Here is a 576,716-nt window from a genome sequence, read left to right as displayed (position 1 = left end):
TCAACGACTCTTAGCTTTCATTTTTATTATTTTCAGTATGCTGGTCTATTGGAAGGGTGTCTATATTTTATTTATTTATTTAAGATTTTTACTTCCTTCATTCATATACTCACTCTTGTCTCCTCCAGGACCTATCAGGCCTGTTTTGGGGTGCCTAAAATGGCAGAGAGCTAACCAAGGTGGCCCGCATGGGCCACACTCCGCAGTCAGCTCTGCCTCCCAGCCCGAGTCCAAGGGCACTGAGGCTGCTCTGGTGGCCCATTTGTGCCCAAATCACTTCCTTGAGATACCGCTTTTGGAAGGGGGTCACCACCCTCAGGTTAGGAGGAGAGACCCCTCAAGGGAAATCCTACTCCCTTGTGGCCCCCCTTTAGTCCACAGGACTTGGCGGTAAATGCTCGCCCTCATTAAGACAAGGGTGTCTCAGGAGATGAGCAATATATATGTGAAGTGTGACATTTTCACGAGGTCTCCCACCTGTCCCTTGCCTCAGTGCCACTTTAAACATTAGTTAGTCCAGGGTTCCCCAAATTTTATTCTCAGAGCCAAAGTTTTGCAGGATATCAAAAAATAAAAGCAAAAGCGTTCTTTGGTCAAATATTTTGGGAAAATCTGAGTTAAGCAGATAATCTTGACTGTAGCATTTCTTAGAATGTCAGTGTGCTATCGAGTATTATAAAGCTCCAAGCTAGAGGTGCACTGGCAAATTTAGGAGGTCGTGACTCCCAGACTCATTTGACCATGAAATGCACTTTCCCAGGAGCCAGAGCAGAACCTTCACTGGGGAAGACTTCATTTCTATCCTTTCCCAGCTTTTCCGGGTTTCTCTCCCTTCTCTTGAGCTTGTCTCCCTGGCTCTAGGCCTGGCCCTAGTCTCTCTTCCTCTGTACTGTTTCATACCTAGGCACAGACTGAATTCTTGGTCTTAACTCTTCTGAGTTTGGGAAAGGAGGGTTCTTCTGATCCAAGCCTCAAGGTCACAGCCAGACTTTGGGGCCAGGGTTCTCTCCTTCCAGCTCACTGCACCTCCCACCCCATGCCGGGCTGGCTCTGCTCACAAGTGCTCCCAGGACCAACTCTCTTCTATCCTAGGTGCATGGAGCCCTCTTCAACTCTGAACTTAGCCCCCAGCCTTAATCCTCCATGCATCGTTCTTCTCTGAAAGCCACCAATTTCATTCAAATTATGAAAGTTCTGCCTCTCGCCTACCTTCGCCATTCAGAGGTATACGGTTCTCACCTGGGATTCATGGGTTATACCACTTTGCATCTTCTCAGATGGTTCTTAATGTAGGAGCCATTGTTCATTCTCAGATCTTTATTACTCTGTCTTCAAAAATTAGAGGAATGCTGATAACACAATACTCCTAAATTCACAGTGATTTAGAGGAGGCAATTCGTTTATGTATCGTTTTGCTTCAGAACAGCAAAGACCAAACTAAAACATTTGGTGCCCTTTTGTGCTTCTCTAGTATAGCGGTCTTAAAGCATACTTTGATGCTAAATGGCGCTAAGAATGATCTGATGGGGCAAGGGAAGAAGTGATTAGAACATCTATTTTTCTATTTAAAAGAAGAAATTAGGCTTCACTCATATTTACTATACAGTGGATACTGGGTACTGTTTTCCTGCCTTGGTCTATACATCAGCCATTTATGTGTCAGGAAGGCATGGAGGTGCATGGGAGGGACCACATCTCTGGGCGGTAGACACTGGTGGTCTTACTGGCTGATTCAGTTTCAGTATATGACAACAAATTTGCAATTTATGTGCAACTGATATTATCAATATTGTAGAAAACAATCCTTTAAATAGAATCTTTACAATATTTTGCAATGAGATGGGAGTGAGCATGAAAACGTTTTTTTTTTTTTTTGTACAACACAGAGATGTTCTGGTTATGGAAATATAAAGATTTCTCTTTTAAAAGAACCCAAATGTTCCACATTTGCTGACCTTTTCAGTTCTGACAAGCAGCTGTCAGAACTATGCCACTTTGCCGATAACTTTGAAAAATTAAACACTTCATCTGCCCCCTCAGTATAAAGGTAATGTGTTAACAGTGAGTTAGAAAGTAACTACTTTCAGAAAGAATTGGTGGCATGGAGACACCATTTGGGAAGCAAAAAAGGATGTTTGGAAATATTTTCACCTTTATACGATTTGATAATGAGGAAATGTGACACTTTAAAAACTCGTTATCTCAAAGCTTTAAAAACCCGGAAACAGAATCTTCTACTTGCCTAAAAGTCTTGCAAATAAAGAGTTTCTGAGAGTTTTGACCCATTTGTTAAAAAATTTAAAAGTTCAGCACCTTCCGATTAGTTAAAAGAACAGCTGATTGACATCAGAGAAGACAGAAATCTACTAGCTGAATTTCAACAATAATCTTCGCATAATTGGTGTAGGAAACTGAAAAAAAAAATCTTTTTTTAGTCAGCATAGCCAACAATGTGCTTTTTGCATCTCTGTGGCTACGGGAGGTGTCTTTTCCTGTTATGACAGCCATTAAAGCTAAGTATTGAAATAAATTGAACCCTGGACCGCAAAACCCCATATCACTAAGTGCTAAACAAGGGTTTTCAAAAGCAATGAAGCCAATCCTTAACACATGAGTCTCACCATTATTCATAATAATTTTCGTGATGATAGTAAAATATCGTTTGTACCGTTCATGAATAATAGAAAATAAAAATTAAGATGGTATTTTACCTTTATGTCACCTCATAATTTCCTAATCTTGTGTATATTTAATAACTCAATGTTGTTAATAAATAGAACATGGGTATTCTTTGTAAACAAATATACGAGCCTTGTATGTTCATGCTCAAAAATTGTTTTTTACTATGGGGTGTGCAGTCAAAACTCTTTAGAGACCTGCTGGCCATTGGAGTGTGTAACACTGCAGCTGCTTCATAAATGACTCTCATCTCAATCTCTGATTTTCACTTTCCTGTTACCTTTTAAAACCACCACCTCCTTTGCACTCAAGAATTTGTCGTTTAGACCCAGCGCAGAAGCCTGTAGAGCCCAGCGTGAGTTAGTGCGTTGGTGTGGGTGGAGTCATTGTGGGCAGTTTCTTTATTCCTGGGTAATTTACCCAGTGCCTTCTAGATCTTTCTAGGGCCCAGATCCCTGAACAGCAGATCGAAAACTCCCTGTGGGAGCAACAGTAAGGAATGCGAGATGGTGCTGACAGATAAGAAAATCTTCAGACAAGCAGATAGCATTACCACGGCTATGCCGTGAAAGCTAGTGAGGAAGATTCTTGTATCAAAATGACCAGAATGACTGTGGAACTTGAGAATCATGACACAGACGTAAATCAATCAGTCCAGAGTTAGCCTTTTCTCATCAAGTCTCTGATCCCCACTCATTTCTCCTTTGTCTCACTCTGTCCCCATTCTTTCCTTTATCCTATTTTTGGCACTCTTCCCACCATCCTCCTTATTTATCCCAATCTCTTATCTCACTCTCCTCCATGTTCACCTTCCATGTTCCCCTCTCCAGGGAGGGAGGTGGAGCTGGAATTGGGGTCGGGCCACTGTTTTTCAAACTGCCGGTCGTGACACATTAGTGGGTCGAGAAATCAATTTAGTGGGTCATGAAATCAATTTAAAGGGTCATGACCAGATTTTTTTTTTAAATGGAACAGAAGAAAATCGAATAGAACAGTGTCCATCAAATATAGTAAGGGTAAGTACTATTTGTGAAACTCCATATGTACCTGTATACGTGTGCCCTGGGTAGCAATGTAAAACATATGTCTTGCCGGGAGTCCTGGTCGGAATGAGCGCCGCTGGCCTAGGGAGAACGTCTTGTATACACTGGCAGTAAGTTGACTTCAGCTTTGAGCATCCGGCTCACATTTCAATCCATGCTAATGACATCATCTGACCCTCCACTAGTTTTTAGTCAAGTGATTTCTCAGTTACAACAATTTGGTTTCAACAGCTCTTTGTTGACAGTTTGGTGTGACAGCTGTGGGGTGGTGGGTAGGCGTTGGACACAGAGTAAGGCTAACTGGAATCAAGCCTTGGCTTCTTGTGAATCTAGACTTTCTGAGTCTTCGTTTTCTCATTTGTGCACCAGTTCAATGCTTTCCAACCTGTTATTTTGTTATGGTACACATGGAAAATGTATTTGTACAGCTCTCTAGGGTGATGGAGATCCCCTCATGACCAGGGGAACCAGGCTCTGGGGACACGTCTCCTCCAGGCATTTCCCAGCTGCCCCAAGGGCTAAAAGGACCAAAATGGTAGCACACCTGTGTCCCATCCTCAGCATCACTGCATGCCACCAGCCCCCAGCTGGGAAACACTGTCAGATGACCACAGTATACAAACAGGTCTGGAAATCTTTGGCCAAGCAACTCTGTGTGTAGATCCCCATGCTGGGAACATACAAAGCTGCATAAGACATCGATGCTGTCTAGAAGCTTACTATTTTAGTGGTCGTCTTCATCACCTGCAGTTTGCAAGAGACACTGTGTGGTCCAGCACCAGCTGAGTCCTGATCAGCTTTCATTTGCAGTGGCCTCTTTTTGCCCCGGGCCCTGATGCTTGAAAGTTTTCTTTCTGTGGGAACTGAACACAACTCCTGAACTGCCTTGCAATCTTGATATTTCTTAGTTATAGACATAAACTTGAAGCAAGTCAAGATGAGAGGAACAGACTCCAGTGGCTCTCCAAATGCCAGATTCTGCCGCATTCACCATGTGCACCGAAGGGAATAAAACTAATTACTACCTTCTTAAAGAGTTGAGCATGGGTGGATACGCCCTTGAAAGTGGCCAGCAGAAATGCTTCTTGCAAACTGTTCTCCCCATGCAGCTGCCTGCAAGTCTTTCTGCTAGAGCCTTTGTTGCCCAAGGACTCCTGCCTCGGGCCATTAGCGAGGAAGCTGGTTATTATTAACTAGTTGGCATTGACTGATGACACCAAGGTTTTTTTTGGCCGCGCATGGGCTGGTGGCAGGCGCTTAGTTGACCTCTGGAATTTGGAGTTTATTCTGCCATGAAAACAAAGAAATAAATTAGAGCCATGAACAGAGCCCCCATGGTTAGACGCAGTGGTTAGAGGCAGCTCACCAGCCTCTGCTGGTTCCCTCCCCAAGGCCGCATCCATTGAAAGAATCCTGCCTCCCATCCCCTTGGTTCTCACTCCCAGATTCCTGGCACTCTTTCTCTCTAGACCATCAGAATGAAGAGAAGAGGTTTCTGTCCCACTTTTTTTGCCCTCCTGAGCCCAGTGCGATCGAAAGAGATGGTGTCTGTGCAACATCTTGCTTACTGGAGAAGATTCAGAAATTCCAGATTTACATAAGGGACCCTTCTTTAAAATATGCTTACATAACAGATTATATGTTAAGAGTACCATGGAAATCTTTCCACATAAATAACTCTTTTAACACGTTCAGCGGTCATTTACTTTGTCGGGTCGTATTTGATGTTTTTTAAAAGTGAGATACACATGTTATTAAATCATTTCCTTCCAACTCAATTCCACAAGCACTTATTATTGACCTGCTAGAGGGACTGGCAAACTACAATTCAAACCTGATGGGCCACCGCTTTTGTAAATAAAGTTTTATTGGAACCCAGTCATGCCCATTCATTGGCATCTCATCTATGGCTGCTTCTACCACCACGGCAAAGTTGAGTAGTTGAGACAGGCCATATGGCTTCTTCAAAGTCTGAAATATAAACTGTCTGGCCTTTTATAGACAACAGTGTGGTTTCTCCTGACCTACTACGTGCTAAATCTCAAGGTCAAGGAAAAAAAGGAGTGGCTCCTTTCCTCAGGGAGCTTACAGGTTCATGCGGGAGAAGGATCTTCTCCATGCTCAGCCACATGGTGTCTGTCCTCACCCCTGGACCTCTGCTTCCGTCCTACCATCTGTTCGGGATGTCTGTGACTTCTCACCAGGGAAATCACGCACATGCTTCAGAGCCTGCGTTCCCCTTTGAGTCATTCTCACCCACAACCTCTGGACTGCACGCTCCCGCTTGTTTAATCTTCGCAGCCCCGGGGGACCCGAGTGGCGATTTGTACCATGCAGAAGTTCAATGAACATTTGGAACATTTAGACGAAACCCCACACTGATTTGAGGAAGATGGGGGAAACCTATCGATTCGTGAAATGACCTTCTCTTGACCAATTTAAAAAATATCCCACAGTGAGCCCGGGCCAAACTCATGCGGTGGAACTCCCTACATATCATCTCAGGCTAAGACCTCGGCACTGGCTTTAAGCCAAGTGCCAAGAGTTCCCTAAATAATTCAACCATTTTGGTAATTGTCTTCTATGCAAGTCCCTGTTTCTAGAGAATATCTTTTGTACGTTTTTTGTTGTATAGAAAAAAAGGGGCCAAATGACTTATTCCTCTCCTGCCTTCTCACTCACATCTTCTAAATCCCACCACCTCACAAAAGGAATTTTTTTAAAACATCAAAATGAGAACAATAATTTTATGTGACAGGATTATTTATATGGCTGTTCTCCCCATGATGAATCCATCCAGGGGCTCAGCACCTCCCCCAGATGCCAATTCATAAATCAGGAAATGCTATTACCACTGGCTGTAAAACAGAGCCCACACCAACACAGAGGACTCATTTCAGAAGCAGCTGCCCCATTTCCAGGACAGAAATGAGTTCAGAAAAATCCACCTGGCTGTCCAGACGGAGGAGAAATGTCTTTTATTTGATAAATAATCAGTCTTTCCCTCCTCTCAATCCCTTCTCCCCTAGAAATACATAGAATTAATGGCACAGATATATGCCATTCCACAGAAATAATAATCACAGAACTAACTAGATTGAAGTGGGGCAAAGAACAAGAGTGAAGGTGGTGAGGAACCTGCAGACTTCCCGGGAAACCTTTCGGATTACCTTAAATGCAGTTCGTGAATAAACAGCTTGGAGACAATTTAGTGAAAGTCCTCCTTTCAGTGTATGCCTCCTGCAAGCTCTCATCAAGGGCAGGCAGAGAACAAGGAACAGGGTTGGGAAGGAGGGAGTCATCACAGAAGAGAATGCAGAGAGCGGTTATTGGATTTGTTGGTGATTCCTCCAGTGTATTCGCGTACATTTTTATCTCAATGGATATGTGTTGGAATGGGGAGGGGCCATAAAGAGGGTTAAAGGAAAAAGTAGAAAGGAGAGAGGTTGAGAAGGAAGGTGGCAGGAAAACTCTTCTGGGGGTATGACCATAGTCACTTGGCAGATAGGCAAGGTACAGAAGTAGGCAAAACAGATGATGCCTGTGTGCATTTCTGTAGCTTACATTCTGGAGGGGATGGCGATAGACAGTGAACAAGTCGGTAAATAAGCAACCAAGATCATTTCTTCTAGTGATAAGTGCTATAATGGAAATAAAGCAAAGTCACATGATAGAGAGGAGCAGGAACTAGCAATGGGGGGCAGGTATAGGCTCGGTGGTCCAGGAAGCTCTTTCTGAATAGATGACATGTGAGCTGGCCACCGAATATATGAGGAGAACAGTCTAGACAGAGGGAACAGCACGTGCGAAGAACTGAAGTAGGATACACTTGGCATATTCAAGTAAGAGAAAGATAGTCGCCGTGGAGAGAGAAGACAGGGGCAAATGGATCCCCACGCTGATGTGTAGGAGACATCTTTGGAACTCTCCAACAGCGCCGGGGTAGCACTAGCCTAGCTCCAGGTGTCCGTGACTAATTTTGATCTAATTCGTCTGGTAGAGCAATAATCGGGGAGTTGTGCAAAAAAAAAGAAGAGGCCTCTTCTGTCCTTTATTGATTGCCTGGACTGGCCTTGGCTTGAGCATGATCTAGAACAGGAGACAGGTGCTCTCTGATAAAAGAGCAACAGTGATGATAGCTAATAGTTACTTACTGCTTAATGTTATCCTGGCAGTGGTTTTTTTTGGGGGGGGGGCTTTGTGTTTTGTCTGCTTTATTGAAGAATAATTAACATAAAATCACCTTTTTAGATGTACAGTTAAATGGTGGTGATGGAATAGTTTGTATCCCGATTGCAGTGGTGGTCACATGAATCTATATGTGTGATAAAATGACAGAACTATATATCTACAAACTTTACAGCAATGTCATTTTCTTGGTTTTGATATAACAGCTTTGTAAGATGTAATCATTGGGGGACATGGGGTGACGGATACATGGGAGCTTTCTGTACTATTTTTGCAACATCTCATGAACCTAAAATTATTTCAAACAAATTTTGAATTAAAAAGCAAAGTCAAAAATTATAAATGTAGAAAGAAAGAGAAAAGCAATTTTAATTACACTGCAATAATCATTGTATTTGCAGAGAAGATCCACCATTGGATACAAAAATTAGTGGGCAAAAGTTGAAAGAGAAACAGGATATTTGCAAAGTCTCAAGGTATTTCTTCCAGATATTTTTTAACTACAAAGGGAAGAATAGTAACTTGACAGTGGAGAAACCACCTTAGCCAAGTGATCAAGGTTAACATCATCAGTAACAAGACGTGTCAAAATCATGAACCCCTTGAGAAGATGCACTGAGAAGGACATAATATCACTTCTGTAATAAGTGATATTATTCTTGCCAAAATAAGTGATATTCTTCTTGCCAAAAATGCATAGCTCATTCTAAATATGCAAAAACCTCAGACAAACCCCAAATGAAAGACATTCTACAAAATAACTGACTAGTATTCATGAAAAGTGTCCAAGTCATGAAGACAAGGAAAGATTGTTAAAAATTAGATGTGACTAAGGAATTAAAATAACTAAGTGGAATGTGAGATCCCGGAATGGAATAAGAAATTAAGTAGAAGAACTGGTGAAGTTAGAATCAGGCCTAGAGTTTAATTAGTTGTATTTTACCAATGTTAATTTCCTGGTTTTCATAGGCGTAACGTGGTTATGTATGCTTTTAACACTAGGGAAACCTAGGTGAACGGGTTATGGGAAATCTTTGTACTATTTGTGTGACTTTTCTGTAGATCTAAAGTTAGTTCAAAATAAATAGTTCTTAAAATTGAAAAAAATATAAACAATAATATAATCACAACTACAGTCCTGATATAGACATTTCCATTCTTTCATGCTCCTTTGCAGTCAATCCCCTCCCCCATCACCAGCTCCTGAAATCATCGATCTTCATTCTGTCACGATAGTTTTGCCTTTTCTGATAGTTCATATAAATGGAATCATGTAATAAGTAGTCTTTTGTATCTGGCATTTTTTTACTCAACACAATAATTTAATATTCATTCGTGTTGTTGCTCCTTTTTATTGCTAAGTAGTATTCTATGATTCAGCTGTACCTCACTTTATCCACTCACCTATCAAATGATATCTGGGTTGTTTCCAGTTTGGGGAAAAGCTCCTATAAACATCCTCATACAGGTTTTTATATGAGCGTAAGTTTTCATTTCTCTTGGGTAAATATCCAAGAGTGGAATTTCTGGGTCACATTATAAAAAACTACTAAACTGTTTTCCAGGCTGGCTGCATTTTGCATTTGCACCAGCATAGTATGAGAGTCACAGCTGCTTTTTCCCATCCTCACTAACACTTAGTATTGTCTGTTTTGGGGCAGTTCATTGATTTGTTTTTTGGGGGAGGTGTTTTTGTTTATTTGCCCTTCACATAGATATGTAGGGTATCTCATCATAGTTTTAATTTGCATTTTCTTAATGACTGATGATGTTAAGCATATTTTCATTTGCTTATTTGCCATGCATATATCTTCATTGGTGAAGTGTCTGTTCAAATCTTTTGCCTTTTCTAAAAAATTCAGAATGTTTCTTTCCTTATCGTTGAGTTTTGAGAGTTTTTCTATATTATGAAAACAAGCTCTTTGTCATTTATGTGATTTGTAAATATTTTCTCCCAGTCTGTGGCAAGGTTTGGACCCATCTTACAGAATAGCAAACCAAGGCACAGAGAGGTTAAGCAACCTCCCCAAGATTACACAGTTCATGAGGGATGAAGATAGGATTGAGCTTCAACAGTCTATACTCTTAGCCCCTCTCTTGCATTGCCTCTGTAGACCCTCGCTGTTCTAGGTAGACACAAAGCTGGATAATCAGCATGACCAGGTCCACTCCCTGGTGGCCCTTCCCCCCTGAGGAAGCTTCAGAGTGACCCTGCAGTAGCCAATGGGAATCTTTTCAGTGGGATCTGCCAGAGGCCCTGATGCCTTTACATGTAGAACTCTGCTACAGAACATTTATCCATCAATGGAGGATGTGCCTTGACAGCCTTCTGGACTCCATAAGAATGATCACTCATTAATTAAAATATTTTAACCATGTATGACAGCCACATCTTCAGAAAATAAAAGGGAAACTCTGTTTTCTAAGGATAGCCATTTCCTGGGTTTATTTTAGTCTCCTTTACCTGCTTTTATAGAGCCTGGTTTGGCAGGCCTAATTAGATATATCCTCAAGTGTTCAGGAAGTCAGCTCCTGTCACATACTCCTGCAGGGGATGTGGAAGAAGACAGGCTTTTCTGCAGCTTGAGGTTCTGCAGGTGGGACTCCTGGAATCCAGTTCCTGCTAAAGCCCCCTTCCCTCGTCTAACTGGAACCTGCCTCTGATCATTTGGGATCTCTTTGGTTCGGTGCAATCTAGAATTACAGAGCTCTCCACATACTTAAAAACAAAAACAAAAACCCTTGGATTTTACCCCATAAACAATAGTGATTCCTTGACATGATTTAAGCCGAGGGGATACAGTGACAGACTTGAAAGTCAAACACATCATTCTGATGGCAACATAGTGAACAAATTAAAAAAAAGAAGGGAAATCCAAAACTAGTGAAACCAAGTAAGAAGTTTTGCTGATACTGTGTCAGGTACCTATTTAATTTAACCTTCACAGCGGTGCTTCAAAGTAGTTATTTTTATTTTTATTTTACAGATGAGAAATTGAGAGGTTTGTAATTTACCTGAGGTCACCCAGCTGGTAAGGGGTAAAGCTGTGATTATGATAGTTGCATCAGAATTAAGGGCCTGATTTAAGGCTATACAAAGGTATAGGTTTTAAAGGATGCTTAGGTGGTTAAACAGCCTTGGTGATAACAGCATGTATGGGAGACTAAAGGAGATAAAGGAGTTTAAGATAATTCCTAGGGTTCTCAGCCAACTAGTTCTCAGAAACTAGTTGTATGATGATGCCATGGACTCAGGTAAGAAATAAGAAATACAGGAGGAAAGCCCTTTCAAACCCTCATGTTTTCCCTCTCTTTGGGAAAGAGAGTGAAAGCACGAGTGTCTTCCACCTGTGCTCTGAATCTTACCCTCTTCAAACATACAAGGGATTTTCTGTCTACATTTTTTAATCTTCTATTTCTTCCTGTCCTCTTGTTCTTGCACCTCCATCTTCAGTAAAACTCAAGTTTTGCTTTTCTCTTTTTAACTACAGCCCCATTTCCTTCCTTTGCCACCAAATACTCTGAGTTTGTGGTTTAGACTCTTTCCTCAACCCTTTGCAATCTGGCTTTTCCAGTGAGACTACTCTCTTAAAAAGGTAGCCTGTGACCGCCTCTTGACCAAATCCCATGGTCTCTGTTCAGTTCTCGTCCGCTTTGACCTCTGCTTGATGGTCACATCCATCACTCCATGGCAGTGGTGTCCCATTAACTTGGCTTCTTCATACATCGTAGAACTCTGATCATCACAAATCCAACATAGATTCTTTCACCATTTTAAAAGGAAGTTCAAAAATATACTTCTATGGCAAACAGAAACTTCAACCTTTTGGAAACATTTTTTTTCCATAGCTTTCCCAAACAAACCAACATACAAGTCATCACTGTGGGGACATTGTCAAATATATTTCATTTTTTTCCCAAGTGAACAAACTTCCTTTCTTCCCTGTATATTTATTTGATGTCTGTGGTAGCAGCATAAAGTTTATTGTGGTGGTCTTGGTTGTAAGACACCAAAATGATTAACCAAGTGTATGAATTAAGATGAGAAAGGTAGCATAGGATAAGCTTCAAAATTTCAGACTTAATACCTGACATTTTATGTCTCATTTATTCAGAGTTTACTAGGGGCCCAGCAGCTGTCCAGAGAAGATTCTTTCCAAATGGGGGCTTAGGGATAGAGGCTGATTCCATCTTGCCTCTGCTGTATCGGGCACAGTTATATCATTGTTGCTGCAGAGGAAAGAGGGAGCTGGATGGTTACACACCTTAAGCATTTCGGCACAACAGTTACACATATCACTTCTACTCATACCCCACCGGCCAGAATTAGTCACATGGGGCCACATAATTGCAAGGAGGCTGGAAAGCTCAGTTTTGGGGGTGCCTAGGAAGGAAAAAGGAACCGGATATGAGTGAGCACTGCCTATTTCTAACGCATTGAGAAGGTCCAAAGAATATTTTCCCATAACATTCCCTAAAGCTTCATCCTCTTGCTATGGGATAAGTACTCTTCGAGCTTTACATTGGTCATGGTTGGTTGAGCAGCAGCTCTACTCAGAGCCAGGCAAAAAAGCATTCCTTCATATTGTGGAGACACTTCAAAGGATAAAATTGGTGATTCTATATTTCAGCACCGGAACCTGAGGACAGCTCCCTCACATTGTAAACGATTCTGCCTGAGTATCAGGTTTCTCAGCAGTACCGATTTCCTGAATTTTTATACAGGAATAGACACACATACAGTCAAACACCTGCAGTTACTTACTCCCATTCCTCTATGCCACAAATTTGAGCAGCTTCTTTGAGGAGCAGGAAGGAGCAGACCATCAAAATGCCATCCTCTCTAAGTGTTGGTTGACAAGTCCATCTATATTTTAAGTGACAACCTCTACTCTCTGCACTTGTGAGGCTGCACTGCCTTTCACCCTAATGAAACTGCCAGGTAATTTTGGAACCATGGGGAGAAGTCTGGCTCTAGCCCCCAGGGGATATATTGAATAACTTGTTTCTTGCTGACCTCAGTCGGTCTATAATTTCTAGACGTTTTTGCTATCATCTGTGAATCTGTCCCTCTCTCCAGGCTCTTATTTGGAAACCATCTCTGTGGTACATATAACTTAAGGAGTCACAGGCACAGCAATTACTGATGAAAGAAATTCACATGCGGCAGCTCCCTCCATATGTGGAATGGAAATTAATAAGCATTTATTTTATGGCAAGGTAATAACAAAACTGTAGGTAGAAATATGTCCTCATTTCTCTGTATATACATATCTCTTTACACGTGGTATTTTGTCTCCAAATAAGCATTTAGGAAGATGAGTTCAGCTTTTAGGAAACCTAAGGGTGAACAGAATGGATTTCTGAGCATGCCGGTGTTCTAGATTATTCCTGTCACCCCCTCAAGCACGTTTCTTTATGATTCCCATTAAAGGTGGGGGGCTCAGCCCTGACTTCCCATTATGTGCTAAGGGCAGCTCCTGCTACCCTCTGCAGGCCACCCTATTTGCCTCATTCCTTTCTCTCCTCTCTAGTGATAGAAATATCAGATGTCCCAGCAGTGTGTCCCCTGTTCATCCAAACCTGGCAGCATCTCAGGGAAAAGAAAAGGACAACAAGATGAAACCACTCTCTCAGAAAATAAATAAAAATAAAATAAAGCCACTAAAGGGACATGTGTTTGAAAGGGCAACAGTTGCCCCCAAAAAAATCCTTTTTTTTTTTTGGCAGAAAATAAAAGTGTCAGAGCCACATCACCAGGTCAGCTTTTTGTTACTTCTACAATAGGGCTGCATCTGCACCTTCAGATCTTACTGGCTCTTTCAGGCACACCTAACCCCTCATCAGAACACTACACAGTTCTGAGGCCGAGGCGATGTGGTATTCCATTCTGCTCTGGGCATCAGCCACAGAGTTCTTCACCTCCTTCCCATCTGTAATGTTTGCTCACCAGTCAGCATATCTAGACACATTCCCAAAATTAAGAACATCAGTTAATAGGATAATAACACCTTGTATTTATATAGCACCTTCCTTGCATGTACTCCAAGTACTTACCAACTGCATCTCACCGAGACCCCCACCAGCTCTCAGTGAAGGGTTTCTCCCTTCTCTCTAAGCAGGGACAGCTGAGACCTCAATGAAGTGACTGAGGGAAGGTGACATGACACTTCTCTACCACGCACGCACCAGCCAGGCTGGCAGTTGACACACATGCCTCAGTTGGCTGAGGAAGCAGCAGGTGACATCCAAGAGAAGAGGGCTGAAACCTGTGCTCCACTGAGTCTGGCAGCCTGCCCCCTCCTGGAGGAACCCACCATCTGAGATGTCCAGTGAGAGGGGATTACTCCACGGGCACCTGCATGGTGCATATGAGGCAAAAGCCCAAGCCATTTAGCTTCTTCTCTTAGCAACCTGTGGATTGGTCCCCTCAGCCCCCGAGTAAATAAGTCCTGTGCCTTTCCCACTAGCCATACTTGCTTTGCTTCAAGTAATTTTTCATAGGTATTTCATCATCAGATCAGTGATCCAACCATATTTTCAAACTCACAATGAACCTGATGAGGATAAAACAAAGGATTACGGAGAGAGGGCTGGGAGCCAGTATTGCATTTGGGATTGAGGGAAGTGAGGCAAAGGGGGAAATAGTCATGACGGTCCCATGGTGCTGTAGGCATCCCTCTCTGATACTTTACAAAGGCGCTCATGGCAAGCACAGAGGAGTGCTACCTGCAAGGAGAGACCATCCCATATATTTCCTTGTGTAATAATCTTCTTTACCAAGAGACCAAGGCAATCATGACAGGTTAGGAAGTTCCACGCCAGCCACGTCATATCTCAAGGCCCCACAAACCATTGAGTGGCACCAGAGGTTGGCAAGTTCATAAATTATCCTCCCAGTCGATTGCATTTTTAATCAGGGTGTGCACCACGATCACTAATGGTACTTGCTTACGGGACAGAGCCCCAGTATTTATCTTGTTTTAATTATATTAGAAAGCAGTGATATTCAATTAACCAACTAATCACGCAAGCCAATCAATACTGGTCCTGGCGGGATTCTCCCTTGCCCAGCTCCCCGTTCTGGGTGGTAGTCCATGCTTTAGAGTCAGATGGAGTTAACTCCTGATGACCAGGGTCATGCTACTGAGAAGTAAGCAGGAGTAAGGAGACCGGGATTCAGCTTTCAGACATGGGCAGAAACCCCAAGGGTTCTTTCCTTTGCCCAGTTATGGTGAAGATTTACAGCAGCCTCCTTTTGGATTAAGGTGTTATTTGTTCTACAACGTATATTTGTTTCCCAAGTACATATAAGGAGCCATTTTCCTCATCCTGTGGATTAGACATCTCAGATCCCTATGTCCTATAACAAGCCAATGGCAGAGCTCTAAATGTTAAGCAGACCTGCTCATGGAACAGCAGCACGAAATGTCTTGCTATGTTCCCAGGGGCTGCCAGGTGATTCCAGACTACACCGAATGGTCCTAACAGCAGGTAGACCAACCTGCAAAGCCTCCACCAGGGCTGTTTTGGGTTGTGTGTCTGGACTCATGAGCAGCTGGGACACACAGTAAGTCACGAGCACAGCAGCTCTCAGGGCAAAGCCTCGGTGAGCCAGACCTACCTCTTTGCCCCATGCACACCCGACCAGGGATAACTGGCTTTGAGACTACGTGGTGGTCCAAGACTAGCTAGAGAGTAGTTGGTGGCCAGAGAGGAAAGTGTTTCCCTTGGGCTGTGCCCCTCCTGCCGTCACCTTCCTCAGGCTCCTCCTAAAGGCATACCTGAAACTCATTTAGCAACCCCATTTCCCAAGGTAAACCGATGACTGAAATTCGAGCAGCGTTGCCCAGTCACCCGATTATGTTTTCTGACTTGTAGGGCAAGAGTCAGTATGGAGTTTGCCCCTGGATGCTCCCTAACTGGCTGGTTATGCTGTTCACCAGACCCCAAGCCCTGTGATGGTTTCAGGTCTGTGCACCCTTTACAAAGCTGAGGATCTCAATAGGAACCTCTGTAAATGTCTGCTTCTGTATGAGAATGACATCGGAAAAGAAAAAAAGTCCAGAAAAGATGGGACACTGGGTTCCAGGATCCCCATCCCATCAGCTCACAATTAGCTAACAGGCAGCATGGCCCAAATACAAGTTTAACCCCTTTGCCGACCAGTCAGGTTGTCCTAAAAAGGGAATTAAGTCTGTTTGATGACAACAGACTGCATCCTAGCAATGCCTTTTCAAATGCATCGAAGTTCCAGGGCCTCCTCGGAAGGAAAGTAGGAATCACTTGGTGCAGCCAGAAAGTCAACGCTTAGGCAGAAGGACAGCACATTGCCTGTTGGAAGAACCACCCAAGCACTCAGGTTCTTGTGCCTCCCTGGGCGGCTGACTCCCTGCTGCTTCAGGTGGATAAGAATCTCTATATGCTGCTCTTTGAACCCAAGTGAGTGTATGGGAAAGTGAAACGTTTCACACAGAGATACATTAGAAGGAAAAGAATCTTAAGATTGCTTTTGTTTCCAAACATTTGATGAGTTTCAATTCATTAAGAGTTTTGTAGGCTTGCTAATTTAATAAGAGCAAATGGGGCCCTAATGTCAGACAACGATCAGTCATTTAAAGGGGGCGAAAAAGAATAAAAAATTAAAGTCATTACTTAACACAATGTTTTAATCAAAAGATGCCAGAAACTTTCAACTTCACGGTAATGTTTTCAAAGGTTGGAGACATCAAATGCACACAGAGTTTTTGACTGTCTGGCAGGCTGGAAAAATGGACATAGTTGTGATAATTGGCTGTGATGGAATTTAAAAGTCTAACCACCCTGTTCACACACACACACACACACACACACACACACACACACACACACACACACACACACACACACACACACACACTTCACTCTTTCCCTTGAGCTGGATTTAGTTTGGGTTCCAGTCCAGTGAACTTCGGGAAGCAGGGCTTCATCATGGCATTTGAGGTCTGCTGAGCCTCAAACTTGACTCAACTTGATACTGAGTCAAGTTGTTCTGGACTTTGAACCATTGAAAACCTCCTCTCTTTCTAATGAATTTTTTTCTCATTCTCACTTCATCCCTTTTCGTGCTATAGTTAGGACCTCTTTGCATCTCCATGTACCCTGCTGTTCGCTATCAAGGGTGTGAGCATGTGATCTATGGATCTCCCAAGCCCTTTGGGCCCCCGTCCTGCTCTGGCTCCCTGCCTTTCGATGGTTGCTCAGGACATTCACGCCCGCGTGAGTTGCCTGGCAAGGTCACGGTGCACAGCGCCTGCAGCTGTGTCCTGTTCTTCGAGGACCGTCCAGCTCACGTGTCTGTCTGCCAGGGCCTGTGTGCATTTGCTGCAACTATGCAGGATGTTTACGTGGGAGTCAGAGATCCATACCTACCCAGAGAGGACCACATGGACCACATGGATAGGATCTGCCCTATCCTGGCTCACTTCTTCGCCTCAAACTGAAAATGACCCCAGTCCTGGCTTATTGCTCTTTTCCTGCTATGTGGTCCTACCTACATAGCACCCTGTATATTGCCACCCAATTCTTAATTGTTCAATTCATGATGATGGCTGACCATCTAAGAATGAATAATGGTTCCAAAGGCTTCTCTTTGACTTTTAAGATGTCTCCTTGGGCTTCCCTGGTGGCACAGTGGTTGAGAGTCCGCCTGCCGATGCAGGGGACACGGGTTCATGCACCAGTCCCGGAAGATTCCCACATGCCGCGGAGAGGCTAGGCCCGTGAGCCATGGCCGCTGAGCCTGCGCATCTGGAGCCTGTGCTCCGCAACAGGAGAGGTCACAGCAGTGAGAGGCCCGCATACGGCAAAAAAAAAAAAAAAAAAAAGTCTTCTTGCCTGACCTGACCAATTGTAGCACAGAATTTAGCCTGGGATAGAGACCCAGCAAATAATTATCTAGCTTGATAATTGAAAAGCAGGATATTATTTTAAGTATATAAAATTCAGAATCAACACCCAAGTTATGAACCTAGGAAATGGTGTGGTTGGGAACCAAACCCAAGTCTCTCCAGGGCTCTTTCCACTGTACCAAAGTGTCTCTTGCTGCCCTCAGTCATTGCTTGTTATATATTTGTTGTTATTTTAAGCACGGTTTAAAAGTTGCTGTTGTATTACTTCTGGGATCTAGCTACTCTAGTGGCATCAAAAGGGGAGACAGCCCAGGTATTTCTTATAGCCAGCTGGTACCCAAAAGACAAGTGGCAGTGGCTCAGGGACATCAGGAACCCAGTAGGGCCAGAGCTTTGGGTGGTGTTAGAAACCCAACCCACTTGCAGACAGCAGAGCAGTGGAAGGGCTCCAAAAGCAAGCATTGCCTACTTTATGCATCCCTGATAACCAGCCCTAAGAGAGGGCATATGTTGCCCTTTTGCAGAAGGAATGAGTGATGTCCAAGTCAGGGAAATTCAAGGACAAGGTCAGGTTTGGACCAAGTTGTTCGCTGCTGCTACCCGAGCCCCACACTAGACAGTCACCCCACAATGATCTCTGGGCTCTGTGGCTGCATCTGCCCAAAGATAGAAGCAATTTTAGTGCCCAGTAGAAAGACAGAGGGAGTAAACTCCAGGGGAGAGGGTTCTGATGGGATATAGATTCCTTAGTAACAATTACCACAAGCACCAGGGTTTTCAATTTACTTAAACCAGTTCTTCAGCTTGGGGATCTATGTCTGAGCTTAGTTGCTTTTTATTCTTCTTTCTTTTTGGTTCTTACTTTTTTATAATGTTCTCAGTCTTGCATCTCAGTGTAGCAGAATATCTGAAATGATGATGAGTAGACGAAAAAAAGAAAAATTATTTCCCTTCTGGTGCCTTAATGGAAGGTAGTGAAAGAATTGAATCAAGAATTGAACAGTTACTATCATTTATGCTCCCTAGAAAGCTTGGTACAGGCGAACTCTAAATTATCTTTGCTAATGGGACAGCGGGAGCAAATGAAATGATATCATGGATCTGTTTAGTATTTGCCATCTCCCAAGTGCCTTTCCACACAATACCTCATTGAACCTGCCCTGCAATACTTTGAAGTTGCCATCATTATCTTATGTAACAGACAAGAGAGGTTGAATGACTTCTCAAAAGTCACACAGCTGACATGTGCCACAGTTAGTCTCAAATCCAATTTTAAATATTAAATTCGATGCCTCTGCAGTGGTTCTGTAAACAATTCTAAATTCTCATTTGGGGTGTCCCTTTTAATTTTCCCTCCCGCAAAAATCAATGCAGGCAAATGGCCAGTTTGATAGGTCTTGAGTGTTATCTCCTTTCCATCTACAGGAAGAGACGCTGATGATAAGTAAAATAGTCCAAACCAGACCTACTGTGCGAAATACTCTCATAACAACCAAGGCAAGGACTAGAATCCCCATTTTATAGTGAAGAAACTAAGGCTCAAAGATACTAAGTAACTTGCCCAAGAACACAGATCTGGTAAGTCGTAGGTAGAGCTGCCCCAGCCTGCTCACTGTGATCTGCTGGGTGGCTGCCAGCCTGGCCAGTTGAAAATGCTGTAGGTGTCCACTTCCTGGTAAACCTGTGCCAGGATAGCAGTGAATTTAGGTGACCAGGACCCATGTGCCTCGGTCAGTCCTGCAGTCCCGTCATAAAAGCCACTCGTGGCTCTACCCTGCGGCTGATGGGTCAGCCACACGACTTCCCTTCCATGCAGGCTACCTGTCTCACATCTCTACTGTCTAGATGTATAGCAGGGAGGACACAAAAGCCCAGATACCCCAGGGAGAGGGTCGGCCTTCCCTCCCATCTGGACAGGCCATTTTCACCAGTGCCCTTGAGCAGCCTGTGTGAACGGAGGTCTCGGGGACCCAGACTTGACTGGGAGCTGGCCATGAGCCCCTCTCCATGAAGGAAGCGAGGCTCGGGTCCCACTGCTGAAAGGACCTGGTTGCAAGAGCCAACCTTGGTTTGTTGGCTGTCCTCCCCATCTCCATCCAAGCCTCGGGTTGCAGTGTCACACAGAGGTGGGTGGGCTTGAACCCTTGACCTTAGCCTGGGGCGGGGGTCACAGGTGACAAGCAACCTCTAGGGCTCAGCACCCCCCTGATGTTTTGACTGCCCCTTTATACCCAGTAACTTTTACCTTCCTCTTCATGTGTGTCATAGAGCTCACGTCAGGACGGGGTCTCCCCCTTGCCCCCAAATGGCCATCTGAAGCAGATGGTCCTTCTCTGCTTAAAGCACATAAGGGATAACCCTCACTGCAATAATAATTGATCAGTTAATTAATTTAAAAGGCTCATAGCACCAGGAAGCTGCTATATAGACAGCGCTGTACTGTCTCTCCCTGTTTATCTATACCACTGCCTCTTTCAGACCCCCGGATATGGAGCTAAGTCAAAAGACAGTCCCACCTCCCATTATGCATCTTCCCCCCACCACCACTGGGAAGGGGGAGAAAGCCCATCAGGGTCTCCTATCAAGGGGTCGGCTGGAAATCAAGTTACAACCGATACCATGTGTTTCAGAGCATCTTGGCTCCCATCCCTCGGCCCAGGGCCTCATTAATAACCCACAGCCTAATGACGGTGATGAATATGGGAGCAGGAGCAGGGGGCCAGCCTGGTGCAGTGAGGCGGAGGGAGAGAGTGACTTATTAGCCCTGCTCCAGGTGTAACCTTCTCCCCACAACCGAGCCAGGGCCAGGATGATTTATTGTTACAGTAAACGGATTTTTATAATTAAAATTGATTTTCGGTTTTAGCCTGGTCTGGAAGGACCCAGTCAAGTTCAAGAGGGGAAAGAGGGGCAATCTAGGTCAAGGAAGGGAAATGTGCTCTCGATTTCCCATATGTCTTAGATCGTCAGAACAGGAAGGAACCTCTCCTTTCACAGGTGAGGAAACAGCAGCCTGGAAGGTTGAAATATTTGGCCCGTCTCAGATGTGAGATAAGGCAGAGCTGGGATTCCACCTGGGTCGCCTGGATCCCTGAGATACATTCATTTCCCTGGGGCTGTTTGTGCACGCTCCCACAGAGCCACGGTGTACTGTGGCGTAGGTTGTTCACTGCACAAGGACACATAACTGAGGGTATTTGTCATGGAATCATGGAAACCTGGCCATGTCACACGTGCTCGGGCAGGGACTGCTGTTACCCAGAGGATGTATTCAGAGGTACCAATTGGGACCGTTTCCTCTCAGGGTCAGCTTTTGCCAGCCAGCAGCTGCCTGGGTCCTTGGGCCTGTGCGCATTCGATCCTCATCTAACAGTCCGATGCCCAGAGGCTACGTTGGGGCTGTTTATTGAAAGAGCTGAGGGCTCTGCAGTGGATGGTGGACACACGCTAGGCTGCCGTGTGTCCAGCCCAGTGTAATTCACCAGCAGGGAATTTGTGACGCTGGGAGTGGCAGAAGCTAACATATAGGTGGAGTGAGCGTGCCTGCGTATTCAGGAACACACAAACCGGCGCCTCTGAAAGACTTGGCTCGTGCTGCCGGCACTACTGCCTGTGCACACTGCTCTTGACCACCCCGTCCAGCGAAGCCCACTGAGAGAGAGAAGGCGGGTCCAGGTCCATTGTCAGAGTCCACTTAGGAAGCGTTTTCTGTTTCAGCCCATCACGGAGCATCAGTCACAGGACTCTGAGTCCTTCCCCTTCCCGGGCTCTTCGTATTCGTACCAGGTCCCTCAGCCAGTGCAGCTTCCCGATGGCTCTGGTGGCAGCACAACTCCTGCTGCCCCCCTGCCCCCGTGTCCCCTTGGGCATTTCATATTTGGCTGTATAAGAGAGCAAGGGAGGATACATGAATAATGAGCATACTCTTTTAAAAATGATAGAATAGTATATTGCCTCTTTTCCTAGTTTGGTATGTTTTTTAAAATAGACTTTATTTTTCAGAGCCATTTTAGATTCACAATAACATTAAGCAGAAGTACAGAGAGTTCCCGTATAGCCCCTGCTCTCCCCTCCCTGCAAAGAGCCTCCCCCACTATCAGTATCTCCCACCAGAGTGGTGCGTTTGTTACAATCAGTGAACCTCATTAACACATCATTATCACCCAGAGTCTAGAGTTTACATTAGGGTTCACTTGTTGTACATTCTATGGGTTTTGACAAATGTATAATGACATGTAATCACCATTATAGCATCCTACAGAATATTTTCACTGCCCTAAAAATCCCCTGTGTTCCACCTATTCATCCCTCCCTCCCCACTGAATCCTGGCAACTGTTGATCTTTTTAGTGTCTCGGTAGTTTTGCCTTTTCCAGAAGCTATACAGTTGGAATCATACAGTATGTAGACTTTTCAGATTGGCTTCTTTCACTTAGTAAATTACATTTGAGCTTCTTCCGTGTCTTTTCATGGTGTGATAGCACATTTCTTTTTAGCGCTGAATAATATTCCGCTGTCTGGATTTTACCCCACCTTATTTATCTGTTCACCTACTGAAGGACATCTTGGTTGCCTCCAAGTGTTGACATTTATAAACAAAGCTACTACAAACATCCGTGTGCAGGTCTAGGTTTTCATCTGCCCTTCTGGACTACCACCCACTGTAGGGTGAAGACCCAAGACCCAGGTGCAAAGAATCCAGTGAGTCCAGATTGGCAGAAGGACCTTGGGAGAACTCACTTCATCCCACAGGTGTCCAGCCCACACCCTGCACTTAGGAGGGACTCAGTATCTGTCTGCTAGTGACAGAGGAGGGGCTTCTTTATTTATTTATTTTTTCCACTCCCATGCTATGTTTATTGTGAATACAAGTTTTTCCTTTTAGTCCCTTTTGGATTTCAAACTGAATGTGAACCAATCATTTCCCATCTTTTTTTTTTTTTTTAGCATCTTTATTGGAGAATAATTGCTTTACAATGGTGTGTTAGTTTCTGCTTTATAGCAGAGTGAATCAGCTATACATATACATACATCCCCATATCTCCTCCCTCTTGAGTCTCCCTCCCACCCTCCCTATCCCATGGCTCTAGGTGGACACAAAGCACCGAGCTAATCTCCCTGTGCTATGGGGCTGCTTCCCACTAGCTATCTGTTTTACATTGGGTAGTGTAAATATGTCCATGCCACTCTCTCACTTTGTCCCAGCTTACACTTCCCCCTCCCTGTGTCCTCAAGTCCATTCTCTGTGTCTGCATCTTTATTCCTGTCTGGCCCTAGGTTCTTCAGAACCTTTTTTTTTTTTTTTTTTTTTAGATTCCATATATATGTGTTAGCATATGGTATTTGTTTTTCTCTTTCTGACTGATTTCACTCTGTATGACAGTCTCTAGGTCCATCCACCTCACTACAAATAACTCAATTTCGTTTCTTTTTATGGCTGAGGAATATTCCATTGTATATATGTGCCCATATTCTTTATCCATTCATCTGTCAATGGACAATTAGGTTGCTTCCATGTCCTGGCTATTGTAAATAGAGCTGCAATGAAATTGTAGTACCTGACTCTTTTTGAATTATGGTTTTCTCAGGGTATATGCCCAGCAGTGGGATTGCTGGGTTGTATGGTAGTTCTATTTTTAGTCTCTTAAGGAACCTCCATACTGTTCTCCATAGTTGCTGTATCAATTTACATTCCCACCAACAGTGCAAGAGGGTTCCCTTTTCTCCACACCCTCTCCAGCATTTATTCTTTGTACATTTTTTGATGATGGCCATTCTGACCGGTGTGAGGTGATACCTCATTGTAGTTTTGATTTGCATTTCTCTAATGATTAGTGATGTTGAGCATCCTTTCATGTGTTTGTTGGCAATCTGTATATCTTCTTTGGAGAAATGTCTATTTAGGTCTTCTGCCCATTTTTGGATTGGGTTGTTTGTTTTTTTGATATTGAGCTGCATGAGCTGCTTGTATATTTTGGAGATTAATCCTTTGTCAGTTGCTTCATTTGCAAATATTTTCTCCCATTCTGAGGGTTGTCTTTTCGTCTTGTTTATGGTTTCCTTTGCTGTGCAAAAGCTTTTAAGTTTCATTAGGTCCCATTTGTTTATTTTTGTTTTTATTTACATTCCTCTAGCAGGTGGGTCAAAAAGGATCTTGCTGTGATTTGTGTCATGGAGTGTTCTGCCTATGTTTTCCTCTAAGAGTTTTTATAGTGTCCGATCTTACATTTAGGTCTTTAATACATTTTGAGTTTATTTTTGTGTATGGTGTTAGGGAGTGTTCTAATTTCATTCTTTTACATATAGCTGTCCAGTTGTCCCAGCACCATTTATTGAAGAGACTGTCTTTTCTCCATTGTATATCCTTGCCTCCTTTATCAAAGATAAGGTGACCATATGTGCATGGGTTTATCTCTGGGCTTTCTATCCTGTTCCATTAATCTATATTTCTGTTTTTGTGCCAGTACCATACTGTCTTGATTACTGTAGCTTTGTAGTATAGTCTGAATTCAGGGAGGTTGATTCTTCCAGCTCTGTTTTTCTTCTCAAGATTGCTTTGGCTCTTCAGGGTCTTTTGTGTTTCCATACAAATTGTGAAATTTTTTGTTCCACTTCTGTGAAAAATGCCATTGAGAGTTTGATAGGGATTGCACTGAATCTGTAGATTGCTTTGGGTAGTAGAGTCATTTTCACAATGTTGATTCTTCCAATCCAAGAACATGGTATATTTTTCCATCTGTTTGTATCATCTTTAATTTCTTTCATCAGTGTCTTATAGTTTTCTGCATACATATCTTTTGTCTCCTTAGGCAGGTTTATTCCTAGGTATTTTATTCTTTTTATTGCAGTGGTAAATGGGAGTATTTCCTTAATTTCCCTTTCAGATTTTTCATCCTTAGTGTATAGGAATGCAAGAGATTTCTGTGCATTAATTTTGTATCCTGCTACTTTACCAAATTCACTGATTAGCTCTAGTAGTTTTCTGGTAGCATCTTTAGGATTCTCTGTGTATCCTATCATGTCATCTTCAGTGACAGTTTTACTTCTTCTTTTCTGATTTGGATTCCTTTTATTTCTTTTTCTTCTCTGATTGCTGTGGCTAAAACTTCCAAAACAATGTTGAATAATAGTGGTGAGAGTGGACAACCTTGTCTTGTTCCTTAGTGGAAATGGTTTCAGTTTTCACCATTGAGAACAATGTTGGCTGTGGGTTTGTCATATATGGCCTTTATTATGTTGAGGTAAGTTCCCTCTATGCCTACTCTCTGGAGGGTTTTTATTATAAATGAGTGTTGAATTTTGTCAGATGCTTTTTCTGCATCTATTGGGATGATCATATGGGTTTTCTCCTTCAATTTGTTAATATGGTTTATCACATTGATTGATTTGAGCATATTGAAAAATACTTGCGTTCCTGGGATAAAACCCAGTGGATCATGGTATATGATCCTTTTAATGTGCTGTTGGATTCTGTTTGCTAGTATTTTGTTGAGGATTTTTGCATCTATGTTCATCAGTGATATTGGCCTGTAGTTTTCTTTTTTTGTGGCATCTTTGTCTGGTGTTGGTATCAGGGTGATGGTGCCCTTGTAGAATGAGTTTGGGAGTGTTCTTCCCTCTGCTATGTTTTGGAAGAGTTTGAGAAGGGTAGGTGTTAGCTCTTCTCTAAATGTTTGATAGAATTCATGTGTGAAGCCATCCAGTCCTGGGCTTTTGTTTGTTGGAAGATTTTTAATCACAGTTTCAATTTCAGTGCTTGTGATTGGTCTATTTTTATTTTCTATTTCTTCCTGGATCAGTCTCAAAAGGTTGTGTTATTCTAAGAATTTCTCCATTTATTCTAGGTTGTCCATATTATTGGCATATAGTTGCTTGTAGTTATCTCTCATGATCTTTTGTATATCTGCAGTGTCAGTTGTTACTTCTCCTTTTTCATTTCTAATTTTATTGAGACGAGTCTTCTTCCTTTTTTTCTTGATGAATCTGGCTAATGGTTTATCAATTTTGTTTATCTTCTCAAAGATCCAACTTTTAGTTTTATTGATCTTTGCTATCATTTCCTTCATGTATTTTTCATTTATTTCTTATCTGATCTTTATTTCTTTCCCTCTGCTAACTTTGGGGGTTTTTTGTTCTTCTTTCTCTATTTGCTTTAGGTGTAAGGTTGGGTTGTTTATTTGAGATGTTTCTTGTTTCTTGAGGTAGGATTGTATTGCTATAAACTTCCCTTTTAGAACTGCTTTTGCTGCATCCCACAGGTTTTGGGCCATCTTGTTTTCATTGTTATTTGTTTCTAGGTATTTTTTTATTTCCTCTTTGATTTCTATAGTGATCTCTTTGTTATTTAGTAGTGTATTGTTTAGCCTCCACGTGTTTGTATTTTTACAGATTTTTTTCCTGTAATTGATATCTAGTGTCAAAGCGTTGTGGTCAGAAAAGATATCTAATATGATTTCAATTTTCTTAAATTTACCAAGGCTTGATTTGTGACCCAAGATATGATCTATCCTGGAGAATGTTCCATGAGTACTTGAGAAGAAAGCGTAATCTGCTGTTTTTGGATGGAATGTCCTATAAATATCAATTAAGTTCATCTTGTTTAATGTATCATTTAAAGCTTGTGTTTCCTTATTTATTTACATTCTGGATGATCTCTCCATTGGTGAAAGTAGGGTGTTAAAATCCCCTACTATTATTGTGTTACTGTCAATTTCCCCTTTTATGGCTGTTAGCATTTGCCTTGTGTATTGAGGTGCTCCTATGTTGGGTGCATATATATTTACAATTGTTATATCTTCTTGGATTGATCCCTTGATCATTATGTAGTGTCCCTCTTTGTCTCTTGTAATAGTCTTTATTTTAAAGTCTATTATGTCTAATGTAAGAATTGCTGCTCCAGCTTTCTTTTGATTTCTATTGGCATGGAATATCTTTTTCAGTCCCCTCACTTTCAGTCTGTATGTGTCCCTAGGTCTGAAGTGGGTCTCTTGTAGACAGCATACGTATGGGTCTTGTTTTTTCTATCCATTAAGCCAGTCTATGTCTTTTGGTTGGAGAATTTAATCCATTTACATTTAAGTTAGTTATCGATATGTATGTTCCTATTACCATTTTCTTAATTGTTTTGGGTTTGTTATTGTAAGTCTTTTCCTTCTCTTGTGTGTCCTGCCTAGAGAAGTTCCTTTAGCACTTGTTGTAGAGCTTGTTTGGTGGTATTGAATTCTCTTAGGTTTTGCTTGTCTGTAAACATTTTAATTTCTCCATTGAATCTGAATGAGATCCTTGCTGGGTAGAGTAATCTTGGTTGTAGCTTTTTCCCTTTCATCACTTTAAATAGGTCCTGCCACTCCCTTCTGGCTTGCAGAGTTTCTGCTGAAAGATCAGCTGTTAACCGTATGGGGATTCCCTTGTATGTTATTTGTTGCTTTTTCCTAGCTGCTTTTAATATTTTTCCTTTGTGTTTAATTTTTGATAGTTGCATTAATATGTGTCTTGGAATGTTTCTCCTTGGATTTATCCTGTATGGGGGTCTCTGAACTTCCTGGACTTGACTGACTCTTTCCTCCCCCATATTAGGGTAGTTTTCAACTATAATCTCTTCAAATACTTCCTCAGTTCCCTTTTTTCTCTCTTCTTTTTCTGAGACCCATATAATTCGAATGTTGGTGCATTTAATGTTGTCCCAGAGGTCTCTGAGATTGTCCTCAATTCTTTTCATTCTTTTTTCTTTATTCTGCTCTGCGGTAGTTATCTCCACTATTTTATCTTCCTGGTCACTTATCCATTCTTCTGCCTCAGTTATTCTGCTATTGGTTCCTTCTAGAGAATTTTTAATTTCATTTATCGTGTGGTTCATCATTGTTTGCTGTTTAGTTCTTCTAGGTCCTTGTTAAACGTTTCTTTTATTTTCTCCATTCTATTTCCAAGATTTTGGATCGTCTTTACTATCATTATTCTGAATTCTTTTTCAGGTAGACTGCCTATTGCCTCTTCATTTGTTTGGTCTGGTGGGTTTTTACCTTGCTCCTTCATTTGTTGTGTGTTTCTCTGTCTCCTCATTTTGCTGAACTTACTGTGTTTGGAATCTCCTTTTCGCAGGCTGCAGGTTTGTAGTTCCCATTGTTTTTGTGTCTGCCCCCAGTGGGTAAGGTTGGTTCAGTGGGTTGTGTAGGCTTCCTGGTGGAGGGGACTAGTGCCTGTGTTCTGGTGGATGAGGCTGGATCTTGTCTTTCTGGGGGGCAGGACCACATCTGGTGGTGTGTTTTGGGCTGCCTGTGACCTTAGTATGATTTTAAGCAGCCTCACTGCTAATGGGTGGGTTTGTGTTCCTGTCTTGCTAGTTGTTTGGCATAGAGTGTCCAGCACTGTAGCTTGCTGGTCGTTGAGTGGATCTGAGTCTTAGCATTGAGATGGAGATCTCTGGGAGAGCTTTTGCCGTTTGATATTACGTGGGGCCGGGAAGTCTCTGGTGGACCAATGTCCTGAACTCACTCTCCCACCTCAGAGGCTCAGGCCTGACACCCAGCCGTAGCAACAAGACCCTGTCAGCCACCCAGCTCAGAAGCAAAGGGAGAAAAATCAATAAATAAATAGAGTTATTAAAATAGAAACAAATTCTTAAAAATAAAAAAATAATTAAAAAAAAAAGAAAGAGAGAAAGACAGAAGTGAGCAACCAAACCAGAAAACAAACCCACTACTGATAACAGGCGCTAAAAAGTATACTAAAAAAAAAAAACACAAAATCAAAAAATGGACAGTCAGAACCCTAGGACAAATGGCAAAAGCAAAGCTATACAGGCAAAATCACACAAAGAAGTATAAACATACACACTCACAAAAAGAGAAAAAGGAAAAATATATATATATCTATAAAAAAAGGAAGAGAACAACCAAATCAATAAACAAATCTACCAATGATAATAAGCTCTAAATACTAAACTAAGATAAAAATAAAACCAGAAACAATTAGATGCAGAAAGCAAACCCCAAGTCTACAGTTGCTCCCAAAGTTCACCGCCTCAATTTTAGGATGATTCGTTGTCTCTTCAGGTATTCCATAGATGCAGGATACATCAAGTTGATTGTGGAGATTTAATCCGCTGCTCCTGAGGTTGCTGGGAGAGATTTCCCTTTCTCTTCTTTGTTCCGACAGCTCCTGGGGTTCAGCTTTGGATTTGGCCCCGCCTCTGCATGTAGGTCGCCTGAGGGCGTCTTTTTGGGAAGTCTGAAGTTCTCTGCCAGCCTTCAGTAGGTGTTCCGTAGGAGTTGTTCCACACGTAGATTTAGTTTTGATGTATTTGTGGGGAGGAAGGTGATCTCCACGTCTTATTCCTCCACCATCTTGAAGGCACCCCCAGGGCTTCTTTAAAAGGCTGAGTAACCAAGAAACGTAAGGAATGCTTCCAGTCCTTTGTTTTTGTAATTATGAGTAAATTATCATGGTCCACGAGTAACAAATTAGGGCCCCAGTACAGATAAGCACAGTTTAATGCTGAGTCAAACTCTTTCCTAAGTCACGTCTGATTACGTTTAATGATGTGTACTACTCTTATCATTTGTCCCTCGAATGGGGTGTAACCGGCAAATACAGTGAATAACTGGCTATGTGCTTGCATCCAATAGAAGGCAGGATTTGGTGGCCTGAAGGTCTCACCCAATGCTGGGATTCTTGAGTCCTTGTATTAGGTTTGAGCAGCCAAGCCATGCTTTTATAGCTACCTTTCTCTTTGCCCCATGGATTTCCTTGGGGCCGTGCTCTGGGTGGGTCTGGGTACTTGTGCCAAGTATCCCAAGAAGTCAGAGCTTCAGCTCATACAGTCATGCACATGAGAGTCACCAGGACACTGGTCACAGGGCACAGGGAGGAGGAGGTGGGAGAAAAAGGAGAAAACGTAGGTTCCAAAGGCGGAGGCTGTGGTCCAGCAGGGTCCCCCAGTCCTGGGGGCATTGGGAACACAGGGCTCTCACTCCTGTCCCCACTCTGCTCCCAGGACCCAGGCTTCAGCAGCCACCACCAGGGAGAGCTCATTCATGCAGAAGGATGAGTGAGTGATCCTGCCAGGCAATTTATGAGAAAGTGAAAGGGAGAGAAAGAGAGAATCACATGGCATCGGGGTGATGTTGAAGTGGGAGGAGCCGGCAAGGAGGAGCTGACCATTCCCCCCTGTGGTGTTACTGGTCCTAAACTTCATTCTGCCCCCAGCCTTCCTCTTTTGGACATGGTGCTCTTGGGTTTGTACTGTTTTCATATTCCCTTCACTCCTTGAAGGAGCCATGGACAGAGAAGCGTGAGGGTGGGAGACCCTGCAGGCTTTGCTGAATCTAAGTGAACAGGACTCAAGGGCCGGGGCTCTTGCGGAGACTACGCGGGACCCCCCAGGGGGAGCTTTCTCATCAACTTTTCTGCCTTAAATGCCCTCCTCTCCAGCTGCACCCTCCACCCCAAAGAGGTGGATTGATGAAGCCCGTGCTGACAAGGATGCCTGTGGGTATCCATGGTTTTGCTGGATCTGCCCTCTGTTGAGGAAGCTGAGTTGACAGGACCAGCTGAACAGCACAGAAGACCAGGATGGACCCTCCCAGACCCCGCCTTCTACAGAGAGCCTGCAGGGTCAGACATTCCTCGGCACAGCTGGGAAGATCACTCAGAGCATAGCCTAGGGAAACCAGCCCACAGTGTTCCCTCAGGTCCCCAGGGCTACAACTGAGCAACTGAGAGCGACTCTGGGTCAGAACAGGCTGCCCACCCGGTCCTAGCATGCTGCCAGCAGCGTGAAGTTCAGCTTCTCTGGACGTATTGGCCGATCCATGGGCTCAGGCTGCTCCACACTCCCAGACTACACCCCTGGGCCCCAGGACAGGACGTGGATTCACGGCTGAGCCCTGAAGAGCAGCTGCCCTAGGACATGAGCCAGTTCTGAAGTCTGCAGCCAGTGAAACAATCCCATAATTGGTAAAGTCTCGTGAAGTCAGGCACACCATACCCTCCAGCTCCTGCCAGGGTGACATCGTGCCACACAGAGAGATGGTCTCTCATCTTACCCAGCCTGAGATGATAGAAGCCTTATTTGGAGATATGAGTCATGTACGTTGACACAAATCTTGCTATGGAAACAAGCCGGCCAAAGAACGAGTCTAAGAGATGTTCAGACGAGGCCCTTCCAACCCAATTCAGCCTTCGTCAACTTCCATGATGTTTGGAGCTGGCTCAGGCAGCTGCTGCTGCCCCTCACGGGGGAGTTATGGCCACTTGGCCCCTGCAAGAGAGGGGATTCCAGTGCAGGAGGGAGGCTGGACCAGCCCTGAAGCAGTCGGAGGTCATGGACTCATAAGAGCCCAGCTCTGCCTCTCACTGGCTATGTGACCTTGAGCAAGTCGCTTAACCTCTTCCAACCTGCGTCCCCAGCTGTAAAATGGAGACTGTCATCCCTGACCTGGCTACCTTGCCAGGTTATGGTGGGGGTCACACACAGTCATACCTGTGGGATTGCTTTATAAATTGCAAAGCCAAGTGCAGGGGTCTAGTATTATGTGATGCCCGTTCCACCTGTCTCTGTGCTCTGGGAGCCTTCGATCTTCTGCGTCTCTCAGACTCCAGGGCAGAAATACATCATCCTTAGATCCCAGATCCTCTTCTCCCGTGGCCAAAGCCAGTTGTCCCAAACCCAGCCCATCATCGGGGTCATTGGTGGGGGATGAGGGGGGAGAAGTATAGTGCTTTGAGAAAGTACAGATGCTCAGCTCCTGGAAATTCTAATTTTGCTAGTCTGAGCTTGGCCTGGGCATCCGCATTTTCTAAAAGCTCTACAGTTGATTCTGTTTTTGAAGTCTGTGAGTCTGTTTCTGTTTTGTAAAAAAGTTCATTTGGATCATCTTTTTAGATTCCACATACAAGTGAAATCATATGATATTTGTCTTTCTCTGTTTGACTTACTTCACTTAGTATGATGATCTCTAGGTCCATCCGTGTTGCTTCAAATGGTATTATTTCATTCTTTTTTTATGGCTGAGTAACATTCCACTGTATATATGGACCACATCTTCTGTATCCATTCATCTGTCAATGGACACTTAGGTTGTTTCCATGTCCTGGCTCTTGTGAATAGTGCTGCAGTGAACATAGGGGTGCATGTAGCTTTGAATTATGGTTTTCTCCGGATATATGCCCAGGAGTGGGATTGCTCTACAGTTGATTCTGATGTGCAGCTAGGTTTGAGCCACTTGGTCTAGATCCTACTTCCCTGCCTGCCCCTCCTCCCGAGCACTTACTACATGCCCTGATTCTCCCCTTGAGTTGTAAGGTTTCCGGAGGGCAGTCCACACTCAGCAAATGGTGACGTGGGGCGCTTGCAAGGGAGTCGTACAACCAAAAGCAGCCCCTGGCGCCCCTCAGACTCTCGTCCAGGTCAGGCTACATTCACAGCAACATCCCAAGCAGGCTTAATGGAGGAGAAAAGCTTTTGTAAGTGAATTCCGCTCATGGCATGCTACCTGCCCTAAACTGTCACATTCGGTTTCCTTGCTGCTGTGTCAGTCCTGTGTCCTGCAGGTTTGTTTGCAAACTCAGCAAACGCCCTGTGTTGAATCGTGTCTGGAGGCCGCATCCTCGTGTCCCTGTCACAGCAGGGTCTGCTGGAGTCTGTGCCAGCACCACCACGCTGGGCCTCGCAGCCCAACCCAGGCCTGCCAGACGCGCCGTGCCATCCAGCGTACCCACATGCCAGCACACAGCACGGCCGCTTGTGTTTGGCCAGGAGCCAGCCCGATGTCCTGTCCCAGACCCACAGCCAAGTTTTGATTATGCCTGTGCACAGAGGTCAGGGGAGAAGCTGAATGCACGGAGTTCCCCGAGAACCCTGACCTCATGTCATGTCAGAGTTAGAAGGGCTTCCTAGCTTCACCTCACTTTCCTGGGTGCTGTGGGCAGTAAAATTCATTCACTGGGGTTTTCCCTCCTCTCCCTGCCCTCTGCTATTCAAAGGCAGAGGAAAGCCTGTCAGAAAAGCCGGAGAGGGGAGGCTAGGAGGCAAGGAACTGATTGGAAGGTTCTGGGCTGGCTATAGAACCGAACCCCTATTAATAGGGAGGGGGCTGTAGTTCTGGGGACCACAGGGGGTCCTCATAAGAAAGATCATGAGGTCCCAGCACAGTGTCTCTCAAGTTCAAACTCCTTTTCTAACACTGCTTATAAAGTAACCACCGGCAGAAATGTCCAGCTATCACGGGGGCACATCTGGAAACGTTTCAAGTTCACCGGCAGAAATGTTCAGCTATCACAGGGGCACACCTGGAAACCTTTCAAGTTGAACTTTAAATTTAAAGCTGAATTTTTCCTTTAGGAGAACGTTATCTGGTCCAGAAAGAGAAGTAAACCCAAAAGGTGAACCGGCCGTGGTTGTCGTCACTGTAATGATAGCTGCCATTTATTTGGTGTGGATGCTCTAGGAGCTATGCGGAGTGTTTTACGTGTATTATGTTATTTAATCTGCATAATCTTTGGGAGGCTGGAAAATGTTACGTGCCTGACCAAGCTATTAAGTGGTAGAGCTAGAGTCCGAGTGGCAACCCCTCAGACTGCAAAGCCCAGGTCCTAAGAGCTGTACTGCCAGCTCCCCAGGGACCCCCCCGCCCCCGGTGGCCTCTCCACTCCTAGATTCCTCCCCCAGGTTCTCCATCTGCTGAGTTTGTCTGTCGTTGGCAATGCCGTTTTGACGTTAGGGGCTGTTGGTTGCTGTAACGGAGACCTGAGTGAACAGAGACAGAGGGTAGCTGAGGCTCCTGGCCTTCCTCTGGCCAAACCACTCACATCCTCTCAGAACGGGCACACATCGGCCAGGATCAGACACCTCCTCCTCTCCACCCCAATCCCGGACCAGCAATTATATCTGACCTCGCTGAGTCACCATCTAAATATAGCCCTGACCAGCCGCTTCTCATTTCAGAAGGGGAGATCTACTCTGAGTCTTAGTCTGTTGTAGATCAGATTCCCCAGCTGCAGGCAACGTGAAATGAATGAGTTACCCCCGCACACCACCACTCACCCCTTGACAGTGAACGTCCTAATGGAGACAAGCTGACCCACGGCTAGAGTCCAGCGGGGTCAGCTCCTGGCCGATGCAAGTGGGAGACTCTGCCTTACCTCCTCTGCTCTGCCGCCTGGAATACGTGAAGCTTGGCGAGCATGCGAAACCCTTACTCTGTGCTGGGATCTAATTATCACCTAACAGCAGAATACCTTGTTTATTTCCATTATGCATGAGGAAACCGAGGCTCAGAGACGTAAAGTAACTGTCCCCAAGTCACACATTTGACAGTTGGCCGAGCCAGAATTTGAACCTAAGGCAGGGTTAGAAAGCCTGTGCTTTTTCGTACTGTCAGGCTGGGCTCAGTGCAGCCACCTTGCCTGAGCACTGTAGCCCCTTACTCACCCCACAGTTGTTTATATTAATAATAGATAGAACTGATAATAATAAGCACTGGTAGCTTTGTCGTTGGTGATCCCAAGTTGTGGTAATTTTCTTTCTGGTAGTAATGCAAAGTATATTTCAGGTTGATGTCATCTAACTTTTTCAAGATCACAAGAACTAAGGAAGGGGCAGCCCTGAACCTCCCTGTTATACAAAGTTATCAAGATGGAATAAAATAGGGGAAGATCCTGGAATGAAATTCCTGGAGGCTTTTCTAGCCTTTAACTATGATGAACTCTTCCAGCTAGAAAGGACCATAGAGATCAAGTTATATCTGAAAACGGAGAGCCTGAGAAGCAAGAACTCTTGCCCACAGCAAGTTAGGGGCAGGTCTAGGACTAGGGCCCAGGTCCCCATGCGGGGACCACAGGCAAAAATGCCCCCTACACTGAATATGAGCTAGTTAATTTTCCAAGGAGAAAACTCTTCTATGTCTCAGGGTCCATACACTTCCAGAGTGCTGGTCATCACGAGGCAGCCAAAAGGGACAGACCAATCAGTTGTGGATCCTTTTCATGGCTCCCAAATGTTAGAAATCAATGGGTATAAGGAAAACTCAAAACTTTGACCCTAAAATATATTTGGAGCTGACTAATTAATTTGGTTTAAAAGACTAAAGCTTAAAGCATCTTTTGAAAATCACTTTAATTTCCCAAGTCAAAAAAATTTTTAATTATACCCTGTCTGTAAAAAATTCAGACTCCCCAGAGTTGACCACTGTTAGCAGTTTTACTATCACTCTAGATGTTATTCTGTGCCCCAGAATATATCTGTATATTATAAATACATAACTACAGAGTTGTCTTTTAAAAATAAAAATTGAGGGACTTCCCTGGTGGCGCAGTGGTTGAGAGTCCGCCTGCCGATGCAGGGGACACGGGTTCGTGCCCCGGTCCGGGAGACTCCCACATGCCGCGGAGCGGCTGGGCCCGTGAGCCATGGCCGATGAGCCTGTGCGTCCGGAGCACAACGGGAGAGGCCACAACAGTGAGAGGCCCGCGTACAGCAAAAAAAAAAAAAAAAAATTGAGTCTTAATATACTTTTTCTGTAACTTGCTTTTATAAATTGAAGTATAGTTGATTTATAATATTGTGTTACTTTCAGGTGTACAGCAAAGCAAAGCGATTCGGTTATACATATATATATCCATATATGTGTGTGTGTGTGTGTGTGTGTATATATATATTCCTTTTTTGATTCTTTTCCATTATAGTTTATTATAAGATGTCGAATATAATTTCCTGTGCTATACAGTAAATCCTTGTTGTTTATGTAACTTGCTTTTTTAAACTCAAAGATGGGTCATGAATATCTTTCCATGTCAATGATGCAGACATACTTTATCTCAGAGTATGGATGTAGCACGATTTATTTAACCATTCCCCTTAAGATGAACGTTTTAGGTTATTTCCAAAGAGTCATGATCACATACAAAGCCACAGTGATAATAACACAGCCGTGCACCTGTACCCAGGTGCTAGTATTTCTACAAGAAAGATTCTAAGGAGGACTTCCTGGGTCATTTTAGATTTTAGTAATAACTACAAAATTACACCTCAAAAATGTGGTACCAGTCTAAACCCCCACCGACAGTGCAGAAAGCATGAAAACCTTTTAAAACGCTGTCATTTTAACTGTTGTCCTTTCATATTTGAAGAACTCTGGAAAACACCCTCAGGGCAGCATCTCTTAATGAAAAGGTCATATTTGCCCGTGTGGGCAAAGATGATCTACATCCAAGGATGACTCAGACATCAGAGGACCCCCTCCACTTTGCCCACCAGCAGGCTGACCCCTGACCCCACGAGGGGAGCTCGCATAGGTCTGTGAGAGTTAGTTGGCTGCTTTGAGGCAGGGGTTGAGAGTGGAGGAAGAGGATTTAGGCTCCTTCGGGGCAAGTGTGGTCTCTGTCTCCTTCCTAAGCCGGCAGCACCTGGCTGCGTGAGAAGGGACCTAGAAGGCTCCCTGCTGAGGGATGTCAGTTTCCATTCATTTGGACACCATGATTTTTCCCAGGGTGGAATTCCTTTTTGAAGGAAGATGTTTGTTTGCTACACAAAGGAGCCACCTACCCAGAAAGGGATTCTGCAAGAAAAGCCGTGTTGATTTCCAAACCTGCTCCTATGGTCCAGAGCACCTCTGCCCATAGATGTGTGCACACACCACCCCTATTACCAGGCACACATGCCTGGGCACACACCCTGTGCACTCATTCACATCAGTGTGCCATTTGCCCACAACCCTTCTTTGGTTTGAACAGTCAGACCATTGCTGGGGATGCTGCCAGCATTGCCCTTGACAGAAGGCAGTCGGAGCGAAGGTTGGGTGCTGGGTGGAGGAGGCCTGCCCTGCCACTTCCCACAAAGAGCCGTGCCAGCGAGCCAGAGGGTCTCGGCATATGCCTCGGAACTTACTTGGCTCAGCTGCCGGGCCTGGATAGAGGTGTCGCCATGCCAGCCCCTCCTCCACCCGCTTCTTGGCTGCTGGAACAAAGGCCCCCCTTGAGCAGGCTGAGTTTGGGAAACTCATACCAGCAGGTCCCCAGTCCCAGCTTGGATGGGGCCATGGTCGGTCAGCGGAGCTTGATGAAAGATGGCTGGACCTGGAGCAGGGCTTTGATCCCCGGGACAAAGGCTCCTTCCCACCTGCTGGGCTTGGGGGTGGGGAGGGAGGTTCACATTCCCCCCGGGGTGGGGGGGGGGTGGCGTGAGTCCCAGGGCTCCGCCTTCTCCTTCATCCCTGTCCCTAGGGCTAGGTCACAAGCGGATGTCTTGGGCAGGAGCCTGTATCTAGGGATTGGGTATCAAAAGAGTAGTGTCAGTAGCCATGTGGCCTTGGACAAACCCTGCCGCAGCTGAGCTTCACCTGGAAAATGAGGGGACTGGCAGCTAGATTGTTTCCCTTTCTGCTATTAACCCTGTGAAACACTCATCCCATCCTGGGCACCTTCTCACCTGCATGTTGGGTGCGGGGTCCTTCTGGGCAGGATGTGGGTGTGGCTGCCAATCTCCTCTATTAAATGCACTGGACTGGCCCACCTTGCAAGGTTTCTTGAGCCCATTGTGTGAATGTGAGCGTGCGAGCCCAATTTGACCTTTACACTAAGAGGTGGACTTGTGGCAATAATCCAGAAATGATAGATATGGGGGGAGAGCCAAGACTGTCAAATCAGTGCTCTCCATGGGGTCCTTGGACTATGCAGGAGCTTGACAGGAACCAAATGTATTCATTCATGCACGCGTGCAAACGTTCACTCTCTTGCTCATTAGTTCTCATTTGCTGTGCCTGAGATGAGTACCAAGTGTGGTGGGATGAAGATGGCTTCGCACCACCCCTCATGGGGGCATTTCATCTGAGAAAGATGCTGGAACGACAGGGTTGTTCTTGGCATTGCACTAACACGTTCATATGTGTCATCTCAATGCATCCCCAAAACAACCCTTCAGGGTGCCTACTGTCATCCTTAGATGAAGGAAAGGAGGCTCAGAGAGGTGAAGTAAGTTGTCCAAGTCACAGAGGAAGTGGCAGATCCAGGATTCAAATTCAGGTCTGTCTTGCCCCCAAACCTCTGCTTCTACTTGGCTCTGAGATAAGCTATTCCAAACTCCATTTTCCTCCCCAACCATGCTTAAAGGAGCCAGGGGGTCTCCCTGGAAGAGGAGGCCTTACTGAGACCTGCTGTCAACCTCTCTTTAGGGCTCCTACTCAGTGATGGACCTCTTTGCCCCCTGAAGGGGCCCCTCAGCTCCTGAACTCAGCCAAACCTTCCTGGTTTACAGTAAGCAGCCTCCAGTGCTGTGGAATTTTCAACCCGGGAACTTGGGTTCAGTGGAGGGACCAGAGGGTTCTCAATCCCCTGGCCTATGTACAAAGGGTCGAGTGTGCATTGGCCCGATGCAGGCTGCAGCCCCGGCTTCATTTCAGTTTCCACCTTTGCCACCGCCCTGTGCTGTGTGACCTTGGGCAAGCTACTCAGCCTCTCTGGGTTGTGTCTTTTCCATCTGTGCAGCAGGGAAGGGGATTGCTCCTCGCTTGGCAAGGGGTCTGGCTAAATGGAACACGGGCCATTGTGGCACGGCCCACACCAGGAGGCGTGAGGATGGGGTGATTTCTAGAGGCTGCAGAAATCGCACTGAGAGCTCCTGGCCCAGCTACTGCCATTTGCTAATGAGGAGCAGCATATGTTGATGATTCCAGCATCAGGCTCACTCCTTGGCTGTCTGAGTTTCCAGAGCAAACTGGCTTCCTATTAGGCATTTATACTTATTAATAGCAGCAAATTGCAGCCCTCTGCAACATCTGCTACTTTTTATTTGCAAAGAGCTTCCCAGACCATTTGTATTAGTAGTATTTTGTGACCAATTCTCCAAGGCAGAGGAGGCCGGGGCCTCCTATCTGAAAATGAGTCAGTGAGGGCAAAACAAGAGGGGAGGATTTGTTCAAGGTCACCCAGACACCCAGAATGGATTAGAGCTCAGGACCTCAGCTCCCCAAACCTCGTGCTCTGGGGCTGTCGTCCTTGCTGTTCTGAGTAGCCACGAGCTTGACCCCAGAATCCCTGCCTAGAGGCAGGTGGGGACAACGGTGCCAGCCGTTGCTACTCCCCTTGCCCCTGAACATCAGTCTGCTCTCAAGTGAGGCCCCTACTGAATTAGCCCCCTGGCCAGAGCACAAGCAGGAGAAATTGCAAAGTTCAAAGCAAATCATTCTTGAGGAGTTTTATTGCTGCCAAGTAGATAAAATCACTTCCTGGCACAGGGACAGCCAGGAGGTCAGGACAGAGGGTCCTGCGAGCATCTCTGCTTCCAGTCAGCAGAGATATAATATATCTTAATTAATATTAAGGTAATATTAACATCTGAAGAGCCGCATTCTCTGTCCGGAGTCTTTTCTGGTACTTTGCTCAGGGGCTGGGCCTCCCTGAGAGCTACAAGTCTACAGTCATAGCGAGTGTGGGCAGCGTGGGGGATGCTGGGAAGATTCATTTGTCATGTTAGATGCAGTTATTAATAATCTCCCCATCATGGCGCCAGGTACATGTAACCTGAGTGTTTATGTAGACCTGTCTGGTGTTCAGGATGGAAACTAGCACGCTTACCCCTCCTCGTTCAGCTTCTCCCCTCTCCCCTTCACAGGACCTTTGCACCCGGGTGTCACTTTCTGCCCAGGAACTGTGTATTGGTTAGCTATTGCCCCCAAAATGCTGTGTAACAAACCACCCCAAAACTCAGTAGCATACAATAATAAGCATTGATTCTCATTCTCATGGCCCTTCAGATCCATCGCATGTCAGCTGATCTAGGCTAAGCTGGGCGGTTCTGCTTCAAGCTGCTGCCCCAGCTGAGCTCATCTCGTCTCTGTGGGTTGGGCTCAGGTCTGCTCCACGTGGATTCATTTGGCTGAAGAGGAAGCAGCTACCTGGGGAAGCTGTCATCGTGGCAGTGGCAGAAGCACAGAGGGCAAGGGCAAGCACAAAGGCACATCTCAAACCTTTTCCCTGTGCTTGCTGCCATCCCATGGACCAGATCCAGTCCTGAGGCCAAGCCCAAGGTCAAGGGGTGGGAAATACACTCCACCTCTCCATTCACCATAAAGCCGGGCAGGGACGGGCATGGGGATGTTAGAGGCTACTTTAGGAAAACGACACAGTCTGCCATAGCCCATGACTAGCCTTCCGACCTCTGCCTCTCTTGCCAGTCTGCCAAGTTCAGAAATACCTGCCACCTCTGAGCAAAAAGCATATGAGTGAATGTGTTCCAGGCATCTGGAGTGACATGACATAAACACAGCTTCCCAAGCCAGTGCCCAGCCACCACAAGTTCAAGCCCTGGCAGTGAGAGGCTTAGAGGTCATCGTGGGGAGACAGGGCTCTACAAACCCCTGCCTGGCCCCAAGTCAGCAGAAACAAAGCCTGGAGAGGGAACCAGAGGCCACCAAAGGAAAGAAAGGCCCCTGGAGGGGCTCTGAGAGGCTCCCTGAGACCATGATGCTAAGATCCATACGTATTGCTGAGTTAATAATTTTCTAGACAAGGACTGACTTTCCCCAACTCTACTTCCTGTGCCTGGGGACCGGAGACGGATAGGACAGCACAGGGGATGGTGGGTACCAGGCACAGCATCTGCAAGCCTTGACAGCTCCGCGGCAGCCTCTTGGAGTTTCTTAATGCGTCATCGTGCCTCTTTTTCTTTTCTTTTCTGACAATTTTGAAGGAAATTGGGTACTTTAGAAGTCTTTTGGACATTTAGATTAACTCCCGCCATCAGGCTTAGTGTATCCACTGTAGCATTAGCTACAGTTATAAAAGGAGAGATGGAGTAATAACTCACATTTCAACCAGAACGTCAAATGCTTAAACAAATTAGAGATACACACAGACACTTGGACGTTATATCTATGGAACATTTCTGAATGTAATCAGCGGAGCAGCAGGTACCCTTTGGAATGCTAATGGCAACAGGCAGAGTGGGACCCTATGGCTAGGGGGAAGCATCTTTCGGAATATCAGGGAAACCAGACGGGCTGGACGGTAAGGGCAGAACTCAAGGCAACTGCAAAACTTCTTAACACATCCAGGCCCCAGGCCCAGCAGAGAATGGGTTCTGTTGATCAGAGTGAACGCTTATAAAGGCCAAGGCCATGAGCTGCACTTCTCTATGGGCTCCTTTGCTCTGCTGTCAGTCACTCCCTGTCTTCCCGTCCCAGGTCATTGTTTTGTAACTTCATGGTCTCGGTCATGGGGCTGGATAGGTGAGGGAGTAGAGGTGATGATTCTATTGAACATCGTTCCAAACCAGACAGAACTACACTATATTATTTAGGGAAGTTTACCTTGCTGGCCAAAGGATAAAGCAAACCCCTGTGATTCCCAGAAAGGTAATGGAAGGGGAAAGAGACGTGGGATGGAGATGGGCACACAGATGCTCCTGGTCATAATTAGGGATGAGAAATGCTGATGCAGAAGCTGAGCGATCACAGGAGAATTTGATAAAACCAAGGGCATTTGACCTCACGGGAAGTATGTGCATTCCAAGACCCTCCCCTGTGCCTCTTGGAAGGGGTGGGAGGTGAGGAACATTTCTGGGTAGAACAAGGCTGTGACTTTTTTTTTCCAAATCAGGAAACGGAGGTCCAGAGCCTGAGAGTGAGAGATGCACTTACATGACAACACACGATAAGAGACATTCATCCCGAACACCTTTGTCCATTTGAGATTAAATTGAAAAGAGTAAACGATGCCTATCTTTTCACTCAGGGATCTCAGACTATTTCATACACATGAATTTGTTATCGGTCTACCAACAGAAAGCTTCTGCCCCTTGACCCAGGCTGCTGGGAAGGTAATAGGTGTTCTTACGTCTACCCAATAGTTGTTTTTTTATTATTGTTTCTTTTACTGTGGTAAGATACACATCGCATAGAATTCGCCATCTTGACATTTAAGTGTTCAGTAGCATTAAGTGCATTCTCATTGCACGGCAACCGTCTCCACCATCCTTCTCCAGAATGCTTTTCTTCTTCCCAAACTGAAACTCCAGACCCATTAAACACCAACTCTCCATTCCCTTTCCCTCAGCCCCTGGCAACCCCTTTCTACTTTCCGTCTCTATGAATTTGACCATTCGAGATCTCGTATAAGTGGAATCACGCAACATTTGTCTTTTTCTGACCGGCTTATTTCACGTAGCGTAATGTTTTCAAGGTTCATCCATGTGGTACTTTGGGTCAGAATTTCCCTCCTTTTTAAGGCTGAATGATATTCAATTGTATGTATATCCCACATTTTATTTATCCATTCGTCTGTCCATGGACACTTGGGTTGCTTCTACCTTTGGGCTATTGTGAATAATATTGCTGTGAACATTGGTGTACAAGTTCAAGTCCCTGCTTTTCATTCTTTGGGGGTAGCTACCCAGAAGTAGAATGACCAGATCATACGGTAAATTCTAAGTTTAACTTCTTGAGGATCTGCCAAACTGCCCAATAGGTTTTTGCATAACGCCGACAGAACGTGCCGGGAAGACTACCCTACCCGAAGCCCCCCACCCATTCTCCCCCAGCACAGTGTAAGTACCCACAGGGGTCCTGAGAGGTGGTGGAGCTCCTGTCCCTAGAAGCAGTGAGGGAGCTATTGCAGCTGCATCGATCAGCACCTCTCCTGGAGTCCAGTGGCCACAAGGGGACAGACCTCACTTGTTTGTGGTCCCCGAGACCATCCATCACTAGGATACAGTCATCTCTAGATAGGTCACATTGCCGTCTGATTTGTTCTCCAGGCAGAAGACCCCGCCCCATGACTTTCTTTTTTCACCTCTTCCTGTGGTCGGAATTCCCTCACTCAGCTAATTAGCACTGTAGCGTAAGACTTTAATCAGCGTTGGGTGGTTTCCGTTAATTGTGTGGCTCTGCATCTGGAGTGGTTTGTGTTCCAGGGTCAGGAGAGGAGCCGGCTTTGCTTGGTGTAAGGCGTGGGTGGAGGATCTAGGTATCTGGGGAGAGAGAATCACAGCGCCAAGGTGGCTCCGAATCCATCTGGCCACCTGTGCAGCTTACCAGCAAGGTGTGGACGGTAAGCAGAGCCATTCGGGTAAAGAATTGCACCCAAATAAATGATGGGCTGAATCTAATTTTCAAAAGTGATTTAAAGTGTCAGGCAAATTTCTGATGCTTTCCAGAATTACACGCGGAATGGGGAGTGAGGCAAAGCAATGATGTAGATTGGGATATTTGGGGTCAGTCTGGGCGAGCGTGGCCGTGCTGGAGAATACTGTCTGATGGTGGGACTTTGGAAATTTCCCTGGGCCTGGTTTTCTTTGGGAAAGTCCTGGAAAGGTGAAGGGGTGGGTGGCACTCAGCTTTCAAATGATGGTAACCCTTCTACATGGACTGTCAGAATCCTGGCGGTTTCCCGGTTTTAGCATCCATGCTTTGAAAAGAATGGAGAAAACCTAGATAAATTTCAGAAGAGTAATAAAAAATGACTGAACGTACAGATAGAAAGAGCCTATAAGAAAAGATGAAAGGAAGTTGGGTAGCATAATAACTTCCCAGGACTTACGTCCCTGTCCAACAGGGATCCACCCTGATGAAAAGCAAAGAAAAGTAGGTTTTACCAACTGTAGGTGGTAAAAGCCCTGAATAAGTCTAGGAAGCTGGGCCAAGAGGAAGCAGTGAATGGTTTAGGGGCAGACATCCCAGTTCAAGGAGGAAATGATGTGATCAAGGTAATAAGGGAGAAAAGCTCTTCCAGGCGTTAAACTCCTGACCAAGCTCACGAGGCCTCGGAAGAGCAGTTTGGGGTGACGAGGGGGAGAGGTAAAGCGGCAACGCGAGGAAGAATGGGTATTAATGACAAAGATGACAATAAGAGTTAACTGTCACTTGCAATGTGCTTGACCATTTACAAGGCTGTTTCAAACCTCTTGGGTCATCTGTGCTTTGGGAAACTCTGTGAATTAAGGGGGATTTTTATCTCCACGTTGAAAGATGAGAAAAAATGGGAGTCAGAGACAATAGGATCTCATTGCCAGTAAACGGTGAAGTCAGAATTTGCACCCAGCTCTGCAGGCTCCTACTCTGTTTCCAACCAAATGAAAATGACTCTTGTTTAAAATCGAGAGACGAAGGACTTTACAATTCCAGGTATTGGCATTATTAAATGCCAGTTGCAAGATATTTTTAGACATCTGAATGCAAAGGCTTTGGAGAAGATCCGGTTCAGCAAGCAGCTGGCTCTTTTTGTGTTGTACACCGCAGAACCCCATGGCACGGCCGTCGGAGACAGATTATAGAACATGTCAGTGGGAGAAACCAGGGAGGATATTAAGTTCAGACCAAGAAAATGCTTTTGCTTGAACAAGCCATGATTTCCTCTTTAAGCCTGTGCAAAATCTGGAGTGCTAGACAAGCAGCCGGAACATATGAAAACATTATTATGTACTTGTGTTACCAACTCTCAGCATCTTTGGCCCCTTTTATTACTTTTTTCAGCTCTAGGCATCAAGTTTTGAAAGATTTTTGCCTACTAAACAAACTGTATTTATTAAGTAATAATATATGTCCTATTTTTAGTATGGGAAATACATCACAGAGTATGCAAACCAACAGAAGACAGCAACAATCCAATTTTCATTAGGCTTTTGGAAATATTGAAAGTAACTGTGGACCTCGTTACCACTCATGAATTCCTAGGAGTCCAGCTCCTTTGGGCACCATTATTTATATGCTCACATGACCAGTGTGTCTATGCCCATTTAAGGGGTAGGGAAGGCAATTAAAGAGGCAACAGGAGGAGGGTCAGTTCCTGACTGTGTGTAGAGTCGGTGGTGGGGGGGGGGGGTAATCTGCAAGAGTCTGATTGTCAGGACCAGTTACAAAAACGGGAAGGTGGTATGTCGGCAGAGCCAAGGCATGGCCCAGGCTGATTGCATGAGCAGTAATAAAAGGAAAGATAAAATTCCAAATGTGCAAAAAGACATCTGAGAATGTGGAGAAAGGGCCACCAAGGCCAAGGGCAAAGTTATAGGAACAGGAGCAGGAAGCTAAAAGGTACCTTGGAAAAAGTAAAAATACACGGTGGTCATTAAGATCACTCGATGGGCACTTGAGAAAACAGAAAAGATATATAAAGGGAAGAAGAAAATTAAGGTGGAAAGGATAAAGGAATCATGTGGGATTTGAAAATAATAATTAATTCTTAATTAATTCCAAAAGAGAGCTTCGAGACTAATTGAGCAGACTCTGGTGCCAGTTCGCCCGTGCACGAGTTACACGTAGCCTCCGCCAAGTGGTACATAATTTGATGGAGGCAGACCAGGAAGCAGCAGGGAAAACGCAGCCTCTGCATTTGCTCGTGAAGCACAGAGGCTCGACCAGGTCAGCGTGATGTATGCTTCTTCGTGTCTACTGTCTGATGGCAAGAAATTAAAAAGGACGACCAGCTCAAACTCTCTTAGCTCAAGCTGAAAGGTTAGCTAAGAAGTCCTCCATCGAGATAAAAAGGTATTCCGAATGGAAAAGAATGATTACAAAGAAAACCCAAAACCTTTTGTGAAGAAGAAACTGGCAAAAGTGGAGAAGAAAGACCAAGGCTATAGGAAGAAAATTAAAATTCCATTTGATCCTGTGTAGCGTTATTAAGTACCTCCTACGTCTCAGGCCCTGAGAAATCATGTCAAAAGACATCAGGGCAAAGCTACGTTGGAGGGGGCTTCCTGGGTGGCGCAGTGGTTGGGAGTCCGCCTGCCGATGCAGGGGACACGGGTTCGTGCCCCGGTCTGGGAAGATCCCACATGCCGCGGAGTGGCTGGGCCCTCAGCCGTGGCTGAGCCTGTGCGTCCGGAGCCTGTGCTCCGCAACGGGAGAGGCCGCAACAGTGAGAGGCCCGCGTACCGCAAAGGGAAGAAAGAGAAAGGAAAAAAAAAAAAAAGCTACATTGGAGAACAAAGAAATTCAAAAGGTCTTTAGGAGTATGCAGGAAATAGAAGCATTTGGGCTAAACAGAAATGTCATGTGGAACATTTTACATTAACAAGCTGCTGGTGAAAGCTAAGATAAAGTTTTGGGGTTGGAGAGGAAGCCTCCAGTCATGAAAAGAGTGTGGGTAGGAAGAGAAATAGCAACAGCTGCTCTTTGAAAGCACCAGAGTGAACAACTTTATGAGCCAGTTGGCCAACATTATGAGAGAGAGAGAGCGAGCAAGTGTCCCCTGCAGAGCGAGTGGGTTACACCTTGTTAACAAGAGAGACAAGGGTCTTGGACTCGGGTTCAGCGCTCTCTGGAACCACAAAAAGATTGAAACCTGAAGGAGAAGTTCTGGGAAGGGGCAAAACACTTTAAGGCAAAAGAGAAACAAGAACAGAGAAAGAAGCAGCATTTGAGTTTATTACATTGATAAGAGATAAATATGTGATGAATGGCACGTTTGTAGAGATAGTTGGGGGTTGGGGTGGTGGGAAAATTTCAATGTACATGTTATAAATATCTCTGATAACAATGTGACGTGAATTCTGTGGAGTCTATTCCCAGGGACTTCTAAGAAAATAACAGTTGGTTGTCTCCCCACGATGCTTATGGGCCACCTGCTCAAATATGATCCCTTTCGGTTCTGGGGCTCTAGGCCCCTTCCTGCTTCTACACGGTTTTAGGTGATACACCTGATAGGATGGCATGGCTTCTTGGTGAACTACTGGGTGTTCTGCAAAATCTTGACCACTGTCTCCCGTGTGGTCTTGTCCTAGCTCACCAGAGTCCCTGTGGAGTCCTGTGGTCAGTATCGGAGCTGCGGCGAGTGCCTTGGCTCGGGCGATCCCCACTGTGGCTGGTGTGTGCTCCACAACACGTGAGTACTGCTGGGCAGCTTCCTCCTGCCTCCCCTCCCCCGGTAATCCTCTCCGTCCTCGTCTTCTTCTCTATCACCACTCGCCTACTGTTTGACCTCTCCCTTCTCTCCCTCTCTTTTCTTACTCTTCCTTCTATGTATCCTTTGTAAATGTATCCTTTGTAAATCTTATCTCCCTTCTTTTGTTTATCTTATCTTTACCTTCTTTTGTTTATCTTTTGTAAATCTTATCTCCCTTCTTTTGTTCTGACTTCCCTTTAAATTGTCAACTTCCCATAAAAATATATGGAAATGTCAGCGTGGGAATGATGAAGGGTCAGGATATGGGAATCACCCTGGATCATTACACACTGGAGGTCTGGAGGGAGATCTCTGGACATTTCTGGTTGCAATTTGACTGTAGACTGTAGACTGACATTCCAGGGCTAGACAGCAGGAAAAAGGCATTGGACTCCTTTCTTTTTTTTAAATAGTTTTTAATATGTATTTATTTATCTGGACAGTAGGGTCTTAGTTGTGGCACATGGGATCCTGACCAGGGATCAAGCCCGGGGCCCCTGCATTGGGAGCACAGAGTCTTAGTCACTGGACCACCAGGGAAATCCCTGGACTCTTTTCTCCAGGCTCACATGGGCCACGAAATCACGTGTGTGATGTCTACTGTCCAGTTAGTGATTTAACAGCCACTTAACAGACTTCAGTATCCCCCCAGAATCTTCTGGTATTTGAGGGGTAAGTTCAAGTGTGTAGCACCTGAGAACCCTCCTCCACAGCCCTAACGCTCGTCTGGCTGTCAGAGCACCCTGCGCCCGGGGTCACTAGACCAATGTTTGAAACCCTGGGCCAAGTGTTGGCCGATCCCCCTGTGTGGCTCTTCCTTGCGGGCTCCATTTTACTCTCTAGAAGTGGGAAGAAGGCAATGGTAGACAGTGGAGACATGGTAGTCTGATAAATGAACTGAGGGGTAGAAGTAGGGTACAGACAACCCCCCAGATGTGAGGGGAGAACAGAAAGCCTTTCTTAGGGGAGCCGAAGACCCTTGGCATTGCTGACTGGAGAAGCCAACAGTAGTTGGGCCCCACCCACTCTGTGGAATTTGGTCCCAGCCAAGCTATGGCTGCGGGAACCCAAGCTTCTAGTTAACACTTGAAACTTGACACGCTGTGAGTTGGACACAACTATTATAAACTAAAAAGAAGGACTTAAGTTTTCTTACTAAGAGCCTGAGCTGTATGTGACCAATGGCATTTACCAGTCATTTCCTGCCTCACTCCACCCCAGGAGTGCCTCTGAAAGTTAGACATGCCCTCTTCAATTCTAACACAACCTCTCCAAGGCCCCAGGATGGGCACCCTCCCCTCTCTAGGTGACAGTCTCAGGCATAATGAGACCTAGAGTTCACTAAGGAAAGATTTGAAATCCCTCGGTTATGCTGTGATGGGAAAAAACGGAGACCCATCGACCTACCCTGAAAAGCAAGTAACTTAGAGATGACCAGAAACTGGGTACAGCAGTGTACCCAAAGCTGTGTATCGTAACAGAGAGCAGTGGCGCCTAAGACTGGCCGCCATACAAGAGGATGGAAGAGATTGTATTCAGAATCCAGGTCAGCTCTGATCAACCCAGAGGAGCTGCCCAGATGATACTTTGCAAGGCAGAGGGGAAGTCGTTTTCTTTGTCCCACACAGTGAGCCCTTCAGAAAGGGACTGTGCTCCAGATCCATTGCTTCCTTGGGGGCCTTAGGCCAGCTGGCTTTCAGCTTGGCTAAGGATGGCTCAGCTGCTCCTGGCGTGAGGCTCTCACACCTGGCATCATTTAAGGGCAATCAGAAAAGCTGGCCCCCCTCTGACACTCTATGCCTGTGGGACCCAAAGGCCGGTCTCTGTGTCAGCTTTGATCCTGCCTGGTGATGTCGGCCAGCCCCACATAGCACTGAGCCCTGTGAAAAGCAGGGGCCCTGAGGCTCTGAGACGGCGGCAGGGGCGCTGTGGGTACGCCCACCTCCCCTCCCCAGAGCTGAGCTAAACAAGAATGACAGGAGGAGGTACGAGAGATTACTTCCTGCGTGGCCTCAGTTTCCCCTCAGCAACATGACACCTGCCTCCTGTCAGGCAGCAGAAAACAGGGGTGGACTGGGGTCAAGGTGAAGTGTGGACGGTTCACAAAGGAAGCCGTCAGCCTGCACTGGGAAGCCAGCCTCTCTACTCTCGTGGCCTAAAGAAAACAGTCATGGACGTGAACTCTGGGCATCTGCCACCAAGTCCAAATTCCACATTCCCCAGCTGTGCAGCCACCTGAGCCAGCACCGCAGCTCCGCGGTGCTCTGCCAGCTCAAGGTGTGGTTCTCTGCGACCTTGAGCCTCCTGGTTGTGGGATGGGCCTGGTGCTGGGGGCTGTGCTGACATGAAGCCCAACTCCCCCAGGAGGATTCAGCTCACGAGCGCCCTAGGCCCAGGCTGCCTGCCCACCGTGACACTCTGCACATCCATCCTGCCTCCCTCCCTCCCTCCCTCCCTCCCTCCCGGAGTTAATGGCCAGGAGAACCCCCTGGCCCACGTGGCCAGGTGAAGAAGAGTAGATGCCTGCATCTGCTAAGATGCTTGTAGTCAGGATATAATGTTTAATTTACATGGAGGGAGATAAACTGATGCTCAATGTACAGTTTGGAAAGTTTTGATAAAAACCCAGGTAATCCACACCCCCATCAAGATGTACAATATTTCTTCATCCAGAAAGTACTCTCATGCCCCTTCCTAATTCTTCCCAATGGGCCTTTCTTTTCCTTTTCTGCTTAAGTTCAAGGCAAAGCCAGACATTGCTTCTCCTGTATGTCCGGTTTGCACCCCTTTTCATTTGAAACAGATGCCAACAGGACTTTCATGGCTGAGACTGATGCCTGAGGATGCGGGCCCAGCAGGAAGGAGGGCAGGCAGAGGCTGTGGGAAGGATGAGGGTGGCCAGAGAGCCTGCAGATGCTCCCCCTGGGGCGCCTGAGTTTACTAGGAAGGGAGGGAGGTGAAAAGTGCAGGGGATTTCATCACTTTGGAGGAGCACCATGCCCACACCCCCTGTGCCAGGCACTATGCTAGGCTCAGGGCATACAAGGGGCCTGCATTAGACCTTCTGCCCAGAAGCAAGTTCTTGGGAACCAGGCCTCTGGTCCAGGGATGGGGTGAGGGTTGCAGCCTGTGCTAGAATCAGCATGTTTGTCAGGTCCACGCCGCGGACAAGACCCTGTGCTACGTGCTACAGGGCCCAGCCAGCCTGCCCCAGGAAAACTGTGCAAAAGAGCATCAGAAACAGGGTTCCTTGTGGTGTCAAGATACATCCATTTTCTGTCACTTCTGCCAACTTTTCCCATGGTTGTAAGAAGTGAGAGGGTGGGGAATTTTGTGGGAAGAGAATGACAGCAGAAGCTGTGTGTGTGTGTGTGTGTGTGTGTGTGTGTGTGTGTGTGTGTGTGGACAGAGAGAGGACAGAAACAGACAGAGCAACAGGAGGAGAGAGCGAGCGTGCAGGCAGCTCAAGATGGGGCCCCAACCAACAGGTGGCTCAGGTGGCTGAAAGGGCTGTTTGTACCCGCAAGGGCACAGGTGGGCTGCAGACTGAAGGGGCTTAAGAAATGCTCATGTAATTGAAACCCTCCCTCCTGTTACTCACCCTCAGTTGTCCTGAGCACAGGCTTGCCAACCCAGTAGCACGGAGGGTCACCCCTGTTGCCCTCTCTTTCAGCCCCGGGCCCCAGCCCACAGGCTTGCTGGCTTCTAATGGTAATGACAGCTTCAACAAACTGTTTATTTGTCCATCACCTTGAGCCTTTGTTTGCAGGGCCATTGGGCCTGAGCCTATTCTGACTTGGGTGAAAGAAAGGAAAGGCTGCAGTGCCCCCACAGCCCTGAAGCCCAGCTTTCACCTGTCCTGGGCCTGGAAAGAGCCCTCCAACCCCCAGGTCCCAGCCCCCTCTCCCTCTTCCCCTCCCGTGCCCAGGCCAAGAAGCCCATCAGTCGCAGCAGGTAACGGGATCCCCCACAGACCTAGTCCCATCGATCGGCCCAGACGTTACCTTTCTTCAGCAGGGTCATCAGCGTCACTCCTGGGAGGCTCATGTAACTCAGGACACTGACAGGCGGAAGATAAGATCAGCTTTTATAAAGTCCTTCCCTCCCCCCTGGGACCCCTCCTCTTTGCAGATTTCTTCTCTTGGAAGGATGCCCTCCCTGGATGGCTTGGCATGGGTCACTGTTCAGGACTCACTTTATATAGTTTCTGCCAAGATGGAGAGAAGGAAAGGAGAGGAGAGGAAAGGAGAGGAGTGGAGAGGAGAGGAGAGGAAAAATGCTGCTACCTACACAGAAGGGATGGGTTAAAACTAAGAACCTGTCTGTGGACAGACCCAGTCTGGGCTCAGTTTCCTGCCATAAAATGGCAGTGAAGAGCCATCTTACAGCAACGCCTTGAAAATTAAGGGAGGGATGTGCAGGCAGCCCCCCGGGGGACTAGCTCTCGCTTCAGTGGCTGTGTAAGCAGAGGCTATGGGTCAGACCCAGGACCTCCTCCGTGGTCCCTGTCCTGCCGCTGTCCTGCCCGGGACTGGAGGGCTGTGATGGGGTGGCTGGGAGAAACCCGCCGCTGGGAAGTCTTCCTTCCCAGACAGTCTTCAGCAGCCATGGTGTGGCTGTCCAGCGGCCACCTGGGAAAGGGCAGAGAGAGAAGTTTGTTCCACAGTCACACTAAATGTCCCCTTAATCAAGTCCAAACTGATTCCAAAATGCCAGTCCTTTTGTGCTGCTTCTTAGCGTATCCCATAGCCTGGTTTTATGTTTATTTTAATTTTTTAACCTGTATCCAAGGGCTGCTGAATACTCACCCGTTAAGGCAATGATCTCTCCTTGGGCTCTTTGCAGGATGTCTACACGGTCGTGAGGAATTGTTCAGATCCACTTCTGCCCAGCAAACTCTTTGCAGTCTATGCTGTGGCCTTCCCTGACTCTTTGCGAAAAATTTATCAGCCTCTGGTCCAGAGGAAAGAGTCCCAGACGAGATCCTAGTGTATTTGAATTTTTCTCGCCCCAGCTCAATAGATACAGAACCAATCCACAGGGGATTGGTTCCAGGACCCACAGCGGGTACCAAAATCCATGAACGTCAGATCCCCTAGTTGGCCCTCTGTATCTGTGGTTCCACATCCTAGAGTCACGGTACTGAAAGGCCTCACCTGGTCCGTGCCCTTCATATAAGAAACCCCTTACACACCATGTGCCTAGAAGGCCTCCCTTTATTATCCAGTCTGCCTTCCTCCAGGCTACACATGCCACCTGCCCATTTCTGGGGGCATTCCTGAAGAGGGCAAGGGTAACGATGTTAGGAAGCCCAGTCTCTTCCCTCGTCAGGGTTCCCAGATGTGGAGACAGTGATCGGAGAGCCCCCGTGATCTCCAACTTGAATAAGGTTCCTCTTACCTTTTCTGTGAAGGGCATTTAGGGAGCCCTACCCCATTTGTTTCCAACCTCCTCATGTTCTAAACACAGATTCCCCAAATACTGCACTTCAAGCACAGGCCATGACCAACGTGGAGTGTTAAGGATGGGGGATCACCTACAGGGAGAAGCAAGGAGCCAGTTCTGATATCCGAGGCTGGTAGACCCGCACTACCTGGAGGGCCTGGAGAGACGGACCAGCGGTGGTTTCCCCCATCTCCACTGAGGTTTGGAGGCTCGCCCAGGCCGGACTCACAGAGAGCCCCACTTCCAAATGGAAATTTGCTTGCCCAGCCAGCAGCGCTGGGAGTTAATATTTCCATCACTGTATTTAGGAATTAATTTCTAGAGAACTTAATCACCACCCCTTTCCCTCTCCCTCACCCCCTTCCTTTCTCCATTCCTCTCCCTTCTAATTTTCCACTTGGCTGGGAATTCTCCAGCAGTGAAAGTTCAGGCTTAGGGGAGGCGGTGGTAGCTGCTTCTTTAGAGAAGATAATCTCATTGGAACCACTGACTTGAATAATAACCCCTCCAGGGGCCAGGACCTTTGTCCCCAAGGGCTTTTAGCACCTCTGAACTGGAGCTGGAGGACCAACTGCAGAGAAAGTGGAGGGAGAAGGGGAGGGATGAAGAGCCTAGGGGGGCCAGACTCCAGTTCTGGGACCCGGGCTGTGTTCCTGGAGCCTGCTTCCTGCTGGCCACCTGTAGGTCTGCGATTCCTGGGGGTGGCAATGGTGCTGGCAGGGATGACTGTCTGGAAACTCAAAGCCATATAGCATGCACTATTTGAGTCCTGCCTGGAAAATGGATGAAGCAGGGTCTTCCGCCATGTCCAAGGTGTCCCCCCAGTGGATTGCAAGGACGTGCTTTTGGAAGTACCTGGAGCCCCTTTGAAGGAAACATCTAAGCCCCCCGACCCAGGGGTCATGAATTAACCCTTTGCACATTCCCTAGCTCTTGCCTGACCTAATGGAAAATCATAGTCCCAGAAGGGCAGGAGGCCATTCCCCTGACAGACCCTTTAAGAACTCAGAAGGAATCCATTCTTCCCCTACATTTTCCTATCACTTCGAAGGTCAATTGTCTGTGCTTTTGAACATTTGTAGCTTCCGCCCTCATGGGCCCTGAGGGATAGTAGAAATGTCAAAACACCCCTGACACTGACCTTAAACTTGACTTTCCATGAAGAGAGCTGAGTTCTCAATACCCTTTGACAGCTAGGAAGAAAGCAGAGCTACAGCTCAGACTACTCTTTTTTTCCTCTTTGCTCCCTCCTGCCATCTGGGGCTCCCCCTCCGTCATTAAGAGGAAAAGCGCTGCAGCCATTGCTGTCTTTTCCTCTTTGATTTGCCCTGTGGTCCAGTCTGGGAGGAGATCTGTGCTTCTACATCAGCTGCAGTTTCGGGGGGTTGGATGGGAAAGCAGAGGAGGGATGGGGTAATACTAGGTTTCATGGAGGACTTATTATGTATGAGCTATGCTCTGTTCTAAATGCTTTACTTGCATCATCTTTTAACCCTCATGATAACCCTATTAGGTAGGTACTATTTTGTCCCCATTTTATAGATGAGAAAACTGAGGCAGCAAAGAGGTTAAGTAATTTGCCCAAGATTACACAGTTAGATGGGATGTTTAAAATTGTAAGCCACGGGTGGCTTCCCTGGTAAGACCTAAATCTGCGGGAGATGATACCTGTTTAGTTGTGGGCTCTCGGGAGCCATGGAAAGATGCAGCCTCATGAACTCTGGGAGCAGGAAACCATGCAGATAGACCTTGTCTTGAGATCCCTCAACCAAGTTCCTTTGTACCTCCTGCAAGAGAGAAGGAGTTGCCTCTTTTCTCTCTGGACTCTATTTGGTAACTTCAGGTGATGTTTGGGCTGAAAGCAGCTTCATTTTTCCTCTCTGCATAATTTAATCAAAGACATTTTTCAGATCTACTGATTGCTCTTGGAAATAGGAACTTCAAAGTTGGGGAGTCAGTGAATAATTGAAGTCTGTACCGGCTCTCTGGGTCTGCTGTTAATGGGAGTAATAACACTATTAATAGTGATGTCAGTGCAGACACCCTGGAAAAGTCCATAACATTAGCTTAATGGCCGGAGGTAATGAAGTCCTCGCAGAGGAGCTAGCCTGGTAAATTAACTTCCCAGACTTTTAGGCAGATGCCCTTGTTGTCATGGGTCTGCTAGAACAGCCTGGGGGTGCCTTGGAGACAAACACACTCACATCTGACCTTTCACCCTTGGGATGAGATTCCTGGACGGGTCCTGGAGAATTCACAAGTCTCAGTAGTATTCAAAGTGTTTCCAGTGGCAGGCAAAAACAGCGATTAGCATAGAGAATAAGATTGAGAGGACATTTTTAAATTGCCCTAAGCACAGAAGGGGACATCAGGATGGCAAGGAAAATGGGTTTAGTCTAGAAGCTTCAGGGAGGTGGAGCGCAGTGGGTGAGTGGAGGCTCCAGAGTCCATCTGCGTTCATACAGGCTCCCTCTGACTAGCTGATGACCTTGACCAAGTGACTCACTGCTCTCTGTAGTTTCCTGATCTGTAAGGTGGGGTTTAAAATGGTTACCTACCTCCCATCATCTCTGGGAGAGCTCAGTGACATAAACTGTAAGCCCCTTATCACAGTGCCCAATAAGAGCTCAATGACTAGTAGCCATGATTATTTTATTCAGAATTGTGTTTTATTTCTGCATTACACATCCACTTTACTCCAAGGTCATCCTTTCTGTCCATATCTCCCCTTTAGTCAACGCCTTCAGTGATTTCTCAGCTAAATTCTCCTCTCAGACCCTCCACTATTAGGCCGTCCCTCCCACCGAGGCCAGGATGCAGTCTCATGAACTCCGGGAGCAGCGAACCACGCAGATAGACCTTGTCTTGAGATCCCTCAACGAAGTTCCTTTGTACCCACAGCAGGAGAGAAGGAGTTGCCTCTTTTCTACCTGGACTCTGTTTGGTAACTCCAGGTGATGTGGACGGCATACTTCCTTCCCCGTGGCTGGGAGGAGAGGCCCCCGCAGGTTTCCTCTGTGCCTTGAGAGTCACCCCGAGAGCAGCTCAGGGTATCCAGGTGCCCCTCTCCCCTCACCTTTTACCCTACCCCTCACCCTCTGCTTCTTGAGACAGAGGTTCCCTTCCGTATCCCTGGCTGTTCCCTTCCCTACTCAGCTCCTTGCCCGGTGCTTCCTCCGCTCCTGCAACAGCCCCTGACATCCTCCCTTCTCGGCAGAGTCTCTCCTCTTTAACCAAAAGAGATCAGCACTCAGGAGGGATTTCCCTGCAGTCCCATCTTACCTCAACACGTCCCTCTGAGGACCCTGCTTTCCCTCACTGCCACCCCACAGCAGAATCAGTAGCCCAGAGGTTCCAAATCATGGCCACTCAGAGCAGCTCCATGTTCACCAGGCCTGTCCAGCTTGGATTAAATACTGTTTCCTGAAAGTCAAATACCTCCGAGCAGTCAACTCCCACTGGAAGGCAGGGCAAGCCCTGGCCCCGGCTGAGAGCTTAAGTGCCTTCCCCTATGTGTGATGTGTGCATTTGGGTGACCACCCTGACTTTTACGGGCATCTTTCACAAGCCTCCATCAGTTACGACCGTAAGATCCCAAGTCACCTGGATGTGATCCACTGATGACAAGGCACACTTTGAACAATAATAGGACACGGACACTAGGCAATAGCGAACCTTCTACAGCAGTGATGCTGGGCCACGGGGCTGGGATTCGGACCCAGCGCAGCCTGGCTCCAGAGCGTGCTCTGAACTTCTACCCTCGGCAACTCTGATCCCTCCTCCCCTCCCTCCTGCCCACCTATGTTTACCTTCTGTCTGCTGGGCAGGAGATATGCAGGGGATTCCAGAGTAAGTCAGGCATAGTTTCTTCTTTTGAGAAGTTCACACTTGGTAGGAGAGGGCTGCGCTTAGCCTAATAATTGTCATATAGTCTAAGAAGTTCTAGACGGTGGGAAACACCAAAGTGCTCTTAACGTTGCCCGGGGTGGGAGTGGGTTGGTGGGAAGAGGGACCCACGGCAGATGCATTATAGTTGAACCATGTCTAGAGGGACAGGTAGAAGTTGGAATGGGGAAAAATGTGGCGAGAGGGCAGTGCAGACAGAGGAGCTGGCGTGCACAAAGCCGAGGAAATCGGAAAGAGGAGATACGTGGAGAGAACGGTCTCGGTTTGCGAAGGGGGGCGCTGAGGCTGAGTGGGGAGGGGGAATAGACAGGACTTCCAGCTCTTTCTGTGAATGAGGAGGCCCTGAGGGCACTCCGGGGTGACTCTCAGGGTTTCGCATGTGACAACCAGTGATTGGAATTACCTTCTTCTTCCAGTTTGGGCTTGATGGGGGAGGACCAGGCTGGAGGAAGGAACCTAGAAGGTTAGTCCTGGGCATGCTCAGTTCGGACATGTCCTAGGAGCCGCTGGCAATGCCTGACCTCCGCGCCGGCCCCTCGCTGGACCAGCGGTCTCCTCCTGAGTCCCTGATCCGTCGCTCTGTCATTCCCAGGTGCACGCGGAAGGAGCGCTGTGAGCGGTCCAGAGAGCCCCGCAGGTTCGCCTCTGAGATGAAGCAGTGCGTCCGGCTGACCGTCCATCCCAGCAACATCTCCGTCTCTCAGTACAATGTCCTGGTAAGGCTGTGGGACCGGGATCCACAGACGTCGGAAGAGCCTTCCCCCCCGCCGCCCAAAAGGGCCTCAGCCCAACACCCCTCAGGAGGGCTGGGCCTAGCTGGCCAGCAAGGCCGCTCCAGAGCAGGGCAGGGGTGTTAAGGAATGTGTCCCCGGGGATGGAAGATGGGGACGTTTGCAGGACTATCGGGGAAGAGGCTTTACGCGCAAGGGGTAGAAAGACAGGGAAAACTGACACCAGAAATGACTGGAAGTGTGACCAAGAGGGGGAAAGTGTTGGGAGCCCTATCCTTGTCTTTGAGATGGGAAAGATGTATGTGCAGAGGGAGAAAAGGGGGCGGTGGCGCCCACGTTCTTGCTGGGCACCTGCTGGTTGGTGTTGCCATTTTCCAAAGTTGGGGATAACGGAGGGGAGCCTGACCGGCAGTTCCTCAGGGCCTCAGTCCTGCCCAGGGCCTCGCTCCACCTACAGATCCCCTAAACGTTCTGTTTCCTGGGGCCAAATCCATTCAGATGCTTATTTCTTTTGTCTCTGTCTCTTACCATCCCACCACCTTCTCTGTCCTCTCCTGTCGTAAACTGGGTCTCTTCTGTCTGTCAATATTGCCTCACGCTTTTCTTTCTTCTCTTTCTCTCTGATCTCTCTTGCTCTCCCTCTTTCTTCCTTTATTCCATACCTTCTTTTTCCCATGTATCTCTCCCCCTGCCTGGCTGTTCACAGCTGGTCCTGGAGACGTACAATGTCCCAGAGCTGTCAGCTGGTGTCAGCTGCACCTTCGAGGACCTGTCAGAGATGGACGGGCTGGTGGTAGGCAGTCAGATCCAGTGCCACTCCCCAGCAGCCAAGGAGGTGCCCCAGATCATCACGGAGAACGGTGAGTGGTCCCCAGGGGCAAAGCGGGGTGGCAAGTCCTTCCTCCCGCCGCCTGGATGATGAGAACTCAGGACAGACACGCGGGATCGAGGGAGCGCACAGGAGGGGAGGGTCAGAGGAAGCGGCGTGCATTGGTAGGGGTGTCACAGGAAGAGGGGGATGGAGTGTCCCTCCGCTGCCTTTGGAATTGAAACCAGGTGAGCGTCCAGGAGTCAGCCTCACCCTGGGTGGGGAGCGGTGCCAAGAGGGCGGGAGAGGGAAAGGCCAGCGCAGTGGCAGAGTGTGCCGGTCAAGTTCAGAGGTCATGCTGGAGCATGAGAGGGCCGTCATGGAGGGGCACGGGAGGAGGGATGGGGTGCAGGGGTCATCTGCTTCCTTACCCCCTGCCTGCACTGCTGGGTCTCTGACCCTGAACCGTTGCCCCTCCCACCCCCGCCCCGCCTCCCCGGAGCTTCCTGTTGCTGGCCGGCTGCCACGAGAAGGACGAGGTGGACAGAGGCCCAGCGCTGAGAGGGACAGGCCTGCCTGGGCAGCCTGATTCCATGTTGGCCCTCCCATTTGGGCTTGTCACATTTGTTCCGAGCTGATTGATTAATGAGCCTCTCAGGGAAGGCACAGAACAAGGGGCCTGGGGTCAGGGCTGTGAATTAAACATGGGCCCCAGCTCCTCCGTGGTGCCAGCTGAGGATTCCAGGGATGTCTGCCCGAATGGAGCCCACCAGACGACGGGGTGTCCGCACAGGGTCTTTCCTTGCAGAGATGGGGAACGAGCTCGTGAGCGCTCACACACCCACGTGTAAAACCTCTGGCATAATTTGTGGCAGCGTTGCCAAGAGTCTGCGTGTTTCTCCTGGTAGCTAATCAATGTGTGTATTTGTAATTCTGTGAGGGCTGCATGGACATCACGTATGTGAATGCACATTTGAATACCTGTCAGAGTGTGTGTGTGTGTGTGTGTGTGTGTGTGTGCGTGCGTGTGCGCATGTAGACAGGAAAGGACCTGGTGAGCGAATGAGAGGTGGGTGCCGGGAATACAGTGTGGAAGGAGAAATAGACCAGAATCACCCCCTGCAGCTGTTCTCGGGGTTGTCCTGGGACCGGGCCCGACTGAATCCGAATCCGGTTAGAGCTGAGCACACCCCCTGGAGAGGGGGCTCCCCTTTGCCAGGGTGCATTACTCTCAGTGGGACCTGACACGGGGCAGTGGCCGTCCCCCACCCCACCTCCACCTCATGGCTGGCTCCGCCCACAGGGGACCACCATGTCGTCCAACTGCAGCTCAAGTCGAAGGAGACAGGCATGACCTTTGCCAGCACCAGCTTTGTCTTCTACAACTGCAGCGTCCACAATTCGTAAGTACCCCTCCAGCCTCACTCAGCTCCCTGTTTCTGGGGTCAAAGTTCATCCAAAGATAGAAGATCCCACCACTTTCCCAAGGACTTACCATCTAGAGGCCCTGTAAGGCGACCTCCCTCACCCCCAGAAGAAGAGAGACTCCCTTCTCTGGCACCCACAGGGTTAATGGGAAGAGGCTAGAACGGGCAGCGTGATAACCCGTGGGCTGGGGAACTCCAAGTCCCTAGCCCTTACATCTTCTCTGGCGTAAGTCTGCTAACGTGATTCACTTTCCACCATCTGTTGAGGAGGGGGCTGCTTATTACCTGGAGAACAGAGCGGCCAGCACCCCAGGTGAGAAGAGGGGGCTGGGGAGGAAGAGAAGGCCCCACGTGTGTCCAGGCAGTGGTCCAACAAGTCACCTGAATGAACGCTCAGCTCTGCACAGTCCCCTGCAGGCTGGGTCGGGACTCAGGCTGGCCACGGTCAGAGGCGGGCTTCAGCCTGGGGTGGGCTTCTAGCTCTGGCTCCGGCTCCAGCTCTGGCTCTGTTTGACTGAAGCCTCCGCTTCCCACGGGAAGCCACGGGCGACGGAGGCTTGGGCTCTAGAGTCAGACCAGCTAGGAAAAGTAACCCTTCTGTGCCCCGGTATCCTCTGTAAATGAGGAAATAATAGTCCTCCTGCTGGGGCGTCACCCAGATATTTAACAGCTGATGTGGCGAGGGCACGGTCCCCTCGGCTGGGACATCGCTGCTTGCCGCCTGCTCATCAGCCCTGCTCAGCCCGCAGGCTGGCTGCGAGGGCTAGAAGAGCTATTACAAAGAGAGCGCTTAGAGCCATGTCTGGCCGACTGTTTAGGCAACTGTACATTTTACTGTTACTATATTATGATTTCCTCTCCAAAGTGATGGGCCTGCATAATATTGAGAAGGTACAAACCTGTCTTTCACCATAGAAACCTTTCTTCAACCAAAATTAGGTGTGAAAGCCCAATATACAAAATAGACGGAAGCAGGAGATGGTTGAGGGTCGAGGAGACCTGGAACCCCTCTGTCTAGGAACCCCATGCATCTCACAGTCTCCAGAGAAGCTCCACGGAACCCCCAGGGTTCCATAGAGCACAGTTTGAAAGCCATAGAACCTGATCTCAAAAAGCTTTGCTTGCTTTAATATAATGTTCTGTTTTCTTCTCCTTATAGGACAAGCTAGTTAACATAACCATAGATATTTGGGGCTCTAGGCTGGTGGGCTCTGTCTGGTTATGACAGCTGTGAGTCCAGAGCTGTGGCTCTCTTGGGCACCCCAAGTAAGAGGCAGCCAGTCCTCCCAGCCAAACTGCTTCGACATTGGAATTCTCTTCCTGCTTCTTCCCACAGAGCTTGCCGTGTCTTTACCACATGGTGACCTAATCCCTCACTCCCCTTTTGCCCCTCTAAGAAAGTAGAATAGGTAGATGAAACCATATTTGAAGTTTCCATTCAGTCCGTAAAATGATTTTAAGCATCCTGTATGCAAGACAGTGTGTTACTCATTAAACAAGGAGGATCAAACATAAATAAGATGCAAAGACACGATCTCTGCCCACCAAGGATCGTGGCCTGGTGGACCAGTGGATGAACAGGACAATGAATAAGTAAAATATAATACAACAAGACCAGTACTGTTCCAGAGCCAGAAACAAGAGGGTGAATAGGATGAGGGCCCCAATGAGACCAACTCTCCGTTGGTCAAAGAAGGAAGAGGAGGTGATGAGGTAGAGGAAATGCTACTCCAGGTAGAAGGACAGCACGGGGAGAGCATGGGCTGTTCTTGGCTGAAGCACCAGACACACGTGGGGACAGTGGATCTAGACACCACAGAGGCCTTGGCCTGCATGGCAAGGCATCTGGGTTCGACCCTTTGGAAGAAGGGAACCATGTTGGGTTTTAAACAGGAAGTAGCTTTTATAAAGTTGCCTGTGTTTCCTGGGAATGGTGAGTAGACGTAGGGTTGCCAACTCTGCCCATCACACTGAGGGGGTAGCCTCAAGACCTTCCTCTGCAAAGGTGTGTCCATGTGGGTCCTTGTCAGCAGAGACGCTGGAGTCAATTTGAATTGAAAGTCAATTTCACCGTTAGTCCTAACTCTCATGGGTTCTCTGGATGAGCCCCTCTACTCCAGACTTCATTGTTTCCCGATTCAGCAAAGGAGGGCGTCATCCTATAAAAAGGGAGGTGGCTGATGAGGCTCTTGGGGGGTCGGGGTTGTCAGCTACCTGAGTGAAGGCGGAGGCCAGAGACTCTTGGCTTCCTGAGGACTTGGAGAGAAAAGGGATGGATTTTTCCAAGATCTCCTCTTCCTGAGTGTTTGAAGGTGGTTTCTACTAGTATGAAAACGTGTTTTGCTCGGCCCTAGAGTCCTGGGCTTTCTGCTTTTGGTTCATGCAGGTTCTCTGATGTGTGCCTCTTCCTCCTCTGTGCCCAGGTGCCTGTCCTGCGTGGAGAGCCCGTACCGCTGCCACTGGTGTAAATACCGGCATGTCTGCACCCATGACCCCAAGACTTGCTCCTTCCAGGAAGGCCGGGTGAGGCTGCCTGAGGTAGGTCCCGCAGCCAGAGCCGTGAGTGCTGCTTTCTGTGAGCGTGGGACACGCAGGCAGTTCTTCCCTTAAGAAGAGAAAACAAAGGCAAATCCCGCAGGACCACCCCCTTGCTCCCCAGCCCCGACTCTTAAGGGATCGCTTCACGAAAGCAGTAAACAAGCAAAGCTCTGAGCTCTGGGTCAGTCCTGGGGGTTCAGTTACCAGACAGAGGTGCATTCCAGGTCACTCCGTCCAGCAGGACCCTCTACACACCAGGTGAGTTCCAGAACAATCCCAGAGAGGGGTGTGTGTGTGTGTGTGTGTGTCCTAGAAATAATTATAAGTACACAGCAGGACTGTGTACAGACTGCTCAGCGGTCCCTCAGAGCACTGTCGACAGAGCAGAACTGAGATCAAAGAAGTCAAGTTGAGTAAAAGGGAGAGAAAGATAAGAATGAGAGGGTGGTCACTAACCTGAGGGTGGTTTTCAAAGTGTGGTCCCCAGATCAGCAGCAGCAGCATCTTCATCACCTGGGACCTTGTCAGAGATGCAAAATGTCCCTCTCCACCAGCTGGGTGACCCCTCGGGGCTGCGGTCAGCACTGTGTGATTCTGCTGCACAGACCAGTCTGCAAATCACTGACACAGAGTCAGCCTCCGTGGCTAAGACACTGTTTCTGTTCCGTCCTGATCTTTAGTCTTATCCTTGAAAACTCTTCATCACCATAATAGAAATACTCTATGCCTATGTTGTTTCCTCTCTGAGATTGTAAGTTTGTGGGCAAAGGCCTCAAGGATAATGGGTGTAAACACATTTTGGAAAAGTCTGCTGTTGTTCAAACATTATGGTGCTTGTGTGACTCCAACCGCTGGGCCAGTAGTTCCGAACAGAGTGGTTTAGAATGCTGTTGCTGAGAATAGGAAGATAGAGAGGTGATATATCTATATCTATATCTATCTATATCTATATCTGTATCTATATCTATATCTGTATCGTGTTGGTTAGACCCCACTGAATGCAAGGACAGGGCACTCTCTCAGCCAACTCTGGACTCAGACTCCAACATCTCTCCTACCCCCAAGTCTTGGGTGTACCTTCCAGCCCCCTTCACACAGCCCCACAGGTGCCATGCCCATGTGGCAAAGCCATAACTGAGAGCAGGGAACTGTCCAGGTGCAGAAAGCATAAGGGCTGTTTGGGGGACTGGATGGGGCATGGTGAGAACAGAGAGGCCCACCCCCAGACTCCCACCCCACTAGGAACCCTAACTTAGGCCAAACCCTTAATGGCAGGAGGGAAGCTGTCTTGTCTCTGAAAGGGAGGAGCGAAGGACACCTCACCACCAGCATCTGCTGCGTTGAGCTCTCCTCACCCAGGAAAAGACTGAAGTGTGTCTGGCGATGAGAAATTTCCAGCCCCGGATCCCACTTTCCCAAGCGCCGGTGGCTGAGCAGGAGTTCTCAGGGTAGAATGGGCAGAGCAATCCTTTGCGGAGGGAAAGACAAGGAATGGTGAGGTTGTCAAGGGGAGAGAACGCTCCCAATTGGGTGGGGGGGACAAGAGGGGCAAAAAAGACAGAAAAAGCAGAAATTTGAGAACCTCATTCAAGGTAATTAAATGATTAGGAGCCTTTGAGATCCACCAGATCCCTCAGGTGTCTCTGCTTTCCTTTTATTCCTGGGCCTCTCCACACAGGAAATCCCTGCTAGATACACCAGCCTGGAAAGCTGGAGAGAGCCTGAGAACCTCTTTCTTTCTGCTCCCATCAAGTCACTTGTAGGTTTCAGACCAGAACAAGAAGAGGCTATGGAAGTCTCTAGACACAGGCCCTCTGCCTCTGCGATGGGGTCTGTCTATGGCTGGGAACAGCTGCTCTGAATTCGTAATCCGAAAAAGAGACCCAGACCTAGATTATCCCTTCATAGGGAAAGGGAGGAAAGGGGTTATGTCTTGGCTTTAAGTAGGAATGTGAATCTAATTTTTAATGTGTCAATTCTCTGCTTTTTTTTTAACTAAGACAAAGTGGAGCTAAAGCTAACAGGACAGACAGGGGTCTGACAGCCAAGGGGCACACCTTGGCATGAAGACCCTGACGAAAGGCTGTACATTCTCGGGACTTCCCTGGTGGTCCAGCAGTTGAGACTTCACGCCCCCAGTGCAGGGGGCCTGGGTTCAGTCCCTGGTTGGGGAGCTAGATCCTGCATGCATGCTGCAACTAAGAGCCCACGTGCGCAACTGAAAGATCCCGCGTGTCCCAACTAAGACCTGGCGCAGCCAGACAAATAAATAAATAAAATATTTAAAAAAAAAGAAATTTAAAAGAAGGCTATCCATTCTCCTCAATCCTGGGCCTTTGTCTTGGGGTGCAGGGTCAGAAGCAGAAGAAGGGCTGGTTGACCCACCCAACCAGGGGCTAAGAGCCCAGGAAGCACCTCTTCTTATGTTGTTCAGAAACCTACAAGTAACTTGATGGCAGTGGAGACAAAGAGGTTCTCAGGCTCTCTCCAGCTTTCCAGGCTGGTGTATGTGGCAGGGATTGCCTGTGTGGAGAGGCCCGAGAATAAAATGAAAACAGAGACAATTGAGCTCTCTGGTGGATCTCAAAGGGCCCTAATCATTTAATGACCTTGAAGGAGGTTTTCAAATTTCTGCCTTTTCTGTCTTGTTTGCCCCTCTTGTCCCAACTTTCTTTCTTTTAAATATGTAAAAGCAGCTGGCATCTGCTGCTCAGAAAGAGGAAAAAAACCTAGAAAAGAATAAAACAATAGCCCACCACGTTTCCCAGTGCAATTCAGGGATCTCCATAAAAGAATATTGTCTTCAGGTGCCCAGACTGCAAGCCAGGTACAGCACCCATGTGCACCTGGTGGTGGCAGAGGTCACTGGGGATTCACAGAACCTCAGAGGGTGTGGTGCCAGGGTCCCCAGAAGAGGAGGAAGCCTGGAGGAACGTGACGGATGGAGGGATGTGAAGAAGGACACACCCACCGCTGTGGCCCCACCGCCAACTCTTTCCATTTTACATGAGCCCTTTTACCGGGAGCCTGGCGAGCATCACAGTGACAGGTATCTTGGAATCGCCGTGCCTCCCTTATCACTTCACTGAATGGAATTAACTTCGGCTTCTCTTTTTCTTGGATGCTTATTTATTCTAAGAGAAGGAAGTCTTTTTTTTTTTTTTTTTTTTTTTTTTGCGGTACGCCGGCCTCTCACTGTTATGGCCTCTCCCGCTGCGGAGCACAGGCTCCGGACGCGCAGGCTTAGCGGCCGTGGCTCACGGGCCCAGCCGCTCCACAGCACGTGGGATCCTCCCGGAGCGGGGCACGAACCCGCGTCCCCTGCATCGGCAGGCGGACTCTCAACCACTGCGCCACCAGGGAAGCCCGAGAAGGAAGTCTTAAGGCTGTACTTCTGGTCCACAGTTGGAGGCTGCATTCTACCCAGCTCAATAATGGACCATTTTGAATATAACACAGAGGAGAGGCCAGAGTCGACCACCTCACGATGGTTGTTGTAGCAGCGTCTTCCTGGAGATAAGGGGAAAAGAAGTAAATAAATATTTGTGGACTGTTGTCTGAGTCCAGCCATTGCAGGTCAGCGGAAGAAGGTCATATTGTCCTCAGAGCTTAAAAAAAAAGCCCCGGCTGCTAACAGAAATATAATGATCTTTTTTTAATGTCGTTGCTTTGTTGTCTATATTTTTGTTTCTGGGAAGAGCTGGTAACAGGAATAAGGGGTAACGAAGAAAATTACACCTCTGAACGGTGACTTTGTAGAAGCCCCAGGCACAAGTGTCCCCTCTCCATGCCAGGGGAAGAGCTTATTCATGGCATGATCCTCTGTAGCACTGTTACAGGTCACCTCTCATCCTACGTTACCCACGTCTTGCACATTTCCCATATGCGGGGCATTGTGGGAGGTTGAAAGGTGTGTAAGAGATCTGTAGATCTGTATTTAGAGACGTGTAAAATGGGACCATTGGTCCACATGATTGCTGAAGTTCTGTCATTATCAGTGGAAATAATCTGGAGAGCACCAAAGTGAAATCCACGCCCAAGAAGCAGTCTTACTGGGTGAGTGTCCAAGTGTGGCCTAGGTCTCCCAGTTCTGCCCAATAGGGGGGCTCACACAGCCTCAGGCCTGGAGCTCCCCTGGACTTCCAGACCCAGACTCACCCTGGGAATGAAGGGGAGACCCAGGCCTAGCGGTTCTCTGGAAGTCCCTAGGTTTTCATTTGCTTTCAACCTTTGAGTGTGGGGATGCAGACAGAGGCCTTTTGTTAGCCAAGAGGGAGGCTGCCAGGTGGCCCTCCAACTCCCCGGCAGCATCCTGTATCCCTGGGAAGGCTTTCATCCGGGCGTCTTCCAGTTTCAACACTGGCTTTGTTGACTATCACCAGGCATGTTGAATTACCTCTTTTTTTTCCCCCGAACAAAGAGTGCATTCAGGTGAAGTTATTGGTCTGGAACAGAGAACTGGTCAATCACTGTTGTTATTATATTAATGGCAAGTATTCTCGAGTAATTACAATTATTAGAAATAGAACGCCCAATAACATATGTTGTTTATAGGCACTAGATTCCAGTTACAAAGAATGATTTTGTTTCAACTAATGATGACATTGTGATAACAGCCCTGGGTCTTTAGATCTGCTGCCAGATCCTGGGTACCAAAGAGAAGAGGGAGAGAAAGGCGAGGGAAGGCTGAAGTGGGACCGCAGAGTCCTTTCAGTCCTGTTCTCCCAGTATCGGCTGAGACCCCTGGCTTCCCACTGGAATGGACTTTCACCGGGGCAGCCATGAACAGGGCCACGCTCTCACCTCCACCAGGCGGGAGGGACCACTGGTCTCCCCGTGGCTTTGGAATCCCCAGGCTCCTCTGCTGGGTGGCCTGAGCCCCCCATCAGGCCCACACACTTAATAACAGTGATCCTTGGCGAACAAAGGCGAACTTCCACGGAAAAGCCAATCCACTGAGAAGAATTTATCCTCGCTGGGCTATTTTGCTGTTATTTCTCATCTAACCTGAAAAGCAAAGTGAGCTGCGGCTGAAGCTGCACTCTCTGGACTCCAGGCGGGATGGGCTTCGCGAGGAAGCCGAGGCACATCTGGCGCGTTAAATACAGGCTCAAAGAGGAAGTTCCTGCAGCCCCTCTCTTCTTGAAGTTCAACCAGAGTGTTTACTCCAGAGAACAATTGTAAGATCAGAAGAGGCAAAATGAATTCTATTTGATTTCCAAAGCTGTGCTTGAACGTTTCTCCCCAAATCCCCTACCACCCCGATACCGCTGAGTTGAATCTGTTGCCAGGACGGGTATCAGGAAATCTGCTGATCCCAAGGTCAGTCCTCCCTGGGACTCAAGCGCTGGCAAAGCAGGGGAAGTCCGGGCCCCGGGACAGCTGCTGAAATGAGCCCCATGCCTAGAGACAGGGCAGGCCAAGGGCATTTATCCCCAACTGGACTTGAAGGAGATCAGGCCAGCCCACCTCGTCAGCGATTCAGCTCCCCTTCTTACCGTCCTCTGGGATCCAACCGGAGGGAACAAAAGCACCCTTGCCTTGCCCTTCACCCTCCTTTGAGAAAACGAAGCCAAACCCCTGTGCGCAGGTATTCCATTACTGGGTTGCCATCTCTGCACTCAACTGCACTTTCCATCAATCTCAGCTGCCCTTCCCCCACTTAAGATTATGGGTATTTCCTTTTTGTATTATTACTTTGCTCTCTCCATAAACCAGCCCATCGTAGATCACGTTAATGGCATAAACTTGGGGAACAGCAAAGAAAATATATGGTGCGTTGCATTTTTGTACTGGGCACCATGGGTCTGAGAAGGTGAGTGTAAATTTGGGGGGTTGGTTGCGGCTAGTGCTAACTTGTCTTTGGAATTGATGGGGGCTGAGGTGACGTGGGGGGAGGGGTGAACTGCAATTTACTTATCCCTTAGCTGCCCCTCCGTGCTGCCCCTACCCAGCTCCCCCCAGCCTTGCGGTAACAACTGAGAGAATTAGAGCCCTCATCTTGTAAACACACTAGGGACTGTAAATCCACAGCCCACCACCCCCTCCCGAGGAAGCACCAGCCCTGAAGGCAGCTTTTCCTCTCCCAGCTGGGCAGCATTCTTTATGTCGTGTTCAATTATTTAAATATGCAATGAAACCTCTGTATAAAGCAGCCACCGACATGCTGGACGTGGTAGATGGAAAGGCATCTTTTTTGCTCTCATATGTTGATACTCCCCCTGCAATTAGTGGTGCTGTCTTTACTTCTGTGTGCATTTCAGTGGAAACCAAAATATGCACAGGGCTAGACGATGGGCCTGGAGCCCGCTGGAACCACTTTCTGAAAGCCAAGACGTTTAAAGATCTTCTTGTACCTCAAGCCACCCTTCTCCCCAACCTCAGCCCATTCTCAGGACTGCAGAACATAGCCATGGGCAAAACAGACTCCAAGCGAATCTGGTTCTTATTGTATGCATTTGTCTCCAAATAATCTTGCTAAATGCAGGTGTTTTCTACCCTCCAAGAGCTGGCCCTTTCAAATGATTGTTCAGAGAAATATCTTCCTCGAAAAGAGAAGGGCAGTATGTTTTTAAGGAATTCCGTAAGGGGGCTAGATCATCATCTGGGGACAAAAGTCAGGAGGATGATGGTGAGGGTGTTTTGCTCACGGTCACTGTGGGAACTGAGATAATTGGTGTGCTTAATTTCTTTCTCATGGACATGGTGGTGATTATATGTGTTGTGCTATGAAACAAGATAGCACGTGGCAAAATATGTGTAAGGTGATGGAGGTGGTGGGACATGTGCTGCGTTGAAACCTTGTACCCCTTGCACCGTGTTCATTGTGTTAGCTAGGATAACGGTATCATGCACTACCTATGAGAGCCATACCCACCTGTATGACTATGCCAGGTCACAATATACCAGTTATTAAAATACTTCCTTCCTGGTAGGTAAATGGCACTTCCAGGAGACCAACGTACCCTGCAAAGACCCCCACCTCCTCCAGCATGCAGGGGTCGATATTTTGAATACGACGCTTTGAGCTAGTTTAGCAGGCATTGTTTACCCCCATTTTAAAGATGGGAAAACTGAGCCTCAGAAAGGTTATATGAGGATGTGCCCCAGGTCACCTACTGGGTTCATATTAGAATTGGGACCATAAAATTCATGGATTCCAAACCAGCCTCTTCATTTTATGGATGGGGAGACTCAGAGGGTTTGGGGATGTGCCCAAGGCCACGTGGCTGGCTGGTGAAGGTCCTGTCTCAGAGCACGCGGAACCTTCCAGAAGAGGGGACTGCCATTAGAGGAGCAGTGAACAGAACTGGGAACTCCCTAGCCATTCCTGTTGTGTTGGGGCACTCAGAGCTGTTGAAATTGTTGGGCACTGAAGCTTCGAAGGGGTGGATAGGCTGGACCATGAGAATTGATGGGTGTTTATGGAAAAGCACACAGAGGCGGGGGCAGGGGAGACGGATCCTTGGGAAACGAGGTAGGAAAAGGGAGTAGCTGAGGGACCAGGTGCAGCCTGAGTCAAGGGGGAAGGACGAGGAAAGAACAAACGTTTTTTTGAGCACTTGCTCCCTCTGTGCCAGACGCGTCATACATGGTAGTTCATGGACTTCCCCCAAATGACCCTGTAGAGGATGAGTTTTTAATCCCCGTTCGTAGTGAAGCCGAGCAATGTTTAGAGTCCTTTCAAGACTCAAACTAGCAGGAGGAAGATGGACTTGCACTTATACGTATGGGATTCCCAAACCACACTCTTTCTAGTTAAGAAAGCGCAAAGGTGAGGACCACGGCCGAAGTGCTGGGTAACAGGGCCTCAGAGTCATGGAGAAACGTGGAAGTCACTCTGAAATTTCCTGCGAGCATCAGACTCATAGGTGCTTTTGTACCTGGGATCTCAGCATGAGGCTGGGCAGGGTCTGGGGAGATGGGGTGAGAGGAGGGGGCAGCACAGTGGCAATGGTCCCTTTATGCCTTGTTGTCTAGGGGAAAATGGCCATTTTACATTTCAATTAGGAGAGACACCGGGGTCAGTCAGCAGCGCCACCAGAGGAAAATGGGCCCAGCCCAGCCCTGGGCCTCTCCAATTATTATTAATGAACTTAGTCTCCGAGTGGCCAGCCTTTTAATATGCAAACTAGGCCATTAAGGGGCCACTGGCAATCAGGACTCACTACAGAACTCATAACAAGCCCCAGTGAGAATCTTACAGGGGGAAGGAGAGAGGCTTAGCTTCCATCCTGGACCAGAATCGGTCCAGCCCCTAGGCGAGGTTCCAGCTCACCACAGGAGGGTTTCGAAGCCCCCTGGCCCCCAGCTCCTCTCTGGGAAATCCTGGCCCACCATCCCATCCTAAGGGGGTCCTACTGCCAGTAGGAACTTGCCTCTTTCATTAAGAGGAGGAAATATGGCGGGTTGGCGTGGGAGTTCTTCAGCTGCCAGCACATCTGTTGACACTGAACCAGTGTTTTTCCTCTCCCTGGCTTGGTTTCTCCTTTGCAAAGTAGAAGGGACCCTTGGGTTGGTTCAGAGGACTCTCAGATTCAGACACCCTCAGCGTACCTTTCTTGAGCTGCCGTATTTTCCTGTGGGACTTGGGGATGAGAGATCCCAGCTCTTCTGCTCTTACTCGCAATGCAACCCTAGACGCAGCTTGTAGCAGGAGGCAAGGTCAGGCTGTGTATGCTTTAGGAGAGGGACAGCTGCCAGGTCTTCGGCGGGAGGGAAGAGCGGGGTCAGGACTGGCCCGGCCCCTCTGGCTCACAGCTCGCCACTTGTCATCCGTCTTCTCTCCTGAGTCCCCAACATCACACATCGGCCTCTCCAGCCCGAGCTTCATCCTTTTCACAAAATCGCTCTTTTCTTCTACGTGTCCCGAGTTCTCATCTTGCCGGAGCAGGGGGATGAGATGCCAGCAGAGGCAAGGACACGGGATGGAACCATAAGATTCTCGCTCCACGTGGGACCTCGTGGTCCCTGGAGACCCACACGATCTAGAGCCTCAAGGCCACAGGCAGGGTTCAGGCCGTGTCCTCTGTCCCCTCCCCCTCCTGCTGGCCTGCCTCCCTGCTGCTCTTCTTTGTTTTATTTATTTTAAACTGCGCCAGAATACACATATCATAAAATTTACTATCTTAACCAGTTGTATGTGTACAGTTTAGTGGCAATAAGTGCATACATTCACGTGTGGTACAGCCATAGCCACCATCCATCTCCAAAACTCTATTCATCTTTCCCAACTGAAACTCTGCACCCGTTAAACCCTAACTCCCCCTTCTCTCGTGCTCCAGAAACCACTCTTCTACCTTCTGTCTCTATGAATGTGACTACCCTGGGTACCTCCTATGAGAGGAATCCATGGGTGAATTTTCAAGATTCACCCATGACTTAGCGTGTGTTTAAATTCCTTTTTGAGGCTGAATCGTATTCCATTGCATGTATGTATCACATTTCGCTTATCCATTCATCTGCGAGGGCACCTCCGTTGCTTCCACCTTTTGGCTGTGTGAGTACTGCTGCCCTGAGCATATGGGCATCAAGTATCTCTTCGAGACCCTGCTTTCAGCTCTTTTGGATGCAAACTCAGAAGTGGAATTGCTGGGTCTGCTGCTCCCCCGTTTAGCCATTCAGGATAAAGGCGTGGATAGCCTGGAGGAGAGGAGGGCATTCATTTAATGGGCCTGGGGTGCTTCCCTAAAGCAAGGCTACAGGGTAATCGGGAAGAACAGAGGTGAGACCACCCAAATCATGGACTCAGGACTGGTTAGAGCTGAATGGGGCCTTGGATGCCACCCAATTGACAGATGAGGTAGCTGAGTCTCAAAGTGGGGATTGATGCGTGGTGAGCTCAGGGTTCCACAGCTCGTCAGAAGCTCAGCGGCCCTAGAGCTCTTCTCCCTCCAGCTTTCAGTGACCGGGGGGCTCATGTTTGTTTTCAGACCCCGGGGGGGACAGCCGCCGGGTGCCTGATTGCCTGGGGCCCCTCCCATCTGCCCTTCCCCTGGCCTCCTTTCTGCCTTACTTTGCTGGGGAAGAGGGCTGAGGTCAGGGGGGCCCCTGAGAGTTAGCAGTGAGCCCACGGGGCAGCGTCCTCATGAAGGATGTGTGAGCCATGCTTTTGTCCGTCTACCTGCCCAGAAGCCGTCTGTCTGGTGGGCATGCCCCAAACAGTGCCACAGGGGGAGGAATCTGGGGCTGGTGGGACCTGCCTGGCCCGGGGCCTCACTCCTGTCCATGCAGCTCCTGTGAATCCAGCCACACGCCAGCTCCCACCTCCCAGCAGGGCAGAGCACCGTGCTCCTTATTTGACCCCATTCTCCCCCCAGCCCTCCCTGAACAGAGCTGATTGCCCCAGCGAAAAGGGGCCCAGTGATCCATTTCCTCCATGCCCGAATGTGTTCAGAGGCCCCCCTTGGCTCGGGGACGAGCAGCTGGAGGGGACGCAGAGTGTACCTGCTCTGAGGGGCATGTTCTTGGGGGCCGGCCATCCCCGGAGCTCAGTCAGAAGCTTCTGGATTTCAAAGGTCTCTGGGGCTCATTGCAGAACATTCCCAAATGCCTTATGGAAGGTCCTCCCACCCCTTCCAGACTCACATTCCAGAGCCTCGGCCCAGGGCTTGTGTCACTGTGTAGCTGCTCGCTTGGGCACCTCTGTCCCAGCTCTTGGCAGCCCGGAACTGAGGCAAAGCGGTCTTCAGCCCAAAGTGGGACAGGACGCCCAGCCAGCAGGGTCAGTCTGCTAGGGGAGGAGGGTGCTGAGAGGGGAGGGACCGCTGGGAGTCTGGACCAGAGGGTCTGGGGCGCATTGAAAAAGAAGCTGACGAGGGCAGGGGACGAGCTCTGTGAGGAGGGGCCTCAAGGTGGGGATGCCGGGACCCGGCTGGCTCAGTCTCACTGCCTCCTCCACGGTGGTCGGGGGTGGGCAGCAGCGCCGAGGGCCGTGCGTGGGGAGTCCTGGGGAGGGTGGAGTCTGAGAACATCTGGGTGATACCAGAGGCTTCCCGCAGCCCTACCTGAGCCTCACTGTCTGTCCCCAGGACTGCCCGCAGCTGCTGCGAGTGGACAAGATCCTGGTGCCCGTGGAGGTGATCAAGCCTATCACCCTCAAGGCCAAGAACCTCCCCCAGCCGCAGTCGGGGCAGCGCGGGTACGAGTGCGTCCTCAGCATCCAGGGCAGCGAGCAGAGGGTGCCCGCCCTGCGATTCAACAGCTCCAGCGTGCAGTGCCAGAACACCTCTGTGAGTGCCCGCCCCGTGTGCCCACCCGCCGGGCGCTCTCCTAGGGTCAGGACTGCCCCGAACCCCCACAGAACCGCTCAGCTCCCCCCGACAACTGCTTCCTCCAACCCTGCTAGCCCGGCCCAGTCCCCCAAGTGTCTGCCTGTAGGTGTGGCCCTGTCGTGGTGACCCAGCAGGGGCTGCGGTGCAAGGGGCTTTGGGGCCCGCCTTGGGGCCGCTGAGCGCTCTTTGTGGGCAGATGTATTTACAGGGCGTGCCCATCCTCCTTCCTGAGAGCCGCTCTGGAAACCCTGGGTCCTGACTTCCTACCAGGGCTGACCTGGGGGCCTCATGTGAGCCCACAAAGGCGCACCTCGGCCTGTACAGCCACACAGAGGCTGTTTCCCAGCACACGAGGCTTCTGAGACAGACCAGCCCCTGCAAAAGGAGCCTTGGAACAGGAAGGAGCCCCCCGGGGCTGTGCTGTGTAGATCGGCACAAACCCTGCCCAGTATTTAGAAATCCAGGTTGGGTCCATGCTGGACCAGCAACGGGTCGGCAGCCCCCTGCGGCCAGCAGCCTTCGCCTGGTCCCTGGTCACCACACAGTGTGCCCTAACAGTGCGCCCCTGCCTGCCAGCTCCCCCGCCGGCCCCGTGGCCTTCCCAGCCCCGGCTCTGCTCTCCCTCATTCTCTCTTTCTGGGCTATTGCTGTGCACCCAGATGCTCAGAGACTAACAGACTTAAAGACTCGTAACATTTTCAAGCGATGTGAAACCCACCTTCTTCTTCACTGTGCAGAGGAGAAACCGGAGGCCCAGAGTAGGGGCAGGATTGGATTTGTGGGGCTGAGAGTTACATACTTTGGGGGACCTTCTTTAAGAATGAAATACGTCAATACAAATGAGATACGCAGGCAGGCCTTAGGAAGGGCCATGTGGGTGAGTGCAGGGCCCTGAAGCTGGCCCTGAGTCTCCATTGACTTCCAGGGTAACCCACCCTTGCCCCGAGGGTCAGTGACACGCCCAAGGTCACACAGTTCGTGAGTGGCAGGGTCTCACGACCTGTGAGAAATCAAGCTCGCCCCACCACCCTTGATTTTTGGTGGCAGAGGGGGGTCTCAGAGGAGAGCAGAGAAGGAAAAGAGAGACACAGGAGCATTCTGCATGGGGTGACACGGGGCTGGGTGGACAGGCAGGTCACTTCCAGCCCACTATTTGGGGACAGGCCCCGGGCCAATCACTGTAGCCCTCGGGGGCCTGTTGGCAGAGAACAGGGCAGCTCACAGGCAGCAGTTGGAGGAGGGTTAGAAGCAACTGTGGGTATCCGTGGCCTCCTTTAGACAGAGGCTCCAGGAGATGTCAAGTGCTGCTAATAATAGTGCCCAGTCCCGCCCCTCAGTCACTGGCAATCACGGGAGTCAGTGGGCCGCAGGGGACAGCTGGCCGGCTACAGTGCCAGCCATGAGGCCCTAGGGCTCTAGGCCCATCTTCCACCGACCCGCAGTGGCCCCATGGTTTCTCGTCGTGCCCCAATTTACTGCGTGCAAAACAAGGACAGGGAGACCGATAGGGGGTAAATTTTCCCCCTTCCCGCTTTACTGGAACACAGCTGGGAATGGGTCTGCTGAGCCTCTGGGGTCCTGGAGATGGACACAGCATACACTGGTGTCTTACGTTGGTGATAGAATGATAGAACTTTGCAGCAAAAAATCTCAGACAAGGGAATGGTTGGAGGGAAGAGCGTCCAAATTGTACAGAGGTCTTCTCTTTGCTCTAGAAAGTAGGGAGACTGGGGTTCACTCTTTTCCCAGGTGATGAGCAACGTCGTCCAAGAGCTGGGCCACGATGAGCCAGACCTTGACTGAGACACTTAACCTCCTGGCCCATAGGAGCCTGAAACACTCTTCCCCCAGCTCCGGGCTTTGTGCGGATCAACTGCCCACTGATCATAGAGGGCTATATAAATGCTAAGTGGAGCAGAGGTGGGGAGTGGTGGGGGATGCGAGCCAGTGGTCCAGGGTCCCCAGCAGTCCGCCCCTCCCCCTGCAGGATGCAGGTCAAGGGGGAGAGAGGGCATCTCCAGGAAGGAGCGTGACCTCCCTAGAGGGGGGAGGTCAAGGGGTTGGTGGGCAACACCGGGGTTAATGATTTCTGTAATATTTTAGAATTGAGATCTCAGGAATGAGGAGAAGGAGGAAGCAATGCCCAGCATATTTGATCCTTAAAGCCTTTTTTATTTTTCCTTCAGAAAGAAAATGCGTGCACACACACACACATCTGAGCACATAAGTGTTCTCGTGTGCGTCCATCTCCATGTGTACCAAGTGTCTGGCGCAGAAACACTCAATAAGTGCTGCTGTTATTATTCCACATAAACAGAAACACGGGGAACACAGGTGTATTTTTGCACAGCATCCCCAAGTGCACACACATAGATTCAAATACACGATAATATTTGGGTGCTCATTCTCCGCAGCAGGCACTGTGCCCAGAGCATCGGATGGTTATCTTGAACCCTCCCAACAATCCCGTGAGGTACGCACCACGTGTAATTCCCACTTTACACGTGGGGAGTCTGAGATTCGGATCCTCTGCCCACATTCACACAGCCGGTCACTGCAGAGCCCCTACACGGCAGTACACGTGTGTGCCCGTGTGTGCTCACATGCACACGCACATCTGAATGCATAGATCCTACGGATGTGCACAGACCTCTTCTCACTTCAGCACGCGTGGGAAGACGTTCATGTATGCATGCAAAGACGTTCATGCACGCAGACGCTCCCATGCATACGTGGGCAGTATGTCTTGCCTTGATCTTGGGGGATCTCAGGTCCTTCCTGAGAGGGGCCTGAAGGTTCTCTTGATCTTCGACCAACACACCCCTGGTTGCTGCCTGCTGCTTCCACTTTGGGTCCTGGACAGACCCAGGCCTGAGAGGCAGGAGCCTGGCTTCGATGCCGATTTAGGCACCACCAGCATCCCTCCTAGAGGTCGGAGCAGCCTGACGCTGGCCCCTGCCACCTTTCCCCCACTGGGGCCTTGGAGGAAGGGGACGGGAAGGATGGGGGCAGTGGAGCTTGGCTAGAGGCGGAAATGAGAAGGGGCGTCTGGAACGGGTTCTCCCCCCATCCCCCCTTACACACTTCCCCCTTGGCTGTCCTCTGCCTCCCTGCTGCTAGCAGATGGCAAGGAGCAGCGATTCTCTAACTTTCACAGCACCAGACTCAGAGTACCTAACTGGAAATGCTCCTGTCTCCAGAGGTTCTAGTTCGGCAGGTCTGGGTGGGGCCTTGGAATCTGCATTTAGTAGGCCTCATCCCCAGCCCCACCCCCATGACTCTGATGAAGGTGGTCCATAGACCACCATGAGAGGGGAAGAGGGTTTTTTTTGAGAAAACTCACGACGACTTGGAACGACCCACCCAGATGCGAAAAACTTAAATCTCTGGGGAGTTGGCTAGTGGGCTTCGTGGCAGAAAGCTTCTGAGTCCCCAGCTGAGTTATGGGATGATCAAAACAAATTCTCCAGTGTTGCTTCTGCAGGGCTAGGGAGCTTCGCTTATTCTATGGCTCAGCCCAAACCCTGGCCTTGGCCCAGGTGTCATCAGTCTCGAGGGAGATTATACGAGAGTGTGGATGGTACAAGGCAAACCACCGCCATTGTGGGACAGGCACCACATGTGGCTCCCTGGCCTGGGCGTCATCACCAGGGAGTTAGTGAAAACTTCTGGCGTGCTAGGTTAGAGCCCGAAGAAGGCTGGACACACACCCTACTTACGTTTCTGTAGGAGGGCAGCGTCACAGCATGCTCATCATGGAGCACGTTCTGTCACTCAGGAATATAGGGCAGGTTCCCAGGTTAAGATGATAACATCTCCTTTAGAAGCCCTACGGATAAGCTACAGAGGCAGAGGCCCTGAGACCCTCCACAGCTGGTGCATTCCCGAGTTTCTGTGCTGCCCTCCCCTCAGTGAAGGAGGGGGCGTCAGTGGCCTGACACAACAGCCACGAGCATCCCCACGGCCCAGCCCCACCAAACTTAAACTCTGCGTTAAAAGAGCCCACTGGCTCTGCAAACACAACTTCAGACCAAGTCTCCTGGACTGAACTCTTCCAAAAAATCGCCCATCCTCAGCCCCTCCTCTGCAGAAAACCTGTCTCAGCTCTGATCCTCCATCTCACCCCCTGTGGTGGGCAGAATCTAGTGGAATAATGAGAAAATCAGGTAGGGATTGGAAAAGCTGCCCAGGGCAGGTTCCAAGCTCCTGCTGCCTGCCCTCCTTCCCCGGGGATAGAGAATGCCTGCTGCAGAAGGCGGACGGGGGCGGGCATACTGGGGGCTGCCTGAGAGGTACCTCCCACTTCCCCCCCTCCCCGCCTTAGCACCGCAGCCCCGTGGGATGGACCCAGCTGGGTGGAACATTAGAGGAGAGCCCGGCAAGGAAGCGGGGCCCGGAGGCAGCTCCCTGCCGCCCCACCATGGGCAGCTGTGGAGCTGGGGCCCCTGCTCTGTCTTGGAGTCTTTGGAGACTTGACCCAGATTCCCAGGTTTGTGCCCTAGGGTGACCTCAGGATTTCCCACCTCACCTCTGAGCTCTCACGCAGTCCTCTTCTCTGTTAACCCTCAGCCACTCATCCCCTGAAGAGTGCAGCTCCTTCATTGCCTCCCCTCTGCAACCACTCTCCCTGCCTGCAGATCAGGCTTGGCCAGGCCTCTGGTAAAGCACCCACCTCCCCTGAACGTGTCCTAGAAATTAAAGCTCCCAAATCGCGTTGAGGACTGGCAGGTTCCCCTGGGCAGCCGGGGCGGGAGCAGGCCCCTCTCTCACTAACTTCCCGGGGAGAGCCCAGCTGGCAGGAACAGGCCGCCGCAGAAGATGGCCAAGCCACTTGCTCAAATCTGCTCTGTGAACCCACATTCCAAATGGGTGTCCCCCCAGGCCTGGCATCTCCCCGCCTTAGCTTCTTGACCCCCTGGTCTGGTCCCCTGAGATGCACGTCCCCACCCTGCCCACCCGTGCTTATGTGTGCTTACACACACACGCCCGCACAGTCTTGGCCTGCCTTTGACCCCGTGCACTCTTGCGGACACCAGGCCGAACATTGGGCCCCCCCTAGAAATCTCTGTGACCCAGCTTTCTCCTTTCCTTCCGGTCCTGGCTGCAGTATTCCTACGAAGGGATGGAGATCAACAACCTGCCGGTGAAGCTGACAGTCGTGTGGAACGGGCACTTCAACATTGATAACCCAGCTCAGAACAAAGGTGCAGAAGGAGGGCCCGGGCAGGCCGGGGAGGGGGGAGCAGCTCCCATCGGTGGGCAGTGCCATTCCATCCCCCACCCAAGCCAAGCCCACTCTCCGCGCCTCCCCAGCGCCCTCACTGCTCTGTGACTGCTCGGCGCAGGGCGACGGCTGCTGGGAGTACAGTGGAGGGAGCAGCACGGGCTGGAGGGGGCCCCAGAGACTGAGGGAGGCTCCACCGCCCAGCCACAACCCTCTGCTCAGGCTTTCCCTGCATCCGGAGGGCGGAGGGGACAAGGCTGCCTCATGTCCCATCATCCAGGCCAGCACTGCCCTCCTGGTCCGCACTCCCGGGCCCCTCCCAGCCCCCTGCCCCCACCTCCAAGCCCCCCTTGCCCTTTACCCACAGTTCACCTCTACAAGTGCGGCGCCATGCGTGAGAGCTGCGGGCTGTGCCTCAAGGCGGACCCGGACTTCGAATGTGGCTGGTGCCAGAGCCAGGGCCAGTGTACCCTCCGGCAGCACTGCCCCATCCACGAGAGCCACTGGCTGGAGCTGTCAGGCACCAACAGCAAGTGCACAAACCCCCGCATCACAGAGGTGAGCCGTGGTCCGCTGGGCCCGCCGTGGTCTGCTGGGCCCTGTACTGCCACGGGCCGGGCCCTGGGAGCCATGGCTGGCATGGTGTCAGTCACCCCCGTGTCCACCAGGCGCCCAGCTGGCTGCGGGCATCCTCATTTCCCTGCAAATCCGTAGCAGCTTTAGGCTTGGCTCAGAGGCCCTCCCCTCATCAAGGGAGGTCGAGAGCAGAGAGGGTTCGACTGTCCTATGGAGTCTCCGTGTGAGCCGCGTCCAAGAGGACTCGTGGTCCTCGACACCCCTTCCTTGTCTCCAGGAGTCCTGGTGGCAAGGCCATGAAGGTCCATCGGCTGCGGCCTCATTAAGCAGTCAGCCTGTGGGTGGAGGCTGCCTGGGGTCAAGGGCGTGGAGCCCAGCCCCGGAGAGGTGGAGCAGGGGAACAGAGGGACGCGGGCCGTGGAACGCGGAGCCGTGAGGGGCGGGGCAGACGGGGGATCACAGAGAACAGCGTTTGAATCCCAGCTCCATTTGCTAATCCCAAGTAATTGTTGGGTCCCCTGCGACTACTTCATCTCCACCTCCAGGCCTCAGCTTGCTCACCCGTGCCCTGGGTCGAAGCGTCCACCTCACAGGGGAGTGACAGGGATTCCATGAGCGAACCCATGCAAGATGCCTGGCTGCGTGCCCAGCCCGTGGGGGTCTCATCACCCTCCGCCTCCTCGTTGATCACTGACACTGTTAAAATCATTTTTAAATCCCGTGTCTAAGCCCATCGCTGCCCTGGTGTCTTCACCTCCACACTCCCGGCACGAAGACCCTCTAAGGTCCCCCGCACCCGGGCTGGAATCCCTTGTTCCACTCATAAAATAAGGGAAAGACGTGCATGTCTCAGCTACGGGACGGTGTCTGACACGTCTGCACCTGGGGCCCAGCACTTCGCTCATTGCAGGTGCTCGGTGCCTCCTTGCCTTGGTTGGTGCTGCTGGTGATAATGCCATGGGGGGACCCAGGGAAGATGAGGCGGAAGCTCAGTCCATCCATCTGTAGTGAGGGGACGCTGGGCAGCCAGCTCCGTGCACTTTCACAAACACCCGTGTCTGGTACCCTTACAACGGCGGGCACAGTCACAGGCCGAACGTTTGTGTGGTGCTTCAGAGTTTGTGAAATAGCCTCATATCCCTCACTTCATCCGGCCTCACAACAACCTGCTGTGTGGTTTCCTAGGGCTGCTGCAGTGAAGTGCGGTAAACAACAGAAATGTATGGTCCCTCGGTTCTGGAGGCTGGAAGTCGAGATCAAGGTGTCGCAGGGTCGGTTCCTTCTAATGGCTGTGAGGCAAGGGTCCGTTCCAGGCCTCTCTCCTTGGCTTGTAGGTGGCTGTCTTCTTCCTGTGCCTCTTCATATTGACTTCCTGCCATGTGTGTCTCTGCAAATTTCCTCTTTTTATGAGGACATCAGTCCTATTGGATTAGGACCCACCTGAATGACCCCATTTTGACTTGACTCCCTCTATAAAGACCCTTTCTCCAAAGAAGGTCACAATTCTGAGGTGCTGGGGTTTAGGACTTCAACATATGGATTTAGGGGGACACGGTTCAACCCATGATGCCTGCCAAGGCCAAGGTCATTATCACCCTTTCCCACATGAAAAGACCATTGCTCAGATTTACTCTGACCAAAGCGTAAACCAAGGGCCCCTGAAGGCCGAGTCCCTTGGTTACTGGATTGCCGTCCTCCGCCACCACAAAGGCAAACACTCCCATACATTCCCTCGACCCTCCCTCACAAGTGCTGCAGGCGCACCGGGGATGTGTAAAAGCAGGAAGGAGCTTGACTCTGAGTAAGCAGCTTCCTCCGGCGAAGCAGCCTCTCGGGCGTGGCCCTCTAGGTGTGCCCCCGCTTTGGCACCTTCACCCTCCACATGCCTGGTTTTCCGGGTGCCGAGAGCTTCGTTCAGCCCCGACTTCAGTCTCCTGCATGGGTGGGAATCTCAACAGTGATTCTCAAACTGGGGAAAGATACTTACGTATTTTACCTACAGAATTATCTGGAAAAGTAGAGCAGGTGGATGCCTCTGGCGCCACATCTGAACGAGGGCCCCCCCTCCTTTCCTGCCAGCCCCCACCCTCAGAGCCCCGTAGCAAGAAGCCATCCCCCAGGGGGCTGCCTCTCAGGACCGCTAATGGTGTGTCTGGTGAAAACAGTGGGACTGGCTTTCTTCTTGGCCTGAGACCAAAAACATCACAGGGAGGAGATGGCAAATTAAACAAACCTCCCTGCGACGGACGCTATTTACTGGCTCCGTACTGGCAGCAGCCCTCCAGGGATCCTGGAGAACCATGGACTGGGCCAGAGATAAAACTTCGTTTTCAGGACGACAAGCCAGGGCTGAAATATGCAGATGCTGCTGCCAGGTGCCAGTGGCGCTTTGGGGACTAGTTGGGCAGGCATCTGGGAAGGACAGGGGCTCCCGCTGCCCACCCCCCCTCTATCTGTCTATCTCCCTCACACAGAAACAAGCCTGTGTCTCCAAAGAACCTATTTTTTTTCCCACTGCAGTGGGAACGTGCATGTGCAAACCCACACACTCATGAACCCTCACACTCACAGATGTGCACACCTGCGTATGTGAGAAGCAGGAAGTATCTTGAGCTTTGTAGGTGAATAGCCTACAAGGCTCGGCAAAGCTGTCACTGCCTTCCCCACCTTCCGCCCTCCCCCCAGGATGGAACCGCCCACTTGTGACCCTGGGGGGATGGAGAGAGTCGGAAATATTAAGAGGTAGCCTACCTGGGCTTCTCCTATTGTGATCCCATTGACGTTGGCCGAGATCCAGGTGCTGATGTTCAGAGACACCAGGAACAGGAAATGGGCCCTTCTCTGGTCTGTGAAATGCCAGGAGAGGCTGGCATGGAATGTCTTCTGCCACTAAGGTCACTGCTGTGGGAGGTTATAATTAGATCACGTGAACTTTGAGCCGCCACCTCAAAGCAGGCCCTTGGTGGTTGAATCCTAACATTCCAGTCATGGGTTTTGAGCACCAACAGTGATGTCTTCGGAGGGAAAGCCAGTCGTTTTGGGCAAGTGTATGAGGGTAAAGTCTAAATTAAACCCAGACAAACCAAGCCAAACAATGAAGGCAGAGGGGCAGCGAGGAAGGCTTTTCTAACACCAGGAAGATGCTTGGATCGTTGGGGTTTTCAGTACAATTACAACTCAAGAAATAAAATATGGTGCCATCACTGGAAAGCTCACACAGGGAAAGGAGGCACCACCATCCCTGCTCTCAGGGAATCAGGATCTGAAGAGGTGGGGTGGGGGGGCGGCAGGGTGGGGAATCCGACACAAACGTTACTGTGAAAAGAGCATCAAGAAGGTGTCCTGAAGTCTCAGTGGAGAGAAACAGAGAGAACATCTGGTGATGGGGAAGTGACTTTCGACAAGGCTCTTGAAAGATGGGTGGATGCCATCGTGTGGAGGGCTGTGTGGGTCGATAGGAGGCTTGTTCGTTTTCACTGAGAGTGGAACCAACACGAGCATATGCTGGAAGGCTTTAATCCCGATTTTCTGTGAATTACCCAGTAACACTGCAGATCACGTTCTCTCTCTTCTGTGAAATGCGAAGAGGAACAAGGGGCTTTGAACCCTGCTCCTAAAACCATACACAGGCACAGACTATTCTACCAGAAGCTCCTGCCCCTTGACAGTCCCAGACCTGGGTGCCCTCGTGGACTTGGACTCAACTCAGTGAATGGGATGGAGATAGGAAAGAGCCAGCAGCCTCTCCCTTGCCCCATCAGCAGTGGGGGATCGCGCTGTCTTGGTGTCTGATTACTGTGCTTCCTCCTTCTAGATAATCCCAGTGACAGGCCCCCGGGAAGGGGGCACCAAGGTCACCATCCGAGGGGAGAACCTGGGCCTGGAATTCCGGGACATCGCCTCCCATGTCAAGGTGGCCGGCGTGGAGTGCAGCCCTTTGGTAGATGGTTACATCCCTGCGGAACAGTAAGTGGAGGCCGTCCGAGACATGGGAGGAGCAGGGAAGAGAAGTCCATATAAATAGACGGTTGATGTTGACTTACCTTCCCCGACCAACAATCGATGGTCTTAGAACTTACGGACAGAAAAGGAGAACGTCCCTCACGTGCTAGGGTGTGGGGGACTCCTACAACTCCCCAGCCCCCGAACTAGCTAGCTGCCGTATTGGGGGAAGTCTAGAAAGGGGAAGGGGAGATGGCTGGGAGAAAAGGGGAAAGTGATCATTACCTCCTTGAGGTGTGAGGTTGAGTGGGAACAAGACAAAGCAAAAGCAAAATCTGCAGACGTGTGAGTTCAGCTCCTTGCCCTAGCTCCCTCCGCTGTCCCTAACTCCCCACTCCTGTCCTCCCCCAATTACGGAAGAAGCTAATCCTGTGCTCCCCTCTGTGGAGGCTGAGAATGAACCTTCACACCCACTCTCAGGCCTGTGGGGACTTGGATTGTTTTTCTCCAGCAAAGTCTGCTGGTCCACGGAGAGGGCCATTCAACGAGTGACCTTGACCTCTAACCTACATGGCAGGGAAGGTCTGTGAGTCAAGTATTGCCTTGTAAATAAGTAAATACAATTTTCCAGCCCAGCAAACACAAGCATGAAATAAATATTCACCAGCGCAATAGAATCTATATTCTCCACCCTCTTTGCTGCCCCTCCCGGAGTGAAACCTTACCACTTGGCCCCGTGTGCATAAGTTATTGACTCTTTGCAAGGTCTCACTTAGGTAGGTGAGTGCGTTTATGCTTGTGCTGGTTGAGTCTTACCCAGATTTTGTGATTCTGGAACCATCAGTCCTGCCATCCTCAATTCCTCCTTGATTTCCGTCCGGTTCTTCCCAAAACACTCAGAGTAGATAAGATGATTGAAGGCTCCAGGCTTGGTAGGACCCATCCTGGTCCATCATCACTTACTTACCCAAAGACCTTTCTGTGGCTCCTTCAACTTTTTGTCCTTCCTAGAACAAAACCAAAGCGGGCTGCTACGGATATATTGTGATTTGGGGAACTTTAAAACGCCCTGCTCTGGACTTGTATAGCCAGATATAAATATAAAATGTAAAAAATATTATAAAGCCACATGATTAAATATCATGATACTTAATAAGATAGAACACCAGAAAAAGAATCTGTTAGTATGTGATAAAGATGACATTTCAAATCAGCAAGGAAAGCAAAGCTCATTCAATAAGTGGTACAGTTTCACCCCCTGGTAAAGGTACCATATCAGATTCTTATTTCCCATTACACACCAAGGTAAATTCCAGATGGATTCAAGAGTTAAGGGTAAAAAATGAAAACGTGAAAGGGTTAGAAGAAAATGCAGGTGAGAATTTATTTGATTTCAAGAAAGGGAAGATGTTCCAGGTATAACTGCAAAAGAAAAAATTATAAAGGAAAAGATTAGATTTGAGTACGTAAGACAAAACTTGTGCACCAGAAACCCTGTGTGTGAAGTAAAAATATGAATGATAAACTGAGAGTATTGTTATGGCCTGTTACAGTATGCTTTTTCTTAACATTTAAAGAGGTTAGATAAAAGATATAGGTAAAAGGCAGCTATCACAAAATTAGCAGAGAGCATGAATGTGCAATTCACAGGACAGACAAAGAACTAAAGTCATATTAAAAAAATGTTTAACATCAGTAGTAACCAATGAAATGGGGAACAATTTTTCAAAGTTAATGCCCACCCAGTGCAGATGAGAGGCATAAGAAATAGCACATTCATACATTCATGTCGGGAGGGTAAATTGGGACGACCTTCCTGGAAGGCAGTTTGGAAATGCAGGTCAAACATGTTTAGCCTGGGAATAAATCTTCTAGAACTTTCCCTAAATAAACAGAATGCACAAATATTTATTTGCAAGAATGCTTATTTTGGCCTTATTTGTAACAGTGAAAATGTGGAAGCAATTTGTATATCTAAAAATAGGGAATGAATTAATTTAATAAATTATTGTCTATACATAGGACAGTAAACTACACAACCATTAAATGTGATATGTAGAAGAATCATGACCAGGCATATACTCAAGGTATATAAAGTGAGAACACAGCTTACCAAGCAGAATACAGAGTTTATAAATTTTGTAAAAGGAAGGCAAGACTGGAAACACGTACACCAGTATGTTGACAATGGATACTTCTGGGTGATGCAGTTGGGGTGGGAGTGGAATGTAGGTATGACAAGTGCTTTTATGTACTTTTAAAAAAACTGAACATGTATTAATTATGTTATCTGAACAGAAAAGCATAGATTTTTGCTAGACTCTCACCCAGAACCCGGAAGCCATAAAGTAAAAGAATGAGCAATTGAACCACACAGATAGTTTTAAACTTTCAAGTGGCAAAAGACTTTATAAACCAAGTTGAAAAACAAGTGATCGACTGAGAGAAAATAATTTCAATATTTATTATGGAGAAAAGTTAATTCTCCTAATTCAGAAGCTCCTACAAAAAGATAATCCATCCGCGAAATAAAGAGAGGGCATCAGACAAGTCACAGGGAAGGCTGTCTAAGATTTAAGCACACACACACACACACACACACACACACAATACATGCAACCTCACCAGTAATCAGGGGAATAAAAATGAAATTGAGATCTCTTTTTTCCTATTATATTAGAAAAATTTTAAAGGACTGATAATATCTAGTGTTGGACAAAGAGTGAAGTAATCTCACTCACTTGCTATTGATGGAAGTAAAAATTGGGACAGACCTTCTGGACCATTATTTCCCACTACTATCAAACATTAAAAGCACAAGGGCTTCCCTGGTGGCGCAGTGGTTGAGAGTCCACCTGCCGATGCAGGGGACACGGGTTCGTGCCCCGGTCCGGGAAGATCCCACATGCCGCCGAGCGGCTGGGCCCGTGAGCCATGGCCGCTGAGGCTGCGCGTCCGGAGCCTGTGCTCCGCAAACGGGAGAGGCCACAACAGTGAGAGGCCCGCGTACCGCAAAAAAAAAAAAAAAAAAAAAAAAAAAAAGCACAAATAATCCTTCTCAGAAATCTATTTTAATAAATACGCAATGCTTAAGGAGGTGTGTAGGCTGGTTCATTTTGCGGGGTTATTTGGAGTAGGAGAAAAATCAGGGTAAGTTAAATGTGTAACAGTAGGAGGCTGGTTAAATAAATGATGACACAGACCTCTTATGAAATACCATGAGGCTGTGTGTACTGTGGCCTGAGGGAAAGTCCATGCTGTTTTGTTGAGTAAAAAGGCAGGGGTTAAAAATAATGGGTGGTTAAGTTCCACTTTTATTTTTAAGATCATGTATATGTTTCTTTACATATGCACGTTTGTATATAATTGTACGTGTATATATACACATTTATGTTTATCTGCGTGCGTAATATCAGACATAAATATATATACACACGTGTGGATATATGGGCAAAGCTACATATTTGGGCAAGTTGCCAAACTTTTCCATGCCTCAGTTCTTCATTTATAAAATGGAGATTATATATATTATATATTTGCATAGGTCTAGAGAAAGGTCTGCAAGGATTTATACACCAAGGTTTTGAGAGAGATTAGTGAAGAAAGGCACACTTTATTTTACTGTCGCATTTTGATACTGTCTTGCTTTCAAAGGGTATGAACCAATTTTGTTAGTGAAACAATAAAAATTTTTTTAAAGGGGAGAATTTATGACTCTCCCCCACCCTTTCCCCTCCCCCGGCATGAAAACCCCCTCCCCTGCCAGGCCCCCGGCTGGGGCTGGGAGCAGAAAGCACTGCCTGAGGCAGTCCATGCCTTGGGAGCAAAGAGCTCCTAGGCGAGGACCTGCAAACCTTAGGTCCCTGCTCCGAGGTCCCTGTCTGATGGCTGTGTGCCCTTGGGTAAGTCACATTTTACTGAGAGCCTCTAAGGAGACCCCTGTAGGTCACACGTCCTCATTTCCTGAGAACCCCCGAAGGGGGGGAGGAATGCCCCCGAAGGGAAGGAGCCCCCGAAGGGAGGAACCAGGTATCTCTCACCTCCTCCTTCCTTGCCCATCCCTGAGATCTTACTACAGAGAAGGAGGCCTGGGTAGGTGTAGGGCCCAGGGGTCACGGCAGGGAGGCCTGTGACCCTCCTGTGACCCATGGGAGTCTGTCCTCTCCACCCTGCAGGATCGTGTGTGAGATGGGGGAGGCCAAGCCCAGCCAGCACGCCGGCTTCGTGGAGATCTGTGTGGCCGTGTGTCGGCCCGAGTTCATGGCCAGGTCCTCGCAGCTCTATTACTTCATGGTGAGTCCCGGCCACCAATGGCCTGGCCAGGCACAGGCCACAGACCTCTTTACCATGATTGCTGAGCCCTTCTAGACCTCTGTGGGCAAACCCAGGCCAAAGTCGTGGGAGTCCCGTCCTGCAGCGCTTGAGAGCACAGCCTTGGAAGTCGGGACCAGCTGGATTTACATCCTGGCTGGGCTGGGCTGGGCTGGGCTGGGCTGTGCTGCAGCTCCAGGGAAGTTGCTTTGGCTCTTAGGCCCCAATGTCCCGTTCTGGCCGAGTGTCAGCGTGACACGGTGGGTGAGAGTGTGGGCTGTGCATGGGGACTCCTGGGATTTGAGCCCTGGCTCTGCCGCTTATTAACTGGGTAGACTTGGGCTACTTGTTTAATTTTCTGTGCCTCAGTGTCTCCATTTGTAAAATGGGGATGATAATACTAAGCATCTATCCCACGGTATTACTGTGAAAATTAGGTAAAATAGATTTATCACCTCTAGTGTCACTGCCTTTACGATTTCTGTGATTGCCACCATGACTACTGTGCCCTGCCCTTTCCCTGTGTGCTGGCACCCCACCACTTCCATCCCATTATCCCCAGTCATCCCACCTTCCTCACTCACCATCGTCCCATCCCTATCTTACTCCCTCTCGCCCCAACACCCTTCCCCACATTTCCCTCCCCACCCCAAGGCCTCTCTGCAGATCTCACCCCTGCCCTCACACTCCCTCCAGCCTGGACCCTCCCTGGCCCCTGAAAAGGGTACCGGACCAGCCCTGGTGAGGGTTTCTGTGAGCAGGGGGACTTGGGAACCTCCCTGCCTTGTGACGACAGGGATGCTGGAGACATGAGCACATCCCCTGCTACATACATCGCATCATTGCCAAAACTGTTTTACCATCCAGTTAACTTCTCGGGTTAATGCCAGATGTGATGAGATCATTTCCTCATGATTCTGAGCTGCTTTTGGAAGCTGGAAACCTGAAATGATGCATTTTATGACTGGGTATCAAATGCCCGGAAATATGTCATAGAAGCCCATTTTTCTCCTTCCTTCCTTCCTTCCTCCCTCTTCTTTCATCTGCCTTCCTTCTCTTTCTTCTTCCTCCCCTTAACTGACAACCACGTATCACCTTGCACAATACCTCTCCCTAGGTTATTTGATAAATACTTGCTCAATTGGTTGCATTTTATAATATAGTTTGATGGGCCTGGCTTGCAGGTGTGACAGTGATGAGTCAGACCCCATGCAGCCCCTGCCCCAGGAGGCCCACAGTCCAGAAGGACAGAGGAGATAAAGGACTTGCACACCATGTGACTGGGCGGGGGTGGGTGTGGCAGTGAACCGGGGAGGGATGTGCCTCAGATGCCCCTCTCTGCCTGGGTCCTGACCTCTGCAATGCTCCTTCCACTCTTTGAAAGCTAACCAACCTTATAAATATGGCTGTCACTAAACCCACACAGGAGCCCACTTAGAGGAACACACACATGTCATGGATTTAGTGGATGTGTATAGTTTTACCTATGCGTTTAGCATTTGTACTCCCACCTTCTTCGGAAAGGGTTTGAGGGAATTTCCAAGTTAAACCCAATATACCTTAAGACAACTAGTGATGAATGTATATATATTTACATAAATGTGTGTGTATATATATATATATATATATATATAGTATATCATATAGATATTTATATACACAGACATTGTTATTCCAGCAGAGTTGAGATAACGAGAGGGAGAGAGAGACTGAGGTGGGTAGAGACACAGACAGCGCTCCCCAAGCAGTTGAGAGGTGTGGCGTGGCGTATGAAAATTGGGCGTGAAATCTGGCTCTGAAATTACCTGGCAGCTGTGGTAAAAGGGAGGACACCGCTGCATGGCCAAAGCAAGCACTGGACTTCCTTGGCCAGTCAGTTACCTGGAACAGTTTTTATCCTGTGGTCTCTTGGCGGTGACAAAGCGAACGCTACCAGGAACGGCCGCTACTTCATTAAGCTGACGTTTCCTTTGGGCCTCAGCTGTCTCTGCTGTGTCTCCAGCCAGGCTTCTTACCTTTGTGACTAATTCAAAGGCCACCGCCCCCTGGATGTCCTGCCATCACCTCCCATGGCCCACCCGAGCAGCGCGTCCCCCTCCCTTGCCCGTTTCTGTCAGTGGCCTGTCACCGGGCCCACCATCTTGGTGGTCTGTGGCTCGGCTTCCCCTAATGCCTGATGTCAATCCCTCTATCACCATGTCCTGGAGTCTCACTTTTCCCATTCCCTTTGCTACTGCAGTGGCCCCCTTAAATCCCTGCCGTTGGTCTGAACCCATTCTAGTCCGGCCACACTGGGGGATACCATTTTCATCATGTCAGCCCCCAGCTCAAGAAGAGCCCAGGGTGCCCACTGCCTCTCGACTTGTCCAGGTTCCTTGGTCTGTTCTGCCCTGCCTATCCAATCCTTCCTCACGCCTTCGAGTGGCCTGACTCCCTTCCCTTCTCTGTCTCCTTCTTCAGCTGCTCCTTCTTCTGTGATACCTGCTCTTGGGCTTAATTCATGTAACACGTCTATGTGGTAGACAACCAAAAGCCCCTTCTGCTCTCAGGGGAGGTCTTGCCTGCCTGAGTGCTTCTACCCTGGGAGCAGGATGTGGTTGGATGGAAGGTATTAAGGGAAGGTTTCATGGGAGGAGCCAGAAGGAAAGGCAGGATCTGCCTAAGGCAGAATACAGTTCTCCATATGGATATCGCGTAGCGGGAGGCTGTTCCCGGCATAAGGTGTGACGCGGAGGGGCACCAGAAGATGGGAGCAGAAGGGAGTGGGGAGCGGGGGGTTGACGGGGACGAGGGGAAATCGGAGCAGAAGAGCAGGGAAGGTGCGAGTTGTTGCCACGAGGCGAAAATGCATTGGTCCAGTGGGTCCCTGGGACTCAGACTCGTGCTCACTTTTCTATTGGAGGCACTATCCTGGCAATACACACCCGCTTGGGAAGAGCTGCGGGGGGAGAAATGGTGCCACGGACCCCAGTCTCCTCCCAGACCCCAGTTTGCATTAAGGACCTGGTCACTGAGCAACCCCCCCTCGCTGCCGACAACAGAGCTCCGAGGGGTTCAGGGTGGGAATGAGGGGCAGAGGTCCCCCGTGAGTCATACCAGGGAGGCAGGAAGGACAGAATGCCCCTCTGTCACACGCCCACCCACAACACCTCTGAGCCTTCACTGCCTTCCCGCCCTGCTGGGCAGCTGGCAGGTGGCACTCTTGGGACCCCCGTGGAAGCCCCTGGCGAGCCCCTTTTCAGGGGTGCCTCTCAGGGCCTGGGGGTGCTGGGGAGCCCCTCCCAGTGCCGAGGTTTGGGTCTGCCTCAGTTTCCCTCCACAAATAGGGCCAGGCTCTGACGTGTGGGTTTATTCACCCAAAACCCTGACACCAAGGCCCATAGACCGCCGATCAGCACTCTCGGGCTGTTGCCAGTTCTATCCCTGGAGATCTCTGTAGAGGCAACACTTTTCGCCCCTTTGCCTCCATCCAGGGAGGGAGCCAAGGGAAGAGATGGCAAATAACGCCGCATCTGATTTCCCACGCAGACCCGCTGGAAAATAGTTATGAAGCGAACCTTGAATAATTAATAGGTTCTCCCAACGTTAAAACATGTTTCTATATCATCCTCTCCCCACCCCCAGAGTAGCTCAGCACCCAGCCAGCCCCGCACAGGGGACCGGGGCGCACACGTGCCAGGCCTTGGGGCTGCAGGCTTCGCTAGGGCTTCTCTTCTCCTCCCCTAGTGTTATCCATTGATCGAGGCCTCTCGGAGAGGAGGTTGCCTGCCCGCTCGGAGGAGCTGAGTGGGTTCAACTTTTGGTGCAGAATTCTTTAAGGGAGTAAGAGAAGAGAGAAATCTTCATTTAAATGCAGATACAGGCTTCTCACCTGGGACTTAGGAAAGTTTTTTCCATTAAAATGCTAATGAAAGAACAAACTGAGACTCCAAATCCTCACCTCACAGATCCTCCCCCATCCCCACCCCCATCCCCAATCTGACTCTTCACTCAATCCACTGACCCTTCTTTGCTTCTCCTCCTGGGTTTCCCTGGGGCTCACACATCTCATTGCTCTGGCCGCTGGGTGCTTTGGGCAGCTCTCTGGAGAGGCCTGTGGAAGGGGCAGCTTACCTTCCTGAAAGCGACCCTCGCTGGAGACTGGAGAGGTGGTGGAGAACTCCAGCTCTGGAGTCAGTTCTCAGGCCGCTTCTTTGCTCTGTGACCTTGGAAACTTTACTTAACATCTCTGAATCTTGTCTTTAAGATGGGTAATAATGCCTACCTTGTAGAATAGATTGGGCGATTTTAAAAAAATGTATATCTCACTATAGATACACATAAAATATAAAGCCTGTCACTTAAAAGGTCACTACGTAGAAGCTAATATTATTATGACTGTTATTAGTGTAGAGGTGCACATGCCCGCCAGTCCCCACAGGCCTGGGTAAACTGAGCCTGCTCTCTGGGAGGCCGCCATGACTAAGGATTCCAGAAGGCGAGTGGAATCCGGGAGTGGGGTGCTGCCTCAGGCCTACCCAGGAGCGTCCTCAGGCCAGATGCTTTCCTGCACAGACGCTGACTCTCTCAGACCTGAAGCCCAGCCGGGGGCCCATGTCCGGAGGCACACAGGTGACCATCACGGGCACCAACCTGAACGCGGGCAGCAACGTGGTGGTGATGTTTGGGAAGCAGCCCTGCCTCTTCCACAGGTAACTCACCTCAGGGCAGGCTCCAGGGTTCGCAGCTCAGAGGGTGGGCGGGGCTGACAGGCAGCAGACTTCCGGCTAACCTTCTGGAGGTGCCTGCTCCTCCCTGAGAAAGTGGCCGTTCGCTTTGGCCGTGCTTGGCCGTGGCTCAGCCCGGGGACCTGCCAGGCACCCCTTGCTTGGAACGGCCCATCGTGCCGTTGCCCACCGTTTAGCCTGGGTGCCCACGTACCACCCACTGTGCAGGACCCTCGGGTTCCACGGGACACAGTTTGGAATCTAGGGCCCCTTCCCCCGGGTTAGCTCCTGGCCAGCTGCTGTAGAGCCAGCCGGGACTGCCGAGAGCTGGCTGACGTTGAACCTCCAGGGGCAGCCGACTTTCCCTCCCCTGGTTCCACCATCCAGTCCCAGGAGAGCACACCGTCCATGAGCCAAGAACCTGGGGCGGGGGTGAGGGTTGGGAGGGAGGCAAGAGGTGCCCCTGATGCAGGACTAGAAGAGGTGTGGTTGGGGACATTCCCTGCACCGCTGGCATGAGGTTCTGCAGAGAGAGCTTTTCCTGGGAGAGAGCTATGCTGAGGGCTGCGACAGATCTGAAGTCAGGCCAGGCCAGGCCTTGCCTGAGCGTTCAAGAAAAAAATGGCTCTGACACTTGTTAAAATGGTAAAGAAGAGCTTGCTCAGGACTATTGCAATAGGTGTCAGGACTGTCGCAATGGAGAAAGAGATTGGGCTTGACTCCAGATACGGCAGACAGCTGGGGATTTATAGCCAAGGGGCAGAGCAAGGGAGGCAGTGGATGGAAAATTACTAAGAGGAAACAAGGTTAGGAGGATTCTTGCTAAACCGACTTAACAGGACTCTTGCTGAAGGCAGTCAGGGTGACCAGACATCAAGGGTTAAGGAGGCGGAATTTGATCAGATATCAAGGGTACTCAGATATGGGGGGGGGGTGGTTCTTGCCAAACTAAGTTAGCAGGATTCTTGCTAAAAATGGGGGTCGGCAAATCAAAGACAGGGCCTCAGGAAGAAGCCTAGTCAAAAAGGGGGCTCAGAGAGCCCGTCTACAGTCTGGACAAGGAGAGAGTCTTTGTCAGTAGTTCTCAGGGCTTTGTGTCGGGGCGCTGCTCCCCCACTGCCTCTGACGAGCCTGATGAACAGGGAGGGGCACGGGAGGGCCCCGAGCCAGGACCACAGTGTCCCGCCCAACACCACCCAGGAGCCCAGCTCCCCATCTCCCTCCCGCAGACGCTCTCCGTCCTACATCGTGTGCAACACCACGTCCTCAGATGAGGTGCTGGAAATGAAGGTGATGGTGCAGGTGGACAGGGCCAAGATCCACCAGGACCTGTTCTTCCAGTACATGGAGGATCCTACCATCGTGCGGATCGAGCCCGAGTGGAGCATCATCAGGTAGGGCCTGCCCTGACCTTGGGCTTCCCTCCTCGACCCTCCAAAGCCAAGGGGAGTTCTGGGGCCCAGTCCTGCTGTGGGGACTGATGAACCGGGGATGGTGGTTCAGAGCACCCCCCAGGTCAGACCTTCCTGCCGGGGCTGCCTCCTTCCACCGAAAGCACTCTGAGCAGGACCCGGCCCTGGGGGCCGATTTGAGGATTGCTGGGCACACTAGGAGGCCAGAAGGTGCTGCAGAGGGCATCCTGATGGCCAGGCCCCTGTTGAACATGGGGAAACTGCTGTATCAGGGGCCTCGGGGGCAGTGGACTTGGGCTCAGAAGGAGTGGGTGCAGCCCAGCTCCACTGCTTAGCGGCCAAGTGACCTTCAATTAGTTAACCTCCCCGGATCCAGGCTTTCTCACCAGTCAGCTCCCTCACGGGACACTGAGAGGATTACGTGAGGCACAGACACCCAGTGCGGTGCTGGCTCGTCTCCCCTCCCTCCTCACCCCCTCTACCCACATCCCCCGTCCTCAGCCCTCCCCACCGTCTGCTTCTGGAGGATATCTGGGGTCAGGAGAGGGGGCAGAGCATGAAGATGTGGTTACCACAAGCTGAGATGGGGGGTCAATGACGAGTCCAGTCCAGAGAACAATCTTGTAAACCAGGGTCAGCAAACTCCAGCTGGGGGGCCAAATCTGGCTGTCCGTCTGCTTTCATAAATAAAGTTTTATTGGAACACGGCCATGCTCATCCGAATATGTTTTGTCTCTACTGCTTTCTCACCACCGCAGCAGAGCTGAGTAACTGCGACAGACCACATGGCCCCAGTGAGCCTAAAATATTTACTGCCTGGCCCTTTACAGAAAGAGTTTGCCAACGGGCCTTACACCTAAACAAAGGGCAGCCTTTGGGAGATGCAGCTTGGCTGTCCTCAGCAGTTAGTCTCTAAGGCCCAAGCCTTGTAAGCTTTAGCCGTGACCTGAAAGCAGCTACGTATAAGACAGAGAGGGGCAGAGAGCCTGTAAAGGCTAGTCCAGGATTTGCCCCCAGGGCCTGGCGAGTCCAGGAAGTTGGCACAGCCCCCTGTGCTTAGGCAAACTCTGTGGCTCCCGAAGGCGTTCACAGCCTGGTTTAATTCAGTTCTTCCTCGCGTCACTGGCGCAGAAATAGAGGTGTTGTCCCTCCTGGCACTCGGCGGTCACCCCCAGTCACTCTCACATCAAGAGGGAGGCTAGAGGTGCGTTCTGAAGGGGCTGGGGCTCCAGCGGTTTCACTGCAGTTAACGGAGTCTGGGATGGGATGGGGCTCTGCAGAACACGTGGCTTTACACTGCTCGCAGCAGCCTGGGTTACTGATGAGTGGCGATGGGTGATGGGGGCGTTCGATACACGTGTGTCGAATTGATGACCGAGAAGATCGGGAGCTGGCTGGACACCAGAAGCTCATTCGCCAGCACTGCCGGGGCCGAGAGACTCTCTGGGTTTCGAGGATATCTTCCTGCATGTGCATACGTGGGGTGGGGACGTGCTTCAGTGGGGACCGGTGGAGGGCGAGAGGAAGGGAGGGCAGGAATGGCGTGTAAAGGGGGGCAGATGGATAGAGGGGTAGAGATGAATGGGGCTGTCAAGGACTCTTTACCCACAAGCTTATAACCACTTACCTGTTTTAAATAGATTCTTCTCAATGATACTCCCCTGATTGCAGATAACATAATTCATCACTTTCCTTTGAGTAGCCCCCAAGGAAGCTAGCCTCCATCCCATGCCAGCTTCTCAGTGGCCCTGAAGATAGGACAGTGGCGTCCAGGTTTCCATTGAAAAGCTACCCAAAGACGAGTCTCCTAATCGCCGGGCGTTAGCAGTGCTTTGGCTGACTCCCCAGGGTGCGAGAGCCCTGGAGCATTTCAGATTTGCATTCTTACAGGAGGTTCCTGAGTGGCTGGGCCTTGGCCTTTCCCATGTCCCAGCCGACTGAAGCCTTTAAGGTGGAAATGTGTGGTATGATTGTCCTGGGGGAGAAGGCTGTGCTCAGACTTCGGAGGGTCTGGTGGAGGGTCGTCTGGAGCGAAGCTTCCCTTAGGCCAAGGCCAGGGTGAAGAAAATTCCCTGAGACTGGGGAGGGCAGGGAAAGAGACGCTGGGAGACTGCAGAGAAGCAGCTGGCTCAGGTCAGGAGGCCTCGGGGGCCAAGAGGGCCGTGCTACAGGCCCAGCCTCCGTGCAGTGTCCGCGCTCCGAACGAGCTCAGTGCAGGACGGCCGCGGACATCTGGTCATCACTGACTTCCCCTCGGCTGCTGAGGGCTCGTCCTTATTATGATGCAGTCAGCGTGTCATCTTGTCCCCGTGAGTGTTACCCTGCCCGCCGGTTATCATCGTCTTCAGCGCTGGGGTGCAGCCTGATAGATCATCGTCATCATCATCGTCATCAGGCGCTGTTGCTATTCCTGTCCCTGTGTTTACACGCCTCCTTCTTTCTTCCCCACCAGTGGGAACACACCCATCGCCGTGAGGGGGACTCACCTGGACCTCATACAGAACCCCCAGATCCGCGCCAAGCACGGAGGGAAGGAGCACATCAATGTGAGTCCGGGACTGGTGGGGCTCACGGGGGCGCTGTGCACTCGGCGCGTGGCCGCCCTAAAGGGTGTGGGCTCTCCGAGGGCTCAGGCAGGCTCACCCTAGACACCGATGACCCATTGCGTGTGACGCCCCAGACACTGGGATGGCGGGATGGGAGAGCAGACATGAGGCCATTTCTACACTCTGAGGTACAGGCATGCAGGAGCAATCTCTTCTGGGTTTCTGGGGTTTCTTATTCTTAATAAGGGATGGAAGACCTTTATTCTTCCATCCTCTGACCCCCAGTGCCATTCCTTAGCTTAGAGATACCCTAGTGCCTGCCATGGGCAGGGCAGAGGTAGGTGTCAGCTGCAGAGCTTGTCCTTGAGTGCCCAGGTTGTGTGGTCCTGACTCCACGGGAGCTGTGGGGATCCACCCATGACTGTGCCATGTCAACACCACGCCGTACGACGGCACCGGGGGAGAGCCGGCGGGTGTCTGGGGCTGCAGGTGTGCGGAGACACGCCACATAGCCCTCCCTCTCCGGCTCCACCCCAGCTCTGCGAGGTTCTGAACGCTACTGAGATGACCTGCCAGGCCCCTGCCCTCGCTCTGGGGCCCGACCACCAGTCTGACCTGACGGAGAGGCCCGAGGAGTTTGGCTTCATCCTGGACAACGTCCAGTCCCTGCTAATCCTCAACAAGACCAACTTTACCTACTATCCCAATCCTGTGTTTGAGGCCTTCGGTCCCTCAGGAATTCTGGAGCTCAAGCCCGGCACACCCATCATCCTAAAGGTAGAGTGAGACGGGAGGAAGGAGGCCACTGTATGCAAGGGGAGGCTTTCCAAGTCACAGGAGGAGGCCGCAAGTCATGGGCTTCTACCAGATCTTGTGGCAGGTGTCATTAGCTAGCAGAGGTTGTGTTATAGCCCAGACTATGGTAAATGTGCTCTTTGAGTTTGTATTGAGAGGTGCACTCTCTTTAGGGGCCACAGAAACCTGGTCAGGGCAGCTGGATCCACCCTGGCCATCTGACTCCCAGCTTTGGCCCCTGAGTCCAGGACTTGGGAGGTCAAAGGCTCCTACTGCTTCCTCCCATGCAGCCCTTTGCAAACCACCTTATAGGGCTTCTTTGGAGCATGGATAGAAAATTAATTTTAACTCATGTGACAATTTGAAGCAACTGGTAGTGACTGATTACAGCTCTGTGTTGAGAAGGATTCTGAAGCTGCCTTTGGGACAAGCTGAAAAGAGTGCCTTGATTACTGATTTCCCACTGAGGAAGGGGGAATAGTAGTATAGGTGTTGTGAATTTTTTGGACTTATTAGGGAAGGTGGCCTCTCCACCAGCTCCCCAGAGGGATGGGACCTCCAGGTGGGAGGACATGTCAGCCAGCCAGTAGCTGTGCTCCTGACTCTGGGGTGGGAACTTGGGCTTTCCTGTCCATGCAGGGCAAGAACCTGATCCCGCCCGTGGCTGGGGGCAATGTAAAGCTGAACTACACCGTGCTGGTCGGGGAGAAGCCGTGCACCGTCACAGTGTCGGATGTGCAGCTGCTCTGCGAGTCCCCCAACCTCATAGGCCGGCACAAAGTGATGGTGAGGCTGGCGGGACTCCACCCTGGATGGGCAGGCACTCAGGATGCGGTGGGGTGAGCGGTCCAGCTCCATCCTGAGCCACCAGGGCTTTCTGGGAGGGGATTCTGGCCTTCTGGAACTTTCCTCCTGGCTCTCCCACACTCCCAGTTCCTTCTCCTCGTCCCACTTCAGACGTTTTTCTTCCGTATTGTCATTCTTTCCATACTGGCTGGTGCTACAGTAAGGGCAATGCGAAACAGCATTCAGTGATGTGCTGTGTCACCTGTTAGAGGCAAGAGACCCTTCCAGGAGAGGACCATCGTTGACCCGGGCAGGACATAATATCACGTCCTGTGCCTTTGTCATCTGTCCTCACAATGGGATGAGTCTTCGGGGATCCGGACTTTGATGGCACGTAGGCTTTTTTAGATCCCAGTTGAGTGCTGTTTCCTCATGAAGACAACCGAGTTCACTCCCTAATAATATAATGTGTGGCTTTCCCAGTTGTGGGGGTGGCCTGCGCTGAGCTGTTCACCCCCGCTCCCTCCACCCCAGGTGCCCTCCTGTCTGCTTTTACAGCCAGCAATGACTCTCCTCCCTGGAGCCATTTCCCTCACGCAACCCTGGTCACCAGCTCACGGGTGGCTTGGGACCCTTGCCTAGGATGTTCTGTGCCCACACCCAGCTCCGTCTCCCCCCGCGTGTCCCCCCAGGCCCGAGTCGGTGGCATGGAGTACTCCCCGGGGATGGTGTACATTGCCCCGGATAGCCCGCTCAGCCTGCCCGCCATCGTTAGCATCGCCGTGGCCGGCGGCCTCCTTATCATCTTCATCGTGGCCGTTCTCATCGCCTACAAACGCAAGTCCCGCGAGAGCGACCTCACGCTGAAGCGGTTGCAGATGCAGATGGACAACCTGGAGTCCCGCGTGGCCCTGGAGTGCAAGGAAGGTCCGGAGTGGCAGGGGGCCGGGCACGCGTGCGTGCGCGTGTGTGCGAGTGCGTGTGCGTGCGTGCGTGCGAGCGCGTGCATCTCACACAGCCGCAGAGGTGGGCGGCGGGCGCCGCTGGGTCTGCGCCTGGGTCTCCCGCCTCCAGACTCTCTACCTCAAGTCAGGCCGGGATCATTTCAGACCCCACTAGAGCCGTGTCCAGCCCAGGATCCCGGCCGGGTGAGTTTTGCCCTCTCCTCTGGGGGGGACCCGGAGGCGCCCTGCCGTGACGCCCTCAAGCAATCTTCTTTCAGAAGGAAGGTGAGGCTGGAGGGCTGATCTGAGACTTAGAGGCAAGAGCGTTTTACAGCTTGTATTTTAAAAAATTACCAACACCACCATGAAGTGAAATCAGCCGCACTAAATCCAAGGAGGAAGTGTAGAAGTCAGACCCTTGTCACCCCCAGGAGACCGTTCGTGAGTCACCCTGGGAGAGTCTGAGCTGATTCTTTTGTAGATTTATACGCGGAGTAATCAGCCTGTACCTGGGGCTCTGGCATTCCCACCAGGGAGGCCGTGGCTCTCTAATGGGGAAGCGGGTCCCTTCCATCCTCTCTCCACATCCTCAGCTGTCAACACAGCATCCGCCTTGTGGGACTGTTAATTACTGCCTTTTATTATATTTACGCTGCTTAATTTTTTTCTCTGCAATGTACTCTTCCCTCTAATTAGGTGTAGTGATTAGAATCTCTTTTATGTGCCAGGCGTGAGGCCTTGAATGTCGGAGACGCTCAGTGACTTGAAGGAAAGCTGCAGACCTGTAAAAAGCTAGCTCCCTCCTTTTCCTCCCCGCCAGCTGAGCACCCCAACTGGGAGGCGGCGGCGGGGGCAGTGTGAAGCCAGGTTCCTCTTGGAACGTTCCGGAGAAGGAGGAATTAGCAGTCCCAAAGGGAGTCGTGACTCGGGGACACCGGGGGAGGGCCTTGGCTTCTAGCTCGGGAGAGGCTGTGTCACGTGGGTGGGAAGAGAGATGACAGAGCAAAGGGCACGTAGGATTAGCCTTGAAAGTGTTTTCCAGAGGTGCCCCGAGCTGGCTCTTGAACGCTGAAAGGGCAGCCTGGGTCCAGGGAAGGCGACTTCCCAAAGCCTTGACGGTGAGTCAGGCCGTCAGCCACATACAGACCCCGAAGAGGCCCAGCCTGGCCCCCGCCCAAGGCCCGACCTTTGGATATATAAACACACACACATGCGTGCACACATGCCCACAGACACTCACTGACGCCCACTCAGGCGGTCGCTCATGCCCATGCACGCATTCCCACAAACACACACACGTGTGTTTCTCACTCAGCCCACACGAGTTCTCATCAGGGATTTTGGTGACGGTACATGCCAGAAAGGCTCACTGACTCCCCTTTCACACGTATTGGTGTAGGTTCCACTCAGATGTGTTAGGGTTACTCTACCTTCCTAGTCACTTTTCTTGACAAGGTCCCCCCGCGTCAGTGTGAGCAGAGATGCAGAAAGAGAGCAGCACAGGAGGGGTCTGCAGCAGCCTCTCCAGGGGTCCCGGCGCCATCCCCGTTGCAAACCAGAACCACTGGTATCCTCAAGGCCCGGAGACCCAGGGTCCCCAGGCAGGAGGTCAGCACCGCAGGGTGTGGTGGGGTCCTGCCGGCAGCAGCTGGGCGGCCGCGTTGTGGTCACGTCGTCAGCAGAGACCACTGGGTGCAGGGCTGGCTTTTCGAGGGCCCTGGAGCTACACTGAGCTTGTGAATTCCTTCTGAGCCCACAAAGTAGTTTTTCCTTATTCTTGTCTATGTAAATAGAAAGAAGTATTGTTTAGTCGGTATCCACTGGCTGTTCTTTGCAGGCATGTATTAATCCATCTTGTGTGTGTGTGTGTGTGTGTGTGTGTGTGCTTGCATGCATGTGTGTACATGTGCATTTGCGTGTGCTAAGGGAAAAAATGGGAGAAGGAAGGGCTGAGCACATGACCTCTGACAACCTCCCAGGGTGGAGGGCTGTACCCAGGACAGAGAGTGATCACACGGCTGTGTAACAGTGGGTCCGTGTGTGGAACTTTCTCGGGGGCCGGGGGGTGGTCTTGCAGCTTCGTGACCATGCCGGAGGCCTGGGCTGTCTCCACAGACAGCGGTACCTATATGCAGATCATAATTCACCATTGAGTAGCATGACCTTGAGAAAGGAAGGACATAGGGACACCCTGCATATTTATCCAGAAGGGATATATCAGTGGGGCAAGAGCCTTCATCTGGCCCCATTTGGTGGTTTGGTGGCTCCGGTAAGCTGCGTGGCCAAGAACTGAGACTTCAGAAGAAATAGTTCTTAACTCCTATAAGGAAACCCACTGTAAAACACAGAATCTGAAACAGACTCGCCATCACTGGAACTGCCCCCTTCACTCTGTCCTTCGATATCACCCCTAACCCCCAGCATATTTTGCAAGCCAAAGCCCTCATCTTCAGAGGGGGAGGCCCTCCTGGCCCCAGCAGCAGCTCACATCTGCGGACAGCCTGCCCCCCATTCATGTTTTGGAAGGGATTTGGCCCAAGGCAAGTTTCCTTGTGCTGCATCTTTCTCCCATACCTACATCGTTCACCTCAGCTAGTTCACCTCAGCTACGTAAAACATCCCCCTCCTCCTCACTCCTGCGCTACTCGGGTCCACTGTGCGGGTCTCTGGGGGCCTGGGAAAGGGTTCTGAGTGTTCCGAGGCGGCGTAGCTCTTGAGCCCCATCCAGCAGCCTCACGGGCTTGTCTTTGTGCCAGCCTTTGCCGAGCTGCAGACGGACATCCACGAGTTGACCAGTGACCTGGACGGAGCTGGGATTCCCTTCCTGGACTACAGAACCTACACTATGCGAGTGTTGTTCCCGGGAATTGAAGACCACCCTGTCCTCCGGGACCTCGAGGTGAGAAGCAGTTCTGTGGCCAAGTCCTTTCCCATTGTGGTGTTAGTGCAGAGAGAGACGATGGTGACCAAGTCTAGCCACCTCATTCAGAGGAGGGTCAGCTGAGGCCAGGGAGGGGACAAGACTTGCCCAAGGGGTGGGGTACCAGCTTGCCCCGCCGTTGCTGCCAGCCCGTCCCTCGGGAGGAAAGGGAACTCAGAGCAGAGGTGGGAGTAGGGCTTTGGGTCTTAGGGGGTCATAAATCCCTTGAGAATTGGATGGAAGCTGAAGACCCTCTCCTCAGAAAAACTGTCCATAGACACAGAAACGGGAAATCTGACAAACGATGTAGGAAGTTCACGGACCCTTGTTTAAGAAACCACGATATAAGGGATTTCACCGCTTAGTTGGTGCTCAGTAAATAAATGTGGGAAAGATAACGGCTGCACTCAGGACAAAGGTGGGAATGTGAGTGGTAAGAACATCACTGCCTTTGTACCAGCAGGGACCTCATCTTGTGAACATTTTATCCCACTTAGTGTCTAGCATAGTGTCTGGCTTAAGCATATATTCATATTATGCTTTGTTCTGAAATGGATTTGGAATGACTTATAAATACCAGAGAAATGCGAAAAATATAAATGAGGAAACCAGGGCACAATAATCATCATAAGGAATAATTACCCTGAGTTGACTGTTGACTAACATCCTGGGCCAGTTTTCAGTACTTTACACATGTGCATTGATTTAACCTCCCAAGAGCCTTCCGAAGCAGGTACACCCATTTCACAGGTGAAAAAACTAAGGCCACACAACTGGGAGGGAGTGGGGCAGGGATCCGAGTCCAGCAGGGAGACTCCAGAGTCTATATCCTAAGGACAAGCCTGTGCGCGTGGCTTCTGAGGGGCCGTGTCCGTGTCATGCCCTACGGCTCTGGAGACTTATTTGGATGGATCAAAAATCTTTGGCCAAAACACCACGGAAAATAAGACTGATTCCATATTTATATTGTTCGTAACATAGAAACAGACCTGTCACTCCGCAGTTGCACAGTGAAGCAGGTACTGACCCCCTGGGAATGTCTGCATGGGTTCTCCAAGGGGACGTAGAGCCTGTGTCCCTCTGCAGGAAATGCAGCAAGTCCCCAGGGCCCTTGGGGCCCCCCCACGCACATTTCTCCAACTTGATTGTGGAATGAAGAGTGTGTGTGTGCGTGCGTGTGTGTGTGACTTTTGTGTAGACTGTGCATACCTCATTTATCTTTGTAACTCTGGCTTCCAGCAGAGTGCTTGCACATAGTAGGCATGCAGGAAGTGTTGAATGATTTGAATAAATGAATGTCTGTGTGTCTGCCTGAATTAGGGCGGAAATGGCAGTCCTAGGAAGGCAAGTTGTGTTTGAACGTCCCCACACTCCTCAAAATAAGAATTCAACTAGGATGAGTATGTAAAGTTATTTTCTCTTTTTCATTAGCTCAAAATTCCAAGTAGATTTGCTTTAAGCATTTAACCTTTTTTTTTTAAACATCTTTATTGGAGTATAATTGCCTTACAATGTTGTGTTAGTTTCTGCTGTATAACGAAGTGAATCAGCTATACGTACACATATATCCCCATATCTCCTCCCTCTTGCATCTCCCTCCCACCCTCCCCATCCCACCCCTCTAGGTGGTCACAAAGCACCGAGCTGATCTCCCTGTGCTATGCAGCTGCTTCCCACTAGCTGTCTATTTTACATTTGGTAGTGTATATATGTCCATAAGCATTTAACTTTTAAATCAGATTTTCTGAGACCATTTCCAAGCTGGCATCCCTGTAGGGCAGCCCGAATACTTTGGAGCGGGCTGGGAGACAGCCTTCTCCCACACAAGGTGTTTTCTTGATGGACACACACACACTCCACACTGCTTTCCCAACCAGTCCTATGGCCCATGTTGTAAATCATGCCACGTCCTATCGTATGGTCTTGTTTCTCATTTGATCCCGTTTAGCTTATGGCTTTCCCACCTGCCCTTGCATCTCCGTAGATGTTTAGATTCTCAGGCCTGACTTGGCACTGATGTAGCACACACCCAAGGGCAGTGCACTCGCAAGGGCTGCCCAGGGCAGTGGAGGGGAGCTCCAGGGCTCATCCCCCACAGGATGCTGTGGGAGGGTGCAGGTTGAACACGGCACCGCTCCAGACGGCACCGACCATATGCGGCCCTTCCTGGACGCGTGCAGTGCACGACCTGCCTCACTGTCTCTAGCAGCCCTCTTTGCCCGAGACCAGCATCCTAATGACTCCCTCTCGTTACCTTTCCGCACTGTGCCAGGCCCCTTGCTGAGAGCTGGTGGCATCCCCACCCAGCGGCACTTCCCCGGGCCTTTCCTCCAGGGCTAGTTTTCTGAGAGAAACTGCTACCCAACTCCTAGGCTTAATCCTCAGCAAGGTGCCCAGCCCAGGAGCCCGCCCAGCAAGCTGGGCTCACAAGACAGAAGCCCTGGGCGCCCTCAGAGCGCTGCTGGGAGCCAGCTCCCTCCTCCACTGTGTGCTGCCCTGGCCCCGCCTGCCTTGTTCCCAGGCATCTGAGGCGCCCCTCACCGGAGGCTTCTGGGGCTGCAGAGTGAAATGCAGCAGACTCCTACCCCTGCCCAGAAAGCTTCAGAGCCCTTGTTCGGTACGGTCCAGAGACCCACAGTGTCTTCACTTCACTGGGACACCGCCCACCCTGCAGGCTGGACACACAGTCACCAGGGCACGTGCAGATCTGCACCACCAGGAGTCCCTGACTCCCCTGCCCCGCCCATCGGTCAGGGGCTGTGGGATGAGCTCAGCCCTTGGAGGGCTGCCCAAGAAGGCCTCTGAGAATCGGGGCTACTGGGTTCTGATGATTACCTGACCAGCCTGTATGGCTCCCCAGATGCTCCCTGGGTGGACACCTCACCTCTGCCCGAGACTGTTCCCATGGGCCCCGTTACAAGTCACAGCACGTCCTACCGTGGCCTGATTCCTCATCTGGCACGTTAGAATTTCCCCTCAAACCTGAGGCTTCTCTCTTGTCCTTGCCTTTATCACAAGGGGAGACTTTCTCGTCGCATCCTTCTGCTCAGGATGGAGTTAACAGTCAGCTTCACCGATTTCCCTGAGTTGGAGACCACGAGACGGTTAATCGTCAGGCATGGGCTCTGAATCAAGCAGGTCACACAGATTTTTTTAAGTTCTGGTAAAATATACATAACATAAAATTTACCATTTCAGCTGTTTTTAAGTGTACAGTTCAGTGGCCTTCAGTTCACTCACATTACTGTCCGTCACTACAGTCTATCTCCAGAACTTTTTCATCTTCCCCAGCTGAAACTCTGTACCCATTGAACAGTAGCTCCCCACAGTAACTCCCCACTCCCCCTCCCCTGCAGCCCCTGGCAACCACCATTCTACTTTCTGTGTCTATGAACTCGGCTAATCTGGGTACCTCATATAGGTGGAATCATACAGTATTTGGACCTTTGTGACTGGTTTATTTCACTTAGTAAAATGTTTTCAAGGTTCATCCTTGTTGTACCACGTGACAGAATTTCTTTCCTTTTAAGACTGAATAATAGCCCATTGTGTGTAGAGACCACATTTTATTTATCCGTTCATCTGTCTGTGGATACTTGGGCCGCTTCCACCTTTTGGCTAGTGTGATAATGCAGCTATGAACATGGGCGTACAAATATCTGTTTGAGCTCCTGCTTCCATCTTTTGGGGCATATACCTAGAATATAAGACTTTTTCATTTCCATTGAACTCATTAATTAATTTCTTACAGACAGAAATCAACTTTTACTGTTCCACATTAGCCTGGGGCTATGTGAGATCCAGCCTCCTTTGTAAGATCCAGAGATCTTGTGTGGAGGGTTCTTTTCTTATGTGTTTCCAGCCTCTCCCTGCCACTGGAGTAGTTTCTCTCTATTGGTTTTCCGGGTTTGGAAACATTCCTAGGGAAGCCATTGACTAATCTGAAGCAGGGTTTGCACCTTTTCAGGCACTGGGATGGGCATGGTAGGTGGGTGTGAAGAAGATGGGGTCCTCTGGCTCTAGGCTGTCCTGGAGGTTAGGCTACCAGGCCTCTCTTCTGTGACCGTCTGGTGCAGTCCGGGCATTTGGGTAAGGGGTTGCCCAGGCACTGATCACACACCGGTCCTTCAAAGACAGAGAGCACACAGTAACCACACACCTCATTTTCCACCTATATCATTGCCTCCTAAACTCTAACCTATTGGGTTACAATGAAAATTTACTATCCAGTTTTATACTCTCAGACTTCAACTAAATTATCGGACCGTCTGGTGAATAAAGAAAGTCTTGTTTCAGGGTGCCGTCTGCTTAGGCAGTAGGGGTGCAAGTTACACAGGGGAACTGTTCTAGATACTCTCTACCAAGGCACTTCCCTCCATCCCCTCTTCCTGAAAGGGGGAGAAAATGCCTACTCTCCACACCCAGCCACTGTGCCAATGCATTGGGCACCTTGGAAACTCTGGGGCAAGAGGGATCAGTGGAAACAGCCAATGGAGGAGAGGCAGCTAATAAAACTTCTGCTGTTGAAGCGCGCTCTGTGTGTGCCGAGCACTTTACATACATCATCTTACTTAATGTTCTTGAAACATTATGACATAGGCACTCATATTCTCATTTTATAGATGAGACAGTAGAGCCCGGAGGTGACAGGGCTTTCCTCCATGTATGAGTCTGTTAGTCTCTCTGATTCCAAACCCCATGCTGCTACAGGGATGCTCTTTCCCTGCAGATAGCTTCGCTAAACCTTCCTTCCCAGGGCCCTGAGCCTTGCTGCCCAGAAGGAGCGTGCAGCCAGGCCAGGGAGTCCAGAGCACATCCTCCTCCACTCCAGGCGCCACAAGCCAAGCCTGCACTTGGCTCCCCTGCCCTCGACGGACGGCCACCTGAGCTCCAGGAGGCCCTGCACGGGGCACTGCAGGGGGGACTCAGAGCTGGCCTTCAGTCACCTCCCAGGCCCAGGGGTAGGCCAGACAGGCCAAGGATGCGCAGGATGGACGGGCGCTCAGGAGCCAGGCAAGCTGGGGTTTGGCAGTCCTGCTGGCTGGCCTTGGGAAGCCATGGTAGCTTCCCTGAGAGGCTGTTAAAAGAGGGTCACGAGAAGGCTTCATCGGACCAACGTGTACAGTGTGCCAAGACTGTCCTTTGCCCATGGCGGGAGCCCAGGAAGTGGCATTGTCTCTTATTATCGGGACAAATTAGAGAAATGTCTTCTGAGAGGTCTGAAGGAGACGGGAGGTAAAACGGGTACGCCTACGTGGGAGGGGCTGTCTCGGAGTCAGGCGCTGGGCAGTAGGAGACAGACGTCTGGGCAGATTGAGGCCCCACGCAGTGGCACAGTGAGGTGACCATGTCTCCCTGCTCTTCCCTCAAGAGCCGCCGTGGAGTGGGGGACTAGGGGGGCCAGGCAGGAGGCAAGCCAAGGCTGGAGACCTTGGGGAACCAGAGGGTCGCCAGGAGGGGCTGTGCTGAGCCTGGCGGAGCCGCCGGTGGCCTGGCCGGTACCACCCTGGCTCTGGTGAGCTCTGCTCTCTCCTGAGAACTGCCTGGAGAGGTACCAGCCTTCCGTGTACCAGCACAGCTGTGTACCAGCACAGCGGCAAAGGAAATGCAAACGGACCTGTTTTGGAAACATGCATGTTCCTGACCTGTGGGAGCTGCTGGTTCAATGCGAGTGTCTCTCTGAAGAGTTCAGGGGTCCCCCCACTGAAGGGGCCTTGAGACTGTTGGCCTCCCCAGTTTAAAATCTTCAGAGTGAAGCCGGTTGAAATTGCTGCCCTTCCGTAACTGGACTGTGATGGTGCTGAGGCTTTTCACGCATCTCGTTCCATGCTCTCAGGGGTCCCAAGAGGGGGCAGGACACGGTGCCAGCTGCCCAGGTCGTGGCCCGGTCTGACGCTTCTCTGTCTCGGGATCTGGGGAAGTTCCTTATCCTCGTGGGACCCTGGGGTAATAATGGCACCTACCTCGTAGGCTGTTGGGTGGGTTACATGGGTCAGTATTTCTGAAGCGTGTGGAACTGTGCTCGGCATAGAGTAAGGTCTGTATACATATTAACTGCAGTACCTTCATGTTGTTGATAAAGGAACTGAGTCTCCTAAGGGTCCTGCAGCTCATAAATGACTGTGATGAAGTTAATGCAAGCTCAGCGGACTCTGAAACTGTGTTCTTTACTGCTCCATACGGGACACTCCTTCCCAAGGACCTGGTGCATGTACTCTCCCTGCCCCTGCCAGGGGGGACACATCCCTCAAGATGAGGCTTCGATGGTACCTCCTTTGGATGCCCCACCTCCCCCAGCATGCCACCTCCCACCAGATGCCCTGCTCCGTGTTCTCAGAGGGCCTTCCCTCCAGGGCAGAGGCCGTGCTTCATTTTTTAAGTGAACTTTTTGTTTTAATGGAAGTATACAGACAGAGCAATACACAAATTATCAGAACACAGCTCAGCGCATTTTCCCCGAGTGAACACAGCCATTAAGCCAGCTCACAGATCGAGAAGCAGAACATTACCAGCCTCCAAAAGTCCCCCTGTGCCCCTTTCCAGTCACAGCCGCCCCCAGAAAACCCTTTTTTTCCCATTGATGAATGTTAATTGTTTTTCTTAAATCTGGATTTAAATGGTATTGTCCAGTATGCTCTCTTTTGAGCGTGGCTTTTTTCTTTCAATATGTTTGCAAGATTCATCCCTGTTATTGTGAGTAGCAGTGGGTCCTTCATCCCTGTTGCTGTGCAGCATTTCATTGGGTGAATGCACCGCAGTTCCTGGAACCCTCCTATTGTTGCTGGACCTCTGGTTGTTTCCCATTTGGGGCATGACGCATGGTGCCGCTGTACCTATTCTCGTGCATCTCAGAGACGCATCCTCCGTGCACAGCTCAGTCGCTGGCTCATGTTGCTGAGTGGATGGTACACCCTTGTACCCTTGCACGGACCTCCCAGTGAACAGAAGATGCAGGCAGGAAGATAAAACCTTCTTCCCTCCCTTTCCCTGCATGGAGCAGGGTCTCAAAAGGAATCCCTAGGAAAACATCAGATGCTAGAGTTAGGGAGTGCCTGAGAGGCTCTTGGGCTTAAGCTTTCCCTTTTTTAGGTGAATGAACTTGGGCCCCCAGAGAAGTAAAGGGACTTGTCCAAGCTTATGTGGCGTGGGGATGTCAGAGTCCACGTGGAACCCAGAAGTCCTGACTCTGAGCCCACTGGTCTGTCAACAGGACCCCCAGGGCCAGAGACAGGTCAGCATTAGGTTAGCCAGAGGCCCAGGTTTGGTGATCCCCCAGCAAGGGTGTCACTCACAGCATCCCCAACCTCCTGGAGTCCCTCCTGGGACTGTGATGGTGGTCTCCAGTGGCGTGGGGTCCCCTTGTCAACGCCATGCTAATGATGACGTTTTCTCTGTCTCTAGAGACAGTGACCTGCCTCGTGGGCTGTGATGGAGGTTAGGTAGACACCACATGTGGCGCCTGGCTCTAGATAAGGACTTGGTGGCATCAGCCAGGTGGCCTGTCGTGGGTGAATGGGAGGATGGGAGGGTCAGCAGTGTGCACGGCCCACCCGGTGGGGTGTCCATGCGGCCTCGCCCCTCTCGGGCGGCAATTAAGACTCCCGCACCCCTGGGTCTCCCCTGCAGGTCCCGGGCTACCGGCAGGAGCGCGTGGAGAAAGGCCTGAAGCTCTTCGCTCAGCTCATCAACAACAAGGCGTTCCTGCTGTCCTTCATTCGCACGCTGGAGTCTCAGCGCAGCTTCTCCATGCGTGACCGTGGCAACGTGGCCTCGCTCATCATGACGGTGCTGCAGAGCAAGCTGGAGTATGCCACTGACGTGCTGAAGCAGCTGCTGGCTGACCTCATAGACAAGAACCTGGAGAGCAAGAACCATCCCAAGCTGCTGCTCAGGAGGTAGGGGTGCGGCCCCGGGGTGTCCGACCCAGCCCAGCGCACCGGCCTGGCCCTCCTGCCCTCAGGGAGACCAGGGCAGGGCTCCCCGGAGCAGCCAAGCCCCCCCAAGGTCAGGTACTGACCTGGCCAGAGGCCAGGGTGCACCCCACGCCCTCTTAGAAGAACCTGTCCATCATGTTGGTGCCTCTGACTCAACCACGGCCCATCTGCTCACCCCGTGGTTTTTCTTCTGCCCCTAAATCCACTTTCCATTCTCCTCCCTCTGCTCTAACCCTCCCCTGATTTGACCCTCTCTATCAGAGGTTTTCTCTTGGGCACTCTTCAGAGGTCATCTTTCCATCCCCTCACCTTATCTAAGTCAGAGCCTGAATCAGGACAGACACCTCAGGGCCTCTCTGGGAACCCACCTCACCATCTCAAGTTGGGAAACTTTAGCCCCTGCAGCTCTCACTGCTGTCTGGTAACAGGAGAAGCAGCATCACCCGGGAGGTTGTTGGAAAGGCAGAATCTCAGGTGCCACCCCACACCTACTAGATCAGAATCAGCATTTTAGCGAGAAACCTAGGGGATCTGAATGTGTAGTGAAGTTTGAAAAGCACTGGTCCAGTCTGTGTTTGAATTAAAGGTCTTTCGCGGCAACTTGCCTGATGCAACACAGCAAGTATTTCCTGGCACCTGCTCTGGGCTCTGCCCGGGTCCAGGGTCCACCTCTCAACACCGTGGGATGCCTCATCCTCGACACTGTTGAAATCTGCATGGTCACGTGTGCAGAAATAACCATATACCGTGGCTTTGCCTTCTACGAAATCGAGACCCTCTGCCTCTGTCTACGCTGCCATTCAAATTGTTCATGTACTTGAAGGCCATTGCAACCAAAAGTGTCCTTTGGTTTGTAATGCTGCTGTGGTGTTTGCACTTCCAAAGTAAAAGAATAAGTGGGTTTGCGTAGCAGCATGAAAGATGCAAATTAGACTCAAGAATGAACTCCCTGTCATTGCAAATAAAACACTAGAAAGGTTCCCAGGAGAAGTTCCAAAGTGCATGGAAGCCTTTTAAACAGGACAATTTGGGCGTCTCTTGGAATGAGCTGGGTATCCAGCTCCATGTTACCACCTACTCTGGGAGTCTTTAGCTTAGGCGATGGGCTCAGTCTAGTCTATCTGGCCTTTCTCCATGACCCTCTTCCCCTGCCACCTTCTTTTCTATCCCTTGCCAAATGAGTATCTCCCAGATTTTCTTTTCTTTTCTTTTCTTTTCTTTTCTTACCCCAAGGAACACACCTATCCTATAAAGTTCTCTAAGGCTATCACCAGTGTGGTAGCTATGAGCCACACGTGACTATTTAACTCTAAGTTAATTTAAAGTAAATAAACAGTTTAGCTCCTCAGATGCACTCGCCGCATTTCAGGTGCTCAGTAGGTATCTGTGGCTGGCGGCTACCATGCTGGACAACACAAAGTGCTACTGGGCTATTTCATCCACCCCGAAAGTGCTCTCGGACAATTGGACGGGGCTGCCCTAACGCGTTCTCACAGAAACTCACCCGGGAGCCTGCGCACAGAAGGTCATCTCCCCGCTTGGCAGGCAAAGCTTGTCTTATCATTATGGTGTGTCTAGGAGTCCAAGGAACTCAGGTATCCCTCAGGGTCTTAAGATTTGGCCTGAAAGCCTTAAGCAGCAAGAGCCGTGCAGATCCCCCTGCCCTCCCAGCCCCTGAGGTCTGACCAGCTGCCTCTGTCTTTGTCTTGCCCTGCTGGGTCCCTCTGTGACTGGTGCCAGGACTGAGTCGGTGGCTGAGAAGATGTTGACCAATTGGTTTACTTTCCTGCTCTACAAGTTCCTCAAGGTATGATTGGATTCTGGGGGATCTCTGGGCCTACCTCAGTTTCCCCACCAGCCTGGGAATGAACCAGCATCCCCCCTATTTCCTCCACGGCCCACAAGTCCACAGATGCTGGGGCCTAGCTCCTAGAACCCCGCCAAGAAATGTAGTTTCCCTTATCATGGAGGGGACAGGCTCCTGACCATCTCAGGAGACAGAGACCCACGGTCAGGCCTGGCTTGAGAGGCACGGTCCCCACAGGCCGCTCTCTCACAGGTCAGGGGAGATGAGCTTCTGAGAAGACCCTGCATTCCCTTTTTTCCCTCTTGCTCTCCTCCTGCCCCTCCGGCCCGAGACTTATTGAGGCTGACGAGGGTCCTGGGCAGGTCCAGGAGCACGTGTGGCGGTAGATAAGCCGAGGACGTGCCTGGGAGGTGGAAGAGCTGCTCGGCCTCCAATTACTAACTTGTTTTCTAAGGAGTTCACGCCACCGAGGACTGACCTCTGTCCCTCTCTCTTTTTTTTTTATATATATATCTTTATTGGAGTATAATTGCTTTACAATGGTGTGTTAGTTTCTGCTGTATAACAGAGTGAATCAGCTATATGTATACATGTATCCCCATATCCCCTCCCTCTTGCGTCTCCCTCCCTCCCTCCCTCCCTCCCTCTCCCACCCCTCCAGGACCTCTGTCTCTTGATGGGGCTGCCGAGAAAGCAGGGTGGAGTGAGGGCGGGGAGAGGGGCAGAGAGGGGGCCGGGGAGATGAAAAGAGAGCTCAAGAATGGCAGTGGGAGGGAGCAGGAGAAGAGAACTATAACTGAGGAGTGGAAAGCAGCCCTTTGGAGAGGCAGAGGCTGGGGGAGGCCGGGCTCCGCACAGCATGACTCTCCTCCGTGTCCAGGAGTGCGCCGGCGAGCCCCTCTTCTCCCTGTTCTGCGCCATCAAGCAGCAGATGGAGAAGGGGCCCATTGACGCCATCACGGGCGAGGCCCGCTACTCTCTGAGCGAGGACAAGCTCATCCGCCAGCAGATCGACTACAAGACCCTGGTAAGCCAGCCTCCCAGCTCCTCCCCGTGGCTCTGGTGGCTGGGTTCTGGCCCTGCGCAGCCCCGGCCCAGCCGAAGGGATGGTGGAAATGCTGACGACCATCCTCTCTAACGCCACTGCTCTCAGCCACCTCTCTGGGTGCCCACTGCACGGGGCCAGCCTGGTGTTCCACCTGTGCTAGTCACTCCATCTGAGCCGGTCACCCCGGCTTCCTTGTCCTAACATGCCAGGGCACCTGGATTTGAGGACCGGTGGCTCAGACACACCTGAGCAACAGCAGGAGACCAGTGTGCTTTCAGGCCGGCGCACTGGACTGTGGGGCAGTCACCCCTTGCCGGCAGCTGGCTGACTGATCCCAGGGAATGAACTCCTTCTCAGCGGTTCTCCCGGTGGAGAACCCACACTTCACAGACCAGTTCCAAGCAGGTAGCATGTAGAGCACGAAAGAGGGGAAGCCAGAAATGGTTGCTCGTGGTTCTGAAGGTCGCACCTACATGACCCGAGCTGTAGGATGGGAGGCCAGGCTGGCCTAGCGGTTTAAGGTGTTTGTCCAGGGAACAGGGGGATCCCCTCAGTCAAGGTTCCACTCCCTTTCCTGCCAGAAACAGGCGTCCTAGGAGGCAGCAAAGCTCAGCATTTAGGCGCGCGGGGTTTGGAGTGGGGCAGAGCTGGACTGGAGCTATGACTCCTCCTGACCAGCTGGGGGATTCGGGGCTTAATCTCTCCAAGTTTGGGTTTTGTTTTTTAATCTGGAAAAAAAAAAACAGGGATAATATTAAAAGAGGGATGACAGCATGTAGCCCCCGAAGGTGTCCAGAAGATGGAGTGGGATCTGGTGTACAAAGCTGTGAGCCCAAGGTCAGCCCACTGCTGCCTCACGGGGGCTCTGCTTCCTCTTTCCCGCCATGACTGTCCGCTGGTGCCCACTGTCTCTCCAGGCGGGAGAGCTCACTCTTGGGCTTTTCTTGGAGAGAGTTGTGACCTCCCACCAGATCTTTTCCAGGAAAGAGAAGAGGAGGTAGAAGAAAGGAGTGAGAAAACAAGATAAAAGATAAATGTGGAGGGTGGTACGTGGGTGGAGCCCAAGAATGGAGGTGGAAGAGACAGCAATGGTGTTAAAGAGGACAGAGAATAGACGGGATTTAAAATGCAGTCATTGGGAAGTGAGACACATGACAGGCCAAGGCATGGCAGAGCCCGGCAGGGGCCGCGAGCCGAGGATGAATCCCAGACCCCGAGGCCAGCTGGGGAGACATCCCTGCCACTCTGAATAAAGCCAGTCCTGCTGGCTGGGCGTGATGCGACCGTGATGCACCTGTCCCACTCCATCCTCGGAGGGCCCTGGGAATCCCACCAGGCATCTCAGCAGATTTGCCGGGATTGGCTCAGTTGACGAGGCTTTGAGGCAGCAGGGTGAGTGAGGACCCTGCTTCTTTGCAGTCGTGGTCTGCTCCAGAGGAGAGAGTTAGAGGCTCTGATTAAAATGGGAAAGGAAGGACTTCCCTGGTGGCGCAGTGGTTGAGAGTCTGCCTGCAGATGCAGGGGACACGGGTTCGTGCCCCAGTTCGGGAAGATCCCACGCGCCGTGAAGCGGCTGGGCCCGTGAGCCATGGCCGCTGAGCCTGCGCGTCCGCAGCCTGTGCTCCGCAATGGGAGAGGCCACAGCAGTGAGAGGCCCGCGTACTGCAAATAAATAAATAAATGGGACAGGAAAAAAAAAAACCTTCCAAAAATAGAGACCAGGATAGATTTCTTAATGAGCTAGAACTACTGTTGAAATGTCTGCTGCCTGGTCTCTCCCTCTCTTTCCCATTTCATCAGCGGCTCCCCAGTATTGAATCCAACACGGTTGTAATAACACTCTGTCCCCAAATTGCAGCATCCTTTATTCCAGAGGCCAAACTACTGTTAGCACACCTGGCCTGGTTGCAGATGACTTCAAGAGAATGTGAGGAAATTGGAGTGGGTCAGGGACGCGCATCCATTTGAGGTGGAAAGAGTTGGGGAAGAGGCACCGTGAGGAAAGGGGAAGGAAATTACAGTTGTCTTGCTTGGAGAAGAAATGGCTGTGGGGAGGTTTCATAGCCATCCTCAGGCCTGTGAAAGGAACCCCCCGACGTGGAAGGGGGAGCAGCCCGGTGGTGGTGAGGAGGGGCCAGGAAGAAAGTGTGTTAGCAGCAGACAGGGCTGACCCGAGACTCCAAGATGAAGGGGTCAGAAAAATTCAGCACTGGTTGGAGGAGCCCAGGGTACTTTGGGCCAACTGACGGTAACCTTGTGCTGGGCGGAAAGGGTAACCACAAAGAGTGAGACAGGTGCTGAGAGGCTCAGCCAGTATCACTTGACAGTCAGATGCACCACGTACGCATAGAGTGATTAATTAGATTGAATTTGGACTAGCATGGCCGTGGGGCCTGCTGCTGGGCGTGCCCAAGGGCATAAACTGGGAGCTGCTAGAGTGCTAGGTGTTCCCCTGTGATCCTGCCTGAATGCAGAGTCTCAGACCCCATCCTCGACCTCCTGAGTCAGAATGTGCGTTTTCACAAAACCCCTTTAGTGATTCTATTCACAGGAAAGTTGGAGAAGCACTGACCTAGCAGAACAAACCCCAGGCAGTTGCTCTGAAAAAGCCAAGAGACCTGGGCGTGGGGCTGGGGCTTGGCCAGCGGCCAGGGAACCCCGTCCCCCCGTGGGGCCACTGCTGCTTCTCCGGATGCCCTGAAGCAGCCACAGAGTTGTTCTCATGGGCCCACCACGAACCCCAGGGGCAAGCAGAAATGTCAGGGGGGCATGCTCAGGTGGCAGCCCCCGCTTCATGGTCTCACGGCCCAGAAAAAGCTGTGATGCTGCCTGAGGGAGGCCAGGCTCCACCACCACCACCACTGGCCCAGAGCTCAGGACCCCAGGGCAGCAGCAAGTACTAGGCTGTGCTTGGCCACGGAGGCGGGCTGGGAGGGGTCCCGGAAGGCTCTTAGGAGGCAGGGAATGGCCGGGAGAGGGCACACAGGAGGAGCACGTGGTCCAGAGTTCCTTCCAGCATTGTTTTCGGTTTAAAACATTTTGAGGGTGACAGTTCGGTTTTATAGATTTAGGAGGTTCTCTTCTTAATGGAATGAGCATGTTCCCATGGGAGCTCACAGCAGTCTGGTCGCTAATGAAAGGCAGGCGTCCAGGGGCCAGGGTTCTGACTGCCGCCACGTGGACCAGAAACGGGTGGGGATGGGCAGAAGGCTGTCATCTGGATCTGCAGACCAGATGTACGGCGGGGAAATGGTTGGCGGGGGAGGCGGTACAGTGAAGGTTCTGAGAAGGGAGCGCACAGAGGGCGCAGGCAGCAGGGTCAGACGGGCTGCAGAACCCGGCTCGGCGCGGCCATCTGGCAGCACCTGGGACCCACAGCGCCCACCCGGATCCACTCTGGTCCACCCAAAGACCCCACGATCTCACCACGGAGAGAGAGCCCACGCTGAGGACGGCAAGAGAAGCAAAACTGTTAGAAATGGCCCAGAACTTTTTTTTTTTAATAAATTTATTTACTTATTTATTTTTGGCTGTGTTGGGTCCTCGCCACTGCACGTGGGCTTTCTTTTCAGTCGTGGCGAGCGGGGGCTGCTCTTTGTTGCGGTGCGCAGGCTTCTCATTGTGGTGGCTTCTCTTGTTGCGGAGCACGGGCTTCAGTAGTTGTGGCACAGGGGCTCAGTAGCTGTGGCTCAAGGGCTCTAGAGCGCAGGCTCAGTAGTTGTGGTGCACGGGCTTAGCTGCTCTGCAGCATGTGGGATCTTCCCGGACCAGGGCTGGAACCCGTGTCCCCTGCATCGGCAGGCGGACTTTTAACCACTGCGCCACCAGGTAAACCCTGGTCCAGAACTTTTTAAAGGAAAAAATATAGTTTGGTGCATTAGGCAGAGTCTTAACTTATCTGACTAATTCCAAAAAGAGAAATGGAGGTCCTGAGCCAGGGTGGCCTCTTCCCCTAATACCAGGTTTCAGGTTTGGAGCCAGGAAGGGCTGTCAGGTGGCCTGAACTTGCAGTTTTTTAAAGGGCACCTTTTTTTTTTTTTTTTGTGGTACGCGGGCCTCTCACTGTTGTGGCCTCTCCCGTTGTGGAGCACAGGCTGCGGACACGTAGGCTCAGCGGCCATGGCTCACGGGCCCAGCCGCTCCGCGGCATGTGGGATCTTCCCGGACCGGGGCACGAACCCGTGTCCCCTGCATCAGCAGGCGGACTCTCAACCACTGCGCCACCAGGAAAGCCCTAAAGGGCACCTTTTTATTTTTAAAGAACACGCTAAGCTTCTTACAGATTCTCCAACCTCTGATCAGCCCAGAACCCTCACAAAAATCGAAGCACATGAAATCTTTGGAGAAAGGAGCCAGATTCCCATTAGTGTGGGTGTGTGTATGGGACAGAGTAATGAGAAAGACAGACAGACACACAGGGATGGGGGCTGGGGGTTTCAGAGGTGGGCGAGGGTCTGGGTGTGCTGCTGAGATGCTGCCTAGTGAGTGTGTGTGTGTGTGTGTGTGTGTGTGTGCGTGCGTGCGTGTGAGAGAGAGAGAGAGGGGTGGCAGGGGGACATGCAGTAGTGTCCATTCTCTGACACGTTGCCCCTCATTGCCCCCTCCTGCTTGGACATTTTTCCCTGTGATAAATCAGGATTTTAATGGAGTCTCTCGTGAAGAGTGAAATATGGAGCTCCTACTCCTGCAGTGATGCTGAAGCTGTACCGCTTTCCTGCTGCTTGTGGGGACGGGAAGGGTAGAGGGCTTGGCTGGGGTCGCCCCGCCCCTGTCCAGTCCAACCTGCCGAGGCGGAGCCAGTCAGGATAGGACTGCGGGATGCGGCTGGCGTTCCCAGGGCTCTCCATGCTGCCCTCCCCACTCACCGCCTCTCCCCACCGCCCGCAGGTCCTGAGTTGTGTCAACCCAGACAATGCCAACAGCCCTGAGGTCCCAGTGAAGATCCTCAACTGCGACACCATTACTCAGGTCAAGGAGAAGATTCTGGACGCCATCTTCAAGAATGTGCCCTGCTCCCACCGGCCCAAGGCTGCAGACATGGACCTGGGTGAGTAGGGCCGCCCACCCAGGAGGCTGTGCTGTGACTGCTTGGAAGCCCCTCTTACCGACCAGTGGAGCCAGGGTGCAGGGAGCAGGCGTGCACGGCCCCCAGGAGCCCAGGAGGTGCACCTTCATGGCCACTTAGTGAGCAGTAAGCAGAGGGGGGACCACAGTCTGCTAGTGATCTGACTGCCTCTGGGATCTTTTGAGTAGCCGAGGGGTGGGAGTGGAGGTGTCACATCGGCAGTGAAGAGGATTTAGTCTGAATCTGTGTGGCCCAAGGTCTTGCCACTACCTGCGTCGTGCCCCCAGGCCCTTCCCGTCGCCTCTGTTCTGTGCCTCTAATTTTTGCTGACTACCGAAGGCAAGAGGGATCTGGGTCAGTGATGGAGGATGGAGAGAAAGGATAGAGAAAAATGAGCTATGACAGCCTACTGGGGAGTAGGATGACATTTTATTTGAATGTTCCACGAATAGATCGCATAGCCTATATAAACAAGGGATGCCACTTAGGGCCAGCTGTCCTTGGATCCCGTTATGGCTTGCCCGAGTGTTTAATAAGATATCGTCCTGGGGAAATCCTAGTGGGGAGCCCCAAGCACCAGAGAGGCCGGGGCTGAGGAGAGGCAGTGTGGCATTGTGGATCAGCATCAAACATGCCTGGGTTTGAGTCCTGGTTCCACCAAGTCCTAGCTGTGTGGCCTTGGTCTAGTTACTTAGCCTTTCTGTGCCTTAGTTTCCTTGCCTATAAAATGGAGATTAATAATAGTGCCTGCCTCACTGTAAGAATGAAAGGAGATGATGCAGTAAAAGCCTCTGATGCACTGTCTGGCCCATAGTACGTACTCAGTATTGGCTGCTGCTGTTACTGATTATGAAGATAATAGTGGTAAGGAAACGGTATGTGTCTGTTTGTTGGTCCTGGGCCTGGAGGAAAAGGTGTTTTTGTGTGTATGTGGTTGGGTCTGGAGATTGGTGGAAACATAGAGGTGGGAGGACCTCCAGAGGCCCCTAATCCATCCATCTGGCCTCTCTAAGCTGGCTTCAGCTAAGCCATCCAAGACAGATGGGCGTCTGTGCTATTTTCTAAACTCCACAGGGAATTTGATCCCCTCCCAGTGCCTCGCCCCACCTGCCCCCAAATTCTGATGCCTAAAGACTCAGGATCAGGAATTTCTGCTCACTCACCTCAATTCTTACTGCTTCCCTTCCCCCATCTCCTCCTGGCTGGCTGTTGGCGGGATGTGTTTGGCCCTGTGCCTGGAGCTCCATGGCCCCAGGGAGAGAGACGGGCTGAGCATGTGCTCCCGTTCACTTTGGAGGTGTCTCTGTATATGTTGTTTCTAGGACCAAGAGGAAGCAGCTGTGAGAGTCTGCAGTATGGGGGGGGGGGTGGTGTTGGGCGAGGCTGTCCATGTGTGTCCCGGGCACTGGTCCCTAGAGTTGGAGTGGGCATTTGTGTCTGTATGCGGGTGATTCTGCTGCCGTGAACGTCCCACAGACTGATGGAGCCAAGGGCTCACTTACAGAACCAGTGCAAGAGAAAACAGTTCCTGGGAAGGAAGACCCCTGTGTTTCCAACCCCCAAACGATTAAGTGGGCTACTCCATAATGGGTCTCCCAGGGAGAGTTGAATTCACTAGGGTAACCAGGTAGCACTCACCATGCCTTTTGTTCATCTGTGGGAGCCATGGCAGGGTCCACCCTCGGCTTTTCAAAGTCATTATCTGCAAAATGGGTGGGTGGGAGGAGAGCCCTGGCCTAGCGGGGCCAAGAGGAGGAGCTGTTATAAGAACCTGTATCTTTATGCCGAAGGTGTTTGGAGAGCTCACGGTTGCGGGTGCATGTAGAATTGTGCGCTTCTGGTGCTTGGGAATGGGGTGACCTCCCATGGGGGAGAGAGACCACGTCATGGCTGGTGGATGCTGCTCAAGACCAGCCCTCCCCACCTGGAAGCCACACACCCAGAGCTTGGGAGAGGAAGGGGCTGCTTTTTAACTTCAGAACATTTGCTGGGTTCTAGCCCAGCAGAGCATCATTAATGAAAGGATGTGATGTATCTGGAGTGAAGGCAGCAGTGTCCAGAGCAGTCACGGCCACTTCCTGCTGTCCACTTCCTGCTGTCCACTTCCTACCGTCCACTTCCTGCTGTCCACTTCCTGCCACCCACCTCCTGCTGTCCACTTCCTGCCATCCACTTCCTGCCACCCACCTCCTGCCATCCACTTCCTGCTGTCCACTTCCTGCCGTCCACCTCCTGCCATCCACTTCCTGCTGTCCACTTCCTGCCATCCACTTCCTGCTGTCCACTTCCTGCCACCCATCTCCTGCTGTCCACTTCCTGCCATCCACTTCCTGCCGCCCACCTCCTGCTGTCCACCTCCTGCCATCCACTTCCTGCTGTCCACCATGAGTGAAGGAAGCCTGAGGGCTGAGCAGCAACCAGGACCCGCCTGAGAGCTGCTACTCTCTTAAGCTAGAGGCTGCTCAGGCCAGGGGCTGGGCCTCCAGTGACACAGTGCTCGCCAGGTCCCAAGAGGACAAAGGACCTACCTTTCCCATCATAGGAGCTGCTGGGGAGGATGGAGGGGCCACCCCGGAGGCACGAGGCCTCACAGCAGGGAGGGTAAAGGGGAGAAGCCAAAGAAAGGAGGCAGTTTGAGTCTCAGGGCCCCATCCTTCTGGGGGAAGGGGAGTCATACTGAACTTCTCACAAAGGCCTCCCATGATGGGTGCTCTTCTGAGGAATTTCCTTCTTTTCTATTAAGTCCAGGGTCTGGAGCTGCTCCCACAACTCTGGTCTTCTTTCTACCAAAGCCAGATAACAAAGAAAATGGGGCCTCCTCCGAGACCCAAATGCTTCTTCCGCAAGGTTTGATTTGACTCAGTTGCATGGCCCCCAAGGAGAGAGAGAGGCAAGGCGAGTTTTTCCCATCATGTAGGTGAAAGTGCTTTGAAAGCAGTTTACAAATATAAGGTGTGATTATAATCAAAAATTAATCTATGCCAAAGGGACACATAGCACATAGGCACGGAGAAGACTCTGAGCCACATGCGTTGACAGAGGCAAGACAGCCAAGCATCCCCCCTCCACCTCACTTCCCCCCCATGCCTCCTCCTCCTGTAGCTGAGGGCATTGGGCAAAGACTGCCTTCCCCCTCCTGATGCCCAGCCCCTGGAAAGGCGAGGACATCTGTCCCAGGCCAGCTCAGAAAGAAGCAAAGGCATTTTAAGCTGCCTCTGTAATTGCCCCAAGTAAATCCAGCCCCAACCCCTCCCCCTGCCTTTCATCATCAGTGGTGCCTGGCCTGGCCTAGCCCCTCATTCCTGACACTTCTATTCATTGCTCCTCTGACTGAAGCTTTCCCACGCCACCCCCTCTACCCCTTCACCTGCTTTTCCGGGCATTAAAGAGCCAAGATGGGGAGCTGTATTAGCCAGGGTTCTCCAGAGAAACAGAACCAATAGGATATGTTTACACAGAGAAAGATTTATTTGAAGGAATTGGCTCATGCAGTTATGGAGGACTTAATAATAGACTAGGAGGAGTCTGTTTGGGCTACCGTAGCAGAATACCATAGACTGGCTGGCTTAGAAACAACAGAAATTTATTTCTCACAGCTCTGGAGGCTGAGAAGTCCAAGATCAAGGTGTCGGCAGACTCAGTGTCTGGCGAGAGCCCACTTTCTGGTTCATAGATGGCCGTCTTCTTGCTGGGACCATACATGGCAGAAAGAGGGCAAGGGAGCTCTCTGGGGTCCTTTTTATAAGGGCACTAATCCCATTCATGAGGGCTCCACCCTCATGATCTGATCACCTTCCAAAGGTCCCCACCTCCAAATGCCATCACATTGGGGGTTAGGATTCAACATGTGAATTTTGGGGGTGACACAAACATTCAGTGTCTAGCGTGGAGGCTAGCATGTCCAAAATCTACAGGGTAGGCCAGCAGGCTGGAGACCCAGGGAAGAGCCACGTTGCAGTTCAAGTCCAAAGGCAGCTGCTGCAGAATTCCCTCTTGCTCAGGGGAGGTCAATCTTTTGTTCTACCCAGGCCTTCACCTAATTAGATGAGGTCCACCTACATTATGGAGGGCAGTTCGCTTTACTCAAAGCCCATCCATTTAAATATTAATGTCATCCAAAAATACCCTCATGGAAACATCCAGAATAATTTTTGACCACCTATCTGGGCACTGTGGCCCAGACAAGTTCACACATAAAACTAACCATTGTAAGAGCCAAAGTGAAGGACACAGAACTTGCCTTTCTTTCAGTCTGTTGGAATCTAGGGAAGGAAAGATACCCCAGGCAGGAGTTAGGGACTGCGCTGGGGCAGGTGGGCCTTGGGAGTTTTCAAAGCCCAGTGCGAGGGGCTCCCTGCTCTGCTATATGTGAGGCTGTCCTCACCAAGCTGATGCCCCTTTCCACGCACAGGTATCGGGTAAGCTGATGCCCCTTTCCACGCACAGGTATCGGGTATAGGTACCCCCTTACACCACCAAACGCTTCGACCAACATATCATAAGAGCCTGCCCTGGGGCAAGCTCTGTGCCAGGCACAGAGGGACCAACGTGACTAGGAGTTCCTCATTGCTTCGCACAGTAGCAGGAGGCTGGACACTTGTCTTTCTGAGCCAAGGGACTCTTTGTTTCCTCCCTTCACTCCCCAGAGGAAATAACTGATGTCATTCTGTTCTACTGCACAGAAGACTCTGCAGCTCAGAGAGGCACAGAGCCTGGGCCCTGGTCACACAGCAGGGAGGTGGAGAGAACATCCATTCCCTTTCCACGCAGGCTCCTCCACAGGCCGTGACCTCCAGAGATTCCTCTGGTTTAAAGCAAATGCCCCATCAATAGCCCCGGAACTACGCCACCCCTTCTGTCTGAAAGGGTATATTTTTTGAAATAAGTAATTCCTGTATGCAATAAAAAGATACACTATCTTCTGAGTGAAATATAAGGAGTTCACAGCAGCTGTCGCCCCAGTTTGCATTTTCCACTGCACCTGATGGGAAGGACAGATAAAGATAATGGGATTTTTTTTCTTTTTTATTTCACCTCCCTCTCTCCCTGGAAGGTGGAAGTGTAACAAATTGGATTGTGAGTGTGTCTGTCCTTTGTGCTTGGAGCCTGGAGCAGGGCACGGGGCTGCGGGCAGAGCTTCCGAGGGAGGTCAGAGCCAGCAGTTTTCCCTAGATGCCTTGCATATGAATACCTGGGTCACCTTTCCTACCTAGGTCACCTTTCTTCCTTCCCACCGCCCACCCCCTGCCTCTTGAACTCTTCTTTGACACAGCACACCACCCTGGAGCGCCACCAGAGCCGCCTCCACATGATTCCATATTCAAGAACATCCACTAAGCTCTAGCTTACCTCTCTTAAATCGAGTAGCAGAGCACAGTCTGCTTTTCCCTTTAGCTCTCCGGACTTCCCTGAATAGCGACAACTAGCCGGTGCACGGCTCTTCACAGTTTACAACGACCCAAGGCTTTGAAAGCAGACAGCACCGTTCAATTTAGGAATTTCTTCTTTTAAGCACCACGTTTCCTACTTCGATTATTTTGTATTTTAGAACTTGCTCTCACCACAAAATTATACCTTTTTTATTTTTATTTTTTTAAAGTTTATTAATTAATTTATTTTTTCTGTGTTGGGTCTTTGTTTCTGTGCAAGGGCTTTCTCTAGTTGTGGCAAGCGGTGGCCACTCTTCATCGCAGTGCGCAGGCCTCTCACTATCGCGGCCTCTCGTTACGGAGCACAGGCTCCAGACGCGCAGGCTCAGTAATTGTGGCTCACGGGCCTAGTTGCTCCGCGGCATGTGGGCTCCTCCCAGACCAGGGATCGAACCTGTGTCCCCTGCATTAGCAGGCAGATTCTCAACCACTGCGCCACCAGGGAAGCCCTATACCTTTTTAAAATAAACCATATTTAGGTGGTCCCCCCTCGCATTCCTGAGTCAGTTTCCCGACTGTTTGCAGTGACACTGATTCTGTCCCAGCTCTTTTCTGATGCCGCTCCCGCACTTGGGAGCGGCAGGTTGCCGAGGGTGTCTGGGATGTCTGTCTCCTTGGGGCTCACCTGCCGACAGGTGTGCGGCGGTAGAGTCGTGTCTCCTCCTCCAGCCTTCTGCTCGGGACCCTGGTTTGGGAGGTCAAGAGGACCCTGTGCAGGCTGGTGAGACTCTGCTCAGCGCCCCACAGGGAGGAATGGTGGCCTGGGGTGGGAGGGCAGACAGCTGGCTCTGAAATTGGTTCCTTGTGGATCAGTGGGGTTGACTCGGCCAGTTCTAACCAGCCTGGTGGGCGCCTCCTTCCCCCCTCATCCCTCCAGGTCAGTCCCTCCTAAAGCTTCCTTTGATGGGTTTGAGGAGAGATGGGCTAGACTGGGGGCAGGGCGGGCAGAGGTTTGTTGCTGCAGAGCCTTAAGTGTCCTCAGCCTGGGGTGAGATGCTATACTTGTGCGTGTGTGCGTGTGTGTGTACGCACATGTGTGTGCCCGTGCACCCACCTGCATATGCACACGCCACAAGGGTCAGAGCTGGTGAGGCGCCGTGCTCCCCAGGGAGCTCAGAGTACGCACTTGAGGGGAGGCAGCTACCCGCCAGCATCCCAGTGTGGCCACAGCCCAGGTCCCAGTCTGGCCATCACGGCCCTTCCTCCACGCTCCCGACACTGGGTGGCTCACGCTCGTCGTTGGCACCGCGCTACAGAGCTCCGAGTTGTGGTGACCTCCGGGTCTGTCTTCCCAACCTGTTTCTTTAATTTCCCAGTCGTAAAATCGGAAGAATGAGTGATAATCACTTCAGAGAGCTTTCACTTCGGGCAGTGGACGTGCCCAGTTGAGGTTCTGGAGTTCAGCTCTTCCTTTGTCCCAGGTTCTAACGGCGCGGCTCACACTTCACCTCTCACTGTAGCTCACTGTCTGCCCACCGTGGAGCAGCAACACGCAGGTAGAAAAGTCTTTCACTGCTTGGAAAATAAGCCGCCGTTACTCGCTCACTTACTCTTTCCCTTCTTTGTCTATTCACTCTTTCACTGATGTATTATTCAGGTAATAAATACTCATCAGGTACTTACTGTGTCCCAGGTGCTGGGCTAGCCCTGCGGGTAGGCATCTGGCAGCGTCATTTTTGTACTGCTAAGGACAAGCCATCATTCCTTGACTGCCCTGGGGGGAGCACGGCCACACTCTGTCCTGGTTTTTTCGGTTGGGGACAGAGATGGCAGACTGACCTTCATCTGCTTACATAATTACTGGACGTGATTCAGAGTCAGGGCTGCTGAGTAGGGCTGCACAGGCTGCGCACTGCACAACTTCAGGCCAGTTGTGGAACAAGGAAGTCCTGCCTCTCGCTCCCGAATTAGTCACCAGCTGTCACTGCTCAGTCCCCCAGGCTGTGTGGCTTGTTCGGATCCCCCTGAGAGGTGCTACAATGCCAGCAAGGGTGCCAGTGCAGCTGATAAACCAGAAAGCCCCCACGGCCTCTGCAGCGAAGGAGGCTCCTCTTCCCTTGCGTCCGGCCAGTAGACTTTGTGTCCAGAGCTCGGCCCCAGCTCCTCCTCTGGCCCCCAGGTGGGGAATGCAGAACACTGCCTGCCTGCTGTACCCTCACCCATGCAGCCTCTGACTTACTGGCCCTGGCACTATTCACCAGGGAAGCGGGGAGACCCACGAGGCTTTATTTTTCAGGACCCACTGTGCGACTGGGACAAAACATACCACTGCCACATCCTTGGCCCCGGCTGGTCTTCACCAGAGTCCCTCTGTACCACGTAATTCGCTCTCTCACCAGCTGGGAGACATTCTGCTTATTTTCCCCTAGCCACTCAGGAAACATGCACCCATACCTGCCTGCATAAAACTTAAAACAGAAACAAACAACATGACAACAACAAACAGAACGCTGCTGACCCCTTGCCCTCGTGAGGCATCTCCCCTTTCCTCTAGAACCTTACCTGCCCCGAGGCCCTCACCTCACCTCCGTGATCGTTCCAGCTGGGCCACCAACAGCAGTAAATGATGGGCAATCCCCAGAGACCGCTTAAGGCTCTTCCGCTCCAGTGGACACGCGTGGCATCCTCGTGTTTCCATTCCTGGGACAGCCCGACGCTACGAGAAGCTCTAAACAGGCAGCAGACAAGCCCGGGAGCCGGAGGCAGGGACCTGGATGTTAGGAGCATCTCTGCTCCCCCTAAGGGCAGGCAGCTCCCTTCCGGGGTCTGATTTTCATCTGTAGCACTGGTCATGCCAAGGGCACAAGGCAGGAAGGAATCAGTGCTGGACCCCCAGCTCAGCCTTGACAGGAGGGGAACAGAGGGAGGGAGGACAGTATGTGTGTCTGCGAGCTGTAGGAAAAATCCAAGGCAGGGGTTAGACAAGGACTGCGGGTAACTCACTCCAGCCCCCAACCACATGCTGCAAAACCCGGTGCTCTTGCCTGTTTCAGAATTTCAGCATCTGTGAGGCGCTGAATGGGGTAGCGGCTGCCTGGAAACCAGATTCCTGGCTTCCTGGCAGGAACACATGTTGTATTTGGATTGAAAAGGCCATTTTTCCTTTCTGCTGTGTGCGTGTGAACGTGTGTGCATGTGTAGATGTGTACGTGCCCGTGCACGAGAGCTGGCCTGTGTCTGGCATGCACCTGGGTCTCCATGTGCAAACAGTTCAGGGCTGGCATGTGCGTGCCTCCATCTCCGTGTGATTTGTACCGCGTGTGGCGATGAGGATTTGGTAGAGGAGAACCAGTCTCCTGTTTTCCCATGTGGGATCCGTCAGCAAGCCCGTGTGTTACAGGTGTCTGGGCCCATGAGGAGAACATGGGATGTAAGCGTATACCTATGGCATCAGATAATTAGGTGTTGGCTCCATCACCAAGAGGCTGTTATCCCCATCAGCTTTGTGGGGACGAGGCTGTTCTTGGGCATGAGAATAGGTTTTGCTGGTCCCTCTATACACTTTTACTCAGTCTCCCAGCCAAGGGTGGCCCACCTGCCAGCTTTCGGGTTCGGGATGCACCCCTAGAACAGGAACGGGGTGCACAGTGACCGAATTTGCAGCCTTGGTCTCACTAGCTCCAAGACCTTACAGTCAAGCAAAGAGTACGTGACTGATGACACCGCCTTGCATTTGCTTAGTACTTTCTTAAGTGCCTTCACCTGCCTTTTTCATTCAGCTAATAAGCAGACTTCTTGCAGATGTGGCCACTGTAAGGTCGAATCTTAACAAACGGCACCGCGAAACAGAGGAAAGCTTCAAGTGAGCTTTATTAGGGAGCGCTCCCGGGCGAGGTTCACTGGTGTGAGAGAAAGGGGCCAGAGAAGTCGCGCCTGGGCGAGGGTTGGGCAAGATTTTATAGGGGAAGAAGGGAAAGGGGTGTGGTGAATCTGGGAGGGCGCAGGGTATTCCTTATTTGGTGGTCTTTTCGGGTATCCTGGGGGACCGTTGGTCCCGCCCCTCGAAAGGCGGGAAGGCTGGGCCGGGTTCAAAGTCCCCAGGTCAGTTCCTGGAACTGGGTGGTCCGGAGAATTTCGTTCTGATGCAAGCTATGAATCTGATTGTGTTCCCCTGCCTCAGGCCAGTTGGCCTTACAGCCACTGCTGGGAACAGGTGGGCCACGGGGATGACGTTATTCCTACTTCTGTCACGTAGTTTGTTGGATGAGAACCAGAACTGGAATTCAGGGCCCCCCCACCCATGCTGAGAGCTTCCGCACCCCTCCTCTGGGAGTGTCTGCTAGCACCTGTCTGTCCGCGATGCACCCCTGAGAAGGTGCCGTGTACGTGCCTGCACAGGGGTCCTCAGGATCCCATGGGAGGCCCTGAGGCCCTCTCTGAGATGCGACTGCTCTCCCTACAGAGTGGCGACAAGGAAGCGGGGCGAGGATGATCCTGCAGGATGAAGACATCACCACCAAGATTGAGAACGACTGGAAGAGACTGAACACCCTGGCGCATTACCAGGTGAGGTGACCGTGGAGTGGAGAGGGGCTAGCGAACTGGGCAGCCAGGTCCCTGGGAGTCTCAGTCCTTGAATAGCAGGGCTGCCCTGAGGCTCCTACCAAGCCCTAAATCCACTTCTTCACCAGCACTGCACGTGCCCTTAGCGACCCAGGGAAAACATGGCCCCCAGCCAGGAAACCCTGACCTCCTTGGAGATAGTTGCCAGGTGCATGCTTCCCACAGGGCTTAGGCACAGACCCTGTGGTACCCAGAGTTTAAGGCTGGGTGCTCCCCCAGGGAAGCATCAAGACAGAGGGTGCTGGTGAGAAGCTCTTGCCAGAGTTGCTCCAAGAGTGAACCCCAACATAGACTACGATTCTGTATTCAGATCTGTCGTGCTGCGTCAAAGGAAAGCTGACAGCCTCCTTGGTCCCCTGGTTCTCGGTGAGGCGCTGATTGCCCCTGAGGACCACGTTCGTCCTGGCTTGTCCTGATTTCCTGGGGTGGCAGAGTTTCTGTGTCCAGGCCCTCACCTGCCTTTTCCCGGTAGGTGCCGGACGGTTCTGTGGTGGCTTTAGTGTCCAAGCAGGTGACAGCCTGCAATGCAGTGAACAACTCCACCGTCTCCAGGACCTCGGCAAGTAGATACGGTGAGTTCACTGAATCATTCCGGGGAGGAGAGGATGCCCTGAGCAGCCGTTGTCATTGCTGGCAGCACTGCTGGGAGGCAGCAGATGCCCGGGATGGGGCACGGGGGTGGGGAGTGGGTGGGGGGAGTCAGGCAGGCTGGCCACCAGAGAGGAACTCTGGCCTGGAAAGGAGGCTTCTGGTTCCGGGCAGGGGCTCTGATGCAGGCGCAGGACCTTCATCCTCAAAAACAAGAAGAAAGTCTAACCTTCCTGAGCATCGTACAGTCTCTAAGATGCTTTCACACTCGTGATAACTCTTTATCAAACGTCAGGTTCATAATAATCAGTGGATTAAATAATTATTATTTCCCCCTCTTATGCAGATTAGCAAATTATAACTCAGATGCACAGAGGCTAGATGACGTGTAAAGGTCACACGCTATGAAGCAGTGGAGGGAAGGTACAGACCCAGGTTTCTGCTCCTCGGGGTGGGGAAAAGGGCGCCGGATGTGGGCTGGAAGCCTGGAGTGCCTTCTTACCAGCAAAACGGGGATTGCAAAAACTACCAACTTCACGGGATGGTTCTGGAAAATATATAGAAGACAACATAGAACGGTGCCCGCACACAGTGGGGCTTGCCTCTTCTCTTCCCGCTCGACTCTCATCTCACCACACCTCACGTTTCAGCAATTAAGTGGGAGGAGTTGGTCCAGGCGAGAGGGGCGGATGAAGGTACACAGTGACAGGGCGATCACTAAGCTGGTCAGCCGTCGTTTGGGGAGACAGGATCCCTGCTCTTTCATTGGTACCCAGCTGGCTGCACAGAGCACCCCCTGAGACTTGAGAGCTCTCATAAGGAAAGCGTAAAAAAGGACAAGCTTCTATTTTTACAAATTGAGTAGCAAGGGCTGGAGATGCAAGTGCAGGAGGGAGGGGAATCCGAGTGGGTGGAGGAGCCGCAGAGAGTTTCCGGAGGTGGTGGGAGAGCGCCCCAGATTCGGGAATGGACGGAAGCGAGGCAAGGTGACAGCGCCTGCAAATGCAGGAAGGATCGGAGTTGGCCTTGGCTGGAGCCGAGGTGTGTCGTGAGTGATGGGCCGGAAGGCTGGGTGGCCTTACCCGCGTGGGGTCCTTGCATTGGCAGAAAACATGATCCGGTACACGGGCAGCCCTGACAGCCTCCGCTCACGCACACCCATGATCACCCCTGACCTGGAGAGTGGCGTCAAGATGTGGCACCTGGTGAAGAACCACGAGCACGGGGACCAGAAGGAGGGTGACCGGGGGAGCAAGATGGTGTCTGAAATCTATCTGACACGACTGCTGGCCACTAAGGTATGGGACTTCAGACAGGGTGCGGGGCACCTGTGGGTTATGGGATGGGACTGCCTCACCTCACAGAAATGCCAGAGTTGGCAAATCCCTAGCACCTCTGCTGGTGCCCCCTCTCTCATCCATTCATGCACACGCTGCTGGTCAGCGCCGGTCTCTTTCCCAGCACAGAGCCTCAGAATCCTTCTCAACCCAGTGCTGCAGCCAACCCCACCCATACATCCGTGCTGGCATGCCGTCAGAAGTTTTGATTCCGTCCCTTCTCTTGCCCTCGCTCAAACAGAGAGACACTAACCACGTGTATTCATGGTCTTCTGCCACGCCTAACGGAAGAATGACTATTTCTCTGGGGTGTCGTGATGGGAATTGGGGCTCCATCATTGACTTTCCAGGCACCATTTCTAATCCTGGTTCACGGATCCAGTATGGGTGGGGTTGGCTGCAGCAGTGGGTTGAGAAGGATTCTGAGGCTCTGTGCTGGGAAAGAGACCGGCACTGGCCAGCAGCGTGTGCGTGAGTGGATGAGAGGGGGCACCAGCAGAGATGCTAGGGATTTGCCAGCTGTGGCATTTCTCTGAGGTGAGGCAGTCCCATCCCAGTTAGTCCCTCACTCCGGAGACTGGCCTCGGCTCTGCTCTCTGCAGAGGCAAATGAGTGACTTTGCATTAGCCGGCGTGAATAATGCCTAAACAGAACCGGCAGATTGTGTTTGTCTGCTCTGAGTGAGTTGTTCATTAGCATTTGTGAAAAGTGCTAAAATAACACCATCAAAGGGTGTTAAACCAAACCGAGTTGTTGGCAGAGGAAGGCTTCCTTAGGTCCAGTTATCGGTGTTGTATCTATTTTCTACGTGCGGGGAAATGTAAAGCTGCTCGAGACAGATGCAGGCGGGCAGGGGGAGGGTGCAGACTTCACCCAAGCAGGGGTGGCTGTGCGCTGTCCTCCCTTCCGCCCGCCATCTGGGAGGCCAGTCGATCTCAAGACCCAGCCTCAGGGCTTCCCTGGTGGCACAGTGGTTGAGGGTCCACCTGCCGATGCAGGGGACACGGGTTTGTGCCCCGGTCCGGGAGGATCCCACGTGCCGCGGAGCGGCTGGGCCCGTGGGCCATGGCCGCTGAGCCTACGCGACCGGAGCCTGTGCTCCGCAACGGGAGCAGCCACAACAGTGAGAGGCCTGCGTACCGCAAAAAAAAAAAAAACCCAGCCTCAGAGTTCACGGGGCAGGCGAGCTGTGTCTGAACTTGCGCCCTCCTCCGCAGGGCACACTGCAGAAGTTTGTGGACGACCTCTTCGAGACCATCTTCAGCACGGCGCACCGCGGCTCCGCCCTGCCCCTGGCGATCAAGTACATGTTTGACTTTCTGGATGAACAGGCGGACAAACACGGCATCCACGACCCGCACGTCCGCCACACCTGGAAGAGCAACTGGTGAGTGAGGGGCGAGCAGAGGATGAATCAGGAGAGGCCAGCCTGGAGTCCATGAGCTCAGGCGGGCCTCAGGCCTTGCAGAGGGGGAGAGGGGCTGGGGTCCACCTTCCCAGCAGGGACTCTAAGCAGGCGCTCTCCTGGGGCCTTCATCTCCTCCCTGATTATTTGTGTGCTCACTTCCTCTCCCTTCCCTCTAGTCAAATCATCCTTCGTTCCTATCAGTCAGTAAACATTTAACCAACTAAATGAGCAAAAATGAACATGCCAGATGTGGCAGCCAGGTGGCTCTCACATCCAGGTCCCTCCCCTGTGCCTGACACTATGTTAGACCCTGAGGCTTCTGCCCTCCGTGGGCTGACAGTCACGGGTAAGAGACAGGAGGGCAGCTGTTCGGACAGAGAGGCACATGCGACAGTAGGGGATGCATATGTGCAGCTAGCTGGATTGTAGAGGGGCAGCATCTCACAGCGACTCTTAAGTGGAGTTTGAAGCACGTCTAGGAGTGACCTAGGTGAACGAGGAGAGTTTCCATTCTATTCAAGAAGTGGTCTTCCCTTTCCACAAACCCCCTTCCCAAACTCCCTTTGGGGAAGGGACCATCCCATAACTACTGTGTCTTTGAGACGAGGAGATCCTCTAAGTAAGTCCTAAATGACCCTCTAGGTGTCTCACCATGGTCCCCTCTCTCCTTTAACATATATATCATCCTTTCCCTTCATTTGTGTGTCAGCTGTGTTTTAGTCTGAGACTGCAAGGTCAGACATCAGTATTCAGCTCTTGTGATGGAACCTTGCAGAAAGCTGGGACTCGATAAATATTGATGAAGATGCAGGGCCAAGACGGTCTCTTCTTGAGAGTTCTACCTGGGATAAAGCTGCCTTATATTTGACCCCTTCAGTTCCAGAATCCCCTCCCAGTAGTTTTACACGGTCCCTGTCCTGGGGTGCTCTTCCCTAGAACATTCTTGCAAAGCAGCACGAGCCTGCTGCCCGGCACCCACCAGCTGCTAGGACTGACATGGTACCAGGGCTCAGCCAGTTGCCCTGACAACCAGCCCCAAGCCCCAAACCAAAACCGAGATTTAGGCAGGAGTCAGCCTGTGGCACTGAAACGTTATTTAACGTAGGGGGCTCTGGCTTCTCCTCTCTGTCACCTGAAGCATAGCGCATCGCTACTAAAATTGGGAAATCAGGCAGGTACAGAGCTTTGGGCCACAGAGCTGAAGAGTAGGGTTTGCTCCCACAGTAGTTCTGGGTGAGAGAGGCTCTTGCAACTCTCTCTGAAGTAAGACTCTCAGACTCTGGATTCCCCATCTAGCACAGTACACTGGGTGAAGGCTGTCCTCTCCTCTGAAAGGCCTGCAGGCCTTGTCCCTCCCAGTGCCTGCCTCTAGGTAAGACTGCATTGCGTTCTGCCCATCTTTTTAGCATGACTCTGCAGAGCTGTTCCAAGGGCATGCCCCTGATCTACCCAGTCTGCTTCTCTCTGCCACCAGGTCTTCCTACTTACCACCCCAGTTGAATGTCTGCAGCCTTCAGAATTCAAGGAGTGCCCTGCCCAGACCTTATCCAGGTGCTGGGAGAGCTGGTATTTCCAAAACATCCCCCCTTGATCTTGTAGCCCTTTACAAGTACATCCCCCTGAAATGGTATCTAAACCATTTGTTTTCAGCTCATACCTCCCGCTGGGGTAAGGTAAGGGCACCTCCAACGATGAGATGCCATAAAGTTCTTGGAGGGAGGGCAGAACCTTCTTTCCTGCCCGCTCTTCCAAGTGCCAGGTGTTACCGTAACAAGCTCCAGTGTCAGGGAAGGAAAGCCCAGGCAGTAGACAGCAGTACCAGCTCTCACCAGAGGACACACTCCCCTGACCCTGATCGTGGCCGCCTGGGCAAGACGAAGTTAGTCCAGGAATTATGAAGTCTGCATATTGACTTAAGAGTTAATTGTCCCTGATTGAAAAGAGATTGTTTCTTTATTCCTAGCCAAAGTTGTTAGCTCACCCTCTCCCCTACTACCTTCCTCCACATTCCCCTGCCTTTTCTCTTTTAAATAAACCTCCTACTCATTTAGCCTGAGTGGCTGCAATCAGCCAGAGATTAGTGCCACCGCTAACGTTAATAATATGCAAAAATTTCATTAGGCAGGAGCTGCTGTGGTTTCCCTGTTTGATTTGCCTGTCAGCACAACTGGCTGAAGGAAGGGGAATGTTGGGGAGAAACAACCATGCAGCAAATATGGGCTCCCAGAGTCCCTTTCCAGGTGGGACTTCCGGAAACGGGCAGCTGTAGACCAGAGATTTCATCAGCTGGGCAGCCGGGAGTCCTTCATCCGGGGCTCTGAGCCCAGCTCTCATGGTCTCTCCTGGGCAGTTGCAGTGACCCTGACTTTCCCTTGAGTGTCAGAACTTTCTGTACCGTCCCTTTATTTCCTCTTCTGCATTTCCCAGGATGAAACAAGTGCATCTTACCATTGTTTGTTAGACCTCGCTGCTGCCCGCACGGCACGCTTTGTGGGAACGTAATAAATACTTGTTGACTGACTGGCAGTCTTGAGTATGAGGCCCTGCTGTATTTTAGCCTTTGTTGTATGTACGTGCTGGCTGCTGGGAGATACAACAAATATAGAAACCTTGTTCTTGCTGGATTGAAATCATGTAATTCAAAAGAATTTAAGTTGTAAGAGGCAAGCCAAACACACGCAAACATTGTAACTATTATTACCAACCTTGAGGACGGCAGCCAAGCAACAGCAGAGCATCAGGGCACATAGCAGGAGGTGACGGTGTGGAGGCAGAGGGAGGGAGACGCGTGGTCCCTGGCTGGGTGCCACCCCATTTCCTGACCTGCGTCTCCGCAGGCTGGACGGAAGCCACAGAATCTGAGAGCCAGCAGAGTAGTCAAAAGGGGCAGGTGGGCAGGTTTTGCCCCATGCCTCGGGACCCTTTCTAGCGACAGACAGGTGGCTCCGGTAGCAGACGGCGCTGCAGGTTCCATCTCCTCTTTGTCTTTGGCTCACTCCCCTTCGGCAGTACCTTCCGCTCCTCTTCCTTCAGCTTTTCATCTGCATCTCTAATACTGAGACCATTAAGTGTCGTCCTCTCTGGGAAGGCTTTCCAGATAACGCCCCTCTGGGTAGACTTGCTCACACCTCCCTGGCTCCCACACCGGACCCCACCCATCCTTCAGGTCCAACACCCAAAGTTCGTGACTGCACGTCTGACATCACCACGAGCCCAGCGGTATGGAGACTTCTGCAGGACAGGGGATGGGTCTTATTCACACTGGACCCCCAGTTGCTAGCATAGCTCCTGGTATACAGCAGGTGCTAACTGGAAGAAAGTGAGGGGAAGGAGGGAACGGGGCAGGTGAGAGGCCGGGAGTGGGGTCTGTTCAGCCTGCCCGCTTAGGGATGGGAATCAGTTAGCTCCACTTGGAACTGTTCAGTGCCAGGGCTCTCACCATGTAAGAATAAGCCCATACGACCAGGCAGGAAGGGCGTGGCTTCTTCCAGTCATACAGTAGAGGGCAGAGAATAAGATACAAAGCCCAGGTACCAGGCTATTTAAGGTTTGCCAACCAGACATGCCTTGCATCTGTGGCATAGGGGGCAGACAGTGGAATAGAGAGTCAGAAATTCCATTTTCTAGTACCTGTCATGGCTGCCTCGGACCCCAAAGCCTTGTGTTCTCAGGGCAGATGGTGAGTCCTGTGGTCCAGGCTGGGCGTCGAGCCCTCCAGTGCCCATCAACGCCGTATCTCTGAACAGATTGTTCAACCTTGCTGATCTCCACGTCCCCGGAAAGTGAACTGATGACATAGAGAAGGCCCCTCAGAACCCTTGCTTCCCAGCCTTTTCTCTTTCTCCAGGGAACTCTCTAGGTCAATGTACAGTGCCCCCTGCCCCCCAGCTCCCTTGACCATCTGCCTCTTCCCCCCACACAGCCTGCCGCTGAGGTTTTGGGTCAACATGATCAAGAACCCCCAGTTTGTGTTTGACATCCACAAGAGCAGCATCACTGACGCCTGCCTGTCGGTGGTGGCCCAGACCTTCATGGACTCCTGTTCCACGTCAGAGCACCGGCTGGGCAAGGACTCCCCCTCCAACAAGCTGCTCTACGCCAAGGACATCCCCAGCTACAAGAACTGGGTGGAGAGGTGAGTAATGGGCCAGGGAGCCCAGGTCGGCCCCGGGCCGCAGCAGGCAACTTCCTTGGTGGAGGTGGGACCCCTTCGTTCCCCTCCGCAATGGGCAGGGCTTGCAGACTGGTCCCACACGAAGCCCCAGCCTGCAGTGGTGACACCCACAGCCCACGGACCCAGTACTGTCAGCTGAAACAAGAATGGGACATGGCTAGACGTTGCCACTGCGCTCTGCTCCCCTGCATGGAGGGCCCAGCTCTTTCTAGGCCCAGGAAGGAAATGGAGTTCCCTGCTCTGATGCCCACTAAAAAACGAAAAAAGAAAAAAAGAAAGACTCCAAGGGACCGAATAGCATCCTGCCACAGGCGGGCTGGAGGCCTGTCCCCATCTGCCCCTGTCCATCTGGCAGTTCTTCCAGGGGCCTGTGGGGACGTCCTTGTCACACTGAACAGCTTCGCACAGTCCCAGTCCCCTGACTCTCAGCACCATGAACTCTTGATGCCCGGGCCCTTACGGTGCCTTCCCAGCCACAGTGGCCCTACCCTAATCCAGTCTCAGCCGTGCACCTGTGACGGGAGGGCCACCTGTACGCTGTGCAGCTGGGTTCCTCTTGGTACGAAGCTCACTCACGGTAAAGAACATTCATGGCTTGTCTGGGCTGTATCAGCTCCACATGCCAAGCGCCTGAGCTACACACCCAGCTGAAAGTCTATTTATTCATCACAGTAGCTCCGGAATATAAGAGGACAGGCTTCAGAACCTCATTTTGTGCCCATGAAGGTGAAGAACTATACGTACAGAACGGTTGAGTAATCAGTCCAAGATGACTTAAGTGGCCAAGAGAAAGGCAGATCCCCAAATTCAGCTGACTCCCAAATCTCTTTTCTACAATTTATGATACTCTTAGACAGGGCTTTTGCCAACCCATATGGTGTCTGTGTGAATTAAGGCAGGTGCCCCTTCCTACCAGACGATGTGGCCCCATGCCAGGATGCCTGGTTTGTTGAGTGACAGGCTAGCCGTCAGTCCTAGCTCACCCTCTCAACCAAGCACCTTTGTGCAGTGCACGACCTGCACACCTCTACGTGGCGGTCTTGAGTTTAGAGTCCCTCTCTCTTCTAAGTAGCTTAAAGATAGGAAACCTGGCTGGAAACTCAGATTTGGTGCTTTTTTGAAGAGTCAGAGACCAGAAATTGTTCTTGACTGAGACAAAATGAACAATATTGTTTCACCCATGGAAGAGAGACAGTCTCCATCTTTGTAGTTGAAAATTGACTTCCCTTTTTACAGAGGGAATAACCGCGAGTGGGGTGGGATCCTGGCCACCCCAGTAACATGGTTCTGCTGGAAGAATTGCATTTTGTTTTCCCCCTCCCTCTGTTCTTTGATATCTCCCCCACCCCTTCCTGCTGGTACATGTGGTGGGCTTCCAGCCTCGGCTGTCAGAGAGACAGCTCACTCTTTTGTCCTCGTATCTGATTATGTCTGAGTTACCAAAGAGGCTCTTACCTCCCCCTGCGTCGACAGTGGCTCATTCTTCTGACAGCAGAGCCGCCAGGAGGAGCAAGCTCTCCTGTGTGGTCAGCTGGCTCTTCAGCAGAGAGAGAGAAGAAAGAGGCAGCAGCTGGGCTCTGGTTATCCCTGTCCCAGTGCAGTGTCACTGCAATGGGACCTCGGGCAGGGAGGGAGAAAGCCGGGATGTGAAGGGCTGGGAGCGTTTATGAAACAACTGTGTAGAGGATACTTCCCCAGAATGGCCCGGTTAGTCAGAGGAGAGAATAACGCACATGCCGGGCTAATGGTCTCCCTTTCACGTGGCGCTAAATGAGATTCGTGCCACACAGCTGCTATAGCTCACAAGTAACCCCAGTCCATCTGGTTATTTTTAGGAGTGCCTTGATGGTCTCCATTTCTTATCCCGCCCGTTTCTTAACAACCAAAGGCACTCTCAGGAAAGTCATCTCTCACTTGCTTGGGGTCCCAAATCATTTCTCCTCCCCTTCTGGGATGAGGGTACAAAGACAGAGAGGTTGGGAAATAGCACAGCTAGGTCTGGAGATCAAGCCTAGAGTGCTTCTTCCCTCGGTGGTGAGTGGATCAGTTCCAGTCTCCCTTCCCGGGGAGGCTGGCCTCTGAGCTTGTCTGCTGCTGGGAAATGAAGTCCGGCAGCACAGAGCTTGCTCAGGACCCACAGCCAGCCTGCTCGCCCACCTTGGCCTGCCGAGGGCACGGGCAGCCTCCAGTTCAGAAGAACGATGGTAGAAGGCCCTTTTCTTGTGGCCAGGGCTTGCCCACTTCTGATTTCGATGTTCAGTTGCTGTGAGCGTGCAGACAGCGCACACAGGGCCCAGGCTCACTGCCTCAGTGCTGTAGAGCATGCCCTGCGCACATCTGGGGGAGGGCCTGCTGTCCTCACCGCTGAGAAACAGGGTTTATTCTGGTGGCCCTCTCTATAGGGGGGTGGGAAGCATACGGCTTCAGGAGTCCTCACTAACTCTGTTGGTTGAGCAGCCCAAGTCACTCTATCATACCTAAGCAGGCTTTACCTCCTAGAAGTTCTTCATCCACCCATCCCCCCACCATCCCCTCCCATTCTCCCACTCATCCTCCCATCCCACATCCCTCCCATCCTTCTGCTTGTCCTCTCATCCATCCTCCATCCCATTCCCGCCTCCAAATACCTTGCAATGCTTGCGGTTGGTGGCCTCACTGCAGACTCCCAGTCTTTGCTGCCTCCATTCCAAGTATTAGGGGTTTTGCTTACGGCCACATCTAGTAAAAGGGAGAAGAATCTCTTGGTTCCGCGGTAGCAACCAACTGCTACCCTCATCTTAGACAGCAGAACTCAACAGTGTTGTCACCAGACTGGTGTGTCATGATCAGCAGAAATTTCTACTTCACTGTCAACAGCAGTAACGGTTTCATGTTAGAGTGGTTGCCTCTCATTTTAAATTGGAATCAACCCCGTGGCAACGGCAGCCTCCCTCACCTGCAGGCACAGGTCTTCCACATAGCAGTGAACGGAATGGAGCCAGTCGGGCCCCTGGGAATGGACCGGGGCATGCCACTCGCTGGGATGCCATCTCCCACCTGTGTCACACACGAAACAGGCTAGGAATCTTAAATATTTAAAAATGCCTCCTAAAGAAGCCATCCATTCCAAATATAAAACTTGTGACAGTTCACCCTGGGAGCAATACTGGAGGTGAAGTATGGACATCTCATTAACTTACTCATCCATGGGTCATTTATGGTGTCCATCGTGGGCGCACTGGACGCTCGGGATGGATTAGACTTGATCCTTCCCTTGTGGCCCTCATCATGGTCAAGGAGGACACACAGACCCTCAGCAAGCCCTGTCAGCTGTGGGGGCTCAGGGAGCAACGTCCTGATTCTCCTGGGCCTGGGGAGGTCAGTGAATGAACACAGAGGGAAAGACTTTTATGCAGGAGCTTGAAAAGTAAGTATCTGTACATCAGAGCCTTGGGCTCTAAATGTCCTTCACGTCTGCACCTTCATCCTTGAGGTGTTTGAAGGGATGAGGATACTTTGTTCTTCTCTAAGTCCAGGGCATTGGAGACCACCTTCTCAATCACTGGGGCCATCCTAAAGGCAGAGATGGGGTGCCCACCATCACACACTGGGTGCATCTCACAGAAGCACATGAATGTAAAACACTGCAGACTGGGCAACAGCAGAGAATCCGGCTCTCTGGGGCCCTGCAGCTCCTGAGGACCAGCATCAGGACCACAGTGGGGCTGGCATCCCACCTGGTTCCCTTCTGGAGAAGGGCTCGCCTGCAGGAGGACATCCCAAGGGAGCAAGTTCAAGCACAGGAGCCCAGGCTGACCTTTCCCTTCCTCACGGCACAGCTAGCTGATAAGAGCCCTCGTGTGAAGTTCATTAATGGGACATAATTGCATTCTTCACAATCAATAAGGCTGCTCAGCGGCAGAGCCCAGCGCAGAGCCCCAGCACAGCAGGCGCTCGAGAGGAAGCAGCTGTGCACACAGTGCAGCGATGCCAGAGCAGCAGGGCCACTGTCAGGCTCAAGGGGTGCTGGCCAGGGAGTGGGGCTGGGCAGAGCCCTGGAGAGGAGCAGGGAGAGGTCGAGGCAAGGGCAGCAGAGACCTGCAGGGGGGATGGGCCCACTTAGCTCCAGGCAGGGCTTGGGGTGAGGATGGGCCGAATGTCAGCAGACCTCAAGCCCCACACTCCTCTAGGACATCAGACTGCCCAGAGCCACTCAGCTCAGCCATTTAGAACTTGCTGAAGGTGAGGACGTGCGGTCGATCCACTCGTAGGCTTGTGTGTGGCACCGACGTGCACTGGTCCCATCCAGCGCCCTCTGCACACAGGCAGCAGAGGAGGGGCGGGTTGCCCCGAGCAGACCTGACCTCACTATGAGCGGGAATCACGCAGAGCACGTCCAGGCCGGCTGCCCCCATGACTGCAGGTGAGGAGTTAGACCCCTGCCCTCCCACACTCCCCTCTCAACCCCACCTCACACCCTCTCCCTCTCTTTCTCACACAGACTCATTTTCTGTATATCCTCTTTGGAGCAAAGGACTGGGCTTTTAGTGCGGTAAAGGCAGGCCATTGCGAAGGGACAGAGTGCCGGGCGACTGCTGTTTCCCGTGAAGACAGTGGTCCCTAACCTGGGCTCGGAGGCCCCTCACAACCATTAAGGTCGCAGTAGGAGGCCTCATGCTATTTGCAGAAAGCCTGACAGAGCCAGCCACCTACCTGTAAGGTTTCAGGAGCAGGTAACGGGAAGGGCAGGAGTCTTTGCTTCTGATGATGATCACGTCCCATCGGGATCCTGGGGTTTTCCTCGCGGTCAGTAGGTCTGGCTGTCGGTGGTGACAGAGTGAAACTGTCTGGAGGAAACTCTGGGCCCAGCCATGTTGCCAGAGCTACGTCTGGCCGCTGGCCGTGACACAGAAGTGAGAGGCTCGTTTGTTCCTATTTCCTCCTCCCATACGACCTGTGGACGTGACCCTTTGCCGGACAAATGTATTTGCTCACTAGGCATGGAGTCGCGAGGGGACGATGGCACAAATCTCCTTAGGAGTGGCGAGGTTGGGGCCACCACTGACGCCCTGGTTCTCTGCTATCGAAGGGAACATTGCATTTTTTGCCTTCCAGAAATAGAGGCAATGCATCGAGTCTCTCCCTGGAACTTTAGCACCTGGGATGTCATTACCTGGAACCCTGGGGACCCTAAAGATGTTTTGGGGTGGGATTCAGGCCTGGAAGAGAGTGGGCTCTTCTGGGATGGAACAGAGGAACCAAAATGAAACAGGACAAGGAGCTGAGGGGCCCAAGGGCTCTGGAGACGAGGGAGGGCGAGGGAAGAGAGGACCCCACACTGAAATAACATTGTGAAGAAAGGAAGTCCAAATGAGCCGGAGGCAGGCCGGCCTCCGTGCAGGGCTGCAGCTCCAGTAGGGCGGCCAGCCCACCCCTTGCCAATCCTTGCCGGCCTGGGGATGCCCTGGCGCAAACTGACCTGTCGTTCACGCAGGCCCTTGAGCATGACGCTGGAGTAGCGCACGAGTGCCACCTCTGATCGTCTGCCAGCCAGCTCCTGGGCACCTAGGGGCAGAGGTGAAGGTGGGCACAGGACTGAGAGGTTCATGGTCAGCATGGTAAGGGATGCAGAGGGAGAGATGCAGGGCTGAGGTCCAGGGTGAGAACGAACCAGAGCCTCTGAGAATACTCCCTCCACTCGCCTGATCAAGCCTTGAGTTCTGGGAACCCAAGGCCTGTCATTGTCACCTGCACCTTCCCAGGTGAGAGTGACTCTCCGAAAACTTTGTTCCCCAGCTGCCTCACTTGCCTCACGCTAGTCCCCGCCCTGGTGACTGTCCCCGCCACCCTCCTCTGTTCTAAGCTCCCAGGCTCGGGCATTCACCGTGGGCTGAGCTGGGACACCACAAGGACTCCCGGGTGTGCTGCCCCACGGCCCTGATGCTCCCCCGCCTTTGCAGGTGCCTGGTCTCTTTCCCGTAGCCCACAGCCGAAAGCACCTGTCTCGGGGGGCACCAGGGCCCTTCAGTTCCTCATTAGGAAATGACACAACTCCCCTCTGGTGGGAGAGTTGGGGGTTGCTGCATAAAATGTCAAACTTCAGAAATTAAAAATGTAAATGTTGGCATCTAATTAACCAGTTGACAGGAGTGCACAGCTGCAAGTGACAGTGACTGATTGCCTTCTGCCAGCCTCTCCCCGCAAGCGGCCCCAGCCCCACCCTTCTCCTGGCTGACCTCAGAGAGGGGGGGCATCAGGGCAGGGCAACTGCCTAGAAGAGCCTTCAGGCCCCATGGAGGGGACGTCTTGCGTCTGTGGGAGGGGGAGTTAGAAGGACACACAAGGCAGACTGGACCACTCTTCCGGGAGCCGGGAACAAAGCCGGTGCAGGCGATAGTCGCTCCTTCCTCCTGTCCCCACCCTGTCCACCCTCTGATAGTGTCTGGGTCACCCTCCGAACCCGCTGGCCCCAGACCCGGCACTGGGAGTTTCCATCTCTCCTCTGCCCCGCACGCACGGCTCCTCACTGTCATGCCTCGGCAGGTATTACTCGGACATCGGGAAGATGCCGGCCATCAGTGACCAGGACATGAACGCATACCTGGCTGAGCAGTCCCGGATGCACATGAACGAGTTCAACACCATGAGCGCGCTCTCCGAGATCTTCTCCTACGTGGGCAAGTACAGCGAGGAGGTGAGCCCTGCCCTGCTCGGGGCCCGCTGGGAAGGACTGGGGCAGAGACCCAGAAATCCCTGCCCGGAGCAGCCTCTGTCAGACACACCCCTCCCCCACGTCTGCTGGGGAAACTCTACCACCCAGGACTTGAGGGCTGTGCTCTAAAGACAGGGATGCTAGAAACATACCAGTCTATCAATTCTACATTAATCCCTGTTCTTTTCATATATATAGATCAAGTATCTCTTTTGTTTTTTTCTCTTTATATTTTATTCCCTGCTGTTCCCTCTCCTTGATTTTTTCCCTTTCTCTCTCTGATCTAATTATCTTTAAGCAAGTAGTTCCCCACTTCCATGGGCAGGTCATAAGGAAAAGAAAAGAAAAAAATAGAATAGAAAACAAGATGATAGGGTAGGAGAGAATCAGAACAGAACAGATACAGACCAGAGCAGAATGGAGTCTATTTTTAGTTGCTGCATTCCCTAGTTAGGAAACTTCATCTGGGGTCATTGCCCCTGCAGACACTGCCTTCTTTCTGGCCAGCACAGAGGTGCCTATGGTTTTCTTGGTCATACCGGTATAGACCAGGTAGGTTCAGAATCCAGGCTCCCCATGTCTGAGCAGCAGCATAGCTGCCTTGTGAGTGGAAGGTAGTAACAGGAGCCGAAGCCAGGGCCCCGGGTTCTCTGCTTCCTCCCAGCCTCACTCCTGAGGGAGGGTCTAGGAACTCTGGATTAAGGAAGGAGCCCCAGCAGGGCCCAGGGCCTGGTGTCCACAGGCCATGAGCAGTATAATGCTGTGAACCTCAAGTGCAGGGAAAGTCAGTGGTGGGTCCTCTAGGGGAGGGACCCCAAAGCCAGCCTACGGGCCAGTGCTAATCCAGGGCAGTTTCCACCTGTCTGTGGCCACGTGACAAGTGAGGACGATGTACAGTAGGCCAATATATGAGTGCCACTGTCTCATCTTGGAAAGGCCTGTCCCTTAGTCTGCAAGTTCACTCGTCTATGGTTAGTATTAAAACATCCCATCTTTATGAAATGTTGGGGCCAGTCACTGGTGGTCCTCGGCCAGCTAAGAAGTTGGCAACTTGCTTGGTCTCCCCAATTAAAAATTTATTAACTGGGCCAGGACGTCCAAAGCTCTGGGACCCTCCCTTCAAGCCTTCAGCCTCCTCTCCCCTCCCTGCTCCCTCAGACCCCAGGACCCGTAGAGAGCAGCCTTGCTGTCACGTGCCCCTGCTGGAGCCAGCATTGTGTGATGGGCGCTCCCGTGTCACGTGACTTCATCCCCTCTCCCGGAGCAGCCCGAGAGGGAGTCACACGTCCCATCTCATTGTACACATGAGGAAATGAGGGCTCAGAGGTTACATGTTTTGCCCCACATCACCCGGCCAGAAACTGGTAGAGCCCTTGTTGAATCCTACAGCTCCCGAGTCTGACCCAGCTTCGAATACATATTCCTTCATGTGTCCACAATTGCTCTGTCACCGTCCTCTGCCACCCATGTCATCTCAGCAAAGGCTGTGTAGACACTGTCCGTTGGGTGTCAATGACCAGTAAAGCTTAAGACATAACCCTCCGAGGGATACTGGTTTCTTAACAGGCAAAGGGGAGCCAAATAACTTGCTAAATGTGGAAGTTCAGGCCTTGGGCTGTGGACGAGGAAGACATTCCTTTTTCACGGTGCGGGGGTGGTGGTGGTGGAATGTCTTGATATCGTGAAATCATAGTCACCCCGAGACAGCACCATACTTCCCACTGGGCATGGCCCTGTTTGCTGTCTAACCTCTAGGTAACTGCAGCAGCCTGGCACAGTGTCTTCCGTGGGCAGTGAAATGTACACGTGTTCAGACATGCTGGTGCGTGCGCTGGCATCCTGCGCTCACTGACACCTGGGTGCCCACACGTTTGTCCCCTATGCCCGAGGGCTGCCCCGCACCTCCCCACCCCGTCACCCAGGCTGTGTGGCTCCCCGGCCACCTCGTGTGGGCCGCTTCACCTGCACACATCCTCCCAGACCCTCTGACCACGCCCCCTGTCTGCTGTACCCTAAGAACACAGACACACACACGCAAACTAGTGACCGCCCCGTTCTTGGCTTTTCAACAGATCCTTGGACCTCTGGACCACGATGACCAGTGTGGGAAGCAGAAACTGGCCTACAAACTAGAACAAGTCATAACCCTCATGAGCTTAGACAGCTGAGAACCGTCCTTCCAGGCACCCCCTGGAGGGAGGGACACACCAAGCCGTGCCTCAGTCTAGATTATCATCTTTACCAAGTGCAAGTTCCGACTGGCGCCAGCAGCATCCCCCGAGCAGCGCTATCTCCCTCTCTCTCTGCCTGTTTCTGTCTCCCTCTCCTTCCTGGATCCCCTCTTGCAGTTGCTCTACCAACATGATTGAGCCAAGCCACTGACCCTCAGTTAGTCCAGGATGCCCCCCGCCCCGTGAGGGACCTGGTGACCAGAAGACGTCAGAGGGGGCCCTCCTTCCCCGCTGACCCCATGCATCAGCGGCAGGGCCCGAATATGGATGAGGATGGAGGATGTTTCTGTACTGCTACTTCACCTTCCACGTTTTGATAGCCCCGCATTGAGCCGAACGTTGGCCTGCAGACGAGGCAGTGAGCTCTGTATTACCTTCACGGGGAAGACGTCTCCTGGCCCAGGTTTCCATCTCCAGGGGGTCTGTCAGTGGCATGGTCCCTCTGCAACTGTGAGAAGAAAGGCTGCGCCTCCTGCGTGTGGCTGGAGTGGGGAGCGTGACGTGTCGTGGGGTGCCTCGCAGGCTGTCTCCCACTTGTTGGGTTGGCATCCAGAGGCGTTTTTGTTCTCTTCCAATCTTCTTGGAGCCTTTCCAAGTGCCCATAGGGCCCTGCCTGCCCAGTCTCCTCCCGGCCTGTGGAAAACCAGACAGGAGAAAGAAGAGCAGTTACAGCCCACTGTGGAGATCCTCCCAACCTCCCAATCTGGCTCACAGCGGCAGAAACGTAACACGTAGAGGGAGAGAAGAGAGAGCTGCATCCACCCTGGAAGCAGAACTGGCTGTTTTCCATTTGCCTCCACGTGCTAACGAATCATCATGGGTCTGATCCCTTGCAGATCCCCGAGTGCCGTCTAGAGGACACACCTCCATCCTCCTTGGTCATCTCTCATCAGGGGTCAAGGTAAAATGCCGAGTGCACCTGGGAGATTCTACCTCCAGCTCTCTCGGTGGCTCCCATCCCCACTATCCTTCCTGAGAACTCTGTAGAAAGTTGGGGCAGACAGCCTCGCCCCTGGCTCCCTGCAGGACCTGGTGCCGTTGCAGATGCAGATGACTTGTCTCTGGACTGTTCAGACCTCCTTGGGAATTATTTCATCAACATCTCAGCTGTCTCTTTAGTCACTCTCCTCCCTCAGCACTTTGGCAGTCATCATGGAAAGAAACACACTCAAGCCCAGCCTCGCAGAGACAAGCCAAAATGCCAGCCCAGCTCAGTCCCGGGTTTGTCGTGTTTGGGAAGGAGTGAAGAATCAAGAGGAAGGACCTGGCTGGAAAAGGGAGGAGGGACGTACAACTGACCTTGGCTCTGGCGTCTGTTCCTCCATCTGTCCTTCCATCCACGGATACATCACTTTAGCCAGCCAGACGAATGTGTGCTCAGACATGTGTCCTAGGTGAGCAGGGGCTATAGTGAGAGACTGTCTGACGGAGGATCGTGGAAACCTATAACCTTGAAGGGACCTTAGACACCATCTCCATCTGTGGTCCAGTCTCCGCCATAGACTCGCCCGGCAGCCCTGGTGTGGAGTTGTACACCACTCTGGGAGGCAAGCAGCGGCAGCATCTCAGGTGGGGTTGGGGACAAGGTTCCACAGTCCCGTCTTCACTCCCCGAGCATCAGACATCCTCCCCTGCCATCCACTCCACAGGGGCCCCACGTGGAAAGAGGAAGGAACCACACCATTTCCAGCAACATCTGTGGAGCACCCTGTGCTTAAAGAATGCTAGCCCCTTTGGATATGAGTACGTGTGTGTGTGCGATCTCAAGTGCACATGCACGTGTGTGTGTGTGTGTGTGTGTGTGTGTGTGTGTCTGCCCCAGGAGTAGGCAGAGAGCTCAGAAAGCTTTCCTGTCCTGTCAGGGGGATTTGAAGCATTTCCCTTCTCTGCCCTTGCTCACCATTCATTCTGCAACTTCGGGACATTTCAACACTTGTCTTCTGTGCTGAGTGCAGAGGGGTGAGGTCACCTCTCCGTAGGAAATCAGGGTGGTCAGTGGCCAAGGGGATCCTGGACAGGACTGGAGGCCGGGCCATGGTGACGCAGAGCGGGGCATGATGTGGCGTCGAGCAGGACGAATGATGGGCAAAATACAAGTAACCTACCGGACGGGAAGAGGAGAATGAGAAAATATGCATGTCAGGGGGGAAAAGCATAACCAAAGGTTTTGGCAAATGAAGTGGCAGGTGAAGAAGCATGGAATTTCTACCCTTGATCATTTGATTTCCTCCCCAGAAGCCACAAGCCCTGGCAGGCCAGGAAGGAAGCAAGCCGGAGGAGGGCTGAGGAGGCACCTGGGCCGCTAAAATATTTTTGCACATGTGAAGGGGTTGGGGAGAAGGAAGACACAAACATATTTAACACAGATGTGCTGAATGGAAGCTGAGTGTAAGTATGTGTGTATGAGTGTGTTTTGAATTATTTTTTAAGTTTTGCACAGAGAAAAAAATGAACAAGTAGGAAAAAGACTGTTATCATGGTTCTGCTGAAGCTTTTCTTTTTTTACCGGATTATTATTATTGTTTCGTTGTCGGTACAAATTTTTTTCCCCACGTCTTTGTTGTAAGAGAAACTTCAGTCACCTCGGGAGAAACGTCAGGAAGAAAGAGGGGAGGCGGGTGGACAAGTTTCCACGCCCTCCGCGTCTCTCCTGGGGGAGGGGTTTGGGGCGGGCTCTGTTTTAATTGGTGGGGGGGGGGGGTTGTGGGGGGGGTTGTTTCTGGCGCTTTGTTTGCCCAAAGCCTCTGTGACCTGCTGGGGGGATGGAGAAATAGGATCGAATTTCGCAGCGTCACAACCCATCTTCCCCATAAGAGCTCTTTTTCCTTTTACTGTTTGTTTTCCATTTCTTTCATTTGGATTCTTGGCGCACGTGTGATACGTTTCAAAGTAAAGACAAGGCAGCGTTGTCAAAAAGCCTCTCTTCCCCCCAGATCTTCTTCCCACACCTCCCCTTGGAATGCCCAACCTCCTCCTGGCAGGCCAGAGACCCCATGCTGGCCAGTATGTGCCAGAGAAGGGCCTTGGGCAGACTGGGTCCTCTGGAAGAGAAGTCTCCTCAAGGCCCCGCCCCGTGTCACAGTTAATGTTCAGGGTCACAGTTCTGTTTAAGGTGGGACCTTTATCTGACTCCTTGAATTGTGGGCACAGAGCAGGGAAGAAAAGGCCATGTCTCCTCACCTCCCTTTCATCCCATCTCTTTCACTCTTTCAACCCCTTGAAACCTCCAGGGTCCAAAATGGTACCAGGAGATCACACAGTCGAAATACCTGACCTAGGTGAGGTAAGGAGTCTCAATGTTGAAGTGAGATGGGATGGCGCCGGGAGTGGCGAGGGGGAGGGAGAACTTTACGACGTCCTGAATATAAAAGAATGGGAGAGAGAGGCTGGGAAAGTTAACTGCAGGCTGGTCATCTCTCCCGGGAGCACAAGTCTCCCCCAGGTCTGGGCTTTGCCATTCTCTGTCCTTCCTTGGAAGGAGAAACCCTGGCATTTCTTGGTTAACTGCAAATGGTACCTTTAAGTGAAGTCGGCTGTTGTGTGGGTTACTTCCTCAGGAAAACATGTTTTTCTTGCCTCCTGCTTTCAGGGTGGTTTGGAAGTCAGGGACCCAGGATAACCTGAGCGTCCCATAGGCCAACCGTGATGTGCACACCCAGAGCCCTAGAGCCTCCCTCGTGAGCCCGTGGGCCAGTGAGTGAGGCCAGAGATGCTAGAAAGACAGAAATCAGTTTAAACAAATCCCGACATTTGAGGCAGACTGTCCTGGACCGTGCCCAAGCGGCGGCGGGCGCGAGGTCTCTGACCTTGGCCCTGCAGGCCCAGCTCTCACCTCCCAGGCCGGAAGCAGTGTCGATGTACTATCCCAGCACCACGCCCCCTCCCCTCACCCCAGGTCCTCGTGCTCTTGTCCCCTTTGCATGCCTAGCTCCCGAGTGCCCCCTCCCCCCTTGCCTACCTCCCGCACGCACGCGTAGCCTCTGCCCCAAGACTCCATAGCCACTAAGTTCAGGAGCTGCTCAGCCCCCGGAGGACAGCTCCGCCCTCAGTCCAGCCCCTGGGACCGCCCTAGCCCCATCCAGCCCTCCAAAGCTGCCTCGCCCCGCGAGCGCTCTCGGGGCTCCCTGGCCCAGCCAGGGCCGGTGGGCCCCCATCAGAGGAGCCACAGCAGTGATTTCCCAAATGGCCTCCATTCCACAAGGCAAGTCCTGCTGATGTTTCCAGAGCCCTAAACAACCCCTCGCTCTCACCTAAAAGGGAAAGCTCCTTATCCCATCCGTCTCAACTCTTAGGACAAAGGGGCACTTCCTTTGGCCTCACAGGATGCGAAGTCAAATACTTAACGAACGCAGTGAAGGCTACGGTTAATTACTGTTAATCAAAAACAGAGAGCCGTGGAGGGAGAGAAGCTTTGGCCCTGGACCACGGCCCTTCCAGGAACTGGCCCCACCAATGAGAACCGCAGCGCGGGCGTCTGAGAGGCGATCCCATGAATGAAAAGCGTCCAGGTACCAGAGTCCCCACTGTGCCCCCAGCAGACCCGCCCCGGGCAGATCCCACCTCCTTCCTGGCCCTTCCTCTTGCTTCTAGTTCACGTCCTCAAGAACCTTCTCTCCGCCCCTCACTTTCCCTGTCAGCTCTCAGGATAGACCACTAAGCCCCCCTCCCATCCCGCAGCCCTTCCCTTTGTCTTTAAGCCGTAGGTTGGCTGTTTATTTGGGGTCTGTAGTTGTTTATTTTTTGTTTGTGTATTTTAAGGGTTTGAGATTAAGGAGGGAGCCCAGGCGTGGATGCAAAGTCCAAATACCGGGGTGGGGTGGGGGGAACACAAAACTCTTTATCTGTGACTTCCAAGGGGATGAGGAGGAACTGGAGACCGGAGGACAGGGGGGCTCCCCCTGTTGTTAAAGAAATGGGTCAGGACATCCCCAGGCGTGGCCGTGCCAGGGGGAGCAGCCTCCGTGGCTGCCAACATTCCTGGCGCTTCCCTTGGCTGGCTGGAGCCGCGCCGCGCTACCCCTGCCCCTCCTGCCTCTGCCGCCGACCCCACAGGCATAGCAAACGAGTCATCTTACAGACTGGGAGGCTGAGGGACAGCCACAGGGGACGCCGGAGAGGCAGCTCCTGGGAGAGGCTGACGCTCCGCTCCTCCGGAGCCTCTGGAAAACTGAATGACCCCGCCTCCCACCCGGAAAGGAATCTCTGCAGTAAAAGTTCATTCAAGAGAGAGTTTTAAACTACAAATCTTTGATCCCCAATAAAATTATTTATTATTAGGGGGAGTATCCAGCTTTTATAAAATGTAAAGGATGCTTCGGTTGTAAAAGTAATACGTACTCATCAGAGTCCCAATTAAATTCCTTGAGTAGGCAGGTGACTACTCTAAATCGGAACAAAACGAAATCCCTGTGAATAAAAAGAGATTTCTGTTTGTACTAGCAGAGACTGAGCTGGGCCAGGGTGGGGAAGGCCCGGTGACCTTGATCAGGCGAGCCCCACCTTCCCTCCACTCTACCCTCTTTCACTTCTCTCTGGGCCGCCCCTGGTGTTGCTGAATCCTACAGCTTCCCCCAAACAGCAGGGAGACCCTGTTAGGGATTGGCTGTGGAGGGACCCCTCTCCCGAGAAGGCAGATGCCCACGGCAAATAGGTGTGTGCAGCTCATCTTCCACCAGTTTCCTTATCTGGAATTAGAACTTCTTTTGTTGGTATCTTTGCTCTTACAACTCAAGCACATTTTGGAAGGGCTCCCTTACAAGAGTAGAACTCCAAACAGAGGATACGGTTAAAGAGCAATGCAAAGGACACTTAAGAAACGGAGACACCACTTTACCAAACAGGACTATTGAACGCAATACAGGTGGACAACTTAGAAGGTGTATGTGTCCATGTGTGTTCTCCTTCCCCGATGTTCCTGTCAGCTTGTTTTGGCCTGTTAAACCTTCCGTTCTTTCAAAAGAAAAGCTAGTTTACCTCAAAGAATCTTGTTTCCATTTGGAAACCATGACTTTGTGTTTTAGGGTAGATGACTCCCACCCCCATCACTCCCTGCCTGGGCCTGGCATCCGTGAGGCCAGAGGTCCTGGCTTAGTCATGAGTTGGCTGCACTGACCAAGAACAAGAACCCCAGGCCCTGAGATGGGAGGGAAGAATTGGAGGTAGCCGCCCTCCTCCCCACTTTAGCTTGTAGAGACCAGCCTATCTCCTTCAGCAGGGTCCTGCCAAGTTACCATAGCAACCAACAACTCCAGGGTACCACAAGAGATAATGGCTCAGTGAGCCAAGGGGTGGGGGGAGAGGAGTCTGGCCTGGTCAGATGGTACCCAGAGTTAAGTCTCAAACACTAGAGAGAGGAAGAGGAACAGGAAAGGATGAATGGGTGGTTTAAGGAACAGGCAGGGGCCTTTGAGTCTCAGAGACAGGGCGCTGAAGGCAGTAGGGCGGTCATTCCTGCTTGGGTCACCCACTCCCAGCCCCGCCCCACTTCTGTTTCCAGAAAGCTCCCACCTTGAACACCGACCCTTTGTTAGAACAAAGCAAAACATATCTTTAGACAACAGTGTTACAATGAGCCTCAAAGATATGTGGATGAAATCTATTAGAGGAAGAGGGTCTTCTGGTTTTGATTTTAAAGAATATCCGAGTAAGATTTAAAAAAAAAAAGATTTAAAAAAAAGTTTTTTAAAAGGAAACCTATGCTATTTAAATCGGAGCCCAGCTGTAACTTGGTAAAGGCAAGCTTCTGTACCTTTGTTATAATTAATTGTATACCTGTGTATGTAAATATAAGGCATTCCTATTTTGCAGTTCAGAACAACAAAAAAAACCTATTTGTAATATAGAATAAAGTTTATTAAAAAATAATAAAAATGCAGTTTGGGATTTGGGGTCTTTCTTTGTGTGTCCGGCTAGGAGGGGGAGGGGGAGAGGCTGGGCCATAAGTGGGCGGTGGTGGCCTCTATGATGCAGAGAAACAGTACTTTCTCTCTCCAGCTACATGATATGTGTGCTCAGCCATATCAGACACATCCTTTTACTTAAGGCTCTGTCCTCAGCTACAAAGCAGGCATCGCAGGAGGCGATAACCCTGCAAAGCTGGGGAAAGCAAACTTACTCCCAGTCAATGCTGTTAGCGGACATCACTTTGGCACAGAGTCGGATCTGCCTCTGAATCTCTCTCAACACAATCCTCCAGTCACACACTCTGGAGATAACGCTAGGATTACCATCCCTGCTTCAAGTCTTCTTGGCAAGCTATACCTAAGTGTAAATGATTTTATGGGTCCTCTTCCCCCAATTTTGACAGAGGGTGGAGACCTGAACCCAGTGCTGTCTCTGGAGTAGAAATAGAATAGGGAGAAGAAAATGGAAAGGGTGGCAATAAAGGCAAGGGGAAGGGAAGAAGACAGCTCATCTGCTCGCGCTCACGTCCATCGTGGCCCATTCCACAGCTTAGAGGTGGTGTGGGAGGGGAAAGGGGAAGTGATGCAGACGGTGCAGGGTAAGTCCCTGGCTGGGCCCAGGAAAACTGTGTCCTCTGCTCTTCATTCCACTGGCTGCCCTTGAGCAGATACTTTCCTCTCTAAGCCCCAGGTCAGCAGATAGAGAAGGCTGGGCTGGATGTCGCCATGAAATTCCAACGTTCTTATTATTCAAAGTGAAAACCATGAGAAAAGAGAATCGGAAAGGAAGCAGGATCAGGAAGGAGAGACAGAAACACACAGAAAAAGGATAATTAAGAAAGGTAGGAAAGAGGAGTGTGGGGAGATGTAAGATAGACTGATCTCCTGCTGCCCACCCCCCAACCACCAAACCCAAGGCTCCTGGGAATTGGTGACCTCAAGGTCTAGCACAAACCAAAAGGACTGACATCAGCCAGAGGTTCTGTGGGTTGTTTTATGTTGGTTTGTTTGTTTGTTTTGGTGGTTAAGACTCACACAGAAAGTATACTTCATGAATAGGAAGGAGATGTGTTTCCTTCTCCTAAATAGTGAAGCAGGCTGCGGTGGGAAGTTCAGATTGGGATTCCACACATGACCCAGTTCCTGCCCTGTCCTCAGACCCCTTTACCTATGTGATCTCATATTTTATCACAATCAGTCACTGTGACCTTGAGCAGATCATTTCTCTGATTTTGTTTCCTTATCCATAAACTACAGACATGTCTAACTGCACTATGAAATCCAGGAGACTGTGGGGAGGACAGATTCCTGTAACTAAAGTGCAAAAAACCTGGGGTATTATGAAGTGTCACACATGCATGGAGTACCATTAATAGTCATAAAAATGATATTATACGAACAAAAGAGTGGATTGGGCCTGGGCCTCAGTAACAAACTTAGAGTGGATACTGTATTAGTCAGCTTGGGCTGCCGTAACAGATCAGATTGTGTGGCTTAAACAAGACATTTATTTTCTCACGGTTCTGAAGGCTTGAAGTCCAAATTCAAGCTGCCAGGGTTGGTTTCTGGTGAGACCACTTTTCCTGGCTTGCAAACAGCCATCTTCTGTGTCCTCACATGATCTTTCTTCTGTGTGTGTGTTTGGAAAAAGATCTCTGCTGTCTCTTCTTATAAGGACACAAGTCCTACCAGATTATAGAGTCCCACTCTTGTGACCTCATTTAACCTTAATTACCTCCTTAAAGGTCCCATCTCCCAACTTCAGTCACACTGAGGGTTAGAGCTTCAACATATGAATTTTGGAGGGACGTAATTCAGTCCATAACAATTCCTTATTTATCACTGCAAAAGACTAAATATCTAACACCTTATGAAATATGTATATTTTTGATCATTAGACTGTGAGATTATTGAAGGTAGAGCCCATATCTCAGCTGAACTAACATTACCCAAGTTTACCAAGTATCCAGCACAGAGTACATCACAGTAAATCAAGAACAGATGAAAGAGGGGACAAGGGCAGGAAGACTAGGGGAAAGCGACCGGCCACAAAGCTGGGCCCTTGATTAGCTTCACAGCTTTGACTGACATGCTCTCCATTATTTTTCATACTTGGCCACACACCCCCTGCCATGAATGTTTTATCTTTAAGAAGATAATTCCTTGAGTTGTAGCTGGTGGCTGTCTCTGGCAGGTGAAACGAGCAGGTGTTGTGATCAAAACCTCTCCCTGATTGGTAGAGCTGCTCCTGGCTGAGCAGGGTGAATGGAGATAGGAGCAGGTCACTTCCACACCATCACCTTCTCTAAACCTGCCCTGCTTTTGTTTTAACAAAACTCCCACCTGGAATGCTGACCCCAAGCCTGCGGTGCTGCTGGGAGTATCTGCTAAAGCTGAAGGCAGGTGTATGAGGTTGGACCCACACGTCGGGACATCTGGTAGACTGCATCACTGTTCAACAATTCCCACTGCCCCTCCCTGAATGAGCATTACAGTTTCCCACCTAATAAAGGTGAGCCGGCCAAGCCACTTGCTTTGGGCCAATGAAATCTGAACGCCTGTGATGTAGGTCCCCTGCGAGGCTCCCTCAGCCTGGACCACAGAGTAAGGACAACGACATCACAGAGCAGAGCCACCAGATGACCCTGATGGTTATGTGGTACGGGTAAAAAATAACCCTTTGCTGCTTAAGTCCCTGAGGGGTGAGGGCTGTTTGTTACTGCAGCGTAACCTAGACTATCCTGTGCATTACAAGGTACAAGAAATTCAACCTGACCGATAGTTAGCCCCTTAGTTGACAGATGGATGTGTGGAGTCTCCCCTTTCACCTACAGAGAATTATTCTTTTGACCTCTTTTATTTTTTTAAAGGTATTATTGGCCATTTATACTCAATGTGAATCATTCTGTGGAAGTTCCTAATTTTCCTGAGCTGGATTTTGGACAGATTAGGAAAGAAGGGCAAGACAGAAAAAGAAGGCACAAATCCATAAAGAAGAGGAAGGAAGGAACTTGGGTGGGGGGTGCGGGAAGGATTGGGAGAGAGGAATCAGAAGGAAGAGGCTTGGGGAGGACAGCACTTTTCGCCAGCTCTCTGCGGGAGGTTTTCTGCCTGGTCTCCTCGCAGCCTGCCTGCCCTGGTGGAGAGCGTTCAGCCCCAGGTGGAGGTCGCGGCACTCGCATCGGGAGAGGCTATAGGGATCATCCCGGGACGAATCCAACCAAGGTCGTTTTAAAACCCAGCCTATAGTCTTCTAGAAATTCCAGTAATGATCAACTTCTCAGGAAGGCAAAGAACTCATCCTTACTGGGGCACAGACCATGTTCTCTACCCAGGTCCTCACTCCAGACGGCAGCCACCTCGAGAGGACCGTAGATGACAGCTCCTCGTGATGCCTAGAAAGGCCTGTCCACACACACAGGCTGCTGCTCTCAGCAGCACCTATTGCTGCCTGATTCTAATAGGGGCCTGACGATCCCTCGAAAATACAGGCAGGGGAGAAACTCTTGCCCCCAACAGAAGGGGGGCCCTTCTTATCCCTGTTCCACTTTGGAGTACAGACCTGGGCTGCTGTTTTCCCACCTGCCAAGTTCCCCAACCACCCCTGGTTAAGCCTGTCCAACTCTAGTGATGCAAAGGCAGGGTCTGGGGGGTACAGGAAGCAGAGCGGTAAGGGAAGTGAGGCTGGCAGGTCACTAGGGATGCGTTCTCGGCCCCATCCACCAGGAGTGCGTCAACTACAAGGACTGGCTCATGGCGCCCCCTCCCCATGGGCCTGCCTGCACTGCCCCTGACCCCTCAGTACTCCTCTCATTCCTTCATCTGTGATTTGCCTCCAGCTGTATGAATTCCCATGGGCAACACAGAGGGCATATGCCCCCTACTCGGAACTGTGTGAGCACCCCACCTGTCCAGACAGCTGTGACCTCAATCCTCCTTTTGTAGCCTGAACACGTTCTCTGTGTGTAGTCATGGCGAAGACCCTGCCTATCACTGTCCAGCCCTGCCACCTGGAGCAAATTCCTGTCTCCAAATCTTGGTCTCCTCACCTGTAAAGATGGGAATAATAATGCCTTCCTCACAGAGTTGTTGAGAGGATCAAGTGAGGTAAGGCTTTCAAAGGACTTAGAGCGGGTCCTGACATCTTACAAGCTTTAGTGGATGGTGGCTTTAGTATGGAGTGACAGGCGCCTGAAGCAAAAACCCCACATGTTATCTCTCTGGACCTAGTAGCTCATGGGACAGTACCCAGCGTATAGTAGTCACTCTAAGAGTGTCAGTTACATGAATGAGTAAAGTCAGCACAAGAATCTCTGCCCAAATCCTGAAATCCAAGTGTAGAATACAGCTTCCCAATAAAGTACAGAAGTGGATAATGGAAAATGATAAATGCCTGAGTTTTCCCCCAAAGCAGAACCTGAGACAAGGGCTTACGAGCAGGGGGTTTATTAGGGGAGATGGTCCTGAGAAACAGGAGTGGGGTAAGGGAGTGAAGACAAGACAACTCAAGGGTGTATTAATCAAGCTGGTCTCCACTGTGGGCAGCAGGTAACCCACTAGAAAGGGCCCTCCAGAAACAGAGCACCTCAGAACACGTCCACTGGCTCCCATCCCCCAGAGCTTGAAGGCTGCCCAGTGGCTGCTTAATCCTTCAGACTTTTAGATTTGCGAGTGTGCAGCAATGGCTACGTGGCTCCCCCCAGGGACCCCAGCGGCAGGCACAGTGGTGTCCTGGGGCAGAGGCGAGGGGTATGCACGGTCTGTCCCGAAAACAGATGCTGTCAGGCTACATGCCTGCCACCTGGTTGCTATGGCAACAGCTGGGGTTGCAATGTGGGTCAAGAGGGTATGAGGTAGGGCGCGAGGGAGGTCTGCAGTGCAATAGGTAATCCTTTAAAACCCTTAATAATTATGTAGAAGTGAGATCAAAGTCATTTCACAAAGTCTTTTCTTGGAAAGAGCCCTCAGTCTTCTTCTACCTCTTCACCTTTCCATTACTGCCATCGCCATCCTCCTTTCCATTATTCACCATCAAACCAAGTTTTTATTCCACCTTGAAAGCTGTGGCTGACATGTGTGAGACAAGGACATCAAGCGACACCAAAAGCTGGACGTTGGTGAGGGTTGGATGCGCCCACCGGCTCTGTGACTCATCACATTCACAGGTGACTTCTCAGAGGGACTGGTTACTCCTCAACCTCCCCGGGCACCTGTGCCTTTCTTTCCTGCACCACACAACTAGCATCTTATCCTGGATGGCTATAGCCTCTAACTGCCTGTTCATACACCACTCAGCACTTTAACAGAATCAGTGCTGATATGAACATGATCATTTTATTCCTTAATAATTTCACCTCTTTTTTATGTCCTGTCTCCTCAACTCAGTAATAGACCGGGTCTTAACATTTCTTTTATTCTGAACTCAATGCTGGACACATAGTAATAAGATAAATGCCTGCTGTTTTCTCGAAAGCACTGGGCCGCAAGATCAGGTACCCAAAGAGGATATCAGGTAATGAAACCAAACTGATCCTGAAGACAAGGTTTTCTAAATGACCTTAGTCTTTTGCATCCCATCAATTTTAAAAAATTAGGTCCCTTAGGGTTGACAAGATACTGGGAGGAGATGAAGAAGAGAATACAAGTGTAGGGTTAGACTGTAACCCTGATTTAATGCCCTGTGACAGAGGGTCACCAGCTCCCAGGCCACAAAGAACTTTCTCAGAGAGATGATTTTATATAGTGAGTTGATGTATCACTTACATACATTACCTCATTCAATTCTCAGGATCCAGCCTTATGCAGTAGTTGTCACTACTACACCCATTTTATGCATGAGTACATTGAGGCCCAAAGCAATAACAACTCCAGTCCCACAAATGGCAGATGATAGAGGTGATGGAGCTGGAACGTGAACCTAGGTTTCTCTGACTCTAAAGCTTATGCTCTTGATTGTGCTATATTACCACAAACTCTAAACAAAGAGCTTCTCTCTCCCTCTCTCTCAATAGTGGGTTATCACCAGAGCACTGTAAATGCAAAAGACATTGCAGAGAAAATGAGAAAGGACAGGCACTGGACTGCAACTGTGAACTAAAGCAGGCAGAGAGGACTAGAAATTGAATGGGAATTCAGCCGAAAGATTTAGGGACTGACATTCACAGGGATGAGATGCTGGCAGGCTCCCTGGTGGGATGCCCAAGAGGGACAGAGGGATCTGGGTTCTAATCTTCAACACCGTACTTAGCTGTCTGTGTGTGGCTTAGACAAACTGATTTACATCTCTATGCCTCACTCCCCTCATCGGGGAAATGGAAATAATTTGTGAGAAAATTGTGAGAATCTGTGAGAAGATGTGATTATGTACACGATGTCTGACATGTAGTACCTCAAGAAAGGTAGCTATTTTTTTTAATTGAGGTAACACTGATTTAAAACCTTCTATAAGTTTCACGTGTACAGCATTATATTTCTACTTCTGTATACCCTACAATGTGCTCACCACCAAAAATTCAGTTTCCATCTGTTATCCTCCCTCCTGCCCCTTCCCCTCTGGTAGCCACTACTCTGTTTTCTGTAGCTACCTGTTTGTTACTGTTTGGTTTGGTTTGTTCATTTACTTTGTTTGTTTTTTTTTTACTGGGTGTTTTGAATTGTAGTTGATTTACATTACTACTTAGTTTCAGGTGTACAGCGTAGTGATTCAGTATTTTTACAGCTTACACTTCATTAAAAGTTATTACAAGATAATGGCTAAAATTCCCTGTGCTACACAATATATCCTTGTAGCTTATCTATTTTATACATAGTAGTTTATATCTCTTAATCCCATATCCTCAATTTGCCCCTCCCATTCCCTCTTCCCTTTGATAACCACTAGTTTGTTTTCTATACCTGTGAGTCTGTTTCTGTTTTGCATATACATTCATTGGTATTATTTTTTAGATTCCACATATAAGTGGTAACATACAGTATTTGTTTGGTTTCCACTGCCTGAGGAGACATATCTAGAAAGATATTGCTAAGAACAATGTCAAAGAGCATACTGCCTATGTTTTTTTCTAGGAGTTTTATGGTTCCATGTCTTACATTCTAGTCTTTGATCCATTTTATGTTAATTTTTCTGTACGATATGAGATAGTAGTCTAGTTTCATTTTTTTGTATGCAGCTGTCCAGTTTTCCCAGCACCATTTATTGAAGAGACTATTTTTCTCTGTTGTATATTCTTTGCTCCTTTGTCATAAATTGATTGTCCATATATGCATGGGTTTATTTATGGGCTCTCAATTCTGTTCCATTGATCTATGCATCTATTCTTCTGCCAATACCATGCTGTTTTGATTACTATGGCTTTATTAAATAGCCTGAATTCAGGCAATGTGATGCCTCCAGCTTTATTCTTTTTTCCTCAGGACTGCTTTTGCTATTTGAGGCCTTATATGGTTCTGTATACATTTTAGAATGTTTTATTCTATTTCTGTGATAAATGTCCTTGAGATTTTGATAGGGATCACACTGGATCTGTAGATTGCTTTAGGTAATATGGACATTTTGACAATGCTAATTCTTCCAATCCATGAGCGTGGAGTATCTTTCCATTTATTTGTGTCTTCTTCAATTTCTTTCAACAATGTCTTATAGTTTTCAGTGTACAGGTCTTTCGCCTCCTTGGTTATATTTATTCCTAGGTATTTAATTCTTTTTATTGTGATTGTAAATGGGACTGTCAGTTTCTCTTTTTGTTAGCTCATTGTTAGCATTCAGAAATGCAACAGATTTTTGTATATTGATTGGTGTCCTGCAACTTTGCTGTAGTCATTATTTCTTTTTTTAAAAATTTAGTTTATTTATTTTGGGGTCTTCATTGCTGTGTGAGGACTTTCTTTAGTCGCAGTGAGCAGGGGCTACTCTTCGTTGCGGTACGCGGGCTTCTCTTCTCATTGCCGTGGCTGCTCTTGTTGCAGGGCATGGGCTCTAGGCACGCAGGCCTCAGTAGTTGTGGCTCGTGGGCTCTAGAGCGCAGGCTCAGTAGTTGTGGCGCACGGGCTTAGTTGCTCCACGGCATGTGGGATCTTCCCACACCAGGGATCAAACCCATGTCCCCTGCATTGGCAGGCGGATTCTTAACCACTGTGCCACCAGGGAAGCCCTCATTCATTATTTCTAATAGTTTTTTGGTGGAGTCTTTAGGGTTTTTGAAAGCTATTTTTAACAGTGGGTCACTGACTTTCCATTGGAAACACACTTTCCATGGCCCTTTTTAATACCCTGGACATGACAGAGGCCACAGCCAGAGGCAGGGGATGGTAGGCATATTGTCAGCCACTCCCTCCTCCTCCCATGGGCATATCTCCCCAGCTGGAGGAAGGTCAGTGCCAGCTGCCTCAGCACACGGTCCGCTCTCACTCTGAGCTCTTCTGCGGCCCTGCTGTGTATTCGTTCCCTGATAAGAGGCTGGTGGTGGCCATTTTGTTAAAGGGCCAACTGGAGACATGGCCCAGACGAGGGAGAAGCGGCAGGGCATCTTCATGACACGCTACCTCATCCAAAGAGAGATGCGGCGTCCTTGCTGTGTGGGTCCATGGGACCTTGCAGAAGGTGGCCGCCTCCCCATGGAACCCCACAGAGCCCTTTCCAACGGGTCCTGCAGCTCATGCTGGCCTCTTCAGTCTCGGTCCTTTGGAACTCACGTGGATACAGCCCCACGGAGTCACTAAAACTGAGGCCAGCTGCCAGCACCCAACGCATAAACAGTCATGATGGCCACCTCCCCTCACACCCCCCAGAGAGCCTAGAGGGGCCTGCCTAAGGCCTCTACCAAGCAAGTCTCTCATCGTTGGCACCCTGATCAATCTTCCCCAGGGGGCCCCAGAGGAGGAGCTGAACCCAGGTGGAGGAAAGAGTGGGCCCCAGTGAGTTACGACGCTGTAATTCCATCAAGGGCTTCTGGAGAGATCATAAACTCACATCCCACATCTCCCCGTCCCCCTGGCCCTTTTTCTCCCCAGCATGATTTACAAGCCTATAATTCTGAGGCGGGACTGCTTCGTATTTCACATAATTCAAATATTTTCCTAAAACAACATCAGGCCTTCTCTTTGCCAAGGAGCAGCAGCAGCGCCCTCTGGTGACTGGTGGCCCAGGTGGGCTCTTGGGCAGAATTTCCAGAGCTTGTTGGAAACCTGAGTCCTGCCTGAAACCCAGTGGGTATGAAGGGCCTCTCTAGGGTTCACGATCATGCAGATGTGGGCCAAGAGGGACTTACAAAGCACTGATTTCTGAGGCTCCACAGATTCAGTTGACAAGCATTTAGTGACCCCGGCTCACGTGGCACTCCCTACAGACCCCATGAATCACATTGCCAAGCCGAGTCTTCTTTCGGCGCCTGTGTTTTGGCCCTTCACATCCTTTCAAATACTAAAGACTGTGTGTAAATTCCGCCATCGCCACAGCCCCTCCTGGCCCAATGTACCACCCCGAGGCCAGTGGAATGTACCAATACCTCACCTTGTGGTTCATGCTTTCATCATCCGTCTCTCCCATTAGAATATGAGCTCCGTGAAGGCAGGGACCTTCTCTGCTTGGGCTCTGCTGCATCTCCAGCATCTGGGACAGTGCCTGGCCCCGAGCAAGTGCTCTAGAAATGTCTGTTGAGTGAAGCATGAATGAAGGAATGAGCAAATGATTGAACACGTGAGGCAGCTGGATGGCCTACAGCACTGACCCCAATCGATGACAGTGGAAGAGAGGCTGGCCTCAAATCCTAGACCCAAGCTTGAGCACGAAGGCCGGTGGGGCTGATACAGGACCCTTCCTGCCGCCTTTCCCTACTGCTAACTTTGCTTTGGGGGGAGGTCCATAGACAGCGGGCTGCATGGTGGCAAAAGAGGGTGACTCTTCTGGACCTGCCACTGGGACAGGGCCAGAGAGTGGGACCCCTGAAGGGTAATCCACCCTGCTGCTGTGATGAAGGCCTCTTGTCGGCCTGCCTCATGTCCTTCCTGGGCAGCTGCAATGGCGGTGTGCCATCACTAGGTTCCCAGGGCATCTGCCTCTGGGATCAAAACAACTTGAAGGCCTCAGCTATGTAAAGTGGTGGCCACCCCCTCTGGCCCAGATTCCTCTGGGGCCCAGCATCCTCTCCACCTTCCTGACTTCCGCCTGTGCCTGGCTTTTCCCTTTAAAATCTGCTCATGTTCTCCTCGGTGGTAGCTGGTAACTATGGAAACTACAATTAGGCTGTTTTGCTCAGTGTCTCTAAAAATTGCCAAGTGCAGGCAGCAACAGCCCCTGACTTATCAGGGACCTTGCTCAGGCTCTTCCATATGTTGTTTTAGGACACACCCTCTGAGCATTTAAGAAAATGCTCCTCCAGCTACCTGAGATGAAAGGCCACTTTCTCTTTGTAAAAATTTTCATTTCACCGCAGTCCCATGTTTTTATAAAACACGATGAAAACAAATGAGAAAAATGAAAAGAAAAACAAAAGTACAACTGACAAGACCCAATTTTATAATCGTAAATTCAGTAGTCATAAGAGGACTCTTTCTAATAGCTATAAAAGTTCCTCAACACTTACTCTCAATTTCTATCCTGTATCATCGTGGGTGAGCATCAGTTTGTGGACAGGCTTCAGTCATAGACTATGCTTTGAATAGCTCTGGCCCAGAACGCCACTCAGGGTCTCGCCCCTTCCAGACACATCTCTGACCAACCCTGCTGGCCCTGCTGTCCAGCTTGGGCCTGTACCGAAGGGTGCCTCAGAGTGGAAGGTGGGGCTTCACTGGGAACACTGACAACCCACGGAAATGTCTGCACTTGAACCTGAGCAAATGTGTGTGAGGGAAGCAGCTGCAGAGGACTTGCCATGCCAGGAAATGCTCTCCCAAAGCCAGGAACGGAGGCTTACTCATCCAGCCATGAGAGGTTTTCCATCGCCCTGGATTCTAGCGTGGGATCTGATGGTGCAATCCTGGGGTCGCTCAGAGATCTGACTGTCCTGCGATTCACCAAATAACCCCACCACTGTCTCCATGCTTGCTCCTGGAATAACCCCACTGCATGGCCTGGATGGACATTCATCATTTTTTCTACCTGACCTCTGAGCTTCCTTCCCCTTTAAAAAATTGAGCTATGTTTTGTACAGTAAATTATGCATATATCAAGAGTACAGCTGTGAATGTTTACACGTGTACCAACCAGATCAAGATATAGAACACATGCATCTCCCCCAAAGGTTCCCTCATGTCCCTTGCTAGTAAATACTAACTTTCCTGCACCCCCCTGAGGTAACTACTATTCTACTTTTTATCACCACAGATGAGTTTTATGAGGTCAAACAGTGTATATTCTAGTTTTTTACTTCTTTCACTCAATATAACACCTGTGAGATTCAGCCACGCTGCAGCCTGGTATCACTGGGTTCTTTCTTTTTGCTGCATTGTGTTCCATAGTTGCTGTGAACAGTCTTGGACAGCTTTTCTGTGCACATATATTTCATTGCATTCAGATAAATATTTAATAGGGTAATTGTTGGGTCCTAAAGCAGGCATGTGTTTAGGTTTTTAAGTAGACAAAAAGTTTTCCAAAGCAACTGAACAAATTCATACTTCTGTCAGAAATGTCTAAGAATTCAGGTTGCTCCACCATCTCTGCAAGACTTGGTTTTGTCCTTTTCTTGTTACCCGGTGGGTGCATGACAGTGTCTCATTGTGGTTCGAATCTGCATCCGTCTGATGAATAATGACGTTGAGGACCTTTTCATATGATCACTGACCATCGGGATATCCTCTTTTGTAAAGTACATGTTAACTCTTTCACCCTCTTTTAAAAAATCAGATTTTTAATCAGATGTACAGGCATATGTCGGAGATATTGTGGGTTTGGTTCCAGACCACTGCAATAAAGTGAGTCTCACGAATGTTTGGTTTCCCAGGGCATATGAAAGTTATGTTTACATTATACTGTCGTTTATTAAGTGTGCAATAGATTAGGTCTAAATACCTTAATTTAAAATACTTTATTGTGGGCTTCCCTGGTGGCGCAGTGGTTGAGGGTCCGCCTGCCGGTGCAGGGGACACGGGTTCGTGCCCCGGTCCGGGAAGATCCCACATGCCACGGAGTGGCTGGGCCCGTGAGCCATGGCCACTGAGCCTGCATGTCCAGAGCCTGTGCTCCGCAATGGGAGAGGCCACGGCATTGGGAGGCCCGTGTACCACAAAAAATAAAATAAAATAAAATAAAATACTTTATTGCTAAAAAATGCTAACCATCACCTGAGCCTTCAGCAAGTTGTAATCTTTTTGCAATAGTAACACCAAACATTAATGATCACAGATCTTCATAACACATATAATAATAATGAAAAATTCTCAAATACGGCAAAAATTACCCAAATGCGACACAGAGACACAAAGTGAGCAAACGCTGTTAGAAAAAATGGTGCTGACAGACTTGCCTGAGGCAGGGCTGCCACAAACCTTCAATTTGTAAAAATCACAGTATCTGCAAAGTACAGTAAAGCAAGGCACAATAAAACGAGGTTCGCCTGTATTGTGAATATCTTCTCCTCATCCATGGGTTACCTGTTCACTCTCTAAATGATGACTTTGATGGAAAAAGTTCTTATTTTAATGTTGTCCAATGTATTACTCTCCTCTTCCATGATCAGTATTTCTCTGTACTAAGAAAATTTTGTACATCCCCAAAGTCATGAAGATATTATTTGTTTTCTAACAGAAACCTTCTCAGATAATTTGGGGTGGTTGTATTACTGCTGTTGGTTTTCATGTTTTCACAAATGGAATGTTGCTTGCTTGCACTCAGAGGCTCTCTCAGTAAAGGGAAAACAGAACCTCTGAATATACAACTAAGGCAGAAATGACTACCTCATATAAGTCTGGTAGGCCCACTGGAATGAGATGACTTTGGGCCAGGATGGAGCCAGGGATGACCCAAGAGGAGACCCCCATGCCCATCCTTCCTGCTAAGATGGGACGACATCTCCCTCTTAGCCCTGATCTATGCCACACTTCGGGGGTGATGTAACTGGTTATTAATTATCGTTGTTGTTAACAGGCAAGACTTGTACATTTGTACAAGACTTGTACAATTCAAGAGGCACAAAAGAGCCTCCATCCTTCCCATGTTCCCCGGCCATTAGTTCCCTCCCCCAGGGGTAGCCGCCATTTCTGTCCATGTCTTCCTCTCCAAGAGACAGCCCATGCGAACTCTGTGATGCAATTATTCAGTTGGATGTTTGCAGGGAACACAGACTTAAACTCAGTAAACAACAGCATGAGTATCTAAAGGGTCTCTAGCTACATGTCAAAGCTCCAGAAGCAGGGGTTTTGTGGGGTTTTTGGGGGGGGGCAGAGGGTAGGTATTTTTTCAAAGGAAAGAATGACAGGGCCATGGGAAAAAAGAGATAAATAAGGCAAGAGAGAGGGAATGCAAGGAGGAGAGAGCCGCTCTATAATAAAGCAATCCATCTGCCCAGCGCGCTCCAGCCGGGTTCCAGATTCTGAGCCCTCTGCTGGTACCCAGGGATCAGCCTGGACTTGGCTGGTGACGTGTGGAAGCCATCCGTCCACGGCTCAGGCCAGGACCTCCCCTGCTGCTTCAGTGGCTCTTCCTTACTCGTTCGCACTGTGCTCCTGGAAACCTTGGACTTGCCTGACGATTTCTTCTTCTTTATGTTTTAAACATAATTATTGTATAGACTGGAACCTCCTTCCTCACAGTTTCATTGAGAGGCTAGCCCTGCCTTCCGGGACCAAGATGAGAGCCTGCCCAGAGCAGGGCGGAGATGGAAGGGAGATACAGAACGAAGCCACCTTTCCAATCACGGATATGTGAAAGCAGGGGAACATGTGGGGAGAGGCAGCACCCCTGGGTTTTGTCCCTGGGAAGTGTGCGCATGCAGGACCAGATATAAGAGGAGCACGTATACGGGCTCATTCAGGCCGGTCCTGCATGTGCTGCCAGCCCTGGACATGCTCCTAACAAAGGCTGTGACCTCAGAGACAGCCACGAAAGGCCACCTTGCTCCCACTCTACTTCCGGCGGTCGTCGGTTCCGCTGGTGGGGAGGAAGTTTGCCCGCACCCACCTCCCCTCCTGGCTGGAATGAGAGTCCCTGTGAGGAGACCACGCCACAGGCAGAGTCAGCACTTGCTGTGCCGTCACACAAAATAGATGGTGTTCACGGCTCTGGTCATAGCGCAGAATCCAAGACCACAGAAGGCCTGGTCTTTGCCCTTCAGAGCTTACAGTATAACTAAATAGACCATAAAAGAGAGTAAAACAGATGACTTAACCACACTTTGATGACGGCAGAAAGAAATGCTACAAGACAGTTCATGACTAATTGGTAAATGAGCAGGAAAAGTATACTTGCCATAGCTCTGTGGATGGAGCAGATGGCAGAGGGGAGCTGAGATTGGAGTTGCACCTTGGAGGGTGGATGAGTGGCAAAGAGCACAGAGGAAGGTCTCTGAGGCACATCAGAGAAAATGAGCAGTCAGCCCAGAGCTCAGAGAACTGGTTCCCTGCCCACCCATATACAGTCAGGCCCTCACATCTGGGAGAAGCCGAGACCTTGCCCAAGGTCAAGAGTGGGAGCAGGCCAGGTAGCAGAGCTTCCGGTTCCCTGCGTTGGCCCCAACAATGCCCCCCCCCTGCCCTTTCTGCTCAATCACCTACCCCCTGCAGTAGCCTGAGAGGCAGTGGCAGGCGGGGGTTGCAGCAAAGCCCTAGTGTGAACATCTGAGGTCCTCCCGCCCGGTTCCTCTTGGCAATCTGATGGTACCCCACCTTCTCGCTTGCCCATAGCTAAGTGGTATAAACTGCTTTTGCTGTTCCTTTTTTCTTCTTGTTCCCCCACATTTTCAGGGCAAAAAAAAAAATCCCAAGACACAGAAGAAAATCGCTGCTAATGTCTCCTCCTCTCCCTCCATTAGAGCTGACGCTTATAAATATTGAAGAGCCGAGCTCCACCAGGCTCGGCGAGTACCGTCGTCTGGTGGCTGTTCCCTGCTCTCCTCCGTCTCCTAGGGCAACACATCCCTGGAGGTAGAGGGAAAGCTCCAGGAGAGTCACGGAGGCAGGCAGGCAGGGGCTGCCTGCATGAGCTGGGCCACAGCGGTGCAGGGGAGCCTAGTCCTATTGGGGTAGCTGGGAGCCCAGAGGGCGGGTGGCCGAAAGAGCTGCAGTCCCCACAGGGACACAGGACAGGGACAGGGACCCTGAAAGGGAACTGGGGTTCTCTGGAAGACATGTGGGGAAACAAGTCACTAAGAATAAAAGGGCCCTGATGTAAAGAACAAAATAAAACTTGTTCACACTCACCACGCCCACCGACTCGCAAGTGAGCTCCTGGGCTCAGGACTCGGGGTGCCGATGAACTCTGCTATTCTAAAGCTCTGAGGGAGGACACCTCAATACCTGGGAATGGGGTGCTGAGCTGCTTGACACCCAGGGGTCCTTGACTCATATACCCAAACAGAGAAGCCAGAGCAGGACGGGGCCGTCAGTAGCCATGCCCTCCCCATGCAGAAGGATGGGACGAGGATGGGCAGACCCATGGCAACCCCTCAACATGCATCTCAGCAGTTTAACATAACTTTCTAATTATTCCACTCGTGCAAATTTTTCTGCTCAAAAAACCCAATGCCCTCCCCAGGCCCTCTCCAGAAGTGTTCCCGAGCCCAGCTGTGGCCGTCTGGACGGCAGCACATCCTTTGAGGGCAGGTGTGGAGCTGTCAGGACACGCACTGTACACCAATAAAGCAGTGGTCCCAGCCCTAGCTTGTGCCCACGTTAGCTTGCAGTGGATTACCATATAAATTAGATTTTACTGCCGTTTACGGTTTCCCCTTCCTAATTTCCCTTTTCTACTTCCCTCTGCCCCCGTGAACCTCTCTCCCAAAATTCTTCTATTTCTAGAGGAAAAGAAATCCTTTCTGTCTGGACTCCAAGTCTGCCCCACCCACAGTTTTGCTTTTCTCACCCGTCCGATCCAAAACGGTGATGCCTCTGGTCTGTGCCACAGACTTGATGTGAGTTAGCCTGGCCTGTCGTTCTCGATGCCTCTGTATTTTGTAAAGTACACCTGCTGTCTGTTTTAGCATTCACTGCCGACCTACCGAAGTCTATCCCCTCAGTGTGGATGGTCTTCTCGACACAAACCGAAGCGGTTTGGACGCTTCGTTCTATACAGACTCAGGTTACCTAGATGTAGGAACGATCAGTGGGCGGAAGGATTTTTGCCCTCTACCACCTTGGCCTCTCCAGCACTGTGCCATCTCACTGCAGCAACTAGCAGTTGCTAGAACCTTCTCTGCTGTAAGGAAAGGAAAATGGCTCTGTGTTGCAGAATGGTGATTGGAGGCTGGCACCAAGAGGCAAATGAGCAAGAAATACAATATAATGAACACAGGGCTCTGATGATTCCCGTTCCATGTCTTATCTTTTCCAAGCTGCCAGGGGCTTTCATTTTCTCCCCCAAAGATTGAAAACTGTCACTCAGACTAAGGCCCACATTTCAACTCATAGAACAAACAAGGGGAGACTTTGCCTATCGCCTACCCTTTCCTATTTCATCAGCTAGAAGATGCTGAACGCTGAGTCTGGGAGTCAAGGTCCATGGAGGAGATTTCAGTCCTGATCGAAAGAGTGGCGAGCTCTCAAATGAGCAGCTTTTTTATCTTACTCACTACGTGACAGCCAAGTCAATGCTTCCCTTTTTGCAACAACTCTGACTCTGACTCTGATCAGTTCACAGCTGGTGGAGAGAGACATTTTTCTCCTAAAGCCATTTCCATGCTCTTGATTGGGGTTTCTCAGGAAAAGGAGGAGAAGACCCTGACTGCTTGGGGACTTTCTGGTCTGGCTTCAGGAGTTATGATGGATGGTAAGGTCCCAGGGAAGCCACAGAGCAAAAGGATCTCTAGAAACTGGAGGTTACTATACTCTAGGAGAGAGATTCACCTTCAAACAAGTGGAAGCAAAGAAAGGAGCTTGGAGAAGGAACAGTAACTGAGTGTTTACCACGTGCAAGGTACTGGAAGGCAATTTACACATAGAGCGGGGACAGAATGTATTAATATATTAATTTACCACCTCTCTCATTCCTCACAGCCTTCTGATCAACCAGACTTGCCTCTGATTACCCCCACCTCCACCTCCTGTGAACACACATACACTCGGAAGGAGAAATCTGCAACAAGATTCTCAGGTCTTTTGATGCAATCAGGAGACTGGGTGGTTAGAATCAAAGAGATTAGATACAGGGGGAAAGCAGGAGAGCTTAGCCCAGAAGATTAAGATCACATTATACACAAATAAAACACTAGAAAAGGAGGAGAAGGCCAGAGAGAGTGAGAAAAGCCTGCAGGAACATGGCTTGAGAGAGAGTTTGGGAGACTGGTGGGTAGGTTCCAAAGAGGCATGAGATAGACAAGAATAATGGGACAGAGGACGAAGAGCTCTCAAGGGTTGCAATGGGTTTGGGATTTGTACTTTCTTTAACGTTCTTCAAGAGATGCAGGTGAGGTCTGGAATTCCTTTTCAGTTGCCATTTGGCTGGCTTCTTTTTTCTTCCTTTTTGTTTAATTGAACTATAGTCGATTTACACTGGTGTGTTAGTTTCAGGTGTACAGCAAAGTGACATATACCTGAATATATACATCTTTTTCAGATTCTTTTCCATTATAGATTATTACAAGGTATTGAATATAGTTCCCTGTGCTACACAGTAGGTCCTTGCCGTTTCACTGGTTTCTACCTGTACCTCTTAAATGCAGTTCTATACAAAGACAGAGGTATGAGGGTCCACAAGATTTACTCAGCTTGTATATCAGGACTCATTTTGAATCAAAGATGAAAAATTCAACTACATCTCAAATAACTATCCTAGACTTGAAAAAAGAGCACAGAGCACAACTTCCCCCTGCCTACTCAGCTACCAGAGTCACCCTGAAACGGGGGAGGGGCAGGTGGGTCAGGTACCAACCCGATGGGCAGAGCAGTTGCCCGGAATGAATCTGAACTGATCAGGCATGGGCGTCCTCTTACTGCGCAAATATGATTCCAGTTTCTTAAGAAAGTCAATTCATTGAAGTTGGAATAAAGATGAATGTCTCAGCTTCATAGTGGGTTTTTTCTTTTTCTTCTTTTTTTTTTTTTAAGTATCTTAGTTCAGTGCTCTCACGTAATGCCACCTGGTACATCCTGTTCCATACCCTCTGTTCTCCTGTGAATTGCAACGCTGGCTTCACCGTCAACTCCTTGATTTTTCTGACTTCGAGGTTGTACTGAATAGCCACAGGGGGTCTTGGGATTTATTTTGGTTACGGATACCTTTATCCTTTAATGAGACGAAGACACAGTTTTGTCTTCAGTCTATTGTTCGTATTTGATGCTTTAAAATAAAATTGCGGCATCTGACCCTTTTGGATCCAGTGAAGCTGGGATAATTATGAATTAAAAACCGTTTCAGCCGTGATACACGAAAATGGAAAAAAAGAAAACTACAAAAGGACTTCTCTTTTACCTCCAGCTGCCCTGCCCCATTTTATCCCCTCTTCTAAATGAAAGAGTCATACCTAATGCAAAGGTGACAATTTTACAGTGAACATACATATACCCCACGAATTTCTTCCATGAACATTTTACCTGACTTGCATTATTATGTTTCTGTCCATCTATCCTCCCTGTATTCATCCATCAACACACTTTATTTTTTATTTTACTACTTTTCTATTTTTATTGAGATAAAAGTTGACATATAACCTTGTGTAAGTTTAAGGTGTACAATATATTATTTAGTATTTTATATATTGCAATACGATTACCACCACAGCATTAGCTAACATCTCCATCACATCACGTAATTATCATTTCTTTTTAGTGGCTGCAATATTTAAGATCTAGTCTCTTAGCAACGTCGAAGTGTGTAATACAATATCGTTGCCTATAATCACTATGCTATGCATTACATCTCCAGAACTTATTTACCTACTAGTTGCAAGTCTGTATCCTTAAACAACATCTCCCCAATTCCCCCAGCTCCCACCTCCATTCTACTCAATGTTTATATGAGATCAGGTTTTCTTAGATTCCACATATAAGTGATACATACAGTTATCTGTCTTTCTCTGCCTGACTTACCTCACTTTGCATTGTGCCCTCAAGTTCTATCCATGTTATTGCAAATGACAGGATTTCCTTTCCTCATGGCTAAATAACGTTCCATTGTGTGTGTGTGTGTGTGTGTGTGTGTGTGTGTATACACTATCAATATATCTTCATTATCCATTCATCCACTGACAGATACCTTGGTTGTTTCCGCATCGCGCATAGTGTAGATAATGCTGCAATGAGCACGGGAGTACAAATATCTAATTTGATACCCTGTTTTTATTTCTTTTGGGTATATACATAGAAGTAGAATCGCTGGATCATATGGTAGTTCTATGTTTAATTTTTTGAAGAAACTCCATACTGTTTTCCATAGTGGCTGAAACAAATTGCATTCCCACCAGCAGTGCATAAGAGAACGAAGAATGACTCAGTGGGTAAAGGATAGTCTCTTCAACAAATGGTGATGGAAAACCTGGATAACCATATGCAGAAAAATGAAACTGGGCCTCTAGCTTACACCACCCACAAAAATTCACTCAAAATGGATTAAAGACTTAAACACAAGGCCTGATAACATCTTATTTTGCATGTGCAACTATAGAATAACTTCTCTAATTTCTCTTATTTTTGAGGCATTTCAGAGTAAATTGCAGACGGCAATGCAATTCTCCCTAAATACTTCAGCATAGATGTCATTAACTAGATTTCAAGATCTGTTACAGATTTCTTTTACTTTGAGGTAAAATTTACATAAAGGAAATGCACAAATCTTAAGTGTACATTTGCTAAGTTTTGACAAATGAATACACCTATTGTAACCCTAATCCATATCAAGGTATAGAACTTTGCCTTCAGCCCAGAATGTTCTCTAATGCCCATTTCTCATCAGTTCCCTCACTTCTACCCCTCAAGGCAACAACCGTCCCAATTTTTTTCTGCCATAGATTAGCTTAGTCTGTTCCAGGGCTTCATATAAATGAAAACATACTGTATACTCCCTTCCACTTTAATTGCAAAATAAACTAACCTCTAGCTCCCTTCAGTGCAGGGGAAAACTGGGCATTTTTCCTTGCATGGATCTAGAAAATGGGGACTTTGCTCATTTCAGGGTTCTGTGGGTCATCAGTCCTCATGCCGGATGGTCACTGCGTGTAGAATGAAGTGGTTTAGTAGAACTGTTCAGAACAGGAGAGGCCCATGAAAACACAGACTCTCTACAGGTTGAACAAGCCTTGTGGTGGATTCCCGCAGCCCTTCACTAATCGGTGGGAAACGTTTCATGAGACTTCTTTAGTACCTGGATCTTCCGAAGTTTCACGGGACTGCTTGGGCTGCAGTGGAGCCCAAGGCTGGGAATCAGGGTATACAATCCACTTGGGCTCTTATAAACCCAGCCTGGGTCTGATTTGCTTCATCTCTTTGGCACAAGGGATTGCAGGCATCCGATCTTGGGTTCTCGGTCCTGGAATCAGAGCTAAGCTGTGAGGGCTCTGCAGAATTTGTGACACGGGAGAAATGTCTTGTTTTCTTCATGCTCTCTATGGGAGAGAGCAGCCAGAAGAAGGAGCTGTCTGCATTGCCTGTGGCGTAAGACCACCCGCCAGCACAAAATAGGAAGCAGAGGGAAGTAAACAGACCGAATTCTGAAATGCGCCCATCAGCACAACCTGTCCTCTGAGCATTTTTGTTTTGTTTCGTTTTGCAGCGAGAGATGGTAGGATGCCACCAAGCGGAAGGAACTCATCAGCCTGCCTCGATGACAGCATTGAAGAGTGGGCAAGGGGCACCCAGACGGCGGTGTCAAGCCCTCACGGGTTCTCAGGGCAGGATGCTCTGCCTCGGATGCAGAGGGCTATCAGCCTCGGTCACACGGCTTCCAGGCACATGGAGGTTTTCCATCGGTCACTACCGCCTGGAGCGCCAGCACAGCGCTGCCGCGTGTCCAGTACTGAACGCGAGGGCGGCACAAACGGGAAATAGATGATGATGACAGTGGTGGTGGTGGTGGTGATGATGATGATGTAAAATGAGGCTGCACAGTAAGGATTCTTTTGAACCTCCTCTGCCTGTATCTCAAAGGGGGGTGAGACTGGATATTCACCACAGAATTGTGCAGAGCTAACCTTGAGAAGACTAAACGTGCGGCCACATGGTCAGTGAGGCAGGAGGCGGAGAAGGAAGTAGAGGAGAGATCCCCTCTCCCTGGCGTGGCTAATTCCGAATTCGTCTAATGTTCACCCACATCCTGCCTTAATGGGGCTGCAGGCATGGAGACTGCTGAAGGAGAGAGTCCACGGGTTCAGAGTTTCTGGTTTGGACCAAATAAGACGTAATTAGAGACCGACTGATGATCAGGGATGGATTGAGGAGTGTCATGGTTTGGTCTACATTAAAGCTTGAGGACCATGCGTCCGGGAAGCACGCACCAGACTGTGAAATCCCCAGCTTCTCAGGAGGGGGTGGGGAGGCTCGGGGTCCTGCGCACCAAGCCAGGGAGTGAAACAACTCCACAGCAGGTGGCAGCTGAGGAAGCACCCACAACTTCACCTAGAAGCTAAGGGCCAGCGGGAAAGCAAGAAAGATATTTTTTTCTATGTCTTCCTGCCTGTAAATCCCAATTTTGAGCCGTGGTCCTCCTTGGAAGCCTCATTCAGCAAATACACAATGACCCTATACCCTGTGCCAGAAAGCCCTTTGTCCTTCATGCTCTTGATCTAACTCAGGGGCAGCAGTTTTACCCCATGTCTACTTCCTCGCCTGCTTCATTTCCTCCTCCCACCCTGACACAAGAGCGGGAAAGAGAAGGGACCTGAATATTTTAAAAGGAAGGCAAAGGAAGGAGAGAGCAGAAATGAGATTACCCTGCCTCCTGTGCTCTGGATGTAATAAAACACACATGGCTACCACCCTCAAGGGACTTACTATCGAGCGTCAGGCTAAGAAACAAACTGGATGAACCAAAGGTTTTTCAGATGGGGCATCTGAGTTGGGGACTAACGGACTACTCCAAGTTCCGACAGCAAATGCCAAAGCCAGGAACTGATCTTAGCATTCTGTGATATATATCAAAATTTAAAACCCTCCAGAAAAACTTTCTTGAGAATTGACCCACCTGTTTGCACCTTTCCTCACCCAAGTCCCAGTCTCACGCTGCCTCTATGCTGGCCCCATCTGTCCCCAATCACAGTCCTTCCTTTCCCCTGGGTGGTCCAGGACTCTCCTTCCTCCTGGGCCACCCCTTCACTGCACAAAGGGACAGCCTGGAAAAGTGCCCACGTGGTACCTCCCAGGCAGTTCTTTTTATCCCACATAAGAAGTCAGGGGTACCTCCTGACTTCCTACCATCCCAGCTCCAGCCTAGCTGTCCAGCTATCCAGGTGGAGTCCCATCCCAGCAAGAGCCCAGAGTCATCAATGCTTGGATCGCCAGGTGGTACAGCCACGTACCTCAAGGGACAGAGTCACGGGAAATGGCCTAAGCAGGGCTTGGTCCCTCCGGTGCCCCCAGAGGGTCTGCTGCATCGGCTCAGTGAGTGCTGGCCCCAGATGATGCAGCCAAGCTTCCCTTCACCGGGCCCTCGTGGCCTGACCATCAAACGGCCTGTCAAGTTCATGTTGGTCACCCTGCCCCATCTACCTGTTTGTCTCTCTGTCCCTATTTCATGCTCCCAGAACAGTCATGGAGGCAGAGGTGACTCTGAGTGGGGTCTCCCTGCCCTCCCAGCAGCTGCAGTTCAAACCACCTTGCCTTCCTTGACAATTTAAAGAGCAAGAACTGTCATATCCCAGGTTTCTGTGCTCAGTGAAGCATTGCCCATTAAGTCTCCAGGGAGATTGTGTCTTCGGAGAGCCACTCACAGGAGGGCAGAGCCTCCAGGGCTGAAAACAAGGGGCCCCCAGCTGGGGATGCTGAGGGGCCGGCTCCAAAGAAGGTTTGCTCGGGGAGCTGATGTTTTCTCTTGGGCCTTTCTAGAAGCCTGGAGACTAAGGTAAAACTTCCCCCTCTTCCAGGCATTTGAACCCCTAACCAACCAGCACCTTTCTAACCACACACACAGACGCACCAGTTTCTACTGTCCTAGCAGGTACTGTTATCCCCAGTCACACTTCACTACCTGAGACAGTTCACGACAAGACAATTGCCCAACAAAAAGCTACAAAAGAACTTATTTGTAATTCCTCAGTGTGCGACCACGTCTGAGTGAACTTGTCTATTTGCTTGTCCTTGTCAATGCCACCTGTCTATGGAGGATGCTCCTCAAGGGTCCTGACAGAGCTCTGCGCTGGGGTCCACCGGCAGTGATCCTAATGCAGCAAACAGGGATCCAGTCCTAAAAAGAACAACCCCCAAATCACACTGATTGGATTTCAAAGGGGGGACAGGATTTGGGAGAGAATGTTGTACTTAATATGAAAAGGGGTTTCAGTTCCCTGAGTGCACAGTGGCCCTTGGGATGCGGTTTGGGGGAAGGCGAGCGAGTGTACACGTGTGCTGCGAGGTGGGAAGGAAGCTGCCCTAGGACCAGGAGAAGCCTCCCGTGAAGGATTTCCCAGGAGGTCGCTGGGGGCTTCCCCCTGGCCTGTGAAGACAGGAGGTCCTGGCTGTGCAGTTCGGGGAACCACAGCAGCAGATCTAGGGGAGACCTCAGAAATGTGCTCTTCCAACCAATCCACACCCAGACGAGGATGCTGAACCCAAGGGGTTAGGACTTGATGGAGGTTACGCATACAAGGGCTGGGTCGGGACTGGCCTCTGCACGCCACACTTGGTGTTGCTTTCCCCACAGACCACAGACACGTCACAGTGCACGGTTTTGCTCCCAGTAAAACACTGGTGGCAGAGCCTCCCTCAGGGTGACAAGTGGCAAAGGCTGATGAGTCATGTCTCCAACCCTAGGACAGTGAATAGGCTTCTCTGTTCTCCTCTGGACGGGGGGTCCTGGTGGTCATATCTGCACATCCTCTGGGTCCCCAGAAAATCTGTTTCCAGAGCCTGCATAGTGTGACTCGTGAGAATGGTAGAAAAGAGTCCCTGACTACCCAGACTTGAAGTTATCTGTGCATCTGCCCCATTCTCTCCCACACACCGCCACTGCCACTATCCAAGCCCCACTGGACTGTCAGCTCCTCAAGGTGGGCACCACACACTGTGATAACTCCAGGGCCCAATCCAGAGAATTCCACACGCAGGAGCCTGACGTATATTGAATCAAGCTGCATCGGACTAGCTGGTAAACAGTGGCTGGCTTTGCTGAGACCTGGATACACCAATGATGGCAGCAGTTCCTGGAGGTGGAGAGACAGCCCTCTGCCAGGTGACAAGGACAGAGAAACAGATTAGAAGGTTGAATCAGTAGTGGGCAGAGTGGCCTCACTTGAGCAACAATGTCAGTTCAAAGGAAATACAATTTAAAGTGCTGATGGGAATGTACAGGATACCTATTTGCCCATGTGTAGTTTAGAAGTGCTGTCGATTGGATTCCCAAAACATGGCAACGGCCTTGGAGAGTCACGAGGCTTAAATCAAATAGATGCAGATGTGATGCAGATCTTGAAGAAGTTCAAAAATCCAGAAATGCTGGGGATGGAGGAACCTCAGGAATCATCTAATCGAACCCTGTCCTTCAGAGGAAGGGACTGTTGGCAGGAAAAGGGCGGCAGATATGGGGTGACTAATGCCCTAGTCCCAGGCTCCTGACCCTACATCAGCAGCTCCTCCCCACGCCATCCTGCTGTGTAAGGAAAGGTCCCTGGGATAAGACACCCACACGACTGAACTGAAGATAACAGGGCTCAGGGATGGAGTCTGTGGAGGTTTGCCTGGGTTAAAGCCAAGTGGCCAGCTAACAACTCCACAGAATCCGAGCCGGACTTCAGAAGAAAACACAGAGGACTGGAAAGGCCCAGATCTCTCTTTTCTCCCCAGTGCCTCCGCCTGGACTCCTCCAACTCGCTGTCCCACTCTCCACCCTTCCGCACAAACGGGGAATGAACAGAGAGGAAACCCCCCGAGCACAGAGGCAGACTGAGCAGGAAGAGCAGGCTGAAGCGAGGTCCTTTAGGAAAGGCTCTTTGCACCAGCAGGCGTTCGAACCCTGTGCCCAGGACTGGGGGGAAATTGAGAGCAAGAAGGGATCCTTGTGCTGGAACCCTCACCTGCAGGGCCCCTTAGTCCCTCCTCTTGTCCCCCAGGACAGAACCCTATGTTCTTCCCCAGGGTCCAGACCACAGGGGCCCGGTGGCGGGGGGAGGACGTGCAGCCGGGGGGACGGGGTCCTTAGCATGCCTCCTCCGGATGCAGCTACCGACCTCCATTCTGGTCAGCACAGCTCCGGCCCCTCACTGCAGGCAACATGAGCCCCACCTTATGGGCCCAGTCAAGGGAGCAGATGGGCCTCCCAGCCGAGGGCAAGGCCCCCAAGGGGCTCACGAAGCATGGAAGAGAGGAGTGGGCTCCTGCTGGCTGGTTATGAGCACGCCTCTCCCCTCTGTGATCTCAGGACCTAAGGGGGTCCTGAGATCACCCTCCCGTCCATTTCCCCTCCAGCCCTCAGAGGATGCAGTAAAATGAAGTAGACAGAGCACTGCACTTGAAACTCCAGGTTGTCATGGGTTCTAATCCCAGCTCTACTCCCTACCAGCTGCTGTGACCTTGGGAAAGGTAGCAAAACTCCTTAAGCCTTTTTAGCTTCATCTGTAAAAGGAAGATAATGCCTCCCCTCCCAGGCTCCCGGTGGGGATAAAGGGAAATACAGAAACAGATGTGCAGATGAGCCCTGGCCCATGGAAGGTGCTTCATTTCCTTTCTTCTTCCTTTAATGGCCACTGGAAGGCTTGGCACTGCTCTCAAGAGCCCCTTTACCAAGCTAAGACATAATGAGAGAGGAAAGAGGGAGCAAATAATAATAATATTTACGGAGAATTTACAACAAGCCAGACACCACACTCACAGGTCATAAGGGTCTCCCACAGCTCTCTGGACACAGCCTGTAAGCAGGGGAGCTACGGCTGTGCTTTCGACCATTAGCAAGAGGAAGGCAATGAAGAAATGGTGCCCAAGGAGGGAGGCAAGTACCGCATGTGGGCTGTTTGGTGCATCCAGCCTTGTGCCTGGACTCTGCAGAGGGTGGGGGGCAGGGAGGCTCGGCTCCAGTCACCTCTGTCCCTCCAGGAGCCGGGCTGAGATTAAGCATGTTTGACGATGGATATTTATTATGGAAATTACCTAATGAGCTACAAGATCGTTATCCAGCACCCAAACAGTATTATCATAACTATTACAAATTAAATTAGGCCACCTTTGCTAAATCAAACAAATCGTAAGAGGAATTGAAATGATAATAAACCAAAGGATTCCAGCCCGCCTGGTTCCTCAACATGTTCTTGTTGATTTACGTATTCACTTTGGACCATGTGGGCTGGAGACGAAAACTGATCCCGTCCTCTGTCAGTCCTGTTGTTTTCATGAAATTCTTCCCAGGAACGAAGTGAATCCGCGTGGGTGATGGGATGTGCAGGTCTGTAAATGAGAGAAGCGACTCTTTGGTTCCAGACTTCAAAGTGATGTCAGGCCTTGGTTCTTCAGCAAAATTACACCATTCTCTGCTTTTACTTGCAGACAGTTTTATCCATAGTTTAAGAGAACATTTTCTATTGGGATTGGCTGCATGACCGAGATGGTTTTCTTTTATCATCATTAAAACGTTGAAGTGCTACTTTAATTTATTGCAGAAGAAACTGGTCTTCTCTCTTTCAAATACTGAGCGATCACCCTCTCTCAGTCTTCTCATTCAACCATCAATTGAAATAATCGATATTTTATTTTCGAACAAAAGCACTTAGTTTCATTTTCACCAGCCCAGCATTGGATGGCACTGAAAAACTTTAGTTTTGAACGCACAAACTTTGGTTAAGATGATTCTGCAGAGACTTTGCTCTGTGCTCACTGCTGTTTCCTCTTTCTAAACACCAGGGAGGCTCTGTCTCCCAGGGCCCCTTGCAATAAGGCCAGGGCCACATGAATGAGCTCTGGCCAATGAGATGTGAGCAGAGGTGATGTAACCCACTTCTAGGCCTGAACCTCCACCACAGTGACCTCAGAGGCCAGGTGTGCCAGGTGTTGTATCTGCAAGATGAAGACCTAAGTGAAAATCTCTGTTGCACTAAACACTAATTACTGATTAACGCAATCGTGCTACGGCAGCTCAGATTCAGTTAGTATCTGTAGACCTTTTTTCATGTTCTGGGTGATCATATATCTGAGGGTGAAAAGCTCTTTGTGTCTATCCTCACCACTAACTCATCTAATCTCTCCAATTCTGATCCCACTTTTTGGTCAAAAAAGCCATCACCTTTTGTTTGTTTTTATAAAACCTCATTAAGAACGTGTCCCTCTGGCAGTTCACTTGGCAATAAAGAAATAAAGCTTTTATCTCACATATTAATGAGATGGCAACTGGTGGTTTAGTACATCTCTCACTGTAAGCCTCACGACAACCTAACAGATCAATATTATTATCCCCATTTTACAGATGAGGCTATGGAGGCTCAAAGAAGTTAAATAACTTGTCCGAGGTGACATAATTGGGTTAAAAGAGGAGCCAGGATGTAAACCCAAACCTTTCTTATCTCATGCTTGTTTTTCCTTAAGCAACAATGTCTCTTGACTCTGGAATATTTTTTTTGTTATTATTAACATAAGGTAGAAGAATTCACAACATGACGTGTTGAAGGGTCTCCTTTGTGTCTTCAAGCCAGACAAACGTTAGGCTGAAGATAAAGAAATGCACCTTGAAGGAGCTCACACACGTAAACAGGTCAGATTTGTTTTAAATTAATAGACCTTACTTTTAGAGCATTTTTTAGGATTACAGGAAAAGTGAGTGAAAAGTATAGTGAGTTTCCATACCCCCTCTTGCCCACCTTATTATTAACATCTAAAATTAGTGTGGTACATTTGTCACAATTGATGAGCCGATATTGATACATTATTATTAACTAAAGTCAATGGTTTACATCAGGGTTCACTCTTTGTGTTGTACAATTCTATGGACTTTGACACATGTATAATTACATGTACCCACCACGACAGTACGGTACAGAATAGTTTCAATGGAGCAAGAATCAGGGAAAGGTTCCACAGAAGGAATGGAATGTCGGACTTTTAAAAATAGATAAGATTTTCAGATGGACCAAGAACCCTGAGCAAAGCCAAAAAGGAATGCACAAGGCATTAGTCAAGAGGTCGTCATTAGATGTTGTGTATACATACAATGGAATATTGCTCAGCCATAAAAAATAATGAAATATTGCCATTTGCAGCAACATGGATGGACCTAGAGGTTATCATACTAAGTGAAGTAAGTCAGACAGAGAAAGACAAATATCATATGACATCACTTGTAAGTGGAATCTAAAAAAATGATACAAATGCACTTACTTACATAACAGAAACAGACACACAGACATAGAGAACAAACATGGTTACCAAAGGGGAAAGGGGAGAAGGGATAAATGAGTTTGAGATTAACAGATACACAATACTATATACAGAATAGATAAATAGTAAGTATCTACTGTATAGCACAGGAAACTATATTCAGTATTTTGTAATAATCTATAATGGAAAAGAATCTGAAAAAGAGCATATATAATATATATATGTGTATATATATAATAATAAATTATATATATATATATATATCTGAATCACTTTGCTGTTCACCTGAAAATAACACAACACTGTAAATCAACTATACTTCGATAATATTAAAATAAAAAATACTTGCTTCACAAAAAAAAGGGGTAGTGGTTTGATCAGTTTGTCTTAAGCAAAGAGCCCATATTTGGGAAAATAACAACAACAACAAGAATGAACATTTATTTGGCACCATTAGGTGTCAGGCAATCACTAAACATTTTACAGGGATTACATGGGTTAAATGACCCACAGAACAATTTATAATATAGGTGCATAACTACCATTTTTTTGATTGTATGTTTTGTTTAATACTTGCATTGTTTCTATAGCGCAATTATAGCAATCTTTAAATTTGCTTTTCATTACAAATATTTGTCAAGTTTTTGTTCAGAAACACTTTTCCTAGTCTCTTGAACATGTACCCAGACATATTACAAAAAACTCATTCATAACCATAACTACCATTTTTAATAAAAGGTGTGCAAATTAAAACTTGGAAGTGTTTTTAAAAACTTCCCTGAAGTGACATAATAGGTATTTGGAGCATCTGGTACACAAACTAGGCAGAATGCCTCTAAAAGAAAACCAAAAGAAGATAGCAGATAAATTAGAAAAGGTAATTTGGGGACCATTTGAGATTGACGTGGATGTCAGGCTAAAAAACTGTTCTCTTTCAGCAACAGAGTTTTCAAGATTAGCATACACTAATATTTCCTTTTGGTCACTGAAACCAGGAAAAAAGGACAGGTGTGGATCCACAGAATTTGGTCTGCTTCATAACAGCTTATATAAGAAAAACAAAACAAAACAAAACCTCTGTTTAGGAGAACGACAGGATAAGATCATATTTGGGGATGTTATCCTGAAGGTGATATGTGGAGTAGATTGGGGAGAAGACTTAGAGCTAAAGGAGAATTAGTTAGAAGTTGACTGACATCCTTCAGGTGCTGGGCCAGAAAAATTTGGACATGAAATGGCAGCTGTATGAATTGAAATCAAAGGATGATTATGGCAGAAAATGTGAAGGGGGAATTGACCAGTCTTGGGGATGAGGAAGGTGTCTGGAAAATTAAGAGTGACTGGGAGAATGACAGAACTATTTTGAGAAATCCTAAAGGTTAAAGGAGGGGATAGTTTCAGAGGAAGAATACAAGCGTGGATTTCAGCTGACCAGCAGACGTCGTGGTGGATGGTCCAGCAGAGGGTTGCAAATAACGTCTGAAGTTCAGTGAGAGGGTCAGGTCTAGAGTTACAGATTTGAGAGTTACCTTCATAACAGAGATGAGAGTGAAGGATGGAGAGGGAGAGACAGAAGGTGAAGAAGAAATGATTGGACCATGCGTGGAGGTAGGAAGACATCTCTGCAGAGACAGCAAGAGGCACTCAGGGAGGCAGCAGAAGAATCAGTAGGGCAGAAGAGTCAGGGTCAGGAGTAAGTGTCAGGGTCAGGAGTAAGAGGGCTTCAGTAGGAAGATGGGGACAAAATTGTCAGATGCTACACTGAGACCAGAGGTGAACAGGAAAGGGCCTTTGGGGTCCTTCAACACAAACTGGAGAAGGTGGAGGAGAGAAAGAATGGAGAAGCGGATGGCTGGGGAGTGGGGAGCAGGGCCTGGGGATGCTGGAAGCGCAAGAAATACGTGGCTTTTCTCTGGCATTGAAGACCCAACAGAGTAGATTTGCTTCAAGCTGTTGTTCAGATGCCAAGGAAACAAGCAACAATATCAGGGCTCAAGCGACTATGAGAAGAGCTGTTTGAAACCAAAACTGAGCAGCTGACTTACGGAGCAGCAAGAAGGGACCGTCCCCTGAATGGTCCGCAGAAAGCACTGCAGTGGCGACATGGAGAGAAATGGGGGAACACAGAGGAAGGGGGACTGAATGATCACTGTATTGTATCTTTCTGAATTCCATACAATCATTACCCATTTGAACAAATTCAGTATTAAAATAATAAAAGGTGGCAGGAAATACTGAATAGGACCAAGAACCAGGAGTAGAAGTAGTCCCTGGGCTCCAGGGCAAACAGGTAAGAGTCAACGTCACCATCATCCCCATGAACTAGGCTGCATCAAGCTGGAGTCCGAGACTCGAAAGTTATACGTAGAAAAGGAGCTTTCCCCTCTGAGCAGAAACTGTGCAACAGGCTTAGGTCCTGAGGTCTGAATCCGCTCTTCATTCCTCCGCCAGTCGTGGCCAGAAAAATCAAACCGAAGCAAGGCTGAGGCTCCTCCCGTACCACCTTTTTTGCCTTTTTGTCTTTCTTTCCCTCCTGTTTTCTTTTTAAAGGTCTTTTGCATCATATGCAGTGGATTCAACAATTTAATAGCTGATTTTATCGTTCATTGGAAAGAAATGTCAGTTTTAACATTAATCCAAGGAGAGAGCCTGATTAGGAAGGCAAATCAGCTCCCGAGAATGATCAAATGGTACATTTCAAGAACACATGGTAATCATTTAGGGATTATCCACTGGCTTCAGATTACTCGTGCGATTGCTCACCTCCATCGGCACCACTAACCATGGTGCCGATGGACTGTGGAATCCACAAAATCCTTTAAAGCAAACGTCCCAGCCATCACCCAAAGCACACACACACACACGCATGCTGCAAATGTGGAGAAACCCAGGCTAACCTCATTGTTGAGTGCTGATGTGAATGACGGGATTACTCTCTTGGAATCCAAGTCTATGTGTTATAGCAGCCCTGGGCCCTGGGCCCTGGGCCCACAGGAAGGGGAAACCACTTCACTTGGTAATGATTAGATGCTAACTCTTTGCTCCTGTAAACATTTGTATTTTAGGTGTCTGATGTCTTCTGAGCTCCAGAGTCAAGTCCTTAAAACAGAAGAAAAAGGCCAGTGATGGAAAAGGCAAGCTATGACCAGGTTCTGCCAGTAGCTCGGAGCTGGGAACCAGGAGCTGGAGTCGAGACAGTACCTAACTCACCGGCTCCGTTTTCTAACCCCATCACGGGAGCCTCCCAAGGCCAAGGCCGGTGAGCTGGCCCTAGTCCTGGGCCAACTGGGGCCAGAGGAGGAGAGGGCAGGAGGCTGAGGTCCAGCTGCCCTTCGGGGTTCCAAAAGACGCCAGGACCAGGCTCCAAGTCAAGTACATGGCTTGTGGTCAGGCAAAGATTTTGTGCACGCTAAGTGTGAAAGACAGTCTTGGAGATACAGTTTGTGAGCCACAGATTCCAGAAGTTGAGGGATATTCCGAAGGTTTGTAAAAACAGCTGAGTAGCCTGTTTGACGATGCTGGCCTGTCCCGGGCGCTTCAGGATGTTTGCTCGTCCTCTACACCGAATTCACTCCTCACTCACCCCATCTGTATCTGACCTCATGGTTCCTGGGGGAGTTCCTGGCAACAGAGACAGCATCTACCAGTTACCTTTAGAAGTGAGCTCAGAAGCCCAGAAGGAGACTTGAGAATTAGGCCTTCTTTGGGCAAAATTAGGCTCCTGTGTTTGGACTTATAGGGCTGGGTGTGGGGCAGTCTGCTTCTTTGGATGACTCCACCAACTGGCGAGGAACCAAGTGCCCTTCCTGGCCCTGGGCAGCGGGATTGGGACTTAGGATGCTTTGCAAATTCCAAGAGCCCGTGTGGCATAAGAACACTAGAGAGAGAGAATTACTAGTATTAATGTTTAAGATTCTGACATCCAGACAGGATCTTACACTCAGAGAGCTCTGGCCCACCATGAAGTAGACAGCAAGAGAGAAATGGGTCAGAGAGAGGGATTTGTCTCGCTCCCCAAGGAACCTGCAAACATCACTATGCTTATCTCTTGTAGGTGGACCTGGGGCACTAAGAGTTCCAAATTCCAAGATGGCCCCATGCATCTGGCCCAGGAGAAAGGAGCTGCACCAGAAGCACTGGGGTTTCAGCTTAACTGTCCTGCTAAACCTTGTCAGCTGTGTGCTCCCCAGAGGTCTGTTTCCTTCTCTGCAAAAGAACTAAAGACTCTCCTTCCAGAAAAAGGCTCACGGAGGTGCTTAGCACACACTTCTGCCCTGGCTGCTTGTACCACTGGGGCAAAAGCACCATCCTGCCAGAGGCTGCCTGGCAAGAGGTCAGCAACACATTGCCAGGATCCAGGTGCAGACCCCAGAAGGGCAGGAAAGGCAACCCAAGAGGGCGAGAAGCATCTGGAAGGTTCATGCCTCCCTTGAGGGTGTCAGGGGATGGGAGTTGTACCGTGTGGTGTCAGGCAGCCATGAACTACAAGGCCCTGGTACAGAACTGTCAGCCACTGCTGTACTGAGATGAGGAAGACAGAACCCAGGGACTGAGGGCAGAGGAACCAGCCTGGGAAGAAACCCAGAACCCCAGCCCAGGAGTGAGTACAAATTCAGGGCTTGAACAGACACGACTAGGGGCCAGCAACTGGGGCCAGGGAATAAAATCAGGTGACTTGATGTTGAGTTGGGTTGGGGAATTATTGGTGTAGACCAAGATTATAACTTAACAGGCAAACACAGCACCAGTGGTGAACATAGAGGTTCATTCTTCTAACATTCAACAACCTTTCCACACTCTGGGGATATAGATAAACGAGACCATTTCCTGATCTCCAAGGAGCTCATAGCAAGGTGGAGGAATATAGCCCTGTAAACTAGTAATTTTAAAAGAGTAGCTGGAGTGTGCAGCATACCCTCAGGGTACGGAGCATTGGAACTTCAGAGAGAAGAAGGGGTGGGTAAAAAGTTAGCCAGGACCAAGCCAAGGGATGTCTGTATACCAGGTCTCCCTCTGGACCCAACCCACAGATGATGAGAGGCTACTGAGAGGCTGCTGACATCACTACAGGATATTCGGTCATAAGCAACAGAAACCAGTTCTCACTTAACGCAAGTAAGAAGACACATGTAATGGAAGTATGAAGGCTGCTCACCTACCTGAAGCACAACCAGTAGTTTAGGAAAAGGACTGAAAAAACCAGGGCCGCTCTGGGACTCCAGAGCTTCAGGGAGCTACCAACAGGACAAATCAACTGTACCCCATTCCACTGGCAAGCCAGAGTCCAGCAAGAATCTGACACCAAGCTGGGGCCACATGCCTCATCCTTAATTGACAGTCCCACCAACACCAGGCAAGGTGGGTGGCTCTTCCTTAAAGGGGAATCAGGGTTCTAGAGCCAAAGAAAAGGATTGACTCCCGGGTGGCCAAAAATTAATGGATAGCAGGCCTAAAGTGTTTACACTGGGGAGTGACATAAACACATCTACAGTTTGGAGCCCTTTCTGTAAAGGGCCAGAGAGTAAACATTTTCAGACTGTGGGGCCATATGGTGTCTGTTGCATGGACTCAACTCTGATGTGCAGCATAAAAGCAGACAGACAATACATCCGCGAATGGGTGAGCCCGTGCTCCTGTAGAGCTGTATTTATAAAAAGAGGCAGTGGGCGCTCTTGACCGTACCGATCCCTGATTTACGCTAAATTAAAGTGAAAAAGAGCTACAGAAGGGGAAAGAAAAGGAAGCAAAGAAAATAAGAAACTGTCCCCTCTATGAAAATATGTCCTAGGCCGTTTTCTAGCTAGGAGCAGTCTATTGGGAAAATTTCTTCTTTGGGGGATAAAACGACCCCTAGGTAAAGAGTCCCTTTGCAAACTTTATTTTCATGAGCATTAAGCTGTGTTTCCTCTTGTATTTAACTTGTTTCTGACTATTGTTTGGTATCTTTTGTAGGCTTTTTATTCTAGCAAAGGTAGCAGCCATCCCCCTCAGCAGGATACCAGCAATGCATTGCCTTTTCTTCCCCCTTATTATTGTACTGGAACCATGGGTTTCCCAGTGTGGTACACCTGTATTTATTTGAGTCAATTTTTTAAAATACAGCAACACAACCACATCTGCACTTCCTGGGTTGCCGTCTAGCTCACTGCTGGCAACCTCAGAGCCTTCGTCTGTATCACTTCTCAGTCATTACAGCTCAGCCAGGGAGAAGGGGCAGGGGACTTGGACATGGCATGCACAGTCATGGCAAGGTGAAAACCTAGCCCCTCTTTTGTAATCACCTCTTCAGGATGAGGCAATATGCTATGAATTTGTGTGTTCCAGGCCTGGAGTGGTAACATATGGTGTATCTCTGCTCATTCGACATTAAATCCTGACATTTTGCAGCTGTCAAGATAAAGCTGTTTATATGAGTAACATTGTAGCTTGTTTATAGGGAAATAACGTGTGGCAAGTTATGATTAATCAAGGTGTCTAAAATCTGCTGGAGGCTTCCAGATAGATTTGTTTTCACTGTCGTGCTTTCTGTCTCCTAAATTAGGGGTTTAGTCACACCCCCCCACGCCCTGTGTACCTCACCCACTTCTTGGTCCCGTCTCCCAGGGCCACTGACAGGTTTGGTTGCAGAGGCAAGAAAAGACAGGATATCGCATGGGGCTAAGTGACAGGAGGGAGTCACCCAAACTCTTCCGAACCCTAGAAAGCCCTTCGAAGAGCCACTGTCCTCTTCATCCCCGTATTTCTGCCTTTGGAACCCCAATCTCCAACTGGATTGTTGTCATGAGAAGCTGTGAGGTCTTCCGGGGTCCGTGAAGTCATGAAGACGTAAGGCAATGTGGATTTCGGGGGGTGGGTATCTCAGCTTCTAGAGGTTATTTGATCTCCTTATGTCTATGGTTCCTGGTTCAGATTTCCTCTTTGGAGGAAAACTGGTTAGAACCCACGGCTCTTGAAAGGGAAGATCCCTCACACAGTCTCTCGCTGAACTTTCCTCCAAATGCAAGAATCCTTCAGCTGAGCTGACAGCTGGTCTCAGGCGCTGCCTTCTCCCTCTCGACAGCCGGAGTGAATGAAGCCACTTGTATGACTGTGGGGAGGGTCAAACTGGGGGAGGAAATCAGTCATCTGATCCTATTCTTCCTCCATCCTAGTTTCACCCTCTGGAGCAACCTGGAGCTGGCTGATTACTTTTCCACGTGAAAATCCTTCCAGATCTTTGTCAACCGCCACCATCTCCCCTCAGGCCAAAGCTCAGGGCTCCCGAGCAGTGCTTGTAGCACCCAGGCACCTTCCACCCTGGCCACGGTACCCCAGCACTTGCTGGTCTGTCTTTACTCACCCAGAAACACGGGCTCCAGAATGGACCCATCTCCGTGTCCAAGGCGGCAGGAAGCACCAGCGGAGCTTTCTTGCCCTTTCTCCTTCACTCGCAGGCTCACCGTGGGGGTGTGGTCTGACAACAGCGTGAGTAACAGAGTCCCAGGAGAGTGAACATTACTATCATCAGCCCTGACATTTCTATACAGCTTCTTAACATTGTGAAGGACTTTCCTTTTGTTTAGGTGCAATTATGTCTTCAAAACAGCATCTCCCTATCAGAGTACCTCTTAGGTACTACGTATAGTTATTCTATGCCTTTGAGCCACATGCACAGGTATTGCTCCAAAATGAATCTCTGCATGCAAGATGCATGCTTGGATATACGTGCACCTGCATCCTTCAGTGCCGGGCATGCCCCAGTGCTGGCCAGGTGGAGAGGTGAGAAGCCAGCTGCCACCAAAGAGGCATTCAGCAATCCAAGACACTACGGGGGCAGCTTCATGCAGTGACGAGAAGACGCATAAGCAGAGACACATTCTTGTGTCTCTATTCGCGGTGCAGCGTTGAGGACCAGCTTCCTCTTTGGTCATGGAGGCAAAGCCAGCAGTAGCAGCAAAAGGAGGAAGCAAGTTGCTGTAGCCTCACAGCCCTGCTGAGTCTGCTGCTTTCCTAGGCGTGCAGAAGGCAGCTGGTAGGAAGGCAGGCAGGAGGACAGGCAGGGCAGCTAGGAATTTGCTGCCTGAGGACAGGGCAATCCCACCGCCAAGGACAGGACACTGCGTCATCACCAAACTCTTTTTCAGCAAATAGCCCACCCTCCTCCAGATCATTTGCATGTACTTCCAGAAGTGTCCACTGTGAGTGTTTATAGACAAAAGTAGATGGCCCAGGCTGGAGTCTGAGGAGATGCCCCAGTTCAGAGTGGAGGGGAAGAAGTGAAGCCATTCAAGGAGTGGCTTGAGCAGGAATGGACCGAGGGGCGGAAGGAGACCAGGAGCACAGTTTTAAGGATTAGCTAGGCACAGTCAGTCCAGAGACATGGGTGAACTGACCTTGCCGGGGTCCAGGAACTGAGCTTGCGTCCGAAGGTACTGAGTCTAACATCACTGAGCCCTCTCTCCTGGGGTTTGGAGATTACTCCATCTAGTCAGTTTGGAGTTTACTTCATATCCTTAATCGGAGATCTGAGAGACCCGCTCCAGCCTTACCACATGGCAGAGAGAGAGGAGCATCGAGTCTCCTGTTTCACGTGTAAGAGAACACAGGAAGACCGAGTAAAGGGCAGAGCTCATCCAGCCAGGGAGGAAGGCTGAAGGAAGAAGGGATTACTGCAGAAGGTAGGGCCTTCAGAGCAGGCAAATAAATAAAGAACGGAAACCAATCAGAGCCTCGCAGTCTCCCTCCACCACCTCCCCACCTTCCTTTGCCCGCCAGACAACTGATTGAGCCTCTTGTTGGAAATTAACGTCGCAAGGGACAGTTAATCAAAGCCGAACTGCATATCCCGCCACCCCTATGAGCAAGCGGTGCCCAGAGCTGAGCTGACAGCCTGGCAGGTGAAGGAAGAAGTGTTGGCAACCCTCCCCCAGCAGAGTCTATCTATTGGGGGGGGGGGGGGGGGGGGGGGGGGAGTGCAGGAGAAGCACAAAGCCAATTTCTTCCCATAAGAAATGACATGAGGGGAAAAACCGTTTACTGCACATTAGGATCCACGGTTGGGCCATTTGTATGTTTTACTGGGACGGTTATGTCACTAAGTGAAGCCTGAAAAATCCATCATGGGCAGGGAGCCTGACAGTGGCCTGGTCAGGGAGGGGAGCTGGGGAGGGGTAGATGTTGGTATTGTATCACACTCATGGTTAGAGAAAAATGTGACTAAGAAGCTCCTAGAAAGTTGGGGAGCAGGTATCCAGGTATCGAATGGAGTGGAATGCGGCAGGAGGGAGTCTGGGAAGGTCATTTGAGCGGATGCTGTTAATCAGGTGCCCTGTTAATGAATGCCAGAGCTGGCACCTGAAATGCCAATTCTCACTTCCATAGCGCTCCCGTACCTCTCCCCTTTCCTCTGAGCACAGTGTCCGGCTCTAACAAACGGATCAGCCCCATGCAGTGTAATTCTAGGAATGGGGTGCCTTCCTGGCCTCCTTGCTATACCACTGACCCCCCGCCATGTATGACCCTTGGACTTCAGCGCCAGCAAAGCCAAGAGAACGTCTGACCTGAGCCCTTTGTTATCCAGGGGAGGAAACTGGGGCTGGTACCAGGACAGTTCTCCTAATTCCCAGCCCAGCCCTCCCTGCCCTGCTGCTGCTCTACAGCCGAGTTTTGCAAGCACAGGGAACCCAGAATCGCCAGCAGCCATCTTCTCGGACCACCCAAGGTATAACCCCCCACGTCTTAGAAGCAGCGAGGACATTTGCTTAGAGCGCACAGCGTTCTCACCCCAGCCTCCTGCCCCACCATCTCACTTTCCCTTTTCGTATCACATTGAGAAATAAGGACACAAACTGTGGGGACTGGTATACTACAAGCAATTCCCAGTGCCTGAAGGAGAAGGGCAGGAATGTCACAGATGCCAGGGGAATAGATGGGCTCCCCGATCCTGGAACCACAAACAGCCACGAGATGGATCCAGGACAAGATGAATGGAATAGGCAGTGAAGGTCCTTGACCATAACTGGAACCAGTGTGCAGCAGCCAAGTGGACTGGCATGATGGCGACTTTTGTTACAAGTTCATCTGAGGACAAATCAGATGCTTGCATTTACACAGCATTGACTCAGCTCTTCGATTCATCCTTCCAGGTAAAGGAAATGGATGCCAGAAGGAAAAAAATCCCACGTGTCGGGCAGCAAAGATGTGTGTTTACTCCTGACACATGCAATTTCCCATGGAGTGAGAACACGGCAAGGATCTCCCAAGGACCTGAGCCCCAGAGTAGATGTCCACAGCAGAGGAAAAGGAACCCCGTAGCTAGGAGGCAGCCTGGGACAGCAGGCAGACACGCAAACCCTGGCACCGGGCGGCCTGACTTTTAATGCTTGTTCTGCTAGGCTTACTAGATGTGTAACTTTGAGCAATTTCATGAACCTCTCTCTGCCTCAGTTTTTCCATCTGTAAAATGGGGAGAATAATAGTGTAAGACAGTCTTGCTAGGCTGTCTAAGAATTTAATAGATTATTACATGCAAGTGTTCAGAATAGTGCCTGGCATGTGGTGAGTGCTATAGAAGTGTTAAGTGAAATAAATGAGTCTAATGTGAACCAAGAAAACCAAGTTTTGAAACAAAAGGCAGAAATATTTCTCAACCAAGGATTTCTCTGTAGGCAAGGCTGGAAGTGAGTGATGGGGACACCCCAAACACACACCCAGTGCCTGACGGGTTGCCCGAGTTTCCCCCAATTCCTGTCCCTTGTGTGCAGGTGTGCTCTGCAGCCTAAGAATGTTGCCTATGAAACAGGTTCCCCTGACATGCATCTTATTTTCTTATTCAATTTCAAGATAAAATTAGGGCTGTGTCCCTTAGGAAGAAAATCTGCCCCCAAATACAAGAAACTCCCTAGAGAAAGCCTGTTAAAATCATGTATTAAAGGGACATCAATATTTTTCTGACGGAGTATTAGTAACAATAAATAAATCGCCCAATAGAATAGCAAACTAGGGAGACTGCTCAGTATTTGAGTGACAGTTGATGTCTCACGGGAAATAGCAGTGACAGCTTAACATATCACCAATGACATGGCCTCGACGGCAGAGAACATGAGGGGCTCCTGCCGGGAGTGGGGCAACCCGGGGTGATGACAGCCAGGGCAGGAGAGATCCAGGCTGCAAGGGTGGACTGTCCACTGCAGGGTCACCCTGCAGCCCAGTGCCCTGTGTCCAGGCAGGGGCAGAGGGCAAGGTCCAGGGCTTGGGGCCATGGGGACATATCAAGGCCTCCCCAGCCCGGGGTCAATGACTCAGAAATTGACCTGAGTGGGGAGGGAGGACTAATCCCAGAAACTGCAGCTAGCCCTGGGCAAGGAACCAACAAAGGGGGGTAGAATGTTGGGGTCAAGAGGGGTAGAGCCTGCCCCCTGACATGCAGAGAGGAGAGGAAGAAGTAGGAGTGGGGGGAGAGTCTAGGTGCAGGACACCCAAACAGAAGGCCAGACTGTGGGGCTTGGGTGGCGAAGCTGCCATTCTCAGGGAGGCCACATCCAGCACAAGGGATACCGGCAGGCGTGGGGGAGGCCAGCAGGATGGTTGCAAACCTTGCCAGGTGGTGGGGCAAGGGCAGAATGAAGAGGGGATAGAGGGGGGCTATGCAGTGATTGAACCCTTGAGTCTCGGAGCTTCTACCAGATTTTCATCATGGGCTGACATTATAATAGGGAAGAACAAATCTGACTCCGTTACAGATCTGTTTCTTTAACTTTAACCTTTGTTTTCTATTGCTTTGAGCTAAGAATGTTACCTATGGCCTGATTTTATATACAGGATAGCCCATTCTCAAGGCTCTAACCTTTACGGGTGTAACACTTTTCCATTCACATAGAGATAAAAAGTTGCCGAACAGAGAATAACATTTGACTCGTGACCTGACCTACATGGACAGCTGCAAGAACAAAGGATTCTGACACCAAGAAGCCTGCAACAATCAACCACACAACCTCTCCTTTTCAGTATACAAGACGCTCTAATTCTGACTGGGGTAAGATGGAGCCATTGTCATAGCCTAAAGCCTGTCTCCAGGGATGCCCTGGAAGCAGCTGCATTTTAGAAATGAGTAGGTCACCCTGGAGATGCAGAAATCCAGCCCAAGCCAAACATTCCTGACACTGAAGGAAGGAAACAGGTAGAGAGGCACCAACACTGGCACCTGATAGGAGGACACAAACTAAGCAGGGATGCTCTTCCCAACTCACACGGCCCAGGGCACCTGGAAAGGGCTTTCCTATACCACATCGACCAAGCAGGAGCATGTGACTAATCAGCTTATCCCTAGATCCCCAAACCTTGCTTATATAAATTGTTTCAAAATGTCCTGTGTCAACTTGTGTCCAAGTTAATTAACATTAACTTGTTAATGTTAACAAGTGTTAACGTAACACTTGTTAACAACACTTGTTGTTGGGAAAGAAGTGAGGGACTTGATCACAGAGTTCAAGGGACCTTCACCTGTTATATACTTCTTCCATACTTTAAGTTTTAAAATAATCCTACCTTACTTTTATAATACAAAGATATATTAGGGCTTCCCTGGTGGCACAGCGGTTGAGAGTCCACCTGCCGACGCAGGGGACACGGGTTTGTGCCCCGGTCCGGGAAGATCCCACATGCCGCGGAGCGGCTGGGCCCCTGAGCCATGGCCGCTGAGCCTGCGCGTCCGGAGCCTGTGCTCCGCAACGGGAGAGGCCACAACAGTGAGAGGCCCGCGTACCGCAAAAAAACAAAACAAAACAAAAAGCTATATTAAAGAATGTGATAGGGAAGACATGTAAGATTTTTTACAATAACTTCTGGAAAGCTTCTCTAAGAGTCAGTTTATATGCGTTTCTGGTATCTCCGCACAGTTGAAGCCATTGTGTCTGGAAACAAGGAAATTCTTACCAGTAGGTTATAAGGGGAACTGTACTCTCTCTCTCCCTGTCTTTCTGCCTCACCCCAGGAATTAGGAACTTGTACCCTTGCTGAGCTCTCAGGAAGACCCTTTTCACCCCATTCCATCCTGTCCCTTGAGTAAGCCCCGCCTGCTCTGAAAGAAGAGTGACGTACGACTGGACAGGCAGGCTTCAAACCTCCGGGAGCTGCTTCCCTCTGCCCAGCAGAGTTCACATGTTAAAGACGGCACACACCTCGGGCCTCTCTGAGCCCCCTGCAGGATCTTTGCCCTTGCCCATGCTACCCTCCCCCAGAGCAAATCCGGGTCTAGAGTTGGGGAGAAATATTTGGAAGAGCGGTTCTTAGGTCCAGTTTTCTTTCCCTAATCCAGCTTTACCAGCAGTAAAGCTGATTTGTTTCATCTTTATCTGACTTTTGGTCTATTTCTGGAAGATTCAGAGCTCACAGAGGGAAGGATGTGATTAAATGCCACTTTTCTAGTTGCTCAAAAGGAAAAAGAAACCATCACTAATGAAGGTTGGCAAGGAAAGTGTCTGATTGGAGGAAAAGGGTCAGGAAGATTTCTCACAAATAACAAATCAACACAAGTACAATTAACATTTATTTATCGAGCGCTTACCAGAGGCCAGGCACGGTGCTAAGCACTTTACACAGTTTCTGGTTTTGTTTTCATTTGATTCTCACCACCACTTTCCAGATGAGGAAACCGAGGCTGAGAGAGAGCAGGAAGAGGGCTGGTGACAGCAGAGCTGGCGTTCACACCTGGGCTGACCCCACAGGCCACGCTCTTAAGTACCACCCGCTATAGCTCTCTACCCTCCTGCCTTGGCGGGGGGCTGTGCATCTGCCTCCCTGGAATGGCTGGGTAGGCAGCTGGGATAGGTGGAGGTCACAATACGGCAGGCGATGCTCAGATGAGCAGAGAAGGTGCAAAGGGGCAAGGGCAGGATAAATAAGGAACAGTACATGTGTCCAGCTCCCCAAATAGCGGGGCATAAGGTTCAAGACAGTCTGAGGAGCAGGACAGGTCTGCCCGTTATTCCCAAGAGAATCACACAGAGGCAGCCCTTTGGGAGAGAAATCCCTCAGGGATCCCTCAAGCTTGAAGCTCAGGCTCACCCTGTTGGCTTTACCCATTCCCTATACCAACAAGGTTGTTAAAATACCCTCATTTCTTTTTTCCAGGCTTGGTCATAAAATCATGGACTTTGAACTACTATGAGTCTTAGAGAACTTTTCAACTCTCCAGTTTTAGAGATGAGTGAATGGGCCTGGAGATGTGAATGCACTGGCTGAGGTGACAAAGCCAAGTAGTGAGGGAACCCAGAGGTTCTGACTCCCCTTCCAGTGCTCTTCCCATAATACCATGGTGAGGCCTGGAACTCTGCCCCATATCTGGTCCTACCAACTTTTAGGGAACACCCACTTTGGGTTAGGCACTGTGACACCCGGATGTGTGCAAAGCCCAGCGTTGATTTCCAATCTCAGCTGCAGACTTCTAGCGCAGCTCATGAGACCGTGGCCGAGTTTTGGGATACCCCAAGTGTATGTTCAGCCCTTCGGACTGATAAACATAAACGTTGCAGGGTATAAACAGATGACAGAAAATGGGACAGAGGAACAGAGGATTGATTTTCTATGTCAAGAGCTACTCCTAATTTATACAGTCTATAATTGCCAATATTCCATATCTTGAGAGACATCTATTCCAGCAGCTCAAGATATGATCTTATCTCCCTCTTCCCCCTCCCCTTCCCTAAAACACAGCCGCTAGACCGCAAAACGGCCTTGGAGAATTCAATGGTCTTTCCAAGATCACAGAACAAGCCAAGGGCAGGACAGAGAGACAGCACCATGTCTCGACTTCCCAGGTCTCAATGCCGGGCCCCCTCACCTTGCATAGATTTCTGTCACAAAGGAGAAAAGATCACTCAGTCAGGAACTTTATAATTCACTGGAATAAGGAAAGACAAGGGTCTCATCCCTGGGAGGCCCAACGCAGGCAAACAGCGGTGCTAGGAAGTGTCCTCAGGCCAGGTAGCACCGATTTAACAAAGGTTTTATGGGCAATGACAAAAGAAGACCCCAAACTTCACCTCTCCCCTCAGCTAAGCCTCCCTGCTGTTCTTTTACTTGAAGCATTTTCCCTGCCTACCTCCCCTCCCTCCCAAAAACCTCACAAATATGGTGTGCGAAATATCAAAACTAATTAGAACAAATGGTGTTCATATCTGTCACTGGTTTTTCTGGGGGAGAGCAGCCTGTGTCACGGAGGGAAATTCTGTTAACTAATTAAGGACAGTTTTTAGGGGAAAGTGTCACGTTGCTGTGGGAAAGAGGGATGGGAGGATTGGAGAGGGTTCTTGGATGGACTGATTAAGGAAAACCAAGAATAGAGATTAAAACTGCAGTGAACGCAGGGTGACCCGGAAGATGACGTGGGAGAAAGGGAGGCACACGAGTGAGTCGGCCTCGTGGGAAGCCAGTTTCACAGTTCTTCTTATAGTCAAAAGAGGACACGGCTTGTACACAAGTATGAGTGCACTTGACCACACCAATAAACAAATCCGTAAGAAGAAGGAGGCAGTTTGTCCAAAGTTGGTACTTCACAGTTGTTAATGCTACTATTAAACAACCGCAAAGACCACATCTTATTTTCTTTATATTTTCCAACTCTCAGTGCAATACGTGGTGTTGCCCAGAATTTGGACTGGAATGTGGTAAAGGGAGAACAGGAAGCATTTATATGAGCATACTTTGTGCTAGAGACAAACTGAGATCTTTTGATATTTTTGAGATCAAACTAGGACTGATTAGTAGAAGTTATCAGCAGGGGGACTTTGATCCAGGGAAGAACTTTTTAATGATTAGAGCTGCTCAAGAAATGACATGGGCTGCCGTGTGATGGAGGCGGCACCCATGTTCCTGCGTGTTTGAGGCGAGGTTATATATGGCCTCAGGCAGAGATGTTTGGAAGGGATTCCTGCAGTGGGGCATTGGCTTTGGGGTCCCTTAAGCATTGAGCTTCCATGAGTCTGTAGACTTTGAGCTGCAATAGGCTGTATATTTCAGTTGCATACAATGAAGACTATTTTGCATAAGGAAGTAATAGGGCAAGGCCCTGGGAAAGCCTTTGAAACCCTCTTCCTACGAAAGTCTTTACAAATGGGAGGATAAACAGGAATCCTTCTGGAAATAGCCAGGTGTGGCATGGCTCAGGCACAAGGTGGGGTTGCAGGCGGGCAGGGACACGACTTCAAGAGTTCTTCCCTCCTCTCACTTCCTCTGCAATGCCCACAGTTCCCAGGCAAAGGCATACTTGGGGGAGAAGTGAGGAACTAAAAGGTGTATTTTGTTCAGTTGGTGCTCAGACCCCCAACTGCTTTAACAGTCATCTTGACCCACACCTGTGCTACACGGCTGCCTGGGCAGGTGGCCTCCAGCCCGAGAGCAACTACTGATGACTTTTCACTTAGCAGCCTGGAGGACCCACCCAGGTGAGGAGGGGGCAAGGGGCAGAGGTAGGGGGAAGCAGACAGATGGAGAGGGCAAAAAGGTGAACCCAACCCTAGGCTGGATTCAAATTCTGGCTCTGCCACTCACTGGTTATGTGGGCAAATTTCTCGGCCAGAGCCCCCTTCTGCTCTTTAAAGGGGATGACATCGTACTTAGTTCATAGGATTGTTGTAAGGATCGTGAATTCATACGGCAGGTGGATGCTGAGAACAGAACGTGGGATACAGGAAGCGCTACATGAGTGTCCTGGTCCAGGAGGGCACTTGGTACTCTGCCCTCCAAAACGGCACCACTGCCCTTTGAAGGGATGACAGAGGCCACAGTGATCTGGGGTTCGAGGAAAGCCTCCTCAAGTGGCTAAGACATCGTATGTAAAGGACTGTGCTGAGAGTGGAGATGGTGCAAACAAACTAAATTCTGAAGGAAAAAAAACCAGATCAGGGAGTGAAGAAAGGAAGACCAGAGCAAAACGTTCCCTGGGGACTGGGGCACTGTCTGCATACCATCTCTTTGACCCTAGAGGTCACACGGCCCTCTGCTGGGGGTTGCAAGGGAGGTTTCCCAGCAGACAGGCTCCTCCATGGACCCACGCAGGCATCCTCCCACCAGGCTCTCTGCCAGCAATGCTCTTCTCCTAACAACTTGTAAGCACCTCCAAGATAGACTTTGCGACTCACATAATGGATGGGGGCCCTGAGACAGGTAGCTGCAGCTTGCTCAGAGTCACAGTGTGAGTCTGCGCTGGGCCTCAGGCCAGAACCCCCTCCTGCTGCTGCTGCCGGGCCCCCTGGACATGGCTCCACTCCCTGCCTGCCTGTCTGCTCCACGCCCCCCACCAGCATCTGTTTAGCTGGTTTAATAACGCTGCCCTGCTCCTTGGATGTGCTTGCTTTAATATAGACAAAGATTACAGCTACATTCAAGAAGCCCAAAAATACCAAAGCAGAACTAAAGCAATTATTATAATGCAGCCTTAACAGCAGCTGTAATGAGATGGAATTAAACATACACCAGCATAAACACAATTCACTGTTCCCAATGACCTTCCAGAACTGCTTCCATTTGGAAAGTAACATCCAGTCCTGAGCTGTCAGATGAAAGGGGAAAATTCAATTGTGTCTCCCAGTGTGGCCTGGTCCCTGGCTACTGGGAGATCCGGCTCTTCTGTACCAAGACATCTGTCCCCTGGCTGACGCTACATGGTCTTATCCATTTGCTTAAGTGGGGGGCAGAGGGAAGGGACACAGGGGCTGGCTGGCCTTCGATGGCACACAAGGCTGGCTTATGCCTCTTCCGTTTGTCACCAGGCCTGCCCGTTCCACCCTGGAGCAAATCCAGGTCTCAGCAGCAGCGTGCCCAGCTCACTGCATGTGCCACAGGTTGCTGACAGAGACAACTCGCATTATTTCAGCTGATCCCCACAATCACCCTGAGAGGCAGCTTCTCTGATTTCCCCAACTTATGACCAAGGAAGCAGAGACTCAGGGAAGTGAAGTGACCATTCAAAGCCACGCCAGGTGGGTACCAGAGCCAGGACTCGAATCCTCACCTCCAGGCTCCAGAGCACGAATCCTCACCCTGACTTCACGGAACTGATGTTCCAACAGAAGCAAAGGAGAAATCTGTACAATACTTCATTTTTTAAAAAATATTTACTTATTATCATTTATTTTTGGCTGCATTGGGTATTTGTTGCTGCACGCGGGCTTTCTCTAGCCGCGGCGAGCGGGGGCTACTCTTCGTTGCAGTGCACGGGCTTCTCATTGCGGTGCCTTCTCTCGTGGAGCACGGGCTCTAGGCACGCGGGCTTCAGTAATTGTGGCTCGTGGGCTCAGTAGGTGTGGCTCACGGGCTCTAGAGCGCAGGCTCAGTAGTTGTGGCGCATGAGCTTATTTGCTCTGTGGCATGTGGGATCTTGCCGGACCAGGGCTCGAACCCATGTCCCCTGCATTGACAGGCGGATTCTTAACCACTGCGCCACCAGGGAAGCCCCTACAGTACTTCATTTTGACGCAAGGGACCAGGGAGGGGAGGGCGAATGTTGAGGGTGAAAAGATGGAAGGAGACAGAAAGCACACCCAGCAGGAAAGTCTTCCCCAGGGAAGCCACTTCTGATGGATGGGTCAGGAGCATCCACGTAACAGAAGCACGTACTCATCTCTCCTTCCCCGGTTCTGTACGGAGAACTGAAGAAGGCAAAGCGCCAGGAGATAAAGGAGCTGGCGGAGGAGATGGGGGAGGACGCAGAGAAGGTACAGGCTCCTCTCCACAAGCATGCTTAGGAGCAAACACTAAAACGCGATGACGTGGCCAAGCCTGCTCCTGACCCCACATTGAGCTTTCTGGAGCCTCACCAAAGGCAAGCTGACCACTTCCTTCCGAGTATGTTCAGTTTACCCCAGAGAAAGAAGCTACCTGGCGATTCACTTGTGTTTGGTTTTCACAGAACTGCCTTCACATCTACACATGTGGGATGGCTTGCATCTGTCACACTGAACCACCAGCAGGCCCAGCAGGATGAATGAGAATGAGGCACCCCTTCCTTATCTTCCTCCCAGCTGAGCCAGCTGTGGTTCCGGGGAGCAGTCAGCCCTCCTTCTCTCCCCCAGCCCCAGGAAGGTGGAGCCCTACAGCTCTGGTGCCAGGAAGATATCCTGAGGATTTCGTTCCAGAAGACCAATAGCCTTGAACGCCTTCTGACATGTCAAGCAGGTGTTGGGCGTACAGAGGGAAGCTCTCCCTCCAGCCTGGGCTTCCGGAGAGGGTGCTGAACCCCACGCTGCACCCTCTCCCTGGGGCCCACTCCCATCTGGATGAACCTTGTGAACTTTGCAATTTCCCCACCTTCGGTAAGAAATGGTAACAAAGCACTTTATGATTTGACGACTGCCGAAAGGTTCACTGCCATTTCCAGGAACCTAGCTCAAAAACGTCATTATCAAGATAAACTATTTGCCACACCAACATTGCTGGTCCCCAGCTCGCCCTGCTTCCTGGGTGGGCAGGACCCCAAAATCAAGCTGCAAATGCTGGCATCATGGCTTGTCTTTGCTGGGAAAAAAAGAGTCCTTGAGAGAAGCCACCTCCTGTTTTTCCTGTGGGCTGTCATCCCTCTCTCTGTGAAAGTCCCTCCTTCACCCCCAGCCCTATTTTCTGGAAAGAGAAATGACGCAAATAGAGTAGGATAAGGTGCCTTAGTTAATGCTGGGGTAGAACAAACTGGGAGGGAAAATCTGGGAGAAGGTGAGAGGGCAGAGTGTCTCCAAAACCGGTGGCCAGGTGGGGCTGCTGCTCCTTCGTGAGAGGACAGAGGGGACCGTGGCCATGTCACGTCTCACTCCCCACTTCCAGGCCAAGGTGAGCTTTCTTGGAAGGCTGGGAACTTGAGAGTACAAACATGAAGGGATGAGGAAATAAGTGGGGGAGAAAATGAGGTGAATTGCTGAGGATTTGGTGGTCTAATTGCCGGCGTGGACAATGGGGCTTGCCTTCTGGAGGTGAGTGGTGTCCTCACTGTGGCAGTGAGCGGGGGTGTCTGTGAAGAGCACCCCCGACCTCCAGTCAGCAGCGGCCAACTACGGCGAGTCCAAGCCCTGAGGTCAGCAGAAGACACGACGCTGCTCACCTTTTTTTTTTAATACTTCACAACAATTTATTTTTGTTTTGCTTTTTAATTTTTATCGGAGTATAGTTGATTTAAAATACTATCTTAGTTTCTGCTGTACAAGAAAGCATATTAAATCCCCAAGGTTCAGAGATGTGGAAGAGGTCTTCAAGCACTAGCTGGTTGGGGAATATCTGACTAAAAAAAAAGTGTCCTGTGCAAAAGGATTCAGGAATCTGATACTTTTTGCAAAAACTCACACACAAGGGAACAAATAAACAAGTCCAGCATCTGAAAGGCCTTTTGGAAGCTGAGCTCTGGGGCACCTCCCACTCCGTCCACCTCAGCTGGCCCGCACTGGCATCAGTCAGTCCGACACTTAGGCGGAGACAGTGGCTGCCAGCCACTGCCACAATCTATTTCTCCTCCCACCTCCAGGCCCTAATGAGATGCAGGGAGGGTCTGCAGCCCCGATGGAGGGGGTGGCAATTTTTGTTGCTGTTGTTCGTGAAGACATCTCTCTTGGGGCTCTGTTCAGAGCTTATTAGCACATGGCTTTGGAGAGTGAGACGACTTTAGGCTCGCAAGATGGGGTAATGCCCTGTCTCAGCTTCCGAGGGGGTATTCTCAGGACACTTGTCCACAATGTCCCAGATGCACCAGAGTCTCTCCAGCAGCCACTGTCACGTGGGCATCAGTCACCCAGGCCCTGTGTCCAGGGAGCCAGGTTTTAAAGCCCACCACGCCCCCGAACCCAAAGTTTCTTTCCCCATCTGCCTTGCAAAGGTGTGAATGGATTTGACAAAGGGTGAGGAAAGAGGAAAAAGGGAAAGAAATTAACTGCACCCTCCTAATATCTCATCACTATCACCAGACACACACACACACACACACACACACACTCATACACAGACAGCCAGACATCTGCCAAAGTACAAAGTAGACTACGGCCAACACACTAAGACCAAGAGGGGAAGCTGGACAAAGCATTCTCAGGTGTATAGTGTCTGTAAAGAGTAAGAAGGTCTGGATTCAGGTCCCAGCTCTGTCAAGAGCTAGCTGACCTTAGACCAGGCACCCGTCATTTCTCTGGACTGCAGTGTCCTTCTCCCCAACTGTTAGTGGTCCATGCTTTTCTGGAAAAGCACTATGATTGTTCCAGACCACCTGTAACAACACCCAGGGCCACAGAGGCTCATTTATTCATACAAGTCACTACAGAGTTGGAATTTGTTACAGATTTGGGGAGAAGAGGAAAACACAGGCTTTTATAGAGATGAGATTTTTGACCTTAGCCACCCAACACCAAGCTCTTAATCTGCCAATCACTGGGGTCCATGCTGTACTGATTTTCTCCCTTTGTTTATAAAGTCCAAGATACATATCTGAGTGTCTCAAACAGTATTTTACTTGTTTCATGCTTCACGGGCCACCCTCCTGTGGGATCTATCTAAAGCAGTGGGTCCTTTATCCAGAACCCATTTCTGGATCACTTCGCATCAGATCCATTGCCCTCTCGTCTGAATTCCCAACACTTGCTGTTTGAACTTCCCACCTGACACTCATCTCATGCTGCCTTATACTGGATGTGACATTTTATGTTTCCTCTCAGCTATACTGTTCTCTTTGTCAAAAGGCAATGAGGTGCTTCATTCTGAATTAATGTGGAGGGTTTTTTTTACCTTAAATGTATTTTACTTGCTATTTATTTTAATGCATCAGTTTTGTTTTGGTTCGTATTTTCACAGTATGCCTTTCTTGCTTGCTACTGCTCTCAAATGTTCTGTATCTTCCTTCCAGAGGTGTGAATGGATTTGACAAAAGATGAGGAAAGAGGGAAAAAGAAGAGAAATTAACCACAACCCCCCCCCTCACTAGTATATCAGCATCACCACCAACACACACACATTCACACACATACACAAATACACACTCATATTATACAGGCAGCCAGATATCTGCTAAGGTAGAGTATGGCCAAAGACCAAGGCAAAAAAAAGCAAGCTATGTTTTAGGTGTTTCTTATGAATTGCATATTTCATTAGACCCAAACTCAGAAATTCTGTCTTTAAAAAGGCAAATTTAGGCTTCCCTGGTGGCGCAGGGGTTGGGAGTCTGCCTGCCGATGCGGGGGACACGGGTTCGTGCCCCGGTCCGGGAGGATCCCACATGCCGCGCAGTGGCTGGGCCCGTGAGCCATGGCCGCTGGGCCTGCGCGTCCGGAGCCTGTGCTCCGTAACGGGAGAGGCCACAACAGTGAGAGGACCACGTACCGCAAAAAAAAAAAAATTAAAAAGGCAAATTTAATCAATTTCTGTTTATTGTGATTGCTGGTGTGTTTTAATTCATTTCTTTCATCTTGTTCTGAGTTTGGTAGCTGTAGAGAAAGCACTCTCTGTCTTGTTCCTGCTTCTCCATGTCTTGCTGGGTAAGCCAAGAAAGGCTCGGACTGCTCATTACCTGGGTCATTTCTCAGGGTATCTTGTAGCATGAGGTTAATGTCTCCCTTTAAGACACAGAGCAAGTTCACTGCCTGATAAGAGATGGATTCCCCAAGCACAGTGTTCCTCAGCTGCAACACAGACGCACCAACCTGCAACATCTATGAAGGTCCCTCTGTGTCACCTTGCATGGGACTTAGGGACCAAGAGGAACTGAAGCACACGTGATGCTCATGGTGGTAGCCGAATGAGAGGATTAAAGTCCTTTGTCTCTGACCCCCGAGTCTCATGTCTCCCAACAGCATCCATGAAACAGTAACAAGCTAAATTATCAGCTTGTAAGTAGGATTAATCAAATCCCAGACACTTCACAGACCTGATAATAATTACCACGGTTATTTTCTCCTACCATGCCTCCTATTGGAGTGATTCTGCTTTATTTCCTTTTTAGCCTCTACTGCTTTGAAAACTGTACATTGTATTTTGCTTTTAGTGGTTCCCCTAAATAACCACTTTTTTAAAATTCCTCAAGTTTAACAATGTTTAAAGGTAATCAACATCTCTATCGCCATCCAGGACAGTAAGTACACTTCCCCACTCCCCACCCCACCCCCATCTTCTGTGCTACTTACTGTTATCCAACATTTTATCCAATATCCAAAAACAATTAAAAACACTGTTTTTAATCTACTTCTTTGTTACTGGTGTTATTCTAGTCAGTGCTTATTCAGATTGACCAAAATGCTTATCTTTCTATTGTTGTTATTTTTCTCACCATTGCTTCTGGCTTTCTACTCCTTCCATCGGGTTCGGTTCCATCTCACTGAGTTGTACCCTTTAGTTGTTTTTTCAACCAGGATCTGTGAGTCATAAATTCTCTTGGGCTTTGTTTGTATTAAAAACTCCTTTCCCTTCATTTTTGAATGACGGTTTAGTTAGGATTTGAATTTTAGGGTGCTAGTTATTGCTCTACAGCGATTTGAAGATATACTTCCTAATGTTATCTATTTTTACTGGTGATAAGTCTGCTTTTAGTTGAATTGTAATTCCTTTGTGTAACCTTCCATCTCTGAAACGCTTTAAAGATCTTCTCCTTATTTTTTATTTTCTGTAATTATCTACGAAGTGTCTAGAGGTGCATTTGTTTTTCTTTATTATTCATGGGACCTGATATTCTTCAATTTAAAAATTTAAGTTTATTTAAATTCTGGAAAATTCTCAGCCAATGTCTTTTTAAATGTTACCTCCCTCACATATTCTCTGTTCTCTCTTTCTGGTACTTGACTAGATGTATTCTGACTACACACCTGTTAACTCTGTTTCATATTTTTTATTTCAAATTCATTTCAAAGTTTCAATGTATCTTCCAGGTCACTAATTCTCTCTTTGGCCGTGTCTAATATACGACTTCACACATCTAATAAAATTTTTATTGTAATGACGTAGTTTTTATTTCTAGAAGCACTCTTTGTCTACTTTTAAAATCTATTTCTGTATTGCTCTGTCCTGTTCTTATAATTTTTATTCCTCCTTTTATGTTTTTAAAAAGCTTAAATATACTTAAATTAGAGTCTATTTAAGATTGTTCTATTTCCCCTAGATCTTGGAATGCTAATTATCCTGTTTACTGCTCCTTCCAAGTGTCCCTCATGATCGCTTGTGGCTTTCTGCAGATTCTAATTTTTATTGTGAGTTCATTCACCAATGGCATTAGTTTCCTTACAGAATCTCATGTCCTCTGTATACCAATGGTGGTGGTATCTCGCTACATAATACTGTATGTTTGCCTCTGTTAGCATCCCACTGGCTTTACTAGTTTTGGACCAGCATTTATGTTAGTTTCTAAGCATTACTTATGTGGTATACATTTGTACCAGTATTAGGGGTTTGTGTTTCCAATTACTGGTACCTGACTCTCTTCTACCCAAGGCCTTGGTGGATGGCAAACTTTGTTGAAACTTCCCCCAAACAGATCTGCTGAGTTTTCCTACTCCCCTCAGAAGTTCTACATTTAAGCCAGAAGTTCTCAATCCCTGCCTCTCAACTCACCTAGATTTGAGGCCTTAACTCCTATCCTTGGATGGATGTTAAAATATACACACTACTATATATAAAATAGATAACCAACAAGGATCTACTGTATAGCACAGAGAACTAAACTCAATATCTTGTAATGACCTATAATGGAAGAGAATGTAAAAAAAGAATATTTATATATGTATGTATAACTGAATCACTTTGATGTACACATGAAACTAACACAACATTGCAAATCGACTATATTTCAATAAAAATTAAAAAAAAAATTCAAACCTTAAGGCTTATATCTGGGCCTTTACCCGCCTTGGACTAACATGGCTTCAGGTTTCACCCAACACTCTGGCTTTGAGCTCCTCCCTCATCACTGACACTGGAAAAGTTCTCTCTCTTTCTTTGGAGTCCTATGTGTAATTTAATTTATTCTGTTATATTGTATGCAGATTTATATATGCGTGGTTGGAAGGAGCACCCTTCCATATCTCCTCAGTCCATCATACTGGCTGGAAGTCCTCAGTTAAATTGTGACTAAGAGCAGAAACCCTGTCTCGCCCTTCTGTGTGTGCCTATCTTATATGAGTCAGGCTTAGAATCATACGCAAAGTCAGAGCTCAAAAGAGGTTTGTAAGAACCTCAGGGTCTAACAATAGGGACTTTGTTAACTGGACCATGGTACAACAATGTAATAGAGTGTGATAAAGATATTTTAAAAGATATGGAAAAAATTTTTTCCATTTTAAAAGATACGGAAAAAAATTTTAAGTGATATGGGAAAACATCATCATTTTTTTAATACTTTTTTTAAAATTAAGCGTACTTTAATTAATTAATTTATTTTTGGCTGTGTTGGGTCTTCGTTTCTGTGCGAGGGCTTCCTCTAGTTGTGGCAAGCAGGGGCCACTCTTCATCGCGGTGCACGGGCCTCTCACTATCGCGGCCCCTCTTGTTGCGGAGCACAGGCTCCAGACACGCAGGCTCAGTAGTTGTGGCTCACGGGCCTAGTTGCTCCACGGCATGTGGGATCTTCCCAGACCAGGGCTTGAACCCGTGTCCCCTGCATTAGCAGGCAGATTCTCAACCACTGCGCCATCAGGGAAGCCCATCAACATCATTTTTAAGTGCAAAATACAGGTTAGAAAATAGTATGCACTGTCCCATGGTATAGAAAACAGACTGGAAGAAAATATACCAAAATGTTAGCATTATTCGATCGCTGTACAATGAGAGTATGGGCCATTTTTATTTTCTTCTTTTGATTTGTATTTCCTAGTGTTAACATGTATTTCTTATAGAGTAAGTGTGACAAATAAGAATTTAAGTTAAAAGGTAGTAAAACGCCAAATAAGTAGAAAATCTGAGATGCTCTCTTGAGTTCCTTCATCCTCAGAACATTTGTGGGTTTACTCTGTCTCACAGGAACGTCCATTTGACATCCACACCAGGAAGTTGCTGCCTTCTGAGCCTATCAAAATGGCCCCAGTTCTCCCTGCCACTGGAGGATGCTCTTGAGCACGGGGCCTCCCCAGACTGGCAACTGTCCATTGGTCCTTTGTCACAATGCTTCCTTGGCTCATGTTCCTGTGGTAGTCCTCATGGAGGATGATCCAAGGGTGCCCCATGCCTGGAGTCCCTCTTCAGTTCCCACTTTCACCTTAGTTACACCCCCGCATACTCCCTGGGGGCACAAGTGCTGTGCCAGGTTGCCGAGTTTCAGCAGGGATTCTGACAGCAGCCACCAGCTACGCACAAACCCGCACACCTCTGCCATCCTGGGCTCTTCCTCATTAGCCCATGTTCTTTCTTCCTTCAAGTTGTTTTTTGTTTTTTTTTCTGGACCCTCATTGTTCCCCGCTTCTACCAGGCCTTGATGGGATGCTCTCTATTCTATCTTTAACAGGTTTCCCTGGCTTTGAATTTCAGGAAGCAGGGACTGGGGTGTCTGTCTTCCCTATGCAGAGGGCCCTCTGTGCTCCTTTGGGAAACTAAGTCAACTTCTGCAGTGACCAGCTTTTCCAGTTCCAGTAGAGGCATCCTTGCTCGGGTCACAGGAGGTGTTTTTATACCCTGACTGCAGAAAGATGGCTTCCTACCCTCCATACAATTGCCCAATTAGAAGATAACTCAGATAACTCTATGCTAGATACAGGACAGCATTTCTTATATATATAGTAAGTTATTAAAATAATAGAGAACTGTAAAGTGGCTAGCCAGCATAAGGATTTGTACGGTGTCCCACAGATAAGGGTGGGATTGCAGAATGCAAAACCTATAGCCCAGGAAGAAGCCAGGTGGTGCTGAGGTCCTACCCTGGGAGCTCACCCCTGGCCCAGTTATCAGCCTCACCCACCTGCTCAGTGGAGGCTAACGAGCTATGTAGGAATCGGTAGTTTAGATTCTCCCTGTGGCAGATTCCTTCTTTTCCTAGCTCCATTTTTGGCTGTTTTAGTTCCCTGAAGCACCCTGCAAGCAGGGATCAATTAAAAGCAGGGGTGATGACCACACAGGAAGGACCGGGGAAAAGCGGTCTATCGGAGGCCCTGGAGTCCCTTTGAGAAATCATTTTTTCCCTACCTATCTCCACTTTCCTCCCACACCCAGTTCTTGCCTCTGGAAGTCAGGGAGGGGCAGACACTGAGCCAGGTGGCCCTGGCGGGTGCCCGAGCTAATCACAGGTTGGACAGGAAGATGTTGTCAGGATATGGGCCGAGGCTACACATGGCCCCGAGTTCCCGGGGACAGGAGGGGAACAGGCAGGAGCAGATGAACTGCTAAGCAACAGGGTTGGTAATTTCAACCAGGGAACTTTCCAGCGATAAGAAATAAGGGAAGGCAGCCAGCGGGGGAGCATGGAAAGGGAGGCAGAGGGACACAGTCGCCTGTCTCTGCACAGTGGTATCTATTTTCTTTTAAAAGTAAAACGCTCTTCTTGTAGGAAGCTTTTGCTTTTCCCAAGTCGCAGAGCCCCAAACAACAGAAAACCATAAACACCCGTCTTCACCCTCCCTAGAGGATAAAGTCCCTCACGCTCACATTTAGATTATTTCTGAGCTTCAGGAGGCCCAGGGGCTGAACTTAAACCCAGATCAACATACAGGGAATGGAGTGCTTGGTGGCTTTAAAAGCATGGAAGGACGTATACCAGGGTGAGAACAGTGGTTGCCTGCGGGTGATGGGTGATTTTCTCCATACTCTTCCCTACTCTTCACGTTTTTATGATACGCATGTGGGTTTTTTTAAATAATTTTAGGAAGCTATTTTAAACCATAGACAAAGGCAACACCAATAATAAAGAGAGGCACATCTCTGGACTGATGTTTCTGGAACCTACCATATGGCAGAATCTAGGGTTGATCTTTTATGTCTGGTATTTGATTGGACCATCACAAGCATCCTACAGTACTGATTTTACCCTTTATACAGATGAGGAAACTGAGGCTTGGGGAAGTTAATCAGCTTGTCCAAAGTGACACAAATGGTCACTGGCAGAGTGAGATTTCCACCCATGCCTGTCTGATGTCAGGCTGGGTACGGGAGTGGCAGGTGGTGTCCACGTATGTCCTGTTGCTGGGTGGTTACTCTTACCAGACAACTTCATGATAAAAAAGGCCAGAGGAAAGACTCCAAGTGCCAAGGTCCTGGGTGAGAATGTGCCTGGGGTGTTTGAGGAAGAGCCAGCACACAAGGGCAGCTGGAGCAGAGGGAGCTGGGGTGACAGGCAGGAAATGAAACCAGAGGCGGTGGGGCTGGATGCCACAGAGCCTGACCTCCAGAAGAGTTCTGGGAAGGTGACAGGCAGGAAATGAAACCAGAGGCGGTGGGGCTGGATTCCACAGAGCCTGACCTCCAGGAGAGTTCTGGGAAAGCTCCAGGTTTACGCACCTGCTGATACACCCATGGCTCAGCATGCTTCCCTCAACCCCTAGGTTTTCATGATATTTCAAAACGAACACCCGCCAACTAGAAAGTTCTTCTGTTTCTCTTAGTACAAATCCCCCAGGGTGGCCACCTCATTGGCCGAGCCCAGGCTGGGCACTACATTAATTGAGGTCCTCATCCCCTCGGCCAGAGGGCTGAGTGGACTGGCTGCCCTGTCCCTGGCTGGGCCTCTGCCTGGTCAGGCTGTGAAGGTATCCCATGAGGGGAAACTATGAATGGGACCTGGAATTATTCATGGGACCCAGGCAGACAATCCAGAGACGGAATCAGGTCAATCAGGGAGAAAGTCTCTCCTTCTGTTCTCTGTTCTGCTCTCATCCCTTGACAGTGCCGGCGAGAAGGGGCACTGGAAAGGAGCAGAAAGTCCTCCGTACACTGTGGGCAGTTTGATTCTAGTGAAGGATGAGATTAGGCAGGAAGACAATATCTTCATTTATTGATCTGCTTGAAAGTATGACGGGATGAAAAGACACCTTGATGGGTAGGAAAGATTCAGAATTAGATTTGCTGAATCTCTCCAGAACAATTTTTTTCTACTTCTTACCACTTGGTCTCTCGAAAACCTAGTCCCTGAGTTTTCCTCATGTAGCACACAATTATTTTCTAAGTATCAAGGAAAAGCTTCTGTGAACCCTAGGACTGAGTTCTCACCCTAATTTTCTCAGCAGGGAGACGGCACAGCCTCCTGCCTCTCAGATAATGCCAACTGACCCTCAGAAACCTCTACCGGCTGAAAACAAGAGACAGACTCCCAGCATAGAGGAGGGGGCTGGTGAAGGTCGCGCACGAGGCTCAGTCATTCCTGCCATCCCCGGGTCCAGGCCCTGGACAGGGCATCCCTACTCTGAGCCCCCCACAGAGACCACAGAGAAGAGAGCACAGCAGGTCAGCAGAAGGGCAGTTGCCTCATCTGTCCTCCTCCCGACCGGGAGCCCCCCTTGTCAGGCTGTCCCTGGTCTCCCTCCAGCAGTGCGGAAATCCATCACTTGCCACTCTGGTTTTTACCAGATCTCAATTTCCTAGTGTCAGGAAGTCTCGTGTTCTCCATAGCACGTTCACGTCTCCTTTCGTAGAGGGAAAAGGACTCAAGTTCCTCTTTTTCATACAACAGCTGATGTCTCTGCATCTGCTTTCTCCTTCTCCTGAGCACAGAGCCCAGAGGAATCATCGTGGAAATGCAGTGCAGTATGCAATAACCCCGGCTAAGTCCCACTGTCTAGTTTAAGTACTACTTGTGCTGCCCAGCTCATGTTCTCCCACCCACCTGGGCCCCGAGCCACCCACAGCTCTCCCCTCATTGACTTCTTAGAGTCAAGCCCAGAAGTTGGACCCCCAGCTGCTGAATAAGGAGCACAGTTACAGAATAAGGAGCTGGAGTGGGCAGCTGTCCCCAGGACATGGCAGACCTTTGGGTGCAGTGCCCTGAGTCCGAAAGGCCCAACCCCGGCCAAATGGAAAGACACCTGCCTCCCAAGTCTCTAGCCTAACTCTCCTGCTCTTTTCCTGGCCTCCCCCTCAGAACAAGGAAGGTTTTGACACCCGCTGTGACATCCAGCCCTCACAGACTCAGCCTCATGTAGCACAGGACTCTCCTGGCTGTTTGCATTTCAGGACATTATTGTCAAGTAGTGGAAGACCTGCTTTGTCTCGCATTAAAGGAATTGCAAGAGAAGTGAGGTAGAGGAGCTACTTTGAAGGAAAATTCTTTCCCCACAGTTACGAATAATTCCTTAATGAATGCACACACACACACACACACACAAATACATAGTATATTCATATACACAGAAATACATATATAAGTATAATACTGATTATCTACATAAGATAATTACCGAGAAGTGGAATTGCTGAATCAAATCGCGTGCACATTTTTCTAAAGTTTTTGACTCATTTTGTCAATATTGTCAATAGTCCTTCAAAACGATGACACAAATTCACCTTCAAAGCAGCAGAATATGACAGTACACTTTCTCTCACAGCCTGCTAACACTGACTATAGTCAATGGAGTGTTTTTTCCTCTGTCTTTAAAAAAGTTTTATTGATGAATAATAATATTTTGCTTTAATGAGACTATCTTTCTTTACTTGTAGAGTTGAACATTTTTCATATATTTGCTGTATTAAATCTCTTTTTAAATCGCCTATTTATTTCCTTTGCTTTTTCTATTAAGATGATTCATCTTTTATTTAAAAATTAATTTTAGGGCTTCCCTGGTGGCACAGTGGTTGAGAGTCCACCTGCCGATGCAGGGGACACGGGTTCGTGCCCTGGTCCGGGAAGAGTGCACGTGCCGCGGAGCGGCTGGGCCCGTGAGCCGTGGCCGCTGGACCTGCGCGTCGGGAGCCTGTGCTCCGCGACGGGAGGGGCTACAGCAGTGAGAGGCCCGCGTACCGTAAAAAAAAAAAAAAAAAATTAATTTTAAGAGATCTTTTTATAGTAAGTATATTCATCCTTTATTTGATATGGATGTTACAAAAATGTTTTTCACTTTACCATCTGCCTCTTTATTTGTTGTTGATATTTCCACATATGCAATACATTTATGTCATCAAATTTATTAGTCATTTTCTTCAGGTTTCTGCCTTTAGAATTATACTTAGAAAGTCCTTCTACACCCTTAGATTATATAACCATATAATATTTTCTCTTGGGACGTTCACTTTACATTTAAAGCTTTAATCCATCTGGAATTTATTATGATAAATTATGCAGACAGAAATCTTATCACACACTAAAATCTGGTACCTATATTTGTGACTGTTTCTGGGTTTTCACTGAAATCCACTGATCTGTTGAACTACTGATATGTCAGTATTACAATCCTCTATTTTGATGCTCTGAATAATACATTTTGACATGAGGCGTTACATTTCAAGAATGACAATAATAAACCAGAAAGCACTTAAAAGTGGAGTTAGAAAACCACTGCATATAAAAAATATTTTAAAAACTAAGAAAGTTTAACTTTGAGAAAAGAGGATTCAATTCCTGTCAGAAGTAGGAATTCAGTAAGTAACTGAAGGGGGTTACATCAGAGCTATTTTTCAAATAGTTAAAGATCTGTTATATGGATTGGAATAAATCTGGATGGCTCTAGAGGAAAGAACTAGGGCTAAGGGGTGGAAATTACTGGAGGAAAATTTTGGTTCCACAAGGGACCTTCCGTTGTTCTTCAAGAGAACAGGCCATCTCAAAGGAGGGTGGGGCCACAGAAGTCAGATCCTCTTCACTGAAGAAGTTAAAACATAGGTAACTCATTTTTCCAGGATGCAATGAAAGGGACATTTGCAACAAATAAGTGGCTGGGCTATCTGAAGGACATTCAAACTCTAAAATCCTGGCATCTACAATCGTATTATCCTAAAAAAAAACCCAACAGCATAACTTTACTGACATCAAGACTCAGTCTCTGAGGAATGAGCATTAAGGGATCCTTAAGGCAGTCCAGCTAAGCCATTGTTTTCCAAAACCTTAGAAGCTGTGGTTCATTTTTTGTCTGTGAGGTGGTGTGTGCAGGGCTGGGATTGGGCTGCAGGATATAGAGCAAATAGAAATGTATTACGTCCCCACAGAGCCCTCTTTTGTTTGCACTTTTAGGCATGTCTCAGGATGCCCTGGGGTACAAAGGGCCATTTCCCCAAACAACAAAAAAATGGCTCCAGAACCCTGGGATCTCATTTTCATCCTGATTCTACAGACACCACAGCACCGAGCAGAAGTCTGTTCTGTCCCCTCCTCACCTCCATGCGGGGGTGGGGAAGAAAACTTCCTTTCCTGCCTCAGTAAAATATTCTGAGGTCCCAGGAGCTGTCCTATTCGAACGCAGCGATTTTATCTATTATTTATCCCATGGCTTTTGGAGAGGAGATGTCTCAGTCATGCAAAGAAGAGAAGCAGATCTTTGAAGCAGCCCGCTTTGGGCCGTTTCCTTTGGAAGTAAGCGGTAGCCCAGAACAGGAGAGCAGAGGTGTCTTCTCTCCGGGGCTAAGCATCCCCGTGTAGGAGATCTCACTGCTGAGGACATGAGCTCAGCAAGTGTCAGTTACCTAAGTACCCTGGCTGTCATCTTCTGAAGACCAACAGGTTTGTTTGGGGTTTTTTTTTAACATCTTTATTGGAGTATAACTGCTTTACAGTGGTGTGTTAGTTTCTGCTTTATAACAAAGTGAATCAGCTATACGTATACATATATCCCCATATCTCCTCCCTCTTGCGTCTCCCTCCCACCCTCCCTATCCCACCCCTCTAGGTGAAGACCCACAGTTTTGACTTCATTAAAGGCATAGGTAGACGGGGAAAGCACTACAGTCCGTCAAGGTCACCAAAGCCTAAAGTAAAAATACTTTATGGGCAAAAGAGGTGAGTCATACAAGATGCTACAAACTATTAAGATGGATATAATTAAGCATTAAAATATAAAGAGAGGAGTATATGGGCCTCATAAACATAATGTTGAGCAAAAAAAGCCAGACACAAAAGTTTTATATTAATCCATTTATATAAGCATGTCAAAACAAACTAATTTATGAAGTCAAGGTCAAATGGTTATCTTTGGGGCGGGGAGATGGTAGTGTCTGGAAGGAGGCACCCAGGGGCTTCTGGGATGCTGGTGATGTTCTGTTTCTTAAATGAAGTGCGGGTTACTTGGATGTCCTCAATTTGTGAAAATCCACCGAGTTATGCATTTATGATTTATGCTCGCATTTGGATGTGTTATACCTCAATAAAAAAATTCCGAACAAGAAGGGAGGCAAAAAATAGATAGTTTTTCCGTAGGGTACTGATTAAATTGGCAAATACAACAAAAATGAGGAATTTTTAAAAATAATCCAAAACAAGAGGAAGGCGGTAATTGCCACTTCTCAGCACTGTTCTGAGCGCTCCCGTGGTTTTGTGCCATTTAAATCTCCTAGCAGTGTGAAGGTAGGGATGCTTTCTTCATTTCTGCAGTGAAGGGTACAGAAGCACTGAGCGATTATGTGATAGAGTAGAATCACATGATCTGAGTCTTCTGGACTCAAATCCTAGGCTCAAGTTTTCACTAAATATTTACAATATAGAGAGCAAAGTTATATGCCCCCAAAACCCAAGGAGAGGAGAGCTCGATTTAGATCCTCTCCAGGCTTAGAAACTGAAATCCAAACACCAAGGAGACCTTGCAAGTCAGGGAAGAGTCCAAGTGCTCCCAGGGACTGACTGCTTAGGCTTGGTGCAACACTGGAAATTCACTTTTGGGGGTCCTCTGTCATCAGACCGTAACAATCCCTCCAGCTAGAGCAGCAGCTGAGTCATGGTGTTTTACAGACTTCTCCAAAGCCAGAGAAGGGGAAGGGAGTGGGGGAGAGAGGCAGAAAACGCAGGTGGCCTGTCCCAATTCAGACACTTAATCAGATCAGTTAAGCAGAAACAGGGGCCTCCAACAAAATTAAATTACGGTTTCTTCATGCCCTAATGGAAAGTTCATTGCCCCAGGCTTCAGGAAACTGTTCCAGTAACTGGCTCTGCCATTAAGTATCTGTTCTAACCTCTCTGGGCTTCGTTTTCTTCATCTTATAATGAGAAATTTAAGAGATTTTTCTCTGCATCCCTTCCAGCCCAGACTTATGACCTAAAATACTGGGGTTCGAATATCTGCTTGGGAAAGGATTCTAACCCCAGATCTGAGCACAGGATTTAGAGTTAGCAAACCTGAGATTACATTTTTACTCGAAGTATGGTACTTTGCAATTTCTTTGGCCTCAGTTTCCTATTCTGGAATAGGAAAGGACTGTTACCAAGATTGAATGAGCTAATGAACGGTTCTCAAACTTGACCTCGTACAGAATCAGATGGTGGGGCGGGGGGCAGTGAAGGGACGCTTATTAAAACACAGGTTGCTGGGTCCTACTCCCAGTACTTTTGACTCATTAGGCTTGGGATGGAACTAAGAATTGGCATTTCTATCCCATCCCCAGGTGACGCTGATGATGCTGGTCCTAGGATCACACTTTGAGGACCTCTGAGTTCATGTATTTAAAAGCTCATAATAGAGTGAATCTGAATTGTTTGGGCTTAATCTAAATGGGAAATGGTTGCTCGATGCTAAAAATGCAGCCATGTAGATGATTCATGTTCTTACCCGAGAAGCAGTTGGGGTATAAACCAAATGCCCCGAGGCTCTACCAGCCTACGGGTTCTGCTGGGATAGTATTAACACTGATAACCCATTTTACTGTGTGTGCCGACAAATTCCAGACCAGGTATTTGGGAGACTCTGTTGTCTACACATGGATCTCATGTTCTTCTATGAGGTTCTCTCTTTGTTAGTGTTGTTCCTCCCTACACCCCAAACCACTTGATAGTGGTCCCTTGTCACAGCTGGTTTACTCTGGAGGACCACGTTTTCCTGACCAGGGGCTATTCTGCCCACAGGGCTGCAGCTTCAAAACCATGAAAGTGTTACATCTCCTCCAGCCTTCACAGAGGCATCGTTCACAGAAAAGCAAGAATGGCCTTCTGTTCAACCCTGTTGCCCGTGTCACCTGAGCCCTGATGTAACACTGTTTGTATCCTTCATGGAAATACTTCATTACAGAGACCATATTCGGTTCTCGCCAAGTCCCTTTCTTTTCCTGTGACTGCATTCCAAGCTTCTCTTGCAAATCAAGTTGGGGCCACGTGACTAGTTCTGGTTTATAAGGGGCAATGATGTATGTGCAACTTCTGGGCCAAATCACTGAAAAGGGGCTGTGATTTCCCCATGCCCTTTGTTCCCTCTCCAGGGATGTGGGTGCTACATGTTCCAAAGGCATAGTAGACACAAGTGACTCGGATTCCCAAGTCACTTATAGAGAGGAGCAGCCTTGGGGACAGACAGCCGACCCTGACTTGGTGAGAAATAAACCTTTATAATAAGCCACTGAGATTTTCCCCTCAACGCAAGTTAGTCCAACCTAAGACAGAGTTCCTTTAGTTTTGCTTACTAGTCCACGCCTTCTAGGGTTCAGCCTAAAACTAGGAGCGAGGCCAGAGAACAGACACTGTAAACTCCTTCCCATCTCCACATCCTTCCCATTTTCCCACTTAATACAATTCCTTCCTACTCTATGTAAATATCACCTACAGATAGTCCCAGGGGAACAGAGTCATAAGCTCCGGTGACCAGTCAGATTTTAAGTCTGGTAGGAGCTTGGTGGTGGTGGTGATGTACGGGGGAAGAGAGTATTTCTTTGTTACTGGGGGGATGGAGTGATAATAGTACAGCACTGACTATAAACCACTCCCCAGAATATAATGCTGCCAGGTAGACCTGAGAATTGTCTGTGTAGAGAGCATCACCTTTCCCGGGGGGTGACTATATGGCTTTCTTTTGGGGATAATCCTACAGGGATAAAAACGTGTTGGTTCCCCCCAATTTGCAGTAATGAGACAAGAAGGGGCACTGAGATTTCTCATGCACCTCATTTCAACATCCTCCAATGGAAATGCCCTTAGAATGTTGCTGGGATCCTGGAACATGTGCATGGATCCTATTTTGGTTCTCCTCCTAGTTGCTGGGCAAAAAATATACCAGTGTGACAAATCTTTTGCCAGGTGGTCATACCAGTAGTAAAATGGTCTTCAGAGTACACACAGAAAGAATGCATGGCTCAACAGGCGAAATCGAAACTAAGGAAAATGCAGCTAGTTATGACCAAGTACCATGGGCCAGTAATGGTGGTAGGGCCAGGAGAGACGTGTTGGAAGGGAGTATAGATTTGCCAGAGCTTGGGCTCACTATGGGTGGGCAAGTTCAACATTTCTGCAAAAGGTTGACAGACAGACCCGTCATAGTTGGGTCATATTTCTGCTCTGTCCTTAGGTCAAGGAAGGTGGCAGCATCTATAAGACAGATAAACTTAAATTGCTGACAAGTTTGCCTTGGGAATAAAAACTTTTCATCATATACAATATTTCACCTTTTAAAATTGTTTTCTTCCTTCCCTTCAAACAATTTTTGCATGTCCTTGTTATATCTCATCCTTATAACTATGCTATCTGGTAGATGTAGTAAAAATGAGGGGCAAAACAGGAACTGTTTACCTGGTCTCCAATAATGCCAGGTACTGTGTGTAGGACAAATGGACTCATTTAATCCTTGCCATTTTCTTGTGAGAAATGTCAACTTTGTTGTTAATCAAGAAACTAGGACCCAGAGATGATAACTTTCCCACCGTCACACAGGTGGTAACAGCAGTACCCGATTCCAAGCCAAGTATATATGAACTCAAAGCTCATCCTCTTTCCGTGGACGTTGTTATATCTGTTAACCAATGTCATATAGCAAATCCACAGTGCAATGAGGCCCAGGAGCAGCTTCTGCTAATTCCCCCTGACGGCTAGTTCTGAGCTTTGTTTGGTAAACCCTAGTGCATAATAGGGCCTGATGGTGCAGCGCAAGCCCCCGCCCACCTCCCACTGCTTCCCCACCCCCAACTCCACACGCTCCCAGTACCTAAGCAAGCTCCAAGGTACAGAACAAAGATAATTTAAGAGCACTTACAAAAAACTGCATCCAGGACCCAACTTTCAAGATTTACCAGTGACGCCCTCCTATTATACTACTGTACTGCAGAAACAGTAAAATTAGGGAGTAAAGTCGCTCTACATTTTTAAGTTAAGTGTTTGTACCCTGAATATTTCCCAAGTTCATTTGAGACAGTTTATGAAATGAAGTACTATATGAAGTAAGATAATGAAAAAAAAAAAAAAGACATTCAAAAGTCACGTAAATAGGGGTTATCAAGCACTTGAGATGAGTTAATTATCACTGCTGAGCCTGAAATTTAGCTGTATTTCCTAGCAGGTAATGCATAACAAGGAAACATAGTTCTCATTATCTAATGATAATAATTTTTTAAATAATTAGTTTTAAAAAACTATGTGTGTGGGCTTCCCTGGTGGCGCAGTGGTTGAGAGTCCACCTGCCAATGCAGGGGACATGGGTTCGTGCCCCGGTCCGGGAAGATCCCACATGCCGCGGAGCGGCTGGGCCCGTGAGCCATGGCCGCTGAGCCTGCACATCCGAAGCCTGTGCTCCGCAACGGGAGAGGCCACAGCAGTGAGAGGCCCGCGTACCACACACACACAAAACAAAATTGATAACTTTTCCATAGGACATCTGGGGTTTTTTTGTAGAAACAATCAAATAGTGTGTAAACAACAATTACATCTTTAAACTTCCAATTCTTATCCTCTCATTTTTCTGTTTAATTTCATTTGTTAGAACCTTAAGCACAATGTTGCCACTAATGGTGATTGATAATGGACATTCTTGCCTTCTTCCTTTAATCTATGATCTTTTATAATTAATTATAATATTTGCTGTAAACAGTAGATGCCAGTATTAGGTTAGGAGGCTACTCCTAATTTGCTGAGATCTTTTTTTAATCATGAATGCGTGTTGAGTTTTATTAAATCCTTTTCTCTGCATATATTAAGATGATCAATTTTTTCCCCACTTCATCATTGAAGAAAACAATTGTTGTAGCCAGGATAAATCATAGAGTATTAGATTATTAGAACTGGAAGCATCTTGAGATATCATCCAGTATTCTCAATGGGACTCCCTTGGCATCTAAGCTGGGGAAATCTTTACTCTTCGAGATTGTCCTACATATTACAGGAGGGCTAACAAGCCTGGTGCCCTTATAGGAACCCAGATGCACTCTTTAAGTCATCTGGAAATCAAAAGCTGTCCCCACATATTTACAAACGTCCTCGAAGGTGCCCCTGCATCACTTTGACACCACAGGGACCCACAGATGCCCAGGGACTATAGGGACTGTCCTGAAACTGAGAGTTACCAAGTTCTCCCTTCAGACTTGCTTTAGAACTATTTTGACTACCCTGCTCTGAAATCTCCGCTTCCGCGCCTCACCCCCAATCCTTGCTAAAGAGTTGCTGAATGATTCTGACCGCTTCTAATTTCCTTTTGTTCCCGCCCTAAGCAATCCTTTCAGGATCCCTATTTTCTCTCACCATAAGCCGCTCTAAAGACCCATCTCTTTTCCCCACTCCTGCTGGCCCTTCTCTGGACAGTCACACCTGACCTGACACCAACCAGTCCCACCAGAGGTCTTTGGGAATACGGTGGACCTCAGCAGTAAGAGAGGAAAGAAGGGGACTTCTTGAGATTGAAGAAACCAATCATCTGCTGCATTCTGCCCCTCTTCACTTAGCCATGGCCTTTCCAGCAAGAGAGCAGCCTCCACCAGCTCCAAGCTCCCTCCCCACCTTGGGCACACAGCTGGGCTGCGAGGCACAGTGCCAGCAGATACCCAGGGAGGCTCTGCCCAGTCTTCTGAAAGCCTGACCTCTTGTGGGTGTTGGGGGAGCAGCCCGCAGCCTCCTGGGTCCTTGTCATATGTCCTTACTTTCTAAACCACTGCAGCAGGGGATGGGACGTGGAGGCTCTGGGCTGGAGTGTGTGTGTCTGTTTGGGGGATGGTGGTGGTGGCAGGGGTGGATGGACAAAGCTCCGTCCAGAGGACAGACTTCATTGCCTTCCACTTGGAAGGAAAAGTCAAAGCAGCTAGTTCCATTCGGGATCTGAGAGCTTACCAGGAGCCTTGTGAAATCATTCTGTCCTCCCCAACCAAACCATCACATATACGTCAGAAGCATATCTTGGTCTTAATGCATTTTACTCCCGTCACTCAGACATTCAAAACATTTACTGAGTATCTGCTGTGCTCAAAGATAAATAAAGCAGTCCCCAAGCTCAAGTGCTTCCCAGTCAGGTGGGGAGAAACCCAGGAACATTTCAGGAAAGGGTGCCCGGTGTCCCAGCAGAGGTATGAACTAGAGTCTACGGGAGGGGGGCTCAGAAGGCTTCCCTGAGGGGAGTGACGCTTGTCCCTCTGTCTGAGGCTTGTGTCGGGGATAGGCAGGCCAGTACAGTCATCCCAGCAGACATGTGGGTGGGCGGCACCCATTCTACAGCTCTCCCGTTCCCACCACTGCCTGCCCCTCAGGAAGCTTCTGCTCCAGCCACGTTGAGGCTCTAGACTCCACCCTTCAGTCAATAAGCAGGCGAGAAAGAGGAGGCGGGAGCAGCGTGACACAATCCCAGACACCTGCACCAGGGAAAGAAGAGGTGTGTGCAAATCTGGCTGGCCAGCTCAGCAATGGACAGCCAGCCAGAGATGGGTTCTGAGTCCAATATGGGCTTCTTTGGGCTCTCAAAATACGTACATTTGAATCACAGATGCAAGCAACTGAAAGACATTTTAGAAAGTATTATTCCAATACTTTCTCGATATAAAAGCTGCCATAACAATTTCCTACGTTTCAACTGTTTGATTTTTTGATAGTCACGAAATGAATACTGATTGTTAATGAGGAAGAGTAAAAAACAGAATTCCTAAACCCCTTACTAATTTATATTTTGATGGACAGCGAAACACAGAGGGCATTCTTCTCCTGCCATTTGTTAGCTGTGTGATCCGATACAAGTCACTTAACCTCTCTAAGCCCTTTCCTCATCTATAAAATGAGGATAAGGCTATATTCCATGCATGACTGTGGTGAGGACAAAAACAACGTGCATTTGGCAGGTGCTTGATAAATGACAGCTAGTATTATTACTCCTAGGAACTAGCATGGAGATAGCGCCTGTGACTATCACTTCTAAGAATGATTTCTAAGCCAGAGCTGTAGTACAGACCAAACCTAGCAAGGATTACATTCCAGAGTAAATAAAAATGGGGATTCAGTTAACGAAATCTTGCCAGGTCAATAAGGCAGAGGGGAAAGTCACTATCAGTTTCCTTGTTATAGACCTGTCAGGAATCAATAAAGAGGATGTGGTACATATATACAATGGAATATTACTCAGTCATAAAAAAGAACGAAATAATGCCATTTGCAACAACATGGATGGGCCTAGAGATTATTATACTAAGCGAAGTAAGTCAGAAAGAGAAAGACACATACTATATGGTATCACTTACATGTGGAATCTAAAATATGACACAAATGGACTTATCTACAAAACAGAAACAGACTCACAGACATAGAGAACAGACTTGTGGCTGCCAAGGGCAGGGCGGAGGTGAGGGAAGATTGAGAGTTTGGGGATTAGCAGATGCAAACTATTATATATAGGATAGATAAACAATAAGGTCCTATTGTATAGCACAGGGAACTATTTTCAATATCCTGTGATAAACCATAATGGAAAAGACTATGAAAAAGAATACTTATGTATAAATGAGTCACTTTACCGTACAGCAGAAATTAACGCAATATTGTAAATCAAGGGACTTCCTTGTGGCGCAGTGGTTAAGAATCCGTCTGCCAATGCAGGGGACAGGGGTTCGACCCCTGGCCCGGGAGGATCCCACATGCCGCGGAGTAACTAGGCCCGTGCGCCACAACTACTGAACCCGTGTGCTGCAACTACTGAAGCCTTAACGTCTAGATCCACGCTCCGCAACAACAGAAGCCACCGCAATGAAAAGCCTGCGCACCGCAATGAAAAGTAGCCCCCTCTCGCCGCAACTAGAGAGAGCCCACACGCAGCGATGAAGACCCAACGCAGCCAAAAAATAAATTTAAAATTTTTTAAAAAGCATTATAATCAACTATATGTCGATAAAATTTAAAAATTAAATAAAATTTTAAAAATAAAATAAAATCAGACCTGTCAGGAGACACACCAGACAGCCATCCACCCATCCACCCATTCCAGGCAGGGAATGGCAATAAGAACACACAACTGCTATGAGTTCCTGGAGGTCACAGCCATGTCCTATCACGGAGGACATAAACAGGACAGTCAACAAAAAAGAGAGATGACCTAATAACAAATTTAAAATATTTATTTGGACTTATTAGCAATTTAAAATCTGTAAATAAAAATAATACCATTTTTTCCACCTAACAATGTAGCAAGTGTATTTAAAATGAGAATTCTTGGTGTTTATACGGGATCTGGAAACTAACACAATATTGTAAAGCAATTATACTCCAATAAAGACGCAAAAAATAAAAGTGATGCTGGGAATCCAGATTGTTGTAACCTTTCCAGTGGGCGGGGGAAAGGGTGGGGGGGGCGGGGGGAGGTGTAGAGCAGGCGTCTCCTCCCCAACAATGCCTCTGTGGGCTGCCTGCTCCTGCCCCAAAGCAAATCTTCTCACCCCATAAAAAATGTGTATTCGCTTTGACCTCACTGCTTCGTTTCTAGAAACTTATCCTTGCAAATAACAATGGCATGTGCAAAACATACAGCTATAGAGATGCTCTTCAGAGCTCTGTTTGTAACGTTGAAAAGCCGGAAACAATCTAAGTGCCAGCAACGGATGCTTGGCTGAGGTAGCAACACATCACGGAAGCCAGTCCACGCGGGAGCTGGAGAGACTGCAGTGGGCTTCAAACCCCAGCTCTTCTACAAGCTCCCTGTGTGACCTTGGGCAAAATATTGCCTCCAAACCTGTCTTCTTCTCTATAAAAGGCAGACAGTAATAGTATTTACCTCACAGATTTGTGGCAAGGAATAAATTAGATGATGCATGCAAAGCTTAGCCCATAGGAAGCATTTTATAAATAGCTGCTATTATTAAATAAATTATGCTATAACCATATGATGAAATTGATTGCAAACATAAAAAAATGCCGTAGAAAACTTTCTAATATGCTGGGAAATGTTTATGGCATTGTTAAGTGCAAGGAGCAGGTCATATTACTGTATGATATCTGTTTTTGCTAAAAAATATATTTTTTCAACATAAATAGACTCACAGACATAGAAGACAAACTTATGGCTACTAAAGAAGGGGGTAGGGATAAATTAGGAGTTCGGGATTAACAGATACACACTACTGTATATAAAATAGATAAACAACAAGGACCCACTGTATAGCACAGGGGACTATATTCAGTATCTTGTAATAACTTTATAATAGAAAAGAATCTGAAAAAGAATATATATATATGGATAGCTAAATCACTTTGCTGTACACCTGAAACTAACACAACATTGTAAATCAACTATACTTCAATTTTTAAAAGTTCTATTTTTTCAGAGGGAAAAAGAGTAAAATAATTTACATCAAAATGCTAACCGTAGGGCTTCCCTGGTGGCGCAGTGGTTGAGAGTCCGCCTGCCGATGCAGGGGACACGGGTTCGTGCCCCAGTCCGGGAAGATCCCACATGCCGCAGAGCGGCTGGGCCCATGAGCCATGGCCGCTGAGCCTGCGCGTCCGGAGCCTGTGCTCCGCAACAGGAGAGGCCACAACAGTGAGAGGCCCGCGTACCACCAAAATGCTAACCGTAGTTATTTCTGAGTAATGGGATAGCAGGATATTTTGTTTCCTTATTTGGGCTTTTCTACATTTGCCAATTTTTCCTCAAAAAGGAGGCAGAAGGAGGGTGTTATTGGGAACGTGAATGTGCTTGCTATTCATTTTTTGATGATAAAGATAAACAAGAATTGTTTTTATCTGTAAAGACACTCTAGAAAATGGAGGTAGAGAATGGTGCCCTGCAAAATTCCCAATAAGGTGTCCCTGCCCCGTGCCCTTCCTGGGCAGAAATAGCCTAAGAAACTCCCTAACCCAGAGGGCAGCAGGTCCCCCAGCCTGTGAGCCCATCCTGAGGGGCCTCACCTGAGGCTGTGGGTGCCGCTGACCACCTACCCCCAGTCCACTTACAGCAGGAAGGCAGGTAAAGAAGAGAGCGCGGGGAGGGGTGGGGACTGGGAAACCAGGTGGAGAGGAGGGGAGGGACCGGGCCAGGGAGGAAGGGGCAATCTCCCCCCTCACTTTACACGCCCCCCCTTTCCCCTGGACCGGACCTTGCTATCCCCTTTGACCCAACTTGCACAGGGGCCCCCGTTTCCCCACTGTATAACGTTTTCAAGTTTTTCTTGACCACGGGATCTCCCAGGGCAGAGCCAACTTGGCCCCAGTACCATAAGGGAAGGTCCAGGGTAGGTATGGCCATTTCCTGGCTAGGCCCCTTCCAGGTCAGGCCAGAGCAGGGCTGGAGGGGATAAAAGGGGGAAAAAAGCAAGCCGAGGAACACAGGCATAACCTTTCTGTTGGACCAAGGAAAGAGAAGGTGGGTTTGGAGCGACTCAGAAATCAATTCAACTGGCCTCCACTCCTTTCTGCAAATCTAACCCCCAAGTAAACAACGTGTTCCGAGAGCACAGAGATGCGGAACACCCCACCTCCCCAATACGAATGGATACAGAAGTAGCCTTCAGGTTTCGGTTTTTAGGCTGGAAGCCACGGCAGATGGGGGGTCCCGCTCGGTCCCACGGGCTTTGTCATTATCATTCAGCATCTGTGCTGCGTGGCCACGTCCACAGAGCACCTTCCCATCACATGTCAAAGGTGTTTGTGGAACTGCAGTGGCTTCCCAGCTACCTGCGATGACTCTCCAGCTCTCCTGGGGCTTGGCACACTTTGGGATGGCTTTCTGAGGAGGTTTTCTGGAGGGTTAACCTTTGACTGGGGTGATTTGGGGTGATGCTCCTAGGGTAAGAAAAAGCTTCTCTCCCGTGTCTTAAAATAAAAATGATAGTGATATTTGCTGACTTGCCAAAACCACAGGACTACTGGTGATGAATGAATGGGACTGTCAGAGAAAGATTTGAAGGCCCCCAGGAAAAGAGGTATTTTAACACAGCAAGGCCCAATTCTGTCAGATGGCAAAGCCCTGCTCTTAACTGCTCCAGTCTACCATCTTGGGAATAACTGTAGCTTGCAGACTGAGCTGGCTGCCACGTCCCAGGAGACCCCAATTGGAATGACTGCATCATACTCATGGCCTGGACCTTTTCAGTTTTGAAAACTTGAAAGGCCAAAGTATTTCTTTCTGTACCATCCGTAGGCAAGAGCTTTGACTCCCACCTGCCTGATCCTTGGCATTTCTTGATTTCCGGGGAAAAATGGCAAGGAATGCTATTTGGGGATAAAGATGGAAAAAGGGAAGGCATTCTGAGCAGGGCTACGTGGGGCTGGTGGCAGCCATTCCCTTGGTGTGAAAAGCCCTGTCATTCTTCCCCTGCTGCCCACCCACCTTCCCAGCATTGGCTGGAACGCAAAGAGGGCATTACTGCATCCCACCCTTACCCTTGACTAACAAAAGATTTCTTCCGGGCTTCCCTGGTGGCACAGTGGTTGAGAGTCTGCCTTCCGACGCAGGGGACACGGGTTCGTGTCCCGGCTGGGCCCGTGAGCCAGGGCCGCTGAGCCTGCGCGTCCGGAGCCTCCGCAACGGGAGAGGCCACAACAGTGAGAGGCCCGCGTACCACAAAAAAAAGATTTCTTCCCCTGGGTGGGAGCTGTGTCTTTTGTTCCTGAGAGCTTAAGGCATTTTGGAATGCCCAACGGCAATGACAGAACTCTGAATAGCCCTACCTGGGACACTTTAGAAGTGAGTCGTAAGCTGTGTTTGCCTAATTGAGTTAGGACCTGTCAGTCATCAGTTATGTTATAAATACACTGAGAGCTAGAAACTCTTCTCAGATAGGAAAATAATGGGCTATGCAAAGTGGATCTGGGGCTTGGAGATGGAACAGGTAAAAAGAGGAGGTAGGCAAACCAGCAGATGCCTGCATGACCTCCAAGGAGGCAGACATACCTACCCATCACCACAAGCCCCTCCTCCCCCTCCCCCTCCCCTCCCCTCCCCCTCCCCCTCCCCCCCTCTCTCTCTCTCTCTCTCCCTCTCGTGCACCAAGGTGAGTGCAGGATTCACAGATGAACAGGGACCTGTTCTTGGGCATGTTTGAGTCAAAGTCTTGGCAGATATGAATGGCAGGAATTTCCCATCATCCTCCCTTCCTCTTGTCAACTGCTGGAACTGTCTGAGCTGGAAGGCAGGCTGACAAGGTTAAGGGGAGAGAAGATCTGATATGCTATCATGCTTCTCAGGTCCCTGAGAGGCAGGCTTGTGTGGAGCGGGTCCATGGCCTCCCTCTGCTCCCCTCCCCAAATAACCCTCCAATGTGCCAATCAGAGACAAAGATAAGAAGCTAACTCTCAGTCCTCCTCCCAGAGCCTAAACCTTCAGACAATTATTTATGGGAGCTCTGCAGTGTCTATCAACCAGCCTCAAGCCTGGGGCCTCCTTTCCACGTGGTGCTGCCTTGGAAGCTGCCGCAGTAGCGTGGACTGCATGCTGCAGGGGATGGGACGTAGCTCTTACACACACCTGTGCATCATCTTGGCCACCATCACTTGACAATGACAGCCATTGAAAGTTCAGGCCATGTCCACTGCTGAAACTGCCGGCTACGAGACAGACCTGTAATCTATCCACACTCCCGCTGCAGGTCACCTAGACCAGGGCTACCCAAAGTGCGTATCGGGACTAAGCTGCACATTTTTTGTCACTGGTCCATAGGGAGGTAAGTACAGAAATCGAGAGCATCTGAAACCTTTATAGCAATCTGGCAGAGTAATTTAATGTGTTTATTCTAATAATTTAAAAGGGACTTGTATTTTTATCTTTGTTTCAGTTTCCCAGAAATGTATTCTAAAGAATACATTTTTTTAGAAAGATATATATTGTATTAAAATATCATTCTGCAAGAAATTATCAAAGAAAAACCCTGTTCCTTCATCGCAGGTAGTTTGAGGAGCACGGATCTAGTTGCATCCGCTGCTGCATCGAAATACGATACGGCATCGAAAACGCCCGGCTGCTAATTATTTGATCTTTCACAGGAATTCTCAAAGTGAGCGAGAGTGAGAGCCTGAGAGAGGGAGACAGGAGACAGCGGAAGGAGAGGGGTAGGCTGGAGGACGGAGAGGAAGTGCGTCCTTGCAGGGCAGTTGGTGCCACCTGAAACATGAAAGTCTGCGCTCCAATAAACGGATGGGATAAATCCCATCCTTTCTGGCTCTCTTTCCTGAGACGATGGCTGTGGAGCGAGTCAGAAGGAAGGCAGTACACCATAGATGTGGCCTCTCTGGGGGGCTGACCCAGGAAGCCCAGGGCAAGGGGATGCAACACCATCAGGATGCAGGCGTCCTAAGCAGCAGCGCTCTCCTGGCCCGGCATGGCTGCCCCAAGGCCCTCTAGACTCTGTCTGCCTGTCTGGAGGTCCTCACCTCTACAGAGTACAGAGTGACCAGAACCCCAGCCCTCCCTGTCATTTGAGTTGAGCAAAACTTCCTGAAGGCATTTTTCAGCTCAGGCAGGATACCCAGGGATTAAGAACAAAAGCATACAAACATCCTTGAGCCCGAGTTCTGGCTCCTCTGCTCCCTGCCTATGTGACAGCACACAAGTCCTGAGGCCTCGGTGTTTGCATCTACAGCATGGACACAGCAATACCTAGTATCTGTGGACGGTTACACTATATGCTAGATATTGGCTATTGGCTTTATCTGGAATATCTCAAAATCACCCTATGAGATAGATATGTTTATTCCCATTTTCCAGGTGAGCCAGCTGAGGCTTAGAGAGGTTAAGAACTTGGTGATTTCACACAGTGAGTCAAAGTCAGGACTCAGTCATCTGCACTCTTCTTCTCAGAGTTACTGTGTTTAATCATTATGGGATACTCAAATCACAGGACTGCTATAAAGATAAACAGTGCGTTTATCACAGTGCCTTTCTAAATATGAGTTGCTACTGCTTTTGGCATTATTTTCCCAGGGATATCCCAGGGCCTTTGAATGTCCCCTGGCTTCAAGGCTACAACGTAGGGCAGCAAAAGCTTGGCAAGCTCCAGAAGGAGCCAAGCCAGGGTTTCCTTGGCAGGTGGCCCAGCCTGCACATCCTTTAATAGTCCAGGGTCTCCTAAAAATATGCCAACAGCAAATCAAAGGCTCTGAAGCAAATCACAATAGTCACTCAATTTCAGGCTCTAAAGCATGTTCAGTCTTGCACCTTTCACATCAGCTAAAAACTTCTTCCAAGCTCCCAGCTCCTGGATCCCTCTATCTCATCTTTCTAAATGCTGAGCCCCTCTCTGCAGAACACTCTAGATAGCAACGATTAAAAGAAGCGTGCAGGGCCACAGCACAGGGAAGACATTTGGTGAGGTTGCCTGACTCTGTAAATATTTATGCCACTTGATGAGTCCGTGTTGGTGCCAGGACCCCCCACCCCCACCCTGAGTTTCCCAAGGAGGAATTTTAGTGCAGGATGAGGGTAAAGCTGAATTCTATCTGATTCTATCCCAGACATGCCCTTGAAAACCTCAGACCCCTGCTAATGGGTACCTTCCGTTGAGGGTTGGCACTGTGCCAGGCAAGGTGTCCTTGGTTATCTCTCATCTGTGCACCACACAGCAGTGTAGGGATTAGTGTTCTCATTTTACAGATATGGAAACTGAGGCTAGAACAGGTAAGTAGCTGGCCTGAGTGATACAGCCAATAAGTGGAGAGCCCAGCTCTGCTTAGCACTAGTATCTGAGCTCTTCCCCTCCAGGAGACCCTGTGTGTTCTCCCTCTGGGACAGGACCCTGGGTCTCTACTAGGTCTTAGTCGGCTCTCCTCCTTCCCTCTTCCCTGAGCTCTAGGGAGGGCTGCTCCACTACCAGCACGCCGAATGGTCCCTCTACACTGCCCCCCCGGGGGTGGATGTGTACTCTCTTTACCTGGCCCTCTTTGCGTCTCACTTGTTGTATTTCCAAGCTGGTGATACGGAGAGGAAGAGATCATCTCCTTTATTGGGCTGATGCAGGGTGATTGGAGCCCTTGCTTATCAGTGCTTAACCGCCTCCTGGTTTATAGGAGGGACTCATGTCAGAGCCCCTATTGGAGGCCGGCCAGCATAGCTTTGTTCCAGGCTCACAGGTTTCTGGAAACACAGAGTAGAAAAATGTCATAGCCCTTGGCCCCCAAGGGGCAGTGATGGATACTGTCAGAGACACAGTCTAAGCCCCTGGGTGACTGTGTCCCATGGGGATGACGGCACAGTGCCCAAGTGCCACCACATGAGAATCCCACTAGGTGCTTTGCTTGTTAAAACACAGACTCTAACTCACAGCACAGTCTGTGACAGAGGCCAGGAATGTTCCTAGGCTCCCGGTGATTCTGATGTTTACAGGGACTGGACTGGAAACCAGAGATACAAGGTTGAATACTATGGTCCTTCCCTCAAGGTACTGAAAGTCTAGAGAAGGAGACTGAGGAACAAATCAATGCTCATGACTAATTCAGTCTCTTCTGGCTCTGAGTATTGAGAAAGGCCAAGTTTCACAGTATCTGAAATACTTCCTTCGGGGACTGGGAGATCAGCTCTAATCAGCAGGAAGGTAGTCAAGGTCTGGTGACCCACCTCAGAGCATTCAGAGCTTCAGACCCAACGTCTAGAGACAAATATACTATGCAGACCATTATCAGAGTAACGACGGCAAGCAGTTTTGAAACTCTTGTCTAAACGTAGCTGTGAAGCATTAAAACAGGAGTAAATCATTTCAAAATGGTTAATCACAATCCAAGAGAAAGGGAAATACAGAGACCTGCCAGCCCACCGTTAATAACCCCAATGGTGTGAGCAGGCGCGAACAAAACTAGAGATGAGGGAATCCAATCATGGCCACACTTTCTGCAAAGCTCACAGCTTGGTTCCTTGAGGGGAGGAACAGCATCTGTTTGTTTACCACTATGTAGCCGGCACCTATCAGAGTGGATACACATTAGGGATCTAATAAACATGTACTGGATTCATGAATGAATGAACAATGAAACTGTCCAGGTCTGAGAAAGCAAAGTGGTCAGTAGGCAGCCAACCGTAAGACCAGTAGATTCGTAGCAGATAGCTCTCTTTAGAGTCCAAGCTTCTCTGAGTTCTAGACCTGTGTATACAACCGTCTATTTGTCAGCTCCTCTGCAATGTCTCCAAGTCATCTCAATCTCCGAAGGGATGAACTTGTGACCCTCCCTTGCTCATGCTTTCCTGCAGCTCCATAGCTCAGTGAATGCCACCACTCTCTGTCTAGTTATACAAACCAGAAACTAAGGACACATCACTTCACAGCCCTCTCCTTATCACCAATCCATCCCTCAGTGCTATCTACTTCCTTCCTAAAATTCCCTCAAACATATCCCTGCCATTTCTCTAATCCAAGCTAGCATCTTTCTCCTGGGCTCGTACAGTTGCCTCCTGGCTCATCCGTCCATGTCTTTGCGCCCTAGCATCTCTCCACCTTGCTGCTCCCTCCACCCTCAACAGCCTTTCTTCCCACATGCTCATCATTAATACTTTCTCATCCAGTAGATCTCAGAGACACGTGCCCTCTCCTTCTGGACTATGCCATGAACTCTAACATACTTCTCTCCCGTGACATGCGTCACAGTTGCAATTTTACAGTCTACTGTCCAGAGGCCAGTGGGCGGCTCCTGACCCAGAGTGGCCGAGTATATATTTTATATTCATGCGCCTGGCAACAGGCAGGATGGTAGAAGGGAGACAGTTCCCAGAGTAGGCACTCAGTTTAGGCCAAAGTCTTTTTCGAAGAGAGGGAGAGAGAAAACAGTCATTTCGTACTGCCAACAGTCTTGAAGGTTAAGAAAGGAGTGGGCCCCTGGCCCCTGGTCTGCTTGGCTAAGGGAAGGTGGTCGGTCCCATCGATGAGAAAAGCGGGCTCAGGGGAGACAAGAGGAGGGTGGGGCTGGTGCACACAGAAAAGGACGGCCACCTGAAAGGCAGCTCCAGCTGATTTTTGCCCGGTGGGAACACCTGTACGCGGGTCTTATTTTATTTTTCCAAGAGAAGTCTGAAATCCAAATTTTATGTGAAGTCTCTTGATTTTTAAATGCTGGCAACTAATTTAGAAAAACAATTCCAGAGCCGAACAAAACACATCTGTGTTCTGGGTTTTGCAGGCAGACTCCAGCTTGCCACCTGTGTGTTAGAGGAGTTCTGTTCTCCCTGCCCCAGCCCGATACAGCCTCAGAATTAATTCCTCCGCCATCCTCCAATGACTTCCCGTGAACCAGACCAGCGCCGGCTGCTGGTGAGCACGGCATTAAGCTCCTTCATTTTGTCCTCCGTGGATTCTCCCCACTTGTCCCTCCCTTCCTCTCCCTGATCCTCCCCCACAAATGACGCTCAACTCAGTTCTCAAAGATCAGGCTGGCAGAAGTGAGCCCCCTTGCACCATGAAATTGATATCTGCAAATACCACCACCCAGCCATCCTCTAAACACAGTTGTAAGGGTGCTACTGCTTAGAACAGGGGAGGGTGGGAGCCCAGTGGTGCCCACTTCAGAAAGTGGGAGTTAACAGCAAAAGAAAAACGGGTGAGGCTCCAAACTGCCTGACATTTGTATGTCCCTCAGGCACCTATCGATTTGCCCCCTCTATGCATTCTAAGGCCCCTCCCTTGTCCTCCTCTCCTCCCCATCTCCCAGGATGGCACCCCCTGTTGCCAATCGGACTCTTTTTTTCCATTACAGTTTATTACAAGATACTGAATATAGTTCTGGGTGCTACACAATAAATCCTTGTTGTTTCTTTTATATATAATAGTGTGTACCTGTTAACCCCAAACTCCTAACTTATCCCTTCCCCTGCTTTTTCTTAGGTAACCTTAAATTTGTTTTCTATGTCTGTGAGTCTGTTTGTTTTGTAAATAAGTTCATTTGTACTATTTTTTAGATTCCACATATAAGTGATATCATATAATATTTGTCTTTCTCTGACTTACTTCCCTTAGTATGCTAATCTCTAGGTCTATCCATGTTGCTGAAAATGGCATTATTTCATTCTTTTTCATGGCTGAGTAATATTCCATGGTAGATATATATCAAATCTTCTTTATCCTTTCATCTGTTGATGGACACTTAGGTTGCTTCCATGTCTTGGCTATTGTAAATAATGTCCCTATGAACATTGGGGGTACATGTATCTTTTCAAATTAGAGCTTTCATCTTTTTTGGATATATGCCCAGGAGTGGGATTGCTGGATCATATCGTAGTTCTATTTTTAGTTTTTTAAGGAACCTCCGTACCGTTCTCCATAGTGGCTGTACCAGTTTACATTCCCACCAACAGTGCGAGAGGGTTCCCTTTTCTCCACACCCTCTCCAGCATTTATTTGTAGATTTTTTTGATAATGGCCATTTTGACTGGTATGAGGTGATACCTCATTGTAGTTCTGATTTGCATTTCGCTAATAATTAGTGATGCTGAGCATCTTTTCATGTGCCTGTTGGCCATCTGTATGTCTTCTTTGGAGAAATGTCTGTTTATGTCTTCTGCCCATTTTTTTGATTGGGTTGTTTGCTTTTTACTTTTGAGTTGTATGAGAAACCTGACTCTTTGGACAAGCCACACTGAAACAGTCACTCAGTCACCAAGTCCATGGATTCTATCCTCAGGATCTCCCAAATCCATCTCCTTTTCTCCATCCTCCCACCCAGAGCCATAGTTCAGGCCACGGTACATTCACCTAGACGACTGCTATCATCTTGCAGACGATCTCACTTCCTCCAGTCTTCCCCCCAAATAATCCCCCACGACGCTGTCTGAACAGTCTTCTAAAAACAGAAATCTGATCACAACACTCTGCTCAAAACCCTCCAGTCACTCCCCATCATCTTCCAAAATATAATCCAGACTGCATAGCATAGCCTGGCCCCATCCTGCCCCAGGGGTCTCACTTCAGGCACATCCCCAGGTGCCCCCCACACTGCAGCCTTACAGGACTGCTGGCATTTCCTCAGAGTACACCCAAGCTCTCTCTTGCCACCACATCATCACACCTGCTATTCCAGCTGCCTCCAAAGTCCTTTCCCTCCCCTCCTTGTCGGCGTGATAATGCCTATTTGTCATTCCATACTCAGTCAAGGTGTCTGAATCTGCAGGAAGTCTTTCCTAACTCCCGACCCCCATCCACCTTTCCCTGCTTCCTTCTTTACAGGGTGACTTTGGATACTGTCATCAGATTACTTATCCCGTGATCCTGCAACACTCTCTTTGTGCATCTCCTACTATAGGCTATGAGGGACTCTAAGGCAGGGAGCGTATCTCAGGCACACGCTGGAAGCTCAGTGCCTAGCACAGAGCAGGCATTTACTGTAGGTGTGCTGAATAATTGAAACATTCCAGCTTCTGCGTTGTGCCTGGGGCCGGCTGATCCCAGACAGCCCCTCTCCCAGCATGCACGGCTTATGTTTAGCGTTAGTAGTTTATCTCCGGGGGAAATGTGGTACCAGCTGTGGTCACCTGTCTGATTGCTCTCTGAGCTCTGCCTTTAACTGGAAATGAATTTGGATTACTTAAGCTTTCCTTGCCCAGTGGAGAAACTCCAGCTGGGTAAATCCAAAGCTGCTGGCAATTCTACTTTTTTCTGTTTAATCTCTTTCTCTCATGCGCCAACTCCAATTTTGTGCTTTCTGGCTTCCTCTCCCTCTCAATGCACGTTTTAAGTCTGCCATCTGTGACCTTTTGCAGATGGTGACTCACCTTGGGTCTTCACCTTCCGACTTGCTCATCCCAGGGAAACTGAGGCCAGTCTTGCCATGGGAGTCAGCCACATCACTTGGGAGCTCTGGAGCAGCTCTGAGAATGAAAACCAGAAGTGAGATTCCTGAACCCCAGTCCGCTCCCCTCTGAGCCTCAGACCATGCCTCGATGCCGAGGAAGGTCGGGGATCTTAAACACCAGCTCTTCAGCTAGAAGTTCTGACCATCAGCAAAGAGGGCACAGAGAATGGTAAGGAAGGCGGATGAGCACGGAACCTGGCTCTCACCAAGCCGCATTTTTGGTAAGATCGTGTCCTCCCCCACCTGCAGTGTCCTAATGGTTTATGCCTAACTGGGAATGCTTCCGCTTCCCAGCTGACCCAAGAACACTGATTATGCCCAGCTGTCTCATCCTTAAGGCTTTCTTTTCCCTGATCCCCCTCCCGTACCCCCATCAGCCTCCTGTCCTATTCTCTTGACAAGAGTCCGTTCATACCTCACACAGGCTCCAAAAGCAAGACTGGCATGTCTCTGTTGAGAAAGTTTGCAAAACCCTAAAGGAGGGCTAGGGTAGGGGGGCACCTACTGCTCCCACGTGGGACTGAGAACCTGCCACGCACTTGAGGGAAACCAAGGACAAAAATCCGTGGTGAGTTTTTCAGGGCACTGAAAAGTTAAGGAACTTGCCCCAAAGCACACAGGAACTAAGCAGAGGAGTCACCACCTCAAGGTTTTACTGTATGAAGAGCGAATGATTTTGTCCCCACAAAGTTCATGGCCTCTGCTACATCACCCTGCAGAAAGTTCCTGTAACATGAATGTTCTTATTTAGGGAGAAGGTTCTGCAATGTCAGATCATATCAGAACTCCCTGCTTTGAACAACCAGCAGCTGCAAGACTTCCAGAGGAAGTCACGTGTGGCTACACTTAGGGATTTGACAAAGGTCTCCCCAGCACCTGCCTGAGCAGGGCACATTCTCCATCACAAGGTGCGCCTGCTCTCAGGGAGCTCACAGTCTTGTGGCGAAGATGACAGAGGCATAAATAGAAGTGCGAAATTAATGCAGAAGATTGATCCGTTAAACCAAGTTCCTGGGTGTAAGATTATATATAATTCTTTGGAATTCATAGAAAGGAACCATCAAGCAAATCAGCCACCTTGTCATTTTAACTAAAGCGCCAAAACCAGTTTTAGTTTTGAAAACAGAGAAATTCAAGCTTCCTACTTGTCTGTAAGTATGCAAGGCAGTGTGCAATTTACCTTTGGTAGAATTAGCAGCAACAGTCAGAATTCGTAAATTCTCCTTTCATTTACATTTAAAAGAGAGAAATCCAATTTAGTCCAAATTCATTATTCACAAGTACATAAAACGTGCCCCTTGCTCCAATCTAGTTTTTTGTTGTTGTTGTTGTTGTTTTCTTTTTTGGCTGCGTTGGGTCTTCGTTGCTGCGCGCAGGCTTTCTGTAGTTGTGGCGAGTGGCGGCTACTCTTTGTTGCGGCACGCAGGCTTCTCATTGTGGTGGCTTCTCCTGTGGCAGAGCACGGGCTCTAGGTGCACGGACTTCAGTAGTTGTGACACGTGGGCTCAGGAGTTGTGGCACGTGGGCTCTAGAGTGCAGGCTCAGTAGCTGTGGCGCACAGGCATAGTTGCTCCGCAGCATGAGGAGATATGTCAACTGTACTGACCATGAGCTCATATGCAGCAGGAAAATGGAGAGAAAGGGGTCCCTTCTCGCTTGCTGATATATGTCACCATCACTGCATGCAAACCTAACTATTAGGCAGAGTTCTAATGAGTCCCCATCCCCACCCCCAAATCTCAGGAGAAACCAATAAACCCCTCCAGCAAACTGTGACAGAAGGAGTAAAAGCTAAGTGATAAAAATGCTAACTTGAATTTGCACATGTGCTGAAGTTCCTTAGAATGTCTTCTTAAAAGGTTGTTTTATCCTGGACCCTTGTGTTCCTGCTCGTCATCCCTTTTCATTTCCAGCATCTAACTCTTCTGGGTGAAAAGAGGCATTTCTACTGATGGGGTAGATCACTGAACCCAAAAGAGGGTGAAAATCAGTGGCCTCGATTCGGCAACACCTATTCAATGTTTAAAATGTTCACACCTTTTGACTCCAAAATAACACCTTTAGGAATTTACTCAAAGGAAATAGTTAACAATGAATATAAATATGCATCTGCAAATATTGTTTAAAATAATTTAAAAATGGAAAACAAATGTTCATAGATGTTGGCTTTACGTAAACTGTGATATGCGTATACGTTGAATTGAAAGTGATGCAGAAGCTATAACAGGAAAATAATAATAGACTATATAAAATAGGAACATTTTCTATGGCAAAAAAAGCATTTACAATGTCAAAAGACCAATGGGTGAATTACTTGCAAGATATATGACAAACTAAATTACTCGATATAAAAAGAATTCTTTAAAATCAGTAAGAAAAGAAAAACTCAATTTTAGAAAGGCCAACAACCATGTGAAAAGATATTCAATCTCAGTGAAAGAAATGTAAACTGTATTAGTAGCAAAAGTCAACTTTTCATCTATAATCTAGGCAAAGTCCAATAATAACCCCATTTAGAAAAAAAAAAAGTTCTCATTCTTCTTTGGTGGAAATGTAAATTTGAAGGACAATTTGGTAATCTACCAAAATTTTGAATTCTTAAATATTAAATTCTTTAAATTTTTCCTTATGCATATATAAGGGTATTTACAACAGTGTTGTTTGAAATATCAAATACCTGGAACAAATTAGATAAATTATGGTACATCTCTAATGGAATACTATGCTGTTGTTAGACAGAAGGATGTAACTCCATATACATGGATACGGAAAAAACACCCAAGATATACTGATATACTGAATGCTAAGTGAATCCAGAAAGTTGAAGAATATTAGATATAAATACTGTCATCTATTATATATACATATATTTTTTCACATAAGCATAGAAAATGTCCTGAAAGATATAAACAGCGGAAACTTCTAAAGGATAGAACTTGAAGAGAAGGGAGATTTTATATTTTATTTCATAGCATTCTGACAGTTCGATTTTTTTCTTTTGATGATTATGTATTATTCTTTTTTTTTTTTTTTTTTGCGGTACGCGGGCCTTCCACCGTTGTGGCCTCTCTCGCCGCGGAGCACAGGCTCCGGATGCGCAGGCTCAGCGGCCATGGCTCACGGGCCCAGCCGCTCCGCGGCATGTGGGATCCTCCCGGACCGGGGCACGAACCCGTGGCCCCTTCATCGGCAGGAGGACTCTCAACCACTGTGCCACCAGGGAAGCCCTATGTATTATTCTTATAATTAAAAAAAACTAGCTGGAACCATTAGTTGAACCTGATTAATCACCTCCTCTGCTACGGGAATTGTTTAGACACTGGGGCTACAGTGGGGAGTTGATATCTCAAGTCAAGAGATAGTCAAACTAGATTCTCTCTTCTCAAGTAGAAAATAATAACATGAAGTGAAAGAGAATGTTGCAATAAGTGAAGGGAGACCACGATAACAGAAAGAATGTTCTGACCTGAACATCTTTGAGATTCTAAGTCAAGCAGAAAAGGGCTTTACTTTTATAGGAGGAGTAAAGAACTGGTCGTGGCAGAGTAGGAGAGCAGGGGGCTGCATCAGACAGTGGTTGAGGGATGGCTTTTCTCTGGAGTCAGCCTTTTTTTTTTTTTTTTTTTTACGCAGGCCTCTCACTGCTGTGGCCTCTCCCGTTGCGGAGCACAGGCTCCGGACATGCAGGCCTAGCGGCCATGGCTCACGGGCCCAGCCACTCTGCAGCATGTGGGATCTTCCCGGACCGGGGCACGAACCCGTGTCCCCTGCATCGGCAGGCGGACTCTCAACCACTGTGCCACCAGGGAAGCCCTGGAGTCAGCCTATTTTCAGGAGGGCTGTGAAGGAGTTCCCAGTGCCTCCAGTGCTGGTTCAGGCTGCGCATGGGTCAAAGTTCAGGGGGTTGGGAGTGCTAAATAAATTGGCCAAGACAAGTTAGCAAGTCAGCAAGTACTTTGTCCAGGTACCTCAGTGGGAACAAACAGTTCAGCTAATCCTTTATGAGACAAAGAACTGGGATTTGGAGGGCCTGTGTCTGCCCTTGTCATAGGAAAACAAGGGGGTCATACCCGAATCTCATCTAAGTCATATTTGTGAGAGTGATTCTTTGCTGTACACCATTTCCATTGCTGTTTTCCAGGAGAACATGTCTCAGATAAAGTTAAACATTGTCTAAGCCAATCACAGTCCTCAAAGAGCTTTAACTTGGAGGGGATTTAAGAATTAAACAAGCAAATAAGTAAACAAATGAAAGTTATATAACTGTCTCCGGGTACTTTCTGACAGAAAGTGGCTCTTGGTCCCTGACGAGGACATATCAAGTCCACAGTTAACATCGTAGCTTTGCAGTTTCAAACATTCATCTCTATCTGCCCAGGACCAGACTGAGAGATCACTGTAATTGAACAGATGGCACTGAAATGGACCCAATTATGTACAAAGATGTAAGATTCATTACAGCTCCATGAGGGGATGAAAGGATTACCCAATAAATGTTGTTGGGACAATTATCCAGCAATTTGGAGAAACAGTAATTTTAGAACCTCACTTTACGTTATGTGCTAAAATAAATTCCAATTGAGTGGAAGCGTTAAATGTGTTTTTGTTTAACATCAAAATCGCAGAAAAATAGAACTGAATATTTTGCCAACCTCTAGAGGAAAGGTAACTTTATAGGCTTAGAAGCAATACAAGGAATATAAAAGAGTAAGATCTGTAAGTTGGACTACAAAAAAGTATAAAGCAGAAAAGCAAACATCAACCAAAACATATTGCAGCAAATGTAGCAAGGAGGCATTATATTTGGTGTTTAAGACCTCGTACTGGTCAGAAAAAAATTAAGACTCAGAGATAGAAGGGCAAAAGATACTTACAAAAGATGCCATGTAACTAGAAAACAATGATTTGAGATGTTCAGTTCCCAGAGAATATAAATTAAAACAACAAGTTACCATTTCCTTTGTTAAATTAGCATAAATTTTAAAAATAATACCTCTGGGGCTTCTGTTTCTGGTTAGGATGTAGAGAGTCACGAGTGACTGTGGAGCCTGCCCTAGCAATGAGAATGAGCTAAACCATGATTTCTTGTTTGTTTTTCTTTTGTATCATGATTTTAAAAACCATCAGAGAGCTCAGTATGTAAAGAAACCTAAATAAACTAAATTCCAGAAGCGACCAGCTCTTCCTAGGATCGAAGATATACATGGCTGCTTCGATCCATGAAAAAGTGGCAGCAAGGGGAGGAATCTGCCATAAACTTGGGTGAAGAGCTATCAGCCAAACTTGTAACAACATTTAATGTCTGTTTGTGAGCTAATGTGACAGATTAGAATCCCAAAAAGCCGTAGCCACAGAGCGAGTCTATACCCACCCACCTGCCAAAGCTTTCATATAGTTCTCCATGAAGTACGCAGAGTTATAGACCAAAGGCTAAGGACAAAGCAGGAGAGCTGAGAGAATACCCTTGAGGCACGCAGGATCTTCCCCAAGTGCAAGACCTACTGGAGACTGGGAACAGGACAGAGAGCTGAGAGCAATCCCTTCAAGGACACCGTGCCTCCACCACGTGGAGCAGGGCTGGTTTCCCAAGTTGCAGAAACCTGCGGACAGGACCTAAAACCCAAAGCTGGCAGCTAGCAACAAAGCAGAGAGAGACCTTCCATGGTTCAGAAAGCTGACAACAGGGCTTTCAGACCTCTTTAGTCTCACGGGTGCTCAGAGACCCAGCCCTGATGAAGGGAGAAATCCTGATACCTTCTCAAAATATTTGAAGCCGGTGGTGAACTGGATCAAACTGAAGCTGCAACAAAGCCCATAACTTGCTCAAATACAGCTTTAATTGTCTCAGACCCTCACATTAGAGGGACCATAAACTTTTCTGTGGGTAAATATTATCTACTTCAGTCTCTACTGATCTTTTACACACAATATCCAACATAAGGAAAGAACTGATAGCAAGAAAATGTGATAGGGTTAAGAGAGGAAGAGTAAATAGAAGAAGACCCAGAGATGGCCCAGATGTTAGAATATCTAGATAGTGACTGTAAAATAAACAGAATAAAAGGAGAATATTAGCAGAGAGGTGGAAACTATAAAAAAGATCCAAATGCGAAAGTTATTAACTCTTTAAAAGACTATTAATATTGTTTAAAACAAAAATTATAACAATTGAATTACAGAGTTTACAGCATACATATCAGTAAAATATATGATAACAGGAGTATAGAGGGATGGGGGTGAGATAAATGCCATGGTATTGTTGTAGAGTTCTTAACTTTGTTCATGAAATAGTATATTGTTATTTGAAAGTATATGTTCATAAATAAATGATTCATAGGGTAATCTCTAGATAAATCACTAAAAATTACAAATATAGGTATATTTAAAAAGTCAACAGAGGAGATATTAAAATGATACATTAAAATATTTAATTCACCTAAAAGAATACAGAAAAGGGGGAACAGAGGAAAAACAGACAGATGGGTCAAACAGAAAACAAATACCAAAATGCTAGACCTAAACTCAATCATATCAATAATTGTATTAAATGTAAGTCAACTAACTGCTCTAATTTAAAAGCAGAGATTGTCAGACTCTATAAGAAATCAAGACTTAACTATAGCCATTTATAAAAGACACTTTAAACAAAAAGACACAGACTGGTTAAAAATAAAAGGATGGAAAACATATACCATGTGGCTATATCAATAACAGAGAAAGTCTTTGAGACAAAGATTATTATTGAAGATAAAGACAGCCACTTGATAAATGATAATGATAAAAGGTAAATTCAACAAAATAACGTAACTATCATGAATGTCTATACACCTAATAATGAAGCATTAATATACATGAAGCAGAATGACAGAACTAAAGGGAGAAATAGAGAAATCCAAAGTCATAGTTTAGGATTTTAACATCTCAGTAATTTATAGAATGAGTACACAAAATATTAATAATAATGCACAAAATTTGAAAAACAATTTGATATTTATAGAACACTGGCACCTTCCTGAAAGCTTCTTTCCAAATGGACATGAAATAAACACATAAATAGACCACAAATAACTCTCAGAATAACTCTCAAGATACTTCTATGGATTGAAATCGTACAAAGTATATTATTTGACCACAATAATAGGTTTAAAATCAATAACACTACGATATTTAGGGGATCTCCAAATATTTTGTAGTTAAACAACACAAGTCTAAAAACACAAGTGTTTTAACTCATGCACAGAGAAGATATCAAAGGGAAATTAGATATATTTTGGACTGAATGGTAATAAAAACACAAAACATCAAAATTTGTGGGATGCAGTTAAAGCAATGCTTAGATAGAAATTTACAGCTTTCAATACCTATATTTGAAAAGAAGATATAAAGCCAATAATTTAAGCTTCCATATTGAGAAGCTTGATGAAGAGCAAAATAAATACAAAGTAGAAAAAAGTAAATAATGAAAATAAGAGTGAAAATCAAAGAATAAGAAAATGAATAAACAATAGAGAAAATTAACAGTCATAATTAGACACTTTGACAAGATTAATAAAATTGATGAATCTCTAGCAAATCTGATGAAAGGAAAAAGAGAAGATACAAATTATCAGGAATGAAAGAAGTGTTATCATTATGGATCTTTTCAAAAATTAAAAGGAAAATAGGAATATTATGAGCACTTTAATGTCAGTAATTTGACAACTGATATGAAAGGGATAATCCCTTGAAAAAATACTATTTTTCAAAACTGACACAAGAAAAAGTAGAAAATCTAAATAGTTCTAAATCTATTTTAAAAATTGAATTAGTGATTTAAAAAAAACACACCAAAGAAAACTCCACTGCCACATGGCTTCACTAGTAAATTCTGTCAAGCATTTAAGGAATCATAATGCCAACCTTACACACTTTTAGAAATGTTGAGGAGGACGAAACACTCCCTTTTTTATTTCATAAAGTAAGCAGAACCTGATACTGAATCCTGAAAAATATTTTACAAAAGAAAAAAAAAATCCTTAAGAAAATATTAGCAAATCAGATCCAACAGCAATGTATAAAAAGAATAAGATACCATGACCAAGTGAGATTTGTCCCAGGAATGCAAGGTTTGTTTACCAATCAAAAAATAATCAATATAATTCACCAAATTAACAGAGTATAAGAGAAAAACTATATGATTCTTTCAATAGATGCAGAAAAAGCATTTGCTAAAATTCAATACCCTGGCATAATTTTTAAAAACATATAATCTCTAGGATTTTTCTTAAAGCTGGGAATATAACAAGTCTTCCTCAATCTAATTTTAGAAAAGCATTTATAAAACCTACAATTAACATCCTACTTAAATAAGATTAGGAACAAAACAATGTCCAGTTTCACTACTATGGAATATTGTACTTGGGTCCTAACCAATGCAATAAGAAAAAGAAAGAAATTTCACACAAATTGTAAAGGAAAAAGTAAAACTATCTTTCACAGATGACATGACTTGTATGTAGAAAACCTTTAAAAATCTACAGAGATACTACAAGAAATAATTAGTAAATTTATTAAGGTTGCAGGATATAAGCTCAATATATAAAAATCAGTCTCTATATTCTCAGTGAACACTCTAGGTGAATAACTGAAAAATAAAATAATGGACATACAAAAAGCTGTGTATATTAATTCTTCCAATCTGTGGACATGGAATGTCTTTCCACTCATTTGTCTTTAAAATTTTTTTCATCAATGTTTTGTAGTTTTCACCATACAAGTATTTCAGTTCTCAGATTAAGTTTACTCCTAAGTATATTATTCTTTTTGATGCTAATATAAATGAGACTGTTTTGTTGATTTTCTTTTTGGATATTTCATTGTTAGTGTATAGAAACACAAGTGATTTTTGTATGCTGATTTTGTAACCTGCAACATTACTGAATTCATTTATTAGATCTAACAGTTTTTTGGGGAATTGTTAGGATTTTCTACATATAAGATCATGTCATCTGCGAACAGAAATTATTTTACTTCTTCCTTTTCAATTGGAATGCCTGTTATTTCTTTTCCTTGCCTAATTGCTCTGGCTAGGACTTCCAGGACTATGTTCGATAGAGGTGGCAAGAGTGGTCATCTTTACTTTATCCCAGATATTAAAGGAAAAGCTTTCAGTTTCTCACCATTGAATATAATGTTTGCTGTGGGATTTTCATACAATGATCTTTATGTGTTGAGTAAATTCCTTCTATATCTAATTTGTCAAGAGTTTTTATCACGAAAATGTGTTGAATTTTGTCAATTTTTTTTCCTGCATCTATAGAGATTACCATGTGGTTTTTTATCCTTCATTCTTTTTTATTTTCGGTAGGAGTTTATTAATTAATTAATTAATTAATTTTTGCTGTGTTGGGTCTTCGTTTCTGTGCGAGGGCTTTCTCTAGTTGTGGCAAGCAGGGGCCACTCTTCATCGCGGTGTGCGGGCCTCTCACTATCGCGGCCTCTCTTGTTGCGGAGCACAGGCTGCAGACGCGCAGGCTCAGTAGTTGTGGCTCACGGGCCTAGTTGCTCCACGGCATGTGGGATCCTCCCAGACCAGGGCTCGAACCCTTGTCCCCTGCATTAGCAGGCAGATTCTCAACCACTGCGCCACCAGGGAAGCCCTATCCTTCATTCTTTTAATGTGATGTGTAACATTGATTGATTTGCACATATTGAGCCATCCTTGCATCACAGGGATAAATCCCACTTGGTCATGGTGTATTAGCTTTTTAATGTGCTGTTGAATTCAGTTTGCTAATATTTTATTGAGGATTTTGCAGCTATGTTCATCAGGGATCTTGGCCTATAGTTTTCTTCTTTGTGATGTCTTTGTCTGGTTTTGGTATCAGGAGAATGGTGGCCTCATAAAATGAGTTTGGAAATATTCCCTCTTTATTTGGGGGGAGGAATTTAAGAAGGATTGGTATTGATTGTTCTTTAAATGTTTGGTAGAAGTCACGTGTGAAGCCACCTGGTCCTGCGAATGATAGCCCAAAATTTTAAACAACTCCAATGTTCATCAACGGAAGAATGGACAAACAAACTGCCACAGTCAGTCAACAGAAAACTACTTGGCAATAGGAAGGAATGAAGAACCACTGATATGTACAAAAACACGGATGGATCTCAAAAATGTTGTGTTGAACAACAACAAAAGCCAGACAAAAGAGCACTATTATTTACATCTATTTGAACAGGCAAAAAAAATTTCTTGGGTGACAACAATATTCTATTATCTTATTTTGGGTGGTGGTTTTAAAGGTGTATGTAATTGTTAAACCTCATCCAACCAAACTCTAAAATATGGCCATTTCATTTCATATACCTTATACCCACTGAAAATTTTTAATAATACCACCTTTGACTGATACTCCTATAAACTGGACAGTGATTTTAGAAACCACTGTGGCAATAATAGTCAAGAATTCTAAAAAGTCCAACCGTTTTAATTCAATGATTCATTTATGCAAATCTACTCTTAAGAAATAATTCAAAACAAAATGTAAAAAGCACAAAAATGTTGACCATAGTATTTGTGTAACTGTGTAATCTGAAGCACTTCAAATTTCAACATTGGGTAAAAATTAAACAAAGTGCAGTAAATATATTTTATAGAATATATTTAAGTCACTAACAATTATATTTATTATGACTACATAACAAGCTGAAGACATATTTATGCTACAATCCTTTACGTTCTTGTAAAAATATACATATGGGAAAACACTAGAAGGAAATAAACCATAAGGATAAATTGTTGTGTTGGGCTTGTGGGAGTTTTTTTTCTTTTCATCTTGGTTATCTGAATTTTTATATTTTTCTTTCCTTGAAAAATATTTTCAATTTACGTGGTTCTCCTCTTTTCTAGATATTTTTGCAATATTGTTCTTTTTATCCAAGAACAAGATATTTTCCTCCAGTTACTCATGTTATCATTTATGTCCTGCTATCATTTTCTTAGTTTAAATTGTTTTTTTATTGCACAAGAAATCCATGGTTACATCTTCATTATAAAAGGACCTCAGTTTTACCCGATAGTTTCTGATTTCTAGAAAATAAATTTTTTAACTGAACTTTAATTTGTGAATATAACAACTGGTACAGGTCTTTCCAATGACTCAAATACTCATGCCTAATCACACAGAATCATGATATACAGCTAACTATTATGTTATTAATATAAAACATTAAATATATTGATTTGAAAGTATTTGAAAATATTAGCAGTGGTTAGTCTCTGGGTAGTGAGATAAGGTTAAACGTCTTTTTCCTTATCTTCTTTTCCTACAGTGAATATGTATTATTTTGTGATAAAAAGACATGGTAAATTTAAATCCCAATTTCAAGCCCTGGGCCCAATCCTGATCCAAGTCAGTGTCAGGGAATTGCAGAATTCCCTAGGCCAAAGCTTCCCCATCACGCATTTCATCTTGCTATTCATGGCCCACTTCTGGTCACTTGACCTTGAACTTCCTCTTCCGGTGCTACCCTCTTGTCTTAATAACCTGATGCTCTGGGGCTTCCTATTCTGGCCATTAGCCTTCCTCCTACCAGTCCCACTGTCCTCACCCCACCCACGGGATCAGGAAACCTGCTGAGTAAATGCAGGAAGCAGAAACCCTCAGTCTGGTCTCTCTTGGTCCTCAGATTCCTTGCTGTCACACAGGCAGCTGCAGCAACAGCTACACCTACCTTCCCTCCCCAAAATCTCCAGCACCAGAGCCTGCTAAGCCATCCTAGCTCCCGTTCCTGCCAGACCTTTATTAAGCATGACAAGGGTTTGGAACACCTACGAAACATCATAATCTCCCCGTCTCCCTGTAGAAACAAATAGAGTTAAAGGAGGCTGTGAGGCTGGAACGGTGGCAGATGCATCCCTGGAGAGCCCAACTCCAGCCTCCCTCACCTGTCTTGTGTCCCCCGCTCTCGGCTCAGACCTTCTCTCAGGAGCCTGGCCAAGCCTGCTGAAGGGGAGCTAAAGAGGTGACTGAAAACTGAAATGAACATCCTGTTGAAAAGAATTCAGAGTGGTGATAAATAGCTTTATGGGCCCCTGGCGTATTGTGGACAGCAGAGGACTCTCTCTCCCCATCCGCCCCTGAGTATAAATTAGAGAGAGGTGTAAGTTCCTGATCGCTCTGTCCTTCGAACCCCTACAGTACTTAGAAAAAGATAGAGTGACCACGCCCAATGAGGAGGGGCAAGGAACAGCTCAAATTAGAGGGAACCTTATTAAAAGATGTCTCCTCATAGCTATTCAATCACTAATTGACTTTTCTTCCCCACTTTAATTTTGATGCTGGTGTCTTAATTAATAACTCTGTCACCAAAGCGCCAGGGTGCCAGAGCAAGGCTCACCAGGAGTTTATCTCTCTGCGTTCTAGTCAGTTTGACAGGTAGGCTCTCCCTGGCCAGCTCCCTGGGTAATGGCCTGCGCCATCTTGGTCCCTGGAGGAAACAGAGACGCATTGTAATTCTTTAAGCCACAGGGCCCAGCCGGCAGGAAGAGAAGCAGAAAACTCTCCCTCTCTGACAGCATCTTAAATTCCCTTCTCTCTTTCTGCATTCTCATATGTACACAAAGTTCATCACGGAGACTGCGGCCAGTGGGAGAGATGGATCACAAGTGTCGTTTCTAAGCCTCCCAGGAAATCATTTGTTCACTCATTCATTGATTCATACCGGTATTTTACTTGTTTTTGACTGGTCTGTGCTGGACTTGTGTGTGGGGGGGGGGGGGTGGTATGGGACAGGGGAGTTCCCAAAGAAGTAAAAATTGTGACATTTATAATTTTAGTTGAAGAGATGTGACATACTCATAAAAATAAAAGCCTGAAATTAACACAACATTGTAAATCAATTATACTCCAACAGGAATTTTTAAAAATTAAAATAAATTAAATAAAATAAAAGCCAAGATTTGTTGTTCAAAGAAAATATCCAGGTGGGCAAAGTCAATTGTCCTGGCTAGTATGTTGGTCCCTCCTCACTTCTGGGTCCCTCTGGCATATTTCAAACATGCAGTGAGGAACCACAATGGAACCACCACCAGGTGGACCTTTGGCAGGAGAAGTTAAAAAGTCAAGTTCTCTTCGTATGGCTTTCTCCATCCTCTCTCCTGGGATGGAGGGATGAGGGAGCAGTAGAAGGCACTTAAGAGAAAGGAAGCTCCCATTTCACCCCTCCTCACCACAGAGGAGGAAGATGCGTCTAAACTCATCACCACTTTGATAGTTTGGACTGGACTACCTGTGAGTAGAGCCACTCTGCCCTAAAGGTGGGCTGAAGGTCTGCAATCTGATCTACACTGCACTGGGAGCTCCCGGACATCTTGCTTCTTTCTCTTTTCTCTTCAGCTTGGTGGCAGAAGTGGGATACTGCACCAGGGACCCACCCTTCTCGAGCAAGCCCAACCATCTTACCCTCTTCTCTTTCTCCCTTCCATGCAGGAAAGAAAAAAGATTCATGACCAGGGATAGAATTTTTTTCTTATGAAAGCTTGTGTGGGAGGGGGAAAAAACACAAGCCACAGTTGTTTCTTTTTCCTCCAGCCTCACTTACAAAAGCCTTCTCCCTTCTCCAGGGGTTGGGGTCCACCCTCATTAGCAATGAGGTGCTATTTTAGTTTCCACTTACAGATTTCATCACATACATCTTTTTTAGGAGACTCATAGAGAGGAATGTTGTGGCTTGGGAAGAATCCCAGTATTCCAGGGTCCCTTGTCCAAAAACCATCAAAGAGTTTCTGATAGCTCTGTAAGTGGAGAGACTAGGAGGCCAGGCTGTGCCAAACCATTTCCCCACATGGCCCCTGTAGAGATTCCTGTCCTGATAGTATTTTCAGGACTCTACCCGAATGGAGCTTTACCATGTGCTCAGTATCTGGGACATACTTTTCTAGATTACCCTGCTTCTGATATCTCCTGTTTTCGTTCTTGATCTACTTTTTAACCTACCTTGGCAACCAATATTAATACCCTCTGTTTTAAAAAAAAAATCCGAGTGGCTTCCTATGAGGCAACCTACATATGTGGTAGGTTGTAATGTTGATCTCAACATCTGCTGCTCGTCTCTGTGGAAGGACTGAACATGCCCAGCCCCAGCAGCACCACATTTAGCCACGTAATGTGCTTTGGCCAATGGAAGTGGCACATCCACTTCCATGCAGATGTTTTAAGGCCATCATATGGTCCTCTACCTTCTCTCTTCCCTCTGCTAGGAGACCAGGAATGTCCCAGATAGGAGCTGTCCCATCTACCTGAGTCCTGGAGTGAAAAGGATGTGCAGCCAATCCACAATGGGTATGGAGCATGAGTGAAAAACTTCTTTATTGTATACTACTGAGATTTTGAGGACCATTTGTCACCATGCAGCTTATGCTAATCTGACTGATACATTCTACAGCGTGATCTGATAACCTCTGACCATTTCTCCGATCTCATGTCCTCCCTTCCACCTCCTCTCCCACTACACTCCAAATATTCTGGGCCTCTTTCTCTTCCTTGAACATGCCAAGCTTATTCTGACCTCAAAGACCTTGCATATACTGTTCCCTCCGTCTGGATTGCTTTTCCCTGAAGTTTTCACATAGCTGTCTCTTCTTCATTATTCATATCTCGGTTTGAATGTTACTTTCTCAATGAATGACTTCCCTGAACCCCTGCCTAACGTAGCCCCCAGTTTCTCTCTATCACATTATCCTGTCTTGCTTTGCATCTGATCACTAGTATATTATTTATTTTCCCTCCTTGGAATGAACACGCCATGAAAGCAGAGACCTTGTCCATCAAGTTACTGCTGCATCTCCAGACACCGGAATGTCACCTGACCCACAGCAGACACCGAGGAAGTATTTGTGTCATGAATAAATGAACGTCTCTCCTCAACTTTAAACGCTTTTTCAACCACCAACTGGACACCTCTTCCTGGAGATCCTCAAACTCAACAGAGTTCATAATTCTGTCCTCTCTTTCTTCCCCTCTTCAACCTCCTCATCACCCTCTATTCCCTGATGAACGACACCAGCATTCACCCTGTCACCCAAACCAGAAACCTCAGTGTATTTTCCACTCCCCCTCTCGCTCACGGGCCCCACTCCCAATCAGTTACCAGGCTGAGTCTCTCTAATCCACTTCGTCCTCATTCCCATGCATCTGCCCTCACTCAGGCCCTCATCATCGTTGCCTGGATTATCACAATCTTTGCAGAACAGGGTTCCCTGTTTCCAGTTTTCTCCCCTCCCATCTGTGCTGCACACTGCCACCAGAATTATCTTTCTAAAATCTGATAATGTCGCTCCCCTGTTTAGAAGGATTGCAAAGGAGCTGCAAGACAAAGCTTAACTCCTTGGAGGCCATGAGATACCCTGGGGTTCTGGCACCTGCCCAGTGCCCAGGGTCTCTCCTACTACTCCCTGTCAGACCCTCATCCCATCCAGCCATGAGGGACGCACCAGGGCAGCAGCTCCACCAGGGGTCTGCACTCCTGCTCTCTCTCTCGCCCCTGGAATGTCCCTCCCCCATCAAACCTTCCCCCACCCCCAAACACACACACACACACACACACACACATACAAACACACACACTCACACACACACGCACTGCTGTCAGCATCCACCTACTGAGAGCTTTCTCTGCTGCTCTCCCGGTTCCCTCAGTTATGACTCCCTCTGTGTAGCCTCTCCCAGCTCCTCCCTCCCCTCCTCCTGTAAAAATGAAAATAGCTCTAATTATGACCTCCATCCTCTTGCATCCTTTAACACTTGGTGCAAACCTCTATTATAAGACATCGCGTGGCATCCTACGCTTTCTGGGTACAGGTTTGTTTGTGTATTCCTTAAAGGCCCAACAAGCAACCTTTCTTGCTTGAGTCCCCAGCACTTCACACAGTGCCTGATGGACACATAGTATATGCTCAATTAATCTTGTTCCAGTGAACAGATGGTATTAATTACAAAGAGAGAGAATAATAGATGGACTAAGTATATTACAAGCTGGAACCCTTGTTTGCATGCTAGAACCAGGAAACACAATGCAAGTGAGAGTGGAATCAACTCTCAGTCTCAGCTCTGCCCTAATAAAGTTACCTGACATGATGGAGTCTCACCTGGTACAACAGGAAGAGGACCCCGGAATTTAAGGAGCCCTGTGCACTCATTTTTGCTCCAGACCTCACTGTTAGGTTGACTTTAGCTGTGGCTCTTAAATTCTCTGTCCCAGGCCTTCTCATTTACTTCTTACATAGTTTCCTCTCACGTGTATATTACAAGAAAGCACTTTACTAATGCTGCTCTCATTTTACAGATTCTAAAAGAAGAATTAAGTGATGTCCCCAAACCACACAACTAGTAAGCAGCAGAGTTAGAGCTTGAGCTCAGAGTCTCTGTAAACTCTGTGCCCTCCTCACCCAGCTGGGCTGTCTTGCCCTCAAATAAGAGGCTTAGTAAGTAGATGATCTCAAATTCCCACCACCTGGAAATGCTTTAATTCAAATACTCTCTTCCCCAGGCTGTCTGGCATCGCTCTTCGCACCTAACCTCTCACAGTCCCAAGAGCCGAGCCTCTGGGGAGTGGGCCACAACCACCGGCTCCTCACCCAAGACGGGGAGGCTCCCTTCCGATGGGGAACAGCGAGATTCCCAGCACAGCCAGTCAGAAGCCTGCTGTCATTTTAGAATATTCAGGTTCCAACTTAATACTATTTGAGGCTCAAAATAACCCTTCCGATCTTTCTGCTTATTTCTTAAATGCAGTTCTTAACAGTAATGATGGCACCTGTGGGGGAGGAATAAGAAGGGATTTAGGCTGAGAGCTGGTTTCATGTCCCCTAAAAGGATTATTTTACACCATCAGAAAGATAATTCCCCTCCTAGCGGGGGAAGATGGATTAGGTCTTTACTTCAGATGGTACTTTATGAAAAGATTATTTAAAGATTATAGGACAAAGCAGATACATTTGACAACATCTGCTAGGGTTGGGTTTTTCTGGCTGCCTGAGAAGCCATTGTTATTTATGCAATTAGTAGACTGCTTGCCTTAGCAAGCAGTAGACTGGTGCTAATCTAGAGGCTGTCTGTACACAAAAGTCCACACACTCCTGCTGTGGAGTTTCCTTCCCCTTCTCCTCCCATCTTTCACTGAGAAGAACACAAAATGCCACCACCTCCACGAAGTCTTCCCTGATTTCTCCACCCAGAAATGGTAAGTCTTGCCTCCTGACTCCCTCCCCTCTTCAAAGGTCTTATCACAGGCTGCTTTGTGCAGGACCTCTATCGGCCTGTGCCTTCTCCTCCTGGCCCTGAAACGTCTTACACACATTATTACTCAGGCCCCACAAGGCTGTGAGTACAACAGGCAGAGGGAAATGTAAATGCCCCTCTGTGCCCCGGTCTCAGCTGTCCACCCAGGCAGTGCAGGGAAGGAGGCTCTTGGAGGCCTCCAGGGCTCAGGAGGGCACTGGCGTTGCTTGGGGTGGGGTTCCGCAGATCTGAATCTCACCATGTTGTTATCTGCACGGGGTGTTAGGAATGACGAGCACGTGGTGGGGTCTGTCATACTCAGGGGCCTCTAGGAGGCACTGCTGTCCAGAGCAGCTTGGTCAGACCCCCCCAAGACTCCCTTATTTTATGATGGGGCAGTTTTGAGAAAAGTCCTGAGGAATGATCCTGCAGTACTTTTCTGAACAGCCCTTGGCACCGTATGACAGAAGCAAGTCTGGGTTCACTCTTGCAGAAGCCTGCCTCCTGAATCTGCAGAAGGCTGTAAACGGCACCTATATTCTTTCAGAGCATGCCATCCCCAACTGCTACTGACACTTCCAGCCTCTCTCCCAACACTGCCTCCCACCTGCACTCAACTAACGCCAGTCCTCATGCTTCATACTCGTTCCTGCGTCCAAGAAACACACAATTTCTTCTGCCTGGACTGCCCTCCCCTCAGCCCTCCTCCATCCCATGAATTCCTCCTCCACTCCTTTAGACCCAGCTCAGACGTCGCCTCCTCTATGAAGCTGCCCTGCTGCCTCTGGTCCATTCAGGGTATCCTTATTTTCCTAGTATTCATTATCTGAGGTATAGAGAAGCAAAAATCACCAATCTGAAAATATTCACTAATAGACACTTGTCATAAAAACTCAATCAACGGCTATGTATTGAGGGCCCATTGCACACCAGGCACTGACCTCTGCACTTGGAATACAGCCAATGAACATAGCAGACAAATAGCCCCGCCCTTGCAGGGACGTGGCAGGGAGGTGGAGGGGCGGGGGGCAGGGGGGGTTGGTCAGGACATCAGTACACAATGAACACAGTAGTAAGTAAATTATATAATAAGTTAGCGGTTGATAAGCAAGTACAAAAAGGAAAAATCAGAGAAGGGTAAAAATGATGGAGAATATTGAGGCAACAAGAGCGTGGGTGGGGCAGGGTTAAGTGGGGAGGTCTTCACAAGTCTCGTGCAGAAGGTGACATTCAACCGAAGACTAGAGAGAGAAAGGCATGGTCCAGAAGATTTCTGTAGGAAGAACATTCCCTGCCCACTGTGACCCCTAGTTCAAATCCAACCTGCCACTTGTTTTTAGATGGCCCACTAACTAAGAAGCTTTCTTACATTTTTAAATGGTTGGAAAAAATCAAAAGAAGAGTAATATCTCACGACACATGAAAACGACATGAAATTCAAATTTCGGTGCCCACAAATAAAGCTGCATTGGAACACGGCGACTCTCATTCATTCATGTATTGCCTGTGGCTGTCTGCAGGCTGCGATGCAGAGTTAAATAGCTGCGACAGAGACCCTCAAAGCCTCAAATATTTACTATACAGCCCCTGGCAGAAAAAGTGTACCAACTTCTGAGTTAGAGCAAAGAGCCCAGGGCAGGAGCAGGAATAGGAAGGAGACAGCAGTGCTGGAGTGGGGGGTGGAGGAGTGGGGGGGATTAATGAACAGGGAGAATGACACAGGGGGAACAGGCTGGGGGCGGAGTACAGATCGTGGAAGGTCTGTTAGGCCATTTGGTTTTAACTTGGGCAGTAGGGAGCCCCTGCAGGATTCTGATTAGAAGAGCCACACAGTCTGACTTGTCTTACGAGAATGGCTTTAGCGTCTCTATGGAGAATAGACATGTCTTAGCAGGCTACTGCCGTTGTTTATCCTTAACAAAGGACAGTGGCTCAGACTGCGGTAGTAGCACTGAGTGTAGCTGCCAAGAGCCAGCTCAGGGACTTCCCTGGTGGTCCAGTGGGTAAGATTCCATGCTCCCAATGCTGAGGGCCTGAGTGTGATCCCTGGTCGGGGAACTAGATCCCACATGCATGCCGTAACTAAGAAACCCACATGCAGCAACTAAAGAGCCTGTGTGCTGCAACTGAGACCTGGCACAGCCTAAATAAATAATAAATATTTTTAAAAAGGAGTGGCTTAATTCTTTTTCTTTTTTTTTTTGAAGTACAGCTGATTTACAGTATTGTGTTAGTTTCAGGTGTACAGCAAAGTGATTCAGTTACACATATATATTCTTTTTTCAGATTCTTTTCCATTATAGGTTATTACAAGATATTGAACGTAGTTTCCTGTCCTATACAGTTGGTCCGTGTTGTTTATCTTTTTAATATATAATAGTGTGTATCTGTTAATCCCAAATTCCAAATTTATCCCTCCTCTTCCACCCCCTTTCCCTTTTGGTAACCATAAGTTTTTTTTTTCTATGTCTGTGAGTCTATTTCTGTTTGTAAATAAGTTCATTTGTATCGTTTTTTAAGATTGCACATAAAAGTCATATCATATGATATTTGTCTTTCTCTGACTTACTTCATTTAGAATGCTAATCTCTAGGTCTATCCATGTTGCTGCAAATGGCATTATTTCATTCTTTTGAAGAGGTTTCTACAAAGGAGAGAAATGGGACATTGGCGAAAGAGGAAGGATATGTTGATGAGAATAATCTAAGTGAGACCAAAACACCGATGCTCTGGGAGAGAGGGGCCATTTTCGCTAGAGCAGGGGAGACTGGATCAGACCATTGAACTCTAGCGTCCATCCATATTCACCATGGTAGGGACTTTGCCACTCTGTTTAACTAATTAATTTATTTATTTTAACATCTTTATTGGAGTATAATTGCTTTACAATGATGTGTTAGTTTCTACTGTATAACAAAGTGAATCAGCTATACGTATACATATATCCCCATATCCTCTCCCTCTTGCATCTCCCTCCCACCCTCCCTAACCCACCCCTCTAGGTGGTCACAAAGCACCAAGCTGACCTCCCTGTGCCATGTGGCCGCTTCCCACTAGCTATCTATTTTACATTTGGTAGTGTGCATATGTCCACGCCATTCTCTCACTTTGTCCCATTACTTATTCATTTATTTATTCATTCAATCAACTTTCACTGAATGCCCTCTACATGCCTGGTTTGGATCTAGGTACGGGGGATACAAAGCAGGGAAGAAGTCCGCTGGGCTCTGCTCTCTTGCAGGTTATATGCTCATAGGGGATGTTTGTGGAGTAACTGAAAACCCGGAGTTCAACTAAATCAAAAGACCAGGACATTTAATACCTGCTATGGTGAAAGTCCAGATAAATGCTCACAGTTATGCCATTATCACATTCTTAGTCATCACAGACATGCCCTTATTATAGCTTTAATCAAAATGCATCACCACTGACTACTTTTCTATGCCCTACTCCGACAGTGATTTTCTTTAAAGAGACAGTATTTACAGACCCAGCACCTACTGCAGCTTCTGACGCAGGGAAGGAATTTTTAAATGTTTGCTGAGTGAATACATAAAACCTGACAGACGGGGGAAAAATCCTGTTTTAAGTTTTTTCCATAAATATTTACCCCTGTGGGTTACCAAGCTACACTTTTCAAAAGCGAATGTCCCTGTGAAGTCCAACCCCTTTGCAGTCATTCACACAGAAGTATGAATTAGTATCCTTGGATAATTGTAACAGCCAGATACGACCAACTCTCCCTTACCAATAGGATATTTCCATGGAAGGAGATGAAGTGGAGATCTTGGAGGGATAATTTGTAAACTGAGGCACTACCGGGAAACATGAGACTAGTTGTCCTGACACAGACGTTGTTCCTGATGACTGCATGAGGACACCAAATACATACCATTAGAGGGGACGTTAGGATGAAGAGATGGACAGAGGGGTACAGAGGGAGAAAAGAGGTGAAAGGGCTCATGCTACCTGAGGCCTTGCCATTGGGAAGCCCCTTGGCTGACTGTCCTGACCTGCATCCCAAGCCATGGGGGGTGGAGTGGGGTGTTACAGGTACAAGTCAGAGCCCCATCTCCAGATTTCAGGAAACAAACCTTCCAATTTTAAATTTGGTCTTTCCAATTGTTTTAATTAGTAAGTCGTCTATCTCTGATTAATTTTCCATCGTTCCAAATGTTCCATCAGTATTTATATTCAGCCATGAATGGCATCCTGTTTTCACTGGACAGTCTTAGCCTTGCCCACAATTTTGACTATTGATGGTGAAGGAAACTTGAATGTTATCTACCTCCCTTAATTGCTGTTCTGATGCTGCAGGATAGAGGTGGGTCTGACAAAGATTTTGGAACTTCTTCCAGGCACACTTGTGTGTGAATTTGACCTTATGGTTTTAGATGTCTTAAACTATCATTACAAATACAACACTCCGGCCATGTGAACTGAGAATTTTGTACTCTGGCTGTGAGGTCATAGTAACAGTAATGACTCAAATTTCAATGGCTAGAGCTTATTCAGAAGCTCAGAAACCTATCAAACGCCTCCAGGCAAATGTTTCTGGAAATCCAGACACACAAGCATCATCCACGTGGGACCCCATGTCCCAGAGCCACATGGGGATTTGACTGAAGTGAAAGTGGGGAGAATGTCCCTTTGCTCCATTCTGGATCCCCGGGGGACCCAAGTAGGACTGTGAGTCCCCCAACCCCACAGAGTCCTTCGGGAGAACTCCTGTCTACACCTCCATTTTCCACAGTGCACAGACCCCAGCCTGGGGGTCTGGAGAGATCAACTCAAGCTGCCTGCTGCATCCCCATCTCCTTCTTCTCTGGCCCCTACGCCTCTTCTGCTCTGTCTAATGTGGCTCCCGCCCACCTCCATCCACACTGACCAGTCAGGGATACTACAGTGCGAGGCAGAAGCCAAGGTCACAGGTTCTAGAGTCAAGACAACCTGGGGATCCATGACAACAGCACTAATCACAAACTGTGCACCCTTGGCCAGACGACTTACCTTCATATGCTTCCACTTCCCCAAACTCCAACTGGGGATAAGAATACCATCACTACAGACTCATTGGGAGAATTAAAGGAGGTCATGCAGGGAAAGGGTTTGGGATGGCAACTGGCATGTGGCAGGGCTCAATAAATGTTAACTAACCTCACTTCTATACTTTTTTTCTTGCAGTTGCTCCAAGCCTAGTTCCAACCAATTCTCATCACTTTCACCATTAATATCTCAGAATAAGTCCCCATCATCTCTTGCCAGGTTACTCTAAGAGCCTCCTTACGTTCATTCCTGCCTCCCTCTGTGAACTTGCAGACAGCAGAGAGAATGCACCTTTCCCAACATGGGTCAAATCATGTTTATCTTCCACATGAAACTCCCATCGCATTAGAATAAAGCCAGCCTGCTCTCCATGGCGCCTGCCCGTCCCATCTCCCATCCTCCTCTCCGCCCTCCCAACTTCCACCCAGCCTCCATGGCTATCGTGCTTTTCCCAGACACAGTATTACCCACCCTCCCTCATGGCCTTTTCCTTGATATTCCTGCTGCCTGCACAGATCTCCATATCACTTACATTTCTGCTCAAATGTCACCATTTTGTCCTTCTTGTCCACATTATTTCTAATAGACGTCCCCCCCCCCCAATGGCACTATCAACCCCCTTCCCCGCTTTAATTTCTTCATAGTACTCGTTACGATCTGAATGTTTGTGTGTCCCCCAAATTCATATGTTGAAATCCTCATGCCCAGTGTGATGGTATTAGGAGGTGGGGCCTTTGGGAGGTGCTTAGGTCATGAGGATGGAGCCCTCATGAATGGGATTAGTGCCCTTATAAAAGAGACCCCAGAGAGTTCCCTTGCCCTTCCCACCATGTGAGGGCAAAGCAAGAAGTCAGCAGTATACAGCCCAGAAGAGGGCCTTCACCAGAACCTGACCATGCTGGTGCCATGATTTTGGACTTCTAGCCTCCAGAACCAAGAGAAATAAGTCTCTGTTGTTTGTAAGCCACCCAACTGATGATATTTTGTTATAGTAGTCCAAACAGGCTAAGACAGTACTTTTCACCATATAAACTTAAACCACTTATGCATTTATTTAATGCATACTATTTATTTTGTACAATATTAATAAAATGCATATTTATTGTGTGCAATATTAATTTAATTCATAAAGTAATACCTCCTATCTCTTTATTGTACTTTATTCAACTGAAGAGCACTTATTACCACCTGACATGTTATGTATTTATGTTTTTTTTACCTACTTGTAGCCTGTCTATCTCCATGAGAATGCAGGCTCCCTAACAGCAGGCATCTTGGTGGTGCCTAAAACAGGGCTGAGTATGGAGCAGGCCTTCAATAAATACCTGTTGAGTCAATGAATAAGTTCATGCTCACTTACAGTCTTCTTTCTGAACCACAAGTCACCTCTCCACATCTCTATCCTCTGCACCCCAGTTCTCCCAGGATCCCCTCTGTGTTAGCGAGACCCTTCTCATCTCCGGGCACCAGCATCACAGGCTCATTTCAGGTCAATGTGGCCCATTACAGGGCAGCTGGCAAGGAAATTCCCTGCTTGTTCAGTGCTCTGAGTTCAGGGAGTGAAGTCACGGTCATCAGACACGGGCCAGCCATGCAGATATGCAGTGTCATATGAGGGACCCCTGAGGAGACAGCAGCCACAGGCCAGTGTCCTTTCCTTGGTGTCAGGATCGCTGACTGAGGCAAGAAGGGCATGACAAGGCAGCCTGTGACCTCTCTGGACCTGAGACCAAAATGCCTGGTGCCCCCATCTGCCCCGCTGCTTCTTGTGTACTTGACAGACTTGCTGTAGGGTTTCCTAGTCAGGTGTACCTGGGGCGGTGGCCTTAACCCCTGCCAGTTCCTCCTCTCCATTTGGAGCTATCAACACAATGCAGTCTCTCAGCCAGCAGGGTCACGCAGTTTGCTGCGAGAGAGAGAGTGAGAGAGAGAGAGAGTGAGAGTTAGAGAGAGAGAGAGCGAGTGAGAGAGAGAGGGAGTGAGAGAGAGAGAGAGAGAGAGGGAGAGAGGGAGAGAGAGTGTGTGTGTGTGTGTCTGTGTCTAAGTGGTAAAACATACATAAGCTTTACCATTTTAACAACTGGAAGTGTACAGGACAGTGGCATTAAGTACAAACTGCTGTACAACCATCTTCACTATCCATCTGCAGACTCATTCTCCCAAACTAAAACTCTGTACCCATTAAATACCTCCCATTTTCCCACCTCCCCCCAGCTCCTGGCAACTGCCGTACTACTTTCTGTCTCTGTCAGTTTGACTACTGTAGGTACTTCATATCTGTGGAATCATACAATACTTGTCCTTTTGTGTCAGGTTTATTTCACTTAGCATAATGTTTTCAAGGTTCATCCATGTTGTAGCATGTATCAGAATTTCTTACTTTTAATAATATTCCAGAATAATATTGGAATAATAATAATATTATTAATAATAATAATATTGGAATGAATAAAATTCCATTCTATGTATATAGCACATTTCCTTTATCTATTCATCCACTGATAGACATTTGGGTTGTTTCCACCTTTTGGCTATTGAGACTGATGGTCCTATAAACACTGATGTACAAATATCTGTTCAAGTCTCTGCTTTCAATACTTTGGGATATATAGCCAGAAACGGAACTGCTTGATCATATTTATGATGCTATGTTTAATTTTCTTTGAGCAACTGCCGTACTGTTTCCCATAGTGGCCACACCACTTTACATTCCCACCAGTGATGCACAAGGGCTCTGATTTCTCCACACCCTCGTCAACACTATTTTCTCAGTTTTTTATAGCAGACATCCTAATGGGTGTGAAATGGTGTCTCATTATGGTTTTGATTTGCATTTCCATAATGACTAGTGATGTCGAGCATCTTTTCATGTGCTTATTGGCCATATGAATTGCTGCTTTACTCTTGTAAGAAAAATCTGTGTATAACAAAACTGCTTAAAGTCTAACGAATTACAGAAATACTGAAGAGTCACAGTCTAACTTAGCCCCATTTAAGTCATCTGACTTGATTTTGTTCTCTCTACTTCACAAATCTCCCTCTTTTTAACCCAAAGGGGTTTTAAAATAGACCTTCCAGGAAGCCTCAAGTTTCATCACACCAGAGGCAGCCTCCCAACACTTGACTTCGTTGTCACTTCTTTCTTGGTTCCTATAACATAATCCAAAATCTCTTCAAATGTCTTCGTCTAGAGTATCTCATCAAGACCAGTCTATCCCCATTCGTTCCTCAGCTGCCACTGAGGTGCTCTGTCCTTCAGAGGAGGCTGAGTTGGAAAGCACTGGTCCCAGCAGCCACTGCCCAGCACTCACCACAGCAACAACATGGCCCTGGTCTCCCACTCTCCTGCATCCACTCGCCCCTCACCCCGCATGACGATGACATGACAGTGACAGAGTTAGGTAAGATCAATGCCCTCGTCAAAGCAGACGGTGTACAGGTCGGACCTTCCTGGTCTGGCTCACCTGCAAATGCCCTGACCAAGGTCAACATCAGGAGGCTCATCTGCAGTTGGGGTTGGTGGCCACTGGTGCTACACCAGCAGGAAAACCACCCTAATTAGCTGTATTTTCTATCTTCGCATTCTGTTCATTTCTTTCAGAGCATGGATTACAATCTGTGTCCAGTTGATCATTTAAAAATAGTTCTTTACACCTTCTTAATGTCAGACACTATGCTAGGCCCGGGGGATACAACTGTGAGCAAAATCTGACAGCGTCTACAGTCTCACAGAGCTTTTAGTGTAATTGAGAAAACACATTAATTTCTTTTAAAATCACAACCATGGGTGTATAATATAAAGTGACATGAGTACTATGAAGAAACTTCTATTTCGGAATATAACCAAGAAGCTAGCACTGGACTGGGGTGGGGGGTAGACTTCCCCAGAAAAGTGATGCTCCAGCCGGCATCTGAAGGATTAGTTAGGGGTTAACCAGACAAAGGGAAGAGGGTAGCTGTCCAGGCAGAAGGAAGAACATCTGCAAAGATTCTCAGCAAGATGAAGCAAAATGCTAGCAGACTCAGGGTGGCAGCTGCACAGAGAATGAAGTGGGGAGTGGAGCATGATGTGACTGGGAGCTATCAGGGGACCCCCATGCCAGGCCTTGTAGACCATGTGAGAGAACTTGGTTTAATCCCAGGAGGAAAAGGAAGCTGTTCAAGAGTTGTAAGTAGAAGGTGGGTTTGAGGTTGGGAATCACATGATCATATCCAGTTTTGCAGAAGATCATTCTAATGACAGTGTGTAAAATAGTTTGGCAAAGCCACAGAAGAGCTGGGAGACCAATCGGTAGGCTTTCATGGCAGTCTGGGGAGAAAGGATGGGAGTGGATTTGAGGGGTGGCCATAGAGGTAGGGAGAAGTGGACAGACTGCGAAGATATTTAAAAATCAAATCAATAGGGATTTGTGATGGATTAAATCTAGACATTGAAGGAGAAGGAAATTTCTAGGAAACCTTCTAGATTTCTGACTTAAGAAAGTGAATGGATTGTGGTACCACTCACTGAAATAGGAAAAACTAAAATACAAACTCAGAAAATTAGACCTGAATCAGGCAGGGGCTCCCAGAGGGAGGGGGATCGTGAGCTTGGTCTTAGACTTGAGTTTGAGGTGCCTTTGAGAAATGCAAGTGGAGATACAGTAGGATTCAGAAAAGCAGTGGCAGAGTACACCTGGGTCAGGAACCCAGTAGAGAGGTATGAGCCATAGATCTAACCAAGGGGATCACTGATGTATATGCAAAGAACTGGATGTTTGCATCCCCCCAAAATTCAAGTATTGAAATTCTAACTCCCAATATGATGGTATTAGGAACTGGGGCCTTGGAGAGGTAATTAGCTCATAGGGTGGAACCCTCATGAATGGAATTAGTGCCCTTATAATTAAGGGTAACTCCATGGTTTTCAGTCTGAGGAACTGAAAGTACAGAGTTCACCTTTAGCTGAGATGGGAGAGTCTGTGGAAGCAGGAAGATTCTGGGTGGAGATCACCAGCTCCGTTCTAGCCTGTTAAGCTGGAGGTACCTTTAGAGCTGTTAAGAGGCTGCTGAAGTAAAGAGTTTTGAAGAGTCAGGGCTGGAGATGGAAAATGTTGAGCCATCAGCCCAGAGATGGTGCTTAAAGCCCATGGGTTCGGACCAGGTCACCACAAGAATGTGTCAAGGTTAAAAAGAGAAGAAGTCTGAGCTCTACGCCCTGGGATATCCCAAGGTTTAGAGGACAGGAAGATGGGAGAAGCCAACACAGGAGCCTGAGAGGGAGAGACCAGTGAGGAAGGAGGAGAGCCAGAAGAAGGGGGTGTTCTCGAAGCCAAGAGAAGAAATGCTTCAAGGAGGAGAGCGTGAACCATTGAATTAAATACAGCTGGTAGGTCCAGTTAGAGGAGAACCAAGGAACGGCCACTAGAATGGCCAGGTGGACATCACTGCTGGTCTTGTAAAGATTAGTTTCCTGAGTCTGGCAAAGGCTCAGGAGAGAATGGCAGGAGAAAGATCAGAACCAGTAAGCACAGACAACTTTTCTAGGAGTTTTGTTGTAAAGCAAAAAAGATAAGTGGGGTGGGAGCTGGAAGGGAGAGTGAAGCCAAAAATGAATTTTAGTTTGTTTTTTTTTTTTTAATGGAAGAAATAGCAACGTACATGAATGCTCATGGGAATGGTCAGCACAGTACAGGAATAAAATGAATAGGAGAGAACAGTGGAAATTGCTGTAAAAATGCTCTTGAGTAGTAGAGAGAGGAGAGCAAGTCCTCAAGTGGAAGGGTTGGTCTAAGGCTGAAGCAGGGACCACTCACCACAGAGACAGGAAAATGTGCCCACATGACAATTCAGCAGCTCTAAACCCAACCAGCCTTCTGGGCTTGCACCCCGGGCCACCTGGTTCCACCTCTACACCCCCATCCAAGGGTGTGGGTGGATTCTGACATCCATTCCTTTCCCAGAATCACATTTTAGGTGCTTCTTACTGTTTACTGTGTGATCACTGGTTGGGGGCACTGTATTAGGTACCACCTGTATTACGACTTGTATTCTTTTACAGTGAAAACACTGCAAAAAGAGTATTTTCACCCCCGTTTTGCAGAACCTGATGCATGGGAAGGTTATAACCTGCCAACATCACACAGCGAGTAACTGACAGGACTGAGACTGGAACCCAGTCTAATCCAAAGTCCTTGCTTTAACTGCCATTACATCACCTCTCAACTTCTTGCTGAAGAGCAGAACAGGAACAACTCCCACTAAAAAAAACCTCATAGTAATTATCATCTCCTTCTCTCACTGAAATTCCCGCAGAGTCAGTTTTCTCTAAGGTGATGTCTCAATCCAGCCTTGACAGGAGAGAAGATCTGCATATGAATAGTAGGTCCAGGCTGGAGATAACCAATTGAAATGCTAATGCTGCCACTGGTGGGAGGGGGAGGTGGGAAGAAAGATGAGGGAGGAGGGAAGTGAGGGACCACCGCTGTGGTCCAGGTGACCACGGTCCAGATGCTGTGTTCAGGACCCAGGTGAGAGAGGTGGAAAACTGGCACTGGAACCTCTGAGAGGGAAGGATGCTCCACAGTCTCTTCCTCCAATGAGCTCCGCATTATTGTATTTCCCTAAATGTCTGGTATTTGCTACCCATGTAATAATTTACCTATTGCTTGCAGCCTCAACTGAGATCTTGGTCATGACTGTTCTGGCAAAGCGTTCCACTTCTAACTGGTCTTGTCATGGCATGACGGCCACCCAGATCATTCTTCTCAGAATAGACTACTATTCAAAATTATCAAAGAGCACGACACTGAAAAACTAGGACAAAGGAGAGGCACGCCTCAGCGGCAGGACTCTGGAGAATCCCAGAAGAGAGCCATGAAGGCAGTGCTTGGCTCTCCCAGGGGCCAAGGCAGGGAGAAAAAGGATTATTGAAATCAAATATTGCTTACTCTTCCCCAATATACATTTCCATGAAAAAAAAATCACACAACCTCTTGTGTAAACATATGCATTTGATTCCTTTTCCTGTTAAACTTAAGCCACACAACCTCAAATTCTATTGTATTTTCTGTAATTTTCTGTATTTCTGAAAATGTCTGCAATAACCATATATTGCATTTATAATGGGGGGGGGTGCGGTTAGATTTTCATTTGTTTTTCAAAGACAACCTGGAAATATAATGCCCAAGAAGGTAATGAAATGGTCGGTGTGCAGCAAGAAAGACATGGGCTCTAGCAGAAATGCCTCACCCAGGTTGGATGCCTTCTAGCTGGTGAGTGTGATACAAGAGCAGGTGCTGCAGTAGCAGTTTGGATCATTAGAGGAAATGTGCGGGGGACTGCACTATACTCAGAGCTTGCAGGAAAGGTATTGGGCTGGTCCTGGGGCTCCAGGAAGAGCAATGCCACTCATCTCAGGCTACTTAGCAAGGAGAGAATTAACCCACACAGGGAGGCAGCCTACAAAGGCGTGAATTAGTCCTTCCTGGCTCTCAAGGCTCTCTAAGAAGTTCCTTTTCTTTCAAAGGAAGTGGTAGATTTCCAGGCATCCCAAGGGAATCTTACTGTATTTAAAGAACATATATGTTCCGGATAAGTTGTTTTGGGTACGTTAAATTTTCATATACCAAATCCTACTTTCCCGTCCTTTTTATTATCATGTTAAGAAACCTTCTTGAGAGAATACAGTCAATCCACTCTTGGAAATATGACACAAGCAAAAGGCAGCGCACCTTTCTGTAACTCGCATTTTTTTAAAAATTGTAAGGCTTATGAAGAACCTAGGGGTAGGACAGGAATAAAGACACAGACGTAGAGAATGGACTTGAGGACACGGTGGGGGGAAGGGGAAGCTGGGACGACGTGAGAGAGTGGCATGGACTTATATATACTACCAAATGTAAAATAGATAGCTAGTAGGAAGCAGTCGCATAGCACAGGGAGATCAGCTCAGTGCTTTGTGACCACCTAGAGGGGTGGGAGGGAGACGCAAGAGGGAGGGGATATAGGGATATATGTATATGTATAGCTGATTCACTTTGTTATACAGCAGAAACTAATACACCATTGTAAAGCAATTATACTCCTATAAAGATGTTAAATAAAAATAAAAAACGGTAAGACTCTCAAAATACAGCACAAGTGGTACGTTTCTGAAAATAAGTTACAAAGTATGAGCACAAGTAGACAGAAACATTTGTCTCCTTGTCTAGCAGCTTCATGGTCCAGAGGAAACCCCAGAATGATAGCTGAACTGAATAAAAGACCAGAAGGTCTCTAGAAGGGTCTTCTAAAAAAAAGCCAGAGTGTTTCAATATTAAGCTTTGGTCTCTCAGCCTCAAACTTACCCTTCTCTTCTGTGCTTTGTGACAGGAGGGTTGGGGCTCTGAGAACAGCCTTTCACCTTTGCCAGCTAGATCCCATTAGGCTGGGTGACTGGGGGTGCTGGAGGGAGGCTGGGTGGCTGGAGGAGAACGAAGGGACTTGATCCTTCATGCTTGCCGCCTGTCCCTGTCAGGGCCACCCCAGCAATGCTACTCCAGTCAGGAAGTGGCAGCTGTTTCCAATTTCCAGCTCCTTCCATGCTCCCAGAACTAGCTGCATTGTGCCCCCTTACTTGCCATGGTGTGTGGAAGCAAGCTTGCTTAACAGAACTTCAGGAAATCTTGTGAACTAATGCTAAGCACGGTTACCCTTACAAATGAAGTTATACAAACCTACTGTATTAGTTTGTTAGGGCTGCGGTAACAGAGCACCACAAACTGAGTACCTTAAACAACAGAAACTTATCGTCTCAGTTCCAAGGTCCAAGATCAAGGTGTCTGCAGGAGTGGTTCCTTTCGAGGGCTGGTGAGGGATGCTATGTTCCGTGCCTGTCTCCTAGCTCCTGGTGGTTTGCTGGCAGTCTTTGGCATTTCTTGGCTTGTAGAAGAATCACACGGATCTCTGCCTTCATGTTCACATGGCATCCTCCCAGGGGTCACGTCTGCCTCCAAATCTCCCCTTTTTATAAGGACCCCAGTCTTATTGGCTTAGGGCCCACCCTAATGACCTCATTGCAACCTGATTACCTCTGTAGAGACCCTGTCTCCTAATAAGGTCACATTCTGAGATACTAGGGGTGAGGACCCAACATAGCATTTGGCGGGGCGAGGGGGGGACACAATTCAACCTATAATACTTACAAATAAGCAAACAATATTTAAACTTTAAAGAGGAGAACAGACAATGGTTGCCAGAGACTAGGGAAGGAGAAGGAAGGTGTGGCTATAAAGATGATAAAGAGGCAGCAGGGGGGAGTCTCTTTGTGGTGATGGGACACTTTTGTATCTAGATTGTGGCAGTAGTGGTTATAAAAATCTAAAATATGTGACTAAATGCCATAGAATTATACACGAAGACATAAAAAACAAGTAAACGTAAAAACTGGTAAGATCCAGGCCTGTAATTAAATTAATGGCAGCATATGCTAATCTACCACCCAGCCTGGATGATGCACAGGTGCCGCTGCTGGAGGATGCTGCGAGATGGGCACAGGGGCACTGCTTCTGCAGCTTCTTGTAAGTCTGTATATTTCAAAACAAAGAAGTTTTGACTGACCTAGAGATTATCAGACCAAGTGAAGTAAGTCAGAGAAAGACAAACATCACATGAGATCACTTATATGTGGAATCTAAAACATAGCACAAATGAACTTATTTACAAACAGAAACAGAGGCACAGACATAGAGAACAAACTTACGGTTACCAAAGGGGAAAGGGGGAGGAGGGATGAATCGGGAATTCGGGATTAGCAGATACACACTACTAGATATAAAATAAACAACAAGGATTTACTGTATAGCACAGGGAACTACATTCAATATCTTGTAATAAACTATAATGGAAAAGAATTGGGGAAAAAAGAATATATATAGGTAGCCAAATCACATTGCTGTACGCCTACAACTAACACAATATTGTAAATCAACTATATGTCAATTAAAAAACTTTTTAAACCAACAAAGGTAATTAATACCCCAAACTCATTACTCCCTAATTATTGGCATTTTACTATCATCTGTGTGCCTGAGGTCCCAGCTCTGCAGGTCCCTTCTTCCAAGCTTCCAACTCCTTCCCCTGTTCCCCCAGCCCTAGGGATGGCAGCTGTTTCCTGCAGTTATTATCTCTGTGCTACCTCAATGTTCCCATTTTGCCTTTGCAGTTCCCTAACACCTGTTTAAGTAAATCCTTATATTAAATTCTCTCTGTTAAATTATGTTTGTTTTCCTGACTGAGGTACCAGTCAACACAAATATTCTCCAAATGATGCAAATGGCTCACATGATAGTTAGAAGGTAAAGCATTTTCATTTCCTAAAACTACAAAAGGCCCAGACCTACATGCCTCTTCTGATTATCCCAGGATTTTATTTTGGAAAATTGGCCTTCCCAAAGGATGCCTGGGAAGCAGAGCCTGCTTTGGGCCGGAAGACAGCACAGGTGGTAGCTATCTAAGGAGCCTAGATACGTGATGCTAGAGCAATCTCAGAAAATCAAATTTCATTTTAAAATATTAATAATGACTTCCTTCCTGATTATAAAGGTAATCCATGCTTGTGTAGTACACTACAAAGAGTATAAATAGACACCATCCCAATATCCAGAGATCTATCACTGTTAATATGTTGATGTACTTTCTTCCATGATTCCATGATAAGCAATCCATATCTGTATATATATACATATATATATATATGCTTTTAAATATGGAAAGTGAATTGGGTTCATTTACAGATAATGAACCACAGTTTTGGTTCATTTGGCCCCAGTTTTTAAGGTAATTATCACTCCGATGAATAAACACAGGCTTTAGGTAAGGATTCCTCTGAGAGGAAGCTCAGAGAACATGGCTGGGGCTTGTGGCCAAACAAGCTTTCTAGTTCACAACCCATTCCCACCTCAGTCTTCAGAATGGGGTTCTCAAGGCAGACACCTCACCAGTCAGCTGCTAGTGGGATGATCTGCTGCTCTGAACTCTCTGATCCCCAGAAACACGAGTTCCAAGGAATAGGGAAACCCTCATCGACAGTGTTTGTATCTTGTTCTTTTCAGGTAATGCAGATTTGTGAGCATCTATCTGTCATCAAAATATCTTCAAGCACATGATTTTATACTTTTTGGTCTTATTTTGAAACAACAGGGGGACTTCCCTGGCGGTCCAGTGGTTAAGAATCCGCCTTCCAATGTAGGGGATGCGGGTTCGATCTCTGGTCGGGAAACTAAGATCCCACATGCTGCGGGGCAACTAAGCCCATGTGCCACAACTACTGAGCACGCAAGCCACAACTAGAGAGCCTGTGCCGCAACTACAGAGCCCACGTGCTCTGGAGCTCATGCGCGTGCGCCACAACTAGAGAGCCCACGCGCCACAACTAGAGAGAAGCCCACGCACCGTAACGAAAGATCCCCATGCTGCAACGACGACCCCGTGTGCTGCAACTAAGACCCGAAGCAGCCAAAAATTTGAAAAGTAAATAAGCAAATATTTTTAAAAATAAAAAATAAAAATATGTAGTCATTGTAGAAATCTGAGAAATAAGGCAGCTAAAGAAGAAAATGAGAAGCAGAGTAATCCTACCATCCAAAATAACTACTGCTAGCATTTCCCTGTAAATCCTTCTAATCTTTGTTCTATGCATACATATGCATTATTTTTTAACTGAATTATACAGTATATATTGTTTAGTAACATGGTTTTCATTTAATGTGTCTAAAACCCCTTTACATATTTTCCCACTTCTCTGTTGCTGTGTAACAAACTATATGAAAACCTGGTGGTTTAAAACAATAATTTTATTTTGCTCATGATTTTGTGGATCAGGGCCCAACCACATTCCAGGAAGTGGAGAAATGGTCTCCACCCCTCAAAGGGAAGCTTCAAGGTCACACTGCAGAAGAACCTGTAGGATGGCAGATATTTTTATAGCCATCTTTGGAAAATACAATGTGCTACATATGTTATTAAAGAATCTTCTTCATAACTGTAATGGCTGTATAATATCTATTTTAAAATGTGTCATTATTGATTTAACAAATTTCAATGTTTGCAAATTTTAGAAACAATATTATAAACACTTCCATGATGAATATTCTGACACATAAAACTTTATCTGCATCTCTGAAAATGTGTATTAGGATAAAATACTAAAGGCAGAATTACTGGGGTAAAGCTGCTTGATATAAATGGCCAAAATAATTTCCAGGAAAACACTAATTTAGACGCACTACATTTAAAAATGTTTTACTCTCTGAAAGAAAAATAGTCCCATCAATGCTCTTCTTTAAAAATACTATTGACTATTTTCATCTATTATTTTTCCAGGGTTTTTTTTCAGATGTAAAAGTAATTCCCACTGAAGTTTTCACTGGAGATTAATTAATCCTATAAATGAACCTGGGATGAATGGGCCTCGCTTCAATATGCTGTCTTTTGGTCTGGAAGTCTTACTCTGGTTTTCCTCTGTACTCAGGGGAAACTGACAACATTCATTGTTGAATTATTCCTAGCATATTATACTTCTGTAATTGTTTTAAGTAGGATCACTTTCCCAATCATGTATTTAAACTGATTATTGATATTAAATTGGGAAAGTGCTTATTTTGTATATTTATTCATACTCAGCCATCTTTCTAATCTTTTATTAGTTCTAGTAGTTTATCAATTGATTCTCTCAGGTTTTCTGGGTAGAATATCATATTAGCTTCAAGTAGTGGCACTTTTGACGTCCTTTCCAGTAGCCCACTTAATTTCTGTTTCCTATCTTTTTGCATTGGTTAGGATATCCAGGACAATATTAATTAATATAGTGAGACCAGACATTTTTATCTTATTCCTAATTTTAACCAGAATATAGCTGATGTTTTCCTTTAAATATGATATATGCTATTATTTAATCTAAATATTATTTATCATTAAAAAATCCTCTATTTTTAGTTTACTAAATTTTATTTATTCAGAATTGGTGCAGAATTTTTCTGAAGTGCCTTCTAGACATCTACTGAGATCATGCATATTTTCTCTTTAGACTTACTAATATCATATTTCATAATATTAAGTGATTTTTGTATTCACAGAATAACCCAATAAAATCATCATGGATTATTTTTCTTATATACTACTAAAATTGATTTGTCAGTACTTTTATTTAGAAATTTTGTGTCTATATATGTGTGTGTGTGTGTGTGTATGTATATATAGTGAGAATGTATATATAATGAGAATTGTTTGTATTCTACTTTATGTCATATTTCTCAAAGTCCGTTACAGGATTGTACTTGTTTTATAAAGTGAAATAGGAAGGTTTAATATTTTTCTCTACTCTAGAACAGTTTAAATGGCATAGAAATTACTTGCTCCTTTAAAAATTAAAAGCAAAATCAACTAAAAATGAAGTATGTTTAGGTGTCAATTCTTTTACTTCTTAAGTATTAATCAAATCAGATTATCTAATTTTTCTTGAATTAGTCATTAGTTTCAGGTAGATTTTTTAATATATTAGTATAAAGTTCTTTTGTTTAATTATTATTTGAAATTATTGTATCTGTTAACACATTTCCTTTGTAATGTAAAAATACATGTGTATTTTATATCTACATTTTCTTTTGCCATGATAATATTAGCAATAAATTGTTCTATGATTTATTAATTAAACAATCATTTGGATTTGTCTAAACTATTTTTGTTTTCAAATGAATTCATTTTTTAATAAATTTCTAAATACTGATTTCTTTATTTACTGTTACTTTCTAGCTTCTTAAGATTATTAATTCTTTTATTTTTTTTCTTGTTTAATTTTTAAAAACACATTTTAAAGCTATGCATTTGCCTTCAATTACAGCTTTGGCTATATCCCACAAATTAAGATAGTGTTTTTATTTTTGAATACTCTTCTCTTTTACCTAGTATTTTTAAATTTTCAAGTGCTTGAAGGATTTATGTGATCTCTGAGATTATTTCATTATAGTAAAGGAATGTGGACTATACAGTGCATGCTTTTCCCAGTTTATTGATGTTTATTTATGATCTAATGCTACGTATTTTTAAATGTTCTCAGCACACCCCTAGAGACAAGGATAAAGCTAGGAAGGCTCCTTTCCACCAGAGTATGAGTCCCTACCCCTCCACTCCCATTCCCTCTTCAGTGCCCACCTTAGAAAGGAAAGCAGATGCACAGGAATCGATGTGAAAGAGCAAACATCTCAAATATCCTGGGTTAAGTTATTAGGGTAGAATTACATTATTATTATGAAAATAATGCCATGTTGTCTTGCCTCCCATCTATTCCACACTTCTAGATGGCCTCAACTCTCTGAGGAAAGGACAGAGAGAGCAGTGGACTGCCTAGATCAATCTGAAGCCTTGAACAGAGGGCCAGCGGAGTGAGCATATGACTTTTCCTCATCCTGGGTTCCTGAGTATCCAGTTTTCTTCCAAGCGACAGCACTTAGAGATATAATAGGGATATATACACTTTATATATGTTAAGAACAATAACTTCAACCAAATTCAGAAGAAACAGGTTAGCACTACTCAAAACACTATCTGGACTATATGGATTCTATATAGCATTCTTATACCTGAGCCATATTCTTCCTCTTCATGACATTTTGTTGCTGTTGTTGTTGTTATGTCTTCACTAGACCATTCTCCAAGGTGGAGCTAAGTAAACCACATAGAATCTATTCCTCTTTAGTGTAAAAACCTGTGGCTTTTCTCATCATAATGCCATTTCCTAAAGGCCATGGATACACACAGTATAGTTTGAAGGTGGTGCACAGACTTCTTTCTTGTTAAGACAGCACATGCTCCCTTCAGGATTTGCACCCAATATCCCTTCTGGCCATCAGACCAATATCTGGAGACAAGGCACAACACAACCCTGTCAGTGAAGTGCTGGTTGAGCTCAGAGAAGAAAGGAACTACACCTCACAGTAGTTGCAGGGCCTGATAGAAAGATGGTCTGCATAATGCTCAGCTGGGGCCCAGCATGGAGACATTACCCTACCAGGAAAGGGTGCTGTGCTTCAGGATACAGTATAGACCTTAAATCAGTGATGGCCATATGGTGCTACGAGGTGCTGTAGGGTGCTACTCCAGGCTCTGGCCCACCCAATAACTGAAATACATAACAGTTTTTTGCCAGAGTTCTTAGCATTTTCATAGAGAAGCAGATTTTTGGAGGTTCTTACTCTTCCACTTTGGAAGTCAAAATTTTCTCCACCTTTCCCCCCACTTTGTTTGACTGAGATCACTTGAGGATACTGATAATGTGTCGCTTCAGAGAGAATTTATATTAGCTTCTGGCAGGACACATGAGCACTACCAATCCCAGATCACTAGAACCCACTCAGAGACTGAGGTGACTCAAAGCTGGGCTTCAGCCTCTTCCAGACTATTCCTGGTTCACCTTATCCCAGGGATGTGACCATTCATGGCCTTAAGCCAAATCATGGTGCTTTCTCAGAGCTTCCCATCCTTGACAGGCTCCTGGCTCCCTAGGGCTGTTCAATGTTCTGCTTGTCATCTTAGCTCTTCAGCCGCATTTTCTGGAATTGTCAGACACTCTTAGGAGAAAACCGGCCAGAAAATCCAGGCTCACCTCGCCGGGTTTCCCTCTTGTTACAGAACTTGGCCCAATAATTCTTCGTTGACTTGTAATTTCCCTGATACTTTTAAACAGATTTTTAAAGATAGACCTCGTCTACCTTTTCTAGCCATCCTCAGCAGAGGAACGGGTCTGAACTGCCAATCCAGCTGCTACTAGAAACAGCACTGTGTCAGCTATCACATCTGCAGGGAGCATAAGGCAAGAGACATGACAAGAAGGGGTGCACCTCCCAGAGGAGTACGATACTTTGGGCACATCTTCTGGGTGGTCGATATAACAGTTCTCCTGCTATCTCATTGCCCAGAAGTTAGTCACGTGGCCATGCCTGACTTCAAGGGCAGGAAGAAAATGTAGGCCATTAACATGTCATACTGCCACCCCAAATAAAATCTGGGTTTTAGTATTATGGGAAAAAAGAGAAGAATGAATAGTGGGTAAGCAATACAGTCTTTGCCACATTCCTCATCTATAAAATGGAAGTAATATTAATACCTAATTTATAAAGTTGATGTGAGGATTAAAGGATATAACGAAGGTAAGGTAAACCTCTTAGCACAGTGCCTAGTATATGGTGAACAGTCAATAAATGTTAGCAATAATACTATTTGTTACAGTACAGGGATTTGAATATAATAAATTATCACATGATAAACAGGGAAAAGAACCAATCCTTTGAACTTCATCTCTCTAGTTTCTCATAGTCACCTAAAGACTCTTATAAATTCAGTCAGATAAACTTAGGGATAAAATTTCCACTACCATTGCTTTGTTTCAAATAGTTGAATATTTGTTTGATTTATAATAGCTGATTACAAATCTAGCCCCTAGGAGGTATTGAGACACGTGTAAGTTCTCCTTATAATTATACTCCGGATTATCCTGGACCGTCCACTTTGTTTTTTACATAGTTTCACTTTTTTCAAACTAACAAATGTATTAATAAATGTTTTTTACTTTTCAAACCTTTGTAAGACCCATCATATTACACAGTAATACAACCCACACTTCAAAACAAATCCTTCTGTCAGGTAAAGGTCCTGATATTTAGTTGCACGTATATATAGTGCTCCCCATGTATAGCTTCTCATGATATTTGGGGGTATTTTGACAGTTCTCTGACCTTCTTTCTACTTCTTATGACAACCACACCCAGACTGTCTTATATATATATGGTAATGGATAAATTTTAGGGGTCACAGAACTTATCATCCCAACAAAACAACCACAGAAACGCTGACATCCACCTTCTTCCAGGAATCAGAGAGAAGTGAGTGAGTAGGGGTGTGTGTCTGTGTGTGAGTGTGTGTGTTGGAACCCCAGCATGGGAGCAGTGTCACTGTTGGTGATTAGGAGGAGACAAATTACCGGAGTGACACAAATTACTAATTACTTTATTATGCAGTGAGAAGAATAAGAAGCTGGAAGTTGCTTCAGCAAATTCTATTTTTAAGCAAATAATTGTTGGGTTTCCAATGCTCCAAATTAAGTAATTCTCCTCAAGACCTTCCTTAAGTCTCCCTCTTTGAACTGCAGTGGCTGGCAAAGAATTGCAGATGCCTCTGGGATGGGCTTCGAATTTCGTTTCTAATTTTTTTTTTTTTCAAACGTGCTATTCTCAAAATGAGATAGCTTCAGGGGCGTTTTTCTTTCCCCTGTAATTAGGAGTTACTGGGTCATCCACGGCTTTTCCACGCATTCTATAGGGAGGCGGCATTGAGTAATATAAAGATATGGAAAAGAGAAAAAAAGAACTTGGAACCAATTTTAAAACCAGGTGCTGCCCCTTCCCTGACTGTGTGACCTTGGGGCGTATCCTGTAACCTTCACTTGTGCTGAAGGAGGTAGGGTGCTTTTTAAACTGAGAAGCGCTGTGCATACTTATGCACTGTTACTAAGATGGCCGAGAATGGCAAGAGCAAGATAGCCGCATAATAAGAATTATAATAGTTCACATTTTTTAGGAGGTTTTGAGGATTTATCATATGCCTGGTGCTGGTCTAAGGGCTTTACGTGCATTAACTCACACACCCTCTCTACTACCCTTGGAAGCAGGTACTAGCGTTTCCCCCATTTAACCCATCAGCTGCAGAGAGGGTGAGGAAACTGCCCAGGACTGCAGAGCTAGGGAGTGGCAGAGCCCGGGTTCAAGCCCAGACATCCTAGATCTACAGTCTACGCTCAGCTGTTACACGCCATCGCAGAAGTGACATCGGCCCACAGGCCTACACACGTGGGCTCAGTTCTCAGGCCCTCTGCTTTCCAACCATAGGCCGAGGCATCCTCTTAGGGCATCACAAAGATGTTCTTCAAGCAGTGACAGTTACAAAAGTGGCCAATTTTAGCCAGAGGTAACCGAGATGGAGAGAGAGGGTAGGAGAAATGATGTGATTAAGTTGCCGGGGTGTGAGGTAGTAATAGTTAGACACTGCACTGGTAAATAACCATACAGGAGCCCAGGGCTGTTCACTGCCCCCCAAACTCCCATCGATACCCTCAAGAGGGATTCAGGATAATGTACCTCTAATTCTTAGATCCGTTTATCTGGTCACCAGCAGACTCTGAAAGTTCAGAGAAACAGGGTAGGTGAGATTTGATAAGGGCAGGCGGGGAGGGGAAGTTCTCAGTGGAGGGACAGGCACTGTGGCCAGGCAGGGCTCCCCTGAGGGCAAGTGTGCTGGTCCGTGGGCAGCTCTGTGGTCTGGAGAAGGCCTGTGTGAAACGAAACGAGATCAGGGGATGGCAGCAGGCAGAGCAGACGGATTGAGAGAGCCTGTGTCCGCTCCAGCATCCTGTCTCCACCAGATCTCAGAATCAGGAGCTACACGATTTCCTTAACAGGAGTCAGTAGATAGCGCCTAGGCCGGGTCACGTGTGCAAGGAGGCTGTGGAGAGCCCTGTGGGAGGCACAGAGGAGAGAGCGCGGCCATGTGCACAGGTCTGGGTTAGGGTCTGTAGTTGGCCTTGGGTGCCTCACTCAATTTCAACTTCCCCTCTGTAAACTAAAGATAATTATCCCCGGACTGGCTGTCTGCACGCGGTGCTCATGAGTAGCAGGAGAGACAGCATACTCTGTAAAGAGCATCGGGGAGCCCAGAGACGACACTGACCAAGAGGGACGTGGTGGTCCCCAGTGCCTGGACCCTGGGGGGCAGCATTTCTGCCCAGCCAGACCTTAACCCAGCTGGCAAATTCAAGCTTGAAAGACAGAATAGAGGAACAATCAAGTGAGCAAAGCTGGAACACGTGGAAGATCACCTTGCTTGGATCCCAAAGTCAAGGGAGCAGAAGCCACGCAGTATAGTCCTTGCAACCTCCAGAAATGGGATCTCACTCAAGGTCGGCGTTAAACAGAAGAGGTGTTCCTGGGCCCCAGGCAGCTCGGAACCTTGGCCAGATTGTCAAATATTTCAGCAGGAGGTTAGCAAAATTGATGTCAACTTAAATGAGCCTCCTTCGTGGCTCTGCAAAGGTCCGTGTTTGCTCTGCAATATTTTCCGTTGCTGTGTATAGAAGCGTGTCCAGCGCATCAGCAGTGCGGGCTTCAGTTAGCGAGCCCCCGAGACACAGGTGGGCCACGCGCAGAGAGGGGTGCTGTGAGGCAGTGGGAACACAGGTGAAGCTGGTAAACACTGGGAGAGCTGGGGAAACATGTCCAGGCTGGCAGGGCATCACGAGGTTGCATTTTTGCAATAATGTGAGTACCCTCAGCAGGGCAGCAATGCTGCTCAGAATATGAGATGAGGGGTTCCGATCCCAGACTGCCGAGGTTTGCATGAACGTGGGGAAGGCAGCTTCACCTCTCTGAGCCCCATTACCTCATGAATGTCATTAACATAAAAAACTTAATCCTGACCTTAACCCACTTAAAACATTCCTCTGGATAACGTGCAGATATCTGGATCATGTGATGATGGAGTGAGATGATGTTACGCGCTACAGCCTATACAGAGGATATGCTCAGTCATTCCTGGTACCCATGCCTGCCCCTGCCCTGACCACCGAGTTCTATCAGAGAGGATTTCTGACCAGTGACGATGCTCTGACTTGAACAAAGTGGAGATACTCTGGAGGGAGAGGGGTGTGCTTCACACTGGCTTCCCTGGAGAGCCTCGACCCCAGGGGAGAGCTGCTGGCTGGGTGGGTGGGTGTGCAGGGACTGAGCTCAGCAAGTCCTGAGCCTCTTTCTCTGTGCTGTCAACCCTTTTCCTTAGTCTCAGTCATGAGGCCTGAAGGAGAAATGGAGAAGGACGAGGAGGGTAAGGAGACTCGGACTCTGGGGACCGCCAGAGGTTGGCATCAAGCCTCTGGGGACTGAGATCTCAAGGGGCTTCTTAGCCAAGTCTCTGTCCTGAGGGCCCCCAGTGTGCACACAGCCCTGGCCTGGGGTAGTGGAGGGACACACTGTGGAGTAGACACCCAGGCCAGGGACAGGAGACCAAGAGAAGGATCTCCACCTTGTCTAATTTCAAGGACACCCCACTTCCCACAATGTCACATAGCACCCTCACCTCCCATGCACAGTGTGTACTGTTTATAAGTAGCCCCCTCGAGAAAACTGGCAGATCGATGGGAGTGGGGACATGAGAGGGTGAAGGTGTGGACAGATGACTAGAGCTATGTACATAACGAAACAATTTCTTTAAATGATAGAGCGTAGATGAAAGAGGTCATCGGGTGTATTTACACGGTGTCTATCCTCATCACAGACGTCCTTGGGGACAGGGGTCTGTAGTCCTAGCACCACCATCAGAACTGGAACATAGTAGGTATCAACAGAAAAATTCTTGAAAGAATGAGCGAACAAATGACAGATGCTCCTACAGCCCACTTATGGGTTGTGTGCAAACTACGAAGCACCTGAACAAGGTTAAAGGTGGAGCAAATGTGGGAAAGGGTCAAAGGAAAGCCAGCCCCTCCAGCCTCTCTCTTTCCCTCCTCCCAGGTCTCAGACCTTCCTGCTCACCACTTCCCTCCACACTCACATGCCTAAAACACCACTTCATTCTGTCTCTCCCTGCTTGACAACTTCCGTGGCTCCCTATTTCCTTCCATGACTCTTAAGCCTTCGCATTCCCCTCTTCCTGTTCACTCATTCTGACAAGCCCTTCCCATTGGCCACCATCCCTCCTGCACCTCCCCCATCGCTTCCTAACCTAACCCAAAGAGTCTCTGAGATGCTACTTGTCTAACGGCTCCAGCTGCTAAGAATCTGCCTCGTCTATGAAACCTCCAGGAGTCCATGGTCCCCGCAGCACAATTCACCCGACAGATTGTCGGTCCCTATTCTCTGGGTTAGTCCTCCCTTACCATGGAGACTGGATTCCCAGAGGAGGGGGGAGTGTTCCCACATCTTCTATATCCCACCCCCAGAAGCCAGTTTGCCATTGACTGATAAATCATGTCTGAAATTATAAAATACTTAACAAGCACCTACTGGGCTCCGGACACTGGGGACTCGCAGATGCGGAAACACCGGCTCCCTGGGGAGAAAGGAGGGACACCAACAGCCAGTTCTAACACGACGGTCAGTGCTCCGGTGGGGTGGGCACTGAGGGGAAACACCCAGCTCACCCCCCAGAGCTTGAAGAGAATGTTCCTCCCAGGGAGGTGACAGCTGAGGGGACTCAGCAGGAGTTAGCAAGGCAGGACGTCCACAGGCAGGGGCAGGGATGCAAACAGAGCAGTGGCCAGCTGATGCGGTGGTCAGATGCCTCCCCTGTCCCGCCTCGGAGTTTTCACTTTGCCCTGAAGCTTATGGGATATTAACAAGGGCAATGCACTCATTGGCAGATACTTGATTTACTCACGACTTGCAGAGGAACACGCCATCTCTTAGGGTTACCAGGAATAGTAACAGGTTTGTGGAAGAATACCCAGAAAAGGGTCTCTGAGCATTCTGTCCTCCAAGAAAGGAGTTTTCTCCCTCTCTAACTGATATTATTTTCTAATCTCAAAGAGCAAGCTTTACAGAAGGCAATCAGTTTTTATACCAAGACTGGCCCCCCACCAAAACCGGGAAGTGGGCACAGACTCTCACAGGCCCTCTGGAGCCCCTCACACCACTCACGTCCAGCTCAGCCCCCCATCTCTCCCTCCCTCCCTGACCCAGATCAAAACTCCTACTTCTCCATCCCACAGGTCTGTCCCACAGGTCTAGTGTTGACAACTCGCATCTCCTCTGCTGGATTTGGGCAAGTTGCTTACATTACGGGGTCTCTATGACCTCATTTGTGAAATGATTATAACCAACCCAACCCTCATCTGAATCCTGACCCTAACCCCAGCCCTAACTGTCCTCTGGACAGGATGATGAGCCATTATCAGAATTATGTGATGCAAGCCGTACAAACCCATGCCACACTCAGGACATGGAAGTGTCAATCATTATTGGTCCTTTGCCCTTCCCTACTCAGAGGGCAGCCCTGAAGCTCAGGGACCCAGCCTTGTTTAGCTCAGACTGGTGCTCAGTGTTTCTGGAACAAGATGTCCTGAGAGAGAGTTCTCAGCTACGCAGCTGTTCAAGTAAACTGAGGTCGGTCTGCTTATGGACTGCAATGCCTAAGACCCAATTAAAAATGTATGTCCAGATACAGATGGCCAACAGGCACATGGAAAGATGCTCGACATCGCTAATTATTAGAGAAATGCAAATCAAAACTACAATGGGGTAGCACCTCACACCACTCAGAATGGGCATCGTGAAAAGTCTACAAATATCAAAAAAAAAAAAAAAAGTCTACAAATAACAAATGCTGGAGAGGAGAAAAGGGACCCCTCCTACACTGTTGGTGGGAATGTAAACTGATACAGCCACTATGGAAAACTGTATGGAGGTTCCTTAAAAAACTAAAAATAGAGCTACCATATGATCCAGCAATCCCACTCCTGGGCATATATCCAGAGAAAACTCTAATTCAAAAAGATACATGCCTCCCAATGTTCATAGCAGCACTATTCACAGTATGATAGCCAAGAATGGAAGCAACCTAACAGATGAATGGATGAAGGAGCTGTGGCGCATATATATATATATATACACACACATACATATATATAATGGAATATTACTCAGCTATAAAAAAGAATAAAATAATGCTATTTGCAGCAACACGGATAGACCTAGAGATTATCATACAAAAGTGAAGTAAGTCAGACAAAGAAAGACAAATACCTGATATCACTTATATGTGGAATCTAAAATATGACACAAATGAACTTATTTATGAAACAGAAACAGACTCACAGACGTAGAAAGTAAACTTATAGTTACCAAAGAGGAAAGGGTGGGAGAAGGGATAAATTAGGAGCTTGGGATTAACAGATACACACTACTACATATAAAATAGATAAATAACAAGGACAAGGATAGCACAGGGAACTATATTCAATATCTTGTAATAACCTATAATGGAAAAGAATCTGAAAAAGAATATATAAATATACGTATACATATACATCACTTTGCTGTACACCAGACACTAACACAACTTTGTAAACCAAATATACTTCAATTTAAAAAATATGGGAACATAGAAAAAGAAAAAAAAAAAGTATGTCCAGAAAGGAGAGACAATTAACTGCACACCTGCAGAGATGTCAAGGACTTTATGTAAATTTTTTGGTCTAATCCTCCTAAGAATCATGGAAATGGTTATTACCCCCATTTAACAGATGAGGAAACTGATGTTTATAGAGGTCAAGTGTGCCTCATTCAAGTCACTACGTCTATCCGGGCTCATTTCGGAGAGTATGTGGTGTGCATGTGTGTATACTAGTGGCCTTTTAGTGACCCTCAGGTCACAAAGGACGTCACCGTCAATTCTGTCATTTCATGGATTGGCTGTAAGACTTGGGACAAATTATGTCCCCTCTCTGTGGACCTCAGGGTCTGTCTTTGTTTGTTTTTAAGCCTGTAAAATGGTGGAAGTGGAGTTAGATGGGGGGGAGCTTGGGGCAAGGAGGGGTGATATCAGATAAATGACCTCTCTATCAGCACCAACTTTATAGGATTCTCTACAAGATTTCCCCTAATTTTTATACACATCACATTTCTCACTTCCAGAACCAGTTTCTCGAAAGCCATCCTCCAAGTCAAGCCCCGAGCCGTATTTCCTGGTTTTGCAGTCCATGCCTTCATTTATAACCCACCAGTGCTGCCCAAGTTTGTCGAGTAGTTCGCTGGTCAGGGCTCACTGCCTTATGACCGACCCCAAGGACAGTCATAAATGTCGAGAAAGGAAACAAAAAAGAGAGCACCAGGGCACACTAGAGCTGGGAGGCACTGCAGGGACCATCTACAATCCCCTCATTTTACAGGTGAGGAGTCGGGGTCATGGAGGAACTAAGATACTCACGTTGGCTGCACCAGCAAAGATGCCGCCCTCACACTTGCTTCTAGGCCTTTAAAGACTAACCATGGATCACAATTACATGGAAATTAGGTGAATCAACAGGCAGTGGGAACTGAATGTAGTGGGCTACAGGCATGGGGGCCGTCGAGAAAGAGACGCTCCAAGTGATGGAAGAATGCTTCCTGAAATAAAAGTGTTGTGAAGCAGGCGCTGAAGTGTGAAAGAACATGGAGAAGTTTACTTGAAGGCTTTAAAGCAGAAATATATCTCAGAAGCTGTGGTGTGCCATTGTTTGGTACTAGTTGTCTCTGCCAATGTCTGAGCTCCTCTTCTTCCTTTGAAACAGACTTCCTGATTTTTTGCCGGGCACATGAACATCTGGAATGAAAACTACATTTCCCAGCCTCCTTTGCAGGCAGGTATGGCCAAGTGACTAAGTTTTGGCCAATGAGATCTAAGACAAAAGTGTTGCATGAAACTTCCAGGACTGAGCATAGCCTTTTCTCCTGCTATCTCTGCTGACTAGCGCAGATATGATGATTGGTCCTGAGCAGATGTCCTGGACCATGAGGTGGCATGCTAACCATGTCAGAGCAGGTAGTTTTGGACTGCCTACCCCCAACTTCTTTACATTAGAACTTCTATGTTGTTTAAGTCACTTATAATTGGCCTTTATCCCCCCAACTGAATCTAATTCTAGCTAATACAGAAACAGAAGAGAAATAAATTCAGACACCCCTGATAAGATCCAGAGACCTAGGGCTTCCCTGTGGCGCAGTGGTTAAGAATCCACCTGCCAGTGCAGGGGACACAGGTTTGATCCCTGGTCCGGGAAGATCCCACATGCCACGGAGCAACTAAGCCCGTGCACCACAACTACTGAGCCTGTACTCTAGAGCCCACAAGCCACAACTACTGAGCCTGCATGCCACAACTACTGAGCCTGCATGCCACAACTACTGAAGCCCGCGTGCCTAGAGCCCATGCTCTGCAACAAGAGAAGCCACCACAATGAGAAGCCCACACACCGCAACAAAGAGTAGCCCCCGCTCGCCACAACCAGAGAATGCCCGCGCGCAGCAACAAAGACCCAATGCACCCAAAAATAAATTTAAAAAAAAAAAGATCCAGAGACCTAGACAGTGGAGCTAGCCTTGCAGAGAGTTAAAGTGAATGGAGAAGAATTCTGACACTGACATTCCAGAGGACCTAGTCAATGTTCTAGATAGACCAGGGGTTTTCAAACCCGACTGCATATCAGAATCACCTCGAGAGCTTCCACAGACCGCTGGGCCACACCTCAGAGCTTCTGATTCCGTTAGTTTGGGAAGCGGGCCTGAAAAGTTGCAAGTCTAATGAGTTACCAGGATGCTGATGCTGCCGTTCAGGGGCCCCCACTTTGAGAACCACTGTTCTAGACCTTTCAAAGATGCTCACCCAAACTCAGTTTTCTTGGGTGGGTCTCAGCTTTGCATCTCTGACAAGGAGGTGTAATGACTGCCAGCTGCTTTCAAGAAGGAATGTGGGGATGCAGGAGAGCCTGGGTGAGCTAAGCATCCCGTGAAGAGAACATTTGTGATGCAGATGATTTACTGGTGCTCAGCTGGGAGCAGAAGGCATTTCTATATGGTGAGCCAAATCGAATTCACTATCTGACAATCAGCTCCAAATTAATGCGAGACTGTGCTGCCCGACTGTGCTCCAAGAAAGAGGTTCCCTGACAGCTTCAGATGGGTAGGATCTGAGACTCAATCTTAGCTGGATGCAGGCAGGGCTTTTCGCCAGTTTACAAGTGTACCCCGAGCTCAGAGGATGGCCAGCACCCCCCTCAGAGGCCCTCTCCAATCTCACCCCCTCCAGACTTGGCCCTCATTAACCCAACTCAACCCCATCCAAAATGGACTTGTCTCCCAATGCCCTTGCGCCTCCAGGTTTGTTCCTCGGGAGATTGCCTTGGGCCTGCACACAGGCTGGCTGCTAATTCTTCAGCAATGAGATGCTACACGTTGAAGCTCATTATGTTTTAGGGGAGCAAACCGTTGGCATTATGTGAGTATATCTGACCTCCTTAACTGAAGCTGCAAATCCCTGGAGGATAGGAACAATTTTCCTTATTTCTTTTTTTTTTTTTTGCAGTACGCGGGCCTCTCACTGCTGTGGCCTCTCCCGTTGCGGAACACACGCTCCGGACGTGCAGGCTCAGCAGCCATGGCTCACGGGCCCAGCTGCTCCGCGGCATGTGGATCCTCCCGGACCGCGCGTGTGTTTGCACGCCAGCCTCACCTTCCACCCACCTCCACCACCATCATCATCACACCTGTTGAGCCCTCGGATCAAAGAGCTGTCCAGGAGAATAAAAAATATCAGGACCACATGATGTGCTCAAAATAGCATCTGATCAGGCAGTGTTCTCCAGAGAAAGCGAGCCAACAGAAGATACCCATGTAGGTGTGTATAAATATGTGTGTATGTGTGTACCTGTGTGTGTGTGTATATATATATATATATATGTTTTGTTGTTTTGTTTTGTTTTTTTACAATTTTTTTACATCTTTATTGGAGTATAATTGCTTTACAATGGTGTGTTAGTTTCTGCTTTATAACAAAGTGAATCAGTTATACATATACATATGTCCCCATATCTCTTCCCTCTTGCGTCTCCCTCCCTCCCACCCTCCCTATCCCACCCCTCTAGGTGGTCACAAACCACCGAGCTGATCTCCCTGTGCTATGCGGCTGCTTCCCACGAGCTATCTGTTTTACGTTTGGTAGTGTATATATGTCCATGCCACTCTCTCGCTTTGTCACAGCTTACCCTTCCCCCTCCCCGTGTCCTCAAGTCCATTCTCTAGTAGGTCTGTGTCTTACCCCTAGGTTCTTCATGACCATTTCTTTTTATATATATATATATGTTTTTTAAAGGAATTAGCCCATGTGATGGTGAGGCTGGTAAGTATGAAATACATCCAGATGAGTATGAATGATGAGCGACATCGGTCTGGTCCATTACATCATCACATCTGCCCAGGTCTGGAAGGTAACACGCTATGACCAGGACCACACTTTCTGGCCAGTAGTCCTCCTGCTGATGTCCCTCGGCATCTACAAGGCCTTTGTCATGGAGGCCTTCATCCCCATCTGTTCCCTGGGCAACTGGACAGCACTGCTGGTCCGAGCATTGGTAATGGGCCCTATATTGTCAACAGGCACTCCTAGACTTGGTGTCCTGGACATTCACATATCTTTCCCTGTCTCTGGGTTTCACTGAAGTATTTGGGGGAGTACTGGGGGAAAAATTTTGGAAACTCAGGTAGGATTTGATGCTGGGACAATTCTTTTTTTAAGCTTATAAACAACATCAATTTTTTTTCTCACATTTCTAGAATCTGGGAAGTCCAAGATCAAGGCACATGGTTCTGAGGCAGAATTTCTTCTCCAGAAAACCTCCGTTTTAACTTTTAAGGCCTTCAGCTGATTGGACAAGGCTCACCCACATTATTGAGGGTAACATCCTTTACTTAAAGTCAACTGATTTCGGATGTAGCCGCATTTACAAGATGCCCTCACAGCAGAGTCCTGGTGAGTGTTTTATCAAATAACTGGGTACTAGAAACTCATCAAGATGAGACATACAACTGTCACATAAAACAAACCTCTGTCAAAGCCGGAAGAGCTCTGGGGACACAAAAGCACCTCTTCTTACCAGAAACCCAGAGATGGAATATGAAAACGGAGAATTCCCCTCTCTGTGACTCAAGGGGAGGGTGGCTACTTTCATTCCATCCTGCCAGGAATTTGACAAGCAGGTTCCTGCCAGGGAGAGGGATCTGGATAAAACTCCCCTCCACATAGCATTGGCCCCTGCACCCTCCCATGGGCGCCCTCATGACAGATATAGAGAAGATGGGGAGAAACAGCTGCTACCAAATAGACTCAAAGACCCCGAAATCCGCTCACTGCCTAGTCGCCTTCAAATCCTGGAGCACCACTGAGCTAATTCCCCACACTTACCCTCACCCTCCCGTGAAACAGTCACCCTGGGATTGATTTTCTTGATTAGCTTATTTCTCACATTTGATAAATAACACCTGCCCTGTTCCAGTGCCTTCCTCTGACTCTGTTTATTAACAATGTTCGAGAGATTTTTCTTCTCCCATGATGGGTACTAAAGGCGCAAAATTCTAACTAATCACGTCGAGGGGAGGGCTCCAGCCATCCGTGGCTTTGCGCCAGGCAGGGACGTTTTATTTGTCAAGGGCTGACCGGGGCAGCGCAGTGTTACTGGAAGAGTTCTGCTTCTGGAGTCTGCTTCAGGGGGTGATCCTGGCCCTGCCTCAAGTGGCCTTGAGCAAGTTGGTAACCTCCTCGAGCTTCGGCTTGAAGATCAGCTGAAAAGAGAGTTCTCCTGCCTATAAAGTGGGAATTGTTGATGGGACATTACTATGGAAAAGCACCTTTAAAGTACAAAGTGCTTCATGAACCCAGGGGCTGAGCCACTTCCATCCTCACTGTCCCAGATCCCTTCTGAGCCTTGTCACCCACGCGGCCTCAGGCAGCCCTGCTTTGGGGCCGCTACTGGTTACTATTGCTATGTACGTACAACCATAAATGCACTGACATTAGCAAAAAACATTTTCTTATGCTCAAGGATTCTGTTGGTCAGGAATTCAAAAAGAGCCCAGCAAGGATGGCTTTCTTTGCTCCCTGGTGTCTGTGGCCTCAGGTGGAAAGAGTCAAAGACTGCAGTGACTCATGACTGGGCACTGGAATCATCTGAAGACCTGTTCACTCACAGACCTGCTCTTGGCTGGGCTCACCTGGTACACCTGAACCCTGCATGGGGCTGTTGGGCTTCCTCATAGCATGGTGGCTGGGTCCCAGGAGCACGTGTCCCAAGGGAGCCAGGTGGACGCTGTGTTGGCCTAGCCTCAGGAGACACACAGCTGCACTTCAGCTGTAATCACACGTCCACTCAGGTTCACGGGTAAGGAATAGAGGCCACCACCTCTAGATGGAAAGTCCCACTGTAAGAACAGTGTGTAGGATGGAAGATATTGTTACAGACATTTTTAGAAAATTCAGTCTACCAGGGGTCTGAGTCACTAGATGAATGAAAAAGCTGGCAGGTTAGAATCCTGGACCAGGGATGGAACTTGGCAGACGTAGTACCCCTCTACTCCTGGCCATTTCTGGCTCCAGGCATCCACTGAGACCAGCACAAATTGTACCCATCCCAGGAAACCTGGCCAGCACGAAAATCAAACCAAGAAGTGTCCCAAGGAGGGAGCAGGGCAGACGGCACAACTGCCCTTTCCACCCACTCCTGACCTCTCTGCCTCTGCCACGGCCTGAGCTAGTCTTGGTATTTACGTCTCCCCATTTCCCAGAATGATCCCAGCCTCCCATTTCATGGGCAGTGCTCCCCAGGGTCGGCCTCTTCAGGGTATTTGCAGTAGACTCTCTCTATGTAAACTCTGTTCCATGGAGGGCAGCAATGGCATTACCGGGGAACTTACTACAAACACAGAATCTCTGGGCCCACCCTAGATCTAGGGAATCAGAACCTGCATTTTAACAAGATCCCCAAGTGACTGTGATGTGATAAAAGCTGGAATAGCACCAGAACAGGAGAAAGAGAACTTGATTTGAGCAACTCAGGCTACTGGGTGTTGCTTCTGGCTTTGCCTGTTTAATAGCTGCGCCTCAAATTACTGAACCTCAAATTACTGAACCTCTCTGAGCCTCAGTTTCCCTAATATGTAAATTAGGTGTCACAGGCATGTATGTGTGCGTGTGCTTGTGTGACATTATGCCTTCCAGGGCTGGCAGTCAATGAAGTTCAACCCTGAGGGCCAAGCACGGCCATCAGCCCCCCGCCCCCTTCCGCTTGGCCAGGCCTGTCCTGAAGTCTCCCCTCTGCCACGGGGTGTGAGAGGAGCCAGCTGTCAGAGCGGCCCAGCAGCATGGTGGGCATTACAGGGAGGTGTAAAGCTCAGGGAACCCCTCCTGGAGACAGCAGTCTCCTTGAGAGGAGAGGGATTCAGGGCGTCTGCTCTCCTTTGCAGAACTTATTTATTTTTTCCAGCAGACACTGTTTATCGGCCACTTACAGGAGTTCTGACTGGGGCCTCTGTCGCCCTTTAGACTCTGGAAACTAGGTCAATCCCCTCCAGAATTTACTTGCGCTGGGAAACCTGCCTGGCTGTGGCAGCGAGGGGCCCTGACAGGGACCAGGGGCTTCGTGAGGATTCACAGAACCGCGGTCCCTGCACCCAGCGGCAATCCCCAAGGTCACCGAGCTTCTCCCGCTACCGACGCCCAGGCCTACCAGGCTCCCAGTGTGTGTGCAGGGGTGTGTATGGGGGGACTTTACATAAAAATCGTGCTTCGGTACGATCTTGGAAAGCAGAAGAAGGGCTGGTAAAAAAATGTTAACAGGATATTCATGTACTCCAAGCCTTTGTTTAAAATGTATATCAAAACGATCCCACCCTTCCCCTATGCTACAAGCTTTCAAACGAAATTTTTAAAATATCATACGTAAAGATTATGAGCAGTCCTTACTCTGTCAGTACTGCTAGCTGCAAGTCCTTCTTTAGATCTAACTTCAAGTCCTACTGCTTTAAGTGTCTGCAACTAACTGCTCAACACCGTGAACACAGTCACTTCTCAGCAAGTACACAGCAGGTGGTTGCTCCGGAAGCCTATGGCCTGAGGTGGGTAGAAAAATCTCTCCATCTCTTTTGATTTCCCGGGAGGTCTGCTTCGCTAGGGTCAGATGGTCCAGGTGTGTTCAGGGTCTTGCTAAGTCCAGCTGGCCTCCTCCCCAACCAAGGGTCTAGACAATCAGCGATGCTCAAATTGCCCTTCAAAGACGGGCACAGTGCTGTGGGGACATTTGACTGTGTTTCACAAAAGAAATCAGCATTGAGGTTACGTAGTGAAGTAAAATTAAAACTAGGGAAATACTGAACCACAGAGAGCAGGGACTTTCTAGAAGGAATATGTTATGGGAAATGATTCTGCTGCTAGTCAGCGGGATGACCAGGCTTTGGTCTCTCTTCTGGACGTTGGCCTTTATGTCAACATCTAACTGGCCTGTGAGCTGCCCTGTCTAGTTAGGAGGGTCACATCTGCACAATTCTACAGACACTGTCCTCCAAAGTCGTTTATTAGAAGATTTCAAAACATTTCAACTGAATGTGCAAGCGCTACAGACACGTTAATATAATAATTCTCTCACAGCAGAGCCACCAGAATTGAGCACGCTGGGAGGTCACCCGGGAGGTCACCCGGGGGGGCAGGGATGCAGAGGTCCAAGCTCAGCCTTCTCTGACTCACTGTGCGTACAAGGTCCTGCCCCAGCACGGGCCGTCCCCGCCCCCACCTGATGGAGACACGCCAGAGACAAAGTGATGTGCTTGGAAGCGGGAGATGCTGACAGCAGATCACACCCTGGCACAGCAGCTGCCCCGCGGGAGAGCCAGGCCTCCTCCGCTCCATCTGGCTGATCCACAGCCACGTAATCTGGTTAATACAGACGACTTCTGATGACTGGGTCCCCACAGAATCGTGTCAGGGCCAGATCTCCTGGCCAGAAATGGAGAGATCCATTTCCATGGGAAGGGATCGCTCCCGGCCCTCACAGACGTGGGCCTGGCTTTGGACTTTAAAGGCCAAGGTCGAGGGGTCTCTGATAGTGGAGTAGGGGTTCTCAGGTCCCACTTGTCTCAAGGCAAGATTTGGAGGCCTTGCTAAACTTTCCTCCCAAATCGAGGGCTGATTACGGGCTACAATGTGAATGGATCAAATTGACCCGTGGATGACCAGGTCCCTTACCCAGAACTGCCTCTACCTTCTTGTAAATACATCCCCACTTTCTGACCAGAACTTCACTGCTCAGGGTCTCAGTTCCTTGGAGGAGCGCCATCCCACCTTCCAACAAGCCAGCAGCCCTCAAACCTGGCTATGCACCTGCATGTGCCAGTGGGAAAGCCTCTTCTTCCCTCTAAGAGCTTGTCAGAGGCAGACAGGACAGAGAAGAGGACAGTGCGGGAGCCTACAGCACTAAGGACCCAGCGCGCAGTGGCTGGGAGAAGAGAGGAGAGGGATCCGTGACAAACCCGGGGAGGTGATGTTTAGGAGGGACGGGGCCTTGCAAGGTGACGCCTGTTTCTCACAGATGCCAGGGCCAGACAGTTCAGGCGTCTGCAAGAGAAGCCAGCTCAGGGAGCCATCCTGAGAGGTGCTAGAAAACCTCATGCGTCATTTCACGTGTTTGTACATGTGGGTCTGCCGAGGGGGCGGCACAAGAGGAAGGAAGTTCACACTGCCCGCTACAAGAGTTCCCCTCCAGGATGTGCCCGAGGAAGTTTCTGGAACCCCCAACCTTGCCCACACTCCTGGCTGTGCCCCAGCTCTGCATTCTCCCCACCTCCCAATCAAAACAGCCAGCCCTAAGTTCTCTGGCTCAGTTTTCATTTGCAGCTCTCCTTGGAGACTTCCTTCCAGGGGTCCCCGTTAGAGCAAGCTCATGTACACAATAAACGGAGTCACTCCGCAGCAGCTGGCGAGTGTTTTCAATGAGTTGGAAAATCAGGTTGAATGTATCATTAAATATGGTGCTTACGCCGAAGCCCAGACATGCAGGCTAAGTGCTTTGTCATTAGACCTCCTTTACCCACTCCCCAGCCCCCTTGCCTTCTCTTCACCTTCGTCTCTGCTTCTCCAGGGTTTTTAAAGTTAAAATCTGCCTAAGTATTCTATTAATATGTTTTAAGAGATGCTTCTTCAAGTAAACAGTTCTTTGCCTTAGGGGTCAATGTGATCTTTTGCTAACAGGAGGCACGTTGGCTTGTGTATGTACATGAGCTCATGAGTGTGTCCCTGTGTGTGCGGGGGCTGAATACATGTTTACCTTGGACACCTGCCCATACAAGTGTCATTGTGCTTGTATTTCTGTCCCATGGGCATCTGTGCATCTCACACACACACACACACACACACAGGCTCCCAGAGCTGTAGGTGCTCTAGTTTCAGTTTCTGAATGTCTTGAGAGGCTGGAGTCTGTCTAGATGGATGGATGGCACTCAGACGGCCACCAAGATGTGTTTTCCTAGCTGACCAGGACCGTCACCCCACCCCCCATAGTCTCAGGACCTTCAGCCCAGGGGGGTCAAGTCTTCAAAGGTCAGCTGCCCGCTTCTGAGCAGGCATAAACCAACCCAGCACAGCCTTCCTTTTCTCCTTCCACCCCTGCCTCTCTGCTCTCCTCCTAATGGTATCTCTTCCCTCCCAGCCTCCTCCGTCTTCACTTCCCTTCTTCAAAGAGCCAGATGTTACACAAGCTTGACAAGGACCCAGAGAGCACAGACACTGGAATGGGAAAGGCAGGGGAAACCATCTCCAAACTCTCACTTCATGGATAAGCAAACTGAGACTCGGAGGTGCAGCGATTTCTCCCAAGTGCCCAAGGAGGTAATGGGAGAGCCAAAACCAGAGCTCGGATTTTCCCAGCCTCTTCCACAACTCTGCCCTTGGAGGAGAAAAACCATTTCATGGGCTCTTTTGCCGCCCCCCTCAAGCCCCACCCATGTCAGAGCGTCGGGATAGAGTGAGTGTGACCAGGGAAGGTCCCCAGTAAGGGAAAGAAGTCTGACCTCCTTCCGGGAGGTAAGGACTTCAAAGGGATTCTCTTCCCAGTGAACGGGAAGGAGGGGGCGCTGAGACACGGAGGCAATGGCCCTGCTGCCATCAGACCTTTGGTGTAACTTTACAGGTGCCGCGTTGGTCCCCACACACCCCCAGCTCTGCCACGTGGCCATCAGAGTGCTGGCACCGACCGGCATAACCGTGGAAAGAAACGAGAAAGTGCTGACATGAATCCCAGCTTTTAGCCCTGGAAGGGGCTGGAGAGGTGGACGACCCTCCAGTTCAGTCCCTCGTGTTATGCAGGAACTCTGCACACGGGGACCGAGGACTTGCCCCAGTTCGCTCAGGTAGGTCCAGGGTTGCATCCCTAGAGCACCCTTCTGTTTACAGACCCTTCGCATCCATTCTCCCGCTTGGAGCTGGTCCTGATGATGCTCCTATGAGGACAATGCTTGGCAAGCCTCGGATGAGGACACTAATTCGACATAACGTGCCCACGTGGCAATAGTGTCCCCACAAGCCCAGCTCAGCTGTCTCTCCTCTGTCTACCACAGCCTATTGTTCCTCTGCTTCCCTGGAGACAGAGCAGAAGACAGAGGCACACGGAGGGAGGAAGCAGAGATCGGGGACACAGGTGTGCCTGGGACTCCCCCCAGAGCACTGCCCTCTGCAAGGCCCCCAAGAAGCCAGGCTGACGCGAAGGCTGAGGAAGGGGCGGGTATGATTCGTTCTCCAAGGTCAGGGGCGCCCTCTGCTGTTAGCACAGTGAATTGCACGGCCCCAGCCCATGCTCAGAGACTGTCCATTGAAAAATCAGGCAACCGCCCTGCGTCCTGCCAGAGGAAGGGCTTATAGAACAGGGTCAGTGGAAATGGAACCAGAAGGCCTTCCTCTCCCTGGGTGTCAGAGCTGAGTCTATCCTCTGAGGACTCAGATGGGGAGGGTGTGGGAATAGGGGAGGAGAAAAAATAGGGGGCTGCCTTAATTCTCTGGGACAGGGAAGCCTTTTATTTGGGATTTAGGGCAAAGGCAGATGCCCCTCTCCCCTTCGTCCTCTCCATGTACTGATATTTCCAGAAGCTCCTCTCACTTATTCAAAGACCGAGCTGTGCCAATGGAGCGAACAGCCCCACAAGGAGCCCAGAGGAGACACAGCATCCGCGAAGATTCTACTCAGTCACCCACCAGCCTAAAAGTTAAAAAAAAAATGTCCATTTTGGCAGCTTTGAACCTGGGCCAAAGCGGAGTGTAGCAGCAGGAACAGCACAGGACTAGGAAGCCTGGGATCTGGTTCTATGTCTACCACTTATTACTTATCGTTGACTAAGGCTTTTCTCTCTGTGCCTGTTTCCTCTCCTGAAAAATGGGCCTTCTAATACGCTGCCTTCCAACTCAGAGATGTGTCCTGGAAAATTCACTTAGGTATACACAGCAGCGTTAGCAAATGGTGCTGATGCTACCTTGCTCTGTTTTCTTTCCCACGAAATGGGCAGTTGTGGTGGGAAGGTGTGGACAGAGCCAGGGCCAACTTCCCTGCCCGGAACTCTTGACTTTGAAATGTCGCTGGTGGTTCCATCTTAGCCCTTAACCATGTCACTGGGTTCCCACCTTAAGGCAAGGCATTGCCAAGGTTGTATAAATAAAAATGCTGTTAGTGGGGCAGCACAGTAGCCGAAAACTAGACAATCCCCTTAGCAGTCAGCCTCCTGGAAAGCAGGGGCTGCTCCCAGCTAGGTCCAGAGGATCTAGGACTGGGGGAGGGGAACTCTGCTCAGGAAGGCAAGAGAGAGCAGGGGTCAGGTCCCAGCGACAGCATGAGGACCCTAAGATAGGGGCATGGAGGCAGGGAGGGAAAGGACAGCTTTCTCTTGAGTTTAGGATTGTCCTGGGACCAGCCCTGAGTTGACTTTAACTGACAGAGAGGTCAGGAGCATTAGTGAGAACTCGCTGTGAGGTGGGGCTCCCTCTGTCCCTGTGCCCGGGACAGATCCTGGACTTCACTGACCTCAGCACCTGCCCCAGTGCAGGCAAACTGCTTCCCCAGGAAGCAGCACCCAGCAGGCACACACGAAGTATTGCTGTTGTTATTATTGTCTCATCATCATTGTGGTAACAGTCCTGGCCCTCTTATTTCCTGCACGATGTTCTCTTATTTGAATTTCCATTTCCTCATCAGCAAAAACAAGAATCATCTTTGCCCCCCCTCAGCTCCCGGGGTTGCAGCGCGGAGAGGGAGAGAGGTATCCCAGGTGCCTCTGCGGAGGAAGGTTCCAGAGGGACCCCAAATGCTATTATTGAAGGCTGAGTGTTCCGTGGCAAAGAGCTGCTGTAGCATCTCTACCTGCACTTGATCTGAATGTGCACATTACTGTAATGCCCCAGCGCTGCCGTCAGCACCGGGAAGGCTGAGCTGTTTGTAACCACGAGACACATGAAGATCAAATGGTAGAGGGAAGCTCGTCTGGCTTACCTGAGAAAACAGGGCCGCTGGCTTTGAACACAACTGGCATTGAGGCGTGGCCACCTGCGTCACATACCGCTGCCCAGGGCTTCCTGTGGGGAGGGAGGAGAGACGGGGGTGAGGAGACAAAGGCAAGGAGAGCATGCGTCCTCCGGGGGCACCACGAAAGAAAGAGAGAGAGGGAATCCAGTTATAATCCCACCCCCGGTGCCATTACGGATGCTAGAAGTCCTGTCTGCCTCCACCTGTGCTCTGAGAGCACCACCTGCCCTCCACAAAACTTCCTGGGCCCCTCAGAGCTGGGCTGAGTGCCTGGTCCTTGGTTTCAGGCTATTCCTCTCCCTGCTCTCTCATCCAGAGCGACAGAGGACCCCAAGGCAGCCAGTCTCCAAGGCTCAAGTTGCAGGGAGGGCATGGCAGTGAGGTGATGCCCTGACTGGACTTGAGAAGTGGCCAGAGGTGGAAACCAATGGGCAGCACAGAATCCTGTTGAGACCCTCACGAATGTCCCCTCAAGGCTATGGCTGCCTTTTAATTATCCCTAGGCCTCTCCCTCCTCATGGTAGGTCCTCCCAACTTTCCCACCACGCCTCCCTCGATGTACATTTGCAACTGTTTCCAGTACTGGGGGGCGGGGAGGGTGGCTGGGAGGGATGTCATCTTGCCTAAACCTTACTCCCCATGGGATGGCCAGACACTCATCCCCCTTTTTCTTTTCCCTCCAGACCCTGGGGAGATCTCTGGGCCTTGGTTTTGTCATCTGTATGGTGGCAGTAGTCGTCAATGCTCTCCGAGGACCCAGGTCACTCCCAGCATTCTCACTGTCCTCATTAGGCCCCCCTCTCCCGACACCACGGGCCAGCAAGGCCTGTGCCCCTCGGCGTAGAGATTCTGCTTGGTCACCTCCTTCTCCCCTTCCCCCATCATACTAGGAACTTCCCCCCAGACTTGCTGCTTCATTTCACCCTTTGGTTATGACAAAACATACACACTTATCATTTTAACTATTTGTAAGTATACAATTCGATGGTGTTAAGTACACTCACAATGTTTTATACTATCGTCACTATTTATACGCAAAAGTTTGTCATCATCCCCAATATAAACTCTATTCCCATTAAACAATGACTCCCCCCATTCCCCCTGCCCTCATCCCAAGTAACCACTATTCTACTTTCTACCTCTATAAATCTGTCTATTCTAGGTGCCTCATATAAGTGAAATTATACAATATTTGTCCTTCTGTCAGACTTGTTTCATTTAGCATATTTCCAAAGTCCATCCATGTTGCAGCACATGTCAAAATTTTATTTCTTTTTATGAGTGAATAATATTCCATTTTATGGATATATACCACATTTTCTTTATCCTCCCATCTGTCCATGGACATTGGGTTGTTTCTACCTCTTGGCAATTGTCAACAGTCGTGTCACACACATGGATGTACAAGTATCTGTTTTGAATTCTCTCGGGTATATACCTAGGAGTGGAATTGCTGGGTCACATGGTAGTTCTCTGTTTAACTTTTTAAGGCATTGTCAAACTATTTGCCCCAGTGACTGAACCATTTTACATTCCCACCAGCAATGCATGAGGCTTCCAATTTCCCCACATCCCCACCAACCTTGTTATTTTCAAGGTTTTTTTAATCATAACTATCCTAGTAGGTGTTAAGTGGTTTAATTTCACTCTTAAACCCCCTCAACGCCCAAGATGCTTGTAGTTTTGTATGACAATGGTCCTAATCTTGTATTCCATTAGGTATAAATAATCCAGTTTAAGAGGGAAAGCTCACAGAGGGCAGGAACTGCGTATGGTTCCCTCAAGACCACCATTTTCACTTTCATGTCTCACTAGGAGGTGACCAGGGTGGCCTGCAGAGGAAACAGCTTTCTCCCTTAAGTCCCAGAGTCCAGCTGTGTCCGCCCTTCCCGCTGACAGACGCTGGAATGCCAGAGGCCTCAAGGACAGTCTTTGATGAACCAGGAGAAAAAGAAAGAAAAGAGAATAAGAAAGAGTTGGACGAGCCTGAGATAGAAAGGGCAGGGCCCAAGAGTGAAAGCAGGGAGAGGAGAAGAGAGATTGAAGGGGGAGCTAATCACAACATCCAATCTCCAGAGAAGCGGATTCCGCAGCTCCTTCCCTGCACCTGATTCTTCACCTCACGGATCTGAGCTGGAAAATTACAGAGATTCTGCTGTCCAACTCCCTGCCACCTCAGCCCCTGCCACTGAGGCCAGAGACAGCCTCAGGTGCCCCCCCAAGGACGCCAGTCAGGGCCCAGGCAGACTGGAAGATCCAGCTGTTGTCAACACAGCTGTTGCTCTGGGCTTTGCCAAGGGACCTGTCATTGCAGGCCTTTGAGGGGTGCAGGTTACTCCAGGAGAGGGAGGGCCCAGGAATCTGTGGGTGCGGTTGACTAGCCAGTGGCTACATCCCTGCTTCTTCTTGTCCAGACATCCATGGAAAGGCAGAAGAGACGCTCAGAGGCTCACTCACCCGAAGGGCAGGATAGGGAGATGCGTGGAAAGGGACGTGGAGAACCCCGGGGAGGCCAGGAGAGCAGGCCGGGGGCAGAGGGAGGCCTGGGACACGTTGATCAAATGTAAATCGACTAAAGTGGAACACGTTCCCCTCTCTCCCCGTCTCTCCCCGTCTCTCTCCCAGTTACTATCAAGGCAAAATTTATGAAGGGCTTCAGGCACTGGATATTCCTTGTATTTCAATCTAACTTTTTGCAATCTCAAGTGAACAGCTTGGCTGCTTCTGCCTGTCAGGGAATTTAAATTGCAGATGGGATGGTGAGCCAGCCACCCAGGCAGGAGCAGCCCCTCTAGTGCGCACCATCATTGCCTAGCAACCAGGCTGGGAAGAACCTGACGAAGCTGTAGAAAGTTCCACTCTGGAAAGTGCCCTTGACCCAGGGCACCTCCTGGGAAAAGAGAGGGAGTTTCCCAGAGAGAAGAGACAGCCAGGTAAGAGGTCTGCTCAGTCAAGGAACGCAGCCAGGGAATACACCCAGTGCCACTGGTGTGTCCTTTTTCACATACAGAATCCCCTCTGGCCTCTGCCTGGTTTTTGACATTCCATTGTTTTGGAGATTGTTTTCAAACCAAAGATGCCGTCCTTCTTCTCTGTGTGCCCTTCACACCTCACACATCGACAATGTGCGGAGAGAGACGAGAATGAATAATCCAACACACACACACACACACACACACACACACACACACACACACACACACACACAATCACATGCAGAGATAGGTAGGTGCTTATGCTGTTAACAACTAACCGTCAGCAAATACCCACAACAGATAAAAGGAGGAGGAAACCTATTAAGTCTGCTCCCACTTGGACCTCAGTTCTCCAGGACGGAACCGGTATGATTATGGCCTTTGGCCTTGATCAGAGTTAGTGTCAGTAACGTGTTTGCTACACTTAACATCCTAGGAAAGAGCACCCCAAAGGCACTTAAGGCCATAATCAAAGCAAATGCTTTTACTTAAATAATTGGCTTTGAGAATAAAAATGTAAATAGTACCCCAGTGTGTGTGTCAAAGTTTACACATATTGGTGTCCCATCAACTTTGAGGCAAAACAACCCTCCGCACACACTCATGGAAAACACACCCACATCACACACACCCTTTTCTACCGTGTGTGTCCAGGAGATACCTAATGTATTTTCTGGGTTTCTGCTCTGAGTTGAATTGCGTCTTTCCTCCAAAAAAAAAATAAGATATGCTGAAGTCCTCATCCCTGGTATCTCAGAATGTGACCTTATTTGGAAATAGAGTCACTGCAGATGTAATTAGTTAAGATGAGGTCATGGTGGATACGGTGTCCATAGGACTGGGGTGTCCTTCTAAGAAGTCACACGGGCCATGGCGAGACACAGAGACACGGGGAGGATGCGATGTAAGGACGAAGGCAGAGACTGGAGAGCTGCAGCTGCAAGCAAGGAACACCAAGGACTGCAGCAAACCAGCAGAAGCGACAAGAGGCCAGGAAGGATTCTCCGCTATAGGTTTCCGAGGGAGTGTGGCCCTACGACACTTGATGTTAGACTTTTAGCCTCCGGAACTGTGAGACGATACATTTCTATTGTTTTAAGCCACCCAGTGTGCAGCCCTAGGAAATAATACAGTCTGCTCTCTGTCACTCTGCTGAAGGGGACCAGAAAGGCCCATGTGCTGGCAGTGCCAACTCGGAGTGAGATAGAAGTGGGTCCGCACAGGAACGAGCCCGGGCCCTCTGGATGCAAATGCCGGCGTGGAGTTGAAGGGTTTCAAAATCTTTGAGACTTTGGGCAGAGAGCTGGATATTGGCTTTTTGGCTAAACCGTGATTTTTCATTAAGGGTTTGTTCAGTAGACAATCCCATGGCCCTCGAGCATCCCGTGGGGGAGCAGTGTTTTCAGAGTGCTGAGGCCGGTGCCCTGGCCCGCATCTTCCTCACACGTGTCAACCCCACTCACTGGGCACTTCTCCACTGCTGCCTGGCCCTGTCCTTTAGCTTGTCCTGCCCCTCCAGGGGGGCACATCTTCCAGGGCTGGCACTACGCTGTGTCCTTCACTGGGTCATGCAGAGTGCTGTGCGCTTAGTAGGTGCTCAATAATGTGTGGGAATCAATGCACAAGGCATACAAATATGAAAACCATGATTCACACAGAGACGCCTAGTGAGTCGCCACCAGTGGAATCAGCGCACCAACCCATTCATGTCTGAGTTGTTATTATTGCTGTGTTATCAATACCCCATTCACGGTGTCTCATTCAAGTGTATTCGCTTCGGGTACCTATGTCTTCCTGGAAATTCTAGAAGGTAGGTAAAATGGGTGTGATCACCCCATAGGTCAGAGACGAGACATAGGTAGGATCTGAGTACTGGACCAGTGAGGCAGCTGGACGTGGAGTGGGCCAAGAGTTGGGAGCATATGGTTCTAGACCTGCCCACTGATAGAACAAGTTACTTCACCTCCCCTGACTGAGTATCAGTGTCAGCAATCTGTTAAATGAAGGTAGTTATGCCTTAACCAACCTGCAAATGACTCTTTGGCCTCTGATTTCCCAATCGTGGTAGACACAGAAAAGTGCCACAGGTCCCCTTCTGTGGTCGAGGTCAGCTTCAGCTGAGGGCACTGAGCCCTCAGGGGGATGAGCGAAGAAGTACGGGTATCAAAGGCCAGGTCCCTTTGCCTGATGAGTAGTCCTCAGGCCGGAGCCCCAGGCTTTGGGGCCCGCACCCCAGATTCAGTCCAACGTCCTCCTCTTCCCAAACCTACCTCCTCCCCCTTCCTTCAGAAGTGTGGGTCCCCAAAGTCACCCTGCAGCCCAAACTCCACTCCAGCATCTGCATCTAGAAGGCCCGACCTGCAGCACCAACTCGCCCCTCTGCAGACTTTTTAAAAATTGTAGTAAAATACACATAACATTAAATTGATCGTTTTAACCATTTTTAAGGGTACAGATCAGTGGCGTTCTGTACATTCCCAGTGTTGTGCAACCATCCCCCCATCTTTGCTGTCTTCCCCAACTGAAACCCTGCACCCATTCAACACTAACTCCCCATTCTCCCCTCCCCCAGAAACCACCATTTCACTTTTTGTCTCCATGAATTTGACTGCTCTAGGGACCTCATATAAGTGGAATCACACAGTATTTGTCCTTTCATGTCTGGCTTACGTCACTTAGCATGCTATCTCCAAGGTTCATCCGTGTTACAGCATTTGTCAGAATTCCTCCCTTTATGGCTGATTAATATTCCACTGTACGTACAGACCACATTTTGTTCATCCATCCATTCATCTGTCAGTGGACACTTGGGTTGCTTCCACCTCTGGCTATTAAGAATAATGCTGTGCATCTTTATTCCCAGCCTGCCCCTAGGTTCTTCATGACCACTTTTTTTCCAAAGTGAGAGACTGGCATGGACATATATACACTACCAAATGCAAAATCGATAGCAAGTGGGAAGCAGCCGCATAGCACAGGGAGATCAGCTCGGTGCTTTGTGACCACCTAGAGGGGTGGGATAGGGAGGGTGGGAGGGAGGGAGATGCAAGAGGGAAAAGATATGGGGATATATGTGTATGTATAACTGATTCACTCTGTTATAAAGCAGAAACTAACACACCACTGTAAAGCAATTATACTCCAATAAAGACGTTAAAAAGAAAGAAATAATATAATACATGTGACATACTGGCACACTGTAAAGAAAAAGAGAGAGAGAGAATAATGCTGTGCAGATATGTTTTTATCTCACGCCAGCTTATCTCCATATACAAATGGGCCTTCCTAGCCTCCTTCAGGATGACCAAGAGGTAAGAGGAATGGCAGACATGGTCAGAATTTCCCAATCATGGGGTTAAAAAGGCACAATTTCTCTAGCTCCCCTGGCCTCAAGGATGGTTAGCTGGGCAGTATCCCAGGAAGAGGTGCTGGTGTAGACAAGCAGACAAGGCAATATCTGTTTTCCAAGGTGCAAAAACTGCACAAGGTATGGAAGTGAGGAATGACGGAAAAGCACTGGGGCAGCCCAGAAAGCGTTCATGTCCTCTGTCCTCGCTAGGCCATCTTTCCCTGTAACACTGCCTGTGACATTCCCTTCAGAGAAGGAAGTGAGCAAGGGTTCCCCACTCTGCAGTTTGCCTTGCCCAGCACCCCCTATCCACACAGCCAGGGGGAGCCCCGGGAAGATGACTGTATTAGAAATAATAATCCCTGACCTCAAAGAAAAACATGATGGATTGCATTCATTCAGCAACAGCTTCTGAAAGCCCGACTGCACCGGGCACAGTGCTAGGCGTACGTCACTTCGCCACTGAGACCACCCTTCCAAGAGCTCAGGAACCCGTTAACCGGGTCTCCATATATAACAGCAGAATAATGCAACCAAGCACACGAAAACTGCCCTAATGTCTGTCCTCTTTGGGAGGAGACTGTCCCCGCTCCAAAGACCTGGCCCCTTGACCCTTAGGGCAAGTCCCAATTCTTCTGCTCCATCTGTTCATTCATCCAGGCATCCCATGGTTGTCTTTCCATCTGCCAGGCACCATGTTGGGGAAGCAGAGGTCAAGAGTGCCTCCCAAGCGGATGAGAGGAGCCCCCGTCCACATACACGCATTGTGAGAAATATCGCTGGGGATGCATATGTGCCCTTCGTCGCAAAACAAAAAGAGAGCCTCTGACCCAACTCTGGTAAAAATGTAAGCACACTGTCCTCTGCCCACATGGTCAGTAGTCAGTGGGTTTGGGAACAGCATCTCTGGCAGCTTTCTCTGTCAGAGACCTTGGGCTGATCAACCTTATTCAACCACCAGCAGAGCAGTGGGCCAGCCCTTACCTTCAGAGACCGCCCCCCCTCCACTGCGTCCTTAATACCCACCTCAGCACCAAGTGGTCCCTGACGAAGCTTCAGGGACCAGCCATTCAGATAGGGACTTGGATGCCGGGTGTCACCTCAGGAAGGAAGGAAAAACCCAAATTGAAGGCACGTGAGCTTCCCCTCGGTGCCAGAAACCCTGCTGCCTGTCACAAGCCAGACATGATGTATAGGAATAATAAGGCCCCTTGAATTACCCATTAAGTACTGTCAGCAAATCACATGATTTCTTTTTTAATATTGCACATATCTGGCCCCTGGAAAATGATGATGATGCTATCTCCGCCAGCTGGATAATAAACAGAGCTCCCCCCGCCCCGCCGCCCCCATTCCCCCTCCCCGCACCGAGCCAGGGAGACACAGCCCCTCCTCCAAAGTCATATCAGAGCAAAGGCGAGGAAAGAGAGACTCAGCCCACACTCCGGCTCCTGCATCTTGGGCTTCAAGCCAGCACTCTTCTGACTGCCTTCACGGATACAGGAGGGTTCACAAACTTCCCTACCTTGTTCCTCCCTCCAGCCACCTTTCCATGGCTTCCCAGGGAGCATGGCTGCTGCGTAGATGTCACTTGCTCAGAGTAGCCATCACTGACTCCCCTGCGTAACTAAACCAGGAACCCTCCACGATTCTCCCACCAAGCGCCTGTGGTTTCACTTCTAGCATCCCACCTGTTTGCTTGTTCAATGCATCAGTCATGAGACAACATGCCCCGGGAAGGCAAGAACCATGGCTGCCTTGTTCACAATTCAGCCCCACTACTGGCACACAGTAGGACCTCAGGAACCACATGCTGAGTAACTTAGTAGTAAATGCTCAGTAAACCCTGCGTGACTGAACTGGGCCACATTTCCTAGAGCAATCAGCGCACGGCGAACTTTGGTGTGCATCAGAATCACGCCACAGGTTTTCTAAACCACAGACCGCTGGGCCCCATCCCCAGCTTCTGATTCAGTAGGTCTGGGGTGAGGGGAGGGGCGGCCTGTGGATTTGCATTTCCAACCAGCTGCGAGCTGATGGCAATGCTGCTGGTCCAGGGACCCCACTTTGAGAATCACATCCTGAGATAATCGCCCATAAATGAAGATACCCGTTTCCTGCCCTTCTGCCTTCTCATCAAATTTATTGGAGCTGTCCACATGAGTACAAGTGACAAGGACAGAAAACAGAGCTCTCTGGATCCAATCTGTCCTATGTAAATAAAATTCTTCTCATCCCTAATAGTGGGAAGGTAAACTGAGGCGAATGGATGCAAAGTGAGGTGGACTGTTCAGCAAGTTGGCACAAACAACACAGAACCCCGCACACCAGATACACAGCTTCCTGTTCCAATCACTGGGCTGCACTTTTCTGACACCAACTGTAGAAATGAGTTGGCTTCCAAGTGGCTTATTAGAGAACAAATTATTCCCTGTTTTGCTACTCTTTCCATTTGAGTTAATCTGCAAGTCTAAAGTCCAAGCAGGTGCCAGAGTTATTCCTGCAACTGGCACCAAACTGCATTCAGAAGCACAATTAGCACTTCGTTAATGTGCCTCAGAATGGGATGATCTACATATTACCCGAAGGCCGCCTCAGTCCCCACCGCACTTCACCTTAATGTGCCAAAGTGCAGGTTGCCCTGCTCACAGGCCTTTACAAATCCAGCATTTGCCAGGCAGCTGTCCCGAGCTTTTCATTTGAAGAGAGCAGGGAGGACCCCCTGGTGACAGCAGTTAAGAATCCCAGATGCAACCTCTCTTCTTTCTTCCTATTCTTTTTCTTCCTGAACTATTCAGGCCACAAACAAACGGCGGGGGGGGGGGGGGGGGGCGCTGACGGGGGCGTCCTAGAAAAGTGGGCACCTGTGCCACAGCACTGGGGAGACACAGTGGCCCAGAGCCAAGTGTTGGAGCACAAGTATGGAGAGGAGGACCCAACCAAGGGACAGCTCAGCTCAGGGTCTGGAGCCTGAACACTGTGAGAGGTTCCTGCATGGGACGAGGGCCACAGGGGGAGCCTGGTGTGGGGTGCTGGAGCTCCAGAGGGTAAGGAGGGAGTCCCAGGAGGGGGCAGCCAGGCGAGGGGTATGGGTACCTAAGAGGATTGGGAGGGTCTTCCTCACCAGGTTAGGGGGACAGCCTGGGACAGGCTGGGAGGCCAAGAGGGATGAGGAGGGCATCTGTGCCAGGAAGGGGTGATGGTGGCAATGCAAAATTACATAAGGGGAGATTGATCAAATAAGAAAGATCAACAGGAGCCAGATTTCCCACTGTTAGAGACGGAAGCTACAGGCACAAAAAGGATGAAAACTAAAGTGAATCCTGAGGTGTTAGATTGGAATTTGGGGTATCTATGTGAACTGATGGTTTTTAATATTCAGTTAGATAAACATATAAATACACATGCCATTGTATGTGCAGACATACATGCACATATTTCTCCACTCTGTCCACCAAGAGGGTCTGGGAGCCACCCCAGTACCAATGAGCACGCCTAGCCCTTAGATCTTGGTTTCTAAATACCATTCTCCACTGAAAGGAATCAGGGCTCCCTGAAAAATGGGCTGATTCCAGACAGGGGCAGGGAAAGTACAATACGAATTTGGAATATCTTACTTTACCGTAAGTAAGGAAGCACTCAGAGAATGATGGGGACTTGTGAAAAGGACACTAAAGCTAGCTTGGAGGGATTCCCACCGGGCAACTCTGAGACAACTTCAGCATCAAAAGACGTAATAATAATAAGGTACAATCCACTGAATAAAATATGAAACACAAGTTCATCCTGATATAGATAAATGAATAAATTGAAGTTTGATAAGGAACGGGATATTCACCTAATCTCAAAGCATCTCCACACATGGTTACTTACAAAAAGGAAAAGAGTAACTTTGCCGTGGAGAAGGCTGGTGACACCACCTTAAACAAAAGTAATCAAAGACTATATCACCAAGTCTGGGACAAATCAGAATCATGAGATGCCTGATAAGGTGCAATAAGAAGGGCACAGCATCACTTCTGTGGAACTCCTGCCGAAGACGCACAGCCTGAATCTAATCATGAGGAAACATCAGACAAACCCAATGGGAGGGACATTAGTCAAAAGAGTTGGCCTGGAGTCTTCAAAAGTGTCAGTGTCTGGAAAGTTAAGAAAGGACCGGGAATCTGTTCCAGAGTGAAGGAGATTAGGGAGACACAACAACGAAATGCAGTGTGTGACCCTAGACTGGATCCTTTCACTCTAAAGATCATCACTGGGGCAGCTGGCCAAACTTGACTGGGGTCTGAGGATTAAGTGTTAGTAATGAATCAGGTCACTTCCTGCCTTCGATGATTGTTTATGGTCACGTAAGAGCACGTCCTTGCTTGTAGAATATATAAACTAAAGTATTCATGGGTGACGGGCATCATGTCAGCAACATACTCTGAAATAGCTGAGGAAGAAAAAGGTTTTTTGCACTGTACTTGCAGCTATTCGGTATAACTGAAGATTGTTTCCAATAAACCATTCAGGAAGCTACAGCAATGATGACAGCAACAGACCTGAGTCTCCTGCAGCCAGCATTATCTGGCCGTGCTCTCAATGAGCTCAGTCGGCTTAGAGACACTGCATGAGTCAGCCTCACGCCACCGGGGTGAGGTCATGGTCATGCCTGCCATTTTAAACATCCTGAGTGGACGAGTGGCTTGAGGGGAGATCAGTGGATGCTGTGCCCTCCGGGAGCCCTGCACTGATTCTGGGAAGGATCCAGGCCACTCAGATTGGGAAGACGGAAGTCTATCGCTGATGTGAACGCTGGGTCTTTGGGGAGGGGAGCAGTGTCTTGGCTTCCGATTCCAGGTCTGGTCCTCATGGGTGCTACTCTCTAGGGCTCTACCCTCAGAGGCTTTGCCTCCTCCACCTTTTCATGCGGAAGGCTGGCTGGGCAGGAGTGTCTATGCCAAAGCCTATCCTGGAAAGCAGATGTGGTCCTCTCGGGGGTCTGACCTGCTCGCCAAGGATGAGAAGCCTCCTTCAGTGTAGACTGGCGTTCACACCTGTGCTCCACAGTGCAAACACAGCAAAGACCTACTAACTGATTCACCCCTAGAACAGGGTGACCAGGTGGTGAGGGGTCTGACAACCACATCGTGAGAAGAGAAGACCCAGCAGAGATGGGACATCTGTCTTTAAACGTTTGAGGAGGTGGCCCGTGGGGGTGGCTGGATTTATGTCACGTAGCTCCAGCTTAACACCTAGAACCAATGGTGGAGGATGAAAGGCAGTGGAGTTCAGCTCCACATAAGGAAGGGACTTTCTAATACTGGATCTAGCCAACGCGGGCCAGGGCCCGTGGGTGGGCTGGGATCCTGGAAGTGGGCAAGCAGACATTGAAAGGCCATCTGGGAGGGGAGCTGCAGCAGTGACCTCGTCAATGTTAGGATGATTCCAGGGATGACCAGATTACCCTGTATGGCTCTGACTAGGAAAAGAAGCCAGAGCTTTAGTGAGCAGAGTGAAGACAGCATTCCTGGGCTTTGCTTAGGCCAGTAGGACAGTCCCACCAAGCCAGAGCACCTCTGTCTCCCCAGCAGCTCACCTTCTGCCACCCGCCCCAACTTTTCCAGCATCTAAGGTGAGTAGACACAACAAATCCTGAGGAAGGACCAGGACCTCACGGCTCCTCAACATTGTGTCTGGGACTCCGTGGCCTCCCAGATGTGCGGCCTCTCCACCACCACCACGGAGGCTGCCCCCCCACCCCGAGTCCAGCTTGGACCATAGTCCCACGTGTTCCCAAAGACCTCTGGCCCCTCCCAAAGGCAAGATGGCTGGCCTGCCTGGTGAGTCTCCTCCTTCCATCACCTGTTTCTCTTCCTTCGACCCTTGAGTCACTGTCCCTACATCACACAGGTGAACAAGCCTCAGGCTTCAGGTTACAAATCCTAAGCGGAACCGGAGGGCTGTGCCCTTCCTCCCACTTTACCAAAAGCTGGTGAAGAAGAGGAAAGGTCATCGGAGCCCCCGGAAAGAAAGAGTAGGGTGCTGCAAGATTCATCATTATGCCAGTTCACCCGGAGACAGAGGTTAGGTCAGCGCGGAGAGTTTCCCACGCGCAAAGCCATCACCCACTGACGAGTCCAGCAGATACACATACACTGTACGGTTTCATATTTGCGTTCACTGCTCTGGTTGGATTTATTAAAAGAAAGAGACAGGGCTTCCCTGGTGGCGCAGTGGTTGAGAGTCCGCCTGCCAATGCAGGGGACGCGGGTTCGTGACCCGGTCCGGGAGGATCCCACATGCCGTGGAGCGGCTGGGCCTGTGAGCCATGGCCGCTGAGCCTGCGCGTCCGGAGCCTGTGCTCCGCAACGGGAGAGGCCACAACAGTGAGAGGCCCGCGCACCACAAAAAAAAAAAAAAAGAAAGAGACAGTGATTTTTAAAAAGGTAGAGAAAGGGGACTTACAATAGCACACAGGGATAATGGGTTGTTGCACTGGATGCATTATTCCCCAGGGGCCGGAATAAAGAATTAGAGCAGTGAGATCTTATTTGATGTTTCCATACGCCTGTTGAATTTTCAGCTTGGATGCAATACCAAGCAGACCCAGTAGCCAGCCCCTCCCTTCTCAGCACTGCCACGACAAGTTTTAAGGGAGACCAGTTCAGGCTTATTAGACACTTTTATTATTCAACTTATACCCCACCCAGATCCGTGGGCACAAATCACTTTTACATAACCCATGTATTCACGCACATATAGTTAGCAACTTTGTGTCTCGGAGTTTAGCAGCAAACTCAAAGTTGAAAGCAACCGACAGCCAGACTTTTATTTTCACGGTACTGTTGATAACCCCGCTCCACGGGCTCATCTGCCCAGTGAACGTGCCATGGGCAAGAACGGACGGTGGGCTGGCACACCCAAGACCTGGCCTCTGCACTGGCTCTACTGCTAACTTACTGGTAGCCTTCAGAAGGCAGAACCTTCCCTGCCTCTGTGATCATACCGGCTCTATGTACTTCAGAGAGCAATGAGGAAGAGATCATAAGATCATGAGAGGAAAGTGCTCAGAACAATAGGAAGTGCTTTAAACCTATGAAATTAGGTGCCATGTAGTCAGAATCAGGTTTAAAAATGGGATCTGCTTTCCGCGCCTGACAGGGGTCCATACGGCTTTGTCCTGGATTCCCGTCGTAACTTAAAGGGAAACTTTCACAATGTCCGGAGCCCTTGACGCCCTGCAAATGAAGGAGGAGGATGTCCTCAAATTCCTTGCAGCAGGAACCCACTTAGGTGGCACCAACCTTGACTTCCAAATGGAACAGTACATCTACAAAAGGAAAAGTGATGGCATCCACATCATAAATCTGAAGAGAACCTGGGAGATGCTTCTGTTGGCAGCTCGTGCCATTGTTGCCACTGAAAACCCAGCTGATGTCAGTGTCGTATCCTCCAGGGATACCAGCCAGCGGGCTGCTGCCACTGGAGCCACTCCTATTGCTGGCTGCTTCTCTCCTGGCATCTTCACTAACCAGATCCAGGCAGGCTTCTGGGAGCCAAGACTTCTGGTCGGTGGTTACTGATCCCAGGGCTGACCACCAGCCTCTCCCAGAGGCCTCTTACGTTAACCTGCCTACCATTGCTCTGTGTAACACAGACTCTCCTCTGCGGTATGTGGACGTTGCCATCCCACGCAACAACAAGGGAGCTCATTCAGTGGGTCTGACGTGGTGGATGCTTGCCCGGGAAGTTCTGCGCATGCGTGGCACCATCTTCCGTGAACACCCATGGGAGGTCATGCCTGATCTCTACTTCTACAGAGATCCTGAAGAGATTGAAATGGAAGAGCAGGCGGCAGCTGAGAAGACTGTGACCAAGGAGGAATTTCAGGGCGAATGGACCGCCCCACCTCCTGAGCTCCCCGCTCCTCAGCCTGAGGCAGCGGACTGGTCCGAAGGTGTGCAGGTGCCCTCTGGGCCTGTTCAGCAGTTCCCCACTGGAGACTGGAGTGCTCGGCCTGCCACTGCCCAGGCCACCGAGTGGGTAGGAACAACCACTGAGTGGTCTTAAACTGTTCTTCCACAGACTCTTAAAACAGAAATAGGTTGATGAAAAATAAACAGTTTCTTAAAAAAAAAAAAAATGGGGGATCTGAACACAGGGCTGTGAAACATACAGAGGTCTGAGTCATGCTCTGGTCCCACCCCTCATTTCACAGGTAAGAAAGTGGGCACCATGGGCGGCACAGCTACTCGCAGGACAACGGCAAGAGCAGTCAGGTTTGGATGAGACAGTTAAGGTGCATCCCATACTTGAATGCCCACCCAATGGCCACCTAGCCTCTGCTTATCTGCATTGACGAGGAGCTCACTTCCTCAAAGGCAGTGCCTTCACCTTTGAAAGGCTTAGGAGACTTTTCAGAAGCATGAGGAAGGAGAAGCAATTTCTGTGGCCTTTTCTCTACCCATCATTTGGCCCAAGAGATACTAAAGACGCCGCACAGACTGCTTCTGCTCCCTCTTCTGTACAATACCTGGTCAGTGGGGCTGTTCCCTATGATACTTCTCTCCTTCAGTCTGTGCACCCCTGCATCACTGGCTCCTTTGTTCACTCCGCACATCAGTCTCTGCCGTCCCGGTTACCCTGCAATCAACGTGCTCTAACTTGCCCAGCACTAGCTCCCAGCTCATCTCTTTGGCGTGGCCACCTTGTCCTTGGCAGCTGACGGTCTGAACACTCAGGACCTCTTCGGTCACCTTGTGTCAGAGCAGCTACTGTCAGCAGCTCCTGAAACTGAACAGGAAGCTGAGGGATCAGGCCTGGACAAGCAGAGCTCCACGTGCTCCAGTCCACTGTTGATACCTGGCACAAAAATTAAGGCCTTGAAACAACCCAGAGAGGCGGGCACAGAGCCTGCGGCTTGGCTAGGTGCTGGTCAGGGGCCAGCACCTTCCTTCCGGCAAGGAAGCCCCTGCACTATAGAAGATGGCAAGAAAGACCGTTGCCATGGTGACTGTCGGGCAGCCTAGACTGTTGCCGGTGAGGAAAAGGCACTTAGGAAGGATCGCAGTGAGATGCAGGAATTCACCCACAACCACTACCCAACCCAGCAGGGGCGTTACCGACTCCAGCTGTGCCTGGGCCGTTTCCCTTGTGGTCCACGAGGAGGAGGGGGCAGGGCTGACATTAATCACCCTATAGGAGAAGGGGAGGTCTTCAGGGGTGTGTGTGTGCATGTGTGTGTGTGTGATATGTGTCTGTGTAATGTGTGTGACTGTGTAGTATCTGTGGTGTGTGTCTTTGGGGGGGTGGTCTGTGTGTGTGATACGTGATGTGTGTGATATGTGTGACGTATGTGATGTCTGATGTGTGTGTCTACGTGTATATTTGTGTGATGTGTGTGGCTGTGTATGATGCGTATGTCTGTGAGTGTCTCTATATGATTGCGACGTGTCTGTGATGTCTGTGTGATGTGTGTGTAGTGTGTATCGTGTGTGTAATATCTGTGATGTGTGTGTCTGTGTGGGGAGGATGTACTCTGTGTAATACGTGATGTGTGTGATGTATGTGATATACGTGTGATGTGTGTCTGTGTGATGTGTACGTGTTGTGTGTTTGTGTGTGATGTGTGTCTTGTGTGTGATTGTGGTGTGTGTGTCTGTGAAGTGTGAGGTGTCTGTGTGTGACGTGTGTCTGTGCCTGTGTGTGATGTGTGTCTGTATGTGTTGTGTCTGTGTGTGATGTCTTGTATCTGTGTGCTGTATTGTGAATGATGTGTGTGAGGTGTGTCTGTGTGTGAGATGATGCGTTGAGCTGACCAAGCATCAGTGCCTTCTTGGGCAAAGCCTCTTTCTTTTCAGGCCCAAAAGCACAGGAACTCTTGGAGCACCTGGAGGGTGGTGACTTGAGGCTGAGCGAGTCACCCCTCCCCCGTGCCCCCCGGGAGCAGTATGCATGCTCCTCTATTAGCATTAATTACAATGTGCTCTAATCATTTGTTTACAGGCTGCCTCCCCCACTGAAGGAGGGAGGAGCTCGAGCCCAGGGGCTGCGTCTCCTATTTCTGCCCGAGTGCCAGCACTACTTTGTGTCCTCGGCACAAGGTAGACGTCCAGTGAGTGTCGCCTGACTGAATGACTCTGCCAAGGCCAAGATCAGAGCATCTGCACTTCATACAGCAGTGTTCAAGTTCAAGCTCATTCAAGGAGCAGCAGCGGGGCTCTCGCTCCGCTGGGCACGGCGCTGTCATGGAGTCTCCTCACCACGGGGTCCACGCAGAGCGAGAGGGACACTCAGACTGTGGCCCTCCTTCTCCTGTGGCAGGGACACAGCGCCGGAGGCAGGCCCACGGTACTGGTCAGTGGCAGCGCTGGAAGAGGTGCCCGGAAGACCTCACCACGCGGGCATCCACTCTGCAGGTTACCAAGGAAGGACTGGTCTTGTTTCACATTTATTTAGTTGCTTTTAATTTACATCCAGTCCACCTGCTCTTTTTGGTGTACAGGTTTACGCGTTTTGGACAAAGGCATAGAATTGTGTAACCACAAGGAAGATACAGAAACATTCCCTCACCGATCTGTTTCGTTTTCTTAAGTAACCACCCATCTTTTTTCTGGCCCCGTTTTTATTTCATATCCCCTTTTAGTGGAGACGTGTTAACTGAAAACTGAGTCAGTTCCTTCCCGTAGCCTAGTCAGATCTGCCCCTCCTCTGAGCCCTATTTGACATTTCAAAGCAAAAGAGGGCAGCACAGGAAAAAGTAAGGTGGGATGTACACCAACTCATCCTGAGAATGAAGTATTTTCCTCGAGAATATCCCCCTTGAATCGGAAGGACACACAAGCCAGAGAAGGAACTCTGTGAGGACAGACTTTGCCATACACCACTGGTGCACTCCTGAAAATTAGGATTATACCTAATCCCAATTTGATCAAACAACCTATCGATCTTTGTCTCTGCTGGTCACCAATCCTCGGCTCTATTTCCGTCACCTTCCCACCTATCCATGCATACCCTTGGAGTTTCAGGGAAGCAGAAGATGGATAAAAATCACTTGCTGATAAACTTAAATGTCACTAGAGATTGCTATTATTTAGAAGGAAACTTTAAGAATATTTTTAAAGGAATAAATATTATCCTAGGAGAACGAGCACACGAGAGCATTTTTTAAAACCATAAAAGGTTGGAATCTGTCCATTCACATTACATTGCTCTTCGAAGCGGTTCCGTAGGATGCGGCTGACTCCTTTCAAGTTTGCTGTTATTACTCTGAACACTGTTGGAACTTTGCCTCTGAAACTGCCTTCAGAGTCAGTATATGAAGCATTCAAGAAAACCAGCTTCACTTTTCATGTCGCATATGTTTTTGTCAAGTATATTTCCTCCTCCTTGATCCTTGCAAGCTAGTCTCCATTGATTTTCATTAACCTAATGTCCAACCTTGAGGCTGGGAATAGAGTAGTCAAGCATCATTAATTTGGAATCCACCATTTTGGAATAAGAAATAATTCAGACAGTAAACTTCAGCCATCCAATTGCTCTCTTCGAAGGAAGGAAACTAATCATGTATGTAAATCAGAAGGAAACCATTTAAAGCTACTTAAAAGAGTAAACTTCTCAAGCATTCTCGAGCACACCTTAGATTAAATCACCCTTCACCCAACATATTTGTAGGCTCATTATAAATTGTCTTTATTAACCAGACATCCCTCCATGGACTTGTAGCGACAGTACTTTTTTGACCTACTTCCTGTTACTGTCAGCGCTGGGGTGCAGGAAGGTTGCATGTCTTTAAAATGATCTCATAATTCAGACTTTTTCGTGGCACTCCAGCAAATTCAGACCAACCTTCCTCGCATTAGTCTGAATTAACGAAGTTTGACTGCACTGGATTGAACCATATGAAATCAGCAATATTCAACCATTTTTGACTTTAAAAGTGGTGATTTTATATGGTTCATTCAATGTAACATATTTCTTTTCTGGGACTCCTTTCCAAGGAACCAAAAGCATTCCCCATTTCTATGCTTTCTTCGTATATTTTAAAGATAAAAGTAGGAGAGTGGGATTGAACACCCAGCCCCTAACCGCCTGCCCCTCAGTTCACAAGTACAGAAACTGCGAGAGTAATAGAAGAAAATCACTCAAACCACAACTGCTTCAAAATGGGACGAAAAAAGTACTAAAACAAAAATAAACAACATCAGAGAACTATCACCACTGCTTTCCCATCACCCAAACTCTCGCCCTCTCCTTCAGACCAGTCTTCCCATCTGGAAATCACTTCGGGGACAAAATATACCTTGCCTACCCGTAAGTGTAATCCATTAGAGCCCAAGAGATTCTGACTGTGTGAAGAAAACTCCAATATCAGACTCCTGAAAGGTTTGGGATGAGAGGGGAGCAAATTAAAGTTTAATAGGATGGAACCTCAGGAAATGGACAAATGTAAATTAGGACAGAGAAACAGAAATTATTCTCACTTATACAAGGTTCCTCATTAACTTATTTGATAGCATTCTGAGAATCTGTTTAATAAATGTAGGGGGCTTCCCTGGTGGCACAGTGGTTGAGAGTCCGCCTGCCGATGCAGGGGACGCGGGTTCGTGCCCTGGTCCGGGAGGATCCCACATGCCGCGGAGGGGTTAGGCCCGTGAGCCATGGCCACTGAGCCTGCGCGTCCAGAGCCTGTGCTCCGCAACGGGAGAGGCCACAGCAGTGAGAGGCCCACGTACTGCAAAAAAAAAAAAAAAAGAAAGAAAGAAATGCAGGGATGTGCAAACTCAGAAGAGTGTAAGATTGACTCTCTCTGCTTCAGGGCAAGGATCTGCAGTGCAGAAAGAAAGGGTTTCTGATGAGTATTAAGAACTTCCTGGATTGTGAAGGCCAGGAGAAGCTGAGGAAGGAGAGGGCGGCAGACTGTGAAATGTCCTTGTCTGGGGGTATTAGGGTGGAGGAGCCCCACTTTGCGAGACTGAGGTTGATTCTGTCTTCATTTGACTTGTTTCATCTTCTGCCAGAGCAGACTGGTCCCCCTTGGCCACAGGGTGCCTCTTGAAGGCTCTGTGACCACTGGGGCAAGCCATCAGAGGACGGTTTCCTCTGAGGGCTTGGGGGCTCCTCCAGCCCTCAGGGGAGCTCCTCCAAGACTAGCATTCTCCAGCAAAGACCCTATTTGTAGGAGCCACATGAGGCTTGCTGCCACCAAAGCAACAAATTCCTGAAACAGAGAGGGAGAAACGGCTACCTAAGGGAGCATCTCCTCTGCACTGAGGGGAGGGGGAGGGGAACAATTTATGGTTAGCTTATTTTTATTTTTAATTTTTTGTTTTTACAAAAGATGTAGTGCCTGCATCTACTCCTTCATTCAACAGGTTCAACTGGTGTTATTGAGACTCCACAGTGTCATCAAGAGCACTGTTTCTTTCCTGCCCTCCCACAGTGTCACCTTCATCCAAAGGTCAATCCTAATTAAAGTCTCAATACCTCCCAACACTTCTGCAGCTTCACATCCAGACAGAGAGAAGTTGGGTCTCTTCAAGAAACACTCAGAAGCCTAAGAACATTTTTCCTGGTGTGTTTAGCTTATTTTTAACCAAGTGACACACAGGCATGGAGGAGGAGAATTCGAGCTGGGTTTGAAGCTACAACCTTTCCCGGGGGAGCTGCTACAAGAGGCGCTCTCCATGGACCAGCCTGGTCTCATGTGCCCCATGTCACAGGAAGGGAGCATTTCCCACTCCTGCAAAGCCAAGCAGACCCACCACTTGAGTCTCCCTCTCCCACTGACTTGGGCACAGAGTGGTAGTTTATGGCAACAATTAATGTGGCTCTAAAGGTAAATTGAAAATGCCAAGAGGAGCAAATTTTCACATGAAAATGCAAATTGTTCCTTATATGGGCTGTTCCACAGACACTATGATTCATCATTGACTGTTCAACTGTATTTCCAAGTAAGATCTCAGTGAGAAGGACAGAAAGGCAGAGCCCAAGCCTGGGGAGATTTATAGCTCCTTTTATCCAGATGTAAAGCACACGGCGTTGCAAGCGAATATTAAACCTATAAAATCTCCATCTATCTTGTAGTCCTTATTTGAGGTGGGGCCAAAGGACACACAAGCATATACTTACATCCTCCAAAATTTGCCCTCTCCAGCCATGCACACTCCTTTACTTTCACGCAATTCACCTTTACTTTCCCTTCTTACATGAAGGCAAACTCATCCATCCACCCATCCACCCACCCATCAAGGCTTTACTGCCAGCCACATACACAATTTCGGATTAAGAAAAGGAATCCAAGTGGGTTTTCCGACGTTCTCTTGTGCCAGCATTCGTAAAGGACGCTTATTAAACAGGAAACACCAAACTTGAGAACTGGACCAGGGCTCAGTGTGTGACCCAAAAGCAATCGTCTAAAAGCTGGAACTCAAGGAAAGCTGTCCCTTAAGACGGGTCAGGAGGGAACGCTTACACAGCACTCTTGGTGTGCCAGCCCGGCTCTGAGTGCTTTATGAATATTAATTAATTTACTGAGCCCCGTAGATGAGTGTGCCCTGAGTGAAAGCCACTGGCACATCACACTCTACTTCTGGAAACTACCACGGAGAAAAATCACTTAAGCTCAGGGTGCTCGCTCCCTGAGGGGCCACACTCTGGGTCTTGTGTGGAGCCCCTGCACGTCCTATTGTGGGACAAACTACGACCTGGGTGACTGGGCTGCCGAATGGGTGGTCTTCCCGGCCTCCCCAGGTGCCCAGATATCCTCGTGATTCTCTGTGTGTCTCTTCCTTGTAATAAGAAGCCTGACCAGTAAACAACCATGCAAAACATTAGTCAAAAAAACAAAAACAAAAATGAAAACAAAACAAAATGTTATTCCACAGATAACTTCCTGGGTACCAGGGTTTCAGGCAAAGAGTTCCTGCAGGGGAGGGGCGGAAAGGGAGCTAGAGCCAGCGCCAAGCCCTGTCGGTTTTTGAGAGCTGCTGCAACAAGCTAGGAGACTTAGAACAACAAAAATATGTCTCACAGTTCTGGAGAATTCTGAAATCACGGTGTCACAGGGCACCTAGTCCCTCTGAAGGCACTAGGGAAGAAGGATCTATTCCAGGCCTCTCTCTAGCCCCTAGCAGTTCCTTGGCTTATAGCAGCGTAACTCCGATCATCACATAGCATTCTCCCTGTGTGCATGTCTGTGTCCAAAGTTCCTCTTTTTCTAAGGACACCAGTCATATTGGATTAGGGGCTCACTGTACTCCAGCCTGAGGTCATGTTAACTAATTACATCTGCAACTGTCCTATTTCCAAATAAGGTCACATTCTGAGGTGCTAGGGGTTAGGACAACGACATAATGAAATTCGGGGGCATACAATTCAACCCGCAATACTAGCTAAAGGGTTTGAGCTTTACAAGAGAATGTCTTGGGACTGCAGCCTCCAATCGTGGCGCCCCCGCATTTGAAATTTGGCCTTAAAAATCCTTCTGCCATCCTTCAGCTTTTCGGATGTCTAAGAACATATTGAGGGGCTATGTTAGGGGCCTCCTACCCCAACCACCTGTGAATGTTTCAGCAGGAGAGACGCGACGATCGGCATTCCCACAGCTCAAATGCAGCTGGCAGAGTTGCCTTGTGCATCCCACTTCCCACCCCCAGCCCCATCCCTTTGTTACTCGATTTTAAGAAAGGTATGGAATTTCTCCTTGCCTTAAACTCACTGGCTGTCCTCCCAGCATGAAGTTGCACTGAGGATGAGCTTTTTTATTTTTTTGGGTTTTTTGGCCATGCTGTGTGACTTACGGGATCTTAGTTCCCCGACCAGGGATTGAACCTGGGCCCACGGCAGTGAAAGCGCCGAATCTTAACCACTGGACCACCAGGGAATTCCTGAGGATGAGTTTTTGACCATCCTTCTCATGCAGAGATACACACTCCTCCCAGATGTTCTACCCCACTACCACCCACAAGGACCACTCCTCAGATACCCGTATTCTATAGCGCAAGAAATTGAGAGCTGGTTAGACCATCTGTGGAAGTTCATCTATACTTCCCTCAACTTTCTAAACCAGGCAGAGTAAGCACCTAATTTTTTTATCAGCTTTAATGAAGTGTAATTTATATATGAGAAAGTTCACCAAATTTCATATATAATTCAGTGAGTTTTGACAAATATACACAGACTGTAACCACCACAGTCACAACAGAGAATATTTCTGTCACCATAAAATTCCCTTGTGCATCTTAGTCATCAATCTCCTTCCCCTACCTCTCTGGCAACCACTGATCTGCTTTGTCTCCACAGTGCTGCCTTGTACAGACGTGATAGAAATGAAATGATAAAATATGTAGTCTTCTGTGCCCGGCTTTCTTCACCTATAGCATAATGTTTCTGAGATTCTTCATGTTGTTGCTCATTCCTTTTCACTGCTGAATAGTATTCCATTGTATTCATCTGCCAAAATTTGTTTATGCTTTTACCTGCCAACAGACATCTGGGTTTTGTCCAACGTGGGGCAATAAGAATAAAGAATGAAGATTTGAGTGTAAGTCTTTGTGTTGATATAGTATTCATTTGTCTTGGGTAGATAACTAGGAGTGGGGTTTCTGGAAGGAAGAGTAAAAGTATGTTTAACTTTATTAGAAACTGCTAAACCGCTTTCTAACGTGGCTGTACCGTTTGCATTCTCAGCAGCAAGGTTCATGTTCATCAAAACTTAAAGTTGTCATTTCCTTAAGTTTTAGTGATACGGGTAGCTCACTGTGGTACTAATTTGCATTTCCCTACTGACTAATAAAGTTAATCATCTTGTCATGCATTCATTTGCTATTTATCTATCTTCTTTGGTTAAGTGTCTGTTTAAATCTTTTGCTTATTTTCTATCAAGGCATTTGTCCTCTTAAGTTTTAAGGATTCTGATCCATGAACATGTTATATATCTCCATTTATTTAAATCTGTAATTTCTTTTGGCAGTGTGTCATAGTTTTCAATGTGAAGGTCTTGCACATATTTTGTTAAACTTTCCATAATTATATCATATTCGTTCTCCATTAATTGTGATGATCCTACAGTTTTTCTTCTTTAGACAATTGATTTTCAAACGTTAAGCCAATCTAGTGTTGCTGGGATAACCTCACGTGGTCATGATATAGTTTTTGTATGTTGAAGGATTTGGATTTGTTAAGATTTTGTTAAGGAAACTGTGTCTACGTTCATGTGGAATACAGTCTTCTGTTCTTACGTCTTTGGTTTTGGTATCCAGGTAATGCTTCATAAAACGTGTTGGGAAGTGCTCTCTTCTATTTTCTGGAAGAGTTTGTGTAGACTTGATATTATTTTTCTTTAAATGATTGATAGAATTAATCAGTGAGACCATCTGGGCCTGGAGTTTTCTTTGTTGAAACAGTTTTTTGCTTTGTTTGTGAAAGATTTTAAACTGTGAATAAATTTCCTTAATAAATATTGGGATACTCAGGTTTTTTCTTTTAAGTGAGCTTTGGTAGTTTGTGTCTTTGCAGAAGTTGGTCCGTTTCATCTAAGTTATCAAATGGACTGGTATACAGTTGCTTCTTTCTCTTTATTATCCTTTCAGTGTCTGTAAGATCTGTAGTAATGCCCCATTTCTCATTCCCGTTATTGGTAATTTGTATCTTTTCTCTTTTCTCCTTGATCTGTCAGGCTAGAAGTTTATGAATTTTATTCATCTTTGTGAAAAAATAGGTTTTGATTTCATGGATTTTTCTATGTCATTTTTCTGTTTTCTGTTTCACTGATTTTTGCACTTATCTTCATTATTCCTTCTGCTTACTTTGGGTTTAATTTGCTCTTCTTTTTCTAGTTTCTTAAGATGGAAGCTGGGACCTTTTACATGAAATCTATCTGCTTTTCTAATACAAGAAGTTAATGCTATAAATTTCTCTGTAATCACTCCTTTGGTTGTATCTCACACATCTTCATTTTCATCTTATTCAAAATATTCTTTAATTTTCCTTGTGATTTCTTACTTGACCCATGGATTACTTAAAAGCACATTATTGATTTCCAAATATGTGAGGATTTTACATACTTTTTGTGGATTTCTAGTTTAATCCTGTTATGGTCAGAAAAGATACTTTGCTATAATTTTAATCCTCTTCAGTTTATTGAGACTTGTTTTATGTTTCAGAGTATAGTCTGCCTTGGTGAATATTCCATGTGCACTTGAAAAGAGTATGTACTCTGCTCTTGTTGGGTAGAATGTTTTATAAATATTAATTAGGTCAAGTTTGACCTAATAGTGTTCAGGACTTCTAGATCCTTACAGAATTTTTGTCTAATTGTTCTATAAATTTTTGAGAAAGGACCACTGGGGTTTCCAACTGTAATTGTAGGGTTTTCTATTTATCCTTTCTGTCAGCTTTGCCTCAGATATTTTGAAGCCGTATTTTTAGGTGCCTATGCATTGAGGATTGTTATGTTTTCTTGGTGAGTTGACTCTTTCATCATTATGTAATCTTCCTCTTCATTGCTGGTAATTTTCCCTACTCTGAAGTCTGATTTGTCTGATATTATATAATAAAACCACTCCAGCTTTCTTTCAATCAATGTTATCATAGCACATCTTTTTCCATCCTTTTACTTTTAACCTAACTTTGTCTTTATACTTAACATGGATTTCTTATAGGTGCATATAGTTGAGTTTTGCTTTTATTAATCCAACTGAACAATCCATTTATTTGGAATGTTTAGACGATTTACATGTTATATATGTAATTATTTATATTATTGAGTTTAAAACTACCATCCTATTATTTGTTTTCTATTTGTGCCATCTGTTCTCTTTTTCTTGTTTTTTGTCTTTTTTTTTTACTAATCCTATTTTTATGACACCATTGTATCTCCAATACTAGCTATAGTTTTTTGTTTTGTTTTGTGGTTGCTTTGGAGTTTGCTAACTTATCTCAGTCTGCTTTGCAATAACATTATGCCTCCCACATACAGAGGAAGAACTTTACAATAGTATACTTCCATTTCTCCCTCCCATCTCTTTTGCTATTGGCATACATTTATTTCAACTAATGCTATAAACCATAAACTACTTCTTTTTTGCTTATAACAATTGTTATGTAACACACTTTAAAATGGGAACAAATTTATTTTATATCTATTCATATATTTATAACTTGCAGAACTCTTCATTCCTCTGTATAGTCTAAAATTTTTTTTTTTTTTTTTTTGCGGTACGCGGGCCTCTCACTGTTGTGGCCTCTCCCGTTGTGGAGCACAGGCTCCAGACGCGCAGGCCCAGCGGCCATGGCTCACGGACCTAGCTGCTCCGCGGCATGTGGGATCCTCCCGGACCGGGGCACGAACCCGTGTCCCCTGCATCGGCAGGCGGACTCTCAACCACTGTGCCACCAGGGAAGCCCTGTATAGTCTAAATTTGTATCTGTTTTCATATTTCTTCTCCCTGAAGAATCTAATTTTTTAAAAAATTCCATCCTGCTGTCATGTATTCTCTCACCTTTTTTTTTGTCTGAAAATGTCTTCATTTCACCTTCACTGTTAAAAAATATTTTTTTAGGTTAGATTTCTAGGTTGAGAGTTTATTTTTTTATCATAAGTTTAAAATGTTGCTACATTACCTCTGGTTTGCTTGGTTTATGATAAGAAGTCTGCTATCATTTCTATCTTTGTCCCTTTATACATAATACGCCTTTTTTCCTGTGGCTGATTTTGTGGTTTCCTGATTATCTCTGGCTTTTAGCAATTTGATTATGATGTGCCTTGGTATGATTTTCTTTATATTTCTCCTACTTTGATCTTGTTGAAATTGTTGGATCTATGGGTTCATATTTTTTATTGTACTTTAGAAACTGGCTATTACCTCTTGAAACATTTTTCCTGTCTCACCCTTTCCTCTTTTTCTTCTGTGACACCAGTAACATACAAAAGGCCACTTAATATTGTACCATAGGTCACTGATGCTCTGTTTATTTTTTTAGTGTTTTTTCTCTGTGCTTAATTTTGAATCACTTTTATACTATTTATTTCAGTCCATTGATCCTTACTTCTACAGTGTCTTAACCACTGTAATTCCATCCAGTATATTTTTTATTTCAGATACTGTTTTTCATCTCTGAAAGTTCCACTTGACCTTCCTTTATATCTCCCATTTCTCTCCTCATGTTCACATTCTCTTATACTTTCTTGAATATATGTATAATTTTTATAATGATGGCTTTAACATCCTTGTCTACTAATTTCATCATTTCTCTCATATCCTGGTCTATTTCTCTTAATTGATTTTCTCAATTATTCATCTTATTTCCTTGCTTTTTTATGTCTTATAATTGTGTGTGTGTGTGTGTGTGTGTGTGTGTGTGTGTTGGATTCTGCTCTCATGTATAGTGAAGTTACTTGGAATGTTGGATAATTTTGAGACTTGCTTTAAGCTTTTTAGAGCAGGTCCACAACAACCATTAGTCTAGTGTTTTGGCTCTACTACTGAAAAAATACCTCTTCTGAGGATTCTACCCAATGCCTCATTTATTAGGAGATCTTCCCACTCTAGCTGGTGGGAACGTGAATTATTTCTGCCCCTCTCTGTGCTCTAGCAACTGTTCGGTCTACTGCTTTCTAGTGAGTTCCCCCAGTTGTAGTGAGTTTCCTCTCATGCATGTGCACATCAGTACTCAGCCAAAGATGCAAGGGAACTTCTGCAAACCTTCAGAGCTCTCTCTCTCTGTGCAATTCCATTCCATCCTCTGTGCTACCCGACCCTGCAAATTCCAGGTACCCTGGCCTCCCCAAACTGATATCTGTCTTCTCAAGCGAACAAGGTCACCAAGCTATGTGTGGTTCTCTCCATCCTCACCTCACACTGTGACCTAGAAACTGCCTAAAGGAGCAAGCTGGGACCATCTTAGGGTTCACCTCTCTTGTTTCCCTTCTCTCAGGGATCACCCTCCTGTGTTACCTTCTGTCCTATGACTGAAAACCACTGTTTCATACATGCTGTTTTGTTTTTTAGCTGTTTAAAGTGAGAACATAAATCTGGTCCCAGTGATTGTATCATGGCTGATGGAAGTCAATACCTATCTTTGAGGAATTTTGAAGGACAGATGTCCACATTTCCTGCACCGATCTATCCTACTGTCCCATTTAACCTCATTATTACCTCTTGTCTCCTGCATATTTTCTCTGGACTCTCTTTGGAACTGCCATATTTTAGACCTACTGGAAAGGACTCAGCACAAGTTCCCAGGGTACTGCCAGAGCTTTACCAACCTCAGGCGTATACTCTCCAGGATGTAGAAAAACAGAAACTCAGCTTTAATACAATGGTCCCTTGATCTCCAGAGCGACTTCGCCTCTGTCCACTTTGACAGCCAGCACGGTGTCATCTTCCCCAGCCACCCCCTCAAATATTCCCCATAAATCGCCCCAGCCAACCACAAAGGAACCTTCAGCTACGCCTCAGATCAGCAACCTTACAAAAACCACCTGTGAATCTATTTCCAACCTTTCGGAGGCCGGCTCAATCAAGAAAGGAGAAAGAGAGCTCAAAATTGGAGACCAAGTATTGGAGACGCAGTTTTGATCCCTGGTCCGGGAGCTGAGGTTCCACATGCCGAGGAGCAACCAAGTCCATGCGCTCTGGAGCCTGCGCGCCACAACCAGAGAGAAGACTGTGCCGCAACTAAGACCCGATGCAGCCAAATAAATTAATATTTTTTTTAAAAAAAAGGTGACAGTCGCTCTGTCACCTGTTATTACAGAGACAGGTGAACTTGGTCAGACGAGCTGACCCTAATCAGTGAGGGCGCTAAATGGAGTCCTGGGCTGGAAGCTGAGGAAACCAGGTTCTAGTTCCATTCTGTGGCTTAGCAGCTGTATCTGTTTGGGCATGTCACTGAGTTCAGTTTTCTCATCTGAACATTGAAGGGCTTGAATCAGACGGTCTTTAAGTATCCTTCTAACTTTAAGGTTATGATCCTAGGATCTATCAACAAAGTAAACCTGACCATGGTTTACTTGTCCACATGGATAAGTTATGTAAGAACCAGTCATGCCCTGGTTCTGAACACCACCACCCATCAGTTCTCTATAAGGCAGGAGAGGGTCTTGGGGGTTGGGGGACCCCCAGTGCGACCATCCTGCCTCCATGCTCTCATATGAGTGAATGCAGAACCATTATCTAACTGGGCCCACCCTTTATTTTGTTTACTCAGAAAGACATCCATGTGTCATTCCATTTGCCAGCACCTTCTTTCGCATCAACGGTGTACCATATATAAACACGGGTTCCGTATCCCTGACAAATCTAGTCTTCACCCCCCTCTCCAAATGCCACAGGGCAGAGGATCCTTCCTTCCCCACTCCATCTGTTCCAACCTTGACAGCCACCCACTGGGTGCTCCAATCGTCACTGCACAACAGCTCTGGGCCCAGCAAGGGGAGTAAAGGAACAGTGGGGAGCCCGCAGGGGGTTGCTAAGAGTATTACATCAGCCCAGTCTCCAATGCTCCCAAGGTCTGGGCAGTCAAGTCCTGAGAACACATTTTACTCCCAGAAGAAATCTAGTGCAGGAATCTCAGGAAGCAGATAGTCATCTTCTGGCTCTGGTCACTCCATCCTCTCCATCCTTGGGTGACCTTGGGCAGGCACTTTCCTTCCCTGGACCTTGGTTCCCTCCTATCTAAAGGCGGGTACACCATTTCTGGAGCCTCCATGATCTCAGTGTTGTTGATAGGACAAATAAGATCCTAAATAAAAGGACAGAGTTTACTGAATGCAAGGTGGTGGCGGCAGTGCTGAGATAATTAGCTTGCCTGCACTGAGGAGCTGCAAATACACACACACAGGAGCTTTCTTTGCAGGCTTTCAGGCTGTTAAAAGATACTGTGGCTTCCCGTTTCACCCCTAGAGTTTCTTTGTGTTTTCCTGAAGAAAAAGACAGAGGAGGACTTCCCTGGTGGCTCAGTGGTTAAGAATCCGCCTGCCAATGCAGGGGACACGGGTTCGAGCCCTGGTCCGGGAAGATCCCACATGCCGTGGAGCAACTAAGCCCATGCGCCACAACTACTGAGCCCTCGAGCCACAACTACTGAAGCCCACGCACCTAGAGCCCGTGCTCCGCAACAAGAGAAGCCACTGAAATGAGAAGCCTGCGTACCACAACAAAGAGTAGCCCCCACTCACCACAACTAGAGAAAGCCTGCACACAGCAATGAAGACTCAACACAGCCAATAAAAGAGACAGGGGAAGGAGGTAGGAGGTTGCAGATTTACTCCACAGTTGCTGTTTTAGTCTCCAGAGGAGCCAGGCTTGTTGATTCAGAGAGACTGTTATCTCTCTTAGGGCTCAATGAAGCGCACCTTCAAACCAGATGCTCCTTTTCTCCTAGTGCTCAGTGCAGGCAGAACCTGGGACAGTAGTGGATCAAGAATGGGTAGGGGCTGCTGTGCAGATGATGCCCTGAGAGCTAAGACCCCAGCTGGGGGGAAGAGGGAAAGGAAATAAGGTGAGAGGGATTTTGAGTGCCACTTCCTGCAGTGGATGTAAGAGATGTCTGGGAGGAATCTGAGAAGTCATTTTTAATAACAATACCCTTGTCTGCCTTGGCTCTCCCTAGGGATACAGGGGGCTGACAGGGAGGGAAGAGTTACACATGGATGTCGTGGACCACTGGGTGCAGCCACTGCCTCAGAGGCAGGGGCTAAGGGAAGGAAGACATCCAAAGAATTCCCAAAGACGTGATGTTAGCTGCAGGAACAGAGGAGAAAGAGGCCATTCAAATACCCATCCAGGCCCCACTTGACTCTAGGGAGGGAGGAGCAGTGAGGTGCAACCCATGAGGGAATGATGGGCCCACAAAGAACAGACTTCCTAGGACAAGATCCGTCATCACCCACTGTAGAGTCCAGACCTGCGTGCCAATACCTTCAGGAAAGAAGAGACCAGGGTGGTGTCGTCCCTAAGGGACAGTCTAAGCCAGGCTCCTCCTCGTTACCCAGCCTTGCCCCTGTCATTCTCCCCCTCCCCACATATCTCTCTGTTCTGCCCTCTCAAGGTTCCCTTGGTGACCCACACACAACCCTCTGCCAGGACAAATCACAGCGTGCCGGGCTCTTCCGAGCAGGCCTTTCTGGACCATCTCCGTGCTCCCTGAGGAGCCTCTGTCTCTGCACAGAGCCAGCCAGCATGCAGGGAGTCCCCAAAGAGAGGGCTTTCTTATTGAAAGCAATGAAGTGTTTCTTTCAAGACCTATTTCAACCTTAGAGTTGAAGCCTTAAACCTGAGGAATCCTATCTCTGAAGCTCTCAGTGGGTCCAGGGATGGATCACGTTGGGGTGGAGAGTGAGCGTTAGTAAGGATCAATTCCAGTGCACTGGCTTCCATTCACTCCCATTTCTCTGGGCCTGGCCTCTGGGAGCTAAGGGAGAAGCTCGGGTTTTGTTTGTGGTTGGAGAGAGAGAGAGAGAGAGAGGGAGAGAGAGAGAGAGTGAGAGTGTGTGTGTGTGTGTGTGTGTGTGTGTGTGTGTGTGTGAATGTGTGTGTGTTGGCAAGTATCTGTGTGTGAGCTCAAATTTATGTACTCACCTTGCCCCTTGGGTATCACTGGCCTTTACCCTTGGTACAATAATCTGTCTTTAACAACTCCCACCCCAAGTCAAAAAAATGTCAGTTTGGCTCCTTTTGTTAAATTTTAAATCTGTGTGATCCTCTCCTTTCCTTGGCTCGTTCAGTCAAGCTCATGTTTACCTCCCCTCCTTTTCCCACCTCCTCAGCAGGGACACCTGTGCCTGAGCAAAGGAACAGAGATGCCCAAGTGGAGGTTGATGTAGAGCCTTGGGGTTTGGAGACCAGACTGATGGGACCGCTAGGTGTCTCCAGTTTTCCTCGACTCTTGGAAACCCTGAGCAAACCAGCTTTCTGTATCACTGAATTCCTTGATTTTCTCAAACTTGCTCTTCAGGTGAGCTGTAATAAAGTGGACAGGCATGGGCATTAAGAAACAGACTCAGCTCCATCACTCGCTAGCCATACGATTTAACTTCTCTGGATCTCAGTTTCCTTATCTGTGCAATGGGCACAGTAACAATATCCTCGCTGCTTACCTAGGAGGGTTAAGGGAGTTAATACATGTAAATGAACATTCTGAACTGGGAAAGAGGCGGACCAATGAGAAGCCGGCACGGCATGAAGGAACAGTCTGAGCTCTGGAGTCAGAAACTGTGGGTAAGTTACTTAGCTCTCAAGCTTCAGTTTCCCCACACACAAAACCAATGATCCCTCAGCCTTGGGCTCACTGTAAAGGGTCAGATGAGATAGTGTACGTAAAGCTCTTGGAACACAGAAGGGCATCTCTGAATGTGAGGTCTCTTCCATATCCACTTTCTCAGCATTCCTCTTGGAAGAGACTCTTCGGATTCCCTGAACTTTTTTTTTTTTGAGTGGTGATCGTCTGAGTGTGCTTCCGGGCACAGGGGTCCTGGGATTATTCATCAAAACTCAACTCAAGGCAAGTCAATTCATCACTTTTCTTTTGCCAAAGGGTGATGTGGCTTCCCATCAACTGAGTCTTGGAAAACCTGCTTTTGGCGAGTGAGCCTGCCTTCCGGAGGGATTCTCTGGGGGAACTGGGCTGATCCAGATGCAAGTTTCATGAGTCCCTGGCTCAGAAGCAGGAAGCAGTTTGCTTTCAGCACCGTATGTTGGCAGCTGAGCCCTACACTCGGTGGCTGATGTACTGTGAGGTCTCCTACGGGCTCTGCATTGTCACCAGGGCTCATTTATCGATACATAATCCCCCATCTATGAGGTCAGTACTACTAGAGATCAGGGGACGAGGGCTCCCGGCAGGTCCTGACTCACCCAGGCTCACACAACCCCCAAGTGGTGGTGACAGGCTGCCCACCTGTAATGGTACTTGCTTTCTTCACGACAGCATGTATGCCCACGTCTTACGACTCATTAGGTTCTACACCTGCAACAAGTAGGTAAATGAAGGCTCAGGGGGAGCAGGTAGTTGACTCCGTGTCCCAACAAGGCAAGCCTTTGTGTTCCCTGAGGGGGCATGTGTCCTTCTAGCTCAAAACACTTCAAGACTTTGGTCTCTGTGGCCTAACACATGGTCTTCTCCCCCCAAATTCTAAGGATTGAGGACTTGCCTGTTGCCAAATTACCCTCTAGGATTATGGCTCCTCTAAGCCAACTCCCTAACCCATCTGAAGCTCTCAAATACAAATTGCCTATGGAAGCATCCAAGGCGACTGATCGATAGGCTGTGTCTAAGGCAGCCGATCAGACCAAGCTCAGGGATCTGAGAGGCAGCTGTATCCACTTCCCTGAAATGCAAACCCCACCCCGAGCCACTGCAGCCTCCAGATCTGAGCAGCATCAAGTCCCATCAAGCGCTGCCTGATTTGCCTTCAACATCTGAAGGCTGTCAGCAGGGAGGGCGCCACCAATTAGTCCATCAGTGAGCGGGAATCAGATGTAAGGCTGCAATTGCCCTGGGATCCACATAAAAGTGTCAACATTCTAGAAGGAGATTGATGGGCCCAAGAGTTTATAAAGATTCTGGCTCGAAGAGAAACAGCAGTCGCTAGCAGAGAATACATAGTTCTTTAGCTCCTGGATGTCCTGCTATTAAGGAAACGAAGTCCTATAAATTCCTTCTCTTAAATTCCTCGCCTCCTTCCCTTTCCCAAGGCTGCCCTGTGGGCTCTTCTCTCTGACTGCGAGAGTCTATCAACAGGCTCCTAAATGCTCAAGGGAGTATTTGACTTCCACGTGCCAGCTGGGTGATCCATCCAAATGGAAGTTTGTTTGAAATTCCATCTGCTTAGGGCAGAGGCGTGTATACACCCCAGGGAATACATAAGACGCACTGGGGTGTAGAAAGAAAAAAATTAACTTATGCTGATTTTTCTAAGAACAAATTTAAAGCAATTAAGCTTTACTAATATATAATATTCATCTTGATACTTACACCCCTGCTCAGTCCATAGGGGGAGCAAGCAGGGGAGTGGAGGCCCCACAACTAAGGGGTTGACAGTGGTGTCCTCATTCAATCCTTCACTTTCAGCCTTTTTTGTATAATCAATCCAAGCTGCACTAAATCAGATTAATCACAATCCCGATCCATATAACATTTCATCATTAGACATTAATTCATTTATATATTTTTAACAATGCAATAAGCACACATCAATCTACCACCCAACAAGAAGCTAGGACCTCAACAATAATTTCCACCCAGCTACGCAGCCATTCCCCATCCCATCCTCCTGCTGTCCCCACCTAAGGTAGCCACCATCCTGAATCACAGGTCCATTGTTCCTTAATATAGGAACAATGTTGCTTCTAATACAGCGCTAACTCATCTGTATGTATTCCTTAAAGGTGAAGATTTTTATATTAGTTGCTTTTACCACTCTAAAAAAAGGGGGGGGGCGTTGTGCTGTATGTAATCTTCTGAGCCTTTTCTTCCTTCACTTAATATTACTTTGCTAAGATGCAGCCATATTACTTCATGTCACAGAGGTTCACTCACTTTCACTGCTGTGTAATATTCCTTTATGTGCCTATACTACACTTTATTCATCCACTGTCCTGTTTGTGGGCATTTGGGCTGTTTTCATTAATAAAGTTAAATTTATTTTAAAATTAAAATGAAATGCAAATATCCAGACAGTCTTGAATATATATATATATGGCATATGTAAATGTATCCTCCGGAAGGACTCATATACAGAATATGTATCCCTGGAATGTCTAAAAATACTGCTATGCTTTTGCTGCCTTCATCAACTAAGATTTGCCTCATTGTTCTAAACCACCTTTTGTTAGTAAAGAGAAACCTAATCACAAGATCTGCTAAGTTAAAGAGGATGTGTACATGTCAAATTGTATCCAGAGGTACTGCTGGGGATAAACCCACTGCAGATGTAAATTAAATAAAAACACTTAAGATGCAAAGAAAAAGTATATATATATATAAAGAATATCAAAATTCAGTAAGAGGGAAGAGACTCAAACACTTCATGAGGAAGAATATCCACGTGACCAATAAATATATGAAAAGATGCTCAACCTCGTTAATCTTCAAAGAAACTCAAAATAAAACCACACTGAGATACGACCTCACACCCAACACAATGATGAAAACTTGAAAGACTGACAACATGAAGTGTTGGCGAGGATGTGGAGAAACTAGAACTCTCACGCCTGCTGCCAAGAGCACAGATTGGTACAACCACTTCAGAACACGGCATTGTCTATCAGAGTTGAACATACATATACTCTATAACCCAGCAATTTCACTACCAGATATACAGCCAAGGGAAATGTATATATATGTACACCAAAATATATGTATAAGAATGTTTGCAGAAGTATTATTCATCCATTTAGTACAACTTATAAATGTAAATTCTGCCCCAGAATTTATACATCCTTCAGCATACCTACGACAGGATGTAAGAGAGACTGGAACTTGCCTCTCCCCAAAAGGGTGTGTGATGAGGGTATTCCTGGGTACACTGTGCTATAGAGGGGTACCCCCCTCAACCTCCTTAGAAAAAAGTGACTGTCTTTCTAGAATATCAACTTGGGGATCCAGTACTAAATATCCACTTAACTTCAGTGCCAACGTTGTTCCATGCATGGCCTGCTGGTCCACTCATTCATTCATGCATTCATTCATTCATTTTTGTTCATCCAATGCCAAATCTAGAATAATATAAATAACATGTCTGTGTGTTCCTCACCTTGGCTGGCCCTCTCTCAGTGCTCCCCACCTGTGCCAGAGATAACCATTATACTAAATCACCTATATACGTATGCCTTATATTATGTATCTTTTCAGTTTTAATTCTGAAGTTTAGAAAACAGGTATTGTACTCTATACAGCCTTCTAGGACTTGCTTTTTTCCCATTATGTTACTAAGAGTCACCTGTGTTGTTACATGCAATTCATTCATTTTCACTGCTATAAAAATCTCCATTTTGTAAAGATATCATCATTCATTTACCCATTCTTCACTCTGTGGGCCTTTGGGTTGTTTCCAAACAGTGCTGCTATGAACACTTTTTTTTTTTTTTTTTTTTGCGGTACATGGGCCTCTCACTGTTGTGGACTCTCCCGTTGCGGAGCACAGGCTCCGGATGCGCAGGCTCAGCGGCCATGGCTCACGGGCCCAGCCGCTCCGCGGCATGTGGGATCCTCCCGGACCGGGGCACGAACCCGTGTCCCCTGCATCGGCAGGCGGACTCTCAACCACTGTGCCACCAGGGAAGCCCTATGAACACTCTTATTCCTGTCCTAACACCCACCATTTCTCACACTACTGTTAAGGCTATATTATGCTTCTGGACTTGTGTTTCTGGAAAGGTGATAATGATAATAATGTGATGATGACAACTAACACTTGTCTGATGTGTTACCCGTTACAAAGCACTCTTATCAATGTGATCTAATTCGACAACTCTAAACACAGGCCAGCCTATCGCAGGGTTGGGAAGTAGCTGAATCCACAGCCGCTGGGTCTTGTTTAATGAATTATTCTGATCCACGTTCAGGCATCAGGACTCAATTACCATTTCTGTCCCTGTAAAGACTAGTTTCAGTGCAATATGCTATTAAAAATGGGCGGGACATTTTATGTCAGTGGGCATCTGAGGAAACTGAGGCATATATTGAATACAAAGGCCATTGGCAAGCAGCCAGAGCTGATACCACCAAAGATTCTTTTCCCCTTCTCCAGCCAAAGGTGAGATGCTCCAGGGCCTGTGAGAGACCTGGGCTGTCTGGGAGGTGGGATTCCTCCTGGAGTCAGCCACCTGGTACCCTTTCTCCCAGGATGAGAGTGAGTTGCCCTTGACCCTTTCCTGGCTGTCTGTCCCTCCCAGTTCCCACATCCACTCCTCTCCTGGGAGGCCAGGCTTGGGAGCAGGATGCCAGCCCTTCTCTGCTCATCCCCTCACTGAATAATGAATACCAGCTAAGTGATGGGCTGGTGCCAGTGACCTCCCAGCAAATCTTCCCCTTGGAACTTGGATCAATAACACTTAGCTGCTCCTTTTCAGCTTGGAAGGTGGGCAGAAGGAAACCTAGCCTGGGCCCTTCCCCTCAGGGAGACACTGCTCTGACAACCCCCAAGCCCACCCTCACAGGCTCTTACTGATCGCCGACCTCCCACGGGGTGTGAGTGCAGGAGTGAAGCAGTGTGTCCACAAAGGACTGATTACCCTTCTGCCTGCAGCCGAAGTCCCCCATCTCCCATTAGAATGTGAGTGTTATGCTCCATCTCCAGGAAAGGGCTCTTGTCCTGGGAGCTCTGGCCTGGGCAGCCACGGGAGCTCAGGGGAGACTGTGTTCTGGATCCTTTGGGAGCCACCAGCCATCTCATAACCTTGAGCTGCTTGGGTTGGGACTGGGGAGGATAAGAGGGAAAGAGGAGGCGTTTCTACATGGATGGTCAATTCAACAACCTTGGCTGGGCTCCGTGTCTGATCTAGGCACTGTCAGGTCCAGCCTGGATCTGGGAATCATACCCTCTCACACACTGAGAGGTCATGTTGCAGAGTTTGTACGGGTAAGAACAGCCAACACTCACAACGTAATTCCTTTGTGCAGGCTCTGCTCCACGCCCTTGGCTTATAACTCTTTGAATCCTCTGTTACCTGCAAGGTGCACACTAGCATCTCCACTTCAGAGATGGGGAAACTGAAGTGCAGAGAGATTAAGTGACTTGCCCAGGGTCACAAGGCTAGTGGGCAGTGAAGCCAGAGATTAAATGCAGGCAGTCAAGTTCTAGAATGCATGGTCTATGCCACTACACCAAGCCTTCCATGACTCCACCACCTGGGCAAACAGGGGCTCTGGAGGCAGACGTTCCTGACTCTGAATCCAGCTGTTATTTACCAGTGACATGATGGGCAAGTTTTGCAATCTCTCTATTTCCCTGAGTCTCTCTTTCTTTCTGTGAAAAATAGAGATCATGAATACCTCCAAGGGCTGTTGTAAAAATAAAAATGAAATAATGTGCAGAGTAGGTGTTCAACAGGTATTAGTTTTCTGATTCAGAAGCTGGAGTCCCTTGATCCTCTTTGCGGAGGGAGGACTTCTGATCTGGGGCAGGAAGGCCCTGGCCCATGTTTGGGGTCCTGGTATCATAGCTTCTCCTTCTTCTCTGGTTGCTGTTTCCAGGTTCCTCTTCCCGACACCTTCCCAATACCCCAGCCCTCTTCAAGGGTTGGGGGAGGCGGGAAGGGCCTGTCACCACTCCCCTCCCCTGGTCTGCTGGCTCCTGCCCCCCTGCTAACCTCCCTGGCTGCAGCCCATACCTGGTTATGTGGACTTCTGAGGCCACTCTCCATAGTTGTGCCCTTCTCAAGGAAGGTTTGGCCACATCGTCTGGGACACACTGCTCTGCTGATGCACAGCTTAGATCTGTGGCCAAAGAAGTTCCTCAAAGTGGCCTCCCCCCTTACCTCTGAATTAAATGTCTCATTCACAGCAGACCTGGTGCATTGGTTATTCAATGCTGTGTAACAAATTATCCCAAACTTAACAACTTCATACACCAGTGATCGTGTATCATCTCATGCTTCTGGTGAGTCAGGAATTTAGACAGGCATGTAGAGGATGTCTTATCTCTGTTCCACGATGTCTGGAGCCTCAGCTGAAGAATTTGGAGGCTGGGTGGCTGGAATCACCTGAAGGCTCGACTGGGGCAGGAGAATCTGCCCTCAAGGTGGTTCACTCATATGACGGATAGTTGGTGCTGCCAGGCTGCTTCCTCTCCAGGTGGGCCTCTTCACAAGGTTGCTTGAGTGTTGTATTAGTCTGCTCAGGCTGTCATAGCAAGGACCACAGATTGGGGGCTTAAACAATAGAAATTACTTTTCTCACAATTCTGGAGGGTGTAAGTCCAAGATCAAGGTTTCGACAGAATCAGTTTCTTCTCAGGCCTCTCTCCTTGGCTTGCAGACTGTGCCTTCCCCTGTGTCCTCACAGATCATCCCTCTGGGCATGTCTGTGTCCTAATCTCCTCTTCATATAAGGACACCAGTCATATTGGATTAGGACCTACCCAAAATACCTCATTTTACCTTAATTACCTTTTTAAAGGCTCTATTTCTAAATACAGTCACATGATGAGGGTCTAGAGGTTAGGACCTCAACATATGAACTGGGCAAGGGGGACACAGTTCAGACCATAACGAGTGTCTCTGTGACGTGGTGACCCCAGAGACCAAGAGGGCAGGAGCCACGTCTTCCATGGCCCGGGCTTAGGAGCCACACAGCATCGTTTCCTCACTCCGCTGTTGGTCACATGGGTCAGTCCCATTCAGTGTAGGAGGCAAGCGAGGAGAACACAGGCATGAGAACAAGCTTCTGAAGGAGAGACCTGGACGGCACATAGTCGCTCTGCCAAAGGCTCCCATCACCCTCAGCGGTCAGGACAGTGGCTCCAGAGAAGGAGTGAAGAGAATGGGCTGGAAGCGTTCCTCTCAAACCATTGCCTCTGGGGTAGTCAGTGTCACTGCCCCTGTGGAAACCTGGGACTGATGGCCCTGGTGTAGAGAGAGGTTCCATCCCGCCCTCTGGTTCATGCCTCCTGCTGTGTAGTGTGTGTGCCCTGAGCAGCATCGCTCAAGTCTCGGGATGGAGTGGACACTGCCAGGTGGGCATCGATGAATGAGATACACGCTGTTTGCAAGGAGCTCGTAACACAGCACATGGCATAGAACAGGTGACAAAAGACTAACTACCAAGTCAGACTGCATTTGTTCATTCCCAGTTCACACTGGGCCACATCGTGGCTGAGGAGAGGGAGGCTCTACTCCTTTGTCCTGAGTAGACCGGACTTCAAAGCAGAATCGTTATTCTTTCTCCCTTATTTGTTTAATCCACAGACAAACAGAACTGCTGCCGTCCAGCATCGGCTACATTTTTCCTGGGTCAAAGATCTGTGTCTGCGACACCGGATGATCTGCAGTCCCTTTACTGAGCCCTCACTGGGTATATGTCCATGGAGATATGGAATGAACTTGAGATTGGGTCCCAGCACAACCCTGACTTAGAGCCACTCAGCCCTGATGACCGCTGCCTTGTCCAAGTGGATGTGGACTTGCCACTGACCTGGGGCTGGAGTCATAACGTACAGCTCTCAGTCCTGCCTTGCAGTCGGTCCCCCACAGGCCTGCCAGCCTTCCTCTCCCCCCTCGTCATATATTCCTGGGATTTGACACCAAAAGAGTCAATCCTCCCCACCCCACCTCCCCATCATCTTCCTTCTTGGCTAAAATCACCCAGCCCAAGTTCTAGGGGAGAACAGCTCATCCTGCGATAGTGCCTTCCCTTCCTCAGGATCTCTGGACTTGATTCAAACTTCCCACACTCCCCCCAACCTTATTAGAGAAAGGGAGGATTCCTCCAGCCCCAGCTGGCCACATCCCTCATTCACCTCATCCATCATCCCGACAGATGGTTCCTAGAGAGAAGCCATGAGCGGGACAGGGGTAATTAGGATCCATTAAGGAGATGAGGCTGAGCTGCAGGGGGACCATTCATTGCCCAGCCCCCTCTTCTAAATGGGGCCATCAGCCACTGTGAGTTTGCTCCCCCTGCCCCCCAAGTTCCTGGGGAGGATGGGACAACAGTGGGTAAATGAGCATCTTGAGGACAGAGAGGCCGGGATTTGAGGCAAGGGACCACAGGTCACATTCCGGCAAAGGAAGCAGGACCCCCAGCAGGACCCAATGAAGGGGCTGTTCCTGAGCCAGGGCCTCAGCTTATGAATCCGAACTCTGCAGTCAAGGCTGCTTTCGGCGGCCTCCCCACGGGGCCCAGCCCAGGGCCCGCCTCTGCAGAGGCAAAGAAGAAGGTAGCCCCCAGGTGCCCGGTGGCTCTCGTGGAGCCGTCTGCAGAAGGCCCCTGCCAGCAAGCAAATGTGCTTCACAAGAGAAGGTTATAAATTAAACTCGCAGCGCTTTCATCAAACACCTTCTTCCCGATTCATGTGTCAGACTGGCTGCCTCCCTGAGAGACTGAGAATGCTCACAGCCAGCCCAATTCATTTTTTCTATTTTGATCAGATCAGAAATATGGGGGGGGGGGGGCAATGGCAGATGGTGATGGTGTGGAGAGTAGACAAAGGGGTCAAGTGTGAGAAGCACCCACTGCAGGGGAACCAAGATCCATGATCCCCTTTCTCCTAAATTCAGGCTTGACTCAATCAGAGGAAGAGGGGGAGCGCTTGTCCCAGGATATGGGGCCAACCCTGGAAAGGACTGGTGGCCCGAAAATGCTCACACACCCCCTGTGCACAGATCATGACTAGAGAGTGGGGCTCCCAATCTTCAGATGGTGCCAATCACCAGAAGCCCTCAGAACCCTCAGTAATAGTCTGGTTGTCTGGTCCTGGAGGCCCCTCCCTCTGGGGCAGTGAAGACGCACAGGAGAGCATCCACCGTCGAGATGCAGGTGCACAAAGATGAGGCAATGATTCCTAAGTCAAGGTCCATGACTGGCCCCATCCTCAAGGTGGTGGTAGCAACATTTGTCTCCATCTTCCCACCAGGAGACAGGCTCAGAGATGCGGAGTGACATGCCAAGGTCACACAGCTAGTATACAGCCAAGTCTGGACCTAACCAGCCCCTGTTTTCAGCAGGAAGTCCAGATTTTTAATACATGAAGACTTGTTTATATCACCTAAACCCTGACAAGTCATCCATACTTTCATAATCCAGCTCCTCCTTGGGGATCTGAATTCTTCACTCATTCGTTCATTCATTCAGAGCTGATAAGAAATTGATCCTATATGAGGACGTGGAGAAAAGGGAACCCTCCTACACTCTTGGTGGGAATGTAAGTTGGTACAGCCACTATGGAAAACAGTGTGGAAGTGCCTCAGAATATTAAAATACAATTACCATATGATCCAGCAATCCCACTCCTAGGCATATATCCAGACAAAACTCTAATCCAGGGACTTCCCTCGTGTCACAGTGGCTGGGATTCCATGCTCCCAATGCAGGGGGCCCGGGTTCGATCCCTGGTCGGGGAACTAGATCCCACATGCATGCCGCAACTAAGAGTTCACATGTCAAAACTAAGGAGCTGGTGAGCCGCAACTAAGGAGCCCACCTGCTGCAACTAAGACCGGGTGCAACGAAATAAATTAATAAATAAATTAATTTAAAAACTCTAATCCAAAAAGACACATGCGCCCCTATGTTCATAGCAACACTATTCATAATAGCCAAGACATGGAAACAACCTAAATGTCCACTGACAGATGAATGGATAAAGAAGATGTGGTACATATATACCATGGAATACTACTCAGCCATAAAAAAAGAATGAAATAATGCCATTTGCAGCAACACGGATGCAACTAGGATTATCATACTAAGTAAGGCAGAAAGAGAAGGACAAATACCATATGATGTCACTTACATGTGGAATCCAAAATATGACACAAATGAACCTATCTATTGATACAAAACAGAAACAGACACATGGACACAGAGAACAGACTTGTGGTTGCCAAGGGGGAGGGGCTTGGAGGAGGGATGGAGTGGAAAGTTGGGGCTAGCAGATGTCAGCTATTATATATGGAATGGATAAACGACACGGTCCTACTGTATAACAAAGAGAACTATATTCAGTATCCCATGATAAACCATAATGGAAAAGAATATTAAAAACGTATATATAGGTGTAACTGAATCATTTTGCTGTACAGCAGAAATTAACACAACACTGTAAATCAACTATACTTCAATTTAAAAAAAATTTTTTAATTGGTCCTATGATCTTGATACCTACATGCCATGCCCTTGGTAACAGTGCTCACGCAGTGGTGGGACAGCTCACAGCCTGAGCCCTGATCTACACCAGGCCATGGAGTTGAGGCAAAGTCTGGTTGATCAGGGCTCCACAGCATCACATTCTGGGGCCCAACAAGAGCCCAGAAACAAAACTTTCCCCCTTTGGTCATGTAGTTGAACCCCATACCTCTTGAGTAAAAAAGCAAGAAGATGTATTTTGAATATAATTCAATTTTTGGTGTAGCACATATGCTTTCTGAAGTGTGTTTGTTGGGTCTTTAGCAGTTTGCTGTTTGTTTGTTTGTTTGTGACATCAAGTTCCATGATGTCTGCTGAAAGAAGCAAGGAGACATAGCGGTGCAGGACCACGGAGAGCAGCTCGGGAAACCGCTACCCACTATACCCTTCATCCTGCTGCCCGGGATCTTCCGGAAGGCACTTCTTGGCTTCCTCTTTCCCAAAGCCCTTAGAGAACAGAAATGGATGAAACCTGAATCTTGGGGACCTGTGTCTGGCTGAGCTTCCGGCAGGGACTGAGCTACTTTTGCCTTTCTTTGCTGGTTTTAGTCAAGGTAGCAGTTAAGTCCACATGAGACCAGGAAATGGGAGATGACAATTACTAATGTGCTGAGATAGACTAGATGGGGAGATAGATAGACAGTACTGACGCTTGATATTAAGTATAAGAGAGACTAATAATTCAGACAGGCAGAAACTTTGGAATCCACCTTGAGGCTTCCCAAGGCAGAATGCAGTGACTGGCCACACATCTGCATAATAGCTTTCTTGTTGTTCCCTTTGTCCTTTTGTTGCTTTGACTAAATGCTTCTAAGCACCCTGTTATTTCTCTCATTCCTGTGAAAGGACCGAGCCCGGTGATTTGTAAAAAATGGTAACTTTCACCAGCACAATGCTGTCATACATTTGTAAATTTGGGAATATGAATGGACACAAAGCTCTTGATACCGTATGCCAACACATATATATGGAATTTAAGGAAAAAAATGTCATGAAGAACCTAGGGGTAAGAAAGGAATAAAGACACAGACCTACTAGAGAATGGACTTGAGGATATGAGGAGGGGGAAGGGTGAGCTGTGACAGGGCGAGAGAGAGGCATGGACATATATACACTACCAAACGTAAGGTAGCTAGCTAGTGGGAAGCAGCCGCATGGCACAGGGATATCAGCTCGGTGCTTTGTGACCACCTAGAGGGGTGGGATAGGGAGGGTGGGAGGGAGGGAGATGCAAGAGGGAAGAGATATGGGAACATATGTATATGTATAACTGATTCACTTTGTTATAAAGCAGAAACCAACACACCATTGTAAAGCAATTATACCCCAATAAAGATGTAAAAAAAAAAAAAAGAAACATGGAATGTCTTGAAATAATAAGAAATGTTTCTAATTCTTTTGTTCTTTTATGACCTCAATAAAATTTTAGAGATATCTTCAAAAAAAAAAAATCTAGAAACAATAAATGCTGGAGAGGGTGTGGAGAAAAGGGAACCCTCTTGCACTGTTGGTGGGAATGTAAATTGATACAGCCACTGTGGAGAACAGTATGGAGGTTCCTTAAAAAACTACAAATAGAACTACCATATGACCCAGCAATCCCACTACTGGGCATATACCCTGAGAAAACCATAATTCAAAAAGAGTCATGAAGGGCTTCCCTGGTGGCGCAGTGGTTGAGAGTCTGCCTGCCGATGCAGGGGACACGGGTTCGTGCCCCAGTCCGGGAGGATCCCACATGCCGCAGAGCGGCTGGGCCCGTGAGCCATGGCCGCTGAGCCTGCGTGTCCGGAGCCTGTGCTCTGCAACAGGAGGCGCCACAACAGTGAGAGGCCCGTGCAAAAAAAAAAAGAAAGAGTCATGTACCAAAACGTTCATTGCAGCTCTATTTACAATAGCCCGGAGATGGAAACAACCTAAGTGTCCATCATCAGATGAATGGATAAAGAAGATGTGGCACATATATACAATGGAATATTACTCAGCCATAAAAAGAAACGAAATTGAGCTATTTGTAATGAGGTGGATACACCTAGAGTCTGTCATACAGAGTGAAGTAAGTCAGAAAGAGAAAGACAAATACCGTATGCTAACACATATATATGGAATTTAAGGGGAAAAAAATGTCATGAAGAACCTAGGGGTAAGACAGGAATAAAGACACAGACCTACTAGAGAATGGACTTGAGGATATGGGGAGGGGGAAGGGTGAGCTGTGACAAAGCGAGAGAGAGGTATGGACATATATACACTACCAAACGTAAGACAGCTAATGGGAAGCAGCCGCGTAGCACAGGGAGATCGGCTCGGTGCTCTGTGACCGCCTGGAGGGGTGGGATAGGGAGGGTGGGAGGAAGGGAGACGCAAGAGGGAAGAGATATGGGAACATATGTATATGTATAACTGATTCACTTTGTTATAAAGCAGAAACTAACACACAATTTTAAAGCAAAGAAAAAAATAAAAAAGAACACCTTGACTCCAGAAAAAAAAAAATAGTGCAAGGAACCACTCCTTCTGCCCCTCCAGGAAATGGGATATGACAGCTGTGCCACCTCTTCAGCTGTCCCATGCTTAGAAGGGCCCTCTGATTAGAAAGGTCCTATGCTTCGTTTAAAGCAGGGGTCCCCAACCCCCAGGCCGTGGACCGGTACCAGTCCGTGGCCTGTTAGGAACCGGGCCGCACAGCAGCAAGTGAGCGGCGGGTGAGCGTGCGAAGCTCCATCTGCCGCTCCCCATCGCTAGTATTACCGCCTGGACCATCCCCACGCCCCACCCCCGTCCCTGAAACCGGTCCCTGGCGCCAAAAACGTCGGGGACCGCTGGTTTAAAGCGTGCAGTCACTGTTTAGAATTTCTCTGCCATTTTCTAACAAGGAGCTCCACGTTTTCATTTCATACCTGGCCCTACCAATCACGTATGCTTCTCTCTCTAAGTCAACTTTGGCCGGGATATGGCGGAACTCCAATGGCAACTGGGCACCATGTGACAAAGCCCCCCAATCAACGATCCACCACAGCATCTCTGCCTCCTCTGGGTCTCACCTAGCTCCCCAGCACCCTCGATGGCCGTGATCCAGAGCAGAGGGGCAAATCCCATTAGCCGGCACTCCATCTGATGCCAGATTTCCTGAACTCAGCTGTCAGGCTAGCCCGGCTCATTCATGAAGAGATGGAACAAACAGAAGCACAAAGATTGTTGTCTGGACAGGACTTTTAATAGCTGAAGTCACTTCCTTCGTGCAGAAAGCCTGAGTGAGTTGGGAGTGATTCCTCTGGTCCTAGGGCTTCTAATGGTCCCAGTAAGAAGCTCCCAGTAAGGAGCTGCCACGCTTATGCTGCTCATACCTGCTCCCTCCTCACTTCTGCACTGTTCCAGATAAACGTCATTCACCTGTTCCTAAAATAAGCATTACCAGAGTACTCCAGGCTGTCCTAGGCATTGGGGATCCACGTGTAAACAGAGAGACTCGTTCTATGCCTTGACGATCTTATGGTCTCATCACAAATGAGACCCAAATGCCTCATCCATCCATATACACATTCACGTGGGAAGGGCCAACTGCCACGTGCCTGCCTTGGAGCCCATTGTTATCCTCACTGGAGTGGCTGCCCCTCTTTTCTGACAGCTCATGCCTAGTTAACTGGATATCCAGAATCCAGCTCAAAACATCCTTCTATGAGGAGTCCTTCTCTGTCCAGCTGCATGCTGGTCACTGCTTTGCGCCGCTCCACTCAGCTGCCTCTGTGCCGCATCCACCTGGAGACCCAAGTGCTTCTGTGTCTCTCTGTGTTCTTCAGTTCCTATGAGGATTACAGATTTCCTGGCTTGACAGGAAGTGCACAGATATGGGGTCTGTTTCCCCATGTTCCCTCATTACTGTCCCTGATGTAGCAGGTACTGTTTGCTGCCCACATAAACCCATTGCCCTCTTCTGCCTGGACAGTGGACCCCAATTTTGTTTCCATAGTCACACTCTTCCCAAGCCTATCTTGTTGGGAAAGGTGACCTTATCTCTATCCTCCTTCCCTAGGAAGATGAGGCATGAATCTTGATGGGTCTGTGGGGAACCCCTTCTTCTTCCATCATTGGATTCAAATGGGTCATGTGACCTAGTCTTAGCCAATGAGATATGAGAGGAATAATGGGGTGGCTTCTAAAAAAAGATTTTCAATCAACAAAAATAGAATCCTGGGAGCACATGGCCCCTTCTCTTCAGCCGGATCATGTCATGTCTGCATGGGATGCCTGGAACTATGGCAGCTATCTTGTGACTATGAAGGACAAGACCAACAGGTCGAGGATGACAGTGAACAATGATTCAGAGAAGCTGGGTCCCCAGATGACACAGTTGAACAGATGTTAACCAATCTGGTACCACCCTACCTACTTCCAGGATTCTTGCTATGTAACCTAAAAATTCTCTGTGTCACTTAATACATATTTATTTAGGTTTTCATTCTTTGTAGCTGAACATGTCCTAAATGATAAACAGGGTTTTGCCTGTAATATATGTGCCTTATGGGTTTTCTCTGACTAATTGTTAGGTTCGGGGCAGGCAGGCAGGCAGATCTCCTTGGAACTAAGCTAATTAGACTGCTTGCAGGAAATGTGAGTGGCCCATCAGAAAAAGAATAAAGGCTTCCTGGTGTTTCTGAGGTGCAGTTCCCTCCTGTCCCTGACTGTGACTTTGACAGGATGGAATACAGGAAACTAAGACACTGAGGAGGAAAGTCTTGACCCTGGTTGCACCACAATCTAACTCAGTTTAGACCACCTGCTTGGAACCAACCCCAAATACAATTGGGGCATGAGAAAAGTTTGTCTTTGGTGAACCAAGATTCTTCTGTATAAAACTGCTCAACTCTTTGATGATAAGTTCATCCCAAGTAATTGTTCTATGAACCATTTTCTATCCCTTATTTTATGCTCAAGGAAAAAAAAGGGCCTACCCACAAATAGGAATGTTTGCATTTTAATTGTTTTAGAGATGATTTATAAAGCTGAAAGAATGGATCTCTAATGGTGGAATTTCAGACTTTATCAGTTCTAGATGATCTACTTTTAGACAGATTGATGTCCCTAAAATCCCATTATATCAGTAGCCACCAATTTCTCCTGCTTGAAGGCAGGCCTTACCCCTGCCTTACTCTGCTATGACAGGTAAGCTTATCTTAGCTGTCATGACTCTTTATCCACTCTCTGCCCTAAGACAGATTTTGGTTGACCCTACTGGCCAGTGGATATTTTTGTTTGCCCCAATTAAAAAGGTGAAAGGAAAAGAAAGGGGTAAGAAGACCTGCAGGCATGGGTCTGGCAGTCACCCATCCCCTCTCTACCTCTCAGAAGCAGGAAGAAACAACAACAACCACTTTAGCTAAAGCTGTGGAGTGGCCAAAACACTCTGGGCTGCCCCCAGCAGGGTAGAGAAGCTCACAGATAGAGCAGCCTTCTTCAGCACTGCCCTGGCTTCAGGGAAACAAGGTGGTCTTTGGCTACAGGTCCTATTTCTTCTGCACTTCCAAGTCTCCCCTTGCTGAGAAAGTCCAGCCTTGAAAAGACCTGGGAGAGGGGTCCACTGAAGGGGCATAACTTCTGCCAAGGAGACAAGAGAACGGTGAGGGAGGGGCCCAGATCCTCTGACCACTGTTGAGCCTTCATAGTGGAAGAAAGGAAGGGAGGGAGAGAGAGAGGGGATATGGGGATATATGTATGCAAATAGCTGATTCACTTTGTTATACAGCAGAAACTAACACAACATTGTAAAGCAATTATACTCCAATAAAGATGTTTAAAAAAAAATAAAGGCAGTTGATTTTTTAACTTGCTACTGCTTTATAGCTTTGTATAAAATGTTAATGCCATGTCATTTGCAGAACTATTAGATCATTTTAATGAAAAAGTAAAAAAAAAAAAATTCTCTCTTCTTCTGATGAAAACTCTAATTCAAAAAGATACATACACCCCAATATTCATAGCAATACTATTTATAATAGCCAAGACATGGAAGCAACCTAAATGTCCATCAACAGATGCATGGATAAAGAAGATGTGATACACACACACACACACACACACACACACACACACACACACACACAATATGGAATACTATTCAGCCATAAAAAAGAATGAAATAATGCCATTTGCAGCTACATGGATGGACCTAGAGAGTATCACACTAAGTGAAGTAAGTCAGAGAAAGACAAACATCATATGATATCACTTATATGCGGAATCTAAAAAATAATACAAATGAACTTATTTACAAAACAGAAATGGACTCAACAGACATAGAAAACAAAGTTAAGGTTACCAAAGGGGAAAGGGGGGGATGGGATAAATTAGGAGTACGGGATTAATAAATACACACTACTATGTATAAAATGAACAAGAAGGATTTACTGTACAGCACAGGAAACTATACTGAATATCTGTATAACCTATAATGAAAAAGAATCTGAAAAAGAACATATATATGTGTGTGTATATATATATATATGTAACTGAATCACTCTGCTGTACACCTAAAACTAACACAATATTGTAAAACAACTATACTTCAATTTAATAAATAAATAAATAGACTACGGAAAAAATATGTATAGTCTCTCTTATTCTTAGATTCCTGCCCAGAGCGACTCAGTTACGTGTTCCAGAGTTTCACAAGATCCTCTCCCGTAATCCTCTAGCCAGTGTCTCTGCCTCTCACTGTCCCTCAATCCTCCATCGCGATGGTGAGGGAACGGCAGCCCCCGCTGAGTGGGGCACAGTGACCAGTGGTCCAGGCACAAGAAGAAATGTCCAGGCCTCACAGGAACTGGAAGGAAATGCGTCTGTTTCGGTGCTTTCTCAGAGACCCAGACACCTGGGCCTCCCTGGGAGGGCTCAGAGCCTGCACAGACCAGTGTGGACCAAACCATTTCCCACAGAGCAGGCAGGCAGACAGCACTGGGTGATTTTCTGTCTTAGCGCCTTAGAGACAGAAGGCACTAAGGTGTAGGAAAAATAAGACTCCAAGCAGATGGAGGATGTTGCACAGCTTAATAAAGTCAGGGAGAGTCAGGCATCCTCGTAAGAGGCTGGGGACAACAGGCTTGGGCTGCAGCAGTGGCCCACAAAGGGGCAACCAAGGGGTAGTTATAAGCTGAAAGGTCCGGGAGCTTTCAGTATTTTTAGGCAAAGAGAAAGGATCTGAGGCACTTGGTTCCAAGGCAAGAGTGGAAGCTACTGCAAGACCAGATGAGCCCTTCCCAATGGCAGGCCCCTCAGAGAGATGCTAAGGTCACCCTTAGGGGACCCGCTCTGTAGCCAGCAATTTCCCTTCTGCGGGGCAAACCTGCCAGCAAGCCTCTCACCAGCACACAGGCCTCCTCCTGCTTCCAGGCTGAGGGACGAACAAGCAGTGGGACAGAGTCACAGTCCCTCCTCGGGGATCAGCCAGGTGGGGCCACCCTCACCTTGAGTCTGGTTGCTCTGGGGGGAAGAGAGAAACCTATAGCCATATTGACTATAATAATCAAAGTAATCACAATGATTCTCCCCACCTGCACAGAGCTGTTTAGCTAGCAAGACCCGTGTTTCTTTTTTTACAGTCTTTTTTTAAATTAAATTTTATTTTATTTATTTTTGTCTGTGTTGGGTCTTCGTTGCTGTGAGCAGGCTTTCTCTAGTTGCAGCGAGCGGGGGCTACACTTCGTTGCGGCCTGTGGGCTTCTCATTGCAGTGGCTTCTCTTGTTGCGGAGCACAGGCTCTAGGCACGCGGGCACAGTAGTTGCGGCACGTAGGCTCAGTAGTTGTGGCTCATTGGCTCCAGAGCGCAGGCTCGATAGTTGTGGCGCACGGGCTTAGCTGCTCCACGGCATGTGGGATCTTCCCAGACCAGGGCTCGAACCCATGTACCCTGCACTGGCAGGCAGATTCTTAACCACTGTGCCACCAGGGAAGCCCAACCCCTTTGTTTCCACTGTCAGCCCCCATGTCCCTGGGTAGCTGGCCAAGGAAGGAGAAGGATCCCCACTCCATCCCTCATCTGCCCAGACTCGGGCCCACGAGAGGCCGTCCACGCAGGGTCTGGCCCTTGCTTCCACCACTGGCACTTGTGGCCTTTGCCTGGCTGTGCCCTTCCCATTTTCTGGTGTGCGCCATGCTCCCATGATGGCCCCGCCCTGGAAGGAGGCACTGTCCACACTCCCTGGGGCTGGAGGGACCCTCAGAGGACGTTCAACAGCTGCTCCTGCCTCTGGGAAGGACAGGCAGCTCCTGAGTCATTGCAGGCAGATGGGAGCCCGTCCTATTTTTTTTTTCAAAATATCCACAAGGAATGCCACCATCTGCTTAGGTAGTCAAATGTGTCTGATAATCTGACAAGGCCAAATGGGGAACCGCAACAGCACCATTCACTGCTGGGAATAGCAACCCGAGGAAATGGAAAGAAGCCCTTCCCTCAGAACAGCCATTTTCAAGTTTGCAACGCACTTTTTGGGGAGCTTTGCAGTTTTCGAGGGTCCTACCTATGGAGCTTTTAAAAGAAGCACTTTTTAAATGTGGGTCCCATCCTCAAGACTCGGAATGAGCAGGTCTGGGATGTGATCTGGCCTTTTGTGGGTCTGAAAAGGTCCACAGGTGATTCTCATGCACAGACAAAATTGAGAGCCCCTGGGTTGCATCATCTCATTACCTCCTCAAAGAAACAAAGGCTTCCCTGAAAGACTGGAGACACATAATGTTATTTTCAATTTGTAGATGAGAAAACTGAGGCTCAGGACACCTAGATGGCTTGCCCAGGCTAACACATTTAACTAAGCTTAGATCTAAGAGCAAAATCAGGTCTTCAGTCCGCTGGTCCATGCCTTCCCATCTCACCATGCTGCCCATCAGAAGGGGGAAGGTGAGGATGCTAGGAAGCTCTTCTCGCTCAAGAACGTACCTCCCAGGAGGGTGGAGCCTGTGAGTCACTCACACTTTAGTTAATCTCACAGTGTTCGGTCATGTCAAGTTTCCACATCACTGTGGGGAAACATAGCAAACCAATGAAACGGAGGTTATCTTTCCAAACTCTGAGCAATGACAATGGAAGGCCAGCCCCCCAACCCCCAGGAGTAGTATGTATGCTCTGAAACTGTTTAAGGCACTTTCCAAACTTTTCTGATGCTAAAAATCTCCTGAGACACTGCAAATTCTTTACTTAAAAAAAATTAAAGAAAAAGAAAAAAAAAAAGGAACTGAGTCAGAACCTCCACAAAAAGGGATGGAGAAAACAGCTTCCACAAGCTCCCTGGGGACCCTCACGGTCACAGAAGTTGGGGAAATTGCTCTAAGGTGGTGGTTCTCCACAGCACAGGGTGGTTATTCAAGCATGACAGGACTCCCACCCAGCACTTCCGTCTTTAAAGCTGTCCTTGGGGCCTCTCAGGTGACAGGAAGTTCCATCTAGAGCAGGATCTCTCGACCTTGCCCCACTGCCGTCTGGGGGCAGATCGTTCCCTGCTGGGAGGGGCTCCCCCGAGCACTGCAGGATGTTTAGCAGCATCCCCGGCCTCTGCCCACTAGATGCCAGGAGCAGCCCCCACCCAGCTGTGCCAACCAAAAACGTCTCCAGACATTGCCAAGTGCCCTGGAGGACAAAGTCTCCCCGAGTTGAGAACCACTGGTCCAGCACAAAGGGTGGAGGCTAGTGTGTAGACAGCCCGGCTGGTCACGGGCCGCTACTGGCACCGTGTGCACTGAGGTGACAGTTGCAACTTCTTAATGCCTCAGGTCCTCCATCTGTGAACAGGGATGATGTCTGACTTGCAGCAATGTTGTGAAGATGGATTACGATCCAGAAAATAAGGGTTCTGATGAACTCAGTAAACGTCATCCAAAGGTGGAGGGAATTAGCCATGGGTCCCCTAAAGCATCTAGGATTAATACAGCAGTAAACCCCATAAAGGCCTTATTACGGACTAAAGTGTGCCCCCGCCCTCATAGGTTGAGGTCCTAACCCCCAGTCCCTCAAAGTGTGACTGTATGTGGAGCTAGGGCCTTCAAAGAGGTAATTAATTAAAATTAGGCCATTAGGGTGGGCTCTAATCCAATCTGGTGGGTGTCCTTAAAGAAGAGGACATGTGGGGCTTCCCTGGTGGCGCAGTGGTTGAGAGTCCGCCCGCCGATGCAGGGGACACGGGTTCGTGCCCCGGTCTGGGAAGATCCCACATGCCGCGGAACGGCTAGGCCCGTGAGCCATGGCCGCTGAGCCTGCGCGTCCGGAGCCTGTGCTCCGCAATGGGAGAGGCCACAGCAGTGAGAGGCCCACGTACCGCCAAAAAAAAAAAAAGAAGAGGACATGTGGATACACAAAGAGACACCAAGGATGTGTGTGCACAGAGGAAAGACCACATGAGAACACAGCGAGAAAACAGCCATCTGCAAGCCATGGAGAGAGGCCTGGGGAGAAACCCATACTGCTGACAGCTTGATCACGGACTTCCAGCCTCCAGCACTGTGAGATAATCAATTTCTGCTGTTGAGAGCCTCCCAGTCTGTGGCATTTTGTTATGGGAGCTCCAGCAAACGAATACAGGCCTCTTCCTTGATTCTGCTACCAAAGCAGACACCTGCCTGAGCAATGATTCCAGATCCTGCTCTTGGCACATCTTCACCACCTCGTGGGTCATCTCTACTGGACCTCATTTCTCTCCACTCTTCCCTGGGAAGGGGTCAGGGGGTCAGGAGGCAACCACACAGCCCCTCACAAACAAATCCCAGGGTGGTCAAGGAACCTTCTGCGCCCAATGCATTCACTCGCTCTCCTGTCCAAAGCCCTTTCGGGGGAGCTTAACAACGGCACACAGGGCTAATCCTCCAGCACAGACTCTTTGCTAAACACAGGTTTTCAGCTCAGGGTAATAATACTCTACATGCCTACACCACCGTGATAAAAAGCCATCCAGATGAGAAGCTGTGCTTTCCCAGTGTTTAATAATCAGCATTGCAGTAGAAATTTGGCTAGAAATTTGATTTTCTGGAGAAGGCACCTGGGGACCAGGCTTTTCTTAATAATTTAAGGGCCATATGCCACATAGGCGACCCTCCACTGACACAGGACATATAAAGATATAGAGCGTGTCCTGATAATAGCTTTAACCTACATCGATCATGCTGGGGATCGGGCACAGTTAGAAGTGCTGCACCCACAGGCAACCCTATGAATTGGTACTATTGTTATCTTCGTCGTAAATGAGGAAACTGAGGCACAGAGCCGTTATGCATCTTATTCAAGGCCCATAGCTAGGGAGCGGCCAGACCAGGCAGGAGCCAAAGCCAAGGAGTGTGGATGTCTTGAGGAGAGGAAGTAGTTCCTGTTCATTCGGGCTGCAGCCCCTCCGCACCCCTGCAAGGCCGAGCACAGACGTACCCACTTATGCTACCCAAGCGGTCCCAACACGAGAAGCACTATGGGGTCGTGGAAGGAGCATGAGCTTTGGAGTTCGATGGACTTGAGGGGGGATCAAACAGCTTTGTGATCCTGGTCAGGCTACTTAGCTCTCTAACCCTGAGTTTCCTCGACTGTCAAAATGTGAAAGCACCTCACACGCTATTTAAAGGAAATATTAAGACAGTCTCTGTCATAAAACGCCTAGCGTGGTACCACGCGCTAGAGCTCCTCAGTCAACATTTGTTCCCTTCCCTCCCCCTCACTTCTTGTTCAAGGACTTTGTCACTGACTCCTCAACTGGGAGAAACCTTCCTCTCGTGTCAGAAATCATCCCTCAAGACCACTGGTGTCTCCAGTTTGTTCAAAGGCAGGCTGACCGGTGCACATAACCAGGGGCTTTTTACTCTCTGCGTTGAACTTGGTCCCCAACCTTCCCTCTACCCATACTGGAGTGTCTACCATGTGCCCGACTGTTCTAAGCCTTTGGATCCTTCAGTGAACAAGACAGAGATGGGCTGCCATCCTTACAGCGCACACATTTCAAACTTACAACGAACTGTGTCTGGTTGCTTGCTTAACTGCGGAGTCCTGTCTACAGGGTCATATTCACCTGGTTCTATCTCGAGGACTGCTCTGGCCCACAGCGGATTTGAGGGGAATTGATAACCACCCTTGAACCCATTCTCTTGGTTGGGGGATTCTTTTGTATGGTCTGGAGTTAAGCCCTTCTCAGCTGTTAACACCTGGGAGTGAAAGAATTTATCCAAGAAGGAACACCCTGTCTCCCATCTCCCAGCCCAAGCTCTACAACTGTGTCTCCCAAGTGACAGGGAGCAGGCTCACCATTTCTGTCATAAGGCAGAGGAGGACAGGAGGAGGGGGGAAACCAGAACCTTCGGGACCTCTACTCTGAAGTGGGTCTGTGGGGCATCACTTTGGTGCCTCAGCCTCCACTGCCTTTCCTGGACCAGGTGAGAGCCGGGGCCCAAGCCCTCTCACTGCTGTGAAGCAGACATTTAAGTTTTAGAAATGACTTCTTTGGAAACTGCAATGTCTCTCCCTGCTGTCTCCAAGGTCATGGATATTACAGAGAGGAGTCATTCCTTGCCCTGGGGAGAGAGAGAAATTGAATCTAGAGACATCCCATGGATCATCGAAGCGGCATCTCCTACATTAAAAAAAAAAAAAAAAAGAGCAAAAAACACCCCACCAAAGAGGCAGCGGCCAAATTAACTGTTTTCCTGATTAACAAAACACAATTAAGCCCCAAATGCCGCCGCTCGGGGGAAGGTTGTTCGCATTTTTTTCTGGGGACTTTTCTAGTCATCGAGCAATGACAGCTTCATTCTGATCCCAGCCAAGAGGGGCCGAGAAAGAAATAACGCCGCAGACTCATTGCAGCCACGCTAATTCCTCTCCAGGGAAGCGAGACCCAGCCTCAGACGGAGGGACGTGAAAGCAGAGGAAGCGCTGTCACTGGGCAGCAGTGATCATGGCCAAGGGGCAGCCAGCATCCCCAGGAGTGGGAGAGGAGGGAGGAGGTGGGTGCGAGCTGGGGCTCTTGGAGGACAGGGACCCTAAGAGTCAGGGGACCCAGAACTGCTCCACGCGGAAACTAGCCTCTCTCCATGCATATCTGTTCGGTGGAGAAGGGAAGGAGGGAAGAAGGAAGGGATTGCCTGATGTGCCTTTATGAAACCACAGAGTGAGGACAATGAAGCATCCTCCCCAGTTTTGAAGGCAGTAATGATAATACTTATTCACTGAGCATCTACTTTGTGCCAAACCCTCTGCTGGAAGCATCCACTGTCTCATTTCACCTTCCCAACAACCCTGCTCATTTTAAATGCAAGCAAACCTAAGCTCACAGAAGTTGAGTAGCTTGTCCAAGACCACACCTGGGAAGCAGATTGACACCCAAGTCTCTGGGACTCAAGCTCACGTGCTGTCAGCCAGAGTCTTAGCGGCGTTTTCTCCTGGAGGCTACCAGCCGAGGCGGGCACCGACACTCTCAGGGGCAGGGCTCAAGGCAGCGGAGTCAGCTGCTCCATCTGCTTCACCAGCCCCTTTCCGCTGGGCCAGGGTTTCCATGGAGCTAAATCACAGCGGCTGGGGAACCCCTCAGGGCCCATGTCTGAAGATGCCCTCCACGCTCATGTTGGCTCCTAAAGCTGGAGGTGCCTTTCCACCCACGGATAGGGAGATAGTGGGGTGAGAGGCAGGGATGAAAGAGGGACGGACAGCCAAGGGCAGAGGAAGGCAGCGAAGCAGGGTGAGCTGGGCAAGCGATGCAGTTTGGGTTTTTGAATCAGCGGGGACCCAGAACATGCCACCAGATCCTGCCACACCACATTCCCTCCGGCCAGGGCTCCAATCCCTTCGGTGGGAGGGCTCAGAGCAGCACATTCCTGTCCCCAGGTTCTCCCCACAGATCCAGGGCTCACTTATCCAAAGTCCTCAGCCACGTGGAGAACCCGAGAGCCAGGTATGGAGCTGACAAAACCTCCCAGGGAGGAAACTATGGAGGTTTAAATAGGCGATGACATAAAGTGAAGAACTCCAGATTCTCAGCTGGAGCTACATTTCAACAGTGAAAAAGCATCTTAAGCTACTTGACTGTATCTTAGCTCTTCAGATTTTTTATGCATTAAATAACAGCTAGATCTTAATGAAAGCTCGTTACATAAATTTGGGGAAAACAGCAACAAAAGCACTTCTTTTTTATAACACAAGACATCAGCTCCTTTATTGTTTCATTGCTCTTGGCATGAAAGCAGGTTACTGAGAGCAAGTACTTCACAGGGTTACATAATTTTGGTATTTTTCACCTTACTATCAGGGCTAGTGACTCCGAAGATCATTTACCATCAGCAAAGAACAATCCATTTCTGATATCCTTTTTTTCCCCATCTCTCCAGCTCTTTTTTTTTTTTTTTTTTTTTTTTTTTTACTGATTCAACACCCATCAACTGATAGCGTGCATTGCTCACCTTTATCCACAGCTCTGGAAAACAACATGTGCTACAAAAATTACCTGGGCCACTAGACTCTAGCCTCATGAAAGTACCATTTAGAAACAAGGGAATTCCCTGGCGGTCAGGTGGTTAGGACTCAGTGCTTTTACTGCCATGGCCCAGGTTCAGTCCCTGGTCAGGGAACTAAGATCCTGCAAGCCACTCAGAGCCGCCAACAAAAAAAAAAGTCAAACAAGGCTTTGTACAAATGCCATCATAAAGAAGCCCCAGGAAATGTACTAATATGTGCGCTTAGGGGGAGCAGTACAGTGTTGTGAGTAAAACCCATGATCTGGAGTCAGACTGCTTTGGCTCAAGCCCTGGTTCTACCACTTATTGCTTGTGTTTGAACAGCATTAAAGCATCTTAAGCCACTTGACTTCATCCCAGCTCTTCAGATATTTTATGTATCAGAGAACAGCCAGATCTTAGTGAAAGCTGTGAACCTGGGGCAAGCCTCTTAAACCCAAGCCTCAGTTTCCACATCCAAAAAATGGGGTGGTAATGGTCTCTACCTCAACAAAATGTAGGGATATTAAATTAACCGATCGTTGTGAAGCGCTTGGCACAGAAATCTCCTGATAAAAGTAAGTTATCATTATTGGATTTTTATTATGACAAAAAAATTATTGAAAATAACTGGGCTGATCAGTCAGGATTGTAAATGTTTATTGTTATCATGAAATCCACGGCCAAGGTCAGTAGATAGGCACTGTCATGAATGTAATAAAATTGGCTTCTGCCCCTAAGCCTCCTGTGACATCACTTGACAAGAGCTGCCTCACTCACTCTGGGCCCTGCCCTGTCCCTCCCCCGCAAAGTGGGTTAGACTACCCACTCTCTGAGGGTCCTTCCAGCTCCAATGCTGTGTCCACTGTCGGGGGGAGGGTGACGCAGGGAGGATCTACACCATCTGCACTTGGGAGAAGGGGAAAAACTCTGCTTGGAACTGGTCTTCTAACCCCTGGCTGGCCAATTTTCATCTGATTTACACTCTCCCTCATGCATGAGGCTGCCCCAACTTCCCCTGGTGGGGCGTGAGTAGCCAGGATGATAGGATGAGGACCCACTGCCCCCTCCCCCCCACACACACACCCGTGCACATGTGCACACACACCTCCTCTTGTGCCCGATGCCTCCGTTGCAAAAGACAGGTTGATTTAAGTCTCCTCTGGGGGCAGTGTCTGCACCAGCTGGTGCCTCCGACAGAAGAGGCTACTAAGCCTCCCACAAATGGTCTGGAGTGAGAGCAGCTGGCTTCCTGGCAGGAAGAAGAAGAGCAAGAAAGCAGACACCCCACCCCACTGGACCAGCTCTCTTGCTTGGCCTTCTCTAACCCAGGCACTTAGGCCCAATCCAGGCTGATGCCTGCTGGGGCCCAGCTGGGATGGAGGCACGGAGTGTGCAGCACAAGGGCCCCTGACCTGGCAAGGCCCTGCTCTGCCGGGCCACCCTGAGAGATGAGCTGCTCACTCAGGAAGGGAGACTCGAGGGACTGCGTCCCAAACCCTGGCTCACTGCCATTTCAAGCCTCAGTTTCCCTAGTTGGGCTTCAAGCCAGCTGCTCAGGCCCTCCCTGATCACTGGGAGATCAAGACTGAGATAACGTACACAGGTGTAAAAATGGTTCAGAGAACCGTCCCAAACCTCAAGATGAGATCAGAACCTGCCATTTCAAAGCCGCAGCACCTGGGGCTAATCCGCCACACTCAGTTACAGGATTTGAAGACAGATGCCTCCCCGGGGCGCTCTGCCTGCCCCATCGCTCCTCTGGGGCTCCCTGGGACGGAACTTCAGACCTTCTCCACAAAGCCTGCCAAGCAGCTCATCAGCATCTCCTTCCCTTCAGACTTGCCGAATCCCCTGCTCTCCACTCCCCATACCCACAGGCGCTGGGCCCTCACCCCCTCCCCGGGATACTGAGGCCAGGGGCTTTCCTACGCCAGGCGCTAAATCATGGGCTCTGATCCCTTGCTTGATAAACAAGCATTGTTTGTTTGTTTCCCATTCACCATAGCCTCCAGGAGCGGGAGCGGGGCCTCAGAATCCCCCATCCAGCAGAGAGAGTTGTGAGTAGTTTCCCGACTCGGGGCCACCTTGTGATCTGGGGTACAGCCTTAATCCCTCTCTGCTTCAGTTCCCACATCTGTAAAATATGGACAATCATCTCCATCCTGCCTAATTTCAAGGGATGTTCTGAGAAGTAAAATGAAGGCACTTTGCGTGGGAAGTAGTATTCAAATGTAAGCTATTTATAAGGGTTTTATAACTCTTTTGTACTACTTTTGTGTGTGATTAGTTGGAAGGGAGGAGAAGACCTCTTTAGGGGTTCTGCTTTCCTACTGGAAGCTGACGAACCAGAGAAAAGTAGTAGTACGACTGGGGGGGAAAACACAAAACAAAAGTCCCCTCTGGAATCCAGGGACCGAGAGTCTGCGTGCCTCCTCTGGACAAAATTCTTCCTCTCTGGAACACTACCTTCATCACAGGGGAGGCAATGGAACGTAGGGGTCAACATCCTGCCCAACAGTCCCTGTAGGACTCACCCTCCTCCGTCTCCGTCTCCTCAGTCTCTGCCCACTGGCCTAGAGCTTGAATAAAAAAGCCAAGAAAATAAGAATGTATGAAGTCAAGTCTGTGCCCCCAGGTCTTAAGCATCCACTAAGAAAGCAAGGTCCAAGTGGTTGTTAAAATCCTACACTCTTCGGGACTTCCCTGGTGGTCCAGTGGTAAAGAATCCACCTTACAATGCAGGGGACACAGGTTTGATCCCTGGTCAGGGAACTAAGATCCCACATGCCTCGGGGCAACTAAGCCCACGCACCACAACTACTGAGCTCGCGCGCCTCAACAAGAGAACAGAACCCACGCGCTCTGGAGCCTGCGCCACAACGAGAGAGAGAAAACCCGAACACCACAACTAGAGAGAAGCCCATGCGCCACAAAGAAGATCCCGCATGCTGCAACTAAGACCCGATACGGCCAAAAAATAAATTAAATAAATAAATAATAAATAACTCTTTTTTTTTTTTAAATCCTACGCTCTTCTGAGCAGTGAGCCATATGTCTCTCAAGCTAAAAGGAACTTCCAGAGAAGACACGGTGTTGATCGTGAGGACAAGCCACTCTCGTGACCAACACTTATTGAACAACTCACTTGACCTGTTTTAACGATAAGCTTTACAGTCTCCCTGTAAGGTTAATAGTATTATCAGTCAGGGCAACAGTTCTCAAATGTAAGCATGTTCCAGAAGCACCTGGAGGGCCTTGGAACCCAGACTGCTGGGCCCCACCCCCTGAGTTTATCATTCAGTCGGTCTGGAGTAGGGCTCAAAACTTGTATTTCTAACAAATTATCAGACGGTGCCAATGTTGCTGCTTGGGAATCACGCTCCAAGAGCCACCAAGTTAGGTGTTCAGGAGAGACTCCATTCAGATGAAGTCCTCTACCCGGGGTCATCTATCCACAGCCACACAACCTAAAATACCTGCACTGAGATTCACACCTAAGTCTACTGATGCCAAATCTTATACCAGTTCCTTGCTGCCTCGCTGTCTCTTGGGACTGAACCCAGTGGGGGTGAAGTGTGCAGGGTTGGCCCTGAAGTTACCTAGTGTCTAAAGCCTTTTGAAGAAGGTCTGAAGGTAGGGCAAGGAAGGCAAGTAGAACCAGATGTGGGAAACTGGGAAGAGGTCTGGCGGCCACTTGGGCCAAATGCTGCAGGAAGGAGAGGTTTACAGAAGTCATTCGGGGATGCTTTATTTCCATGCCCAATTCCACCACTTGCTGGACGTGGTCTTCACGGAGACCGTGTCTAAGATCCCAAGTCCAGTGGTCACCCCGTAAACTTGCTGTGAGGTCGACCTCTAAAACCCAGGCCAATACCATGTGACAGAATCAAAGTTGCCATGAAGCCAGTCCGACAGATGGCTGTGACTCAGTTTCCTTGTTTATTAAAAAGGAAAATGAGTCCTGTCACCTCAAGGCCGCAGCACAACTGTGTAAACAAGTAGCACTTAAAAACAAATACCCTGGGCTTCCCTGGTGGCGCAGTGGTTGAGAGTCTGCCTGCCAATGCAGGGGACACGGGTTCGAGCCCTGGTCTGGGAAGGTCCCACATGCCGCGGAGCGACTAGGCCCGTGAGCCGCAACTACTGAGCCTGCGCGTCTGGAGCTTGTGCTCCGCAACAAGAGAGGCCGTGATAGTCAGAGGCCCGTGCACCGCGATGAAGAGTGGCCCCCGCTCGCCGCAACTAGAGAAAGCCCACGCACAGAAAAGACCCAGCACAGCCAAAAATAAATAAATAAATGAAATTTAAAAAAAAAAAAAAAAAAAAAAAAACAAATACCCAGCACTAACAGCTCTTCTGCGATGGGTGTTCTCTGAACACCAGCCGACTTTACCGTATCAGTGAAGTGGAGTGCGCTCTGTGAACTGGAAGGTTTGCAAAGCACTTTCCAAATGTGCTCCTCGTTGCTGACGTTGGCACGAGCTTTAAAAGATTCCTGGACAGGGCTTCCCTGGTGGCGCAGTGGTTGAGAGTCCACCTGCCGATGCAGGGGACACGGGTTCGTGCCCCGGTCCGGGAAGGTTCCACATGCCGCGGAGCCGCTGGGCCCGTGAGCCATGGCCGCTGAGCCTGCGCGTCCGGAGCCTGTGCTCCGTGACGGGAGAGGCCACAGTGGTGGGAGGCCGGCGTACCACAAAAAAAAAAAAGATTCCTGGATAGAAGCATTTCCTGTAGATTTTAACTCAATCCTCTCCCCTAAAATTTTTATTAAAAGAAAAAATAAAAAGACAAGTGTGCTTAGTGGCCATCCCATTTCAACTGCTTGTCTCCCGGACTCAGCACCCCATGCTTGCTGCCACCAGAGGCCATGTCAAGCATTCATTAAAAAGAAATTGCGTTTTTAAAAATAGTGAGATATCTGCATATAATGTTGTTTCACCACTACAATTAGGCAAACCAGCTTCTAAATCAAATGTGAAATCATTTCACGAGGATTTATAGTCAGCATAAGACAACAGCGCAAAGCAGGCCCTGGACAGGTCAGCTGCACGCTTGTACATCACCCAGCGAAGCTACTGGAAAGGGAGCACGAGGGGGAACTTGGCAGCAGCATCCCTACTCTGTCCTCATCGTGTTCACAGTTTCTGTGACTCTGTGTGGGGTGATTCTTGGCTCTTAGAATCCAGCCTGTAGAAGGTAGGATCCTTTCATCTGTGTCCTGGGACCCTTCAAATCTCACCCAACAGGGAAGCACCAATTTACTCTACCTGTGGGAAGCACCAGCCAGCTGCTTAAATCCTGCCCCAGATCCATTCTGCCCCAGATAAGTTTTCAAAACTCCAAAGGCAGTTTTCAGAGCCAATCGCATAGAAAGAAGGGGTCAGTGATCATTATCTATAAGCGCCTTATCAATGTCTCTTACGTTCATTATCTCCTTAAACAGTTTATATTCCCTTACAAAGAGGCATGCCTTCTTAAATCAGACAGCGAGATCTGGTCACCCATCTATTCCCCTTTTTTGCCATGGCTGCCAGACATCTCAAAACTAAGTTTAATATTCAGCTGCAATCACTTAACTAGCCTAGATTTTTAGTACAATTATCTCTGCTCCTTCTTCTCTACGGTTTTGAGCTTTTATTTTATGTCTTAATGAACACACACCAGGCTCAGAGCTAACATTAACCCTCCCTTTCAGCAGAGATGGAAAGGATCTTACAATGTTTCAGGGAGCTGGAAGTGGCCCAGATTCATTAATGAGCTGAGCCATAGACCAATATTCCTAATCAGCGTTCTTATGGTGTTAGAATGATCCCAAAAGGGAAGTGAAAAGAGAACTCGGATTCTATTTATCAAGTGCCTTCTCTGTCTCAGTCACCTTAAATATCTTATTTCATCTAATCCTCACCATGACCCTATGAAACCGGTTCAATCAGTTCCTATAACCTCAGTTGCCTCATCTGTAATCTGGGAACAAGTTTCTTATTCAAGTTCTCATGGTTAATTAATGGGGCTAAGATTAGATGCAAGATACATCTGACTTCAGAGCACACCCCAGCCCAGGCTACAAGGTGCTTTTGTGTAAAACAGAGTAGGACACACCTCTGGGAGGACACAGTCCTACAGAGACAGGGACGCTGTCTTCATGCAACTAGTGTATATGCTATAGAAAGGGCCAGGTTTGAAGCCGCTACTTCATTCTCAGAAACAGCCCTGAGATAGGCAGAGACCTCTAGTTCTCACCAAGATCCTTGTTCTCCTTCTTTTGGGGGCCATATTTCCCAGTCCCAAAACACCTAGGTGGGGCCATGTGACCACACCTGTTGAATAACAGCAGGCATCATATATGTCACTTCCCGGCTTGACCTGTAAACTCCTAGGCAGTCCCCTACTCTCCGTCAGCGTCCCCGGGCTGAATGGAACACCTTGAGGACAAGGGAAGGATGCAAGCACAAATTGGGTTCCTGAATGACTTTGTGGAGCTGAGCCCATTCCATCTCCTTCAAACTGCATTGGACTATATGATATGAATAAGAAATATAATTTCATTGTGTTTAGGCTTCTGAAATTTGGGGGTTATTTATCATTGGGGGTTATTTGTACTTCACTCACCCTACCGCAAGCCTGACTATCTTGCTTCCTTTTAACATGCTTGACTGAAAAGATTCCAATGACCTAAGTTTAAAAACTTGACCTCCTGATTCAAGAGGATGGGGTGTGGGGAGATGATTCCATTTCCTTGTTTCTCTAAGTAAAATTGTCCACAAATCATCCCTACTCGAAGGCCAAGCTTCAAGAACATTTCAAGTTAGTCTCACTTTCTACTCAGAGCTTCAGTCATACCTATGAGTCATAGAACGGCAGGGTGTTTGAGCTGAAAGGCACCTTTGAGATAATTATTGCAAATTTGGAAGACAGGAAAACGAAAGGCAAGATGTATGGCTCACCTGGGGTCTCAGAGCTGAGGCTAAAACCCAAGGTTGGTGACTCTGGATCCAGGGCTCTTGCTCTCCCTGCATGGATGGAAGCCAGGCTCAGGCAGCTGAACAGATGAAGGTAGCCCAGGCCTGCCTAAAAGCCCTCCTAGGAAAGCAGGGAGTGTTCAGAGGAAGGCTGCGCCATGGATGGAGTCCGCTGGCGCCCTCCACTGGACGGACGCAAGTCCTCCACCTCCAGACACGTCCAAATTGCAGGACTCCTAATAAAGAGTGACAGAGCTATGGCAACACTCTCTAGGTGTCCATGGCCACAATCAGCGCTGTGTTAAAAGCCCTTTGAGATTGTGAGCTATTCACTGGCATGTCCCCACGTTTTTCTGTCAATGAATCCTGCCTCCAGTACAAAGGTAATGTCACTTCAGGCAGGGACACTTGAGTCTACTTCTCTTTCACACCAAGCGCAGGGAGCACAGCTTCCCGAATCACGGCCTCCTCTCTTCTTCCCTCTGGTTCACTGACGCTATGAAAACAGAGAATATCCTCCCTCTACGGTCCCTATCTCCTTTTTTAAAAATTTAGTCTCCAGTTCTCCATGAAATTAGCATTTGTCCTCTCATTGTGTTTGTGGCAGCATCGGAATAGGGAAGAAAGGAACCCAAGAGAAAAAGAGGTAATAAAAGCTTCCATCTAAATGACACCTGAGTGGAAAATGAGCAGCGGGACCCAGAGGCCAGTGGGCTTGTTGCAGCCTCTCTGCAGGCTGCTCTGAACAAAAGCTTGCTGGGGATAGAGTGTGGTCTGCAGCGGCCAGCGTGCTGAACAGGGAACCAGAGAGTAATTGTTCTCTATTCAAAAGGCAATTTTCTCAAAGATGGTGACAAGCCTCGGCCTGACACTGAGCCTCAATTTCCCCAGCTCTTTAAAGCAAATGATTAAATAACCGTGGAAAGTCAGACATGACATTTTATCTCACCAGTTCCCTTGGCAGAGGCACAAACCCAGGGCCAGAGAGGGACAGGACTTGCCTAAAATCACCCAGCTGAGAAGATCAGCCCAGAGCTCAGCCCTGCCTCCTCTTCCCTACACATGAAATGCAGCTCTCCGCCTGCCTCGGCACGGTCCTGTCCATCCCCAGAGGGACAGAACAAGCAATATTTTGGAGCACTTTAGCCACGGGATTTTAGGAATCAGGAGTTCTGGTGTACACTGAACATGCAGGAAGGGGCTGATTCTGGATGTCTCGGATGAACCCGGAGATGTATGTCAGGGGACTCAGGGTTCTAGACAAATCTACCAGTAATACCCTTTGTGGATAATGGGCCTGGCCAGCCCGCTCCGTAAGATTAGCATGAAAGATCTGATGAAAGAATATAATCCAAAATTTTATTTTGCTTTGTATCTAGAGAGGAGACCCTTAGAGTGAATCTCCTCTGATTCCTTTATTTTCTTTTACAACCATTTTAGAAAAGCAGGACTCAGAGAAGGTACATGAAATGAACTTCAGGACTCTGCTCCCTAAGCCAGCCTGCCCCAGACGCAGGGGTCCACACAGGAAGCTGGAGACCCACAGACTCCAGGACGTTCCCAGAGCGTAACAGGAGACTCAGTGCCCATCCCAAGGAGAGCGGGCGTCCAGGCTGCCGCGCGGAGCCATCTTCTCCTTGCCTGTGGCTCAGACGCGTGTTTACCCAAAGCCTCCTCCCGTGCCGGTTCCCCTGATGCATCGCAGGCATTTGGCTAAAGTCCTAGTCACTCTAAGATCTACCACCAAGAACTGTTCACAGACCCCCTGCTCCAGAACCAACGAGGGAGTGTTTTTGCAGCTTTTAAGGCCTTATACCAGAGTCGCTGAATCAAATCTTCAGGAGGGAGGGCCAAGAAGTTATGCACATTTATTCCTCCTAAACCAATAGCTTCCCTGCATTTAAAGTAAAATAAAATAAAATCCAAATGCCTTAGCCCCACCTGCAGGGTCCCATGGGATAGTGCCCGACACCCTCACCTCTCTCCACCGCTCTGACCCTCGTTGCAGACACACTGGCCTGCTTTGCGTTCCTCACGCCAAACTCATTCCTGCCTCAGGGCCTTGGCACTTATTTTTTCCTCTGCCTGGAGCAATTCTCTTCCGGATCTATTCATGGCTGCTTCCTCTTCATTATTTATAAAATGACTGTTTACTCAAGTATCATCCTCTCATTATCTAGGTCCCAGGCAGCTCCCTGATGGATGCCTGCCTTCACTATCCCATCTAATATTGCCTCCCGCCCACCAGGTACTTTCCTATCATCAGAATGCCGTGAAAACAGGACCTTTGTCTTTTTCCCTTCTGTATTCCCAGCAATGAGGACATCTAACATGTCACAGGTACTCAATAAATATTTGTGGACTGACTGAATGAATGGCATTACCCTGTTTTGTTCTAAGATTCTCTTCTTTGTCTATCTATTACTATCCATCCGTCTATCATCCATCTCCCCCGCTAGAATGTGAGTTCCCTGAGAGCAGACACCTGTCTGTCTTATTCCTACCATATCCTCAGTGCCTAGAATAATACCTGACCCGTAGTGGGTGCTCAATAAAGAGATGTTGGATGAATGTTTCAGAATCCTTGGACTGGGACTTCCGTTTGGGCTGGGGGACAAGGTGATTGTCTCAATCAACAAATATATCTCCCTCCAGTCACGTGTAAGAAGCTGGGATACTTTTTTTTAAAGGTATAAAACATGTACCTTCGCCCCAAATTGCCCACAGATTCATGGGAGAGATAGAGGCCTGAACAAATTATTGCAAGTACCTCAATAAGGTATGAACAAGATGTTTTGGAGGTACAAAGCAAGAAGCCACCTCTAATTCGGACACCAGGAAGTCTTCAGACAGGATGTGATATTTGAATATGGCCTTAAAGTAAAGATGAAGTAAAACAGGGGGGTGGAGAGGTGGAAACAGACATTCAAAGAAGGAAGCGTTTGAAGGCAAATGCATGTTGAAGAAAGAGTCCAGTGAGTGGGGAGTATGGAGGGGATGAGGATAGCATTTCTGGTCCAGGCCAGGTCATGCTGAGAAGTTTAATTTTGGTCTATAGGCCGATAGTTCCCAAACTACTCAAGTGGGAACAATTGCTCCCCATTTTAAAAGCTCTTTATAAACAACGTGTATGAAGATCAAATAATCATTCACACAGAACAAATAAAACTTCAAAGTCCAAAAACCTATGAAGTCCATATCTTACTCCAGAAACATAAAACAAAGATCAGCAATTACAATTTAAGAAACAAATAACTTCTGTGTTTTACTGGCCAACATTTGATAGGTATATTTTTTAAGTTGTTTAATTAGAAAACAAAGAAATGTGTAACTATATGACACATGCGAGGCTTTTTAAACGAATTTATTTTGCACTGTGTGGATGGTCACAGCATTTACCTGTATGAAAAATGACACACGTGTCTCCTGGATGTACTGACAGTGCATGGAGCCCATGTGGGTTACTGAGCCCCAGTTCTCCGGCATGTCCTCTATAGATCGGAACCCCTGCTAAAGGTAATGGGAAGTCTTAAAAGAATGGTGAGCAGAAGCTTATTTGGATGAGATTTGGGTGTTAGCCAGCAAGCAGCAGTTAACTTGCAGATGGGCGAAGGGTGCACTGGGGTACAGGAAAATCGCTGTCATCATCTGTGAAAGACATGAGTTTCTGAACAGAGGCGAAGATCTCACCCCCTTTCTTTCTCCACATCCTACCCCAGCTCTGAAAAACAACCGACAAGTGATGGCCCACAGGTAAAAGTAAACCAAACTGCCCCCTCCTGCTAATTTTCAGCCACCGACCCCTGACCACCAGAAAGGAAGAAAATCTTAAACGAATCGTATGAGTCCTGCAGGCTGGGCCACACACTTCCAAGCACCTAATATTTTGGTGAATTTCCTTTTAGACTTTTCTCTGGGTGTATCAGGATCACACTGCCAGGTATCCCTTTTCTTCCCACTCTCTATATTATTCATACTGCTGTATCATAAAACATTTTTCCAAAAACACGATTTTTAGTTGTCACATAATATTCCACTCAAAGAATGTCCCACAATTTACCACGCTCCCATTGTTGGACACTTAAGAGAGTTTCCAATATTTCACTATTATAAATAGCGCTGTGAGGCACATCCTTGCACATAAATCTCTGTGCACGTCTCTGATTATCTCCTTGGGGCAGATTCCTAGGAGTGTGATTGCCGGAATGTTTGCCATCTTGATGGATCTCACGTCGCACTGTTCCCCCCTGCCTAGTGTCTTAGTGGCAAAAGATAAATACCCATGAAGGGATGCATGTGGGGAAAAAAATTTAGAAAGGAGCTCTAAGCGAGCGCCGGCTCATGCATCCCAGCAGAAAGGAGATACTTCCCACGACTCATCTGGGTGACAGGCAAGGCTAGTTATTTATTCGTGACATGTAACTGACTCCTTCCGTCCAGAGGGGACTGACCTAGAGGAAGAAGAACTAATATATCGTATGGAAACATCAGGCAGAGTGGGGAAGAGAAGGATGCCAATGGTGCAGTGAGTTAGCTGCCCAAGACCCAAGGAGAATGACAACGGGGGGAATAAGGGGACTTTTCATTGTCTGTCCTCTGCCACGAGGATTGTCCAATAAAATACAACAGGCCCAATTAAATCTGAATTTCCAATAAACAACAAATAATTATTTTAGTGTGTCTCATGAAATATTTGGGACATAATATTACTAAAAATACATATATTGCTCGGAAATTCTAATTTAACGGGCACGCTGGATTTTTGCTGGCTGCATCTGGCAACCCTACCTGCTGCACATTACACAGGAGCTCTTAAGAGCAGCCACCACACCATTCGGAAGGCGAACACGAATTGAGGGGACATACGCGTGGTGCCCAGGAAACTGAGAGCACTAGTTAAAGGAAGCAGGGCTGCAGCTTCTTACCAACAAGGGGATTTACCGGGAGGATCTCAGCTCAAGGATCCCCGCCCTTGAGAAAGCCACAGAGAGATCCAGAGGTACTGAGGCGGCCCTGATTGCAGCCTCTTTGGGGCACAGGGCTCTCGGCGTGCACTAGGATTGCCCGGCACAGGGGTGGACGGAGCACACCCGACTATGGTGAGGGAAGGCTGTGCCCGTGGCAGTTTTTCCAGGAGGAACAGCGGGGAGGCAGCTGCAAACAGGCTGAGGCTACAGACCCTGAAAAGTAGCTTCTCTCCCTGACCTCACTTCTGCCAGCAAACTGCTTTATTTAAGAGAGGAGAAGGGAAAGAAAGCTCCCCCAACACACACACGCCCCTTCCTGTGGCCGTGCCTCAGCAGTCCCTCGCACAATATGCTCTAAATTAATAGCTTCAGGGAGATAATGGTTTATAAAACAGGAGTTTGTATGCAACCAGGGAAAATGCTCTGCCCCTTATTATACAGCTATATTTTTCTTTTGCAGTCAGATTACGGGCAAACAAGGTTAAATGCACACACAGACACACACACACACACACAGAGGCAAATAGGCCTCAATCTTCTGCTCCGTGACCCACTGTCTCAAACTCCCTTCTTCGGCTTGGTTTCGGTTGTTTCTCTTGCTTCCACGTTTCTCCTTGCCCTTACATCCCTCCTTATTTTCTCCTGCTCATTATGTTTGGCCCTTGTTTATTTTCTTTCCCCCTTTTTCTTTTTCTATTTCTGTGCTTTCTTGGCTTTCTTATTCTTCATTCTTCGTCGTTCTCTTTGAGGCAGAAGAATGGCCCAGTCAAAAATAAATTTAAGAGCATAAAATGTAAGAACGAGAGGGTGTCTCCGCAATCACTTTGACACGAGGAAACCGAGGCTCATGAACGTGAAGGGACTTCGTCAAGATAACATGGCCTCTGAGTACTTAGGACTGGGGTCCGATCTCCTCTCTCCAAATTCAGTTCCCTTTCCACTGAATCAAACTTCTCCTGGGTCTGGCACCATTTGGTAAGCTGAGTGGCTTTCTGCTGTGGGGTGAGCGGTGTCCACCAAAATGATCTGTCCACACCCTAACCACTTCTCCCTGTACCTGTGAATGTGACCTTATTTGGAAATAGGCTTGTAGCCGATGGAATCAAGTTAAGATGTGGTCATACCGGAGGAGGGTAAGTCTTGAATCCGATGACCGGTGTCCTTATAAGAAGGCTATGTGAAGACGCAGGGACACTGAGACACACAAGAAGGCGGCCATGTGACAGTAGAGGCAGCACTGGAGCAAGCCAGCTGCAAGCTAAGGAACGCCAAGGGGCCAGCAACGGCCAGAACCTGGGAGAGAGGCGGGAGACAGACCCTCCCTCAGAGCCTCCAACACCCTGAGTTTTAACTTCTCGCCTCCAGAATTGTGAGAGAATACGTTCCTGTTGTTTAAGCTGACCATTTTGTGATAATTTGTTATAGCATCTGCAGGAACAAATGCACCTTCTCACGTTCACACTCGGCCAACATGGAGTGGACCAGGGTCTACAGTGTGGATCTGCAGCCCCTTGGTCCAGGCTCTCTTCCCTCCACCAAGAGCTGCTCATCCAGAGAAAAAGTATCAAAGGAACACCTCCCATGGCAAGAGGTTGGACCATGTTTCCAGATTTGGACACCCCTCAGACCCTCCGGGGATGGCAGAGTTCAGGCCGAGCGGCCCATCACGTGGACACTTCTGTGAGCCAGCAGCTGCCTGAGGCCTGGATACGCAGGCTCAGAGCTGTGTGTCCAGAGGCTGAGGCCCGCCTTCCCACCTACCCCTGCTTGCCCCTGAGGAACCCAAACACTCCCTAGAGATGGCTTTGGCTTGACCAGGGCAAGTGAGGAAGGGTGGGGAGGGGCTTTGGGAGCTGTGAGGGGGGAGTCTCATGCTAGCTGAGGCCCCTCCTTGAACATCCACACACCCCAGGCCTGCATTTGGGCCCAGCCTCTGAGCCCTTTGGAGGTTGCCGTCGGCTCCCAGAACTGCCGAGTGGCTCCCCCAGGCCCAGAGGGGAGCTCTTCTTCCTGTGTGTGTTGGGGGCAGGTAGGGGGGAGAAGCAGGGGGGCGTGGCTCTTCCAAAGCTGACCATTGTGTCCCCAGAGCAGCAGAAAACAGGTGGCAGGACCGAGAGCTCTGGGCCCTGTTCAGTTGTGACTCTGGGTGACTTGCCTGTTCTTGGCTCCCAGCAAATTAAAATGCCTTTTATATTTGTAACAGGGACAATAATCCGCCTTAGGTTTTGAAGTTAAGGCAGAATAGAGTCAATTCTGCTCTCTTGTCAGATGCTAATCTGACTCACTGATAATGAAGAAAGAAGAAGGGGATCAGAGGGGGAAACCAGGTTGGTCTGTGTAGTCAGAGGATTTGCAAGGGAAGGGGAACTCTGAATTAAAATTCAATATTAGGAGGTAGGGAAATCAAATGCAGAGAGACTGACCTGAAAGTGATACAGGAGTTGATGGAGAAAGAGAGAGACAGAGAGATTGAGAGAGAGAGAGGAAGAGAATGACAGCTGTACCAGCTTAGGCAGAAAAGAACTGGAAGAAACACAATAATAATGCTGTACATCTGAAATCAGATTACAGCTTCCCCTCCTGAATTAACTGTGGGGAGAGTGCTGGGGGCGAGGGGAGGGGGTGCCAGATAACAGTGGGTATGTCACAAGCATTTACTTTTTATTTTAATTCCTCCATTTAGTTTGTGAGTTTAGGCTCTTCTGGGTGGGGAGGGAGGTTGGTAAAGCATTAAGAGCTAAAGGAGAGAAGCAGGGGGAAAGAATGAACAAATGGCAACTTCCGTGCGTGGCTCAAGAGAAAGTTCAGAAGCAGAGTAGGTTGCTTTTGCCCCAAGTCTTGAATTAAAAGGTTAAACAAGAAAGTAGTGTCTTTATTTTCTTTTCATCCAGAAAATGGAGAGTACAAAAAAAAAATGTTCTGTTCCCAAAGTCTGAGTTTACACCTGGCATGTCCCTTTCAGTCAGTGCCATGGGTGTCTTTTTGTTCCTGTTTGGGGGCGGGGGGCAGTACAAGCTCTTTGAGATGCTCTGGAGATCCCCCAAAGTGAGATGTGAGTACATCGCACACATCTGTTTCAAGGCAGACCATCCCAAACATGCTTTCCAAATTTACCGAAAACTCATCTAGCTGTTTTCACGTGTTGTGGGAAAAATAAAAACCAGAAGTAATTTTATTTATATAAGTAAAAGCTGTGATATTGTCCAATGATTCTACTGAGTAAGTGTAAGAAAGTGATTCCTCCTACACTGAGCTTCAGCCCCTCACTTCCGCCCATTGGCTGTCATTTTCTAGACGAGAGCTGCTACCCTGCTGCAAGGTGCCTATCTTGCCCTGTACGTTTCTCCACATTAAATAAAACTGGGTCCCTTGACTCTCCCTCACTGTCGTAGGCAGCTTGGGCGGCTGTAACAAAGCACCATAGACTGGGTGACTTATGAACCACAGAAATTATTTCTCATAGTTCTGGAGGCTAGAAGTCCAAGATCAGGTGCCACATGGTCGGGTTCTGGTGAAGACCCTCTTCTGAGCTGCAGGCTGACTTCTCCTTGTGTCCTCACATGGTAGAAAGGGGGTGAGAGGCATATGAGATATAAGTTAGAGCAAGACAAGGTGGGTACCAGCAAGGTTTAGATTGACAATAGATAGCACAGGACCAGGTAGCAGGCACTTTTCTGTCCTACTGGTCCTAGCAATCATCACCCAGCATTATCAATATTTATTTGCCTTTGGTGTTCCCTGCTAGACAGTGAGCCCTTGAGGACGGGGATGCTGTCAGGTAAGCCTTGGGTCCCCAGGATCTACCACCACATCCATCCCCAAGGCAGGAGGATCATGAGAACACACTCCCCAGGACTCGCACTCTGCCTTAGGCTGCTTTGTGCCCTGTTACTCTCTGATGTCTGCCCCACACAAACGATCCCCCCGCCCCCCGGCTCAAAAAAAAAAAAGTCCTCCCTGGAGAAAGCCCAGCTATTTATTGAGTGCCACCTGCCACATGGGTTAATCCAGGCCCAGACTCTTCCTTTATGGCCAAGCCCAACCCAACCACAGCTGATGTCCCATCTGACCCTTCAGAACTGTTGAGAAATGAGGGGCAATAAATCGCCGTCCGCTGGCCCAGCCCTGGCTCACTGCCACCGCCACCGCCTCTGCCTCCGCACCTCGGAAGAGAGACTTACAGGAGCCACAGATGACGCCGAACTTCAATTAGGCCCTGTTGGCAAATTAGTCACGCAGCGTGACATTTTCCAATCACGGAACATTTAGCATCCTCCCTAATTACCAAATTGTGGAGCTGACATGTTTGGGAGCAAACAAGACCAGAGTTCTCAGCATCTCGAGTGTGTGTGCAGAAGCACACGTGCCCAAGTGCGCGCACACACGCAGGCATATGCACGTGGGGCCACGGGGCCACGGGACCTGCTTCTCCTCCAATGTCATTTGCATTTTGCTTAGAAGGAGACTGGAAAACAACATGAAGAAAACCCCTAAAGCTCAGGGAGCATTTCTAAGAATTTCACAGATGAAGAGAATTGCAGCAAACAATGGCTGCAGTGCTAAGAGTATTAAAGCAGCCTGAGACGAAACAGTCTGCTCTTTCCATTCAGGCCTAGTAGCCAAGGGCACTCGCTCGGGGCTGAGATGCAGCAGGTTCACTCTGCCACTCGCCTACTCTGTGACTCCGCGGAACTCATTGGACCTAACCTCCCCTCCCTCACCCGTAAGACGGAAACATCTCCTTCTCCGAATTCATTCATTCAACAAAGATTTACTGAGTGTCTACTCATGCCAGGCACTGCTCGAGGCCCTGAAGACAGTGGCGAACGAGGAAGTATAAAGGCATCTGTACACATCCGCATGTGGCTGATGCTCTTACAACTTTAACGTGAGGGTGCCAAGCATCACGGCGGGAACACGTGTTGCCCAGTGGCCAGCAGGTGGCTGATCTGGGTTTCCTCTGGTTGCACGGGCGGCGCTTCCCAGGTCAAGGGTCTGTGCTTAGCAGCTCTCCCTGCTGGACCCTCCCAATTGGTGAGTATTAGATACAGCTTGTGTCACGGAAAAGGAATGAACTTTTAGAGAGTGTAAAAAAAATTTAAGTATGTGAATGAGTAGATATAGGCATTTCCATATTAAAGGTGAGGGAAACAGAGAGAGAATAAATGACTGGCACATTATATATATTATACATCTTTAAGATATATATAATATATTCACATATGTATATATGTGCGTGTTTACATAAATGTGTATGTTTGTGTATGTATATGTGTGTACATGAATGTTTATGTGTGCGTGTGTGTATATACATGTTCATGTGTGCATGTGTATATATGTGTCTGTGTGTGTGTTTGTGTCTATAGGTGTGCGTGGATTCATACATCCGCTTCACCATTCTGTCTATTTCAGAGTTACTTTAAGGTATAACTGAGCATGTTAACTTTCTAGCAGAGGGTCTAGCACACAGTGGAAAGCATTATCTAGCAGTCCTCGTGCTGCCATCGCTTTAGGACGATCGGAGTTGATGGCAAGCTGGCTCCTCCGTGCTGTACCATCCAGTACTGCACTTCTGAAGAACACACCTGCGCTTGCGGTTCTACTAAAATAAAGCCTCACCCCCACCCCACTTCTTCGTAACACCGCTGCCTGACCAGCCTGGTGATGCCACCTGCCTCGCTCACAGCCGGATCCACCGTGTCCTGTTTGAGGGTGACACGGTTGGGTCAGTGGGGCAGAGACAGCCACCATCTCACCAGCAAGGCCAGCGCTGCCTCACAGCGAGTGTGGGGAATACAGTTACTCGTTTGGATTTACGCTTTGCACATCCTCCTTCCTCCCACCTGACGTCGCCTCTCTATCCACACTCCATCAGGGCACAAACGATTACAGGAGCTCTGCATGCAGTGGAGCTGGCTCAGGCTCTGGAGCTCCCTGGCCTTGGTGTCCTGTCTACCCACCATTGCTCCAAGCACAGCGGCTCTAGTTACCAGTCAGAGGCAGGACTTCTAGGCCAGTGTGTGTTTGACTTACTGCTCTCTCCCCTTCTGAGCTGCTTCAGAACAAAATATCCCAGAGAGAGCCCGGCCCCCTCCCCATGGCATGCTGCCAGCCATGAAGACATCACTGGAATGTCTCGTCTTTTTTTTTTTTTTTTTTTAAATGCTTCTCCTCGTCGCCACAGATTGATCCGCCAGTTAAATATTTAGACGTGCTCATCTGCCTTTGTCATAAAACACCGCTTGACTTTGAACGCTGAACAAGGAGGCACTGGGGCTGTAGCTATTCCCTGCCTGGGACATGGGGAGAGAGGGAGGCTGTGACAGGAGGAGAACACCATTCCCTGCATCTTCACCTCTCTGCCCAAATCCATTTAACCCAACTTCAGCAAGGCCAGCACATCCAACCTCCAGAGCTTAAGAAGGGCCGAGAAGGGGGAGTTCCTATCCGTAGATGGCCAAGTTCCGGGGTTCTGCTCAACCAGATGTGCTGGCCCCTCTCAGTCAGTCTGTCCTGCCCCAGCCCTGCCAACTCTCAAATGGCTTTCGTGTCGGTTAGCTCATGTCATCTTCACAGTATCCCTAAGAAAGCTAAAAGTGCCAGCAATGACGCACATTATCTCACTTGTCACAATAATGTCCCGTGAGACTGATTTACTGTCCTGATTTACTACTGAGGCAGCTGAGGCTCACACAGGTTAAATGAATGGTCAGCCAAGGTCACTCAGGAGGGAAAGAGGGGTCTGTGACTAGATCTCAGATATCCCAACTCCCACCGATGTGTTCTTTCCATCAGACATCCACAGACAGTCACCACCTACACGGACCCTCTAAATTCATGCTTGCTCACCTCAACCAAAAATCCCCTTCATTCCTCTGCAACTTCTGCAGAGGCACAAGATCCTTCCTGGGAAATCTGGCTTGTTCCTGTTTAGAGGAAGAAGTCAAAGGCCAAAGAGATTGAACCACTCAGCTCCCAGCTCGAACGTTTAAATTAGAAGGTACATTTCAGAGCCATGGCCATCAAAGCCCTGGGACCCTGCTCTGCGTTGACTGCAATAAAGTGGACTTCAGAAAATAGGGTGGGGTCATTAGAAACTCTTCAAGGGCAGCTCGGGTCTTGGGCAAGGTGGTCCCATGGCGGGCCACAGAGGACAGCACGGCGTGGAGGCTATTTAAATGTTCCTGAGCCCACAGTGCCTCAAGCCCAGTGTTTGCTCTGGTGGCAAAAAAAGTTTGCAAAGAAACCCTTCATTTCATTCCCATTTCCAAAACAAGCAGGTGCTCTTTCATCTAAGCAGTCAGCAGAGGAGGGGAAAGGAGGGGAAGGGTGGTTGGAACTGTCTGAGAAGAAGGCTAAGGTGAGTACTGCATGGGATCAAAGGCTCCAAGAAAAGAAGCGACCTCTGCTGAGAGTGTTCACAGGCTCTGCAGTGAATAACCAGATGGAAGGGAGTGGATACTGGATCCAACTCTCTCACTTTCCAGATGAGAAAACTGAGGCTTCGAGAGAATTCTAAGTGCCTTACAAAGAATCCTATGCTTGTCAGTAGCAACAATTCAGATTTTCTAACTCCCAGTCCAGCTTGCTAGTTCTCTCTCTCCAATCCTTTCATCTCTCAACTCTGCTCCTCTCTGCGTGTTGACTCCAAGTTCTTTCCTACTGCACATGTTCTTGCATGGAATGGATAGGGGCACAGATGGCCCCATATTACACAACTTCCACTGGTGACATTCAAGAAGGAGGAAGACTTCCTTCTCCCGGTCCACAGACCAGCCTTGCTTGAGCCACATCCATATTTATTGGCTCAGTCAATGCATCCATGATGGGGGAGGCACAAGTACCGGAATTAGCAGCCTCTACCAGAAGGACAAGAAATGCAAGAGAGGAAGTTTCCCAAAGGAAATGGCAGAGCCCTTGCCAGAAAAGAAATCAAGACAAATATAGTCGACGCCCACATACAAAAACAACCCAGCCATTCATGCTTCATGAGATTGGTTTTAAAAAAGAGCAGTCTCAGAATTTTCTACAGAATGTTTTCTATTTTAGGTTCAAGGAACAGGGAAGAGGAAGCCAAACTCGTGCCTCTTGTCCAATCTCCTATTTTCCAAACTGCATTTTTTCAGAGAAGGCCTGCCTTTGGAGTAATCAGGAGCTTTGCCAAGCCACTACTAAGATGGTATGTTTTCCCATTTGACGACTGTTCCTGTGAACACCTTTCCTCCATCAGGAACCTTGTAGGAGCGGGATGGCGAAAAGTAAGATTCAGAGAGACAACACTCCAGCCAAATCCCTGATACTCCTTCAACCCTCTGTGCCCCACCACCTGACTATGACCAGTCATCTCTCTCCCTCTTGAACCTGTACTTGTAAAAGCCAGTGGAAACGATCAAGGAAGAAGACAGAGGAGAAGAGAATAAAGTAGGATGTGCAGTCAGGAGAGGTTGGCACGTGCTCCTACCTGGGAGGCAGACTTTAAAAGATACTAGGCCAAGCATCAGGGTTCTTACCCACCAGCCGGCCTCCACACTATCTCTCTGGAAGGCTCTGTATTAGAAGAGTCTCACATTTCTCCGAAGAAGACATCCAGATGGCCAAGCGGCACATGAAAAGATGCTCAGTATCGCTAATTATTAGAGAAATGCAAGTCAAAACTACAATGAGGTATCACTACACACCGGTCAGAATGGCCATCATTAAAAAGTCTACAAATAACAAATGCTGGAGAGGTTGTGGAGAAAAGGGAACCCTCCTACACTCTTGGTGGGAATGTAAGTTGGTGCAACCACTAAGGAAAACAGTATGGAGGTTCCTCAGAAGACTAAAAACAGAATTACCATATGATCCAGCAATCCCACTTGTGGGCATATACCCAGACAAAACTCTAATTCAAAAAGATACATGCACCCCTAAGTTCATAGCAGCTCTATTTACAATAGCCAAGACAAGGAAACAACCTAAATGTCCATCAGCAGAGGAATGGATAAAGAAGATGTGGTACATATATACAATAGAATACTATTCAGCCATAAAAAAGAACAAAATATTGTCATTTGCAGCAACATGGATGCAACTAGAGATTATCATACTAAGTGAAGTCAGTCAGAAAGAGAAAGACAAATATCATATCACTTATATGTGGAATCTAAAATATCACACAAATGAACCTATCTCTGAAACAGAAACAGACTTAATGGACCTAGAGAACAGACATGTTGTTGCCAAGGAGGAGGGAGAGGGGTGGACTGGGAATTTGGGGTTAGTAGGTGCAAACTATTACATTTAGAATGCATAAACAACAAGGTCCTAATGTATAGCACAGGGAACTATATCCAATCTCCTGGGATAAACCATAATGGAAAAGAATTTTTAAAAAAGAATGCATATATATATATATATATATATATATATATATACCTGAATCACTTTTCTGTACAACAGAAACAGAAATTAACACAACACTGAAAATCAACTACACGTCAATAAAAAAATAAATACACAGAAGAGCCTCAAAGACCACAGCTGCTGATGTTGGTAATACTGGACAACAGTGTTAGATAACCCAGGGACCAGTGTTTGTCCCATCACTTTCCAGCTAAATGACCTAGAGCAGGTTACTTGGCAACTGTGATCCTGTTTCCTCATCTGTAAAACAAGAATAGTGTTTGCTGCCTACCTCCCAGAGTTGTCTTGAGGAGTAAATGAGGTGATGTCTTTAACACGCCTAGAGTGGTGTCTGAGGCAACGCAAGCACTCAAAAAAGTGTTAGGTGTGTTGCTGTCATTAGCAGTCATGTATATGCTGAGTCCACAGAAGAAAAATTTTGTCTCAATCAGATATGCACTGTTTCTCAAGTGTGCTCTTTTAATGAATTAACTACAAACTCTTTGAAAACTGGTACTAAATACAGTGTCCCCTATAGTAACTATATGTTTTCTCAATCAGTGAGCGCTCAGAGTACAGCTACTCCCACGGTGAGGCTTTTTCTTTTTTTTCAATTAAAAGAACCCACATACTCAAAATTTTAAAAAAAGGTTGAGAAGTACCAGTACACATCACAGTGTGGTCTTTACAGTAACTTAGATTCTGTGGATGTTATTAACTCAGATCCAAAGTTGAGTACTGGATCTCTATTATTTTCAAAGAATGATGCTCTTTCTCTATTGCCCTTTACTGCTATTGCTTACAAAGAAATTAGGTAGAACTCATGGCATCAGCAAGCATTAAATATCCCCATCTGTCCCGCTTACCCTAGGAGTTTTGCTCACCTGGATTTTTCTCTCCTCCCCATGATGGATGGCTAGAAGTCATACTGTCAGATTGACTTCCAACCCATAAATAGCTCTGCCATTTAGATGCCATGGGGATAACATTAATACCAAACACAAAGACTAAATAAAAAGCCTCTAGCAACTGAATGGCCCTTAGATTTCAGAGTTATTGATCCAGTGGAGCCTGCTAAGTTATTATGGCTACAGTTCTGCTCAGAGAAGTCTGTTATCCTGAGGAAAGTTAGCAGAAGTCACAGTCACCTTTAACTACAAAGTACAGCAAAGGGACTGTGGGGACAGTTCATTGCCCCATCTCTAATGCTGTATTCCAAGGCCTGAATCCATTCCTCCACGTTCAGAGCCAGCCTGGGGAACAGCTCCATGACTCAGTTTCCTCAAACCAACAAGAACTCAAAATTGACAGCACTTCTGACTTTTGTTTTTCATCTCATAAAACCTCTCCAAGATGGGGTACATATCATTACACCTCTGTATATGAAGAATTTACGGGAGTGACTTAAGTGCTAAGTTTACTGACAGACCAGGGGCAAGAAGGGCAGTTTCTCCCAGGCTATGGAAGCCCCCAGATTGGCTCCTGGATTCAGTACTCATTTGCATCATCTCCTAAAGCCCTACCGGATTGAGAACTCAAGCTCCACCCGGCACTGAGAGTTGCAGTCACTTGGAATTATTGATGCCCCTTTCCCTTAATTATTCCCCCACACTCTAGGCTTGGGCTAAGTTTAACACACTACCTTGGACTTAGGGTCGAGCCAAAGGCTTGAGGTGAGCACCAGCCAGCGTTGCTTGGTGTCGCCTGGAGCTCGTGGAAGAAGGGGCCGGTCTTGCGTGGGTCCTGCATTCTCTGAGCATCTTGCACAGAGGCAATGCTGGGGCTGGGCTGGAGACTGATACAGGGCGGGCCTGTGCATCAGCAGAGGGACCCACACCCTGAGGTTCTCCTTTAATGGGGCAAGCATGACAGGGACCTCAAAAGTAAGTTAGAACCTGCCTGAATTTGGGTGCCAAATGCTCTCAGTTTGGGTACCAGCTCTTCACAAGAGTCGCTGGGAATGCTGGCTGTGGGGCACCTGGACAGTATGGAGGCCGAGGAAGTCAGGTGCACACAGCTCCACCTGCTGATGCAGGAAGGCAGACCTGGCCTCAGCCTGTTACCAAACTACCTGAAGACACCACGGAGACATTCAGTGGCCAATACTGCTTGCTCTGAACACAGGGGATTTTGGACTGTCGAGCTCTCCCGATGGCAGGGGTAGCATAAAGAAGAAAGAGGACAGAAAATGCTTTCTAGGCTCCGGTGACCTTCTCTGTCTCTTCTTCCGGGGACAAGCTCTCCAATAGGCTGTACATCTTGGGCCATGTGATTCGTCATAAAGGCAAAGTAAAGAAACCACAATGGCGCAAACACAAAGGGGTGGTGACCCACTCAGAGCGATCCTCCCTTGTCTGGGTGTCATCCTGGATCATGGAGATTTGACCCTGCACCTGGTCATGGCTGACGCATCCACCTGTAGACCCGGAAGTATACCTAGGCCAATTACATTCTCTTTCCACTGGGAATTCATCTTATGGGGTATTCAGATCCCCAGCAGGGAAAGGCGGGCACTGACTTATACAATGGCAGTGACCAGGGAGCGGGGGGAGGTCCAGGACCCTCATGGGGTCTCCAGACACACCCCAGGTCTTTCCCCTTTCTGGTCTTGGTTGTTTAACATGTTTCTTTGAGCCATGAGATTTCCCATTATCCCTCCAAAAAATTCCCCTTTTGCCTAAACCAGCCAGCAGTGATTTCTGTTATTTGAAAACAAACAAGTCTCTTAATTAGTGTGCATGGAATAACTGTTTTCAAGCTCTCCTGTATTGTTCTCATAGGGAAACTATTGTGAAGGGGAAAAAATGGGTTCCTTTCATAAGCCTCTGGGACAAACATTTTAAAAAAGTCAAAGACCTTTTTATACTTGGCAGAGGCATGATTTTCCAAATTTTCCATTAATGTAAAAGACATGCTGGTAAAGAAAGAGAAAAAAAGTTGCCTGGGAAAGTCCTGTCGTAAGCACAAAAACTCAGCCTTTGAGGGATTTTTTTTCTGTTTGCAGTGTGTGGGAGCAACCAAGGGAAGGCAGAGGCAGGGTGCGGGGAGTGGGTAGAGCTCAGGGACAGAGCACAGGGGGCAGACTGGGAGAGCCAGACTCGAATGCAAGCATCCCTCACCGGACTTGATCTGGGGAGGCGTCGTGGGGCGTGGACTTGGTTGCCACTTCTCAGCTACAAGGTTCTGGGCATCCTTACTGGCAGGCTATAACCTTTTCTACTTATGTCTGGATGCATGTACAGCGCCTGACATCACTGCCCAGTGGTTAAGGACGGGTTCTGAGCGACGCCACCCACATTTAAATCCTGGCTCTGCAAGGACCTTGAACAAGCTACTTCAACTCTCTGAGCCTCTGTATCCTCATCTTTAAAACGGGAGTAGTAGTAACGTACCTCACAGGATTTTTGTAATCATTAAATAAGATTTAAAATGTAAAATGCTTAGAAAACTAACTGCCAATACGTAAGTGCTCACCAAAATGTTGGCTTCTATTATTATTATATTCTATTCTAGCACCACTCTAAATTAGACAGTTAGCTAGACAGAAAGAGAAATAGGACACATTCTAGAAGCAAAACTTAAAGAAATTTTTTTTGTAAAATGGTTTATTTTTGTGAAGAAGCTGCTATTATCCTCTAGAACTAATTAAAGAAGTGATGAAACACTTAACACTTTGCCTCCTCCGATAAAACTTAAGTAGGGTTATTAGACAGATCAGCAGGAGAAGAGTTAGAAGTGATTTTCTGAAAAAACTCTGCACCAGGCTGAGGACATTTTTGACACTTGAACCACCAAAAGGAAGTTAAGTATTCTCCTTGTAGTTGAGTAGGGAGACCAAGATGAGGTTAAAGTGGTAATTAATGGCCTAAGAGGATGAGATGAAAAGGTACTTAATTTGAAGACAGACATTTTTATTTCTCTTAATATTGTTCTATATTGTTCCCCTTGTTTTATCTCATAATTAAGAACTGGTAGTTATATTGACAAAGAGTTATGTTTTTGTAGGAAAATGTACGAGAGGCTTGATCGAACAGTACATTTCTATTTCATGACAGTAACTCATGTGCTGGATCTTGGGGGCAAGCTGCACCGTTCACCTGGTGAAGGCTGATACTTCAGATATTTTATCATTTACTTCATTTCATGCCTTATTTCACTTCATTAGCTCACTTAATACAAACAACTCTCTATGGCAGGTATTACTGTCCTCATTTTACCAGAAGGAGAGCTATAAGGACTTGCATCAATTCACACTAGGAGGGCAGTAATGATAAAATCTAACATTCTAGGGGCTTCCCTGGTGGCGCAGTGATTGAGAGTCCACCTGCCGATGCAGGGGACACGGGTTCGTGCCCCGGTCCGGGAAGATCCCACATGCCGCGGAGCGGCTGGGCCCATGAGCCATGGCCGCTAAGCCTGCGCTCCGCAGTGGGAGAGGCCACAGCAGCGAGAGGCCCGCATACTAAAAACAAAACAAAACAAAAAAAATCTAACATTCTATTGAGAGCTTTCCATGTGCTAAGCACTGTGCAAAGCATTTTTTCAAATATAATCCCTTTTCATCTTTATAACAACCTATTATTATTCTCATACTTACTTTTTACAGAAAAAGAAACTAAGGCTTATGTAAGTTCTGTAATGTATCAACTTAACACAGAGGTGGGGGCTGGATTTGAACTTGACTCTTTCATGACCTGATGCCAGTAGGACACGAAGATTCAAGTCCATGTCTTTAGAGGGGACCCTTCTCTCCAACACCTCTGTGCCTCTCAGGTCCCAGCAGAAACAATCTGCCTGTATATTCTTAGTATTAAAAATGCTACTCTCGGGGACTTCCCTGGTGGAACAGTGGATAAGACTCCACACTCCCAATGCCGGGGGCCCGGGTTCAATCCCTGGTCAGGGAACTAAATCCCACATGCATGTCACAACTAAAAGTTCACAGGCCACAACTAAGGAGCCCACGTGCCACAACTAAGGAGCTGGCGAGCTGCAGCTAAGGAGCCCTGGAGCCACAACTAAGGAGCCCACCTGCCACAACTAAGACCCCGTGCAACCAAATAAATAAATATTTTTAAAAAATAATGCTACTCTCATAGTAACTAGACTTATCATGGCAATCATTTTGAAATGTATAGAAATGTCAAATCACTATGTTCTGTACCAGGAACTAACATAGTGTTGCAGGTCAATTATACTTCAAAAACAAACAAAACAAACAAACTCACAGGAAAAAAGAGATCAGATTTGTGGTTACAGAGGCAGGGAGTGGGGAAGGGGGAATTGGATGAAGGCAGTAAAAAGGTACAAACTTCCAATCTTCAGATAAACAAGTATTAGGGATGTAATGTACAACATGATAACTATAATTAACATTGCTGTACATTATAAATAAAAGTTAAGAGAGTAAAACCTAAGATTTCTCATCATAAGGAAAAAAATTTGCTTCCTATTTCTTTAATTTGGCATCTATATGAGATGATGGATGTTCACTAAACTAACTGTGGTCATGATTTCATGGTGTACGTTAAGTCAAATCATTATGCTGTACACCTTAAACTTACACAGTGCCGTATGTCAATATATCTCAATAAAAGTGGAAGAAAAAATGCTATTCTCCAAGTGATGGCAAACAAAGCTGTCTTCAAAACAAAAATATTTCCAGAGTATTTTGTGAGTAGTTCATTCTGTTGCTCAGAGGAGATTTCAGAGACCCTGAGCAGACCCTGGGCAGTGATTGTACAAAGTCAAGGGTACTTAGCAAGAAGCCCGGTGCTTCCACAGCCATCGAGTCTGCAGATGGGCCCCCATGGGCCTCGCACTTCATTTGCTTCCCCTTCAGGTCACCTGTCCGGCAACTGCAGCTGGAGCCAATCAGAGAATTCGTGTAGATCTGGGCCCCAAGGAAAAGAGCTGAGACTGCCTTTGCAGTTAATAAAAATCTTTAAAGGATGAATACGGAGGTATGAAGTTTTTTACACTTTGAAGCTAAGACCATAACAATAACGATGCTAATGATGCCAGTCTAAACTCAGGCTCTAGCGCAGCATTTAGTAGCGTCCCCCGCCTGAGATCAGCCCCCTTTCACTTGTATTTTCTTCTAATCTTGGCGCTTTATTGTGTCCCCTTATTGCCTCCTATGCCTAAACTAGTGTCGTGTGGCCGTCAACAAAGGGAAATGTTTTATTATCATAATGGTATAGAAGTTGAATAGAAAATTAGGAAACGGGGAGGAGGAAACCAGCGTGTTTTACCGTGGATGCTGTTGGTGGGCATTGGTGTGGGCTCTGAGCCTCCGAGAGCTGCAGCAGAAGCCCACCTGTCACTCTGGCTGCCTCATGCTGGGAGTGGACACACCTTGAGAGCTGGCTGAGTGGATGGGAAGGGAGGCTCCCATGTTGGAGACTTCATACCTTCAAGGTCCCGAAGGCTGGATCTGTGGCACTAACTTGTACTTCACTGAGTGGGATGGAGAGGCAGTTGTTTTTTTTTTAATTTCTCACTTGTCTGGCAGAAAAGTCCTTTGATCTAAAGGCCAAGGGCCAATGTCAACTGCAGCTGAGGCTACCAGCTATGACCCCGACAGAGCGCTCAGAACAAAGAAAAGCTTCCGCCCAAGATGGGCAGAACTCTGCAGCCCTTCCTCTGTCCCTTATGCAAAAAGGCACAGGCCAGTTAGCGCACCTGAAAACGGAACTGAGCAAGGGACGCATGACCTTCTGGACAGGGCGCTGAGTAGGTTCACAGGACACTGGGGTTCAGGGTCAGGATCTCTCCAGGATCCTGAGAAGCCACCACGTGCAAACCCAGCCTGTCCAGAAGCAGAAGCAACACATCACAGATGAGAGGGGGCGCTGACAGGTTAACAGCAGAGCTCTCCCCAGCACTCATACACCCACTCACTCTCGCCCCCTCCCCGCAGGGCCTCTTGCTAATGAGAACAGATTTATAAGGCTGCTCCTGGGAGAGGACTGCTCAGCTGTCAACCTGGCTGCCCCCCAGGTTCTCAATGGGGCCTCCAGCTTCCAGAGCCAAGAGGCAGGGTTTGACTCACTTAACATACGGGAAGTGCTGACATGACCAGATGCTGTGCAGGATTCCCGGGACACCAAGAAGGACAGGTCTAGTCCCTGAGGAGCTCCCAGCTAGGGGAGAATCAGACGTGTGCATGAATAACCTTCAGACCCGCCACAGTTGACTTGCCTGCCCCAGGCCAGACAGACGTTCCCATGAGGCTGAGGATGTAGGTCCAAATTCCATGAAGGGGCTTCTCGCAAGGGCACCAAGTAAGCGGGCTCCGCTCAGCCCTTAACTGAGCCCCACTCACATGTGAGCAGTTTGTTCAGCAAGAAATTGGGACGGCGAGACACAAATTAATATGTATAAAATGAATAAGCAACAAGGGTATAGTGTACAGCACAGGGAAATACAGCCATTATGTTGTAATAAGTTAAAGGGAGTATAATGTATAAAAATATTGAATCACTATGTTGTATACCTGAAACTAATATAACATGGCAACCCGACTATACTTCAATTTACAAAGAGAGAAAAAAAAGAAATTGGGAGGGTGATGTTTCACATCTGTCCCCAAAGGCTAGTTTTTCAAGTTGACACTAAAGCAAAAATTATGTATCAAAAAAGACCGGGTGTGAAACCGTTTCAATCAACTTGAGCTAATTCAGACGGACGAGCCTCTACTGGCACTGAAAAATAGTAGGCCTGCGTGAAACGATGAGGTCAAAGCAGACCGGTTTCCACACGATTCTCCCCATTTCTCAGAAAGGAGACAAAGGATCACTGCTGGACCAGCCCCACTTCACTCCTACTCCCATCTCACCAACTCCACTCCCAGAAGGACCCTCCCCTCCATCAGCCCCTCTCAGACTTAGCAGCAAGCGTGCAGAGATGGTTCTGACGCTAAGGCTGTGGCTTGGCGGAGGATGGAGAGCAGGGGGTAACTGACGTGCTGTGTGTGCATTTCCCGGGAGGGGCGGCGGAGGGGCCCCTGGAGCCCTTACCGGGGCAGAGGTGGCAGGTGGAGCGGAGTGTTCAGGAAAGGCAGGCGATCAGTGGAACTGACAGACAGGCCACCGCTCATGGGAAGCAGAGCCTCCCCCACTGCATCGCCCAGACCTCCCTCTACCTGTCTCAACACCTCATATATTCAAGGTAGACATGTCATGCTACCTGGATCACTCACCTGCCACAGCCTTCTTCCAAATTAGGTCAATTCGTTTTCTATCCCATTATCAACTTCACCTTCACAATAACTTGGCTTTACATGTCAGGGAAGGACCACTTTCCTGAGGAGAGAAGTTATCTCATTTTATTGTCATAGCAACCCTGGAGGATGCTGGGCTTTTTGGTAGGTTATTCTCCTCTTCTGGCCAAAGAGGAAATTGAGGCACAAGAGGTTCTAAAAAAATAAAATAAAGGAAATTCCCTGGTGGTCCAGTGGTTGGGACTCGGTGCTTTCATTGCCGTGGCCCAGGTCCAATCCCCTGGTCGGGGAACTAAGATCCCGCAAGCCGTGTGGTGTGGCCAAAATAAATAAATAAAAATAAAATACAGTCAGCCCTCCATATCTGCGAGTTCTGCATCTGTGAATTCAATCAACCACAGATGGAAAATATTCAGGAAAAAAATTCCAGAAAGTTCCAAAAAGCAAAACTTGAATCTGCCACGCAGAGGAAACTATTTACGTAGCATGTACATAGTGTCAGGTGTTATAAGTAATTAAGTATATGGGAGCATGTGTGTAGGTTTTATACAAATACTATGCCATTTTCTATTAAGGGATTTTGGTATTGGGGGTGTGGATACCGAGGGACGACTGTTGAAATGATGTGAAATGAAATATAAAATAAAATCAAATAAAAGCAACTTTACAGATGCAGGAGGAGCACCTAGGTCTCCAGACTCCTAGCCCTTTGTGCTTCTCGTGGCCGTCCATGTACAGCCCACTCATGAAGATCATCTTTTACTCCCTTGCCTCTGTCCTCCCCTTGCTGAGCCTCAAGGATGGCTAAAGAAGTGACCCAGGGCTTCCCTGGTGGCGCAGTGGTTGGGAGTCCGCCTGCCGATGCAGGGGACGCGGGTTCGCGCCCCGGTCTGGGAAGATCTCACATGCTGCGGAGCGGCTGGGCCCGTGAGCCATGGCCGCTGAGCCTGCGCGTCCAGAGCCTGTGCTCCGCAACGGGAGAGGCCACAACAGTGAGAGGCCCGCGTACAGCAAAAAAAAAAAAAAAAAAAAAAAAAAGAAGTGACCCACATACGCCTGTGCCAGGACCCAACTCTTCATGAGGACCTCAAGGCTTTGTTCGAGTTTTTTACACAGACTTGCTGATCACTGTGGGGTATTCTGCATGTGGACGGACCAGGAGAGAAACTCGCACCAGTACCCAGAAGGCAGGACAGTCAAGACTCTGAAGATGGGGGTGAGGGGAAGAGCTGCACAGCACCTGTGGGCTCCCAAACACACCCGGGCCTCGTGGCCAGAAGGGCACGGAGAGGGGCCTGGAGGAGAGCTGCAGGGGTGGGCCAGGAGGCAGTCAGTGGCCCAGAGCAGGCCCTGAAGGGCCTCTCCTCTCTCTTCGGCTGATTTCTGGAAATGTTTGGCTTACAGCCCCCTCTTTGATTTTAGTATCCTATTCTCCCCAAATCCTTAAATGGCTGAGCTCACCAAGTAGGTGGCTCTAGGAGAAAAGAGATGGATGTCATCTGTGTTGTGGACAGAAACAGTCCCCCACAAGGTGGAAAAGACAGGAGAGAGAGGTGGGAGACAGACCTCATGGTGGCAATTCACTGAGAGACCATCCTGTTCCGGGCCTGGCCTGGACCAGGGTGGGACAGTAGTTTTACCTGACACTCAAAGAGTCAGAGACTGGGGACAGGACTGCTATTCCCAGAAAGGAGAAGCAGGTGTCCAGGCAGGACTCCCAGCCTGGAAGAACCAGGATATCTATCAGGAGACCAGCCAGGAGCTCAGCCCCAGAAGAACAAGCCTGGTCAACAGCGAATAGGAAAGGATCCACTCCTGCCAGCAGGACAGAGGTCACATCAGGCTGACCTGCTTAAATGTCTAAGCTCCCGGCCCAGGCTCATTCGGTCCTGGTGAGCAGACCCTGCCAAAGCCTTCCCTGCCCTTGTCCCTTCGACCTTGGCTGGGGGCCCCTGGGGCCAATTCCTGGGCAGCCGAGGCCTTCTCCATCTCCCTGCTGAGAACATCCTGCAGGAGCTTCCTCAGCCCCTTCTGAGGCAAGTGTAAGTGCCAGGAGCTTATGCTTTCCAAGTGACCCTCACCTGAGGAACAGGCACCCCACTTCCTTGCCCCCAGGGATAATTCCAAGGCCTGTGTCCATGGCCTCTCAGAGAATTCCAGAGGGACCGAGACCCCATCACCCACAGTGACAACCCACTCTTCACTGCCCCTTCTCCCTCGCCTGCATCCTGGGATCATTCCCCAAACAACCTACTCGTGCCAAAATACTACTTGTCTCAGGGTTGGCTTTGCGGGGAATCTAAACAAAGACTGTGTCCCCAGAAAAGCTGGGATTGAACTGTGTCCCCAGAAAAGCTCTGTTGAAGTCCCAACCCCCAGGACATCAGAACGTGACCCTATTTGAAAATAAGCCCATTGCACATGCAAGTAATTAAGATTAGGTGATACAAGAGTCAGGCGATCCTTAGTCCAATAGGACTGGTGTCCTTATAAGAAGGGGAGAGGGACACAGAGGCAGAAAACAGGCATGTGATGACAAAAGAGCAGACACAGCGATACATCTACGGGCCACGGAATGCCAGCAAACACCAGAAGCTAGAGGAGTCGAGGAAAGATTCTCACCTACAGGTTTCACGGGGAGTGTGGTCCTGCCAACACCTTGATTTTGGATGTCTGGCCTCCAGACATGAGACAATAGTTTTCTGTTGTTTAAGCCACCCAGCCTGTGGTCCTTTGTTAGAGCAGCACCTGATGACAGAGTCTGAGGGGAGGTTAAACCTGAGTGTGGGGTTCAGTGGCTCTCGCTGTGAAGCTCAGAGGGGCACGTGGTCCCCCCGAGATGGTCACCCTCATCTCGGCAGTGTCCTCCTAAGTGTGAGGACAGGAGCTACTGCGCTTGCAACGAGCGGTAAGAAGCAAAGACAGCTACGGCTGTGTATGCAGGGGACTCTGTGGACTGTCTGTACCTCTCCCCGCTCCCACCTCCATCCCCCTTAAGCCTAATACCACAATCCCTTACTGATATTAAAAACTGACAAGGAATTTTGCCATCCGCACTAGCATTTTCATATTGAAAGGTTGTGAAATCTAATAAGAGCTACAAGGAGGTTGATGGGGGTGGCGTTATTTTTTTTTTCCCCTTTTCGAGCTTCAATAGAACTGGGATTCAATAAGCAAATGTGACAGAATGTGTAATTTCCCCTTGATCCACCGCGGCCAGGCATTTCCTGTTTAATAAACTTACGCCAGCATTGTCCCCCCCAGAGGGTCCCCTCGCCCCGAGCATCTCTTCCTGCCCTCTTATCAGAATAACCCTTCATTAGCCAGCATTGCCGCCCCCAGAGGGCCCCCTTCCCCCGAGCATCTCTTCCCGCCCTCTTATCAGAATAACCCTTCATTGGAACGCAGCTCTGACCGGCACTTCGGTGGCACCTTAGCACCGCTTGAAGACACAAAGGGAACACGCTGAAATATTATTTTTCCCCTTTGTGGAAAGGTGTTAATGAGATCTTCCTGCCATCACCCTTCTTGAGATGGAGGGAGATCCCTGACCCCAGCCCTTACTGGTCAGATCCCAGCTTTGAAAACTGTCCATAAAAGAGCGTGTTCCTGGCCCATGCCCTGCCCAGACGAGGGGAGGTCAGGACAGAAAATTTCCGGCTACAAAGTGACAAGCAGTGGTAGAAGCCCACACCTGACCTGGGAGAATAGGCTTTGAGGGTCCCTGTCAGATACACATGTGACAATGACAGCAAGAGAGGGCAGCAGAGGACTCTGGGGAGGGGTCTGGGCAGGCTGACAAGCACAGAGCAAGTGGTACCCCAGGGAGGTGTCCTACAGCCTGCCGGGCCACCTGCCCCGAGTCTCTGAGTGGGGTCCGAGCTCAGGAGAGCGAGACACGTGCTGAGCCTCTGCAGGGATGAAGGAAATCCTTGGTTCCTGTTTCAGTTTTCTGGAGTAAGTGAAAGAGAGCTTTGCTAGTCCTCAGAAAAGAGATTCGAAGTTTAAGAGTGAAAGAGTCACTAACCATCTATTATGGGCTGGATTATGTCTGCCCAAATTTCATGTGTTGAAACCCAAACCCCCAACGTGACTATATTTGGAGATAGGGCCCTTAAGGAAGTAACTAACATTAAACGAGGTTCAGTATGATCCAATGATCCAATATGACTGGTGTCCTTGTAAGAAGAGGAAGAGACACCAGAGATGCACAGAGGAAAGGCCACGTGAGGACACAGTGAGAAGGAAGCCATCTGCAAGCCAGGAAAAAATGCCTCAGGAAAACCAAACCTTGACCTTGGGCTTCTAGCCTCCAGAACTGAGAGAAAATAAAACTCTGTTGTTTAAGCCACACAGTGTGTGGGATTTTGTTATGGCAGCCTGGGCAGACTAATATACCATCCTTCGTTCTTACTCCAACCCCCTTCCTAAAGCCCAGAGAGGCTAAGTTACTTGTCCCAGGTCACACAACTTACTCATAGTAGAACCAGAATGAAAGCCCAGGGCCCAGCTCTCAGTTCCGTGCTAATTCTGCTACACCAGCTTCTCCACAAAAGAACAAAGGACTTGCATTGAAAAGTCAGCACTACCCGTTAAACACGAACATACACACTCGAAAGCACCTTAATTTTTAATAAAGGAGTAAAAATCCCTAACCTCCACTGCTCTGAGTACTCCTAGGCAGAAATGATAGAGCTTCTTCATTCTCTGCTACACGAACCACCATGGTGAGGGTTTGGTATTTACTTGGATAAACAATAATCTCCCCTAGAATGGCAGCCAGCTTCTGAAGGTCACCTGACTGATAACATTTGCAGTTGCTATGTTACTCAGCTCCTAATTTGCTGTCATTTGCTACTTGGAGTTCCTGGAATTCCCTGCAAAGCTAAAAGAGGCAGACAGGGAACCACTCTGGCTGGAGTGGGCACTGCCAGGTTCCCAGCCAATTACACTCTGGCCCCGTGAGTGTCCCAGCCAGGGTCCCCAACTCTGATGGACAGCAAGCTTTCCCCACGCTTTCCCTGCTGGATCCCTTCTCCTTGGGCCACAAGGGGAAAGGCCGCTAACGGGTAGGGGAGCCACGGAGGTTGCCCCAGGTAGATAGAACAGAAGTGGGGCAGGGGAGGCAGACCAGAAGGCATCCCCTGAGGATCACCTAATGTTTAACATCAGTAGCCAGAACCTGGAGGCTACGTGGTGAATGGAAAAGAGCACTAGATATGAGGCCCAAAGACCTGGATTCGAATGCAGGCTCTACTGAAAATAGCCGTTTGCCTTGGGGAAATGTTTAGACCTCTTGGAAATTTGCTTTTCTCACCTATAATGAGTTTATGGAATAATATAATGCCCAAGGGAGCCTTTAGCAGTGCCTGGTACATGATGGGCTCTACGTAAATATTTGTTCCTTCTTCTGTGCTACCTGCAGGTGTGCCTTGGATGAGGGGCTGGCCTTCAGCTCTCAGAGGGCTGGGAAGGAAGAGTTAGGGATGACCAAAATGACGGAGGAAAAGAGAGAAGCACAGAAGGACAGAAGTCAACTATAAAGATAGTACCCAGGGGCTTCCCTGGTGGTGCAGTGGTTGGGAGTCCGCCTGCCGATGCAGGGGACGCGGGTTTGTGCCCCGGTCCGGGAGGATCCCACATGCCGCGGAGCGGCTGGGCCCGTGAGCCATGACCGCTAAGCCTGCGCGTCCGGACCCTGTGCTCCACAACGGGAGAGGCCACAACAGTGAGAGGCCCGCGTACCGCAAAAAAAAAAAAAAAAGATAGCACCCAGCCGGTCCTGGAGTCCCAGGCTTTCTCTCTTCCTTGAAATCCTAGAAGACTCTTTCGAGGCAGAGAGTTTTCAGTTAGAATAATTGCTGGCAGATGCAGTGATAAAGCCAAGTGTGGGAAGTGGATGGGAAAGTGGCAAGGGGCAGGTGCAGGCTCAGTTCTCCTCATGGCCTCCCTACTCCAGCCCAGGGGCAGTGTCAGCAGAGGCGTCCTCCAGCCCTGTCCTCCTCATACACCCTCTTCTGCAAATGGCCCTGAGAGCAGGGAGGAGCGATCTGAGGACGGGCTTGGGTGTTGGCATGAAGAATCTTTCTGATCTCCCCTGCCAGCTCTGGTAGAACCAAACTTGGACCAATAATGTGAACTGGCCCAGGTATAGCAAAAAGGCTCCGTGCAATTCTGATAAAGTGGATTACACGGAGCTCTCCTGTAAGGATCTCAATTGTCCACACTTTTCTGCAGAGCCTGTGCGGCTTCTGTCTACATACACATCTATACAAATATTTGGGAATAAGTTCAAGGAAAAGACCCTCCTCCCGGAAGAGTGTTATATTGTTTATAAGGTAATTTACTTTCAAACACTTCCTTATGAACAAGATGGGATGTATGCAAACTCTCTCTCAGTACACTTTAGAGGTGGTGAGCATTCAAGGCACCCTAAAATTAACACTCTAGGGTGGGCTGATCACTGTGGGCAACCAGCACAGAGAGGCCCTTATCAGGAACCATCTTCCTCAGAGCTGATTATTGACGTTTAAAATATCAGCGTCAAAAATCTGCTAAGTCAATTTGCCACGTGAAGATTGCCAGAAAGCAGACGAGCCTGGCCATCTGCTTATGTAAGTGCCCATGCCTGGAGCAATAGCTTGCAGACTGGGAAACAGCCAGGTCTGATCAAGGTGACCAGAGCAATCCTCGGAATAGGCGTGCAGCTAACGAAGGCTGTGATCTAATCAATGGCTTGGCAGAATGCTGCCAAAAAAGCCATGCTTCCTTTTCTAGATTCTCCACGCAGGTATCACATTTCTGTGAACACGTCCCTCCTTCAAGGCTTCTGCCAACACTGACCAGGGGAGAGGGGCTCTGATCATGCCCAGGTGTTCTGGTCCACGTGGTGAGAAGACCATACAGAGATGCTGTAAAGTGTGGTGGGCAGGGACAAGCCCTGGAATCAGACTGGCTGCTTTAAATCCCGCCCGCCCCATTCATCAGCTGTGGCCTTGGGCATGCTGCTTAACCTCTCTGCGCCTCAGTTAATCCAGGTAAAGGGCTTAGAATCACGCTCAGCAAATAGTAAGGGCATCATGAGGCAGCGTTACTAACTATCGCCCCACAGAGGAGAGTTGAGCACCAGGCCATCCAAGCTCCAAGACACCAGGTTTTACCACGATAATAACAACTAACTTTTAAAGAGAACCTTAGTCACTGTAAGCACACTTCACCAGCTCCTTTACACACATTCTATCAGTTCCTGAATTCTCACAACAGCTCTTTGGGGGTAGCTATTATTATCCCCTTTTTACAGATGATGAAGGTGAAACTTAGGTAAAGTGACTTGCTCCCTGCCACACGGCCCAAAGCAGGGTAACCAGGAAATAAACCAAGTTCGTGTGACACCAGAGCCTGGGTTCTTAACCACCACGACGCCCACCTCTCCTAGGAACGCTACCCTCCTTTCTGGGAGTGGTTTTGCTCTCCACGTTGACTTTTCTACCAGGGAGAGAACTCACAGACAATGGAATGGCTCTCCCGCTTGGCAATTCCATTTCCCACTTCTAACTAATACAGGAGCGTGCGGGTGGGGTTGGGGTTCACAGCCTCGGCTGCATATTAGATTTAAAAGTCGCAACGCTAAGGCCAAACTCTGGACCAATTAAATCCAAATCTCAGGAACTGTGACCCAAGCATCTGTAATTTTACAGCTCCCCAAGGCCATGAACCACTGGATTAGGGTGAAACAGCAAAGCTGAACCTAACAGACTCCCGTTGAATTAAGCACCTGATCCTACAACATCCGGGACTCTCAGTCCAGTCACCATGACAAGGTGCACTCCCACTGACAACAGCACTGCCCTCCCAATGCTCAGAGCGGTGGGGGGGGGGGGGGGGGGGACAGACACAGGACGGGACACAGGATAAACACTCAGCGCAACATCAAGGCTTTGCCTCCCTCCCCACAGAGAAAAGAATGGTCAATGGGAGCCTGGACTCTCCCTTTACACCCCTCACATCCTCCCCCAGCACCAGCCCCAAGCCCTGCCCTCCAGGCAGCTCATATCAGGCCCTTCATCAGTCTCCCCAACGCAGCCTCAGACACCACATTTGAATCTGGACACTTGATTATTATTCTCGAAATGAAGGATCAGGCTTTGCCTGGGACATAATGAGTTGAATACAATTTTATGGGTCTCTCTGGGAAGACCAGGTGGGGGGCTGGGGCAGAGGGGAGGGAAAGGGGAGGGCAGATGGGTAACAACTCCTGGGTCTCTCTCCAGGGGCAGATAAAAAGCCTAAAGCAGAATCCTCAGAAGATGCAGGCAATCAACGGCATTAGCATACAAACTACCTCCTCTGTCAGCTCCAGGCAGCCGAGGACCCATCGGGGCATCAGGCTCTTATCTCTGCAATAAATACTTATGAAAGCTTGCTCATGCCAAACCTCCTGGGAGGCCAGCGGGAGGGGAGAGCAGCCGGGAGCTGAGGACTCGTGATTCGGAAAGGGTCAGAGAGAACCACGGGCTGAGGGTAGAGGGTAGATGGATGGCCATTCGTGGAGAAGCCAAGGCAGATAAGGGAACCATGTTTGCGCCCACGGAGGATCTGGCTGAGGTCTGAAGACAACCCTGGCCTGCTGAGGGGCGCAGAGCTTGGTCCACCTCTCAGCACATCTGCTCCATAATGTCCGGGGAGAAAAGCCGCTGCCCCTAAAAAGATGCTAGAGCAGCGCGCCCTACAGCCCTCACCTCCAACAGCATGTGTCTGAGACAGCCATAATGTCCCCTCTGCTTGGCTAAACTTCAGACAGGTTTCTTCTTGCACGCAACCCCAACCTCCCTTCTCTTAGAGCATTTACTCTAGAAAATGCTGGAAACTTGTAAACTCTTGTCAACTAGAAACCTGTAAATTCTTTCCTTTACCCTTTGAGATGTAAGTCTCCCAACCACCTGCCACTTTTACAAACCAGGAAAGTCTTTCTCAAGGGCCTGGGAGGCATCCTTTGAAATGCTATTTACTAAAGAGAGAGCGGGCCCCTTTCTCCCAGTCTCCTTGGGACAACTACCTTCAGAAGCAACAACTAGCAGGCTTCCCCAGTGGCGCAGTGGTTGAGAGTCCGCCTGCCGAAGCAGGGGACACGGGTTCGTGCCCCAGTCCAGGAAGATACCGCGGAGCGGCTGGGCCAGTGAGCCATGGCCGCTGGGCCTGCGCGTCCAGAGCCTGTGCTCCGCAATGGGAGAGGCCACAACAGTAAGAGGCCCGCGTACCTCAAAAAAAAAAAAAAAAAAAAAAAAGAAGCAACAACTAGCAATCACAGATGTTCTACTAGTTCATCCCAGTGCTTAGAACTCCCCACCTTTTCTCTCCCCTATCGCATTAGTCACGAGTAAAGTCTTCCTTGCCTCTTTAACTCTGTCTGGTGCAATTTTTCTTTGACACAAAGAAAGAACTCTATGAAAAAAGCTGACATACCAGAGACCTTTGAACCCTGGGGATTGTGGTCTGGCCAACTGCCTCTACAGACGCCTTTGGGGAAATGTGACTGGCCATGGATGTTCCTTCAGCAAAGGAATACGAGCCCTGGACGGTACCTCAGAGATCATCTAATTCAAACCCTACCTTCTTACAAAGGAGAAGGTGAGGTTCAGAGACACAGACCAGCTACACAAGATGCAAGGCCCAGTGCAAAATGAAAATACAGGACCCTTTGTTCAAAGAGCAGGAAAAGCACCATTTTCTTCTGCAGTCTCTTTCTCGGCCTGTCTTGGTTTTTTACGTGCTATTTAATGTCACACTCCCTTGGGCATTAAACACTCTTGGGATGAAGACAGACCCTCCCAGTGTTGGGGGGGTATACACACCCAATGGTACCTCTCACTGCGCCCACACTCAGACCCCTATCAGGAGCAGAGGGCAGCAGCAGAGGTCACTGGGCTGGAGGGTAAGCAGGCAGCTGAGAACCAGTCCCAGAGAGGAAAGGACGTGAGGAGGTGGCAGGAGATGGGACTACGTACGAGCCAAGCCCCCAGTGCACACTCCACTGTCCCACAGACTTCACTTACAAAACACAAGTTCAAAGAGAAACTTCTTACACATTTCAAGAGGGGGGCCACAGAGCATTAAGCTCCAGGCGCAGGGCTCTGTGCTGCTGCGTTAATCACACACCCATGAAACCAGTCCCTCAGAGACCTTCAGTAGATTTGCTCATGGTCAGCAGAGCAAAGACTAGAACCAGGTCTCCGACCTCTAGTTCATCGCTGCCAGATCCTTCCCACTCTAGCAGGCAGTGCCTCACGTAGTCCTGGGCAAGCAGAGCCTTTTCCCCCAGGCCCCGTGCCCGAGGGGTCCCCACTTTGGGGTGACTGCCTCAAAATTTTCTAAGTGCCCACCTGGGCCTGGTGCCTGGGACTACTTGGGCCAGCACTGCAGTCTGGCCAGGACACTCCGAGCCAGAAGCAGGACCCACGTGGACTCCCCTCCCCACTGGTGCTCTGGAACTCATGCCTACAGACTGCTGTGTGACCAGGCCCCTGTTCCAGGAGCCTCCTGTGAGAGAGGCCTGGCAAGCGGACCACTCCTGCTGACAGATGCAACAGTTCTTTCACATGATTGTATGAGATTAGGAAGCCAGAACGGTGGACCCTCCTCAGATCATCACAGGATGAGTTCCGGACTCTGGGGCGCCCATAAGCTACCACCAAGCCCTGGGATGGAGCTGCATGTGGGGACCTGTGCATCTCCAGTCTGCCCCGGTGGGATGCAGTGACAGCAGGCATCCCTTACCCGGTGTGCCCTCGACACTGAGGGAGGTCGACAGGGGACCCAAGATGGTCCCTCCCCCTCTGCAGACTCCACATTATGTGTTAGGCAGTCCTTAGGCCATGGCAGTGCCCATCTCCTCCCAGGATTTTCAAGAATCCTGCTTCACAACACCAACAAGCCCTTTCTAATGGATGTGCTAATATCATGCTCTACTGGGTCAGCCCTAAGCCCTGCCAAAGCAAGATGGGCATTCTCTGCATGAGTGGCAATGTGGCTGGGGACAAAATAGGGATGGGCACCAGCAACAGGGGTTGCCACCACACCAGCGCCTCAGCTTCAACCCCACAAATTCTACTGCATGAACCGAACCCTCTGCTATTTTTAACTCTAATTTAATGGAAGGGATTTTTCAGGTGCAGCTTACAGATGTGGTCATATGACGTCACTACAATATAATTCTCAGTTATTATACACCAGGGAGAAGGGGTGGGAGATGGATAAATTAGCAAATGGAGATTAACAGATACACACTACTACGTATAAAACAGATAACACAGACCTACCATACAGCACAGGGAACTATATTCAATATCTTGTAATAACCTATAATGGAAAAGAATCTGAATCTCATTACCATATAATTCTCAGTTAATTATTATAGATCAGGGGAAGGGGAAGGGGGAGGGATAAATTCGGAATTTGGGATTAACAGATACACACTACTATTGGGTTGTCCAAAAAAGTTCATTCGGGTTTTTCCGTAGCCTCTGACGGCCGGGAAAACTCCAACAAACTTTTTGGCCAACCCTATATATATATAATAGATAAACAACAAGGACCTACCATATAGCACAGGGAACTATATTCAATAACTTATAATGGAAAAGAATCTAAAACTGAATCACCTTGCTGTACACCTGAAACACTGTAAATCAACTATCCTTCAATTTAAAATTTTTAATTAAATTAAATGGGAAAAACATCTATATTAGAGACCATTTTTGCTGAGGCTGGAGTTTTACTCCTCCAGGAGTCCAACTGGATGAAAAAACAAATACCTAGCGTGTTAAGGTATTTAACGAGAGAGTTTGAAATGATACAATTAAAATAGCAAACTTTGTTTAGCACTTGCTACGTTCCAGCCACTATGCTAAACACCTTACATGGATTATCTCATTTAATGTTTTCAGCAACCCTATGAGGAAGGTACTAATAAAATCTATTATAGAAAAGAAAATTTTTCTTTCTTTTCTTTTCTTTCTTTGCTCTTCTTTTAAGAGAAGTTGAGTGATTTGTCCAAGATCACACAATTAAGTGCCGAAGTCTAGATATGAACCCAAACAGCCTGAATTCATAATCATTACACTCTACCACCTCCTCATTACAATGCTCTACTGTCCCTGTCCCCTAGATTTAATTCATCTCTCCCACCTGAGTCAAACCATCTCTTCTTCTTGGCATCTGTTCATCTTGGGTTGCTTTTGCGAAGAGAATCAGCAGTATATAAAAGGTCCATTGTTTTACTGGACTCATCAAACAGAAGACTATTGGTCTGTTGCTGGCATTCATACATTGCTACTACCACTCTCTCCCAAAATATCTTATATCAACTGTTCTATAATACTATAATGCCCACATGGCTTGGATTTTCCAGAGTAATCCTGAGCTCAATATTGTGACCTATTTTCTAGACAAGCCATAAAAAATTAGAGGAATTATAATATATTCACAACCATAATAGATTCCCCACTCTGTTTCTCAAATCCAAGAGTCTCAAATTCCTTTGTCATCTTTCCTTGGTCAAAATCCTGTGGGTTCTGAAAACACGGCCCTGGCATCACGTTAATGGAGTTTTAGGCCACTTCTTACTCACAGCTGAAGCTATTTACATGTTAGCAAAGCCATCACGCCACGTGGTGTCATCACCACAGCTGAGTCAGAGCGGCTCCCAGCCACAAGCTCTTAATTAGCCTCCATACATCTACGGACTGCAGTCATCATCACCGAGCCAATTCTTATTCACATGGACTTCTGGTGGTAGTACGACAATTTTCCAGCAGCCTGACTCTCTCCCCTAGAGAACAGACAGCAGACTGTCAAAAAGCACTGAAGCAAGTCCTTACCACTCCCCGTGTCGTGCTGCTGTGTCGGGCACCAAGCCCTGTATAAAGCTGGCCAGGTCTCACAGAGCCCTAATAGGTACCAGGAACACATGTGGTCAGGCATTCTGCTGGTCCTGGAATTTATAGACAGCACACACCCTCCTCTACCCACCCATCCCATACACATGTGTTTGTACAACCCTCCTCTGTGTCATGTCCAAGAAACATGGAAAATATCCTTGGCCAAGAGCCATGGCGACCAGTGGTTCCACATTACTGATTCTCAACTGAAGGCAGGTAGAAGGCAGCCATTTGTATCTTCTAACTAACTATAAGCCCTCCAGATAACCCCTTGGCCACTGAGCCTTTAATTGATGTCACCAGCTTCCTGAAAGCTGTCCCACCCTGTTGGATGCAGCACAGTGCTCATGACACAAGGGTCATTGTGTGTGTGGCCTAGAGTACCAGCCTCTTTCATCCACTCTCCGATAACTCATATATTTTGATAGATATGAAATTACTTAGCTCTTCGCTTTTGAAGTAAAGGAAGTTTATATTAAAATATTATCAGCACTTATCAAGGTATTCAATGAAAATCAAAGGCATTCTGTGTTGTAGTTAGAGGAAAACACAGACAGGGTCCAAGTCCTCCAGAGCAAGAGCTAGAAGCCTGGGGAAGGGAGGGTGGAGGGCAGACAAATGGTCTGGGGAGACAACAGATTGAGGCAAGCGTGACTTTATTTGGCCACCACGGATCCATCACACAGCTCAAGCAGGTCCATCTTCTACACACCAGGTGACCTGTATGGCCGCGTAGTAGAGCAAGACCACTACAAGCTGTCAGCACTGAGATGGGAGCAATGAAGGCCAGACCAGAAGGTGAACAGTGTGGTCAGAAATGCAGAGAGCGATAGCAAGATGTTAAAGCAGAGTGAAGTTCAGGGCATGGCCGTGGTTAGACACCGAGAGAGTAAAGCAAGAGATGCTGAATGTAGTAAGGGTGTAAGAGTCAAACCGGCACATCTAAGCAGGAGCTGGGAGGCTTGCAAGGTATTATGATGGAATGGAAAGGCAGTCGAAGTCAATTCCCAGAGTCACTCTTGCGGGGGGTGGTCTCTCTCACCCCCCCATAAGCAGCCATTTCAATGTGTTAACGTGCCTCCCTCGATTTGTATATGTCCCTGGAAAATGCACATTGCGGTTTTGTGTGCATGCATTTCTCATTGCTATGAATGTTATTGTGCTACAGATCTCATTCCCTTTTTCTTAACTCTTCTCCTGAGCACTCTGGGTTTAAGACCCTCCCGCGCCGCTGTGGGTATATCCAGTCTCTGTTTCTAGCCACTCTGCTTCCAGTCCACGGGGAGTACCTGCCACACTGTGCTCTGCACTCCCCTGATGATGGTAGACGAGACTTCCTCCGACCCCCCACCGCCTCAAAACGATGGGGCTGCGAGCATCCTCACACATGCCACTAGGAACCCATGGAAAGAACTTCTTCGGGACCTGTGCCCGGGAATGAAATTGCTGGGTCATATGGGAAATACATTCTTAATTTAACTAAATAGTGTGAGATGTCTCTCCAGAATGGTTGCACACCCTGTGCGTCCAGCAGGGCGAGGCAGTTCCACTATCTGAGGGTTCTCTTTTGAAGGTCTGCAGCTCTGCCCCTTTCAATTCTTCTCTTTCTGTATCAGGCACCTAATATCAGTCAGACTGAAGCCCCAAACAAGAGGAGTTATCAACTTCTTCCCCAGGTGACCACAAAGTATCCTAAGAGACAATGCATGTTTGCCCGCAGTGATCTAATTCTTCCAGCTCCTCCCTAAATACTCCCTCTTTATTGTCAGGATGTCAAAGCACGAAATAACCAAGGCATATTTTTAGGCAATGTGTTTCTAGCCTGTCCCAAGGCCCTTGACCTACTGGCTCCAACTGCCAACATCAATAGACACCCATAATAAAGTGGCTGTTTAAAACGCTCTACCGCATCAACTATGGCTTTGTTAGTCCAATAAGACTCAATGCAACACATCGTGCTTTACATTGGCGTTTCACTTAGTGTATTTTATTGTCTTTCTTATAGTGAGTTATCTTCTCATGTCCTTATTCCGCCTTTGATATTTTCCTTTTATTATTCTACTTTCTTCTAATATATGCATATGTGTATATGAATCATTGCAGGATACGTAGATTTGACTTGGCTTCTGCTGCCAAGACCTTAAGGCATGAAACTATGTCTTAAATCTCTAGTCCTGGGGCATACAGCTTTTTTCTTAGCTCTTTTTTTTTTTTAATTTATTTATTGATTCTTGGCTGTGTTGGGTCTTTGTTGCTGCACGCGGGCTTTCTCTAGTTGCGGCGAGCGGGGGCTACTCTTCGTTGCGGTGCGCGAGTTTCTCGTTGCGGTAGTTTCTCTTGTTGCAGAGCATGGGCTCTAGGTGCACGGGCTTCAGTAGCTGTGGCTTGCAGGCTCAGCTGCTCCACAGCATGTGGGATCTTCCCGGACCAGGGCTCGAACCTGTGTCCCCTGCATTGGCAGGCAGATTCTTAACCACTGTGCCACCAGGGGAGCCCTCTTACCTCTTTTTATTGTACCTCTCTCTGATTGCATTCCAGCCTGCCTAAAAATGACCACCACCCTGCACAAAGGTGGAGAACCAGTGTTCTGCATTCCTTTTCATGTCTTTATTACAAATGAACTTGTTGCAGAAGCTTCTAGTTGTTCCCCAACAGCCATTCTTCATGTTTTCATGGAAATGGAATTTTGGGCTAGCACATGATAGCCCAGGTGAAGTCTGTACTTCCTAGCTTTCTTGGAGGTCGGCATGGTCCTGTGAAAAAATTACCAATGGGATGTGTATAACATCTAGGTCACATGCTTATAAGGAAGGGGCCTGTGTAATCCTTCCTTTTTGCCCTCCTCACACTGGCTGGAAAGGAGACGTGATGATGAGATCTGGGTACCATCTTGGATGATGAGATGACGTCATCTTGGATCATGAGGATGACAGAGAACCCATAGGGAAGGACCCTGGGTCTCCAATGATTACTGAGCTACCCCCAAGAAGACCTGGAAAACTTACCTAGCCATTCCAATGGGAAAAACAAAGTTTTCTCTTGCGGAAGCCACTATGTTACATATTAACCTGACTAATGCACATATATACCAGGGGCCAGATAGTAAATATTTCAGATTTTGCAGACCATACTATCTTCGTTGCAACTATTCACCTCTGCCTTCGTAGCACAAAAGCAGCCAGAGATAACTATGTGGCTATGTTCCAATAAAACTTTATAAAAATAGGCATTCTTTAATCAGATTTGGCCCACAGGCTACAGTTTGCCACCCCTGATATACAGTAGCATTTACATGTTTTTGGACTCTATGTAAATGGCATCACACTGTATGTCTCCTGCTACCTGCTTTCTTTGTTCAACATTGTTTTTGAGATTTATCCATGTTATATATGTAGATTTAGCTCAATCATTTCTAGCACCATGAACTTAGAACACTGAATGAGTGTTTCACAATTTATTCATTCATTCTCCTGTTGATGTTCATTCAGGTTGTTTCTAATTATGTCATTCTCACAGTGTTACATTGCACATTCATGTAAATGCCCCCTAATGCATGTGAGTTTCTCTAGAATTCACACCTGGGAATGAAAGCACTGTATCTACAAGGTATGTGCATTTTCAGTTTTACTAGCTGTTCCCAAACTTTCTCTCCAAGACTGTACCAGTGAAACCTTCCATCAACATATGATGACTGCCCTTGCTCCACGTTCTTACCCATACTTGCTATTATGAGATTTCCTAAATTTTGTCAGTGTGACAGAAGTGTATCTCACCGGGGCTTCCCTGGTGGCACGGTGGTTGAGAGTCCGCCTGCCGATGCAGGGGACACGGGTTCGTGCCCCGGTCCGGGAAGATCCCACGTGCCGCGGAGCGGCTGGGCCTGTGAGCCATGGCCGCTGAGCCTGCGCGTCCAGAGCCTGTGCTCCGCAACGGGAGAGGCCACAACAGTGATAGGCCTGCGTACCGCCAAAAAAAAAGAAAAAAAAAAAGAAATGTATCTCCCCGTGATTTTTAATTTGCAGTTGCCGGTTTACTAATGAGGTTGAGCATTTTCTCATGTATTCACTGGTCATTTAGATGTCCTTTTAATAAAACTCTTCTCTGGTCATATCCTTTGTCTTTTTTTCTGCTACATTATTTGTATTTTTCATATTGATTTGTAAGAGGCTTTCTCATATTCTGGTTACTAATTATTCATCTTTTATAAGCTCTACAAACATCTCTTCCAAGCCTGTAACTTGACTTTTAACTTATATTTTGATACATGAGTATTTTTAGTTTTCATATAGTCAAATCTATCAAACTTCTCATTTTGGTTATGCTTTTGGCATTTTGTTTAAGAAACCCTTCCTACATCCAAGGTCATGAAGATATTTCCTTGCGACTCCCCCAATATTTTGAAGTTTTCCTTCTCTCATTTAGGTCTTTAAAGGTCCTGGAACGTATTTTGGTATAGGTTTGAAATGGAAATTGAATTTTTTCCATTATGGATTACCACGTTTCCCATTGCCATTTTTAAAATAGCCTATGCATTCCTAACAGAATTGCAGTGTACCCTGTCAAATATCAAATTCCCATATATTTGTGATTTTATTTCTGAGCTCTCTTTTCTGTTCCTTTGATCTCTTTGTCTTTTTCTGTTCCAAAACCAAACTGCCCTAATCACTTGGGAAATTTTGTAATAAGCCTTGATTTCTGGTAAACTGATGTCCCCAATTCTTGTTCTTTTTCCTCAAAACTATCTTGTGTATTCCTGGTCCTTCCTTTGTTCTCCCAGATAAATTTTAGAATCAGCTTACCAGGTTCTATGAAAAAACAGTTGTTGGAATTTTGCCTTAAATTGTATTCAATTTATGGATTCATCTAGAGATAATTGACATCTTTACAACAGTGAGTCTTCCTAACCACTCTGTCTCTTGCACTCCCACAGCGTCCGACGATAATACTTTGGACAGATTTATGGCCAATTGAACGGCTGTAACCAAAGATTGCTAATTATGGTTCCGTGTCAATCCAGAGAAAAGTTTTCACTGCCTTGCTACAGGATTCTGTCCTTGGCCCTGTCCCTTCGAAAATATGTCAATCAATTATTCAGACGACACCAAGACAGTGGGGAGAGCGCATGCCATAGATGACGTAATCAAAATTCAGCATGATCTCAAGCCTAGAATTCACGGCCCAAGCCAAGAAGATAACACTTAACAAGTATAAATGCAGAGCCCAGCAGCAGTCTCTGAAATTCACTTGCACAAATGCAGAATGATTGCAGAGGGAAGAGCGACCTGGCAGCGATTTATGTGAAAAGGATTTTGCGGCACAAGAGAGGCAGTTAGGTAGTCATTGATCACGATCCTAATATGCTGCAATAATGTGAGGCGGCCATTTAAAGAGCTAAAGCGAACATACTAAACTAGAATATCCAGTTCATGTGAATTACGGGCTCCCCGTGCTCTGCTGTAATCTGATCACATTCACAGCACTTGCTTCATCTTTGGATGCCACACCACCGTATCTCAGAGCAGCTAAAGAAGGATCAACAAAATGGTGACGCATGTGGAAAGCTTCCCATTCAAGATCTGGATGAAGAGGCATCCGTGCTATGACTGTTCTTGTGGTGAAGCAAGAAAGTAAAAAGCTTCAGCTTTCCAGCCTGTGTAGGAGAAAGCTCTAAACTCACCCTGAAGATATCCCCAACGGTGGAATGGTCAGGTGTGCAGGACATAGTGAGTTTTCGGCTGCTGAAGTCATACTAGCAGATGCTTCGTGGCCATTTCCCAGGCAAGGTGTGGACAGGCCACCTGCACTGGGTGACTTTTCACTCCCTTACATCATCAGTGGCCAGGGCTTTAAGACCTCTCTCTCTCCTTTCTGCCTAGTCCCAAGCAAGCTTCTTAAATCACAGATTTGGGGAAGAAACAATATACGTGTAGGCAGCAGGAACATAGAGTAATCACAAAATCCGTTTTTTTTGCCCAGATTAGGAAAGATTTCATTACCTTTTTCACTTAAAAGAATGCATCTATGAAATATTTCAAACATACAAAAATCACAGGGAATAATAAGACAAATACCCATGTATCCACCACAGAGAATCAACAACTGCTAAACCTTTCCATACTGCTTGAGATTTTCAAAGAGAAATAAAGCATGACAGGTATGGTTAAAGTCCTCATCACTACCCTATCCCATTTCCTGTAAGAAACAAGTCTCTGAAATCGGTGTATATCCTTCTCCTCTACGTATCTGAGTCTTACTACACACGTTTCTTTAAAAGTATGTAGCATTATTTTATATGTTTTTTAAATTTATGGAAATAGCTTCATGCTATTTATAATATTCTGCAATTGCTTACTTAGGAGACCACCAAGAACAAGGCTGAAACAGTCATCTTTGTACACATCTCCTTGTCTACAAAGGACTGTCTCTAGAGGACACACACCTTAGGAGTGGAAATGCTGGATCACAGAGTCTGCAAATCTTAATTTTTCCTAGATACTGCAGATCGGCTGTAACCACCAGCATTGTAAGAGAGTTCCCATTATCCCACATTCTTGCTGGTATTATCAAACTTTTTAATTTTTTGCTAAACTGAAGGATATGAAACGGCATCTCACTGTCGGGTTTTTTTGCTCTCTGGAAACTAGTAAGGTTGAACAGTTTTCATATATTTATTGGCTATTCAGGATTCTTCATCTGTGAACTGCTCCCTCTTTATCCTTTGAACATTTTTAGTGGCTTATCTTTTTCTTACTGATTTGTGGAATTCTTCATGTACTGTTGTCCCTCAGTATCCACGGGGGTTGGTTCCAGGACGCCCTGCAGATACCAAAACCCACACAGATGCTCAAGTCCCTTACATTAAGTGGCGTAATATCTACAATATAACCCACGCACATCCTCCTGTACACTTTAAATTATCACTAGATTACTTATAATACCGAATACACTGCAAATGCTATGTAAATAGTTGTAAATACAATGTAAATGCTATGTAAATACTTGCTGATGCAAATTCAAGTTTTACTTCTTGGAACTTTCTGGAATTTTTAAAAAATATTTTTGATGGGCTTCCCTGGTGGCACAGTGGTTGAGAGTCCGCCTGCCGGTGCAGGGGACACGGGTTCGTGCCCTGATTCCGGGAGGATCCCACATGCCGCTGAGCCTGCGCTCCGCAACAGGAGAGACCACAGCAGGGAGAGGCCCGCGTACCGCAAAAAAAAAAAAAAAAAAAAAAATTTTGATTTACAGTCAGTTAAATCCAGGGATGTGGAACCCATGGGTACGGAGGGCCAAGTATATTCTGGATATTCGTCCTTGATGGGTTTACATTCAGGGAAATATCTTCTCCCACTTATGACTCATTTTCTTTCTAGCTCAGCTCTGATTCTAGTCTCACTCCAAACTGAGCCATTCTTCCCAAGTCACCTGTAATGTCTGCTGTCACTTAGAATGCACAGTTTTACCAAGCAAGTCCTCTGGTGGTTGCCTGTTTTTATCTTTAGCATGAAGCTTGCAATTCTAGTAACTTCCGTAGGGAGTGCTTTTGTTTGTGGTGTGAGAATTCAAGGATTAGGGCATTGAGGGATTTTCCCCCCAAAGCAACCAATTCTGATTCTTCAACACCAATTAGGTGTCCAACAATTCAATTCAATTCCGCCACCAACTACCTGGATTTAGCCTCAAACTTCACAGAGTTAAGAGCTCTGTCCCAAAAGGCTGCCCCCACTTCAGACGCTGACCCTTCTCTCTCTCTGTCTCTCACTCCTACTGCCGCTTCACTCCTGGAAACTCGGGGCAAATTTAAATTGTTCAGCACTCTCCCTCACCATTTGTTTGGGAATCGCTGTCCTGAACCACAGGGTTCTGATGAATATATCTAGCCTGACCCCGATGCTGCCATTTAGGGATGCTCAGTCCTAAGGTGCAAAGCCAGGCCCAGGAAGGACAAGGGCCGCCTGGAAATTATCTACTCTTCTATTGTTGTGCTTTGGGTGCCTTGTGTAACAGGCTGCTTTGTCATTTTTCATGGCTCTCCATATATGCTGTTTTTCATGTTACCCAGACATTTTTAAAAGGTCCATGCCATTAGAATATTATTCAGCCTTAAAAAGGAATTCTGAATCCTGCTACAACACAGATGAACCTTGAGGATATTATGATAAGTGAAATAAGCAAGACACGGAAGACAAACACTGTACAATTCCACTTATATGAAGTATCTAGAGTATCTGGATTCATAGAAACAGAGAGTAGAATGGTGGTTGCCAAGGGCTTCGGGAGGGAGAAATGGGGAGCCTGTTGTTTAATGGGTATAGAGTTTCAGTTTTGCAAGGTGAAAATGTTCCGCAAGATCAGTTGTACAACAATGTGAGTGTACTTAACACTACTTAACTATACGCTTAAAAATGGTTAAGGTGGTAAATTGTATGTTACGTGCATTTTACATTTTTTTTAAATAAAGGGTCCATGTCATCTATTTCTTTTGTAGATTTCCCCAGTAATGCCTAGCACCATGTACACGAATTGTACCCACTCTTCATCAAAACATTTTTATCAGTCATTGTAGACACTTCCACAGCCATTATCTTACTTCCTGTAATTTAATCCTCACAGTAACCTTGTGAGATAAGTATTTTACCCCAAGAAATAGACAAAGAAAGGGAGGCTTATCAACATTAGGTTACTTGCCCATAGCTAATAGGAAGCAAAACTGGGGGGGCGAGGGACTTCCCTGGTGGTGCAGTGGTTGGTGGTGCAGTGGTTAAGAGTCCCCCTGCCAATGCAGTGGACATGGGTTCAAGCCCTGGTCCGGGAAGATCCCACATGCCACGGAGCAGCTAAGCCCATGTGCTACAACTACTGAGCCTGTGCTCTAGAGCCCGCAAGCCACAACTACTGAGCCCACATGCCACAACTACTGAAACCCGCGTGCCTAGAGCCTGTGCTCTGAAACGAGAGGCCACCACAATGAGAAGACTGTGCACCTCAACGAAGAGCAGCCCCCACTCGACGCAACTAGATAAAGCCCACGCACAGCACTGAAGACCCGACACAACCAAAAATAAATTAATTAATTAATAAAAATAAATTTTTAAAAAAACTAGGGGGGAACCCAGGTCTCCAACTCCAACTGGGTATTATTTCCACAGTGGTACCTCAGTTTCCTTATTGACCTGGAGATCCAGAACTCAATTCCTCACACTCAGACTCCCAGGCGGTGTTCCAGAAGTTCCTCCAACATCAACAGCTGAGAATACATATTCATATGTCAACCACGGCTCAGGAAGTGACTGCTCATGTGTGCGTGCATGCGTGTGTGTGTGTGTGTGTGTGTGTGTGTGTGTTGAATACCGCAAGAAAATTACCACTTCATGTGAAGGGAGGGAACACCCAAAAACTCTCAAACACTAAAGAAAGTGCAATAGTTCTCAAACACAGGTGTGACCCAGTCAGAGGAGAAGCGGCCTCAGAATCTGTTGCCATGGGCAACGTAACACAATTCAATCCTGTGTCCTTGGCATATACGTGGCTTGCTGTCCTCACGCCTCATAGCCTGAAGCAGCTGAGCAAGGACCAGAGAGAGTTCTTCCTCAAGGAGCATCCATCCCCACCCTTTTAGCTCAGGATGGAGGCAACTCTGAAGATAAAGCCCTGGAGCAGAGCCCCCTCTAAGAAAGCAGAGGGGAGAGACTGGAAGGCAAAAAGGAAATGGCGGCTGTGGGCCAACAGATCATGCTCGAATGGGCTGGAGTGCATGGGGCTCTGAACACTGGTGGAAGGGATTCTTCTAAGGCAGACAGTTCTGACGGAAACCCTGAGCTCCTGCTGCTGACACAAGAAGGTCACCCAGTCATGCTTCTGGGGCTCGGGCAGGAAATTCTAAAATTCTTCATGAATGGTATCTATTTCAGCATCTTATTTTTCATTAAATACATAGTATGACTCACTGCCCTCCCCCTTCTCCTGGGCTCTTTCCCCTCCATCCTCCCCGACTCTGATCCTGTCTCCTGTCTCCTGTATCGTGGGAGGAAACCGTGGGGGTAAACTGGAGAGGAGCAAGGAGATGGGCCCCGTGAGATGACAGAAGAACAAGGTTCCACCCATCCTGGAATCTTCTAGGCCTTCTCAGAGCCTGCCTTATATCAGAAAAAGTAAAGCAAAACCTCAAGTTTTTCAATTTCCAGGAAAAACCCACAGTCTTCATATCCCATATCCCCGTATCCCAACACACATCCTCTTCTCTCTCACTCAACAGCAAAACATATGAAATCAGGGAAATATAACAGAACAGCAACGCTGGGATATTTCAATCAATACGCAAATCTCTTTGAAGTCCCTAAGTCCACCCAGGAGGTACTTACACTAAGCTCTGGTAGACAGGATTGATGCACAAGAAATATATCTTGTCCTTGTAACCACGTTATTAATGAGGTGTATCAGTCAGGATCCAATCAGTGACCTTAGGGAAGTCACATGATCTCTCTGAGCCTCAGGTTCCCCGTAAATAAAATTGAAGAGGGGGGTGGAGGTGGAGAAAACTCTCCTCCCTCCCAGCCTGCAAACGCAAGCAGAAGCCCGCCTGGTGAGACCTGTGATCCTTTGTGTTCAGGTAAGGGCCATACAGGAAGGCCAGCCTCACTGCAGACGCACCTGGGGGCTGCAACTTGCCCCTCCTGTTTCGCTGCACTTTATTAAGGAGACCTCGACTGAACCCTCAGAAATGGCTTTTTAGTGGCTATTATTCCAACCAGCGCAGAACGAGGAGGAGGGGGTCTTGTGATACAGCATAAAGGGCCACCTGAAGGAGTGTCAAGCTGCCTGCAAACCTACAGATGTGTCTGAGGCTAGTCTGCAGGGGGTCACTGTAATTCAGGTCAAACAGCTAGTCATTTCTGTTCATCTGCCAGATAAGACTCCTAGACAAGCCACGTTACCATGTTAGGCTCTGTTTTCTAGATGACAGAGGCATCAGAGCTCCTCACTCCTGGGGATGGAAGGGATGTTCCTGTGTTATTTAATCGTCCCCCCCACCCCTGCACCTGGCCTCTCAATGATCAGAATGGCTTGGGAACTACAGGCCTCAGGCTTTCTACCTGGTGGCACGTTTAGCAATGATCTAGATGAAAAGCTCCCCCCAAAAAGATACCAGTTTTTTACTTTACCTGGCACTAAAAACAATAATAGCAGCTAACGCTTACGCAGCCTTTACCCTGTACCAGGCTTTCTTCTGTTCTTCTTTCCATATGTTAACTACGGAATCCTCACTCCAGCCTAAATGATGATTGCCCATTTCAGAGGGGGGGAAACTACTCCAGGATATTTATATTTTAGATTTTCAGAGAGGATTCTATGATCAAGAAGCCCATGAGATCTAAAGGAATAAGCAGCCAAGGGTGGAGTTCCGAGCTCCTTGCTAGGTACAAATGCTGATCTATTTCAGGCGAGACGAATGGGGATGCTGAGGTGGGGTTATTCCCGAGCCCCTCCTGTATACTGTGCTGGCCAAAGCTAGCCCTGCCCACCGTGGCGTTTTAGGACTGCAGTGCTTATGCCAACATGGGTTCAAGGACATGTGTGTGCCCTGTGAGGGAACCAGTCCAAATGGCCCCAGAGTAAGGGCTGTCTACCTCTGAAGAGCTTGCTTCTAAGTCTGCACACTACCCACACGAACGTAATTCTTCCTCCGGGTGAACTGGAACAGCTCTTTGGGTTTCCGCTGTTCTGGGCTCACTAAGCTAGAGCAGCTGCTACCACATGTGGGGTGGCAGCCTACAGTACATCCGGGGGGCGGGGGTCATGCCAGCTCCCAGCCTACTGGCCTGTGGGCTGGCCAAAGGTCACTGGGTCAGAGGGGTAGTTGGGCAGAACAGGCAGTCACCCTGCATCCAAAGGAGGAAGGGAAGTTGTATTTCTAGCCTCAGGACCCAAGGTGTGTCTAAACAGGACAGTGTCAGAGACCAAGGGATTAATACAGCCCCGCGCTCTGTAGGCTGTGGACACAGCAAGATGTGGTTCTCAGCTGGAGATGCACTGACAGCAGCCTGAGGGCTTCTGTTGCTGGTCTCTTTTTTTTTTTAAGCTCTAGCACCCACTGCCTGCTCTCCAGACCCTGCCTGACTAGCTGGCTGGCCAGCTGGTCCTGGGGATTGAAAGGGACTTGCTGGGACAGGAACAGGTACCAATCGTGATCAGGGCACTTGGGAACACGGGTTCCCAAACTTACCAGGACTTTAAAAACATCACCCTGGTGTTTGTGTAAACGTGCACTCCCAGACCCTAGCCTCAGAGACCAGCAGGTCTGGAGCAGGGCCAAGGCATTTGCATGTTAACAAATATCCCAGGTGATTCTGATGCAGGCCGTCTGGGGACTCTGGAGGCAGCCTGTTGCCTGAAGGAGAGGGTCCCTCACTCCTCCAACGTGATCCGTGTACAAGCAGCGTCTGCATCCGTTCAAAAGCCCTGGCCCCACTCCTGTCCTACCGAATCTGCATCTCTGCTTTAGCGTGACTCATAGGCACACTGCTGTTTGAGCAGCAGGGCTCTGGAGCATCAGTTCTCAAACGAGTATGAATCAGAATCACCTGCAGGGGCTGTTTAAATGCAGATTGCTGGGCCTCACCCCCATGGTTTCTGATTCAGAAGGTCTGGGGTGGAGCACAGTAATTTGCACTTTTCCCGGTTTCCCAGGGGATGCTGATGGCTCGGGGAACCACACTCTGAAAACCACTGCCCTAGTCTAGAGCAGTTTTTCTCAGCCTTGTTGCACACTGCCATCATCTGGAGACCTTTAAAAGCTACTGCTACCTGGGTCCCACCCCCAGAAGCTCTGGTTTCATTGGGCTCGGGCCCTGCCCAGGCATCTGGACACTTAGTAGCTCTCTAGGTGACTTTAATTGGCAGACAAGGTTGAGAACCATGGTTCTGGGGTCAGACAACCTGGATACAAATCCCAGCTCCACCACTAACCAGCCGGTGACCCGAGAAAACTTACCCAGCCTCTTCTGCTGCCCACAGCCCTGCCCCCACTCAGGCTGGTCTGCCTGGAGACGAGCCTCATTACTCTGTCCATGAACCTGGCGGATGGGGACGGCATGCATATTTAATGCACATGCTTCAAAGGGTATCAAACAAGATATCAGCAGGTGAATGTTTTTCCAGGTCCAGTTCATGAATATCTGGTGTCCTGCCTTCTACTTGTATATCTGCCTGTTTCTCTTGCCAAATATTAGCTCTGCATATCAAGATAAAAGTGACCCCTGAGCAAGCGCTCACCATGTGGCAAGTGCCTTAAGTGTATCGTCTCATTTAATTTAACCTTTACAACAGCCTTACAGGGTTGATACCATTATGTCCATTTTCCTGGTGAGAAAACTGAGGCTCAAAGAGGTCAAGTGACTTGCCCAAGCCAACATGTCTAGAAAGTAGAGTGTCAGAATGTGGATTTCGGATAGTTAGACTCTAGGGTTGCCTCTGCTGACCATTTACTACACTGTCTCCCCCCCCCCAGGGGGTCTGCTTCTTCTCCACCTAGAAGCTTCTGCAAGGGATTGGGCCAGGGAGGTGGAGGTCACCCCCAAGGACACATCCTCCCCTCTCAGGTGAACCTGATGTTTTGAGCACTCTACCAGCATGCTTGAGACTTGAGTTGATTTATCATCATTACCGGCCCAGGGACACAGTCCCAGACACAAATAAGGTTGCATTTCCCGACAGATATAAATGGATTTTTTTTTAAGACATCGGAACAAAGCTGCTCTGCTAAGCCCTCCATGAAGGTGCAAATTGCTAAAGCTGATCTGAATGTGTCACTGGTTTGCTTGGGCTTCATCAGAAGGTTCTGATACAAGAGTCAAGGAATAATAAATAAAAGCTTCTGATATGAGTTCTGCTCATACTTGAGCTTCAGATGAATTCTTAGTTGTCTGTTATGGGAGCCAATTTCTGTTTTAAAATGGGGTTGGCAAGCAAGACAAGACAGAAATGAACCAATAAAATCAAGAGCAGGAATTAATTAAGGTCCTGGAGTTTGCCGCAGAAGAGGGACAAAGGAAAGATGGTAATAGTGCTTCTTCTAAGAAAGACAAGTTGCATTTTTTTAAATATAGAAGTTCCTGGAGAGATAATTTCATTCTGAGACCATCTCCACAAATCAACTGGGCTTATCTTTCTCCCATGGAGAGTAAAGACTCTGCCCTTTTTCTGGCCAGAGGGGAATCTCATTTCCCCTCTCCTTATCATTTATTAGAAATCAAAATATTGTTTCAAAATGGATGTGTTTAATATTTCAGACTATATAATGTGTCCAGAACAAAAGGGCAACATTGGTAGGCAGGTGACAGAGAGTAGAGAGGAGATGAAAAAGGATTCCGAATTGCATGGCCAAAGATTTCTCTCCAATCTCTCCCGCCTCATTCTATGAGGCTTGGCTCGTTGGCCATCTCCTTATTCTTGAACTTCCTTAATCCTGAAAACGGAAAAAATAACATGAGGATTTCCTTCCCCTACTCAACAGTATAGATGTGGTCCAGCAACATTGATTTTTAACATTTCCTGCATAAAACAAATTTCCAATGTCTCCAAATGGTTTTGGTTGTATAGACACCAAGATGTTTCCCACTGAAAACCCCACCCATAAAATAGGTTGAAAATTCTGACAACAAAAACTTATGACCTTGGTCATATCTATGAGCACTATGAGCAGTATGGTCCACCTGAGTGGCTTATTTGTCCTTTGTGGCCTTGTCTGTATCTCAGAGGTCCCCTTGACCATCAGCTGACGCGTTCCCTCGCCTCCTCTCATATCTAAACATCTGACGGCGCGTCCCCCTAGGGCAGCTCCCCCGTTTGTCCTTTCTGGGTATTAAAAACGCCCGATGGAACCACCCTCCAGCTTTGTGCTGCACAGGTACTGTTGCCACTGAACACCTGATGAGCCCCAGACTCTGCGATCAATAAAATGGCATTCCTGCATGTCAGCAACATGGCAAGTTTAAAACCCAGTGCATCAAGTTTACATATGATGAGAGACACCTTCACTAACCCGCATGATGGGATCAGCATGAGGAATGGTGACAAAGCAGCCAACTCAATTACCAGGCATCCTTAGCGTGCAAAGTGCTATGTGAACGCTAAGTAATAATGTTATGGCTTCATCTGAAAAATGTGTGTGTCACCCAGGAGCGTCCGTAAGTCAGTAACATCATTTGCAATAAGTCATCATTAATTAACGCTAAATGACTAGACCCTGCCTGGGGAAGCCGCGTATTCAATTGACATCAGTATGTGAAGAGTTCATTATGGTTAATGTTACGAGAACACAAACTAAAGGACTTAATAGTGGATTAGAAGGTGTTCACGGGGCTTCCCTGGTGGTGCAGTGGTCAAGAATCCACCCGCCAATGCAGGGGACACGGGTTCGAGCCCTGGTCTGGGGAGATCTCACATGCTGCGGAGCAACTAAGCCCGTGCACCACAACTACTGAGCCTGCACGCCACAACTACTGAAGCCCGCATGCCTAGAGCCTGTGCTCCACAACAAGAGAAGCCACTGCAGTGAGAAGCCCGTGCACTGCAATGAAGAGCAGCCCCTGCTCGCCGCAACTAGAGAAAGCCCGCACAGCAACGAAGACCCAACACAGCCAAAAATAAATAAATTTTTTAAAAAAGAAGGTGTTTATGTCCAGACACCTCAATGTGGGCTCCACAGCTGCTACACACTAGTAAAGATATTGGCTTGTTGCTAAGGAGGAGGATGGGAAACTCAGAGACTTAAGGAGAGGCTCTACCAGCATGGGATCAAGGGGTATTTAAAGTGCTGAAGAAAAAAGAGGAGAGGGAGAGAGCTCACCCACCCTTCTCCTCATCCTTTCTGTCTTTCACACTGTTTCCACCAGAGCCTGGGAGAATGAGACAGAAACAATGAGCAAAGAGATGCAAGTGGCAAGTGGCACCTAGGGCAAGTGTCACCTGGGGAACAAGACCAGCATGGGTGTCAGGTGAAGGTGGGAGATGGGGTATTCGGAAAACTCTTCAGGTGATTCGGTTTTGCCACCCTACGTGCCTACCTCTCCTCCCCTACCCCACCTACTGTCATACAGTGATCTTGCCATGTTTAGTATTGCTGCAAACTTTAAGGCAAAATGATCCTAACTAACGAAAATGTTTGAGGCACATGATCGTAAATCAACACTGCTATACCTAATATAATCACGAATCTATAGATACATTATCATAAAATAAAATGAAAGATTGTAGGCGACACGAATGCTGATTCTCCACACTTCAGTAGCCATAAGAGGGATGGCAAGAAAAGAGTTCCTGATCCACACAGCAGGATGCTGCACACTGTGGCTGCAGCCTCGGGGTCCTCCCCTTAATCCCCCAAAATGAAAGAACCTAGTGGCAAGTGCAGTTTATTCCCAAGTCTCTTTACTCAACCATAACATAAGTGTTTATTTAAAAAGAGGATCATTTCTTTTGCTACTACAAAACATGAGCGGAAAGACAAAAATTACAAAACCTTTGCCTGAGATCTATTGCTTTTCATGCATTCTTTCACTCACAGGCGTTTGAAGGGCACTCTGCTAGCTTTCAAGATACACAAAGGGGAGAGACAAAAGGCTTGCCCTCAAGGCACTTGCCTGCTAGAAGGACACAGAGTCTAGGGCACAAATAAGCAAACAGTAACAATGGAGGAGAAGAGGGATCAACAGGTTGTGCAGAGCAGGTAGGGATGGAAGAGGCGAGGAAAGTGGCGAGGGATGGCCTCTCAGAGAAGGATACACGTGGGCTGAGGAGCCCCTGGGGAGTCAAGGCCAAGGTCATTCCAAGCAAAGGGAACAACCTACAAAGAAATACAAAGGCACAAATCCTACTACACCCTGGAGGAGGAAGCCCTTTCTACCACCAGAAATGACTGGACTGGGTGGACTCGAGTCTAGGCAACAAGGGGAGCCCATCGGTTTCCTCTTCTAGGATAACCAGACTAAAGGAACTGCCCGTCCTGAACCTGATAACTCAAGTGTCAAGGCTGCCATGTGGGGACATGCATCCAGAGACACAATCAGAGAAAGGGGTCTCTAGAGAGAAACAGTAGTAGGAAATAAGTGCACAGAGATAGGGAGCCCCAGGGAACTGTGTGATCTCAGAGAGAGAGAGGGAGAGAGACAGAGAAAGATGTCTTTCCAGGACCCAGTTCCAGACCTTTGCGAAGTTCAGCCATTCTCATGGGTCTTGAATTCTGTGAAGTACTCTCATCTCCTTTGAATAAAGTCCCTTTAATTTAAGACTGCGGGAATGGGATTGTGGACAGGGCACATGTGAACAAGAGACACTGAACGGTCCTAGGTGGAAGCGGGCTAGCCTGCCCCCTAGTCTACAGCACTGCCAGGGTGATCGCACGCCCACTCGTGTCAGTCATCGTCACCAGAAGGAAGTCGGAGGACTGCTGGCAAAGGGATCGGATTAGGGACAGAGGGGCTGAGTTCACCAGAAGGTCTTCACACCTACTCATCAGCTTTTTATAAAGATAAAATCTCTGAAGCACTTGCAGTTTCCCTGAAGAAAGACATGAGATATATACAAGTTACTGTTAACAAAAGGGTCTCTCTTCTTTATTATAAAGCCATCAGAAAGGAATTGCTTTTCCAGGCCACAAGGGAGCTGCAGTGCTATCTCATCAGGTAACCTTGAAAATCAGACACAATAGCTGTCCCTTTGCTCAGTTCTTTCTTCCCTTACCCACCATCCCTCCAAAAGCACACTTCTCCATTAATAGCCTTTTTCCTGTAATGAGACTGATAACACCTCATCCTCTGCAGACAGAGCAATCACGGCTGCCAGCTGGGCTGCACCCTGCCCTGCTGTCGGCTCAGAGCCCTGCCCGTCCCAGGCTGCTGCTGGATTCTGGGTGGGAGCATGTGCGGCAGAGGAAGTGAGATTTCTCATCCGTTCTTCCACAAGGACCAGCCTCCTGAGCTAAAGGTTACCTATAGTAGCTTAAGGAATTCCGCTTTTGAAAGCACAGAGCGAAAGTCCCTCCTGTGTCGTATCACTTCTTCACAATTCTTTCTGTGGGGACAGGACGTTGGTGTCAATAAAACTGTACTTAAGTATTTCAACTGTATATTGTCAACCTGTAGACCTACAGATGGACCCAGATGAAGAAGAAAAAAACATCTGGTGTGAAGCAGAGGAGGGTGCCTAAGTGGAAGGCATTGGATACTTGGGCTTCATAGCTGAGGCCAGAGTTCAGGGAGCAGGGAATGGAGACCTGAATTGAAGAGCCCAGCAAGCATGTTCGCAGTATTCAAGGATGCTTAGAGAAAACTCCACCCTGGGGGCTGTAGCAGCAAGAAACTATCCTCTTGGGACATATTCTCTGACTGTCGACTGCTCCCCAGTAGGAGAACCTCCTAATAGTTCTGTGGAATCCCTTGGGAAACAGGATTTTGAGGAGTCTTGGTTCATGGAGACCTGCGGAGATGCCCTCCCTGTGAAATAGTTTCAGCGAGTGGCTGGGCCACCTGAATGTTCTCCAGATCTCTAAGCCTAATCATGCCTGCAGCGAGACTCTGTGACGTAACAGTCTCCCACGGATATTCCAGAAGACTGAACTATTCCTGAGGATATTCCTCTGTCCACAGCAGCCATGTGGGGCACCAGCCATAGGGGCTTGGCGTCCACGGCACATACTCAGGTTCATTGCCATTTGGAGTCGAGAAGGCCACCCGGATTCTCCAAGTGCAACCCTCTACACATCCTGGATATAACAGCACAGGTTGAAACATTTGGCTGTCACCTGTGGTTCTCCACAACGGAGTCCTCCCTGCTTGCATTTTATACAGTTAGGCTGTCGCTGTTAGAACCCAACTTCTGTCCAGCTGGCCACATGGGAGACATGGCACTACTGAACTTGAACTTGCCCACCATACTGGAGGAAGCTTGGCCTAAACAAGTTCTCCAGAAGAGCTCCTTGGGTCACACCACCTCTTACAATTTGTTTTGAGGTGAGTCTCGGTTCTGTGCTTCAAAAACAGCATGATTTAGGAGACCATGTACATATTTATTACCTATTGTTGCCAAATTACCCCCAAACTGCATGGCTTAAAACAGTATCTCGCAGCATGTGGGGGTCAGGAATCCAGGCATGGCTTCACTGGGTGCTTCTGCCTCAAAGTGTCACACAGATTATAGTCAAGATGTCACCAGGGCTGCGGCATCTCAAGGCTCAGCCAGGGAGTATCCCCAGCTTCCCAAGTTGATTCATGTGGTTGGTGGCAAGACTCATTTCCTCCAGACGGTTGGACAGACGCCTCAGCTCCTTGTTGGCTATTGGCCAGAGGCCTCCCCTAGTTTTGAGGCAGGAGATAGATGGGCCCCAGGCTGAGCAGCTGGAGTTGGTCCCCTGTGGACAGATACTCCAAGATGAAAAGGAGGAGGAAATAAGCCCTTTCCAGATAAGAGACCACATAGTTATCATTCTCGAGGTCAAGGAGAACTTCCCAACTACACACGCGCAGAAAGGCTACTTGGAGGTCAAAAAGGGAGTGATGTCAACCTACCCATAGGCCTCTTGGCTAGAATTCATCTTGGCTAAGAGATGTGCACGCACACATGAGAGTACCCTGAGATAAACCAAATACAGACTCAGGACCAGGCAAAGCAAGATGACTGGCCAAAGGAAACCTGGAAGAAATGCCCCATATAAGTGATTCAAAATACCACAAGGGTGCGACTCTCTCTCTCTGAGTCCGCCCATGTGTCTATCCACACGTATTCTTTTTCCTTCCTAGTAAACATTTTACTTGCTTCACTACTTTCTGTTTTTGTGGGAATTCATTTCTGCAAAGCCATATGGGCCAGAGCCTTGTCACTGGCCATTGGTCCCTGGTGGTCTAGTGACTAGGATTCAGCACTCTCACTGCTGTAGCCTGACTTCAGTCTCTGGCCGGGAACCAAAATCCTGCTTCAGGCCGCTTCAGGCCGAGGCCACCCGAGATCAGTTTCTTGCCAACGGGGCCCCCACCAGAGGGCCGCTCACAACGTAGCGTTATTTCCATCAGAGCAAGCACATGACAGCCTCGGAGAGGATTCAGGAGAGGGAAACCACAGGCTTTGGTAACCTAACTCAGAAGTGACATCCCATTAGTTGTGTTGTAGCCTGTTTATTAGAAGTGAATTGCTAAGTCCCTCCACGCTCGAGGGGAGGGGATTCACAAGAACACGAATCGCGGGAGACAGGGATCGTTATGGGGCCACCATGGAGGGGGTTTACCACGGACCACCTTACATCATACCATCTTCACTTACATGTCTCAGTTATGGGGACTGGCCAAAAAAAAGAAACAAAAATACCTTTGGCCAGATTCTGTCTGTCTTTGAAGTACGCAGCCACCTCCACTAAGCTGGTGCTCAAGGGGTAGGTAGGCCCTGGTGGCCGCGTCTGTACGCTTGACCCCCCTTCACACCGCGTCTGCTAGGAAAGCTGACCAGAGCTGGGCCAGTCAGATTCCTCTCCAGGCAATGAGTCGTTTAGATACAGTACGAAGTTAAACTGAATGGTCAAGCAGAAGTACGGCCAGAGCCAGCAGGACGTACTGAACAAAGCCACGCTCAGACTGCAGTTACAAGAGGGTGGAGACCAGGCCTAAGCAGGAGCCGGCCTGCAAAGGAGAGGCCAGAGAGGCACATGGGCAGATAGGCAGGGGCAAGAGGTCATGAGGCCCAAGGCACAGACAGAAGCAGGGAAACTGCCTCGAGCCTGGCCTCCTTTTACTGTTTCCTATTTATTCAGTCCCTACAGCATACCCCCGTCCACCCTCTCCTGGGCCAGCCCGAGTGGGTTTTGTTTCTGAGCAATCATCTCTGCCTCAGCTAAGCCCTCACCAGTCTGTTGCTTCTTCTGGAAAATGGTTAATATCATCAGTTCAACTTCATCCCAGAAACTGACCTTTGAGGTATGAAATTGTGTGCAGATTCCAAGCAAAACACATTTTTATTCAAAGCACAGATGTGATTCAATTCATTTCCATAGGCCTGTATAGAGACAGGGGTTAGAGTTGTCTATGGGAATTAAGGGGGGAAACGTAATTACAGGAATGGGAATTTGACTTCTCCATCAAACTGCACAGGGGTCATTAAACTAGAACTAGAGAGCCACTGCACTTAGCCCTCAACACTCACGGTACTTTACCATGTAAAAATATGCCACATGCTTATACAAATGTGCATCTGTGTGCTCACATACATACCTGGCCACAAACACGCTTTATAAACTAGGAAATGATTCCCAAGCACATAGCAACCTCTCTTCACTTTTTGTTATGTATCACAAGACAATGTGCACCCCTTGAGTCAACTCCCATACGGGTTTGCTTTCCAGAGCACTTTTTCGAAGAATTCAACCATCTGTCAATAGAGAAACTAACTCATAGAGTAGTTTACAGGACTCCCCTAGGCAATGCACGTAAATATTGCAAACAGCGAGCTTATACTGCCAACTCACTGCAGAAACCCAGAAGAGTAAGACTTTACACATTCTCTTCCCACAGGAAATCAGACTGAAAACAGAGTGTTAGTAGCTGCTATGGTACTGCCCCCCTCCGTAGACGTAGCCTGAAGAAACGTCTTTTATTTTTTTCATACAACTCATGATTTTTTTTAACTCCAAAGATAATATGTGCTCACTGTGGGGAATTTTGAAATTCCATAAAGTACAGAAGAGAAAATAAAGCTGCTTACCACCAAGAGACAGCTGAGGTTTTCTTTTTATGTATTTCCTTCTAGTCTTTTTTTCATACATATATGGAAATATACATATTTGAATAATATTTTTTGTTTTGCTTTTTTTTTTCCACCTAGTGTCATACTGCATGAGACGCATGCTAACAGGTACAAGATTCCTTTTGGTGAGATAAAAATATTCTAAAATTAGATTACGTTGATGGTTCCACAAATCTCTAAATATACTAAAAAACACTGAACTATATACTTTAAACAGGTGAACATCATGGTATGTAAACTACGTGTCAATAAAGCTGGTTTTTAAAAGCCCATAATGAGTTACCACTACATACCTATTAGAATGGCTAGTATTAAAAACAAAAAATAAATGAATTTTTTTAAACCCTGAAAATTCCAAATACTAGTAAGGATGTGGCATAACTGCAATTCTTGTGGGAATGTTAATGGTGCAGCCACTTTGGAAGAGAGTTTGACAGTTTCTTGCAAAGTTAAATGGGTACCTACTATAAAGTACCTACCTACTCTTAGGTATTTACCCTGAAGAACTGACAGCACACAGCCACACAAAAACCAGTACACAAATGTTCATAACAGCTTCATTCATTTTAACCCCAAACCAGCAAGAACACAAAAGTCCGTCAATAGGAGAATGGATAAACCAATCTGAAATGCTTACTCAATAGAATACTTTGTAGCAATGTGAAAGAGCTACCAAGAGCAGCAAGAGCACAGAAGAATCTCAAAACCATTTTACTGAGTGAAAGAAGCGCTACAGAAAAGACAAAATACTGGATTGTTCCATGTATATGAAATCCTAGAAAAAGGAAATCTCATCTATCATGACAGAAAACAGATCAGAGGTTGCCTGGGCCTAAGAGTAAGGAAAAGCAATGGAGGGCAAAGAAGCATGAGGGCATTTGGGGGAGTAATGGAAATATTCTGCATCACAACTGTCATGGTGGTTACATGACTGTACACGTTTTTCCAAACTCATCAAATAGTATACTTAACATCGTTATATTTTATTTTTTAAATGAAATTTTATTTTTTTTGAAATGAAAACTCATCAAACTATACACTTAAAATGAGTGCACTTTTTTATGTAAATTGTACCTCAATAAATTTGAGGGTTTTTCTGTGTTTTTTTTGGCTGTGCGGCATGTGGGATCTTAGTTCCCCGACCAGGGATGGAACCCGCACCCCCTGCATTGGAAGTGCGGAGTCTTAACCACTGGACCCCCAGGGAAGTCCCAAAGTTGAGTTTTTAAAATGGAAAAAAAATGTATTGTGCTCATTTTCATGGGTCATTAAGTACTTTTCAAAAGTACCTTAGTTCTAGTATTATGCAGCGATACTATTCGATGTTACAGACATGCCACAATTCAATTAGCCAGTCCCCTGTAGCTGAATACTTCAGTTATTTTCTTTTCTTTTTGCCACTGAAAAGAACATCAAACATCGGGGTGCATGAAACTTTGTCTGTGTTTTAGATTCCTAGAGAAGGAACGATTGGGTCAAAGAGTAGGAATATTTTCAATGCATTTGGAAGAACATCTTCTTAAATTTGATTCCCTTAACTGTCAGGGTACGAAGTCACAGTGATGCAGAGGTTGGTCACTTCTTCTACAGCTCCTCTAGCAGTGAAGAGAACTCTACATGGATTCCCAGTGAAAGGAGCATGGGGCTAAAGAGGCCATGGCTCTTTGTCCTGGTCCAGTCACTTGATGTATAACCTTGAGCCATCTTCCCTCTTTGGATACTGTTGATTTAATCTCCAAAATGAGTGTAGTGACTTATGGTAGGTAAATATTTCCTAAACAAAGCAAAAAGAGCACTAACCATAAAATAAATAATTGGTAATTGAAAATAAAAACTTGTGTTCGGGCTTCCCTGGTGGCGCAGTGGTTGAGGGTCCCCTGCCGATGCAGGGGACACGGGTTCGTGCCCTGGTCTGGGAAGATCCCACATGCCGCAGAGCGGCTGGGCCCGTGAGCCATGGCCACTGAGCCTGCGCGTCCGGAGCCTGTGCTCCACAGAGGGAGAGGCCACAACAGTGAGAGGCCCACGTACAGCACAAAAAAAAAAAAAAAAAAAAAAAAAAACTTGTGTTTATGAAAAGACATTATTAAAAGAAAAGACAAACCACAGACTGGAAAAGGTACTCACAAAACATATATTCAACTAAGGACTCGTATCTAGACTTCCTAAAAGCAAGAAGAAGACAAATGAACAGAAAAAAAGTGGACAGAAGAGGTGAACATGCACTTCACACACACACACACACACACACACACACACACACAAGGACACATCACTATTCAAATAGCAAATCATGCAGATGAAAATGCTCAGTACTGTTAGTCATATGGGAAATGCAAATTAACACCACACTAGATACCACTATATATCTAATAAAATGGATAAAATTAAAAAGACTGATGACACCAATGTTTATGAGGAGGTGGAGCAACTAGCGCTCCTTTCCATTGCTGGCGGGAGTGTAAAATGGTACAATCACTTTGGAAAACCAGAAGCACCTGCTAAAATTAAACATCTATATACCCTTGAACTCATCGATCCTACTCCTAAATATGCATTTACTCTACAGAAATCAGTAAATCTGTCACTATAATGCATGTACAAGAAATTTCATAGCAGTTCGATTTCTAATAGCCAAAACCTTGAGAAACCCAAATGTCCATCAGCAGGATGACAGATCGATTGTGGCATACCTATATAATACAATACTAGACAGCAAGAAAAAAACAAACTTCTGCTCAGTGCAATAACACGGGTAAAGCTCTCAGACACAATGCCAACTGAAAGAAGCCAGACTCCAGAGGACACACATCGACTGATAAGATCTGTATAAAGTCCAACAGGCAAAACTAATCTCTGGTGGTAAAGTCAGAACACTGGTTACTTCCGGCATGGATGGTGAGCGTGTGGGCTAAGCAGGGCCGCAAGGGAGCCTTCTGCAGCCGGGGTATGTGCTGTGTCCTGTTCCCGGTGGTTCTTCCAAAGGTGTAGACGTGTACAGAACGTCACTGAGCTGTCTACCCAAGCTGTGTGCGCTTTCCTATGATTATGCTATAAGGTCCATAAAAATAAATGAATGCAAATTAAACAAAAGGAAAGCACTGGACAAGATGACAGCTAAGGATTTTCCAACCTTGTAGGGTCTCTTCACACCCCAATCTCTTTCCCTCTTTCCTTCTATTTCCCTCTTTCCCAAACTCCCCTACTCTAAAAGCTTCATCACGCCACCTGGTGAGCCCACGTGTTTGCATTTCTCTAGCAGAGCTCCGGGAAGTGCATTCCCTCTGGATGTGTGTGGCCTGCGCCTGACCCACACCACAACTTAAGCCAAAACAAAACTTAGCCTCGTCCTCCTCAGCCCCCACCAGAGTGGGCGTCAAGCAGTGTGGCTCCCTGGCTCACACTATGTCCCCTTCTCTGGGAACAGCCCTAACATTCAGGGCTGGGCCACCAGAGAGCAAGTCTGTAAGCCATAAATCGAGCCCCAGCCCACAGCTCCTGGCCCAGGAGGACGCATCTCTGCCGAGCTGGGCCAGATCCTCTGTCCTGTGATTTAAAATCTGCACTGACAGGGCTTCCCTGGTGGCGCAGTGGTTAGAAATCCACCTTCCGATGCAGGGGACATGGGTTCAAGCCCTGGTCTGGGAAGATCCCACATGCCGCGGAGCAACTAAGCCCGTGCACCACAACTACTGAGACTGCGTGCCACAACTACTGAAGCCCGTGCGCCTAGAGCCCGTGCTCCGCAACGAGAAGCCACCGCAATGAGAAGCCCGCACAACGCAACAAAGAATAGCCCCCCCCTCCCACCGCAACTAGAGAAAGCCTGCACACAGCAACAAAGACCCAACTCAGCCATAAATAAAGAAATAAATAAAATCTGCACTGACAGCCTAGAGGTTGCTGAGGCATTGAAGACAATGTCACAAAAGAAAGGTCCACAAATTCCTTTCGCCGATGTGTCAGAAGCTTCCCTCGGTTGTCCTCTTGCGAATGCAGCTCTTCCTGGTGGTTTGAAGGATTCCTACTCTATATTCGTGCATTAAATATCCTTTTTTACTTCAACTAGTTAGTGTCAGTTTCTGTTGCCTGCAATCCAAAGAATTTAACTAGGGCTTCCCTGGTGGCGCAGTGGTTGAGAGTCCACCTGCCGATGCAGGGGACACGGGTTCGTGCCCCGGTCCGGGAGGATCCCACATGCCGTGGAGCGGCTGGGCCCGTGAGCCATGGCCGCTGAGCCTGCGCGTCCAGAGCCTGTGCTCCGCAATGGGAAAGGCCACGGCATTGGGAGGCCCGCGTACCGCAAAAAAAAAAAAAAAGAATTTAACTATATACCCTCCCCAAAGCCAACCCTTGTCCTCAGGATTTACTCATGACTTTGCCTTCCTCCTGTTTACCTAGCTGTCAACTTGATTTCCCTCTGTTTCCAGTGAGTCCTATCTGACCCAACCTGAAACCTTTCTCAATTGGTCCTCTCCTTTCCAGGCCTCAAGACTGATGCCTACATTCAGGCCCCTGTCGTTGCTAATCTGAGCTAGTCTGAAGCACACTCCTCTCTGCTGCCTGCAATCCCTGACCTCTCCAACGCATCGTTCACAGTTCTGTAAGAGGGAGCTTCCTAAAGCCCAGCTCTGACCATGCCATTTCCTGTTCATCAACCTTGCCAGCTCCCCATCATACACTAGAGAGCACGCGTGTAGGCTCCTTAGTGTGTGGCACAAGCTCTCCACAACGGCCGCCCCAACTTGCCTTTCTAGTCTCATCTCAGGCTCTGTTATTCCTCCCAAGCCGTATGTGCCACCTTCCAATTGAACTAGACACTCACATACTCCCAACATGCAAATTCACACCTCTGGGCCTTTGCTAACTCTGTTCCCTTAGTTTCAATGTCCTACTGCACCCTTCCTACCCTCACATCCTCTGTGATGGTTGAAACCCCACCCCTTCTTTGAGGCCCAGATAAAACGCAGCGTGTACATGAAGCGTGCCCTTCGCAGACGTCATCATCCAAAGGGCTTTATTCATTCCTCTGTTGTGAGTGTGTAATGCCTGACTTGGAGTGACCGCGATTTGCATCTGTGTTTGTCTGTCCCCTCCAGTAGACTTGCTTCTTGTGAGCAGGCACCAGACCTGTTTCCTACTGTAACTCTCCTGCCCACCACAGTCCCTGGCGTGGGGTCAGCGCTCAGTAAATGGGTGTGGAATTGAATTTTCTGAACCTGTGGTGAAAGACAAATGAAAATGGGAGAGGAGGGATATGCACAGAGGTGTTGGGGACACAGCAACCTGAGAGAAGGAAACAACAGAAGCAGAGGGAGAAAATCCTTTGGAAATGGATCTCTCCTCCAGGACAATTTTATGATCAAAGGGGACCAATGCTGCCCAACTCATCTAGCTCCACCCTGACACAGGTACTAACGGGAGATGAAACAAGGTACGGATGCCAAAACTGAAAACAAAAGCACAGAAGAGAGGCAAGGGGCTCCTGTTCCCCTAAGCCTGCCTCAGAAACACCAGGGCCCTGAGGCTAGAAGCACCACTTCAGCTGCTACCTGTCCTGAGGGACTGGTTTGCTCTCCTACGCCCAATGGCGAATCAACCAGCTCTTTTAAAAATCGGCAGGATAAAGCAGAAAGAAATCTTCCCATGGTGTTGCTACCCCTGGCAGAAAAATGACAGAGATAAAAGAAAGAAGAATGAGATGGTAAAGCTAATCTGAATCTCGGTAAAATGCCCACGAGGCCTAAGACTTCCAGGTGACGAAGAGTCAGCAAGCACAGTACCAGTCTCCCTGGGAAAGGGGTTACAAAGGGAGAATTAAGAGGGGAGGCAATGGAATGGCTTTTTATAGCCCCTAGTATCTCTTCTGACAGTAGCCCTCAGGGCTTCCATGTGCCAGGACACTGGGAAGATGAATGGATTTGTCTTTCCGTTAAATACCATTACCCGGAGCACTGGGGAAAATGAAGAACAGGTTGCAGACTCACATCCCACCTTCCATCTCTTTTCTTCTAATTAAGGAAGAACTACCAAAACAACTCCCCCCCAACCCATCCCCGCTACCTACAACACACATAACCTCAGGGGAAATAGGTAGCCCACGGAGCTACAAAGTTTGCCTCCCAGTACCAATGCCCATCACATAGCTGGTCCTGAGGAGCTGAAGCTCAAATCCAGCAAATCAGCATGGTCAGGTCCACACTAGGTCAATAACATACTTCAAGATACATTAAGTCCCTTTTAGGAGCCTGTTATCTTTAGAGCCCATTAAGACAAATCGCAAGGGTTCCACTTTGCCACAGGTGCAAATGATTCTGCTTGTTGAGGGGACTCTCAGTTACCTGAGTGATCTGAGCCATCCACATACATCACAACAAAGGAAGAAAAACAAATACCATTAGTGGTCCCACCTCCAGCAGCGTTCATGATCAGAGTCTCCCAGACCAGTGGTTCTCAGCCTCAGATACACTATCAGGTTACCTGAGAAGCTAAAAAAAACACTGGTGCCTGAGCAAAAAATAATTGGAAAAGAAAATGATTTTAAAAGATTATTTACAGTAGCTTAAACAAAAAGTACGTAAGGATAAATTTAAAATATGTGCAAGACCTGTACACTGAAAACTATAAATTTCTCACTGCTGTGAGAAATGTAGAAATATCTCATGTCAGGTAATGGAAATAATATGTGAATTTAGCAAGGTCAAAAAAGACAAGGTTAATATAAAAAATCAATTGTATTCTTTTATATTAGCATCAATCAACTGGAAAATGAAATTTTAAAATAATCCCATAATCCCATGTAAATAGCACCAAAAACATAAAATACTAGGAATAAAGGAATAAATCTAGTAAAAGTCATCTAAGTCACCCCCCCAACTGAAAATTACAAAATATTGCAAAATAAATTAAATAAGACCTAAATAAATGGAGATGACCCATACTCAGTTTGGAACACTCAATGTTATTTAAGATATCAATTCTCCCCAAACTAGTCTGTAGCGTCAATGCAATCTCAGTAAAAATCCCAGCAGGCTTATTTTGTGGAAATTGTCAAGCTGATCCTAAAATTCACATGGAAATGCAAAGGATATAAAAGAGCCAAAACAATTTTGAAAAAGAAGAATAAACTTAGAGGTTTTACGCTGACTGATTTCAGTATTTCCCATAAGGCTACGATAATCAAAGCGATGTTTATTAGTGTAAGTATAGATAAATAGATCAGTGGACCAGAAAAGTAAATCCAGAAATAGACCCAGATATATCTGGTCAATTGATTTTTTTTTTTTTTTACAAAGGTAACAACATAATTTAATAGAGAAAGGATAGTCTTTTCATAAATGGCTTGGGACAATTGGATAGCCATAGAAAAAATAAATAAACCTTGACTTGTCCCTCACACCATACACAACCTTGACTTGAAAAGTTAAACTATAAAACATCTGTAAGAAAATATAGGTTAAAACCGTTACGGTTTGGGATAGGCAAAGATTCCTTAGGACACAAAAAGCATGAATCTCAAAAGAAAAAACTGGCAAATTAAACATTATCAAGGTTTTTAACTTCTGCTCTTCGACACTATTAAGAAAATAACAAGGCAAGCCATAGGAGAAAATATCGGGGCGGGGGCAGTATAAGTGTAAACGGAAATATATACCAGACAAAGAATAATCAAGAATATGAAAAGAACTCTTGGTACTCAATAATACCAAAACAATTCCATTAAAAGAAAGACATGCCACAAAAGAAGATATATAAAGAGGCAATAAGCATATTAAAAGATGCTCAATATCATTAGTCATCAGAGAAATGCAAATTAAAACCAAAATGTGCTCCCACCCCTCACCCACTAGAATGGCTAAAATTTTAAAAGCCTGAAAACATAAACTACTGGCACGAATGCAGAGTACTCTCAGACACTGCAGGTGAGAATGTAAAAATGAATTAACTACTTTGGAAAACAGGCAGTTTCTTAGCAAGTTAAACTTGTATTTTACTGTATCACCTGTCAATTCCATTCCAAAATACCCAAGAAAACCGAAAATCGATGTTCCCACAGGGTCTAAACAAGTGTTGATAGGAGTATATTCCTAATAGCTAAAAACTGGGGAAAACCCCAAATGGCCAACAACAGGTAACTAGCAAACACATGCATACAATGAATACTACTCATCAAGGAGGAGGAATGAACACAGTGAATCTCAAAAGCATTTTGCTATACAGAAGAAGACAAAGTAAGGTTTCATTTACACGGAATTCTAACAAAGGCAAAACCAATCTAAGGGACAGAAAAGGGATCAGAGGTTTCCTGGGAGAGGAAGAAGGCGGCCCAGCTGCAACGGGGCATGACGGAATTTTCTGGGGTGATGGAAATGTTCTATCTTGACCATAGTGGTGATGCTTTCACATGTATATATATTCGTCAAAGGCCAACAAATCATATGCTTAAAAGGATACATTATATTGTATGTAAATTATACCTCAATGAATTAGATTTTTTTTAAATATTGATATGTGAGTCCCGGTCCCATAGATATTAATTGGTCTGAAATGTGTCCTGGGCATCAAGATTTCTGAAACTTTCCCCCAAAGATTCCAAAGTATAGCCAAAGTTGAGAGCCACCATTCTGTGGGCTAAGGAGAAAAAATGAATGACCTAGTGTTCTAGGACTTAGTATGAGCCAACACTGGTTGGAAGTCACAGACTACCTGCCACTGTCACAGGCCGCTACCAGAGGACCTGTGGCTCCCTTTGGTTCACGGCTGGATAACACAACACTCTCTGCAGAGCCAGGTCGTGCAGTGGCACGGATCCATGGCAGACACTGCCTTCAAAAACCCCTTGTCTTGCCTAAGAAGGCACCCAGGCAAGCATCATGCCAGGTACTGGCTAGCAGTGCACGTGCAGGCGTTAACACTGGGCTCCCAGTATGATACCAAACACAGACCGACAAGAAAACACTGGGAGGGCCTCTCAAGGAATGTACCCCGGGGTTCCCTCCTCTCTGACCTGGCAGACAAAGGAAGAAGGACTCCCAGAAGAAACTGGTGCACTGAGTGTTGTATTCGGGTCAACAGTCAGAGGCCAAGCTGGAATCTCCAGACTGGAGCTCACAGAAGTGGCTTTCCCATGCCTCACTTTGCCATCTCTAAAATTAATAGAAATGTCAGTGGCAAGTTTTGGGTATTTTGTTTGTAAACCATCAGTGGCATCTCTAAGGAGGATGACCCTTTTCTCCTGGTGCAGTGGAGACCATCTCAGACTAGAGCCATGGAACTCAGAACAAATCCTTTCTCTCCCCGCTCCCTGCAAATTATAATTTACCCACCTGTTGACAAAGCCAGAGCTTTTCACCCGCCCACCACTCTCTCTGGAACCACCCAGGTTTGCAGTGGGCCACTTGAGACACTTTAGCCCAATGTCCCACCCTGTATCCCCAAAATAAGCCACCTGTTCCTCAGGATGCTTGAGCTAGAATTGGCTTTCTGACTCCTGCTAAAAAAAAAAGTCACCAGGTTGGTAAAACCAGTTGCTGAGCTTCAATACCAGCTAAGGAGTGAGCACTATGCAGGAGATACAAAAATGAATACAGTCAGCTGCCTGCCCTCAAGAAGCTCACAGTCTTGTAAGGGAACTGTGAGAAACAGACCAACCTTGTGCCGTTGAGTGGACTGAGGTGGCGTGCGTGAGACATTTAGGCCTGAGGGGAAAGCATGCACATCTGCGTCGGGGGCCTCACCTCCTTTGGTGGGGCCCTGTGTCTCCTAGGGTAAAGCCCAGGTTCTTTAGCATGCGACCCAAGGCACTTTGCGACCCTAAGCTTGCTACCCCTCTCTGTGCATGCCACCCCAAACCACCCCCAGGCACCTGGAAATGGCACTCCCTTCCCTCCAGGACTTTGCGTGCGCCTTCTATCTCCATAAGGTATCATCAGCCTTCTCATCTCTTCTGTGTCACACTCTGAGATGAAACACAGGAGTATCTCACTCGTGAAGTCTGTCCCAATTCTCCCCTCACAGCCCTGCACAGAATCAGGCATTCCCTTCCCTCACTCCCATAAACACATACTTTCTTCTGTTAGGGCAGCCAGTGATCTGGTGCCTTCTAACACATCAGCCACCCCCACCAGACTGCCACCTTCCAATGGCAGTAACTAGGGTTGTCATCCATGTAGTTATTCACTTAGCTACTATTCAACAAATATTTAGTGAGGACCTGCAATGTGCCAGGCAGAGTTCCAAGCTCTCAAGAGACCACAAGGTCCTTGTTTCTGTGGAGCCTATATTATTGGAGGAGATGAAGATAGGCAGCAGACTTCCAAAACTAAGTTAGTTCTTAAGAAGCATCAGAGTGATGAGTACTATGTGGAATATTATTTACAAATACGGTAACCTGATAGAGAGTGACAGTATGGCCACTTTGTATGGGGTGGTTATGGAAAACTCTCTGAGCAGAGGTGTGAATGATAAGGAGTCACTCATTGGGAAAACTGGGGAAAGAGCTTTCTGGATAGAGAACAGCCAGTGCAAAGGCCCTGCTGTGGACTGAGTTGTATCTCCCCTAAATCATATGTTGAAGTTATGATTCATTACATTATGAATCATAATGTACATAATGGACATTATGGCTGTATTTGGAGTAAGGAAGTAATTAAGTTTAAATGAGGTCATAAGGGCGGAACCCTGACCTGATGAGATTAGTGTCCTTAAGAGGGGAGTACCGATGTCCCATGATGTGCTAGTTCTCTGGCTTCCTTTATAGAGCAGAGAACGGAGTGGAGACTTGGCCTGAAAAAGAAGATGTAAATCATCTCTTTGTACGAGAGGATGATCCCTCCGGTAGCAGGTGCTCAGGGCCGTTTTCCCAGTAAATTCCCATAGGGCTCCACCTGGCTCTCCCGGCAGCCAGGGATCCACATTCCAGATCCCAGCATTCCAGAGGGAGCATCAGCCTAAGAGGTCTTCTCACCCAAATTTCTTTGACTTGTAGATGAGAACCCTGAGGCCTAGAGCTCGCTTGTAGTAGGAAGCAAAGCCTGTACTTGAAAACAAGGCTCCTAAATTCTGGTCCATGACTGTTCTACAGGACACATGGATCCTTTTTTTGCTTTAAGTACATTCCCATTGTTGTGCAACCATCACCACCATCCATTTCCAGAACCTCTTTCGTCTTGTAAAACTGAAACTATGGCCCCATTAAATGAGAACTCCCCATTACTCCTTACACCTGGTGCCTGGCAACCACAGTTCTTCTTTCCGTCTCTATGAATGTGAATTGCTCTAAGTCCTCATATAAAAGGAATCATACAATAATTTTCTTTTTTTTTTTTTGACTGGCTTATTTCACTTAGCATAATGTCCTCAAGGTTCATTCATGTTGTAGCACTTGTCAGAATTTCCTGCCTTTTTAAGGTTGAATGATATTCCATTACAAGTAGAGACCACATTTTGTTTATCCATTCATTTATCGATGGACACTTGGGCTGCTTGCACGTTTTGGCTATTGTGAATAATGCTGCTATGAATATGGGTGCAAAAAATGAAAAATAGGTAATTCCCTGGCAGTCCAGTGGTTAAGACTATGCACTTTCACTGCCGAGGGCCCGGGTTCGATCCCTGGCAGGGCAACTAAGATCCCACAAGCAAACAGGATGCACTGAGGAGGAGAGGAGGTGGCTCTGAGACTTGAAAAGGGTGGTGAATTTCATACTATTTCAAGAGTCCAAGTAAGAAGGTCCAAGACCTTGAACTCTTCCAAGAGCAGTGGAGAGGATGGAAAAGAGGATTCAAGAGAAACTGACATGACTCACAACTGAATGGAATAAAGGGGAGAATATAAAACAACACCCACATTTCTGGTTTAAGTTTGTTTACCAGTTGCCACAGCCAAGGCCAAGAATGTAGGAAGTGGAAAAGGTGTGAAGAAAAGACGGTGAGTCTGATTTTAGTCATGGAGTCTAAGGTGTGTATAGGACATACAGAAGGAGATGCACAATATGCAATTAGAAATATGGGTCTGGAGCTAAGGAAAGAAAAATAAATCAGAAAAATAACATGATAGTAAAAGATATGGGAAAGGATAAGCTCACTGGAGGAGGCTGGTTTGAATGAAAAGGAAGGAAAGCTGATAAAAGAACCTACATTTAAAACGGGAAGTAGGGGAGAGGATGAAGCCCCAATAAGGGAGACGTTGAATATGAATGACCAGGGGTTTACCCAAAGTATGCCAACATTTAGTCAGAATGATCAGACAGTGGATAGGGCAACAAAACCCTTGCGGTCCAAGCCTTTCAGGGGAACAGTGAACTAGAATTTCCTTTACACTTTCTGTAAAGGTAGAAGATTCAGAAGTTCCAATTCTCAGCTCCTAGGGATTTTCTGAACATGAATCAAGCCTCAAGAATCTTTTTGGGGAAAGGCCGACACGCGATGGATATGAATGATCCCAGGAGACAGAAGCCCAGAGGACCCCCAACTGTCTACATTTCAGCACAAGACCCCAGAGACTCAAACACAGAAATGTTTCCCCTTTAATTCAGGATCAGTACTCACTTTTCCCTCATGGGCCAAATTTCTGCGTATTTTTATTAAAAAGGAAGAAAACTCAGCCCTGAGAACTGTGATTCACCTAAGTGTGAGCTCTGAAGCTTCAGAACCAAGACTAGGAAATTGCCACCTCACACATCTTTAGGCTTGATCACAGGGGCCACGCAGTGCCAGCATTACCGAGATAGTGACAATACCCGATGACCTGTAAAGTGTTATAAGAATCAAAGTGTGTCCCCCAGTCGGTTATTTTATCTCCTGAATCAGAGAGCAACCTGGGTAAAGTTTTTAGGAAGGGATAAGCAGGCCATTTTTCAAATGAATGACAGGGCTTCTCTTCTGAACAACTCAATTAAGAGGGTCAGGGAAACAAATGGGAAAAGCGATGAACATGAAACCCTCCTTGGTCCTGATCCAGGTCCTTGAAGGTACTGAGAAACCCCCATGCACACATCACCATGAATGACCTGTCAGAAACATCAGAAGCTGAAATGAAGCAGAATAGATGGGCTTCCCAAAAGAAAAATGGTAATAATAACAATCTCACACTCTATAAATCTGGAGTTAGGCTTTCAAGGAATAATGTGTGGAGATGATTATTTCCCTGAAAAACACGCATGTGGCATATAGTTGGCCAGACTGGCATTGACATGGATATGATGTAGGATTACATATTTATTTGCAAAACACAATATACTAGAAATGGGCATCATACTTTGCATTTATATAGCAACTATTTCTCCAAGGACCTCAAAGGATTCTGCAGCCATTACTGGATTCATCCTTGTTACATGCTTGTAAAATGAAGGAGAGGCAAGGATTACTCATCCCATTTTATTAAAGAGGAAGCGGATGCCCCGAGAGGATACATGGGCTGGCCAAGGGCATACTGTGACTCATTTATTTGCTCAAAACCACATAGGGACTGAAAGTAGTCCCAAATTGTCCTTCTACTTGCTGATTTCTACCTATAGAATTCTGAAGAGGAAATGATTCTGTTTCTCAGCCTCATCTTTGTGACTCAGACCATCAAATGGACAGTGGGGTATGAACTGGGGAAGGGAAGAGGTTAGTAAGCGTTTGACATTCCTCTTTTCTTCAGTGGGCTGCTGCTGGCCATGTTCTTATGGACAGACCCATAGTTCTTGAAACAAAGAGGGGGAAACCTTCCTGCTGTCATTACACTGGAACCAAAAGACATGGCTCCAAACAGTTGACACTTAACGACTGCCCACTATGCACATCTTTAACGTCCACTCCAACAGATTTTGTCATTTATCGTACAACTGCTATGTAAGCTAGGTGTTATTTCCTTGTAAAGGTGAGAAACGGACTCAGAGAGACTGAATGACTTGTCCATGGTCATATAACAAGTTTAGGCTTGGAATTTGAGCACATCTGTACTAATTTGAATGGCTGTGCACTTCCACCACGTTTTACCGACGTGACTTCACTACTGCACACAATGGGGGTCCTAGACCCACAGCCTGGAGACCTTTAAGAAAACGAGAGCCAACCTGGGGCTCCAGCTCCCCCCACAAATATTCCAAAGGACAGCCCAGGCTGAGTGTTGGTGTCACTCCATTCTCCCTGGACAGACCTACTGGATATGGCCTGGCCTCGGCCACTCTGAACCCAAGATAGTTTGGGCCTCTCTGGTCCTAGATTCACACCTGTGTCTGCCCCAGACATGAGCCAGTAGCAGAGCAGGCTGGGTTTCATGAGCAGGAGAAGGATGGGAAGACGATAACCTGAAGGCTGCCCCAGTGCACCCTATTCCCACCCACCCTGAGCACTGCTGCTTGGCATCTGAGAGTTCCGACCATCACTGGGCAGCGTGAGCGGGGTCTGTCTTTCAGGGGCCTCACCTTCTTCACACAGAGAGAAACTGAGGCACAGACTTGTCCCAAGGAAATCAGAAAGTAAAAAAGCAGCAGGGACCATTTTCCCTGATGTTTTCTCTAGGTTTTGGTCACTAGAACAAGATATTGTAAGTGGTAGAAAAAGCCAGCCTCTGATAACAGGGGTTGGAAGCGAGAGGACCAGTGGCTTTAGTGGGACCTCACTCTGCTTTACGTACTTCATGCGCATCATCTCATTTATCCCCACAACTCAAGAGCACAGGCATTATTATCCCCATTCCACAGATAAGGAACGAGAAGCTCAAAGTTTAAACAGTGGAACTAATACATAACAACAAAGCCAGGATTCAAACGTGGATCTGCGGGGCTCGTGCCCTTTCCATTAAGCCTTACTAACCTCTCAGGACTTTCACGGTGTGCCCTTCCCTTGATGGTGGCAGGGAAGGTTCCAGCTCAACATGGAGCAAAAATGTGAGTCACAGATGCAGACAAAGCCAAGTGTGGATGAGACGCCCTCTTTACAAGGCACTGCAGTCACTGAGATGCAGCCTCAATAGCACTGAGACACTCAAGTTTGCTTTCCAGCTGGCAACTGATGGTATAGAACAGTGCTGTCCACAAATACAGGTCACATATACAATGTTAAATATACTGTGAGTCACAGATGCAAGCCACATAGGTAATCCTACAATCCTGGCAGTTACCAAAAATGAGTAAAAAAAAAAAAGATGAAGTTAATTATAATTATATATTTTATTTAAAGCAATACATCCAACAGATTATCACTTCAACATGTAATCAATACAAAAATAATAATGAGATATCTCACATTCTTTTTCTTTTTTGTATTAGGGCTTTGAAACCCAGAGTGTATTTTACACTTACAACACACCTCCAGTTGGACAAGCCACACTTCAAGAGCTCAACAGCCACATGTGGTTGGTGGCTACCACACTGGACCTAACACATAGGTCTAAAAGGAGAATGCATGGATGGAGGCTTTTGGGATGCTTAGATTGTGGGTCCTGATTCTGACCAAACTACTAGGGTTGGACCCTGGAGTCAGACTTGCCTGTCTCTGAATGCCAGTTCCACCACATGCCAGCTATATGTCCTTGGCCAAGTGACTTAGCCTCTACTGCCTCAGTTTCCTCCTCTGTAACGTGGAGATGATAACAATGCCTACCTCACAGCGTTCTGTGAGGATGGAACAGGAAGTCCTTACAACAGTAATGGGCACATGGTAAACAAATAAAGGCACTGGCTATTATTATTATTATTATTCCCCCTGGGACTCACTTTCCTTATCTGTAAAATAAGGATGCTGAAAGCAGATGATTATTGCAGTCCCTTCTTGCTCTGTTGTTTAATGGAAAACTGGGGTGGGAATCCAATGCCATGTCTTATCTCTGAGCATCAGTTCTGAAGCCTGCACCGGGTGGGGCCTCAGGTCCAGATCGTTTCTATAGGGGAGACTTGTAAGATGCTCCTACGGCTGCCAGGAGATGGGGTGGGTAGAAAGACTTGCCGCCTCACTTGTCATCAGCGTTAGAAACTTGATCCCTCCATCCTGGGCACATGCTGACTTGCTCTCTGGACATACTCCACACTCTTCCAGGTGTCCTCCTCTGAACTACAAGAAATCCAAGTTGGCCTTGCAGTTTGGAGCAAAGCCCATCGTTTACCAGGTGCCTCCAGCACCAGCTAATAGAAAAGAATCCCCCAGGGGATGGTGACCCCACAGCTTTGCACCCCAGCTGTCCTTGGGGCTGAGAGATGAATGGGAAGCTGGGTGGTCAAAAGGCCAAACGCTTGAAAAGCTGTGAATGAAGATGCCAAAATCGTAGCAGTAGCTGTCCCAGGAGCTGCAGCTCAGGGAATCTAGCTGTCTGGCTTCTTTCCCCTAGAGACCAAACTGATGAGTTGTAGAAATTCAAGGTAGAAACAGCCCAGCAGGTAAGACACCTCATCTTCAGGGAGGCCGGCAGGGCAGAGCGCGTCCCCACACTCATCTCCAGGGATGGTACCAATGCCTCTTGGAGGGACCTGAAAGCTGGCACCTCTGCTACTTCTCCTGGGGGCAGGAATCTGCAGCCTAAACGTATCAGCACCAGGAATTCTTCCGCCCCAGGATACCCAACAGAAGGATGACAGGGCTGCTCATCTCAGAGAAAGAACCACAACAACCAAACCACAGCCCCTGCTGTCGCACAGCGGCTCCTGGCCAGCTGTTCCTGTAGATTTGCTAGGAGTCGCATTCTCCCACATGGCAAGCCCTCATCAAGACCTCACCCTGGAAAGAGACATGCCAGAGAAGTGGGAATCACAGGCCTACCCGTGGGAAAGGAGTCAAGCACGGTCACTGGGCAGCGTAATGAGGACAAAACACCATCCTCAGCCCCAGAGGAAGCAGGAATAGGCCTCCGAGACCCTTGCATTCAGACACCTCTGGCTACTGGGAGCACCAGGACCTGGTCCTCTTCCTTCTCCAGGCTGGACTGAAGGGATTTTTTTGCACCTCCCAGACACATGGACTGAGTCTGAAATATCCCAATATCCTGGGCTGGTTGAGTGCCCTCGACGCCCATTGCTAAGGGGCCACGTTCTCCCTTTGTGACCTGCTGAGAGCTCTGTAGCGGCTGAGCTGCACCTGTTAAGACCCCAGAATCCCACCACCTGAATCAGAGGGGCTGGTTCTAGGTTAACAGAGTGGAGTTGCCACCAGGCCTGGATCATATGTGTATCACCATCTCACACCCACCGACCTGGACCCACTTGGAGCATGTCCCAGATGAGCCAGACAGACAGGGCTTCCTAACTGCCACGGTTAAACAATGTTACCCCAAACCGGGCCAGAGGGAGTTTCCTGTCTGCCCCGTGAAAGAAAATGAAGATTCTACGGGACCTGGACCAGGGAGAACTGGAAGATGGAGATAGACCACATGGGGTTTTTCCACACGGCAAGAAGAGCAAGAGCTTTCCATTGCGAGGCCACCCGTGGACCCCAGCTTCAGTGCCTCTCCAAGCCTGTTCCCCCGACTTGTGCCAACGCAAGGCAAGACATCAAGGACTGCTTAGCTTTCCCCACTGGCCCTGTCAATCATTCCAACGAAGACCACTCCTGCCATACAGTCAAGAAACGGGCCCCAGCAGGCCAAGGAACAGCTCTGTCCCGTAAATGTATTTACACGGCACAACGCTCGTTCTTCACGTTTCGCCAGGAGCTCCCCTCTCCCGAGTGCCCCGGGGAAGTTTTATCACCTGAGAGGGCTCTCAGCTGCTGCTCTCACCAAGTCCCTCCTTGATCATCAGAACAGACAGATAGTCTGGCTGTGCAGAGATGCCGCCTCCCCCGGTGAGCCATCTCCGTGGCTGACAGAAGGTTCTCCAGCCGGCAGGGGTAGGCTGGGAAAGGCGGCCCCCGCAGAACATCCCCTGAATACTCTCTGTGCTCCCCTGGCTGGGCTGCTTCCTCAGGCTGTCTGAGATGCTCTCCTCAAGATGGAGGGAGAAGACGAAAGCTCAGATTACAACAAAGACTTTGTAGAAGGAAAGAGTGAACGAAGGAAGCCCTGCTCTGGGTGGGCCCTGAACTGCCCATGGCTTCCCTTGGTGCCTGTGGGTTTGGAGGTTAAATTCCTCTTCCTCCCTCTGATTACAGCAGATCTGAGCAACACTGACATGACACCTTTGTAAATCAATGTGCAAGTCAAACTGTGTCTCTTCTGCTCCAAACCCTCCAAAGATGGCCCATTTCTTGCACAGTAAAAGCCGCAGTCCTTCCTGCTGAGCCAGCAGGCCCTAGACAATCTTCAGCTTCACGTTCCTTCACCCCTTCCCCCTCACTCAACTCTTCTCCTGATGCGACAGCCTCCTTGCTGCTCCTCAAACATGCCAGGCAATTTCAACCTCAGGGCCTTTGCACCTGCTGTCCTGGTACCTGGAATGCTCTTTCCTCAGGTATTCAATTGGCTCCTCCCTCACCTCCTGCAAGACTTTGTTTAAATATCGCTTTCTCAATGAAGCCTACACTGGCCACTCTATTTAAAATTGTACCCACCTTGGCACTCCCAACGGCCGCCCTCTTGAACCCCCGCAGAGTATGCATCACCTTCTAACTTACCGTGCTCTTCATTTATTTATTACATTTGTCATATCGCCACATTATTAATTTCTGGTGTTTGTTTATGTATATGGTGAGGGCAGGGATTTGGGTCTGGTTTGTTCACCTAGAACAGAGCCTGACTCACACAGTGAGTGCCTCATAAATATCTGTTGAATAAATGTACATGTTAATGTGGCTCCGTCTTGGGGCAAATTAGAATTGCCAATTAGGAAAGGCAGCTGACAGGAAAGGAATAGGGTAAGAGTCTAAGGTAACCAGCAATAAAGACAGGAGCATCCACGGAAAGTCGGATCGAGAAAACAGGCGTTCTGAGAGAAGACAGAAAATTAATGATCTAAATGTATGCTACACATTTCCCAGCCAGAGGAGTAGACACATTCTCTATCTGTTCTACAGGCAAGTGTTATCATCCCAGTCAGCGGACGGGGAAACTAATTCCCAGCAATGGTGAGTCCAGTATCTCATATGGTCTTACTGAATGACTCAGAACTTGGCCCTGGCTCAAGGTCTCACAGCCTGAAAGAAGGCTTGTTTTCCAGACCAGCCACCACTGGGGTGATCGCCCATATTCTTCGAACTACAACTTTCTTTGACGGTGTCCCTTCTCCTGAGCTGCTCTTGTGCTACCCTTTCACCTATGGGTGGGCACTTTTCAAAATAAGACCCCCATGCTGTTGAAAGCAGGACAAAGGACGTAATATGAAAGTGCACGGTCAGGTCCAGGCAATGTTCCCTTCCACTTATGTGCCTCAACACCCACAACGAAGGGATGTCTAGGTGACAATGGAATCAATTCTCTGTCCCTAAATCAGCTGGAAATGGTCTTTTTCCTCTCCTGCTGAATAATTTGGAAGTGATTTTGAAAATGAAATACAAGGAGGGCAGTCTTTTTTCTTTCTTCTCGCCTTGAAAGTACACACTGCTTCCCAGAGCCTGATTAATGTTAAATATGACCTTTTGCAAAGTTTCTTGGCAGGTTAATTTATGATACTTCCAGATCCTAATGTATCAGGCAGTGGCTGTTTATGTGTTTGATGAAGTATTCTTTGTCTGGAGTTGATATGTTTTACCAGAACTTCTGTAGCTCACTCCCCCTTTCTCTCTCTTGCTCTTTCCATCTCTCTTTTAGTCTAACTTTGGGTTTGGGTATTTAATCAATCTTACTGGGAAGAAAACATGAATATATTTATGAATTCGCAGTCCCTGAGTTGCCATGCTCACTGTATTAGCTTATTACTCTGTCTCCAAGTTAATTCTGCCCTCTCATCTCGCTACACCTGTGCTTTTGAGTTCAGGGACACCTCAGCTCAACCAAAATTACTTTTAATGTTTGGTTTGCTACAAGAGCTGTTTTGAGGGTCTCTGTCTTGAAAAGGTGTATCTTCTCCTTACATCCTTATTGCCTTTGCCTTTGTTCTTCCCTGTCTCAGAAAGAGAAATCTAGTGAATTAGATGGGAGCCCCAAGACGTTGATTCAGCCCAAGAATATAACTAAGCTTAATGAGCATATAGATACATTCGTGTGTACCAGGGACGGAGGGGACTTGGGAGGCACTCCACCCTTAGAATGGATGTCATGGATGTCAACTATGACTTACGTGGAAGTTCCAGGATATCAAAGATTTTAGCCTTCCCCCTACAGAGCCTAGAACAATGCTCAGCACACAGTAGGCACTTGACTTTCATTGAAAGAAAGAAGGAAGGTGAGATAGCAAGGGAGCAAAGCAGGCAAGAAGATGACGCTCTCTAATACAAAGACCTCAAATCCTTTATCAGAGGGATACGAACAAGAATTTGAGCCCATAAGGCAAGTTTTACGTTTTTATGATAGAGGACCAGGGAGCTGCTAGCACCTCCTTGACTGTCACCACCTGAGAAGCTATTATTGATGCTGAGAACATCCTTCCCCCAGACCTGCAGCTTCCTCTAAGCTGTCAAAGCCAGCATGTGTATTTGGACCAGCATTTCTGAACACAGCATGGATTTCTTTACTACAACAGTGAAGATGGGAAGGAGTTGGTGACCAGAGCAGAACAAAAGGACCATGCAGCTGCATCAAAGGCCCAGATGAGGCAAGAGGACATGGATTGTGTGTTTTCTCCAGAAATATTCTGCTGCCTGGGGAATGGTTGAGTTTGCCTAAGGTCAAGAGTCAGCCAAGTAGGTGCAACACGGGCTCAAGAGGACAGGAGGCTGGAGCTAGACTGAACACGGGTCCAGGCTGCACAGAGGGGGCAGAAACCAGGGGCTCATGGTCTCACGTATCATTTGGTCCACAGGTTTTAGATTTGGGGATGTACAAATCATGGATGGGAGAGTTTATGTTCTAGCCATTCTGGCATCCATTACACACATCCAACTTCTTGTCCTCCCAAGCAGAAAATGAAATAGAGCTGGGACAAGCTTCCATTCACACTACGGACCTTCGGAGGCTGCTTATCCCGTGTGACAGTTCCATTCCAGGACCCTAGAGCTGATGAGACTCACTTCTGAGAGAAAGAGACAGATGTCACCTCTATCGTGTGATTTGAAGGGCAAGGGGAAAGCTGCAGGGCCTCCCTACCCCAAGCCTTCTGTCTGCCTGCCACAGTGCCCGAAATTTCCCTATTATTCACTGCTTAGGTTTACTGTACAGAAATACTAATAAGGTGCAAATTTTATCTGAAGGGAGTCGTGCAGCTGAGATGGTACAAAAAACTTGAGAAACAGACAAAGCTGGGTTCAGATCCCAATTCTCTCTCTAGAGCAGTGTGATATTCTGGCAAACTGCTTAGAATCCAAAGACCCTCTATCCTTATTTATAAAAATGTGAATTCTATCAACCTGGTAGGGCTGTTATAAGGATGGACTGACATGTAGAGAGCAACTAGCATGGAGGGGGACACACAGTGGGGACCCATTCTTTTTACCTTTATTGCTGTGAAGGTATGGTAGGAAAAGCACTGGACGAGAGTCAGGAGCCATGGGTTCTAGTCCCTGCTTTTCCATTAATGAGCTCTGTGACCTTTTCAGGGTCACTTTACTTCTCTAGGCTTCGGTTTCCAGAGGAGCTTGAATGGATTCATTCATTCAACATTGTTATTGAGCTCCTGACATGTGGCAGGTACTGTTCATCTGCTTGCATGATCAATAAATTAATAAATATGTATGGGACAGGGCTTCCCTGGTGGCGCAGTGGCTGAGAGTCCGCCTGCCGATGCAGGGGACGTGGGTTCGTGCCCCGGTCCGGGAAGATCCCGCATGCCGCGGAGCAGCTGGGCCCGTGAGCCATGGCCGCTGGGCCTGTGCATCCGGAGCCTGTGCTCCGCAACGGGAGAGGCCACAACAGTGAGAGGCCAGCGTACTGCAAAAAAATATATATATATATGTATGTGACATAGTGGTAGTAATAAGCAGATCATTAAAATGTAGTCTTATGATGGAGAGGTACGAGTACTTTAGATTAAGTACTCAAGGAAGACCCACACAAGGAGGTGATTTTTTTTTTTTTTTAACGGTACGTGGGCCTCTCACTGCTGTGGCCTCTCCCGTGGTGGAGCACAGGCTCCAGATGCGCAGGCTCAGCGGCCATGACTCACGGGCCCAGCCGCTCCGCGGCATGTGGGATCTTTCCAGACCGGGGCACGAACCTGCGTCCCCTGCATCAGCAGGCGGACTCTCAACCACTGCGCCACCAGGGAAGCCCCAAGGAGGTGATTTTTTTTTTTTTTTTTTTTTTTTTTTTTCAAGGAGGTGATTTTTATACTGAGGCTTCCGAAAAGAAGGAGCCAGCCATGGGAGGATCAAGGGGAGACGCTGAACAAGCAGAAGCAGCACAAAATGTGACGGCTCCCCCAAAGAAGCAAGCTTAGATGGCTTCTAATGTTCTCTTCAGGTCCAATCGTCTTCACCTTATGTTCTCTATGACTTTTGTGTGTGACCCTGGGGTAAGTCAAATGACAGTTCTGTGGTGGGCTGATTACTGTCATTAAGAGGTGGAGAGTGATACCGTTAGACTAGCTCTGCTAGGGCCCAATTGAGCAATGGGAAAATTAGAGCCAAGACTGCAAAGAGAAAAGTATGGCTAAAAGGGCAAAGACGTAATTGGGTGGTGGGCTAAAGGGGGTCTTGTGGAGACTGGGGTCAGCTCCTTCAGAAGCAGCCTGCAAGTCCTTATCATAAGACCTAGAAAAACAATGACAGAAGCTGGTTGCTTGGACAGTTGCTTTTTTGAAGCCCCTTCCCTAAAGCTGAAGGAAGATGGAACTCAGTGAGGAAGAAACTCCTTGGATGAACCTAGAAGTAAAGGCCTAGGCTAGGGAAACTGGTCTCAGATGACAGACCAGAGATATTCATTCATTCACTTACTCATTCGCTCATTCAACAAATATTTATTGAGCGCTCACTCCTTTAGGCCTTGTTCTAGCTGCTGGGGCTACATCATTGAACAAAGCAGACCAAAATCTCTAGCCTGCATTCCAGTGCGGGAGATAGATGGGTACTGAGAAGCCAAGACCTTTAACATGAACAAATCTGTGCCTAGTGCCAGGTTAGTTGCTGGGCTTTCTGTGGGCATGTGAACACATCATAACATACATTTATAGAGTTTCAGTGCTCTCAAAGCACTAATCTCCTTTCATCCTCATACCACCCTACAAACTCACAAAAGTAAAGCGGCCTGCTCAGGCTCACCTCACAGAGAGGACTCCAACCCACGTCATCTCGTCTGGTGGTCTTCCAGTTATACCCTTTCTTACTTAGGACAGCAGATGTCTCATTCTGCTGAACTAGCCTATATGACCCCTCCCAGACTTTAAACTGGAAGAAGCACTGTGAAGAGGCAGGAGCTGCGAGACCCAGTCCTGTTCGCGTATGGCAGCAGCTATCTCCAGTTTCCCAAGGCAGCACCCAGTGTTGGTGATACCTGCAGGGCAATCAGCAGTGGCAGCGCCACCAGTGGCATCTTTGCTGCCTTACTTTTGTTGCATGATCTGCAACATTATTCCCAAGTGTGTAGCCTACAATCCAGGTAGTACAGGTCTGAAGTTATTTTTAACTACCCAATGTTCTTTTCAATAAATTCCCTTTCTGCTTAAATTAACAAGATTTGATCCCTGTTGCCTAAAACTAAGAGCTATGACTGCTACACTTACAAAAAAGCTTTGCCCCCATTTACCTACAAGATAGGCTAATTTTCCTTCAGTTGAAATTAAACCCTTCGTGACTTAAAACAACAGTGTTTTCTATCTTGATCACGCTTCTTGTACATCAAGTTGGCTAGATTTTCCCAAGAGAATTTTTTAAATATTTTGAACTGAATGAAGATACACTAACTTATCAAAATTTGTGGAATGAAGCAAAAGCAAGGTTTAGAAAGAAAATTATAACATTGAACGTATATATCAGAAGAGAATAAAGACCTAAAATCAATCACCAACCTTCCACTTTAGGAAATTTGAGGAAAAAAATAACATAAACCTAAAGAAACAAAATAAAAGAAATAATAAAATTAGAGCAGATATCAATAAAATTGTAAACAAAAAAACAAGAGAAAATCAACAAAACCAATAGCTGGTTCTTCAAAAGATCAATAAAACTGATAAACCTCTCATCAAGCTAACCAAGAAAAACAGAAAGAAGACAAGAAGTATTAATATCAGAAATGAAAGAGGTGTTATCTCTACTGATCCTAATAACATTTAAAGCATAATAAAGGAATATTATGAACAATTCTATGCCCACAAATTTGATAACTTATATGAAATGGACCAATTCCTTCAAAGATATAAACTATCAAAACTCATACAAGGAGAAATAGATAACATGAATGGACCTATATATATCAAATAAATTGAATAACCTTCCAAAAAGGAAACTACCAGGACCAGATGGTTTCATTGATGAACTCAACCAAATATTTAAGGAAGAAGTGATACCGGTTCTCTATTATCTCTTCCAGAAAATAAGAGCAGAGGGAAAATTTTCTAACTCGTACTATGAGGTCAGCATTGCCCTAATACCAAAACCAAATATAAACATTACAAGAAAGGAAAACTACAGACAAATTTTACTCATGACCACAGATACAAAAATATTAGAAAATCAAATCCAACAATGTAAGAAAGAATTATACAGAATGATTAAATGGAATGTATTCCAGATATGTAAGCCTGGTTCAACATTTGAAAATCAATTAATGTAATCAACTAATGTAAATATCAACAGGCTAAAGAAGAAAAATTATATGATCATATCAACAGATGTAAAAAAAGCATTTGACAAAAATCCAACACCCACTCATAATAGAAATCCTCAGCAAATTAAGAATAGAGGACAACTTGCTTAACTTGATAAAGAACATCTACAAACACCTACAGTTAATATTATACTTCATAGTGAGAAACTAGATGCTTTCCCCCTAAGATCAGGAACAAGGAAAGGATATCTCCTCTCACCACTCTATTCAGCATCAACTTGAAGTCCTAGCTAATGAAATAAGACAATAAAAGGACATCAAATGTACAGAGAGAGGAAAAGAAAAAATAAAACTGTCTTTGTTTGCAGATGACATGATTGTCTATGTAGAAAATTCCAAAGAATTGACCCTACAAAACCCAAAAGACAAAAAAACACCTCTGGAACTAGTAAGCAACCACAGCAAGGTTTCAGGATACCATGTTAATATACAAAAATTGCTTTCCTATATACCAGCAATGAACAACTGAAATTTGAAATTAAAAACAGAATATCATCTAAATAAGCATCAAAAACTTTAAATACTTAGATATAAATCTAACAAAATAAGCACAGAACCCATATGAGGGAAACTATGAAATCCTGATGAAATAAGTCAAAGATCTAAATAAATGGAGATATATTCCACATTCACGGTTTGGAAGACTCGATATTGTTAAGATGTCAATTCTTTCCAACTTGATCTCAGATTTAATGCAATCCTAATCAAAAGTCTAGCAAATTACTTTGTGGATATCAACAAAATAATTATCAGCAAAATGATTCTAAAGTTTATACAGAAACCAAAAGACACAGAATAGTCAACACAATACTCAAGAAGAACAAAGTCAAAAGACTGATGTTACCTGACTTCAAGACTACTCTAAGGTTACGGTAATCAAGGAAGTGTAGCCCCGAAAGAAAAACAGACAAATAAATCAGTGAAATGTAACATAATTCAGATATACACCCACACAAATATAGGCCACTGGTCTTTGACAAAGGAGCAAAGGAAATTCAATGAAGAAATGACAGTCTTTTCAACAAACGGTACTGGAACAATTAGACATCCTTATGCAAAAATTTAATCTAGATACAGACTTTCTACCTTTCACAAAAATTAATTCAAAATGGATCACAGACCTAAATGTAAAAGGCAAAACTATAAAACTTCTAGAAGATAACACAGAAGAAAATCTAGGTGACCCTGGGTTTGGAGATGAGTTTTCAGATACAACACCAAATGTACAATGCATGAAAGAAAAAAAATTGATGAGTTGGGCTTTATGAATATTAAGAGCTTCTGATCTGCAAAAGGCACTGTTAAGAAATGGAAAGACAAGCCACAGATGGGGAGAATATATTTGCAAAACACCATGTGATAAAGGCCTTGTATCTCAAATGGAAAAAGAGCTCTTAAAACTCAACAGTAAGAAAGCAAGCAACCCAATTTAAAAATGGGTGAAAGATCTAAACAGACATCCTACCAAAGAAGATACGCAGATGACAAACAAGCATATGAATACATGTTCAACATCATATGTCATTAGGGAACTGCAAGTTACAACAATGAGATCCCAGTACACACCTACCAGAATGGCTAAAATGTAAAAGAAACCAGAACAGGGAACTGTATTCAACATCTTGTAATAAAGTACAATGGAAAAGAATCTGAAAAAGAATATATATACATATATATATGTGTATATATATATATGTGTGTGTGTGTGTGTGTGTGTATATATATATATATAATTGAATCGCTTTTCTGTACACCAGAAACTAACACAACATTGTAAATCAACTACAATAAAAATTTTTTAAAAATCACAATGTAACTTACAAAAGAAAATAAATAAATAAATAAATGTTAGTTTGCTTATCCACCCTGCTCCCCCGCCAAAAAAATAGTACAGCCAATCTGATTAACAGGTTAGCAGTTTCTTACAAAGTTAAACATAGTTTTACCATATGATCCAGCAACTGCACTCCCAGATATTTACCCAATCAAATTGAGAACTTATGTCCAGGGACTTCCCTGGTGGCACGGTGGTTAAGAATCCGCCTGCCAATGCAGGGGACATAGGTTCGATCCCTGGTCCAGGAAGATCCCACATGCCGCAGAGCAACTAAGCGCATGCGCCACAACTACTGATCCTGCACTCTAGAGCCCGCGAGCCACAACTACTGAAGCCCGCACACCTAGAGCCCGTGCTCTGCAACAAGAGAAGCCACCGCAATGAGAAACCCACGCACCGCAACGAAGAGTAGCCCCCGCTCGCCGCAACTAGAGAAAGCCCGCGTGCAGCAACAAAGACCCAACGCAGCCAAAAATTAATTAATTTTAAAAACTTATGTCCACACAACACCTGTACAAGAATGTTTATTTACATTTGCCAAAAACTGAAAGCAACCCCGATGTTTTTCAATAGGTGAATGGATAAGCAAACTGCATTCCATATGATGAAATATTACTCAGTGATAAAAATAAGTGAGCTATCAAGCCATGAAAAGACATGAAGGAAAGTTAAATGCACAGTGCTAACTGAAAGAAGCTAGTCTGAAAAGGCCACATACTGTATAATTCCAACTATATGACATTCTGGAAAAGGAAAAACCACACAGACATTAAAAATATCAAGGACTTCCAGGAGCTCAGGGAAAGGGAGCTAGGATAAATAGCTGAAGTATAGGTTTTTTAGGGCTTTAGGAAACTATTCTATATGATAGTAATAATGATGGATGCATGACATGCGTTTGTCAAAACCCATAAAACTGTACAACACGAAGAGTGAATCTTAAGGTAAACTAATAATACATCAGCATTGGTTCATTAATTGTAACAAATATACTACACTAATGTATGGTGCTAGTAACAGAGGACACTGTGAAGGGGTGAGGTATATGGAACTCTCTGAACTATCTTCTCAGTTGTTTAAATCTAAAAACCGTGCTAAGAAATAAAGTCAACTGATTTTTTTAAAATACCTTAGTGGCTAAAACAACAATGGTTCCCTTTTTGCTCACACTTCATGTCCATACCAAGCTGGCTGCCCTTTTCTCACTGGGGACGGCCTACTTCATGGAGCCTGACCATCTTGAGTATCACCAGGTACCATGGCAAGAATAATGCAGAAAATCATGCAATGGCTTTCAGAGCTTTGCCCCAGAATGGGTGCATCAATTCTGCTCATACTTCACTGTGATCAAGTAATTTAGCCACACTCACCTTCAAAGGGTGGATAATAAACTCTGACCATGTACCCAGAAAAAGAAAAATCAGAATACCAGTCATTAGTCCTACGGACTACCATTTCCTGCTTCCTATTCCTGTCCCCGCCCGATGTCATCAAAGGACCCAGAGCAAGACCCCTGTGCACGGGGAACTTCAGGCCAGTGTGTAAGAAAACACTGGTGCTCTGAAACAGAGGCTCCGCCAGCCCTCTCATCCCTGCCGGTGGCATCGCTCTACTTCAAGCAGGCTTCACCCACTTAATAGCTCCTTCACTCTGAAACCCCTCCTGAAAAATCTAGGCCTTTATTACAAAGATCTCCCTCAGTTTCATATCCTCGGTGTCAATTTACAAGAGGGAGAAAGTCCAAAGAGAGACAGAAGGGAGGCTGAGAAAGTGTGTGTTTCAAAAGCCTTTGTAGGTGAGAAGATCAAGAACCTTGGCCCCAGATTTCACTGCACTGAGTCCTGCTCAGCAAGCGGCTTGACCTGTCTCTTCACCTGCCACCACCAAAGCAGATGCCAGGTGACAAAAGGACACATTAGTTGTAAAGAACTGTAAAGTTTGTTCTGTTCATGGTGGCCAAGAATGCCTTAAGCATTCTAAAGCCGAGATAAGTGGAAGAAAGGGTATTACTAAGGACTACTCGATGTGCATGTGACAAAAATTTAATTCCAACCACTTGAAACGAAAAAAGAATGAGCTGGTCTATGTAACCAGGAAGTCCAAAGGACAGGCCTCATTTCAGATATGTCTAGATTCAGGAATTGATTTGAACAATGTCATCAGATTTCTCTCTCTCTCTGTCTACTAACTTTGCTTTTCCGTGATTTCATTCTCAGGTAATTTTCCCCCATGTGCTACAGAATTGGCCACCTGCACCTCTAAACTTAGGGAGTTCAATATATCTCAGACAGTTCTGTCAGGACAAGAGAGAAACAGAGACAGAGAGACAGGGAAAATACTTCTGCCACTGGTTCCGGCAAAAGTACAAGAAGGATGTTGATTGATCCAGCCTAGGTCATGTGGCCATCCTTGAACCAATTACCATAGCCACTGTATTTTTTTTTTTAGACTTAATTTTATTTTTATTGTTTTGGCTATGTTGGGTCTTTTTTGCTGCAAGTGGGCTTTCTCTAGTTGTGGCGAGCGGGGGCTACTCTTCGTTGTGGTGAGAGGGTTTCTCATTGTGGTGGCTTCTCTTGTTGCAGAACACAGGCTCTAGGCACGTCGACTTCAGCAGCTGTGGCACTCGGACTTCAATAGTTGTGGCTTAAGGGTTCTAGAGCGCAGGCTTCGTAGTTGTGGCCCACGGGCTTGGTTGCTCTGCGGCATTTGGGATCTTTCCAGACCAGGGCTCGAACCCGCGTGCCCTGCACTGGCAGGCAGATTCTTATCCACTGCGCCCCCAGGGAAGTCCCATGGCCACTGTATTTTGATCTCACTGGATTAACATGGAATAGACTTCCTGTTAGAAAAAGGATTTTACTATCCATAGGAAAGGACAAAGGGAAGAGACTAATGCTACAGCTACCTGAGCCTACCACAGTGGGGAGACAGGCTCAAGAAACACACAAACACACACACACACACACATGCACACGCACACGCACACGCACACATCCAGGCAGCCCTTCCATCCTCACGCTGCCCACCCTGAAAATGGGTGATGGCTCCAGAATCACCTAAGGCTCAAAAAGACAGAATGGCTCCTCCAGAGCGGCAGCCCTGCCCCATCCTCCATGCAGGTGGGACTAGCTGTGGACACGCTTTCAGCCTTTCCTTGGTTTAAGAGCTCTGACATATGCACACCCACCCCACGCCCCACCAAGAGCCTGTGAGGATCTTGAGGAAAATGCTAGTCTCTATTTTTCTTTGCATTCCATCAGGCGGCTCAGGAGTAGTCATTCAACCAGTGTTGAATGGATGCCTGGATCTACGGATCCACGGATATACAGAATAAGGAGTTTCTAAGACAGGAGAAGACCTGATCCCTGACTCTGATATTCTTTACTTTGTCAAGGACAACTAGAATACCTTTCAACAGAACAGAACAGATTTACAAATAAAAGCGGCAACAAGTGTAAATTAACTCCATGTGATCTGAGTCAGAGAGTGATCAGAGGACGCCTAGTAACAGAGTAAACAGAGTTGGGTTTCCACAGTTATGGAGTTCACTGAGACACAGATTTTGCTTCTTGTCATTTGTGCGCAAAACTTAATCACCTTCAGGGACTTCCCTCCTGGTCCAATGGTTGGGACTCTGCGCTCCCAGTGCAAGGGCGCCTGGGTTCAATCCCTGGTCGGGGAGCTGGATCCCACATCCCGCAACTAAGACCCGGCGCAGCCAAATAAAAAAATATTAAAAAAAAAAAAAAAAACCTTAATCACCTTCAGTAATTTGATCCTCAAGTGAGAGGGACACATGGTGGATGCAGAGAGCAGCTTGGATTGTAAGGGCCCACAGCGCTTTGATTAGTACAGAGGAACAAGCCCTAGGGCTCTAATTCCTGCCCAAGTCTAGAAAAGTCTACGGTACCTCCCTTCCTTGGCCGCTGGTGCCCCACTCATCTTAAACATCTTCCATCTGGGATTAGGAAGCTTCTCCATTTGCAGGGAGTCGAAGTCCCTCCAATCCTCTCCTCCTCTGACATATGCAGTCTGCACATTAGCATGGAAATGCCTCATGCCATTAGTGAGTAACGTGCTGAATAATTAGGCTATGAAAATCTAACAGCAGGGATTTTTGTTTTATTAGCAATTTTCCATCCTATTGTGTTAATTTCAACTCATGTCAGCCGGCTTTCTGAGTAAACAACGATCACAGGCAGACATCATTTCCCAGCACATTGTGCTGCCACGGGTGACTTAACAGATCAGAAAATGGCTTAAGTTGCCTTTTGTCTTGCAGTCTCTGCCTTCTGCTGATGTCACAGTATCCGTAGCCCCTGGCTTCTTACGGCCCTGGAATATTCATTTCCTTTTCATCAGTGTGTGTCTGCCTCCACCTGTCTGTTCTCAGTCTATCTCCATGCCCCTCCTTGTTTTTATTCTTCCTCTTTCTGCTGTCTCCTCTCCCATACCTCTGTATGCCTACCTGTAATGATATTGCACTTGTCTGGAATCTTATTCTATTTGAAGAGTTTTCCCATCCATCTTGCATTCTCTCCCTTCCCCCTTCATTTTTTCCATACACCTTCTTTCATTTCTTTCACCTTCCTCCCCGATTCATCTGCTATCTTCTCATCATTCCCTCCTCCTCGTCCCCACGTCCACTGCTCGTTCTACCTAGCTCCTGAAATGCTATCTCTCAGCCTCTCAGCCTCTCTCCAACTCATTCTCTCCTTCCTGCTCGCTGAGATCGCTGGGTGACAGATGATTAATATTTGGCCCAGCCATGTTGGGAAGTTTAATGCTTTTTTCTGTGATATCCCCACAGACATCAAACATCTGCAAGTTTCTCCCAGAGCTGAGGAGAAGTCCTGTGACTGAGGACGTCGTTGCCGTCCAAGTTACAAAAGCAGCGGCCAAGTCCCTGAGGAAGATGGTGGAGAAAGATACGGGCAGCATTTACCTGGGTCACCACGTAGGACGGATCTGACAGGGGAGGGGTCATGCTGATAGGGAGCCCTTCCGCTCTGCTCCTTTCTCTCTGACTCCAGGAGGGTATAAATCTGAATTCCTCCAAGGCAGCATAGTGCTTACTGGCTCTACTCAAATATCCAGGTCAAAGAACTAAAACAATGAGGTAATATCTACTTTCTTTTTAATATGTATTGGAGTATAGTTGATTTAAAACGTTGTGTTAAGTTTCTGTTGTACAGCAAAGTGAATCGGTTATACATATACACATATCCACTCTTTTTTAGATTCTTTTCCCATATAGGTCATTACAGAGTACTGAGAAGACTGCCCTGTGCTATACAGTAGGCCCTTAGTAGTTATCTATTTTGTATATAGTAGTGTGTATATGTCAATCCCAATCTACTTTTTTAAAAAGATATGGCTAAATGCCAGTTACTCAAGTGCTTGACCTACGCATCCACAGAAGACCAATCACCTGACAGGCTGCCATCTGGGACAGCAGTTTGAGACAAGCCAAAGTAATTCATGGCTTTCTTAATTAACCCACAAAATGAAACACAGTTACTCTGCCTGCTAAGAAGCACAAACACTATCCTTTTTGTTTTGCCCACCCTTGAATCCTCATCATTCAGCCCCATGTTTTTATCCCTCCTCTATAATGCCCAATACATACGTGGCTATTTGACTTCTTAAAAAATCAACTGGCTTAACAGATGAGATTTTAGCCCTACAGAGCCTGGCGTGACTCTTGTGCAAAAGAAATCCAGGAAATGTACAAGGAGCTTCTGAAAGACACCCAAGACCAAAAAGGATCTAATATTTTTGTGAACCCATCATATACCCAGAACTGTGCAGTAAAGGTACAAAAGATATGAAGAATAACTTCTGTGGCCTCAAGAAAATGTCGATTAGACAACAGACTAGGAACAGGTGACTGTTAGACTGTGTGACATAAGCTACACCTGTAACTGTGCTCCAAAAGGGAAACAGGTCATGTGCTTTCAAGAAGTCAACCGTGATTTACGTCAGGTTTTAAACATTCCTGGATGGAGAAACAAAACAATCAAAGTCAAAGGTGGAAAGGTACATGGTCTGGGATAGCTTTGCTGATGTGAACGGTAATCACTGCTGGGCAGTAGGAGGCTGGTGGGTGCCCCAGCTGTGATCCTGCACAGCCACCTAGCAACCGTCCGACCAGGACTGGACCGCTAAGACAATTATGTTTAGTTCACCGTGGACCAATCTTAGAATCAGAAGTGGACTAGCCACCCCGTACTCCTGCCACACCTTCCTTCTTTCAGCTCTCACCACCTGTCCACATCAATATCCTGCGTCAGGCCCACAGACACCCCCCAGGCTGACTGCTGCCCTAGCTAAAAATCGCCAGCCACCGACGTCCCCCGTGCTCAGCACATCAGCAGTCAGCACCACGGCCAGCGCCTGAAGCAGGCGAAGGGAGAGAAACCCAGAGGGGCAGCCAGGAAACTATAATCTTTCTCTTGCAGTCGGCCATGGGGCCCTCGGTTCCTTCCCTTTGTCTCTGATGCTTCTTCCCTAGTGTCCACTCCAGACCACTGTGTCGGGGTGTCCATAAAGACTGACTGTGTTATACTAACATATGCACTGATTAACCAGTAGAGGAAGAGAAGAGAAATCTACGTATATACATAGATCCCTCCCCTCCCTAAGAAGCTGATCGCATTGGGGAAGAGCGGCAAACCCCTCCCCATCCTCTTGCATTTGGTGACCGAGAGAGCAGGCCCTGGAGTCAAGCTGTCTGGACGGAGCTCCTCCATCTTGTAGCTGTATAACCTTGGGCAAGTTACACAGCCTCCCTCAAGTGCAAAATGGAGATGATAATATTATCTACTTCACTGGATAGAGTGTCTGCAAACCACTTAGCAGAGTTTCAGGAACATAAAAAGTACCCCATAACTGGCTTTGCTGTTATTATTGTTCTTCTTGTTACTATTATCTGGCCACACTGGCCTCCTTGCTCTTGGATAAGCATACTTCTGCCTCAGAGCCCTTTCAGCTGCTGTTTCCTAGGCTTCGAGACTTTCTCCCAAATCTCCACACGGCTTGCTCCCTCACTTCTTCAGGTAATCAGTGAGGCCCTCCCTGATCACACCCTGTAAAACAGCCCCTCCCTCTCTGCTAGGCCCTACCTTCCATTCCTGCTTTGTTTCTCTAACTAAAATATATCACATTCTGACATATTAAAGATTATTTTTATGTTTTTACTTTCTCCTTCCCTTCTTAGGATATAAGCTCCACAAAGGCACGGATTCTGTTCACTTCTGTATCCTAGAGCCATTAAAGGGTACGGGCATGTCACTGGTGCTCACAACTACTTGCTGAATGCATTATTATTAATATCAAGATGATTATTTAGAGATTTTTTTTTCTATTTTACATGGGAGCAAACTGAGACATAAAGAGAATGTGGTCCACCTACTAAATGCAAGCCAGTAGAAGACCAGAAGATAATGACTTGAGAGCCAACCCTTCAATCTATTTCACCAGAACAATCCATAAGCCGACGTGGTGTTCAGACACAGCCCTAGAGGGAGGGCCCCTCACCTCCGGGAGAGCCCTTGGGTAACAGTTCCTCATCTCCACGCACACCCGGAGACCAGCCCAGGACTCCAGGGAGACTGCAGAAGGCTAGCAAAGCTCTAAGGACATCCTGGGAGGCACACTTAAGAACCCCTGCATTGCATGGGTCTGCCTGGCTTCAGACCTTTGACATGGAGACTTGTCTCAAGCTAGTCAGGGCTCGGCACCGAGAAGGCTGTGCCAGCAGGATTCTGATATATCAGGGTTCAACCTCCCCTCTTCTCCTGCAGCAGACAGCATCTCCATGAACCCCCGTGTCCATGAACCGAGGTGCTACCCTTCTGCCCTTCTGCCCTCCAAGGAGGAACCGTGGGTGTGAGACCTATGCTCCTCCCTCAGCCAGCAGGTTATCAACATGGAAGGCATAGGGCGGGGATCATTCTGAATCTCCTGCAAAGGAGTTTGCTTCCCAAATGGCCAGAGTCTTCAATGTAACCTGTTTATGTAGTACGCCCTTGTGTCAGAGCCAAGATCAAAGAGGAGACAGGCCTGACGGGGAGGAACTGCCCTAGCTAACAAGGGACTCAGTGCAGACAGAAAAATCCACATTTGGGCTGCTACAGCCAGCCTGGGCAGTTACTTTTTCCAAACTCTGAGCCTGGGGGTGAGATAAGAACACTCAGGGCGGGACAGGTCGGGGAAGAGATGAGTGACAGAAGCCCTGGTTCTGCTACGGGAAGGCCTTTAAAACCAGGCACAATCCAGAAAGACTGAGTCCTATGAGGAGCAGAAAGACAAGGTCACAACCCACGTCCCTCCCCCCATGCCAGGCACGAAGACACCTTCCACTAACGAGGAAGTCGAAGGAGAAGCCCCACGGTCCCAAAGCCAGGGCTCCGCATCACAGGAAGGCATGGCATGCTGTGAATTGCATAGCACCAACTGCAGAGCTTGTTCAAAATGCAGACCAGCTGAATCAGAGTCTCTGGGGACGGGCCCAGAAATGTGCATTTGGACGCTGCCCAAACAATTCTCGTCCTCTGAGTTCTGGAAGCGTTGCCATAAATGGTTTGCCCTGCTGGAGCAGAGCAATTCAGATTACCCAGTCAACGCTTTGTGAGGTCTTCCAGGCTCTGGACCCTGTGCTAGCGGCTGACCTTCTTGGTATATGCAGTTTGGGAAGCTGGGGGGATGACCTGTGTGGCCTCCTATCCCTACAGTGGTAGGGAGTAGACCCTAATCCATGAAGCATCAGCTGAGAAGCTGTTGCTTAGTCCAGCAGAGCTGCCTTCCGAGTTAGAAACTGGCCTTGGCCTTGGCGTCAGACTGGAGCTCATCTTCAGTGCGCTGTGAGGGAGGCAGGTGGGTGAGAGGGAGAGGCCGGGTCACCCGGGGAACCTGGTACTGTCCCGCTGCCACATCTCACTGCATACATCACTTTCATATCTACCTCTCCCTTCCTTCCTACTCAACTTTTTTACAGATTCCCAGAAGCATAGACACTCGTGTGTGGAAGGAATATTAGAGGTCATCCAGCTCAGGCCCCACCTGATACAGTCCTGTCGTTCATTTCTCTGCTGTCTTCTTCTCTCTGCTAAATTGTGAGGTCTGCCCAGGGTCATCCCCCAAAGGCACACGCTTGTCTGTACTACATGGCAGCTAAAAGGTTGTTGATCTATATCCCAGAGCCAGTAAGAGCCACAGCGAGGATCTCGTATATCCAAAATCTGGCACTTAAATGGCACTTAAATGGTCGGTAGAGCTGCCTCTACTTCCCCAGAAAGACTATATGGAAGTCCAGGCTCCCCCAGAGAATACTGGGGGCATGTTGCATCCCCTTACACTATGTTGATGGCATTCGATCTTGCTTTCAAACTTCGCTTCCCAAAAGGCACTAATACTGGAAGTAGAGTTACTTCTGATTCCAGCTCATCACCTCTAACCACCCTCAGGAACCATGGTGTCATAGAAAAGTCACTGCTCATGGCCCTGTTGTGGGGAGGTGCATGGAGAGGGAGTGGTCAGAGATCAAAGCCCGGCCATCTAGTCAACTTTGGTTTTCATCCCTGCAGGTATGTCTGATGTCCAAGTCATGTGCTCTTTCGTTCAGAGCACCCACTCACCAAGGGCAGGACCATATCTGTTGAGGTCATGGTTGGATCCTTTACAAATACTCAAAGAAGCCAATATGCAAGAGCCTAAGAGGCAGAACTTGGCAGTCAGGCGCAGCAAACAGTGCAGAAGCCACAGCTTGGACCAATTTCCCACCTGAGCCATGGAGGAAAGACTGTGAGCCACCATAGCTGCTTCCACGACCCTCACAGACAACACCATCGTCATCTGGCACCAACAGCAGTTCAGCTCCCACCATGAATGAGAACCATCTGCTGTGCCTGTCCCGGTGACACAGGGTCTCCTGAAAGACGTTTAATTCAAGATTCTATTGAGTTAAGGCATTTCAGTGAAAGAGCAATGGCTTGCAACCAGAAACCTGATTCAGCCATTAACATGCTGTGATCTCCCTGGATTCTGTGTCTGAATCTGGAAAGTGGGGGGCTTAGCAGTGAGGATAAGTGAAATCATGCCTTTACTGTTATCAGAGCTTCCTGAAGAAGAAACCTGCATACAAGGTTGTGGTATTAATGACATCCTCAGGTGCTTCCTAAGGTTTGGGACTGATATTAAAGGGCTGGCTGTTCAACTCCTCAAGATTACATCAAGCAGAATGTCCTGGCATTAAAGGAATGCCCTGCTCTCATCTTTACCTGGATTTTCACCATTTGCATTGGCTTCCTGATGGCAGGAGCTATCGCTAAGTCACTTGGTCCCAAAGATATTAATTGACTTCCCAGTTTGGTGACGTTCACTTGCACGCTCTCTCTCTCTCTCTCTCTCTCTCCCCCCCACCCTGTCCCTCTCCTTCCCCTTCTCCCTCTCCCCCTCCCCTTTGTGAAGTTGATGCAGGCAACACCTCAACAGCTGTTGCCTCAACGGCCGCAGCAGCAACAGACAACTGCAGCCTCAGCGGCAGAAGAGGCGGCGGCGAGCAGAGCCTCAGAAGCCTTCCCTTCTCTTCACTTCAGCAAATGAGAAAAGCTACGCCAAGTGATGGGGAGGGGGCTGGCTGCTCTAGAACCTCAGCTCTCCTCCAGGAGCCTGCACGGGCACGGGAGTTGCCATGAACACACACACCAGCAGGGCGGCTTCCAGCTGGCACGGGGAGTGGCACCCTCAGCGTTGCTGGGAGGAGCTGGGAAGGAAGGGGCCAGAGCAGCTTCTGGCTAGAGCTGAGAGGCAGCCATGACAAGAGGGGCGGGGGATCTCAAAGCCATAAGGTAGCACCGTGGAGATGAACACAACCCCTAACAAGGAAATCCATCTGTCTTTGAGACTCAGGAAGGGAGAATCCTTTCCCGAAGGTCACAGGGGAATGGAAAGGCCAAACTTTTCCAAAGGACCCAGGCTCTGCTTCAGAGAGTTAGAAACAGAGACGGTCGGTAAATAAACACAAGACGCCCAAGTAAACAGGTTCTCTCAGCCCTCTGAGCAATGCCAACCTGAGCCATGCTTCTGGACAAAGCACCCAGCCAATAATCCATGTCCTCACAGTACATAACGTTTGGGTAAGACATTAGATTTGCAAACGCCTTTTAGACGAGGCTTTACGTGTCAGTACGTTTGCTCAGGATTGCAGACCCTGCTCTCCACGGAAGCATCTCCTGTCAGTGGAAGCCCCAGTATCTCTTTGGATCAAACTGCTTCTCCATTCCTTTCCCCTACATCACACCCCTGGGACTTTAGGCTCCTAGAGTGGGAGGCCAGCACCCCCCGCAACCCAATCCAGACCAAGAGGCCTCCTCTCCTCTCCCAGCAGGCACTCGGCTAAAACATCTGAGAAGCAAGCACCCAGAGCAAGTGCAGGGAGGAGAACAGTGAACGCTGCCTCTGATAAACAAGCAAGGGGACCAACGCAGGCAAGAGTTAAAGCAAGCTCTGGATCCAGATGGCCTGGATTCAGAGCTGACTCCGTTCCTACCAGCTACGTATTCCTGCACGTGTTTTTAACCTCTGCGCCTCAACTTCCCCATCCAGAAAACAAAGATGGTTACAGCAGCACTCACACCACTGCTGAGGGACTTGGGCGAAAGAGTACAGGGCGGGGCCTAGCATGTTCCTGGGCCCTAGTGAATGTGTAGTAACAAATGGTGCTATAATGGGGCGGTGGGGTCAGGGCAGGTGGAGGCCTGCAGTCAAGGAGGCAATCTGGAACTGCACGAGGTATAGGAGACACGCCCTTCCTATGCCACTTGGTAAATTTCCGAAAAAGAAATCTGCCTGTGGACACACAACTTGCACTGACTCGAGGTTCCCATTACCTTATTGAAACGTCCCTTCTTCCTCTGGTCACCTTTTTTAAAGTCCCTGAATCCTAGCCCAGAGGGGCCCTCTGTGAGCCCTTGACCCCTGGGCTCCTTGGTGAAATGAGACTCCAAGGAGAGCAAGCGGGAATGGCAGGTGAGTCTCTCCTCTCCCTCACCCCTCCTCCCTCCGCCCTGAGCATCTTCCTCCACCAGGTCCCCGACACCTGTTGCCGTGAGTGCCAAGTCTTCCCCAGTGCGCCCCTCCCTCCATCCTGGGATTCCCCCTCCCGAGCCCACACCTGTATTGGTTAATCAAGCCGTGGAGGACGCGGTAATTGCCCAGCAGAAAACACGGGTGCAGATGTTAGGATGCGCCAGGGCAAAAGCACTAAATGAGATTCTTGTTTTCCAAACAGAGCCCGACATTTAATTACAGCCTTTCCCAGTGCTTATTAAAAACCCTTATTTTTTTCCTTATTGTTTTCCTGCATGGCGCATATTGAATCAGCCACTGCTGTTGTCTTGTTTTAGGAACGTTCATAAAAAGAACTGATGTGGAAAATTGCAAACACAGATTGTACCCAAACAATATCTTCTCCCTTTGCCTTTCTTTCTGGTCTTTCTTCCTCTGAATAACAACACCGGAGCTTGTATGCAGCGCACATCCAGGCTCTTTCCCAACAGCCAACAGCCAAACGGGGTCTTTTCGACACGCAGACACCACCCCTGCACCTGCCTGAGAAAAGAGTGTGGAGGCGACTGAGCCTCGCTCTGAGACCAGGAGGGGCAGGAACACACATCCTGTGGGAAAGGGGAGGGGACAGGTGAGAGGGGGGCCTAGAATCACAGACCATCAAAGCCAAAAGGGCCCTCAGCAGGAGTGGCCATTAAGTCCCCAGTCAGGTGTGCAAACAGCTGGCCCAGAGAGGGGAAGTGATAGAACGAGGACAAAACCAATTCTCCTGCCCAAATGGACTGGAGAACTTTCCACTAAAATACACAGCCCCCTCTTGCTTCTTGGGAGACTTGTATCCAGAAAGACCCTTGGACTCTTCTTTTTAACCCACAAAGTTCCTCATCAGAAAAGCGGGGGTGGTTTCTGGATGCCTCCTCAAGTGGAACATCCCACCTTGGGAACCAGCAGCGCTTCCTGCAAGTCCCATCACTGTTCCAAGGGGACCAGGTCCAGGTCACAGCCAGATATAGTGCCACCCAGACGCTCAAAAGCTTAATGGCCCACTCACCTCTGAATGCTGCCGCCTTTTGAAAAACTAGCCTGTTTCCCAGGCCTTTCTGCAAAAGTCTCCAGGGACAAAGTCATAAGGACACACTGGGGAAAGAGACTGGATCCCCGGGGGCGTTCCCAGGTCTCCACCGGAGCACCCCTGCCACCTTCTCCTGCTTGCCCCACTCGCCACCACTGCGCCACCAACTGGACTAGGAGCCCAGTTTCTGAAGGGGCAGCGTCTCCTCACTCCCCGGCATCTTCCCTCCCTGCTGCTCTCCTGACAGGCGTGGGGAGGGAGGGCACAATTAGTGCCAATTTACAGGAGTGATGTAGGCACGGGGAGGTTTCTCACTGAACAAGGAATAAAATTCTCTTCCTTCTCCTGTCCCCTGTTTCTCATAAGTCACCAGCAGCATTCTGGTGAGTTAACTCACCCATCCTCCATTCTCCTCAATATCCCTTTCCTTGTCAGGAACGCAGGGGAGAGCAGGGGGATGGAGCTGGTCCCCGCTGTCCCTGCTCCAGGCAGAACCCTGCTGAACTCACACTCTGCCACACTCTGCCCACCAGGACCCTCCCAGCTGAGGAGGGGCCTGTCTGTCCTTAGATAATGGGGCCGAGGCCGCGGCCATGTGACTACAGAAGAGGACTCTTGATCTCCTCCTGAAGTTCCTCCTGAACTTCTCGGTCCTCCAAATCCAATTTTTCAAGCTCACACAAGGAGGATAGGAGTTGGGGCAGAAGGAACCACGGAAAGAGAAGGCAACCGGCAGGTTCCTCTCTGACCCTCCCACCCTCACAGAGAGGGGAGGTCAGAAGTAGACCTCAAGGGGCATCCGGACCCAGTGCCCTGGTGTGCACGGCATCTTGTCCCTTTGGGGCTGGGGGCCACCCAGGAGCCCGGGTGAAGTGTGGCAAAGCCAAGAACAACTTCAACAATCTGGTGTCTCTGCTGATAATCTCGCCAGCAGAATCATGAACTTTGGAGCAAAAGGGCTGGGCCAGATGCTCTAATTGATTCTCCATTTCACCTTCTTTCTCCAGAGCTGGCAAAGCTAGAAACTACACTTTCCAGACCATCTTGTAGCTCAGTTCACTTTCAGTCAATTAGATGCATTCCTGCCAGATTTAGAGAGAGGTGCCCCGGGGGTCGGCATGTCTCTGCAGAGCTGTGGTCAGACAAGCAGGGCCAGGCAGACACAAGGGCTGGTGATGGCTGGGATCCAGGGTCCAGGGTCACATGACTGGTTTCAAGGGGGAGGGGGGGTGGCCGTGATGGTGACAGCAGAGGCAACCGTGATGGGGCAGTTTCCCTACCCGTAGCCTTCAACTTCAGTTAGCTCTTCCAGGGATTTTGTAAAGTCCTCATTCTCTGTATAAAATCCCTTTCTGCTTGAAATACCTAGAGTGGTTTCTGTTTCCTGCCTTAAAGACTGACTACAACATTACATACACATAGGGTCTATAGAGGTCTTTGTATCCATTTTGCATCTGAAGCCCAGAGAAGAGAAGTGACTTCCCCAAGGACCCACAGCAACTTACAAGAACATCTGGGACTGGACTCAACCTTCCCCAGTCTAACCCAGAGCTCATTTCAGCAGCAGGTGACGAGGAAAATAACTGTCCCTTTAAAACAGTCTTTCTTCTCTCCCCTAAGCCCTGTCCTCCCAGCCCCCATGGGTGTGTACGTGTGAGTCCATGTGTAAATTCACAGGCATAGCCACGTGTGTGCCCGGCACACATTAACATAGCACACACACCAATACTGAGGTGTTCTGTTCCTGGTGCCGCCAAAGTCCAAGTGGCTCAGCTGCAACCTCTGGGCTGTGGTTCTGCTAAAGTTCTTTCAGGGAACAAGTTTTCATTTCATGGACAATTCAGAATCTCCATTCAGAAGAAATGATGTTTTGCCAGACATTTTCCCACTTGAGAGACGGTCAGAATTCACGGTAAGAGCTGATAAAGGCAATGTAAGTCAGCAGCTTAGAAGAACAAATACGAATGCTGAACCGATGAGAAAAGTCTCTGAGAGTGATGCAGCCGACAACGTGTCTCTCCCTGGGGATGCTACTAACAGCCTGTCACCTGGGGCCCAGGGCAGAGCTCCACCAGCCAAAGACACACTTACAGACAGGGTTCACATCCACCAGCTCCCCGGAGCTGTGGGCGTGGGTTTTTCAGTTGGGCTCCGCTGGGACTTTAGGAAGTTGTGGCCACGCCTTTGGCTTGGGCAGAGCTTCCTTCCAAGAATGGAAAACTCTTGGACCTCAGGGAGATGACAGTGGTCAATGGAACAGCAAACATGGGAAGGGCATGTGGAGGAGGAGGGGGAATGGAAAGAGATCCCCCCGGGGAGCAGTGTACTTGAACTTCAGAGCGTCCATTATTATTCTCCCCCTCTTCCAGCTCTCCTTTTCTGAGTCCAAGATGAGCTGCATTATAAGAATCACTGGCGGGGGGCTTCCCTGGTGGCGCAGTGGTTGAGAGTCCGCCTGCCGATGCAGGGGACGCGGGTTCGTGCCCCAGTCCGGGAAGATCCCACATGCCCGGAGTGAGCCATGGCCGCTGAGCCTGCGCGTCTGGAGCCTGGAGAAGATTCCCCAGCTCTACCAGCCCTGGGGGCTAGGGCAGGCCAAGGGGTGCCTTCCTGTCGAAGCCCTCCCCCATCCTTCTCTATACCCCACAGCTCGGTGAGCCACAGAGTCCTTTGCCCCAAAGCTGGTCTACAGACCTGGCCCACCCATGGGAATGCTTTTATCAGACTTTATCAAAACGAAAATAAAAATAAGGATCATATAGGATATATGTGTGTGTGTGTGTGCGCGCGCGCGCAAGGTTGCCAACTGTCCTTTCTTGGGCAGTTACCCTTCGTTCTGAGATTACTCCCTTCCTGGGAAGAGTCCCTTTTTCATGTTAAAACATTGTTTCTTTTACATATTGATAATAATAGTAACGGTAGTTTTTTTGTTGTTGTTGTTAAGTCAGTGTTTCTTATCCTGTTCTTTTTTAACATTCTTGCTTTGACAAAAGAAGTCAGCTCCCTCATGTTAGCCCTGCTTGGTTGGTTTTTTTTTTTACTGGTCTGTGCAGTACAGAGGCCAACACCTCACCCCTTCCCTCCCCGTCACCTTTGCAAGACTCAGGCACAGAGGCCCAGCGTAGGCTCTGCCCTCCTCTCCTCTCGGGGGGGGCCCCCTTCCAATGCAGCCAAATGAGCATGCAAAATGAGCCAAAGAGAGAACCATTCTTCGGGCACACACACAGGCACGTACGCACACACACACGCACGCACGCACGCACGCACACACACACACACACACACCCATCGCATCATAAACTGCAGCCCGTATCTCTGCAAGCCTCCACTCAGATTGTGCTCCCCCATCACCCCAGGCCACAGGAATGGGCTCTCCATACAGAGGGGCCCCCACTAACCGAGTTTTTTCCACCTTCATCCTGCAGCCAACCACCCCAGCAAGCTGCAGGCTCACCCACTACAAAAGGAGGAAACTGAGGAAGGAGGTGGGTTCCCTGTGGGTTGGGAATGGGAAGAGATTTGGGGACTTTTTTGGGGGGTTCTAGCCACTGTCTACTTCTTTTCCCCAGGCTTTGAAACACTGTTGGGAAGCCTTCCCACCAGGATGTCAGCATAGCCGGACAAGGGCCTGATGACCAACAGGGGGGACAAGGGAGAATGACACGGGGAGAAATCCAGCTTCACCAGCAACCATCACTGTTGGAGCAGAGCAGAGCCGTGCACAAGAACAAAGGGAGACGTGGAGGCTGAGGAGGGAGGGCAGGGAGGACATCTTCGCCAGGACTCCATCCCGGAAGTTTACTAGGGAAGCAGCAGACGATCTGAGGAGACCCCACAGAGTCAGGGGCCCAGGCTGTCACGATGACGTGATCAGTGGGTAGCACTGGGGTGCCCCTCACAAACTCCCCAGCCCCTCCCAGAACACTCTCTCCTGGCTCTGGAGACAATGCCTCATCTGTCCAGCACGCGCCTGCTGACCATCCCTGGGCAGCTTCAGATCTCAGACCACAGGGCGCCCTGATGTACCCGCAGGTCAGGGAGAGCCTGAGCTCACTCTCCATGGAGTCATGCACTTCCGGTTACCATAGTTACCACAACCCCTTCTGACGCCTCCCACGGGTCAGAACTCAGACCCGGCTTCTCCCTCCCCAGCGGCCTGGCCTCCCTGTGGAGCCTGGCAGGTTGTCCTCAGGCATACAGAACAAGTCCCTTCTCCTCGGCCTGTGTTAGGGCAGACTCGGAGCCAAAACTCCTCTGCTCATCACAGCATTTTTGCCTCCATCCCTCACCTTCAATCTGCCAGGCCAAACCCAAACTGGCTCTGGGTTGCCATGGCAACTCATCCCGTAATCACATATGCCCTGACCCCAGAGCTAAGGGACTAGGATCTGTGCTTATAAATCTTTGGGGTGGCCATGGAAGAGGACAGTAGGTGTGGGGACACCGAGGCGACAGCACAGATGGAGGGGCTCTTTCTACGGTAAAAAACTGAGCATACGCAGATGAGAAACAAGACATTTCTTGAATCTGCCTACTTTTCTCTGGTCCTGACTGGCCTTAGCCCAATCCAGGCCACCGACTTCTCTCCCCTGGACTAAACTAGTAGCAAACAGGACCAGAGAAACATGGGAGCAGCCTCCTAGCTGGTCTCCCTGACTCCATGAGAGGCCCCTATAACCCACTCTCTGCCCGCAGCCAAGGGTTGTTTTATAACTAGGAAACGGGTTGTATCAGCCTCTACAAGACAACCTCCAGGGACTGCCTCTTGCCCTCAGGATAAAGTCCCCTCCTGGGGCCAGGCCCTTTGTGATCAGGCTCCAGCCACCACTCTGGTCCCAGCTCTCGTTTCATCCCTGAGCCCTCAAACCCTGCCCTGTTCTCTATGATCCAGTCACCCTAAACTTCCTGTAATTCCCCAAATGGACCTTTCTCTGCCCTCTGAGCCTTTGCATATGCTGTTCCCTCTGTCTAGACTGCTGATCCCCTTTGTCTAGCTAATACCTGTTCAGTCTTCATGGTTTACCTTAGTTACCACTTACTCCAGAAAGCCTTCCCTGATACCCGCACCAACTAAGCTGGGAGCCCCCGCATGTTCTCTCGTGGCCCTTTATCCTCCCTCTCTTTGAGGATTATCATATGTATTAGCCAGTCTACCTCCCCACCCAACTAGAAGCTTCCCAAAGGCAGGGATGACTGTCTTTACTCGTATCTGTATCCCTAACACTAAGCCCCTTGCACAACACAAGAGCCAAGGAATTCAATGTGTGAATGAATGAATGAACAAATGAATGACATGAAGATGGGAGGGGAGCTCCTGTGTGTACTGTCAATATATCAATTCAATTACAGAAAGCTAATGTAAGATATGCTGAATGATACCTCTCCAGTTGCCTTGGCTTGCAGAATCAGAGCTAAGGCCTCAAACCTGAAAATAACAGGCATGAAGTTACTTCCTACCTTCTTACAGAAGCTTCCAGAAACTTATGAGAAGGCTCTAACTACTCTCACATCTTCTTCCCCAAACACAGTTTATAGGAACAGAAGACAAGAGAGAAGTCAAGATAATTTTCAGAAATCCGGAGTGAAAGCCCTGGGGCAAAGAACACTGTGGACTTTTCCCCCCTCTCCCGTGGGGAGGGGAGGAAGATGTTTCCCTGAATCTGAGTCAAGAGAAGGCAGCTCCAACAGAATCAACTGTAGATGCCGGAAGTGCCTGCAAGAAGGAGATGCTGGATCTCATTCAACCCTAGCAGAAGGGTTGGGTCTGCCCCTGGTCCGTTTGGACACCTCTTTCCCCTCCCTCCTCCCCAGCCCCCAGGGCACGGACAGCCCAGAGCGTATTCCTACTGCACTGCTAAGGATAAAGGCTTCTGCTCCTAAGAGAGCAGCCAGCCCCTGACTGCACCGAAGCGTCTGGAGGAGAGCAGAGGAGCACTGACTCCGATGGGTAGCGCAGATGAAGGGTACACCAGACCAGACCAGGACCCCTTTATTTCCTCAGGGGGCCGGAAAGCCAGGGCTCTGTCTGAGATGTCACTAGGGGATGGGAGGGGAGACTCGTCCTGTATCCCTCTTTGTATCCCTCTAAGTCCAGACTGTTCAATAACCCAGTTTCATCAGGAGAGAGGGTAATTTGTGCATTGTTTGGGTCTGGAGAAATAAGGGCACTGGGGAGTATAACCATGAAAGAGTTCTCCCCCAGGGCTGGACATGAGCTTCCAGGCTCCCCATTCCCCTGTTATTTCAATTATAAAAGATTCAGTTTCTGGATGAAGGTTGGCATTAAGGTCAGCCATGTAAATGCTGAATCTACACCAAATGCTGCTTCCAGACAGCCGGAGAAGAAGACAGGACGGCTGCAGCACGGCGTCCTGAAGCAAATGCAAAGCAAGCCCAACTCAGCCGCACACATGGCAGCCCCGGCTCTACTCAGCTCTGGACAAGAACAGAACTCACACCTCTGAATCCGGAAATCGCATTTCTTCCCAGCCAGCCCCCATCCAAGAGGAAAACTTCACCCCTTTTGGTTCCTAAAATGATCTGTTCTCCTCTCCCCTCCCCTCTTCCCTGCCTCCAGCTCCTTCGGTCTAAATATTCATGACGTCATGAGTCATTAACATGCCTCCCAGGGTATCTTTAATAAATACGCTGAGGGAGAAAGGCTCCTGCTTGAATATTAGGTATGAAATTTATAAGACAAATAATTCTCCTAATTAAGGTGAATTTAGTCTTGTGCATTAGATTAAGAGAAAGAGAGGGAGAGTAAAAAAGGGAGCAGTGGCCACCAAAAAGCCCAGGGACCCAGCAGCAGAGCTGAGCTCAGCCATTTTAAATTCTAGCAGTGCATCCTCTGCTCCTTGGGACAGACAGCTCTGCAGCATCTCTGGGGCCAGAGCCAGGTAGCCAGGCAGGGCTCAGAAAGTATTCCTTCTTTTACCCCATCCCAGGTCCCTGTACAGAGGCCAGACTCTAATGCTTGATGTCCATCCAGAGAAATGGGACCTCTAGATCATTCTAGAGGGCCTGGCCTTGCAACCCCCAACCCAAGGGTGAGGTCCCCAGCCCTCGGCCAAGCCATCCTATCCAAGAGCCATCCTCCAGGACATTCATTCTCCATGTTTCCTTCCCACCGGGGTCCCGGGGTGCCTGTGAGTTTCTGTAGCTCTGGGTTGATTTCACGATGAAATTTGCCCAAAGCATTTTCACTGCTGTTACGGGCTGTTCACCCCTGGCCTGTTCATTATCCCCTAAAAAAAAGTCCCTCCCGGGACTTCCCTGGTGGCGCAGTGGTTAAGAATCCACTGACCAATGCAGGGCACATGGGTTCGATCCCTGGTCCAGGAAGATCCCACATGCCGCAGAGCAACTAAGCCCGTGCGCCACAACTACTGAGCCTGCGCTCTAGAGCCCATGAGCCACAACTACTGAGCCCGTGTGCTGCAACTACTGAAGCCCGCGTGCCTAGAGCCTGTGCTCCTCAACAAGAGAAGCCACCGCAATGAGAAGCCCGTGGGAAGTGGCTGCTAGTATAAGCTAACTTTCACTGGTAATGGGAGAGAAAACAGCCTCTGGCCCTTTCTGCAAAGGAGAAAAGCAGAAAAGTGCTCTGAATTCCAAATGGAAAAACAGATCAAAAGAAGGTGGGGCATCCCTAAGACCAGGAAGAGGATGCTGCCTCTGCTCCCTGCGACACGGGATCCAGGAGATCCTTGCTGCTCAAAGCCAGGCGGGGACAGCACTGCGGCACTCAAGAATAAAACCAGGGAACAGAAGAGCAACAGCCCTCTTGGGGGCAAGTGAGTGCAGGCAGAGCTCAGCCCAGATAAGGGCCTGAAGCTGATGAAACCCAAAGAAAATACAGATTTCTCAGTGCAGCAGAGTGATCGGCAGGATCTGATCTGGGATGGGGCTGCCTTAGAAGAGCTGGACCAATGTTCCAGGAGCTGAGGCTTCTCCGCACAAGACTTGCAGAAGGATGCTTCTCACGCACCTGTAATGCCCACCCAAAAGCAGGCTGGGTGAAAAGTGAAATCAAGAGTATGATCACAGCAATGCTTTATAAATATGCACAGAACAAACTGGAAAGAAACACAGCTAGTGCTCACAGTGGTTACCTCTAGGTCACAGAATTGCGGGTGATTTTTATGTATCTTCCCATCAGCCTTCCCCCTTAATTACTCTATTATTCTTAAGCATCTGTATGCTATAAATCCTTAAGCCTGCAGGCTCCTGTTGCATTTTAAATAACCAGTCTGAAAGCACGTTGTCAATAACTTCCTACAAGAGGGTAAGGAGCAGACAGACACGGGCTGCAACCGTAGGTAGCAGCTCCAGACAGACCCACAGGAGACGAGAGGCTGGTGGCTGGACACAGGGCCAGCTGGTCAATACCCTTGGAGCCAGGCCCAGAGCTCTATACCTGGAGGATCGCAGGCAGAAATCACATCAAGAACGAGAACGGGGAGAAGCCAAGAAGGCCGAGAAAGCAAAACACTGAGATTAAGGAATTCTGCTTGAGGAGCTGAGCTCAGTCTAGAAAGGGAATCTGGTTTGGGAGGGAGGGGAGCAGAGGGTACAGAATTAAAGGGGCACATGCAGAAGAGTGGGGTGCACCTGGCCTTGGTGGGGCACCCAGTAATTAACCCTGGGAAAGGAGAGCAGAATATGGGGGTGGGAAGGCCTGAGGCAGAGCTGGGGCATTCTCAGGTTCATCCATCAGGGTCAGGGACGTGCTCATTTGAGCTGGGCTGCGTGGGCGGCTGGAGAAGCCACCCGAGCCCTTCTGGCATTTCCTCTGGCGTCTGCATCCATTATGTTTGCTGATGTTCTCAGGAATTGGATTTTAGACTCCTGGGAGGGAAAGGACAGGGATAACGGGATTACAGCACTTCCTGGGCTTTCAACACACACACGCCATACAGAGAGTCACAGCAGGAAGGTGAGCTCCGGAAGGAGCTGGCTCAGGGCAGCAGCTGAGCCCCCTTCCCCCAGAGTCACTCCACCAGGGACACGTGAGTGGCCACCCTCCGAAGCTGCTGTGGCCTCTGCAGGCATCCTGCAGGACTTCTGACTCCTCTCAGCGCCCCCGCTCCCAACTTCCACCCCCAGGAAGCAGCTTCAACATACATACGATGGAAGGGGATGGGGGGGATGCCAGAGTGCACCGCCCACATCCACTCAGGACTGCAGGTCTGGCTTGGCTTGGATCCGTGGCACCCGAGAAAGCAAGCTTGCCAACTCCTCCTTCACCGTCAGAGATCACAGGGCGGGTATAAAGCTTTGCATTCCTTCATCCTACAGATTGTTACTGAGTAGCTAGTAGTGGGCCACAGACACAAAATGTCACTGCCCTTACTGAGCCTGCATTCCAGTGGAAGATGGAAAAAAACGAAACAAGCACAGACATGCACAAAATCTTATCTCCCCAACCTCCCCAACCTGGGACTGAGTCCCAGGGCTCAGTCCTTGGACCTCTTCTGTCCTCTCCTGTCCCCTCCTCTCTGCTTCCCTTGTCCTGTCCTCTCCTCCGCTCTCCTCCATCTATACCCACTGATGGCTCGCATATGTACATCTCTAGCCTAGGTGTCTCCCCTGAACTCACACCTATATCCTAATGTCTACTCGATATCTCCACTTGGATATACACATACAACCTTAAATTTAATATATTCAGGACTGAACTTCCAATCTTCCTCTCCCCACTAAATCCCCCATCCCAGTTCATGAGAACGCAATCCTTGCATTTGCCCAGGCCTAAAATCTTGAAGTCACCCTTCACTACTCTTCTTTCTCACACCCCATATCCAGTTTGTCAAGAAATCGCATAGGCTCTACCTACAGAATTGACTCAGAATCCAGCTGTTTCTCCCTTTACCTCTACTATCTGAGGTGAACCACCACCACCCTTTCTCACCTGGATCACTGCAATGGACCCTCAGATGGTCTCTACTTCCAGCCCTAGCCCTAGAGTCACTTCTCAACTCAGCACCCAGAGGGATCCTAGGTGGTGGGCATCACATCTCTGGCATTTCCCAGGCATGGACAGTCACCTGCCGATGGCCAGACAAACCAGGAGGGCTCAGGATCTAACACTAAATCCATCTAATGGGGCACAGCAGTCCCAGGAGAAAGTGCTCCTGTTTTAGGGACCAACAGAAAGAGTCCTTGTGTCCACAGGCAAGCTCCATATCTCAGGGACAAAACAACCTCCGGCAGAAGGCCAAATAACAGCAAGCAAAGGAAAGTCTGAGACAAAGATATGGGATGTTCTAGGGGAAAGAAAGGTACAACAATAGGACACTTGCTCGGGAGATTCTCAGCGGACAGAAAGCAGCCGTGGAGTGGAAGAGGGTCCTCCAGAAAACCATTACCCTGAGATTGGAGTTGCTAAGGAAATCCTCTGGGTCTCTTTAATACTGACTTACTCAACACTGAGGGGAACCAAGATGCTCCTTCTGCCTCTGTCTCAAGGAGCCATAATCCAGACTGAGACCAAAGACACTACCAGGCCAAGGGGCTGTCGGGGGGTGGGGTGGGAATGTGATGTGGGAGGAGGTAAAAGGCTGGCACCTGAAATTCTGACACTTATTCTTGAGGACACGAGGGTCTGAACCTCCTGGCCTTTCCTTTAAGATGGTTATCTACACCTGCTCATCCCTCAGCCCACCAAGAGGGCTGGTCATGAAATGGGCCCAGGACTTCCCCCAACTCCTTTTCCCACGCCCCACTCCCTAAAAAACTAAACAGGAACCAAGGTGGGCCAAAGAGAAAGGAGGTGTGAGCAGGAAAGCTTGGGCTTGGATATGAGGAAACCCACACCCACCTAAGGTCGGACTTGATTTCCTAGGACCTGGAGTTCTACAGAGGGGTTTAGGGCCAAATCCCTGTCATAGTGACCAACGGTACGTATTTGTGGGTTATACAGTCAACGTAGCTTTCCCTACTGAACCTGACATCCAGCTAGCTCTCTCGAGAGTTACAACTCATGATTGCAGTATAAGGCATGAAGAGTGTTTGGCGTGCCAGCAATCTGATTAGAAAACTAGATGATGGAGAATGGGTCTGCGGTCTCTTACTGCCTGACAGTCAAGGCCACATGCATTTGCATTGGTTTAAACTTCCCTCTGAAGCACCAAACGCAAATATAGAGACCCTGGAAACCAGAGCTCCCGGCAGTATGTCTGCCTCTGTGAGTTAGCAGAAGCCTCCCCATGTCCACACCCAGCACCACCCACAGAGAAAATGCAATGTCCCTTTGCTCCTACTCTCGCCTCCAAGGTTCACCTCCCCTAACCCCCCACCCCCCAATCTCTCCATCCTCTACTTGCTGCTTCTTGGGTTGCCCAGAGCGACACCATCGCATCCAGAAGCTGCCTCAAAGTCTTCAACTCTCGAGCATCCTAGAGAGGACAGGCGGGTAGGGGATTATGTCTGGCAGCTGCCTGCTCTGTTTCCTCTCAAATCTCCACTCTGGCTGTCTTGGAAATTGCTGATTAACTCCCACAGTGGTTGGCAATTAACCAATGAGGCCTGGCAGAGCCTCAGTACTGGATGTTGCCTTGCTCTGCTTGGTGGGGAAGGGAACCCCATAGGAGGAGGGTGCAGGAGGGCAGGACGTCATGCAAGTGCCCACTTCCCAAGGCCTGTGTACACAGCAATGCCTCCCTTCTGGGCATGCAAATGCCTAAAGATAGCTGTAATTACTTTTCCAGAGGGGGAGCACACGTCCAATATACTCTGTGTGTGATCAAATATGTAAGCTCAAGGGTAGAGAAGGGGGCGTGGAACACTGTTGTTAATACTGTTTGCCATAATCACGTTGCACTGGTATCCAGTCTACAAACAATAATGGAATCAGAACGTCCACATGGAGACTTGGCCCAGGAAAGAGGTCAGCAAAATGGAGGGAAATGGCCTTGCTAGCCACCTGATTTTTTACCTATATGCCAACATCAGTTTGGATGTAAGGAAAGCCTTCACACTCACAAAGTCAGAAGAAACTTTTTTGTGGACAAATAAAAGCACTCTAATCAGATGTCTGCTTAAGAATAGTTTTTAGATTGGTTGAGACATTTTATTTATCGATGTTCAAAAGTGAGCACAGTCTTCAAAGAATAGCTAATGACATGCTCTGGATAAACTTCCTATTTCCTCATTTTTGAAACAATTATTGGTACTTTATACCCAGGCATGAGAAATACAAAGATAAATATGATGAGGTCCTTGCCTTCACTATTTTCAGCCTTCAAAAATATCAGTGAAAACTTTTTTAAAAAAGTATTCAAATGAGATATTGGACATCATATAGATGCTCCCTAAAAAAATGACTGAGTTACCATCAATTTCCAGCAACGTGAGAGATGAGATAGCTGAAGAGCCTCCTGTTAACCAACTACTTAGAAATGCTGGATAAAGTAAAACAAATAGTGTCTAAATGCTTGGCTGATCTTTTAAGAAAGCAAGGAAAATCTCTAGAGGAAAAAAAAAAAAAAGGAAGAGGAAGCTGAAAACCAGAGCGGGAGTGGGGGTGTGGGACATGGTGCTGAGGCTGTGACTGCATGCAGAGCACTTTCTGGTCTTGATTAAAAGAAAAATAAAGCATCCTGGGCTTGAATAGCCATCTAGGTGCAAGAGACCAAAGCCATGGGCCGGGATGAAATGGGGAATCACATCTGAAAAACCATAACACTTGGAGGGCTATGGTCTTTGTGCAAGGGTGAACTAGAAAAAAAAAAAAAAAATCTATGCACTGTCAAAGGAAAGTGGCACAGAAGCCTGTCTCTCAGGGCCTGGGGGCTGGGTAGCCAAAAAATGTCTTCTTAAAATTTCATAACCACAGGCCCACCTTACACTGACTGCACAGTCTCCGAACCTCTCAACTGAGAAAGTCACATAGAGGTGGCCCCTCTGGCAATGCTCTGAGCCTGTGATGGAAACAAATGTCAACACCCTCCTCTAGAAGGGTACACTCTGATAAACACTGCACAGAATACCACTGACAAAGCTCCATTACATAAAAGCTGATAGACCAAATTACAAAACATGTGAGGAAACAGGATAAAGCAAACAAGAATCATTGGAAACAACAACCAACCCACAGGAGTTTTAGTTCATATAATTATTCGATACAGGCTGTAAAATCAAAAATTCAAATTCATTTGTAATATAAAATAAAGTGTCAGAAACAAGAAAGGAATAAGATAATGTTTTTAAATAGTGTGGAATTTCTATAAATAAATTTTGCAGTCATTAAATTTTAAAACTCAATAAAGTCTACTGTTTCCAGTATAAGAACTTGCAGGATTGTTGGATAGATTTTCCTTCTGAAAAGGAAAGAACTAAATGCTAGATAAGATATTTAAATTTTTCTTTAAGAATCTCAAAGAGCTGACAACTAAGGAACAATCAGGTCAAAAATCTATGTGACAAAGGGAGTCAGGAATTCTGAAGTTACATTTGTCCTGAAGGCATTTGCCAAAGTAAAAGGACTTGAACCTTACGTTTGCTCAGCCTCACAAGGCTTAGAAGACAAAGCCCAAAACCTGCCCAACATGGAAAGTCCAAGAGTGAACCTCCTCCCATAAGTGTGGGAACCCGAAAGGCTATACCCTCAGGATAAGGAGGCATAAGCCCAGCCCACCCTCACGCTCCCAGGAACTACAAGGAAAGTGGCCTTGGGACAAAGGAAAGCAAGAAGGAAAAAAAAAAAAAAGAACTATCACTGAAAAACTGTAACCACAAGTCAGATTCGTAGCCCACTTGGATTGTCTAAATAAACTCAAACAATTAATTCAGCTTAAATAGCTTAGGACCAGTAGAGACCACAGGCATATGGAAGAACTAAACAAAATCTTCTCTGGAAGAATGGATCTTTATCCTAGGACTCAGAGAAATGCCACAAATAAGTACCCATAAAAATACTGCAGCTTACAGTCAAAAATAACCAAGTAGGACTTCCCTGGTGGCGCTGTGGTTGGGAACCCGCCTGCCAATGCAGGAGACATAGGTTCAAGCCCTGGTCCGGGAAGATCCCACATGCCGCGAAGCAACTGGGCCCGTGAGCCACGGCTGCTGAGCCTGTGCTCTAGAGCCTGTGAGCCACAACTACTGAGCCCTCACGCCTGGGGCCCGAGCTCCACAACGGAAGAAGACACCGCAGTAAGCCCGCGCACCACAACGAAAGAGTAGCCCCTGCTTGTCACGACTGGAGTGGACCTGCACACAGCAATGAGGACCCAACGCAGCCAAAAATAAATAATGAGTAAAGAAACAAAAATGCTATAAAAATTTAAAAAATAACGAAGTACACAAGGGAGCAAAGCACCATGAATAAAAATAAGCAGAAACAAAAGGCAGCAGAAACAGACCTGCAAAGGCATCATATATTGAAATTATAGTGTTACATTATAGAAGAAATATGTATTCTTTAATAAAAGCAAGCTTGGGGCTTCCCTGGTGGCGCATTGGTTGAGAGTCCGCCTGCCGATGCAGGGGACATGGGTTCGTGCCCTGGTCCGGGAGGATCCCACATGCCGCAGAGCGGCTGGGCCTGTGAGCCATGGCCGCTGAGCCTGCATGTCCGGAGCCTGTGCCCTGCAACGGAAGAGGCCACAACAGTGAGGCCCACGTACCGCAAAAAATAAAATAAAATAAAATAAAAGCAAGCTTGAAAAAATCTGCAGGCTAACAGAAAACTATTTTCCAAATGACCAAGCAGATTTGAGAAAGAACCACATTGGGAGTCTAGAATTAAAGGTAAATCAGAATTAAAAACTCAGTGGATGGATTTAACAGCAGTGTAGTCAAGCTGAAAAGGCAATGAGTAAAGCAGAAGATACATTAGAAGAAAGCAACTCCATGGAAAAAAGGGATCAAGATATAAACAGTTTACAGAGAAAAAAACAGAAGGACTACAGGATATCCTTTATCTGCCTAGGATACAGAAAGTTGGAAAAAAGCATCATTCCCAAACTTACAATCAAAAATCACCATGCAGGGCTACCCTGGTGGTGTAGTGGTTAAGAATCCGCCTGCCAATGCAGGGGACATGGGTTCGAGCCCTGGTCCGGGAAGATCCCACATGCCGCGGAGCAACTAAGCCCGTGTGCCACAACTTCTGAGCCTGCATGCCTAGAGCCTGCGCTCCACAACAAGAGAAGCCACAGCAATGAGAAGCCCACACGATTTTTTAAAAATTGCTTAAAAAAAAAAAATCACCAAGCAATCTGAAAATTGACTATTTTTGTTGAGCCCATCAGAGAGTTGAGGTCACAGGGTACAGGAGGCTTTAGGAAATAGGAAGAGCCTGACAAAAGGGTACAAATTTTCAGTTATAACATGAATAAGATCTGAAGAGCTAATGCATAACATGATGACTATAACTGATAATACTGTATTGTGTAATTGAAATTTGCTAAGAAAGGAGAACTTAAGTATTCTCACCAAAAAAATAAAAAATAAACATGTGAGGTGATAAATTTAGTAATTCACTCAAATGTGGGAATCCTGTCACAATGTATACATATATTAAATATTACAATTTTATTTGTCGATCATATCTCAGTAAAGCTGAAAAAACAAAGTATTTTTAACCAAAATAATTTAAAATGAAAATTTTTTTGACAATGAGAACACTACAAATCAAAAGTTCTGGAAACTGTGCCAGGGGGACATTTCTAGTCTTAAATGCATGTATTAGATAAGAAGAGAGGATGAAAATTTTATAACCACAAAATTGAAAGTCTAAATAAAATGTTTTAGCAAAATGTATAAAAACTGACCCAAGAAAAATAGAATATACACTAATTGTTAAAGTAATTAAATCAGTGGTTAAAACCCATTTTGGGGGTGGGTGAATCCCTGGGTCAGATTGTCTTATAAGCATATTCTACCAAACCCTCAAGAATAAATAATTTCAACCTTATTCAAAAGGTTTTGAACAAGAGAAAAAGGAATAAAACTCATCAACTTATGAGGCTTCCAAAACTTTGATTCCAAAATCAAACAAGGATAATACAAGAAGGAAACATTTCAGGCCAAACTCATTCATAAAAAGAGATGTAAAAATGTTGAATAAAATTTTTTTAACAAACTGAATCAAAATCATAACACATCACAACCATGTAAGATTTATCTCACAAAGGCAAGGAAAATTCAATACTAGAATATCTACCAACATAATAAATCACATTAAGAAAAGGTAGAAAAAGTACATAATGAACAAAATAGAGACATAAATCTTTTGATTAACAAAGCATTAGGTACTTCAAAAATCTTATCAAATAGAAATAGAAGGGACCTTCTTAATAGCCACCAAAAACTTTACCAAACATTGTTCTTACGGTGAAATAGAAGTATTTCTTCTTAAAATCAGGAACAAGGTATAAGAATACCACCTTCATTGTCTCTATTAAGCATTTTACTAGAAGTATAAAACCGTGATTATCCGCAAATAATATGATTTCCATATAGAAGATCCAAGACATTTTAAAAATAATTAAAATTAATAAGAGAATTCAGCTAAGTTGTGGGATATAAAATTATTATACAAAAAACAATCATAATCCTACACATCAACATCAAACAGCTAGAACATTTAATTTTAAAAATACAATTTACAACAGCAAATAAAACTACTACGTATCTAAGACTAAATCTAAGAAGGTGTGCAAGATCCTTATAGATAAATTGTAAAACACTATTTCATGCCATTAAAGATGATCTAAAAAACTGAAAAGTATTCAATGTTAAAGGATAGGAAGACTAAATACCATAAAGATATTGATTTTCCCCAAACAAAAGTATAATTTAGTGAAATTCCAATCAAAAGTCCATAGAAACTGATAACTTCTAGGAGAAGTAAATGACCAAAAATAGTCAAAAATTTGAAAAAGAGAAATCAGGTGGATAGACTTGCCCTCCCTAAAATCAAGACTACTAATAAGGTTATAAGGTTATAGTAATCAAGGTTATAGTAATAAGGTTACAGTAATCAAAACAATGTTGGCATAGGGAGAAACATTAGATTAATTAGGGAGAAGCAAGGGTCCAAAGAGAGATTTACGCATATAAAAATAACTTGATATATGACAGAGGTGGCACTGCAGATCAGCAGGGTAAGAATGGAATATTCAGTCAGTGGTCCTGGGACAACTATCCACATGGAAATATAATTGATCTAGTTGCTACCTCACATCTTACACAAAAAAATCAGCTGCAAGTGGATTAAGACCTACACGTGAAAAGCAAAACTCTAAAACCTTTAGAAATATTTAAACTACGGGAAAACACCTTGTGACCTGTAGGCTGGAAAGAAATTTCTTAGCAAGACACAAAAAGCACAGACTGTTGAAGAAAAGACTGATAAATTCAACCAGGTTAAAATTAAAACTTTCAGGGCATCAGATAAAAATACTTAACGTACAAGTCACAGACAGAGAGAAGTTACTTGCAATGCACGTAAACAATACAAAAATTCCATCTATCATAAGGAACTTCTACAAATAATAAGACAACCACCCAACAGACAAATGGACAAAGAATATGAGTAGAGCTTCATTAAAGAATATGCCAAAATGCTCAAAAAGCATATTTTTTAACACTCGACAACACCAGAAGACAAGGAACACACATTCAAACCACAATGTAATTCTACTTCATACCCATTAGATTGGCAAAAAATGTGACACTACTGGATGCTGGCAATGATGTGACCCAATAGGAGTTCTCGTAAGGTCCTAGGAAAATTGCTTTGAAGTACAATTGGGCAATACCTAGTAGTGCTGAAGATGCATATAACCATACCCATGGTCCAGCATTTCCAGCCCAAAATATATCCCCTAAGACTCTCCTAGGTATGAGCAAGAAGACTTTTATTAAAATGACTATTGTAGTAGTGGCCATATTAAGGAAAAATTGGAAATACCCTAAATGTCCATCAAAGAAATGGATAATTGTGGCAAATTAATTCAGTAGAATACTACACCATTTTAAATGACTAAACTAAAGCTATGTACACTGATGTGACAAATCTCAAAAGACATATTTCAAGTGAAAAAAGGCAAGTTGTAGGGTAAGCACAATTTGACAGCATGTACATAGTTCTAAAATATGTAGAACAATATTACACATTATTTAAGGATACATCTATTTATGGTGGAAGTATAAATATGAGGATGATAAACATCAAAATTAGGAGAGTGGTCACTTTAAGGAAGTGAGCAGAGGAAGGGGACTGTGATCTGGTGGCTGGGGGGTATCCACAGGGAGCTCTGCAATGTTTGGAGGCCTCTTTCATGCTGGGTAGCGGGCACACAGCGTTTTCTGTACTGTTCTCTATATCTTTTAGTATGGCTGAAATACTTTCTAGGTTTGCTTTTCTTTAACTTTTAATCTAGAAATAATTACAGATTCACAGGATATTGCAAACATGGTACAGAGAGGTCCCTTGTATTCTACGCTCAGTTTCCCCCGAATGGTTACATGTTACATAACTAAAATGCAATATCAAAATAAGGATACTGACATTAGTACATGTGTGTTACAGTTCTTTGTCTTACCACATGTGTAGATTCAGGTAACCACCACTGGAATCAAGATACAGAACTATATTATAATCACAAAGATCTCCCTCACACTATCCCTTTAGAATCACACCTTCCCTCCCCACCCTAATCCCCAATATCCCTGACCCCTGACAACTACCAATTTGTTCTCCAATGCCTTACTTTCGTCACTTAGAAATGTTATCCGAATATACATTTTGAAATTGGCTTTTTTCACTCAAAATAAATGCCGTTGAGATCCACCCAAGTTTTTGTGTGTGTAAATAGTTCCTTTTCATTTCTGAGTATTATTCCATGACATATATGTCCACGGTTCATTTAACCATTTGCCTACTGTAGTATATTTTGGCTGTTTCCAGCTTGGGGCTATTACAAACAAGCTGCTATAAGCAATCATATAGAGGGTTTGTATGGACATAAGTTTTTCATTTCTCTGGAATAAATGCCTAGAAGTGTGTGTGCTGGGTTATATGGTAAGTGTATATTTTTTTCTTTTTTTTTATTCTTTTCCATTATGGATTATTATAGGATATTGAATATAGTTCCCTGTGCTATACAATAGGACCTTATCATTTATCCATTCTATATATAATAGTTTGCATCTGCTAACCCCAAACTCCCAATCCAGGCTTCCAAGCCCCCCCCACCACACCCCGCTTGGCAACCACAAGTCTGTTCTCTATGTCTGTGAGCCCGTTTCTATTTTGTAGATAAGTTTATTTGTGTCATATTTTTGATTCCACATATGAGTGATATCACATGATATTTGTCTTTCTCTCTACTTCACTTACTATGATAATCTCTAGGTCCATCCATGTTGCTGCCAATGGCATTATTTCTTTTTATGGCTGAGTAATATTCCATTGCATATATACACTATATCTTCTTTATCCATTCATCTGTCGATGGACATGTGGTTTGTTTCCATGTCTTGGCTGCTGTGAATAGTGCTGCTATGAACATAGGGGTTCATGTATCTTTTCAAATTACAGTTTTTTCCAGACATATGCCCAGGAATGGGGTTGCTGGATCATACGGCAACTCTATTTTTAGTTTTTTGAGGAACCTCCATACTGTTTTCCATAGTGGCTGCACCAACATATTTACTTTTTTAAGAAATTGTCAAATTATATTCCAGAGTGGCCTTTTTCCTTTCTCATCAGCAATGTATGAAAGACCCAGGTTCTCCACACCCTCAGCAGCGTCTGACCCTGTCATTATTTTTTATTTTAGCTCTCCTGATGGATGTATAGTGATATATCATCATGGTCTTAACTGCATTTCCCTGACAACTACTGATGTTGAACATTTTTTCATGTGCTTATTTGCCATCTCTGCATCCTCTCTGGTGAAATGTCTCTCCATGTCTTTTGTCCATTTTCTAATTCTATTGTTTGGTTTTTCAGTGTTAAGTGTTAAGATTTCTTTATATAGTCTAGATATAAGTTATCTGTCAGACAGGGGGTTTGCAAGTATTTTCTCCCAGTCTGTAACTTATCTTTTCATTCTCTTAACAGGATCTTACACAAAGTATAAGATTTTAATTTTGATGAAGTTCAATTTATCAATTTTTTTCTTTTATGTATAATGCTTTTGGTGTCACGTCTAAGAAGTCTTCGCCAGGTCCTATATTTTCTTCTAAATGTTTTATAGTTTTATCTTTTACATTTAAATCTGTATATTCCACTTTCAGTTAATTTTTGTATAAGGTGTAAGATTAAGTCAAGGTTCTATTTTTTTTTTTTGCTTGCCTATGGATATCCAATTACCCCAGCACCAGTTGTTGAAAAGACTATACTTCTTCCATTGAAATATTTTTGCACCTTTATCAAAAATCAGTTGGCCATACTTGTGTGGGGCTATTTCTGAGTTCTCTATTCTATTCCATTGATCTATGTGTCTATCCCTCTCCCAACACCACACTGCCTTGGTCACTGTACTATACAGTAAGTCTAAATATTGGGTTAGCCAAAAAAGTTCGTTTGGGTTTTTCTGCAACATCTTACAGAAAAACACAAATGAACTTTTTAGCCAACCCGATATATGCAAGAGTGGTTCAAAATTTAAAAGTCAATCAGTCAATGTAAATAATTCACATACAAACAGACTAAAGAAGGAAAATCACGTGATCATATATACTGATTCAGGAAAGACAGTGACAAATTCAACACCGGTTTATGATTAAAAACTTTCAGAAGACTAGGAAGAGAGGGGAACTCCCTTGACATCTACAAAAAAGATACAAATAATGTACATAATAATGAAAAACTGAGTGCCTTCCTTCTAAGATCAGGATCAAAGCAAGGCTGACCCCTCGCACCACTGCTATTCAACATAATACTGAAATTTTAACCAGCACACGAAGGCAAGAAAAGGAAAGAAAAGCCATGCAGACCAGAAGGAAAAAAATTCAGCTGTCCCTATGTGCAGATACATGATCATCGGGGCAGAAAATTACAGAATCTACCAAAACAACAACAACAACAACAACAACTAGAACTAATGAGTTCAGCAAGGTCAAAGGATACAAGATCAACATATGAAAATCAACTGTATTTCTATATACCAGCAATGAACACATGGAAACCAAAATTAAAATTACAATGCCATTTACAACCACTCAAAAAGAAATGAAATACTTAGGTATAAATCTTTTAAAAACGTACAAGGGCTTCCCTGGTGGTGCAGTGGTTGAGGGTCCACCTGTCGATGCAGGGGACGTGGGTTCATGCCCCGGTCCGGGAGGATCCCACATGCCGCGGGGCGGCTGGGCCCGTGAGCCATGGCTGCTGGGCCTGCACGTCCGGAGCCTGTGCTCCGCAACGGGAGAGCCCACAGCAGTGAGAGGCCCGCGTACTGGAAGAAAAAAAAGTACAAAACTTGTATGCTGTAAACTACAAAACACTAGCGAAAGAAATCAAAGAAGATCTAATTAAATGAAGAGACATATTGTGTTCATGGACTGGAAGACTCAATATAGTAAAGATGTCAACTCTCCCCAAATTGATATTCAGGTTTAATACAATTTCTACCAAAATCCCAGCAATATTTTTTGTCAATGTTTTATAATTTTTAAAATCTTAGATCAACCAGTTTTTATGGATTTCAACTGAAAGAATGAATATCTGTGTGCATGTGTGCACATGTATGTGTATGTGCGTGATTAGGCCTTAATTCAATTAGCGCAATACAACGCATTGCTGTGCTTGGATATTTATGAAGGGCAGGTGGGAGTGGGAGTCGAAAATGCCCTCCCCAATTAAGTTCAAGTTATATGAAATACAAACTAGAACCACAGGTGAAACAAAAAAGTACATGGACCACTGGATGTTACAGCTTTAGTCCAAAAACACTTTTACTTTGCCTTTTCTTTCTTCACTCTCATCTTAGGCCAAAATGGGAGGTATTTCTCTCCCTCTTGGCTGCCTTTCAGAACAAAGCTGAGCATGACAAGGTCCTCAATAAATTCCAGATTTGACTCTTCCTGTAGCCACTTTACTGCATCACTTTCCTCTTGGCCTCTGCCAAGCTAAGAGAGATCCAAAATCTACTTGGGCCATTTTAGACCCACACAGCCCTCTTCCTTGCCTGCATCTTGCCCAGCCAGCAATGCCATGTATTCTCTTACCTTCCTCTAACTGTTGTTCTCTGCCTCTACATTCCCACTGGCACACAGATGTCCCGGTCTCATTATGGAACACTCATTAATATTCACCACAGGTACCCTTGTGGGTGTCCTCCCTACCCACAGATGTGTCTAGACTTCCATGAATATCAGCACTGAGAAAGCAGATTAAAAATCAGTGGCGAGGGGACTTCTCTGATGGCGCAGTGGTTAAGAATCCGCCTGCCAAGGCAGGGCACACGGGTTCGAGCCCTGGTCTGGGAAGATCCCGCATGCCGCGGAGCAACTAAGCCCAGGCGCCACAACTACTGAGCCTGCGTTCTGGAGCCCACAAGGCACAACTACTGAGCCCACGAGCCACAACTACTGAAGCCCACGTGCCTAGAGCCTGTGCTCAACAAGAGAAGCCACCGCAATGAGAAGCCCGCGCACCACAACGAAGAGCAGCCCCCGCTCGCCGCAACTAGAGAAAGTCCACACGCAGCAACTAAGACCCAACGCAGCCATAAATAAATAAATAAATTTATTTATTTTTTTAAAAAACCAGTGGTGAACCAACAGGGAAGGCACAGAACTCTGAGGTGGGGCCCAGAGCAATGGGGCTGAGGGGGCATCTGTTGTGGCTTGACTATTATGCCACTCACAAATCAGTTTGACAGAAGATCCTACGAGAAAGTCAAATTACATTAAACAACTGTTCTTGGTAGTGCCTGGGAATTTGGTTGGTTGATAATCCAAACATAACTCAGCAGACTTCACTGTTCACACTTCCAATCCAGACATCTTGACGCTATATAAACTTAGCCCTGATTGGACCTCACTGAGTTCAACAATTCTGCTAAATTCAGGGCAAGCTGAAATGCTCTGCAATTGTTCACATGGTATTCATGGCCGAAACAATGGCTATGGCTTCACTGCCAGTGGTGGACAGGGTGACCTACAATTCACAAATCAATGAGTATCTGCTGCCTGAGCACCCTCTAAGTGCCGGGTACCATACTAAGCACATTGGCTGGTAAATGTCAAACCAGCTACGGCCTCTGCTTTCCAGGATCTTACAGTCTAATGGCAGGGAGAAGAGCCATCACATACGAAACTGAGACCTCTTCAATACGGTACTGATGGCTGATTTGCAGGTAGATTAAAAGGGGAGTGGCCAGAATAAACGGAAATATCAAGGAAGAATTCACGGCCAGGGCGAGATTCTTTTCTGGGTCTTGAAGGATGGCTAGTGATTCGGTGTGTGGAGAAGAAAAGAGAAGCTATTTGAAGCAGAAGGAACTCACCAGCCCCACAGAGGGAGCCAGCCAACCAGCTGCTGTGCCCACATCCAGAGCTACTTTGGGTTACCCTTCCACAGTGAGCGGGAAGTACCTGACCCAGATGGATGCCCACCTCACCAGTTCTCCCTGGAACTTAAGGGGACCAGCCACTGACACTTCAGAAAAGCACAACTTAGAGAAACGAAGTCTTGGTCGTAAGACCGACTCAAGTTCAAGCAAATTACTTCTACTCTCTAAACCTCAGTTTCCTTGTGTTCCAAATGGGAACCAAACTCACAGGATTGTTGTGAAGAATAAAATAATGCATGTACATTGCCTGAAACATAATATACACGTCCTAAAAAGTAACTTGTGATTGTTTTAGTTCTGTATGGTCAGTATTCATGTAGATTTATTTATCTACCCCCTCACTCTTCATTCCTTCCTATATCCCTGTGCTTCCTTCTGGAATCCTTTTCCTTCTGTCCTAAGAATTGTTTTAGTATTTCTTTTAGGATAGGCCTGCATGTGAAGAATTCTCTCTGTTTTTGTTTGCCCAAAGATGCTCTGTTTCACTTTAACTTTTGAAGGGTGTCTTCAATGGGTGTCGAATGCCAGATTAGCAATTATTTTCTTTTAGCACTTTAAAGATAGCCTTACATTGTCTTCTGGCTTTCATCATTTCTGGTGAGAAGCCAGCTGTGGATCTTACTGATGTTTGTTTGAAGGTCACGTATATTTTCCCCTCTTCGGCTGCCTTTAAGATTTTTCTCTTTGTCTTTGTTTCTGGCCATTTTACTCCAAGGAGCCTAGATATATGGGTTTTCTTTGTATTTATCCTGCTTGAGGTTCGTGGTGCTTCTTGGGCCCACAGCTTGATGTCTTTCATCACTTTCATAAAATTCCTGGTTATTATTTCTTTAGATATTGTTTCTGCCCCATTATCTCTCTCCTCTCTTTCTGGGATTCCCAATGCATATATGTTAAACCTTTTCACCATATTCTTTTTCTTATACTCTTTTCTGAATTTTACACTTTTTTCTTTCCCCTGGATATTTTCTTCTACTTCCAGACCACTATTCTCTTCAGGTGTGCCAAACCTACTGTTAAACCCATCCTATGGTGCATTTTTCAGTTCCAGAATTTTTCTCTTTTCTGTTCATAGATTCCAGTTCTCTCTTGAAGTTCTCCATCTTCTCATGTAACTTCCTTTTAATGTCCATTTCTAGTCATTCTGAGATCTGTATCTTCTATGGGTTTATTTCTATCGTCTCTTTTTATCCCCATGTTTTTGATCATGTGGTCTTGTTTCCTGAGATGACTCAATTACCTGAAGCCCCACAACTGCACAATTATCTTCCAAACAAGGCCCTCAACTCTACCCATTTCTCTGAATTTGGTTCTTAACCTCTCTCTCTCCTTACCGAGCGGTTCTAGAACTCTAGCAAGTTTATGTCCTGATCCTTTAAACATAGAATAACAATGCTATACTTATCTCCTCAGAGCATCCAAAGTAGTATTTGAGGCCCTCACAAATCAACCTAACTTTCCACCCTTCCCCTCATACATCCTACAATCCAATGAAGTAGAACCAGTTACCACGGCTGTTTCTTTCATTTCTACCCCAGTGCACATTTCAGCTATTTCCAGCAGGATGCCCCTTCGTTCATATCCAAACCCTACTATCTAAGTCCCAGATTAAATGGCATCCCCCATAATTAAACCTTAAATCCTCAGAATCTGTATTAATCTCATCCTTCTCTGAACTCCCAGAGCCTTTTACTGGAGTGTTATTTATGCCCAGGTCCTATCTGCAGCACCAGCTAACTGAGGGTGGTGGACAGTCCGTATCTGTCTTCTGAGGGTCCACTCTCCCTCCTCATGGCATGGTCACAGGCCCCCTGACTCTCCCCCCAGCAGCCACCTCTCCTCGCTCTCAGACCAGGTGGCTCCAGCAGAACTACCGCCCACCTCTGACTCCCAGGGCCTGCGAACTTCAGCCAGGGAACCGGTGTGGAATTTTGGCGGGGGGGGGGGCTGGCTAAGCTGAAAAGATGTCACATGATGTCATTTTTCTGCTTCAAACCCTGAGAAGGCTCCCGTTTCACTTAGAGGACAAGCCGAGAAGGCTCTAGATATATCGTGCCCTCCCCTCGTCCTCTCTGACCTTTTCTCCTGCTGTTCTTCTCCTCGTGTCCACTTCAGCCGCACCGGCTACTCTGATACTCCTCAAACACGCCAGGCTTAATCCTGCCTTAATTCCTTTCTTCCATCTGGTCCTTCCACCCTGCCCACAGACATCAATTTGACCGACCTCAGATGGAGACCTGAAGGAGGCTGTGCCAATCTCACTTTCCTGGCAAGGCTCACCCTGACCCCCATTTACAAGTAGCACCCACCATCCAACACTCCTGATGCCCCTCTCTCTGCTTACTCTCTCCTTTCTCTCCTTCTAACAGACTGTACTTTTTGCTTATTCATACCTTTACTTATGTTTACCCCTCATGTATGTACACACTGGGATCCAAGCTCCCAAGGGCAGGAATCTTTGCCTGCCGGGCTGGTTGATATCTCAAGCCCTAGAGCAGCGTCTGGTTCAGAGCAGGCACTGCGTACATACCCACTGACTGCTGCATCACCTCGGTGTCATCTCATTTCCATAAGCATCCCCGCATGGCGCGCTCCATCTGGATACTTGAAAGATGCCGATGCTCAGGTAGGGCGAGTGTTCTGTGAAAATTCCAACTTCAGGGGCGGCTATGTCGGCTCTCACAGGCGGGGACACCCCCCTGCCCTGCAGCCACCCGTGCCCCCCTCCTCACTTGGAGAGAAATTCTATTAATCAGGCAGAGAAATCAAGTCAGGGAAACACAGACTTCATATGGACCCCGGGAAGCAGAGATGGGGCTAAATAGAAACTCTTGGTAGAATAAATCTGTGGACGCACAGGAAAATAAATCTAGGGCCAGAGTAAATCAGAGGCTCAGTGCAGCTCACACGGCCTCCTGATACCAAGATGTAAACATTCACCAGGCCTGTCATGCTTTCGCACTTCGCAGAGCCTCTCGTATCTATTATTTTACATTCTCTTCAAAAGGACTCTAAGAAACAAATCATTCGTTTCTTAGAAGTTGAGGAACTGGTGCTCCAGGAGAAAAGATACCTATAAAGCTGTCCAGCTATGTGGTGATGCTAGAGGACAGGTCTCAGGACTCAGAGAACAGAAATTGGCCTCTGGGGTGTTTGAAGCCCAGAGGGGCATGGGGGTGTGCCCTGGGGGCCTGAGGCCACAACGTAGACATGGCATGTCTCCCCAGAGCATCAATTCTATCCTGAGGTTCATCGAAATAAAATGCGTTATTCTTACATTAAAACAAATGTGGGTTTTGTATAAAGCACAACGCAAAATATCTGCATGAATTATTAAGATTTTTAAAATTAGAATTAGAACAAATTTCCATATTTACAAAAGTCAGCTTCGAGCTCTGTAGCACCCTCCCCCAACCCCTACCTGCCTCTTACATTAACTAGGGTGTGACTTCGCACAAATGACTTTAACTTATCTGAGCCTAGTTTTTCTCATCTGTAAAATGGAATCATAATGCCTTCCTCATAGGCCAGCTGTTATGAAGATTAAATTAAGATACATACAAGAAACCCTGCAAACAGAGCCTGACACAGGAGGAAAAATGAAAACATTCACTTTTTTATCATTATTATGTTGCAATATTAGATATGAACCAAGGAGCCATCACCCCATTAAAACTCCCCAAACCCCTAATGTGTCCAATTTAAGGTTTCCCTTGAGAAGCAAGAACTGGAAAAGATTTAGAGGACAGAAACTGCAGAAATGATTAGGGATTAAAGAGCAAGAAGCTTGAGGAAAGGTTAAAGGAACCTGATTTTCTTTGAACTTGAGGAGAAAAGAGCTGAAAGAGAGAATCAGAAAGAACCTTCACAAAATAAAGAAAAAAGCTCCACGGCTGTCCACCTTCACCGGGGCTGGAAGGGGAGGCCGCTCAGATCTCAGCTGGGAAGGAGGAGAGGGGGAGGGGGAGGGCCTTTAGGCATCAGGGCATCTGTGTGCTTATTAGGAACCTTAGAACCAATGAGAGAAGAGTGGAACCCACTTCCCCAGAGATTTCCTTGGACGTCGTAAAAATGCGGTCCTGATGCATGGATAAGGAGGATAGCTTGGCCACCTACAGGGTGGGGTCTGATGCCCCTTGAGTCCAGATTTCCCCCATTATCCTCCCACTGGCCCTGTCTGGCTGCCTGTGGTCCTGTTTTACTCACTATGTTGCCTTAAGCTATTTATGGCTCCAAAGAATAAACGCTACCTGGAAGGCATCATCCGGAGTCAGTAAGAGTGCTTAACACCATAACTTATTAAAGTTGCTCCCGACAACCAGGAGAATACTCAGGAAAGGGACACAGAGCTAGTATGTTTTGAAACTTCGATGAGAGAAAGGCAGACACAGCCTAGCTGAGGACCACCAGGGGAGGGGGCTGGCAGTGGGGAGCTCTGCTTGGAGCAGGGAGGGGCCAGAGGACAAACCTCATTTCGTCACCAACCCTGCCCTCATTCTGCTTCTAGCTGGCTCTGGCCACTCAGTGGGACCTCCCTGAAGGCAGGGGCTTTGCCTGTTGATGCCATTATTCCCAGAGCACCTGGTCACCCACCCCTGCACAGCACACGGACGAGCTGGCCATCAGGGATGCACGCCCCCCACCCCCCGACGCCGGCTGCCAGCCACTGGCGGCCAGCTCTGCGGCTGCAGCTGTGACCTCTAGGCCCCCGGAACCTGGGTCTGAACTGTGCCCCATCACTTCCTACTCAGGGATTCCAGTCCCAAACCTGAACTGCAGACTCTCTCCTGAGACCATGCCATCCTCTCGCCCCACCCCCCGGGCCCCTCTGCCCAGTGTTCCTCACTGCCTCTCCCCCAGCCCTCTCCCCCAGCCGTGCCCCTTGCCCCCTCCTCCCCGTTCCTGTCTCCTTCCCTCTCCCTGTCCCCAGATCGGCCAACCCATCCATCTTGTCTCCTTCCCCAGTCTGTCCTGTCTCTTACCCTGATCTGTCCTCTTCTCCCCCAACATCTGTCGCATCTCTTCTCCCTCCCAGTTCTGCTTTGCTACATACGAGCCCAGCTCTCTCCCCTGGCTCCGTCCTGCTCACCCCTCTATCCCCACATCTGGAGCCACAGCTGTGTTTCATTAGAAGAGGGCAGGGTGAGACTATTCACGGGGCCTGAAATGGGATCTCAATTCCCCTCCCTAACTTTAAAAAAAAAAAGCACTTGGTGCATAGTAGGTGCTCAATAGATACCAATAAACCAGTGAGTGAGTGAATAAATGTTACCGAATGAATAATTTAATAACAGCAACACTGGAAAACATAGGAGTGGAGAAAACAAGACACCGTGACACCCTCATATCAGAATACTCCACAGCACCGAGTATTTCTCAGGTGTAAGTAGACAGTGTGTGATTCCTGCTTTCTGGGGAGATGGGCCCTGTGAGAGAGATCCCCCCCATCACCCATGGGAAGCCAAGTGATTGCCAAGATTCAGGACGTGACTGGCTCTTGTTTCAGATGGAGGAGGGAACAATAACAATGGCAAACACTGACACTACCTGCCTTAAAGCCCACCACCCCCCAGCCCTCAAAAACTCCCTATGGGCAAAACACAACAGATACACAAGATCTGTGTTATTCTTCTTTCCTCAGAGGCCAGGAGTCCCTAGAAACCCTGGAACAAGTCCCCTGTGGTCAGTAAGCATCCTGCGACGTCATCCAAATGTTGGGCGAGGGGGATAACTGCTGGGAAAGGAAACTGGTAACCACCTTCCACCTCAATGCAGCGGTGCCAGGAATGCAGAGGAGAGGAGGTGGCTGAGTGCAGGAACCGGGCCCCCAGGAGCTGGGCCAGGAGGGTCCGGGGCTCATGTCTGGAGTGGAGGGGCCATGGGACTGGCCGCGTCTGGGGCAGGGGGCGGCGGGTAGGCGGGGCCAGCTCGCAGTGGCGGCTGAGGGCAAAGGTCTGGGCAGGGGGCAGGGGCCCAGGCCACCAAGTGACCCACCTGCCTGCTCCCAGCCCATCCTCTGTGCTCAACGGAGCCAACCCTGTGGCCCCTCCCTCAGGACAGGGCGCTCGGTGGACACAAGCAGCCGCTGAGGACGGCGCTGGGGGCCTCACCGCTGGTCAGCATCACCCAGGACAGCACCCCCCGAAGCTCCTGCTCCCCAAGGAAGTCAGCACCTGGTGCCACGTCTGGCTCTCGAGGTGGGCCTGCCACACCCATCGCACACGGCCCAGGTCAGGGGTTCACTCCTGACCTGCCTGCCGCACACACCACTCACTGAGGCGGGCTTCTGGCCCCAGTGGGGAAGCACAGGTGAGGGGTCAAGGTGCAGGGTGCTACTGCCCCCTGCTGGCAGCTTCCAGAACATTCCAGGCTGATGTCAAAGAAGACAGCACAGGCCGGAAGGGCGTCCTCCCTTCCTCCACTGGGCGCCACACCACGGAGCCCACTGGGTGGGTGGCTCCCACCGGGGCCGTGGGACTGGCCGCGTCCGGGGAGTGCGCGGGGCCAGCTTGCAGGGCGGGCGGGAACAGGCAGCACAGAAATGAGAGGGGGACAGGGAGATGGAGAGCAGAGAGAGAGAGCTCGCCAACCTCCCCCAAAGAATAACCATCACAGCAGCTCCACTGACACCCTCCTTCACGGGACACAGAGAGACTCACATACACTAAACGTCACCTCGAATCCAAACCTGAAGGGCGTGACAGGGCAGCGACGGGCTTCCTGCCACTTCGCAGATGAGAAAGGACGAGGCCCAGGGAGCTGCGACCCTCACCCGTATCACACAGCCAGGTGGGAACTGAGACCCCCAACACGGGGTCTGCCTTCCTTGCCCAGGACTCTGACAGATAATATCAAACAACTGTTTCTGGGTCCCTGCGACAGGTCCCAGAACATCTGCCATCACGAGAGCTCATCGTGACAGACACATGCGCCGGCACCACCAAGACCGGGCTCGTGATCTGGCCACGGTCTGTGCTCTCTGTAAGAGGCTGCAAAGTACATTAATCAGGGATGAGCAAATACCAGAGAAAACAGAAGCATCTTAGAGCCTGGAGACGCCCCCCAGCGTAGCGGGTAGACAGCCCGCAGGATGCAGACACGCCGGGCTAGTGGCTGCAAGGCCGGAGCGCCGACAGTCTGCTTGCTGGACAAGATGCTCCTGTTAACAAATGACTAGCACGGCCGTCACCAAGGAGGTGCCAAGCTCCTTAGGTAAAGGTAGCCAGAGCTCTGGGCTCTCCGCAGGCCCGTACCCTCTTTGGTTTGGGAACCTTCTTCCTCTCCTCCCCTGGGGGGCAGAGCATCCCCTGGTCAGTGTCCCCAACCTTCTATCCCCTCTCCCCCTTCCTCCCTGCTTTTGTCTGATCTCCTATGGCCCCTGCCTGAGCCGCTGCCCCGCACTGCCCTCCCCCTCCTCCTGCAACTCTCCCAGCTGCGACCAGGCCAGGGTCAAGGGCAGGGCTGGCCCTTCCAAGCAGGATTAAACCAATTGGAAAGAAACAAGCACATCCCTCATCCTTGTTTCCCCGAGTTGGCCACAAGCAACAGCAAAATGTGTCCCCTGGTCTGGATGGAGGAGCCGGTGACAAATGGGTAACTTGTTCTTCCTCTGGACTTTTTCTTTTAGCTCAGAGAGGAGAGGAGGAATATTTATTAGTAAGGAAATGGGACTTGTCGGAGCCTGTGAACGCCCCCCACACACGTCTGCTCTGCAGAAAGAAGGAAGACAGGTTAAGGAATCCAGGACGCTTGTGAGCTATAGAGCGGTCTCTCCTGTGCACCCAAGGGGCTGCGATCAAAAGCTCTCGCCAGCTAGAAAGGGGAACGGTCAGAGAAGAAAAGGCAGCCCAGCTCCCAGCACCAGCGGCACTGGGGCTCGTTTCCAGCCCTCGACTGCCTGCCTGGCCTACTTCTGCCATCCCTGACCCCTCCCTGCCACCCCGGGCCATGTGGCATTACAAATGCACCCAATCTGCTCTAGGAAAGCTTCCTGTGGGAGGCGTCACCTCCACGGGGACTCTGGAATTTTTATCCTCTGTCCTCAGAACATCCACCGTCTCAGAACAGGTCGGGCCTGGGCAGCAGCCTCTTGGCCTCATCCACTGCCCCACTGCACCCTGTCCTATAAGGAGCCGGTGCTGACCAGGACGGCACTCACTGCCCACCCCTTCCTCAGGGATCGGCTTCCATCCACAAAAACAGTGCTCAGCCCCACAGAGGCAGAGGGATGGATAAGACCCCGTCCCTGTCCTCACAGAACTTTCATGCCTGAAACAGATGATCAATGACATAAAATCACATTTCTGTACCACTTAACTGTTCAGAAAAGTGTTTGTGCAATTATCTCATTTCAGATTCCTAACAGCGCTGGGTAAGAGCTGGTTTTCTAATCCCTGCTTCTCCGAAGCGAAAACTGAGTCTCAGAGAGATGAGGGGAGGCCCCAGCCAGAGCCTGACCCCAAGACTTCGGCTCAAAGCTCTCCCACTTGACTGCCCACAACTGGATGGCAGGACAGGGTCCTTCCGTGGTTTCCAGGGATGGGGAAGGGTTTGATTGATGCCGTGACACAGACACGACCCCCCCCCCCACCACCGAGGTCCGGAGGTGTGGAACTGAGGATGCGGGATGTCCACCCACACGAGCCTCTCTCACAAACCAGATGTCCTGACGCAGGAGCAACACAGGCCAAGGAGGGGGACAGGTCATCCCCGCTTCTGAACCGCGGGCTAGGAGCAGAGCAGACAGGCAAGGAGGCCAGAGCCAGGTCCTCGCAGGTGCTGCCTGGAGTCACCTTCTAAATGAACCCTCTGCACGGGCCACCCCGTGTCACAATTTCCACCCAGCTCTGTAGAAGCCAGGGGCTGGGAAATGTCCGCCTAGCAAGTCTTTCTTGGAAAGAAGACTTGGGCCTAGCTTTTCCTCCCCATCCTTTCTCCCCATCTTCCTGACCTCCCAGCCCCTGCAGCCCGTGCTGTCCGGGCCTCATGCATGGGCCTCTCCTGCCCTCTGCTGGAAAGCCTGCAGCAGTGCGACCACATCCCTGTGCAACCCAAACGCAAAAATCGCCTTTCCTCCCATCACCTCCCCAGTCTTTGCCCTTTTCCCACAGGATGCTGTGTCTGGGCCCTACACCAGGGCCAGACTGCTGGCGGGAGGGAGCCTCTCTCTCTGTTCCCGCATTCCTATTCCCCTTTCCTCCTCCTGCAGATGAGGATCCCTCCTTTCTGACCCCAGCACTCAGGGATCGTCTGGCTTAGCGTCCAGCTCCTTCCACGGGGCTCTGATACGGGTGGGCTTCGCCCGCACCGTGACCCCTTCTCCCCAGGTCTCCCTGCCTGGATCTCATCTCTTCCATCTGCCTGCCAGTCTGGTCTCCTCACCCACCAAAGGCTCTGACCTCAGATAAGAGCTGACTTGGCCCCAGATGCCCTTCTGTGTCACCATGGACCTCTCTGTGCTGGAAGCATTTGCTTCCTGGTCCATTTCCCTCATTTAACCAGGAGCTCCTTGGGGACAGAGACCATATTCATCTTTGGATTCCCACTGCCTGGTATAGTGTCTGGCATAGGATGGGTCTCCAGGAAATGTCACTGTGCAGGATTTTCCTTTATCCTTCCTCCCCAAAACCACCCTCTGGCTCCCCCCCACCATCGCCCCACGCAGGTTCCACTGTCTGGGTTGCAGCTGTTAAATGAATCAAAAGCAAAACAAACCAGCGATGTCAGGCAGCCTCCTGCAGCCGCCCCTCCCCGTGCTCTGACTCAGAAGTGCCACTGTCAGGAGGTAACCGGTTTCTATATTCTTACTCCCCATCTGGGCAGAAAACAACATGAAGCAAGCTTTCTCAAGGATGGTTAACCTGAAATGTTCTGCGCCTTAAAATTTAGGTCTCCATTTCACAAATGATTCAGCCTTAGATGAAAGAAGACAAATGTCACTGTTTGATGGAGAGAAAGTTATGAAACACCACACACATCAAATCTCCATATACCTTTTCCTCCTAATGCAGCAAAATGATACCTGTATCGCCTTTCAATCAAAGGCTTACCGAGGGAGATGGGGCTGTAGCGGTAATCATCGGATGTTTCTGGCAACCCCTCGCACCAATCTACTGCACGGCGTCGCCATTATAAACCCATGAAAGGCTTCCTCAATTTCACTCCTGTCCTCATCAGCCACAACAGAGATTTACTGACCGCCTGTTATACTCAGGACACTTTGCTAGGTGCAGGAAAGGAAAAGTTGAGGAGAGACTTCCGGAGGATTTTGAAAAGGGGCACATCTGTACCTCAGAAGTAAGTTATCTGCCTCTGAGATGAGCTGCATGTAAAAGGAGACAAATGCAGTGGCTTTTATGAAGAAAAATGGTCTAGACCAATGGGCACCGTCAGATTGCTCTGTGTGCAGTTTTGACCGAATGCAGAAAAATGATGCCATCATAATTATTCAGCTGCACGGTAACCAGGTCGATACGCTGCATCCATTTACCTCCTGCAGCCTTGCTCCGGCCCTGCCAGTGTGAGCCAGTGGGCAAAACGGTTTCCGCGATCCTGTTCTCCATTTGGTCACGAAAATGTGAAGACTGAATCTATCACTGTTTTGAAGTCAAGATGATCTGCACTTTTGAGAAGGGCTGCCTGTCTCCAAAATCAGTCACGCTGAGAATTAAAACAAATGTGACGCTTTTAGGGAGAAAAGACAGAACTCTATGGACCCAGAATCTCCGCATGCCATTTTTAATGAGCATGAGAAAATGACAGAAACATCATTGTCCTACAAATGCTCACTGAGTCACTCCGCAATATGAAGCCTTTATCTGTCTTTTCTGAGCATTTCTTAAAATCTCTTTCCACATTCCAATCACCTAGCATCATTATTAGCAAAATATTAAAATTCAACCGTTACTCATTTGTGCAAGAAAATGTGAAGGAAAATTATTCAATATTTTGAACCACGGGAGTTTATATATTTGACATACACCATTTGTATATCAAGAGTCTGTGTACTAGAGGGAGGTAGGCCTCTGTCCCCATTTAGAATGCAGAACCTGAGAGAGACCAAAAAGCAATCTCATCACTCCAAAAGATGAGAAGACTGAGACCCAGGAAGGGGCACAACCATCACAGTCACAAAATGTGATGCAAGGGGCAGGACTGTCGTACATTGACCCCAAGGCCCCACTCTGGGTTTCCTGGGCACCAAGGCAGCTGGAAAAGCCCCTCCCTAACTTCTCCCAGTGCAAACTGCTGCACTCAAGCCCACTTCTCATTGGAATGGTGGGTATCCTCCCTCTCTACTCTCACCCTCTGCAGAGGAGCTGCCACTCCCGAGGGGCCCCAGATCTCCAGGGTCTGAGCAGCTGAAAACTCTCAGCAACAGCTGGAGCTGGAACCCGGACGCCCTGTGCCAGGCAGTGAGGGCTCCCTTCCCTGGTATCAAGTCACTCTCACACTTGCCCCCAAAATGAGGCAGACCCCTGCCATTGGAATGCAAACCCACGCTGTGTGTCCAGCAAAGCCCTGCCCTGGCATGGCTCTTTGGAGGGATGACGGGAGGGTAATGCCAACTCTGCTCTGCAGGCTCCCTTTCCCCCCACCACCCGCAGAGAAGTCACGCCACGTGACATCGTGGGATGTGTACCAGTCCTGTTGCATAACAGATGGGTGCCTAGACGGGACCTCTCTGTGTGACCATGGTGATACTCACAGGACCACTCTGTGGCATGCAGAACCAGTTGGCAGCAACAGTGGGGAAGAAAATCTAGCACCCATCTCCCAATCTGCTACCTTGTTATAACTTACTTCACAATACTTCTGCACAGATGGCAGTACATACGTACCTGTATTAGGGTTCTCCAGAGAACCAGAACCAATAGGAGATATATACATACATAGAAAGAGAGAGAGAGAGAGAGAGAGATTTATTACAAGGAATAGGCCCACACGACTATGGGGGCTAAGAAATCCCAAGATCTGCAGGCAAACTGGAGACCCAGCAGATCCTATGGGATAAGTTCCAGTCAAAAGCCAGCAGCCTCAAGACCCGAGAAGAGCCCATTTTTCTGTTCCGGTCTGAAGGCAGGAAAAAAATCACTGTCTCAGTTCAAATAGGCAGAAGTTCCCTCTTTCTGTCAGCCTTTTTGTTCTACTCAGATCCACAACAGATTGGATGAGGCCCACCCACCTTATGGAGGGCAATCTGCTTCACTCAGGCTACTAATTAAATATTCAACCTCATCCAGAAACACCCTCATGGACACACCCAGACACAATGTTCAACCAAATATCTGGGCACCCTGTGGCCCAGTCCAGCTGGCACATAAAATTAACCCCCATAGTCACATATAGCATTGTTATCCATGGATAGCCCAGAGGAGGTTATTTAACCTCTCAAGTTCCTTAACGGGGATACACAGTCCAGGCACAGGCAGTTAGCATTTGGAACACTCTCATGAAAATCCCACACCCAACAGGCAGCTACTGACAAGCATTCCAGCCAACTTAATCTCTGATCCACACTAACCACTTCTGTTAATTAGTAGAATGGATGTTAGAAAATATTTTTGTTGCTGAACTGAATGCTGTTCAAGATCCATGGATTGGCGAAAAGATTTCACAGGCATTCTCACCCATGTGTGAACGGAGCGGAAAAAACCCACCGAACCCGGTAGCCCACGCCTTTCGGAGTAGCTCCCAGGCCTTAGGATTCCACCAGTGTTTGTGGAGGTTTGTCACCTGGTTGCAATTAGATAGTTAGCTGAATCCTCTGCTCAAGCATCACTTCATCTACCCCGAGTATGCAAAGTGCAGAGAAGAATGCCAAGGGACAGGGAGCTGGGACATCACGGAACTTACAAGAGTGCATTTAGTAGGGGGGTGGAGAAACATATCCTTCACCTATCTCTAAATAATAGAAGGGACTGCTATCAAAGAGAAAGAACCTAAAATAGTGATGACCCAATTGGCTTGGATGTCTGCAACACCATTCACTCCCTGCTCTTTCTCCTAAGCCGCCCTGTTCACCTTACACCGTCATGCGTTGTGCTCTCCTCCTTAATGAACAGAATCAGGATTCAAAACCACTTGGACAAGCTAGAATATGGACTGTGGGCAACAAAATGAAATTTCACAGAGGTAAATGTAAAGTCCCATGTTCAAGGTTACAAGCTGTCCCCTGCAAAACTGTAACATGGGATGGGAGATGGGGTTTGCAGCCGACTTGCATCATAATCTGTGGATGGTGACTTCACAGAAGTTTACCGAGTCAACAGTGAGGACGCTTAGGAAGAACCATTAAGTGTTTAGATGACATCTAAAGATCCAGGGAAAGAGCAATTTCACAGCATTCTGCCCCAGTCAAACCACATCTGGAATACGGCGATACAATCTGGATACCATATTTTTAAAGTCATTTTGACAAATGAGAATATATCCAGAGGAGAGTGACCAGGAAAATAAGGAGTATTAAAATTATAACTTACGGGCTTCCCTGGTGGCGCAGTGGTTGAGAGTCCGCATGCCGATGCAGGGGACGCGGGTTCGTACCCCGGTCCGGGAGGATCCCACACGCCGCGGAGCGGCTGGGCCCATGAGCCATGGCCGCTGAGCCTGCGCATCTGGGGGGGAAAAAAAAATTATAACTTCCATTTAGACAAAGGACTCATGAGATTTATCCTGGAGAAGAGACAATAAAGGGAATAGGTATTTAAACATCAAACAGCTGAAAGCTTGTTATTAGAAAAGTGTTTTGTAGATGAGGGGATGGAAGACAGATGTTTGCCTAAACTAAGAAAGAGCTAAGTGTCCAGCAGTGGCAGGTACTGGCTATGAGATAACTGCTCCCTTATGCAGTAGGTATTGCTACCACCATCATCATCCCCATCACCATCATCATCAACATCACATCCCTGTTTTACACATAAGGTACCAGGACTGAGAAAAGCTAACTCACCCCATAGCAGGTTGCTCATTTAAAAAGCCATTTCCAACACTACCGTTCTATTATTTTTAATTATCCAAGAAGCAATCTCTTCTCTTCTCTCCCTGACTGAAGAGAAGGGAAGGGGAGTCAGAGGGCCACCCTGAGGCCTCACTTTGCTGCTTTGATGTTAGACAGACTCTTTGGGATTCAGGCCCCAGTTCTACTATGTACCACTCAGGCACCTTTAAAATGTTCTTTGCCCGTCTGGTCTTCAGCACCTCACGTGTGAGATGGAATCAGTGAGAACAAACTCCTCATGGACTTACGTGTGGACTGACTGAGCTAAGGCAGGTGTCAATGTGATGGTAAACAGACAATAAATGTTAGCTTATTATCATCCACCTTGAACTTGCTGAGCACCACCCAGACACAGATGTGGTCCCTATTCACAGAGCTTACAATCCAGCTGCAAAGCCCTCTTCTTCCAGGAAGACTTCCTTCAAACAAATGACTGAGGGTCTGGAAAACTCTCCAGGGGGTGCTCAGGCCTGGCAGTCTCAAGGGGAACCATTTTCCATTCCAGATCCTCAACTTCCAAAAGCCCTCCCCACTAAAGCTGATCTACCTGAAAACACCTGCCGCAGAAGCCTCCCACTCAATTTCTGTTCTCCGACTTTAGGAAAGAAAGGCACACCTCCCACCCACCCAGAATCTCAATGTGCCGCTTGATTCCAGGTGTGAAAATCTCTGGGGCGCCAGACCAAAGAGCAAGTTTCCAACATTTGTTTACGTGGTGAGAAAATAAGTGACTCCATTCACTTTTTGCAAGTCATGGTTTTTCAGTTCTTTGCTTGCTAGAAAATCCGAAGGGAACCTAATCAAACTGTTGACTAATAGGTTGTGAAAAAAAAATTTTGATGCTAGATCACCATGTGACCATGTGATTTGGGGCTTAAAAAATTAAAAGAAAATTAAAGAACTGAATAACAGGTAGAACAAAATTCCTTCTTTTCCAAATCCTCTTATTTATGTGAGCAAAGTTGTTCAGTGCTTATATCAATAAAAATCAAAATAAGAGTGGGGCTTCCCTGCTGGTTCAGTGATTAAGAATCCGCCTGCCAATGCAGGGGACATGGGTTCGAGCCCTGGTCTGGGAAGATCCCACATGCCACGGAGCAACTAAGCCCATGCGCGACAACTACTGAGCCTGCGCTCTAGAGCCCACGAGCCACAACTACAGAGCCCATGTGCCACAACTACTTAAGCCCACACACCTAGAGACCTTGCTCCACAACAAGAGAAGCCACCGCAGTGAGAAGCCCACACACCGCAACGAAGAATAGCCGCAACTAGAGAAAGCCCATGCGCAGCAACAATGCAGCCAAGAATCAAAAATAAAATAAATAAAATGTTTAATTAAAATATAAGTGAAATATACTGACTCCTGTCTCATTTAAGCCACAGTAGTATTTGCCCAGAGAGACTTGACCGTCAAGTCCACCTCATGAAATATTTCCATTATTTAAGTATTTATCAAATTTTGTAATGTATTTGTTATTTTGAACCATAGCCTATTCATAATAATTGCAAAAATAACTCAATCCAGAGAAATGTGTTCAACGCTTAAGGAGTTACAATCACAAGTAATAAAATGTAACTTTATGTTGCTTTGTGTTGCTGAGAAGTATAAGACAATTTAAAATACTTTTAAAGGCAAAACATTACATCATAAAATTATTTTAAATGAGTTCAAAGAGAAAATGATGTAAAGTCTCAAACGTTTAAAAAAAAAGTTGTAGGGGAATTCCCTGGCAGTCCAGTGGTTAGGACTCCGAGCTCTCACTGCCGAGGGCCTGGGTTCAATCCCCGCTCGAGGAACTAAAATCCCACAAGTTACATGGTGCAGCCCAAAAAAAAAAAAAGTTGTATGTGCATTTTGAATAAATGATGGTAGGTATCAAGCCACTAACATTTTAAAAAGTGATATAACTGTTTTTTTAAATGAAAATATTTCAAATACACTGGAGGTTATATCTTTTGCAATTATTTCAACTTAATTTGAAATTATTCATATGGGAACTTAAAAATGTGCTACAGGGCACACTGGTTTTCAAAATTCTTTTAAGTAAAAGAGGGTAAAGGCCACTGGAGTAGATGATATTCACCTGTTCCAAAAAGGCTACTAACACATTAAAACAACCAATCTGGCACCACTGGAGTAAATGATATTCACCTGTTCCAAAAAGGCTACAAACACATTAAAACAACCAATCTGGCACCACTGGAGTAGATGATATTCACCTGTTCCAAAAAGGCTACTAACACATTAAAACAACCAATCTGGCCCTCTCTTCCCTTCTCTCTTATTCAAGAAGCATAACTCCTATTCGGTAGACAGGAGGGCCTAGGAGATTCACATTCCAGCAAGACCAGTAACCAGGACCATCATCTATTCAAGCACAGGAAATGAGACTTATCTGGTACAAGGTGGAAATTTGGAACTAAAATCCCTACATAAAGCCAGAACTCTCAAAGAGATGCAACCTCAATAAAGGGGTGGATGAGAAAAATTCATTCACTAGTACAGGGAGACTGCAAGGAAACTTATCTGTTCCTTCCTACTTTATTAGAATAAAGAAGTCTCTGCTGAGAATTCTAGGCACCAGGGCTATGACTCACAAGGGTTTGGGATCTGAAATTACACTATGGATCTGGGACCCTCCAAGAAGAGAAATTAACATGAAATGGATCCATGACAAGAGATAACCCAGGAAGCCCAGAAGAAGCAAATGCAAACCTTTCCGAAAGGAACGGGTACTTAACCCACAGATCAAGCCCCCTGAAGATGAGAGCTCACAATCCAAAAATTACAATTCCAAATTATAAGGAAACAGTCACCTCCAGCAAGAACCAGCAGACAAAACAAACAAGAATACTAGAAAAAAAATTTTTTTCAGATAAAGGAAAAATTGACAAAATCAGAATATTTAAAATAATGAGAGACTATAGAACAGACATCCTGAAGATGGCGGAAGCTTAAGACGCGGAGATCACCTTCCTCCCCACAGATACACCAGAAATGCATCTACACGTGGAACAACTCCTACAGAACACCTACTGAACGCTGGCAGAAGACCTCAGACCTCCCAAAAGTCAAGAAACCCCCCCACGTACCTGGGTAGGGCAAAAGAAAAAAGAATAAACAGAGACAAAAGGATAGGGACGGGACCTGCACCAGTGGGAGGGAGCCGTTAAGGAGGAAAGATTTCCACACACTAGGAAGCCCCTTCGCAGGCGGAGACTGCGGGTGGCGGAGGGGGGAAGCTTCAGAGCCGCGGAGGAGAGCACAGCAACAGGGGTGCAGAGGGAAAAGCGGAGAGATTCCCGCACAGAGGATCAGGGCCGACCGGCACTCACCAGCCCGAGAGGCTTGTCTGCTCCCCGGCCAGGGCGGGCGGGGCCTGGAGTTGAGGCTCGGGCTTCGGTCGGAGCGCAGGGAGAGGACTGGGGTTGGCGGCATGAACACAGCCTGAAGAGGCTAGTGCACCACAGCTAGCCGGGAGGGAGTCCGGGAAAAGTCCGGAGCTGCCGAAGAGGCAAGAGACTTTCTTCCCTCTTTGTTTCCTGGTGCGCGAGGAAAGCGGATTAAGAGCGCTGCTTAAAGGAGCTCCAGAGACGGGCGCAAGCCGCGGCTAAAAGCGCAGACTCCAGATACGGGGATGAGACGCTAAGGCTGCTGCTGCCCCCACCAAGAAGCCTTTGTGCGAGCACAGGTCACTATCCACCCGGGGAGGCTGTGCAGCGCGCCACTGCAAGGGTCCCGGGATCCAGAGACAACTTCCCCGGGAGAACGCACGGCGCGCCTCACGCCGGCCTCTGCCGCGCAGGCACGCCCCGCACTACGTGCCCCTCCCTCCCCACGTCCTGAGTGAGCCAGAGCACCCGAATCAGCGGCTCCTTTAACCCCGTCCTGTCTGAGCGAAGAACAGACGCCCGCCGGCGACCTACACGCAGAGGCGGGGCCAAATCCAAAGCTGAACACCTGGGAGCTGTGAGAACAAAGAAGAGAAAGAGAAATGTCTCCCAGCAGCCTCAGGAGCAGCGGATTAAAGCTCCACAATCAATTTGATGTACTGCATCTGTGGAATACATGAATAGAAAACGAATCATCCCAAATTAAGGAGGTGGGCTTTGAGAGGAAGATTTATGATTTTTTTCCCGTTTTCCTTTTTGTGAGTGTGTATGTGTATGCTTCTGTGGGAGATTTTCTGTATAGCTTTGCTTCCACCGTTGGTCCTAGGGTTCTATCCGTCCGTTTTTTTAAATTTTTTTTCCTTTTTTCTCTCTTAATATTTTTTTATTTTAATAACTTTATTATATTTTATCTTACTTTATTTTATTTTACTTTATCTTCTTTCTTTTTTCCTTCCTTCCCTCCTTCCTTCCTCCTTTCTTTCTTTCTTTCTACTTCTACTAATTCATTCTTTCTACTTTTTCTCCCTTTTATTCTGAGCCGTGTGGATGAAAGGCTCTTGGTGCTGCAGCCAGGAGTCAGTGCTATGCCTCTGAGGTGGGAGAGCCAACTTCAGGACACTGGTCCACAAGAAACTCCCAGCTCCACATAATATCAAACGGCGAAAATCTCCCAGAGGTCTCCATCTCAACACCAGCACCCAGCTTCACTCAACGACCAGCAAGCTACAGTGCTGGACATCCTATGCCAAACAACTAGCAAGACAGGAACACAACCCCACCCATTAGCAGAGAGGCTGCCTAAAATCATAATAAGGCCACAGACACCCCAAAACACACCACCAGATGTGGACCTGCCCACCAGAAAGACAAGATCCAGCCTCACCCACCAGAACCCAGGCACTAGTCCCCTCCACCAGGAAGCCTACACAACCCACTGAACCAACTTTAGCCACTGGGAACAGACACCAAAAACAACAGGAACTATGAACCTGCAGCCTGCAAAAAGGAGACCCCAAACACAGTAAGATAAGCAAAATGAGAAGACAGAAAAACACACAGCAGATGAAGGAGCAAGATAAAAACCCACCAGACCTAACAAATGAAGAGGAAATAGGCAGTCTACCTGAAAAAGAATTCAGAATAATGACAGTAAAGATGATCCAAAATCTTGGAAACAGAATAGACAAAATGCAAGAAACATTCAACAAGGACCTAGAAAAACTAAAGATGAAACAAACAATGATGAACAACACAATAAAGGAAATTAAAAATACTCTAGATGGGATCAATAGCAGAATAACTGAGGCAGAAGAACGGATAAGTGACCTGGAAGATAAAAGAGTGGAAATAACTACTGCAGAGCAGAATAAAGAAAAAAGAATGAAAAGAACTGAGGACAGTCTCAGAGACCTCTGGGACAACATTAAATGCACCAACACTCGAATTATAGGGGTTCCAGAAGAAGAAGAGAAAAAAGAAAGGGACTGAGAAAATATTTGAAGAGATTATAGTTGAAAACTTCCCTAATATGGGAAAGGAAATAGTTAATCAAGTCCAGGAAGCACAGAGAGTCCCATACAGGATAAATCCAAGGAGAAACAGGCCAAGACACATATTAATCAAACTGTCAAAAATCAAATACAAAGATAACATATTAAAAGCAACAAGGGAAAAACAACAAATAACACACAAGGGAATCCCCATAAGGTTAACAGCTGATCTTTCAGCAGAAACTCTGCAAGCCAGAAGGGACTGGCAGGACATATTTAAAGTGATGAAGGAGAAAAACTTGCAACTAAGATTACTCTACCCAGCAAGGATCTCATTCAGATTTGAGGGAGATATTAAAACCTTTACAGACAAGCAAAAGCTGAGAGAGTTCAGCACCACCAAACCAGCTTTACAACAACTGCTAAAGGAACTTCTCTAGGCAAGGAACACAAGAGAAGGAAAAGACCTACAATAACGAACCCAAAACAATTAAGAAAATGGGAATAGGAACATACATATCGATAATTACCTTAAATGTAAATGGAGTAAATGCTCCCACCAAAAGACACAGATTGGCTCAATGGATACAAAAAGAAGATCCATATATTTGCTGTCTACAAGAGACCCACTTCAGACCTAGAGACACATACAGACTGAAAGTAAGGGGATGGAAAAACATATTCCATGCAAATGGAAACCAAAAGAAAGCTGGAGTAGCAATTCTCATATCAGACAAACCAGACTTTAAAATAAAGACTATTACAAGAGACACAGAAGGACACTACATAATGTTCAAGGGATCGATCCAAGAAGAAGATATAACAATTGTAAATATTTATGCACCCAACATAGGAGCACCTCAATACATAAGGCAAATACTAACAGCCATAAAAGGGGAAATCGACAGTAACACATTCATAGTAGGGGACTTTAACACCCCACTTTCACCAATGGACAGATCATCCAAAATGAAAATAAATAAGGGAACACAAGCTTTAAATGATACATTAAACAAGATGGACTTAATTGATATTTATAGGACATTCCATCCAAAAACAACAGAATACACATTTTTCTCAAGTGCTCATGGAACATTCTCCAGGATAGATCATATCTTGGGTCACAAATCAAGCCTTGGTAAATTTAAGAAAATTGAAATTATATCAAGTATCTTTTCCGACCACATCGCTATGAGACTAGATATCAATTACAGGAAAAGATCTGTAAAAAATACAAACACATGGAGGCTAAACAATACACTACTTAATAACGAAGTGATCACTGAAGAAATCAAAGAGGAGATAAAAAAATACCTAGAAACAAATGACAATGGAGACACGACGACCCAAAATCTATGGGATGCAACAAAAGCAGTTCTAAGAGGGAAGTTTATAGCAATACAATCCTACCTTAAGAAACAGGAAACATCACGAATAAACCACCAAACCTTGCACCTAAAGCAATTAGAGAAAGAACAAGAAAACCCCTAAGTTAGAAAAAGGAAAGAAATCATAAAAATCAGATCAGGAATAAATGAAAAAGAAATGAAGGAAACGATAGCAAAGATCAATAAAACTAAAAGCTGGTTCTTTGAGAAGATAAACAAAATTGATAAACCATTAGCCAGACTCATCCAGAAAAAAAGGGAGAAGACTCAAATCAATAGAATTAGAAATGAAAAAGGAGAAGTAACAACTGACACTGCAGAAATACAAAAGGTCATGAGAGATTACTACAAGCAACTCTATGCCAATAAAATGGACAACCTGGAAGAAATGGACAAATTCTTAGAAATGCACAACCTGCCAAGACTGAGTCAGGAAGAAATAGAAAATATGAACAGACCAATCACAAACACTGAAATTGAAACTGTGATTTAAAATATTCCAACAAACAAAAGCCCAGGACCAGATGGCTTCACAGGCGAATTCTATCAAACATTTAGAGAAGACCTAACACCTATCCTTCTCAAACTCTTCCAAAATATAGCAGAGGGAGGAACACTCCCAAACTCATTCTATGAGGCCACCATCACCCTGATACCAAAACCAGACAAGGATGTCACAAAGAAAGAAAACTATAGGCCAATATCACTGATGAACATAGATGCAAAAATCCTCAACAAAATAATAGCAAACAGAATCCAACAGCACATTAAACGGATCATACAGCATGATCAAGTGGGGTTTATTCCAGGAATACAAGGATTCTTCAATATACGCAAATCAATCAACGTGATACACCATATTAACAAACTGAAGGAGAAAAACCATATGATCATCTCAATAGACGCAGAGAAAGCTTTCGACAAAATTCAACACACATTTATGATAAAAACCTTGCAGAAAGTAGGCATAGAGGGAACTTTCCTCAACATAATAAAGGCCATATATGACAAACCCACAGCCAACGTCGTCCTCAATGGTGAAAAACGGAAAGCATTTCCACTAAGATTAGGAACAAGACAAGATTGCCCACTCTCACCACTCTTATTCAACATAGTTTTGGAAGTTTTAGCCACAGCAATCAGAGAAGAAAAGGAAATAAAAGGAATCCAAATCAGAAAAGAAGAAGTAAAGCTGTCACTGTTTGCAGATGACATGATACTATAAATAGAAAATCCTAAAGATGCTACCAGAAAACTACTAGAGCTAATCAATGAATTTGGTAAAGTAGCAGGATACAAAATTAATGCGCAGAAATCTCTGGCATTCCTATACACTAATGATGCAAAATCTGAAAGTGACATCAAGAAAACACTCCCATTTACAACTGCAACAAAAAGAATAAAATACCTAGGAATAAACCTACCTAAGGAGACAAAAGACCTGTATGCAGAAAATTATAAGACACTGATGAAAGAAATTAAAGATGATACAAATAGATGGAGAGATATACCATGTTCTTGCATTGGAAGAATCAACATTGTGAAAATGACTCTACTACCCAGAGCAATCTACAGATTCAATGCAATCCCTATCAATCTACCACTGGCATTTTTTACAGAACTAGAAAAAAATTTTCACGTTTTGTATGGAAACACAAAAGACCCCGAATAGCCAAAGCAATCTTGAGAACGAAAAACGGAGCTGGAGGAATCAGGCTCCCTGACTTCAGACTATACTACAAAGCTACAGTAATCAAGACAGTATGGTACTGGCACAAAGACAGAAAGATAGATCAATGGAACAGGATAGAAAGCCCAGAGATAAACCCACGCACATATGGTCACCTTATCTTTGATAAAGGAGGCAGGAATGTACAGTGGAGAAAGGACAGCCTCTTCAATAAGTGGTGCTGGGAAAACTGGACAGGTACATGTAAAAGTATGAGATTAGATCACTCCCTAACACCATACACAAAAATAAACTCAAAATGGATTAAAGACCTAAATGTAAGGCCAGAAACTATCAAACTCTTAGGGGAAAACATAGGCAGAACACTCTATGACATAAATCACAGCAAGATCCTTTTTGACCCACCTCCTAGGGAAGTGGAAATAAAAACAAACAAATGGGACCTAATGAAACTTCAAAGCTTTTGCACAGCAAAGAAAACCATAAACAAGACCAAAAGACAACGCTCAGAATGGGAGAAAATATTTGCAAATGAAGCAACTGACAAAGGATTAATCTCCAAAATTTATAAGCAGCTCATGCAGCTTAATAACAAAGAACCCAATCCAAAAATGGGCAGAAGACCTAAACAGACATTTCTCCAAAGAAGATATACAGACTGCCAACAAACACATGAAAGAATGCTCAACATCATTAATCATTAGAGAAATGCAAATCAAAATTACAATGAGATATCATCTCACACCAGTCAGAATGGCCATCATCAAAAAATCTAGAAACAATAAATGCTGGAGAGGGTGTGGAGAAAAGGGAACGCTCTTGCACTGCTGGTGGGAATGTGAATTGGTTCAGCCACTATGGAGAACAGTATGGAGGTTCCTTAAAAAACTACAAATAGAACTACCATATGACCCAGCAATCCCACTACTGGGCATATACCCTGAGAAAAACAAAATTCAAAAAGAGTCATGTACCAAAATGTTCATTGCAGCTCTATTCACAATAGCCCGGAGATGGAAACAACCTAAGTACCCATCATCGGATGAATGGATAAAGAAGATGTGGCACATATATACAATGGAATATTACTCAGCCATAAAAAGAAATGAAATTGAGCTATTTGTAATGAGGTGGATAGACCTAGAGTCTGTCATACAGAGTGAAGTAAGTCAGAAAGAAAAAGACAAATACCGTATGCTAACACATATATATGGGACTTAAGAAAAAAAAAATGTCATGAAGAACCTAGGGGTAAGAAAGGAATAAAGACACAGACCTACTAGAGAATGGACTTGAGGATATGGGGAGGGGGAAGGGTGAGCTGTGACAAGGCGAGAGAGAGGCATGGACATATATACACTAACAAACGTAAGGTAGCTAGCTAGTGGGAAGCAGCCGCATGGCACAGGGATATCAGCTCGGTGCTTTGTGACCACCTAGAGGGGTGGGATAGGGAGGGTGGGAGAGAGGGAGACGCAAGAGGGAAGAGATATGGGAACATATGTATATGTATAACTGATTCACTTTGTTATAAAGCAGAAACCAACACACCATTGTAAAGCAATTATATCCCAATAAAGATGTTAAAAAAAAAAAGAAACATGGAATGTCTTGAAATAATAAGAAATGTTTCTAATTCTTTTTTTCTTTTACGACCTCAATAAAATTTTAGAGGTATCTTAAAAAAAAAAAATCTAGAAACAATAAATGCTGGAGAGGGTGTGGAGAAAAGGGAACCCTCTTGCACTGCTGGTGGGAATGTAAATTGATACAGCCACTGTGGAGAACAGTATGGAGGTTCCTTAAAAAACTACAAATAGAACTACCATATGACCCAGCAATCCCACTACTGGGCATATACCCTGAGAAAACCATAATTCAAAAAGAGTCACATAGGGCTTCCCCGGTGGCGCAGTGGTTCAGAGTCCGCCTGCCGATGCAGGGGACACGGGTTCGTGCCCCAGTCCGGGAGGATCCCACATGCCGCAGAGCGGCTGGGCCCGTGAGCCATGGCTGCTGAGCCTGCGTGTCCGGAGCCTGTGCTCTGCAACAGGAGGGGCCACAACAGTGAGAGTCCCATCCCATGCAAAAAAAAAAAAAAAAAAGAGTCATGTACCAAAATGTTCATTGCAGCTCTATTTACAATAGCCCGGAGATGGAAACAACCTAAGTGTCCATCATCAGATGAATGGATAAAGAAGATGTGGCACATATATACAATGGAATATTACTCAGCCATAAAAAGAAACGAAATTGAGCTATTTGTATGAAGTGGACAGACCTAGAGTCTGTCATACAGAGTGAAGTAAGTCAGAAAGAAAAAGACAAATACTGTATGCTAACACATATATATGGAATTTAAGGGAAAAAAATGTCATGAAGAACCTAGGGGTAAGACAGGAATAAAGACACAGACCTACTAGAGAATGGACTTGAGGATATGCGGAGGGGGAAGGGTGAGCTGTGACAAAGCGAGAGAGAGGCATGGACGTATATACACTACCAAACGTAAGATAGCTAATGGGAAGCAGCCGCACAGCACAGGGAGATCAGCTCAGTGCTCTGTGACCGCCTGGAGGGGTGGGATAGGGAGGGGGGGAGGAAGGGAGACGCAAGAGGGAAGAGATATGGGAACATATGTATATGTATAACTGATTCACTTCGTTATAAAGCAGAAACTAACACACCATTGTAAAGCAATTATACTCCAATAAAGATGTTAAAAAAAAAAAAAAGACACATGCACCCCAGTGTTCATTGCAGCACTATTTACAATAGCCAGGTCATGGAAGCAACCTAAATGCCCATCTACAGACGACCGGATAAAGAAGAAGTGGTACATATATACAATGGAATATTACTCAGCCATAAAAAGGAACGATACTGGGTCATTTGTAGAGACATGGATGGATCCAGAAACTGTCATACACAGTGAAATAAGTCAGAAAGAGAAAAACAAATATCATATATTAATGCATATATGTGGAACATAGAAAAATGGTACAGATGAACTGGTTTGCAGGGCAGAAATAGAGACACAAATGTAGAAAACAAACGTATGGACACCAAGTGGGGAACATGGCTGGGGAGTGGTGGTGGTGGGATGAATTGGGAAATCGGGATTGACGTGTATACACTAATATGTATAAAATAGATCACTAATAAGAACCTGCTGTATGAAAAAAAATAAAAAATAAATAATGAGACATAAACAAAATAGTTAAAAGTATAAAGGCAACACATACCACAAAAGAAAAATGAGAATGAGCTATTTTGGAAAAGATTCCAAAGAAAACTCATGCCGGAATGATGGGAAGTGCCTGTACACTGCCTGGCAACTGTTAGGGCCCACAGTCGGATAAGACCTGCAGAGGGTCTAGAGAATGTCCAGCCAAGCAAGGGAAAAGCCAAATTGTTGCAAGCTTGTTTGTGCCGTGTAGATACCAGGGTGCACCAAGGCTGCACCCCGGAATACATCCATCACTCTGCACTTTGGAGCAAAGCCTGGTTCCATCTAATGACCCGTCAGCAGTCCCTTCCTAGGTTACCTCTGTTGTTTGCAGAGTTAATAAGAAAAGCTGTGGCTTGTTGTTTTGCCTTGTTTTTAAGATGAATTGTGGGGCACACACAGATTAGTTTTCAGGATAGAGAGCCACAGTGCTGAGCCAGCAAAACACCGAGACTGAGAAAACTGTTCTGCAGTGCAGAATCCGCAGAGAAAACTTACAGACTCACCACGTGACAAGGGATCTTGGAGATCATCTTCTTCAACCTTTGTTTTCCATGAAAGGAAACAGGCCCAGAAAGAAGTAACCTTCTCCAGGCTCTGCACCCAGTTTGTGAAAGAGCTGAAGCTCAGACTTGGGCTTTCCAGATCCGAGGCCACAGCAGAGCTGGCCGAGAGCAGTCTTGTGCCAATGGCCAACTTGCCCTTTCTGCTGGCTCCCTCTGGTGAAGTCCCTCCTTGACCTCTCTCAACTCAGAGCCCTGATGCTCTCTTCCTCCATCAGTGCAGCCATCTAAGGGGAGAGGAGGGGGTGACATGGGCAGGAGGGAAGAATTACCCTACACTGTAGTAGAATCATATGAGAATTCTGTGTGCGTTTTTCAAATATGCTGTCTTCAGGGGAAAATCTGATAAAGTGTACTGATAAGACTTTACTTCGAGTTGCATTCCAGTAAAAGAACTAACCTCTAATGGTAAAACTTCCTAGGGACAAGAAGAGACGAAAGAGGAATCTGAGCACCCACCACCACCATCTTTCAGCCCACATTTAGGCCACTCAATCTAGCCTCTCAGCAAGCTAGCTCTAGTGAAAGAACCTAAGAGGGAGGGCTGGAAAGGGGAGGAAGGGGCAAAACAACACCCAGGAGATGAGGCAGTCAGGCAGCCTGCAGCAAGCCCACAGAGGATCTGGAAAAGAATGAGGCTAATTTAGGCTCTGAACATGACTCGAAGCCGCCAGGAGCAGCTGTTATCCTGCTCTGCACCCTCCTCCTCTCCTGCCTTGCCTATCATTCACTCCCCCAGGGTCTGCAAAAGATTCTGTCTGCACCACGGGACCTGCTGGCTCCCGAGTAAGGGAGCAGCTCCTCTTCCCTTGGTGACACTTCCGTGTAGGTCGCTAATCATTCGTTTCAACATGCCATGCAGTACTGGGAAAAAAGAGGGTAAGGCTTGTTCCACGAGGACTGTGGTCCCACACGAGAGAGGAGGTGAACCAGAAACTGGACCAGAGATAGGTCCCACCCTATGCAAATGATCTAGGGATTGCAAAGGGGACTTGAAGGGCAATGATGTGGGACTGAAGGACACCTGTTCCACTAATGAGAACAGATGCAGTGCCGTGGTTAGCAGCAAGGGCTCTACAGATGGACAGACTTTCTGCTCATGTGGCCTCTGGTAAATGAATCATCTCTCTAAGCCCCAGGTTTCTATCATCCATAAAACAGGAACACGAACAGCAACCTCAAAGGGGTACTAAGAGGATTAAATGAGATAGTGCATATAAAGCACCCAGTGTGCCTGCATGCAGTAGGTACTTCATAAATGTTACTTCCCTTCCCTTTCCTTCTCCCCCAGGGGCCAGGTACCAGTGAAGGTTTAAAGAATAAAAAAATGGTGACTGCAGAGAAAAGTTATCTGCAGAGGAGAAATGCTGCAGCCCCAAATGAGGATTGGGCCAGATGGGTCAAAGAAGGAATAGCAACTAGACAGGACCAATCTCAGCCCCTTTCACTAAAGCCCGGATAAACCTCAAAAGCATAACCTCAAGTGAAAAGGGCAATTTGCAGAATACGTGATGCTATTTGTGTAAATTTTTAAACATATACAGCATTGTTATATTACTGTTGATGGAAATATACGTAACTGCTGAGTTGGACGAGCAGGGCACATGGGTATGATCAGAAAGCAACTTTATTGTTGTCTATTAATGTTCCTTTAAGTTTAGTTGGTTAGGCATGGTCTCCTCCCACCCCAGAATGAACTCTAGGCAGTTCTAGTCAATAAAGAATGTCCTCCAGTCAACAGGGAATGTCTACCTTAGTGTAATCATCACAGTTCTCAACTTTATTTGGTAACTTCTTTTGTCAACTGCTGTCATAATGATGCCACATAATAAACCAGGCCAAAGCTCCGTGACACACAGAAATAGGCGTCTGTTTCTAGCTCGTAAGTAGGGGGCGGTTTGCTGATCCCAGTCAGGCTTGCTCCAGGCTGTGAGCACTGTTTGGGACTGTTCCACGTCTTTCATCCTTTAGGAAGTACACTCTACCTGGGCCATGTTCTCCTGATGAGAACAGAAATGCAAGAGGAAAGTCCTCAGTGCAAGCATACTGCAAGCCTTTATTCACGTGACATTTGCTAACATCCCACTGGCAAGTCACGTGGCCGAGCCCAATACCAGCCCAGTGGGGAAATACACTCCACCACTGTGGGCAGGTGGCAGGTGGCAGGGGGATGTTTACAGAATCAGAGCCACTCTCCCCAGTGCCACAGTCGAGCCATCCAGTGGGGAACAAGGCTGGCTTCTTCCCCCCCGTCCCTCCCTGGTACTTTTGCCCCTCCTCCCTCACTTCGCCAGCCCTGGTTCCTGACCCCTCCGGGCCCGAGAAAAGGGAAGCAGGAGGAGACAGGGGCAGGAGAGTTCTCAATTTATATGGGCATCACAGTCTCTGAGCCAAGAAACATTCCAAGGTGACCTTCACGAACACTCCCTGGAGTTCAGGGATCTAGAGTTCTAGGGCTCCTGGTGACAGCCAACACGTCTCATCTGGCTGTCACCTGCTCCTTCTTCAGCCTCTGGGCATCTGGAGATGCCCCAGCTTCTATCTGCAGAAGACTCTTTCCCCCCTTCTCCCCAAGGCTCTCCTCTTGGCAGGTTTGGAGGAGCCAATGCACCTCTCCTGCACTTGCGGCTCCAACTGGGCTCATGTTCTTCACACCAACAAACTACGGGAGTGCAGGTAGCCCCCAGTGAAGCCACCTCTCCTTTGCTCCAACTTCAAAGCAACTGGTCATCACTACCTCCCTCACACCCTTTAGATTTCTCAAGTGAGAGGCTGTCACCAGTCTACCAAGCACCCCAAAGTGCAGAGGACACTCAGCAAAGCTTGAGGTGAGATGCAGTCACCTCCCACCCCTCCCCTTGGAGTAGGGGAATGACTAGATGAGACTAACATGTAAATCAAGAGACTCTGAGGAAAGCAGATTGCCCCCCATAGGGTGGGTGGGTCTTGTCCAATCAGTTGAAGACCTTAATAGAAAAACACTGCCCTCCCACTATGAAGAGGGAATTCTGCCAGCCGACTGCCTTTGGACTTGAACTACAACATCGGCTCTGCCCTGGGTCTCCAGCCCGCTGGCCCACCCTGCACATTTTGGACTTGCCAAACCTCCACGATTGCGTGAGCCAATTCCTTAATATAATAAATAAATAAACACATACATACACATCCTTTTTTTTCTGTTTCTCTGGAGAACCCCAATACCAGGACTTCTCTGCAGATGGGCGAGATGAGCATCATAGTTGGGGGGAGTTTTCTCTTTTTCTTTGAAAACCTGCCGGTGCAGTTCCTGCCTTTTGCCACAGTGCATATTATCTCGGGGTCAAGTTGTGTTGCTTTTGGCCAAAGACCACTTGGAGACAAATGCATTCCTGGAAACTACGTTGTAGATCCAATTGTCAAAAAGTAAACTGGACTTTCCCATGGAAATAATGTTACATTGAATAGTAACTGCAGGGATAATACTCTGCACTTGTGTAGAACTTCCTACAGCACATACCCCGCTGCATTTAGTCCTGGAAGGCAGGCTCTGTGTTCTCTTCATTGCACAGATGGATAAATGAGACTCAGAGAAGTGTTTTGCTCAGGGTCACAGACTATTAGGGACAGAGCTGGGACTTGATCCTAATTCAGTAGCTTCTCCAGCATCTCCTTAACCAAGTAAGGTCTCAGCCTCAACCGAATCACACACACAACAAAAAGTTCTCCAAATGCAAAAATTCCAAAACTCTAGCCTCCACAATTGTTTAAAATTATAAAATGTTGCTCTGAAGTCACATAAAACAGGCAAAAGGGGGCTTCCGTGGTGGCGCAGTGGTTAAGAATCCGCCTGCCAATGCAGGGGACCTGGGTTCAAGCCCTAGTTCGGGAAGATCCCACATGCCACGGAGCAACTAAGCCCGTACGCCACAACTACTGAGCCTGCGCTCTAGAGCCCGTGAGCCACAACTACCGAAGCCCGCGTGCCACAACTACTGAAGCCCGCACGCCTGGAGCCCGTGCTCCGCAACAAGAGAAGCCACCGCAATGAGAAGCCCGTGCACCGCAACAAAGAGTAGCCCCCACTCTCAGCAACTAGAGAAAACCCGCGTGCAGCAGCGAAGACCCACTGCAGCTAAAAATTAAATAAATGAATAAATTAATTCATTTTAAAAAAACAGGCAAATGAGCGTAATGATTACTCAAGAGACCCCCAAACTTTAAAGCAGACATGTAACACGTAAATAATCATCACTATCACCAAGCTGCTAACCCAAGACTCCCACGCATCACCATTCACGGAAACACCTCCTGAGCGATCATTTACGTAACTGAACAAATGTAACGAAACGCAAGGTTGCACAGGGCCACCTGAATCTAGTTTTTCCAGTCTCTCCTTAGTGCCCTTTGTGTTATTTTGATCTTTCTGAAAACAGAATTAAAATTCGCAAACGGTGTGGCATGTGTCTGTCCGGGTTCGGGTGGAGCCAGCAGGGGCCAACCTGGTTAGATAAGGGCTGGGCTAAAGGCACCATCAAGTAGAGGCAGAGAGGATGTGGCTGGTGGAGCTGGGAAGAGGGGAAGGCCAGGCGGACCACCACCACCCCTCCGCTGGGGCTGGAGGGCTCCTGCCTTCCACCTCTAGCACTGCTTCCAGCCCCTTCAGGAAACATCCCTGATAGCTCCGTCTGCTCTGCCCTGTCTCAGCAGGGCTGCTTTGCTGGACCTGCCTGGCTTCCTCCCCTGTCACCTCTCCCTTGGCCCCTTGCCATGTCTGCAGATTCAGCCGGGTGCCAAGCTCTGGAGCACCCCTGTCCCTGGTGGGCCGGAAATAAACAAGACCCTCTGGCGGCTCAGCATCAATCAGTCTTGCTTCCCCTACCACTTCCCTCTGCAGGCTCCACTCCCAGTTCTGGTTCCTGCTGTGTCTCCGCGTGGAAGGAATGGCTGTGGAAGCCAGCTGGACTCTGGTGCTCCCAGACCTGGGGCCAGTGGCTCTCACTGCCTGGGGGAGCCTACAGTGGCCCTTGGCCTGCCACCTCCTGCAGAGACCATAAGCCACGGGACCGGGACTCCAACTCATCCGTGTTCCTGGTCCGGGAGCTGCCCAGGCTCTCTGCACCCCCAGCTCCGGATGGCCCCCCTGATGGCCCTCCGGATGGCTCGAACCCATGTCCCCCGCATTGGCAGGCGGATTCTTAACCACTGTGCCACCAGGGAAGCCCATGACTGTCATCTTTATAAAAAGGGACATTTGAACACAGGGAGAACTCCATGTAAAGACTGGAGCTAGGCCGCCACAACCAAGGAATTATCAGAAGCTTGGAGAAAGGCCTGGAACAGATCCTTCTCCAGTGCCTTCAGAGGGAGCATGGTCCCATACACCTTGATCTCAGGCGTCTAGCCTCCAAATAAATTTCTGTTGTTTAAGCCACCCAGTCCGTGATGCTTTGTGATGGCAGCCTTAGCAACCCAGTACACTTCTGAAAGGCTTTATTCCCTCCCTCTCCCACCTGCAACAAATGCTGTAGTCAACTCAGGTGCCCCGAGATCTTCCCCGTCCATATGGAACCTTAAGACTTTCATTCTCTTATCCCTAAGCAAATGTGTTCTCTTTTTAGCCACAGGATAGAAAGAGTTTGTCCATAACGTGGGGGAGTGCTTGCCCGGAGCCCTGCATACTCTGCAGTCCAACAAGACTTGAGGGCCAGGTTCAGAATCAAAGTTTCAGGGGGCTTCCCTGGTGGCGTAGTGGTTAAGAATCCGCCTGCCAATGCAGGGGACACGGGTTTGAGCCCTGGCCCGGGAAGATCCCACATGCCGCAGAGAAACTAAGCCCGTGCGCCACAACTACTGAGCCTGCGCTCTAGAGCCCGTGAGTCACAACTACTGAGTCCACGTGCCACAACTACTGAAGCCCGCGCGCCTAGAGCCTGTGCTCCGCAACGAGGAGCCACCGCAATGAGAAGCCTGTGCACCACAATGAAGAGTAGCCCCTGCTCGGCTCAACTAGAGAAAGCCCGCGTGTAGCAACGAAAACTCAATGCAGTCAAAAATAAATTAAAATAAGTAAATTTATTAAAATAAGAAAAAGAATCAAAGTTTCAGACGAGCCAGGGGCCTTAGGAGTCAGGTCATAAGCCTTAGAATTTACAGGTGAGGATGAGGAAAGAAGAGTAATTTAGGGTCTCACACACTGCTCGTTACTAGGAGTGCTGTGATAACAGCCCAGGAATCCTGGTGCTCAATCCAGTGCACTTCTCATCAGTTCAATCCTAGATTTCTTCCCCAGGGAGGACTTTTGTCACCAGCTGCCCCACACCGTGGCCGTCTTGCTCATTAGAAGTTAACTGCGTTTAGAAGAGGGACCTTGCTGGAGGCATCTTGGTAACTTCTGTCCTCCAGTGTGAAGGTGTTGAATAAATATTTTGATTGGACTGATCAGAACACACTTTTCTGGGAACTCCCTGGTGGTCCAGTGGTTAGGACTCCATGCTTCCACTGCAGGGGGCACGGGTTCTATCCCTGGTCTAGGGTCTAAGATCCCGCAAGCCGAGGCCTCTGCTGACTTAGCTTTAAGTGATGCATTTGCAGCCTCCACTGCAGACAGAGCACTGAGGATTTCCGGGGGTGAGGCGGGAAGAGCTTTAAAATCCAAGATGCCTCGGCCCCGCCCTGAGAGTCTAATTAAGTTACTTGGTCTGAGTGCAGCTTAGGCCTGGGGATTTTTAAGAACTCCCCCAGGTGATGCTCTGTGCAGGGAGGCTTGCACCCATGGCTCTAAAGCTTTAAGAGACTTAAGCATCTTGCGTTAAGAAGAGGATGACCGACTAGTGAGTTTGCATAGGACTTCCCCACTTTGAAAACTCAAAGTTCCGTGCCCCCTTCAGTTCCCGAAACACTGGGACTGTTGGTCACCCTAATAAAGACTTGCATCTGCATGCAACTGAAGATCAACGGGGCACAGATACGCTGTATTAAGCCTAAAGCAAAGCACTGAGGCTAGTGTTCCCCAGTTAGGAGCCCCCTCCCAACCCCACCCGAACCCCAGCTTCCCCATCCAGTTCCTTCCACGGAGAGGCCTCACGGGAGCTGTAGTACTGCTGCAGGGTGTGGCTGCCCCCGACGCTAGTCCTGGTTTCCTGATAACTCTGAAAGCATTTCCCTGTTGGCCTGCAGTTTCTGTTTCCTGTTCTCTCCCACACTATTTTTAGGCGCGGCAGACACTTCCTGCCTGGGCCTGCCCCACCCACCTCGGTGTCGATCCCAGCCCCCGGTGTCCAGCAGGGGTCGCCTGCAAGATGAAGGCTCTGATCCTGGGGCTCTGGGGCCCTGCTGTCCAGGGGGGCACTGGAGTGCCCAGCAGGTGGTACTGCAGCCACCCCCACGGCCGGCTCTGACTTGGTGGGGTGCCCCCAGGCTAAACTGCTTTTTTTGTTGATCTTAGAAGCTTTAAAATAGCATTTTCCCATTTCCCTTTCCTTAGGACTGGCTGTTGCAAGCTTCCTATATCTTTATGCATCAGTCTACAGCCTAAAGGCAGAGAAACCCTACAGGAGGGCATACGGGCTAACCCTGCTGCAGTCACCCAGGCTGGATAGCAAAGTTTCAGGCCCGAAGGGCTGTCTTGAGTCTCCGTTTGCCAAACACTTCCTGTGTGTTAGGCACTGTACTCATCTTCTTAAGAGTTCACAGCAATCTCATGAGATGGTAAGAATCTCTATTTCTGGGTCGAACCTGAGGTTCAGAGAGGTAGACAACTTACCCCAGGTCACACAGTGGCAAAACTGTCCCCTGACTCCAGTGTGACTGACTGACAGTCTGCAGGCCAGCATTTCCCACACTTTTTTTCATTACTGCCCTTCTAAGGAGACTTTTTAGTCATTTTTTTCCCCTAATCACTCCCATGAAATTTTAATACCACAGATATACTGTGTATCTATTTATGTACTATATGGCTATCTGTGCATAACACACAGAGGAAGATTTGTTTTCCTCTTCAAGAACCATTTCATCCCCTCGGGGGTGATATCACTCCTGCTAAGAATACCAGCAGGGGGACTTCCCTGGAGGTCCAGTGGTTAAGACTTCGCCTTCCACTGCATGGGGTGCGGGTTCAATCCCTGGTAGGGGAGCTAAGATCCCACATGCCTGGGGTCAAAAAAGCAAAACATAAAACAGAAGCAATATTGTAATAAATTCAATAAAGACTTAAAAAAAAAAAAAAAGAATACCAGCAGGGTCTCAGGTCTGACTAATTCGTTCCCTTAGTATTGGATGTAAGTGGAGAAGAAGAAGGGTAAACCGGTAAAGAGGGTTCTCCCAAACTAATGTTCCCCAGAACTCTAGTGTGAAGAGAAGAGCTGGTTCACAAAAAGAGCTCGATGCCAAACATGACTGGAAAAGGCTGAACGCAGCATCACTCCGCCTCCTGGAAAGTCATCTTATCAAAATCTGAGTAGCTACTTAAAAAAACACCAGTTTAATTATTTTTACACCAATACACATTAACGTAAAGTTGATCACAAACGTCTCCTCTCTCTCTCTCTCTCTGCATTTGAAATTCATCTTTACACATTAATATTTATAAATTTTTCCGCGTGTGCTTTTTTTTTTCCTTTGGCTGTGCCGCGCAGCTTGTGGGATCTTATATGCCCAACCAGGGATTGAACCCAGGCCCTCAGCAGTGAAAGCGCAGAGTCCTAACCACTGGACCTCCAGGGAATTCCCTTATAAATTATTTTGAATTCATATTTCTAGAACATACTTTTGGAAATGCTGCCATAGATGCAGCGTTGCCTTCTTTCCTGAAGTGACTCTTTCTGGTGATGTTTGGCCCAGAAGATCAACAAACAGCTTTTTCTGTGATTCAGTCAAGCCAGGACAGCTGGTCCACAGAGCTCTGACCATCAGTTCCGAGAACACACAGTGCAGACCCAGACCTCTGTGCTGAATCCAGGCAGGAGCAGGCGACAGAAAGACATTACGATAAGGTCATCAAATCCTCGTTTATTTGACACAAACATGCAGCCCACTTACTTTGTGCCAGAGGACAGAGATTCCATGGGCGGGGGCCCCACCATCTGTGTGGTGGTGGCTGCGTCCTGGTGTCACAGTGCCTGGCACATGGCGTGGGCACACTGAGCCTCCCAGAGGCAGGTCCAGCTCTGCATCACTGAGCTACCAGATCTTGAATGCCACCGCCCATGCCAGAACCCTATGAGGACCACAGCAGGGCTACAGCCTGGTCGGAGCACTTCTCCTCAAGTGGCCTCTCGGCTTGCTGGTCAAGACCCTCGGGGGCAGGTGTGTGTTTATTTATCTTGTTGTTCCCTGTGTCTAGCATGGTGCCAAGTGTGTTCTGAGCACTTAATAAATACTTGTTGCATCAGTAACCAGATGCACACATGAGTGAAAGAATCACCACCTGAGCAGGGCAGACACCAAGCCATTCCGCCGGCTGTGTCCAAAGGACCAGGACAGCTCTGTAGTGAGCAGGGAGCAGTAGTTAAAACCAGAACAACACCTGTATAGCACACCTGCCGTTAGTCACGGTGTTTAATTGTCTAGTAAATCTGCACTAGGTAATTTTGTTAGTCTCGAATAATTCCGTTGTTTTTAAAATCCTTATCAGGAAAAATAAAGCAGCTGGGTATCACATGGAAATGTCTGCACCCCGTGACCCCTGTCACCCAGGCAATGCCCAAAGTGATGGAAATTCCACTGGGGTCCTGGAGGGACTGTTCCACAAACGGCCACCGGGAAGGCTGAGTCACACGCTGGTGTCACACTGATTCACCCGGGGCCCCTCCATCCACAAAGTCCTTTCACGGCACCCACCGCCCGTCATCGGTCTCATCCTCACATGGCGCTGGGAAGCAGGCAACTTTGGAGTTATCACCCTCACTTATGCTTGAGAAGTTTGGGAAACCTGGGGAGAAACCCAGACGCCTTGGGTACAGAGGCGGGGGAAAAGGAAGGAGAGGAGGCAGAGAACAGAGGCAGGCAGAGCAGAGCAAGAACGGGGCGGGGTGGGGGGGTGGGCAGCGTGCCGGAACCACAGCCCATCACCCTGCCACACTCAGCCACCAGGGGGCAGGCCCAGGCCAACTGAGCTGACACGGTTGCCGGGTAGCCGCCAGCCCGGAGGGCAGCCTGAGCAGAGGCAGAGGGAAAGGGGTGGGGAAGAAGCCAAAGGACACACCACACACATCACACACACACACACACACACACACACACACACACACACACACACACACACACACACACACACACACACACACACACACACACACACCACACCTACACACACACACACCCCCCACACACATCACACATACACACCACACACACACCACACTCTGTGTACACACACACACACACACACCACACACCTACACACACACACACCACACAGCACACATACACCACACTCTGTACACACACACACACCACACACAGCACACATACACCACACTCTGTGTACACAGACACACCCCACACCTACACACACACCACACACAGTACACATACACCACTCTGTGTACACATACACACACACACACACACCACACACACACACAGTACACATACACCACACTGTGTACACATACACACACACACCCCACACCTACACAACACACACGCCACACATACACCACACTCTATGTACACATACACACACACCTACACACACACACACACCACACATACACCACACTCTGTGTACCCATATACACACACCACACACCTACAGACATACACACAGCACACATATACCATACTCTGTGTACACATACAAACACACACCACACACGGCACACACCAGTGTACACATACACACACACCCCACACCTACACACACACACATACCACACACAGCACACATATACCACACTCTGTGTACACACACACCACACACAGCACACACCACAGTGTACACATACATACACACCCCACACCTACACACACACACACCACACACACACCACACTGTGTACACATACACACACATCCCTACACACACACCACACTCTGTGTACACATACACACACACACACCTCACACCTACACACACACAGCACACATACACCACTCTGTGTACACATACACACACACACACACCACACACAGCACACATACACCACACTGTGTACACACACACACACCCCACACCTACACACACCACACACAGCACACATACACCACACTGTGTACACATACACACACACACCCCACACATACACACACACACACCACACACAGTACACGTACACCACACTCTGTGTACACATACACACAAACACACCCCACACCTACACACACCACACACAGCACACATGCACCACACTGTGTACACATACACACACCACACCTATACAACACACACACACTACACACACTGCATACATACCACACATGCACAAACCACTTAGCACACACACACACCACACACCTATGCAACACACATACTACACACACCACACATGCATACACTTCTTGCCCCCCCCCCCCCCACACACACACACTATACCACATACCACCTACATAACACACACACTGACCACACACTGCACACACCACCGCTCACACCATTTTGGTAGGTGCTAGCGTCTACTTTTTCCAGCTTTTCTACCCTTTTCTCCTCCCCCTTTCTCCTCAGTGTCTACAAATTCCAAACTTCTCGTCATTATCTTTTCCCAAACACTCCTGTCTTGTGCCTTTCTCTCCCCCATCCGCTCCCCAAATAGCAACATTTTCCTTCTCTCCACCACCCATTCCTCAGAGGTAAAATGAAACCTCCCACCAGTAGAACATTTTCTGCTTTGTCAAGTGCTTTCTCACCTGCTTTCTCCTCTGTCTCAACACTCCTACGAGGTCAATATTATTATTGCCATTTCAGAACCAGGAAAGAGAGCTTGAGGGCCAACTGCTCAAACTCCTCGGGTGTCCTTTGGCCTCTGCAACTCCCACAGCTGACACCCCATATTCTCACCTACCCCCCACCCACCTCCTGACACCCGGAAAGCCTGCCCTCCATGCGGAGACGGAGGGTCTCTGCCCCGCAGGACCCCCGCTCATTTGCGGGAGAGGAGGCTCCACTGAGAGAGGCCAAGAGAGGCCAGGCCTGCTTCTCCAGAGCCTGCACCCTCCGAAGGGCTGAGCTCAACTCTCTGGGGCCCATCATGGACGAAAGTAGAGAAGACCGAGAAGGTCACCTGAAACTTCAAATATGGGTGTTGCTGTTGAAACGTGTCCCGTGTGTTTATGCCTCAGCACAGAGGTCCCAGGCACCAGAGGTCCCAGCGCACCCTGGCCACACAGCACAGAGGCCGAGACCTCCACCCACAATTCCTGGCTTCAAGCTGTTGTCAATGCAACAGAGGGGCCCAAGCCTCCTTTTGGAAGCACGAGGCATCTGCATAAGCCCTGCCTGGACACGGGTTTCTTCGTCTGCATCTGTAGACCTTCAGGTGGCACCTCGCAGGGATGCTGAGAAGCAGGAATCCACACTGAACACCTGCGACGAGAATGGGGTTGACAGGCAACACTGCAGGTCCCAGGGCTCTGCCTCTCTCAGGAAGCCCGGCTTTCCAGGAGCCCGGCCTCCAGGGGCTTCCCCACTTCCAACCCAAGCCCCTCACAGTGTGAGCCCCTTCAGGGTGACTCTCGGACCTTAGGGTGCAGACGGCTGTTCCTGGCCTTGGGGAGGCCTCTCTCAGGCTAGGCCTTCATCCCAGGGCCGGGGCTAGAGTGGGATGGGCAAAGCACCCAGGGCACAAACGTAGGGGTGCTCCCTCTGGGTGGGTGCTCGCTTCGGGCACCTCTCTTATGTCACCCTAGTCCCAGCCGAGCCCCAGCCTCACAGCCACCCTCTCGCCTTCCCAACCTTCCTCCTCCTGATCTGATCTCACTACTTCTATTTCCGTCTGAAGAATACGAGGCACAAATTTCACACGGTTGGTACGAGGACCAAATGAGACGAAGCTGGAGTTTCCAAGCCTTTTTTGGCTTTAAAATTCATTGCTTGTTTTTTATTATTTTTATCTTTTGGAACATTTATCAAAGCACTACAGGTTCATGGCTGAATCCTTTGAGAGGCTGCTCTGGTGACACAATAGAGTTCTTAAGGGTCAGGAAAGTAAGAAAGAACAAAGACCCTACTTGTGTCCCTCTTCAGTGGACGTTCCCGAAAGCGAGTGAGAATTTCTTAATGATGGGCGTCCCAGATGCTAAAAGAGCCCTCACAGCACAGGGTGGGCACTCAGTAATGGCCAGTTAGATCGGAATCAGAATCTGAGCTGAACACTCCAGTGACAGAGGAACGGATAAACAAAATGTGGTATATCCATACGACAGAATATTATTCAGCCTCTTAAAATGGACAACCAGTCACACACAGCAACGTGGGTGAAACCTGACGACATCATACGAAGTGAAATACGCCAGTCGCAAGAAGACAAGTACCGTCCGAGTCTACTCGTAAGAGGTCCCTGGAGCAGTCAAGTTCACGGAGACAGACAGCAGAATGGTGGTTGCCAGGGGCTGGGAGGAGGGGGCAGTGGGAAGTTGATGTTTAATGGGTACAGAGTTTCAGTTCTGCAAGACAAAAATGTTCTAGAGACCTGTTGCACAGCAATGTGGAGATGCTTACTACTGAAGTGTATGGTTAAAATGGTCAATTTTATGTGTTTAACCACAATTAAAAATAAACAAATAAAAATAAAAGAATCCAAGTCAAACAGGGGCCAAGAGAGTGCTGGGTTAGAAATCTAAAACAGTGCAGCCAGGAGCAGCCCCCATGCCCACCCCACAGTCTCACCCAGCAGAAACCAAATTTCTAGAGACCACCACGCCAGCTTCAAAGGGAAACGGAAGTCACAGAGCGCACTGTGGAGGAGGTGGAAGGGAGTTCGCTCACGGGATGCTTGAGAGAATTTAAGAGTTAACGGTCTGTTATGTGGGTTGAAGGCCAGTTTAAATATCAGCTGAGCAAGTCCCTCCTTCCCAGCCTCCAAACTGCAGACATCAGCTCGGTGCTGGTAGACCTCCATCTAATGATTGTCTGGATCCCTGGTTCCTTGCCCTGTGCAAGCCTGGGGTGCACAGCCAGGGCTCCCCAACACACTTCCAGGGCCAGAGCTCCCCGCGCAGCAGCTACCCAGGGAGCCCCAGACTGTTGGCAGCCAGATGGCGCCCCCTGGTGACTGCCCTCAAATGTGAGCATGATGACCTGGCTTTGGGAGAGCAAGTACCCTGGCCAGGTGGCAGCAGAGTGGACCTATCGGGGAGACAAGTGGTAAAGACATTTCTGACCCCTTGGGCAAAGAGCCCATGCATAAGCTTGGAGAGGCGAGCCCATCATGGTAGTCGGTGTCTGGAGATGGAAGCCAAGCACCATCACCAACAGTCCTGGTTCTACCACTTAAGAAGGAAATGTTGGGCCTTCCCTGGTGGCGCAGCGGTTGAGAGTCCGCCTGCCGATGCAGGGGACGCGGGTTCGTGCCCCGGTCCGGGAGGATCCCACATGCCGCGGAGCGGCTGGGCCCGTGAGCCATGGCCGCTGAGCCTGCGCGTCCGGAGCCTGTGCTCCACAATGGGAGAGGCCACAACAGTGAGAGGCCCGCATACCGCAAAAAAAAAAAAAAAAAAGAAGGAAATGCTTCCTGAGCTCATGATGTATGGCGGACACTTGACTCAGCTGATCTTAGTTAGACCTCATAACACCCTAACAGGCGGCTGCCAACACTCCATCTCTTAGAAATGGAGACAAAGGCCCCAAGACATTGAGAGTCACACAGTCAAGGGGGCACGGAGGAGGGACTGGAAATAAGTCTGCCTCTGAAGTCTCGGCACCGTGGTCTCCCACTCCCCACCCCGGACTCGGGCAACCAGCCGCCACGGTGATCCGGAGCCTCGACACAGTGACTTCCCCAACTTGGCTTCTCCGACCAGGTAAGGCTCGGTCGGCTCAGGAACGGCATCCTCCAACCACTGAGCAGAACAGAGTGTTAAGGTGAGAGGGTGGCGACCAGGCTCTCTCACACCTGCTCCCTAACTCCCTACCTTTCCCAAAGGCCAGCTGGTTTCCAAACCTTTTCTTCCTGCCCTTGTAACCTCAGATCCCCCGCCCCCCAACCCCCCCTAACCCCGGGTCTTAGGGGAAAAATGACCCCACACGTTGTGTCCTGACCTGCTGGCCTGTCTCTTCTGCTCCAGCCCTGTTTCTCCCCTTCGCCAGCCTCTCCTTACCAAACTGTAGGGCTATTTTGTAATCCTGCGCAATTTTCCTACTAGGAACATATTTATCCTCCTCCATCTCTCGTTTTCACAGAAGAAAAACACAAAACAAAGCAGCACAACTACCACAAACAGAGACAGAGGATTCCTGTGCTGGAATCCTCCCGGGGGTGGGCTTGCGTGAGGGAAGGAGACATTCCTGGGTTGGGGGCAGGGAGTCGAGGGTTATCTCTGAGCTGATTGCACTTAAAAGTGGTGCCTCACTTCAAAGGGGCTTTTAGTGCTCGTTGTGGGTTCTGGCAATCAGAGCCTGTCCCCTGAGTGGGCAGAAAATCTGTGAGAACGAACAGAGCCTGAGGCCCCAACACACCAGCCACTGCAGGTCCCACACACAGAAATGAGGCTTTCGGGACAGATTTCAGAGCTATTTCCAGTCATGATAGGTAATCTGTCCTCTTCCCAGGGTAGCCCCTTTTGTGACAAAGGGAGAAACTGAGGCAGAGGACAGGTGGTGCCCAGTGCTCGCGGAGCAATGAGGAGACCCCTGGGACACCTGGGCCTATCGCCCTGCTCTTCCCACCCTCAAGGTCCTTGCCTCCTTTACAGGCTCTCGCCTCCCTGGCCAGAGGGACAGTGCTGATAGGAAGTGTTTCCGGGGGGACCCAGCATCCAACAGGGATACAAGCAGCACACGTGGTCCTTCACACATGCCTCCTCAGGACCTGCACTTTGGACCCATTCTCTAGGATAAATTAGAAAGAATAATAATTGATAGCCTTTACTGAGCACTTACACCAAGGATTTTCCATACATTTTTCTCCTTTAATCCTCCTAGCCACCCTGTGAGGTCGGTGTTACACCCATCTAAAAATGAGGAAAATGTCCCAACATCAGTAATCATTAGGGAAATGCTAATCAAAACCACAACGACATAGCATTTCATGCCCTTAGGATGGCTACTATCAAAACAAAACAGAAAATAAGTGTTCGAAAGAATGCAGAGAAATTGGGACGCTTCGGCACTATTGGTGGGAACGTGAAATGGTACTACCACTGGAAGAAAACAGTACCGTGGTTCCTCAAACAGCTAAAAATAGAATTACCATATGATCCAGCAATCCCACTTCTGGGCGTACACCCAAAAGAACTGAAAGCAGGGTCTTGAAGAGATATTTGTACAGCCATGTTCATAGCAGCATTGACAACAGCCAAAAAGTAGAAGCAAGCTAAGCATCCATCAACAGATGACTGGATAAATCATGGTATACACATACCATAGAATATTATTCAGCCATTAGGAGGGAGGAAATTCTGACATCTCCTACAATAGTCACAAAAAGATAAATATTGTTGGTCAATTAATCTACGACAAAGGAGGCAAAAATATACAAGGGGAAAAGACAATCTCTTCAACAAGTGGTGCTGAGAAAACTGGACAGCTACATGTAAAACAATGAGATTAGAACATTTCCTCACACTATATACAAAAATAAGCTCAAAATGGATTAAAGACCTAAATGTGAGACATAAAACCATAAGACTCCTGAGAGAGAACATAGGCAAAACACTCTTTGACATAATTTGTAGCAATATTTTTTTTATCTGTCCCCTAAGGTAAAAGAAATAAAAGCAAAAATAAACAAATAGGACCTAATTAATTAAACCTAATTAAACTTAAAACCTTTTGCACAGCAAGAGAAACCACTGACAAAATGAAAAGACAACCTACAGAACAGGAGAAAATATTTGCAGGCGATATGACCAACAAGGCATTAATATCCAAAAATCTATGAACAGCTCATATAACTCAATATCAAAAAGCCAAACAACCCAAATGAAAAATGGGCAGAAAACCTGAATAGAAATTTTTCCAAAGAAGACATACAGATGGCCAACAGGCACGAGAAAACATTCTCAACATCACTAATTATCAGAGAAATGCACGTCAAAACAACAGTGAGATATCACCTCACATCTATCAGAATGGCCATCATCAAAAAATGTACAAAGAATAAATGCTGGAGAGGGTGTGGAGAAAAGGGAACACTTGTGCACTGTTGATGAGAATGTAAATTAACACAGCCACTATGGAAAACGGTATGGAGCCCTCCTCAAACAACTAAAAACAGAACTATTGTATGATTCAGCAATTCGACTCCTGGGTATAAACCCAGAAAAAAACAAAAACACTAATTTGAAAAGATACATGCAACCCAATGTTCACAGCAGCACTATTTTACAATAGCCAGGACATGGAAGCAACCTACATGCTCATCAACAGATAATGGATAAAGAAGGTGTGGTATATATACACGCATACATACATATTAGGAATTCCCTGGCGGTCCAGTGGTTAGGACTCCATGCTTCCACTGCCAAGGGTGCAGGGTCGATCCCTGGTCAGAGAACTAAGATCCCCGCAAGCCACACAGTGTGGCAAAAAGAAAAAAAAAAAAAGAAAGTTTAAAAATGAGGAAAATGAAGTATCCAGAATTAGGAGACTCTCCCAAGAGGCAAACTGAGATTTTGAGCTCACATCTACCAGGGACCAAAACTTGTGCTTTTAACCACCCAACCTCCTAAAGCCAAAGGCTTCTATAGAGTCAGCCACACTCTCCTGCTTGGCGCTTGGTGACCACAAGCACTCTTGTCCTAGGTGATACCCCAGCTCGTGACACAGTCAGTGTCGGGCATATGCGCCCGTAATGAGCATGGCTTTGCTGAGCGCCTGTGCTCCAGGCTCTGTACCGGGCACAAGGGCATAATGGTGAATAAGATAGTCCCCGTCTTCCCAGCACTTACATCCTAGGGAGGGGAGCCAGATGGTAGGTACATAAACAGATAAATGTCTGAGGAAATTACAGACAGTGGTAAGAACTGTTAAGGAAATAATCATGAGTATGAAGGAAAATAATTAGGGATAGGAGGAAAGAATGGGTGGCTTGAGTTAGACCTGTCAGGGAAGGACTCCCAGGGGAGAGGACATCTTAGCTGGGTCCTATAGATTGACCTGGGGCGGGGGGATATTCCAACCAGAGGACACAGTTTATACAAAGACCTTGAGCCGGGAGCAAGCTGAGAAGTTGAGAAACAGATGGCCAGAGTGGCTGGCACAGAGGGAAAGAGGCCAAAGGAGGCAGAGACAGGGCTGGGTCGCCAGGGCCCCCGTAGGGCTTGCTGCACAGCTTGGGTTATCTAAGGGCCAGAGGAAGCAACTGGAGGGTTGCAAGCAGCAGGGTGAGGGGTTTGATTTTTTGCTTTAGAGATAACTCATGGATGTCTTCTATGGAAGTTACTTTTTCCTTGGGGTCATCTAGCCTCTGCTCCATCAACCAGCAGAGCTCAGGGCTCAGACCAGGACCTCTCAGAGTGACGTGCTCACACTGCCCGGCTCTTCTGCACATCTGCCCCCTGAGGGCAAAGTGACACTTCTTTCCATTTTCTCTTGGAAAGAAGAGGGGCTTGGACACAGCACCACCACCCCAGAGCAGCTGAGAACTGCTCTGAGCCAGCACAGCGGGGTCCTCCTTCTGTCTGCTCCCAGCCTTGGCTTCCTCTATCTATAATATGGAGTCAGCGTGAATGAATTCTCCGGATTGCTCACCTCTGACCAATGATGATTCAAGGAGGGACACGGGCATTGATTTCCCTAAGCTACAAAATGCGCTTTCACTGAAATGTAGACTTTTTAGCATCGTCAGCTTGAGTTTCCTAAGAAGCTCAGGAGAGTCGGGAGCTGTTTACACAAGAGCCAGCTGGATGCAGAGATGAAGTTTCTGAAGACCCTGACCCCTGACAGGATCACAGAGAGACCACAGGGTGTCAGCCCAGGGTCCCCTGTGCCCACCTCGTCTGTGGGCAGGAGCCCGGATTCCCAGGATCCGAAGACTCGTGATTATCACGCCTGCTGCCTTCTGAGGTCCATCTAGGACTTTCTAAACTCTTTACCAGCTCCTAGGCCTGACATAACACCTCTCTCCATCTGCCCAAGAGGCCAGAACTCCATGGGGAGAAGCAATGCTCCCAGTCCGGGGGCGTTGATCAAGCTCCCTGTGTGCTTGGACTGGGCCGATCCTTCGCTCTTCTCTGAGCCTCAGGGACCCCGTCTGCGCTCTCCTCTCTCTGACCCCCAGCCCTCCTGCCAACCCCATTCTCTGGTTCCTACAATGGCTGCCCTTAAAAGCTGGCGGGTATGGAAGGCTCCCTCTTCAGCCCACCGGTCCCCTCGCCCTACACCCCCCTCGGGTGTAACGCTCACCCCGCTGCTGATGGAGCCCAGAACACACCTCCAGCCCTCATCTAGTTCCTCCTGGTCAGAGAATGTCCTGCAGACACCTCAAGTTTGCCTGACATGAAAGTAATCATTTCCCGGGAATTCCCTGACCGCCCAGTGGTTAGGACTCCACGCTTCCACCGCAGCAGGGCACAGGTTCTACCCTGGTCGGGGAACAAGGGTCCCGCAAGCCGTGAGGTGCAGCCAACAAAAAAAGTAATTATTTCCTTCCCCAAACTGGCTCCTCCTCCTGGGTTCCCTATCTCCCTGAGAAACCACGTCAGACAGCCAGACATCCATCACCTTGCACTTCACCCCTGCTCACTTCCGTGAGACGTTATCAGTTTTACTTCCAATACGTCTCTCACCTCTATCCTTTCCTCACCATCCCCACCACCATGACCCTCTCTCAGGTTTTCATCATCTGCACCTGGATTACTACAGTATATCCCAAATGGCCCCTGAACTCCCAAGCCCCCCCCAAACACCTACCACCAGGGGTATTTTTCCAAAACACAGGTCTGGTCATGTTACTCCCTTACTCCAAAATCATTCCTGGTTCCCCATAGCCTTCACGCCCTTCCTAATCCAACCTCAACCACCATTCAGTGTCCTCTCTCAGCACTCTCCAAAAGCACCCTACTCTGGGCTTCCCTGGTGGCGCAGTGGTTGAGAGTCCGCCTGCCAATGCAGGGGATGTGGGTTCGTGCCCCGGTCCGGGAGGATCCCACATGCCGCGGAGTGGCTGGGCCCGTGAACCATGGCCTGTGAGCCTGCGCGTCCGGAGCCTGTGCTCCGCAATGGGAGAGGCCACAACAGTGAGAGGCCCGCATACTGCAAAAATAAATAAATAAATAAATAAATAAAATAAAAATAAAATAAAATAAAAAGCACCCTACTCTTCAGCAAGTCCACACTAGTCTTTCCCTAAACACGCCATGCACTTTTCAGGCATAGTGGTCCCTCTTTCCTCTGGACTCTCTTCACCTTGTCCCTGCCCTTCAGCAGACTTGGTCCTGGTCCTTTTGTGGTGGCCTGCTCCACCAGCCTGGGAGCTCCTTAACACGGCAGGTCCCGCCTCTGCAGCCCCAGCCCCTCTCACGGTGTTGAGCGCGTCGGATGTTCAAACACCGACAGAATTCGATTGATTCATTCATACACTCACTTATTCAGTCAATAAATGTTTGTTTAGACCTAGCTCTGGGCAAAGCATAGTTTTAAGCCCTGGGAGGAGGGAGGCGTGCAAGGACGCTTGACCCGGAATACACCTGGCAGCTAGGATGTGTACGCTCGTACCTGTGCTTCAGACAACACGTGAGAAGGGCTGTGGGAAGGCTGCAAAGAGCACAGGGGCTCCCTAGAGGGAAATATCCCAGCACAGCTGCAGCCTTCACCTTAACAATCCAAGTGGCCCACTGGGACCCAGGCAGGGGTGGCTGGCAGCCAGTGCTGAATACCGGGCATCACCAAGCTTTCCAGTTCAATTCTGGTGAATTCGCTGGGCACTGTGCTGGGAGGCTCACGAAGTTGCCTCAGTTCCCACCACCCAGGTCCCAGATCCCGTGACCTTTGAGAATTCCTCCCTGCCGGCCCCAGGCCACGTGAACTCTCACTCCCGCAGACTCCAGGCGCACACACTCTGCTGCCGCAGGTGCAATTCTGCTGCACTGGTTATTTTCTATCGGTCCTGCTATTTGTATCAGTCAGCACCTCAGCAGTAAACCAAGAGCATGCTCTCACTAGGCTAACTGGGCGAGAGCTTTTTAAATAAAGGTTCTATTTACAAAGGTGTGGGCAGGTTCGAGAGGAACCAGAAGAGATAGGGCTCTACCCCAGGGCCACCAAAGGACACCTGTCACACCCTACCTGAAGTGGGGAGGGGAAAGACCATCACTGCACCCTGGAAGAAGAAGGTCAAACAGGATCCCACACAGGCAGAGCTGGCTTTCCTAGCCAGCACCCAGGCTCCATTGCCACCATCTTCCCCTCATCTTCCACCCCCACAGCATCTATCTGTGTCCAATGTCCTGCACCTTCAGAGCCAGAGAGGTGACCTGGAGCTGCAGCTACTTCCTGCAAATGCCAGTGCTGAGCCAGACCCTGATGCTCATGGAGCGGGGCCCGGCCACCCAATGCCAAGACCCAGCGCTGGCCACGCACATGTGTTTGCACTTATCGTCTTCGTCCCCTAACTCACGTAGACACTCTGGGGTCTCCCCCCAAGACTGCCCCAATGCCTGGCTGTGGAATACAGAGGCCATGTTCCCCCTTTCTGGAAGTGCCCGTGTTTCTCTTTCCATGAGAGTACATCACCTGGCTTGTGTATGTCCAGAGAGGGAGGCTGGGGCAAAGGGGCCGCCGGAATTCCAGGGCTCCTTACCAACACCATTTGACATCACTCCCCAGGTTGTACCAGGAACGGGGAAGCCCGTAAGTCCACTTGAAACTTCTCTAAACAGCAGAGTTCTGGATGCAAGGCAGCTCTGGCCGCAGCCCTCACATGGGATCTTGCAAGGGGCCTGGGGCTTTGCCCTTCATCATCATGTCAGCCTGCTGAGAGCCCAGCCTCTGCAGAACCATAAACAGGGAGCGGGAGTGGAGGTGGAGGGGGTGATGGACTGCTTTTTCGGCAGCACAGCCAATTAATAAGGAAGTTTAAAGGGTCATTGTGTTATTCCACTTACGAAAAGAATGTGACCTGGGGCCACGGTTCCAGGTACCTGCTCTCAGCGGCTCTGGTGTTGCTCTGGGTGATAAGGGCGGCTCTGGGGGAGTGAGCATCTGTCTGGTCTCCTGTGAATGGTTATGCTGAGCAGCCCGCGGAGCCCACGACAAGGAAACTGTAGTCAGCAGGTTCATCTGAGGCTCTCCCCAAGCCCTCTGCTATTCCCCACAAGCCCCAGGCTGCCCCTTACAGGTCAAGCCCCCTGCCCCAGCAGGATTCCCAGGCCTCTGTGGCACGTCGCCTCCTGTCTACTCTGGGTCCTGTTCTCTGTCCTCTAAGATACGACCCCATCTGGCTCCCAGCCTGTGCAGATATGGCCATGCCAGGCATGAGGTTTGAACGGATGGGCTTCACTACACCAGCATCAGCACCTGTGCCAACGTCAGTACAGAAGCCCAGGACTGGGCAGTTGCTTGAAGGCACTGGAGAAAGAACACTCTCACACACTGGCCAATGCCTGAAATTCCACCCTTAGACATTCATTCCTTTAACTTAAACGCTGAATCTTCAGGAGTCTCTGTTCTGGGAGAGAGGAGTGACCCTGCCACCCCTTCCTGCCAGGAGGCCACACATTCATTCCAATGGCAGTTTTCCAGAGACAATGGCCTTGTCCTTGCCTGGAGTACCTGAGTCCAGGCACAGAGGGGGTGTGGCCTGCTAGGGAGGAAACGCTGCCATAGGCTGGCCCTGTCGAGACCAAATGATTCCACAGAAACAGCAGTGGCCCAAGGATCAGCAACTGTGGATCCTCAGCTATGTGAGCTTGAGAAGGTCATTTCTCTCCGAGTCTCAGTTTTCCCAACTCTAAAATGAGGAGGAGGATGAGTGGTCCCCAAGCTTCCTCCCAGCTCAGAAATACTCGGCCGTGGACTTCCCTGGTGGCGCAGTGGTTGAGAGTCCGCCTGCCGATGCAGGGGACACGGGTTAGAGCCCTGGTCTGGGAGGATCCCACATGCCGCGGAGCAACTGGGCCCGTGAGCCACAACTACTGAGCCTGCGTGTCTGGAGCCTGTGCTCCGCAACGGGAGAGGCCGCGATAGTGAGAGGCCCGTGCACCGCGATGAAGAGTGGCCCCCACTTGCCACAACTAGAGAAAGCCCTCGCACAGAAACGAAGACCCAACACAGCAAAAATTAATTAATTAAATAATAAACTCCTACCCCCAACATCTTAAAAAAAAAAAACACAGATGCGATGCCTCTTAATCAAATATATGAATTTATTTAGCTCTTTCTTCCTTCCCTCCTTCCTTCTTCCCTTCCTTCCCTCCTTCCTTCTTCCCTTCCTTCCCTCCTTCCTTCTTCCCTTCCTTCCTTATTTAATCTGTCCAAACAAGGAGGCTATGATCAACAACCCAGCTAGCTGGTTCTCCAAATTCCAAAGCACCAGTAGGAAGCTTAGAAAGAGGTAAGAACAGGAAAGAAAACACCACGTGAGCCATCAATACTCTGAAGAGACAGTTCCAGGTAGGTATATAAACTGGTACCAAAAGTTTAGGATAAAATCATAGATAGTCTATCCGTAGTGGGATATTAAGAGCAAAATCGCCCGTGGAGGATAAGTCCCTGATCTTAAGGGTGACATCGGAGAGAATGATCACCCACAAACCCAGGGTGCTCCTATGGGACACACAGGCCCTCAGCTCAGCGGACCACAGACTCAAGCCAGGGCAGTCTTTCCTACGTCCTCAATGACACCTAGAAACCCTCCAGCCCGATGCAGCCAGAAACCCCCTCTTCCAAACAGCTGAATATCCACCAGATGCCTCCGCCCGGGCCTGACCGTCAGAGCACGGAGGGTGGTATTTTTTAATCTCGTTGCTTTTCTGTCTCTTTGTTCTTCCCTATGCCTCATTTTCTTGACACGTCTTTAATAACTGAGCAGGTCTGGAACAATCCTCCTCTTGTCCCACATGGGTTTTTGCCACCCCCTCTGTGGAGGGGGACTGCTGGAGTCCCAAGCTGCCCCGAGTACCTCCTGCCAGGGCAGCTGGCCCGCAGCCCCCGGGAGAGCACTGGGAAGCGGGGGTCCTGGAGCCACCACGGAATCCATCAGCCACAGGAAATGAGACTGTAGCAGAAAACAAGGTCTGTCCGCCAACACTTCTGCCCTGCCCTGCGCAGGCAAGCACACACGTGCACACACATGTGCACACACATACACACACAAGTACACCCATGACTCCTCCAGCTAGCAACGCCTGAGTCATTGCGTCCCACAAGTTGCTGAGGGGTTTTGAGGGAGGCGTTCTAGGTTGGAACACGCCAAATCAGGCGTTTTCCTACAGCTCAGGATGACGCTGAGAACACATCCCCACGGACAGGATATTACTTACACGAACAGAGAGTCCCCAGCTGGTCAACATTCAAGTGGCAACTATAGCATAGAACATTCCAGATCTCCCGAATGCTTCCCAAACCATCAGGTGTCCTGACAGTCCAGGTGCGGGGAAGGGAGGTTGTTATGGTTGAGCCCATAGATGGGACACTGTGCTGGGAGGGCGGCACCAAGGAGGAAGCTGGGCCCCACCCCAAGGGGCACCCATACTTTCAGAGGGGCCACTGCATACTCAGCAGGCTGCCAGCGGGGCCCTAACAAACTAAATCCTGCGAGAGCACCAACAAGGGGCTGGGGGAGGGATCCCAAAGGCGGTGGCACTGGAATGGAGCCTTAAACTCTGAGCGGCATCTAAGTTCTCTGCTACTACGGCAGGCACAGGAGTGCAAGCCCAGGGTATGAACTGGCCTGGCTGGGAGCAGGCCAGAGCAGCTGGACCACAAACTACTCGAGGGCTGATGAGGCTAGAAGAAAAAAGCAGGGCTGGGTCACAGAAGACTTGAATGTTGTGGTGAGAGTTTGAATTTCATTTGCTCTAGGAAATGGGTTTTCAGCAAAGGCTTTCTAGGAAAGCACAGACCCCAGAGGCTGACTGCCTGGGCTCAAGTCCCAGCTCTGCCACTTACTAGGTATGTGACCTTGGGAAAGATGTTTAACCTCTCTGTGCCTCGGTTTTCTCATCCGTCAGATGGGATAACATACTTCATCAATTACAAATGCACCTTTTTTTTTTTCACATTTTAAAACATCTAAAGTCATCTTAGAATCACTGGCTAGGTGGGCAATAATGGCACAGCTGTCTTCAGCTCTGTGTGCATATCCAATATTGCAGAATCTACGCCAGTCATTTGAAAGAAGATCCGCGCTTTTAAGCAATCCTGCCTCACTCTTAATGGCACAGAGAAATTATGTGAGAAAAAAACATGGATACTCATGACTCTGAGCTTAAGAACAATTCAGAAGGGTGGAACTCTGAAGATGAGGAATTTTTAACAATATCTAATTTATTTCACTTACAAACTTCTTAAGTATGCACAGGAGCTCTTTCATTAAACATAAAAGAAAAACTCTAAGTGATAGGAATACATGGCGTCATAATTTTTCTTTTTTGGTGCTACAAAAATAAGATGTATCTTACAATTAATGGCATCTTCAAGTCTGTGAGATATGGTTATAACCATACATACCTCATAAGATTGTTAGGAGGATAAAATGAGTTAATATTTATAAAGCACTTAGAATGGTGCCTGGTCCATAATGATTCCAATATACATGCTGTCCAGTAAATAATCTGATTTGTGTTTTAGAAACGTTCCTGGCAGGGTTGTACTTTAAAGGAGGACACCAGGAGCACAGGGCAGGAGACCCCTGCAGTGGTCTGGGAGAGAGATGGTGGGATCCCATGTTCATCATGGCCATGTGGGTAGAGAGAAGTGATGGGCGGACTGGAAGAGTTTTGAAGGTGGTCCTCACACATCCTTTACTGGACGTGTGTATATGAGGAAGAGGGAGGAGGTTAAAACACCACCAGAGGTTTCTGGCTGGGGCCACAGAGCGATGCTTTCAGCTGAGACGGGAAATTAAGAGAAGCAGGTATGGGGAACAAAAGACTGAGGTGCGGGGGACAGGTTGGGCGGGGACAGACTGGTGGAAGTATCTGGCAAGAAGCTGGAAATTAAGGCTCAGTGCCCAAAGGGCAAATCCAAGACCATGGAAAAAGCGAAGGAAGGGAGGGAGGTAAGGAGAGAGGAAGAAAGGAGGAAGGGAGAGAGGGAGGGAGGAAGGAACGAACCAGTGAATGTGCCAACCAAGCAACCAACCAAAAAACGAAGGAAAGAAGCGGAGCTGAGCCAAGTCCCACCCACCATACATGGCTTAGGTCAGTCACGGCTGGAGCCCTCACCCCATTCTCTTTAATACCTGAGTTACTTGTACAGTCGTCAGTCTCCCCAGCGCAACAGTGAGCTGAGCGCAGGGACCATGTCTCCTCCTGTCTGTAACTCAGCGCTCAGCCCGGCCCCAGCACATGCTGGCTCTTCCATGGGTATCTGTGGGTACCACACCCTGCAAGGGGAGAAGCCTTGAAGCCTCGTCCTCTGGTTCATTTGCCCTTCACTCTGCTCCCTCAAACCGTGCTTGGCGACTACGAGACAAAACTGGTTGGGAACCAAAATGGATCAGGAGGAAAAATGTAGGCTTCTTGCCAGCATCCATGCCCAACAGGACGAGGAGGGAGGACAGAGACCCAACCAGAGAGGAGAAGACAACACAAGACCAGTTGGGTGAACACAGATGACGAGAGAGAAATGAGAACGTTCCAAGGGCTGGCCCGTCCATCCATCTGCCAGGAGTCCCTAATTGCTGTCCCCTGCGGTGACCTCAGTGTCCCAACACCCCGGAAACCCCACCTCCCGGCTCCCAGCTCAAGTGCTTCACCCCCCAGGCACTGTCTCAAGGTGGGTGGAAAGAGCCATGACCAGGAGCTTAGCTGCAGGGCCGCTGGCCCCCCGCTGCGGCTGGGACATCAAGACCCGAGCCCCTCACCTCGCCGGGTGGGCTCGGTTTCCTCGTCTGGGCAGCGAGGGGTGGACGGAGTGGAGGCCGGCTCCTCCGTGACTCCGAGTCTCTGATTCTCTCTGCCCTCTCCTCTGCATCCGTCCAGCACTCAGGGGAAGCTGGCTGCACCTCACCAAGTCGCCTTCCCCCAGGTGCTTCGCCAGCACTTTCCAGAGATGCCCTGTGCCTGGGGACTGGCCATCCTCTCCCGGCCACTGTGTCTCTAACGTGTTTCCTTGTATCCACTGCCCCCCTCTAGGCTTAGCAGCCCAAACCTCAGCTCGGCCTCACAGGGTGGGCCTCAGTCATCGGGGTCAACACGCTGAGGCCTTTCCTGAGGGCTCCAGGGCAACCCCCCACCCCATGACCCAGAGGCCTGGCCGTCAGCCCCAGGCATGCCCCTGTGATCACGTCACTGTTCTGGGTGAATCGCTGTCCAGTTCAAGGAGAAGGTCTGAAAGGGAAGTTTGAGGCCACCCCCTGGTACACACCCTCCAGCAGAATGGGCTTTCTGACGAGCCCCTACTCTTAGGGGACGGTCAAGCCTGCCCTGCCTGCACCCTGGGGCTCAGACTGACAACATCAGCAGAGAAAGGAGCAGCCCGCAGCAGGAAGTGAGCCCTGATAAACGTTCAATGACAAAAAAGGCGGCCGGGGTGGCCCTGAAGGGGCGGGGGGGGGGGGGGGGGGGGGGCAAAGGAAAACAGACGCTGGATGAGATCAGGGAAATGGCGTCCCACCCTGCTCCACACCAGCACTTTCCGTGGGTGCCCCAGGATGGATCCAGGTCTATTTTTGGTCACTGCCCACCCCCTTCCCGTCCCAGGCCCATTCCAGAAATGCTGGGTCTGCTCCCCAGGCGGGAACTCCACCCCTGACCCAGAGAGCAGCGAGACCTTCCAGAACCCCGTGGCGTGTTCCACCGACCCCTCTGCACTTTGCTTGCCCCCACCAGCTGAGAGGGCGCAAAGCCACCTTATTTCATCAGAGCTGGAAAGGAGGGGACACCTGAGGTCACGGGACGCCCACGGAAGGCTGGGGCCTGGGAAGCATGGGGTTGGGCCTGGCAAATGGTGGCCGCTGGCAGCCGTGACAGTCCCCAGAGAACTAAGGGGCTTTACAAAGAGACCATGGAGCAGAATTCGAGCTGGAGGGACATTCATAGGAGGGTGGAGCAGGCCGGAAGCTCCACAGAGACATTCAGGAAGCCAAAGGTTGTAACACAGAGTTTCCTAGGGAGGTGGAGGGGAAAAGCATGAATGGTGGGTCTGAGGAATGAAAACCCCACAAGGCCCCGAGATTTGCGAGAAGGGCTCCTTGAAGAGCAAAGGTGGGCAAGCCTGCCCAAGCACCAGTTACTCCGAGGTGAAAACCTTGGGGGGACCCAGAAGAAATGAAAGAAAAACAGTCCAGACTTTGGAAATGGGGCAGAGGGACTAGGCCACATGTGGGTTCAGCTCAGGGAGACAAACATTAGCAGAAGTTGATTTTTTGATGCACTTTATGTCTTGGTGCTTGGTTTATCCAGTTGCCAAGACGTCACCTCACCCAGGTGTGCTCCTTGCGGGCAGAGAGAACATCTTTTGTTCATCCTTGTTTCTAGCAGTGTGATAACTTGAAATATGTAAAAACCCGTCAGAAGAGCTATCGGCCAGCACACCACACCCAGGACCACCGGCTGGGTGTGTACCTTAATCGGCACCCAGTCCCAGGAAAGGACGCGTGTGAGCACCAAGTTCATGAAAGAAAAGAGCAGTTTCGTCAAGTCACGGGATTGACTTGGGGGCTCAAGTGACTTTCTTCTCCCCGAACTATGGTCCTAATGAGGGCTCTGGGCTGGCACCCAGGTGGAGGGCACTGTCCTGGCTGCCGGCTGCTTCCTGCCCACTGGCGAGCTGACCCTCCACGGGGGAGGCCCAAAGGGAGCAGCTGGGCCCCGCTGTGTTTTCAGAACTCAGGATGGCCTCCAGCGTCAGCAAATAGCACCAGAAGGTTTCATCAGAAAATCAGAAACCAGGGACTAAATAAAGCAAGCAAGAAGCAACAGCTGCCTGCCATCACTCTAATTAAAGACAATACTCCGTCCACTCTGGTCATGCTGCTCCCTGATACACGCACGCACGCACGCACACACACACACACACACACACACACACACACACACACAGGCCACCTGCAGACAGACCGAGGTCATAGCCTGGGGCCAGGGGAGGCTCCTCAGCCCCAAGTGTGGCCACAGCTCCTATGCACCCTCTCCCCCTTCACCCCATCAGTACTGGTTTTCATGCTCTTTCTAGAACCTGCCAGACTGGGTCTCTACCTCGGAGCCTCCACGCCTGCTGTTCTCAGTGGCTGAAAAGCTCTCCTGTCGCTCTCCTGCTCTCACCGGTCACTCCTTAACTCCATTCAAACGCTGCTCAAAGATCACCCCTTAGAAAGGCCTTCCCTACAGGCCCAATCTAAAATAGCACCTGTGCGGCCTGCCACCATCTCGTCATTCTATTTTCATTTTCTTCAAAGCACCCGTCTCTATGTGAAGTTATATCCTCCTGTTTGGCTGGCTTGTTATCGGTTCCCACCCAGCCCCCCAACTCATCCCCACGCCCACCTTCACCCCCCAGCCCCGCGCACCTGAACACCCTAAGGACAGGGACTCTCTTGCTCACTGCTGTCTGCCAGGCTGCTTGAACAGTATCTGGTACACAGCAAGCTTTCAACAGACAGGTATTTACTGAATGAACTGGTATTCCTTCCATGCCAAGATGCCCCAGCTGACTTACCATCAGAGTTTGAGCTGCTGTTTCCAGTGAAGAGAGTTCCTACCCATTGTTGTCACAAGGCCACCTACCAGACGGCAGCACTGGAAGGGACATCATGCTAGTTTCCTTGTGCCAGGCCCTCTGCTAGCTTCTCTATGTGTATCAGGTCTTTTATTCCTCACGATAACCTCACGCATTCAGCATTTTTAGCTCCATTTAACAGGTGAGAAACCCAGGGCTCAGAGAAGGAACTTGAAGTTGCCCAAGCTCACTGGGGTACTCCATGAAAGAGCCTGGACTTAAACTCAGATCTGCTGGACTCCAAAGCTCAGCCACAAAGAAGCTTTTTCCTGGGACAAAACCAGAGCAATTGAAGCACCTTACTGAAAATGCTCCCTCCCTCCAGCCCTGCATCAATGAGTACCAGCCTGCCCAGGCCCAAGGAAGAGCACTTTTCCACCTTCCCTTCCCACAGCACCCAGGGCGCTGAAGGGGTTAATGAGGCTTGTCCAGCTTCACACCCAAACTCCCAACAAGTGGAGGTTGAATGATCTCGTCTAAGAATTGTCTGCCAGATATCCCGGGGCAGGGGGCCTCGCTCAGACCCTCCACCCTTTCCCTGAAGCCGATAGGCATCTCCTGAACTTATCTAAGTCAGAGGAGGAAAACTGTCAGCCCAACGTCAGCCCAGCACAGCTGGGCTCCACAGAGCCCGCCGCCTAGGACAATGGGGCGGGGTTTCCGGCCAGGGCGGCTGCAAGATGGGGGGGAAAGCAGGGCCCCAGGCCGGCCAGAGGAAGGCAGAAACTCAGTGCACCGGCAGGGAGACGGCCTGGCCTTCGAGGGCTGAGCTGTGGACTCACTGCAGGTCTCAGGGACAAGTCACTTCCCCAGGGGGCACCTTTGTCTCAAAGGGAAGGAGCCAGGAAAGGTGGTTGCTCAGCGTTAATGAGTTTCCCGAGCCCAGCGCTCTCTCGGGGCACTTTTTAAATATCATCTCAGCAAGACCTTCACTACACTCTGTGAAGTAGGTACTTCTCGTGTTCCCATTTTACAGATGAGGAAACTAAAGTTCAGAGGGGTCAGACAACTCACCCCCCACCCCCACCCGTCACTTCTATGCTTCATTTCTTTTTTTTTTGCATTTCTAATTTTAAGGAGAATGAGCTCAGTTCTGCCATCTCACATGCTTTCCCCTTCCCATCAACACAAGCAGGGGCCCCGAGCTCTCCGGAACCTTCCCCAGGAGAATGACGACATCTGTGTTGTCTACAAGGCCCGCTCGGCCACGTGCAGCACGGCAGCTGCACAAACATATGGAGATGTTGTCCTTTCCAACCCTAGTTATACACCTCGTGCTTTACACAGCCTCCCATCTCTGGAGATTCCGGAGTCTTTGGGCACGGCCATCTCACCACCCACATCTCACTCTGCGGGGATGGATGCGCTGGGGATCTGGAGATCAGAATTTCAGGCTCCGTCCTGCTGCTCCCAGTGGTGCGATGTCTATGTGTCAGATGTCGAGAAACCTGCTCACTTAGGGGTCCTGAAAAGGCCCACGGTGAGCTAGAGACCCCGCCCCCCCCCCCACCAGGGCCATTGTGTGTAAGGTGCCCAGTGCTGAGTTGCTGGAAGGGCAGTAGAAAGAACACTCTCCAGAGGGTGAGGGAGGACACGTGCGATGCCAACACTGGCTCAGCGTCATCCTACTGGGGACGCTGAGGCAGAACAAGTCATCCTGGGGTCCAATCTACCCAAACATAAGTTATGCCATCAATTCCTTGCTCCCTCTGGTACACTCTCCTTGACCAAGCAGACACTTTATTTGATCTTCGTATGCCCCAGAATCTAGCTTATCGGCCAAAGAGGCTCAGAAAACACAGAGAAACCTCCAGGACTGCTTCCAGCAGAAGGAACAAAATCACCTTCCTGTAAGACAACATCACCTTTAGAACACTGTCTGTCAAGAACCTGTGAGGACAGATTCCAGGGGTCATTGTTGAGGCTGAAAGCTCAAGTGTTGGTGCATCCAGACCAAAGATCCAGTTGATTTTTGTAGGTGCGACCCTGGTACCCCAGCAGACCCTTTGAGGTTCCTGTCAACTCTATTTTTGTCCCTGCATCTGGGAAAACTGACTAAATTTCCTTTTATTTGGAACCAAGCCCAACTCTGAAGTTGGGTGGATGCAGCCACACTTCCGCACCCAAGTTTCCGTAGGTTTGAAAACAACGCTGGGTGTTGCAGGGAACAGCTGTGCTAACAAGCACAGCTCTTATCTGTCCCAGCCTAGTCCTGCCGGGGTGTCCTGGAGAGCCAGGGCACTGACTGAAGAGCAGCCGGCCACACCCGCCAGGGCCAGAGCTACAAAAAGGCTGGGTCATCAGATAAGGGCCTCAGAGAAAACCCTTAGAAAATGACCACAAGAGTCACTTCACCAGTGGGAGGGGTTCTCCCCCCAAAAGTGCCTCCAGAACTACCAGAAAGACCGGCCTGATCATCCTCGTGCCACCCAGATCACGTCCCTCCTCAGCATTTCCACACCCAGGTCTGAACTGGCACAGGCTGGACACGGTGGGCTTCACTCTCAGTGCCCCTGTCCCTCTGTGCACAGGTTCTGGCTTTCTCCTCAACTACAAGCCCCCGGAGGGCAGGCACCTATGTGTGGAGTCAGCTGCATGTTCTCCTCCATAGCGTCTAGTACAAATCCACGCTGGCCCCTCTGTCAACGCCGGGGCCTCTGTGCCTCTGCCCGGCTGCCCCAGTGGTCCCTGACCCTGGCTGCACATCACAGGATCCGGGGAGCCTTAGAAACTACCCCTGCTGTGGGCTCCCCCAGAGGTTCCGATGCAACTGGGGCAGGATGCAACTCAGACCCTGGCATTGTTTAAGCGTGCAGCCAGGGCTGAGGATCTCCCCTCTAGAGTGTGGACACCAACTTGGAGGCAGAGGTTGCTAACTCTAAGGGCTGGGAGGTTGAAACAGATAACCCAGGAGGGAAGTGATAGAACCTCCTCACGTAGCATCTTTGGAGGAGCAAAGAGATTGATGTAGTAGATCATCAGACTGGTGCTGCTGGCTTGGGGAAGGGTATTGGTCCCACATTAGAATCTTCCTCCCTTGCAAGGAAGAGATTATGACTTCTGGGCGGGGAGAGATTAAACTATTTATCAAGGCATGTGGCATTAGAACTGATCAGTCAAAACAGGTCACTGACCACCAGGATGGACGCCTGCTGAAAGCCAGCCCAGCTCTGAGCCTCGTGTACTCATCCTTTCAAACTCTTCTCCACAGTCACTGCTCAAATAAATAGTCAGTAAACATTTGATTTTTTCTTCTTTTTTGAGAATGTAAAAGTAATGTTTGCTCGTGGTAGGAAACCATGGAAGCAGGGAAGCATAACAAGAAAACCAAAATCGTCCATAGTCCACTATGTGGAGACAATCACCATGAACACACAGGGTGCCTCTCTCCCTTGTGCTCAGGAAGCCCACCTATGTCTCCCCCTGCTCTGGCTGGTGCCGCCATGGACAGGCCAAGCGTCCTACCTGCAGTCAGAGGAAGAAAGTCCCCATGGCCCCCGAAGCCTCTCCAGGTCACTCCCCATCACTCATTCCTCCTGAGGAAGTAGGAAAGGTCAGGAAATCTTAGCGCCCTTTGAAGAGAAAGGGAAAAGTGAGTAACCGGGGTGGGATGGGACCGCCCAAGGGCAGACTGAGTCAATCAGCAAATATTCCTGGAGGGCAAGGAATCTGGGGGATACAAAGGCATGACACTCCAGTCCACGCCCTTGAGAACGTCACCGTATACTTAAAGCAACCAGACAGTGCCCCCTCCAACCACTGAGGTTAAATGAGCTAATAACTATAAAGTACTTAGAACAGTACCTAGAACATAGTAAGTGCTCTCTAAATGTTTGCTTAGAGTCTTCTTTTTATTACCCAAGATGTTTGGCATGTACCTTCCAAGAGAGTGATAAAGATCAAAAGAGCTCTTTGTTTGGAGGGAAGAAAGACTGCTGAGGGTTTGCGGGGGCGGGGATGGATTCCCAGATCCTAAGAGTGGGCAAAGACCCCAGCCCTGAGCTTCCCTGGTGGCACAGTGGTTAAGAATCTGCCTGCCAGTGCAGGGGACACGGGTTCGGGCCCTGGTCCAGGAAGATCCCACATGCCGCGGAGCAACTAAGCCCGTGCGTCACAACTACTGAGCCTGCGCTCTAGAGCCCGCGAGCCACAACTACTACTGAAGCCCACCTACCTAGAGCCTGTGCTCCGCAACAAGAGAAGTCACCACAATGAGAAGCCCACGCACCGCAACAAAGAGTAGCCCCCACTCACCACAACTAGAGTACGCCCGCACAGCAACAAAGACCCAACACAGGCAAAAATAAAATAAATAAAATAAGTAAATTTAAAAAAAAAAAAAAAGACCCCAGCCCTGAGCTTTGGAAACACCCCAGGAACAAAGCCAGGGCGCACAAGAACTTGGGCAACCTACAACCGGTCTCTCTTCCTCAGGCTCTTTCCTTCTTCAGCAGTGGTGGGATGAAGCAGGCAGGATGCGCCCAGGAAGGTTTAAGAGACTCCAGGCAGTCACAGTGCCCCTCGTTTGCTGGGTGAAAGCTGCCGTCTGCACACTGAAGGGGAATCCCCAGGAGGCCTGCGGGGAGGATCTGGAAAAGGCCCCACTGCCCTGGAGAGCAGAGGGGTCTTTAGAGTCTGAACAAGGAGCTGCAAGGGAAGAGGGCATTGGCAGCCCGGGGCCCGGGAACAGGGATGCAGAGGGCCAGGATGTCTACTGGGCAGGGAAGCCGGACGCTGTTCTGCTGGGTGATCGGTGTGTGACCTCTAGAGAACCTCCCGGAGAATCCACACTGCCCCCAGGGCTCAGGGGCTGGATCCGAGGCTGTGACGAAGTGCTGGCTGACCCCAAGCCTGGCACAGGCGGTCACAGGTCCCCCAGGGCTCTTACTGAGGCTCACAGAAGCTGCTCTTGGTGTTCATTTCAAGCCAGTCTGGGCTCTAAGGGATAAATCAGCAGAGGAAGCAGATGGCCTGCGGGGGGTGTAAGACCCAACGCCAGTGGGGTAGGGGGCTATGCAGCCGAGGTACGCGGGCTGGTCCACGCACAAGATGTTTATGGAAAGTACTTCAAAAGGAAACAAAAAATCCCCTCCACGTACATATATTATCTGTCTTGTCACTGCAGCCACTCGCTGGGTGGGGGATCCTGGAAATTGTGCTGAATGAGGGATGGGCCTGCAAGCAGTGCCTTTGATCAGTCCTTATCTACCCTAGAGGGACGTGAGGCCCAGGGCCCCTGATCAGCCCCTCACCTATAATTCATACACTCGGCCTCCTGGCTTTGGAGAGGCTTTGGTGGTGAAACCACAGTCCTAGCCTGTACCAGCCCCGCCCTCCAGCCAAGCCCTGGGGATTAGGGCATGCAGGACTCCTGCATTCCTGTGGGCCACCTCACCTCCAATCCCCTGCCTGTGGGAGGCCTCTTGGGCTTCTGTGCGCCCTGATGGCCCCCAAGGCAGGTCGCATAGCATTTCAGCTAAAGAAGTGAGGAAGTGAGATTGTTTCTCCCCTGGAACCTCAGGCCCTCCTCTGAGACAAGCCCTTTCCCGGGGCATCCACCTCGTACAGCTGTAAGTCAACCCCAGTGCCTGGAGCCAGGAAGCACCCTCCTCAGTGCCTGGCAGACCTGCCTCAGCAGCTCCAGGAGAAAAAGAACCAGGCAGCAGCCCTGGGACAGGCCTGCCACCCACTCCCTGTGTCCCCAACAAACCTCAGCTATCACTGCTCCCCAGCGAGGCAGGGTCCTCGCCCAGGATAAGGGCATCCATTCTATCTCTGGTTCAACCCTAAGTTCAACTAAAAGCTGTGCCTTTAGTCCTTATATCCCCAGCTTGGGCAAAGGCCTCCACAGGGAAGGGACATGAGCATCGCCAGGCTGCTTTCTGCTCAGGGCCTATCTCTTTCATTTGCTGTTGGCCGAAGGAGAACCTGTCCTGGGACCAGAGCTGATCTGGGAATCGGAATTCCTGGGTCTAACCCATCCCGCCCTCTGCATCACCTGCCCCGTGGGCCAACCCCACACTGGGGATAGTGGTGGGAGATGGGCTGGCCCCTCGGCTGCCCAGCACACCCCACACCTGCTGGAGGTGCTGCTTTCCGAAGCCGAGGAGACAGGCCAGCTCCACAAAGGGCTGCCTCCCTTGAAGCGGATCCCAGTTAACATTTCCTCGCTCTAGGAGACGGACTGCGCTGGCGACATCAGTGTGGCCAGCCAGGGCTCAGAGCTAGGGCTGCTCAGGGCTCCTCTGAATTCCTGTTTGTGCTTTGGTGCTTCGCTATCAGTAACATCAATGCTTACAACCTGGAGAGGTGAAAAGGGCACGTACTACTGTCTCTATTTCGTCCACGAGAAGATGGCAGACGGAGAAAAGTTTCGTGGTTTCCCCGAGATCACAGGGCCACCATGTGACAGCCAAATTAACCTGCCAGCTCCCAGCTCTTGTCTGTGAACGGCAGGCGCTAGGGAAGTGAGGTTGCCGTACACAGGTCTCTTCTCTGGCTCCCCGGACCGCTTGGGGCAGGAGGGAGGGCACAGCTGCTCCACGGACCGTCAAGGATGCGGGGGCGCCCCACACCCACACCTCCCGACAATAAGCCATTCGTTCACTCATCGAACACTTACTAAGCACCTACCTGGTACCAAGTACTGTGCCAGGAGCTGGCGGCGGAGACGCTGCTACTTTTGAGAGGGACGTGTGAAAAGATTTCCACCTAAAATGGAAGCGGAGGATAGAAAAATGGAGAATCTCACGCATGCGCACTCGGAAAAAAAAAATTCAGCACTAGGAAATCGTAAATGCCTGATTTACCAAAACACGAGGCTTATCTCCTGACCAATGAGCATACGCCAAAATTTCTCCCCATCCTCAAGCCAATGAACTCGCTGCTGGGACTCTGACTGGACCGCCCCCTTTTTGTGCTCCTTGCCTATAAATAAAGTCTCCCGAACCCTCCACTGCCTGACGGTAGCTTCCTGCAGACGGCGATTTGCAGATTGCGAGTCCTCTGCTATTCCCAAATAGAACAAACTCGCTTTCTAGTCATTTGAGCTTGCCTCAGTTTACCTCTTTATTTAGACTGATGGAAGAGACAAACGTCAAATAGCTAATGCCAATAAAGCCTTCGCTATGGGAGTCTGGTCTAGGAGTCGGGGAAGGATTCTGGGAAGAAGTCCATTTCAGGAGACACCTGAAGGGTGAATAAGAGTTACCAGCCCTTGAGGAAGAGTACAAAGTACACAGTATTCATCATCCAGGTTGAGATCTTTAGCAGACCGTTGGATGGGAGAGGGGTCTAGGCTGCACATAGAGACTTGAAAATTATTAGCCTAGTGATAGATGATATTAGCCTTTCCATGCCCCAAATCCAACAATCTCCCCAAAGAAACGGACCCTAAGTAAGAGTAGCATGCAAAGCGTTTTTTAATAAGTTCCCCGTTTCCGTTACTGACTTGGGTTCTTGGACTCCTTAATCAATAGAAATTGATGGGAGGCCAGACAAGAAATGGAGGAAAGGCTTTATCTGCACTCCTGCTGCTGCAGGAGGGAGTGAAAACAAGTAACGGTTTCCCTGGTTCAGTCCCTGAGGGGACGGCAAGCTGGTCCTTTAAGTAGGGTGAGGGTAGGGGTGGGTTCATGGGTCAGGCCGGATGGGTGGCTTGGGCAGCGGTCTGCCCACCCGCGTGGTGGCGCTGTGTGCAGGGATCACGCGCAACTCCCTGCTTTTGCTCCTGGCGCCTGAGAAGTGGCAGTTGGATTTTAGCCTTTTTGTATCTTGTTGTTCATAATTTATCCTAACTGTGTATGCATGCAGTTATTTTCAGTCCCTTATAGTTTCTTTTTTTTTAATTTTTAATTTTATATTGGAGTATAGTTGATTAACCGTGTTGTGTTAGATTCAGGTGTACAGCAAAGTGATTTAGCTATACATATACACATATCTATTCTTTTTCAAATTCTTTTCCCATTTAGGTTATTACACAATGCCGAGCAGCATTCCCTGCGCTAAACAGTAGGTCCTTGTTGGTTATCTGTTTTAAATATAGCAGCGTGTACATGTCAATCCCATACTCCCAATCTATCCCTCCCCCCACCCTTCCCCCCTGGTAACCATTAGTTCCTTCGCTAAACCTGTGAGTCTGTTCTGTTTTATAAATAAGTTCATTTGTATCTTTTTTTTTCTTTTTAAGTTTCTTTGTATTCTGTTGCTTGAGGAGACCTTTGTCCAGGTGTGAGCACTGCAGCAAAGGGTCCCAGGTCCCAGCCTATCTCATTTCTAGTTCCGATCAGCTGGCCCTACTAAGCCCTTTTCATAGGGAAATTCTAGATCCAGTGGCCCCTATCTCCAAGGCCAACATTCTGCCTGGAGTCCACCTTCTCCCCTTGCTGCCCTTATCTCCAAACCCAGACTGGGTTTGCCTCTGTCATCCTCTGGTTTACCCTCACATCAGTATAAGAACCTCCCATCGTAAGCCGACTTTTCTCATCCTTGTGGCTCCCTTGAGCCAGCATCCAGGTTCTCTCCTTCCTTTTCTGAGCCAGGCATGTGCCTATTGCCCTCAGATCCACGTGTAGCCTTCCCTGCTCTCCTCTGCTCTGTGTTGCAGTGGGACTGAGTCCTGCAAACTATGTTTTCCGATGTCTGTTAAGAACTTACAGACCTGGTTGTCCAGTGAAATTGGAGAACAAGACAGAAGAAAGAAAGAAACAAGGGGTGGGGTGTCCAGCAGGGGCTGTGCCTTATTACTATTTTCAGCTCCCATCAGGCAGTCCTGTTAGCCAAAAAAGCCAGGTTTGCCTCTTGATGGGTGTCTAAAGACACAACCAAGTCAAAGATCAGAAGGATGGATTTATTACTTGCAGTAAGTAAGGAGAACACAGGGATCTTTCCAAAAGCAGTGTCCCCCTAAACAGCAAAATTAGGGAAGTTTTAAGCTAAGAGTACAGGCATATCCATGAAGGGGCTTGAGCAGAGGAGAATTCAGCATAGAATCAGAACAAAGACCCACAGAGTCCAAGCTTTAGTCGGTTGTTGAAGTCACGAGGGTCAGAAAAGGTCAACACCATCATCCCTTAGGTTCCAGTAAATCTGGTGGTTAAGCTCTTCAGGCTAATCTTTACCATTGAAACAGAGCTGGGAGTCTTTACAACTGATACATTATCTTTGCTATTGTTACTTCTCTTGCCTGATAACGGTGGTTGGTTCCTGCATTCTTTTGTTCCCTTAAGATCATTAATTACTGAGACTATTCAAGAGCAAGCATTGTGGCCAGACTCAGATCACAAAATGGCTTAGGCCCAGAATGGCTTCTCTTATGTCAAGAAAGCCATGCCTGGCTCTCTTTCTCCAGGGACCCCCTTCCATAACTGCTTACAGCCCCTGACATGATTCTAGTTCCCACTAGGTATCCCTAACTCTGAGCTCTAATTCTGCCAGATGGTCCCCCTTCATGATGTGGGGTCCCAAAAGGAAGCTCTGGCTCACGGCCGCTGGAACACCACCCCCGTGCCTGTTCTTCCAGTCTCCAGGGCAGGTGCAGCTCCCAGTGAAGCCACCCTCCCGTTTCCTCACCACCAACTGCTTGGCCTTTCTGCAATTCCAGCGATCTTGTGACTGGCTCCCTGCGTTATGTTCCTTCTATTGCAGTGTTTTAGGATCTCTTTACATTCTTTTTGTTTTCTTTTTAATAAATTTATTTATTTATTTTTGGCTGTGTTGGGTCTTCGTTGCTGCGCGCAGGCTTTCTCTAGTTGCGGCGAGCGGGGGCTACTCTTCATTGCGGTGCATGGGCTTCTCATCATGGTGGCTTCTCTTGTTGCAGAGCACAGGCTCTAGGCGCGCAGGCTTCAGTAATTGTGGCATGTGGGCTCAGTAGTTGTGGCCCGCGGGCTCTAGAGCGCAGGCTCAGTAGCTGTGGTGCACGGGCTTAGTTGCTCCGCAGCATGTGGGATCTTCCCGGCCCAGGGCTCGAGCCCGTGTCCCCTGTATTGGCAGGCAGATTCCTAACCACTGTGCCACCGGGGAAGCCCTGATCTCTTTACATTCTTAAATATCTTTTGTGATCTTGTACTTTATAATAAATATATATATTTGTTTTTCATTCCCGTTTCCGGGCACAGAGCTTGGAATTTCCTACTGAAGAGAGTGCTAAAGGTATCTTTTGTTATAGTAATGAGATGACTTTTGGAAAACCGCTAAGGATGGGGGCTGGTTGCTAAGTTTTGCTAGCGGTCCAGGTAGGTAAATACCACGCACAGCCTAATGAGCGTCAGGGGGTTCTACTGGGCACTTCTAGGCTACTTCCAACTTGCGAGGCTGTCGCCTTAAATATGATCTAAGAGGATGGAGCGTGGACAATACCACATCAATTCTGCCCACATCCCACTGATCACTTCTATGGCCCAAATCTAGCAGCAAGGGTGTCTGGGAAACGTAGTCTGGCTATAAGCCTAGGAAGAGAAGCCTTAGCAAGACTGTGAACACATTGTATTGTCTCTACCTCGCCAATATATAAGTGTTCCCAATGAGGTACTAGGCTATTTGCTCCTAACAGGTATGGGTTGTCTAGTATATTTCTATCCCTCTCCTAGAAAGCACTAATCACATTTTAACTGACTCTTCAATTCTGGACCCACAGGAAAAGACCATCCTCTGTTACTTCATGCTGCAGGGTGACTAGCACATGATATCATCTCTCTGTCCCAGTCTCCTCTCTAATTTTGTAATATGTTTCCTAGACCCAGGAAAGGATTGGGTCATCTACTGACTTTAGACTTTACATGTGGATACAAACTTTGACCTTTAAACAGCGGATGCTGTTCAGACAGAGAACGGAGCTACGGGGAAGTCTGAGAGGCAGAAGAGTAGAGCAGAAATAGTCCTGGACTGGGAGTCAAGACAGAGGTCTTTTAATTTAGGGAGCCGAGATGTATTGCAGTGGCCAGAAACACAGGAATCAGGGTCTTATTAGCTGAGTAGTCTTCACATGAAAAATGAAGACTTACTTCATAGGTTTGTTGTAAGCGTTAAATTAAATAGTACAAATAAAGCAATTAGTACAATACTTGTTGCAATGTAAAAGACTAACAAATGGTAGTTATTTTAGTTGTTAATTCTGTTACATTGATTTAATTTTCCTGTTTTGTACAGTGATGTACCTCCAGTGCCTTGGAAAAGTGCTGGCACATAGCAGGGGCTCAATAAATACGTGTCCAATGAATGAATAAATGAACTCTCAGCCCTGTCAAGGACAGACAATGCGATCCTGAGCAAATGACTTCATTTGTTCTGTCTGGGCCTCTGACTGTCCTGCCGTAAATAAGAGCACGAGCACAGCATGATCCGGTCCCTCCCAGGACCAGATACCCTGTCAGCAGAGGAGTCCTGCCCACCAAACAGGCAGCACTGAGGGACAGAAGGAGAAATGAGCTCAGCGCTCCGGACCAAAGGAGGGTGGGCATTGGTGGAGGACTCGAGAGACAATGCCAAGACTGCGGCAAGAGGGTCTGCACATCTCTCCTTAGAAGGTAAGGCAAGCATTACGGCCTGAACCCAGTGCTTTGTACCCCCAAACCTCCTGCTTCTGTGGCTCCCCCAGGGTTAAAAGAAGTGGTTGCAGAACTGCAGTGGGCTTTCCCCAGCCCCAGGTTCCTGGCTGTCTGTCCAGGAAACCTCCAAACACAGAGCTTGGGCACTGCCCAGCGCTAAGTCACCAGAGCCCGGGGCATGAGACCGAATATGTGACCTCATTCATTCACTCATTAACTATGATGAACTGGGCACCTTTCTGAGCGCTGGGGCATAATTAGCCGTAAACATAATAGCCTGTGCCCTCCTTCCATTCAAGTCTGGGAAACAAACACAAACCAGGTGATCAATTTCAGGCAGTAATAACTACCGTAAAGGAAAACAAAGCAGCCGGGGTAGTTAAGGGAGACTTGTCCACCAGCGCGTCATCCTCTCCTGGGCTAAGATTCAGGGAGGGACTGCCAACTGGGGAGGAGAGAGAAGGAAGGGGAAAAGGAAGAGAGAGAGTAGTTCGCAGAGTGGGGCGGGGGGAGGCCGTGGGGTCCCAGCACGGGCAGCGGCAGCCTGCTCTGGTTAGCCGAGCCCTGGCAGTGGCCAGGAGCTGCTGCTTCCCTGGGGCTCACCTGGGGGTCATCCCCTCTGCCTCCTGGCTTTTACCCAGGGGGCCTCCTGCCCTGAGCCTGTGACCTTGGGAGAGTCTGCCTCAGAGGCCTGGGGAGGCCTCTGAAGGAGAGAGATGGACGCCCCAAGGGTGACAGCTGAACATGAGCCCACCAGTGTCCCGAGATGACCTGGTTGGGATCATTGGTTTGCTTCTGATGAAAGAGTGAAAACACAACAGCATTCCCCCTGGAAGTCAAGCCCCCGCCTCCACCCCACCCCGGTCACTTTGAGAGGACTCAGCACGCGGCTCCCCAATGCTCCCAGGCCTGCCTGTCAATGAGCTCAGGAAAAGGCCTGAACTCCAGGGGTCGGTGAGTCACCGCTGCACGACACCAGCCCTGAGAGGGCAGACATGGAGGAGGACTGACGCCGGCTGCTCTGGAGGCGCGGTGGGTGGGGTGGGGAGGACGGATGGAGGCCAGAAGGAACGGGCCGTGGCTCTAGCTGGGGTCACGTAGCTCATCCCAGAAGGCCACCTGCTGCTCCATCTCCACCTCACATACCTAAGTCAACCTTTCAGGCTCCTTTGTCTTGAAGTCTTCCCAGATTCTCTCACCTGGATGGGAATAATTTGCTCTTTTGTTCGTTTATCAGCAAACATTTATTGAACCTTCCATGTAGCGATGGATACAGAAAACTAAAACAATCCTTTCTTTAAGAGGATCACAGGGCTTCCCTGTTGGCGCAGTGGTTGAGAAGTCCGCCTGCCAATGCAGGGGACGCGGGTTCGTGCCCCGGGCCGGGAAGGACAGACAGACACACACTGCCCAGGTTCCCACGTGCCGCGGAGCGGCTGGGCCCGTGAGCCGTGGCCTCTGAGCCTGCGTGTCCGGAGCCTGTGCTCCGCAACGGGAGAGGCCGCAGCAGTGAGAGGCCCGCGTACCACAGGAAAAAAAAAAAAAAAAAAGCATCACATTCTAGTGGAGCAGGTAAGGAAAAGAGCTTGAAGAGTGTTATACGCACGTATGTACGTATGTATGTCTATACATCTCACATATGATATTGGGAGCACATGGGAGGCCACATCATGCAGCCTGGGCTGTTTTGAGGAATGATGGGACCTGCCAGGCAGAGGGCAAGAATCCTTACAAAGGAACAAAGAGACAGGGACGAGCGTGTCCACAAGAGCGAAAATGGAAAAAGCACGGCCACCTCCTCAATCTAATGTGTTCTAAATAAACCATCAGCCATAACTTGCTTCCCCATTTTATCTTAACCGAGGGCTTCAACATATCCACCATACCCACGTCCAGTACACCATCAACCATGATTGCAAGTGGCAAAATAGACGCCTATCCCCTTGTTTTCAATCTCCGTCTGATTATCAAATTTTGGTGGGGGAGGGGTAGGAGATAAGTATAGGAAGCTTTTTTTTTTCTTTTGGCTGTGTTGGGTCTTTGTTGCTGCATGCGGGCTTTCTCTAGTTGTGGCATACGGAGGCTACTCTTCGTTGCAGTGCACGGGCTTCAATTGTGGTGGCTTCTCTTGTTGCGGAGCACGGGCTCTAGGCACGGGGGCTCAGTAGTTGTGGCTCGCGAGCTCTAGAGCGCAGGCTCAGTAGTTGTGGCACATGGGCTTAGTTGCTCTGGGGTGTGTGGGATCTTCCCGGACCAGGGCTCGAACCCGTGTCCCCTGCACTGGCAGACGGATTCTTAACCACTGCGCCACAAAGGAGGTCCCAGAAGTTTCAGATGTAGTAGAAGGTATCAAAGATGGAAGTAGGGTGACCAACTGTCCCAGTTTTAGCCCTGAAGGTCCCACATCCCTGGAAATCCTTTGGTCCTGGGTAAACCAGGACCGTTGGTCACCCTAGAAAAGGAGACAGGAGAAGAGAGGAGAGAAAGCCAGGGCGAACTGATGTACTAAGCTCCTCCTTGAGGTGAAGGTCGGCTGAAGGTAGACAGAGAGAGGGTGTGTTTATATATGGGGAGGGAGACTCTTTTCCTTTGGAAGCATTAAACCCACCATGCCCCCAGCCCCACTGTCACCCCCGTCCTGATTCCTCCTGGGCAGTTGTCATCTGTCACTGACTTGTAGCCTCCAAACAGGCCCCCAGCAAGGCTGCACTTTTTCCTTACCTCCCACTGAACCCTTGGAGGGCACGCTGGGATTCCACGCCCTTTGGATGGATAGAGTGCCTCTGGCATCTCCTCCCCGTTCTTGTAGCACAGGCCCCCGTGGAGTTGTCTCCAGGCAGCTGTCTTTAACCCGTTCCCGTTCAGCACGCCAGCCCACTCTCTGCACGCAGCGCCCCCTTTGCTCACCTCCTGCCCCACCCCCCATTGCAGCCTTGAATGCTGAGAGGGGTGCAGGGCGGCTTACACTGCGGACAACGTGACTCCGCGTCTTCCCTTCTGAGAGGAGACCTCTAACAGCCCACCCCAGCCAAGGCAGGGGCAGGAGGAGTAGCAATGCTGTTCCACTGATGCCACGCGTCCGCCAGACCCCACGTCTGCCCGCGCGCCACCAGTCACGCTCAATGCCGCCTCTATCGCGAGGTTGCTCGTGAAAAGCCCCTGTGTTGTGGCTCCCAGCTCCAGCGAGGTCCCCGATACAAGGTCTCCATTCATGTCAGGCTGGCCCTCCTCGGCCACACAGGGAGCCCCTGCTCCCTGAGGAAAGCTGCCTGGGGTAGGGGTACAGGGTGCATCTTCCCCCCCCACCGTTTCCACAAAGGCCCAGAACACACTGCCCAGGTTCCCTCCCTCCCTCTGCTGCCACCTGCCATCCACCACCTGGGAAATCCTCTGGGCAGCAGGGCCCAGGAGCACACGCCAGCCAGTGGGCCTCTGGGGAGCCCATCCCTCTCTGTCAGCAGCCATCCAAACTCTGGGCAGCCACGACATGTCAAGGAAAGGATGGGCACAACAGAGCATACAGAAGCAACTTCCTTTTTTCCTCTTCCAATGAGCAAAGAGAAGAGAAACTGCAGTCTGCAAGGTACCTACCCCTACAGACTGAATGGAGTCAGTCAGATCTGAGGAATGGGGTTGCTGGTCGGGGCCATATCAGTTAGGAAGCCAGCTGATGGGTTTTTGAAGCTCATGCAGTGTGGTGAATCCCGTACTACTGAAACCAAGCAGAGGCTGTGAGGCCCTCCAGGGTACAAAAGCCTTTCCGTGTCCCCTGTTTCTTGTTTGTAGGAAAAAGCTCCAGCTTCCTAGACTTTCCCTGAATTCCAAAAGGCAGATTCAAACAGTTACTAATTAGGGGAGGGAAGAAACATAGAAACAAAGGAAAAGTTGTCAGGAAACAATCATGCAGCTTGGGGCAGGGTCCTGGTTCCTCCTCAAGAGATATACAGGATGATCTGATACAAACATCTCTGAGTTCTTCTACGGGAACTACGGCCCCCAACCAGGTGGAGGGTGATAACTTTAGGCTGAGCACAAGCACAGGGACCCCAGACTAGTCAGAACCAGAAGGCTGATGATGAGATTCCTGGAACATCACCCTGGTTACCTACCCACCAACCAATCTGAAGAGTCACACCACCTGCAGCCCTCATTCCAAATCTGTCTTTAAAAACTCTTCCCTGAAACCCATGAGGGAGTTTGGGCCTTCTGAGCATGAGCTGCCCGTTCTCCTTGCTTGGTCCTTGCAATAAACCTTTCTCTGCTCCAAATTCCGACTTTCTGGTGGGCCTCACTCACTGTGTGTCAGGCACATGAACTTGGGTTCCACAACACTACACTGCAGAGCATCCATGCCGTGGTTCTCAAACTGGAGCGTGCAACAGAATTATCTAGAGGGCATGTTATAACACAGATTGCCAGGCCGGCCTCCGGTCCCTGGCGCGTTAGGATGGGGGTGGGGCCTGGGCATCTGCATTCCTAACAAGTTCCCAGGCAATGCTGATGCTATGGTCAGGGACCTCACTTTGAGAACTATTGGGAGAGGGTTTCCCCTGACCTCAAGGAAGTTACCAATAATTTGAGGCCAATATACCCCTGAGTTCCCAAAGACAATTCCAAAGCCAAAACTACCATGAATACCATGCAGGGCTCTGAGGCGGGGTCTGTCTGACACCAAGTAGGGAGGTGGGGCTGGTCAAAGAAGCTTCCTAGGGAAAAGTGACTCAAGCGAGATGGTGAATGTGATAGTGGTGAAGAAGGAGCAGGGAGTCTGTGAAGTACCATATTGAAATGGGAGTTGGGGGGAGGAGAGGAAGGGAGGTGTCCTCCATGTTGGACGGGATAAGAGTCAAGGGGTGAGAGCACTGTTTAGGGCGATGGGTGGGATAAAGGGTGGGCGAGGGCAGCCATGTTGAAGGACAATGGGCGGGGTGAGTTGTAGAGGCTAGGAAGAGGGGACCCTTGAGTGCCATGCCAAGACCCCTGGGCCAGGTACTGTGGCCAGAGAGTGCTGCTGTGGGTTTTAAAGTTGCCATTGGCGTGACCAAGCCAGGGCTTGAGGAAAGTTATTCTGGCACCCAGCAGGGAGCAAGGAGAGCCTGGGCAAGTCTACCAAGTTGGTAGGTCAAGGCAAGCAATGAGCGAGGTAATTTCGCTTATCGTGTCATGTGATAATTGGTGTGGTCCTACGTGGGTTGTGTAATCCAAAGTGTTATCACTACCAACCCTTCCTCCAACAGTTACCTGTGGGTTGTTATTTTTTCTGTTTTTTTCTCACTTTCTGAGGGATCGCAGCGACCCCCAAAGAACCCAGCATCCTACCAGGGAGGGAGGCGAGGTTGGTGTTAAATAAACAGGTAGTGAGGGCTGGCAGGCGGTCGCCCAGACTGCCGGGGTCCCCAGAGCATTGACTATCACGCTCTGTCTCAAAGATGTTTTAAAATGAGAGCTCCCTGGGCTCCTTCCCAGTTTTCTTTACTCCCTGTAATGTTCTGGAAGCTTATTCCCATCCATTCAGCCTCCAGAGAGGAAGGAGAAAAGAGCCCCGATCCAAATGAGGGTTCCTCTTAAAGGCCTCGGTCAGAAAGTGAAAATGTTCCCATTGCCCTGGAGTGGGTGGGGTGCGTCGTCCCTTCGACCCGCCATTACGGTGGCTATGGACGAGGGGGGCGGCCAGGCAGACACTGGTCTGCCCAGTGGAAGCTACTCCCCAGGCCCATCCTACCATCTGGGTTCACAGAGGTATCTTCTTACAGGAGCAGGAGAACAGGAGGCTGAGCAGGGAGATTCATAATTTCCTTTCTCCTCAGATAGAAGCTTTTAGCGAGTGGGCCGCAGGCCAGGAGGAGAAAGCCGCCATCCCCATCAGCAGTGCCCATGGAGCTGAGCCAGAGGGTGGGGGAGATGCTGTTTGAAGGAGACGCTTTGGAAATTCCTCACATTTTTTGGCCTTTGTCTCTGGGCATTGAGATGAAGATCCATGTTTGACTCTGAAAGAGCTCCCAGTCTCTCCTTTGCATTCAAAAGGAAGATCCCAGCAGAGAGCAGAAAGAATTCGGTGGCTGTTTTCTCATCTCAAAGACCACCTGAGTCATTTGGGGGTAGGGGGTACAGTGGGGGAGACCGGTTTTATTCTGCTGCTTCTTCACCTCATTTTCCTCTCGCACCTCTGGCCCCGGCCCCAAGCCCAGGTCATCAGTGATGTCAGTATATGGTGCTACTTTCTGAGAAGAGCTGTCCTCCAGTACTCTGGGTTCTCAGGGAGCATCAAAGGCACCTGTGCGCTGGCAGAGACGACTGGGAGACAGGATGCCTGGGTCCTGAGGGCTCTGTCAGACCTCCAGCCCACCATTGTGGACCTGATGTCACATTTCTCCCACCTCCCAACACAGAGAAGAGTTTGGCCTTGTCCTCCCACTTCCCATCCCCAGAGTGGTGAGGGCACCAACGGGGACAGTCAAACCATGTTCAGTGTAAGAACAGCATTCGCGAGGGACAGGGACACGATGGCTAGGCTCCATCAAGAGATTAGCCAGAAGCCCCCTTTGGCCCGTGATTTCAGACTCCACGTACGGAGGTCCAGCACGGCTTTGGTAGTTGTGAACAAGATCCCTCCGTTATCAGTTCGAGATCTGTGTCCTCTCATTCCTCCACTGAACTGGCGCCCCTCTCCCACCAGATGCTTTTGCATCCAAATGAATGGATTCACAAGCAGCTGGGGAGGAGAGGAGAGTGGGCGCTCCGTGCTGTGACTCATCCCAGCGCCCCTGAACGCCATCACTTGCCTTTCTCCGCTCACTGCTTTCCTGATTCCAGGACTCCAGATCGCCTATGCTCTGAAGCACTTGAGTTACCATACCCCTTTTGTGACCAAAATGAAGGCTTCATCAAGGGACAGCTGGCCCAGAAGGAAGGGAGACTCTGCAGATAAAATGAAGCAGAAATTTCTTTGACAGTATTTTCTCAACCAACCCCTCTCAGAGACCCTTGGACATGTTGTCAGGTTTTGTCCTCACCAGCCCTCCCCCACAGACCTGGTCTTCCTCTAAGAGGGATAAAACAAAAACAAAACCTAAGTTAAGGGCAGCAGCTGTTGGTAAATGAGTTTGTCAGGTCACCACCAACTCACTGCATGACCCCAGGCAAATCACTTAATCTCTGAGCTTGCATTTTCTCCTGTAAAAAATAAAGGGTTGGACAAGAAGACCTCCAAGATCCCTTCCAGACATGACAGCCCAAGTGTGAGCTCCACATCTTACCACAGGGTCAACTCATCCTCTTCCCCCTTCCTCTGTTCAGGTGCTGGGCCTCCCTCCAGGACTGGCTGTGGCTGGAATCCAGTATCTAATTCCTTCATGATCTCAGTCCCTATATGGGTGGCTGCATAGTGAGAACCACGGGCAGAGGACAGCCGCCCTTCTGTGCGACGTGGGCTCCCTAACCAAACTGACAATTTCTCCAGACACTGAAGGTATCACAGTGTTCCGCAAGGGGGTCCCTTTCTGAGCGCTGGGGCCACAGACTAAACAGACACTTGGAACTCATCTGGATTCTGGCAACTTCTCCAAAAGCCTGTCTACACCTGCTTTTTGGGGTTCTACGTCTGTCCGTGTGTACAGATGATCCTGATACTTCAGTAGATTGATCCTATTTTCTCCTTCCATTGGCCGCCGAACTTCTCACGTTTTTCTATAGGTAACAGATGGTGGCTGGGCCCCCGGGGGGCAGCTTCTGTTCTAAATCTGTCTTCCTGGAGGTCAGAGTGAGCACAGCCAACCTTCAAAAACACATGTCTAGGGGGTGAGGGGGAGGAATTGGGAGCTTCGGACTGACACACATGCACGAATGGGACTATGTATAAAATAGATAACTAAATGAGAACATGCTGTAGAGCACAGGGAACTCTAGTTACTGCACTGTGGTGACCTAAATGGGAAGGAAATCCAAAAAAGAGGGGATATAGGTATACGTATAGCTGACTCATTTTGCTGTGCCGTAGAAACTAACACAACATCGTAAAGCAACTACACTCCAATAAGAATTAATCAAAAAAAAACAACACATGTCTAACACCAGAAGCATTGGTGAGCGAAGTACATTTCACCAAAATCTCAGTGGGATGACAGAGATTATATCACACATCACAGCACACCACAAAATTCGATCAAGCCTCCTCATTAGACATCTTTAGACATCTTGTTCTCTCCCCAGAACTCTTCTGAAAGCATCACTTTATCGTGTAGCTCACGCTGGGCGGATGAACAGATCTCCGAAGACCTCCTATAATTGCAGCTCCCTTTAAAGATGCCATGCTGCCCCGCATGAGCTATGGTAGGTGGGCTACAGCTGATTGGACCCAAGGGTGAGCACCTGACCAGGGGCTGCCTCTCTATTGGTCAGCCAGGTGTCTTATGAGATAGCTTAGGCCTAGGGCTAGTGATACTTGAACCAATCAAATGCATCAGCTTAGGGAGTTGGGATGCGACACAGAGGGGGAGCCAAGTGGTTGTCTGTGAGAGAAGCGGAGTGACAAAGAAAAGCAAGGACCGAGAGAGAAATCATTCCGTCAGTGGCAGCAGAGCAGAGTCGGATCAATGCTCCTGCTGGTAAGAAGCTGCAGATGCAGGGCTATGCACACTGTGTCCCCAGTACCTACCTCACAGGCCCTCAAGCCACAGTGGTTTCCTGATAAAGCTCGTTAAATGGGGCTGTATGTGCTCCTGAAACACCTCTGCGCCCTGAACCACATCCCATGTGTTTTCGCACAGGTTAGGTGTGCTGCTCGTGGGATTTCAGGTACCCTTCCTAGAGTCGCAGTCTGTGAAATTGAGGCCCCGAGGGAAGTGTGATTTCCAGATCTGAGGCTGGGAGGGAACATAACCGAGAGGCTTTCCTTTCCCACCAGGCCCATCTCAGACCCTCAGTGAGGACAGTTATCGCCCCTGGTGCCCCGTCAAGAGAAATCCCATCTCTCTCTTTCTCTCTCTTTGGGTGATGAGGACCATTCTCAAGCACCTATTATTTTGTTGGGTCCTGAGTCCACTCCACCCAATGTGCTCCGCTCCGACCGGGCCATACAGTTCGAGGGGAGTGAAACTGGAGAAGAATGTGTGGAAGTTTGTGGCTTTCATCTCTTAAACAAATAGCAAATTCCTTGGGCTGCTGCTGCTGGAATCAAACAATGATGTGTTGGGGGGAGGCTCTACAGCGTTGCCTTAGCAACACCCAGGCTGTTTTCAGGCAAGGTCTAGTAAAAGAGGAAGGAGAACAAAAACAATAAAGGGACGAGTCTGGATGGGGTCCAGGAACGGGGGTCTTTTGGCTGAATGTGTTTTGTGCTCCGCCGTGTTTACAGCCCTCCTTTCAGCTAAGTTTCCTCTGGGCTCCCCCAGTGCATTCCACCGTCAGTGAGGCTGTCCACTAGAATACTAATGTGAGGCTAAGAAAAGACAGCGTGCCACATGAGGAGTGGGTTAGGAAGGGAAAGACATCACAGCTGGGACCACCTAAGTGGGAAGTGACACGTGTGAAGCCCTCCAGGCTGGCTCTTGAAATCATGAAGGTCATGGGAGAAAGAGGGCAAGGTTCTTCAAAGGTGACCAACGCTTGGGCCTTAGGCAGAGCAGAGGCCTGTATGGTGGCAATCCATCAGACCCTTGCTACACAGCGTGGTCCGTGGACCAGCGGTAGAGGCGTTACCTGGGAGTTTGACAGAAATGCAGAACATAGGGCTGCCCCAGGCCTACTGACAAGGGTCTGCCTTTTTACAAGCCCCAGGTGGTTCATGTGTTCACTGCTGTTTGAGAAGCGCCAAGCGGGACCTAAGTCTTGTCTCTCCCAGGTTCCTGCAAATCTGTCACTGCCTTTGTCATGTCACAGCAGACTACCACCCACACAAAAACAGGCATATCCAGTTTGCTAATGATGCATTTTGGTGGGTTTTTTTTTTCATGATAGATCCATTTGAGGTCTAGAAAGCACTTTAATACTCTATCCTTCTTCAAATGATCAAGAGAAATAGCAAGTCCTGTATATACAAAACCGATGAAAATCACCATGTAATAATCAGTGGGTGCAGAACAACCGCACAGATACGTGTTTCCATCTTTTTCCACCAAGATTCTCCATCAAGGTAAAAAAAGGCTCCTACAAATCCCAGAAGGACGTAGAGGTGGCAGCACAACTGCCAGAGATGGTACAACGACTTACCACTGAAGCTGGACACAAGGGGAAGGAGGGGCAGAGTCCTCGAGAAAAGAACCCTGCTTAACGCAGGCGGCTCTAGTCCGTGGTCGACCTCTCGTACCGAAACCGCGCCCCGAAGTCGTTGCTGCAGGTCCCAAAGCCGGGGTTGGTGGGCGAGCGCATGATACAGTGCACGATGTTGTTGTGGCCCAGGGAGAGCAGGTTCCGGCGCTCAGCCATTCTTTTTTTTTTTTTTTTTTTTTTTTTTTTGTGGTACACGGGCCTCTCACTGTTGTGGCCTCTCCCATGGCGGAGCACAGGCTCCGGACGCGCAGGCTCAGCGGCCATGGCTCACGGGCCCAGCCGCTCCGCGGCATGTGGGATCCTCCCGGACCGGGTCACGAACCCGCGTCCCCTGCATCGGCAGGCAGACTCTCAACCACTGCGCCACCAGGGAAGCCCGCTCGGCCATTCTTGAGTCCCAGCAGCAGAGGCTGATGGTCCTCTAGTCAGGCAGCAGCACGCAGTCCTCCGTGTGGTTGAAGACGGACTACATCTGGTGCACCTGCTGTCTGCTCAAGCCAGCACCTGTGTATCTGACCAGGGTTCGCCCTGTTGATATTTCTCAAAGTTTAGCTACAGTCTTCTTCACTTGACAGAATGTATTTTGAATTTTTGGAAAAAATGGCAAAACAAACTTCAGCATCATCGTGTGCTTTCTCAAAAGTTGTGATGCATCGATTTGAAACACCATCCCATAATTTGATGCAGCCGTCCTTGCTACCAGTCACATACATATTGGCACTAGGATTGTAATTAACGGAACATATGGCATCAGTGTATTGATCTTGAGGACTGCAAGAGACAAAGAACTGACATGTGTTGATATCATGAAGTCGAGGAGTAGGCTGCTGAGCCCCAACAAGTAAGGTCTCTAGAAGGATGGAAGGAGATGGAGCATAACGTTTCAGCCTCCTGAATGTATCTGAAGGCTCTTTTTGCAGCTGGTTTGGAATAATCAAATAATTTAAGAGTATAATCCCTTTAACCAGAGGCGAGGATCTGTTCTGTTGGGTGGAAAGCGAGACACGTGAATTCATCCACGTGGTCGTAAAGAGTTGGAATCACTGGGTGGTTTTCCATGTTCTGCTGTGCAGTCTCGTTCATCATGCCCTCTATTGGCATGGCACTTTTGGCCAACATTCTTTCTGTGTCAAGTATTTTTATGGAAGCATCAGCAGATCCAGTAGCTATTAATTGCCCATCTCTATTATAGGTAGCTACACGACATGGTCCTTTACAGGATGTGACATAGCATGTTTCGTACTCCGAAGCCTCTGGGGACATAATCTGGACATCTGCATCAAACTCCAGGTAAATTCCTGTGCCAGGGGCAACTGTATCTGACGGACGAATTGCATAGTGAACTGCAGTATCATCGTTTTCCATTCCTTGTATTATATCACCTAGAGATACTGTTAACATGGTGGTATGAATTCTTCTGGACCTTTCTCCATGCACACAGTCGTTTCATTTCTAGTTTGATGAATGCAGGAGCTGCTCCGAGGGTGCACAGACAGACTGAGGCTTGATTTCATTGATGAGGCCATTAGCAGTGTTGATGCAGCCGTCATAGAGCAGCTGGCTAACGATCAGCTTGTAGAGCTGCTGGCGATCCTTCAAGCCCACTTTGGTTCTGTGCATCGGGGAGAAGAGGAAGAAAATTTCCCTGCCAAGGGCGCGTTCTAGAGATTCGTTCACCTCCTCCGACTTTATCTCCTACGCGACAACCCTGACGGCAAGGAACTGCTGCCTCACGGACAAATCCGGTCAGATCCGGAGAGCACCGCGGGTCTGGCGGCAGGTTGGCGCCACCACTTCCGGGGCCTTACGGAGCAAGTGCGCCTGCGCACCGTCTCCGCTGGGGCGTGACTCAAGCCGTGGTGTTTGTTTTTTAACCCTGAGTTTTTCGTGATGATAATGACAATGATGATGCTGATGATGAAGATGACATTAGATACTGTTAGGGGTTGAATTGTGTCCCCCGAAAAGGATATATTCAAGTCCTAACCCCCAGTACCTGTGACTATGACCTTATTTGGAAATAGGGTCTTTGCAGATGAGATCTAGTTAAGATGAGGTCATTAGGGTTGCCCTAATCCAATGACGAGAGGAACAGATTCTTCCTCTGAGTCCCTAAGGAGGAACCAACCTACTAACACCTTGATTTCAGACTTCTGGCCTCCAGAACTGTGAGACACGAAATTTCTACTGTTTGAAGCCACCCAGTTTGTGATACTTTGTTACAGCAGACCTAGAAAACATAGAGAGAATTTCCTCTCTTTTTTTTTTTCTGAAACTTTCCTTCCTTCAAGCCCTTTCACAAACAGTATGTTGTGAAAGCAGAGGCAGGCTAGGCATTTTATTCAGTTTTTCAAAGAAGAAAGTCCATTTGTTACGTGAAGTGGTCACAGGAGTGAGGCGGTGTTACAGCTGCACCTGGCAGGCCTGTGAAAAAGAGCCCAGCCACCGGGGATGTGGGCCTCTGCATCTGTCCCTGGGCCTGGACCGCTGCCACCGCCCCCGAGGACACTGAATAAGAGGGAAGACTAGCGCCACGGGGCTCACCCCTCACCATCCCCACCATCTCCGTCCCATGGGCTCAAAGATGCCGTCAGCAGGGTGTGTCCCAGCCCCGAGTCGGACGTGGCCCAAGTATACATCTTTCTTGTTATCCTGAAGTTTGTATCTGAGTCGTCAAATGTCACCTCCTTTCTCAACCCCCCCCCCCAGTTTTATTTTCCTCACAACACTTAACACCATCCATAATGCTGCGGCTTATTTATTGAATTACTTTTATACCTCCTGTCTCCTTTATTAGAATGTACATTCTGGTCCCCAGAATATAGCCTTGCCCGTGACAGTTTCTCAATAAATAACAGGAAGAGAACCTGTTCAAAATATTACATCATGTGCAAGTGCTGACATTTAAAAGGATGAGCCGGGTCCATACACAGTCCACAGAAAGGTGGCCGTGATATTATTGAGGTGAGCGAGCAATTGGCACAGGGATACACATCGTATGCTTCTGGTTTTGAATATATATCACAAATACATACCGCTGTTAGCTGTGGCTACCTGTTGGAGGTGGGGTTGGAGGGGAGGGGTGAGAGCCGGGAGCCTGGGACCAGGGCCGGCTGAAGGAGGTGGGCCATAAGGCAGTTGCTTGTGGGGACAGAGAATTTGCTGAAGCCACAGGAGGGACATGCAGGAGGGAGACCAAGGACAAGTCATACCTCCAACGCCAAGGGCCAAGGGCCACCCGGGCCACAGGTCAAGGGCTCTCTCCTCTCTTCCATTCCTGGTGCCATTGAATTGTGAGAGCCCGGGGAGGGTGGCAGCTGGTAGGAATCTACAGAGAGAACAACCCTTCTGCTCCTACGTGACGCAATAGAGGAGTCCCCAAGGACTGTTAGACTGTTTGCTGAAAACCAATAATGGAAGTGATGACGAGTGGGTGGAGCTGCCCCTTGAGCTGTGGGGTGAGGGTAGTCTGGTAGGTGGGTTAGAATAGGAGAGAGAGTGTAACCAGGGGATATGCTGAAAGGGCCAGCCAGGAGCGGCCACCACCCTGGCTTATCTTTCTACCCACCACGTCCACGATGAAGGGCACACACACCCATGCACACGGCCGGGAGTGGGCAGGGGGCGGGGGGAGGCGTCTCTCTGCTTCTCTGTCACACAAAGAAGGAGAAGCAGAGGTTCCTGCCCTCAAAGAGACTGCAGTGTGACAGGGGCTTTAAAAGTCCAATGCAAGCTCCCCCACCCACTGCCAACTAGTTGTAGAAAAAAAAATCACCCCTGCTGCCTTCTCCTCCCCTCACCCCTCTCCAAATGGCAACTCTTTTAGGAGTGCCACCCACAAATTTTCGACACTTAGCCAAACTGCTCTTCCTTATACAAGCCAGGCTCTCCTGCCTCTGGGCCTTTGTTCAGCTTCTAGCCATTTCCTCTGAGTAGAGGACACCTCCCTCCTGCTTCCCGCTGGTCTCGGTGGTCCAGACAGAAGCAGCTGGGGCTCCCCCTTCAGCCAGCCCTGAGGAGGCCTGTGCATAGCGCCAGCCTGGATTCTGACCTTAGCTCTGTTGCACTGGTCCCTAAACCTCTTAGCCTCCATGTCATCATGCGTAAAGCGTTAGCACGGGGCTCCCACTAGGAGTAAGGCATCGGCACATGTAGAGACCACCCCTGGTGCCAGGAGCAGAAAGGGCGGGGTTGTTATAGCAGCACGCTGGGCATCGTGGAGAAAATAAAGACGAATGAACCGAGGTTGCACCCACCTACCAGAAGCCAGCTGTCTGCTTGAAGAAGTGAGACAGGCCTGCAGGGAGAGAAACCAGGAGCAAACATTAGTAACAACTCCGGGCAGCACCTTGGCCTCACGTGCCCTCCGCCCAGACCCAGCCTTGGCTGCAGCACCAGCCTTGCCCAGGTGGCATCTGACAGCACCTGTCAGAGGCACCTGTGACCATTCTGCCCCAGGGCTCCTCTGTGACCAGGGCAGGCCCTCCGGACACTCACACAGGTGAGAAGCTAAGCTTTGCCACAATGGGGGAGGGGAGCTGCTTGATAAATGCTGTCCTCTTGCTCCTGGGGATAATTCGGAGTCCCATTCCGTGTGCTCCTCGGAGGCTCCCAGCAGGACGGAGCCCCCGCTGCCACAGCAGGGACTAGCCTGAAAACTCATCCTTGGATTGGCCCATCCTCATTCCCCATTCACTCTTTTCAATCCCCCACTCCTGTGCTCTGAGATCACTTCCCAAAATGCACCACCCAGCTCCAGGTCTCAGGTTTTCCCAGAGGGACTGAGGTTAAGATAACAGTGCAGCGGCTCAGGGCACAGCTTGGGGCTGCGAGCTGGGGCAGCTTCTCCCCTTTCCCCAGGAATGGCCCCTGTTCATCTTGTGTCAGTGTATTAGTCAGGATGTCCAGAGAAATGGAACCCATAGGATATAGGATGTATATGGAAGAGGAGATTTATTATATGAATTGGCTCAAGCCATGATGGAGGCCGAGAAGCCCCATGATCTTCTGTCTGCAAACTGTAGAACCAGGAAAGCTGGTGGGTAATTTAGCCTGAGGCCGAAGGTCTGAGAATGGGGGTGGGCGGATACAGATGGCCCAAGTCCTGGTCTTAATCTGAAAGCCTGAGAAGCGGGAGCGCCCATGTCCTGTGTCCAAGGTCAGGAGAAGATTGATGTCTCAGCTCAAGCAGAGACAGCAAATCCGCCACCTTTTTGCTCTCTCCAGGTCCTCAGATGGATTGGGTGATCTCCACCCACACTGGTGAAGGCATTTTCTTTTCCTGAGTCTACTGACTCAAATACTAACCTGCCAATCTCTTCCAGAGACATCCTCACGGGCACACACCGAAATACAGTTTTACTAGCTCTCTGAGCCTGCCTCAGCCCAGTCACTCTGCTACATAAAATTAACTACCACACTAGGGGTTGCTGTGAAGGTCACACTAGACAGATGGGTTAGCATAGAGGTTGAGGACACAGTCTCTGGAGCCAGGCTCTCAGATTCTTCAACTTGTGTGTTACTTAGAAGTTACTTAACCTCTCAGTACCTCGGTCTCCTCAGATGTAACATGAGGATGGTAATAACTGTGCTCACCTCCTATGTTGTGAGGATCCACGGAAGTAATACATGCAAAGTATCTAAAACAGTCCCCACCTATTAAGATAGTGTCTCCAAAGCGAGAGAGAGGCATGGACATATATACACTACCAAACGTAAGGTAGATAGCTAGTGGGAAGCAGCCGCATAGCACAGGGAGATCAGCTCGGTGCTTTGTGACCACCTAGAGGGGTGGGATAGGGAGGGTGGGAGGGAGGGAGACACAAGAGGGAAGAGATATGGGAACATATGTATATGTATAACTGATTCACTTTGTTATAAAGCAGAAACTAACACACCATTGTAAAGCAATTATACTCCAATAAAGATGTAAAAAAAAAAAAAAAGATAGTGTCTCCAAAGCACTTGGCAGAGTGCCTGTCACTTTGGAAAATGCTAGATAAAGATAAGTAAGTTTAAGGTTAGTACAAGAAAACCTAGGAAAATGTTTTTGTGACTTAGAAACCGGAAAGAACATCTTAAAACTTCAAAAGCACACACCAGAATTTAAAAGATTGGTTTTGATCTTGACGGCATCAAAATGAAAGATTCATTGCCATTGAAGGATACCAGGAACAAAATTCGTAGATGGAGGACAGAATGGGAGGAGGTCTAAAACTGACATAGATTTTATTCTAATTCTAGGTATCCTCTGATATCAACAATATACAAAGGACTTCTAGAAATCAGTGAGGAGGGGGCTGCAGTCCCACCAGGAAACAGGCAAAAGTGTGGACAAACTATACAGAAAAGGAAACCCCCAAAGTTCAGAAGCACGTGAAGCATGCAGTGGTGGGTAACAGAGACACACAAGCTGGGAATTCGAGTGGGGCCGTCCTTCTGGAGAGCAGTGTGGCAGTGCACAGCAGGCCCTGAGCTCGGGCTGCTGGGAATCCAGCCCAAAGGAGATCTCACCCAGGTCTGTGGGGTGCCACACTGACCACTCACTGCAGTGTTCTCCCCTGCAGGGCGAAGGGGCGGGAGGGGCTGGATTGATCCTCCTGTTGACTAAGTCTATACCATGCTTCGTCAGTATTTGCTGCTGCTCCTGCGGTCTAATCCGGAGGCACAAAAAAAACCTGCAGTGGAGAGGGAGGGGGGAAGGAGCAGAGCACACGCGGTCGGTGCCTGGGGGCAGGGCAGCCGGAGGAGGCCCGGTTTTGAAGCCCGGGTGCAGGGGGCATGGCGGTGCCCTCAGGAAAGTCGAGAACCGGGGCACGAGGCCTAGTGTGACCATGTGGGTGTGAGGTCCTGTCAAGACGAGGGTGGAGGACTGCGTGATGACTGGGGTCAGCAACACTGTAGCGCACACTTGAAAGCTGCCAGGAGAGTGAATCCTAAAGGTTACCTGGCTAAAGTGATGGATGGTAACTAGACTTACTGTGGCGATCATTTCACAAAGTATACAAATACCTGAATTGTTACCTTGGACACCTGAAACCAATATAACATTATATGTCAATTACACCTCAATTAAAATGTTAAAAAAGACAGCCCTAGGAAAATGTGTCTGCAGCAGTTCAGACCAGGGAGTGAGGGCCCTGCGGGATGGAACTCAGGCCTCTGGGGAAGCCCAGAGAGGACTCCTAGGGTGAGCGTGCAGAGCCTGGGCCCGGCGCCCCATGCTTGTCCTAGGGGCGTTTCAGTGCGATGCTGGCAGCCCAGACCACACGGGCCTCCTCCCGTGATGAGCTGTGAGGGGGCATCCGTGCACGATGGGCAGCGCTGGGGTGTGAGCTGGTGGAAGGCAGCGGGCAGAGGGCGTGGGCGAGGATGGCTCCAGCCAAACGTCCCGCTCAGCGTCTGGGAGCTGATCCTTCAAGGACGAAGGTGCTTTCTGAGGTGGAGAGGATGGGCAGGCCCTTCCACAGAGAGGAAACTGTCTGAACGGGGACTCAGAGACAGGAAAACCCACGCCTGTCAGAAGAGACAGGAGGTCCCTGGGAGGGCAGGCTGGCCAAGGGGGCTCGAAGGGCTTGAGCTGAATCCTGAAGGCCTCCAGGGACGTCTTGAGAAGTCTGGACCACGTCCCGTGGAGCTGAGAGCCTCTGCCCCCACGGGGCGGTGAAGGCTCAGCTGCGCTTTCACGAGGATGGGGAGTGGGGCGAGGCCGGGCCAGGAGACGGCTCCACTCACACCTCGAGCACGCGCTGCGGCACACCCGTGCACTGCACACACCACCCCCAGACCCGCACTGGACACACACACTCACGTGCATCACACCCACCCGTCACACTCACTCCACACCCACAGCCACACAGCACCCACACGTGCACATACCCACCACGTCACACGCACCCACACGACACACCACGCGGGCACTGAGCCTCCAGTAAATGCAGGTGGGCACCTGACCCTTGAACAACCTGAAAGAGTAAAACGTAAAAAGCCTGCCGTCTCTGGGGCTGTTGTCGGGCATTCAGACCCTGAATAAGGTCTGGAGCTCCTGAATTTGGGGTGACCTCAGGGAACTCCGGTCTCCATCTCCCATCTGAGCCAGAGGGACTTCTGTCTGCCGCCCGGGGAGAGACGGGGCCGGGCCGCGAGGTGCCCCCTCCCCAGCTGGGGCCGCGGCCGCTGGTCCTCTTCCCACCCCCTCTTCTCGCTCTGATGCACTTGGCACCTTCCCGTCTCAGAGGACACGGGCCCCAGAGGGCCCTCTCTCGCCAGTCTCTCAGATAAGCCGGATTATCTGCCCATCTGCTGGCCACTGACCTCTTTTTCTTCTTAGGGCTCTCTTCCTGAAATAACCCGGGGTTATCTTGGCTGCCAGAGCATGCAGGCCTCCTCACAGCCCCCCTCCCAGGGAGAGTGGCCGCTCGTCCCGGGCAGCTTTCAACGCCTTTCATCCAGGCCTGAATTCCACACACTATTAGGCCAGGCTGCAGACCTTCTGGGAAGGGCCGGCACATCCACCCCCATTAGATACCACGACTGCAGCCCCTGCTCGCGAGAGCACAGGTGGCCTCTCCCTCCCCCCGGGCGAGGGGGTGGCCCTGCTGCTCCTTGGTTCTCTCACCCCAGCCCCCCGGGCAGCTGGACCCTTGTCCTTGTAACCCCAGTCATCTGCTCAGAATTGGCAGACCCAAGGCCAAGCTCACCCTCTGCCTGAATCCAAACCTCCCATCTCGGCCACATTTCCATCCACTCAGTCATGGCAAAACTTCCTGAGACTCCTGGATTAAAATCTCAGGCGCAGTCCAGCACCCTTCCCATCCTGGCGGCACCCCTCACCAGCACCACAGCCCCAGCCCCGGCCCGCTGCCCTCGCAGGCTGGAGTCTTCGGACAGCTCCCCTGGGTTCTGGGTTCCAGGACCCCTCCACGCAGCTGCCAGACTGACGTCTTCACTTAGCATTTCACCCTGGCCCTGCCCTGCTCGAGATCCTTCCGTGGCTCCCTAGTGACGGCTGCCTCAAATCTAAACATATTTGTCTGGCTCAAGGTACTCCTCCACTTACCTAACGTCACAGCCCGCTACTCTGGTTAGGGTTGTCTCTGCTCCTGAGAAGAGGCCAGCCCCCCCCAGCACCCTCACACACAGGCTCTTCTGGGCCTCCATGCCTCTGCCCGAGCTGACCTGCTGACCAGCAACACCCTTCCGTAGCTCCTCCCCCTCGGCAAGACCCTCCCAGTCCCATTTTCACCAAGTCCTCTTCGATGCTTTCCAGTCATTCATTTATTCAGCCAACGTTAATTGAGCCCTTACCTCAAACAAGGTGTTCACTGACCGGCCTCCCCTCTGAGCTCTAACAGCACAAGGAACATCTGCCCCACGCCTCTGCACAGAATCCCTTGAGGTCGTGCAGGGCATCGCCATTACAAGCCTGTAGCCCTCCACCAAGTCGCGGGCTCCCTGAAGGCAGCGCCCAGTGTCCTGCTCCTTGCATGTGCCCTAGACCGTGGCTCATAGACTTGGGAACATTACAAGCTGCAGGTGGTGGGTTTTTTTGTTTCTGTTTGGAGGGCTAGCACAGGTTTGTCAGCTTTTTGTTTCATCAGATAAAAATGTCTTTTAATTTCCGTGATGTCATACACAAAAGCACATTTTAACACTCACAAAGTAGCGCTAGGAAAGTAGGAAGAACATTATCCCAGAATAAAGGACAATCCTAGCAGTATGGAAAAATTCACCGCATTTTTCTTCTTCATTTCAGAAATAATCTCAGAATAAAAGGACAGTCCTTTCAAAGGAAGACATTTAGGAAGCTGAAAAATTCATTGTTTCTCTTTCTTCAGTTCACAGGGGACGGGTGACTACTTTATCAATGTCCGTTCCAGTGTTTGGGAGCCCCTGTCTACAGCCCCTCACCAGGGGAGCACAGCTCAAGTGAGTGGAGTGAGGGGTTGACGTCTTTGCTTGGTTGTTGCCTGGAGAAGCCTCCGTGAGTCTCCTCTCACAAGATCCAGGCTGGGAGCCAGGGACATGGCTGGTCGGGCAGTGGTAACCCCAGGCCTTCAGTTCTGTCTCAGACATAGTGCCTGAATTTTTGCTCCTCTGTAGGCAGACAGGTATTCTTGACACTGATTGCATGGGCAATAAAATCCTGGAACCTCAGGGGAGGCAGATGGGATGGGAGCACCTAGGGTGCTGGAGAGGAGAAAAAACAAATAGGTCATAGAAACAGTCACCCACCCAATGACCTCATGGTTCCAAGCTGGTCAGGAGCAGTGCTGGGGTGAGGCCCCAGAGCCTCTGGCCTCACAGGCCTGGGATCCTGACCTCTCCCTGCCCTGTCCGAGCCGGGCTTCTTCAAGAGAGAAATACAGCCGAAACTTTCCATTTCTCAGCCCGGGACCCTCCCACTCCCACCCCGGCCACTTCCATAAAAAGCCATTGCTGCCTCGAGGGGAGAGAGAGAGAATTTTTCCAAAGGATGCCTGTGTGTATTGTTGGGAGCAGCAAGCGTTTCGGTGAACTCCAGGTCACGGCACAGCCTGACAAATGGCAGGAAGTTCGGGACTTGGGCCTGACATTTTTCGCACAAAGGCCCAGCCAGGTGAGCTGGGCCTGGGGACGGACACGGGGCCACCGCCCAGCATTTCCTGCCCTTTGTTGGCCCATGTGACAGCCTTCCCGGCGCTTGAAATGGCCTTTCTTTTGTGCCTGACTCCTGTTCTTTATTTATGGAGAGGAGCGTCTCGATATAGAAACGGGTGGGCCCCGAGTCGGCAGCAGGATGTGGGAATGCAGACTGGCAGGATGCCCACCAACAGGGACAGGACCGTCGAGTTAAAATAATGTGGCCACATACTCCCAGTAATAAGCCTGGCTGGTATTTATATGCCTGATGAGGTGTTGCACAGGCTCCGCTGGCACGTTTCGGGGGGATTGGGAGTCTGCCCGTCCATTAGCCCGCCTGTCGCCACCACACTTTGGCTCACCTGCCTGGGCTGCCCTCGCTGATCGTGAGTCAGTTCTGCCTGGCCAGACCCTCCAAGTCAGTGTGGGCTCCTAGAAGGAAGGGACCCTTCCTTCTCCCCACAGGAAAACCTTTCCTGTCAGCTTCATCGGGATTAGACTCTTCCCCAGATAGCTGGCAGTGTGTCTGTGGGCATCGGTTCCCCAGGGCACCTCCGTAAGCTGCCGACTTTTTCTTCATTGTCATCATTTACGATGGAATTCTTTCTAAAAGGAATCACGCACTCCTGGTGCGTCAGAAGACTTGGAACAGAATTTGAGTTTTTCTTGGGAACTCGGGGTCTCGGTTAGGAACCCTGTGTGAGCAGGAGAAAGGACCCCGGGCCAGGTAGGACCAGGGGAGCTGGGTGCTGTTCCTCACCCTGCCTGGCTAGCTGTGCAACCTTAAGCAAGTTCCTTCACCTCTCTGGCTCTCGGAGGTCGGCCTGAGGACACCAAGTGTTCATCTTAATTCTCATGTTCTGTGGTTCCATTTGTTTTGTACCACGTGGTCATACAGTGATGTCAATACAGAAGTTACGGAGATACATAAGGCCGTTTATCCCACACAGGAAATCATAGCTGACTTTGAGTTCTCATCACCATTTTTGGTAGATTTCTTTCTGGTCTACCTTGCTTGAAAAAAAAAGGAGGGGACTTCCCTGGCGGCCCAGTGGTTAAGACTCCATGCTTCCACTGCAGGGGGCACGGGTTCGATCCCTGGTCGGGGAACTAAGATCCCGCATCCTGCGTGGGGTGGCCAAAAAAAAAAAAAAAAGGTAGCCTAAAGGCTAATTTTAGACCACTGTTTACAGACCCACCAGTAGTAGCAACTCTTTCCCTTTCAAGTTCATGACTTCTTAATCTGCTAGAACTATGTGCAAATGAAGAATTAAGAGGCTCAGAGTAAATATACAAATGCATATGTGTACTTTATGGCATGTTTCTGATAATCAGTGACTTTTTTTTCCTTCCTTGACTATTCCAGAGGGATGAAGTTATCAGAAAGGTGAAACCTGGAACAGTGAGGTGCGTCTGTGCCTTTCCGTATATTCCTATAGTGCCTTCAGGGAACATAGCAGAAGTTCAATAAATTCTTGTTGAACCAGATAACCTCCCCTTCTACTCAAAATTCACCTAGAATAAAAGTCTGCCTCATCCAAGTTTATTTCTTTTTTTTTTTTTGCGGTACGCGGGCCTCTCACTGTTGTGGCCTCTCCCGTTGCGGAGCACAGGCTCCAGACGCGCAGGCTCAGCGGCCATGGCTCACGGGCCCAGCCGCTCCGCGGCATGTGGCATCTTCCGGGGCTGGGGCACGAACCCGCATCCCCTGCGTCGGCAGGCGGACTCTCAACCACTGTGCCACCAGGGAAGCCCCATCCAAGTTTATTTCTGAGCTAAGGTGTGGGGGGCAAACTGGCCTGGCCTGGCTTCATGTTTGTTTGACAAAATCCTACTCCCCCCGCTTCCTACAAAACAGAGTGTCCCCTCTCTTCCTCATGGCCTCCTTCTTCCTCTTACGTGGACCCCATCCCATCACTCCCGCAGAAGGAAAGGCATGAGGCACTAATTAGATTTTGCCCCTCTTCAGAGTGAGATTTGGAAAATCTGGACATTTCTAGATGCCACGCAGAGAACCTCTAGGGAGGCAGAGCTCTAAAAATGATAATAATTAACATTTGCATAGACTTCGAAATGTACAGAGCACTTTTCCATACAATATTTCCCTTAGTCAGCCCTCCAGTCCTGAGGTGGTATCGCCTGCGTGTGGCGGATTAACTGAGACCAGCTGCAGCTGAGTGATTTTGCAGGATTAACTAGGAAGCCCCGGGGCTTTTCCCAGTGTATCCAAACTTTTTGGTGGAAGGGCTACAGGGATGGTGAGAGTTGGCGTTGGGGGTCACCCTCTTCCAAGGGGGGAAGGACAGTTTATCTTTGAGTAGAGAGGGAGGTGAGGAGAAGGCGGGAGTGGGGGAGCACATGTCCCAAGGAAGACAAGAGCTTCCCCACTAGAATAAGGCAGTTTCTGGAGGATTCAGCACATTTCTTTGCCCTCAGGGTACACTGGGAAGAACCCGGGCTTTGGGATCAGAAGATCAGAAGACATGCGCAGGACCTTGAACTCTTCCCTTCACAGGGAAAATTAAACTCTCTGATCTCCCTGTCAATTCTGTCCTCCGCAAAAGGAGAACGGTAACAATAACAACAACACCCCTACCAATGCAACAGCGGCGGGGAGAATACCTGCTCCCGTCCCTCCTCACAAGGTATACATGAGGATCGAGGTGAGCTGAGCACGTGGAGATGCTCTTACAACATAAACCAGAATATTCTGGCGGGTTGTCTTGCTTTCGTTCATTGCACAGATATTTATTGAACAACTACCATGCTCTGGGCTCTGAAGTAAGCCCTGAGGATTCAATGATGAAAAAAATGGTACCCATGACACGTGTCCCTGTGGGTCTGTCTACTGTACCCCTTACTGCCCCTGGTCCTGCTGGCTATGGAACAGTGCAGGCTGCCTCTTTAGGCATCAGGGTCCTTATCTGATGTAGGAATTAAATGACTTCATTTGTATGAAGCGTCTCCATCTAACACCGTGCCTGTCACAGAAGGAGCGAACACTCTATGATCATTTTCTCCAGAAGTGCCCTTGAATGTCACATCTCTCTCTAAACAAGATTAGGATTCTTGTGCCCTGAGCTGAGTCACCAGCTAAAAGACCTCCCTTTGCCCACACCACCACCCCCAGCCCCATCAATGCAAGTGAAGGCAGCCCTCGGAACTCTGATGCATTCGTTCAGTCTTGGTGTGTGTGTGTGTGTGTGTGTGTATGTGTGTTCTTTGTGCCTTACCGCTCCAAATAGAACACGGTTCCTGGCAGGTAGGGACTCACTCACCAGCCTCTTCTCCTCCCCCACCGGGGAACCGGAAGTGACAGGCAAGCTGTCCATCGTACCAAGTCAGTGAGAAATCCCTCCCAACTCTAGTTCTATCGACTTTCTTTCTGGCTCACTACTGAAGTGTGAAGTGTTCTGACAGCACAGCAAGGAAGTGTCAGGAAATTCCTGCGACACTGAAGGTGAACGCAGGATAATTTAATAATCTAAGGAACATCCGCGACTCTGTTTTCTCAGACACAACGAGTCCAGGGGTAAAAATGGGCCACAGAGACTATAAACGGGCCAGTATTTTCCTGGCTCCCTGCTCCCAGGACCCACCCTCCTGGAGTCCCCGTCTATAACTAGGGAGCGTGCCATGTGAGAACACAGCTCTCCAGTCTGGCCACCCAACGTCCTTACCACCTGCCCTGGTGCCGGCCCAGACGGCACCTTTGTGCTAATTAGGAGAGGGCCCTCATGTTCTGGGCAGGTCACGCCCACACCGGCTTAACTTCCCAGGCTACGCAGTAGCCCTCCGGGTTCCTGCCGTGATGGCCGCTACTCCATGCTGTTGATGCTGCTGCAGACCGCGCTGCTCTCTGCCCGGATGGAGCCTCTGGCCATCGCAGCCTGGGCCACTGATGCTTCCTGCTCTCTCGGTGCCTAGCGTCTCTTTTTGCCTTTCTTTTCTTTGTGATTCAGCCCCCTCTGTATGGGAGCTGGGCCACAGCACAGCCTTGGAAACAGATATTTGTTGGCCTCAGAATTGAAACTTCTCTCTGGCCTTGGCCTGTTGTTGTAGAACCTGAGAGATGTGCATGATTCTATCCTCCCTTAGGACGAGTTTCCTGCCAGGAGGCTCCCGGACTCTCACGCAGGTAAAGGCCTCTCTTTATTCAACCTGGGTCCTAGTGGAGACCCAGTCTGACTACCGGCAAAGCCAGGCTCAGAGTCGCTAGGGCTTTAGTCTAACTGCCTTCCATGCCTGCAGACCCACCTGCAGTGCCTCTGTTGAATCCCTACTGTGATAGATAGGTCCTCCTGGGGGCATCCATAGGATCTTTTAAATTGCTTTCACTGCTAGAAAGTTCTTCCTATGTTCATTTGACACATCTTTATAGAAGCCATTCCTAAGTCCCAGACCCAGCCCTTTATTCTGGGGACAGGCCAGGTGGGGTCTCTGCTCACACAGAGCTTAAGTTTAAGTTGGGGGGGGGGGAGGTAGAAAACACAGAGCATACAAATGATGAGATAGTTGAAGAAAACCGAGCTCCACAATGAGGAAACTCCAGGGGGCAGAGGGTGGTGCCTCTGAGGATCTTCAGGGTAGAGACCTGGGGACCAGAGGGGTCAGCCACGGAGATGGTGAGGGCAGAGGCTCCCAGGGCAGAGCAAGGCTGGGAAAGAAGGCCAGTGGGGCTGGAGCAGGCACTGGGAATGGACCTTTGCCTCCACTACACGAAGGAGGTAGGAGAGGTGGAAGGAAAGAAATGGGGACTCAGTCCTCACTTTACAAGGAATCCTTCCTTTTCAGAGCAAAAGCTGCCACCACCTCTACCAGCAACACAAACCTTCCGTCATCACCCCAACTCCCTCACGTGCAGCCGCTTCTCACCTCTCACCTGCTGACCCGTCTGCCCAACACGCCCTTCCACCCCACCCCTCAGGCCCTGGAAAACTCCTCCTTAACCGATGAGATCCTGCTCAGAATTTCCTTCCTCTGAGAAGCTTTCCCAGACTCCCGCCTGCAGGCCGAGGCGACAGCTCTTGCCCGTCCTCCGAGGAGCTTTGTCCCCTCTGCCGGATTCTGAGACAGTGGGCTCAAGAGGCAGACCCAGCCAGCTTCCACCACACCAGCTGTGTGATGTGGGGTATTCATTTCCTAGGGATGCTCTCACAGAGGACCACAGACTGGGTGGCTTGTTTTTATTTATTGTCTCTCAGTTCTGGAGGCCGGAAGTCTGAAATCAGGGTGTTGGCAATGCTGATTCTTTCTGGGGACTCTAGGGAAAACCTGTCCATGCCTCTCAACTAGCTTCCGGTGATGGCTGGTGGTCTTGGCCTTCCTTGGCTGGTAGACACATGACTCCAGTCTCTGCCTCCATCTTCACCTGCCGTCTTCTCCCTGTGTGTCTATCTTCACCAGGTGCTCTCCTCTCTCTCTCCTCTTCTTAAAAGTATACCAGCCATATGGGCTTAAGGGCCCACCTATTCCAGTGTGAACTCATTTTAACTTACCTACATCTGCAACGACCCTATTTCCAAATAATGTTCCATTCTCAGATACTGGAGATTAGGACTTCAACATATCTTTTTGGGGAACATAATTCAACCTATAACACCTGGGTTAAGTTTAAACTGTTTCCTCCTCTCTAAAACACATTAAAAAAGGATCTTCTGGGTGGGCTTCCCTGGTGGCACAGTGGTTGAGAGTCCGCCTGCCGATGCAGGGGACACGGGTTTGTGCCCCGGTCCGGGAGGATCCCACATGCCGCGGAGTGACTGGGCCTGTGAGCCATGGCCACTGAGCCTGCGCGTCCGGAGCCTGTGCTCCGCAGCGGGAGAGGCCACAACAGTGAGAGGCCCGCGTACCGCAAAAAAAAAAAAAAAAAGCATCTTCTGGGGCTTCCCTGGTGGCGCAGTAGTTAGGAATCCACCTGCCAATGCAGGGCACACGGGTTCGAGCCCTGGTCTGGGAAGATCCAACATGCCACGGAGCAACTAAGCCCGTGAGCCACGACTACTGAGCCCGCGTGCCACAACTACTGAAGCCCACGCGCCTAGAGCCCGTGCTCCGCAACAAGAGAAGCCACTGAAATGAGAAGCCCGTGCACTGTGATAAAGAGTAGACCCTGCTCACCACAACTAGAGAAAGCCTGCGTGCAGCAGCAAAGACCCAACACAGCCAAACATAAATAAATAAAATAAATAAAATTATTTAAAAAAAAAGAAAAGGATCTTCCTTCTAACGCGAGGATTAAATGAGCTAATGGTTATCTAAGGCTTGTCATGGCACATAATAAACCTTCAAAAAGGTAGCTGCTAATGTTAATAATAGCTGGCCGGTCCATTATGAGTTCTTCCAGGTAGACGTCATGTCTTATCCCTTTTCCTTTTCAACCCTCAGTATCTAGCACAAAGTTTGTGCTCAAAGATTTTTGCTGTCTGAATGAGCTGCTGCCATTTTAAAGGCAATGTTAAGATCAAGGGAGTGATTTTGAACATCTCTGTCCCCATCAAAGAAAATGTATTGGGAGCATTAGGCAATGGTTCAAACTTTCTTGGATGAGTTTTCAATGAGCTCTGGATACCTAAAAGTCATCTCAAATTTTATCATATTATTAAATCAAAAAAATGCCTCCAAATGATTACCTCAGAATATCTTCAAATTATTCTCAAAAAGCCTTTTTAAAAAAATTCTGAGGGGCAGAAAGAAATATGTTAATCTTTTAATTAATGCTTATCATACACAGTATATGTCCCAGGGAAAACTTATGACGTAGCAATGCTGTTTTTTATGTGCTGCCTGTACATTTTATGGTTCACTCGGGCCCTTTGTGTAATCGATATGATTGGGGCATTTATGTACATTTGTAAAACGCTTTGGAGCACAATTTTATTGTTTTAAGTGATTATAAAGGTTTATGGTTCTTTGCTCTTATGACATCTCCAGTCATATCTGTCTTTTGAGGCCAAGTCTATTTCAGAATGTAACCTCCAACTGCAGCATTATTTTTATGGAGAAAATGTGATCTGCTTTACAATGACTCACTTTATGGTCAGTTTCCAGGGACAGAAAGTAGAGAAAAGTGATGAATTCTCTTTTAAAACTTACTTAAGGGCTTCCCTGGTGGTGCAGTGGTTGAGAGTCCGCCTGCCGATGCAGGGGACACGGGTTTGTGTCCCGGTCCGGGAGGATCCCACATGCCGCGGAGCGGCTGGGCCCGTGAGCCATGGCCGCTGAGCCTGCGCGTCCGGAGCCTGTGCTCCGCAACGGGAGAGGCCACAACAGTGAGAGGCCCGCGTACCGCAAAAAAAAAAAAAAAAAAACCAAACTTACTTAAGTCCACGCCACCTGCTCCCTTCACCTCCCTATCCCTCACTCCCCACCCCAGCCTGTCTCTGGGTGCAGGCTGGGTTAAGTGAAAGAGGATGCATCTCAACCCTAGGCCGAGTGGGAGCTCTTTCTGAGCAGGATTGAAGGTTTCTGTTATATTCATCTTGAGGTCCAGTTTCTATCACATAGTGGGCTTAGTAAATGTTGGATTTTAATTTATGGCCTGCTATATTATTGAATATCCCAGGCAAAGTCAATCCATAAAAAACATATATAATACATATTATGCATATATTACATAACTTAGCTATGATATATATATAGCTAATAAATATATACTTAATGCATATACACATATATGTCATATATATTATAGCGAAAACATGTTATTTTTTTCTTGCATAAAATATCTCTGGAAAAATACAAAAGAAAGGAATAGCATTGGTGATCTGTAGAGAGGAGCGTGAGCGGCTGGCGGACTGGGTGAGGGGAGTAGTCACTATATTCCATTTAGACTTTTTTTTTTAACAGACAACAGGAGTATTTATTTATTTATTTATTTATTTATTTTTAAAATTTATTTATTTATTTTGGGCTGTGTTGGGTCTTCGTTGCTGTGCGAGGGCTTTCTCTAGTTGTGGCAAGCGGGGGCCGCTCTTCATCGCAGTGCGCAGGCCTCTCACTATTGCGGCCTCTCTTGTTGCGGAGCACAGGCTCCAGGCGCGCAGGCTCAGTAGTTGTGGCTCACGGGCCTAGTTGCTCCGTGGCATGTGGGATCTTCCCAGACCAGGGCTCTAACCCGTGTCCCCTGCATTAGCAGGCAGATTCTCAACCACTGCGCCACCAGGGAAGCCCCTAGACTTTTTGAATCATGTGAATTGTTAGCTATTCCAAAAAATGTTTTAAGTTCATCTATGTCCAGAATCGATAGCTAGATATGCATTAAAAATATATTTATTTATTTGGCTGCCCCGGGTCTTAGTTGCGGCATGCAGGATATTCGTTGCGGCGTGTGGGATCTTCGTTGCTGCGGGCAGGACCTTTAGTCACAGCATGCATGCGGGATCTAGTTCCCTGACCAGGGATCGAACCCAGGCCCCCTGCATTGGGAGCACGGAGTCTTAACCACTGGACCACCAGGGAAGTCCCTAGATATGCATTTTTTGCCCTTGCTGATGTGTCTCTTCATAAAGCCATATGTTAAGGGTGCACAGAGGATTTCCCAGTTATATCATAAACGTCTAGAAGTCTAGGATTACCACTGTCACTCATTCTTTATCCTCCAAGAACCCAACTAAGTGTGCTTCTCGCCCTGGTCCCCAGAATTGCTTCAGACAGAAGCCACCACCTTAGTGTTCAATCAGTGAACACTGATTGAATCAGTGAACATTCGTGGAGGCTCTTCTAGGAGATGGGGAGGCGGCAACGGATATAAGGTGACATCCTCCCTCTAAAGCAAGGGCAGAGGTGCGGGCGTGGGTGGGACGGACTCAGGTGCCACCATTTACCATAGTTTGGCAAAAGCCCAACAACGGTGTGAATGAAGTACCACAGGGGAGAAGAACTCAGAACACAGGCTTCATAGATGGGGCGCTTTTGAGCCTTGAAGTATAGAGGATGGTCAGGTAGAAACAGCTTTCACTGGAGGGGCGCATCTCTTCCCACTAGCTGAGCAGAACGGTTAAGAGCACGTGCAATTGACGGCTCGGGGTTTTGAAGCCAAGCCCTGTCACTTACTAGCTGACTGCCTCTGGGCAACTTATTAATGTTGTTTTCTTAAATGTAAAATAGGAAGGAAATAGTTCCTTCCTCACACGTTTGTTGCAAAACATTAAATTAGAGGTTGCTTGCAAAGTACTTCAAACATGGCTTGGCACAAAGTAAGTGCTCAGCAAACCTTAGCTATATAATTATAATTACTGAGTTTACCTGGCGCAGGAAGAAGACATCTTCAAGGACTGAGTTCCGGGTTAGAACTCTGGGCAGTGCCAGGCTCACTGACTCTCAATGGCCAGGGGAGTCCCCATGTGTTCAGTGACTCGTAGTTCCTAAGGAAAACCTCGCTGCCTTGGGGGGACTTTTGTTTTCAAAAGTGGAGAAGAAAACGTTGATGGTTACTGGAGGAAAATGAGGAGACTGAGCTTGGGGGTGGTCCTCAGTGTTGAGGCCTGGGGCTTGGGAATGTGGGGCATTGGGCAGAAGGGGGAAGCCTAGGGGCCTAGGTCTGTGTATTCAGTAACAGTTAGAACACAGCACTCAACAGCTGCAGAGACAATGCAGTCTTTTGATCCTGTACGAGGTGATTGCTATTAGAAAGGCCCGCTTAGTCATCAGAAGGTGAAAGGGTATGATTTTTGTGAAAGATGGACCCCAGAGAGATGTTCTGACTAACCTTGGACCCAGGCATTCCTCTGAAGAATCTGAACTATTTTACCCAGTAAGCTCACAGCCTAGATAGAGCTCAGAGGCCAGGACTCCTTGGACACAGCGACTGTGAGAGCCTTCCTGAGAGGTGAGGGAAGCTGTGACATTCACTCTCCTGGAACTCCCTGTGAAAGGAAGGGGAGAAAGCTGCCTCATTCAGAAGCAACTAGGTACAGTCCTACCTTGAGACAGAGGGACGAACCTCCGGGTCTTGGCCCTCACACCCTCCTACATCCGTCACTGTCTCTGGGTCTAGGGGTTGCACCCAGGGCTCTGCTAAAAACAGCACAGAAAGTGCATCTATAAACTGTCCCCCAAGGGTTCAAAGGTTTAAAACAATCTTGAGGCGCTCCGTGATATAACATGGAGTGTTCATTCCTGGAGTTAAAATGATTTGCCACATCAACCTGTGCAAAGTCCAGGAAAGACTGATTAAATAATAATAATGAGAAATAGCTACAAAGGTTTGTATTTTTCAAACTGCAACAACTTTTGCCTCCAGAGTTTTGAAGCAACTCTGAAAAGGAGTTAGGGCTGATTTTTTCCTCCCATTTTGCAGATAAGGAAACTAACACTTCCTGATCAGAGAGTTTCCTGATATCATGAGCTAGTTGATGATAAAACAAACAATAGAAATACAATTTTTGTTTTAAAATTACCTCTGGAATTTGATTCATTTACCCAACCAGTCTTTATTGAGTACCTACTATGGCCAGGCACCGTGCTAGGCGCTGGGATGTAAGAGTGATCACAGAGAGTGCAGCTAGGGAGCCCAGAGCCGCACACAGAGACATAAATCTAGAAATGCACGAAGCACCCCTGCTGTGAAGGAAGAGGACTCAGGAGAGTACTCTTTAAACTCTAGGATTCTCTGAACGTGGGATCTTATTCAAGCCTTCGAATAAATGATTGTCAGGATTCTTTCCAATTTGAGCAGAGGGATTTGCGCTGTCTCCCTGCTGCACGGGTCAGACCCTACAACCCCGGCTGTGCACTCTGAGTGTGTAAGTGTTATCAGAATGCTCTGGTAACAGGGGAAGAACAATGCTTCAGAGGTTGATGAGGTCATGGGAACCTCCAGAGCTACATCCCAGCCCCGCCGTTCGTCCATATCTGGCCAGCTTGTTTATCTTTGCAGGTCTGCAACCCTGTCCCTGTAGTTTTAGTCACCTCTTTAGCAAGGAAGAAGGACACCTGGGCTAGATACCTTTTCCCTAGACCTAAGTCCCTGTAAATGGAGTGCGTCCCCCAAGAGCAGGAGTAAAAATGGGGTTGGATAAACCTGGGTTTTATGAATCAAGCTACCAGGAAGAGTGGATAAAAACCTTTAACAAATACCAACCAGTTAAAGCAGTTTAGAAGATCCTTCGGAATGAGAAAGAGAGAGTTGGGGAGCAGTGGTATAAAAACACTGTGGGTGGTACAGCAATTCTGACTTTTGCAGATGGAGCAAGCAGCCCAGAGACGTGAAGAATCTGGTGATTAAATGAAAAGTTCTTGCACATGTTTAACTTAAATGCAGGGCGTGGTCTACGGCTCATGTGTATCGTATAATGAGGTTTCAGTAACTGAAAACTGTAAGGCTAAATCCATGCCAATTTTTATTTGAATTGGGCAGGCTTTCTGGGGATACAGGGAGTGTGGGGGTTTTTTTTTTTTGTTTTTTTTTTTTTTTCGGTACGCGGGCCTCTCACTGTTGTGGCCTCTCCCGTTGTGGAGCACAGGCTCCGGACACGCAGGCTCAGTGGCCATGGCCCACTGGCCCAGCTGCTCCGCGGCATGTGGGATCTTCCCAGACCGGGACACGAACCCGTGTCCCCTGCATTGGCAGGCAGACTCTCAACCACTGCGCCACCAGGGAAGCCCGGGAGTGTGGGTTTTGACAAGTGCAGGAGGGGTCGCGTGGTGAACCAATCATTTCCTGAATTGAGAAAAACACTGCACTGTATGTTTTAGATTGCTCCTAGGACAGATATTTCATCTTAACAATGTTTATGAGACACAGCAGGCAAAATTATAGTGCAATAAATATCACTATTCATTCACGTATGTATTCACTCTCTGAATAGTGTGATGGTTTTAGGAGTCAGGCTGCTGGATTTGAATCCTGACTCCACTACTTAATATCTGTGTGATTTTAGACCAGTTACTTAATTTCCGTGAATGCCTCAGTTTCCTTATCAATACAATGGGATACATAACGGCACCTCACGAGGTTGCTGAAAAGACTAAATGAGGCTGTCCATGTAAAACCCCTAGCTCAGTGCTAGCACGTGTGGTAAGGATCAACAAACTCTAGATATTACTCACATTGTTTTTATTATCAAAAGCCAACTTCAGCCATGCTGAGTAGAGCATTGACACACAAAGTGAGGTTCTTGCCCTCAAAGAAAAAACTCATGGTGTATGTGTATATAGCTCACAAAAAACATGTGAAATTAGACAATGAATTAAGGTACTAACTCCAGGCCAGGGGAACAAAGAGGAGGAAGTGATTATGACTTGAGAGGTAGGGAACAGATCTGAATTTCCTGCACCACATCTGAGCCTTCAAACACTGACAGGTGGAAAGTAGGTTAATTCCAGGCACCAGGAGAAGCAAAGGCAGAGACTTGAGCATGACAGCGAGTGTCACAGTTGAATCTAAAGAGCCTTCTCCCTCTCGGTGGGAGAAGATGGGAAGGTTAGTTGGGCCAGAATTTGGAAGCCTTGGAGGCTGGGTTTAGGAATTTGGGCAACAGGAAAGCAGACAAGAGCTTGAACAGGTGAGGGACAGGATCTATGACAACTGATTCCAAGGATAACACTCTGGTGGCAGGTGGAGGGAAGGCAGGAGAGGAGGGAGGAGATAAGATGCTGAACCAGGGACCGCCAAGGGTACAAAGCAGAACCAGACACAGTTCCTTCCTCCAGGAGCTCGGGGCTTACGGGGGAAATTAGACACACACGGGTCAACATCCTGAGAGGAGGGACACGAAAAAAGCGACATCTACCTTCAGGTGGTTGCAGGGAAATAAGGTGTTGATTTCCTCATCTGCAAAATGGCTTAACGGTAATATATTTACCTCTCCGCATTGTATGAGGATTAAATCATGTGAGGAGAGTAGTGTTAGCACATGCCCAGAATTCAGGCAGAGCTCCATGCAGTCCTACTCAAGCACATATTCTGGCCCTGGTCAGCCTCCAGGTAGAAGTTAACTCGTGCTGGTTTATTGCACCGAGCAGAGGAATTAGCAGAAGGGGGAAGGATGGTCAGGGGGTAAGTGGGAGATGTGACTGGAAAGCAGGTTGGGCACACGGATCAGGAAGAGTGAGCCAAAACCCATGCCCCGGGCTGCTTTGATTTCAACTTAATTAGGAATTGATTCTCATCTCCCTCCCCCAGCCCCATCTCCTCGGCACATCACCTTTTGTTCCTGCCATGGGACCTGTGGCTTTTTGACCCAGCTGCGTGAGTGTGGATACCTCATGCCCAGGCCATGGTCTATGTTAGAGCAGTGGCTGGAGTTCTAGACAGGATCTGGAACCAATGCTGTTTACCAGCTGTGTGAGTGGGAACACGTGAGCTCAACTCTCCAGGCCTCAGTTTTCTTCCCATGTGATGAGGGTGTTGGGCCCATGATCTGGACCATCCACTGAGCCCCAGGCTGTCTCTGAATCTGAGGTGTTTGGGAATCCCGAAGATCATGGTTAGGTGCTAAGCCCTGTCATGAGGGCCCCTCGTACGAGCAGCTCCATTGCATTTGATGAGGAGAGACACCCTGATTTTGTGACCCCCAGCCCTGGCCTGCGTGGAGGCAGCCATGGTGGGAAAACCTGCTGTTCTGGGGCACAACCTGCTTTTCTGCTCCAGAATGAGGGCTTCTGAGCGGGGAAATGTCTGCTAAAGAGCAGCAACAGGACAGAGCACAGAGTAATTGTCCTGTTGCCCCTGCTCTTCACAGGCGAGGCGGGCAGTGGAGCAGCTCTTTTGTGGACACAAGGCCATGACCCTCCATTTATTGAGTGTCAACGAGGCATTATGCACTCCCTCACATTCTCACGGTGATTCTGCAAGATTCATGCTATTATTTGTTTTATAGAGGAGGAGGCTCCGACTCA

The 576,716-nt window shown here is 48.2% G+C and overlaps 2 protein-coding genes, 2 long non-coding RNA genes and 1 pseudogene across 7 annotated transcripts in view; 2 read left to right on the top strand and 3 right to left on the bottom strand.

Annotated features, from left to right (window-relative positions):
* The window catches only part of PLXNA4 (plexin A4), a 453,460-nt gene extending 307,753 nt beyond the window's left edge, over positions 1–145,707 (top strand). For 2 of the 4 annotated variants that reach the window (XM_073809948.1, XM_033863280.2), the window contains exons 5-32: positions 46,508–46,608; positions 56,612–56,735; positions 57,457–57,610; positions 58,862–58,961; positions 61,409–61,523; positions 72,554–72,754; positions 77,904–78,000; positions 78,388–78,578; positions 82,411–82,562; positions 86,714–86,831; positions 91,404–91,540; positions 92,785–92,949; positions 95,420–95,513; positions 96,051–96,290; positions 96,948–97,094; positions 97,787–98,021; positions 100,795–100,937; positions 108,585–108,853; positions 110,633–110,699; positions 111,580–111,726; positions 116,635–116,794; positions 126,644–126,747; positions 127,277–127,376; positions 128,500–128,690; positions 129,947–130,116; positions 134,060–134,272; positions 140,834–140,984; positions 143,075–145,707. In XM_073809948.1, the coding sequence (XP_073666049.1) occupies positions 46,508–46,608; positions 56,612–56,735; positions 57,457–57,610; positions 58,862–58,961; positions 61,409–61,523; positions 72,554–72,754; positions 77,904–78,000; positions 78,388–78,578; positions 82,411–82,562; positions 86,714–86,831; positions 91,404–91,540; positions 92,785–92,949; positions 95,420–95,513; positions 96,051–96,290; positions 96,948–97,094; positions 97,787–98,021; positions 100,795–100,937; positions 108,585–108,853; positions 110,633–110,699; positions 111,580–111,726; positions 116,635–116,794; positions 126,644–126,747; positions 127,277–127,376; positions 128,500–128,690; positions 129,947–130,116; positions 134,060–134,272; positions 140,834–140,984; positions 143,075–143,170 (4,182 nt within the window). In that variant the 3' untranslated portion in view covers positions 143,171–145,707. Of the gene's footprint in view, positions 1–46,507; positions 46,609–56,611; positions 56,736–57,456; positions 57,611–58,861; positions 58,962–61,408; positions 61,524–72,553; positions 72,755–77,903; positions 78,001–78,387; positions 78,579–82,410; positions 82,563–86,713; positions 86,832–91,403; positions 91,541–92,784; positions 92,950–95,419; positions 95,514–96,050; positions 96,291–96,947; positions 97,095–97,786; positions 98,022–100,794; positions 100,938–108,584; positions 108,854–110,632; positions 110,700–111,579; positions 111,727–116,634; positions 116,795–126,643; positions 126,748–127,276; positions 127,377–128,499; positions 128,691–129,946; positions 130,117–134,059; positions 134,273–138,480; positions 138,714–140,833; positions 140,985–143,074 lie in introns of those variants that run through there. The other 2 variants (XR_012334078.1, XM_073809949.1) reach the window with 2 other exon arrangements.
* Positions 130,091–136,861, bottom strand: LOC117313619 (uncharacterized). Its single transcript, XR_004528180.2, has 3 exons — positions 135,767–136,861; positions 133,768–133,924; positions 130,091–133,446 (listed from the first exon to the last, which is right to left on the bottom strand). It is a non-coding gene; the product is annotated as an uncharacterized lncRNA (long non-coding RNA).
* Positions 145,708–159,652: 13,945 nt separating the features above from the next.
* LOC109549262 (uncharacterized) lies at positions 159,653–487,848 on the bottom strand. The gene is made up of 4 exons (XR_002175505.3): positions 487,718–487,848; positions 290,060–290,142; positions 231,579–231,674; positions 159,653–159,783 (listed from the first exon to the last, which is right to left on the bottom strand). It is a non-coding gene; the product is annotated as an uncharacterized lncRNA (long non-coding RNA).
* On the top strand, positions 303,553–304,486 carry LOC101338352 (small ribosomal subunit protein uS2B-like). Its single transcript, XM_033863279.2, is given in 2 exon segments — positions 303,553–303,972; positions 303,974–304,486. Coding segments are annotated over 2 exon segments (852 nt in total). The 5' UTR covers positions 303,553–303,618; the 3' UTR covers positions 304,472–304,486.
* Positions 487,849–552,266: 64,418 nt separating the features above from the next.
* Positions 552,267–553,874, bottom strand: LOC101339062 (cleavage stimulation factor subunit 1-like; annotated as a pseudogene).
* Positions 553,875–576,716: the final 22,842 nt, after the last annotated feature.

This window comes from Tursiops truncatus, chromosome 9, assembly GCF_011762595.2.
Source record: "Tursiops truncatus isolate mTurTru1 chromosome 9, mTurTru1.mat.Y, whole genome shotgun sequence".
Lineage (NCBI taxonomy): Eukaryota > Metazoa > Chordata > Mammalia > Artiodactyla > Delphinidae > Tursiops > Tursiops truncatus.
This window is presented reverse-complemented; position numbering and strand designations above follow the sequence as displayed.